Genomic DNA, 559,719 nt, shown 5'->3' on the forward strand with positions numbered 1-559,719 from the left:
AGAATTTATAGCAAAAATTTGCAGTGTGATGTAACTGAAATTATACATTGAAAAATTGATTGTCTGTTAAGCCTTTCATCTGTTAGAATACAGTGATAGTTTCACTTCTTTCATGTGTAAATCACAAAACCCTTCTTTTTAAAGTTGCATTCTCGGGTTAGCTGTTAACAATGGTGATAGCTAGACAATATGTTGAAGGTGTTAGCTCCTGTGTTCTCTGTCTATGACCTGATGTTTAAATTGATTCTAATCTAAAAAGTGAGATAACAGAGTTTTACATAAATTCATGCAGTTTTTGAGCTCAGAGTTCGACATGAATGTATGCAGTTTTTGAGCAAAGTGCAATGTAATTGTGCAAGTACAAATTCACCCCACAAAATATATGTGTGCATGTGGGTCTTTGTCTGTCTGGGGTGGGGGTTGTGAGTGTGAGAAAGTGTGTGTGTGTGTGTGTGTGTGTGTGTGTGTGTGTGTAGTGGGTGCAGAGTGTCTTAAGTCTGCGAGGGGGTGCATGTGTGAGCGTGGGAGTGTGTGTGTCTATAAGGGTGTGTGTGGGTGCCTGTGTGCGTGTCTGTGTGTACCTGTGTCCGCGTGTATGTGAGAGTGTGTGTGTGTAGGAATATCTGTGTGTGTGTGTGTGTATAGTGCAATGGTGATCACCTGTAATGTGACATGAACCCAAGGTCCCGGTTGAGGCCCTCCCTATGGGTACCGAACTTAGCTATCAGCCTCTGCTCGGCCACTTTTCTCTGCTGCCTGTCCTGAAGTCCACCTTGGAGGATGGTCACCTGAAGGTCCGAGGCTGAATGTCCTGGACCACTGAAGTGTTTCCCAACTGGGAGGGAACCCTCCTGTCTGTTGATTGTTATGCGGAGCTCATTCATTCGTTGTCGTAGCCTTTGCTTGGTTTCCCCAATGTACCATGCCCCAGGGCATCCTTGCCTGCAACATATAAGATAGACAATGTTGGCTAAGTCACATGAGTACCTGCCATGTACAAGGTGGGGGGTGTTCCCATGTGTAATAGTGGTATCAATGGCCACCAACATTGTACACCAGGTACATTGATGACATTTTCCTCCTCTGGACCCATGGCGAGGAGTCACTGATAAAACTACACAGTGACATCAACAAGTTTCATCCCACCATCAAACTCACCGTGGACTACTCTTGACTGTCTGTCTCATTCTTGGACACGTGCGTCTCCATCAAGGACAGACACTTCAGCACCACGCTCTACCGCAAACCCACAGACAACCTCACAATGCTACACTTCTCCTTCCACCCAAAACATATTAAAACAGCCATTCCCTATGGACAAGCCCGACACATACACCGGATCTGCTCAGCTGAGGAGGAACGTGAAGGACACCTGGAAGTACTCAAGGATGCTCTCAGAAGAATGGGGTATGATGCTCAACTCATTGACCGCCAGTTCCGACATGCCACAGCAAGGAACCGTAATGACCTCCTCAGGAGACAGACACGTGCTGCAACTGACAGGGTACCCTTCGTTGTTCAGTACTTCCCAGGGGCTGAAAAATTATGCCATGTTCTTCATGACCTGCAACACATTATCAATGAGGATGAACACCTCACCAAGACCTTCCCCCCACCTTCACTACTTGCCTTTAAACAACCGCCAAACCTCAAACAGATCATTGTTCATAGCAAACTGCCCGGCTCTCAGGACAACTCCATACAACTCTGTCATGGTGGACGCTGCAAGACGTGTCAGATTGTGGACATAGATACCACTATTACGCGTGGGAACACCTCCCACCTTGTAAATTTTTAACTTTGCACACCCCAATCCAACACTGGCATCTCCAAATCATAACCAAATTGTGGTCACTATCACAAAAGTGCTCACTTACTTCCAAATCCAACACCTTGCCGGATTCATTATCCAGTACCAAATCCAATGTGGCCTCATCCCTTGTGGGCCTGTCTATGTACTGTGTCAGTAAACCCTCCTACACACATTGGACAAAAACTGACCTGTCTAAAGTAATTGAACTTTAGTATTTCCAATCATTATTTGGAAAGTTACAGCCCACATAACAACTACCGTGTTACTCTCGTTCGTATCCAGAATTATCTTTACTATCATTTTTTCTACATCTCTGGAACTATTCAGAGGCCTATAGAAAACTCCCAACAGGGTGACCACTCCTTTCCTGTTTCTAACCTCAGCCCATACATCTCATTAGACGAGTCCTCAAACGTCTTTTCTGCCACGGTAATTCTGTCCTCGACTAACAACGCCACACCTTTCCCTCTGTTAACACCTTCCCTGATTTTACGGAAACATCTAAACTCCAGGACCTGCAACAACTATTCCTGTTCCCTCCATGGCATCGGTGAGATTGTAAAGTCCAGTGCACAGTTTTGGTGTCCTTACAGAAGGAAGGACCTATTTGTTTTGGCAGCTGTTCAGAGTAGCTCTCTGGGCTTGTTTATTAGCTGAAAGGGTTGTCTTCTAACAAAGGTTTGTGCATGGGAAATCATGTCTCACAAACTTGATTGAGTTTTTGAAGAAGTAACAAAGAATATTAATGAGGGCAGAGCGGTAGATGTGATCTATATGGACTTCAGTAGGGCGTTTGACAAGGTTCCCCATGGAAGACTGGTTAGCAAGGTTAGATCTCATGGAATAAAGGGAGAACTAACCATTTGGATACAGAACTGGCTCAAAGGTAGAAGATAGAGGGTGGTGGTGGAGGGTTGTTTTTCAGACTGGAGGCCTGTGACCAGTGGAGTGCCACAAGGATTGGTGCTGGGTCCACTACTTTTCATCATTTAGATAAATGATTTGGGTGTGAGCATAAGAGGTACAGTTAGTAAGTTTGCAGATGACATCAAAATTGGAGGAGAAGTTGACAGCAAAGAATGTTACCTCAGATTACAACAGGATCTTGACCAGATGGGCTAATGGGCTGAGAAGTGGCAGATGAAGTTTAATTTAGATAAATGTGAGGTGCTGCATTTTGGGAAAGCAAATCTTAGCAGAACTTATACACTTAATGGTAACGTCCTAGGGAGTGTTGCTGAACAAAGAGACCTTGGAGTGCAGGTTCATAGCTCCTTGAAAGTAGATTCACAGGTAGATAGGATAGTGAAGAAGGCATTTGGCATGCTTTCCTTTATTGGTCTGAGTATGGAGTACAGGAGTTGGGAGGTCATGTTACGGCTGTACAGGACATTGGTTTGGCCACTGTTGAATTATTGTGTGCAATTCTGGTCTTCTTCCTATCAAAAAGATGCTGTGAAACCTGAAAGTGTTTAGAAAAGACTTACAAGGATGTTGCCAGGGTTGGTGGATTTGAGCGATAGGGAGAGGCTGAACAGGCTGGGGTTGTTTTCCCTGGAGCGTCGGAGGCCGAGGGGTGACCTTATAGAGTTTTATAAAATCATGAGGGGCATGGATAGGATAAATAGACAAAGTATTTTCCCTGGGGTGGGGGAGTCCAGAACTAGAGGGCAGAGGTTTTAGGGTGAGAGGGGGAAGATATAAAAGAGACCTAAGGGGCAACTTTTTCACACAGAGAGTGGTACGTGTTTGGAATGAGTTGCCAGAGGATGTGGTGGAGGTTGGTACAATTGCAACATTTAAAAGGCATCTGGATGGGTATATAAATAGGAAGGGTTTGGAAGGATATGGGCTGGCTGCTGGCAGGTGGGACTAGATTGGGTTGGGATATCTAGTCGGCATAGACAGATTGGACCGAAGGGTCTGTTTCTGTGCTGTTCATCTCTATGACTGTATGACTCTGAAAGCAGGTGGCACGGTGGCTCAGTGGTTACCACTGTTCCCTCACAGTGCCAGGGACCCAGGTTAGAGTCCAACCTCGGGTGTCTGTCTGTGTGGAGTTTGCACCTTCTCCCCGTGTCTGCATGGGTCTCCTCCGTGTGCTCCAGTTTCCTCCCACAATCCAAAGATGTGCTGGTTAGGTAGATTGGCCATGCTGAATTGCCAATAGTGTTCAAGGATGTGTAGTTTAGGTGCATTTGTTGGGGTAAATATAGGATGGGGAATGGGTTTGGGTGGGTTACTCTTCAGAGGGTCCGTGTGGACTTGTTGGGCTGAAGGGCCTGTTTCCACACTTTAGGGATTCTAAATATAAAAAAAGGTTGAGTCGGTTTGGCCCATCCTTATTGGAGTTTAGAAGGTTGAGGGGTGATTTTACTGTATCATAAAAGACTGATGAGATTTTAGGATAGCTGCTGAGAGAATCTCCGTTTCTGAGAGATTAAGGGGACACAGTTTAAAGAATTAACATCTGTCATTTAAGATGGACTTGGAGAGTAATTTATCAGAGTATATTTAAGTTTCTAGAATTTTCTTCCACAGACAGCAGTGGAGGTTGGGTCATTGAATATATTCAAGGCTAACAAATTTTTTAATCGGACAGATTAACCAATTAATGAATATAAACATTCTCCACATTTCCCAAATTTCACTGGATTTCACAATAATCCATTAACTTGAACTGCTTAATTATTTCCTGAACTGCTCTCAGAAACCGACAATTATAACAAAAAGCAGAATTCCCTAAACATTTAGAAATTGATGTCATTATGACATAATTTAGGAGAAAAAATAATAACTTGGTAACTGCCAACCAGAATCAAAGACTTCTACCAGAAAATCAAGGCCTATTACAAAGGAAGTTCAAAAGATGCTACCTCTGCATTAACAATGGCGCATGGGTGAAGTTAAGGAACTTACTCAACATACCGCTGCAAAAGCTCTGAAATTGGGCAGAAACGAAATCCTTCACATAACTGAAATAAAGATAACTGTAGTATAGTTTAATATAAAAAAAGGGAGATTAATAAACTTACTTTACTCTTCAAAATACATTGCAAGAACTATGAGAAAGGTTAAAATTCCTCTTAATTAATTAAGTCTCCATTCTATTTTTCTCACAATAAAATTTCACAACGTTGGTCCTTCAGCAGAAAGACGATCTGTGGTATAGTTTAAGAAGTTATATGATATGGTGCTGATGACTCTGGGATTTGGTTTGCTGTTGCCATGGCAATTAATGTATCTTACATGTCTTTGTCGCGTGTTGGCATCTGAAAAGAGCAATGTTATTTTTTTTTATCTTGTGGAGTAAGAAGCAGTACTTGACCTACTTGTATGTGAATTCTCCAAATTTTTCAACCAATTTCTTAGCGAGTTTTAAATACAACAATTATGTGAACATTTTTTTGAATGTATTTTGTTATGATCTTTCCTTAGTTCTACTTTAACCTACCCACCAACATTCTTTATTTTTCCACAGCTTTTTGTATTCTGCAAAGAAAAGTCAAGTACGCAACAGGAAAAAAATGCTACAAATTTATGACTACTGTTGGACTGTAAAGTTGGAAAAAGGATTATAAATCAATTGTAGAAGTTTTCAAAACTAAATGATTTTCCAGACATTCCAGGAGTTGAAAATTCCACAGGTCTGAGGTGCAGGACCTGTTCTTTTGAGTGCACGCCAAGAAATTGTCTTTGTGATGAACATTCCATTATCTGCACTGGAGGTCGCTGTTCTTCCAAAATGATTTACCAGGAGCCGCTGGGCCTAGTCAAGGACAGAAAGCAGTGCTTGAAATAGCTTAAAGCAAAAAAAAAATCAATACTCCCCTTTGAAAGAATCCATTGTTCAGTTTAGTACATTCACCTGATACCCGGAAAATAGAAATGTTAGTTATGACTAGGTTACATGAATATTTATTCAAGTAAATATTCAATCGTTTACCTATAAACAAAAGTGATAACAGAGTGTAGTAATCTTTTTTATTTTTTTAACTTGTGATAGATTTAAAATCCTACAACAAATCACTTCAGTTATTTCATTGATGCATATGGAACCTTGCAGTGCAGCAATTGCTGCATTGCATGAACGAACACATCAAAGATACTTCAAGGATTGTGAAATGATTTTGAACTTCCAAGGCATCCTATAATGACTGGCAAGTCAGAACTGGCTAAGATACTTTACAGGTCAAATAACAACTTGAAATTAGCTATAAGTAAACAAGAAGTTAAAGTAAATAAATGCATTATTAGAAAAGTTATTGAACATAACATAGGATTTAAATAACTTCACAGAGATGGTATCCCATCACCAAGTCACCCTTCATCTACATATGCATAGTACTTGACATTGGGTGGGTTCCTCAGAGTCAGCCCTTTGAGTGAAAAGAAGCTCCGACACTCCTGTTTATGTCTATCAGCCAGGAATCCCTGATTGAATCAGGTTAACAGCCCCAATCAGGGAACTAATTCAGTGAGGTCACCTGACTGAACTTGTTACAATCACCAACATCCATCTCCCTCTAAGACTGGGAATGTAGGCCTGTTCTCTCTTTTGCAGCCTCTCTTGAGCAATTTTGCACTGGATCCAGTTCTGCCGACTTAGCCTTGGAAATTGACGTGTACAATATTGTAGCCTGCTTCTTGTCCTCGAAGAAATTCACCTTCAGGTGATAATGGCGTTGAGGCTGTGACATCTGCCACATCCATCTCAGACTGTGAAGTTTCTTCAATCATAGACTGTCAGGGAGAACCCACAGGTTCCAATTGTCTTCTGAGGGGCCAGATTTGTTTGGCTCCTGCCTTGTTTGTTAGTTTGCAGCTTTCATAGGGTCCACATGCTTGTTTAGGACTACTTTACCTACCCGAACTTTGTACATCATGGTGTCTGACCTTGCAGAGACCAGCTTCTTAGCCATACAGGGCCACTTCCATGGTTTTGATGGCAAACTTTGACCCCTGAAATAAACTGCCTTTCTGACTTAGAGAAGTCTTGCATCCAGTGTTAGCGTTCCAGGTCTGGGAAAATCAGATTTAATCTGAGGTGGCATCTTCTCTCTATTAGCACCTCAGCTGGAGCTATCCTTGTTGTGACATGAAGAGTGGTCCGGGAATCAAACAGGAACAGGGACAGTTTGGTATCGTGTGAAGCTGTAGGTTGTTTCTTTAAGTCTGTCTTCAAAGTTTGATCTGCTCTTTCTACCAGACCATGGGACGATGCATAGTATGGAGCTGTCTTTATATGTTGAATGCCTTTCGACTTTAGGATCTACTCAAATTCCCTGCTGATAAATGATGGCCCCTTGTCTGTGAGCAATCTTCTGGGAGCCTGTATATTTCAAAAGATGCTCATAGTTTTTCTATCATCACCCCTGTGTAGGTCAAATGAACTTTATGCACGTACAACCACTTTGAGTCCAACTGCAATGTCTAAGAATATTGAGTCCATGAAAGGGTTGACACAGTCAAAATGTAACTGAGCCCAGGGTTTATCCATCCTTTACCAAGAAAATGGGGGAGCTGTTGGCATTAATCTTTGGCCCTGTTTGGCATTCTGAGCACTGTCCACCAATGCAGCTATGACTGCATCCAATCCCGGACACCAGCTGTAATTTCTTGCCAACATATTAATTTCCAATACCCATGAATGACCTTGGTGTAGTTCAACCAGTATCTGGCAACGATCTTTGTATAGGACAATTACTTTTGCTATCCAAAATAAAATACCATCATTTCCAGTGATCTGGTCTCACTGGGCCTAGAAACGTTTCAATTCTGGTTGTGATAGTCCTATTGTTTCCCCCATCAGCACCAGCTGTGTTAGTTTTGCCAGGTCTGGATCTTTTTATGTCCACAGTCTGATATTGTCAATGATGCCCAAAAGAGTGTGCAGAAAGTTTAAAATCAGAACAGGCTGTACCAGCGGTGACACTGTTAGTTGTGTATCTGCCCAGGAGGTGGCTCAAGGTATCTGTATTTGCTACTTGGCCTCCTGGATAGTGTTCCAATTTGTAATTGTATGCACTTAGAATGAGAGCCCAAAACTGAATTTAACCTGAAGTGGCAGGTCCTTGTCTTCTTTGAGTAGATTTATCAAGGTTTTGTTGTCTGTTACTATTACAAATTTACATCTATAAAGGTATTGGTGGAGCTTACTCACACCAAAGATGACAGACAAAGCTTCTTTCTCTATCTGGGTGTATCTGAGCTCTGCATCAGCCAAATTTCAAAACATATGGTATTGGCTATTCCTCTCCATTGGGCTCTCAGTGAGGAGAAAGTGAGAACTGCAGATCAGAATTGAGAGTGTTTTGCTGGGAAAGCACAGCAGGTCAGACAACATCCGAGGAGCAGGAAAATCAACATTTTGGGCATGTGCCCTTCATCAGGATGAAGGGCTTATGCCTGAAACGTCGATTCTCCTGCTCCTCAGATGCTGCTTGGCCTGCTGTGCTTTCCCAGCAACACACTCTCAGCTATCAGTGAGCCAACACTACCCTGAGACCAAAGGGAGAGACATTTCATATCAGCACCAGATCTCACTTGGGAACATAGTGTGCTAACATTTTAAATGATGATAGCTACTTCCTCACTTCCCTAAAGGTCATGTCTTAGCAACAAGACCTTTCCAAGGCGGACTCTTTTTCAATAGCAGATGTAAGGCTGCCAGGGTGGAGGCCAGGTTACGTCTCAATTTTCCATATTAATTCAGTAATGTAAAGAAAGAACTAAGCTCCAGTGTAGATGTGGGAGCTGGGACACCTTTGATCACCTTCACTTTATCTTCTAACGGGTGTAACCTGGTCATGTTGACTCTGTAGCCCAAGTATGTCACTTGGGGCACTGGAACACACATGTTTTCCTTCTAAGGTATGCACCCACCTTGGAGAAATGTCAAAGGACTATGTCCGAGTTCTGTAAGTGCTCTTTATTGGTCTTCCCTGTTTTTAGCACATCACCCAGATAAATGGCAAACTGGTTTGGACCTTGTAAAATGTTATCCATTGTTTATTGAAAATTGGCACAAGCTGATGTTACCCCAAATAGCTGTCTTGTACATTGGTACAAACCCTTATGGGCATTAACTGCAGCATACTTCTGGGAATCCATATCTAACAGTCATTGCAACTATGCATGGCTCCTGTCCAACTTTGTTAAAGGCAGACACTCCCCGCCAGCTTTGTATATAAATCCTCTATGAGAGGGATTGGGTATTTATCCAGCTGCAAGAAATATTAATCATTGGTTTAAAATATCCACAAAGGTGAACCAAGCCATTGAGGTTCACAATTGGTATGACCATGCTGCCCATTCTACAAACTGGACTGGTTTGATGATTTGTTTGCTTTCCAGCCTCCTGATTTCTGCCTTTACTTTTGCCCATGAGGCAAATGGTATTAGGTGGGCTTTACAGAATCATAGCTTTGCTTCTTTGTTGAGACGCAAGGTGGCCTTAACTCCTTTGATAGTCTCTAGACATTCCTGGAAAACTCTGGGTATTTAATTAGGACTTCACTCAGTCAACCATTTTTAAATTGAAAAAGGTTGAGACAGTTAAGGTGAATCTTTCTCAATCAATTTCATCCCACCAGGCCTGGGTCTGAGCCTTTTATTACCATCAGAGGTAACTGAACTAGCTGCTTCTCATACAATACCGGAACCAAAGTTGTCCCCTTAATCTGTAAAGATTCCCTCGTACAGGTTCTCTAACCAAGGTCATACGAAAAGAGTTGGAGTCCAGAGCGAATTTTGTTCGTGTGGTTCTGTGATCATTAAAATGGCCATATCATCATTGACCTCCATTAGAATCAGGTGATCATTTAACCAGGCGTTATTTTGATTGATTCTGATTTGAACATCGCTAAGCAATTTAATTGTTCCAAGCCAAGTTGAGGTAGGCTTTCCAGAGGGTGCACTCTCCTGGATACCAGCCTATGAGTTCTCTAACTCAATTCAGGCTCATTGACCCTCTTTTGCTATCTGGAGTCTGCATACAGGTAGCAACTACAATGGCTTGCTGGCCAGATCCTGAAGAAAATATTAAATGTTTAGCCGAGGCTTGACTTTGTTTTGGGGTATTGCTGTGGGCTGACCTATAGTCCCTCTGCTCAGGATATGTCCTGAGTGAGGCTATGTAATTGCCTTAACCAGAAATGCAACTGGAATCACCATATAAATACAATGGGTACAAAAGCAGGTCAGAGATAAAGAATACTGCAATAAGTAAGTTATCTCCTGACTCCCCAAAGCTTTTCCACCATCTGCACAGCACAAGTCAGGAGTGTGACGGAATAATCCCTGGATAATGGTTGAGTGGATCTCAAACAACATTTAAATAGCCTGAAACCATCCAGGACAAAGCAGTCTGCTTAACTGGCACTAAATCCACAAGCCTTCATTCTCTCCACCACCAATGCTCCTAGCAATAGTGTATACCATCTACAACAAGCATTGCAGAACTTCATCAAAGATCCTCAGACAGCACCTTCCAAACCCTGCAAACGCCTTCATCTTAAAGGACAAGGGCAGCAGGTAGATGGGAACACAACCATGCGGCCTGGAGCAGGGACAACAGTGACCAGCGACTTGGAGTGGCAGCAACTAACGTCCAAAGTGGGATTGACAGTCACCAGTGGCTGCAGCAGTGACCAACAGCCTGGAGTGTTCCAGTGCAGACCGAGCAGACTGCCAGCAGCAGCAGCAGCAGCAGCAGCAGCAGCAACAGCAGCAGCAGCACCACGCCCCCGCCAACAACACCATGGTCTGCTACAGAGAGCTCTTAGAGAGAGACTGTGATGTTTGTCTTCATAACTCTTGTGTTTCTGATCTATGGTTATGCTGCGTATAGCTGTAATGTAACCCTTTCTTCATTTCTCTACTCAGTAACTATGCATTGTACCTGGGAACTCTATATCTAAAATGGTGCTGTGTTGAAAAGTATAAACTTTTCACTGTACTCATTTGAGTACATTTGACAATAAAGCTAATTCAGTTCAATTCACATGCAAGTTCCCCTCTTTGCCACTCACCATCCTGATTTGGAAATATTCACCATTCCTTCACTGTCATTGAGTCAAATTGCGGGAATTCCCTCCTTAACGGCAGTGTGGGTCTATCTACGTCAAATGGTCTGTGGTTCAAGAAGGCAACTCACCACACCCCCACATTCTCAGAGGTAACTAGGGATGGGTAATAAATTCTGTACAGCCAGTGGCACCCATACCTCATGAGTAAATTTTTTAAAAATCACAATGATCTTGAAGTGTTTTCCTTCTGGCTTATTTCAAGGATTATCTATGGGCTTTGGTGGCATCTGCCATTAAGTGGTTGCTCAATGTTAACTCATACTCTCTTTACTTGAAGTGGACAGCACATTAATTTCAGGATACAAATGGTCACACAGACACAGAGGCTGTGTGTTTACTGAACTGTCATCATCATGAACTCCCCAGGTGCAGGACATTATTGCATACCTTGGGTGCAATCGATGACCAACAAGTAAGAGTTACCAACTGACAGGCCTCCATTTCATCAATGTCCAACTGGTCTGTGACACAACCAGAACAACCTCTCTGTTGGTGCATACTTTCCTGGAAGCTCAATGACTCTGTCATCCTTATCCGCAGTAAGTGCAGGCTGCCTTAGATCTCAGTCGCCGCCACCTTTCCCTAAGTGGTCAGGAAATCCATATCAAGAAAAGACTGACGTTCATGGAAATTTAAACTTCAGTCAGCTTCCCAATGGAAACAAATTTCTAAACCAAAGATAAACCTTCTGCCTCTATTCTGTCTTCACGGTGAAAATTCATTCCTTGAGTTTATCAATGCTAATTAGAATGCTCAGTGCCTGGGCCAACAGAGAATGATAGCCTCAACTAAGAAACATTTCATGGAAGCATTTTTAATTTTTTTTGGTAGTGTGAGTAAGTTTAGAAATTTTCATAACTTAGCAATTTGAAATGTCATGTTTTAGATGCTATTTTTGGCAGTCTAGACGAAGTGGAGTGACAAAGGAAAAGGTGGCCAAGTGAAGTAGCAGCAGCAGTGGGAAAAGCGACAACGAGGACTAGGGCCCTGCCAGCAAGGTAAACTTAAAATTAACTAAACCTACCTCATGAAAAGGCGGAGTGCTCGCTGAGCAGAAGCAGACATGGGACTGCTGACTAAGTGAGGTAATATATTTGGGTGGTTATGTTAAACAAAACACTACTCGGGTAGTGTATCCCACCCATCCTCCTCCTCTAACCTAAAATAAAGGTTCAGTGTGCCGGATTAGTAAGGTAACTAGTTTTTTCCTAATCTTTATTTTTCCACAGTGTCATTGGGAATTTAGAACAATGGGAATGGCAGTTAGGGTACTTGAGTGTTCCTCCTGCAGAATGTGGGAGGTAAGGGTCACCACAAGTGTCCCTGCTGACTTCATCTGTGGCAAGTGCACCCAGCTCCAGCTCCTCAAAAACCACATTAGGGAACTGGAGCTGGAGCTGGATGAATTTCAGATCATTCAGGTGGCAGAGTGGGTTATTGAGAGGAGGTACAAAGAGGTAGTCACATCCCAGGTACAAGAAGAAGGCAGATGGGTTACTGTCAGGGGATGGAAAGGGAACCGGCAGACAGTGTGGGGAACCCCAATGGCCATTCCCCTCAATAACAAGTATACCATTTTGGATATTGTTTGGGGGGCAACTTAACAGGAGTAAGTCATGGGGTACAGGTCTCTGCACAGAGTCTTTCCCTGTTGCTCAGAAAGGAAGGGGGAAGAGGAGCAGAGCACTAGTCATTGGGGACTCTATAGTTAGGGGGACAGATAGAAGGTTCTGTGGGAATGAGAGAGACTCAGGGTTGGTGTGTTGTCTCCCAGGTGCCAGGGTTTGTGCTGTCTCTGATCGTGTTTTCAGGATACTTGAGAAGGAGAGGGAGCAGACCAAAGTCGTGGTCCACAAAGGCACTAACAACATAGGTAGGAAGAGAGATGGGGATTCAAGGATGAAATTCAGGGAGTTAGGGTGGAAGCTTAGAGCTAGAACAAACAGAGTTGTTATCTCTGGTTCCTTGCCCATGCTATGTGCTAGCGAGGTAAGGAATAGGGCGAGAGAGGAGTTGAACACATGGCTACAGGGATGGCGCAGGAGGGAGAATTTCAGAAACCTGGATAGTTGGGGCTCTTTCTGGGGTAGGTGGGACCTCTACGAACAGGATGGTCTATACCTGAACCAGAGGCCTACCAATATCCTGGAGGGATAATTTGCTAATACTCTTCGGGAGGGCTTAAACTAATTCAGCAGGGGAATGGGAACCTAAATTGTAGTTCCAGTATCCAGGAGTTTGAGAGTAGTGAGGTCAGAAATATGGTTTCAATTTCACAGGAGTTCACCGGCAAGCAGGAAAGTGGCTTGAAGTGTAGTCTACTTCAATGCTAGGAGCATCTGGAAAATGGTGGGTGAACTTACAGTATGGGTTGGTATTGGGACTTTGATGTTGTGGCCATTTCAGAGACATGTATAGCGCAGGGACAGAATTGGTTGCTGCAGGTTCCAGGATCTAGATGTTTCACAAGAACAGAGAAAATGCTAAAAGAGTGGGAGGTATGGCATTGTTAGTCAAGGACAGTATTACGATAGCAGAAAGGACATTTGAGGACTCGTCAACTGAGGTAGTATGGGCCGAGGTTAGAAAAAGGAAAGGACAGGTCACCCTGTTGGGAGTTTTCTATAGGCCTCCGAAAAGGTCCAGAGATGTAGAGGAAAGGATAGCAAAGATAATTCTCCGTAGGAGCGAGTGTAACAGGGTAGTTGTTATGGGGAACTTTAACTTTCTAAATATTGACTGGTTACACTATAGTTCGAGTACTTTAGATGAGTTAGTTTTTGTCCAATGTGTGTCGGAGGGTTTCCTGACACAGTATGTAGACAAGCCACCAAGGTGCAAGGCCACATTGGATTTGGTACTGGGTAATGAACTCGGCCAGGTGTTAGATTTGGAGGTAGGTGAGCACTTTGGTGATAGTGACCACAATTTGGTTACGTTTACTTTAGCAATCGAAAGGGATAAATATATAACACAGGGCAAGAGTTATTGCTAGGGGAAGGCAATTATGGTGTGATTAGGCAAGATTTAAGATACATAGGATGGGGAAGGAAACTGCAGGGGTTGGGCAACAATTGAAATATGGAACTTATTTAAGGAACAGCTACTGCGAGTCTCTGATAGGTCTGTACCTCTCAGGTAGGGTAGAAGTGGGTCCAGCACGGGAGCCGTGGTTTACTAAAGAAGTTGAATCTCTTGTCAAGAGGAAGGAGAAGGCCTATGTTAGGATGAGATGTGAAGGCTCAGTTAGGATGCTTGAGAGTTACCAGTTAGCCAGGAAAGACAAAAAGAGACGGCTAAGAAGAGCCAGGATGGGACATGAAAAGTTGTTGGCAGATAGGATCAAGGAAAACCCTATAGCTTTCTATAAGTATATCAGGAATAAAAGAATAGCTAGAGAAAGATTAGAGCCAATCAAGGATAGCAGTGGGATATTATGCATGGAATCTGAGGAGATAGGGGAAGCACTAATTGAATATATTTCATCAGTATTCACACTGAAAAAAGACAATGTTGTTGAAGAGAATAGTGAGATACAGGCTACTCGACTAGATGGGATTTTGACGTTCGCAAGGAAGAGGTGTTAGCAATTCTGGAAAATGTGAAAATAGGTATGTTCCCTGTGCCATTTGGGATTTATCCTAGTATGTTCTGGGAAGTCAAGGAGGAGATTCCAGAGCTTTTGGCTTTGATCTTTATGTCATCATTGTCTATAGGAATAGTGCCAGAAGATAGAGGAGAGCAAATGTTGTCCCCTTGTTCAAGAAGGGAAGTAGAGACAACCCTGGTAATTATAGACCAATGAGCCTTACTTTGGTTGTAGGTAAAGCATTGGAAAAGGTTATAAGAGACAGGATTTATAATCATCTCGATAAGAATAAGTTGACTAGGGATAGTCAACACTGTTTTGTGAAGGGTAGGTCGTGCCTCACAAACCTTATTGAGTTTTTTGAGATGGTGACCAAACAGGCGGATGAGGGTAAATTGGTTGATGTGGTGTATATGGATTTCAGTAAAATATTTGATAAGATTCCCCATAGTAGGTTATTGCACAAAATATGGTGGAATGGGATTGAGGGTGATTTCGTAGTTTGGATGAGAAATTGGCTAGCTGAAAGAAGACAAGAGGGTGGTGGTTGATGGGAAATGTCCATCCTGGAGTTCAGTTACTAGTGGTGTACCACAAGGATCTGTTTTGGGATCAGTGCTGTTTGTCATTTTTATAAATGACCTGGATGAGGGTATAGAAGGATGGGTTAATAAATTTGCAGATGACACTAAGGTTGGTGGAGTTGTGGATAGTGACAAAGGATGTTGTGGGTTACAGAGGGACATAGATAAGCTGCAGAGCTGAGCTTAGAGGTGGCAAATGGAGTTTTATGTGGGAAAGTGTGAGATGATTCATTTTGAAAGGAGCAACAGAAATAAAGAGTACTGGACTAATAATATTCTTGGTAGTGTAGATGAGCAGAGAGATCTTGATGTCCATGAGCACAGATCCCTGAATGTTGCCACCCAGGATGTTAGGATTGTTTAAAAAGGCATATGGAGTGTTAGTTTTTATTAGTAGAGGGGTAGAGTTTTGGAGCCACGAGATCATGCTTCAGCTGTACAAAACTCTGGTGCGGCCGCCCTTGAGTATTGCGTACAGTTCTGGTCACTGCATTATAGGAAGGATGTGGAACTTTGGAAAGGGTGCAGAGGAGATTCACTAGAACATTGCCTGCTATGGAGGGAATGTCTTATGAGGAAAGACTGAGGGACTTGAGGCTGTTTTTGTTAGAGAGAAGAAGGTTGAGAGGTGACTTAATTGAGACATTTAAGATAATCAGAGGGTTAGATAGGGTGGACAGTGAGAGCCATTTTCTTCGGATGTCATGAGATGTTAAAGCTTTAAATTTAGGGGTGATAGAGAAAGGACAGATGTCAGAAGTAGTTTCTTTATTCAGAGAATATTAGGGGTGTGGAATGCATCGCCTGCAACAGTAGTTATCTCGTCAACTTTAAAGACATTTAAATGGTCATTGCATAAACATATGGATGAGAATGGAATAGTGTAGGATAGATGGGCTTCAGACTGGTTTCACAGGTCAGCGCAACATTGAGGGCTGAAGGGCTTGTACTGTGCTGTATTGTTCTATGAAGTTTAGGATATTTCAGCATTTTATGGTATTTTGTTTGGCTTCACAATAGAAGATTCCTCATCTCTGATTGGGGATGAGCACACCAAAATGATTAGTTAATTCTTCAACAGACTTAGAGTGGGATGCTTACATAATTGTGAATTCCGATGTATGTTGAATGTATGCTTACAATTAAGGTTGTTATTTCTCACTGTTCTCTACCTCATGACAGTCAGTCAACTCCAACTAAAACAGTGACTAGATAATCCCACAAAGCACCTCTCTTGAAGCTACCACCAACTGGAAGTAAGGAGCTAATTTTCCTTCTTGGATGTAAATAAACAGGACTCTGACTTCTGAACATAAAATGAATACATGTGGTCTATTTCTATGGAGAACTTTATAAACTTACTATTGCAGACTTAGAATGATGATTTAGTTAAAGTGAGTGATCAGAACATTTTACACAGAATGTCTTGGAAATCTTAATATTTAGACAAACTTTCCCAATGATGTAATTGCATTCCATCAGCATAATACTGCCAAATAATCCATTTCCAGTATTAACAACGTTGTACAAAAGAACGCTATGAGGTGCATCTGAGAATAAAATTAAGTTTATTAGTGCTAACATAGTCAAAAGCCTATTTTGGTGGATGAGCTATATTTATTGGCAGTCTGTTGACGCAGAAATTATAATATTTTTTCGGATGAGAGTTGTACTATTGATGCCTGTGATTTATTTTACAATAAGAGTAATATTTATCATCAATCACAGTGGAAGTAGATCAATTAAAAATATTAAATCCAAAACCAACCTACCTCCAATGGATCTACTCCTGGTTTTAATAGAAACAGATATCAAGCAGCAGGCGAACAATCTGCTCCCAAGAGTGGGTTGATCAATATGATCTTTCAAGGAGGTGATATACCCACCTTTCAACAGGAGATTGAAATAGGTTCACAGAAGGGCCAACATTTCTTGATTGACATTTACAAACTTCTTTCTCTTAGATCTGATTTGACAATTTCTCAATGCTTATTAACACAAGATAAGGAAATGACAAGTTCTAATAAATTGTGTTATTCATCCTCTAAAGTTCACCTTGATTAACACTTTTCATAGAATTGCAGTAACATTGGTTTCTTTTAAAGAACTTATGAATGGGACATGAGTAGGGTGGGTATGAGGTTTGAATGGACATAAAGTTACCAGGGGTTATAAAAGGCCATGGAGGTGGATATGGAAAGCAATGCATGGCTTGGGTAAGAGTTTTAAATCTTTCAAACAATTCCTAACCTCAGGAATTGGTTCCTGACTCTTTGAGAGGTTGTGAATGTTGACTTCTTCAGAAGTTGGACTTTTTAAAAATTGAAGGGGGCTGCAGGATGCCTAAAGCTCCTGATATCTCAAAGGCCAGGTCAGGATTGCAGTCTCCACTGCCTATACTCTTTTCATGCATCAAAGAGAATCTTGAGCATCTGAAATTTGGGCAGGAATAGCAAATCAGGCCTTACCCACCATTTTTAAAGGTCTGAGTTTCTAAGACTCCTCAAAAATTTGATCATTCAGTTGGGATCAGTAAAGTACAGAAACACAGATATCATTGGGTATTTCAGTCAGAGATGCAGGTATGCATTCCAATAGCTTCCATTATGATTACTGCATGGTGTCTTGCCTTTCTGGTGACTAAATAAAGGGCATCACTTCTGAAAATGTTTTCTACCTACTGGTTCAGTTGTAGATATCAGACTTGGGGGGAGAAAAGTCCCCTATACCACTACATAGAGAGCTACCTTCCATTAACAATTTGTTCTAATTTTGCTAATGAGCAACATAGACTTTTAAATATTCTGTATGCCTCTATTTAGGAAAGTGAAGGGAATAGAAATTCGAAGTTGGAGGTTGAACTGGAAAAAGTAACTGTGATATAGCCTGCTCTATTATTGTTGTTTCTACGATTTTTGAGAAAATTTGTAGCTCAGGTTGATGTTTGGGTTGGAAATTTGCTTGCTTACTGGCACAATCCTTACTGCCATAAATTTCACCAAAGAGGAAGAGAATAACAACAGAGTCCCCTGCCTAGATGTCACAGTAGAACAAACTGTCAATGGAGAAGTGCAGACCAGCGTTTACAGGAAAGCAACACACACAGACGAAATTATCAACTACAAGATCAGTCATCCCAACACCCACAAAAAGAGCTACATCAGTACATTACTTAAATGGACCATAACACACTGCAGCACCCAGGAACTACGAGCAGCAGAAGAAAAAATATCTAGACGGCATATTTAAAAATGACAGGTACCCGATAAGCACAGTCCACTGATTCTTTTTTTTTTAAGATATTTTTATTAGAAATTTAATATTTTGACAGATTTACAAAAATAAACAGAACTTTCAAGCACAAACATTAATATAAAAATAGATCTTAAATATATAATCATCAAAATTCAAAGGAATGATACTAAAGAAGAAAGAAAAACAATGAAACTCAGTTAACTACTAATCTAATCCACAATTATCCAGAGTGTATAGTTGAGTCACTTACATCCTTCAAACAAGAGAAAATGTTCTCTAATACACTCATAACAGTATAATAAAAAGGAAACTATTTCCAAACAATAAGAACAAAAAAAAACATGTTTGAATGGAGATCCTCCCCCTTGTTCTCAGGGGGCCTTACTTCCTTTCTAAAGGTCCACCATATCCTCTCCCAAACAGTGTCCCACCCTTGACCCGGGTGCTCCTTAATAGGATTTAGATATAATACCGAGCTAGAGTTAACAGTGAGCGCCCCACCCCCACCCCCACCCCTTCCCACCCATACCTGAGTATATCTGATAGCATCAATGCCACGTACAAACACACATAACTATAAAATTACAACTCCAACAAATTACAGTTAAGTATAATAACATAAAATAGCAAGGGAAGACAACTCTGCTCCCAGAAGCAAAAGTAAAGTAAAGTATCCACTTCTCCCCACGGAGTGTGGAAGAGACAAGCCAACATAAGTTGTCTCTTACGATTTATTTAAACGAGTCTAAAAGTTCCTTAGCCTCTTCTGGTGATCTAAAATTATACTTGGATCCTTCGTGGTTAAAGCATAACGTCGCTGGGTAGCGTAAGGTGTATTGAATATTTAAGTTCCTTAGACATTTCTTCACCTCATCAAATGCCTTCCTCCTTCGTGCCAAAGCCGGGGAGAAGTCCTGAAATAACATAATCTTGGATCCTTCATGAATCATAGCTTTAGGATCCTTTCCAAGCTTTCTGGAGGCGTCCAGGAGTATCTGCCTCTCCCTATAACTCTGCAGCCGGAACAGGACCGGGCGTGGGCGCTGGTTTGGGCCAGATCCGCGTGCTGCGACCCGGTAGGCCCAGTCCACCCTTACCCAGTCAGTTTCAGCCCCCAGGTTTAAAAGCTGGGGCAGCCATCGCTCCAGAAATACTGCTAACTGTCCCTTCTCTTCTTGTTCAGGGAGGCCCAGAAGACGGATATTCTTTCTCCGATTTCTATTATCCAGGTCATCCATGTAGATTTCAAAGGCCCGGACTCTCTGCTCCAGAGCTCGCACCTGTTCTGCAGCTGTTTGTGCTGCAGCCTCGGAGGTCGTGGCCTTTAGCTCCGCCCCCTCCACTCGGCCCTGTAATTCCTCGAGAGCCTGGCTATGTTTCTGCAGCTTTTCTTCGAATGCATTCCATCTCTGTCTGGATTCTGCGATGAAATTGACGAGTGTCGTTTCCAGCCTGGCAATCATCTCTTCAAGGCCTGTTTTTACATCAGCTGCAGCCGGAGGAGGAGAGGAGGGTGGGGGAGGGGTCTTTGTTTTCTGACAGCTGCGGGATCCCTTTGGTTTACTCATTATCCACTTAATATTAAACTGCTTAAATATAATAGTAAGCAGCTAATTAAGGTTAGAAAATTTTTTTGGGTGGTTTGGTAAGTGTGGTGGGGGTGAGTAACTCACTTTACCCAGGTTTTGGGAAGAGCACTGTAAACTCAGACTTGCTGAGTCGCCGCCATCTTGGATCTCCCACTGATTCTTAAACAACAAACCCAAACAAGAAGACATAAAATACCCAGAGACTGTAGCCACACTATCATATATCAAAGACATCTTGCTGGTGACTACCCGACTACTCTGACCCCTTTGTAACCCACAAGCCTACCAGCACACTGAAACAGTTACTGATGAACCTACAATCAGCAAAATGAATGTCATTTACAAAATACCCTGCAAGGATACAACAAACATTACATTGGACATACATGCAGGAAACTAGGATACACGAATGCCAACTAGCCACCAAAAGACATGACCAGCTATCAGTAGTATTCTTACAGCTAGACAACAAAGGACACAATTTTGACTTGGGCAACACACCCATCCCAGGACAGGCTAAACAGAGACTTACATGGGAATTCCTCGAGGCTTGGTATTCAAACCAGAACTCCACCAATAAACACATCAATTTGGACCCCATTTACCAACCTCTGCGAAAAAGAACTGGAAATAATATCACCCACCTTAACAGACCAAGACACATAAATAGGAAATGGGACAGAACACCAGTCCTTTACCGGAGGCTCACTGAGGATGTTACCTCGCATGATGACAAAACATCTGAGAACAAATCTACCAGCTCAGCAATCAAACTTACAACCTGATTGTTACTTCTGTTATATGCAGCACCATTGCTGGGCTGCCATTTTGGTAATTCAGCAAAAAACAACTTAGACTTACATAACACTTTTCTTGTGTTCTCAAGAGATTTACAGGAAGGTTAATAATAACCTGAAGGAAAACAATGAAGGAGCAAAGATGTCAGCAAGAAATAGTGAATTTACAAAGAAGGAAAAGAAGCTTTGAGTCTGGTGCAGCAATTTCACATCCTTCTAAGTGTTGCAATATCAGTCTCTCAGCAAGATACTAGTTTAATTAAGGTCTGAATTATCCTGGGGGATCATTTGCTAATGCACTTTGGAAGGATTTAAACTAATTCAGCGGAGGGATGGGAATCTTAATTGTAGCTCCAGTGTACAGGAGGTTGAGAGAGGTAAAGTCATAAATAAGGTGTCAAGATTGTAAGACTGTAGCGGCAGGCATGAAAGTGGTTTGAAGTGTGTCTATTTCAATGCCAGGAACATCCAGAACAAGGTGGGTGAACTTGCAGCATGGGTTGGTACCTGGGACTTTGATGTTGTGACCATTTTGGAGACATGGATAGAGCAGGGACAGGAATGGTTGTTGCAGGTTCTGGGGTTTAGGTGTTTCAGTAAGTACAGGGAAGATGGTAAAAGAAGGAGAGGTGTTGCATAAGTTAGTCAAGGACTGTATTCCACTGGCAGAAAGAATGTTTGATGAGGACTCATCTACTGAGGTACTATGGACTGAGGTTAGAAAGAGGAAAGGAGAGGTCACCCTGTTGGGAGTTTTCTACATGCCTCCGAATAGTTCCAGAGATGTAAAGGAAAGGATAGCAAGAAGATTCTAGGTAGGAGGGAGAGTGACACGGTAGTTGTTGTGGGGAGCTTTAACTTTCTAAGTTTTGACTGGAAACTCTATAGTTTGAGCATTTTAGATGTGTTAGGTTTTGTCCAATGTGTGCAGGGGAGATTCCTGACACAGTATGTAGACAAGCCAACAAGAGACGAGGTCACATTTGATTTGGTACTGGGTGATGAACCCCGCCAGGTGTTAGATTTGGAGGTAGGTGAACACTTTGGTGATAGTGACGACAATTTGGTTACTTTTACTTTAGTGATGGAAAGTGATAGGTATACACTACAGGGCAAGAGCTACAGCTGGGGGAAAGGCAATTATGATGCAATTAGGCAAGACTTAGGATGCATTGGATGGGGAAGGAAACTGCATGGGATGGGCACAATTGAAATAGGAGCTTGTTCAAGGAACAGCTACTATGAGTCCTTGATAAGTATGTACTTGTCAGGCAGGAAGTGGTTGAGTGAGGGAACTGTGGTTTAGTAAAGACGTTGAATCTCTTGTCAAGCGGAAGAAGGAGGCTTATATAAAGATGAGACGTGAAGGCTCAGTTAAGGCGCTTGAGTTACATGTTAGCCAGGAAGGACCGAAAGAGAGGGCACATGAGGAGTCGATGGTAGGTAGGATCAAGGAAAACTCTTAAGCTTTCTATTGGTATGCCAAGAATAAAAGAATGACAAAAGTAAGATTTGGGCCAGTCAAGGACAATAGTGGGAAGTTGTGCATGGAGTCTGAGGAGATAGGAGAGGCGCTAAATGAATATTTTTCATCAGTATTCAGACAGGAAAAAGACAATGCTGTTGAGGAGAAAACTGAGATACAGGCTATTCAACCAGATGGGATTGAGGTTCATGAAGAGGTGATAGTAATTCTGGAAAGTGTGAAAATAGATAAGTTCCCTGGGCTGGATGGGATTTATCCTAGGATTCTCTGGGAAGTCAGGGAGGAGATTGCAGAGCCTTTGGCTTTATGTTATCATTATCCAAAGGAATAGTGCCAGAAAACTGGAGAATGGCAAATGTTGTCCCCTTGATCAAGAAGGGGAGTAGAGACAACCCTGGTAATTATAGACTAGTGAGCCTTACTTCGATTATGGGTAAAGTGTTGGAAAAGGTTATAAGAGATAGGATTTATAATCCATCTAGAAAAGAATAATTTGATTAGAGATAGTCACCATGGTTTTGTGAAGCATAGGTCATGCCTCACAAACCTTATTGAGTTCCTTGAGAAGGTGGCCAAACAGGTGGATGAGGGTAAACTCATTGATGTGGTGTATATGGATTTCAGTAAGGCATTCAATATGTTTCCCCACGGTAGGCTACTGCAGAAAATACAGAGGCATGGGATTGAGGATGATATAGCAGTTTGGATCAGAAATTGGCTAGTTGTATGAAGACAGAGGGAGGTGGTTGATGGGAAATGTTCATCCTGGAGTTCAGTTACTAGTAGTGTACCACAAGGATCTGTTTTGGGGCCACTGCTGTTTGTCATTTTTGTAAATGACCTGGATGAGGGTGTAGAAGGATGGATTAGTAAATTTGCAGGTGACACTGAGATTGGTGCTGTTCTGGACAGTGTGGAAGGATGTTGCAGGTTACAGAGGGACATGGATAAGCTGCAGAACTGGGCTGAGAAGAGTTAAATGGATTTTAATTTGAAAAAGTGTGAGGTGATTCACTTTGGAAAGTGTAACAGGAATACAGAGTACTGGGCTAATGGTAAGATTCTTGGTAGTGTGGATGAGCAGAGAGATCTTGCTTTCCATGAGCATAGATCCCTGAAAGTTGCCACCCAGCTTGATAGGGTTGTGAAGAAGGTGTACAGTGTGTTAACTTTTATTGGTAGAGGGATTGAGTTTCGGAGCCATGAGGTCATGCTGCAGCTGTACAAAACTTTGGTGTGACTGCACTTGGAGTATTGCATACAGTTCTGGTCACCACATTATAGGAAGGATGTGGAAGCCTTGGAAAGGGTTCAGAGGAGATTTACTAGGATGTTGCCTGGTATGGAAAGAAGGTCTTATGAGGAAAGGCTGAGCGACTTAAGGCTGTTTTCATTAGAGTGAAGAAGGTTTGCAGGCGACTTAATAGACACATATAAGATGATCAGAGGATTGGATAGGGTGGACAGTAAGAGCCTTTTTCCTCAGATGGTGATGGCTAGCATGAGGGGACATAGCAGTAAATTAAAAGGTGATAGATATAGGACAAATGTCAGAGGTAGGTTCTTTACTCAGAGAGTAGTAAGAATGTGGAACGCCTTTCCTGCAACAGTTGTAGACTTGCCAACTTTAAGGGCATTTAAATGGTCATCGGATAAACATATGGATGAGAATGGAATAGAGTAGGATAGATAGGCTTCAGATTGGTTTCACAGGTTGGCGCAACATCAAGGGCTGAAGGGTCTGTTCTGCACTGTAATGTTCTGTGTTCTATGAAAGAAGTGTCACAAAAACATAGCAAGCTCCTTATTTCCATGTTGCACTGGTCATGTTCTATCATTGGAACTTGTTGTCCTTTTTAACCTCACTGTTGGATCTATAGCAAGATTCAGCTCCTAGTTGTTACTCATTCATAGCATCTATCGTAGCATTTCCATCTGGAAGAGAAAAGTACAGGTACTAAAGTGGATAGGTGCGATTTAGTGAAGCTACAAGGCTAGAAATAGGAAAATAGCTCATGTGTGGCTAGAACTTACATGTATTACAACAGGATTGGGATCATAAACTGAAAGGCTAGGCAACTGCTGGAAGGAGATACAGCTAATTGTTGACATAAATGATCAGAATAAGTCAGAAGTCTCGCCAATTTATAATGCTATTTAGGTATTTGTTACCTTCAAAACAGGTTCACCAGAGAAGTAATAAACATCTAGCTTATTTAATCCAGTTACATTTCCAGCTGCAACTATCTGCATTACAGCTGGTATCTAAAGTGTCCTTAAACCATCTCTCAGCAGACATTTTTATTAGGCTAAACACTATCTGCTAATCCACTTTACTACTCCAAAGTGCTCTGACTTTGTTTAGTTACTTATTTTTGCCAGAAGATGGATGCAAATTTGCCAAGAGTAAGGTTTTGCCAGGTGTAAAATGGCAGCCTTTGAATTCTCACAGCTGCAAAAACAAACTGTATATTGAGATAGGCCATGTTCAGGAGCTGGAATTATCAGTAGGATACATTGGTTCTGTGACCTTGCCATGAACTCCAGTCTAGATCACAGAGAATGAGCAGGTTTGTGAAGAGCAAATTTTGTGAAAGAGCTTCAAAGATAAATTGACATGCTTAGTATTTGATATTTATAGACAATAACTCAACCAATATATGCAGTTGGAATATTTTTAGTAATTTGCTTGAATTTGTGCTACTCATTGAAATGCTGTGAGTTGTAGTTTTTGCAAATAAAATAAACAGTCAGGTTATTGGTTATGCTGGCTGGTGTCAGCTATTCCTGCCTATCTAGTAAGTAGAACTTCTTAAAAATTCACTTTTGGTCAAATAAGTACTTGAAGTGTTCCCACTTTCCCTTCATGAATGTATAATTGAATTGAGGAATGATGCTTTGAAAGTGTGATGGTATTAAAATATCATCCCGAGAAGAGGTTGTAAACCTATGGATGGTGCCCATGCATGAATCGCATTGCCTCCCTGTACCAGTTTCTTATGAATCATCTGGGAAGTCCTCTGGGTAGTTTCCCATCTGCACCAGGGGAATTTACTGTTTGGAAGGAGGAAACTTCGACCTGTAATTCTTAGGCAACTTAGCACCCTCGCCTTGACCGCCTTCCACCTATCACATCTCCATCGCCCCTCCCCCAAGTCCCTCCTCCCTACCTTTTATCTTAGCCTGCTGGACACACTTTCCTCATTCCTGATGAAGGGCTTATGCCCGAAATGTCGAATTTCCTGTTCCTTGGATGCTGCCTGACCTGCTGCGCTTTAACCAGCAACACATTTTCAGCTCTGATCTCCAGCATCTGCAGTCCTCACTTTTTACAACTTAGCAATAGAGCATGATTGGCTGTTTCCATGGAGCTTTATTGCAAAGAATAAATGAATTGTCTTGTAATTAAATACCTTGCTAGACTATAAAAGAATCTAGCAAAAAACCCCAAAGAATTGGCAATTGGCCATGAGGAAAGAGCAGATGGTGCTCTGATTTTTTTTCCTGCCTTGCATGGAAACTAATGTATCTCCAGTAAAAATCCACCTGCAATGTTTGGAGGGTCAGCTCGTTTCAGCTACAATGGTATGAGTGTATTCCAAATGAAAGTCTTGCAATCATATGAATTTTTCTTTGAGTTGTTGTCATTGTTAAGAGGTAATTTCTGTGAGAATGGAGTTACGATGAAACTGAACATCGGCACAAATCAGACAGAATTGCATTTGCTTGTGTTTATATGACAGGCCCAACTGATATTCAGTTCTGTTCAAGTCAATCAGATGGCGAATAGAGTAGGCAACCAATGCAATACCCATCTATGTTGTATTTGAGACTATTTGATCCCCCCCGTTAAGTTCATATTAATGTGTTCTACAATTGCAAATTGTTGTGATGAAGCAGCTATCTGGAATGCTACATTTGTGAAAATATTAAAAAGATATTTTGGGTTGCAAAGGAGTACTTTTGAGGATGTAATGATAGCAGTTTTAATAAAACTTGGACGATATTCATGAGCATGGAGACTAGACTGATAGCTGCTAAGTGAGTCTTAGAGTCATAGAGACATACAGCATGGAAGCAGACCCTTTGATCCAAGTTGTCCATGCTGATCAAATATCCTAAATTAATCTAGTCCCATTTGCCAGCATTTGGCCGATATCCCTCTAAACTCTTCCTATTCATATACTCATGCAGATGCCTTTTAAATATTATAATCGTATCAGCCTCCACCACCTCGTCTGGCAGCTTACTCCATACACTCACCACCCTCTGCCAGAAAAAAATGCCCCTTAGATCCTTTTTAAATCTTTCCCCTCTCAATTTAAAGATATACCCTTTAGTTTTGGACTCCCCATCCTACAGAAAAGACATTGACTATTCACCCTATTCATGCCGCTCATGATTTTATAAAATTCTATAAGGTGACCCCTCAGCCTCCAGTGCTCAAGGGAAATAGCCCCAGCCTATGCAGCCTCTCTCTATAGTTCAAACCCTCCTCTCAGGCAACATCGTTGTAAATCTCTTCTGAACCCTTTCAAGTTTCACAACATCTTGAGAGAGACCAGAATTGAATGCAGTATTCCAAAAGTAATCTAACCAATATCCTGCACAGTTGCAAAATAACCTCCCAACTCCTATACTCAATAAAGTGAGGATCTGGGCTGAGAAGGAATCAAGGGATAAGACGTAGGCTTCCTGGAAGGGGTCAGGGAAGAAGACAAGGAGATGAAAGGGATACTGTAAAATGGAGAATAAGCACATGGTGAAGCGATCGATGGGGAAATAGTTTATAGAAGGAGAAATGGTGGAAACTAACATAGGCGCAACAGGTAATCAGGAAGGCTAATGGAATATTTGCTCTTTTTTTCAGAGGAGGTGGTATATAAGAGTAGGGAATTCTTACTAACTGTACAAAATGCTGGTGATACAACATCTGGAGTACTGTGTGCAGTTTTGGTCCCCTGATTTAAGGAAAGATATCATTTCATTGGAGGCAATTCCAAGGAGGTTCACAAGAATGGTTTCATAAGCAAAGGCTAAACAGTTTGGTACTCTACACATTGAAATTTGGAAGAATAACAGGTGACCTCATTGAAACATATTGGATTCTAAAAGGGCTTGACATGGTAAATGCTTAGACGATGCTTTTGTTCAAGGTAGACTTTAGGATCGGTGAGGGCAAAGTCTCAGAATATAAGACTATTTAAGACTGAGATGAAGAGATTTTCTTCTCTCAGAGGGTTATCTGTGGGGTCAGAGTCCTTGTGTATATTTAAGGCTGAGATAATAGATACTTGATGAGTAGCGGAATCAAAAGTTACACGAAAACGCAGGTAAGTGGATATGAGGGATGTAGGCAAAGCCATGATCCTATTGAATGGCAGAGCAAGCTTGAGGGTCCGAGGCCTACTCCTGCACCTATTTCTTTTGGTTTTATGGAACAGTTAGATTCGTCGTGTAAAGAGAATGCTCAATAAGACATTAGGAATAAAAGAATTAAAGGACATGCTGCTAAGATTTTATGATATAGGGTGGAATGAGGCTTTTGTGAAGTATAAATATTGGCCAACACCAGTCAGCTGAAATGGTCTGTTTCAATGCTCTAAATTCTATGTAATTCCACATAATAAAACAGCACCATATTTGTCCATGCATTGAACAATACGATAGTAATTATAGGAAAGCTATTTTTATAAACAAATAATATGAAATTAACTTCAATGTCAACATAATAATTTACTTGTAACATAGTTCATAACATAATTATATAAACAATAATCAAGTGGTGAAAACAGTTATGAAGGGAAGGAACATCTGCAGACTGGGCTGTTAAAAATAGCTGAGTGTGGCATGCAAGTCAGGTTATACTTTGGGCAATTTCTGTTATTCTAAATAATTATCCTGTTTTTAGAAATTAGCTGTAGAATGTGATGTTTTGATATGACTTTAAAACTTTTTCTTAACTGTTGTTAGATATTATGACACAATCAAAGCATTTCTGTTTTAATAAAGAATGCCTGTTTTGACCTGTGGTTATATTTGATTGTTACCCTGAAGCAATATGAAGTTTTCTTCATTAAAAGAGATTATAAATGATGAAAAAGCAATTGGCACAGTGGTGGTGTCCCTGCCTCTAGGCCAGAACATCTAGGTTCCACCTTCATGGGAAATGCCACACAACAGATCTAAACTGGTTAATTTGGAACACTTATAACCATTTTAGTTTCTTTATCTGGCTTTAGATTAAGCAAATTCTTTAAAAATAAACTAGATTGTATTGATAAATTATTATGGATTAAATAAGTCTCAGTGAGCTGCATCATAGCAGTGACCATTTCACAAGCATCAGAAAATTGAAATGAGGCAATATGAACTAAATCTATCAGACTAAAACTTGTCAGTGAGGAAATCAGATGGGATGAAGTTATTATCGAGCTATTATGTAATATTAAACAAATTTTAGGCTACATGAGAAACCAAAAATCAATTTATAATAAGTAGTTGAATCACATAAAATGGTATGCAAATAAATGTTTGAAAGTACAGCAATTTAGTATTTGATAAAAAAACATATTTGTTGAAACTTTTAGTTTTGTACTCATTAGAAAAATTCAACAATTTACCAAAGTAAGGGGAAAATAACACTTATACTGTATGAAATGAGTGTGATGATTGATTGGAATGTTGACTCTGATTGGTAGAGGTGTTGGCAGGGAAAATGCACAAGTCAATGATGACTGAAATTTAACGGCCAAACTGTACTTAAATTTTAAACTAGACGTATTAACTATGATTATGCAAATGGGATTTTGTCCTTTGTTGCTAAAGGGGCTGAGTTTAAAAGCAGAGAGGTAATGTTACAGCTGTACAAGGTGTTGGTGAGGACATACCTGGAGTAATGTGTGCAGTTTTGGTCTCCCTACTGAAGAAAGGATGTACAGATGAAACTCGATTATCCAAATACCAATTATCCAAAAATCGGATTATCCGAAGGGGATCTCCAAGTCCCGATGGAAACATTACATCAAAGATGTGTTTCCAACAGCGATCGCGTCTTTGTGACAGTGATTAAACAAGCACCATCTCCAAATGACTGACCTCCTGCCCCTCTCTCTCCCCACACTTTCCCTGGAGTTCTACAGAGAGGTGTATCCTAAACCCCCACCATCACCTTCCCCAGATAATCTCTCCAACATTGTCCTGTACAGGGCAAAGATGGAACCTGTCAAAAGGTTGCAGTAAAAAGTTGCGTGTGTGGTAGCTATGAGTGTGAGCTATTTGGAGACTTACCCCACAAAAGGAAACTGTAGCAGACTTGTTGGTGTCCGTCCAGTCCAGCTGCCCCAGAGACGGGGGTGGGTGTGTGCGTGGTTGGGGAGCGGTGTTGGATGGGGTCAGGGGCAGGAAGGTGACATTGGACAGGGGGGATAGGGGGTGTTGCACGGGTTCGGGGGGGGGTGGTGATGCACTGGGTCAGGGACAGTGTTGCACAGGGTGGGGGGAAGGGGCAATGTTGGACAGAGTCGAGGGCGTGTTGGGGTGGAGGGTGTGTTGCATGGGAGCAGGGTTGGTGTTGGGGGCGTAGGGGTCCTAGAGGAAAGGCATTTGATCAATTAACCGAATAATCGATTATCCAAACAAAACAGTGCCCGCCCATCAAGTTCAGATAATCGAGGTTCCCCTCTGGCACTGGAGGGGGTTCAGAGGTGATTCACGAGGTTGATTCTGGAGTTCAGGAGGTTGCTATATGAGGAGAGGCTGAGTAGACTGGGATCATATTCATTGGAGTTCAGAAGAATGGGGGGGAATCTTCTAGAAACATATAAAATTATGAAGGGAATCGATAAAATAGAAATATATAGGATGTTTCCACTTGTGGCTGAGACTAGGACACGAGGGCATGGCCTCAATGTTCGAGGGAGCAGATTTAGAACTGAACTGAGAAGGAACTTCTTCACCCAGAGGGTGAAGGGGAATTCTTTGCCCAGTCGATGCTACTTCTACAACTGCTCTTAAAACTAAGGTAGATATTTTTTTGAAAAATAAAGGAATCAAGGGATATGGTGAAAACACGGTTAAGTGGAGCTGAGTCCATGAAAAGATTGGCCATAATCTTATTGAATGGTGGAGCAGCTTTGAAGGGTCTGAAGGCCTACTCCTGCTCCTATTTCTTATGTTCTTATTCAAGGCACTGTCTTGAGAAATGAGAGAGTAACTGTCAGCTATTTTGTTGAGTTGACACAGGTCCATTGTATATCCATATTCTTTCTGCCTGTGTCATACAATAAAAATGTTACTTTCCCTCTTCTTTTGGTAATTCTTTTGAATTGTCCTGATGAGTGCCAGAAGAAAGTTTTAAGAAAGTGCATCTTCTTTCTGCACTTAAAATTCAAAACTTAATTGATTAGAAGTTAAACTCAAGACTAAGCAAAACTAATATCTTCATAATGCTACAAATAATACAGATCCTGAACAAGCTTCAGTTACATACAGAGTTACAACAACGATCAAGGCCCTGAATTACTCATTCAGTTCTTGCTGCCAGGATTAGTGTTACATTTCAGGTGATGATAAACATTAAAAGATGACTAAATGTCAGCTTGCATGCTGTGGATTAGTATTGATACCTGACGACTTTTTCAGCAGGTGAAGCACACTCTGTACATGCTTAAACAAGCCAGCTTGTCACTGGGGCAATCAGGCCTACGGCTTTGAGTGCATGCACTACAAAGAAAGAATCCAGATGCAGAAATCTCAGGAGAGGTTTAAAAGGGCATGAAACTGGGAATAATTGTGTCATTTTGAATACAGTAGTTTGGCTGCATAGTAGTTTGAAAGCCATTTTATAGTCTGACCAATTCAGATAATTTGAGATGACACTGGGCCTGACCTATCCTGTGGATCAGTAGCTTGAAAAAAAAGTGACTTTGTAGTGCCCACCTTTGGGCACAGGAATGCTTTTACATTTCTGAAGAAGCTTCCTCTGTACAGACTCACTTCGGATATGGAACATGAAAAATGCCATCTTGGTGAAGGCATTAGCACGTGTGCAGTTAATACCTGCAGGATGTATGCAGACAGACATGGTTTCAGATCATGAGTTTGTTCAGAATGTAATGCTGATTTGACAAAACAGTGCCTGTATGAAGCTCGGCACTTCAGATAATGCCTCTATTAAGTTTACTTTACTAAAGGTAGAGTAAGAAATAGGATAAAATCTTCGAGGAGTTTTTCTGTTTGAGAACGTGGCTGAAGGGCTTCTGTGCAGAGGAGAGTTTGAGAACGTGGCTGAAGAGCTTCTGTCCAGGACAGAACCCCACTGGTTCTCACCTACCACCCCACCAACCTCCATATACAGCATATCATCCATCATCATTTCCACCACCTCCAAACGGACCCCACCACCAGGGATATATTTCCCCCCCCTCCCATATCAGCATTCCAAAAAGACCACTCCCTCCGTGACTCCCTCGTCAGGTCCACACCCCTCACCAACCCAACCTCCACTCCCAGCACCTTCCCCTGCAACCGCAAGAACTGCAAAACTTGCGTCCACACCTCCTCCTTTACCTTTCTCCAAGGCCCCAAGGGATCCTTCCATATCCGCCACAAATTCACCTGCACCTCCACACACATCATTTATTGCATCCGTTGCACCTGATGTGGCCTCCTCTATATTGGGGAGACAGGCCGCCTACTTGCGGAATGTTTCAGAGAACACCTCTGGGACACCCGGACCAACCAACCCAACCACCCCATGGCTCAACACTTCAACTCCCCCTCCCACTCCACCAAGGACATACAGGTGTTTGGACTCCTCCATCGCCAGACCATAGCAACACGACGGTTGGAGGAAGAGCGCCTCAACTTTTGCTTAGGAACCCTCCAACCACAAGGGATGAACTCAGATTTCTCCACTTTCCTCATTTCCCCTCCCCCCACCCTGTCTCAGTCAAATCCCTCGAACTCAGCACCGCCTTCCTAACCTGCAATCTTCTTACTGACCTCTCCGCCCCCACATCACTCCAGCCTATCACCCTCACCTTGACCTCCTTCCACCTATCGCATCTCCAACGCCCCTCTCCCAGTTCCTCCTCTCTACCTTTTATCTTAGCCTGCTGGACACACTTTCCTCATTCCTGAAGAAGGGCTTATGCCTGAAATGTCGATTCTCCTGTTCCTCGGATGCTGCCTGACCTGCTGCGCTTTTCCAGCAACACATTTTCAGCTAGAGTAAGAAATAGGAAGGATTTCTCACAAGTGCTATTTATTGGGATAATGAGTAACTACAGATGAGTTGCTGGTTGATTTTGGATATTTCCACAATTTCTGATTTTTAGTATTCTGAAAAATGGATGTTTTTCAAAGTTTTTCCTCTTACACTAGTCAGGACATCCACAAGAATACCAATATAAATCTTTGATACTGTAAAGAGTGTTGATTTGTTGGCAAGTGGACTCTGATTGGTAGAGATGTTGCCCCAGCGAATGACTCCACCAATCAGAGTTCACTTGACTACTTATAGGATGCAAGGAAATAAAAGGAGTATATAAGTAGAAAAGTTTTACAGCAGCTGGACGTAACCTTGGTGAAATCACATAAGGAATATTGCAAAGAGATTGGCTTCTGTATTTGAAAAAAGGATATAATTATATTAGAAGTAAGCTTATTTGACACACTTGGGTGAGCGGGTTATCAGATATATTATAGTTAAAGAATAAGTGGTCCCTTTGTTAAAGAGGAAGGTTTTGTTTTACCCACAGAGGGTTGTTAGTCTGGAATCCCTTTCCCCAGAAAATAATGGAGGCTGTATCATCAAATGAATTAAAGGCAGAGTTAGAATTTTGATTAAAACATAGAGCCATAGCTACATTGGGTTGGTCCCTCCCAAGAATGACTTCTTCATCTTGAACCAATCGGAAGGTAGGTCACTTGAGAATGCAGATTTCTCCAGCTTTTTCATTTCCCTTCCCCCACCTTGTCTCAGTCCCAACCCTCAGACTCAGCACCACCCTCCTAACCTGCAATCTTCTTCCCGACCTCTCTGCCCCCACCCCTCTCCGGCCTATCACCCTCACCTTAACCTCCTTCCACCTATCATATTCCTAACGCCCCTCCCCCAAGTCCCTCCTCCCTACCTTTTATCTTAGCCTGTTTGTCACACCCTCCTCATACCTGAAGAAGGGCTTATGCCTGAAATGTCGATTCTCCTGTTCCTTTGATGCTGCCTGACCTGCTGCGCTTTTCCAGCAACACATTTTTAAGCACTTGTTATTTTGGCCTGTGTTGCACTGGGGTTTCTCTTTTCTGCTTACATTCTGAGGCCCTCATGTTAAAGATGCTGGTCCTCATAAGGGATTGGACTACCACAGCAGCACTGTAGCACAGCACACTGCCTGAAAAGTGTTGAAGGAAAAGTACCTGTTCCACTGAAAAGCTTTTGCATTCCTCTTAAACCATGTATATTTATTATAACTTAAAGCAGTGAGCTGTCTTAAGATTCCAGAGCTATTGAACCAGTAGATGGTGCTATGAACATAGTACGTATTGGATAGTAGGCAGCATCCCATTGTTTTCAATGTAAGTGGTTAGCACTCATAGCACACCGGACCGGGTGACTGTCTGTGTGAAGTTTGCACATTCTCCCCGTGTCTGCATGGGTTTCCTCCCACAATCCAAAAGTAGTACAGGTTAGGTTAATTGGCAAAGCTAAATTGCTGATAGAATTCATGAATGTGAAGGTTGCTTGGGAGGATTTAAACTAGTAAGGTGTGGTGGGGGGGGGGGGGAGGGGTTGGGACCCAGGAAGCTAGTGAGGAAAGAGATAAATCTCAGATGGGTACAGCTGAAAACAGAAGTGAGTCAAACAGTCAGGGCAGGCAAGGACAAGGTAGGACTAATAAATTAAACTGCATTTATTTCAATGCATGGGGCCTAACAGGGAAAGCAGATGAACTCAGGGCATGGTTAGGAACATGGGACAGAGATATCATAGCAATTACAGAAACATGGCTCAGGGATGGGCAGGACTGGCAGCTTAATGTTCCAGGATACAAATGCTACAGGAAGGATAGAAAGGGAGGCAAGACAGGAGGGGGAGTGGCATTTTTGCTAAGTGATAGCATTACAGCTGTGCTGAGGGAAGATATTCCCTGAAAATACATTCAGGGAAGTTATTTGGGTGGAACTGAGAAATAAGAAAGGAATGATCACCTTATTGGGATTTGTATTATAGACCCCCCAATAGTCAGAGGGAAATTGAGAAACAAACTTGCAAGGAGATCTCAGCTATCTGTAAGAATAACAGGTTGGTTATGGTAGGGGATTTTAATTTTCCAAACATAGACTGGGACTGCTATAGTGTTAAGGGTTTAGATGGAGAGGAATTTGTTAAGTGTGTACAAGACAATTTTCTGATTCAGTATGTGGATGTACCTACTAGAGAAGTTGCAAAACTAGACCTACTCTTGGGAAATAAGGCAGGGCAGGTGACTGAGATATCAGTGGGGGAGCACTTTGGGGCCAGCGATCATAATTCTATTTGTTTTAAAATAGTGATGGAAAAGGATAGACCAGATCTAAAAGTTGAAGTTCTAAATTGGAGAAAGGCCAATTTTAATGGTATTAGGCAAGAACTTTTGAAAGCTGATTGGAGGCAGATGTTTGCAGGTAAAGGGACGGCTGGAAAATGGGAAGCCTTCAGAAATGAGATAACAAGAATCCAGAGAAAGTATATTTTTGACAGGGTGAAAGGGAAGGCTGGTAGGTATAGGGAATGCTGGATGACTAAAGAAATTGAGGGTTTGGTGAAGAAAAAGAAGGAAGCCTTTGTTAGGTATAGACAGGATAGATCGAGTGAATCCTTAGAAGAGTATAAAGAAAGTAGGAATATACTTAAGAGGGAAATCAGGAGGGCAAAACAGGGACATGAGATAGAATTAAGGGGAATCCAAAAGGGTTTTTACAAACATATTAAGGACAAAAGGGTAACTAGGGAGGGAATAGGGCCCCTCAAAGATCAGCAAGGCAGCCTTTGTGTGGAGCCACAGAAAATGGGGGAGATACTAAATGAATATTTTGCATCAGTATTTACTGTGCATAAGGATATGGAAGATATTGACTGAAGGGAAATAGATGGTGATATTTTGCAAAATGTCCAGATTACAGAGGAGGAAGTGCTGGATGTCTTGAAATGGGTAAAGGTGGATAAATCCCCAGGACCTGATCAGGTGTACCCGAGAACTCTGTGGGAAGCTAGAGAATTGATTGCTGGGCCTCTTGCTGAGATATTTGTATCATCAACAGTCACAGGTGAGGTGCTGGAAGATTGGAGGTTGGCAAACGTGGTGCCACTGTTTAAGAAGGGTGGTAAGGACAAGCCAGGGAACTATTGACCGGTGAGCCTGACCTTGGTGGTGGGCAAGTTGTTGGAGGGAATCCTGAGGGACAGGATTACAAGATAATACATGGCTTGGAAAGGGTGGATGCTATGAAATTGTTTCCATTAGGCGAGGAGACTAGGACCCGTGGACACAGCCTGAGAATTAGAGGGGGTAAATTCAGAACAGAAATGCGGAGACATTTCTTCAGCCAGAGAGTGGTGGGCCTGTGGAATTCATTGCCGCGAAGTGCAGTGGAGGCCGGGACGCTAAATATCTTCAAGGCAGAGATTGATAAATTCTTGATGTCACAAGGAAGTAAGGGCTACGGGGAGAATGCGTGTAAGTGGAGTTGAAATGCCCATCAGCCATGATTGAATGGCGGAGTGGACTCGATGGGCCGAATGACCTTACTTCCACTCCTATGTCTTATGGTCTTACTGTCTTACATGTATTTGGAAAGGCAAGGACTGATTCGGGATAGTCAACAAGGCTTTGTGTGTGGGAAAGCATGTCTCACAAACTTGATTGAGTTTTTTGAATAAGTAACAAAGAAGATTGATGAGGGCAGAGCAGTAGATGTGATCTATATGGACTTCAGTAAGCCGTTCAAGAAGTTCCCCATGGGAGACTGATTAGCAAGGTTAGATCTCATGGAATAAAGAGAGAACTAGCCATTTGAATAAGAACTGGCTCAAAGGTAGAAGATAGAGGGTGGTGGGTGGAGGGTTGTTTTTCAGACTGGAGGCCTGTGACCAGTGGAGTGCCACAAGGATAGGTGCTGGGTCCTCTACTTTTCATCATTTAGATAAATGATTTGGATGCGAGCATAAGAGGTACAGTTAGTAAGTTTGCAGATGACACCAAAATTGGAGGTGTAATGGACAGCAAATTACAACAGGATCTGGGCCAGATGGGCCAATGGGCTGAGAAGTGGCAGATGGAGTTTAATTCAGATAAATGCGAGGTGCTGCATTTTGGGAAAGCAAATCTTAGCAGGATATATATACTTAATGGTCAGGCCTAGGGAGTGTTGCTGAACAAAGAGACCTTGGAGTACAGGTTCATAGCTCCTTGAAAGTGGAGTCGCAGGTAGATAGGATGGTGAAGAAGGCATTTGGTATACTTTCCTTTATTGGTCAGAGTATTGAGTACAGGAGTTGGGAGGTCATGTTGCGGCTGTACAGGACATTGGTTAGGCCACTGTTGGAATATTGCATGCAATTCTAGTCTCCTTCCTATCGGAAAGATGTTGTGAAACTTGGAAGGGTTCAAAAAAGATTTACAAGGATGTTGCCAGGGTTGGAGATCTGAGCTACAGGGAGAGGCTGAACAGGCTGGGGCTATTTTCCCTGGAGTGTCGGAGGCTGAGGGGTGACCTGATAAAGGTTTACAAAATTATGAGAGGCATGGATAGGATAAATAGACAAAGTCTTTTCCCTGGGGTCGGGAGTCCAGAACTAGAGGGCATAGGTTTAGGGTGAGAGGAGAAAGATATAAAAGAGGGGCAACTTTTTCATGCAGAGAGTAGTACGTGTATGGAATGAGCTGCCAGAGGATGTGGTGGAGGCTGGGACAATTGCAACATTTAAGAGGCATTTGGATGGATATGTGAATAGGAAGGGTTTGGAGGGATATGGGCCGTGTGCTGGCAGGTGGGACTAGATTGGGTTGGGATATCTGGTCAGCATGGACGGGTTGGACCGAAGGGTCTGTTTCCATGTTGTACATCTCCATGACTCTATGTGCATTATCAGGGGTAAATATAGGACAATAGAATAGGGAATGGGTCTGGGAGGGTCGGTGTGGACTTGTTGGGCTGAAGGGCTTGTTTCTACGCAATAGAGATTCTGAGTTCTAAGTAACGTCACATTATTTATCAAACATTACTTCGGACCAATCAGCAATAAAATGGTTGAGAGTGTGTTGCTGGAAAAGTACAGCAGGTCAGCATCATCTGAGGAGCTTCTCTCAATAAAATAGTTGAGTTTGTACGCAATACCTCTATGATAATTTTGAGTCCGCGATCATCATAAAGGGTGACTAAAAAGTAAGAATTTTAATTCAAAGTAATTTTACTAAATTATGCAAATAATTTGTCTCCGGCTGTCCTAGGCAGCATTCTTCTGCCTTGAAGGGTATCTTTCTCAAATACATTCCCATCATGGGCCAATGGAGATTCAGAAACTGAAACATCTGGTCTAAGTGGCCATCGCCTTTCAACTGTCGTTACTCTGCATACACCTTCCTTAATGCTGAATTTCAAAAATCTCCTGCTGAACAAACAGCCTTTATTCATCAAACTAGCTCTGGTCATGTTTTGGGCTGATTTTATAAATGGCGATCTCTCTTTGTGACCGCAAAACATTTCCTCGTCCTTTTTGCTTTCAAGTCACAGTCGGAGAATTTTGCTATCATCCCTTCAGTCAGCAAAGTTCATTACCTCACTGAACATCATCTTGAGCTCAAAGCCAATGCTTATCTCAAATTGTTAAGACGTCCTCTAACTTAGGGATTAGTCTCACAATGCAACATTTCACAAATAAAAACAGAAATTCTTGGAGAAACTCAGCAGATGTTCAGAATCTTAAAAAGGTCACTGGGCTCAAAACGTTAACTTTCTTCTTTGAATGGATACTCTGTTGAGTTTCTCCAGCAATTCCTGTTTTAGGACCGATTTCCATTAGTTCATTTTAGTATTTTCGAAGTCCTTTCCCTTCTGAGTATTTCAGCATTTCAACTCATGTTTGCTGCCCCAATCTCCGATGTTTTGGTCAACGTTACCTTTCTCTCTCCCCGATGTCTTTTCCCTCCCACGGTCTCTCCGAAACTTGCTCTGCCCGTGATTGTTTAACCAGCAGAACTCTCGGTCTGTTAAAACACTGAACCAGACGGAACTAAAGTATTCCCTGCAAAGCCCTAATATGGATAAGAATAGTGACTACAGATGTTCCAATATCAAATTGCAAACCTTTGGTTTAAAAAAAATGTCAATATTGCTAGGCTGGATTTCTGAACAGACAAAATATTCGTCCGCGTAATGGGAAGCGTAGTTTTTAATGCTGGAGAGAAGCAGCGTATTAGCTTGATGGTTTTGAAGACCTAATTTCTTGTCCTTGTCTTAATGTAGCACAGAGCTTTGAATGGCCACAATCAGCAACTCTTGGACAATGGAGACACTATATTGAAAGAGAGAGAGAGGCATGGTCAGCGTGTATTCTCGTCCCGACATAACAAATGAAACTGATATGGATATATTGGTCTTCACGTGGATGAACTTTGCAATGTTAAAACTGTTAACGCTATATTCTCGTTTAAACGGATACACTTTAAAAGATAATACGATCACCAAAGTCCCAAAACATAATTCGCCAAGTTACTATAGATATCAAACACTATAAATACTTTAGATATCAAACATGTAGAGGGTTGAAGTTTCTAAAAATGGTGAAATACCGAGTACACAAAATTCAAAGTGCAAAGTATGAGTCTGATCAAAACCCTCCCCTGACAAGAATGTGAACTGGTGGGCTAGTTCTGCGTGAGATTAGGCGGAAGTGTTGTGTAGTGGGCGGTACTGGTAGTGGTGCAGACACACAGGACTTAGCGACAGCTCTGACAGAAATAGCCGAGCAGGATGACGGCATTTACACACATTGGGCTCTCGGCTTTCCTGCCGCTTTGATCATCGCCAAAAAGAAAGTCGAACCGTCTCGCTTTCAGGACTGCCCGCCAGAAGGGGACAAAAGAAACAAGCCCAGGTTCGGCTTTGTGTTGGCATTGTCTACTTTTAGCAGCGCTGCCCTGGATCGCTGCGTTTGGAACTTTCACCGGGTCCGAGTCGAGCAGACGGCGGGCGGAGGTTCGATCCCAGGCTCCAGCGGCAATGGGGCTCCCCACTCTGGAGTTTACCGATTGCTCCCTGGATAGCCCCGACTTCAGGGATCGTCTGAAAGCGCATGAGATCGAGCTGGAGCGGACCAACAAATTCATCAAGGAACTGATAAAAGACGGGCTTATGCTGATTAATGCATTGAAAAGTAAGTGGATTGATTTTTAAAAAATCGTTCGACTTTGAGACTGTGGGAAAAGTTTGAATGAAAAGGAGAGAGCGCTCCTTGTGGCTGTCGTTCGTTCCTCCACTGGAATTGACTTGAATCTTTCGAGGCTTGAGTAAATGTTTTCTAGGAATAAAATAAGCAGCCTCTAGTCTGATCAATTTATAATTGTCATGTGACAAAATTTGTTATTGTTTGTAGGAATAATTGGAAAGCAACCATTCAGAGTTGCGGTTGATTGTAGATAAGATGGAGGTTATTAATAAACTAGTTCAGATCTAGCGAGGGCAAGGCTGGAGTTACATCCACTCATCCGGCATTTCAAGAGAGTAGCCGATGACTAGGGAGAGCTGATAACAAATAATGCTACTTCTATCTGCAAAAAAATCGCGGGACCGTTAAAACCTGAACGAAAGGAAACATTTTGGTTAATTTTACTGGAAAATGTAATAGGAAAGCATCTTAGAAAATACAAGAAATAATATTAAATACTGTTTGTAAAGGGAAAGTGGTGCTTTATCTTTTATGTTATTTTTTGTATAAGTAACACGCATGTTACTCATTGATGCATGTGGACTTGTAAATAGTAGAACATAGTAGAATCATAATCAAGATTAGAGTATGTGGAAATGGAATAAACAGTGGATAACAAAATTGACTAAAAACAGTTAATCAAGCTAGGAGAAGCTTGGATCGCTGTTCATTATTCGCATAATTTTGTTCATGAATCAAAGTGTAACATCAAAATTTATGGTTAATATCAAAATGGAGAGGATTGACTGTCACAATATACTTGCAGAATCGGTGTGAGTTTGGGACAGGAACTTTTATGTTGAGACAATGTGAGGTGGTGGATCTGGGACAATAAGAATACAAGACTAAGGGACAGAAGTAGGTCATTTGGCCTATCAAATCTGCTTCACTATCCAGTGAGATCATGATTGATTTGATAATCTTCAACTCCACTTTCCTGCCTTTTCCCATTAATTTTTTATCCCCTTTCTGATTAATTATATACAGGCTCAGATAGATTTTTAATGACCCAAATTGTAAAGCCTCTGGTAAAGAATTCCACAGATTCACGACCCTTTTGAGAGAAGAGATTCCTCCCTATCTCTATCCTAATAGGGAGATTCCCTTCCTCTGAGATTATACCCTCTGGTTCTAGAGTTCCCTCAAGCCAAAATGACCTTTCCATATCTACCCTGTCAGGATCTCTAAGAATCTTTTGTTTCAGTAGTGTTGCCATTCATTCATCTAAACTGCAGTCAGTACAAGCCCAACCTTTTCAACCTCTCCTCACGAGAAACTTCCTCCATGCTTGGAATCAGCCGAGTGAACCATCTCTGAAAAATAATAACGGGACCAAAACTGCTCATGTTGTTCTGTGTTTTTTAATGTGCCTTGCTTAGTTTGGTAAAGACTTCCTTTTTTTATGTGCTATTTCATTTTAATAGCTTTTTGCACCTGCTTTAATTTGCTGCCTAATGATTGTATAAGACATCTGGATGAAATGTATGATTTTGCATGAAATTGTCTGAGTGATCTATTTCTGGATTTAGATATAATCAAGTTCATGAGGGCTTAATCCACACTCAACCAGCAGTTGATGCCTGATATTCCTAAGAATGGACTGTTCTTGAAACTCGTTGTCCTTTACAGCATAGTTCACCAAATTGTTAAATATTTGAATTGAACTCTCTTGTCCTTTTTCTACAGCCACAAACTTGAATTTGCAGTATTATCCAACAACATCCTACATTGGTCTTTCTTCATAGTTTGGTATTTAAGTGGAATGTCTTCATAACAAACACATTGAAGACACTTCATCAGTGTACTTCATTGAGAGGTTGGAATAACAATCTCCAACAAGAGAGAGAGTCTAACCATTGTCCCTTCACATTCAATGGCATTACTATCAGTACCATCAATCAACCATAGCAGGCTCAATGATCAGAGTATTGAAAAAGATCTTTGCAGTGCATGATTTTCAGAAGAATTTGTATTGAATGATGGACATCAGTTCCTGAATGAGGATTTCAGGAAGTTAACTTAGGGTTCAAGCATGAACAGGGTGACACTTACATTCACAATTGATGGAAAGACAGAAAAATTCAGACTGGAAACTCTGACCTGAAATACATCCCCATTCCTTCAGTGTCACTGAGTCAATATCTTAAAATTCCCTCCCTAAGGGCACTATGGGTGCAGCCGTTCAAGAAGGCAGCTCAACCCCTAACCTCTCAAAGGGCAATTAGGGACAGGCAATAAATGCAGGCCCAGCCAGTGACACCGATATCGATGAGTAAAAATTTTTAAAAGTCATTGGTGTACATGTTGAGGCCTGGAGTTTTGCAGATAAAATATTTCTGACCTACTTAAACTTATTCTGCAGTTTAAGAATGAGGAGGCAGAGAAGAAATGGGTGATTACCAGGCAGTCAAGGAGGTGTGGGCAGGTAGGACAGGGCCCAGCCAGCAACACCCACATCTCATGAATGAATGAAAACCAAAATGCTGCTGCATCACACTCTGTGACTTTGGCATTTTTTTTGAGTTGTCCTTTCTTTACTTGTGATCTGTTGAAAATTCTATGCACTAATCTTAGAACTACTTCAATATCCTGCATAACCGAGAGCTGGTTCCAAGCATCACTTAGAGACATAGAACATAGAACATTACAGCGCAGTACAGGCCCTTCAGCCCTGATGTTGCACCAACCTATGACCACCACCAACGTGGGTGGTGTCTCGAACATATGTGGGGAGTTCCTGGACTAGAGGGGATAGGACAGTGTTGAGGTAGAGATGAGTTCAGTGGGCAGGAGGATGCTGAGACAATGGGTCGGCCAGGGTGGTCAGGCTTGTGGATCTTGGGAAGGAGATAGAACCGGGCAGTGCGGGGTTCCCGGACTCTGAGGTTGGAAGCTGTGGGTAGGAAATCTCCTGAGGTGATGAGGTTCTGTATGGTCTGGGAGATGATGGTTTGGTGATGGGGGGTGGGGTCATGGTCGAGGGGGCAGGAGGAAGAGGTGTCCTTGATTTGGCGTTTGGCTTCAGCGGTGTAGAGGTCAGTGTGCCAGACTAGCACTGCGTCCCCTTTATCTGCTGGCTTGTTGGTGAGGTTGGGATTGGAGCAGAGGGATTGGAGGGCTGCGCGTTGTGAGGGTGAGAGGTTGGAGTGGGGGAGGGGGTAGACAGGTTGAGGCGGTTAATGTCCCGGCGGCAGTTGGAAATGAAGAGGTCGAGGGCAGATAATAGGCCTGTGTGGGGTGTCCAGGTGGATGCAGTGTGTTGGAGGTGGGCGAAGGGGTCCTCGGAAGGTGGGCGGGAATCCTGATTGTGAAAGTAAGCTCGGAGTCGGAGGCGACGGACGAATTGTTCGACGTCACGGCGTGTATTAAATTCATTGATGCGTGGACGGAAGGGGATGAAGGTGAGTCCTTTGCTGAGGACTGATCGTTCGTCCTCAGTGAGGGGGAGGTCAGGAGGGATGGTGAAAACTCGGCAGGGCTGCGAGCTGGGATCTGATGTCAGTGTGGAGCTGGGAGTGGGGTCGGAGCCTGTAACTGGAGTGGGTGTGGTGGCGGGGGGAATGGGAGTGGAGTCATGAGCAGGGGTAGTGTTCTCCTCGGGGTTCTGGGGTGTGGGTATAGTGACAGTGGGGTCTGTGGGGGGCATGTCAGCAGAATGCAGGTGAGTGGCGCTGGTGGGGATAGAAGTGGTGGTGACCACGGCAGTAGGGGTGGCGGATCATTTATTGTATCCGTTGCTCCCGATGTAGTCTCCTCTACATTGGGGAGACTGGGCGCCTCCTAGCAGAGCGCTTTAGGGAACATCTCCGGGACACCTGCACCAATTAACCACACCACCCCGTGGCTCAACATTTCAACTCCCGCTCCCACTCTGCCGAGGACTGGAGGTGCTGGGCCTCCTCCACCGCTCCCTCACCACAAGACGCCTGGAGGAAGAACGCCTCATCTTCCGCCTCGGAACACTTCAACCCCAGGGCATCAATGTGGACTTCAACAGTTTCCTCATTTCCCCTTCCCCCACCTCACCCTAGTTCCAAACTTTCAGTTCAGCACTGTCCCCATGACTTGTCCGGACTTGTCCTACCTGCCTATCTCCATAAGACCATAAGACATAGGAGTGGAAGTAAGGCCATTCGACCCATTGAGTCCACTCCACCATTCAATCATGGCTGATGGGCATTTCAACTCCACTTACCCGCATTCTCCCCGTAGCTCTTAATTCCTCGAGACATCAAGAATCTATCAATCTCTGCCTTGAAGACATTTAGTCCCTTTTCCACCTATCCACTCCACCCTCTCCTCCCTGACCTATCACCTTCATCCCCTCCCCCACTCACCCATTGTACTCAATGCTACTTTCTCTCCACCCCCACCCTCCTCTAGCTTATCTCTCCACGCTTCAGGCTCTTTGCCTTTATTCATGATGAAGGGCTTTTGCCCGAAACGTCGATTTCGCTGCTCCTTGGATGCTACCTGAACTGCTGTGCTCTTCCAGCACCACTAATCCAGAACCCCTTTTAAAAATAGTCTATGTCTCTTCTTGCTGCAAACGTGTATAACTTCAACTTTTCTGTATTTTCTTGTATCTGCCACTTCTTTGCCCACTCACCTAGCATGTCCAAGTCCTTCTTCAGCCTCCCTACTACCTCAACACGACTTGCCCGTCCACCTATCTTTTATGTCATCTGCAAACTCAGCAATAATGCTTGAATTTTCTTCATCCTGACCATTAATGTCAAACATGAATAGTTGTCATCCATGAACCATGTATCTTCAGATTGACAGCGCTTGACCTGCTGCAAAACTGTGTTTTAAACAGTGTATCGGTATCAAGTCCTGGCAGTCGTGAGTATTTATACCTTGGCAAGAGGGAGGCTACAACGAGTGGGTGCATGGTTAATGAAGTTTTAAAAAATACGCACAACAATACAATCGGTCTCTTTACAAGAAATCCTACATGAAATATGATAAGTTTAACATTTGGGACTGAATTTTACCAAAAGCCATCACTGTCAGTCGTACAAATGGAATTTGTACCTAGTTGGTACCGTGTAATATATGTCATCTTGTTTAAGAGTCTTTTATCTTTAGATTGCCAGGTGGTTAACCTCTACCACATTAGACCAAACAGGATCAGTCAACCCCTACTATGATGGTGGCAGCAAATCTACCAAATGGATCTTATACCATGAAGAGCTGCAGTAAGGATTCATTTTAAACAATGGAAAAGCATTGCTGATAATTTGGGGCAACACAGAGGAAGTTTCTTTTAAATTTGAGTCAAAGTACCTGAAGTAAAGCTTTTAGTTTGAGCACAAAATCCTTCAGTGAAGCTGAACAACTTTGTTTCACTGACTCATTACTCAAATGATCTGAAAATGCCTATTCTGGTAATTAGTTTTACTTTAAACATAAACCCAGCTTTCTAATCATTACTGTGGATGCTACAGTTATAACCTTTAAGCAAAATTGTGACAGACTTAATTTAAATTACTGAATTTGGTTCATATAATTCATAATTTTAAGTATAAACAGAGCATTACAAAATGTTTGTTTCCCAGCATGATTGTTGCTGCAGGAAAGACTTAATATCTATGCCCATAATTAATTTTATGTATTTGAATTTTATATTGCCAAATTTTTAGCAAGAAATGTTTTAAAGAACAAATTAATAGTATGTCTTGGTGAGTTTGTCGTTTGATTGGACATCTAGTTTTATAACTTTTAAAAAATAAAATTTATAGTGAAAACCACGTATATTCTGAAAACAAGGCTGTTTCTTTTTGTTCTTGAATTTGTAACTTTTTTTTCTTGAAAGGCTGGACTTAATTGTGCTGCACAATATTCACCAAAATATATTTGCATCATGGGATGTGTCTTTTGATTTTTGGATTTACCAGTTAGGTAACAGCTATTGCTGCAGGTTGGTTTTATGAGGTAAATGAAATGAGCAATTAATGAATCAGAATGTTAGCTGCCTTAAACTTGTTTGACAGCCTTCTTCAATATCTTAATCACTCAATTACTCTATGACTGACATCCTGTGTCAAGTTCTGGCCTATTCTGAATTTCTGAAGTACTAGAAATTCTTTTCCTATAAATTTACCATAAGTACTCTGGTTAATTCCACAATTAAAATAAATGTTGTATTCAGAAATATTTTTATTTATCATCTGATATTTCCTGTATTGTGTATAGACACGTTTTTTTGTTGGTGCAAATTCTACATTTATAAAACAGGAATCAATCACAGCAGAAAAGATGGCAAAGATACAAATTAAAAACAAGGAAGTTAGGCAAAAGAAAATATGAAAGAATTGGATTCCGGAGTAATTAACACATGAGCAAACAGCAAAATATACCAAGAAAAAGCACAGTTGAAGGGAAAGAATGAAATTGCTCCAAAAATGCAATGAACCACTGCCACAAATATTTAAATAAATGTTAATTTTGTTCATAGAAATGCCTGCATTGTTTGGTAATTCCCAGAAAAGCCTTTTTTCAAAGTAGTTACTTTTGTTTGTGAGGAATAATAGTATCGTGGCAGTTACTTCACTAGTAATCTGAGCGTCAGACTAAAATTCCAGTGGTCAATGATCAAAACCCAACTTGGCACACACCTTGTATTTCCCTTGAGGAATAAGAATTATTCAATAAACCTGGAATTAACAAATGAAGTTGCTGGATTGTCACAAAAACTGCAGGGAAAAAAATCTGATTTCACCTGGCCTGGCCCATGTGTGACTCCTGACTCAATGTAGTTGACTTTTACTATCTTCTGGCATGGCCAAGCTAGCCATATCATTTGTATCTTAGTGCTACATAACAGTTAAGAAGAATGAAACTGTATGGACAACCCAGCATTTACCTTACACTGGAAACCTTAGGTTGTATACAACTTGGTGAAGATCTGCTGGAAAATGAGGTCGGAGAAGTAATAATAGGCATCAAGAAATGGTGGGGAAACTGAATTGGTACTTTGTACCAGTCTTCACAGTGGAAGACACTTGTAGCATACCAGAACTTCAGGAATTGGGGGCTAATGTGAGTGTAGTAGCCATCACTAAGGAGAAGATGCTGGGAAGCTGAAAGATCTGAACGTGGATAAATCACCTGGACTGATGGTCTACACCCCAGAGTTCCGAAGGAGATATTTGAAGAGATTGTATAGGCATTGATGGTGATCTTTCAGGAAGCACTGGAGTCAGAGAGGGTCCCAGAGGACTATGCTGTGTGGGTGACACGGTGGCTCAGTGGTTAGCACCACTGCCTCAGTGGCAGGGACCCACATTCAATTCCAGCCTCAGGCGACTGTCTGTGTGGAGTTTGCACATTCTCCCTGTGTCCATGTGGGTTTCCTTTGGATACTTTGGTTTCCTCCCACAATCCACAGGTCAAGTGAATTGGCCATGCTAAATTGCCCATAGTGTTCAGGGATGTGTAGGTTCTGTGCATTAGGCAGAGTAAAAACAAGGACTGCAGATGCTGGAAACCAGATTCTAGGTTAGAATGGTGCAGGAAAAGTACAGCAGTTCAGGCAACATCCGAGGAACAGGAAAATTGACGTTTTGGGCAAAAACTCTTCATCGGGAATAGATGAAGGGCTATTCCTGATGAAGGGTTTTTGCCCGAAACGTTGATTTTCCTGCTCCTCGGATGCTGCCTGAACTGCTGTGCTTTACCAGCACCACTCTAATCTAGCATTAGGCAGGGGAAAATGTAGAGTATTAGGGGAATGAGTCTGGGTGGGTTACTCTTCAGAGAGTTGTTGTGGACTTGTTGGGCCAAAACAACCTGTTTCCACACTGTAGAGTTTCTATGATTAACAATCTGGAGGAAGGAACTTTCAGCATTGTTTTAAAGTTTGCAGATAACACAAAGATTGGTGGAGGAACAGATAGTGTTGAGAAAGCAGGGTGGCTGCAGAAGAGACTTGGACATGCTAAGAAATTGGCAAAAAAATGGCAGTGGACATACAGTCTGCGGGAGTGTGAGGTTATGCATGTTGGTAGAAAGAATAAAAGTGTAGACTATTTTCCAATAGGGAAAGGCATTGTAAATCTGAAACACAAAGAGTAGTTGGTTCAGGAGTATCTGAAGATTAACATGCAGGTTCAGTTGGCAATTAGGAAAGTAAATGCAATATTAGCATTCATTTCAAGGGGGCTAGAAAACAAGAGCTGTTGAAGCTGTATGGGGCTCTGATCGGACGACATTTGGAATATTATGAGCGGTTTTGGCCCTATATGTGAAGAGATCTGCTGATGTTGGAGGGGGTCCAGAGAAGCTTTACAAAGATGATCCTGCAAATGAAAGGTGATAACAATGACCCTTGTGATATGAGGAGTGGGTTTGTACTTGAAGGAGATAGAAAGATAAATGGGAGCTTCTCGCTGAAACTTGCAGAATATCATTAAGAGAGACCAGGAGCTGGGGGCACAGATTTCATGAAGGGATAGCCCTTTAGAACTGTGAAGAGGAGGAATTACTTTAGCCAGAGGTGGTGAATCTATGGAGCTAATTACCATAAAAGGCTGTAAGTCTTTCAGTGTATTTAAGACAGAGATAGGTTTCTGATTAGTAAGGAGATGAAGAGTTATGGGAGAAGGCAGTAGAATGGGATTGAGAAATGTATCAGCCATGACTGAATGGTGGAGTAGACCTGATGGGCTGAATGGCCTAATTCTGTTCCTAGATCTTACAATTTTATGGTCTTATCCTACCCAGTAGTTCCTGTGTTCATGTAATTCTTAGGCCAAAATTGTGTTGACGTTGGGTGAACTGCCCTGCAGGCTAAGCAGTTAAAAGCCTATGTTGTCCCACCCACAAAATCATATCTTACCAACTATGTCTCAAATTCCTCCATAACCATCCCCAAGCAGAACAGACTTACTGATAACCCCACCTAATTAATCAGTGCTGCCCCTGATTAAATAGTACTTGAAAGAAGCACTGAGGGTTGTAATATTACAGAATGTTCTCCTGGTTGAAGGATCTGTGACCACCACCTGTATTACCTCAATACCAGCTTCTGATTCATTCATCCACATTTCGGTATTCTGTTGATGGGGTTGCTACTTGGTCCTAAACTTCAGTGCACTATATGCCAACTTTCTGTTTTAATTTAAAAGAAAACATATATTTTACAGTGCAACAAACAATCTATTCAGGAGTGGCAGAAAAATATTTAAAAAGTTAGAAAAAAGAAAGCAAAGGTTCTCTAGCTGATCCATTGGTGCTATAAAATAGCTGTGTTAATGAAAGAGGAGTTCACATGTAGTGGATAGGATGCATTGGTTAAATTTGCAGATAGAGCTAATGTTGGGTGGCTGAAGCCTCACCTTGTTATATGCAGTGAAGAGGTTGTTGTGGTTGATGTTATAATCTACTTGAAGACTTATCTCTTGAGACAGCATGCGAGGAGAAGACCGCATTTGGAACCAGTCTTATCAAAATCCTTTGATCATAATAACAGAATGGACATTGTGATAGGAGCCAAGGTCAGGTGGTTTCATATGCGTGACCCCATTGGCTGTTTCCAAAAAAATCACAAACCATAACCTTTGTTAGCTGTGAAATAAGAATTACTGTTTTGCTGCTTTGCACGTTTAAGGATTTTATAGACTTTTAATTACTTTTATTCAATGTTATCTGATTTTATTTGTAATGCATTCTTTAAGTTTGAATGTTTATAATTCTGTGTGTTGTGTAATTTTTATCATGCTTTTAATTTTAATTTATACTCAAAGATTAGATTTTAATCATTTACATGTGGATGGTGTATTAGAAAAGAATTGTGCATCTGATTAACTTGGGTTGAGAAAGTGTCTAAGGTATGAGCAGGTAGGGAAAGTTTTGAGTTGCAAAGGCTCAGCTAGCATGACTTTGACCAGATAAGAACTTGCAGTCAACAATGAGGTGCTGGAGGCAAGGGTAGTCGGTTAACCAGATAAAAAAGTATTCATTATGTAAAATAAGGTTAAGAACATTCATTGTGTAATGCCAGATGACTTAATCTTTACTGTTGATGCTTGCTGGATTAGTGGTGCGGGAAGAGCACAGAAGTTCAGGCAGCATCCGAGGAGCAGTAAAATCGACGTTTCGGGCAAAAGCCCTTCATCAGGAATAAAGGCAGAGAGCCTGAAGCGTGGAGAGATAAGCTAGAGGAGGTGGGGAGAAAGTAGACCTGGGAGTTGCAGTGGGAGAGGGACTCCCTGAGATTCTTTACCCAATCAATATGAATGTTACCTCACCCAGATGCTGCTTCCTGTAAGTGACTATATAATTCATTAAGAATCTGCTGTTCGATTGAAGACTGAGAACCCATGTCCCTGTGCTCATGGGTGATCGTTCTCTCTCCCTCTGGGTCTGGAATAAAGATGAAGGAGGTAAAACTATACTGGGTCTCTGGGTGTTTTGCTTCGACTGAGTTGGGAATGGGATGACAATAGGGTCCGTTGATACATTGAATCTCGTGGGCCTGCTTTTGAGAAGCCATTCTTGAAGAAGGACTTATGCCCGAAACGTCGATTCTACTGCTCCTTGGATGCTGCCTGGCCTGCTGTGTTTTTCCAGCGCCACATTTTTCAACTTTGTTTTTGAGAAGAATTTATTTCCCATTTTTCTTTGACTAATTTTTCATTGTGGATGAGTCACTTAAAAACTTGAAAAATATATACACTTCACACAGTGAGTTTGATTATAGCGGGTCAAAAAAGCATGTGGAATCCTGTCACAAAATAAAACCCAGAAATTGCTGGAAAAATTCAGCAGGTCTTGTAAATTCTGTTCAGAGAAAGCAGAGATAATGTTTCACGGCCAATGACCCTTCTTCAGAATTGAGTAGATAGGAAAAGGTTCGTATTTACATAGAAGATAGGGTGGGGGAGGGGGAAAGGAGTACACAATAGGTGCCTAAAAAGAGAACAAAACAGTTGGACAGACAAAGCTTGGAGAATGAATAGCTGCTAACAGCCGCTAGTAGGTGACAATGTGTTGTGTGTGGTAGCAGCTCATGTGATGACAAGGCTTGGTGTGTGGGGGGTTAAGGTAAGGACATGGGAGAAGATGCTCTGCCCTAAAATGATTGAACTCGATATTGAGTCCAAAAAGCAGCAAGGTTCTCCAGTGGGAAATGAGTGTTACTGTTCCAGTTTCACTGAGCACTGCAGCAAGCCTGAGACTGCGATGTTGGCCAGGGTTCACAGTAGTGTGTTGAAGTGGAAGGCATCTGGAAACTCAGGGTCATTTTTGGTTCAGGCTCAAAACAGGTGTTCTGCAAAGTAGCCATCCAACTTCCTCATCATTTCCCAATGTTGAGGAGGTCACATTGTGAGCAGCAAATGTAGTAGATCAGATTAAGTGAAGTGCAGGTAAATCACTGCTTTAACTGGAAGGTGTGTCTGGAACCTTGGATAGTAAAGACAGAGCTGAAAAATGTGTTGCTGGAAAAGCGCAGTAGATCAGGCAGCATCCAAGGAGCAGGAGAATCGATGTTTCGGGCATAAGCCCTTCTTCAGGAAGAAGCACTGATGCCCGAAACGTCGATTCTCCAGCTCCTTGGATGCTGCCTGACCTGCTGCGCTTTTCCAGCAACACATTTTTCAGCTCTGATCTCCAGTATCTGCAGTCCTCACTTTCTCCTAGTAAAGACAGAGGAAATAAAAGTGCTGGCTCCATTTGTCAAGAGGTGTGAAGGAGGAGTGGAGGACTGCTGGGAAGGTTTTAAGGGGGTGAGATCTAAACCCGAGATCCTACACCGTAGCGCCTTCCTCGCACCCACCTCCTCTAACCTTACTAAGAATCTGTAAACTCGATTTCTCAGGTTTCTCATTTATTTTTCTTTTCTACTCTTCCTTTGTTTGGTCCTGTGTGGGCTTTCAGAGTAGCGGGATATGGATGTTAGGGCAGTTACATGTTCCTCCTGCAGAATGTGGCAGGTGAGAGACACTACACATGTCTCTGCTGATCACATCTGCAGAAAATGCACCCAACTCCAGCTCCTTGAAAATCAACTTAGGGCGCTGGAGCTGGATGAAGTACGGATCATCCGGGAGAAATTGAAAGGATGTACAGGGAGGTGGTCACTCCCCAGACACAGGATAAGGACAGCTGGGTTACAGTCAAGGGGAGGAAAGGAAACCAACAGATAGGGCAGAGATCCCCATTGGCCATTCCCCTCAGCAATAAGTATACCATTTTGGATACTGCTGGTAGGGACGGCCTACTGGGGGAAGCCATAGTTGTCAGGTCTCTGGCACTGAGCCTGGCACTGTGGCTCAGAAGGGAAGGGAAGAGAATAAAAAAGTGCTAGTGGTAGGGGACTCAATAGTTAGACAGATTGACAGGAGATTTTTGTGGTCAGGAATGGGACTCCTGAAAGGTATGGCGTTTCCCGGGTGCCAGGGTCTGGGATGTTATTGGTCGGGTTTACAGGAATCTGAAGGGGGAGGGTGAGCAGCCAGAAATCGTGGTGCACATTGGCACCAATGATATAGCCAGGAAAGGGATTAAGGATCTGAAAAGTGACTGCAGAGAACTAGGTTGGAAGCTGAAGAGCAAGACGAGTAGAGTAGTGATCTTGGGTTTGCTACCAGAGCCATGAGATGGTGAGGAACAGTGAATACAGCTTAACACATGGCTGCGAGGCTGGTGCAGGAGGGAGGGGTTCAGATACCTAGACCATTGGGATACATTCTGGGAAAGGTGGGACCTGTACATGAAGGATGGGTTGCACCTGAACTGGAGGGGTACAAATGTCCTGGGAGGGAGATTTGCTCGTGTGGTTCTGGAGGGTTTAAACTAGTTTGGCCGGGGGGGTGGGAATCAGAGCCACATGTCTGAGATGGGGGGCAGTTGTAGATGGGGCAGTGACAGGATGTAGTGAATCTATCGGCAAGGTTTTTCACGCGATGAAACAAAGGGATCAGTTAAAGTGTGTCTGCTTTAACGCAAGGAGTGTCAGAAATAAGAGTGACAAACTTAGAGCATGGATCAGTACTTGGGGCTATGATGTTGTGGCCATAACGGAGACATGTGTTTGACAGGGGCAGGGATGTTTGCTTGATGTTCCAGGGTTTAGAACATTTAAAAAGAACAGGGAGGGTGGAAAAAGAGGAGAGGGTGTAGCATTGCTAATCAGGGAGTGCATCACAGCTACAGAAATGAAGGTTGTTGAGGAAGGTTTGTCTACTGAGTCAGTATAGGTGGAAGTTAGGAACAGCAAGGGAACAGCCTGCTCATTGGGGGTTTTCTACAGACCCCCTAATAGCAGTAGAGAGATTGAAGAACTCATAGGCCGGCAGATTTTGGAAAAATGCAGATGTAGCAGGGTTGTTGTTATGGGTGACTTCAACTTTCCCAATATTGACTGGAACCTTCTTAGTGCAGATGGTTTGGATGGAGCCCTTTTTTTGTCAGATGTGTTGAGGAAGGTTTCTTTACTCAGTATGTAGATCGGCCGACGAAGGGAAAGGCCATTTTAGATTTGGTGCTCGGCAATGAGCCAGGACAGGTGTCAGATCTTGCCGTGGGAGAACACTTTGGTGACAGTGACCACAACTGCCTCGCATTTAGCATAGCCTTGGAGCGGGATACTTAATTCGGGCAAAGGAAATTACGATGCTATCAGACAGGAGTTGGTAAGTCTGGATGAGAGTGGTGCTGGAAAATCACCTGCCCTACCAACCTTTGCATTAACCACATCATCCAACGACATTTCCACCACCTCCAAACGGACCCCACCACCAGGGATATATTTCTGTCCCCACCCATTTCCGCTTTCCGCAAAGACCGTTCACTCCATGACTACCTGGTCAGGTCCATGCTCCCAACAACCCACCCTCCCTTCCTGGCACCCTCACCTGCCACCGCAGGAATTGCAAAACCTGCGCCCGGCCCTCCTCCCTCACCTCCATCAAAGTTTTACCTGCCCATTCACCAATGTCATTTATTGTATTCATTGCTCCTGATGCGGTCTCCTCTACATCAGGGAGACTGGACGTCTCCTAGCAGAGCGCTTTAGGGAACATCTCTGGGCACCCACACCAATCAACCCGACCGTGCTGTGGCCCAACATTTCAACTCCCCCTCCCACTCTGCCAAGGACATGCATGTCCTGGGCCTCCTCCACCGCTGCTCCCTCACCATCCGATGCCTGGAGGAAGAACGCCTTGTCTTCCACCTCGGAACACTTCAATCCCATGGCATCAATGTGGATTTCACCAGTTTCCTCATTTTCCCCTTCCCCCACCTCACCCCAGCTCCAATCTTCCAGCTCAGCACTGCCCTCATGAGCTGTCCTACCTGCCTATCTTCCTTTCCACCTAACCACTCCACCTATCCACTCCACCCTCCTCTCTGATCTATCATCTCCATCCCCACCCCCATTCACCTATTGTACTCTATGCTACTTTCTCCCCACCCCCACCCCCCTCTCATTTATCTCTCCACTCTGCAGGCACCCTGCCTCTATTCCTGATGAAGGTCTTTTGCCCGAAACATTGATTTTCCTGCTCCTCGGATGCTGCCTGACCTGCTGTGCTTTTCCAGCACCACTCTAATCTCGACTCTGGTTTCCAGCATCTGCAGTCCTTGTTTTTACCTAGGAGTTGGGAAGTACAGATTGGGAGCAATTGTTCCACAGAAAGGGCACAGCAGACACGTGGAGACTATTTAAGGAGCAGTTGTTGCAAGTGATGCACAAATTTTTTCCTCAGAGACAAGTAAGAAGGGGTAAGATTAAGGAACCATGGATGACGAGAACAGAGGAGCTTCTCGTCCAAAGGAAGAAGGCATCTTACGTAAGGTGGAGGGAGCATTGATCTAGCACAGTTTTACAGGATTATAAGCTTGCTAGAAAGGAGCTTAGAAATGGACTGAGGAGAGCCAGGAAGGGACACGACAAACGCTTGGCAGGAAGGATTAGGGAGAACCCAAATGCATTTTACTCATACATGAGGAATAAGACAATGATCAGGGAGAAGGTAGGGCCGATCAGGGATAGTGTAGGGAACCTGTGTGTGGAGTCTGAGGAGATAGGGGAAGCCCTAAATGAGTTTTTTGCTTCAGTTTTCACCAAGAAAAGGGAACTTGTTGTGAATGAAAACTTTGAGGACCTGGGATACAGGCCTGAACAGATCAAGATTGATGAAGTTGATGTGCTGGAAATTTTGGCAAACATTAAGATTGATAAGTCCCCAGGGCCAGACCAGATTTATCTTCAGCTGCTCCGGGAAGCGAGAAAGGAGGTTGATAAGCCACTGGCGAGGATATTTGCCTCCTCACTCTCCACGGGAGTCGTAACGGAGGATTGGAAGGAGGCGAATGTTGTCCCTCTTTTCAAGAAGTGGAATAGGGAAATCCCTGGCAATTAAAGACCAGTCAGTTTTACGTCTGTGGTCAGCAAAGGTTTGGAAAGAATTTTGAGGGATAGGATTTATGACTATTTGGAAAAGTATAGTGTGATTAAAGACAGTCAGCATGGCTTTGTGAGGGGCAGGTCATGCCTCACAAATCTTACTGAGTACTTTGAGGAGGTGACCAGACACATCGATGAAGGTCGAGCAGTGGATGTGGTGTACATGGACTTCAGCAAGGCATTTGATCAGGTTCCATGGTTGACTCATTCATAAAGTCAGCAGGTATAGGATACAGGGAGATTTGGCTATCTGGATTCACAATTGGTTGGCTGACAGAAGGCAGAGAGTGCTTGTAGATGGAAAGTATTCTGTTTGGATGTCAGTGGTGAGTGGTGTCCCATAGGACTCTGTTCTTGAGCCCCTGCTCTTTGTAGTTTTTAATAAATGACTTAGGATGAGGAGGTGGGTTAATAAATTTGCAGATGTACACAAAGGTTGGAGGTGCTGTCGGTAGTATCGAGGGCTATTGCAGGCGACAGTGTGAAATAGACAGGATGCAGAGCTGGGCTGAGAAATGGCAGATGGAGTTCAACCTAGATAAATGCAAAGTGATGCGTTGCCAGCGGTGGTGGTGGAAGCAGAGTCATTAGGGACATTTAAGCAACTGCTGGACGTGCACATGGATAGCAATGAATTGGGGGGTGCATAGGTTAGGTTATTTTATTTTACATTAAGATTAATCCTCCGCACAACAGGCCTGTTCTGTGCTGTACTTTGCTATGTTCTATGTCGTCTATGTCTTACACTTTCTTTGATTGCAGGGGAGGGTACTATCGGGGTGTGGGGAAGTGTTGGGAGTAAACAAAGAATGGACCAGGATGTCCCAAAGAATGGTCTCTGCTGAAGGCTGACAAGAGAAGGTGTCTGGTGGTGGCACCTTAACAAAGAAAACTTACAGCCCAGGAACAGGCCCTTCGGCCCTCTAACCCTTGCCAATCCAAATCCACTGTCTAAACCTATTGCCCAGTTCCTAAGGATCTCTATCTTTCTGCTCCCCATCTACTCATTAATCTGTCCAGATGCACCTTAAATAAATCTAACGTGCCTGCCTCTACTACCTCTGCTGGCAACGCGTTCCAGGCAACTACTGCCCTCTGTGTAAAGTACTTTGTGTGTGTCTTCCTCTTAAACTTTTCTCCTCTCACCTTGAGCGCATGACTTCTCATTATTGAATCTTTCACTTGCTGGAGGTGGCAGAGATGGCATCCCATGGATGTGGATGCTGGTGGGATGGTAGGTGAGGGCAAGGGAAATCCTATTGCTGTTGCCGAAAGAAAGAGGAGAGTTGAGGGCCGAAGTGCAGGAGATAGGTTGAAAGCCCTGTTAACCACAGTGCTGGGGAATCCTCATTTGAGAAAGAAAGTGGACATTTCAAAGCCCCCTTTCAAAGAACATGCAACAGGGTTGGAGGAACTGGGGGAATGGAATATTCTTTGCAGGAAGCTGGATGTGAGGATGTATAGTCAAGGTAACTGTGGGAGTCGGTTGATTTGTAGTGGATATCGGTGGCCAGTCTATCTCCAGAAATGGAAACAGAGATGTTGAGGACTCAGGAATGGACCAGGTGAAGGTGAGAGCAGGATGGAAATTGGAAGTGAAATTGATAAACTTTTCCAATTCCAGACGAGAGAAGGAAGCAGAACTAATGTCACCAATATATCCGAGAAGCCGTCGTGGGTGGGGGCTAGTATAGGACTGGAACAAGGAATGCTCCACAGACCCCACAAAGTGACAGGCATAACTAGGGTCGATGAGAGTACCCATGGCCATATCTTTGATCTGAAGAGAGTGAGAGGAGTTAAAAGAGAAGTTGTTCAAAGTGAGGATGAGCTTAACCAGACAGAGGAGAGTGGTAGTGAATGGAGACTGTTCAGGTCTTCTTCCAGGAAGAAGTGGAGAGTCCTGACACTATCTTGATGGGGGAATGAACTTGTAATGGGCTTGGAGCTGAAAAATGTGTTGCTGGAAAAGCGCAGCAGGTCAGGCAGCATCAAAGGAGCAGGAGAATCGATGTTTCGGGCATAAGCCTTTCTTCAGGAATGTATAGGTTCCTGAAGAAGGGCTTATGCCCGAAACGTCGATTCTCTGATCTCCAGCATCTGCAGACCTCACTTTCTCCTCCTTGTAATGGGCTTGCACATCCATAGGTAAAGTGGAGGTGGCTGGAGGCTACAAACTGGAAATTCTGAAACTGATGTAAAACTTCTGAGGAGTTGCGGATTAAAGTAGGAAGGGACTGGACAAGGAGTCTCTTTGTGAGAAAAGAAATATTCTAATATTATCCCTTGATATATGCTTCTAATTAAGCAAGTAATACATCTTGATTAAAAATCACGATTTTAACATCCAGATACTTCAGCAATGTTTGAGGAAGTAGCCAGAGAAGGACGACATTGAGTAAAGAAAGTAAATCCACTGACAATGTCTTAACTTTGCTGGTATTTTAAATCTTTATTTATTTTCTTTTCAGATTTCCAGCATTCACAGTATTTAGCTTCAGGGTGTAACACCTACCTTAACTCTCTAATCCTTCAGTAGACGTTAGTATGAATATAAGAGCAAAGTTTGTGGTCTTCAGTGGGGTAGTCTTTGTGAACTGGCTATTTGATTAGATAAAATGGGGTAATTGTAGCTCAAAAGGATGACCATTTAACCAATTGAGTCTTTGCTGATTCTCTACAGAACAATCATATCAGTCCCATTCACCCACTCTAACCCCTACCCTGTAATTGTATTTCACTCATGTGCACATTCAGTTGCCTTTTGAAATCATTCATCATCTCTCTTTCCACACTCTTGTAAGCATGAGTTCAAATTCCATTAGCATCTGTTCATAACAATATTCTTCCTCACATCCTCCCCAACTCTCTTGCACCAAACTTTTAAATTTGTGTCCTCCAGCTCTTGCATTGTCAGTTAATAGGAACTGTTTCCCTTTGAGAATCTTTTCAAAATGTGTCATAATTCTGTACGCCTCAATCAGATCTTTCTTCAGTCTCCTTTGCTCAAAGGAGAACAACCCCAGCTTGTCCAACTTAATGTGGAAACTAAAATTTCCATTCTTCAGAACATTCTGGTATATATCTTTTGCATTCTTTTCAAGGACTGTCTCAAATGGATTTGTTTGTCCATCTTCATTTGTGGATGGAAGGATGTTGACCAGTTAATTGTGTAATTGACAAGATTTTACTTTTAAACTGATTAATAAACATAGGCCAAATTTAAACTATTGTGACATGGTTTCAGGAACAGGAATTTTAAAAGTTCACAGTTTCAACAAGTAGTATGAAACCCCATTGAAGATATGTCCTGACTGCTTCATTTAACACTTGCTCAGCCATTACTAGGAACAATGTGAAGTGAAATTTCAAGCTTTGTGTGACAATTCTTTACTAATATTCAAATGTGGCTGATAGTTGAATAAAAGTAAATAAATGGCAGATGCTGGAACTTGTCAGCAGATGCTGCACATCTTTTTGGACATTTGTGAACGGAGTTCTGATTATGTCCATTTCTGTTTGAAGAACTCAATTTCTCTGTCAAGAAAGTGGCATGCAGTTGATAATTCTGGTTTGTTGGTCCTACAATGTTCTGATTCTAAAGCTGTGGAACTTCTCTCGACTGTTTTAATTTTCTTTTCTTTCTTTCCTTCTTTCTCTCTTGCTCTCTCTCTCTAGATAAAGAGTAAGCAGCCTCGTGTAGTGTCTGTACAGACACTCACAGGCAGAGATACTTAAGACTAGTATCACAATGTGCTGAAGAGTTAATGGCTTAAAGCTTGTGTAAAGCACTGCAACATCTCTTTTAACCTTGCACGATTGTTATTGTTGTCATTTACAACATTGAAGAATCAATAGACATTTATTACAACTAGCTATTGTGTACAAACATTACATTCACAGGCATACCAGTGCCTGGGCTAAAGCTAAGAAAGTAGCTTACAACTGAGCAGTATGCATCCGGCAGAGTAAGCTTCAAATAATCTCAGGGAGGTTGGGGTCTGAGACCATTATACCCTCAGGTCAATACAGTGATTCAATCATGACATCATGAGCATATTTCTTAAAAATATACTGACCATGAAAAGTAGCATAACACTTTCCTCCTTATTTCATTTCCTTGTTTAAAATCAGTGATCTAAGTACTTCCAGATCTAAAGAAGGGTTATTAATCTGAAATATGAAATGTTTCTTTCTCTCCAATGTTGGCAGATTTGCTGAATATTTCTAGCATTTTCAGTTTCTGTCTTGGAGTTTTATCAGTAATATTCTTACAACAAAATACATTGTTGTAATTATTGACAGCAAGCCAACTTAATTCCTCCTTGTTAAGCAATCTTTAGCTTTGAGGATAACTTGCTCTGAGTCTAATTCCTCCTTGGAGACAGTGGGGTTTGCAGATGCTGGAGATCAGAGTTGAGGGTGTGTTGCTGGAAAACCACAGCAGGTCAGGCAGCATCTGAGGAGCAGGAAAATCGATGTTTTGGGCAGGAGCCCTCATTCCTGATGAAGGGCTCCGGCCCGAAACATTGATTTTTTCTGCTCCTAGGATACTGCCTGACCTGCTGTGCTTTTCCAGCAACACACCCTCAACTCTAATTCCTCCTTGCTTTGAGTCTAATTCTGTGGGTCCTGAGATGACTCACAAGTTCGATATGAGATCTGAAAACTCTTACCACATGTGGGACGGGTGGTGCTTTGAGTGGATGGGTCATTTGGAGGTTTTTGATCACCCTCCAATGCCTTGACTTTACCTCGGCACATTCCCAACGAAGCCTGATGATATGTTCAGACTGGGAATTTGCCTTCCTCAACAATTCTGTAATCATTTTAGTAATTGTAACGGGCAAGAATTTAAGTAATATTTAAAGCCAGGGTTGGCTGAAATTCAACAGTGAGAGGGCATTGGAGCGACACAGTGGCTCAGTGGTTAACACTGCTACCTCTCAGCATCAGGGACCCAGGTTTGATTCCTGCCTCAGGTGACTATCTGTGTGGAGTCTGCACATTCTCCCCGTGTCTGTGTGGGAAGTGGTGGAGGCTGGTACAATTACAGCATTTAAACATAATCTAGTCACCATGGTGATTAGATTAGATTCCCTTAAGTGTGGAAACAGGCCCTTCAGCCCAACCACTCCACACCGACCTTCCGAAGAGTAACCCACCCAGACCCATTCCCCCTAACTAACTCTAACTCTATGGGCAATTTAGCATGACCAATTCACCTAACCTTATTAGTTTAAATCTTTTTGGTGGCTGAGTAGTGATTGCTATTTTCTGACTGTTATTGTTATTGTCAGGAAGTTCCCGACCTCTCCGTCCCCACCCCCTCTCCGGCCTTTCACCCTCACCTTAACCTCCTTCCACCTATTGCATTCCCAGTGCCCCTCCTCCAAGTCCCTCCTCCCTACCTTTTATCTTAGCTTGCTTGGCACACCCTCCTCATTCCTGAAGAAGGGCTTATGCTCGAAACGTCGGTTCTCCTGCTCCTTGGATGCTGCTTGACCTGCTGCTCTTTTCCAGCAACACATTTTTCAGCTCTGATCTCCAGCATCTACAGTCCTCACTTTCTTCTGTAAGTTCATAAAGTAAATATTAAGCTTATGAAGCATTGTTGCAGTTATTAGACAAATTTTCTTTGACTTTCTTCATTCAGCACATGTAATATTTCAGTTTAAGTTGAATGTGTTATTTTTCAATTTTAAAATGATCCTGACCATGTGAAAGTGCATCTTCATTTATACCAAACTTTAAAATGCATCTTGAATGACATTTATCTCTAGTGTTTTGCTTTGATATAAACTGACCATTCTAATGATTTAATTTTGAAGAAGACTAGTAAAAATATTTTGGAGAAACAATTAATATCAAGTATCTGTTCAAACCTTAAGGATGCAGTGAAAATCGAAACTTAATGGAGTTTGCTTTCATTCTTACAAATTGTTTGGATCTCTTGCATTGCTGAATTTTGTCTTTTTTTGTAGATCTCAATAAAAGAGGTAACCAAGTGTTTAGTGGCTACATCATTTCAATTCCAAACATAGCTGTTTATACAGATGGATTTTGCTTTCAGCAGTTGAGTCATGTCTGAGGTTTAGATTCAAACTGTGAGAATTCTGCTTAGTGGTGACCCTTAACAGCTGTCAGGGAGGGGAGAGGCACTAAACCAGATCTCCTTGAGAACAAATATTCATTTTCTTTGGCCTGAATTTGAACTCCAGTGTCTATTGGGATAACAGGATGTTGCAGAATAATATATGTTTTTCCTCTGAACTGTGCATTGAATTAAAATTCAGTATCATGTCAATTCAAATCATTTGATACTGTAGCATCTCAGTTGATTTTACATAGTATGATATTAGAGTGACTCAAATTGCTCAATGTTATTGTGGGAGTCTACTGTTAACTATCTGTCACAAGCAAAATGCAACCTTTAATGAAGATAGAATAACATGAATGTTAGAACTGCTTTCATTAATTCTCTGAAGGACTACAACAATTTTTCAAGGACTTAAAACTACACTGATTAATGTTTGATGTGAGATCAAATGGTTTGCAAGTAATTATGACTCAAAACAAATGAGGATTCGATTTAACCTCCTCTTCCTTATTTTGTAATTCTATGTCTTCACAGTTGTAGTCCATATCTAAGGGCAAGACAGATATTTGATCTTGGAACTTTCCCATTAAAGTAATTTAGCCAACTATGAAATGATGCATAGCATTGCGTGGATTGACCTTTCCCTTGCTCCTCAGGAAGTGCCTTGCTTGTTTCAAAACAATGCGCTTTGGAGTCTACTTTATCAATTATTTCCTTTTTTTAATCACTCCTTTTCATAATTCTGCTCATAACCACCCAAAAGACCTGGTGGTTCTTTGCCAATAATAGAAATCAGCTGTTTGTATTATGACAGTTGAGTTACAGGACAAAAGAACCTAAGGATGATCTTTCCCATGACAATAGTGAGTTTGAAACTTCTATCATCAAGTTAGTTAATACTCCAAAGAGCTCTACCCCATTGGATTTCACATTTGATTTAATACAGATGCAGACTGAATGAGGTTCACTTGTAGAACAAAATGCTATTTCTAGTGACTTGTGTCTAATTTTTTTTCAGTCTGTTTGTTCTGAGGATGTTCCTGACACTGAAAAACATTGTATTTATCGTCTATCCTTGGTTCTCAACCCCATAGTGTGAAACTCCAGTTAGATACTGGCCAGGCAGGATGTCTGGATTTGGTGTACTTGACACAGCCCGGCCGTGATGATATTCTCCTTCTTGCCTTACATGATTCTGACGTCAACCTTAGCTATATCTGTCATAATGTCTTAAGTTTCTGTCAGGTCTCCCTGCAGCCTCTGATGCTTTAGAAAAAAATAACCCTAGTCTATCCAACTTCTCTTATAGCTCTTATCCTCAAATCCAGGAAGCATCCTGGTAAAAACCAGAACAACTGTTGATGCTGTGTAAATCAGAAACAAAAACAGAAATTGCTGGAAAAACTCACGTCTGGCAGCAACTAGTTCTGAGGAAGGGTCACTGTATCTGAAATGTTAATTCTGATTGGTCTTCACAGATGCTGTCAGACCTGCTGAGCTTTACCAGCAATTTCTGTTTTAGCATCCTGGTAAACTTCTTCTACACTGTCTCCAATACCTCCACATCCTTCCTGTAGTTTTTACAAACACATGATATGCAATTCGTGCTTAATAATCCCATGGTCCTTCCGAGGTCCAATATTTTGTCTTTTGGTCAAACTGATCAAGACAATTTGCAATAATACTAATGTAAGGGGAAACTAACACTTACACTGGAGAAAAATGCTGATTAAGACCATAAGACTTAGGAGCAGAAATTAGGCCATTCAGCCCATTGAGTCTACTCCACCATTCAATCATGCCTGATAAGTTTTTCAACCCCATTGTCCCCATAAGCCTTGATCCCCTTTATACTCAAAAATCTACCTACCTCAGTCTTAAGTGTACTCAATGACCTGGCCTCCACAGCCTTCTGTGGCAATGAGTTCCATAGATTCCCTACTCTCTGGCTGAAGAGGTTTCTCCTTATGTCCATTCCAAAAGGTCTTCCCTTTATTCCAAGCTATACCCTAGAGGAGAAAGTGAGGACTGCAGATGCTGGAGATCAGAGCTGAAAATGTGTTGCTGGAAAAGCGCAACAGGTCAGGCAGCATCCAAAGAGCAGGAGAATCGATGTTTCGGGCATGAGCCCTTCATCAGGAACCTAGAGTCCTAGTTTCTCCTATCAATGGAAATACCTTCCCAATATCTACTTTGTCCAGGCCATTCAGTATTCTGTGTGCTTCAGTTAGAACCCCCCGCCATCCTTCTAAACTCTCAAGTATAAACCCAGTGTCTTCATTTCTGGGATCAATCTTGTTAGCCTCCTCTGAGTGCTCCAAGGCCAGTACATCCTTCCTGAGATATGGCGCCCAAAACTGTGTGGTGTTTCAAATGCAGTCTGACCAGAGCCTCATCGGTATATCTCTGCTTTTATATTCAAGTCTTCTCAAAATAAATGCCATCTTTGTATTTGCCTTCCTAAGTACTGAGTCAACCTACAAGTTCACCTTGAGACAACCCTGGACTAGAACTCCCAAGTCTCTTTCACTTCAGATTTCTGAAATTTCTCCCAATTAGAAATCAGTCCATGCCCCTATTCTTCCTCCCAAAGTGCATGACCTCACATTTTCCCACATTGTACTCCATCTGCCACTCCTTTGCCAACTCTCCTAACCTGTTGAAATCCTTCTGCAGCCTCCCCACCTTGTCAATGCTACCTGAACCTCTACCTATCTTTGTATCTTCTACAAATTTAGCCAGAATTCCCTCAGTTCCTTCATCTAGATCATTAATGTATAAAGTGAGAAGTTGTGGTTCCAACACTGAGCCTTGCGGAACACCACTTGTCACTGGCTGCCATCCTGAGAAGGACCCTTTTATCCCCACTCTCTGCTTTCTGCCAAACAACCAAGCTTCTATCCATGCTAGCACCTTGCCTCTGACACCATGATCCCTCAGCTTAATCAGTAGCCTCCTGTGCAGCACCTTGTCAAAGGCCTTCTTGAAGTCCAGGTAGATAGCATCTATTGGCTCTCCTTTATCTAACCTGCTTGTTACTTCCTTAAAGAATTGTCAGGCATGGCCTCCCCTTGATGAAACCATGCTGACTTTGCCCTCTTATACGATACACTTCCAAGTGTTCAGAAATCTCATCCTTCACAATGGATTCCAGGATCTTCCCCTTGACTGAGGTGAGGCTAATTGGTCTGTAATTTTCTATCTTTTGCCTTACTCCCCTTTTAAACAGGAGTGTCATGTTAGTGATTTTCCAGTCTTCTGGGACTCTTCTTGATTCTAGTGATTCCTGAAAGATCACCACTAATTCTTTCGCTACCTCTTCAGCTATCTCCCTTAGAACTCTGAGATGTAGTCCATCTGGTTCAGGTGATTTATCCACCTTCTGGCCATTCAGTTTTTCTGGCACCTTCTCCATGTGATGGCTACCATCCTTAGCTCTGCCCACTCACTGTCTTGAATTTTTTGGGATATTACTCGTGTTTTCCACTGTGAAGACTGACTAGTGATTGGTTGACTGGTGAAGGATGCATAAAATAGTGATGACTGATCATTCTCTGCTAAGCTTTGTATAAACTGAAAATTGTAGTTTTAGTTTTAAACCTGATGAATGAAAGTTGAAATGCTTTGCTAAAATGTGTCTTTTGTCCAGCAGTATGAATAATTTGTTTTGATGGCCCCAGAAGCTTTTTTAGGCTCTGACCCAAGCAATCTGTCTGCATTCCCTTTTCCTCACATTTTACAATCTTTACAGAAGCATAGGTCTTAAACAAATTAGCCTTCTTCTGAAGCAGTATTAAAGTTCTAAACTATGTCCATGCTTCATTACTTTTTAAGTGTTGGCATGATGAATATATTTTTGTATAATTGTTTCCAACGCTAACAAAAATATTTCGAAGTGTGATGGACAAGTGTGATTTGAAACATTTACATTGCAAATACTAGTGAACGTCCCATGCTTTCTATGTGATCCAAGAAACAGAGATTTGTTACTGAAGCTTTTGGCCTGTATCTACAAGGATAAAACTGGAGTGTCAAATTTCAAATGATACAATTATTTGATAGAGAAGAGGAGGCTGATTGGCTTGCAAATCAACTCGAATTGTTGCTGCAGGGAAAGCACCAAATGAGTATAGACTGTCAAAGTTCTTTCATACTTCAAAGAAGTACCAGGCTTGAATATACTCTGTTTGTTTACAGAGAATGAGTACCTGAGCTTGCATGCATCTTGAACGTTTAAATAAGCAAGATTACCAACTTAATTGATTACCTTTAATCTGCTGTTATTGTTGATATTAGTGCACTCGGAATTGTTCAGCAATGCCGTGCAGCTGAAAGATCATATCTGACAATAGATGTTTTGAGTATTGATGATAAGACATACATTTTGTTGAACATTTCTATTAACACATTTATCTGACAAATTTGTATGAAATACCAATTTAAAGGAGAGCCAATCTTTTTATGTCATATAGGAAATGGGTCCTAACTGCTTGGCAATTGGAGATGTTGTTATGGAGAATGCACCAACTAGATGGTGCTTGACAGTCCTCTTGGCTATTTGCAACAAACAATTGTATCTACCCAGCCTGTGTCCAATATTAGATACAATTCCACAATTTGATGACATGTGCTAAATAATTTTGAATGTGTAAAGAAATATGCAGAATATATTTAAGATGATCAATCAGACTTGCAATGTGCACTTGTGTGTACTGGAAGCTGTACAAATTGACCTGCAGGGTGCTATTCCTTGCATATAGTAACAGAACATAGACAAATTGCACCTATTCCAACTCAAGTAATAGGTGACAGTTATTCTTTGGCTTATTAATGAAGGTATTGTCTGAGAGATCAGAATCAACCTGCTTGGTTTAAATTTTGAAACAAAGTTTGGCAGTTAACTGTCAGTTGCTCCACCAGGGAAAATACCACTCATTTAACATTGTAATGGTATAAAATGATTAGCTTAACCTTTTTTTTTGCAATATTTTGGCTTTCCCAGCTAATGTGAAATAGTGTGGGCACTTTTCAAATCCAGCAATGGTAGCTCTTAGTCCATTTGCAAACTTGTGTGATACAGTGAACAATCCGAATCAGGGTATCCATTGTCAATAGGATAGTGTTGAATTCTATTTCTCTGTAAAACCTGTACACTGTTTATTTTTCATTATGCCATTGAATCCCCCACAACCAAACTCATGTCAGTTGCCATTCACTAGAAAATAACTGGAAGGGCTGTTTTCAATAGAATGGCTGGCTGCAAGTGCAGGTTGTTATAGAAGGCAATGGAAAGGTTAATATTTGTGACAATACTGCTCCTTCAATGAGCCTATGTTGTCCTTGGCTTCTTTTTCAGAGAGGTTGTAAAAGCAGCAATTCCGAAAATCTAGGTTTGAAGGGTTTTAGGATCAGCCTGATTAGAGCTAACAGATACTGCTTCAGGAAAAAGGCTTTCAGGTTTGAAAAAAAACCTATACAATGAAAGGGAAATTGCCAGTTCCCCCAGCTCAGCTTTTCATTGACTTGGTTTGGTTTGGTTTGGTTTTTAACAGTCTGGCTGTTCATTGAAAGCCGACAGTCAGTGAGGCTGTTGGTCCAAGAAACAGCTCCATGGAAGAATTTATTCCATGCTGAATATCTCTGTTATCTCTCTCTCTGTCTCCTCTAAGACCCTGTGTTTGATTTACCTTTTGTGCTAACAAGTGTTGATGGGGATTGTTGCAGGAATTTGGGACAGCATCATTAAGTTGGATTAGTCTGTTGGGTTTTTGGATAGGTTGTTATTCTATATTCTGTTCTCTTTGTTTGTCATGATTTAGAGTGTTTCATCTGGCAATATTGCAAATAAATTCTATTTTGTTTAAAGCTAAGTGGTTGGGCCAGCTACATCACTCCTGGAATATTCATTGTACACTTGCTGAAAACAATGAGCAAAGTTAGGGTCTGGGCTACTTTCTTGAAATATTTTGAGGTGACCTGGTCTGATCCATAACAGATTAGGGGCTCTTTGCGGGATTTGTTCTGTAGTTCCAATTGGGATTAGGGTTGCTGGCCTCGAAGTTAATGAATGGTAGGTATTAATGTCTGTTGTTCCAGGTGTTGAATTCGATCAGTTTAATTAGTGCTTGGGATAGCAATGGCTCTTTCAGTCACCAGACATTTCTGGGGGTGGAAGAATTGACCTTGGGGGTTTTGTAAAAGGTGATTAAGGCCAAGCTGTTGGAATTAGCAGACAAGCTGGTGTTGGAGCTGCCTCCTTCTGTGACAATAGGAGAGATAATTATAGCAATAGCTCAACATTTAAATTTGCTGGAAACTCCGTAGAATCTTTAGAGCTGGCTAAAATTCAATTGAAAATGAAGCAGCTTGAGTTAGGGGCAAAAGACAAGGAAAGGGCAACAGAAATGAAGCAGTTTGATTTTTGATTGAAAGCAGAGGAAAGAGTAAAAGAACAAATTACTTTAGTAGAACAAAGAGAGAGAAAAGGAGAGAGAGGAAAGGAAGAAAGCGAGGGAGCCTGAACTTCAGACTTAGATAGTAAGGTAAGCTTCAAAGGCTGGAGATGAAAGCTGAAGATAAGTTAGCGAGGAAGAGAGTGATGATGAGCAAACCTATGGTAGCCAAAGGGCTGGTGAGAAACGATTTAAATATATTCAAGCATAGCCTAAATTTGATGAGAAGGATGTGGAAGCCTTTTTCATCTCAATTGAAATGGTGGCTAAACAAATGCGGTAGCCAGTGACCTTGTGAGTTTTACTGATCCAAACAAAACTTGTAGGTAGAGCTAGTGAGGTATTCACATCACTGTCAGAGGAGGATCTGGGGTATGTGAGAAGGTGAAGAAATCCATTTAAGTGCCTATAAACTTGTGCCAGAAGCTACGGACAGTGTTTCAAGAATCTAAGGAGGGACCCTGATCAAACCTACATTGAGGTTGAAAGGATCAAACCAAGTAATTTTGATAGGTGGGTAAGAGCATAAAAATAGAGCAAATCTATGACACTGTTAGACGATTATTGGGAGGAGTTCAAAAATTCACTTCCAGAAATAGTGAAAACTCATATAGAAAAGCAGAAAGTTAAAACGGCAAGGTTAACAGCTGAACTGGCTGATGATTATGAGTTGGTCCATAAATTTGTAAAGGATAGAAATTGGGGTCAAGAGAAATCTTCATGTGCAACGGGAAAGATAGATCTCAGTGAAGATCATCAGGATTACTCACCACAGGGTAAAAAGGAAATGCTTGAAGGGGACAGAGAAATTAGAAAGCTCCAGTGTTTTCACTGCAATAAAGTAGGCCACATGAAATCACAGTGTTGATGGGTTACGAAAAGCACCGGGATGCCACATGTTGGAAAGCAGGATAAGACTGAATTTTGTTGGAATGGTAACAAAAAGCACAGTGGAGGCTAGAAAGCTGCACCAGATTGTACAAGCTGGTCAGAGGTTGGTTAAGGAGGGAGTGCCAGATCATCTTAAGCCGTATAACCGCAAAGATAAAATTTACTCGGATAGGCCAGGAGCAGCAGGTAAGGAAATTACAATATCAAGAGGTACAGGATCCTCTCAATGTGTGTTATTGAAAGATGAGGACGCTTACATCTTAAGGACTATTTCCACAAAAAGTACTAATAACAGGAATTCATGGTGAGCAGTGAAATGCTCAGTTATGTCAAGTGAGGTAAGAGTGTTGAGTGAAGAGTGGAGAAGTCGTGATATAAGTAATCAACAAACTCTCAGCTCCAGGAATACAATGTTTCCTTGCTAACAATACAGTTTGTTCACAGGTAGGAGTGCTGCCTACTATGGTTGAAAAGCCAGTGGAAACTCAGACAACTGAACTATTGCAGGGCACACATCCTGGGGTTTTTCTTGATTGTTTGATCTCCCCTGTTTCAATAGTGAGTTTGTGACCCCGTTACCACACAATGTAGATAAGAAAGTTGAAGTGGAATTATAAGAGACCCTGTTTGATCAGATGGTGGAGACAAGCCAGGAGCAGATAGATTACAAAGCAGACATCTTTAGCTCCAATAAATTAACTGAGTTACAGCAGACATATGAAAATTTAAAAAGATTGTATCAAAAGGCATACACGACAAAAGAATTTGAATATGGCCCTGGAAGTTACTCCCTTTAAAAATGAAGTCTTAATGAGGAAATGGAGACCGTCACATTGTCAGCCAGATGAAAAATGGGCAGAGGTTCATCAAGTTGTATTGCCGGTGGGTTATAGAAAGGAGGTGTGGTCAGTGACTCATGAACTGCCACTAAGGGTTCATTTAGGAGTGAGAAAAATTCAAGCTAAAATGCAAAATAATTTTTACTGGCCCAGACTGACCAAGGATGTAAATTGAATTTTCCAGAAATGTCATACATGTCAGGTAATTGGAAAACCACAGGCAGTAATAAAACTTGTATACCTTTTAATAACTATTCCTGCAATTGAGGAACCTTTTTCACTAGTCTGAATTGATTTTGTCAGACCTAAAACAAAAAGCGGGAATCATTATGTGTTAACAATAATGGACGGTTCACTTGATTTCCAGAGGCCATTCCATTTGACAATATCAAAGTTTGGGAGAAGATTTGTAGCTTGGGTGCTCGTTGTTGTGGTTCTGTTCGTCGAGCTGGGAATTTGTGTTGCAGATGTTTCGTCCCCTGTCTAGGTGACATCCACAGTGCTTGGGAGCCTCCTGTGAAGCACTTCTGTGATGTTTCCTCTGGCATTTATAGTGATTTGTATCTGCCGCTTCCGGTTGTCAGTTCCAGCTGTCCGCTGCAGTGGCTGGTATATTGGGTCCAGGTCGATGTGCTTATTGATTGAATCTGTGGATGAGTGCCATGTCCCTAAGAATTCCCTCGCTGTTCTCTGTTTGGCTTGTCCTATAATAGTAGTGTTGTCCCAGTCAAACTCATGTTGCTTGTCATCTGCGTGTGTGGCTACTAAGGATAGCTGGTCATGTCATTTCGTGGCTAGTTGGTGTTCATGGATGCGGATCGTTAGCTGTCTTCCTATTTGTCTGATGTAGTGTTTTGTGCAGTCCTTGCATGGGATTTTGTACACTACATTGGTTTTGCTCATGCTGGGTATTGGGTCCTTCATCCTGGTGATTTGTTGTCTGAGAGTGGTCGCAGTACACCAGAACTGCAAAAAGAGGAAGAAGAACACCTATACAATGTATTCGCCAAAAATGGATACCCTGTAATTTCATCAACAGATGCCTAAGGGAAAGACAACAGAATGAGGACATGCCACAACCCAAAGGACTAGCCACACTACCATACATCAAAAACATTTCTGAACTGACAGCCAGACTACTGCGACACTAGGACTCATAACAGCACACAAACCAACAGCCACAGATTCAATCAATAAGCACATCGACCTGGATCCAATATACCGACCACTGCAGCGGACAGCTGGAACTGACAACCGGAAGCGGCAGGTACAAATCACTATAAATGCCGGAGGAAACATCACAGAAGCGCTTCACAGGAGGCTCCCAAGCACTGAGGATGTCACCTAGACAGGGGACGAAATGGCTGCAACACAAATTCCCAGCTCGGCGAATAGAACCACAACAATATCATAGCTAAAAGGATTGTGGAGGATTAACTCAAATTTTTCACTAGATACAGACTACACACAGAGATACAATCAGATCAAGGGTCAAACTTTACATCAAAATTATTCAAGGAAGTTATGGACAACTTAGAAATAAAATAATTCAAATCTACTGCATACCATCCAGAGTCACAGGAGTGTTAGAAAAGTGGTATCAGGCATTAAAGACCACATTGAGGGCTTATAGTCCAGACTATGCAGATAATTGGGATAAGGGAATTCTCTTTGGATGTTTTGTGATCAGACACCAAATGGATCAACCAAATTCTGTCTATTTGAATAGGTTTTTGGGTTTGAAGTGAGAGGACTGCTAAAATTGATTAAGGAGAAATTGGTAAGTCATAATTCAGAGATCACATATTTGGATTATGTGTCAAATTTTCAGCAATGATTAAATAGAGCAGTGGATTTGGCAAGACAGCATTTAAAGGTCTCAGCATACAAAGGAACAGGAAACAAACCAGAAATCAAAAACTTGCCATTTTGCGATAGGGGATAAGGTGTTGGTGTTCTAGTGACAGGTGAACCTTTAAAAGCAATGTTTCGTGGACAATATCAAGTTGAAAGGAAATTGAATGAGGTGAACTATTTGATAAGGACTCCAGACAAAAAGAAATCTCAGTGTATAATGTGAATATGTTTAAAAAGGTATTTTGACAGGGTAGGAAAGTCAAAGGAGACTTGTGCTAATTGTTACAACACAGTGAAGAACCAAGTTCAGAGGATTCTGGACCGGACAATCCTCAAATTAAATTGGACAACGAGGAAGTTGTCAAAAATTGGGATAAATTATTGAGTTACCTTCCAGAGAAAAGTTGAAATGACCTGAATCAGTTATTACTGTCGCATGGAGAGATATGTGGAAATAAGCTGTGATGTACTAATCTAATTGTTCATGATGTAGAGATAGGAAATGCTGTCCTGATTAAGTCGCATCCTACTGGGCATAACCCTGTAAAATTGATACAGGTTCAAAAGGAGATTGAACGCATGCTCCAAGATGACATAATCGAAATGGGTTGCAGTGACTGGAGTTCACCCATAGTCATGGTGCCAAAACCAGGTGGTACCCAACGGTTATGTGTGGACTATCGCAAAGCCAATACAGTTACAAAAACTGATGCATATCTGTTCCTGCGTTTGGAAGACTGTGTTGAAAGGTGGGACAAGCAACTTATATTTCTAAGTTTGAAGTTACTCAGAGGATGTTGATAGGTACCTTCATCCGAAAGAACAATGACAGGTCTGGCCTGGTCCATAGCATATTCCAGATTGTGAGTAACTGCTGTCACTCTGATGATACAGTCACAGTTTTAGGTAAAGAAAAAAGAATCTCGCTCAAGATCCTGGTAGAGACAGCTGTGTTTCCTATTGGCTACTTAGACATAATAATTAAGCATGCTCACTGTCCACTGAAGTAGTGCCAGATGACTGGAGGGTGGCAAATGTTATTCCCTTCTTCAAGGAAGGGAATGGGGATAATCCTGGGAATTACAGATCAGTCAGTTTCATGTCTACGGTGGACCAATTATTGGAAGGGATTCTGAGAGACAGGATTTATGATTACTTGGAAAACCATGGTCAGCATGGCTTTCTGAGGGGCAGGTCATGCCTCACAAGTCTTACTGAATTCTTTGAGGATATGAGAAAACACATTAATCAAACTAGAGCAATGGATATGGTGTACATGGGTTTTAGCAAGACATTTGATAAGGTTCCTCATAGCAGGTCCATTCAGAAAGTAAAGAGGCGTGGGATATTGGCTGGCCCATAAAAGACAGAGAGTGGTAGTAGATGGAATGTATTCAGCCTGGAGCTTGTGACCAATGGTGTTCCGCAGGGATCTGTTATGGGACCTCTGCTCTTTGATTTTTATAAATGAGTTGAATTAGGAAGTGGAAGAGTGGATTACTAAGTTTGCTGAGGACACAAAGGTTGGTGGAGTAGTGGATAATGTGGAGGGCTGTTGCAGGTTGCAAAGGGACATTGACAGGATGCAGAGCTGTGCTGTGCTGTGAAGTGGCAGATGGAGTTCAACCTGAAAAAGTGTGAAATAATTTATTTGGGAAGATCGAAAACAAAGCTAAAGGCAGGATTCTTGACAGTGTGGAGCAACAGTGGGTTTTTGAGGTCCATGTCCATAGATCCCTCAAAGTTGCCATCCAAGTTGATAGGGTTATTAAGAAGGGATATGGTGTGTTGGCTTTCATCAGCGGGGGATTGAGTTTAAGAGCCAAAATTATGCTAAAGCTCTATAGAACCCTGGTTAGACCAGACTTGGAATATTGTGGGTCTAGATTAGAGTGGTGCTGGAAAAGCTCAGCAGGTCAGGCAGTATCCGAGGAGCAGGAAAATCGATGTTTTGGGCAAAAGCCCTTCATCAGGAATGAATATTGTGTTCAGTTGTAGTTGCCTCATTATAGGAAGGATGTGGAAGCTTTCGAGAGGATGCAAATAAGATTTACCAGGATGGTGCCTGGACTGGAGGGCAAGAAAGGTTGAGGGAGTTAAGGCTTTTTTCATTGGAATGAAGAAAGATGAAAAGTGGCCTGATAGAGGTGTGCAAGATGATCAGAGGCATAGATAGAGTGAATAGTCAGATGTTTTCCCAGAGCAGAAATGGCTATCATGAGGGGACATAATTTTACGGTGATTGGAGGAAGGTTTGGGGAGATGTCAGAGGTAGGTTCTTTACACAGAGTGATGGGTGCATGGAATGCACTGCCTGTGGTGGTAGTAGAGTTAGATACATTAAGGACATTTAAGCAACTCTTGGATAGGCACATGGATAATAGTACAATGAAGGGTATGTAGGTTAGTTTGATCTTAGAGTAAGATAAAAAGTCGGCACAACATCGAGGGCTGAAGGGCCAGTCCTGTGCAGTACTGTTCTATGTTCTATGGAAGACTGTGTAACTTGTACATGCAATAAATCCCACATTGTTTAGGTGAATGCCTGTTCTCACTTAGACTTATTAGTGATGAAAATGTGTTGCTGGTCAAAGCACAGCAGGCCAGGCAGCATCTCAGGAATAGGGAATTTGACGTTTCGAGTATAAGTCCTTCATCCTCTAACACTGTTAACCAAGTCAGTTGTCACACAACACCATGTTTTGGTCCAACTGGTTTATTTGAAATCACAAGCTTTCAGAGTGTTGTACTTCCGTCAGATGAAGTGATAGTTCATTTGATGAAGGAGCAGCGCTCTGAATACTTGTGATTTCAAATAAACCTGTTGGACTGTAGCCTTGATTTGGAGATGCCAGTGTTGGGATGGGGTGTACAAAGTTTAAAATTGCACAACACCAGGTTATTGTCCAACAGGTTTATTTGGAAGCACTAGCTTTTGGAGCACTGCTCCTCCATCAGGTGGTTGCGAAGTATAAGATCGTACGATACAGATTTATAGCAAAAGTTTACTGTGTGATGTAACTGAAATTATATTTTGAAAAAGATCTGGATTATTTGTTAAGTCTCTCATCTTTTAGAATGACTATGTTGGTTTCAGCTCTTAAATCCCAGAAACTTTTTAAAGTTACATTCTCAAGTGAACTTTAACAATAGGTACCATGTCCGCCCAGATAATGAACTGAAGATATGAGTTGGCCTGTGTGATGCTGGCTGTGCCCCAGTGTTCAGACTGATTCTAATCTAATAAAGGGATTTACAGAATGTTATATGGATTCATGCAGTTTTTGAGCAAAGTAAAATGTAATTCTGCAAGTATAAATTCACTTCACAAACTTTATATGTGTGTGAGTCTATGTCTGTGTATGTGGATGTTTGTGAGCGGGTGTGTGTCTGTGTGTGAGTGAGAGTGTAAAAGGGTATAAGTCCTTGAGAGGGTGCATGTATGGGTGAGCATATGAGAGAGAGCTTATTTATGAGAGAGGGTCTGCATGAGTCTATGGGTCTGTAGGAGTGTGTGGGTGCGTGTGTGTGTGCGCGCCCGCTCGCAATGCAGTGGGGTCATTTGGAGTGTGACATGAACCCAAGGTACCGGTTGAGGCCATCCCCATGGGTACTGAACTTGGTTATCAGCCTCTGCTCAGCCATTTTGCGTTGTTGCCTGTCCCGAAGTCCGCCTTGGAGAATGGTCACCTGAAGGTCAGAGGTCGAATGTCCTGGACCACTGAAATTTTCGCCAACTGGGAAGGAACACTCCTGTCTGTTGATTGTTGTGCGCTGTCCATTCATCCGTAGCCATAGCCTCTGCTTGGTCTCACTAATGTACCATGTCTCAGGATATGAGAAAGCTGACGTTGGACAAATCACGTGTGTACCTCTGTGTCCATGGTGGGAGGTGTCCCCACATGTAATGGTGGTATCCGTGTCCACACTCTGACACATCTTGTAGCGTCTGCTGTGACAAGGTTGTATTGTGTTGTCCTGAGAGCCAGGCAGTTTGCTGAGAACAGTGATTTGTTTGAGGTTTGGTGGTTGTTTAAAGGTGAGAAGTGGAGGTGTGGGGAAGGTCTGGGCGAGGTGCTCATCCTCATTGATAATGTGCTGTAGGCTGCGAAGAACACGGTGTATTTTTCGGCTCCCAGGAAGTACTGGACAACGAAGCGTACCCTGTCAATTACAGTTCGTGTCTGTCTCCTGAGGAGGTCATTCTGGTTTCTCGCTGTGGCACGTCCGAAACTGGCAGTTGATGAGTTAAGCATCATACCCCATTCTTATGAGAGCATTCTTGAGTACTTCCAATGGCCCATCACGTTCCTCTTCATCTGAACAAATCCTGTGTCTATAGCCTGTGTCAGAAGTTGTGTAACTTCTGACTTTGTCCATCCAGTCTGATACTGGCACCTCTGCATCACAGTTCATCAAATGGGCCCATGACCCTGTAAGATAGGAAAATTAATTAAGACCATAAGACAATGGAGCATAAATTAGGCCATTCAGCCGATCAAGTCTGCTCTGCCATTCAATCATGGCTGATAATTTTGTTGACCTCATTCTCCTGCATTCTCCCTGTTGAAGGAGCTTGACAGTCAGTAACATTTCTATCTCTGACTTAAATATACTTAATGTCCCAGCCTCCACAGCCTTCAGTGATAGTGAATTCCACAGGTTCACCTCTCTCTGGCTGAAGAAGTTTCTCCTTTTCTCCATTCTAAAAGGTCTTCCCTTTACTCTAAGGCTGTTGCCTCGGGTCCTCGTCTCCCCTACCAATGGAAACGTCTTCTCAAATCTACTCTGTCCAGGCCATTCAGCATTCTTGTGCTAAATCTATTGTGAAAGTTGGGGAGATGATGTTTCCCCAACCACAATTTAGTGGTTGGTTCTGGGAACTGTTGGTACAGAAGACTGCAAGTAGGAGAGATGCTTCTGTTTCCAAACAACAGTCTTCAGTTGTTGGACGCACCCTGTTTGATTTAAGACCCTGAGCAGTTGTTACCTGCAGGCTATTTGGATGCAAAACTGATCCGGTCATAAGACAATACTGCCTGCTGCTGGTTGAAGACAAGGCAGACTGGTCGACTGTTTACTGATACAAGAGAGAGAAATTGGAAAGAAAACCTTGGAGACTTTGTTTTGCTGGAAAGGAACAACAACCAAGGAATGTTGCAGTTTTGCAATTCTTGCTATTGTTGTTGCCTATTGGAGGAGGGGAAGGACAGGTGCGTAGGAAAAATTACTCATCCTCCAAAACTGTGTACTCCACTGAGGGGACCATTGGCAGGCAATGCCACATCATGCCAGCACGCATCCCCACACCCTCCCCAATCAACCTGAGACCTTGAGAAGGAAATCTACACTGGCAAACACTATTTCCACCATCGCTGGTGAGACGGGGGGGAGAGAAATTGCACAGAAGAAAAGTGTGGAAGAAGGCAGAACATTTAGAGGTGGCCTCCCAAGAACTGCCCCTAAGCTTGGTGTATTTTTGTCAGGACGCAAGCATGATGGGTCATCACTTGGCCAAGATCTGTCAAGTCCTTGCATTTTGTGATCCCCATCCATGACCAGTTGTGTCAGTTTGGGGACCAAAAGCATGGAGGGGTGATTAGGAGGCCTCTGGAACAATAGCCTTAAACAGAAGAAGCATCACTCCTTAGCAGTGGAGGCCACTACCAAAACCTTCCCCCTTCAGTCAGAATAGGACAACCATTGCTCGTCATTCACCCTGCTCCCCCCCTCCCCCCAACTGCTGCTCCTTCAACGGTGTTAAACATCTCTGAGGCTGAGCTGTCATTGGCCTATGTTACTGCACTCACTGATGGCCAACTTGATATCCAGTTTTGCCTAACCTGGCATAGGATTGTGGTGCCAACACCCCACTGCTGAGTCAGTGGATACCGAGGTGGATAGGAAAGGCCCCTCACTCTTGCCAGGATTTTATGTCAGACAATTCAGGTCATTGGGATTCTTTTCTTGGGTAGCCAGGTGATCTGGTGCTGGGAGTGGAGCAAAATTCTATTCAGCTATCATTACCTAATTTAGGAGATTCCGCAGAGGATTCTGTCTTGTTTATCCTGGAGGGTGGGGTATGGGGTGGGGCAATTCTAACCACTGATCTGGATCACTTACTCAGTGTGGGGGAGGAGTCAGACTTCAGAGGCATCCCCTTGGCGGAGACCATGGTCTCAGTCACAAGCACCTATTACATTGAAGAGATGGTGGGTGACCTGGTGCTCCTGGATGCGGTTTACTTCATCACCTCTGGAAGACTCCAAACGTTTTTACAGCTTATGCTTGGTTGCCTAAACAGTGTCAGGTTAGAGTGGAAAAGTAAGAATTCCTTTCATTTTTGTTGGCCTGGAGGCTAAAAGCAGTCCCAGGAGTGGAGAGAAATGTGAAGTAACTGTGGTGAGGTTTCCTTTGTAGCATCATTTAAGGAGTTCACAGCTTAAGAACCCTTTCTGTAAAGCATACACACAGTTGTTAGGTGATAGTTGCATTACACTGTTTGACATGAAGACTTGATGTGGAAGTGCTAGTGTTGGACTGGGTTGGATAAGGTCAAAAATCATATGACAACAGGTTATACACTAGCTTTTGGAGCATTGTTCCTTCACCACATGTAGTGAGACAGGAAACATCAGACACAGAATTTATAAGTAAAAGATCAATGGGTCATACAACTGAACAAACCTAAAATGGCTGACTCTCTTCTATTAAATCTTTAATCAGTTAGAAAGGAGATGCAGGTTTTGATTTATTAAAATGCAAATCCCAGAATTTTCTTTCAAGTCACTGCCCCAAGGCAAAACAACCAGGAACACCACAGACAACTGCCTGCCGATCTGACCAAAGAACTCATCAGATTGATCAAAACTTTTGATCAAATCCTTCAGAACACCCTACATGCTCTCATCCCAAGTACTTCTCGTGTATGGCTCTTCTGTCATCTTCCAAAGATAAACAAAGACAACACACCTGGACGTCCCATCATATCAGGTAACAGGACCCTGTGAGAAAGCCTTTCTGGCTATATTGAGGGCATCTTGAAACCCATTGTACAAAGAACCCTCAGCTTCTGTCGCAACACTACAGATTTCTTACATGGACTAGTCAAACGAGAACATTCCACATCACAATGGACGTTTTGGCACTCTGCACCAACATCGCCCACAATGTCGGCATCGCTGCAACTGCCTCAGCCTCAATACCACCAACTGCCAATCTTCAGGCACCATACAACAATTCATCTGCTTCATCCTCAACCACAAATTCTTCACCTTCGACAACCAATTCTTCATCCAGACACACGGAACAGCCACGGGGACCAGATTTGCACCCCAAATGCCAACATTCTCATGCACAATTTCAAACAAGACTTCTTTGCTGTGCAGGGCATCTGACCAACTTTATACACTAGATACATTGATGACATTTTCTTTCTATGGACTCAAGGTGGGGAATCACTGAAACAACTACACAGTGACATCAACAAGTTTCATCCCACCATTAAACTTACCATGGCCTGCTCTTTAGAATCAGTTTCATTCTTGGACACCTGCATCTCCATCAAAGATGGCTATCTCAATACCTCACTCCAACGCAAATCTACAGATAACCTCATGATGCTGCACTTCTCCAGCTTCCACCCTAAATATATTGAAACAGCTTACGGAGAAGCCCTACGCATTCAGAGGATCTGTTCAGATGAGGAGGAACGTGCTGGACATCTGATGGTGTTGAAGGCCACCCTTGTAAGAACAGGATATGATGCTTAATTTATTAATCACCAGGTCGAGAAACTATAATGAACTCTTCAGAAGACAGACACAGAGTACCCTTTACCGTCCAGTACTTCTCTGGAATGGAGAAACTATGCCATGTTCTTTGCAGCCTTGAACACATTATCGATGATGTTGAGCATCTCGCCAAGATCTTTCCCATGCCTCCACTTCTCACTTTTAAGCAACTGCCAAATCGCAGACAGACCATTGTTCACAGCTAACTGCCTAGCCTTCAGGACAACATCGACCACAATATCATTCTATCCTGTCATGATGATCACTGCAGGATATGTCAGAACATCCACACAGATACTATCATTACACATGGGAACACCACCCATCATGTGTATGGCAGATATTCATGTGACTCTGCCAGTGTTGTCTATCTCATATGCTGCAGGCAAGAATGCCCTGAGGCATGGTATATTCAGGTTTTAAGTTTGCTCGCTGAGCTGGCAGGTATATTCTCAGACATTTCATCACCATGCTTGGTAACATCATCAGTGAGCCTCCAGTGAAGTGCTGGTGTCCTGTCCTGCTTTCTATTTGTGTGTCTTGGTCTCTTAAGGTGGTGTCCTCCTTTGTCTGTGTCTAAAGATATTAGTAATAGCTGGTCATGTCTTTTGGTGGCTAGTTTCCTGCCTATCTGTCTGATGTAGTGTTTGTTACAGTCCTTACAGAGTATTTTGTAAATGACATTTGTTTTGCTGATTGTTGGTACAGAGCCCTTTAGGTTCATCAGTAGCTGTTTCAGTGTGTTGATAGACTTGTGGGCTATACCATGATGCCAAGGGGTCAGAGTAGTCTGGTAGTCATCTCTGAGATGTCTTTGATGTATGGTAATGTGGCTTGAGTCTCTGGGTGTGTTTTTTGTCTCCTTGTTTGGGTGTTGTTGTTTAAGAATTGGCAGACTATGTTTATCGGGTACTCATTGTTCTTGAATACGCTGTATAGGTATTTTTTCTTCTGGGTGCTGTAGTGTGTTGTGGCCCGTTTAAATATGTCCTAATGCAGCTCCGTTTGTGGGTGTTAGGATGATTGCATCTGTAGTTAAGTATCCGGTCTACTTGTGTTGCTTTCCTGTAGATGCTGGTCTGTATTTCTGCATTGGCTGTTTGTTCCACTGTGACATCTAGGGAGGGGAGTCTGTTGTTTTTCTCTCTGTCTTTGGTGACATTTATGCCAGTAAGGATGTTGTTAATGGTATTGTAGGTTTCCTTTAATTTGTTCCATTTTGTGATGACAAATGTGGCATCCACATAGCAGATCCAAAGCTTGGGTTGGATGGTGGGGAGAGCTGTTCATTTGAGTCTCTGCATTACTGCTTCTGCTAAGAAGCCTGATATTGCTGATCTCATGGGTGTCCCATTGATTTGTTCGTAGGTTTTGTCATTGAAGGTGAGGTGGGTAGTGAGGCACAGGTCTACTAGTTTGAGGATGCTGCCCTTTCTGATGGAGTTAGTGCTGTCTGGTGTTTGTGTTCTTGTTCATCTAATATTGTGGTCAGTGTTTCTTTGGCCAAGCTGATGTTAGATGATATGAATAGACCCCTTATGTTGAAGGAGACCATTACTTTGTCCTCTTCTATTTTGGTGTCTTTGATGTTCAAGAATTCTTGGGTAGAGTGGATGGAGTGGCAAGAGTCTTTGACTAGGTGTTTCAGTTTTCGGTGGAGTTCCTTTGCTAGTCTGCATGTTGGTGTGCGAGGGAGTAAGACTGTGGGTCGGAGGGGGGTGGGGGGAGGAAGGGGGGGGAGCTGGTTTGTGTACCTAAGGTAGTCCTTAGAAGCAGGGTGCGTTGGATCCATCAGGTTTCATTCTTTGGAAATCTCTCTTGCTAATTCTGCACAACAATCACCAGACGGGAATATTCCATCCCACTGGGGGAACATTTCAGTGGCCAAGGACATTCGGTTTTGGATCTTGGAGTAAACATCCTCCAAGACGGACTTTGGGATGCACATCAAAGCAGTGTTGCTGACCAAAGGCTGATAAGCCAAGTTTGGTACTGTTGAGAACAGCCTCAACCAGTTCATTTCACACTGCAGGTGACCACACCACACAATGCACTGTCTCTCACACACACACACACACACACACACATATACACACACACACATACACACAAACACATACACACAAACACATGCACACATACACACACACATACACGCACACACACACATATACACGCACACACACACATATACACGCACACATACATATACACACACACACACACAAACACACACACGTACACACACATACACGCACATACACACACACACACACACTCTCTCACAAACACACACTACGAGCTCACACACACACAGACTTTCACTCACATGCGCGCACACAGACTCTTTCTCACACATTTTCCATGTATGGAGTCAGCTATTACGAGGGGGCATAGCTTTAAATTAAGGGGTGGTAGGTATAGGACAGATGTTAGGGGTAGATTCTTTACTCAGCGAGTCGTGAGTTCATGGAATGCCCTGCCAGTAGCAGTGGTGGACTCTACCTCTTTATGGGCATTTAAAAGGGCATTGGATAGGCATATGGAGGATAGTGGGCTAGTGTAGGTTAGGTGGGCTTGCATCGGCGCAACATCGAGGGCCAGAGGACCTGTATGCGCTGTATTTTTCTATGTTCTATATATTCTCCCTCACAGGCTCGCACACACTCTCTCATTACTCCCTACATGCGCGTGCACACATGCTTATATGTCTATGGGGAAAATTTGCATTTGCAGGTTTGTATTTGCAGATACATTCTATTTTGTTCAAAACGCACACAATCTGTAGACACTGTCAGTCAGTGACATTTTATCAATTCCTGTTTTGGAAATAAAACCAGTCTGACTAAGGTTAAAACTCAGACAGGTTCTAAACAAAACCACATACCTAAAATACATTGTCTGACCTGAGATGTCACCTCTTGTATGTACTGATAAAACCTTTAGTTATTTAAGGCAGTGACTTTAAAGAAATCTGGGATTAGCATTTTAATCCATCGAAACCTGCATCCCCATGCTAACTGATTAAACATTTAATAGCCATTTTATGTTTGTTTTATACATTCACATGAGTTGTATGATCCTTTGATTTTTTTCCTTGTAAAATCTGTGTCAGATGCCTCCTGTCTCACTACACCTGATGAAGGGCCAATGCTTTGAAAGCTAATGTTTTCAAATAAACCTGTTAGACCATAACCTGGTGTCATGTGAACTTTGATATGAAGGCTTTCATAGAAACGTAATGCAACTTTCAAAATCTCTCCTGAAGGAAAAGGAAGGCGAGCGTTTTTTAGTTACTAGTGGTGTACCACAAGGATCTGTTTTGGCCACTGCTGTTTGTCATTTTTATAAATGACCTAGATGAGGGTGTAGAATGATGGGTTAGTAAATTTGCAGATGACACTAAGGACAGTCGAGTTTTGGAGAATGCTGAAGGATGTTGTAGGTTGTAGAGGGACATAGATAAGCTGCAGAGCTGGGCTGAGAGATGGCAAACAGAGGTTAATATGAAAAAGTGTGAGGTAATTCATTTTGGAAGGAGTAACCAGAATGCTGAGTTCTGTGTTAATGGTAAGATTCTTGGTAGTGTCGATGAGCAGAGAGATCTCAGTGTCCAGGTACACAGATCCCTGAAATTTGCCACCCAGGTTGATAGGGTTGTTAAAGAGGCATGCGATGTGTTAGTTTTTATTGGTAGAGAGATTGAGTTTAGAGTCATGAGGTCATGCTACAGCTGTACAAAGCTCTGGTGCAGCCACACTTGGAGTATTGCGTACAGTTCTGGTCACTGCATTATAGAAGATGTGAAGCTTTGGAAAAAGTTCAGAGGAGGTTTACTAGGATGCTGCCTGGTACGGAGGGAAGGTCTTATGAGGAAAGACTGAGGGACTTGAGGCTTTCTTTGTTAGAGAGGACGTTGAAAGGTGACTTCATTGAGACATATAAGATAATCAGAGGGTTAGATAGGGTGGATAGTGAGAGCCCTTTTCTTCAGATGGTGATGGCTAGCATGAGGGGACAAAGCTTTATATTGAGGGATGATAGATATAGGACAGATGTCAGAGATAGTTTCTTCACTCAGAGAGTAGTAGGGGCATGGAACGCACTGCCTGCAACAGCAGTAGATTTGTCAACTTTAAGGACATTTAAATGGTCATTGGATAAACATATGGATGAGAATGGAATAGTGTAGGATAGATAGGCTCCAGATTAGTTCCACTAGCCGGCATAACATCGAGGGCCGAAGGACCTGTACTGCGCTATAATGTTCTATGTTTTAAGTTCTATATTGCTGCTTGCAGGATACACTTGAGTCACCAGTGTCAATTTCTAACTGGGTGGATATCTTGTTAAATCTATGCTTTTCAGACAGAGATCTTGGAGATTCATAGCCTTTACCATGTTATTGGCTTCAATTTAGAGTTTCACTTTATGCATGTACACATGCATTAGGGACTAGAAAAAACATGCTTCTTTGCAAAAGTGTCTGTTGTCCCTGGTTCCATCAGTGAGGGTGAACTCCTTGTGGGAGGGAGTATAAAGAGATCCAGTTGGGTTCAGTCTCAGTGATGAAGCTTGGGGATTTGAGGTGGTACATGTCTGATGAAACCTTGACAAAACATTGCTATACGGAGCAGAAACCTATCACAAGCTTGTAAAAGACAAAGATAAAATCTGCATTCTTGTTTCAAAGGTAAACGTTTTCAAAAGAAAAAGATTAAAATATTGTTACCTAACTGAAGCATTACAAGTTATAAACTCAGAAATACAGTCACATTTAGTACTATTTTCAGGACATGTCAGGAGAAATGATACTGCATTTGAGATTTTGATAGCAGAGATAAGCCAAAAAGAAAACTAGATTGGGCATCGAAGAAAAAATGTTCTTACAAATACCAAATTAGATATAAATCTCAGGCTGAACAAACAAATACATTACTGTATTGAATATGACCTTCTGATAATCACCAGATTATAAAAGAATCAGATAGAATCCTGGAATTCCATTCCTAACAGCATTGTGGATCTACAGCACATAAATTGTAATAATTCAAGCTGGTGGCTCATCACCAACTTCTCAAGGGCAACTAGGGACAGGCAATAAATGCTGGCCAGCCGGAGAGTCTCATGTTAATGAGTGAATAAAAAAATAGAAAATGTTCTGCCACCTTGGTCATTACTTCAATCTGAAATTTAAAATATCTTGAATGAGCAAGAGGCAATAGAAGATTTCAACATTTAAGTAGACCCACAAATAATTCATTAATGATTTCCAAAGATTAATGGAAAATGGTGACTATGAAGCTTTGGAACCAGAATTGTTGGCATTACCACCAAGGCTTTGTTAGACCTACTACAGACCAAAGAAAATTTTAACTTTGGACATAGCTATTGAAATTGTATGAAAAACAGAGCTCACAAAGACACGCAGACAAGTTATGAGAACAGAAGAACAACTTTATCATAGGAAAGCAACAGAATTAATTGACTTAATAAGATATAAACACTCTGAAAAACAAATGTGTCCAGTTATGGCAAAAGAATGTGACATCTGTAAAAAGTTAAAAATCACACAACACCACGTTATAGTCCAACAGATTTGTTTGGAAGCACTAACTTTCAGACTGCTGCTCCTTCATCAGGTAGCTGTAGAGCAGGACCATATGATGCAGAATTTATAGCAAAAGATCACAGTGTCATGCAACCGAAATGATTTATTGAACAAACCCAGATTGCTGTTAAGTCTTTCTGAATGGGTTGCAGGTTTTGGTTCATTAATATGTAAATCCCAGAACTTCTTTTAAGTCACATTCATGAGATAACTTAAAGTTTTATTAAAAAAAGGTGACATCTCAGCTCAGATAATGCATTAAAGGTGTGAGGTTGGAATCTGCCTGTATCCTAATCTTGAGTCAGATTGGTTCAGTTTCCAAAGTGGAATTAATAAAATATTACATGAATTGACTGCCTGCAGATTGTGCATTTTTCCTGCAGGCGGTCAATCCATGTAGTATTTTATGAATTTCACTTTGGAAATTGAACCAGTCTGGCTCAAAGGTAGAAGACAGCGGGTGGTGGTGGAGGGTTGTTTTTCAGGCTGGAGGTCTGTGAACAGTGGAGTGCCACAAGGTGCTGGGTCCACTACGTTTCATCAATTGTGTAAATGATTTGGGTGGGAGCAGAAGAGGTACAGTTAGTGAGTTTGCTGATGACACCAAAATTGGAGGTGTAGCGGACAGCGAAGAGGGTTACCTCAGATTACAAAGGGATTTTGATCAGATGGGCCAATGGGCTGAGAAGTGGCAGATGGAGTTTAATTTAGATAAATGTGAGGTGCTGCATTTTGGGAATGCAAATCTTAGCAGGACTTATACACTTAATGGTAAGGTCCTAGGGAGTGTTACTGAATAAAGAAACCTTGGAGTGCAGGTTCATAGCTCCTTGAAAGTGGAGTCGCAGGTAGATAGGATAGTGAAGAACGTGTTTGGAATGCTTTCCTTTATTGGTCAGAGTATTGAGTACAGGAGTTGGTAGGTCATATTGCGACTGTACAGGACATTGGTTAGGCTACTGTTGGAATATTGTGTGTATTTCTGGTCTCCTTCCTATCAGAAAGATGTTGTGAAACTTGAAAGGGTTCAGAAAAGATTTACAAGGATGTTGCCAGTGTTGGAGGATTTGAGCTACAGGGAGAGGTTGAATAGGCTAGGGCTGTTTTCCCTGGAGCATTGGAGGCTGAGGGGTGACTTTATAGAGTTTTATAAAATCATGAGGGGCATGGATAGGATAAATGGACAAAGTATTTTTCCTGGTCTGGAGGAGTCCAGAACTAGAGGGTATAGGTTTAGGGTGAGAGGGGAAAGATATAAAAGACACCTAAGAGGCAACTCTTTCACTCAGAGGGTGGTATGTGTACGGAATGAGCTGCCAGAGGAAGTGGTGGAGGCTGGTATAATTGCAACATTTAAAAGGCATCTGGATGGGTATATGAAATAGGAAGGGATTTGAGGGATATGGTGCTGGCAGGTGGGACTAGATTGGTTTGAGATATCTGGTTGGCCTGGACAAGTTGGACTAAAGGATCTGTTTCCGTGCTATACATCTCTATGATTCTATGACTCAGACTGGGATACAGGCAGACACCAACCTCACACCTTTAATGCATTATCTGAGCTGAGATGTTACTTTTTAAAATAAAACCTTAAGTTATCTCAAGAATGTGACTTAAAGGAAGTTCTGGGATTTACATATTAATGAACCAAAATCTGCAAAAATGAAAGGCTTAACAGCAATCTAGGTTTGTTCAATATATCTTTTCAGTTGCATGACACTGTGATCTTTTGCTATAAATTCTGTGTCTTATGATCCTGCTCTACAGGATCTTAGGGGCGGCACGGTGGCACAGTGGTTAGCACTGCTGCCTCACAGCGCCAGGACCTGGGTTCAATTCCCGCCTCAGGCGACTGACTGTGTGGAGTTTGCACGTTCTCCCCGTGTCTGCGTGGGTTTCCTCCGGGTGCTCCGGTTTCCTCCCACAGTCCAAAGATGTGCAGGTCAGGTCAATTGGCCATGCTAAATTGCCCCTAGTGTTAGGTAAGGGGTATATGTAGGGGTATGGGTGGGTTGCGCTTCAGCGGGTCGGTGTGGACTTGTTGGGCCGAAGGGCCTGTTTCCACACTGTAAGTAATCTAATCTACAGCTACCTGATGAAGGAGTAGCACTTCAAAAACTAGTGCTTCCAAATAAACCTGTTGAAATACAACCTGCTGTTGTATGATTTTTAATTTTGTCCTTTCCAGTTCAAAACCAGCTCCTCCTCATCACATTTGTAAAAATTTAGATCACTTCCAGAAGATATGCTGAAGTGAGACCAAGTTTCAGAGTGGCAAAAAGCCTAATGTTCACTCATCGAGAAATGTTCATGCAATAAAAACACTAGCATTGGAAATGATACCCAAGACGTTTGAGCAGAATTTGGTGATTCACCAACTAGACTTTGATAGAACCTATTTGTTAAAACCTAGTTGGGGAAAAATGCACTGGTAATCAAGCCCCACTGTTCCCAAGCTTTCACAAATGTGTCACCACCCAAGTAAACCAACAAGATGATAATTTTTCTTGACATTCAGGGCAAACATGATTCACACTGGGGAAAAAAAAATTGCTGGAGAAACTCAGCAGGTCTGACAACATCTGTGGAGAGAAAGCAGAATTAATGTTTCAGATTCGTTGACCCTTCTTTAGAACTATTAACGGTGAGGGAAAGGTGGTATATGGACTGAAGGAGAGGTTTTGTGGCAACATGGGGAGAAGTGAGTGAATATGTGGACAGAGAAAGAGAGAAACTGCTGCAAATGTGTTGCTGGTCAAAGCACAGCAGGCCAGGCAGCATCTCAGGAAACAAGATAGGTTCAAGGATGTGAGGTTGAGTAAATGAACTGGAAGATGATGTTCAAGCTCTAAAATGATTGAATTTGATACTGAGTCCAGAAGGCTGCAGTGTCCCCAGGGGGAAAATTGAATGCTTGCACTGATCTTCGCTGAATCACTGTAGCAGGTCTGAGACAGAGTTTGCCAGGGAACATGGTTGAAATGGTAGGCAACTATAGGCTCATGGTCATTTTTGCAGATGGAACAGTGGATGTTCTGCAATGCAATCACCCAGTCTGCCTTTCATCTCCCAATTTAAAGGATACCACATTGTGAAAAGTGAATATATTAGAATAGCTCAAGTGAATGCAGATTAATTGCTGCTTCACCTGGAAGGTGTGTCTGGGTCTTTTATAGTGAGGAGGAAGGAGGTAAATGTTAAGTATAGAGGTTTACAAAATTATGAGGAGCATGGATAGGATAAATAGACAAAGTCTTTTCCGTGGGGTCAGGGAGTCCAGAACGAGAGGGCATAGGTTTAGGGTGAGAGGGGAAAGATATACAAGAGACCTAAGGGGTAACTTTTTCATGCAGAGGGTGGTACGTATATGGAATGAGCTGCCAGAGAATGTGGTGGAGGCTGGTACAATTGCAACATTTAAGAGGCATTTGGATGGGTATATGAATAGGAAGTGTTTGGAGGGATATGGGCCGGGTGCTGGCAGGTGGGACTAGATTGGGTTGGGATATCTGGTCGGCATGGACAGGTTGGACCGAAGGGGTCTGTTTCCATGCTGTACATCTCTATGACTCTATTACACCTTCTACAATTACAGGGGAAGGCGCTGTGAGGTGTTGGGAGTGGAGAAGAGTGTCCCAGAAGGAATGGTCCCTGCGGAAGACTGGTTAGGGAGAGGAAGGGAATATGTGTCTGGTGGACGCATCCTACTGAAGGTATTGGAAATGGTCTTTTATGATCTATGGACACAGGTGCTGATGTGATGGTAACTGAAGACTAGGGGTATCCAATTGATGTGAGAGGGAAGACAAGGGGTGAGGGCAGAAGTGCAGGAAATGGATTTCCGTAGTTGACAGGGCTATCAACCATGTCTAACCTTACAACATAGAACATTACAGTGCAGTACAGGGCCTTCAGCCTTCGATGTTGTGCCAACCTGTGACACCAATCTGAAACCCATCTAACCTACACTTGTTCATTTTTGTCCAGATGTCTATCCAAAGACCATTTAAATGCTCTTAAAATTGGTGAGTCTACTACTGTTGCAGGCAGGCTGTTCCATGCCCTTACTACTCTCTGAGTAAAGAAACTATCTCTGACATCTGTCCTAAATCTATCATCCCTCAATTTAAATCTATCACCCTTTGTGCTAGCCAGCCCCATCCTTCAGTTGAGGAAAAAGGTGGTCATTGCCAAAGTTGTCCTGTGGAAGGTGGTATTGTCAGAACAGATGCAATTGAGGAAGTTGAAGTATGGAGTGGAAGCAGGCTGTGAACACATACAGCCTAGGCAACTGTGAGAGTGAGTGGGCTTGTGATGAGAATTGCTGGCCAGACTATTCTCAGAAATGGAAACAAAGATGTCAAAGAAAGGAAGGGATGAATTGGATTTGGACCAGGTGAAGGCGAGAGCGGGGTGGAAATTGGAAGTGAGATTGATAAATTTTTCCAATTCCAGATAAAAGGGAAGCAGTACTGATGTCCTCAATGCACTGGAGAAAGAGTTTATGGGTAGGGAGCAGAGTAGGACTGGAACAAGGAATGTTCCACATATCCCACAAAGAGATAGGCATATCTGGGGCTAATGAAGGTACCCTCGGCCACACCTTAGACCAGAAGAAAGTGAAAGGAGTTAAAGGAGAATTTGTTCAAAGTGAGGTTGAGTCAGCACGGTGGTGGTGAGCAGTTTGAACTTTCTAATAAAATGTGTAGAGCCCTGCAGCCATCCCCTTGATGGGGAACGGATGTGTCAAAGGATTACCGGTCAATAGACAATAGATAATAGGTGCAGGAGTAGGCCATTCTGCCCTTCGAGCCAGCACCATCATTCATTATGATCATGGCTGATCATCTTCAGTCAGTATCCTGTTCCTGCCTTATCCCCATAACCCTTGATTCCACTATCCTTAAGAGCTCTATCCAACTCTTTCTTGAAAGTTTCCAGAGACTTGGCCTCCACAGCCTTCTGGGATAGAGCATTCCATACACCCACCACTCTCTGGGTGAAGAAGTTTCTCCTCAACTCTGTTCTAAATGGCTTACCCCTTATTTTTAAATTGTGTCCTCTGGTTCTGGAGTCACTCATCAGTGGAAACATGTTTCCTGCCTCCAGAATGTCCAATCCTTTAATAATCTCATACGTCTCAATCAGATCCCCTCTCAGTCTTCTAAACTCAAGGGTATACAAGCCCAGTCGCTCTAATCTTTCAGCGTAAGATAGTCCCGCCATTCTGGGAATTGACCTTGTGAACCTACGCTGCACTCCCTCAATAGCCAGAATGTCTTTCCTCAAGGTTGGCGCACAGTATTCCAGGTGCGGTCTCACCAGGGCCCTGTACAGCTGCAGAAGGACCTCTTTGCTTCTATGTTCAATTCCTCTTGTTGTAAAGGCCAGCATGCTATTAACTTTCTTCACTGCCTGCTGTATCTGCATGCTTGCCTTTCATTGACTGATGTACAAGAACACCTAGATCTCATTGTACTGCCCCTTTACCTAACTTGACTCCATTTAGGTAGTAATCTGCCTTCTTGTTCTTGCCACCAAAGTGGATAACCACACATTTATCCACATTAAACTGCATCTGCCATGCATCTGACCACTCACCTAACCTGACCAGGTCACCCTGTATTCTCCTAACATCTTCCTCACATTTCACCCTGCCACCCAGCTTAGTATCATAGGAAAGAGGAGGTGGCTGGACCCCACGAACGAGAATTCTGAAACTGATGCAAATAGTCAGAAGAATATGGATGTAAGTGTGGGCTACTGGACAAGGGGAGGAAGAATAAAATCAAGGTTGAAAGAGATAGGTTCTGTGGGACAGGAACAGGTAGAAACAATGGGCCTGCCTAGGCAGTTCTGTTGGTGGATTTTGGGAGACTTTGAGCTTAGAGACTGTTTAGGAGGCTAAGGTCTAAGATTAGTGACTTTTGTGGACATAATAGGCTGATGTTTGATAGTGGGGTCAAGGACTGGGGAAGAGAGGAGGAGATATCTGAGAGCTGACACTCAATTAGATGTCAGAACGTCAGACAAAAACAGCACCACCCTTTATGGCATGCTTGATTACAAAGTGGGCGGCACGATGGCACAATGGTTGGCACAGTGATTAGCACTGCTGCCTCACAGCGCCAGAGACCCAGGTTCAATTCCTGCCTCAGGCGACTGACTGTGTGGAGTTTGCACATTCTCCCCGTGTCTGCGTGGGTTTCCTCCGAGTGCTCCGGTTTCCTCCCACAGTCCAAAGATGTGCGGGTCAGGTGAATTGGCCATGCTAAATTGCCCGTAGTGTTAGGTGAAGGGGTGGTAAATGTGGGGGAATGGGTCTGAGTGGGTTGTGCTTCGGCAGGTCGGTGTGGACTTGTTGGGCTGAAGGGCCTTTTTCCACACAGCAAGTAATCTAAGTAAAAAGTCAGGGTTAGATCTAAGAGCATGAAGTGCAGTTAATTCAGAGAAAAATTAGAGAAATGAAGTTGACTGGTGTCATGTCAACAGTTCTTAATGAATAGACTGACTGCAGGTAAGAGGCCCGAGGAAGGGCTCAAGAAAAACAAATAATTGTGGAGACTGATGCAGTCTCTGTGAGATTAGGAGAGGACTCCTGTCTGAAGGAATGAGCGCGAAGGTGAAAGCAATGAAAGAAGAGTTCAACATCATGTTGTGCCTGAAATTCATTGAGGTTAGAGCGCAGAGGGAGAAACTAAGACCTTTGCTGATTTCAGACCATATACATCAGAGAATGGAAGATAAGAAGGTATTGTAAATACTTGACAAAAGGTGGGGTTAGGAGAAGGGATGGAGACAGAGGGAGAGAAGGGGAGGAAGGTTTTAGAGGGACATGGATACTTCTGAGTTGTTGAAGCTTGCATTCCTTAATGCCTTAAAGGAGGAGAAAATATTTCTTGATAGAATGTGGAACAAGCTAGAGGATTAAATGGAAGTTGGATGGATTGGGATGCTAGGATGCAGGACAGCTCTGAGATAACGTGAGGCAGTATTGATGGAGAGCAAGTTTGAAAGTGAGCATATTTGTGATCCTGGGTGGATTCAAAATATGACAGATGAAACTTAAGTTGAAACGTACTTTGGGTGAGTCTGAGCTGGAGGCTGTGATGTGGCTGTGGAAGCAAATGTTGCCAAATACCTTGTCAAACACCATGAGCAATAACAAAAATAATGACAATGAACCCAAAGAGGAAGGTTAGAATGGAAATCATGTCTAAGAGACGAGCAGAACTTCAAGGTAGGCATAGCTGGAAGATATGTAGCAGTGAGTTAAATGTGAAAATAAAATAACAAAAAACTGTGAATGCTAGAAATCTGAAATAAATTTTGAAATTACTGGAGATACTTAGCAAGTCTGATAGCATCTTCGAGAGAAAGTGGAGTTACTGTTCCATAAAACATTGAACGTTACAGTGCAGAACAGGACCTTCAGCCCTCAATGTTCCGCTGACCTGTGAAACCAATCTGAAGCCTATCTATTCTACACTATTCCATTTTCATTCAAATGTTTATCCAATGACCATTTAAATGCCCATAAAGTTGGCAATTCTACTACAGTTGCAGGCAGTGTGTTTCACACCCCTTCTACTACTCTGAGTAAAGAAACTACCTCTGACATCTGTCCTATATCTATCAGCCCTCAATTTAAAGCTACATCCCCTCATGCTAGCCATCACCATCCAAGGAAAAAGGTTTTCATTGTCCACCCTATCTAACCCTCTGATTATCTTATATGTCTCAATTAGGTAACCTCTCAATATTCTCTCTAACAAAAACAGCCTCAAGGCCCTCAGCTTTTCCTCAAAACCCTTCCCTCCATACCAGGCAACATCCCAGTAAATCTCCTCTGGACCCTTTCCAAAGCTTCCATATCTTTCCTATATTGGGGCGATCAGAATTGTATGCAATACTCTAAAGTGCGGCTGCAGCATGATCTCATGGTTCCAAAACTCAATCCCTCTATCAATAAAAGCTAATACAGTGTATGCCTTCTTAACAGCCCTATCAACCTGGGTGGCAACTTTCAGGGATCTATGTGCATGGTCACCAAGATCTCTCTGCTCGTCTCCACAACCAAGAATATTACCATTATCCCAGTACTCTTTTTTTTCCTGTTGCTTCTTCCAAAGTGAATCACCTCACATTTTTCCACATTAAACTCCATTTGCCACCTCTCAGCCCAGCTCTGCAGCTTATCTATGTCCCTCTGTAACCTGCAACATCCTTCAGCACTATCCACTACTCCACTTACCTTAACGTCATTGGCAAATTTATTAACCCATCATTCTACACCTTTATCTAGGTCATTGATAAAAATGACAAACAACTGTGGTCCCAAAATAGATCCTTGTGGTACCCCACTAGTAACTGAACTCCAGGATGAAGATTTCCCATCAATCGCCACTCTCTGTCTTCTTTCAGCTATCCAATTTCTGATCCAAACTGCTAAATCACCCTCAATCCCATGCCTCCGTATTTTGTGCAATAGCCTACCATGGGGAACCTTATCAAATGCCTTACTGAAATCCATATACACCACACCAACCACTTAACCTTCATCCATCTGTTTGGTCATCATCTCCAAAAACTCGGTAAGATTTGTGAGTCACAACCTACCCTTCACAAAACTGTGTTGACTGTCCCTAATCAACTTATTCCTCTCTAGATAACTATGAATCCTATCTCTTTGGGTTCAGTGAGCCCACATCAGAGCTATTAATCTGCCAGACTCTCTTTGTCACTTTGGGCTTTGTCTCCACCTTTTGCTTCCACCCACCACCTCCTCACTCCCTATTTTCAGTATAAATACCGAGTTATGAATAGTGAAAGTTTGTTTGGCTGCTGCAGACCTGCTGATTTACTTCTGATCTGACAGCTTTTCTATGCATTTTTACCACCAGGCTGAACAGCTTCCTGATAACTAATCTCATAGTTTTGACACACAGAGGTCCACTGTCATTAATAGCTATTCACTAGTACACACCAATAAGCTTCACTTGGAGACAACTCCTGTAAAAGGCTCCAGTTTGTCTACACTTGAATGTAACTCTCTGCCACACTGAAGGAATTCTCAAAGGACATCTGATTCCTTGCTTTTCAAATGCAGCCATCCCTGGAAATCCCTAGGTTTAAAACAGTTATTTTTGCTTTCAATCCATTGTTTTAAAGATGGCAAAACATTACGTACTTCAGCACATGTGGTAGAAAGTTGAGAATGCAGGTTGGGGCCAAAACATTGTGTTTTCAAGAAGGAGGTTGATACAGCTCTTGTGGCTAAAGGGATCAAGGGATTTGGTGGTGAGCGAGGGTGAGATAAGCTATTGAACTCAATGATTCACCATGATTATTTTGAATGGTGGACCGGGCTCGAGGGGGTCAAGTGCATACTCCTGCTCCTATCTTCTCTGTTTATAGGTTTAAATATTCCTGAATATTCAGATTCTACCTGTGGTCACTTTGAAACCATGTCTCTGATATGCTGATATATCATTCTTGTGTTTATCTCTTTGGGCAGTCAATTCATCCATTTCATTTTGAATGCTGCATACCTTCAGATGTGCAGCTTTCAATTCTATCTTCTAATGTGTTCCCATTCTTACCTTATTTACTGATGCATTCACATGTTTGTGTGCTTTCTCCGACCCTGTCGCTTTCTGCTCTGTTAGTGGGAGTCACTTTCAGAACTAAGTTTCTCAGGTAGTCAGAAGACTTGGTGTTGAATTGAAAGTCTAAAAGTTCAACTATTCAACAAAGGATTACATGCAAGTTACATCATTAAAACTCTCATTATTGGACAACCAATCTGTGTTGTTTATTTTGCACAACAAAAGCCTTTGCATATCCTTTTGCTTCTCTTTCCTGTGCAGAAACCGAAAATCTGTTTCCAGTATGGAAAGATAGTAAGATTTTTGAGTTGATTTGGTGTGTTGGCATCATTTGAATTTGAAATTATCTATGGAAGTTCATTTATCTTGGAATTTGGTGGATGTTTCCCAACCATGTCCTGCTTAACCACCCAGCTATGAAAATTAAATTGCCAAGCAGGTACTTGAGTTGAAAAATGCGCACTCTGCTGCAATGATTACTATCGATACGTACATTTTGATACTTAATGGACAGTACAAAAGAAGCATATGCATAAGCATAGGGAAAATGAACAAATGGCTTATAATCAAAATGTTGCTTGCAGTTTAAAAGGACATTGACAGTATTTTGCTAAACTAAATGCCAGGGCCCAGAAATATAAAATTCACATTAAATTAAAGAATTCCAGGCTATTGACAGTATTTGAAATATTTTTATTGCTCAAATGTTTACCACAAGTGTTTGTTTTATGTTAACATTCATAACTGGTCATTTTGAGAAGTAATTAGTATTTTAATAATTTGTGTATGCTAAGTAAAATATTCTGTAATCTGTTGAATAAGCAACATGTTATTATGTTACAAGTCATATTACTACCATATATAAGTGGTGTATAGCATTTATGTGAAAAATGATCCATTGAATCTATTTTTCTTTATGTTCCATTTAGTTGAGATGTGTACTTAGTACCTCTGCCTAACGACAGAAAATAGGATGTGTGCTGTACTCTGCAGAAGAGAAACAGCCAGTGTACTAGATCAAATCAGTTAAATTTATTTCAAAATTTAAAATATAAAATTAGATTTTGAAATTATAAAAAAGAATATTTCATCCAAATTTAGTTCAGAATTCTAAAATAAAACAAAAAATTACAGATACTAGAAATAGGGTTAGTTCAGAAGAAGGAGCCAAAATGTTGTATCTGCTTTTTCACTTAACAGATGCTGCCAGACTTGTTGGGGTTTTCCCAGCAATTTCATTTTTTGGTTTGAGGGTTTTGAAATATATATTTGGTTAATGGTACCAAAATATTGCTTGCTTAAAAATGTTAATAGTTAATGGTGTTTGATGTCTTCACTTAATAAGATGTATGTTTGAAGTGGTGCAGTTAAGCTATAAATGCATTTCTAAACAAAATCTCTAGCTGACAAGAAAGGTTTATTATGATTTCGATCTTTTTAGTCAGTTTCAGAAAATACTTTCCCATTCAAGATTTCATTGTTTATATATTTCCAAACTAGCAAAGGTAGGTCATTTAGCTGCTCAAGCCACTTTGAGCATTTCATGTCTGATCCGTGAAATAACTCCTTTACTTTGTATCACTTAATATCTTTGAGTTAAAAAGCAACTATCAAGATCAGATCTAAAATTAACCTAGCATCAATTATCAACGGTAGAAGAGTGTTCCAAACTTCTGTCACTTCTTAAATCAGAAAGTAATGTTTAATTTCATTCCTGAAAGGTCTGTTTCTAATGTTTAGGTTGTGTGACCCAGCCTTAGACTTCACTCTTTACATATTATCTGTTCACTTTCTTGAGGTTACAGCTTATGCTTGAGTACAATTCTGCTGCTGTTGATGGCTCACACTTCCTCATGGATACCCAGTATTGAGTTGCTAGCTGTGTTTTGAAGTCCATTTGAGATGAGATTGCATGATGATAGTAATACACAATACACTGGAGGGTCTTCTCAATGTGAAAATGAGATTTTGTCTCCACAAGAACTGTACAATGGTCAGTCCTACTGATACCGTCAAATATTGTGGTGGCATGCAATTTGTGAGGATCAGGTTAAGTATGTTTTTCCTTCTTGTTCCTTCCCTCACCACCTGCCAGACTTGGGCTAGCATCTGATTTTCTGCTTGGAAACCCTGCAGCCTTTGGGACTCAATATTGAGTTCAATAATTTTCAGGCCTGAGTGCCTTATCCTCTGTCCTTACCCCACACACCAGGCCTTGACATCACATGGGCTGATAACACAACCAACTCATTGTCAGCCACTAATGGTCCCCATTAGCAGCTATTGATTTTCCCAGACTGACCTTTACCTATTATTTTGTCTGTCCAACTGTTGTTCTCTCTCTGGACTTGATCTCCACCTATCATTTAACTCTTCCCACTTCCTCCCACCTCCTCCCCTCTAATTTTAGCATATACAACAATTTTGAAGAAGGATCACTGAATCGAAAACATTCACTGTTTTCTCTCCACAGATGCTGCCATCTGTGTTTTCCCAGCAATTGCTCTTTTTGTTTCCAATTTCCAGTATTTGCGGTTCTTTGTGTTTTTCAAATGTCCTAGCAAACCTTTTAGGACCATCTCCAAAGCTTCCACATCTTTCCCATAGTGTGACGACCAGACTGCACATAATATTCCACATGTGGCTTAACAAAAGTTTTATGCAACTGCAACATGACTTATCAAGATTTTTTATTCAGTGCACCGACCAATGAAGGAAAGCATGCCATACACTTTCTTTGCCACCTTAGCTACTTACATTGCTACTTTTAGGGAGTTATGGTCTTTCAACCCATGATCCCTCTCAACATCAATGCTCCTTAGGGTCCTTCCACTCCTTTTGCATTTGACCTTCCAAACTGCATCACCTCACACTTGTCTTTATTAACCTCTGTCTGCCATTTGTCTGCCCAACTTTCCACTGATGTACAGAAGGAGAAAGTGAGGACCGCAGGTGCTGGAGATCAGTCGAGAGCGTGTTGCTGGAAAAGTATAGCAGGTCAGGCAGCATCCGATGAGCAGGAGAATCAACGTTTTGGACTTAAGCCCTTCATCAGGAATGAGGCTTGTGGGCTAGGGCTGACACATAAATGGGAGGAGAGTGGGGCACAGGGGAAGGTGGCTAAGAAAGTGATAGGTGAGCGAGAAGGTAATAGGTCAGAGGGGGGATTGATGGACAGGTCCGGAGGGCGGTGCTGAACTGGAGGCTTGGGACTGGGATAATGTGGGGGGAGGGGAAATGAGGAAGCTGTTGAAATCCACATTTATCTCGTGTGGTTGCAGGGTCCCAAGACAGAATATGAGGCATCTGGCATTAATGATTTGGTGGTGGAGGAGGCCCAGGATCTTGACAAAGTGGGAGGGGGATTTGAAGTGTTCAGCCATGGGGCCGTAGAGTTGGTGGGTGTGGGTGTCCCAGAGATGTTCTCTGAAATGATCTGCAAGAAGGCGTCCTGTCTTCCCGATGTAGAGGAGAGCACTCTGGGTGCAACGGATGCAGTAGATTTTTATTTGGTCCATTGCAGATCTGGGAAAATGTGACTCTGAGCTGTGCAGATGTGGTCTCCTCTACGTCGGGGAGACAGGATGCCTTCTCGCAGATCATTTCAGACAACATCTCTGGGACACCTGCACCCACCAACCCCACCGCTCCGTGACTGAACACTTCAACTCCCCCTCCCACTCTGACAAGGACATACAGGTCCTGGGTCTCTTCCAGTGCCAAACCATTAATGCCCAACGCCTGGAGGAAGAATGCCTAATATTCCACCTTGGGACCCTGCAACCATACGGGATTAATGTGGATTTCAACAGCTTCCTCATTCCCCTCCCCCCACATTATCCCAGTTCCAAGCCTCCAACTCGGCACCGCCCTCCGGACCTGTCCATCATCACTCTCCCCTTTGAACTATCACCTTCTCCCCCACCCTTCATCTACCTATTACATTCTTAGCTACCTTCATCCCAACCCCACCCCCTCCCATTTATCTCTCAGCCCCTGGCCCACAAGCCTCATTCCTCCTAAAGGGCTTATGCCCGAACCATTGATTCTCCCGTTCCTCGGATGCTGCCTGACCTGCTGTGCTTTTCCAGCATGACACTCATGACTCTGATGTACGGAAGGACTGATTAATCAATTGATGCAGGGCCAATACTGCTGGTATCAATCAGCAAGCAGGGACTTGACCCATTTTAATCCCTGCACCATAAGACTTCAAGGGTTTCAGAGTTATATTAAGATCTCCATTGGCAACTGCATCTTCTTGAATGTATGCCACTGTGCCACCACCTCTGGTTGGTCTGTCTTGATGATGGGACTGGACATACCCAAGATGATATTATATGATAGGTATGATTGCATGAGCATGACTATCATTATGTAAGGCTATTGTCCAACTAGTCAGTGAGACAGTTCTCCCAATTCTTGGTTCTTCAGTGGTTTCCTGCCTTGTTCCTTCCCTCATTGCAGTCATGATTTGGAGGTGCCGATGTTGGACTGGGATATACAAAGTTAAAAATCACACAACATCAAGTTATAGTCCAACAGGTTTATTTAGAAGACTAGCTTTCAGGGCACTGCTCCTTCATTAGGTGATTGTGGAGTATAAGATCATAAGACACAGAATTTATAGCAAAAATTTACAGTGTGATGTAACTGAAATTATATACTGTATTGAAAAAGACTTGGATTGTTTGTTAAGTCTCTCATCTGTTAGAATGATCATGTTGGTTTCAGTTCTTTCATATGTAGTTCCCAGAACTTTTTTTTGAAAGTTACATTCTCAAGTGAATTTTAACAATATGTATCATGTCAGCCCAGGTAATGCACTGAAGGTGTGAGGCTGTCTGTGCCCCATTGTTCAGACTGATTCTATTTCTAAGTAAGGGATTTACACAATCTAACATACATTCATGCAGTTTTTGAGCAAAATAAAATGTGTGTGTGTGTGTAGTGCAGTGGAGTCACCTGTAGTGTGACATGAATCCAGTGTCCTGATTGAGGCCATCCCCATGGGTACCGAACTTGGCTATCACCTTCTCGGCCACTTTGCGTTGTTGCCTGTCCCAAAATCCTCATTGCAGACCTATTTGCTGTCCTCAAGAACTTTGAAAGTTTCAACTTTTGAGGGAACTAAAGATATGTAGAAAGAATTACCTATTTATCTAATTGTGTTTAGGGTGTAGGTTTGCTCGCTGAGCTGTAGGTTTGGTATCCAGACGTTTCATTACCTGGCTAGGTAACATCATCAGTGGCAACCTCCAAGTGAAACGAAGCTGTTGTCTCCTGCTTTCTATTTATAACTTTCTCCTAGATGGAGTTCCTGGGGTTTGTGGTGATGTCATTTCCTGTTCATTTTCTGAGGGGTTGATAGATGGCATCTAGATCTATGTGTTTGTTTATGGCATTGTGGTTGGAGTGCCAGGCCTCTAGGAATTCTCTGGCATGTCTTTGCTTAGCCTGTCCCAGGATAGATGTGTTATCCCAGTCGAAATGGTGTTTTTTTTCATCCGTGTGTAGGGCTACGAGGGAGAGAGGGTCGTGTCTTTTTGTGGCTAGCTGGTGTTCATGTATCCTGGTGGCTAACCTTCTTCCTGTTTGTCCTACGTAGTGTTTGTGGCAGTCCTTGCATGGAATTTTGTAGATGATGTTGGTTTTGTCCATGGGTTGTACTGGGTCTTTTAAGTTTGTTAGTTTTTGTTTGAGAGTGTTGGTGGGTTTGTGTGCTACTAGGATTCTGAGGGGTCTTAGTAGTCTGGCTGTCATTTCTGAAACTTCTTTGATGTATGATAAGGTGGTTCGGGTTTCTGGCTGTGTTTGGTCTGCTTGTCGTGGTATGTTCTTGAGGAATCTACGCACTGTATTTTTTGAGTATCCGTTCTTCTTGAATACGTTGTTTAGGTGGTTCTCCTCTGTTTTCCGAAGTTTGTCTGTGCTGCAGTGTGTGGTGGCTCATTGGAATAGTGTTCTGATACAGCTTCATTTGTGTGTGTTGGGATGGTTGCTGGTGTAGTTAAGTATTTGGTCAGTGTTTGTCGGTTTTCTGTATACGCAGGTTTGTAGTTCTCATTGTCCTTTCTTTCGTCCAGGAATGCGAGTTTGTTGTCGGTTTCTTCCTCCTTGGTGAACTTTATGCCTGTGAGGGTGTTGTTGATGAAATTAAATGTCTGTTCTATCTTGTTTCGTTTTGTGATGACAAAAGTGTCATCTACGTAGCAGACCCGGATTTTTGGTTTGATGGTTGGTAGGGCTGTTTGTTCTAGTCTTTGCATTACTGCTTCTGCTATGAATCCTGATAGCGGAGATCCCATGAGTTTGCTGTTGGTTTATTTGTAGACTATGTTGTTGAAAGTGAAGTGGGTGGTGAGGCACAGGTACACTAGTTTCATAGAATTCTTTGAAGAGGTGGCAAGTAGGTTAGACCAGGGAAACTCAGCGGATGTGGTCTATCTAGACTTCCAAAAGGCCTTTGATAAGGTGCCACACGGGAGGCTGCTGAGTAAGGTGAGGGCCTATGTGTTCGAGGTGAGCTACTGGCATGGATTGAGGATTGGCTGTCTGACAGAAGGCAGAGAGTTGGGATAAGAGGTTCTTTTTTGGAATGGCAGCCAGTGACAAGCGGTGTCCCACAGGGTTCAGTGTTGGGGCCGCAGCTGTTCACATAATATATTAATAATCTGGATGAAGGGACTGGGGGCATTCTAGCGAAGTTTGCCGATGATACGAAGATGGGTGGACAGGCAGGTAGTACCGAGGAAGTGGGGAGGCTACAGAAGGATCTAGACAGTTTGGGAGAGTGGCCCAGGAAATTGCTGATGAAGTTCAATGTGAGCAAATGCGAGGTCTTGCACTTTGGAAAAAAGAATACTTTCTAAACGGTGAGAAAATTCATAAAGCCAAAGTACAAAGGGATCTGGGAATGCTAGTCGAGGATTCTCTAAAGGTAAACATGCAGGTTGAATCCGTGATTAAGAAAGCGAATGCAATGTGGCCATTTATCTCAAGAGGGTTGGAATATAAAAGCACTGTTGTACTACTGAGACTTTGTAAAGCTCTGGTAAGGCCCCATTTGGAGTACTGTGTCCAGTTTTGGTCCCCACACCTCAGGAAGGACATACTGGCACTGGAGCGTGTCCAGCGGAGATTCACATGGATGATCCCTGGAATGGTAGGTCTAACATATGAGGAACGGCTGAGGATCCTGGGATTTTACTCTTTGGAGTTTAGAAGGTTAAGGGGAGATCTAATAGAAACTTACAAGATAATACATGGCTTGGAAAGGGTGGACGCTAGGAAATTGTTTCCGTTAGGCGAGGACACTAGGACCCATGGACACAGCCTTAGAATTAGAAGGGGTCAATTTCTTTAGCCAGGGAGTGGTGGGCCTGTGGAATTCATTGCCGCGAAGTGCAGTGGAGGCCGGGACGCTAAATGTCTTCAAGGCAGAGATTGATAAATTCTTGATGTCACAAGGAATTAAGGGCTACAGGGAGAATGCGAGTAAGTGGAGTTGAAATGCTCATCAGCCATGATTAAATGGCAGAGTGGACTCGATGGGCCGAATGTCCTTACTTCCACTCCTATGTCTTATGGTCTTATGATGTTTTCATTGGTAATGTGATTGATGGGTCCGCTACGTAGATGACACCTTTGTCCTCTCAAAACGAAACAAGATAGAAGAGACATTTAATTTCATCAACAACACCCTCACAGGCATAAGGTTTACCAAGGAGGAAGAAAACGACAACAAACTCGCATTCCTGGGTGTCACAGTCGAAAGAAAGGATAACGGAGAACTACAAACCTGCGTATACAGAAAACCGATGAACACTGACCAAATACTCAACCACACCAGCAACCATCCCAACACACACAAACGAAGCTGTATCAGAACACTATTCCAATAAGCCACCACACTCTGCAGCACAGATGAACTTCGGAAAACAGAGGAGAACCACCTAAACAACGTATTCAAGAAGAATGGATACTCAAAAAGTACAGTGCGCAGATTCCTCAAGAACATACCACGACAAGCAGACCAAACACACCTTACCATACATCAAAGACGTTTCAGAAATGACAGCCAGACTACTAAGACCCCTCGGAATCCTAGTAGCACACAAACTCACCAATATCCTCAATGCTGGATGACTAAAAAAATTGAGAGTTTGATTAAGAAAAAGAAGGAAGCATATGTCAGTCCAGACCAGATAGATCTAATTAATTCTTAGAACAGTATAAAGGCAACAGGAGTATACTTAAGAGGGAAATCAGGAGGCCAAAAAGGGACATGAGATAGCTTTGGCAAATAGAATTAAGGAGAATCCAAAGGGTTTTTACAAATGCATTAAGGACAAAAGGTTAGCTAGGGAGAGAATAGGGCCCCTCAAAGGTCAGGAAGGTGGCCTTTGTGTGGAGCCGCAGGATATGGGGTACATACGAAACGAGTATTTTGCATCAGTATTTACTGTGGAAAAGGACATGGAAGATATAGAATGTAGGGAGATAAATGGTGACATCTTGAAAAATGCCCATATTACAGAGGAGGAAGTGCTGGATGTCTTGAAACGCATAAAAGTGGATAAATCCCCAGGACCTGATCAGATGTACCCGAGAACTCTGTGGGAAGCTAGAGAAGTGATTGCTGAGCCTCTTACTGAGGTATTTGTACCATTGATAGTCACAGGTGAGGTGCCATAAGACTTGGTTAGGTGACATGATGCCATTATTTAAGAAAGGTGGTAAGGATAAGCCCGGGAACTATAGACCAGTGAGCCTGACACCGGTGGTGGGCAAGCTGTTGGACGGAATCCTGAGGGACAGAAAGTACATGTATTTGGAAAGGCAAGGAATGATTAGGGATGGTCAACATGGTTTTGTGCGTGGGAAATCATGTCTCACAAACTTGATTGAATTTTTTGAAGAAGTAACAAAGGGGATTGAAGAGGGCAGAGCAATGGACGTGATCAAGCTGGATTTCAGTAAGGTGTTTGACAAGGTTCCCCATGGGAGAGTGGTGAGCAAGGTTCGATCTTATGGAATAAAGTGGGTCAAAGGTAGAAGACAGAGGGTGGTGGCGGAGTGTTGTTTTTCAGACTGGAGGCCTGTGACCAGTGGAGTGCCACAAGGTCTGCTTTGTCATTTATATAAATGATTTGGATGTGAACATAAGAGGTATAGTTAGTAAGTTTGCAGATGACACCAAACTTGGAGGTGTAGTGGACAGTGAAGAGGGTTATCTCAGATTACAACAGGATCTGGACCAGATAGGCCAATGGGCTGAGAAGTGGCAGATGGAGTTTAATTTAGATAAATGTGAGGTGCTGCATTTTGGGAAAGCAAATCTTAGCAGGACTTGTATACTTAATGGTAAGGCCCTTGGGAGTGTTGCTGAACAAAGAGACCTTGAAGTGCAGGTTCATAGCTCCTTGAAAGTGGAGTCGCAGGTAGATAGGATAGTGAAGAATGCGTTTAGTATGCTTTCCTTTATTGGTCTGAGTATTGAGTACAGGAGTTGGGAGGTCATTTTGTGTCTGTACAAGACATTGGTTAGGCCACTGTTGGAATATTGTGTGCAATTCTGGTCTCCTTCCTATCGGAAGGATGTTGTGAAAGTTGAAAGCGTTCAGAAAAGATTTACAAGGATGTTGCCAGGGTTGGAGGAGTTGAGCTATAGGGAGAGGCTGAACAGATGGGGCTGTTTTCCCTGGAGCATCAGAGGCTGAGGGATGACCTTATAGAGGTCTGTAAAATCATGAGGGGCATGGATAGGATAAATTGACTAAGTCCTTTTCCTGGATTGGGGCAGATCAGAACTAGAGGACATAGAACATAGAAAAGTACAGCACAGAACAGGCCCTTTGGCCCATGATGTTGTGCCAAGATTTAATCCTAATTTAAAATATAGTAATTTAACCTACGCACCCCTCAACTCACTGCTATCCATGTGCATGTCCAGCAGTCGCTTAAATGTCACAATGACTTTGCTTCTACTGCCACAGCTGGCAATGCATTCCATGCATTCACAACTCTCTGTGTGAAGAACCCACCTCTGACGTCTCCTTTATACCTTCCTCCTACAAATTATGACTTCTCATACCAGTCAATCCTGCCCTGGGGAAAAGCTTTTGGCTATTGACTACCTATTCCTCTCATTATTTTGTGCACCACAATCAGGTCTCCTCTCTTCCTCCTTCTATCCAGAGAGAAAAGTCCAAGCTTATTCAACCATTGTTCATAAGACAAGCCCTTTACACCTTCTCCAAAGCCTCTGTATCTTTCCTATAATAGGGCGACCAGAATTGGACACAGTATTCCAAATGTGGTCTCACCAGGGCCTCGTAGAGCTGCAGCAAAACCTCGTGGCTCTTTAAACTCAATCCCCCTGTTAATGAAAGTCAAAACACCATATGCTTTCTTAACAACCCTATCCAATTGGGTGGCAATTTTGAGGGATCTGTGTACTTGCACACCCAGATCCCTCTGTTCCTTTGTCAGTGTAAGAGGGGAAACATATAAAAGTGACCTAAGGGGCAGCCTTTTCACGCAGAGGGAGGTATGTGTTTGGAATGAGCTGCCAGAGGAAGTGGTAGAGGGTGGTATGATTGCAACATTTAAAAGGCATCTGGATGGGTATATGAATAGGAAGGGTTTGGAGGGATATGGGCCGAGTGCTGGCAGGTGGGACCAGATTGGATTGGGTCATCTGGTCGGTATGGACAGGTTGGACTGAAGGGTCTGTTTCCCTGCTGTACATCTCTATGACTCTATATTACAATAAAGTCACCCCTCACTCTTCTAAACTTGAGTGAAAACAAGTCTGTCCAACCTTTCTTCATAAGACAGCCCGCTCATTCTGTGTATGTATCAAGGAAGCTTTCTCTGAACTGCCTCCATCCATTTTCATCCTTCTTGAGATAAGGAGAACAAAATTGCACACAGTATTTGAGATTTGGTCTGACAAATGCACCATATTAGTTTTGCGTTAGCATTTGTAAACTATATGAATGACTTGTTAACTTCATGAATAATTTTAAATTTTCTATTCAGTAGCTTTATAAAACATACCTTTGAAGAGTGGTGTGCAATATATAAAACATCAGTGCAGTTGTTTCACCAAGGATTGGAATTTGAAAAGAACCAGATGCCATAGTTGATCTAAAGGTTGTGGGAAAGTGCCATACACGCTAAGACTGCTTCTCATATTGATACAGGCATGTTGATTACAATTCAGAAATGATCTTTTTTACTCACTCATGGAATGCTTGGTTTTGAGACAAGTGTTATTGTACATTCATTAGAATTGTTTAACTCATTCCCTGTTTTAAACAGCTTGTTATCATTTACATTGTTTTTTGTACAGTCCTGTAATTGACAGTATTTTTAAATAATGACTTTTTTTTAATGTAAGGAGTTCTTGTAGTGCATTGGGCAGTATCCCTGCCTCCAAGACCAAAACTTCAGATTAAACACCACTCTATGACTTGGTGGTCAAGGAAAGTATATTCGTATTGTGGCCAAAGTGAATGAATTTTAAACTAGAGGTCATTTAAACAAATGCTAAAGGCAGGTGGCAAGAGCATGAGAAATTTCTGGTCAGCCATATGATGGAAAGTGTTGGAGCCTCTATCATTACTCTCTCTGCAGTTCCACATTACAATATGCGAGAGGTATGTTTTGCCAGAAACTTGCGCTTGGGGAGAAGCTTAGCTCAGTTTGCTGGATGGTCCATGTGGATCAGGTAGAGACGAACAGCATGTAAGTTGATTCTAGTTCCAGCTGGGGTGAATTTGGGATCTGCCTCCTGCCCTACCTGTAGAGGAGGTTATGGCGCTATGAGTTAGACCTGTCTTCGGGCAGAAAACTTGAAGAAGATATTTGTTCTGAAAGCAAATGTGTTACGCTATGCAGAGACCAGAGTAGAAAAAAAATGCAGTTTTTGTCTTCACGAAAATTATCTTTTTTGATTTTAGATTATGTTGTGATTGTAATGAGGTCACTCAGGTGGATCTCGTAGAATATGAGTTCCCTGATTGGACAGGTTAGCAGCCCCAATTGAGGAGCCCTGGCTAACAGATATAAACAGGGTGTTCTCTTCACTCTGACAGCTGGCTTTGAGGAAGCTGGACCAGTGACTAGTACTGTGCACATGTAAATAAAAGGTAACTTGGTGACAGGATAGTAGCCTTTCTCAAGTTATTTAAGTGGCAATGAGAGAAAAAAAACTGAAGAAATTTGCTAGCAACAGTCGGCTTAGAATTGAGTGAAAATGAGGACTGCAGATGCTGGAGATCAGTCGAAAAGTGTGGTGCTGGAAAAGCACAGCAGGTCAGACAGCATCTGAGGAGCAGGAAAGTTGACATTTCGTGCACAAGCCCTTCATCAGGAAGAGGGGTAATTTGAATTGGGGTAAGCATTTCTGGCATCATACCATTATTTGGGAAGCTTACTTGCTGTCGAAGGTTGGGCCATGTACAGCAAAATGATCATGTTATCTTTTCCAGGCAAATGACAATGGGGCAGATGAAAAGCAATGAGTAATCCTCCTGTCAGAACAGTGGGTCTAAAAGCTTTCGGTAATTTGGTGCCTAACTTTTCCTGAGGCATCAGATTCTAAAGTCTTTCAAGAGTTGATGGATTTAGTTAAGGAATATTACAACCCCAAGTCACCTCTAATTCTGAAACACTATGTGTTTTACTTGGCATTTTGAGAACCAGGGGAACCCATACTGGGATTTTAATGAGGTTACAATGACTGGCAAAGGCAGATGACTTTGGTTTAATTGTTAATAAGATACTGAGAGAACAATTTGGTCTGTGCAATGAATGATGTAACCATACAAAAGCACCAAGCATACAAAAGCTTGGGGGACACCATTTGAGTGAAGACAATTGCATAGCCTCACTCAGGACATATCCTGAATAGAGGGACTCACGATCAGCCCACAGCTAAAGCTCAAAGCAAAGCCAAGCCTTGGCCAAACAGTTAACATTTTCTTCAGGGTTTGGCAAGCCATTGTAGTTACAGATTCAGGAGTGCAAAAGAGGGGTGACTTGGCTTGAATTGAGTAAGAGAACTCATAGGCCGGTATCCAGAGGAGTGCCCACTCTGGAAAGCCCACCTAACTCTGGCTTGGAACAGTTAAATTGCTTAGCAACATCCAAATCAGAACCAATTAAAATAAACGTCTGTTTCACTGGTCACTTGCTTCTAACAGACAGTTAATACCAGCGTGGCCAGTCACAGTGATCGCAGAATCACTCTTTAACAAAATACACTCTGGACTCCAACCCTTAAGTTTGCTTAAGACCTGGGCTAGACTGAAAACCTATACCAGGGAACATTTACAGATTAAGGGTACAACTTTAGTTCTAGAATCGTATGAGATGCAGCTGGTTCAGTTACCAATGATTGTAGTAAAAGACTCGGGCCCAAGCCTAATGGGGTGAAAGTGGTTGAGAAATATTCACCTTAACTGTCTTAACAATTTTTATTTGAAATAGCACTGTGAGTGAAATCCTAATTAAATACGCATAGGTTCTTAAAGAATGTTTAGGTTTTATTAAAGGAGCCCGGGGAACCTTGCATGTTGACCAGGAAGCAATTCCATGATTCTGCAAAGCTCACCCAGTGCCATTTGCCTTATGTACAAAAGCAGAGGCAGAAATCAGGAGGCTGGAATGCAAAGGATTCATCAAACTAGTACAGTTTGCAGAATGGGCAGCACCAGTCATACTGATTTGGGTCGGCTTTCCTTTATGGGGATTTTAAACAAACTGTAAACTACTTTTAGTGGTTGGATAAATACCCAATCCCTTGCATAGAGGACTTTACATAAACCTGGTTTGAGGGGGGAGCTGCCCTTCACGAAACTGGACATCAGCCACGCTTATCTGCAATTGTGGTTAGATGATGTTTCCCAGAAGTATGCTCCAATTAATACCCATAAGGGTTTGTACCAATATAAAGACAATGTGGGGTACCATCAGCCTATGCTTTTTCTTAGCGGATGATAGAGAACATTTTACAAGGTCTACCCCAGATCACCATTTATCTGGATGATGAGCTTTTAACAGGAAAGACCAATAAAAGGCTCTTAGAGAACTTGGACACATCCTTAGACATTTCTCTAATGTGGGCATATGCCTTAGAGAAAAATAGAGTCATTGGGTCAAGGAGCTGTACAACATGGGAATAGACCCTTCGGGGAGAAAGTGAGGACTGCAGATGTTGGCGATCAGAGCTGAAAATGTGTTGCTGGAAAAGCGCAGCAGGTCAGGCAGCATCCAAGGAGCAGGAGAATCAACGTTTCGGGCATGAGCCCTTCTTCCTGAAGAAAGGCTCATGTCCGAAACGTCGATTCTCCAGCACCTTGAATGCTGCCTGACCTGCTGCGCTTTTCCAGCAACACATTTTCAGCAATAGACCCTTCGGTCCAACTTGTCCCTGCTGACTTGATATCCTAAATTAATTCATTCACATTTGCAAGCATTTGGCCCATATCCCTCTGGACCCTTCCTGTTCCGATGCACTCCAGATGCCTTTTAAATATTGTAATTGAACCAGCCTCCATCACTCCTTTGGCAGCTCATTCTATACACGCACCACCCTCTGTGTGAAAAAGTTGCCCCTTAAACCCCTTTTAAACCTTCCCCTCTCACATTAAACCTATGCCTTCTAGTTTTGGACTGCTCCACCATGAGGAAAAGTCTCATAGCCAAGAAATAGCTTTTAGAGAAGTGGAGAAGCAGCGATCATCATCTCAGGTGTTGGCCCACTGTGATCCCAAGCGAGATCCGGTACTGATATGTGGTGCCTCCCCATACGGTATCGGGATAGTGTTGGATTACAGTTGGACAAATGTAGAGGATCACCCAATAGCATATGCTTCCCAGATTTTGGTTGATGCACAGTGCAAATATGCCTACTTAGACATCTTTGGTATGAAAAGGTTCAATCAATATCTTCACGGATGTAAATTTGTGATAACAGGCTAGAAACCCTTGCTAGGATTACTCAAAGAGGACAAGGCTGTGCAACCCATAGCTTCAGCTCGAATTCATCAGTGGGGTCTCATTTTAAGTACGTACAATTACAAGTTGCGATATCATTTGGGAGGACAAATAGCAAATGTGGATGCCTTGAACTGCTCCTGCTAGCAGATGCACCACCATTGGAAGAGCCTGTTCTGGTTTTAAACTTTCTGGGCACCCTTCCGGTCAGGACTGACGATATAAGACTGTGGACACAAGAAAATCCAGTCCTTTAGCAACAGAAATTCCTCCTGCTGAAGTGATAAGTATGGCATTTGTTTTCAAGAAATTATTGGATGAAATTCTGAAAAGGGATTGAGGAGCAATACTTTGATAATGAGTCAATATGTGAAACCATACTCTCAGCAAACTACCTGAATGAAAATTGACTTTTTAAAATTCATTCAGGGGATGAGGGCATCACTGGCTAGGCAGCATTTATTGCCTAATCCTAATTGCCCAGAGGGTAGTTAAGAGTCAAACACATAAGTCTGGCTCACACAGTGTAGGTATAGGGAATACTGGATGACGAAAGAAATTGAGGGTTTGTTGAAGAAAAAGAAGGAAGCATATGTCAGGTTAGATCGAGTGAATCCTTAGAAGATCCTTAAGGGCGGCACGGTGGCACAGTGGTTAGCACTGCTGCCTCACAGCGCCTGTAGACCCGGGTTCAATTCCCGACTCAGGCGACTGACTGTGTGGAGTTTGCACGTTCTCCCCATGTCTGCGTGGGTTTCCTCCGGGTGCTCCGGTTTCCTCCCACAGTCACAAAGATGTGCGGGTCAGGTGAATTGGCCATGCTAAATTGCCCATAATGTTAGGTAAGGGGTAATGTAGGGGTATGGGTGGGTTATGCTTCGGCGGGTCGGTGTGGACTTGTTGGGCCGAAGGGCCTGTTTCCACACTGTAAGTCTAATCTAATCTAACCTTTCAAAAAAAAAAGAGTATAAAGGCAGCAGGAGTATATTTAAGGGGTAAATCAGGAGGGCAAAAAGGGGGCATGAGATAGCGTTGGCAAATGGAATTAAGGAGAATCCAAAGGGTTTTTACAAATATATTAAGGACAAAAGGGTAACTAGGGAGAGAATAAGGCCCCTCAAATATCAGCAAGGCAGCCTTTGTGTGGAGTCACAGAAAATGGGGGAGATACTAAATGAATGTTTTGCATTAGTATTTACTGTGGAAAAGGATATGGAAGATATAGACTGTAGGGAAATAGATGTTGACATCTTGCAAAATGTCCAGATTACAGAGGAGGAAGTGCTGGATGTCTTGAAATGGTTAAAGCTGGATAAATCCCCAGGACCTGTTCAGGTGTACCTGAGAACTCTGTGGGAAGCTAGAGAAGTGATTGCTGGGCCTCTTGCTGAGATATTTGTATCATCGATAGTCACAGGTGAGGTGCTGGAAGACTGGAGGTTGGCAAACGTGGTGCCACTGTTTAAGAAGGGCGGTAAAGACAAGCCAGGGAACTATAGACCGGTGAGTCTGACCTCAGTGGTGGGCAAGGGAATCCTGAGGGACAGGATATACGTGTATTTGGAAAGGCAAGGACTGATTAGGGATAGTCAACATGGCTTTGTGCATGGAAAATCATGTCTCACCAACTTGATTGAATTTTTTGAAGAAGTAACAAAGAGGATTGATGAGGGCAGAGCAGTAGATGTGATCTATATGGACTTCAGTAAGGTGTTTGACAAGGTTCCCCATGGGAGAATGATTATCAAGGTTAGATCTCATGGAATAAAGGGAGAACTAGCCGTTTGGATACAGAACTGGCTCAAAGGTAGAAGACAGAGGGTGGTGGGGGAGGGTTGTTTTTCAGACTGGAGGCCTGTGACCAGTGGAGTGCCACAAGGATAGGTGCTGGGTCCTCTACTTTTTGTCATTTACATAAATGATTTGGATGTGAGCATAAGAGGTACAGTTAGTAAGTTTGCAGATGACACCAAAATTGGAGGTGTAGTGGACAGCGAAGAGGGTTACCTCAGATTACAACAGGATCTGGACCAGATAGGCCAATGGGCTGAGAAGTGGTAGATGGAGTTTAATTCAGATAACTGCGAGGTGCTGCATTTTGGGAAAGCAAATCTTAGCAGGACTTATACACTTAATGGTAAAGTCCTCAGGAGTGTTGCTGAACAAAGAGACCTTGGAGTGCAGGTTCATAGCTCCTTGAAAGTGGAGTCGCAGGTAGATAGGATAGTGAAGAATGCGTTTGGTATGCTTTCCTGTATTGAGTACAGGAGTTGGGATGTCATGTTGCGGCTGTACAGGCCATTGGTTAGGCCACTGTTGGAATATTGTGTGCAATTCTGGCCTCCTTCCTATCAGAAAGATGTTGTGAAACTTGAAATCGTTCAGAAAAGACTTACAAGGATGTTGCCAGGGTTGGAGGATTTGAGCTATAGGGAGAGGCTGAACAGACTGGGGCTGTTTTCCCTGGAGCGTCGAAGGCTGAGGGATGACCTTATAGAGGTTTACAAAATTTTAAGGGGCATGGATTGGATAAATAGACAAAGTATTTTCCCTGGGATCGGGGAGTCCAGAACTAGAGGGCATAAGTTTAGGGTGAGAGGGGAAAGATATAAAAGAGACCTAAGGGGCAACATTTTCACGCAGAGGGTGGTACGTGTATGGAATGAGATGCCAGAGGAAGTGGTGGAGTTTGGTACAATTGCAACATTTAAGGGGCATTTGGATGGGTATATGAATAGGAAGGGTTTGGAGGGGTATGGGCCGGGTGCTGGCAGGTGGGACTAGATTGGGTTGAGATATCTGGTCGGCGTGGACAGGTTGGACTGAAGGGTCTGTTTCCATGCTGTACATCTCTATGAGTGTATAGCATATACATCAGACCATAGTAATTTTCTTTCCTGAAGAATGTTAGTGAACCAATTTTTTGACAATTGACTCATGGTCATCATTAGATTCCTGATTCTAGTTATTTATTGAATTTGAGTCCCACCACCTACCATGGCAGGATTTGAACCTGGGCCCCCAGAATGTCATATGGATTAACGATACCACTAGGCCATCAACTCCCCCTGAGATTTGATATTGTAGCTTTAAAACAGATGATGGAGATTGAAAAAACCTGTAATTTGAAATGGGTTGATAGCAGCAGTTAGCTATCTGATTAATTGTTTAACAAAGAAAGGGAATATGCTGAGAATGTTTTGGATACTGGAAAAAGGTCACTTGGAACTTTAATGTGTAAATAAAAAGATTAGGAAATATATGTTGTTATTTTGTTTATTTTGCTTTATTTGACTTTTATTATACATTGATTTATTTAGAAAATGAAGGCTGTTATCATCTGGTAATGTCTGAAGGGATTCCTGAAATCCAGTGGGTTTGAAGGAGCAGGTTATTTGTTAATTAAGAGTTAATTGGATGAGCAGTGTTATATGAGTATGAAGTGTGGTTAGTGGAAATAAAGCTCTCTGTTACAAACTGGGTGTCAAACCTTTTTGATCATGTTTATAATGTTTTTATCTTAGATGTTGAAAACAATTAATTTGTTAACTGTGTACAAGAAAATTTTCTGATTCAGTATGTGGATGTACCTACTAGAGAAGGTGCAAAACTTGACCTACTCTTGGGAAATAAGGCAGGGCAGGTGACTGACGTGTCAGTCGGGGAGCACGTTGGGGCCAGTGACCACAATTTCATTAGTTTTAAAATAGTGATAGTGAAGGATAGACCAGATGTAAAATTGAAGTTCTAAATTGGAAGAAGGCCAATTTTGATGGTATTAGGCAAGAACTTTCAAAAGCTGATTGGGCACAGGTGTTCGCAGGTAAAGGGACAGCTGGAAAATGGGAAACCTTCAGAAATGAGATAACAAGAGTCCAGAGAAAGTATATTCCTGTCAGGGTAAAAGGGAAGGCTGGTAGGTGTAGGGAATGCTGGATGACTAAAGAAATTGAGGGTTTGGTGAAGAAAAAGAATGAAGCATATGTCAGGTATAGACAGGATAGATTGAGTGAATCCTTGGAAGAGTATAAAGGCAGAAGGAATATATTTAAGAGGGAAATCAGGAGGGTAGAAAGGGGACATGAGACAGCTTTGGCAAATAGAGTTAAGGAAAATCCAAAGGGTTTTTACAAATACATTAAGGGTAACTAGGGAGAGAATAGGGCCCCTCAAAGATCAGCAATGTGGCCTTTGTGTGGAGCCGCAGGATATGGGGCAGATACGAAACGAGTATTTTGCATCAGTATTTAATGTGGAAAAGGACACGGAAGATATAGAATGTAGGGAAATAAATGGTGACATCTTGAAAAATGTCCATATTACAGAGGAGGAAGTGCTGGATGTCTTGAAATGTATAAAAGTGGATAAATCCCCAGGACCTGATCAGATGTACCCTAGAACTCTGTGGGAAGCTAGAGAAGTGATTGCTGGGCTTCTTACTGAGATATTTGTATCATTGATAGTCACAGGTGAGGTGCCAGAAGCCTGGAAGTTGGCTAACATGGTGCCACTGTTTAAGAAAGGTGGTAAGGATAAGCCAGGGAACCATAAACCAGTGATCCTGATGTTGGTGGTGGGCAAGGATTAGTACTGGGTCCGCTACTTTTCATCATTTATATAAATGGTTTGGATGTGAGCAAAGGAGGTATAATTAGTAAGTTTGTTGATGATACCAAAATTGGAGGTGTAGTGGACAGTGAAGAAGGTTACCTCAGATTACAATGGGATCTTGATCAGATGGGCCAATGGGCTGAGAAGTGGCAGATGGAGTTTAATTTAGATAAATGCGAGGTGTTGCATTTTGGGAAAGCAAATCTTAGCAGGACTTATATACTTAATGGTAAAATTGTGGGGAGTTATGCTGAACAAAGGGACCTTAAAATATAGGTTCATAGCTCCTTGAAAGTGGAGTCGGATAGTGACAGGATAGTGAAGAAGGTGTTTGGTATGCTTTCCTTTATTGGTCAGAGTATTAAGTACAGGAGTTGGGAGGTCATGTTGCGGCTATTCAGGACATTGGTTAGGCCACTTTTGGAATATTGCATTCAATTCTGGTCTTCTTCCGATCAGAAAGATGTTGTGAAACTTGAAAGGGTTCAGAAACAATTTACAAGGATGTTGCCAGGATTGGAGGAGTTGAGTTGTAAGGAGAGGTAGTTATATGGGGTAGACCATTTAGGACAGAGATGAGGAGAAACTTCTTCACCCAGGGAGTGGTGGCTGTGTGGAATGCTCTGCCCCAGAGGGCAGTGGAGGCCCAGTCTCTGGATTCATTTAAGAAAGAATTGGATAGAGCTCTCAAGGATAGTGGAATCAAGGGTTATGGAGATAAGGCAGGAACAGGATACTAATTAAGGATGATCAGCCATGATCATATTGAATGGTGGTACAGGCTCGAAGGGCAGAATGGCCTACTCCTGCACCTATTGTCTATTGTCTATTGAGAGGTTGAATAGGCTAGGACTGTTTTCCTTGGAACGTCAGAGGCTGAGGGTAAACCTTATAGAGATTTATAAAATCATGAGGGGCATGGATATGATAAATAGACAAAGTCTTTTCCCTGGGGTGGGGGAGTCCAGAACTAGAGGGCATAGATTTAGAGTGAGAGGGGAAAGATATAGAAGAGACCTAAAGGGCAACCTTTTCACTCAGAGGGTGGTACGGGTATGGAATGAGCTGCCAGATGAAGTGGTGAAGGCTGGTACAATTGCAACATTTAAAAGGCATCTGGATGGGTATATGAATAGGAAGTGTTTGGAGGGGTATGTGCCAGGTGCTGGCAGGTGAGACTAGATTGGATTGGCATGTACGAGTTGGACTGAAGGGTCTGTTTCTGTGTTGTACATCTCTATGACTCTATGGTGTTTTAAAATTACTTTGGTTGTGGTTAAAAGGATACTTGTTGAATTAATTTATTCAGTAAGACATGTCACATTGATTGAATTATCACTGTCATTTTATCCATGTTTCAAAATGATGAATGGGTGCCAACACTGGGTCATATTTAATGCTTGCCAAGTAAATCTAATTTTTAGAAGAATTTATTTAAACTGCACAAGTCAACTGATATGCCATGAGCTATGGTGACGTTTCGGACAGGAGCTTAAAACAAAACAGGCAAATTCAGGATAAAAGTAGCAGAAAATTAAACTGACAGTCAGACTATTGCGACTACTAGGACTCATAACAGCACACAAACCAACAGCCACTGTCAGACAACAACTCACCAGAACAAAGGACCCGATACCCAGCATGAACAAAGACAATGTAGTGTACAAAATCCCATACAAGAACTGCACAAAACACTACATAGGACAAACAGGAAGACAGCTAACGATCCGCATCCATGAACACCAACTAGCCACGAAACGACACAACCAGCTATCCTTAGTAGCCACACACGCAGATGACAAGCAACATGAATTCGACTGGGACAACACTACTATTATAGGACAAAGTGAGGTCTGCAGATGCTGGAGATCAGAGCTGAAAATGTGTTGCTGGAAAAGCGCAGCAGGTCAGGCAGCATCCAAGGAGCAGGAGATTCGACGTTTCGGGCATTCCTGAAGAAGGGCTTATGCCCAGCGAACAGAACCACAACAACGAGCACCCGAGCTACAAATCTTCTCACAAACTTTGAGTAGCAGAAAAAAGCTGACCAATCCAAACTAGAAGACCATGTTTCTTCATGTTTAGGGTGTTTTTAATAATTTTTAAGACCTGAGCTGCATAACGGCGGCACGGTGGCACAGTGGTTAGCACTGCTGCCTCACAGCGCCTGTAGACCCGGGTTCAATTCCCGACTCAGGCGACTGACTGTGTGGAGTTTGCACGTTCTCCCCGTGTCTGCGTGGGTTTCCTCCGGGTGCTCCGGTTTCCTCCCACAGTCACAAAGATGTGCGGGTCAGGTGAATTGGCCATGCTAAATTGCCCGTAGTGTTAGGTAAGGGGTAAATGTAGGGGTATGGGTGGGTTGCGCTTCGGCGGGTCGGTGTGGACTTGTTGGGCCGAAGGGCCTGTTTCCACACTGTAAATCTAATCTAATAAAAAAAACCAGTCAGAAAAACACCTTTTCACCTCTACTTTCTGTGTTCTGTGACGAAGACTGTTCTGTGAGAAAGTGAGGACTGCAGATGCTGGAGATCAGAGCTGAAAATGTGTTGCTGGAAAAGTGCAGCAGGTCAGACAGCATCCAAGGAGCAGGAGAATCGACGTTTCAGGCATGAGCCCTTCTTCAAGAAACATCGTGTGAAGATGATTCCTGAAGAAGGGCTCATGCCCGAAACGTCGATTCTTCTGCTCCTTCAATGCTGCCTGACCTGCTGCGCTTTTCCAGCAACACATTTTTAGCCAAGGTTGTTCTGTATCCACCTTAGCAGCTTACCAAGGATCTCATATGACTTCACCTTTAGTCTCAGTCTGCCATGAGGGACCTTGTCAAAGGCCTTGCTAAAGTCCATGTACACCACATGTACTACCCTGCCCTCATCAGTCACCTTTGTCCTTTCATTAAAAAAAGTCAATTTTGTGAGACACGACTTTCCCTGTATAAAGCCAGACTGCCTATTGCTAATAAGTTCATTATTTTTCCTAATGTGGGTAAATCCTATCCCTAAGAATCTTCTCCAATAATTTCCTTACCATTGATGTAAGGCTCACTGGCCTGTAATTTCCCGGGTTAATCTTACTGCCTTCCTTAAACAAAATAACAACGTTAACTATTTTCCGGTCCTTGCATTAGAAAATAGTTCATTCTGGTAAAATATTAATAACACAAGTATAACACAAGTATAACATATGAAATTTGTTGTTTAAAAGGATGGCAATATGTTCAATAAATCAACCACCACGCCTAATATTTTGAACAAGCAACAAGAAATGTGAAAATGAAGGTTTGACATTCTTGAGATTGGAAGATAAATGTCTTTCACATTAACTAAGAGAGAAAAGAGCTGAATTTATTTGCTCTTTGCAAGTATAAGGTTTATAAGTCAAAGCTTCTGAAAGTTATGTTCTTCATAATTGAGACCTAATTGAAATAGGTAATTCTAAGTTTGCAGATTTTCATGGAAATAGAAAAGGTACTCCAAAATATGCCTTGGAAAATGAGGAAAACAGAATATTTTCCAGTCTATAGCAGGGGTAGGCAGGGAGAATCTGAACAGTAATCTACTTAGTGAAGCTGGGAACAGATGGGGAAATGAAACATGTTTTTGGACAAAACATTTTTATTTGTTTAATTTGTTTGTATTGCTGTGTGAAGATGATTGCAGAATGAAATGGTCATCACCTGAAAAGTAGTTCCACATATGACTGTATTTCCCCTTTTGTAGAAACAGCAGTAGACTGTAAAAGTGGTCAATTATTGGGAATCTGTCTGCCCTACTGTTTAATCGTTTCTGGATCTCATTTCATATCGCAAGCATGTATACTTTAGAATTCAAGCAACATTAACTCACTTGCTTTTCTGAATATGCTTTTATTTTTCTCTTTTTATATTTGTTAACATTCATAATAGCTTCAATCTCCTAAATGCAGATGACCTGGATCCAAACCTTTCATCTGTAACAATTGTTGCATAGCAACTATTGAATCTATTTAAACTGCATCACAAATTATGTGCTATTGTATTCAGGTTGTGATCACAACTAATAGTAGCCTTTGCAGGATATAAAACTCCATGTGGGTACCACAGTATTTGTGCCTCAAATCATTCTAGTTGCTTTTTCATAACTGTAATTTGTGTATTTGTTCAGTCCCAGATCTCTTACTTACTTTATTATCGAATTTACAGAAGTGAACAATATTAACATTTTGCTTTCTATTACTTTTATTCAGGATGTGACAGATTCTCCAGTATGCTGTCACTATATATAGTATATCAGCTCTTGGAGAGAATAATTTCTTTATTTTGAAAATCGTGGTGTGGTGAACACATTGAACATATTGAATCAAATCTAAATGTATTTTATGTTGGCCTGAAGTCCCTTTACTTCCAAAAAAATAGTAAATTTGTGCATGGCAATGCATGATGAGAAGGCTATGAAATTTCTCATGGTGTTGATCACAATGCTGATTTAGTTGCCAATGAAATGTACCAAAAACTTGTTTAAATTGATTAAATGAACTTAGTTCTGAAGTGTTAATGTATAAGTATACAGCTAACACTATATATCATTTAATGATGTAAATTATTTTTGGTATTTCATCTCTTAAATCCTCAGATAATCTTTTGAATAACTTACACACAGCCTTTTGTTCAAGAGACAACATTTAGCTACCTTCCTCACTTGTATATTCTTCTGCATCAGAAGCCTTAAACACATCTATGTTCTGTCATTGTAATCATTCTCATCCCACAAATAGAATTTGTCTTCAAGTGGTGAAATATCCTCTGTTGTGATAGAAAATAGTTTGGAATTAATATTACATGATGGCATATATTTCTGGATCCAAGTTTTAAAAAATAATCAGATTCTAATAAGGTGAAAGCTGGTAATCTGATTAGGTTTTCTTTTCACTTCATTAAATGTGTATGATTTTTCTTACTTTGTTATTATTTAGTCAGTATTTCTATGACACACACGACAGTATTTTAGGTTAGTTTCAAAATAGCTGAGAAATGGGCATGGGACAAATTCAACCTTGGTTTCAAAGGTCAGTTATTCAGTAGAGCAAAGTCATTGAGTTGATCACAAGGTAGCTCAATGAAAACAGGAAACAAAATAATTGATAAGAATGATTTTGTCATTAGATTTGCTAGCCATAAGCATAAAAAGGTTACGACAATTTTACAAATCAAGTGGAAATAATAAATTTGAGAATAGATTGGTAGAAAGCAGTCATTGACGTTTTAACAGCTATAATAAGTTGACAGAGCTGCTACTGTCTTCATCGGATGTGTGCGTTCTAGTTGAAACTGTACAATGCAAAAGGTTGGCTGTTCGAGTGCTGTTGTTACAAAGGCACTTTATATTTGATATGACCAGAGAACTTAAGTTATGAAGATTTGTAGAAAATGGCTTTATTCATGTTTTGTGGATATAGCTGCAGTGATTTCTTTAAAAGAGGTCAATGAAAGTTCACTATGGAGATCAGAGATTATGTTTTACATGATGTGGAGGTGCCAATGTTGGACTGGGTTGGACAAGGTCAAAAATCACACAACGCCAGGTTATAGTCCAATGGGTTTATGTGGAAACACAACCTTTTGGAGCCTCTCACCTTGTTCAGGTGCTAATGAGAGAGGAGACATCTGACACAGAATTTATAAGTAAAAAATTAAAGGGTCATACAACTGATACAAATGTATTGAACAGACCTAAAATGGCTGTTAAATCTTTAATCAGTTAGAATGGTGGTGCAGGTTTTGATTGAATAATATGCAAATCCCATAATTTCTTTCAAGTCATTGTCCCAAAATATCAGAATAGAAGAGGTAACACCTCAGGTCAGACAATGTATTTTAGATGTGAGGCTTTGTTTAGAATCTGTCTGTGTCTTAACCTGGAGTCAGACTGGTTTTGTTTTCAAAGTCGGAATTTATAAAATGTCACTTTGACTGACTATCTACAAATTGTATGATTTTTGAATAAAACAAAATGTATCTGCAAATGAAAAATCATCCTGTAGATTTATATGTGTCTGTGAGGGAGAGAGAGAGAGAGAGAGTGTGTGTGTGTGTGTGTGTGTGTGTTTTTTTTTCATCAGAGTCCTGTGAATGATGATAATCACTTGCTTTGCTGTAGATCCTTCTGGGCTTGATTTTGCATATGGGAATCCCTGATTTAAAGACATTCAACTTCTGAAGGCTTATATGAACACATTCCCATACAAGGGTGTAATTTTAAAGATCCAACATATGAACTTTTCCTGTACTTACAAATGGCTGTTTTCCATTGTTCTGCATTGTGTTCTGATTTATGAACAAGTAGATTTCAGAATGGAACTGATTTGCAACCTAGGGACTGCCTGAAATGACTGGCTTGGATAAGGTTCCTGGTTTTTCTGATTCAGTTGAAGGGAAACCTGATGATAACAAGCTGCCCAGCTGGTCTCTCTCAGTTAGGTAAGTATCAAGATGAAGTCTATATGTTCTTTTGAAAATGTGGCTGAAAGAACATTGCAATTATATTTCCTGAACAAACTGTATTTACAGAGAAAGCTATATGTTATCAGTGTTTTGAACACATACCAGAATATCAGAGCAATGGATTCCAAAACACCCTATGCTTTGACCTTTTGCCTTAATGAATAACAATCACAAACTGTATTTCAGAAAGCCTTTCCTGATGAAGGGTTTTTCCCCAAAACATCGATTTTCCTGCTCATCGGATGCTACCTGACCTGCTGTGTTTTTCCAGCACTACTCTGATCTAAAGTCTTTCTATATTACTGACCATTTGATAACCAATTTTTCCAGTTTTATCAAAACTGATTCAATAACATTACAAGTTCATAAAGAATCCCGGTTGAACTTTTTGTTTAAAACCTGACATGGATGAGGAATTCAATTGGCCATCTGGTAACTCGAAGAAGCATTTTTGTTTTGTGTTGTGATCTGTGGAGTAGTAGGGCTAGATCGATGCTACACTCCATAAGTTTTAGTCATTACACTGTGCGTGATTTAAAAAAAACAATTTACACAACTAAAAATAAGACTGAAGTTGTCAGCAGTGCATGAGCTTTTTAATTAATTGTGTTACAATCTTGCATTATCACTTGGTGTAGTGGTAATGTAATTGCACCTGCAGATGGGGATAAAGTACCTGTAATCAGTAAGAGGAACAGCTGAACAGAATTAATGTGGGTGCAGATATTTTCTGATCAAACTGTTCAGACGTGTTTTGGCACACCTCCAGAGCAAATGAGACTTAAACTCGGTCTCCTGGCTCAGAGGCATGGATACTACCACTTCACTACAAGCGCCCTTGGACACCAAGGAGAGGAACAGAGTCAGACACTACTCAGCAGCTAGATTACGTTTAAAAGCAAATTCAATAGTGAAATTGTAAGGGGGCTCTTGAGGTGCAGTGGTAATGTCCATGCCTCTGAACCAGGAGAGGAAAAAGTGAGGTCTGCAGATGCTGGAGATCAGAGCTGAAAATGTGTTGCTGGAAAAGCACAGCAGGTCAGGCAGCATCCAAGGAACAGGAAATTCGATGTTTCGGGCATAAGAAGGGCTTATGCCCGAAACGTCGAATTTCCTGTTCCTTGGATACTGCCTGACCTGCTGCGCTTTTCCAGCAACACATTTTCAGCTCTGAACCAGGAGACCTGGGTTCAGATCCTAACTGCTTGAAAGATATGTAACAACATCTCTGAACATGTTGTATTCAAAAATGTATCAGAATGAGATCATAGGAAAGTGTGAGTTGATTGGTTGTTCAGACCTGCAGTTGTTCTCTAGTTTTGATTAGGTAGTTTAATTATCAGGAATAAGGTAAGAGTCCTGGTGTATATAAATATTATTTAACTTAGAGGACGTAAATACTTGGGGTCTACTTTCAGGCTAAGCCATGGCTATGCAGGTCTTTCGAATGGAATATTCCTGTATCAGAGTTGGAGAGCTGGTCAGGCAGCATCTGAGGAGCAGGGGAGTCGACATTTTGAGCATAAGCTCCTCATCAGCTCTTCATATGATTTCTGAAGGGAAGCCATATTCTGGAAGCCAGGCTCAAGGAGCTGACATAGAGGTTGCAGAATTTCTTGAAGTGGGAGGCTGAACAGCCAGAGGTCATGGTTCATTGTCAATACTAATGACATAAGTAAAAAGAGGATGAGATCCTGCAAGTAAAACATATAAAGCTATGAAATTTATTAAAAAGCAGGACCTCAAAAGTAGTAATCTCCAGTTAGTCTCAGTGTTTGGAATTGGCAAGAATAGGCATAGGATAAGAGGAGACTGGGATGAATGCATACTGAGAGAGACAACATAGGAGGGACGAATTTAGACTTGGGAGGCTTTGGAGCCAAGACTGGATCTGTACGTGTTAGACAGGTTGCACCCCAGAGGACCAGAAGCAATATCCTCATTGGGACATTCATTCATATGGTGGGGTGTGTTTAAACTAGAATGGCAGGGAATGAGAACCTGAGTGAGGAGGTGCATAAGAAGGAAACAGAGATAGAAAGGAAAGATAGAAAGGAAAGATAGAAAGGAAAGATAGAAAGTAAAGATAGAAAAGTAAAAAGCAAATGTGGGAGGCACAGGAAACAGGCTTGTATCAAATATGGCCTTTTACAAAATGAAGTGTAATATGACAAAAAGAGAAATTTAAAGGTGGAGGGAGACCAGACTGATTGCTGAAAAGGCTGGAATGTTGGATAAGGAAGAATAGGGTCAAATAGATTAGATTACTTACAGTGTGGAAACAGGCCCTTCGGCCCAACAAATCCACACTGACCCTCCAAAGAGCAACCCACCCAGACCCATTTCCCTCTGACTAATGCACCTAACACTACAAGCAAATTAGCATGGCCAATTCACCTAACCTGCACATTTTTGGACTGTGGGAGGAAACCCACACAGACTTAGGGAGAATGTGTAAACTCTGCGCAGACAATTGCCTGAGGCAGGAATTGAACCCGGGTCCCTGGTGTTGTGAGGCAGCAGTGCTAACCACTGTGCCACCGTGCCGCCCAGAGTGCCTCACTAGAGTTTAGAAGGATCAGAAGAGATGTCTTGGAAATGTATAAAATATTGACATGACTGGACAAACTGGATGCAGGGATTAAGTTTCTGCTGTCTGGGAGGTGCCTAGAACAAGGGATCGTGGTCTCAGGATAAATGAGATGCCATTTAGATCAGAGTTGAGGAGAAATGTCTTCACTCGGAGGGTGATGAACCTGTGGAAATCTCTGCCATAGAAAGAAACAGATTTCAGGGTCTTATAGACAGACGTTTGCAACACAGAAGGAGGCCATTCAGCCCATGGTATCCTTACTGATCAACAATGATCTGATTACACAAATCTCATATTTCAGCTTTTGGCACAAAGTCCTAGGTTATAGCCATATGAGTAAATATCTAAATGTAGTAAGAATTGTGGATTCCCCACCCTTCCACGCAATACGTTTCAGACTTTCACCACCCTCTAGGTGGAAAAAAAACTCAACTCTCCTATTAGCCATCCTTATCTTATTTAAATTTATGCCCCCTGTTATTTATCCCTCTCTAAAAAATGAAGAAAAGCCTTTCTATTGGCCCAGTCTGTTACATTTCAGTTTAAATGTACATCACAAATAGAAAGGGCTTTGTCGCAAAGTCTTCAGAACTCACTGGAAGCAGACCTCCAGTCACAGAAATGTGCCAGTACTGTTACCCTCTGTTTCCTGCCCCTCAGCCAATTTTGAATCCAACATGCCATTTTGCCTTGTATCTCATGAGTTCTTAGCTAGTTGACCACATCAAATGCATTACTCTAATCAATAGTCCTGATTACTTCCTCAAACGTTTCAGTTAGATTTGTCAAACATAACTTTCCTTGAACAAATCCATGCTAACTAGAACTGATTAATGTGTCTCCCCCAAGTGCAGATACATTGTGTCTGTCATAATTCTTTCTTATAACTTTCCCGTCACTGAGGTTACACTGACTGGCCTGTAATGTCCTGGTCGATCCCTTCCTCCCTTTCATAATAATAGGGCAACATTACCAGTTCTTTGACTCCTTACCTATGGCCTGAAAAAATCTTAATGCTACTGCCAGGGTCCCTTACTTTCTGCAATATGTATCCACTCATATACCCTGCACTCATATTACTTATCGCTGCATACTTATTTACTCCTAAGGCTGTTATATCCACTAGCACTTCCTCTCTCTGTTAGTTTCTTCCAATATTTCACAATCCTCTACCTTATATAGTATATCTGAATCATTTGTTTTCATTGTAAATACTGATGCGAAGTATTCATTGAGGACTATGCATATGTCTTCATGATTCACATGCAGATCACCTCTATAGTTCCTACTCTTCATTAATTCTCTTGCTCTTCACATCTTTAAAAACCATTTAAGTTTTACCTTTGTTTGATTCACCAATGTTCTCTCATGCATTCTCTGAGCTTCTTAATTTCCTTTCTAAGCTCCTATTTTCATTTTTTAAATTATCCTTTAGGGACTTTGCTGTATTGAGTCCTCAGTATCTGCCAAAAGTGTCGCTTTTTGTTTTGATGCTCCTTGACATTCAGACTCTATGGTCTTTGTTCTATCCTTTGTGGGATTTCCTGTGCAGAATGGGCAGTACGGGCTCAGTTGTTCAGACCAGGCTTGATTCCACTCTTGGGTGACTTTCTTTGTGGAGTTTGTACATTATGTTCGTGACTGAGTTGGTTTCCTCCAGGTGCTTCGGTTTCCTCCCACAGTCCAAAGATGTGCAGGTTAGGGTGGATAGGCCGTGCTGAATTGCCCATAGTGTTCAGGAACATGTAGGCTATGTGGGTTGACTATGGGTTACAGTGGTATGATAGGGCAGTTGGGCTGGGTGGGTTGCTCTTTGGAGGGTCAGTGTGGACTCTAGGCCAAATAGCTGCCTTCCATGCTGGGATGCTTTGATTCATGCTATTGTATCCTTAAATGCTTCCTGTGAATTGATAGTTTTATCTGCAAGTAGCTGCTTCCAATCCAAATCTTACCTTAGTGAAAAACTGAGATTTCTGCCTGAGAGGTTCTGCTGTTTATTCTTTTGTTTGGTCCCTTAAATTTGATTCTCAGGACTTAATCTGTATTTCTACCTATATCATTAATGCCAAATGGACCACAATCTCTGCCTCTTCACCCTCTCCCCAAAAGAACGTCCGGCAGTTGTTTTGTGATATCCATAACCTTGGCACCACGGAGGCATTATACCATCCTGGAGTCATGTCTACATCCAATCTATTCCCTCTTTATCAAGTCAGTTACCACTGTAGCCATTCCATCCTTCTTCTATCCACCTTCACAATGGAGTGACTTGTGAAGCTATAAACTTGGCTCTTACTGCATTACTCTGACAAAACATTGCCCTCACCAGTAACTAAAATATAAACCTGTTTATTGAGTGAAAGAGACGTGGGAGGATCTCCTTTGCTACCTGCCTCATCTTCCTTGAGAGCTCAGCTGCCACCAATTCCCTCTCCGCTTACATGCTCTACATTTGTCATGTGACCACTTTATTATGCATGTACTCTATGCATTTCTCAGCTTTGTGGATGCATCACAGTGACTCTTATTTCACTTATGTTTCTGCAGCTTGAGACACTTTCTGCATGTATCTAGGCTGCATGAATTCTCCCAAAATGAATGTTCTATATGGCTGGGTTATCTTGCCATGTCTGAAGTTTACTGATTATTTACTTTCAGACTATTTATTTAAAATGGGTGATGAGAATGTAGAAAATAAAACTTCCAGTGAATCAAACTCTTTCAAACAGGCAGATACTCGAGATGTTTAGCTTATGAATTTGCTGTGATGTCACTGCTGAAATTTTCTTCATACTCAGCACTTCACACTCTTGCTCCCAAAAAAGTGCATGTCTTAAATTATTTGCTCTAGTTGTATCCACAGTGCAACAGCTCATAGGTCTCTCTTTGCTGTCTCTGTTTATATGCTGTTTGTCACTGATGTGTATCCTTGAAGACTAGCCATCCACCTGAAATATATAACACTGTGCTACTCATCTAATAAATAGAACTTATTCAATTTACTGATCCTATGTATTTTACAGGTGAGTTTGTATAAAAGAAGTCAGAAAAGAAACAGTGATGTCAACAAACAGTTATGCAATTAATGGAATAGATGTTTCTGCACCCTCATTAATGTGGGCCAACTGCATTCATATTTGTTTTTCATATTTGTCATTGGTTTGAGCTCAAATAACTGAACTGCCTTACAGTTCTACATATCTATCCTTCATTAGTATGTATGTCTCCTCCATTAATTCCTATGATTATCACAGATTACTAGGTTCAAATTTGATTCCACTGTTATATTCAGTTATTATAAGAATAGCCAAATCTCAACTACTTTGAAGTTTTTAAGTCATAAAAATATTGACATTCATGTTCTTATTAGCAGAGAGTGCAATCAAATTAAGTACATATACTATAATGCACTTATTGGAAATTTACTGTAATAACAGAAAATACTGAAAAAAAATCACCACATCCAGTGATATTGGAAAGAAGGAATCAATTTTATAAATATTCATCTAGAATCAAAACTTCAAAAAGAAGGATTCCTTTAGTCCCTAGATCTTAGAACAATGATCTCAGATAAAACACCTCCCATTTTGTGACATTTCACTTGAACAGATTGGGTAACATATTGTAACTTCTTGTGGAGCCCTGAAGACAACTGCAAACCTGAAGTGTGGCTGATCACACTTGGTCCATGAAGGATGTGGCAACTGAGATGGAAAGAGTGCATTCCCTGGTTGTATCCAACAAGGTTGAAGACACAAGACAAATAATTAACACACTTCTGTAGTCAGGGTTGTATCTATTTATTGCTTAATTGTTACATTGCATAATCCATTTTGAAATCATAATCCATGAGGGCACTTAATGCTCCATTTGATAACACGGTGGAGTGCCAGAATAGTATGGCAATGTTGCAGAATTAATATTATTCTCAATGATGGTCATTCTACTATGAGAATTTCAAAGCAGATGCTAGATGATCAATCATTTGTTTGGAGAGAAAATCCAAGATCTGTTATTTCTAAGCTGCTGCCTTGCACATAAACTTGTGGCATTGATGCTGGCTCACTGTCTTTAACTCAAGGTGGTGGAAAGCACATAAAGATCCAAAGAAAAACAAAAAATACAAATCTTCCATTTTGAACAAGTTTCTAGAAAATACACAGTGGTTTTCATTCAACCAGCATCTCTGTCATATAAAGGCATCCTGAGGAACTTTGCAGGAATGTAACTTACATGTCTCTGTGCAAAAACATATTTTAACATAAGCATTTAATCACTCGAGATTAAATTAAAACATCACCAGTGTAATATTCCATGGCATTGTTATTTTGAGTCCTTTTTTCTTAAATTATTGGTGAAGAAAATTATGAGGAGTTTATTTCCCCCAGTGAACGAGACAGGAGCAATCAGCATTCGCAATTGGTAGAATGATTATGAGGAGTTGACAAAAGTGTATTTTGCTAACAGCTGGAAGACAGAAGTAAGTTGGATAACTGTTTCAGACAAATTGGGCCAAATAATTGCCTTTTGTGCAGTAAAATCCATGATTCCTTGATTGAATTATTGTGCAGGCGTTCAGAAAAGAAACCTTCATTCCATTCAACTCTGAACTGAGAATTCTACTAGTTCATTCTATTACTTTGGTAAAATATTTTTAATTTTTTCAAAAATTGTTTGAATAGTATTGGTATAAGTAAAGCAGAGAGTTATAGGCCTTTGTGTCACCACAAAATCTTTGAATTTGTCAAACAGATTGCTGTGCTGTTTGAGAAATGTTGATTACTTTAAGGTCTGATGATTTTGCTCTGTTGCTCCCAGCAAGTGACTTACTGACCTGACAAGTAAAGATGAATTTTGAATTAAAATTGATCTGATTTCTCTTCCCCTCCCTCCAGAAAAGTATTAAATTGTTCTTGCTGTTTTAAATAACTTTCATGTAATGTAGATATATAATAGTATTGTTATTAGCTACATTTTATTTTTTCTTTCCAGAATATTCCAGTGTTTGGTTAAAAATTCCAAAAGAAAGTTGAATGTGAATACTCTATTGTGAAAGTAATTCCTTCAATGTGAGATTTCCTCACAGTGATAACCACAATTGTTTATTTATATTTCTATTCAACGTTTAATCTAACAGTGTTTCATTTATAATTAAAAAGATTCCGTATTAATAGCTCTTCTGAAATCTAATTGATTTCTTAAAACCAAAATGCGTACCTGATATTGGTACACAGTGTTAAGCAGTAACTCCTTTCTCCTTTCTCCTTTCTCTTCTGTTTGTGTTGGGTGGGGAGGACGGACTATAGACAAGTAAAAAAAAAACTTTCTCTTGCTGTTTCAAATAGAAATGATGCTAAGGGGAAAGTTACTGATTACAGTAATGATTGAATTGAAATATATTGGTGAGGCAGCGAGTTGAAACACAATATAGTGGGTATGTTATTTTAATTCTTAAGATATTTTCAAACTTTAAATTTCGGCTATGTATTTATAACCTGCCATTTTCTTCCTTTTCTTGAAAACAAAATGGAGTGAGAACAAGGCATCCATAGAATACAGAGAACAGCAGGGAAAGAATGACTTCTGTTGCCTCTGGCCAATGTTTATTTATAGGTGAATTTCTTTGAGAACTGCCATCAGTCCTTCGCTTTCTCGGGACATAAAATGGAAAATTTGAAATAAAAAATCTCAAGCATGCAACAAAGTCTTTATGATTTTGTTTAGATTTTGGTGGAAAGTTGGAAAACTGACAGTGTTTAGAAATATAACTTATTTTTCATTTTGCTTAAGTATTTAACCTGTTAGTTGGAAGCTAATTTTGTTTCCATTCACCATTATCAATATAATTAATGTAGACGACTGACAAAACAAACACTTAAATTTCCACATTTTCCTGATTTTTGACCAGGACACTGTTGAAAGTAAAGATTCAGTATCAAAAGCACATGGATTCTATTAACTGACTGCAGTATACGACCAAGGTCCTTTGGAGAGTAGTGATTATCATAATATTTGTAAAATGCTGCTTTCAGAATTGTTTGAAATTACAAATGACTCACTATATTATTGTTGAAAATGTGTTGCTGGTTAAAGCACAGCAGGTTAGGCAGCATCCAAGGAACAGGAAATTCGACGTTTCGGGCCAGAGCCCTTCATCAGGAATGAGGAGAGTGTGCCAGGCAGGCTAAAATAAAAGGTAGGGAGGAGGGACTTGGGGGAGGGGCGATGGGGATGTGATAGGTGGAAGCTGCTTCCACCTATCACATCCCCATCGCCCCTCCCCCAAGTCCCGCCTCCCTACCTTTTATCTTAGCCTGCCTGGCACACTCTCCTCATTCCTGATGAAGGGCTCTGACCCGAAACGTCGAATTTCCTGTTCCTTGGATGCTGCCTAACCTGCTGTGCTTTAACCAGCAACATATTTTCAACTGTGATCTCCAGCATCTGCAGACCTCACTTTTTACCACTATATTATTGTGACTATCTAGTTAATGTTTCATATTAATATTTTTGAGATAATGTTTAGTTCTGATAAGATTATTCTTGCAAAGGTAATTAAAAGATTTTGCAAAAAGAAAACAAAAACAAAGAAGGCAGGTTTACAGTTGAGGTTGATGCCTTATGTATCAAGTTATGAACTGAGTTAATTTGTATAATTGATTGCAAATGCATATAAAGTTGGTGTTGCTAGGATGAAAGAAAGATTGGTTTTATGCTGTGTTCACTTGTGCTTAATTGTGTTTCCACCAAAGGTCAAATTACCTCATGACAGACTTCTCTGTTTATGTCTTCCAATGTAATTTTTCCTCCATATGTTAGGATCCAGCTTGCAAGTTGAAATTAGATTTCAGATTGTCTTTATCTCTAAGTTTGGTAATGCCTTTGGCACCTCTAGGTGAACCACATGATCGATCCAATCAAGAACATTGATGTTGGAAATTTTAGCTTAGGACCTGAAATTGTGTATAGATCCCAGCTAAATGGATATTGGCATGCTTCTAGTTGCTGTAGTATTAAGTATAGATATACGTTTATAGATTAAAATACCATGTTGCTAAATTAATAGTACTTGTTTTGTATAATTCTTTTATAGATACAAAAGTTTCTTCTGTTTTAGAAAAAAGAGTGAGATCTTGTAGTGAAGTTCTATTAGCTAAAATCAAGTATTCAGATTTTATTTTAAAATGTTACCATTCCCACCCAGATTGTAACAGTATGCTTATTAAGATTACTCTACAGAGGTCAGCATCCCATCACCAATCACCTTATATTCACAAATGCGGTCTTTGACAGTAGCACTTCTCTCACTGAGTCAGGTATTCAAGGGCTCAACATCCCTGACATACCCCCTTTTATATGAGCCAGGGCTCTGTGATTGGGCCTCTTAATCTGGTCTCATCAGGGAACTCCTATGAGGTTGGAAAAAAAAATTCTAAAAAAGTCTGGGCTTGAATGGGTTTAAGGGCCAATTTGATTGTAGTTAACAGATATGCATCAGGCAAAAGGCTTTCAAGTTTTTGAAAAAAAACTTGTAGGATGAAAGGGGTGTGGCCAGTTCTCCCAGCTTTCACTCTGATTTGATTTGCTTTTTTGCAGTTTGAAAGCAGTCAAGCTGTTGGAAAAGCTGCTGGACCCAAAAAGCAGGTCCAGGCTGACCCTCCTCTCTCTCTTCTGTAAGACCCTGGATTTGATTTTACTTTCTGTGCCAAGGGGTGTTTGCGGGGATTGTTGCAAGTATTTGGAACAGCACCATTAAGTTGGAATAATCTTTTGGGTTTTCGGATCAGTTAAGTTATTCAGTATGATGTTCTATTTTGTTTGTTTCATTCGGTAATCTTGTAAATAAATTCTGTTTTGTTTAAAACTACGTGGTTTGACCAATTGCATCCCTCCTGGATTATGTGCATCACATATGCTTGAAACAACGATCAAAGTTAGGGTCTGGGCTACTTTCTTGAAATATTTTGAGGGGGATCTGGCCTGTTTCATAATACCACACACCTACATGTTCACATTTTCCATCCGGTCATTGTTTTAATGAATAAACAAAATGAAAAGTAGATGGAATCTTGATATTATATATACTTAGATTTCTTGTAGGTTACTATATATCAGCCAAGAAGGAAGCACTATTTGATATATTTATTGATTATGGAATACAGCAATTTCATGCAATAGAGGAACAGATGGTGAACATTGGCCATGGTATAATGAGAGGCAACTGAACCCCTCTCTTTTGCAATTCAGTTTGATCATGACTGATCTTGTGTCACAATTCCTTTTGTGCACTTATGAGTAGATCTTCGCTGCAATTAAGTATAAGAATAGAAAAAGAGAAATAAAACAACTCAATAATTTGGAAACACTGAATAGGACAATCAATATCCGTAGGATATCAAATAAGTGAATGTTTCAAGTGTGGATCCTCTATCAGGATTGTAGCAAATGTATCTGTTCTGATAGGCATGCAGCCTAGTATTTACTGTAGGCTGGTGAGAAAATTACTGGGGCTTTGGAAAATTTTGCATCTTAAGTCACAGGAGAGGTTCCAGAGAACTGGAGAACAGCTAATGTCATTCCTTGTTTAAGAAGAGCATCAGGGATAATCCAGGAAACTACATGCTGATGAACCTCATGTGAGTGATAGGGAAATTGTTCCATAAGATTCTTAGGGATAGGATTTACTCAATTTCAGAAAAATATGGAATTGTTCGCAAAAGGCTTTGTGCGGGGAAGGTTGTGGTCTCTCAAACTTTATTCAGCTTTGTTGAGGAAGTGACAAAGATGATTGATGAGGTTAACACATTAGATTTTGTCTGTATGGACTTTAGCAAGGCCTTTGACAAGGTCCCTTACAACAGGATGATACAGAAGGTGAAGTCACATGGGATCTGTGATGAGCTGGAAAGATGGATACAGAACTGACTTAGTTAAATAAGACAGAGTAGCAGTGGAAGGGTATTGTTCTCTCTGGAGATCAGTGACCAGTGGTGTGCCAGAGGGATCAGTGCTTGGACCCCCGTTGTTTGTAATATATGTATAAATGACTTGGAGGAGAGTGTAGGTGGTCTGATTAGTAAGTTTGTAGATGATGCAAAGATTGAGGAAATTGCAGATAGTGAGGAGAATTGCCAGAGGATACAGCAGGATGTCATTAGGCTGGAGACTCGGGCAGAAAAATGTCAGATGAAAAATCTGGACAAATGCAAGGTGATGTGTTTTGAGAGGTCGAATGCAGGAGGGAAGTATACAGTAAATGTCCGAACCCTTTGTAACATTAACATACAGAGGGATCTAGGTGTACAGATCCACAGGTAACTGAAAGTGGCAACAGAAGTGAATAAAATGCTCAAGAAGGCATTTGTATGCTTCATTGGTCAGGGCGTACAGTATGAAAATTGACAAATCATAGAACTTCAGTTAGACCACATTTGGAATATTATGCACAGTTCTGGTTGCCACACTACCAGAAGGCGGCATGGTGGCACAGTGGTTAGTGCTGCTGCCTCACAGCGCCAGACCCTGGGTTCAATTCCCGCCTCAGGTGACTGACTGTGTGGAGTTTGCACATTCTCCCATGTCTGCATGGGTTTCCTCCGGATGCTCCAGTTTCCTCCTACAGTCCAAAAATGTGCAGATTAGGTGAATTGGCCATGCTAAATTGCCTGCTAAATTGTCCGTAGTGCATACTAAATTGCCTGTAGTGTTAGTGAAGGGGTAAACGTAGGGGAGTGGGTTGTGCTTCGGCGGGTCGGTGTGGACTTGTTGGGCCGAAGGACCTGTTTCCACGCTGTAAGTAATCTTAAAAAAAGGCTTTGGAGACGATACACAAAAGGTTTACAGGATCTTGCCTGGTTTGGAGGATATTAACTATGAGGAGAGATTTGACAATTTTGGGTTGTTTTCATTTGAAGGTTGAAGGATGAGGGGTGACCTGATGAAAGTTTACAAAATTGTGAGAGGTATGGACAGAGTGGATAGATGGAGTCTTTTTCTCAGGACAGAAATATCAATTACTATGTGCATAGGTTCAAGGTAAAAGAGAGTAAGTTTAAAGGAGACATGAGAGGCATGCTTTTTTTCTGCAGAGGATGCTGAGTGCCTGGAATGCACTACCAGAGGTGATGGTGGAGATTGATACAACAGCAACATTTAAGAAGCTTCTTGACAGATGCATGAATATGGAAGGGAATAGAGGGCTATGGACCGTGTAGAGACAAAATGTTTTTGTCTAGAAAGGCATTATATGTTGGCACTGTCTTGGTGGACCAAAGGGCCTGTTCCTGTGCTGTATTTTTTTTTCTTTATTTGTTTGTTTTTATTTCAGATTTCCATTGTCCTTGTTTGTCAGGAAAAAAACAAATTAAAGATGAAAGCATTTGACTGTGTGGAAAAAAAAAGTCAGTGAGGTAAATGGGGACTTAGCTCAGCTTAAATGTGAGAAAAATTGATTTAGATTTTAGAATTAGCATCCCTACAGTGTGGAAACAGGTCCTTCGGCCCAACAAGTCCACACTGACCCTCTGAAGAGTAACCCACCCAGACACATTCCCCTACCCTCTATTTACCTCTGATTTATGCACCTAACCAACACATCCCTGAACACTATGGGCCCTTTAGCATGGCCACTTCACCTAACCTGCACATTTTTGGATTGTGGGAGGAAATCGGAGCAAACCCAAGGACACAAGGAGAATGGGCAAACTCCCCACAGACAGTTACCTGAGGCTGGAATCGAACCTGGGTCCCTGGCACTGTGAGGTAGTAGTGCTAACCACTGAGCCACTGTGCTGTCCTAAGAGTTTAGATCAGCAATGTGAAAAATGCCAGCAAGAAAGGATAGTGGGTCACAGTTATGAAATAAGGCTTGAGAAATTGAACTATTTTAATAGGATTTAAGAAACATAAAAGGTAACTATGGCAGAGGATTTCTGAATTGGCAAGAGCAAAGATTTCTTTCCATTGCTTGACACAATCATAATAGAATGGAATATATGAAAATTAATCACAGGATGAATTAAAGAGGCAGGGAGGAAAAAAAGATGGTGATTTAAATGTGAACTCCTAAAATCCTCAAAGTTAAAAATCACACAACACCGGGTTATAGTCCAACAGGGCTGTTTGGAAGCACTAGCTTTTAGAGTACTGCTCCTTCATTAAATGCTGAGCTAAGTGGATTAATCATTGGTATTCAAACAGGCTTTCATAATGAGACGATACCAACAATTGTATTAGCTGAAAGGGAAGGCAAGTTTTGTTGGATTGATATCACTATTCTTCTTCTAAGGTAGTCCCTTGAGAATGAAGACTACATCTTCCATTCTAGAGTTATGGGTCCTCAGATGACTAAATTTCTACATAGTCACAGCTGGGATATTTGATGTTTGTTAAGGCAGCTATCATGTATTTTTGGTTGTCTCATATTCCTTACACTGCTTGCACTTGACCTCTGCTTGTGCCTTAGAGATTCTCAAATTGGTTGGCCCTTTTGTTGTATAATGGATAATGTATAACCGGCACCATAAATCCCTTGAAATATCACAAGTAGTGTCACAGCAAAAATCTGTAAATCCAATGGCAGGAAAAGCACCCCAATAACAGTGTCTTCTCTCTGAGTCATAAAGCACAGCAGAGGCCTCAGGCAATGCGTTCCAGATTCCCATCACACTCTGGGTGAAAACATTTCTCCTCAAATCCTGTTAAAACCTCCTGCCATCTGGGACTTCCCTGTCTGTCTGCCTCTTTCCTTTCTTCTGCCTGATGGTCACTCATTTCAGTTCAGCCTGCAACCCCTCAGTCTATGGGGTTACGACCTGAGAAACCTTGTATTATTCACAAAGGCTTCAGCCTCACAGATGTACTTCTGTATCTCCAGCTGACACTCAAATTCCAAGATTTCCAAGATTTGATGCTCAAGCTGTTTGACCTAGTAGCTCTCCCGACAGATATGGCCACCCAGACTGCCAGAAATATCTAACAATTCCCACATACTATGTGGTAGTATAACACATGGCTTGAGTTCCACTGCCTTATTCAGTTTAATTTAACGAATCTTAACTTTAAGACTAGTGGAAAGAGGTGAGCACTCATCCTGTAGACAAAAGTGAGGACTGCAGATGCTGGAGATTAGAGTCAAGAGTATGGTGCTGGAAAAGCACAGCAGGTCAAGCAGCATCCGAGGAGCAGGAGAATCGATGTTTCGGACAAAAGCCCTTCATCAGGAATCTGGAATTTCCTGATGAAGGGCTTTTGCCTGGAACGTCAATTTTCTTGCTCCTCGGGTGCTGCCTGAACTGTAAACCCTATCTGCAAAGAGCTAAGAAAAACACAATAAAAACAGAATTAAAATGGAATGAATCACAATTCCTACAGATTGATTTATTTATTGTCACGTGTACCAAAGTACAGTGAAAAGCTTTGTTTATGAACAGCACAGGAGGACCATTGTAAACAAGGACATACAAATCAAATAGCCTTAAACAGAGACATACAGGTTACATTGCACAGGGCATGTGCTAGGTGAGATCAACATTAGCAGGATCAGCATTTTTTGAGGTTAGAGGTTCCACTCATCTGGGAAGTAACTGTCCCTGAACCTGCTGGTTCGTGTGTGTTTAGGCTTCTGTATCTTCTACCTGGTGGAAGAGATTAGATCATTACCAGGGTGCGATGAGTCTTTGATATTGGCAGCCTTTCTGTATGCGAGCCATGGATGGAAGGTTCACCTCCGTGGTGGTCTGGGCTGAGCACACCACCTTCTGTAGTTTCTTATAGTCTTAGGCAGAACAGTCACCATACCAGATCATTATGCTCAGGAACAGTATGCTTTCAGTGGTGCATCTGTAAGAAGTTGCTGAGGGCCCTTATGGACATGCTAGATTCCCTGTGCCTCCTGAGGAGGAAGAAGCATTGTTGTGCCGCCTTGATTGTTGCTTCTACATGAGAAGATCAGGACAGGTTGTTCAACCTCAGGGCATCAATATGGACTTCACCAGTTTCCTCATTTCCCCACCCCTCACCTTATCCTAGTTCCAACCTGCCAGCTCAGCACCATCCTCATGACCTGTCCAACCTGCCAATATTCCTTCCCACCTATCCACTCTATCCTCCTCTCCAACCTATCACCTTTATCCCCACCTCCATCCACCTATTACACTCTTAGCTACCTTCTTCCCCAGGCCCACCCCCCTCCCATTTATCTCTCCACCCTGGAGGCTCCCAGCCTCATTCCTGATGAAGGGCTTTTGCCCGAGACATTGATTTTCCTGTTCCTTAGATGCTGCCTGACCTGCTGTGCTTTTCCAGCGCCACTCTAATCTTGACTTTAAATTGATACAGTCCATTTGGCGTTACAGAAGCTGAAATTGTCTTCGCTCTTTCTGATAGGGTTAATTGCCAGTATCCTCTGAGTAAGTCCACCTTCTCAACACAGTCTTCCAAATGTAGACTCGGACATGAATCAGACTTTGTAACTGTATTCATTTTGTGATAATCTACACATAATCGTTGGGTAATATCTTGTATTGGCACCATAGATGGGTGAGCTGCAGTCACTGCAACTCACTTCAATTATGTTGTCTTGGAGCATATGTTCAAACTGTTTTTGAATCTGTGCCAACTTTAGAAGGTTAAATCTATAAAGATGTTGCTTCATTGGAACAGTGCTTCGTACATCTACATTATGCACAATTTGTTTAGTACTTCCCTGTTTATTTTCACATATCTCTCCATGTGCAATTTCAGCTCATTTCGATTTTCATCTGGAAGATAAATCAATAATTTATCCCAATTTTTGACAACTCCTTCATTGTCTAATTTAGTTTGAGGAATGTCTAGTTTAGAATCGTTTGAACTTCATTCTTTACTCTATGTTGTAACCAGTAACATATTCTCCTTTTGCTTTCCTTCCGTGTCAAAATACCTTTCCAGCATATTCACGTGACACACTCTGTGAGATTCCTTTCTGTCTGAAGTCCTTGACATATAGTTCACCTCACTCAATCTCCTTTCAACTTGAAAAGGCTCACTAAACCTTGCTTTTCAATGTTCACCTATTGCTAGAAGTAACACTGACATATTATCTCCATTAAAAAAAATTGTGAGTTTTTGGTTTTTTGTCTGCTTCCTGTTTCATCATATACTATGATATTTTTAAATGCTGTATATCCAAGTTCCCCATTCTACTTAACCATTCCCTAAAATTTGACACACAAGCCAAGTATGTGGTCTCTGAATTCTGACTCAAGAATTTGTCTTAATCAATTTTTGTCGTCTTTTCACCTCATGCTCAAAAACTAATCCAAATAGACTGAATTTGGTTGATTCATTTGGTACATCGCAGCAATTACTGTTTTATATGCTGTTGCATTGTTTTGGAACTTTGGGGAAAAAAAGTCAAAACAACAGCAGTTTAAAAGGGAGAAGAACAGACAAAGGAAGCACATGGTGAGGACAGTGCAGGAGAGAGAGGGAGGGGGAGAGAGAGAGAGTTTTTAGATTACTTACAGTGTGGAAATCAGCCCTTCAGCCTACCAAGTCCACACCGACCCACCGAAGCGCAACCCCCCCAGACCCATTCCCCTACATTTACCCCTTCACTTAACGTTACAGGCAATTTAGCATGGCCAATTCACATAACCTGCACATTTTTGGACTGTGGGAGGAAACCGGAGCACCCGGAGGAAATCCACGCAGATACGGGGAGAATGTGCAAACTCCACACAGAGTCGCCTGATGCGGGAATTGAACCCGGGTCTCTGGCGCTATGAGGCAGCAGTGCTAATCACTGTGTCACCGTGCAGGAGAGAGAACCTGCTCAGTTACTGCCCATGATGTTTGAATTTGTGTATCGCTGGACATCAGAGTGCATCTGGGAAAATTATCAAACAGTGAAATTCACAACTAATCTTGGAGGAATTGTTGGGCGAAGTTCTCAGCACAGAATCAGGTAAGTTAATTGTTGTTTTAAATGTGTCCTATAGACAACCTGCAGTATGGAGTAGAGTAGGTTCTTTCTTGATCATATGTTTTTGGAGATATGTCTCTTGATTAAACTTAAAATATAAGCCATAACTATTAATTTAACCTGGGGCAGTGTTTGTAGAGGAATAAGATGGTGTTATTTTCTGGGTCTATAGATTGTGAAGGAGTAAAAATGGCCTTTAATAGAGTGATATGTACTTCTTGTCAGATGTGGGAATTTAAAGAGAGTTTAAGGGTTACTGCAGATTATATCTGCCATAAATGCTGCCGGCTGCGAATCTTATCACATCGAATGGATCAGTTGGAGAGACAGTTAGAAGCAATGAGGAATTTGCTACAGCAACAGTGTGTGATGGATGGCAGTTATAGGACAGGGGGAAAGTCTCAGATACAGTCACATAGATGACAGCTAGTGCAGGAGTCTTTTATGGATGTGCCCATTTCAAACAGGTATGCTGTTTTGGAAAATGTAGGGGGTGATGGATTCTCAGGGAATGTAGCACAAACAGCCAAGTTTCAGGTATTGAGACTGGCTCTAATGCAACGAGGAGTACGTCAGGTTCCAAGAGATCAATTGTGTTAGGGGATTCTCTAGTTTGAGGTACAGACAGACGTTTCTGTGGCCAGCAGCGAAAAAGCAGAATGGTGTGTTGCTTCCCTGGTGCCAGGATCAAGGATGTCTCAGAGAAGGTGCAGAATGTTCTCACTGGGGAGAGGGGCCAGCAAGAGGCCATTGTCCACATTGGAACCAACGACATCGGAAGGGAAAAAGTTGCGATTCTGAAGGGACATTACAGAGAGTTAGGCAGGAATTTAAAAAGAAGGTCCTCAAAAGTAGTAATATCTGGATTACCTCCAGTGCTATGATCTAGTGAGGGCAGGAATAGAAGGATAGTGCAGATTAATGCATGGCTGAGGAGCTGGTGTATGGGGGAAGGAATCACATTTTTGGATCATTGGAATCTCTTTTGGGGTAGAAGTGACCTGTACAAGAAGGGCGGATTGCACCTAAATTGGAAGGGGACTAATATACTGGCAGGGAGATTTGCTAGAGCTGCTCAGGAGGATTTAAACTAGTAAGGTGTGTGTGTGTGTGGACCCAGGGAGATAGTGAGGAAAGAGATCAATCTGAGACTGGTACAGTTGAGAACAGAAGCGAGCCAAACAGTCAGGGCAGGCAGGGACAAGGTAGGACTAATAAATTAAACTGCATTTATTTCAATGCAAGGGGCCTAACAGGGAAGGCAGATGAACTCAGGGCATGGTTGGGAACATGGGATTGGGATGTCATGGCAATTACAGAAACATGGCTCGGGAATGGGCAGGACTGGCAGCTTAATGTTCCAGGATACAAATGCTACAGGAAGGATAGAAAGGGAGGCAAGAGAGAGGAGGGGGAGTGGCATTTTTGATAAGGGATAGCATTATAGCTGTGCTGAGGGAAGATATTCCCGGAAATACATCCAGGGAAGTTATTTGGGTTGAACTGAGAAATCAGAAAGTGATGATAACCTTATTGGGAATGTATTATAGACTCCCCAATAGTCAGAGGGAAATTGAGAAAGAAACTTGTAAGGAGACCTCAGCTATCTGTAAAAATAATAGGGTAGTTATGGTCGTGGATTTTAACTTTCCAAACATAGACTGGGACTGCTATAGTGTTAAGGGTTTAGATGAAGAGGAATTTGTTAAGTGTGTACGAGACAATTTTCTGATTCAGTATTTGGGTGTACCTACGAAAGAAGGTGCAAAACTTGACCTACTCTTGGGAAATAAGGCAGGGCAAGTGACTGAGGTGTCAGTGGGGGAGCACTTTGGGGCCAGTGCCCATAATTCTATTAGAATTAAAATAGTGATGGAAAAGGATAGACCAGATCTAAAAGTTGATGTTCTAAATTGGAGAAAGGCCAATTTTAATGGTATTAGGCGAGAACTTTCAAAAGCTGATTGGAGGCAGATGGATTCGCAGGTAAAAGGGACAGATGGAAAATGAGAAACCTTCAGAAATGAGATAATGAGAATCCAGAGAAAGTATATTCCTGTTAGGGTGAAAGGAAAAGCTGGTAGGTATAGGGAATTCTGGGTGACTAAAGAAATTGAGAGTTTGATTCAAAAAAAAGAAGGAAGCATATGTAAGGTATAGAGTCATAGAGACGTACAGCATGGAAACAGACTCTTTGTAAAACTTGCGCCCACACCTCCACACTCACTTCCCTCCAAGGCCCCAAGGGATCCTTCCATATCCGCCACAAGTTCACCTGTACCTCCACACACATCATCTATTGCATCCGCTGCACCCGATGTGGCCTCCTCTATATTGGTGAGACAGGCCGCTTACTTGCGGAACGCTTCAGAGAACACGTCCGGGCCGCCCGGACCAACCAACCCAATCACCCCGTGGCTCAACACTTTAACTCTCCCTCCCACTCCACCGAGGACATGCAGGTCCTTGGACTCCTCCACCGGCAGAACATAACAACACGACGGCTGGAGGAGGAGCGCCTGGTAACCCTCCAACCACAAGGTATGAATTCAGATTTCTCCAGTTTCCTCATTTCCCCTCCCCCCACCTTGTCTCAGTCGGTTCCCTCAACTCAGCACCGCCCTCCTAACCTGCAATCTTCTTCCTGACCTCTCCACCCCCACCCCACTCCGGCCTATCACCCTCACCTTGACCTCCTTCCACCTTTCCCACCTCCATCGCCCCTCCCCCAAGTCCCTCCTCCCTACCTTTTATCTTAGCCTGCTTGGCTACTCTCTCTCATTCCTGATGAAGGGCTTATGCTCGAAACGTCGAATTCTCTATTTCTGAGATGCTGCCTGGCCTGCTGTGCTTTGACCAGCAACACATTTTCAGCTGTGATCTCCAGCATCTGCAGACCTCATTTTTTACTCTTTGATCCAACCCGTCCATGCTGACCAGTTATCTCAACCCAACCTAGTCCCACCTGCCAGCACCCGACCCATATCCCTCCAAACCCTTCCTATTCATATACACATCCAAATGCCTTGAAAGTGGAGTCACAGGTAAATAGGTTAGTGAAGGTGGTGTTTGGTATGCTTTCCTTTATTGGTCAGTGTATTGAGTACAGGAGTTGGGAGATCATGTTGCGGTTGTACAGGACATTGGTTAGGCCACTGTTGGAATATCGTGTGCAATTCTGGTCTCCTTCCTATTGGAAAGATGTTGTGAAATTGAAAAGGTTCAGAAAAGATTTACAAGGATGTTACCAGGGTTGGAAGATTTGAGCTATAGGGAGAGGCTGAACAGGCTGGGGTTGTTTCCCCTGGAGTGTCGGAGGCTGAGAGGTGACCTAATAGAGGTTTTCAAAATTATGAGGGACATAGATAGGATAAATAGGGAACGAAACGTTTGCAGCAAAAACTTCCAGCTCGGCGAGCAGAACCACAACAAGAGCCTTTGGCTTTAATCTTCATGTCATCATTGTCGACAGGAGTAGTGTCAGAAGGCTGGAGGATAGCAAATGTTGTTCCCTTGTTCAAGAAGTGGAGTTGGAACAACCATGATAATTATAGGCCAGTGAGCCTTAATTCGGTTGTGGGTAAGGTTTTGGAAAAGATTACAAGAGCTAGGATTTGTAATCATCTGGAAAGGAATAATTTGATTAGGGATAGTTGACACAGTTTTGAGAAGGGTAGGTTGTGCCTCACAAACCTTATTGAGTTCTTTGAGGAGGTGACAGAACAGTTGGATGAAGGTAAAGCAGTTGATGTGGTGTATATGGAGTTCAGTAAGGCATTTGATAAGGTTCCCCATAGTAGGCTATTGCACAAAATACAGAGTTTTGGGATTAAAGATGATTGAGTGGGTTGGATCAGGAATTGGCTAGCTGAGAGAAGACAGAGGGTGGTAGTTGATGGGAAATGTTCATCCTGGAGCTCAGTTACCAGTGGTATGCGGCAAGGATCTGTTTTGGGGCCACTGCTGTTTGTCATTTTTATAAATGATCTGGAGGTGGGCGTAGAAGAATGGGTTAGTAAATTTGCGGATGACACGATGGTCAGCAGAGTTGTGGATAGTGCTGAAGGATGTTGTGGGTTACAGAGGGATATAGATAAGATGCAGAGCTGGGCAGAGAAGTGGCAAATGGAGTTTAATGCAGAAAAGTGTGAGGTAGTTCACTTTGGAAGAAGTAACAGGAATGCAGAATACTGGGCTAATGATAAAATTCTTGGCAATGTAGATGAACAGAGAGATTTCGGTGTCTTGGTGCATAAATCTCTGCAAGTTACCACCCAGGTTGATTGAGTTGTTAAGAAGGCATAAGGTGTGTTGGCATTTATTGGTAAGGGGATTGAGTTTCGGAGCCATGAGGTAATGCTTCAGCTGTACAAGACACTGGTGCAGCCGCATATGGAGTATTGCATAGAGTCCTGATCAACGTATTATAGGAAGGACTTGGAAGCTTTCAAAGCGGGTCAGAGGAGATTTACTACGATGTTGTCTGGTGTGGAGGGAAGGTCTTATGAAGAAAGGTTGAAGGAACTGAAGGTGTTTTCGTTGGAGAGAAGAAGGTTGAGAGGTGACTTAATCATGACGTATAAAATAATCAGAGGATTAGATAGGGTGGACACTGAATACCTTTTTCCTCTGATGGTGAAGGCTAACACAATGGGAGGTGGCTTTAAATTGAAGGGTGATAGATTTAGGACAGATATCGGGGTAGTTTCTTTACTCAGAGAGTAGTAGGGGCATGGAAAAGCCTTCCTGCAACAGTATTAGACTCGCCATCATTAAGGGCATTTAAATGGGCATTGAAATACATATGGATAATAATGGAACTGTGTAGGTAGGTGGGCATCAGATTAATTTCACAGGTTGGTGAAACATCGAGGGCTGAAGGCCTTGTACTGCACTGTAATGTTCTATTTTCCATGTTCTATCAGCCATCTCAGCTGCTAATCTCTCTGCTCTTCCACATGAGTACTGACTACTTCAGGAAGTGAATTGTTGAACTTCTCCAAAATAATTGCTTAAGAGCGCCATATATTTGAGCTATTTTTAATGCCCTTATCCACCTATCAAAATTGCGATGTTTGATTCTTTCGAACTCTATATAGGTTTGACCACAGTCCCTCCTTAGATTCCTGAAACACTGTAGGCTTCTGGCACAAGCTCATATGCACTTAAGATGGTTTTCTTCACCTCCTCATACTCCCCGGATGTGTCCACTGACAGTGATGCAGATATCTTACTAGGTCTACCTACCACCTTTGTTTGGGTCGATAAAACCCACATGATCACTGGCCACTTCATTTGTTTAGCCACTTTCTCAAATGAGATGAAAAAGGCTACATTCTTCTTAGCAAATCTAGGCAATGCTTGGATATCTTTGAATAGATCCCGACCAGGCTTTTGGCTACGATGGATTTGCTCATTCCCATTATCCTTCTCAGTAAACTTTCCTTCTACCTTCACCTCCATCCTTTTAAGCCAACCTTTCTGTCTAAGGACCACTTTCTGAAGTTCAAACTCTCTCTCTTTCTCCCTTTCCTCTCTCTCTTTTTCCATTTCCTCTTTCTACTTTTCCCTTTCTTCACTCTATTTTTTTCCTTTCTTCTGCTAGCCTTCTCTTCTTTTCTTTTTGTTCTGCAAAAGCGATTCTGTCCTTTTTCTTCTGCTTTTAACTGTAATTCAAACTGTTTTCGGTTCCACTTTCTCATTCAAGCAGCTTGAATTTTAGCCATTTCCAAAGATTCCAATGGCATTTGCAGCAAATATAAATGCTGAGCTATTGCTGTAATTACTCGCCTTTTCTCCCAGATGAAGGCAAATCCAACTCCAACTTGTCTGCCAATTCCAACCGCTTTGTCTTGCTCACCTTTTCTGAATCCTATTCAAACTCTTAGTGACTGAAAAAGTCATTACTACACCAAGCACTGTTTGTACCAAATGATTTCAACACCTGGAACAAAAGACACGAACATCTACCACTCGCTTCCTTCGAGCCCAAAAACCCCAAACCCAAATTGGAATTATAGAATCAATCCTGATTTGTTATGAACCAGGCCAGACCCCCTCAATTTATCTTAAGAAGGTAGCCTAGACCCTAACTTATTTTAAAGGCAGATGTGAAGTGGATATTCCAGGTGGGATGCAGCTGGTCAAATCACTTGGCTTTAAGCAAAACAAAATTTAATTAAACTCTACTGTTGAAAAGCGAATCAAAGAAAACAGAATTTAGAATAACTTAACTATTGGAAAACCTAACAGACCCGATATAGCAAATTAAATAAGAAACTGTTCCAATCCAGTAACATCCCATAAACACACCCATCAGCAAAAAATTGAATCACAGATTCTTATTACAGACAGGAGGGAACAACTTTCAAAGAGATTTCGGAGAGAAAGTCAGTCAGGAATCATCTGCTGAAGCTTGCAATCTATCCTGGACTCCAGCATCTTGTGATTGCCACAGTCAAACCAAACTAGAAAATATCTGAACTGGGAGAACTGACCATTCCCCTGCCATTGTTAAACTCGGCTCTTCCTAGACCTCTTGGCACCTCTGCCTTTACGACCCCTCTTAAAAACAAAACCCAAGGACAAAATAACCTGTTAAAGTGACAGCATCATCACAGTTACAAACAGTCAGTGGCTTTAGGCAGGCCATATCATCCATATACTTGACACAAGACTCCCAGAGACAAGCTTTGTACTCCAAGCTTCATCGCCTCTTTATTACTGTGCAATAACCTGATGTGATTTTACTTTGTTTTTCAGTGCCTGTAAGTTTAGTGAAATAATTGAGTAAGCCTGACTAGAAAGAAACATCGCTTATTGTTGAACGTAAACAAAAGACATTACTTGTGGTATACATAGACTAGTCCCAGCTGAGAACATACAGTTCTTCAGAGCTGTATTTGGGACTGTTGTGCCTTTTCTTGATATACCTGTAAATACTATGACATACAACTAAATGGTTTTCCCACAGCAAATCACTGTGATATTTTGTTTTTTTATTCAACTAACGACCACCATCATCAATAAATCAGTTGTGCAGCCAATTGGACATTTATTTACAAGTAAGGGCAATGTTAAGAGTGATGCAGCTCATGAAAAGTAAGGGAGTGGTAGTGAAATTGGGAATGGGCGACATGAAATTATTGATTTGGAGGAGGAGTAAAGTACTGTATCCCCTGTGGTGCCTACCTCACTCTAATGACATCAAGAGTGTTGGTGCACACTGTATGCTCCCTCTTCAAGGACACCTGAGCATGAACCTAGCCAATATTTGTAAGTGCTGTCACATACAATAGAATGTTGTTTGTTCCCATCACCAAATCACTGTGACTTTCTTTTTGTTTTTAACTACTAATTGCATCTGCTTTGTAGATTTTTTCTCATCAACCTGCCTTGTGATGTTATTACATACCTCTGAACCAGGTGGGGCTTAAACCCTGGTCTGCTGGCTCAGAGGTAGGGGTATTACCACTGGATTATAAATGTCCCTCTGGGTCTGCATTATATTTTAATTTGCTTACTCCTCTAAGTGATATACACTTTCTTTTGTGTCCGCTGATGGAGGTGAGACTTGAATCAGTCTCTTGGTCCCAAGGTGGGTCACTACACCGCACCACAAATGTCCCCTGGGTCTGCTTTATTTTTTTAAAGCATCTAGAAGTGTTATTATGTACAAATGAATAGCTTTCCCAACGATTCCAGCCTTGGGCGACTATCTGTGTGGAGTTTGCATGTTCTTCCTGTGTCTGTGTGGGTTTCCTCCAGGTGTTCCAGTTTCCTCCCACAGCCCATAGATGTGTGGGCTAGGTGGATTGGCCATGCTAAATCACCCACAGTGTTGGGGATGTGTAGGTTGGGTGAATTTGTTGAATGTGTAGAGTAATGGGGTGGGGGAATTGGCCTGGGTGGGTTGCTCTTTGGAGGGTCAGTCTGGACTTGTTGGGCCGAAGGGCCTGTTTTCACACTGTAGGGATTCTATGAATAATCACCCATGTAGCCAATTACATATTTACATACAAGGTCCTTTCTGACCAATGCAAGCCATCAAAAAGGAGGAATTTTGCTTTATGGAGCGTTCACATGTTGAACTCCATCTAGTCAGGCCATTGCCTGTTATCAAGGGAACTCATACTCAATGAGTCCATGAAGAGATTAATTAGAGATGCCCTTTGGGCCTTGTAGGGATTATCACAATTATTTAAACAAATTAAGTTGTCTGAAGTGGATCAAAGTTTTTTTAACTTAACATTATAAATATGTGAGGTTGATTGACACTTCAGCAGTTGTAAGCTCAGTAGTTTTATTTTCAAATTATCTTTTCCAACTCTCTCTGCATCTGTTGTCAGTTTCAGGAATAACATGAAGGGCACAGTGGGTGGTTGAGAGGATGAGGTAGTGAAGGTTTGACTGGAGTCCTGATTGCAACTGATGTGATCTCCTGGTAAATACATTAATTTTCATTGTTCCTTCAGTTGTGTCTCAGGAACTGAATTGAATTTCAGCTCCCTACCCCTACTTCCCTAAAACATGAACAGAGCAGAGATCCCCTTATCAGAGATGTTTTTGGACTTGGGAACTTTCTGAATCCTTGATATACCATCAACTATCCTTTAGCCTGTCAAAATTGTTCATAAGTTTAGACATTTCAATAAGGTAATCTCTTAATGTTCTTAGCTTCAAGGAGAATAAACTCAATTTTTCTAATTTTCCCTGTATCTAAAATCTCTCATTCCTGGTATCATTTTATGAAGCTCCTTTGCACTCATTGCAGATCTTTAACATCCTTCTTTAAACAATGTGCCCAGAACTGGACACAATACTACAACTGGGGTCTGACCAATGATTTACAGAGATAGTGTAACTTCTTTGCTTTTATACTCTATGTCTTTATTTATAAATCCAAGGATCCTATAAGCCTCCTTAGCAACTGTTTCAACTATGCATTTCTTCTGCCAAAATGCATCACCTGACATTTCTCTGCATTGAATTTAATCTGCCAGGTGTCTGCCCATTTGGCCGACTTGTTAATATCCCTCTGAAGTCACTCAGTATCATTTTCACAATCCATTATTCTTCCTAGCTTAGTACCATCTGCAAAATTAGAGATTTTGCCCTCATCACCCAACTTCAAACCTTTTATAAAAGTCATAAAATATGCAGGTCCCAACACAAATCCCTGGAGAACACCATTCTTAAAACTAAAAGAAAAACAGATATGGTAAATCAGAAACAAAGACAAAATTTACAGGTCTGGCAGCAGCAGTGAAGAGAAATCCGAGTTAGTGTTTGGGTCTGTTAACCCTTCCTGAGAACTTTCAACTTGTTTCCAATCTGAGAAATACCCACATCTATACTAACCCTCTGTTTCTATCTTTTAGCCAACTTCCAACACACGCTGCCAAGGACCCATTAATCCCAAACATTTCTGACTTGCTTACTGATTTACCGTGTGGCTCCATATCAAATGTTTTCTGCAAGTCCAAAAATGCAACATCCGCAGCTCTACTCTCATCCACTGCCTGTGTTTCCTTGTCAAAGAACTTAATTACATTTGTCAGATGCGACCAGCCCTTGATAAAGCCTTGTTGACTGTGTAGTATTAACCTACTTTTCTCTAAGTGTACATTTAGCTTATCCCATACTTTGGTTTCCATCAGTTTTCCCACTTTTGATGTCAACCTGATAGGTCTGCAATTTTTTGGGTTATCCTTTATCCTTTGCTTAAACAATGGTGTCAATTTGCAATCCAGGGACTAATCCAGTGTTCAGAGAGCCATTTCTGTCAATGGTTTTGCAATTTGCCCTCTAACCCCTCTCAGCATCCCATCCGCCCTGGCGACATCTCCATCTGGAGTACTGCCAGCTTTTCTAGCATCTCTTCTTTATCCAACACTGTACAACTCAGTTGCTCAAAACCCACATTTTCAATAAACCATTGTCACCATTTTCTAATTTCAAAAAGACAGAAGCAAAGTTCTAATTTAGTGAACTGTTTACCTCGCTTGTCCCTAATGGCTCCATTCTATTCTACCTTAATTTTTTTACTATAAATACCGTACATACTTGTGTAAAAGTCAAATTTTTTAGTCTATTTTTAAAGGTTCAATTTAAAGGGCCGTCTATTACACAGGCACTAGTTTTGAGGGGCTGAAATTCGTGCTGCAGTTTGAAATATCGTATTATTAGCAGAAATTGATTTGATGGCTCAACTAATTCCAGGTAAAGAAGAAAAACACAATGAATTATGGTAAAGGTAATTACCAGGTAAAAGCAAGAGAAACAAGAATGAATTACTGTAGGACATTTTATTTATATGTATCAGTATGAAAATTTAATATGTCAAAGAATCATTGAAATCCTACACTGTTCAAAATTGTCATGGCCTGGTATAATGGCACACTTAAAATGAAACATTTATTACATTCTGAATGTGTAAGCATCTTGAACCTTACTGCCAAATTCTTCTGTTTCCCTCCCATTTACACTCGTATGCAATGAACCTCAGCAACATTAACAAATTTGTCAAAGAATTAAAGATATATGTAGTTAATATATCTCACTTTTATTCAGATACAATGGCACAATTAAAATGATGAACTTTTTAACGATATTAACTTTTGGATCTACAGTGAACAAAGTGTGATAAGTACTGATAGACTGAGTCCCAGTCTGAATGAGTGGATGCATCAAAGCTGCTGTATTAAACCAAGTGGGCTAAGTAGAGTTATGAATGACACGCAATGTAGTAAACAAAGAGTGATGAGTAGAGTTACCGGGATGAATGAATGAATTCAATTTCGTTTAAGTGGATTAATGGGAACATTCAGTTTTCTTTGAAAGAGGTTTATAATGCGATATAGTAGAGTCGACTTTTACACGAGATACATGGAAAATACAAGATTGTGTGGCCAAAAATAAGGGGATGACTTTTACATGAGATTCACTTTTACACAAATATATACGGTATGTTTGAAGAACATTTCACTATTTGTTTTAACACAGCCTGTCATTCTTTTCTCAAAAGCCAGAAGATCATAAGATATTGGAAAAGTGTTAAACCAGTTGGCTTATAAGGTCTGCTCTGTCATTCAATCATGGCTGATTTGTTTCTCAACCCCATTTTCCTGCCTTCTTCCATAACCATTGATTTCCTTACTAATCAAGAACCTTTCTATCTCTGTCTTAAATACACATGCTTCTTCTTAGACTTCCTTATTCTAGCTTTAGCCTCTCTCCTGCATTTAAGATATTTTCTTCCTAATTTTTACTGCGATTATTATTCTGGTATGCATCACATGCCTCCTTTTTCTTCTTAATTTTCTCAACAAATTCCTTAGTCATCTGAAGTACTCTAGCTTTACTATCCTATATTTATTTCTCATCAGTATGTTTATCTGTCTTTGGAAGTCTCCCATTTTTAACCACTGTTTTATTCAGCAAAATACATTTCCAATCTTACTTGTTCTGCAGGTTTCTTTAACCTGCCAACAAATGCTCTCTTCTACTTCCTTCCTGCTTTTTGGAAGTTGATAATAAATATCCAACAAAGTCATCGCTCCCTTTCTATTTCTCACCTCCAGTCATATAGATTCTAATTCAGGAACTGTGTCTTGTTCAAGGGCTCTGACACTACTTTTGACCAAGATTGCTAAACCTTTTTTTTACTCACCTTGCTTCTATTAAAAACCTTATGACTCAGTCCTGTTCTGGCTTGAGCCATGTTTCTGTCAATGCTACTATGTCATATCCCCCAGAACAATTTCTGCTTCCAATTTCTCCATTTTGTTTTTAATAATCTGTGCTAATACACACATGAAATTTAATCCTGCCCTTATCTCATTTTTACCCATTGGAGGTGGCCATTTCTTTGTTTACTGCTAACGCTCAAATCTTCCCTCACTTTCTTTTCCCCATTCACTATCTTCTGTTTTGCCCTCTCTGATTCTTCTAAAACTAGGCCTATTCGTCAACCCAACCCCCTGCCTTACAAGTTTAAATCCACCTGCTGTGCCCTATTTATTCTTTGCGAGGAGATTAGTTCCATTTCGGAGCAGGAAAAGCCCCATTTCTTCTGAACAGCTTTATTGTTTCTCAAAATTGATCCCAGTTTCCCAAAAAATCTAAACCCCTCCCCTGTAAGCAATTTGTCAAGCTAAACATTTACCTCCCTGATCTACCTTTGCCTCATTGATGAAGCTTGTGGTGCAGGTAATATTTCCGAGATTACTGTCCTGGAAGTCTCCAGTGTGTCACCTACTCCCTAACGTCTGAAACTGATCCTGCAAGTCGTCCAAGCTATCCCTGTTTATGTTGTTGCTTCCTACATGAACCACAACTGCTGGTTGTATGCCCTCCCTTTCCATATGTTTTTCCATAATGTTTGGAGTCCTTGCACCCAGGAGCCCACAGACCATACTGGACTCATGCAAACTAGATTGTCTTTCCATCGATCTAAGTAATGCACTACAATTGCCTTTCTAATTTGCCTATCAGCCTCTGTCTCTCTCTCTGTCTCTCTGTCTCTCTCTCTCTCTCTCTCTTTTAAGAGTAGCCGAAGGCACCATGGTACTGTGGTTTTCTCTCAAGCTATGCACCCACAACCCAACTGTATTGCTCACTAAATAGTCATCTAAGATTTCAGACTGTTAGATAGCTCCAACGAGTCTTGGGTTTGTTGACCTGCTTCCTCTTTATCCCAATCTTGGGCCATTCCTCCTAATCTTTCCTCGGCTCAGTATTTGTTTTTTTAGTTGCTTTTAGAAAGATCTTTAAATTAAATGTGCTTCATAAATTCACTGATTTAGTAAAAGTTGTAGTTTGTCAATTTTGCAAAATCTATCTGCCACCTATAATCCCTACTTAACTCTTACCACTCCATGGGGGAAAAAAAAATTAAAAAGAATAATAAAAAGACAACCAAAGGGCAGGGGTTATTTAACCATGTTGACAATAGCTAGAAAAGTAAGTCACTGCTGTGAGTGAAATTTAAAAACAGAAAGGTTTTGCATTATTTTGATTCTCTGCCAATTGTTCAAAATCTTATTTACAGAGTATTCAAAATGAATGAGGATAAAATTACTTTGTTATGAAGTTTTGTTTTCTTAAAGTCTACTTATGACAGACTTTGGGGTTTGGCATGACAGTTGAAGAGATAAATTGACTCATTTACATTTTTCAGTGGAATGGTGAGGAACGTAGTGATTCAAGTCAAATGAAAATATGCTTTGTACTGAGGCTCTCGATAACCCTACTTTAATTTACTGATTTCTGTTTTAACACTGTCTCCAAAGCAGCTTGTCCAGCAAACAATTCTAGGATTTATTCCTTTGCAAGTTTATAAAGCCTAGGGCTATTGCAGAAATGAGGGGTCCCCCAACTATGTTGTATTTGACAACATGGAACAAATTTCAATGAAACCATGAGTCATTAACCTTTGGACATGGGAAAAAAGACTTTCCCATCGAAATATTTGAAGTTAAACTTGTAACCTCTAGTCAGTGGTGAATGTCCCCTCTAAAAACATTTGGATGGATTTTGAAAGATCTCATGTTGCTATAAAAAGAGCAAGCTTTCTCTAGTCAATCAACACACCAGAAAATAGATAAATTAGTAGTTTATTTATTATTTAATTTTCTGATCATTTGACAATCTTTGTGTACAATACACATACCTATAAAAACAAGCCTTAAGACTATGGGAGTAACAGCTGTAAAGCAGTATTTATTGTCCAATATCGGTTGCTGTGGAGGCATTCTTTGTTGGTTATTGTAGTCCGAATGATAATGTTTCTACAGTGGTTTTGATTGAGTAGAAAATTCCAGGAAAATTACCTGGTGATTGATGAAAGCTTACCAGTGTATTCCTAATTTGGGGTTGTGTGGAATTTGGAGAGGAACTTGACTATGTTTCTGATTAATTGTGTGTGAAGTCTTTTGAAGTGTTTGTGTGATTTAGTAAATTATTATATAACTACAGATTTCTTTTTCACTAATGCCTTTTTAAATTGCAGGACCACTGGTATTTTTCTTTTTAGCATAATAACCTACTATATCTGGTTCTTATTCTCTGTGGTAAAAATTGCACTTCGAATCAAAATTACTCAGAACAAACCTGTCAGTCTAAATCTAACAAAAAAAAAGATAAATTGGGCATCTTTTTTCTTCGTAACTGTATACTGAAACTAATTTTGTTTAGATTAATTGAACACATTTTTAACACATTGGATTTCAAATGGAGATATGAGCCATATTTGTTTGTACTTGCCAGCTTTATTTTCCTCTTAATCATTTTAATAAACCAGAAACTCATGGGTTGGCAACTGCATCAATGAAATCATTGGAAATTGTGTATTGCCTTTCTTTAGCTTTTGATTTATATATAATGATAAAGCCTAAAATTACCTATTATACAAAAAGAGATGGTAAACAAAGATTCTGGAAAGAACAGTATAGCATCAAGTTAAGCAATAGATAGACAGCCAAACTTTTTTCACATATGATTTTTGGATAATCTATTTAAGCAGTGACTACAGAACATGCCCTTTAATGGTTGTGTGAACCTTTTGGTACAGTATGATTCACTGTGAATTCCATTGTTTAATACTACATTAGCAATAGGGTGTGTTTATGGATAATCACACACAGCTGTTTATTTTTAAAGTTCATTCAGTTTTGTCTTTTTGTTACAATCATGTTGAAGGTATATGTGCAGAGAAAGGGTGTAAAAAGATGGAAAAAATTTAGAAATGGTGAATATAGGTTTTTGTGCTTGCATTTTAATTTTAAACTAAGGCAATGCACATAGCCAGGAATAAATAGTGAGAAATTGGATGATTTCTATTGTGAGAAGTATAATTTTGCTTTACGTTCTTCTTTTAAAGTTGTGAATACTTTTTGTTTTGACAACATACCTGCTCCTGTACTGAATGAAAGATTCTTTTCAAGAGATAGTAAATTGGAAAGAAGCTGCTGTAGACTTATATGGGCATTTTGTTCGCCCCACCACAAGAATTGAATCTTTTGGATGGAGTTCAATGTCCATGCTGGCATTAGTTCAATTTACTATTAAATGTGGGTTTGGATGTTCAATGTTTCTAATATTTTCTTAGTGGAATGCTAAGCTTCAGCCAAAATTAGACCATAGACGACAGAAGCAGAATTTCGGTCATTTGGCCAATCACGTCTGCTCAGCCATTCGATCTTGGCCAGTAGGTTTCTCAATCCCATTCTCTTACCTTCTCCTTGTAACCCTTGATCGTCTTACTAATCAAGAACCTATTTATCATTGACTTGTATATACCCAGTGACTTGACCTCGACAACCTTTTGTAGCAGTGACTTGCACAGATTCACCGCACTCTGGCTGAATAAATTCCTCCTCATCTCAGTCATCCCTTCATTTTAATGCTCTGCCCTTGGGTCTTAATCTCTTCTACCAGTGGAAATACCTTTTCCACACCCACTCTATCCAGGCCTCTCAGTTTTATGTAAATTTCAAAGAGATTCCCCCTCATTCTTCTAAACTCCATTGAGTTCAGACCCAGAGTCCTCAACTGCTCCTCATGTGACAAGCCCTTCATTCCCACAATGATTCTTCTGAACCATCTTCAGACCTCCTCCAATTCCAGCACATCCATCCTTGTTTACAGGGCCCAAACTGCTCACAATATTCCAAATGCGGTCTGACCAGACCCTTAATAAACCTCAGCAGTACATCCCTGCCCTTGTATTCTAACCATCTTGAAATGAATGCCAACATTAATCAACAATGAAGCAAGGAAAATAATAGAGAAGTTTAAAACAAAACTGTTCAGAGGGGATCAGGGGTACTGAGGTGGGCTTAAATTGAAATGCTATTGGGTGTCATTCCAATCTTAGGTAAAATTTATCATTGTAAAACTTTAGGATTAACCAATGAGTACCACATGCTAAATTGGATAAGGATAAACAGATGGCATACAATAGTCATCATCTTGATCAGCATCACTCCTGAGGGTCCCCACCTCCAACCTGCAGGTCCAAGAATGCTCAATGCTCACTTTAATCTCATTCCAACGACACAAGTTTTTCCATGATCCTTACTAATCTAAATCTGATGGCTTGATTCTTCTCTGATCTCTGTATTACCGAGAATGTATTAATATATAGGAAGACCTGGATAACATTCAGCCTGATAATGTGGCAAGTAACATTTCCATCAAACATTTCCAGCCAGAGAGAATCTAATATTCTCCCATTGACATTCAATGACATTCCCATCACTGAAACCTTCATAGGCAGTATCAACAAGGGATTACCATTGACCAAAAAACTGGTATATGTGGTCCAATTATCACAAAATCTGTTATTAGGAAAATGTTAGCCTATTAAATAGAATGTAGCAGCAGAGCATTTAAAATACATGATAAAGTCAAGCAGAGTCAGTCTGGCCTCATGAAGGGGAAATTGTGCTTGACAAATTTACAGGAATCCTTTGAGGAGGTAATAGAGGAAGCAGGAGATGTAAAATATTTGAATTTTTAGAAGGTTTTGATAAGGTCCCACACATTAGGCTATTTAATAAGACAAGAACCTATGGTCTTGGAGGCAGTAAGTTAGATGGAGAGAGGATCAACTAAATATCAGAAGACATAAAATTGATTTGATTTATTTACTGTCATGTGTATTTTGTTACAAAATATTGTGCAAAAAGGTGTACAGTATTGCCACACTCCACAGTTAATTATATATAAAGGTCTTAGATGAATGGTACAAAAGTAGGTGGAAAGGCAAGTGGTGAGGATGACAGGGTCTGTGGAGGAATATAGACAGGTTAAGTAAGTGGGAGAAACCTTGACAGGATATAGTGTGAGGAAGCATGAGATTATGTACTTTGGCAGGAAGAGTAAAGGAGCTGAATATATTTAAATGGAGGAAGACAACAGGAAGCTAGTTTTTGACTTTGTTCCAGTTGAAGTGAAATTGAACCCCTGTAATCAAAGTCTGGCAGTGGTCTGAATATCAGAAGAAAAAGGACAGTCTCACTGTTATAGAGTCATAGAGCTGCACAGCACAGAGACAGACCCTTCGGTCCAACTTGTCCATGCTGACCACATATCCTTAATTAATCTAGTCTCATCTGCCAGCACTTGGCCCATATCCCTCTAAACTCTTCCTATTCATATACCCATCCAGATGCCTTTTAAATGTTGCAACACCACTTCCTCTGGCAGCTCATTCCATACACTTACCACCCTCTGCATGAAAAAGCTGCCCTGTAGGTACCTTTTATATCTTTCCCCTCTCACCCTGAACTCATGCCCTCCAGTTTTAGACTCTTCACCTCAAGGCAAATACCTTGTCTATTGACTCTATCCATGCCCCTCATGATTTTATAGCCTCTATAAGGTCACCCCTCAGCCTCTGATGCTCCAGGGAAAATAACCCCAGACTATTCAGCCTCTCCCTACAGCTCAAACCTTTCAACCCTTTGTAAATCTTCTTTGAATCTTTGTTAGTTTCATAACATCCTTACTATCTGCCTTTAACAGGATTCTTCCCTTTCTGGCCTCTTTCTCAAACTGATTAACTTCTATGGATGATCTCAAAATGATTGTGGAAACGTTTCTTTTTACAAGCTGGTTTCTTCATGAGACTATAGTATTAGCTTTACTGCTGTCTACATTGATGATCTCTATGTTAGCACTGACACTCAATTGGATTTGAATCTTCATAATTTGCTTTTCATTTTGATAAAATTATTTTCTCTTCGCACCTATTTTGTGGGTGTCTATTCTGCAGTCGCTAGATTTGTGTGGACTAGAAAGAGAAAATACTGGAGAAGTTCAGCAGGTCTGGTAGCATCTGTGCAGAGAGAAACAGAGTTACCTTTGGAGGTCACAGAACTGAAGTGAGAGGTGAAAAAGTGATGAGTTTTGTGGAAAAAGTAGGGAGGAACTAACGAAATAGCAAAGAATCTCTGTTGGCATTTAGAGAACAGTAGCTGATAAATCCACATGAGAGACTTGTAGCATTTTTACTGCTTAAGAGGTAAAAGGTAGTTTACAATTTTGTCTGGACAAGATTGCTACTTACAGCTTTGGGCAGTTTCATGCATATTTTGTGGACCAGGAGGGAGGCCACCTAATCATCCCTTAACTCCATTTTGTTGAAGCACAGTTTGTCTATTCTCCATGTTGTTTTAAAATGTAAGTGGTGTGTATGCTTTTGTTGGCATCACTATCTGCTGTGACAGTGCTGGCTGAATTGGGCTTGGGCAGAATTGAAAAGACACAAGTCAAAGATGTTATTGGACTCAAATTTTGATATATTAAAGAAACTGAATATGGGAGATTAGAACTAGGGGGTCACTATTTATAGATAAGGGTCACCCATGTAAGATAAGAGTTGAGAAATTATTTTCTCACAGAGGATCATGAATATTTAGAACTTCCTTCTTAAGGTGCATGGAGGTACTTTCTTGATAAGCAAGAGTGTGAAACATTGACATGGGTAATTGGGAATGTGGAGTAATTCAATCAACCATGATCTTGTTGAGTGGCAGAGCAGACTGAATCTCCTCCTAGTTTACATCTTCCAGTTGTAAAGACTATAGCTCTTTGTTTTTGTATTTTTGATAGTGGACTGAAATTGTAAAAAAAGACTTTGTTTTAAAACAAAGGTTGTGGCACTAATTATAAGTGATGTTTACCTTGTTGTTTAATCAAGCTGTTAGGCAAACACCCAGAAATCTGTTAAAGTATGAGTGACAGAGAACTCCAACTTTCACATTTAAAAAAAAACAATTTATTCTTTAACTCTAAAAGTGAACATTAAACAACAACTATTAACAACTTGAAGCCTCCTTTTTCTTAAATGTTTGTTATCTGACTCCAACTCTATAACAATGTACTGTTCCAATCAAAGCCAAAATTAAAATTACCTCAACTTAATTTCAAAACCACACAATGACTGCCGTTGGTGTCTGTCTCCCTTTGGCTGTCGGTCTCCCTGGGTCGACCTTGGTCTTTTGCTGCAAAGAAGTTTCATGTGAAAAAGGTACCTTTGACAGAGAGTGTCTTGCTGGCAGTTACTCGGTCGATGGCAGTTGGTCTCACTGTACAACCGTCAAAATATCTGCTTCTTTATACCCCCAGCATAGGTTTGATATTGGTGAAACAGTAATTTCAAAATTGTTTGGTTTTTAGTATCCTGGGTCATAATTTAAATTGATTGGTTCAATTCGAATGGTTCAAACAGCAACCAAACCTCTCCAGACCACACCAGACTGACCCCCCAGACCACACCAGACTGACCCCCCCAGACCACACCAGACTGACCCCCCAGACACCGCCAGGCCGAGCCCCCAGACACCGCCAGGCCGAGCCCCCAGACTACACGGTTGACCCCCCAGACCGCTCCAGGCCGAGCCCCCAGAATGCACCAGGCTGAGCCCCCAGACCGCACCAAGCCAGGCCCCCAGACCGCACCAAGCCAGGCCCCCAGACTACACGGCCGAGCCCCCAGATTACATCAGGCTGAGCCCCTGGACTCCGCCAGGCTGAGCCCTCAGACCACATCAAGCCGAAACCCCAGACCACACCGGGCCGAGCCCCCAGACCACACCGGGCTGAGCCCCTGACTACACCCGGGCCGAGTCCCAGACCACACCGGGCCGAGCCCCCAGACCACACCGGGCTGAGCCCCTGACTACACCCGGGCCGAGCCCCCAGACCACACCGGGCTGAGCCCCTGACTACACCCGGGCCGAGCCCCAGACCACACCGGGCTGAGCCCCAGACCACACCGGGCCGAGTCCCAGACCACACCGGGCCGAGCCCCCAGACCACACTGGGCTGAGCCCCTGACTACACCCGGGCTGAGCCTTCAGACCACGCTGCGCTGAGCCTCCAGATTCCTTCAGGCCAAGCCTCCAGACCACACCGGGCTTCAAAACCTGGGGCCTCATCTGCAGTCCGCAAGGTCCTCATCTCCCCATAACGGCCTTCACTCCAGGAGTTGCATGCTCCATTCTCCTCTCAATATGTTCAAGTGAGTTAAAAAGTTAAGTTAAAAAAAACTCAAGAAAAGAAGATAAAGAAGAGAAACAGAAAAAGAATGGGCAAAACAGAGAAGATGTGGCTGGAGCATCCTACTCTGCCACCATCTTGGACAAACCTTGTGTGATTACTGTAACCTATTTGATGGTTTGTAAGATACCACAAGGAGCATAACCTGCTCCTTTCTTGTTTCTCTTCTGTGCAGTAGGTGAGGGCCAGGATTTCAAATACAAGAATTATGGTTAAGCAGACAGCAGTGATCCTCACGCTCCGATATGCTGCGGAAGCTTAAACAATTTACAACTGGTATCCCCGCAAGTCCAACAACACCACCCTCCCACACCAACATGCTAATCATCAAGATGAAAGCCAGCTCCACTGGTTGGGGCTTGTACATTTGCCTGACACCAGAGTTTTGAAAAACTGCTTTGCTCTGAACTTGATCACATCAGGATTCTCTCAGTAAGATAGTGGAAATGCTTCAGGGATATTCTCAAAGCATTCTTGAAGAGCTCATGCATCTTGTGAAATTGAGAAACTTTGTTATCATGGAAATCAAAAGCATCATACAGAGAAAGCAAACCTATCTGTTGGATCCTGCAAGCATTACTGGTCTCAGATATGGTAGAACCTGTTAGTTGTGTATTGGACTAATCACCACCTCAGATCTCCTGCACTGGCATGGAATTAAACCATCTTCAATTAAGTCACCCTAAAGGGCTGCCTATGAAGAGGGGTCTTTAATAATTCCTCACAAAATAGTTTATGGTTCAATTATGTGTATGTTTTTCTTAAATGATTGATAAGGGAAGTTTGGATAATATTGTAGATTGGGAGGAGAGGTAGTATTCAGCTCTTGTCAAAACTATTTGATCAATTTAATCCTTCATTTATATTTGCGAATACATTGCTTAGATTTTTTTGGACTAACATTGTTTGGAATAATCATGTTTTAGTTCCTTTTTAGAATGTGATGAAGATAAACACTGAAATCAAAGGATACAATTTTCCTTTCCCTTGAGTTGGTAAGAAGGGCCAACATCTTGACCTGGGATTCACCAAAAAAACCTTGCAACACCAGCTTGCTGGTCCTTAAATGAATTGATGGGTGGGTGATTGAATGAGTTGTTTCAATGGTATATTAGTTGCATCTAACATGTTCACTCCCACACTTAAAAAAGAATAATTCCTTCCTTCATCTTTCTCCTCAGTGTTAAGACCTTTTCAAGGGAGCTTACTGATCTGATGTTTTGTCAAATTGTATAAATTATACAAAATTCTACAAATATTCAATTCAATTGGTAGACCACACAATATCCTTGCATCACCTAACTGATGGATGCTTCTGACAAATGTTTTCAAGATCCGTGATTATTTTTTTCAGAACTTGTTCTATGTCTTTTGTTTAACTTAATTTAAGTGTTGAGTCTGCTAGACTTCCTTCATAGTTAAAATTATCTCAACTTGCACTTCTTAACTTGGAATATTTCTTTTACATTACATGTAGACCTTTTTATTGTACTGTGTCTAAAAACTGAAGAATGGGGATTTGTATGTCTGGTATCTCTGGGGTATGTTTCTGGTTTGAGTCTTTATTTATCTTTCCATTTTATCTGCTGGTTTTCATATTTCATTAATTCTTCATTACATCAAGTATTATTGTTGTGTAAGTGATTCTTGTTAAATGTGGTCAAAATTCACAGGGACCTTTCAAAGTTGCTTAGAGTCATAGAGTCCTGCAACATGCAGATAGGCCCTTTGGCCCAAACTGGTCCATGTCAACCAAAATATCTATCCACGCTAACCCATTTCCCTGCACTTGGTCCATATCCTTCTAATTGTTTTTGATTCAAGTATTTGTCCAAATGCATTTTAAATGTTGTTAATGTACTCGCCTCAATCCCTTCTGCTGGCACTTCATTCCATATAAGTACCACTCTCTGTAAAAACATAGCCTCTCAGGTTCCCTTTTATTCTTTCCCCCCAAACTTAAACTGATGAACTTTAGTCCTCGATTCCCTAACCCTAGAAAAAAGACGGAATCTCTTGAATGCATCCCATTCTCCCATCAGTATTCTGTTTTGGATACTGTGGAGTGCAGCAAGAGCTGAGTCCATGGTATTGTGGGTGCCTCAGCTCCACAGATATTTTCACTCAAGAAGCTTGAAACCAACCAGGACAAAGCAGCCTGCTTGATTGGCACCACATTCACAAGCATTCACCCCCTCCACCACTGATGCTCAGCAGCAGTGTGTACCATCTACAGGATGCACAGCAGAACTTCACCAAGACTGCTTATGGCATGTCTCAAACCCATGATCACTTCCTTCCAGAAGGACAAGGGCAGCAGATCCATGGGAACATCACCAGTTGCAAGTTCCCTTCCAAGATACTCACCAACCTGACTTGCAAATATCACCGTTCCTTCAGTGTTGTTGGGTCAAAATTCTGGAATTCCATCTGTATTGACATTGTGGGTCAACCTGTAGCAGGTAGACTGCAGAAGTTTAAAAAGATAGCTCATGACCACCTTGAAGATAACTAGGAAAGGGCAATAAATGCCAGTCATCTGGCAATGACCACATCTCATGAGTGAATAGAAAAACACAGGGCTGAAGATATGGTGCAAAGAGGAAGGTTTCAGATTCCTGGGGCATTGGGATTTCTTCTAACAGTACAAACTGAACGCCTGGGCAAGACCGAGTCTGATGTCCTAGGGTGTATTTGTTTGAGTGGTGGGGAGGCTTGAAATTAAAATGACAGGGGATGGAAATTAAGAAGTCAAAGGAAGAAGAATCAAAAGTAAGAATATCAGACAGAATGGGGAATAAGAAAAGTGATCAGCAGAGAAATCAAGGGCATGATCAAACAGGGCGCCTGTGAAAAATAATGGACGCGAGCCAAGCAATCTTAACATGACAGGCTTTATGGTTTTGTGCCTCAGTATGTTGGCAATAAATAGATGAATTAATCATGCAAATAGATGAAAACATATATCATATATTTGAGATAGATTATAGAGTAAACTAGCTCAGAATATAAAAACGGAAGTGAAAGTTTCTTCCAATATATAAATTGAAAAAGAGTGGCTAAGGTAAACATTGTTCCTTTGGAGGATGAGAAGGGGGATTTAGTAATGCGCTATGAGGCAATGGTCGAGGGCTTGAACAGGTATTTTGTGTCAGTCTTCACTGTGGAGGACATGAATAACATACTAATAATTGACAAGGAGACGAAAGGTAGTTGAGGACCTCAAAACAATCATTATCATGGAAGAGGTAGTGTTGGGCAAGCTATTGGAGCTAAAGGTAGACAAGTGGCCCTAATGGAATGCATCCCAGTGTGCTAAAAGAATTGGTAGGGGAAATAACAAATTCACTTGTGGTAATTTTCCAAAATTCGCTGGACTCTGGGGTAGTTCTAGCAGATTGAAAAACAGCAAAAACAGTGATGCCACTGTTTAAAAAAGGAGGTAACAAAACGTGGGGAATTATAGACTGGTTAGCTTAACTTCTGCAATGGGAAAATGCTTGAATCCAATATCAAAGAAGAAATAGCAAGACATGTGGATAGAAATCATCCCTTTGGGCAGACACTGCATAGGTTCATGAAAGGCAGGTCATGTTTAACTAGTGTACTGGAATTCTATGAAGACATTGCAAGAACGGTAGGCAACAAGGACCCAGTAGATGTAATGTATCTAGATTTCCAAAAGGCATTCGACAAATGCCGCACAACAGTCTGCTGCTTAAGATAAGGATGCATGACGTTACGGGCATTGTATTAGCATGGATAGAGGATTTTAGTTAACTAACAGGAAGCAAAGAGTGGGGATAAATGAGTGCTATTCTGGTTTGCAATCAGTGACTGGTGGTGTGCCTCAGGGGTCAGTGTTGGAACCACAATTATTCACAACTTACATCGATGATTTGGAATTGGGGACTATGTGTAGTGTGTCAAAGTTTGTGGATGACACGAAGATGAGTGATAAAGCAAAGTGTGCAGAGGACTGTGAAACTTTGCAAAAGGACATAGATAGTTTAAGTGAGTGGGCAAAGGTCTTGCAGATGGAGTACAATGTTAATAAATGTGAAGTCATCCATTTTGGTAGGAATAATAGTGAAAAGGACTATTATTTGAATGGTAAAACATTGCAGCATGCTGATATGCTGAGGAACCTGGGTGTCCTTGTGCATGAACCACAGGGGGTCTGCAAGTGCAACAAGTCATTAAGAAGGTAAATGGAATTTTGTCCTTCACTGCGAAAGGGATTGAGTTTAAAAGCAGAGAGGTAATGTTGCAGCTGTACAAGGTGCTGGTGAGGGCACACCTGGAGTACTGTGTGCAGTTTTGGACTCCTTACTTGAGAAAGGATATACTGGCACTGGAGGGGGTACAGAGGAGGTTCACTAGATTGATTCCATAGTTGAGTGGGTTGGCTTATGAGGTGAGACTGAGTAGACTGGGCTTATATTCATTGGAATTTAGAAGAATGAGGGGGGATCTTACAGAAACATGTAAAATTATGAAGGGAATAGATAAGATAGAAGTGGAGAGGATGTATTCACTGGCAGGTGAAACTAGGACAGGAGGGCATAGCCTGAAAATTAGAGCAGATTTAGGACTGAATTGAGAAGGAACCTCGTCACCCAGAGGGTTGTGAATCTATGCAGTTCCCTGCCCAGTGAAATAGTTGAGGCCTTTCTCATTGAATGCTTTTAAAGTTAAGGTAGATAATTTTTTGAACAATAAGGGCATTAAGGGTTATGGTGCAAGGGTGGGTAAATGAAACTGAGACCACAAAACCATCAGCCATGATCTTATGAATGGCGGAGCAGGCTCGAAGGGCCTGATGGCCTACTCCTACTCCTACTCCTAATTCTTATGTTCTTCTAGGTGACAAGGGATGGGAACTGAAAATCTAGGGGTTTTCAGTCTTTAGGAAGGACAGACAAAAAGGAAAAGGCTGTTGAGTTGCATGGCTGATTAAAGAGGAAATTAACACAATGGTGAGGAAGGATGTTAGCTCTGACAATGTGAAGTCTATATGGATAGAGCTGAGAAGCACCAAGGGGCCAAAAAATCCATTAGTGAGGGTTATCTATAGACCCTCAAAATGTGAGGGTGTTGTTGGGAATAGCATTAAACATGAAACACATGCAATAAAGGAACGTCTGAAATTATTGGTGACTTTAATCTGCATATAGATTGTGCAAATCAAATTAGAAAAAAAAGCATGGAGGAGTTCTTGGAGTGTAAAGAGGATGGTTTTCTAGACTAATAAGTTGAGGAGCCAACTGGAGAACAGTCCATCCCAGACTGGGTATTGTGTAATGAGAAAGGAATAATTGGCAGTCGAGTTGTGTGGTACCTCTTGGCAATAAGTGACTATAATATGATGGAATTCTTCATCAGGGATGGAGAGTGACTAGTTGATTCTGAGACTAGAGTCTGAAATAGAGGCCTGAATAGAGGAAACTGTGATACTTTGAGGCTCACATTGGCTCTGATAGATTGGGCAATGTTACCTAAAAGGATGACGGTGGAAAGGAAATGAAAGACATTCAGAAAGCACTGTAATAATTGTTATTTCCTCCATTAACATTCCTTAGTTAACATTAACTCGGCTTTCTCTCCACAGGTGCCTCTAAATCTACTGAGTTTTTCCAGTAATTTCTGATTTTATTTCTGCTTTCCAGCACCTTCAATTCTTTGGTTAGTTATTTATTCCTGTCAGGCACAAAAGTAAAGTGGGGTAAAAAATGAGGTCTGCAGATGCTAGAGATCACAGCTGAAAATGTGTTGCTGGTTAAAGCACAGCAGGCTAGGCAGCATCCAAGGAATAGGAAATTCGACGTTTCGGGCATAAGCCCTTCATCAGGAAGTAAAGTGGGATGAGTGGCCTGACCATGGCTTACAAGGAAATTAGAGATAGTATTAGGCCCAGGAAGAGGCACACAAATTGGCCAGAAAAAATACAACAGAACTGCTGAGTGGAAGCAGTTTAGGTATAACTGTATAAAGTTACCTCTCAGCCTCCTCCGTTCCAGGGGGAAAAAAGTCTCAGCCTATCCAGCCTATCCTTATAACTCAAATCCTCCAGTATTGATAACATCCTTGTCAATCTTTTTTGCACCGTTACCAGTTTAATAACATCCTTCCTATTGCAGAGCTTCCAGAATTGTGTGCAGTATTCCAAAGGTGGCTTTATCAATGTCTTGTACAGTCATAACATAACGTTCCAACTCCTGTAGTCAGTGCTCTGACCAATGCTGGCAGATATGATGCAGAGCTGGGCTGAGGAGTGGCAGATGGAGTTCAACCCTGCCAAGTGTGAGGTTGTCCATTTTGGAAGAACAAGTAAGAATGCGGAATACAGGGTTAACGGTAGGGTTCTTAGTCAGGTGGAGGAACAGAGGGATCTTGGGGTCTATGTACATAGATCTTTGAAAGTTGCCACTCAGGTGGATAGAGCTTGTAAGAAGGCCTATGGTGTATTAGCGTTCATTAGCAGAGGGATTGAATTCAAGAGTCGTGAAGTGATGTTGCAGCTGTACAGGACTTTGGTTAGGCCACATTTGGAATACTGTGTGCAGTTCTGGTCGCCTCACTTTAGGAAAAATGTGGAAGCTTTAGAGAGGGTGCAGAGAAGATTTACCAGGATGTTGCCTGGAATGGAGAATAGGTTGTACGAGGATAGGTTGAGAGTTCTCGGCCTTTTCTCGTTGGAACGGCGAAGGATGAGGGGTGACTTGATAGAGGTTTATAAGATGATCAGAGGAATATATAGAGTAGACAGTCAGAAACTTTTTCCCCGGGTACAACAGAGTGTTACAAGGGGACATAAATTTAAGGTGAAGGGTGGAGATGTCAGGGGTGGGTTCTTCACCCAGAGAATGGTGGGGGCATGGAATGCGCTGCCCGTGGGAGTGGTAGAGTCAGAATCATTGGCGACCTTTAAGCGGCAATTGGATAGGTACATGGATGGGTGCTTAATCTAGGATAGATGTTCGGCACAACATCATGGGACGAAGGGCCTGTTCTGTGCTGTATTGTTCTATGTTCTATGTTCTATATGCCAAATGCCCCCTTCACCACCCTGTCTACCACTTCCATGATACTATGTACCAACATACCCAGGTCCCTAACACTAGTTGTAGAAGTCCTGCCCTTGTTTGTTTTTTAAAAATGCAACACCTCGCATTTATCCAAATTTATAATCCATCTACCACTTCTCGGCCCACTGGCCCAGTTGATCAAGATCCCATTGCACTCTTAGATAACCTTCTTCACTGTTGATTAAACCTCCAATTTTTGTGTCATCCGCAAACTTACTAACCATGCTTCCTTATTCTTATCCAAATCATTTATATAAATAATAAACAACAGTGGACCCAGTACTGATCCTTGTGGCACACCACTGATCGCAAACCTCCCGTATGAACAAGAACCCTCTACTGCTACTCTGTTTCCTACCATCAAATCAGTTTTATATCCAAATGGCTAGCTCTCCCTGGATCTCAAGTGATCTAACTTTATTAACCAGGAGAAAGTGACAAGCAGATGTTGGAGATTAGAGTCGAGAGTGTGGTGTTGGAAAAGCACAGCAGGTCAGGCAACATCCGACGAGCAAGATAATTGATACTTTCGGCATATGCCCTTCATCAGGGTCAAGGGTTTATACCCAATACATCGATTCTCCTGCTCCTCTGATGCTGCCTGACCTGCTGTGCTTTTCCAGCACGATAATTTCAACCTTATTAACCAGTCTATCATGTGGAACCTTGTCAAAGGCCTTGCTAAAGTCCACGTAGACAACTATCTTCTTGGTCACCTCTTCAAAAACACAAAGCAAGTTTGTGAGACATGATTTCCCATGCTCAAAGCCATTCTGACTATATATTATCAGTCCTTGCTTTTCTGAATACATGTAGATTCTGTCTCTCAGAATCCCCTCCAACAACTTACCCACTACTGATATCAGGCTCACCATCCAGGCTCCCTGGCTTCAAATTACAGCCTTTCTTCAATAAAGGCACAACATAAGCCATCCTCTAATTTCCTGGCACCTCACGGTGGCAAAGTGGTTAGCACTGCTGCCTCATAGCGCCTGAGACAGTTGCCTGAGGCGGGAATTGAACCCGGGTCTCTGGCGCTGTGAGGCAGCAGTGCTAACCACTGTGCCACCATGCTGCCCATAATGGCAATTTTCTTTCCTGAAGAATGTTAGTGAACCAGAAGGGTTTATTTTGACAATTGACTCATGGTCATCATTAGATTCTTGATTCCAGATATTTATTGAATTTGAGTCCCACCACCTGCCATGGCAGGATTTGAACCTGGGTCTCCAGAATGTCATCTGGATTGACAATACCACTAGGCCATCAACTCCTCCTGATCAGGTCCTGGGATTTATCTACATTTATACAAGACCTCCACCACCACCTCTTGTGTAATATGAGCTCTTTTCAAGACATCACTGTTATTTTTCTAAGTGCCCTAGCTTCCATGTCTTTCTCCACTGTAAATACTGATATGAAAGATTCATTTAGAATCTATTGCATCTTCTGTTGTTCCACACATAGATGTCCTCGTTGATCTTTAAATGGCCCTATTCTCTCCCTAGTTACTCTTTTGCTCTTAATATACTTGTAGAATCGCTTTGGATTCTCCAAAGCTACCTCATAATCCCTTCTTGCCCTCTGATTTCCCTCTTTGGTGTATTCCTACAACCCCCTATACTCCTCAAGGGACTCACTTGGTCCCAGCTGTCTATACCTGACATATGTATCTTACTTTTCCTTGACCTACTCATACCAGCCTTGTCCTTCACATCAGCAGGAACATGCTGTCCCTGAACTTTTGCTATCTTGTTTTTGAAAGCCTGCCACTTTCCACTCATCCTGACCAGCCTCCCCTCCATTTTTGAAAGTTCCTGTTTAATGCAATCAAAATTGACCTTGCCCCAATTTTGAACTTTGACTTGGGGACCAGGCCTATCCTTTTCCATAACTATTTTAAAACTAATAGAATTATGGTCACTGGTCCCAAAAGAGCTCCCCATTAACATCTCAGTTTGTTGCCCTGCCTTATTTCTCATGTTTTGTCCGTTCTCTAATAGGGCCATCTATATATTGATTGACCAAATTTTCTTGAATGCACTTAACAAATTGCTCCCCATCCAAACTCTTAACACTATGGCAGTCTCAGTTTACATATGGAAAGTTAAAATCCCCTACTATTACAATGCCATTATTCTTACAGCTGTCTGCAATCTCTCTTTACATTTGCTCCTCAATTTCCCACTGACTATTGGGGAAGGGCGGGGGTGGTGGGGGAGGGGGCGATGGGGGGCATGGTAGTACAATCCCATCAAAGTGATCAGCCCCTTTGTTACACCCATAAAGCTTCACTGGACAATTCCTCAAGAATATCATCTTGAAGTACTGCTGTGATATTTTCCCTAATCAAAAATGCTAGTCCCTCTCATCGCTGCCTCCTTCCTATTGTAGCTGTACCTTGGAACATTGAATTGCCAGTCATGTCCCTCTGTCAGCCATGTTTCTGTGAAACCTATGATATCCCAGTGCCATGTTCTTGTTCTTGTCCATACTCTGAATTCATCTCCCTTATCTATCTGGCCTTTTGCATTGAAATAAGTGCATTTTAATTAATCAGTTTTCCCTCATTCTGTGCTGTTGCCTGTCTTGTCTATTTAACTTGGTCTCTTTAACTTCTATACCAGCCTCAACCTTCTATCTTGTTTCACTGCTGTTTAGGTTCCCACCCTCCCCCTTCCCCCCCGCCCCCCTGTCAGATAAGAGGAAAAGAAAACGATGTAAACTTGAGTGCTTTTTAAGCAAACCTCCCTGATACTTCAGCAAGCTGCAAGGAAAAGAGCTGCTGGAGAGAAATGTGTTGGAGCATGTAAGAATGGGACAACGCAAGGGCAGTCTGACTGGAATGAATCAAGCAAGGAGATAAGAAATCATAGTAACTTGATCTCACTGCAGCAGTGAACACATTAGAACTGGCAGGGAGGGTTTAAGCTCAATTGTGAAGCGACAAGAAAATTGGAGCTTAGCTGGGGGACAGCAGTGCAGGTGAAGGAGCTATGTGCCATTGTCATAATCTGTCTCCATGTGAGCTAACTAACTTGTATATTTCCATTAAGTGTTGTTGTTTTTTAATGAAACATTAACAGTTAATTGTTTGTGTGAGTTTGCCTCTAATAGTGTATTTTACCTGTTGCAACAATATTTGTTATTGTTCATAGCAATTATTGATTTACTCATGGATGTAGGTGACACATGCTCAATAGTCTCACTCATCCCTAGTTTCCTTTGAGAAGCTTGTGTGCCTTCTTGAATTGCTACAACATTTAAATGGAATCTGGATTGGTATATGAATAAGAAGGGTTTAGAGGGACATTGTCCAAATGCTGGCGAATCAGATTAGATCAGTTTAGGATATCTGGTTGGTATGGATGAGTTGGACTGAAGGGTCTGTTTCTGTGCTGTATAATTCTATGACTAACAAAACCAGAAATTACTGGAAAATCTCAGCAGATCTGACGTATCTGTGATGAGCAATCAAAGTTAACCTTTTGGATTCAGTGACCCTTCTTCAGAACTCTATGTCTCTATGTGGATTGAATTAGCTGAAGTCTGGCACCTGATATGCCTGCTACAGAGAACTGCAACATATTTGTGAGAATAAGGTCAGGCATGTGTTTCATAGAAAATAGAATGTTACAATGCAGTACAGGTCCTTCGGCCCTCAATGTTGCGCCAACCTGTGAATCCAATCTGAAGCCCATCTATCCTACACTATTCCATTTTCATCCATACGTTTATCCAATGACCATTTAAATGCCCTTAAAGTTGGCGAGGCTACTACTGTTGCAGGCAGTGCATTCCATGCCCCTACTACTCTTTGAGTAAAGAAACTACCTCTGACATCTGTCTTATATCTATCTCAATTTAAAACCATGTCCCCTCATGCTAGCCATCACCATCCAAGGAAAAAGGCTCTCACTGTCCACCCTATCTAACCCTCTGATTATCTTATATGTTTCAATTATGTCACCTCTCAACCTCCTTGTGTTGAATGAAAATAGCCTCAAGTCCCTTGGCCTTTCCTCATAAGACCTTCCCACTATACCAGGCAACATCCCCTCTGCACCCTTTCCAATGCTTCCACCTCCTTCCTATAATGGGGTGACCAGAACTATACGCAATACTGCAAGTGTGGCCACATCAGAGTCTTGTACAGCTGCAGCATGACTTTGTGGCTCCGAAACTCGATCCTTCTAGCAATAAAAGCTAACACACTGTACACCTTCTTAACAACCCTATCAACCTGGGTGGCAACTTTCAGGGATCTATGTACCTGGACATAGAGATCTCTCTGCTCATCTACACTATCAAGAATCTTACATTTACCCCAGTATTCTGCATTTCTGTTGCTTCTTCAATCACCCTCAATTTCATGTCTCCGTATTTTAGTCTACCGTGGGGAACCTTACCAAATGCTTAACTGAAATTTCGTCTTGACACATAAGTAACTGTATCTATTACCGATACTGCTGCTAACATAGTGCCAGTGCTCCTCCACCAGAGTGTTTTGCCAGATGTGGTGATATTTATTCAATTTCTCTTAACAAAATAACTTGTGTATGGCAATGGTTGTGCAACCACCTAGCTCTGTCTATCGCTTGCTGCTTATGCCGTTTGGCATGCATGTAATCCTGCTTGGTACAGGTTGGGTTTAGAGTTGATGGGCTCAAAGACACCAAGTGGTGCGTGTTGGTGTTCTCTTCTCAGATGTTGCATTAGTTTGTTTTAAATAGGCAGTGCCTTGTGTAATAATGGCTCTTTCAGTAGTTAAGAGTTTTTTGGGTTAGGAAGAATCACTTGGGTTGGTTTACAGAAGACGAGTGAGACAAAGCTTTTTGTTTTAGCGACAAGTTGAATTTGGGTTGCCTTTGTCCATGAGGAAAAGGGAGGTGTTTGCAGTGGTAGGTCAGCACTTAAAATTGCCAGGAATACAATCAAAATCATTGGCAATGACTAAAATTCAAATGCAGATAAAGCAGCTTGAATTAGACAGCATCAAGATATTGAATTCATTCATAGTGGGTTGTGCAAGGGCAAGTTCTGGAAATTCATATAGTTATGTATCAATGATCTTTTGTTGCATTACTTTTCTTGAACTTTATTTCATTTATCTCACCTGTCATTTCTGTTTTGCATATTAAAGCAAATTGATTACGTTAGTTCAATGTTACCTGTGATGATTTGAAAGGAATCAAGTGCACAAGACCCAGCACTGTAGTGGTCTTCACAGCTGCTGGTATTGAGGCACTTTTGTAAGAAATTATTTTCAGATCAACTGGAAGTATCTAATATAACAGTCACCAATTGATGAGTGAGTAAAGGCAATTTATCAGGTCCTCACTTATTTTTCTGGTGAGAGGGAAGTAAAGTGAACATTCCTTTTGAACAGAAAATATAAGGATTTTCTGAAGAAAGGTCATAGACTTGTAAAGCACGGAAACAGACCCTTTGGTCCAATTTGTTCATACCGACCAGACATCCTAAATTAATCCAGTCCCATTTGCTGACATTTGGTCCATATCCCTTTAAACCCTTCCTATACATAAACCCATTCAGATGCCTTTTAAATATTATAAGAATAGTTGTAATCTGTTCAAAACATTACCTATGTTTCCCTTTTCGAACTTTGAGCATTTTCAGCGCTTCCTGTTTTTGTGTTAGATTTCCAACTCTTGCAGTATTTGCTTTTATTACACGTTTTCATGTTAGATTTTAATAGTTGTGTCGTATGTGCTTGAAATCATACGAAGTAGGGAATTGTCCAGGGAATGAAGTAAAATACTCAGGATACTTGGCTTCTGTTGAAAGCATATGATCCACAGGGATTTCACTATTTTGTTCTTTTCTTTTCTCCCCTTTTCTCTGTGCAAACTAAAAATACTTGCATGGGAAAGCAACTTCAGTGCAGCAGATAATCAGAATAGATATTTCATGTAAATAACAGCATATTGAGACATTTGCATGGAGATATTTCTGAACAATATGTGGGAAATTGCTTTAATAGTAATCATTTTAATATGAATGATTGTGTCTTTTGAGGATGACCTCTTACAAGGTTCTCATCTGTTTGGTATTTTGTAATCTAATTTATATTTTACAAGTATTTCTTTTAAAACAATGTTCCTTTTGAATAATACACCATTGAAATTGATGATGTAGCTTGAAAACATGAACTGCATGATATTTGTGTCATCAGTAATGGGAACAGCTACGTTCCAGGCTTTCATAAAAGGGTATTCAACTTCCCAGGATTTCCTTGATCAGGAACGGAGATTAATCTCTTAGGATTATAATAGAAAATTCAGAAGAAATTTCATACGATCATTTAAAAAGGTGGTTCTAATTTGCATTTTTCTTAAACATTTTGTTGATTCAGTTAAAAACGAATACTGAGAGTTAGTGAAGCTTAGTGTTACAGGGAATGGGTGGTGTAGCTCTAACAACAGCGGTGTTAAAATTCCCATCTCTAATGTGAGACTTTTTTCTCACTGGCATTTTTGAGAAGTTGGATACAGAATCATGTGTTGAAATCTCCACCAATATCTGCTCCAGGGGTGTCAACTCTGTTTTATCGAAGTATTTGGCAATACACACAGATTTTTACTTGGTAAGGATTTGAGTGTTTATTTTTCAACTAGGAGAAAGTGAGGACTGCAGATACTGGAGATCAGAGTCTAAGAGTGTGATGGTGGAAAAGCACAGCCAGGCAGGCGGCATCTGCGGAGCATGAGAATCGGGCATAAGTCCTTCATCAGGAATGAGGCTTGTGGGTCAAGGGAGCTGAGCAATAAATGGGAGGTGTGTGATGAAGGTAGCTGGGAAGGCGATAGATTGATGAAGGTGCAGGTGAAGGTGATAGATTGGAGAGGAGAGTGGAGCGGATAGGTAGGAAGGAAGATGGGCAGGTAGGACAGTTCAAGAGGGTGGTGCCAAGTTGGAAGGTTGGGACTGGAATGTGGTGGGAGGAGAGGAAATGAGGAAACTGATGAACTCAACATTGATTCTGTGTGGTTGGAAGGTCCCAAGGCAGAAGACGAGACATTTTCCCTCCAGGCATCGGGTGGTTAGGGTTTGGCGCTGGAGAAGGCCCAATACCTACATGTCCTTGGTGGAGTGGGAGGGGGAGTTAAAATGTTCAGCTACAGGATGGTGGGGTTGGTTACTGTGGGTGTCTCAGACATGTTCTCTGAAATGATCCGCAAGTTGATGTCCTGTCTCCCCAATGTAGAAGAGACCACATCAGGTGCAACGGATACAGTAGATGACATTTGTGGAAGTACAGGAAAACTTTGTTGGATATGGAAGGATCATTTGGGGCCTTGGATGGATGTGAGGGGGGAGGTGTGGGCACAGGTTTTCCCCACACTAACCAACCCCATCACCCTGTGACTGAACACTTTAACTCCCTCTCTCACTCCACCAAGGACATGCAGGTCTTGGGCCTCCTCTATTGACAAACCCTAATAACTTGATGCCTGGAGGGAGAACACCTCATCGTCTGCCTTGGGACCCTCCAACCATTGGGATCAATGTGGATTTCATCAGTTTCCTCATTTCCCCTTTCCCTACCACATCCCAGTCCCAACCTTCCAGCTCAGCACTGCCCTCTTGAATGGTCCTACCTGTCCATCTTCCTTCCCACCTGTCTGCTCCATCCTCCTCTCTTACTTAACACTTTCACCCCCACCTTCATCTACCTATCGCCTTCCCAGCTACCTTCCCCCAACCTACCCCTCTCCCAATTTATCTGTCATTCCTGCTGAAGGGCTTTATGTTTGGAATGTCGATTCTCCTGCTCCTCAGATGCTGCTTGACCGGCTGTGCTTTTCCAGCACCACACTCTTTGACTCTGTTTATTTTTCAAAGGCAAGTAAATGGAATTGAGATATGAATTTATATGATCTAATTGAATGGTAGAATCAGCTTTGTGAGCAACTGCTGTTCTATTGTTGTACAGAATTGGTTGAAATCAAATGTTACTATAAACCACCTTTTCACATTATGTATACTATAGCCAACTTAAAAATCTCTCTCTAATTAAAAACAGGGTGTATTGAAGAAACACAGGCAGTCTAGCAGCATCTGTGGAGAGAAAACAGAGTTCATGTGCAAAATTCAGTTTTGACTGCTATGTTGAAGAGAATGTCTGACCATTGGAAAATCCTGACTGACATAAGGATGTATTTCACTTGTATATTTATCAATTTACCACCACTTTGTAGCTAATGAAGTAAATCACCCAAAACCGCAAAAAAAGTACTTGTTCACTTTTTTTTTCATTTTAGCATTTTGCCAGTAAATGTATGTATGTATACAGAGGGAAACACACCATTCAAATAGAAACATATTGTGAAAAGAAATTCTCTTTCAACAGGAAATAACAGTGACCAGAATGTATGCATCCTATTTCATGAGCTGTTAGAGCTGTAATTGGCAAACTGAGAGCAACCACAGATTGGAAGCAATTCATTGCTAATTTGATTTGGTGTTTACTTGACAGTACTTGGACTTTGTGACCTTGAAGGAGAAAGAAATCTAACTGATGTAGCAGAAGAATTCTAAACAGTATATGCCAACAAAATTTAGGCCTTATAGAATTGAGTAATGAATAATGTCTGAGGGGATTATGGTTATGGCATCATTATTCACTGGCTGTTTTTGAATTGTTTGCTGTTAAATTTATCAACTTGTTTGAGTTTTACCTGCAGAACATTAGGTTAAATTTGGTATTCATATGTTGTTTTGACAGATTTGTCTGCAGCAGTTCAGAGGTTTTCACAGTCATTGCAGGATTTTCAGTTTGAGTGCATTGGTGATGCAGAGACTGATGATGAAATTAATATTGGTAAGTCTTGACCTTTTTTAAAAAAATACTTTCATTCAGGAACAGTACTTCTGTACTTCTCTTTAGTGTGTGCTAATTTTATATGCCAAGTCCCCCATATGTTATTCTGAATAGATGTCCCTCTAAATTCCTGGTTTATATATGCTCATGCTATTGCTACTGTGCATTGGCCTAAAAATAACTCCCGGTGTTGTCCCTCTCTTGCTGTTTCCTAGCCCCATTTAAACTAAGTGCAGAAAAACAAGACATAAACTAAGATCCTTTCTCTCCACTGCCTTTATCCCAAATCTTTATTCGGTGAGCTATCCCTCCTCCTTTTTTTGAATATTTATTTTTGCTATGTCACTTTGGTCACTAATGTCTCTTTTTGACCTCTTCTAGTTACATTTACCCAAAATACTTTGCAACTCTATAAAGAATTGAAAATTGTCTTTGCTGCTTTTGAATGTTTCTGATTCCTCTCAGCTATTGTCTCTGAAAGCTAAAAGGCCTTTCTATTACAATTGCTATTACATTCACCAAGCCACTGGCCACAGCCTTATTTAAAATGGAGCTTTACCCAGTTAAAAAACCTTTTTGCCCCCAATTACTGCTGACTAAGGCCTATGAAACTAAATAAAAACTAAAAGAACTGTGGATGCTGTAAATCAGAAACAAAAATAGAAGTTGCTGGAAAAGCTCAGCAGGTCCAGCAGCATTTCTCTGAAGAGAAATCAATGTTAATGTTTCAGGTCTGGTGACCCTTCCTCTGGTGACCCTAATTCCAATCTACAGGGTTCTGAGGAAGGGTCACCAGACCCAAAACATTAACTCTGATTTCTCTCCACAGGTGCTGCCAGACCTGCTGAGCTTTTCCATCAACTTCTGTTTTTGTTGGCTATGAAACTAAGTCTTATTGTCTCTCTCCCCATGCATCACTTTTCTGGTCAAACATTCTTTGTTGAAGTGGGGCTGCTTTTTAACTTGAACACTAGTTCCTCAAACTCTGTCAGCACAATGCCATTTTTGGTTCTGGATATATTGTTGGTCAACAATGACAGGATCCTCTCTGTCCCACTTCCAGCCATGAGGAGAAGTTTTCAACCCTGGGATCAAGCAGCAATCATGATCATTGGTATTTATGACTGCGTCTTCACTGAATGCTCTCCAATCGTTAATTTCATTGTACCTTGTACTGTTATTGAACCTTATATTTGTTAATCAAAGTCAAGTGCTGAGGTACCTCTGTCATTGCTTTCTGGATCCCAATACCTGCTTGGCAAATAATCCCGTCCCTCACCATTGATCAGAATTCGAAAGTTCTGCTTAACTAAATGCTGTGGCTGCCTCCAGTAAAATATTCTGGTAACTCAACCCAATAACTGAGCTGAAGGTCTTTGAATTGCAGACACTTAACACAAGTATGAACCATCTAGGATCACCATATTCCGACAAACTCCCAGAGTGCTGTTTCATTTCCTTTTCAATACCTGAATAATTAGATTTAAAATCACTGAAAATTACTTTTTATAAAAAAGACCTTTTATGAACCATTTCACCATTTCATTGGGTGGAGCTATACAATATTTTAGCAAAGATTAATTGATACGAAAAAGTTTTAAAAGCATGGCCTAATGTCAGTTAAGGAAAGAGTCAGAGAGAGTGAGATTAAGAAACCTGAGTTTAATGATGAATGGGTAAAGTTGCATCTTCGAAATGGCAAGAGAACTTGATCCTGTCGAATGCTCCTCCTGTAATACGTGGGAAATGGTGATGATGGCCGCTCAGGTGAAAGCAGCAGCCAGATCAGTGGCACCATGGCTGGCACAGTTGTACAGCAGGTAAGGTTGATGCTTAGGTGAGCAGTAGTGATAGGGAACTCTACAGTCAGGGGCACAAAAAGGCATTTCCATGGCTGTGAGTGAGACTTCAAGAAAACGTGTTGCATCTCCGCTGCCAGGGTCAAGGATGTCTCTGAGCAGGCACAAGATATTCTGTTAAGGGGGAGAGTGAAGAGCCAGAGGTCTTGGTCCATATTGGTACCAATGACATAAGCTGAAAGACAGCTGAGGTCCTGCAAAGGGACTTCAGGGGGTTAGGTAGGAAGTTGAAAAGCAGGATTCCTAGGGTTGTAATCTCAAGATTACCACATGTGCCAAGCATTAGTGAGGTTCAGAATAGGAAGATAGTAGTTAAATAGGGAGCTAAAGAGCTGGTGTAGGAGGCAGGACGTCTGATCTATGGATCGTTGGGAAGTTTTCTGGGAAAGTGAGACCGGTACAAGAAGGAATACAACTGGAAGGGCACCAATATTCAGGCAGGATGGATCGCTGGCCAAAGATTCAGACACTAAGGCTAGAAAGACTAAGAGGAAGGATAGACAGGGAGAGATTATTGGACAAAGTGAGGCTGCTGGTCTGAGATGTATTTGTTCTGATACAAGGAGTATGACAGACAAGACAGCTGAATTTAGAACTTGGATTAATACAAAATTAGTGCAATTTTCAGAACATTTTTGATCTCCCAGAATCATTCAACTTGATCTCACGATGTGGGTAATTTTATTGGCAGTCTCTGATATGATCAGTTGAATCCTATGCCATGAGTGTTATCATCATGAAGTGTATCCACCACATGGTCAGTGAACTATCACTTAATGGGGTTTGTGTAGCTAGTTCCTTTTTAATTTGTCATGATTCAAGCTACTTGCAGACCAACATGTTGAGCTCCGTCTGAACAGGTTAAAGATTAATTGCAAGTTACTATCGAAGGTCTCCTTAAGGATTAAGAGTTGATTGTTTTCCTTGAGGTAGGGGAGATTGAGAGAGGGCATAATTGAGATGCATAAAATTGAGAGGTATAGGTAAGGTAGATAGGAAGAAACTTTTCCTCTTGATGGAGCAATCAATGATCAGGGATGTAGATTTAACGTAGGGGCCGGAGGTTTAGAGTGGATGTGAGGAAAAACGTTTCAGCTGGACAATGATTGGAAACTGGAACTCACTGTCTGTCAGGATGGTAGAGGCAGAGACCCTCGTCATAGTGAAGAAGTATTTAAATGTACATTTGCAATGCCAGGCATACAAGGCTATGGACCAAATGGTGGAAAATAGGATTAGAAGAGTTAGGTGCTTGTTTTTGAGTGGCACAGACCCAATGAGCTGAAGGGGCCTTCTCCTGTGCTGTAGATCTCTATGATTCTAAAGTCTGATCAAGTCCCTTTGGTATGCTGTTGGGGCTCATTGTTTCATTTTCTTGGGCTAGAGGGAATAAATTAACAATTGAATCTGATCCTGGCAGCTCGGATAGCTTCTGCAGTTGGATAGTTAGTCTTTTCTTGTACCAGTTAGTCCAGTAGGGCAGCAGATCTTGGGAGAGGGAAAGGATTCCTGGCTTCTGACCCTGAATAGATAGTCACTTTAAAGTACAGTGTTTCAAGATGGTTCTCTCTTCCTCACTGTCTGCTTGAAGAGCTATGTTCCGCTAAATGGTTCAAGATGGAATGTCTCTTTCTCTGAGCTGCAAATGTGTTGCTGGTCAAAGCACAGCAGGTTAGGCAGCATCTCAGGAATAGAGAATTCGACGTTTCGAGCATGAGCCCCTTGATTCCTGATGAAGGGCTCATGCTCGAAACGTCGAATTCTCTATTCCTGAGATGCTGCCTAACCTGCTGTGCTTTGACCAGCAACACATTTGCAGCTGTGATCTCCAGCATCTGCAGACCTCATTTTTTACTCTTTCTCTGAGCGACTTGCTTTTATAATCATGCTTTGCAAGCAAGTTAAGAGGACCACCACTACCTGGTGATTTGTAATTAAAAAAAATAAATTATATCACATGTAAGAATTGGCATTTTGGAGACAGCTCAACTCCCACATGCAGTTCTTAGATTGTATTCTGGTCATATTAAATGCTCATAGTAAATCATCAAAGAATGTCGTTAACTTCTGAATGAGATTTTTCACACAAGTTAGCTATGTCTATCTGTAATATACATAGAACTGGCAATGGGATATATTCAAGTGACTTGTAGCAGCCAAACATTCAGCTTCTTGCCCAGTTGCAGTCAGCTTATTCTCTTTTTACAAAGAGCAGTAGCTTTTAACAGTCCAAAGATGTACAGGTCAGGTGAATTGACCATGCTAAAGTGTCCCATAGTGTTAGGTGCATTGGTCAGGGTTAAATGTAGGGGAACGGTTCTGGGTGGGTTGATCTTTGGAGGGTCAGTGTGGACTTGTTGGGCTGAAGGGCCTGTTTCCATACTCTAGGGAATCTAATCTAACCTAATCACCCTAACCCTAAGCCCTCTTGTTTTGGACTCCCCTATCCTGAGGCAAAAGACCTTGGCTATTCACGTTATTCACCTCCCCGTCATGATTTTATAAAGCTCTGAAAGGTGGCCCCTAAGCTTCCTATGCTTCAGGGGAAAAAAAGTCCTAGCCTACCCAGCATCTCCTTATTACTCAAACTCTCTAGTCTCGGTAGCATCCTTGTAAATCTTTTTTGCACCCCATCCAGTTTAATGATATCCTTCCTCCAGACATGTAACCAGCATTATACTTATTACTTCAAATGTGGTCCTACCAATGTCTTGTACAGCCATGACATCCCAAATCCTGTACCTAATGCTCTGACCGATGAGGCAATAGTGCCAATCGCCTTCTTCACCACCCTGTCTACTTGTGACGTTACTTTCAAGGAAAAATGAACCTGCACCCCCATGGCTCTTTGTTCAACATTCCCCAGGGCCCAACCATTAATTGTCTACTATGGTTTGCCTTACCAAAATGCAACACCTCATATTTACTCAAATTAAACTCCAACTGCCATTCCTTAGCCCACTGGCCCAGACGATCAAGATCCCATTGTACTCTTAGGTAACCTTCTCCACTGTCCACTATATCACCAACTTTGGTATCGTCTGCAAACTTACTAAGTGAACAACAAATAAACATTTTCTACTACCCTCTGTCTCCTAATGTCAAGCCAATTTTGTATCTGATTTGTTAGCTCTCTCTGGATCCCATGTGATCCAACGTTACCAACCAGTCTACCATGTGATACCTTGCCAAAGGCCCTGCTATAGTCCATCTGGATGGCATCTACTGCTCTTCTATCTTCTTTGTCACCTCTTCAAACAACTTAATCAAGTTTGTGAGACATGATTTCCCATGCACAAAGCCATGCTGACTATTTCTAATCAGTCCTTGCCTTTCCAAATGTATGTAGATTTTGTCTGAGAGAATCCATTCAACAACTTACCCAACATTGATGTGAGGCTCACCAGTCTGTAGTTCCCTCGCTTTTTATTGCAGCCTTTCTTAAACAATGGCACCACATAAACCACTCTCCAGCCTTCCAACACTCATCATGGCTGTTGATGATACAAATATCTCTGCTAGGAGCCCGCAATTTGTTCATTAGCTTCTCACAATGTGCTGGGATACGCTTGATCAAGTTCCAGGTATTTAGCTGCCTTTATGCATTTTAAGACCTCAAGCACTTCCTCTTTGGTAACGTAATCTTTTTTCAAGACATCACGGTTTATTTCCCCATGTTCCCTAGCTTCCATGTCTTTGTCCACAGTAAATACTGATTCAAAATATTCATTTAAGATTTCGCCAATCTCCTGTTATCATTGATCCCTCCACCAAGGGGGAGAGTTCCTTCCTGTCTACTCTGTCTGAGGCGAAGGCAACAAATGCTCCCTGACAACTACTCAGGACGTCCAGGTCCCTCTTTGTGCATAGCTTCCAATTTCTATAGACTGTTCTTCTTGTCCTAGTTGTGTTAAATATCCAAAAAAGGAGTGCACCTCTCGTCCCTTCCATCTAGCAAGAGTTCTTTCCACAGCCTAATGAACTCTGATCTCCCCTTCAGAATGTAGTGATACTCATTTCAAAATTCAGAGTTAGCAGAACTCTCAATTTTGTAAAGTAGATGGTGTGCTTTTTCACATTAGAAGAATTCTGCCTCCAGCAAGATGAGATTTTCTCATCATTTCTTCACTAAGCAAAGCAGTGTTCATTTTCTTTCATGAATTTTGAGGTGTCATTTGGTCTTTGTTTAAAATTAAGAGTAGAAAAACAACCTTTTGGTGGTAGCATTAAAAATGTATAAGAACTCAGGTTTTCAAAAGCTCAGCTTTGGTAGAGATTGCATTTGATAACACAAGGATAAAAAGTTCCCATAGGCTGAACAGATCATAGGGCTGATCTCTCATTTGACAGAGGGAGGGCTTGTGGTTTGTTTAACATGAGGGTCACCATGCCTTAGGCAAGGGGAGAGGTCGAGAAGGAGAGTCCTTCATGGTAAACTCAGCGGATGCAGAAAAAATGAACCCACACTGTCAGCATCATTTTACATTGTAAACCAGCTGTCCCGCCAAGGAGCTAATTGAACCCTCCCCTGCTCCTCCATTTAATGTAATTAGGGAGAGCATGTTCTGAGGTAAAAAAAATCTGTCAGAGCAGTTCTCTTTCTGGATCTCTATATAATAAACATCAAAATATCAAACCTACAAATGCATTATTTACTTTGTGGCTTTGATGAATGATCTCCATTCCTGAGATAGTTTGTGTTCAGAGTCCTAAGTAGGATTTCAATTTTGTCGTAGGACAAGCATCTGAGATACTTCCATTTAGTTTGTTGTGATAAGAGTTTGAAAAAAATCTGTTGGTAAGCTGCTCTTCTATGCCCATGTTATAAACTGAATCTCGCTCTTTCCCCAATTGAATATTTTGATATTATGCAGATTATAAAGATCATTTTTGTGCGATATTAACAGCCTCACTCTTTGCCTGTACAAGAGGTATTTGGTGTATTTACAACTTTATGCATTCTAAAATTTTGGTTTCTTAATTAAGTTTAGGAACATCTGTTTTCGATACATTGCTTCTTGCACCAAACATTATTGTGTCTCAAAGTTTGGTGGTCTGTTTTTTCTGAACTACTTTTTCTTCTGAAAACCAGGATTACAAACATGTCTAAGGTCAACAAGAGTAGATTATGTCTCTTGAGAGCAGACATCTGTTGTGTGTTACAAGTAGTATAATCCCAGTACTAAACTTCTTTATTCCCTGGCAATCTTGTACAAGAAATCTGTAATGTTTCGAGTTTGAACTGTTCGAGACGTTGAGGAAGAACAGAAGTGAGATGTTGTTGATCATGAGAGTTAATATATGCTTGTAGTAAGATATGTGAAATATTAGGAGGGAGCTTTCTGTAATGAGAAAATGTTTTGTTGATTTTCACAGTTCACTTTTTTCTTTGTTACTGTGAGAATTCCCTTGAGCACTACAAATCCTGTGCTATCTGCTAATAAACAAAAACAATTGTGCTATTTTTCCTGCAAATTAAATCTGTTTGAGATTGATTTCTTTAAATGTATAAAAAGAGAGAGAGAGATTAAAGTGAGCACAGGCATCTTGAAGTACAAGGCTGAGGAAAGAATAGTGAAGAACCATGAAATTATGGAGAATTGAATAATTATTTGTGTCAGTCTTCACAGTAGAGGACATTATTAGCATTCTGAAAAAATAAATAATCAGAGGTCTTGAGTGGACTGGGGGTTTGAGGGAGTGCTGATGGAAGTGGAAATACACACAAACTACTGCTCGAGAAAAAGTTAAAAGCCACAGAACAGCAGGTTATAATCCAACAGGTTTATGTGGAAACACTAGCTTTCAGAGTGCTGCTCCTTCATCAGGTGGTTATAGAGTTAAAGATCATTAGACACAGAATATATGGCAAATGTTCACAGTGAGATGTAACTGAAATTATACATTGAAAAAGACCTGGATTGTTTGTGAAGTCTCTCATCTTTTAGAATAACCATGTTGGCTTCAGTTCTTTCATATGTAAATCCCAGAACTTTTTTAAAGTTACATTCTAAAGTGAATTTTAACAATAAAGTGCTATATCGGCCCAGATAATGCATTGAAGATGTGAGGTCCCCTGTGTGAGGCTGTATCCCAATGTTCAGACTGATTCCATTTCTAAAAAAGGGATTTACAGAATCTACATGGATACTGCCTTCCGAAGATATATAAAGCCAACACACAAGGATGTCCCATCATATCAGGCAATGTGACCTTGTGTGAGAACTTCTCTGGCTATGCTAAAGGCATCTTGAAACACTTTGTACAGGGGACCCCCAGCTTCTGTCGTGACACAACAGATTTCTTAGAGACTCATCACCTATGGACCATTTGAACCGGGAACATTCCTGGTCACAGTGGACGTTTCAGCACTCTACACCAGCATCCCCCACAATGATGGCATCACGGCAACAGCTTCAGTACTCAGTACCAACAACTGCCAATCTTTGAGCTTCATCCTCGACCACAACGTTTTCATCTTTGACATTCCGTTCTTCATCCAGACAAACAGAACAGCCATGGGGACCAAATTTGCACTCTAATATGCCAACATTTTCATGCACAGGTTTGAATAAGACTTCTTCACTATACAAGACTTTCAACCAACACTATACAGCAGGTGCATTGATGGCATTTTCTTCCTCAGGACCCATGGCAAAGAGTCACTGAAACAATTACACAGTGATACCAACAAGTTTCATCCCACCATCAAACTCACCATGGACTACTCTCCAGTATCTGTCTCATTCTTGGATACATGCATCTCCATCAAGGATGGGCACCTCAGCACCTCACTCTACCACAAACCCACACATAACCCCATGACGCTACACTTTTTCAGCTTCCACCGAAACATATTAAAACGCTCATCTCCTATGGACAAGCCCTGTGCATACGCAGGATCTGTTCAGACAAGGAGGAATGTGACGGGCACTTGAAAGTATTGAAGGATACCCTCATAAGAACGGGGTACGATACTGAACTCATTGACCCCCAGTTCTGACATGCCACAGCGTGAAACTGTAATGACCTCCTCAGGAGATAGACACGAGCTACAACTGACACGGTACCTTTGGTTGTCCAGTACTTCCTGGGAGCCGAAAAACTACGCCGTGTTCTTCATAGCCTGCAACACATTATCAATAAGGATGAGCACTTTGCCAGGATCTTCCCCACACCTCCACTTCTCACCTTTAAACAAGCACCAAATCTCAAACAGTTCATTGTTCGCAGCAAACCGCCGACTTTCAGGACAATACCATACAACCCTGTCACGGGAGACACTGCAAGACATGTCAGTGTGTTGACACGGATACCACCATTATACATGGGGACACGTCCCACCATGTTCATGGCAGGTACTCATGTGACTTGGCCAATGCTGTCTATCTTATACGTTGCAGGCAAGGATACCCTGAGATATGGTACATTGGTGAGATAGAGTAGAGGCTATGGCAATGGATGAATGGACATTGCACAACAATTAACAGACAGGAGTGTTCCCTTCCAATCAGAAAACACTTCTGAGATCCGGGACATTCAACCTTCAGCTGACCATCCTCTGAGGTGGACTTTGGGACAGGCAACAACACAAATTGGCCGAGCAGAGGCTGATAGCCAAGTTTGGTACCCATAGGGAGGGTCTCAACCGGGACCTTGGGTTCATGTCACATTATAGGTGACCCCATTGCACTATACACACACACACACACACACACACACACACACACACACACACACACTTGTGGGGTTAGTTTGTACTTGCAGAATTACATTTTATTTTGATCAAAAACTGTATGAATCCATGTAAGATTCAGTAAATCCCTTTTATAGGAATAGAATTAGTCTGAACTTTGGGGCACAGCCAGTCTCACATAGTTAACCTCACACCTTCAATGCATTATATTTGGGCCAACATGGCACCTTTTGTTAAAGTTCATTTGAGAATGTAACTTTAAGAAAGTTCTGGAATTTAGATATGAAAGAACTGAAGCCAACATGGTCATTCTAAAAGATGAGAGACTTCACAAACAATCCAGGTCTTTTTCAATATATAATTTCGGTTACATCACACTTTGAACTTTTGCTATAAATTTTGTATCTTATGATCTTATACTCCACAACTATCTGATGAAGGAGCAGTGTTCTGAAAGCTAATGCTTCCAAATAAACCTGTTGGACTATAACGTGGTGTTGTGTGATTTTTAATTTTCTACAGCCCAGTCCAACACTGACACCTCCAAATCATGGCTAGAGAAAAATGTATGAAACTAAGGGGGCCAAAGGCTCATATGTCTTCTACATCTGATGGATTGAATCCTAGGACTTCAAAGAAAGACGTAACAGAGATGGTGGATGCATTGGTGCTAATCTTCCAAGAATGTTAGATTCTGGAAAATCCCAGAGGATTAGAAACTGCGATTGTAACATGCTTATTAGAAAGGAGGTAGACAAAATAGCTTTACCTTATTAAATCTGGTATTATACCATTTCCTCAATTTCCAGTTTCTTGGTCCCAGCTGTCTCCTCTTCACCATGGGCATTCAAATGCTCTGCACCCCCCTTCCCATCAGGATAGTCTGAAGGCTCTACAATTCATCCTTGATAGCCGACTTGACCAGTTCCAATGCATTACCACCCTTTTTTTTCCAGGCTGTTTGCTCTTACAATGAACAATATCTCTTTTACCTTATCTCACTTTCATCAAGTAAATAGTGTAGCTATGAGTAGCTACATGGGCGTGCCTGTTGTTTTGTGAGACATGTAGATCATTCCCTCTTCCAGTCCTACTCGAGGCCCCCTCCCACAACTCTTTTTCTGCTATTTTGATGGCTGCATCAGTGCTGTTTCTGGTTCTCATCCAGAATTCGTAAATCAATTTTGTTTCCAGTTTCTAACCTCACCCTTACTGGGTCCATCTCTGACTCTTCCCTTGTATGTTTTTACTTTTAAATTTCCATTTATTGGGGATAGGCAGTCTTAGATCTGGCAAACCTACTGATTCTCACAATTACCTTGACTACACTTCCTTCCTATACGGACTCTATTCTATTCTCCACGTCACATCTGTTCTGATAATATGACAGAGGGAGCTTCTGAAATGCCTTCCTTTTCCTCAATTGATGACCACTGTAGCTGACAGTGTCTTTACCCTCCCTCCCAGAACAGTGATTGGATTCCCCGTGTCCTCACTTTCCACTCCATAAGCCTCCACATTCAAATAATTATCTTCCTCCATTTCTGCACCTCTAGCAGGATGCCACCTTCTTCAAACACATGTTCACCTTCTCTCCCACATTTTGTCAGCATTCTGTAGAAACTATTCCTTGTGCATCACCTTGGTCCACTCCTCTCACCCACTACCACTTCACTCCACTATGTCACCTTCCTATGGAATCACAGAAGGTGTAACACTTGCCCTTTTGTAGCTTCCCTCCTAACTATCCAAGACTCTGCAAACACCCAACAAAAAAAAGGACTACAGATGTTAGACATCTGAAACGAAAATAGATATTGCTGGAGAAACTCAACAGGTTTGACAACATCTGTTGAGAGAAATCAGAGTGAATATTTCACATTCAGTGACCCTTCTGTATGTAAATATATTAAGATGAGGGTTGATAAAATGGCTATTCAAGAGATCTGAAGCATTTGCACCATTTGGGAGATTTGTAACAACTCACTGGGGTAACACATACGAAAACAAGCTCTGCTGTTCCCGGACATAACAAAAATTAAAGTTTTCAAAAGAAATACACAGTATCCCCAAACAACCAAGATTTTGAGATCTAAGTTGATGGAAAGCTTGGAATGAGATTTTACGACAGGCCATTAGATTCTAGCTGCAGTTAAAAATTAAATGAAATTAAATAAGTTTGCAAATTAAAACTTTCAAACTCTCTGAAACTCCCCCTTGCAAATACACAGAAAGACAAACATAAACAGGGAGAAAGAAACTGGGCAGAGATAAAATGAGGAAAACAGTTTATATGGAGTCATACAGCACGGTACAGACTATTTGGTCCAACTTGTCCATACCAATCAAGTTTCCCCAAACTAACCTAGTCCCATTTGTCTGCATTTGGCCCATACCCCTCGAAACCTTTCCTATTCATATACCCGTCCAGATGCCTTAAAATATTATAACTGTACCTGCATCAACCACTTCCTCTGGCAGTTTGTTCCACATACAAACCACCCTTTGTGTGAAAACGTTGCCCCTTAGCCCCCTTTTAAATCTTAAAAATATGCCCTCTGGTTTTAAGCTCCTCTACCCTAGGGAAAAAGACCTTTGATATTTATTGACTTTATCTATGCCCCTCATGTTTTATAAACCTCGAAAAGGTCACCCCTCTATCTCCCACATTTCACTCAATACACTGTAAGTGTCAGCTGAACTCCTGACTGGATTAGTACATTCCAAGTCATTGACAGAAGTCCAAAACTATTTATACTTAACCTGTGAAGTTTAAACAAATAGCATTACAGTTGTCAGTTTGCTGTCACAAGTTATGTGACTGAATATAGATACTTAAATTTCCACTTTCGTACCATCCTGCTCAGTACATTGGTCCACAAGTGATTTTCAGTTCTTGATCATTTTCTCTCAAGTTGCTGGTCATTAGTAATTGCTCTCAACTCCGTCATTGCTCATTCCAAATAAACTTTGCTCACATGAAGAACCTTAGCCAATGGTCAGCACCACTCATACCAACATATGAATGGAATGGAGCATGGAGAAGCTTATGTTGGTTTGGGCAAGCAGATAATCTTTCTTTGGACATGTGCTCCAACTATATATACACACACACACACACACACACACACACACACACACTCTCTCTGGGGCAGAGGACTTCTCCATCTCTCTCTCTGTCCCCTTCTAATAAAGAGTTCCACTGCCCCGTTTTCTCTCTCTTGCCCAGATGCATCCCCTTCCATGCACTCTCACTCTCTACAGCTGCACCCTCTTCTGCCCACTCTCTCTCTTAACTAGAACTAGAACTAGCTCTCCTCTTTTTCTCTCTCTCTGGACCTTCTGCCTTTCTTACTCTCTCTCTCTGAAGCAGAGGCATCCCCTCCTGCTCTCTGGGCTAGAGGCCTCCTGCCTCTCTTGCACCCTCTCTCTGCATGAGTAACATGCCACATAGCTCACACTCTGTGGACCAGAGGCAGCCTTTCTCCCACTCACATTCTCTCTGTCTAGACCAGAGGTATCCCGCCTTGCACTTACGCTGTCCTTGTCTCTGGGCCAGAGGCACCCTCTCTCACTGTCCCTAGATTAGAGGCATCCCTTCTTGTTTTCTCTGTTTGTCTGGCCCAGAGACATCCTTGCTTGCTCTCTTTAGAATAGAGGCATCCCTTCCTGCCCTCTCTTTGGATCAGGCACCTCCTCCCTCTCTGGACGAACCAGAAGCCTCCTGCTTGTGTTCTTTTCTCTCTCTTGTTCATTGGCCCAGATGCTTCCTGCCTCTCCTGCTGTCTGTCTCTGGACCCTGAGGCATTTCCTTTTGTTTTTTTATCTTTCTCTGGTGCATAGGGATCCTCTCCCACCTTCTCTGTGGATCAGAGCATCCCCTCTCACCTTGGTGTCACCATCAGCCAGGCAGTCTCTGGGGAACTCATTGAAAAGGTCACGGCTCTTCAGGTAGTCGATGATGGTGGCGATCAGGTTCAGATCATCTGCCACCAACCTCTTTGTCGTGACTTTGTTCACAAGATCTCGCTGATCTGAAGATTTATCTTCCTTTATCTTTTCGGAATGTCCAGTGGTTTGGGGAGACACAGAGCAGTGGGTTCACTTATGAAAAGGCTATAGCTGATCCAATTCGTAGTCACAACTTGCATCATCTGCTGAAGAAATAATAAGTTGGTTTTCTTCAGGTTTTAAGTGGTTTCTGCAGAAAAATGAGAGAGATAATGGCTGCTGCAGATCTGCTGGTTTCTCTCTAGGTCTGACTAGCTTTTCAATGTCTTGCTCACAGCCCAAACTGTATAGCTACCTGAGCCATCCAAAAATTGACATCAGTGCAAGCATGTTCAAAGATTCATACTTAAGGTTACGAGAGTTACATGGGGTACTTGTACCAGTATTAAGCAGACAGCGGGTGGGTTCCATTGAGAACAGACTTACCAAAACTGAATTAAGACCAGTATCTTGGTGAATTGTGATGTATAGGACTTTATGCAAATAAGAGGGAGGGAGGTTTCAGGTAAGGCTGAATTTATAATTCTGAAAAGAAGAGTGAAGTCATTCTGGGTATTTGTAAAAGGGAATTTCAGAGAGATTGAGAGCTTTAATTTGTAGAATTATTTAATTTCATTTAATTGTTACTTGTAGCTAGAACAGTGTATTGATTTGGCTAAAATTAAGTATATTGTGATAAGCAGGATTACATAGTTTAATTATGATGATGGGGCAATTATGATTAAGTGTCTCTAATGTAAAATTGTAAAAATTAAATATGTACTATCTACATTCACCAAGAAATTATTATAAGATAGACTAATAGTGCAAATACGTTTGATTTAGTAGCCATTTCTGAGATGTAATTATAGCTTTTCCACATATAAAGCATAGTTTGATCTCTTCCAATCTAAACCATGCAAATTGTCACCTTAAATAGTCACACTCTTCAGCTTCAGCACATTGTGGTTGGAGTGTGCACCAAGTGCAGGATGCACTGCAGCAAATTGTTGAGTGTCCTTCATGGCACCTTGCAAACAAAGACCTCTACTGACTAAAAACAAAACAGAGAAAATGAGGTCTGCAGAGCAGATGCTGGAGATCAGAGTCGAGAGTGTGGTGCTGGAAAAACACAGCAAGTCAGGCAGCATCCAAGGAGCAGATGAATCGACGTTTAGGCATTTCTGATGAAGGGCTTATTCTCCTGCTCCTCGGATGTTGCCTGATCTGCTGTGCTTTTCCAGCAGCACACTCTTGACTAAAAGAACAAGTGCACAAGGCACATCACTATATACTAGCTCCCCTCCAAGGCACATCCCATCCTGACTTGGACAGATATTACTATTGTTATTGAGTCTAAATCCTGGAATCCTTTAGTGTTCCTACACCTGCGACAGTTGGAGAAAGTAGTGCATCATCATATTTCCAAGCTCAGCAGGTCTGGCAGCATCTGCAAACAGAAGTCCGAGTTAACATTTCAGGTCTGGTGAGTCTTTCTTGGGATTTCTGTTCCACATTTTTTCTTGTCCATTGACATTAATTTTGCTGTTGCACCTGGTGTTTGACCAGGTATTTGCTAAAACGCATTCCCATAGCCACATCACATTCAAATCGTTATCCACTCCTTTGTCTGTCTGGCTGTTTTTCTCTCTCAGTGGGCTCTATCACCACCTATTATTATTATTATTTACTCTTTATCCCCTCCCCTCACCTTATCTTCTGCATTAAAAAAACCCCCACATTTTCCTAACTACCATCTGTTCTGAGGAAGGGTCACTGGATCTGAAATGTTAATTCCGATTTCTCTCCACAGATACTGCCAGACCTGCTGAGCTTTTGCAGCAATTTCTGCTGTTGTTGCCAATATAATGTTAAGCCATTTATAAAATGCCCTGAGACTAATTTTAAGCACATCTTCAAAACAATTCATTGTAGTCCTGAACTGTGAATTAAAAGTTATGAGAGATGTGACTTACTTTACTTAATATGTAATTTTTTTTTCCCCAGCTCAGTCCTTCAAAGAATTTGCACAACTTCTTCATACTGTTGAAGAAGAGCGAAGACGATTGGTAAGAAAAATCTCTTCTTTTTCTATCCATTCATGGGATGGAGGCATCGCTGGCTGGGGCCGCATTTTTGACCATCCCTCCTTGTCCTTGAGAAATGAACGATTAGTTGCCTTTTGAACTGTCCATTTTGAGCAGTCCATTTGCTGGAGGTACACCCACATTGCTGTAAATTTAGGTGTTCTTTGAAAAAGAAGGTAAATCGATAGCATCGATAGGATTAGGTTGTGTAGCTCATGTTGAGAAAGGTACTGGCACAAAATTGATGGATTGTTTGGCTATTTATAGTTTAGATAGATAGTTTATTATTCAGTGCCATAATTATTCTGTTCATTTTTATATTTATTAAAATGGTGGACAAATGGGTAGAAAGATGTTTGAGGACGGAGAATAAACAAAGTGTAAAGGAGAGTTTCTCAGATCAGGACTGAAATAACTCTATCGAGGCTGGTATCCTGTCACCAAGTCACCCCTTATTTACATATGGAGAATCCTTGATGTTGATCCAACACACTCAGAGCCCGATCTCAGCGTGAACAGAATCTCTGACACTCCTGTTTATTATTAATTTTTTTTCTCCTTTTTTTCCTTTTTTTATTAACCCCCACACTACTGCCTAACTGCGGTAGTGCTTATTTTCCCCATGATGTGTGTGTGCAGGTGTGAGACGCAGTGAGAGACACAAAGTGTACAAATCTTTATTCAATTTCCACCACCAGGAAGATAGGAAAACAGCCGGGTGGGACACTCCTGTTTATATCTGTCAGCCAGAGCTCCCTGATTGGACCAGATTAACAGCCCCATTTAGAGAACTCAAATTTTATGAGGTCCAAACATGACTTGACTTGATGGGATAGGTTTATCTGTATTTACTATGAAATAAACTTAGCTTTGAGATAGCTGTTTCCCAGAGGTTCAGAGACATTCTATTCAGTGCAGGTTTTGTAATGTTTACAGAAAACAACCACCTCTCAGCTACTTTGAAACAATTGCCAGGCTTGAGGCAACAGCAACTGATCTGGACTGTTTCAGTTCCAGATCTGGTCCAGGTCAAGCAATAGTTATGCAAATGCTGATGCCCTTTGTTGGAAGACTGGCTGTGGGAGGGAATCCAGTCTTTCCTAGCTGGAGCAGCTGTAGGTGACACCATGCTAATGCCCCAAGTCAATATTTCAGCTCAGTGTCACTGATACACTTATGAGTGAGATCCTAACCAAGTCCAGACAGACAGAGCCAAGTATGGTTTTACCTGTGCCACGTATCTCAGAAGAGGTCTTCAAATAGCTTTAGCCGATTGACAAGCACATTCCAACATCCACTAATCCCAACACCAGGTCATGTGGTGACCAGAACAGTATTCAGTGTTCCAAATCTTGCCCAACTAATGTTCTATAAATCTGCAGCATAACTTGCCTACCCTTCTACTCAATGCTCCTGCCAAAGAAGGCAAGCAAGCAGTAGGCCTTTTTTGCTACCTTATCTACCTGTGCTATCAACTTTAGTGATCTCTGGACCTGCACACCCAGATCTCTCTGCATATCAGTATCCTGAGGGTTCTGCTATTCATTATATAACTTCCATCTGTACTTGACCTCCAAAATGCACTACCTCACATTTGTCTGGATTAAACTCCATCTACCATTTTTCTGCCCATGCCTCCAACAGATCTATATCTTGCTCTATCCTCTGACAATCGTCCTCCCTATCTGCAACTCCACCAATCTTTGTATTGTCTGTAACCTTAGATAACCTTATTCACTGTCCACCATGCCACCAGTTTTGGTGTACTCTGCAAACGTACTAACCATGCCTCTTACTTTCTTATGAAAATGATTTCTATAAATGACAAATAAAAGTGGATCCAGTACCAATCCCTGTGGAACCCCACTGGTCACAGGCCTTCAGTCCAACAAACAACTCTCCACCACCACCCTCTGTCTCCCACCATCAAGCTAATTTTATATCCAATTGGCAAGCTCACCCTGAATCCCATGTGATCTAACTTTACTAATTAGTCTACCATGCGGAACCTTGTCAAAGGCTTTAGAAAAGTCCATGAAAATAACTTTGATCACTCTGCCCTCATTAATCTTTGTGGTTACTTCCTCAAAAAGCTCAATCAAGTTTGTGAGACTCTATTTCAATGGCAAAAGCCATGCTGACTGTCCCTAATCAGTCCTCGTCTCTCCAAATGCATGTAAATCCTATCTTTCAAGTCACCTCCAACAACTTACCTACCACTGAAAGAAGACTTACAGGTCTATAGTTCCCAGGCTTCTCCTTACAGCCTTTCTCACACAAACGCACAACAGTAGTCACCCCCAAGTCCTCCAGCACCTCATCTGTGGTTATTGATGACACAAATATTTCTAATCAACAATTTCTTCCTTAACTTCCTATAACTCCCTGGGATGCACTCGATCAGGTCCCAGAGATTTATCCACCTTTATGTTTTCTAGGACCTCCAGCACTTTCTCTTCTGAGTTGTGAACTGTTTTCAAAACATCAATGTTTATTTTCCCTGAGTTCTCTAGCCTTCATTTCTTTCTCCACAGTAAAACCTGATGTGAAGTAAATAGCGATTGTAATGAGGTCGGCCAGGTGGACCACGTAGAATATGAGTTCCTTGACTGGGGCTACTATTCTGGTCCAATTAGGGAGCCCTGGCTCATAGGTATAAACAGGGATGTCTGATCACACAGCATTGCCCTTAAAATAAAAGAAAAAAAACAGGGAGGTCAGAGGGTCTGTTCACGCTTAAGAGCTGGCTTTGAGGAAGCTGGATCAGTGGCAGGGACTCTTTATGTGTAAATAAAGGGTGACTTGGTGACTGAACATTGGCCTCTGTGGAGTTATTTCAGTGGCGATAAGAGAAAAGCACATGTCTGAAGCAATTTACTAGCAATAGTTGTTTTTGAACTGGGGTAAACATTTCTGGCATCATGCTGAAATTATTTGGGAAGCTTGACTTGGTTGATCCTGCTGTCAAAGACTGGGGTGCAGTATGTGGAAACAATATGATTTTTTTTCGGGGCAGATGAAAAGCAACGAGTTATTCTCCTGACAGCTTGGGGACTCACAACTTTTTCGTATATTGTCTGAGGCATCAGATAGTAAAACCTTTCAAAGGTTGATAGGATTTATTGTAAGAAGCTTACAATCGCAAGCCTCCTCATATTTTGAGGCACAATTGGTTTTACTCGGTAATTTGAGAACCAGAGGAATTCATATTGGGATTTTTGGCTAGCTTGAGGTGACTGGTAGAGGCACGTGACTTTGCTTTAATTCTTAATGGGATGCCGAGAGACCATTGGTATGTGGGATTAATGACATCATCATGCAAAAGCACCTTCCAGCTGAAGTCCAACTGGACTTCAAACAGGTATTACGACTGGCTTTGAGAAAGGATTCTGAGGAAGGGTCACTTGACCTGAAACGTTAACACTGATTTCTGTCTGCTGCAGATGCTGCCCTACCTGCTGAGCTTTTCCAGCAATTTTTATTTTAGGTACTGCAAGTGGCTTTATCATTGGAAAGCACTGACAAGTGGACACCCTCGCCAGTCAAACTGAGCTTGGGAATACCATTTGAAGTAAAGGCAATTGCATAGCCTCACTCAGACCATATCCTAAACAGAGGGACTATAAATCAGCCCACAGCAAAACCCTAAAACAAAGTCCAGCCTAGGCCAAACAATGACAGTTTTCTTTGGGATCAGGGCTGGCAAGCTATTGCAATTGCTACTGGTATGTTGACTTGAAACAGCAAATGAGACTGAAATCCCACTGGACCTAAATTGTTCAAGGGAACTTATATTCTATGACATCCACCTGACTGACCTTATTACAATCACTACATCTCTCCCCTCTGAGAGTCCCAGGACATAGGGTGTTTTTTTTAATATAGCTCTTCTTGGGACGTTTTAGCATCAGGTCAGGTAACTTCAACTCTGTGTATGATACGGGCTACATGTAATACACGGTAGCTTACCTCTTGCATCTTGGGAGAAATTCATTCTCCTCTTCAGGTGGCAAAGGCATTGACAAGGTCAGAAGTCAGATGACACCAGGTTATAGTGCAACAGGTTTGTTTGAAATCACAACCTTTTGGAGCATTGCCCCTTCATCAGTTGAAATAACTTCACATGATGAAGGGCAATGCTCCACAAGCTTGTGATTTCAAATAAACCTGTTGGACTATAACCTGGTCCACCCAGTCCAACACTGGCACCTCCAATCAAAGGTGTTGAGGCAATGGCAGCCACCATATCCATCTCAGATGTTGAGTTCTCGTCAATGCCTGATGGAGATGGAGAGCCCATGGGTTCCAGAACAGTTGGAAGGCTGTCAAAAAGCTGGGTGTGTTTTGCTGCCAGACCGTTAGCACATGTTCTGCTTTCATATGATCTACATGCTTGGTCAGAACTGTTGTGCATATCAGAACTTTATGCATCACTGGACCTGACCTCCTGTCAACCATGCCTTTTACCCATGCAGAGCCATATCCATGGTTCTTACAAGAAACTTCATCCCCCAAAGTAGCCTGTCTCTCTTCTTAAGCCAGCCTGTGTCCAGCATTGGTGTTCCTGATGCTGTTTCAAAATATTCATTTAGTATCTCTTCCATCTCCTGAGGTTCAACACACAGACGACTTTGTTCATTTTTTTTAAGTAGCCTTATTACCTCTCTGGTTGCTCTTTTGCTGTTAATGAACTTATAGAATCTTCTTGGGTTATACTTAACCTCATCTGACAAGATGATCTGATATCCTCTCTTTGTCCTTCTAATTTCTCACTTAACAATGCCCCAATACTCTTTACACTCTTCAAGAGACTAATTTGATCCTCATTGTCTATATCTATTATATGATTCTTTCTTATGTGTGTCTAGAGCCTCAATAACTTTTAATTATCCAATGTCCCTACTCTTACCAGCCTTACTCTTCGCTCTAACTGGAATGTCATGCCTCTGAATTCTCATTATCATACTTTTGAAAACCACCATTTCTCAGTCATCCCTTTACTGTGAATAATCTATTCAATCAACTTTTGAATGTTCTTGTCTCATACCATTAAAATGTGCCTGACTCCAATTAGGAACTTTAACTTTTATGAAAGGTTTATACTTTTCTCATAACTATTTTAAAATTAATTGGATTATAATCACTAGTCCCAAAGTGTTCCTCTATTAACACGTCAGTCACTGGCTTTGCCTTTTACTTCAGGTTTTGCTCCTTCTCTAGTCTGTACATTTACATATTGATCAAGAAAATTTTCTTGAACATATTTGATTCATCTTTCATCATCCAAGCCTTTAACACTATGGCGATCCCAGTTTTGAACATTAAATCCCCTATGGTCACAATCCTATTATTATTCTTATATATATCTGAGATCTCTTAACATATTTGCTCCTCAGTTCCCCATGACTATTGGGAGAGGAGGGAATCTATGCTACAATCCCGTCAAGCTGATCATTCCTTTCTTATTTCTAATTTCTACCTGTATTGTTTTCCTGGACAATCCCTCCGAAATACACTCATCTTCAGGATGTAAATTAATAAAACAGTTAACATAACTGAAAACTTCAAAAAGCAAAGTATTTTGAATACTTGCTAAAGACTTGACACTAGTGTCGAGAGTGTGGTGTTGAAAAGACACACCTGGTCAGGCAGCATCTGAGGAGCCGGAGAATCGAGATTTCGGGTATAAGCCGTTCGTCGGGATTCCTCGGATGCTGCCTGACCTGCTGTGTCTATCCAGAACCACACTCTCGACTCTGATCTCCAGCATCTGCAGGCATCACTTTATCCTAAAGACTTGACATTAGCACTGTTCAGGTAGGCAAAAGTGAGGACTGCAGATGCTGGAAACTAGAGTCTAGATTAGAGTCAATCTGTCCACCCCTCTTACCCACTCCACCTTCTCAACCTCAGAACGTGCAGCCCTCCACTCCCTCCGCTCCAACCCCAACCTCACCATCAAACCGGCAGACAAAGGAGGCGTGGTAGTAGTTTGGCGCACCGACCTTTATACCGCTGAGGCCAAACGCCAGCTCGCGGACGCCTCCTCCTATGCCCCCTTGACCATGACCCCACCTCCCACCACCAAACTATCATCTCCCAGACCATCCATAACCTCATCACCTCAGGGGATCTCCCATCCACTGCCTCCAACCTCATAGTCCCACAACCCCACATCGCCCGTTTCTACCTCCTGCCCAAAATCCACAAACCTGACTGCCCCGGCCGACCCATTGTCTCAGCCTGCTCCTGCCCCACAGAACTCATCTCTGCATACCTCGACATGGTTCTGTCCCCCTTAGTCCAAGAACTCCCCACCTACGTTCGGGACACCACCCACGCCCTCCACCTCCTCCATGATTTTCGCTTCCCTGGTCCCCAAAGCCTTATCTTCACGATGGACATCCAGTCCCTGTACACCTCCATCCGCCATCATGAAGGACTCAAAGCCCTCCGTTTCTTCCTTTCCCGCCGCACCAACCAGTACCCTTCCACTGACACCCTCCTTCGACTGACTGAACTGGTCCTCACCCTGAACAACTTCTCTTTCCAATCCTCCCACTTCCTCCAAACTAAAGGAGTTGCCATGGGCACCTGCATGGGCCCCAGCTATGCCTGTCTCTTCGTAGGATATGTGGAACAGTCCATCTTCCGCAACTACATTGGCACCACCCCCCACCTTTTCCTCCGCTACATCGATGACTGTATCGGCGCTGCCTTGTGCTCCCATGAGGAAGTTGAACAGTTCATCAACTTTACCAACCCCTTCCATCCCAACCTCAAATTCACCTGGACTGTCTCAGACTCCTCCCTCCCCTTCCTAGACCTTTCCATTTCTATCTCGGGCGACCGAATCAACACCGACATCTACTATAAACTGACTGACTCCCACAGCTACCTGGACTACACCTCCTCCCACCCTGCCCCCTGTAAAAACGCCATCCCATACTCCCAATTTCTTCGTCTCTGTCGCATCTGCTCCCAGGAGGACCAGTTCCAATACCGTACAGCCCAGATGGCCTCCTTCTTCAAGGACCGCAGATTCCCCCCAGACGTGATCGACGATGCCCTCCACCGCATCTCCTCCACTTCCCGCTCCTCCGCCCTTGAGCCCCGCCCCTCCAACCGCCACCAAGACAGAACCCCACTGGTTCTCACCTACCACCCCACCAACCTCCGTATACAGCGTATCATCTGCCGTCATTTCCGCCAACTCCAAACGGACCCCACCACCAGGGATATATTTCCCTCCCCTTCCCTATCAGCGTTCCGCAAAGACGACTCCCTTCGTGACTCCCTCGTCGGGTCCACACCCCCCACCAACCCAACCTCCACTCCCGGCACCTTCCCCTGCAACCGCAGGAAATGCAAAACTTGCGTCCACACCTCCTCCTTTACCTCTCTCCAAGGCCCCAAGGGATCCTTCCATATCCGCCACAAATTCACCTGCACCTCCACACACATCATCTATTGCATCCGCTGCACCCGATGTGGCCTCCTCTATATTGGGGAGACGGGCCGCCTACTTGCGGAACGCTTCAGGGAACACCTCTGGGACACCCGGACCAACCAACCCAACCACCCCGTGGCTCAACACTAACTCTCCCTCCCACTCCACCAAGGACATGCAGGTCCTTGGACTCCTCCATCGCCAGAACATAACAACACGACGGTTGGAGGAAGAGTGCCTCATCTTCCGCCTGGGAACCCTCCAAACACAAGGGATGAACTCAGATTTCTCCAGTTTCCTCATTTCCCCTCCCCCCACCTTGTCTCAGTCGATTCCCTCAAACTCAGCACTGCCCTCCTAACCTGCAATTTTCTTCCTGACCTCTCCACCCCCACCCCACTCCGGCCTATCACCCTCACCTTGACCTCCTTCCACCTATCACATCTCCATCGCCCCTCCCCCAAGTTCCTCCTCCCTACCTTTTATCTTAGCCTGCTTGGCACACTCTCCTCATTCCTGATGAAGGGCTTTTGCCTGAAACGTCGAATTTCCTGTTCCTTGGATGCTGCCTGACCTGCTGTGCTTTAACCAGCAACACATTTTCAGCTCTGATCTCCAGCATCTGCAGACCTCACTTTTTACTCTAGATTAGAGCGGTGCTGGAAAAGTACAGCAGGTCAGGCAGCATCCGAGGAGCAGGAAAATCGATGTTTTGGGCAAACGCCCTTCATCAAGAATAGAGACAGGGAGCCTCCAGGGTGGAGAGATAAATTGGGTGGGGGGGCGGGGGGAGGGTGGGGAGAAGGTAGCAAAGAGTACAATAGGTGAATGGGGGTGGAGATGGAGATGATAGGTCAGAGGGGAAGGTGGAGTGGATGGGTGGAAAGGAAGATAGGCAGGTAGAACAGGTCATGAGGACAGTACTGAGCTGGAAGGATGGAGCTGGGGTGAGGTGAGGGGAGGGGAAATGAGGAAACTGGTGAAATCCACATTGATGCCCTGGGGTTGAAGTGTTCCGAGGCGGAAGACGTGTTCTTCTTCCAGGTGTCAGGTGGTGAGGGAGCGACGGTAGAGGCGGCCCAGGACCTGCATGTCCTCGGCAGAGTGGGAGGGGGAGTTGAAATGTTGGGCCACGGAGCGGTGTGGTTGATTGGTGCGGGTGTCTCGGAGATGTTCCCTAAAGTGCTCTGCTAGGAGGCGTCCAATCTCCCCAATGTAGAGGAGACCGCATCGGGAGCAACGGATACAATAAATGATATTAGTGGATGTGCAGGTAAAACTTTGATGGATGTGGAAGGCTCCTTTAGGGCGTTGGATAGAGGTGAGGGAGGAGGTGTGGGCGCAGGTTTTGCAGTTCCTGCGTTGGCAGGGGAAAGTGCCAGGATGGGAGGGTGGGTTGTAGGGGGCGCGTGGACCTGACCAGCTGGTCACGGAGAGAACGGTCTTTGCGGAAGGCGGAAAGGGGTGGGGTGGGAAATATATCCCTCGTGGTGGGGTCTGTTTGGAGGTGGCGGAAATGTTGTCAGATGACGTGGTTAATGCAAAGGTTGGTAGAGTGGAAAGTGAGGACCAGGGGAGTTCTGTTCTTGTTACAGTGCAGTTTGAGGGCAGAGGTGCGGGATGTTCAGTTGATTTGTGCAGTTTAAAACTCCGTACAGCAAAATTATCTGCATTTAAAAATAAAATCAAGTTAATCATTTTGACTGGTAGGAACTCTTGTGTTAAATGTAATGACAATGTTGGATGATATGATACCTCCAAACTGATTTAAAATCCTAAATACTTCAAACAGATAATTAATTTGAACTGTGTGAAATATGGAATACAGAGTTACAGAGTAGAATTGTTTCAGGATCACAGAAAAAAGCCAGTGGTAAAAGGAGTGATCATATTTCTTTATTTTATAGTTGTGATAGCGGATCAAATCTTAAGATAACAAAATGGAGGATCATAGACAGGTTCCTTTGCCAACTCTTTAAAAGCATTTGACAAGGACTTTACAACAAGTACCGAACATATAAATGCAGGGGGCTAGAAAAGCTAGGCAGAAAGAAAATGTTCCTGTTGGCAGCAGAGTCATAAATCAGAGGGCAAAGATTTAAAATGCTTGTCAATAATAAAAATGATGTCATGAGGCAACACACTTGTGTGAAGTGAGTGGTTGTTACCCAGAAGTACTTTTTGTGAGTTTGTTGGATATACGTTCAATATGATCTTTAAAAGGGAAAATATCTTAGGGATAAATACGTGTATGGTTCAGGGGCAAGGGCAGGAAAATGGAACTAGCCAACTTACTTTGACAAAGACTGAGCACGGATATCATGGGTCAGAAGAACACTTCCTGTGCTTTGATTACTTTATGATAAAACCACGGCTCCTCTGGACTAGTGTCGGCAGTAAAACATTATTTAAGTGTGCAATAGTCTGCTCTCAAGTATTTTAGTGTTGCAACTTCAACAGTGCACCCTGTTGGGAAGCAGAGATTCATAGGGGTTGGCTGGATTTCTGCATTTAACTAAGCACATATAGATATCAGACCTCGCTGCCAGTGTCGCAGTTCTAATGATGGCAAATGTTGATATTTTGTTATCATTATAACTGCGAATATGGGCCTAATTGTTCTTCTGTCCTATATTAAACATATCATGTCATACATAGACTACATTGTTCCCAACCCCTTTCTGTGCACACTGCAACAAATTTTAATTATATTTGCAGAAAATTGTGATGTGAATTTGTCACTGACAGATTACGGAATGTAATGTTGCAATTTGCAGTACCTGGCATGAAGGTCACTTGTGAATTCTGGGTCACATATGAAGAGGCTAGTACTTGAAAAAGAGAGACTTATTACATTTTTAATAAGTATAATTAAGATTTTTTTAAAAATCAGAGTACATTTGTATGAGTGTAAATGAATACAAACAGAGTTAACTAAGTTACAGCCCAGGAGAGATGATGGCCTAGTGATATTATCACTTACTTATTAATTCAGAAACTCAGCCAATGTTTTGGGGACCCGGGTTCGAGTCTCACCATGGCAAGTGGTGAAATTTGAATTGTCGGAAAAATCCATCTAGTTAGCTAATATCCTTCAGGGAAGGAAATCTTCCATCCTTACCTGGTCTGGCCTCCATGTGACTTTGGACTGACTGCAATTGGTTGATTCTCATTTACCCTCTGAAATGACCCAGCAAGCAATTCAGTTGGATCAATTGCCAAGAATTCTCAAAGAATTGAAACCGAACAGACCACCTCACACCGACCTCACACCAGAAAAAACAATGGCAAAAACAGCCCTTTCGATCCTGTAAAGTCCTTTTTGCTAATAAAAGGGGACTATTGCTACATGGAATGGTCATGCAAACAGCTTGACATAGTCATACTTATGGAATCATACCTTATAGACAACATTCCCAGACACCACCATCACCGTCCCTGGATATATCCTGTCCCACTGGCAGGACAGACCCAGCAGATGTGGCGGCACAGTGGTATACAGTAGGGAGGGAGTTGCCCTGGGAGTCCTCAATGTTGACTGCAGACCCCATGAAGTCTCACTGCTTCAGGTTAAATGCGGGCAAGGTAAGCCCAGCATTGTAGATACCAGTGTTCAGCCAATTCGATTCACTCCGTGTGACACCAAGAAATGGTGGAGACACTGGATCCTGCAAAGGCTATGTGCCCTGGCAACATTCCGCAATAGTACTGAAGACTCATGCTCCAGACTTTGTCATTGCCCTAACTGAGATCTTCTAGTATAGACACAGCTCTGGCTTCTCCCTGTTAATGTGAAAAATGAGCACAGAACACCTGCACAGTACAAATTACACACATAAGATCAGTCCCAGCCATACAAAGCTGTCGGGTGTCTGGACATGGTTAACGTAGCCAATTATTGAAATTTTGCAAAGGAATAATAAGTTCCATTATAAGCAGCCGAAGTATACACTTTGGACACGTTTCAAAATATTGTATGTTAATCCATTTGTCTGATTAATTACCAATAATATCATCTTGTGTCCTATTCAATTCTACCTGTTACAAGCAAGTATAGAACATAGAACAATATAGCGCAGAATAGGCCCTTCGGCCCTCGATGTTGTGCTAACCTGTGAACTGATCTAAGCCCATCCCCTTACGCTATCCCATCATCATCCATGTGCTTATCCAAGGATTGTTTAAAATCTCCCTAATGTGGCTGAGTTAACTACATTAGCAGGTAGGGCTTCCACACCCTTACCACTCTCTGAGTAAAGAACCTGCCTCTGACATCTGTCTTAAATCTATCACCCCTCAGTTTGTGGCTATGCCCCTTCATACAAGCTGATGTCATCATCCTAGGAAAAAGACTTTCACTGTCTACCCTATCTAATCCTCTGATCATCTTGTATGTCTCTATCAAATCCCCTCTTAGCCTTCTTCTTTCCAATGAGAACAGACCCAGCGTCTCAGCCTTTCCTCATAAGACCAAAGGCAATGGACACAACCAAGCACCATTATTTGGGAAGGCTGCTAAAGGGGGCATTTAGCAGATAGCAGAGGATTGCTTTGATCCATCGACCTCTGGGTAATGGGCCCAGCACACTCCCGCTGCACCACTCCGTGCATCAAGGAACCCCAGCAAAACTAGAATCAATGGGCATCAGGGGGCAAACTCTCCACCAGTTGAAGTCATACCTGGCACATAGGAAGGCGGTCATGGTTGTTGGAGGTCAGTCATCTCAGCTTGAGGGCATCTCTGCAGGAGTTCCTGAGGGTAGTGTCCTAAACCAACCACCTTCAGCTGCTTCATTAATTACCTTCCCTCTATCAGAAATGGGGATATTCACTGATGATTGAACAATGTTCAGCATCATTCACGACTCCTCAGATATTGAAGCAGTCCATGTTCACACGTAACAAGATCTGGACAATATCCAGGCTTAGGCTGACAAGTGGCAAGTAAAATTCGTGTCACACAAATGCCAGGCAATAACCAGCACCAATAAGAGAAAATCTGACCACTGCCCCATGTCATTCAATAGTGTTACCATCACTGAATCCCCCAATGTCAACATCCTGAGGGGCTGCCATTGACCAGAAGCTCATATGGACTTTATGGACCAGGTCAGACACCTCCCCGCTCCCCCCCTCCTCCCCCCCCACAAAAAAAAACATTTTGAGAAGGTAGCCCATAACACAGTGGGCGGCACAGCGGTACAGTGGTTAGCACTGCTGCCTCACAGCGCCAGAGACCCAGGTTCAGTTTCCGCCTCAGGTGACTGTCAGTGTGGAGTTTGCACATTCTCCCCGTGTCTGCGTGGGTTTCCTCTGGGTGCTCTGGTTTCCTCCCACAGTCCACAAATGTGCAAGTTAGGTGAACTGGCCATGCTAAATTGCCCGTAGTGTTAGGTGAAGGGGTAACTGCGGGGAATGGGTCTGTGTGGGTTACACTTCAGCGGCTCGGTGTGGACTTGTTGGGCCGAAGGGCCTGTTTCCACACTGTAAGTAATCTAACCTAATATCTAATATTTGTTTTAAGCAGATGTCAGGTGAATATCCCGGAAGTGTTGCAGCTGGTCAAACCACTCACTTTTAAACAAACCAGAATTATTTGCACGTGAACAATAGAAAACTGAACTTAGGATAACATAACTATCTGAAAACTCACCCAACATGAAAATGCAATTTAACAAAGAGCTGTTCTGATTTCCTTCAGCATCCCATAAACACACCCCATAGCAAAAAGGTAAATTCAAATAAAAGTACTTGTAGGAGAGAGATGTCAGAGAGAGGGGATCAGCATGGAGCTGTTTCTTTGGGTGCCCAGCTAACACTAACCCAAACCTAGAAAAAACCCTGAACTGGGAAACTGGCCACACCCCTTTCAGTGTTACACAAGTGTTATCAAAAATCCTGAAAGACTTTCCTGATTGTTGACTAAGGCAGCAGCTGTTAGCCATTTTGAAAGTAGCTAGTTCAGACATTTCAGCACCTCTGGATTTATGACCCCTCTGGAAAATAAGTCCAAGGACAGAATAACCTTGTTAAAGGACAGCATCATCACAACAGGGTGGCACAGTGGCTTAGTAGTTAGCACTGCTGCCTCACAGCACCAGGGTCCCAAATTCAATCCCTGCCTCGGGCGACTGTCTGTGTGGAGTTTGCACATTCTCCCTGTGTCTGCGTGGGTTTCCTCTGGGTGCTCTGCTTTCCTCCCACAGTCCAAAGAGGTGCAGGTCAGGTGAGTTGGCCAGGATAAATTGCCCATTAGGTGCATTAGTCAGATGGAACTGGGTCTCGGTGGGTTACTCTTCGGAGGGTTGGTGTGGACTTGTTGGGCCAAAGGGCCTGTTTCCACGCTGTGCAGAATCTAAAAAACTCACCACATAAGTACAGCAGGGCAGAGGCTGGGAGTATTGCAGTAAGTAACTCGTCTACTGACTCCCCAAAGCCAGGATTATGATGGAATACTCCCCACTGCCTGGTGGGTAATGCTCCAACATTACTCAAGAATCTTCACATCATCCAGGACAAATCAGCCTGTTTGAGTGGCACCGCATCCACAAGCGTGTGCTCTCTACACCACTGACACTCAGTAACAGCAGTATGTACTATCTATAAGATGCGCTGCATAAAGTCATCAAAGATTCTCAGACAGCACTTTCCACCCCTATGACCAATTCCATTTAAAAGGATAAGGGCAGCCGATACATGGGAACACCACCACTTGCAAGGTCCCCTCACAGCCACACACCTTCCTGACTTGGAAGTATCACCGTTCCTTCAGTGTTGCTGGGTCAAAATCCTGGAATTCCCTCCCTAATGACATTGAGGGACGACCTACAACATATAAATTGCACGAGTTCAAGAAGACAGCCCACTCCCACCTTCTCAAGGGCAACTAGGGATAGTCAATAAGTGCTAGCCAGCCAGCAATGCCCATATCCAACAAATGAATGGAATGATGTCCCTGCCCATATTAATTACAATACATCAGTTGCTGAATTTAAAATTTCTTTGACACTGTTGCCACCTAGAGGTTAACCTTAAATATTAAAGTGGATTAGATTAGACTTACTTAGATTAGACTTTGATTAGACTTACAGTGTGGAAACAGGCCCTTCGGCCCAACAAGTCCACACCGACCCGCCGAAGCGAAACCCACCCATACCCCTACATTACCCCTTACCTAACACTACGGGCAATTTAGCATGGCCAATTCACCTGACCCGCACATCTTTGGACTGTGGGAGGAAACCGGAGCACCCGGAGGAAACCCACGCAGACACGGGGAGAACGTGCAAACTCCACACAGTCAGTCGCCTGAGTTGGGAATTGAACCCGGGTCTTCAGGCGCTGTGAGGCAGCAGTGCTAACCACTGTGCCACCGTGCCGCCCACTAACGATCAGTAGTCATACGTAAGCTATAAAACGTGCAAAAGTAATTCAGAAAACTGATTCTTTGAGGCAAAGTCTAGAAGCTCTTCATCTGGAAAAACTGAAATCAATCCTTACCTTACTGTTAGCAACTAAGTGCTTCCTTGTAAATTCTTCTGTTGAAACACTTCATCTTTCCTCAAGTTGTATATGCTAGAACTGTTGCTTTCACTGTATAATAATCCCTTGGTAATGCTTGTTGAGCATGAGCCACCAACTCAAATACTTCAGTGAGGGTGGCCTGCATCAGCTTCCACCTGCGGTGAAATATTCAAACTTTCAGACATCTGTTTCCCAAAGCAACATTGAAAAGTGTGCTGCTTCAGCCAAAATCTGAAGCTTTTTAGTTAGGTCTCAAGATAGCACAGCTCGTGGTGGCTGCTTGCTTGATGAGAGTTTCCATATTTTACAGCTTGTGAATTCCTGAGCCTCTAGAGCTGCATTGTCAGAGCTGTGATCCTTTCAATGAGATACCCAACCAACCCCCAAAGCATTTGTTCAAGTGGATGATAAAGGACCCATAACAGCAATTGTAAAAAAAAGGGCAGAGTTGTACTCTGGTGTCAACTCAATGTTCTTTCTTCATCTAACACCACAGAAAACTGATTAATTGAATGGTCATGTGGAAAAGGCCACCAATTGAATTGATGGGCTGCACTCTCATTAGAAAGAAATGACTGAAGGTGATTTAATGTGAGAATCACCAAGCTTCAGGTGAAAGGAAGAAGTTGAGAAACAGAGTCATTCATGGGATAACCTCAGCTGCTACAGGAATTGAATCCATGTTGTTGGCATAATTCTGCATCACAAGTCAGTTATCCAGCCAACTGAGCTAACCAACCCCTGTTGCCTGTATAGGACCTCCTTGAAGCCAAAATCCATAAATGCTTCATTTGCCTTAGGGTAATTGTTCTTATTGCATCATTTGCAAAACATCCAACCCTTCTGAGGCATTTAAATACTTTTCATTCTTCTCTTTCTGGATAATTGAATCAGATATTACAAGTGGGCATAGCTTTAAATTAAGGGGAGGTCGGTATAGGACTGATGTTAGAGGTAGATTCTTTACTCAGGGAGTCGTGAGTTCATGGAATGCCCTGCCAGTAACAGTGGTGGACTCTTCCCTCTTTATGGGCATTTAAACGGGCATTGGATAGGCATATGGAGGATAGTGGGCTAGTGTAGGTTAGGTGGGCTTGGATCAGCGCAACATCGAGGGCCGAAGGGCCTATACTGCGCTGTATTTTTCTATGTTCTATGTTCTATATCTTGGGAATGGGTGTGCCAAATTTATATGTATTTACATCTAGTGTACAATATTGTGCACAAAATAGATAATGGCTGCAAGTGTGTATTCAAATAATAGTTCTATGGTGCCGATACTGCTGGGGTTCCTTACTGAGCACCTGCGGTTTAGTGGGGGAAGGGGTCATGGTGGTTTTAAAAATGAAGTCCCTGTCAGAATCCAGTTAATCTTAAATGGAAGGTGCACTGTGATTGCAAGCAACATGAAATGCTGGGAGCAGAGAATTGTTAAAAGAATTATCAAATGGTGATCCTCTGGTTTACCAATGCAACTTTTAAGGCTCTAGTTTATATTATGGACAAGAGAAGGGATGTCCTTTTTGTCAAATAGGCTTAGAATGCTTTCTAGGCAATGTCTCTTCATATTGTTGCTCTTCTGCTAATTTTTGGTACTTTAGTGGCAGTAAAGTTTTGTCTCTCAGTCTAGTGAAGTTATTCAGCATATGAGCACAATCTAGAGAGATGGTCAGGAACTTCTGGGTCAAGCTAGCCAAGCAACAAAGGTATTTAATTAAAATAGCTAATTGTGCATTATATTTCTGGCAATAGAATGGCTTTCATGGCTTTTTAATTGTTCACTCGCGGGATATGGGTGCCTTTAACTGGCCCAGCATTTATTGATGGGGATCAAGAACTGTGTTTGAAATGATTATATCATTTTGCAAATTTGCTCAATTGAGACATGATGACCTAATTAGAATAAGGCAGTGCAGAAATGGCATCGGATAATGAATTGTGATTGCTGTCAGAAACAGGAATAGATCCATTGCATGCAGCCACAAAAACAGTGTTTGAATCATTAAGTGGCATTCCTTTTTGTTAAGAACGATGTCCGGCTGTCATTGCCTTGCATATCAAATGTTGTACTGAAGGCTAACTCTGTCTCAAAGGAGAAAGTGAGGACTGCAGATACTGGAGACCAGAGTTGAAAAATGTGGTGCTGGAAAAACACAGCAGGCCAGGCAGCATCTGAGGAGCAGGAGAATCGACGTTTCGGGCATAAGCCCTTCTTCAGGAATGAGGCTGGTGTGCCATGCGGGCTGAGATAAAGGGTAGGGGGGAGGGTAACTCTGTCTCAAATTTTGGTTTGTATGTGGGGAAAGAGATAACAGGTTTCCTTCTTGTTGTGGAGTCATGGTAGATTTCCTTTTTCAATAGTACAAAGAAAACTGCAACCTGTTAATGCGACTTGTTGCAGATGAAACAATCCCATTGCACAAAGGTTAAACTCACAATGATCCTGACAGTCACATTCACTTTTATACAAGTGCTCATTTCCAGCATGGATTAGTTGATACCAGAAAATAAGATGATGGCAAATGAATTGAACAGGTATGTTGCAGTTTTGTTATCAATCCAAACACGATACAAAACATTCCAGAAGCAGATATAGGAAATGGAAGAGAGAGAAATTCAGAAAAATTACAATCATCAGGGAAATGATCCTAATAAATTGTTCAAACTGCAGGCTGACAAGTGCCTAGAACCTGATGGATTATGTTTCAGGTTCTTAAAAGAAAAGGCAAGTGAGACTGTGATGCATTGGTTTGAATTTTCCAAAACTATCTCGATTGGTGAATTGGAAGATAGTAAATCGAGCTCCTTTATTCAAAAAGAGAGGGAGACAGAAGCAGTTCAGTTTGATTAATATCTATCCTGAGAAAACTGTCCAAAGCTATTATTATATATTTGATAACAGGGCATTTAAACTCAGGGTGGTTGCTAGGGAATTGAAGAATTGCATTACCGTGGTTCATGTTACAATCCCGAATGAAATCTGACTCAATAGATTTAACATAGTATGAAGTTCTTTCATTGAAACCTATAAACATTAGGTATGGTTTTACCGAAAAAAAGATAAGTTTTATTACATAAAAGAAAGTGAGATATAATAAACCAAACTGAGCTATCTATAAATAACAGTTTGAAAAATTTTTAAACACATGGCAAAACAAAAATCTACTCCCCAATACAATCACTTTACAGTTTCTCAAAACTCAAAAGAAATTCCTTCCCTATCAAATTGACTTATCTGCATTTTCTTAGTTCTGGTTCTGGAGAGCTGAGAGGCATTTTCTCTTGACCGCTTACGCAATTAAGAACTTCAACTTCTTCAGCATGTTAATAATTTGCAGGATTGCTGGTCTGGTAATTCCATAAGCTAAGCTCTTTCCCAGGTAACTTGTTCCCATAACTGTTCTAAACAAGATCCTTTTCCAGGAGAGACTTTACTTGATTGTGTTCCCTTTAATTCACTGTAGAACCACTCCCAAAGCTTTTAAAATAAAAACTTGTTCACTCTTGCTTCTGCTAAGCTAATGTTTTCTCTTTATGGTTGTCGATGCCACAGAATAATTAAACTTCCATTAACAGTCTGGGAGACACATACTTATTCCAAATCATTGGTCCAGAAACGCTAAGCTAGTTAATTTTTAAACTCCTTCACTAAAATAGACTGACACACATATGCCTTAGTTTAAAATGTAAACTCTTAAAAACAATAACACGTATAAATCGCATACCTTTCGTCACATGAAAGTCATGCCCTTGTTCAAAAAAAGGTTGTAAAAGTAAGTCCAGCAATTACAGACCAATTAATTTAATTTCAGTGGTAAGGAAACATCCAGCCATAATCAGTCAGGGTAGAATTAATAATCACCTGGGAAATTATGATTTAATTCAGCAGAGCAGTCATGGATTTGTTAATGAAAAATATAATAACCTTGCTGGAGTTCTTGTAGAGGTAATAGCCTGGATAGGAGAGAGTAATGCTATTGCGCACACATGGACAACCAAAGGCATTCAATACTGAGATACTCAATAGATTTCTGAGACAAGTTATAGATCATGCAATAAATGGAACAGTAGAAATGTGAGTACAGTTAGCTGAGGGACAGGAAGCAGAGTAAAGGTCAATGGGTATTTTTTGGGCTGGAGAAAAGTTTGTACTAAAGTTATTGAGGGGTTATTATTGGGATCCTGTCTTTTCTGATATAAATAATGATCTCTTGGTGTGGGTGTGTGTGTGTGTGTGTGTGTGTGTGTGTGTGTGTGGCTGGGGGGGTGGGGCAAGTAAGTGGCAAATGAAGTTCAAAATGAAGAACTGTGAGCTAATACAAAAAAAAGCAAAAGAGAATAAGCTAAAGGTTACTCATCTGGAGCGTGAGTAGGTGCAGAGAAAATCCCGAATGTATATTTTCATAAATCATTAACGGTGTCAGGCAGGTAGAGAGCAGTTATTAAAATGCTCAATAATCAAGGCTTCAATAATAGGGCTCCAGAGTACAAAAGCCCGGAGGTAATGCAGACCTCAGCTGGACATTGGGTACATTACCGAATGCTTCATTCTTGAAAAAATGTGAGCACGTGAGAAAGAGTGCAGAAGAGATTTACACAAATGTCTCTAAGGATGAGACACTTCAGTTATGAGGATAAATATCTCTAGAGATGAAACACTTTGATAACATGGAGAAGGTGGGACTGCAATCTGTGGAAAGAAGAAAACCAAGATTTAAAAATAGTGAAGGGTCCAGACAGAGTAGATGGTGAGAAATTGTTCCTGCTCATAAAAAGATTAAGAATCAGAGGGCACAGATTTTATGTTTTGCTAAATGAATAGATGCCAAGTAAGCATTTTCACACAGCAAATTAGGGCCTGAATTACATTATTTGTAAATCTGATACAGGTGGGTTGGATTGAGTCCTTCAAGAGGGCATGAGATGATTTTTTTTACAATAGAAACAATTTTCAGGGTTATAGGGAAAAGGCAGGAGATGTGAACCAAATAAAAATGCTCAGAGAGCCACTGCAAACTCAATGGTCTGAATGCCTACTCCTGGGCCATACCAATTCTGTGATTTCATGAAGATCAAATAATCAGACAGAACATGGTTTTGTGGAAGGGAATTCATGTTTAATCAACATATTGGAGTTCTTTGAGATCGTAGCATGTACTGTGGATAAAGGGGAACCTGTAGATATACTGTACTCAGATTTCAAGAAACTTTTCAATAAAGTGCCGATGGAAGTTAATTGCAGAAAATAAGGGCTCGTGGTTTTTGGAGAAGGCATCACATGGTCATGGGTAGATGGTTATGGGTAGATGGGCGGTTGGTTAACAAGCCGAGAGTAGGTATGAATGTGCCTTTTCTCGGTTGGAAGATGTCATAGAGAATCAGTGCTTAACTCAACTGTTTTCAATTTCCTCAAAAACATTGGATGAAGCGATGAAAGATATGGTTGCCAAGTCTGTTGATGACTTAATGATTGGATGGAAAGTAATTTCTGAAGTGAACATAAGAAGCTCCAAAAAGATATAAATAAGTTCTGAGTTGGCAAATTACAAATGGAGCATAACGTGGGAAAATATGAATGTGTCCATTTTGGCAGGGAAAATGAAAAAAAACATACTATTTAAATGGACAGAGTTTGAAGCTTTACAGTAGAGAGAAATGTGGATGTCCTTGTGGATTAAGTGAAAAAAATCTAGTGTGTAGATACAGCAAGTAACTGTGAAAGCTCATGAACGTTATCATTTCCCTGTGGGGAATTGAAAACAACATTGGGATATTATGCTTCAGTTATACAGGGCAGCGGTGAGACCTTATCTGGAGTAATGTGCACAATGTAGGTCTCAGTGTTTAACATAGAACATTACAGCACAGCACTGGCCCTTCGGCCCTGGATGTTGCACCACCCTGTGAAACCAATCTGAAGCCCATCTAACCTACACAATTCCACTCTTGTCCATATGCCTACCCAATGACCATTTAAATGCCTGTAAAGTTGGCAAGTCAACTACTGTTGCAGGCAGTACGTTCCATGTCCCTACTGCTTTCTGAGTAAAGGAACTACCTCTGACATCTATCCTATATCTATTATCCCTATTTTTGAAACTATGTCCCCTCATGCTAGCTATCACCATCCGAGGAAAAAGGCTTTCACTGTCCACCCTATCTAACCCTCTGAATATCTTGTATATCTCAACTAAGTCACCTCTCAACCTTCTTCTCTCTAATGAAAACAGCCTCAACTTCCTCAACCTTTCCTTGTAAGACCTTCCCTCCATACCAGGCAACATCCTGGTAAATCTTCTCTGAACCCTTTCCGATGCTTCCACATCTTCCTATAATGTGGTGACCAGAACTGTACGCAACACTCCAAATGTGGCCGCACCAGAGTTTTGTACAGCTGCAGCATGACCTCATGGTTCCGACACTCAATCCCTCTACTGATAAAAGCTAACTCACTGTATGCCTTCTTAACAACCCTATCAACCTGGATAGCAACATTCAAGGATCTATGTACATGGAAACCGAGATCTTTCTACTCACCTACGCTACCAATAATCTTAGCCCACTACTCTGCGTTCCTGTTACTCCTTCCAAAATGAATCACCACACACCCTTCTGTGTTAAACTCCATTTGCCCCCTCTCAGCCCAGCTCTGCAGCCTATCTATGTCCCTCTGTAACCTTCAACATCCTTGGACACTATCCACAACTCCTCCAACCTTAGTGTCTTTCGCAAATTTACTAACACATCCTTCTATGCCCTCATTCACGTCATTTATAAAAATGACAAACAGCAGTGGCCCCAAAAACAGATCCTTGTGGTATCCCACTAGAAACTGAACCCCAGGATGAACATTTCCCATCAATAACCACCCTGTGTCTTCTTTCAGCGAGCCCATTTCTGATCCAGACCACTAAATCACTCTCAATCCCATGCCTCCATCTTTTGTGCAATGGGGACCATGGGGAATCTTATTAAATGCCTTACTAAAATCCACATACGCCACATCAACGGCTTTACCCTCATTCACCTGTTTGGTCACCTTCTCAAAGAACTCAATAAGGTTTGTGAGGCACAACCTACCCTTCACAAAACCATGTTGACTATCCCTAATCAACTTATTCCAAATGAGATGATCATAACTCCTATCTCTTATAACTTTTTCCAACACTTTACCCATAACTGAAGTAATTAGCAGAGTTGTCTGTACTCCCTTTCTTGAACAAGGGAACAACATTTGCCATTTTCCAGTCTTCTGGCACTATTCCTATAGACAATGGCGACATAAAGATCAAAGCCAAAGGCTTGGCAATCTCCTCCCTGGCTTCCCAGGGAATCCTAGGAATCCCATCTGGCCCAGGTGACTTACCTGTTTTTACACTTTCAACTCCCTTTATGTTTAATATAAAATTGCTCCAAACTGTCCAGATTTAAAAAGAAAAAGAAAAGAAAAAACGCTTTGAAAGCTAGTGCTTCCAATTAAACCTGTTGGACTATAATCTGGTGTTGTGTGATTTTTAACTTTGTACACTCCAGTCCAACACCGGCATCTCCAAATCGTGATTTCAGAAGGTTGGGAGAGATGAGAAAGGAATGAACGCTACTTGACAGCAGGGATGGATGATGTTTCAAGTGTACAACATAATAGTGTGCTCAACATGAGGACTTTATTGAAATGAAGAATTGGTAACACCTCCTCCTTGTGAACCTCAATCCCGTCTAGTCTAGCAGCCTGTATCTCAGTATTCTCCTCGACAACATTGTCTTTTTCTATTGTGAATACTGACGAAAAGTATACATTTAGCACTTCCCCTATCTCCTCTAACTCCAGCACAATCTGCCACTACTGTCCTGGATTGGCCCTAATCTTACTTCAGTCATTCTTTTATCCTTGACGTACCTATAGAAAGCTTTAGGGTTTTCCTTGATCTGAACTGCCAGCGACTTATCATGTCCCTCCTGGCTCTTCCTCTTTTTAGGTCTTTCCAGGTTAACTTGTAACTCAAAAGCGCCCTAACTGTGTCTTCACATTTCATCCTAACATAAGCCACATTCTTCGTCTTGACAAGGGATTCAACTTCTTTCATAAACCAAGGCTCCTGAGCTCGACCACGTCCTCCCTGCCTGACAGGTACGTACTTATCAAGGACATGCAGTAGCTGTTCTTTGAGTAAGCTCCACATTTCTATTGTGCCCATTCCCTGCAGTTTCCTTCCCCATCCTATGCATCCTAAATCTTGTCTAATTGCATCATAATTGCCATTCCCCCAACTGTAGCTCTTGCCCTTTCCATCGCTAGAGTAAACATAACTGAATTGTGTCACTATCAGCAAATTGCTCACCTACCTCCAAATCTAACACCTGGCAGGGCTCATTACCCAGTACCAAATCCAATGTAGCCTCATCTCTTGTTGGACTGTCTACATACTGTGTCAGGAACCCTACTGCGCACATTAGACAAAAACTGACCCATCTAAACTACTTAAACTATAGTATTCCAGTCGATATTTGGGTCATTGAAGGCCCCCCATAACAACTACCCCTGTTATTCTCGCTCCTATCCACAATTACCTTTGCTATCTTTTCCACTACATAGAACACAGAAAAGTACAGCACAGAACAGGCCCTTTGGCTCACAATGTTGTGCCAAGGTTAATCCTAATGTAAAATATAGTAACTTAACCCATGCACCCCTTAACTCACTGCTATCCATGTGCATGTACAGCAGTCACTTAAATGTCCCCAATGACTCTGCTTCCACCACCACAGCTAGCAACGCAATAGTGACTTTTCCCCAGGACAGTATTGATTGGTATAAGGAGTCATAGTTTGAAGATATTAGGAGGAAGGTATAAAGGAGACATCAGAGGTAGGGTCTTTATGACACACTTCAATACAGGCAACATCCTTTGCACCCTCTCCAAAGTCACCACACCCTTCCTATAGTATGGCAACCAGAACTGCACACAATACTCAAAAGGTTTAAATAGCTGCAACATGACTTGCCAACTTTTAAACTCAATGCCCTGACTGATGAAGACAAGCGTTCACTTTGGCTAAATCCTGTCTTATAATATTAAAATTGGCCTTCTTTCAATTCAGAGCCTTGAATTCTGGACGATATTTGTCCTTATCTGTGATTATCTTAAATCTTACTGAATTAAGGTCATTGGCACCAAAATGCTCCCTCATTGATACATTTACCAATTACTGACTCCATTTCCTAAAATCAGTTTTGCATGGCCCCCTCTCTTGTCGCATGTTGTGACAACATCTGGGTCAGGTGGGACTCTAACTTAGACCTTCTGGAGTAAAGGTTTTGACAATATCACTGCAACACACAACCCACATAGTAATTGATCAGAATCTTCAGCTGCTATCTTTCTAGTGAGTATCTGCACATATTTATTGTGCTTCGTTTTAGATGTGCACTTGTGTGCAAAAATGAATCATCTTTTTGCTGTGAAAACATTGGTTTCACCATCTAGCTGTGCAGAAGTAGTGAGCATTATTCATCTTTTGGGGAAGTGAACACTGTCTGTTGAGGGCAGTGGTATCTATCATTATTGGGGGGAGGGGGTGGATTAGAAGGTTTAAAATTGTCTGGGAGGGGGATAAATATTGCTACATGCGCTGGAGAGCTTTGACACTTGGGTCAAAATGCTTAACTGGTAAGCTAGTTTATCACCTACAATGACAAGCTTCAAGTTAATCCACATAAAGACCAGACTCCATAACTTTAGCTGTTTAATTCCACAGGATTCTTAAGTCACTTTACGGTAAATGCTGAGGGGATACTTCCCTTCATAGGAGAATCTAGGACCAGAGGGCATAAAGGGTTGCCAGTTTAAGACTGAAATGAGGTGGAATTTCTTTTCTCAGAGGATTGAGAGTCTTTGGAACTTCTTGCCACATAGACCTTTGGGGGCGGCAGAGCCCTTGTGTATATTTAAGGCAGAGAGAGTTAGTTTCTTGATTAGTAAGGAAATCAAGGGTTATGAGGAGAATGCAGGCATGGGGAATGTCAGATCAACCATGATCCTATTGAACGGCAAAACAGAGGGGCCAACTGACTTACTGTTATACCTATTTCTTTTGGTCTAAATCTGGACAGGGTAAACTGGCAATTGGAAAGTTTTTTCTCATACATGAGGAATAAGAGAATTTTTCAGGGAAAAGGTAGGGCCAGTCAGGGATGGCATAGGGAACTTGTGCGTGGAATCTGAGCAGATAGGGGAAACACTAAATGAGTTTTTTGCTTCAGTTTTCACTCAGGAAAGGGGCGTTGTTGTGAATGAGGACTTTGAGGAGCCAGGGAACAGGCTTGAACAGATCAAGATTGATGAAGTTGACATGCTGGAAATTTTGGCAGACATTAAGATTGATAAATCCCCAGGGCCAGACCAGATTTATCCTAGGTTGCTCTGGGAAGCGAGAAATGAGATTACTAAGCCACTGGCGAATATCACTCACTTCCTCACTCTCCATGGGAGTCGTACTGGAGGATTGGAGGGAGGTGAATGTTGTTCCTCTTTTCAAGAAGGATAATAAGGAAATCCTTGACAATTACAGACCAATCACTCTTATGTCTACAGCAAGGTTTTGGAAAAAATTCTGAGGGTTAGGATTTGTAACTATTGATTAAAAGCAGTCAGCTTGGATTTGTGAGGGGCAAATCATGCCTCACAAATCTTATTGAGTTCTTTGAGGAGGTGATGAGACAGATTGACGAAAATAGAACATAGAAAAATACAGCGCAGTACAGGCCCTTCGGCCCTCGATGTTGCGCCGACCGAAGCCTACCTAACCTACACTAGCCCAATAACCTCCATATGCTTATCCAATGCCCGCTTGAATGACCATAAGGAGGGAGAGTCCACCACTGATACTGGCAGGGCATTCCATGAACTCACAACCCGCTGAGTAAAGAATCTACTCGCCGAGCTGGAAGTTTTTGTTGCAAACGGTTCGTCCCCTGGCTAGGAGACATCATCAGTGCTCTGGAGCCTCCTGCGAAGCGCTTCTTTGATGTTTCTTCCGGCATTTATAGTGGTCTGTCCTTGCCGCTTCCGGGTGTCAGTTTCAGCTGTCCGCTGTAGTGATTGGTATATTGGATCCAGGTCGATGTGTCTGTTGATGGAGTTTGTGGATGAATGCCATGCCTCTAGGAATTCCCTGGCTGTTCCCTGTCTGGCTTGCCCTATGATAGTAGTGTTTTCCCAGTCGAATTCATGTTGCTTGTTGTCTGAGTGTGTGGCTACTAGGGATAGCTGGTCGTGTCGTTTCGTGGCTAGTTGGTGCCACGACACGACCAGCTATCCCTAATAGCCACACACTCAGACAACAAGCAACATGAATTCGACTGGGAAAACACTACTATCATAGGGCAAGCCAGACAGAGAACAGCCAGGGAATTCCTAGAGGCATGGCATTCATCCACAAACTCCATCAACAGACACATCGACCTGGATCCAATATACCAATCACTACAGCGGACAGCTGAAACTGACACCCGGAAGCGGCAAGGACAGACCACTATAAATGCCGGAAGAAACATCAAAGAAGCGCTTCGCAGGAGGCTCCAGAGCACTGATGATGTCTCCTAGCCAGAGGACGAAACGTTTGCAACAAAAACTTCCAGCTCGGCGAACAGAACCACTACAACAAGCACCCGAGCTGCAAATCTTTGCACAAACTTTAAAGAATCTACCCTTAACATCTGTCCTATACCAACCTCCCCTTAATTTAAAGCTGTGTCCCCTAGTAACAGCTGACTCCATACGCGGAAAAAGGTTCTCACTGTCAACCCTATCTAAACCCCTAATCATCTTGTACACCTCTATCAAATCTCCCCTAAACCTTCTTTTCTCCAATAAGAACAGCCCCAATTGCCTCAGCCTTTCCTCATACGATCTTCCTACCATGCCAGGCAACATCCTGGTAAACCTCCTCTGCACCCGTTCCAGTGCCTCCACATCCTTCCTATAGTATGGCGACCAAAACTGCACACATTACTCCAGATGAGGCTGCACCAGAGTCTTATACAACTGCAACATGACCTCGAGACTCCGGAACTCAATTCCTCTGCCAATAAAGCCCAGTACGCCATATGCCTTCATCACAGCACTATTTACCTGGGTGGCAACTTTCAGAGATCTGTGTACATGGACACCAAGATCCCTCTGCTCATCCACACTACCAAGTAGCCTACCATTAGCCCAGTAATCCATCTTCTTGTTACTCCTACCAAAGTGAATGACTTCACACTTAGCTACATTGAACTCCATTTGCCACCTTTCTGCCCAGCTCTGCAACTTATCTATATCCCGCTGTAACCTACCACATCCTTCTTCGCTGTCCACCACTCTACCGACTTTCGTATCATCCTCAAACTTGCTCATCCAGCCTTCAAGCCCCTCCTCCAGGTCATTTATAAAAATGACAAACAGCAATGGTCCCAAAACAGATCCTTGTGGAACATCGCTAGTAACTGCACTCCAAGATGAACCTTTACCATCAACTACTACCCTCTGTCTCCTTCCAGCCAGCCAATTCCTAATCCAAACCTCTAATGCACCCTCAATGCCATACCTCCGTATTTTTGCAGTAGCCTACCATGGGGTACCTTATCGAACACCTTGCTAAAATCCATATACACCACATCTACTGCTTTACCCTCGTCCACTTTCTTGGTCACCTTTTCAAAGAACTCAATAAGGTTTGTGAGGCACGACCCGCCCTTCACAAAACCATGCTGACTATCCTTGATCTCATTATTCCTATCCAGATGTTCATAAATCCTATCCCTTACAATTCTCTCTAAGACTTTGCCCACAACAGAAGTGAGACTCACTGGCCTATAGTTACTAAGGCTGTCCCTATTCCCCTTCTTGAACAAGGGGACCACATTCGATATCCTCCAGTCTTCTGGCACTATTCCTGTAGACAACGACAACATAAAAATCAAGGCCAATGGCTCCGCTATCTCCTCCTTAGCTTCCCAGAGGATCCTAGGATAAATGCCATCAGGCCCAGGGGACTTATCTATTTTCATCCTTTCCAGTATTCCCCGGACCTCTTCCCTACATACCTCAAAGCCATCCATTCTAATCACTTGTGACTCAATATTCACATCAGCAACAATGTCCTGTTCCTGAGTGAATACTGACGAAAAGTATTGATTTAGTGTCTCTCCAATCTCCTCTGCCTCCACACACAACTTCCCACTACTATCCTTGACTGGACCGATACCTACCCTAGTCATCCTTTTATTCCTGAAATACCTACAGAAAGCCTTTGGGTTTTCCCTAATCCTACCAACCAAGGACTTTACATGTCCCCTTCTCGCTGCTCTTAGCTCTAACACATCTGAGATTACATTTTTCTGACCCACAACATGTATGATTTTTAAATTAAAAGTCTGGAACATAGAACTCTAACGAATAAGTTTCATATTCTTATCTTTAAATCATTCTAAGAATGTAAGCGGATTAGATTCAGTGTACACAATCGTGTACACAATCCATCACATTGTTCGTGACATTGTTCATAACCAATTGGCAGTTCGGTCCCATCCTCATTTTCCTGTAGGAGTATAGCTCCAACTCCAATGTCACTAGCGTCAATGGCAACTTTAAAAGGCTTTGGAAAGTTTGGTGTAGCTTAAACTGGTTCAATGGTTAATATCGATTTCAAATGGTTGAATGCCTCCTGGCATGGTTCTGTCCATCAAAACATAGAAATAGAACAGTACAGCGCAGCACAGAACAGGCCCTTCAGCCCACGATGTTGTGCCGACTACTGATCCTCATGTATGCACCCTCACATTTCTGTGACCATGTGCATGTCCAGTAGTCTCTTAAATGTCCCCAATGACCTTGCTTCCACAACTGCTGCTGGCAACGCATTCCATGCTCTCATAACTCTCTGTGTAAAGAACCTGCCTCTGACATCCCCTCTATACTTTCCTCCAACCAGCTTAAAACTATGACCCCTCGTGTTTGTCATTTCTGCCCTGGGAAATAGTCTCTGGCTATCGACTCTATCTATGCCTCTCATTTTCTTGTATACCTCAATTAGGTCCCCTCTCCTCCTCCTTTTCTCCAATGAAAAATGTCCGAGCCCAGTCAACCTCTCTTCATAAGATAAGCCCTCCAGTCCAGGCAGCATCCTGGTAAACCTCCTCTGAACCCTCTCCAAAGCATCCACATCTTTCCTATAATAGGGCGACCAGAACTGGATGCAGTATTCCAAGTGCGGTCTAACCAAAGTTTTATAGAGCTGCAACAAGATCTCACAACTCTTAAACTCAATACCCCTGTTAATGAAAGCCAAAACACCATATGCTTTCTTAACAACCCTGTCCACTTGGGTGGCCATTTTAAGGGATCTATGTACCTGCACACCAAGATCCCTGTGTTTCTCCACACTGCCAAGAATCCTATCCTTAATCCTATACTCAGCTTTCAAATTCGACCTTCCAAAATGCATCACCTCGCATTTATCCAGGTTGAACTCCATCTGCCACCTCTCAGCCCATCTCTGCATCCTGTCAATGTCCCGCTGCAGCCTACAACAACCCTCTATACTGTCAATGACACCTCCGACCTTTATGTCATCTGCAAACTTGCTGACCCATCCTTCAATCCCCTCATCCAAATCATTAATAAAAATTACAAACAGTAGAGGCCCAAGGACAGAGCCCTGTGGAACACCACTCACCACTGACTTCCAGGCAGAATATTTTCCTTCTACTACCACTCGCTGTCTTCTGTTGGCCAGCCAATTCTGTATCCAGACAGCTATGTTCCCCTGTATCCCATTCCTCCTGACCTTCTGAATGAGCCTACCATGGGGAACCTTATCAAAAGCCTTGCTGAAGTCCATATACACCACATCCACAGCTCGACCCTCATCAACTTTTCTAGTCACACCCTCAAAGTACTCGATAAGGTTTGTGAGGAATGAGCTGCCCCTCACAAAGCCGTGTTGACTGCATTTAATCAAGCCATGCTCTTCCAGATGGTCATAAATCCTATCCCTCAGAATCCTTTCTAACACCTTGCAGACGACAGATGTGAGACTGACTGGTCTGTAATTGCCGGGGATTTCCCTATTTCCTTTCTTGAAGAGAGGAATTACATTTGCCTCTCTCTAGTCCTCAGGTACAACTCCAGTGGAGAGCGAGGATGCAAAGATCTTCGCAAGCGGCGAAGCAATTGCATTTCTCATTTCCCAAAGCCACCGAGGACAAATCTGGTCCAGGCCTGGCGACTTGTAAATTTTAATGTTTGACAAAACTTTCAGCACATCAGCTTCCTCTATCTCTATCCATTCCAGCATGCACACCTGCTCTTCAAAGGTTTCATTCACTACAAAGTTCATTTCTTTAATAAAGACAGAAGCAAAAAACTCATTTAGGGCTTCCCCTACCTCCTCAGATTCCACACACAAGTTCCCTATGCTATCCGTGATCGGCCCTACTCTTTCTTTGACCATTCTCTTATTCCTCACATAAGTGTAAAAAGCCTTTGTGTTCTTCCTAATCCGTTCTGCCAAGCCTTTCTGGTGCCCCCTCCTGGCTCTCCTTAGACCATTTTTGAGCTCCTTCCTCGCCTGCCTGTAATCCTGTAGAGCTGAGCTTGATCCTAGCTTCCTCCACCTTATGTAAGTTGCCTTTTTCCTTTTGACGAGAAGCTCCACCGCTCTCGTCATCTAAGGTTGCTTTATCTTACCCCTTCTTGCCTGTCTCAGAGGGACATATTTATTCATCACTTGCAACAACTGTTCCTTAAACAGTCTCCACATGTCTATAGTGCCTTTACCATGGAACAATTGCTCCCAATCCATGCTTCCTAACTCATGTCTAATCGCATCATAGTTACCTCTTCCCTAATTAAATATCCTCCCATTTTGCCTAATCCTCTCCTCCTCCATAGCTGTGTAGAATGTGAGGCAGCTGTGGTCACTATCACCAAAATGCTCTCCCACCACAAGATCTGATACCTGCTCCGGCTCGTTTCCGAGCACTAAGTCTAGAATGGCCTCTCCCCTCATCGGCCTGTCAACGTACTGAGTTAGGAAACTCTTCTGAACACACCTTACGAAAACAGTTCCATTCAAACCTTCTGCTCGAAGGAGATTCCAATCAATATTGGGAAAGTTAAAGTCACCCATTACAGCAACCCTACTACGTCCACACTTTTCCAAAACCTGCCGACCTATGCTTTCTTCCATCTCCCTGCTGCTATTGGGGGGCCTGTAGTAAACCCCTAACGAGGTGACTGTTCCCTTGCTGTTCCTAATTTCCACCCATACTGACTCGGTAGGCAGACCCTCCTCATCAATGGAAGCTTCTGTAGCTGTGATACCCTCTCTGATTAGTAGTACTACACCCCCTCCTCTTTATCCCCCCATCCTATTCTTTTTAAATACTCTAATGCCTGGAACATCCAGCAACCATTCCTGCCCCTGAGTAACCCATGTCTCTGATATGGCCACAACATCATAGCACCAGATACTGATCCATGCTCTAAGCTCATCACTTTTATTTCTGATACTCCTTGCATTAAAGCATACACACTTTAACTGATCCCTTGGTTCCTTCCCAGGAAAATCCTTCCCACTAGCTGGTCTACCTCTTGCTATTGCCTCATCTGCATCAACTCTCACCACCGGTATACAGCTCAGGTTCCCATCCCCCTGCCATACTAGTTTAAACCCTCTCGAACTACTCGGGCAAAACTTCCACCCAGGACATTGGTCCCCTTCAGGTTCAGATGCAACCCGTCCTTCTTGTACAGGTCTCACCTTCCCCAGAATGCATCTCAATTATCTACATATCTGAAGCCCTCCCTCCTACACCAGCTGCGCAGCCACGTATTAAGCTGCGCCCTCTCCCTGTTCCTCGCCTCGCTAACTCGTGGCATCGGTAGTAAACTAGAGAACACTACTCTGTTCATCCTGCTTTGCAGCTTCCATCCTAACTCCCTGATGTCACTTTTTATATCCTCGATCCTTTTCCTGGCTATATCATTAGTGCCAATATGTAACACGATTTCTGGCTGTTCGCCCTCCCCTTTTAGAACCTTATACACCCGATCGGAGATGTCCCGGACCCTGGCACCAGGGAGGCAACATACCTTCTGGGAATCCCGATCCTGATCACAAAATCTCCTGTCGATTCCCCTAACTATCGAGTCCCCTACCACGAGTACTTTTCTATTCTGCCCCCTTCCCTTCTTTGCCACAGTGTCAGGCTCAGTGCCAGAGGAACTGACTGCTATGGCTTTCCTCTGGTAGGTCATTCCCCCCCACGGTATCCAAAACGGTATACTTATTGCTGAGGGGAATGTTCACAGGGGATCTCTGCACTGTCTGACTGTCCCCTTTCCTCCCCCTAACTGTAACCCATCTATCCTTGTCCTGAGCCTTAGGAGTGACCAACTCCCGGTAATTCCTCTCAATTGCCCCCTCAGCCTCCCGAATGATCCATAGTTCATCCAGCTCCAGCTCCAATTCCCTAACGCGGTTTTCAAGGAGCTGGAGTTGGGTGCATTTCCCGCAGATGTAGCCAGCGGAGACGTGTGCCATGTCTTCCACCTGCCACATTCTGCAGGAGGAGCAAGCAACTGCCCAGCATCCATACCCGACTTATCTGAACACCCACTCAGTACTAAAGTAGAAAGCTTAGTTCAAGTTGCTATAAAATTAATAACAAACTTACATTCAATAGAGGAAGTTTAGAATGAGCCTCACCTTATTAACTAGGTTAGAGGAGGAGGGTGGGTGGGAGACACTACAGTAGTAGAGTCTCGGGTTTAGCCGCCTTGCTGATAGATATGGTCACTGCTTTCCTTCCCGGCACCTCTCTAGTCCTCGTCACTTCCTCTGTTGCTCCCGCTCCTTTTGTAAAAGGGAAAACACTGCTGTCCACTACCGGTAAGTAATTTTTAAAAAACTGCCTTACATTAGCTGCAGTCTTTCGGGTTCGTCTTATCTCCGCTGCTGCTTGCACTCAAAATGAAAACCTTGTGTTCACCTTCAGCAAATTGGTTAATGGTGCCATTAGTTTGGAGCCATTGTCCAATAGAACCCTGATGAAGGGCTTTTGCCCGAAACGTCGATTTTCCTGCTCCTCGGATGCTGCCTGACCTGCTGTGCTTTTCCAGCACCATTCCAATCTCGATGTCTGATAGAAGCCGCTGAGTCCTAAGAATTGAAGCACCTCTTTCTTCAAGGTTGGTCATGGAAATTCCTCGATAGCCTTCATCTTTGGGTTCTGTGGGGTCAACCTTCCATGACCGATGTTACGTTCCAAGAACATCATCTCTGCTGTCGCAAATTCAGTTTTATTTAAGTTTATCATCAGTTTTGCTTCTCGTAGTCCTTCAAAGAGGTCTGCCAACTGAATCATGCGATCTTTCCAGGACTTAATAAAGATCACTACATTGTCCAAATAGACTGCACAGTTTGTTAACCCAGCCACAGTTCTGTTCGTGAGTCTTTGGAATGTGGCGGGTGCATTTTTCTTTGCAAAGAGCATCACTTTAAACTGACATCGCCCATTTGGGGTTACAAACACAGAAATCTCTGATAAAGGTACCTGCCAATAACCACGCATTAAGTCAAACTTGGCGATGTAATTGGCTTGTCCGACTTTCTCAATATAATCTACCAATCTAGGAATTGAATATGAGTCTGATTTTGTAGCAGTATTGACTTTCTGATTATTCACGCAGAATCGTTGAGTCCCATCTGGTTTGGGAACTAAGAAGATTGTCAAAACCCGCTTGTTCTGGCTTGGTTCAATGATGTTCTCGTCGAGCATGGCCTCCACCTCCATCTGGACCTATCTGGCTTAGAGAGGATTAAACCGATAGGGGTGTAGTTTTATCTGAGCAGTATTCCCTACATCTACTTCATATACAATAGCATTAGTCCTCCCCATCTGATTCTTACATATGTCCTTGTACTGTGTAACAGATCTTTCAACTGTGTTCTGAGCTCCTGAGACGGATAGCTTACTAAGCTATCCCACTCCTGAAGGACTTCTTCATTTTTTAATCTATTTTGAGGCACATCAAAATCCATATCATCAGGATTGGATTCTTTATTGTGCAGGGCAGTAATTCTCTCAAGTGTAATATGTTTTCAACATGTTCACATGACATACCCAATACATTTTTTTTCTATCTGGCATCTTTACTAAATATTTCACCTGACTTAACTTCTTCTCAAATTGATAGGGACCACTAAACCTGGCTTTGAAGGGATCTCCTATCATTGGTAACAGTACTAGCACGTTATCCCCTTTGGAAAATGTCCGGGTTTCAGAGTTGTTGTCTGCCACCTGCTTCATTCTACACTGAGCCCTCTTTAGGTGGTGCTGAGATAACTCACCTCCTCAATTTAATCTCTCCCTCACCTCCGATATATAATCTAATTGTGAGATCTCTGATTTTGGTCCTGTCAATTTTTCTTTAATTAATTCCAAAGGGCCTCTCACTTCATGACTGAATATTAACATAAAGGGAGTGAACTGAGTAGATTTGTTTGGGGCATCTCTAATGGTAAACAATATGAATGAGTGGCACGGTGGCACAGTGGTTAGCACTGCTGCCTCACAGCTCACAGACACTCAGGTTCAATTCCCGCCTAGGCGACTGACTGTGTGGAGTTTGCACATTCTCCCCGTGTTTGCGTGGGTTTCCTCCGGGTGCTCCGGTTTCCTCCCCAGTCCTAAAATGTGCAGGTTAGGTGAATTGACCATGCTAAATTGCCCATAGTGCAGGGTAAATGTAGGGGAATGGGTCTGGTTGGGTGCGCTTCGGCGTGTCGGTGTGGACTTGGTGGGCTGAAGGGCCTGTTTCCACACTGTAAGTAATCTAATCTAATCATGAATGGGATACCTTTATTCCAATCATTCAGGTAATCCTGACAGTATATTCTTAACATGGTCTTCAAGGTGTGATGCCACCTTTCTAAAGCTCCCTGGGATCCAGGATGATATGCACTGGATTTGAAGTGCTGTATACCTAAGCTATCCATATTCTCCTTAAACAGCCTAACAGTAAAATCTGACCTTTGGTCCGGCTGAATCTCTCTGGGTAGCCCATACTGTGTGAAGAGAGCTACTCACTCCTCTCCCACCTTTTTTGCCTTGATACTCCGTAATGGAATTGACTCTGGAAATCTGGTAAAGGTATCCATTATGGTTAACAAATACTGGTTCCCAATTTTAGTTCTTGGGATGGGGATGTGCTACACAATCAATTATAATCTGTATGAAAAGTTCTTCAAATGTGGGAATCGGCAATAAATGGGCTGGTTTTATTACCACCTGTGGCTTACCTACCATTTGGCACGTATAACACGTTCAGCAAAAGTTAACCACATCCTTGTGCATTCCAGGCCAATGAAAATGTTTTTGTATCTTAGCCTGAGTCTTTCGTAATCCCAGGTGATAGGTAGTTCATGTGCTACCCGTAACACTTCCAGTCTGTATGCTACCAGCAACACAATCTGGTGAACTTCGGCCCATTTCTCCTCTGGACTAACCTGCTTTGGTCTCCATTTTTGTCTGAAGACTTTATCTTTCAGATAATAAACCTCCGGAATATTGTCTGCGTCCTTTTCGGAATACGCATCCACATATATACCTTTTATCATCTTGTCTTCTATATCCCAACAATTAAAGGGAGTCAGGGGGCTGAGTTGAGTATGGTTGCCATTACAAAAGAAAAAGTGCTAGAAAAGCTAAAAGATAAATCTCCTGGCCCCGATGGGATACATGCTGGAGTTCTGAGGAAATAACGGAGGCGTTGGTTGAGATCTTTCAAAAGTCACCGGAGTCAGGGAAAGTCCCGGATGATTGGAAGATCACTGTTGTAACCCCCTTGTTCAAGAAAGGATCAAGACAAAAGATGGAAAATTAAAGGCCAATTAGCCTAACTTCGGTTGTTGGTAAAATTCTAGAATCCATCATTAAGGAGGAGGTTTCTAAATTCTTGGAAGAGCAGAGTCAGACTAGAACAAGTCAACATGGATTTAGTAAAGGGAGGTCGTGCCTGACAAACCTGCTGAAATTCTTTGAAGAGGTGACAAGTAGGTTAGACCAGGGAAACCCAGTGGATGTAGTCTTTCTAGACTTCCAAAAGGCCTTTGGTAAGGTGCCACACGGGAGGCTGCTGAGCAAGGTGAGGGCCCATGGTGTTCGAGGTGAGCTACTGGTATGAATTGAGGATTGGTTGTCTGACAGAAGGCAGAGAGTTGGGATAAAAGGTTCTTTTTCGGAATGGCAGCTGATGACAAGTGGTGACCCGCAGGGTTCAGTGGTGGGGCCGCAGCTGTTCACGTTATATATTAATGATCTGGATGAAGGGACTGGGGGCATTCTAGCGAAGTTTGCTGATGATACGAAGTTAGGTGGACAGGCAGGTAGTACTGAGGAAGTGGGGAGGCTGCAGAAGGATCTAGACAGTTTGGGAGAGTGGTCCAGGAAATGGCTGATGGAATTCGATGTGAGCAAATGCGAGGTCTTGCACTTTGGAAAAAAGAATACATGCATGGACTACTTTCTAAACAGTGAGAAAATTCGCGAGGATTCTGGAAAGGTAAACATGCAGGTTGAATCTGTGATTAAGAAAGCAAATGCAATGTTGTCATTTATCTCAGGAGGGTTGGAATATAAAAGCGCCGTTGTGCTACTGAGACTTTATAAAGCTCTGGTTAGGCCCCATTTGGAGTACTGTGTCCGGTTTTGGTCCCCACACCTCAGGAAGGACATACTGGCACTGGAACGTGTCCAGCGGAGATTCACACGGATGATCCCTGGAATGGTAGGTCTAACATACGAGGAATGGCTGAGGATCCTGGGATTGTATTCATTGGAGTTTAGAAGATTAAGGGGAGGTTTAATAGAAACTTACAAGATAATACATGGCTTGGAAAGGGTGGATGCTAGGGAATTGTTTCTGTTAGGCGAGGAGACTAGGACCTGTGGACACAGCCTTAGAATTAGAGGGGGTAAATTCAGAACAGAACTGCGGAGACATTTCTTCAGCCAGAGAGTGGTCGGCCTGTGGAATTCATTGCCGCAGTGGAGGCCGGGATGCTAAATGTCTTCAAAGCAGAGATTGATGAATTCTTGATGTCACAAGGAATTAAGGGCTACGGGGAGAATGCGAGTAAGTGGTGTTGAAATGCCCATCAGCCATGATTGAATGGCGGAGTGGACTCGATGGGCCGAATGGCCTTACTTCCACTCCTATGTCTTATGGTCTTATGGTCTTGCAGTTATAAGTCTCTTAACCTTTCATGACTAAATACTTCTGTCTAACCCTCTGCCTGTTCAGATTTTTCCCACACCATTACGTCAAACAGGATATTTGCTAACTGAATCTCAACTTCTTCATCCTTCTCTTTACTCTTCACTTCGTGCTGTGAGTTATGATAGTGGGGTCTGGTTACCACACAGTCTGAGAAAATACCAGATTATTTCTGTTTTAACTCCTCAGTTTCTTGGTCTTCCTTGGGCTTCTCCACAACAAGGGGTGTCACTCCCACCTTGGATCCTGCCAAATCATTCTCAAAAACAAACTGAATTCTTGGAACTGACACTCTGTCAATTACTGTCACTGTAACTTCCCAATCTTGAGTTGGTACTCCAACCTGATCTTACATAGGGGAATGCAAAATTTCTGTCCGTCTATCTCACAAATTACCACACTCTTGGGTAACAGATCAGAAAGAGTGCATATTCGCTCATCTGTTACTATCTACGACTGGTTAGATCTTGTATCTCTCAAAATTATAACTTCTTGGCCTTCTCCCCCTGTTCTTTCTAAGTAAACTTTACCCACAGAGGCAAATTCTTTGTAGAGATCATGTTCTAACTCCATACTCAGCCCTTGCCTCGGCTGTGCACTCTCCTGCAGCTCCTCGGCTCTTCTTGGGGGGGGGTCTCCTTTACTACCTTCACTAATGCCACTGTCTTAGCTTCTTTCACCACATCTTTTCCTAGAGTGCCTTTTTTTAACGACCAGCACTGTGTCTTTATATATCCCACTTTACCACAATGGAAACACCTGAGGCCTTTCACCTCCTTCCCACCCGCGTGGGCTTCCTTTTTATCCTGTGGTAAAATCTTACCAGTGCTCTCTACTCTTGGTTTAGTAGTGTAGGATCTCCCTTTCTCCTAATTTCTATCCCTTACAGGATGAAATTCTGGCCGGAACCTTCTCTTATGCACCAGCATGTACTCATTTGCTAAATCTGCTGCTTTTCTCATTTCCTGAACTTTCTGTTCCTTCATTTTTAAACTCCTCCAGCAGAATAATCCCTCTGAGACTTTCAAATGTCCTGTCTATTTTCTAAGCATGCACCCATCGATCAACATGACTATGTTTAATTCTTTCAAACTCAACATAAGCCTAACCTGGTTCCTTCTTTGTGTTTCTGAACCGCTGTCTATACGCTTCTGGTACCAATTCGTAAATAGCTTATTTGACCTCTTCATAATCTGTTGACACCTCATCTGACAGTGCGGCAAATGCCTCACTAGCTCTGCCTACCAATTTAGTCTGAACTAACATTGCCTATACATCTTCAGACCACTCCATCTACCTAGTCAATTTTTCAAATGAAATAAAGAAAGCTTCAACATCTTTGTCATCAAAATGTGGCAGAGTTTTGACAGATTTATACATATCACTACCTTCTCTTTTAATCTCCATCCTGTTGACTTTGCTGACTAAGTCGCAACTTCTCAAGATCAAATTCTCTCTTTCTCTCTCTTCTCTCTATCTTTCTCTCTCCTTTTCTTCTCCCTCTGGCAGCAGGAAACAGGTTTCCGCTGATGGGTGAGTGCCGAACCAGAGGACACAGCTTAAAAATACGGGGTAGACCATTTAGGACAGAGATGAGGAGAAACTTCTTCACCCAGAGAGTGGTGGCTGTGTGGAATGCTCTGCCCCAGAGGGCAGTGGAGGCCCAGTCTCTGGATTCAATTAAGAAAGAGTTGGATAGAGCTCTCAAAGATAGTGGAATCAAGGAAGGGGATACTGATTAGGAATGATCAGCCATGATCATATTGAATGGCGGTGCAGGCTCGAAGGGCTGAATGGCCTACTCCTGCACTTATTGTCTTTTGTCTATTGTCCCTCTATTTTCTCAGCCAAGAACCTTCTCTCTCTTTCTCTTTCTCTCTCCCACTCTCTTTTTTTGTTTATCTTCTACCTCCATTTTCCTTAATTGTAACTTAAGTTTTTCTACCTCTACTGCACTTGTCTGTTTCTTTGACACACCAAAGTGTTTGAGTAACCCCTTTACAATTTCAGCTTTTGTCCTTGGTTTAATCCAAATCTAATTTATTTGCTAATTCTAAAAGTATGGTCTTTTTCTTTCCTTCTAAACTTTCTTGGCAAATTTATGAATCATCTTCAAATCCCAGAAACTCTTTTGAAATTTTAAGAACCATTTCTCTCACTTTTAATTTAATCAACTACAAGTCACTGAAATTAAACAAATTGCCTCACCTCAGTTTTACTTAATGATCTAGGACACTAACCTGCAAATGTTTAAATCAGCTGCAATTTTTTTGTACTTCCAGATCTATTCAAACCTGTCTAAACCAGTTCAGATCCCAGACGTGAGCCCTCAAACTGTTATGACACAGGGTAAACCCTCCAGCTTGATATAAAGCTAGCCTTACGGAAACGATTTATTCTGTACAGTAATCTGTAAAAATTCCAGTGGCCAAAAATGATTTTAATAAAATTAACAACTTTATTTCTTAAAGTATAACAGGGAATATTTAGCTAACAGCTAAGTACAAGTCCTTAGTCTAGCCTATCTTTTACCTTCCCTTCTATAATAGTAGTCCAATAAAACTCCCAATTAAGATTTACAAAACAACACTTCTTATCTCAAAACCAGGCAGCTGTTGGTTCTTGTCTTTGGATCTTCCTGTGTCTTCTTTTCTCCTTGTTTGGAATTTTTGCATTACAGATTACTGATCGGAAAGGTACTTTTAAGAGAGATGTTTTTTCAAGCAGTCTGTTACATGCTTAGCAGTTCTCCTCCCAACTGTTCAATTTTCCCCCAGTCTTATACCCCAGGGTATTGGATTGTGTCATTAGTTTTTAAGATTGTCAATATACTCCATTCAAACTTGATTGGAAATTGGTATTTTTTGGGGGCATAATTTAAAGTGATTGGCCGAATTCGAATTTGTTTTTGTCTCCCGGCAAAGAATTGCTCGAGTTGTTAAATCCAGTGTTACATTGTAGTCTTATTGAGAACATTTGGTGCTGTGTCTGGTAGTTCTGCTGCTTTTAATTCTCTTAAAGGTACACCCACATCTTCATAACACTATGAACTCCAATTATTTCTGTACTCTGTGTCCTGCAAAACAAAATCATGAAATGCTGAGCTTTCTTCAGTAAGGGCCAGAAGATTCCTAATTCCTCAACAATACATTTGAAAAGCTTGCAGAATGTAATTGTTACATTTTTCTCTTAATCCCATGTCTTCACACTTACAGAGATTTACACATAATTTATATTCCTTGTATTTTGCATTTTGTTATGCTTTCTGATAGATTAGGCAATTAGCCTGCCTGTTGTCTGTGTTTGTATACCACTGGAACTCTGTAGATAGCTCCAAATAGAACCTTGCATCAAATTTGAAAAGTAGAACCCTTAAAACAGTGAAAATATTTTTGGCAGTTTTTTTTAAGATTAATGGAAAGTATAATCCTTCACTGTTGACCACTGTCTCTGAAACAATATATAATTCACTTGCAAAAATCAAAATGGCAGAGGTGCCGAGGAGTCTAGGAAGAGCCTAGTTTAACAATGGCAAGGGAGTGGTCAGTCCTCCCAGTTCAGGTTTTTCTAGTTTGGTTTGGCTGTGACAGTCACAAGATGCTAGAGTCCAGGATAGATTGCAAGCTTCTGCAGATGATTCCTGGCTTACTTTCTCTCTGAAGTCTCTTTGGATGTTGTTTCCTCCTGCCTGTAATAAGAATCTGTGTTTCAATTTACCTTTTTGCCAATGGTTGTGTTTATGGGATGTTACTGGATTGGAGCAGTTGCTTAATTAATTTGCTTTATAGGGTCAGTTCAGTTTTCCAATACTTAAGTGATGCTAAATTCCAGTTTCTTTGGTTTGTGTTTCAACTGTTGTGTTTAAATAAACTCTGTTTTGTTTAGAGCCGAGTGGTTAGACCTGTTGCATCACACCTGGAATATCTACTTCTCATCTATCTTTAAAGTAAGAAGAGGTTAGAGTCCGGGCTACCTTCTTAAAATACTTGGATGGGGTCTGGCCTGGTTCATAACATACCTCATTATTACTTTATATCTGACTTAATTGTCCAGTTAGTGCAATGGGTGTGAAAACCATATTGTAGCATTCATGGTGATATTCAGAATGTCTAAGGAGACAAAACAGTGGAATTGAGACAAGCAAAGGTGCATCTGCAAAAGTAATGGCTCTTTGCATGTGCTATAAGGACCATACAGGCAAATGCTGGTTCCCATGTGTTGGGAGAAAGAAACCTGTTACTGACAAAACAAAGGCATGGTTCATGGTTGCCCAGGAGATCATCTGCATTCCTGGATCAAACACAGGAAGTATTTCAAGGATCTAAGAAGGGCATGAAAAGGTAAGAGTAATGATGCATTTCTGATTCGTACTAAATTTTGCTTTCACCCCTCTACTGACCTTTCATGGGCCTATACCAGCAAATCACTCCTCAGAGTAATTTACCTCCGAATAATTTATCTTGCAAGGAGACTGATTGGTTTCTGTATCGCCTTATTGAAATCCCCATCTATCCATTCATCATCTGAATATTGATTGTTATGAATTCCAACTGTTTGTATACTCTTATATATCCTGCAAAAAAGACATGAAAATGCTGAGCCACCTTCACTAAAAGGTAACTGACAACTGAATAACATTTTCACCCCTGTACCTCAATTTCTCAGCATCACAATTGAAAAATGGTAGATATTAATTGAATTTAGAGAAATTATTATGTTTTTTTCTGATGATTGTCTCTTTCTTGATCCCATGTAAGAGGGTTTTAGCTTCCAGTCATTTCATAACCAGAGAAGTGATGGCAATGGAAATGTTAGGGTAGGTAGGTGTGAGTTTCCTAGCTACCTCATGAGAGAATCACAAATCATACCATACGAATCATGTTGTCTTGATATTGTCAGCTACTGAAATATATTCATGTCCATTTTTATCAAATCAAATTTCCTGCCTTCACTGTACTTTTTAACGTTGTTACAAAGCTGGTCTCTTTTTCTAAAAGCTGGTCCTTTTCTCAAGGACATTGTGTTCTTGGTTTTTCTCAGAGGGTTCGTAAACATCTCCTGGTTCCGATTCGACTGGTTTGGTACAGAGATTAAAGTGTATTGAGAGGACTTTTTGTTTGTATGGTATGTAAACAAATGAGACTTTAGGCCAAAGTGGTCATGTTTTAGTAGTGACCTGTATAATGAAAGCGGAGCGGTCAGCTCTCAAGCTGAGCAATTCAGTCCAGAGGTATTTGGGAGTTCAACATTGAGCTGTGTGCAAACAGCCTCTCTCTCTCTCCATTGCTCTTCTAATTTCAACCTGTCAGCATTTGTTCCATTTATACTGTTTTTCCAAGAGGGTGCTTATTGGGACTGTTGTGTATATTCGGAACAGCATAATTAAGTCTAGTTTGGATAGACTGAGTTTTGTAGGTGTTCTTTATTCTGTTATTTCTGTTTCATTGTGTAATTTTGTGAATAAATTCTATGTCTGTTTTAAAACCTGGTAGTCAACCTCGCTAACTTACTCCAGGTAATTTTCATTGTACACTTACCGAAACAATTTGCAAAGTTGTGGTCTGGGTTGCCTGCTTAAGAATGTTTTGAGTGGTCTGGTCTAATCCAAAGCAACATCTTTCATCTCCCACAGGGACTTCACTCAACAATGAGGAGCTTGTTGAGGTTGCCAATGATGACAATAATTCGTCAGAGGAGATCACTCCCTTTTGTTCTGCACCACAATAGGAATTGTGCAGACCATGCTCGAGACTTGTGATTGGGACTGTTTAGCAAGATGCATTTTTAACAAGGTATTTTGAACTTGACAATTGAGCATGAGTAGATGGTTGAGTCAGAGACAGCAGTTGGAGATTCACAACTGTTGGAGCTCAGCTCAGTTGGTCACAGATGCTGTATCCTCGGATGACCAATGGAACAAAATGTATGCTGAACTGGCAAGGATTCCAAGTCCGTTGTGCATAATTGTGGAGAGGCTGAAAAAGTTCATCTTTAGCTTAAGGCATGCTCTGGAATGCCTTGGACTTGATGGCCATTTGCATAAAAAATTGAACATGGCTGTAATGTGAATGCATGTTGGCCTTTGACAATGGCTTTTGCGCTCTGCCTACTACCTTAAGTAGAGAAATTATACCCCAGATTTAGGTTTTCATTACCCCACTGATGGACAACAAAATATTATCCAGTACATTGTTACCAAGAAAGTGCACTCTAGACATGAGAAGAGATCATGGATTAGCACATTAAGCAGCCTTACCACATCAATCATCTCCTGATCATTCTTAGGCTACTAAGATGCCTTGTGTCCTTATGGCCAAATCTGTTCTGTTTAGTGGTAGGTGGAGCACTGTTTGGTGGAGCTCCCATTGGCTCCAATCCCCAGAGAATGGTCTTTGCAGTTAAATTAGGGCTCTGAGGCTGCCTCTAGCTCTGTTTTGCCACACATATTGTGTCATGCAGAAATTCTAAGAAAACAAAGATTGTGAGAATCTGTAATTGTATATAGGTGTACACAAAGATGTAATTGACATTCTTAGGCTGCTAAGATGCTCCGTATAGTTGAAACTCAAATATTGTTTTTCTACACACTCTTCTGTCTTGCACATTCTTGGCGGGCAACTGGCAAATGGCCTTCTAAATTGTCTGGCCCGAAATGTCGAATTTCCTGTTCCTTGGATGCTGCCTAACCTGCTGTGCTTTAACCAGCAACACATTTTCAGTTCTAAATTGTGCCATTAATGAATTAAATAATCTGAATTGACAGTAATCTGTGAGTGACCACAAAAAGGATGCTTAGTTATTGAAGGTTTTCTTCATGTTACTATGGAAGAGTTTTCTTTGTGGATTTGAAGGTAGTTGTTAGGTGGATGCAATGGTGAAATGCAAGTCTGATCTTTTCCATTTTTAGTTGAAATGTGGAGGCTGGATGCTTTTAGGAGTGAGACATCCTCACCATCGGAAAAATAGTTCTGTTATTTGGTCTTCTGCTATTGTAAAGCAAAAGGTCATCACTTAATGAAGGATCAATATTAGGTGTAAGAGATTCCAAAAGTTGAAATGTTGCGCACCACTGGAAATATGTTGGACAACTTGTGAATGGATGTATTATAATTTGCTAAAGTATTTGATTGTTTCATGTGTTCTCTAGTTCAGACATCTTCAGTTGTAAACATTTCTATTTGGTTTGAGTATTTGCCCTGCTTAGTCAAACAGCCAGGATACTTTTGAGCAAAAAAACACGATTCACCTTCTTTTGCCATAGTTGTAGACATTTTTTTATAATTAAGACTTATTTTGTTAACTGTTGGCATTTAGTCTTACAGTCACTATATATTGTGTTTACTGTATATTGATGAAGTCTGTAAACGTGGAACTGAAAATTATCTTCAGAGTCTGACATTATAAACAAACTTCAGATGTGCCAATTCAATAAATGATCTGATCTATTGGATAACTGTTAAGTTTTCCATTTGAAGTAGGATGAAACACAGATGGTGACAAATTGCAAACAGATTTTTGCGATTCATGTTTCCGTTGAGTTACACAGTTTTCAGTTTCATAGTATTCTGCTGTATCTTCTGTAGCTGTTAATTTTATGGATCTCTTAATATGCTATATTTCAAACAGAATGTTTAGTTTGATACCATTGACATAAGTGACTTTGTAACAATTCCCTCAGTGTAGATTATTGAGAATCCTATTTTTGATTTAAAAGAACACTCAATTGTTAGCCAATGATTGCTTCTGTAGCAAGTTTTTTGATGTCAGTTTCATTTGTAGTCTCACTTATGGACAGATCTATTGTCTTTTGGCTCTAGTCTTCATGAAGATTTTGCCCTTTACCACCCTGCAAATTACATCGTCTTACAAAGACACATATTTTAACTGACATTCTTGCTTTGATCATCAGAATCCTTTGGTACAATTTCACTGAATCATAGAATTCTTAAAGTGCAGAAGGAGGCCATTTAGCCCACCAAGTCTGCACCGACCTTCTGAACAGCATCCCACCCAGGCTTACTCCTCGACCCTATCCCTGATTTTCCATGGCTTTAGAACACACACAGCGTGTTTGTAAATCTTCTGTCTTTTCTTTTCAGTCTGAAGCTCTTGTCAAGAGGAAGAAGGAGGCTTATGTGAGGATGAGGCGTAAAGGCTTAGTTAGGGGAATGAGAGTTATAAGTTAGCCAGAAAAGATCGGAAGAAAGAGTGAAAAAGAGCTAGGAAGGGACATAAAGAGTTGTTGGCAGATAGGATCAAGGGAAACCCTAAGGCGTTCTATATCAGGAATAAAAGAATGACTAGAGCAGGATCAGGGCCAATCAAAGACATTAGTGGGAAGTTATGTGTGAATCTGAGGACATGGGGGAAGCGCTTAATGAATAATTTTGTCAATATTCACATTGGAAAAGAACAATGTTGTTTAGAATATGGAGATACAGGCAACGTGATTAGATGGGATTGCGATTGACAAAGAGGAGGTTTTAGCAATTTTAGAACATCTGAAAATAGATAAGACCCCTGGGCCGGATGGGATTTATCCTCGGATTCTCTGGGAAGCCAGGGAGGAGATTGCAGATCCTTTGGCTTTGATCTTTATGTCGTCATTGTCTACAGGAATAGTACCAGAAGACTGGAGGATAGCAAATGTGGTTCCCTTGTTCAAGAAGGGGAGTAGAGACAACCCTGGTAATTATAGACCAGTGAGCCTTACTTCAGTTGTGGGTAAGCTGTTGGAAAGAGTTATAAAAGATATGATTTATAATTAGCTAGAAAGGATTAATTTGATTAGGGGTAGTCAATATGATTTTGTGAAGGGTAGGTCGTGCCTGACTAACCTTACTGAGTTCTTCGAGGAGGTGACAAAACATGTGGATGAAGGTAAAGTGGTTGATGTGGTGTATTTGGACTTCAGTAAGGCATTTGATAAGGTTCCACATGGTAGGCTATTGCACAAAATATGGAATTTCAAGATAGAAGATGATTTAGTGGTTTGGATCAGAAATTGGCTAACTGAAAGAAGACAGAGGGTGGTGGTTGATTGGAAATGTTCATCCTGGAGCTCAGTTACCAGTGGTGTGCGGCAAGGATCTGTTTTGGGGCCACTGCTGTTTGACATTTTTATAAATGATCTGGATGTGGACGTAGAAGGATGGGTTAGTAAATTTGCGGATGACACTAATGTAGGCAGAGTTGTGAACATTACCGAAGGATGTTGTGGGTTACAGAGGGACATAGATAAGATACAGAGCTGGGCTGAGAAGTGACAAATGGAGTTTAATGCGGAAAAGTGTTGTGTGGTAGTTCACTTCGGAAGAAGTAACAGGAATGCAGAGTACTGGGCTAATGGTGAAATTCTTGGAACAGAGAGATCTCAGTACTCAAGTGCATAAATTTCTGAAAGTTGCCACCCAGGTTGATAGGGTTGTTAAGAAGGCATATGGTGTGTTGATTTGGAGATGCTGGTGTTCGACTGGGGTGTAGAAAGTTAAGAATCACTCAACAGTTTATAGTCCAACAGGTTTAATTGGAAGTACTAGCTTTCAGAGCGCTGCTCTTTCGTCAGGTGGTTGTGGAGTACACAATTGTAAGACACAGAATTTATAGCAAAAGTTTACAGTTCGATATAGCTGAAATTATACATTGAAAAATGCCTTGATTGTTTGTTGAGTCTCTCATCTGTCAAAATGACCATGATAGTTTCACTTCTTTAATATGTAAATCACAAAACTGAGTTTTTAGATTAGAATCATGGCACAGACAGGGAACACAGGAAGCTAACATCTTCAACATCTTAACATATTTTCTGGCTGACACCAATTGTTACAGTTAACCTGAGAATGTAACTTTTAAAAAGAGTTTTTTAATTTACATGTGAAAGAAGTGAAACTAACATGGTCATTATAACAGACGAGAGATTCAACAAACAATCAAGGTATTTTTCACTGTATAATTTCAGTTACATCACACTATAAACTGATGCTGGTCATGATGCCAGCATTTGGTGTGCATTGTCAATTTGCAACCTCTATTCATTTTATTTATGTTTGCTTTTGGTGTCTGCAGATCAGAGTTTATTTCTCAAAGGATCTGCCTGCTTGCCTGCATGTGATGTTTCCCTCCTAGATAGTAACAAGCTGTGTTGAAAATGTGTTGCTGGTTAAAGCACAGCAGGTTAGGCAGCATCCAAGGAATAGGCTGTGGATGAGCATTAGTCACTGGGGACAGAGTTCTTGTGGAATAGAGAGTGTTTAAACATGATTTAACTAAGGACAACTAAACTGTGCGGTGTGCTGAGTAAACAGTGCCCAGGATGAGAGAATGGTAGAATGGTGCAATGGTGTATCAGCTATGCTAGTCACATACTAAGAGCTCTGTTAGTGCTGTGTGATTGCATTGCCAGTATTGTCAATGCTTATCTGGGTGCACAGTGGCCTTTTGAAGATGACTCAGGTATGATGGATGTTGATGCTTCAGTGGATATTGGATGAGTGGTGAGTTGTTCTGGGAATGGCATGTACTAAGATGATGTTGGAAGTGGATAGGGATAGTTTCTTTGTTTTAAAAAAAACTTGCCCTCCAAGCTAGAACTTCTCCAAAACCTTCACTGCATCCAGCACTTAGCCCAAAAAAGTAAGAGTCAGCTTATAGTTTTTCTTGAGTAACCTTACAAGCATATTGTTGTGATGTATAACTAACATATTTGTGTGTGAAATTCTGACTAAAGTTCTGTGAATTCAGGCAATCACCACACACAGATTATCTGACTTCCTGCTATCAAAACCTTGTTTCCTTTGGAAATGAGGCATGACCAGATGAAAGCAGAGATGCTGCTCGCAGAACTGTTGGCTTCCGAGAATTGTTGATTAAATTTCTGCCATGCTATTACAATAATCAAACTATGATTGATCATTCCATCAGATTTTTTCCTTGCATCAAATTACCACATTGTTTTGAAACCCTGCATGACCAGCTGTCCAGGGAGTATACATATGCCCATTAGAAAGACAGAAGACACAGTTACAAACATTATGTAGTATTTACAGCACAGAAACTATGCTGGTGTTTATTTCCCACTTGATTCATCCTACTCTTTATCTAAGCCCATTAACGTAGCCTTGTGTTTCTTTCTCCTTGTTATGTTTACCCAGCTTCCCTTTAAATAGTAATGGATGTTACAAGCAGTGGCAATGATAGAATATTGCTACTGTCAAATTTTCCTGACTCAACACAGCTGTGCATTTATTCTGGGGTCTTCCAAGTCTGCCTGTGTCAGAAACATGCATTTCCATAAGGGAACTCAATCACAGTGGAGTCGAGTCAAGGGTAACTAGTGTATGGCTCCCTTTTACCAACAAAAGTTGCTTCAAAGTAAATGAATCATGTTGGAAAAATATAGAACAGGAGAAAATGATTCACTGTTGATATGTAAGGAACATGAGTTCTCAAGTTAGGATATTTCCAAAGCCATCTTAAATACCCACAAAGAAAGGAATTTAGCTGTTGGTTCCTCAACTGCACTCAATTAGAATTACAGAATTGGTATAGTGCAGAAAGAGACTATTTGGCCGACTGTGTTTGCATTGGCAATCTCCAAGCTGACTTAGTAGTAAGAGTCACTTTTAAATAAAAATGCATAATGTATTATCTGCTCGTTTCCCACACAACTTTAGCACAGTCTTTCACAGTCATCTTGGGATAGTGTTTAGTGCCAGAATTGTCAGCTGCTTTTCACAGCGGAGTATTGGTGATAATGTATTCCATAAGGCTCAAAGCTTTTCAATGCTTTTCTGATACTATAATGCCACTTTGCTAAAAGCATACCATTCCCACTTGACAAATGATCAAAATTTGTGCTGGCTCAAAGGATGCCATTCAAGTACACTGGATATTTGGTCCAGTTAATGATGCTTTTTTTCCCCCTGTGTTTTGTGTCTCTGTGGGACTGTAGGGAATCTTACTAAATGATACTCTTTTTCTAAAAACCTGTAAGATCTCCGTACTCCACTAATTGTGGCCTCTTCCACGTCGTGAATTTAATTGCTACCACCACTGGGGAACAATGTTTTCAGTTGCCTTTGCTCAAATGTCTGGAATTCCTGCTCTGAATCTCTGCAGCTTTCTGTTGTCCTTTAAGGGGACACTCTGCAAATCCCACTTGTTTGACCATTCATTGGGGAGCTCCATTACAGTGGAGCAAAGTCAAGGGACACCAAGGCACGCCACATCATTGGTCATCTGTCCTGCTTTCTCCTCTGCCTTCACCAAAGTAAAGGCAAAAGCATGTCCAAAATATTTTTCTTCACATGAGTTTGGGATGCGCCTTGAGAAGTTCTACTAGTTGACAGTGTCATGTAAGTTAGAACGTAGAACATCGAAAAGTACAGCACTCAACAGGCCTTTTGGCCTACAATGTTGTGCCAAGGATTATTCCTAATGTAAAATAAAATAACTTAACCTACACACCTCTCAATTCACTGCTATTCATGTGCATGTCTAGCAGTTGCTTAAATGTCCTTAATGACTCTGCTTCCACCACCACAGCTGGCAACGCTTTCCATGCATTCACAACTCTCTGCATAAAGAACCTTCTTCTGATATCCTCTCTATACCTTCCTCCTAATACCATAAAAGTATGATCCCCTTGTGGCAGTTAATCCTGCCCTAGAGCAAAGTCTCTGGCTATTGACTCTATCCATGCCTCTCCTTACCTTGTATACCTCAATCAGGTCTCCTCTCTTCCTCCTTCTCTCCAGAGAGAAACGTCCGAGCTTAGTCAACCTCTCTTCATAAGGCAAGCTCTCCAGCCCAGGCAGCATCCTGGTAAACCTTCTTTGCACCCTCTCCAAAGCCTCTGCATCTTTCCTATAGTAGGGCTACCAGAACTGGACACAATATTCCAAGTGTGGTCTCACCAGGGACTTTTAGAGCTGTAGCAAAATCTTGTGGCTCTTAAACTCGATCCCCCTGTTAATGAAAGCCAAAACACCATTTTGCTTTCTTAATAACCCTATCCACTTGGGTGGCAACTTTGAGGGATCTGTGTACTTGAAAATCAAGATGGCTCTGTTCCTCCACTCTGCCAAGAATCCTGTCTTTAAACCTATATTCCTCTTAAGCTGTGCTAGATCCATGTTTTCTCCACCTTATGTAAGCTGTCTTCTTCCTTTTGACGAAAAGTTCCTCTGTTCTCATCATCCAAGATTCCCTAATCTTGCCCCTTCTTACCTGTCTCAGAGGAACAAATTTGTGCATCACTCACAACAACTGCTCCTTAAACAGGCTCCACATGTTTGCTCTGCCTTTTCTGTGGAACAATTGCTCCCAGTCTGTACTTCCCAACTCCTGTCTGATCGCGTCATAATTCCCTTTTCCCCAATTAAATATCTTCCCTTGGTAACTTCTCCTTTCCCTCTCTAAGGCTATGGTAGATGTGAGGCAGTTGTGATCACTGTCACTAAAGTGCCCTCCCACCACGAGATCTCACACCTGTCCTGGCTCGTTACTGTGCACCAAATCCAAAGTGGCCTTTCCTCTAGTCGGCCTGTCGACATATTGAATAAGGAAACCTTCCTCAATACATCTGACAAAAATGGCTTCATCCAAACCATCTGCACTAAGGAGTTCCAGTTAAATTTGGAAAGTTGAAATCACCCATAACAACAACCCTGCTACTTCTGTGTTTTTCCAAAATCTGCCCTCCTATGAGATCTTCAACCTCTCTACTGCTATTAGGGGCTCTGTAGAAAAGCCCCAATACAGTGGCTGTTCCCTTGCTGTTCCTAACTTCCACCCATACTGACTCAGTAGACAAACTTTCCTCAATAACCTTCCGTTCTGTAGCTGTGATGCACTCTTTGATTAGCAATGCTACACCCTCTCCTCTTTTTCCACCCTCCCTTGTTCTTTTTAAACGTTGTAAACCCTGGAACATCTGGCAAGCATTCCTGCTCCTATGAAATCCATGTCTCCGTTATGGCCACAACATCATAGCACCAGGTACTGATCCATGCTCTAAGTTCATCACTCTTATTTCTGACATTCCTTGTGTTAAAGCAAACGAGCTTTAACCGATCCCTTTATTTCATCGCGTGAGAAACCTTCCCGATAGATTCACTACATCCTGTCACTGCTCCATCTACAACTGTCCCCCTCTCAGATATGTAGTTCTGGTTCCCAAACCCCCTGCCAAACCCTCCCGAACCACACGAGCAAATCTCCCTCCCAGGACATTTGTTCCCCTCTAGTTCAGGTGTAACCCGTCCTTCATGTACAGGTCCCAGCTTCCCCAGAAGGTATCCCAATGGTCTAGGTATCTGAAGCCCTCCCCCCTGCACCAGCCTCGCAGCCACGTGTTAAGCTGTATTCGCTGACTGTTCCTCATCTCACTATCCCGTGGCACCGGTAGCAAACCCGGGATCACTACTGGTACTCGTCCTGATCTTCAGCTTCCAACCTAATACTCTGTAGTCACTTTTCAGATCCTCAGTCCCTTTCCTGACTATATCATTGGTGCCAATATGTACCACGATTTCTGGCTGCTCACCCTCCCCCTTCAGAATCCTGTAAACCCAATCGGCAACATCCCAGACCCTGGCACCAGGGAGGCAACGTACCTTCCGGTAGTCCCATTCCTGACTACAAAATCTCCTGTCATTCTGTCTAACTTTTGAGTCCCGTTCCACTCGCGCTTTTCTAGTTTCCCCCCTTCCCTTCTGAGCCTCAGTGCCAGGCTCAGTGCCAGAGACCTGACAACTATGGCGTTCCCCTGGTAGGCTGTCCCCACCAGCAGTATCCAAAACGGTATACTTATTGCTGAGGGGAACGGCCCCAGGGGATCCCTGCTCTGATCATCGGTTCCCTTTCCTCCCCCTGACTGTAACCCAGCTGTCCTTATCCTGTGTCGGGAGAGTGATCACCTCCCTGTACATCCTCTCAATTTCTCCCGCAGCCTCCTGGACGGTCCGTAGTTCATCCAGCTCCAGTTCCAGTTCCCTAACTCGGTTTTTGAGGAGCTGGAGTTGGGTGTACTTCCCGCAGATATAGTCAACAGAGACATGTGAAGAGTCTCTCACCTGCCACATTCTGCAGGACATCCATATCCCACTACTCTGAAAGCCCGCACAGAACTAAACAAAGGAAGAGAAGAAAAGAAAAAAAAAAGAAAACCTGAAGACTTACAGAGTTTACAGACTCTTCGTAAGGTTAGATGGGGTGGGTGGGAGTGAGGCCCTACAGTGTAGGTTCTTGGGTTTAGATCTCACCCACTGAATAACTTCCCAGTAGCCCTCATTTCTCTTTGCCCTCTCTCCTCACCGCTCTGTTAAAAAAATTTTGTTTTTCACTCACCTTCTCAGCAGTGCTCTGCTCCTCCCTTGCACTTCTCGACAAATGGAGGCCCTGACGCCTGAGGTGAGTATTTTAAACAGTTTTACTCACCTTCCCAGCAATCATCCACTCCTTCCTTGCACCTCTTGACAAATTACATTCTTCTGATCTCCAGCTTGTCGAAGACCAGATCCAGATGGAAGATACTTGTCAGAACCTGGTGGGAGTTCTGACACAATGAAAGTTGGAATAGCCCAGGAGGTTTCAACTTCTAATGAGCAAATCCAGGCTCCTTAGAACTCTGGCAAGTGTCTCAGACTTGGAACTACTCAGAGGCCTTACTTAGCTTCATTGTTACTAAGGAAATGTTGTGTTAAAACCTAAGCTAACACAAATGCACAGCCACTTTCCCAAACTTCCCCTGGATCCCCCAACTATTCCCCAATCTGACACAATTACACCCCAATCAACGGACTTCCTCCCCCAACCTTCTCCTAGATGATTGACTACATCCAATCTCCTTACTTGATCAGCTATCTACCCTCTAACCAGTCCCCACCTGACCACCATTCTCAACCTGGCCTGCCTACCCCTCCCCAACTCCTGAATGTTATGGACCAGACAAAACTCCCTCAAAATATATTAAGAAGATATTCCAGTCCTAATTTCTTATCTTAAAGCATTGCATTCTAGTTGCGATTCAATTGGTCAAACTACCAGGCTTGAAACAAAACACGTTTTATTTTTACACTTTAATTAAAATACAGACAAAATAAGAAGACAAGAAAAAAAATGGCATAACTGAAATTCTATCAAAATGCTTAACAAAGCAATATATTTAATAATTACTACTAATTAACTGTTCCAATATGGTAACATCCCATAAAAACACCCTTGACAAATGTACATTCAGTAAAATAGATTGTCTCACATGCAATTCGAGCAACAAGAAGTGAACACCCACTGATTCATACCAGGCTAGATTTCATTGCACTCAGTAGATCACCCTGTGTCTTGCAGCATGCATTGGATCATGTCTGTTTAATCAGTCACTTGCTGTACACTGTGCCATTGGCATTTCAGAGGACAGGAAAACTGGCAGATAGGGACATAGAGCTTGGTCCATTAGTGGCTATTCCTTTGAAAATCATGCAGTAATTTCTCACAATAAGATGTGGACCTGAAAATCATCCTCAAGTTGGGGTGTTCACTAGAATTGGAAATACAATCGTGTTTGTGTATGACAGCGAAATACCTATATTCACACAGGCATGCACACGCACACACACACACACACACACACACCCCCAACAGGCATACAGGCACAAACACATACAGACATGCACATACACAGATGGGCACATACAAACACATGGACACACAAACACAGACAAACAGACAGACACAGATACACACAGACAACAAACGTACGAGCGCTCACTCACACACGCTCACACACATACAGACACACACACTTGCACACCCAGACATGCACAGATCGCACACACACAGACAGACACACAGGCACTTAGACAGACAAATGCATATAGACACGCACATACACAGATGCACACATAGACACCAAACGCGCACACACTTGGACAGACAGACAGCCACAGATATACACAGACACCACACAGACACACACACAGACAACAAACGCACATGCCCGCACACACACAGACACACACGCACACACACCCGTGGATTGAAGGTGGCAATAGGGAAGTGCTGTTTTAGGAGGATATGGAAAGCTTTATCCATCTGTAATTCAGTTATTTTTGATGGTTTTGCACATGATTTGAATTCACCTTTTTTTGGACACAGGTGACAAAAATGTATCCTTTCCTAACGTTACACTGACAGTACGACTGAAAATATTACTATATATTTCAGTACAGTCTGTTCTGTTATAACGTGATAGTTCCATTCCTGTGTGATCCCCCGTTATAAGAAAATCTTGTAATATTAGCACCATTTAACCCAATGGGATCAGAAATGTGTTAGAGCCAATAGAGGAGAGGAAAGCACATGTTCTATAAGCATGTCTAAATTCTTCAATCTCATTGTTGTCAATTTGCGTTGAAGAAACATGCAGTATAGCAGAACCGACTCTATGAATCGACAATTGCATTGTCAGTAAAATCTATTCTCTATTTTCCTTCCATGTAACCATACATTTTCCGTGCATTATAAATGAAAGAAATTCCTGAAAAAGCCCAGCATACAATAATATTTATGGATCTGAATGCATTTAAATACTTGTGTCTTTTAATGACTGAGTCACTTTATTTTGTTTGTATTAAAGTAGACCTCCCATGAAGCTTGCAAGAAATTTCTAACATCAATTTTGTGAAAACTTTGTTAACATCTGAATATGTTTCTAAAGTCTGAACACATCAGCTGATTTGGACAACCATCTTCAAAATTGCTGAGCAAATGAACTTGGAACCTACTTCTTTGAATATCTTAACAGCAAATAAAAAACAAGTCTGAAATCTTACAAGATTTTCTAAACACTGAAGTTGACTCAACCAGAATGTAATTTGGTCTTCTCCTTTCCTTCCTTTATGCTTTAATTTTAAAATCACAATATTGCTATTTTCCAAACTTCTGGAGCATGAATGAAACTGACCTTTTGCTTCCTGTAATTATTGTGTCCTTGTTGAGATTCTTTCCTTCCACCATCAATAAGTTTCTCAATAGTCTTTGGTAAGCCTTTTTGCCAGTGCAGTCTTCTGCTTCTTTTGAGACAATGCAAGAATGCCGACTTCAACGTTATTTCTTCAACCTTTGACCATTAAAGGATTATTCAACATTGCTATTAATCTGAATTTCTCAACTAATATAAAGTCTGGAACTTAGGAAAACAAGGCTGAGTCTTACCATACTAACAGAGTACAAATTAGTTCCAATTCAGTCATTACTGCTGAGTTGTTAAATTTAAAATGCACACCATCACAGCTTTAGTCATGATGCAAACTAGTTTTCCCTTTCCACTGATAGTAAAGGTGTGTCACATAATTTGGAATTCAAAGTCCACACTGACTCTGACATGGAGAATGACTTATTCCCTTAAGTAGTCTGACTGCAGTCATGTGTTAGGTCTTGATCTGATCCAGATTTAGGTTACTTTTGTACAACATAGAGGAATGCCAGCTGAAAGGCAAACACACTGTTATGATTTGTCAGCTACCTGTAGACTCCATAATGGAATAAGAAGATATTAAGTGACATAGTCTTTGCAGTAAAGTAAATCAATATGCCATCCTGATCTGGTTACCGCGTTTTCCTGCTTAAGTACAAAATCAACAATTTGAATGACTTTATGCGTTGGGTGGTAAAGTATCGCTTTTTATTACTGGAGAACAATGGCAATCCTCACAGGAATATTCCCAGTTAAAAACACACAACACCAGGTTATAGTCCAACAGGTTTAATTGGAAGCACTAGCTTTCGGAGCGACACTCCTTCATCAGGTGGTAGTAGAGCACAATTGTCAGACACAGAATTTATAGCAAAAGTTTACAGTGTGATGTAACTAAAATTATACATTGAATAATAATTGATTGTTAAGGCTTTCATCTGTTAGAATACTATGATAGTTTCACTTCTTTCATGTGTAAATCTCAAAATCTTTTTTAAAAAAGTTGCATTCTCCGGTTAACGGTAACAATGGGTGTTTACTAGACAATATGTTGAAGGTGTTAGTCCCCTGTGTTCTCTGTCTTTGCCATAATGTTTAGACTGATTGTAAACTAAAAAGTGAGATAACAGAGATAACCTTTTCAGGAGATAGACCCTTGCTGGAACTGACAGGGTACCCTTCGTTGTTCAGTACTTCCCAGGAGCTGAAAAACTACGCCATGTTCTTCGCGACCTGCAACACATTATCAACGAGGATGTACACCTCGCCAAGACCTTCCCCACACCTCCACTACTTGCCTTTAAACAACCACCAAATCTCAAACAGATCATTGTTCGTAGCAAACTGCCCGGCTCTCAGGACAACTCCATACAACCCTGTCACGGTAAGCGCTGCAAGACGTGTCAAGAGTGTGGACATGGATACCACCATTACGTGTGGGGACACCTCCCACCATGCACTCATGTGACTCAGCCAACGATGTCTATCTTGTACGTTGCAGGCAAGGATGCCTGGAGGCATGGTACATTGGGGAAACCGAGCAAAGGCTACAACAACGGATGAATGGGCACCGCACAACAGTCAGCAGACAGGAGGGTTCCCTCCCAGTCGGGGAACACTTCAGTGGTCCAGGACATTTGACCTCGGACCTTCGGGTGACCATCCTCCAAGGTGGACTTCGGGACAGGCAGCAGCGAAAAGTGGCCGAGCAGAGGCTGATAGCTAAGTTCAGTGCCCGTAGGGAGGGCCTCAATGGGACCTTGGGTTCATGTCACATTACAGGTGACCACCATTGCACTATACACAGACACTTCCTACATACACATACATACACATGGACACACATGTACACAGGCATGCATGCAGACACTCACACACACCGTTACGGACACACACTCCCACACTCTCACATGCATCCTCTCTGCGACTTAGACTACTGTACACTCACGCACACACATATACACTCTCTCTCACAGACACTTACAACCCCCCACCCCAGACACACACACACACACTCTCCCACACTCACATGCACCCCCTCACAGACTCTCCACTCACAAACACACATATATACACACTCTCTCTCACTCACAAACCCCAACCCAGATAGACAGACACGCACACGCACACGCACACATATACATATACGTAAACGTTTGTGGGGTGAATTTGGACTTGCAGAGTTACGTTGTACTTTGCTCAAAAACTGCATGAATCAATGTAAAACTCTGTTATCTCACTTTTTAGTTTACAATCAGTCTAAACATTATGGCAAAGACAGAGAACACAGGGGGCTAACACCTTCAACATATTGTCTAGTAAACACCCATTGGTACAGTTAACTGGAGAATGCAACTTTAAAAAAAAAGTTTTTGTGATTTACATATGAAAGAAGTGAAACTAACATGGTCATTCTAACAGATGAAAGCCTCAACAATCAATTAAGGTATTATTCAATGTATATTTTCAGTTACATCACACTGTAAATTTTTGCTATAAATTCTGTGTCTGACAATTGTGCTCTACTACCACCTGATGAAGGAGCGTCGCTCCGAAAGCTAGTGCTTCCAATTAAACCTGTTGGACTATAACCTGGTGTTATGTGATTTTTTAACTTTGTACACTCCAGTCCAACACCGGCTCCTCCAAATCCGGAATATTCCAGCCAGTGAGGTATTTGCTACCACTTTGACAAATTGTCCTGTTCTTTAGCTGTGATATAATGTAATGGAGCTCCATTAATTCCTTAGTGCAGAGAAAATCATTTTTAAAAAATTAAAAATCAGATATACTATTTTCTTTTTTAAAAAAAGCCCTTCATCACAAATACTCAAATATCTACAGAATTAGAGGAAACCTTCAATTGTTTCTGGTCTGTGAGAATCAAATGGAATTATTGCCTCAAGTCAATTTTTAAAATAAAAGTATTTTTATTTAATTTAAAAGACAATCTGCAGAGGTTAACCTGATCTTCTCCTATAAAATAAATGATGGAATACCTAGAAAGGTGGTCAAAAAGTTGGTTTTTGTATATTTACATCAATCTTCCCTGAAAGCTATGCAAAAAGCCAAGGAGTACATATACCTTTCAAAGTGATGGGGTTTTGTCTCTGTTAGTCTACATACATATATCACACAGTCTGGTCCTGATTGAGACATGTATCAGAAAGGTTACTAATAACTAATTATTTATACTGAATGGGATTTCAGACTTCGGTTAACATTTTATCTAGATAGTACACCCAAATTCTTAGTATGTTCTATACATAGTTGACTGGTTGGCTGACAGTCTAACTTAGTAATGACTGAATGAATGCTGACTCATAGAATGCTCTTATAGAGAGTAAAATGAACACCTCTTATACTAAAGTGTACATGACATTATGGCATCTTTCTGTCTAAGAGCTGCCTTTCTGAAATCTAGACAAGTATTCAACATTCCCCATTTACCATTTGAAGAATTAATAAAAACTTCTAAATATACAAAAAGATGCACATAGGTATGTTATCTTTATACATTAAGATATGCTTTGGCAGATGTACAATATGACTGGATGTAGTCCTTAGGTGATTATCATGATTGGGCAGTATAACTTCACTCTGTGGTCTGCCATTTATCATTGAACTGAAAATACATGGTTGCTTCCTGGTGTGATACTTATAGTATCAGGTTTATAAGACATAAGTCAGACTGTTGGTCTTGTACAACTCTGATGTGCTGTCTCTTTCACCTTTGGATTAGACTGTTGTTCGTGATGTCATATGACCTGAACTGGACATAAAGTCATAGAATCTTTCCACAAACTGATATGTTTACATGAAGATCTCAGATTATGATGCTTTATCCTGGTTATGATCACTGTCTGCACATTATCAACTTCTTGTGCTAACGAGTTTTGAAAAGATTTGTAGCTCAGGTTGAGGTTCTGGATGTAGGTTTGCTCGTGAACATTCCAACTCAGCGGGCAAACCCACATCCAGAACTTCTTGTGTTATTCTTTCCAGCAATGCATTCTGTGCATGGGTTTAATGGTATGAATGTGAGGGAAGAACTATGTGAACCTATTTTCCAAACATGAGAGTGTCCAGCAAGGGTAAATCATTGTCTTGAGGAGCGGCATATGGCTTTAACTTGGCTATCTGAAAACCTTGGAAAATGAAATGAAAGTGAACTTCCAGCTCAGTGAGCAAACTTACATCCAGAATCTTGGAACCTGCTTTGTATTTAATTATCATGGACTTCACTATGGAGAAATTGTGTTCTGCAAGATGGCTAGGTTGAGAAAAGGAGGCAATCTATTGAATATCTTACCTCTTTCATGCATCTTGGAATTGTACATGAGTGAACTGCTGGTTAGGGAATATCAAACTTACTGAATATGGCAGTTAATAGATCAACAACTGTTGAAGTAATGGTAGCTTTGAAATTTTGCACAAAAGGGAATTTGGAGGAGAAGCCAGTCACCAAGATGTAATCATATAGTCACAAAGGTCTATAGCACAGTAAAAAGGCCCCTTGGCCCAGAAGTGCACTGGTCAAAAGTGAGCACTTGGACTTCTTGCATATTTTAGCCCAATTCTCTTTGGTAAAGAGCTTGGACATGTCAATAAATGCAAAATGGATGAGACAAGCCACATATCATTCAAAGATTCAGATATTTTACTCACCATATTGATGGCTGCAATAGTTGTTTCAGAGTTGAGCACCTGAGGATGTTATTGTCCTATTAAAGCGCTTCAAACTTGTATCCTTCTTCCGGTGGTGTGTCAATGATGTACTCTTTAGGTTTATCCAGGAGTGTTGTTCAGAAAGATAAGGTGGGTGTAGAGGCAATGACTAACTCCATGAGATTTTCAGCTAACTTTGGTAAAATGGTATTAAATATTTTGCATTATAATCTGCCTACAAGTTGGTTAGTATTTTCAGCGTTCTGTTGGCGGGTATCTGTGTATCCTGAATTAATGCAGGTGTTTATCAGCTTTCTGCTGATCTGTGAAATGAAGATGATATTCTTTCTTTGAATAACTGGAATTCTGACAATGTCACTGATGTAATGCACCGGAAATCAATCCCCACTATTCCTAGACTCATCAGAAATGTGAAAATTTGTTCAGATTAAAATAACCTGCACTATAGTTTTTATCATTAGTAAAAAAAAACTATTTATCGTGATCAAGCTTTTTTTTAAACCAATAGCATAACGCAGACAAGTTGAATTGCAAATCGCTAACTGTGTAACATAAACTTTATTCATTTTGGAAATTATCATTCACACATACAGGTGGACACACACAGATGGACAAGTTATGAATATTATATAAAGGGTTAAAATAAATCATGGAAATGCAGTTCAGTAACAGCATTCTCGGAGAACATGTTAATAAGTTATTTTCTTCCAGTTCCCTTCAATTCCTGTTGAATTTTGGTAATGATACAAAGTTATGTGTACACCTGTTTCCAGTTTTAGCTAGACTGTTGTGACAAAGGGTCAATGGACCTGAAATTATATCTTCTGCTTTCTCTCCACATATGCTGTGAGACCTGCTGGGTTCCTCCATCAATTTCTATTTCTGTTTCAGATTTCCAGCATTTGCAGTTCTTGGTTTTATCTGAGTCTTTCATTTGCTGTTTGAGAAATCACCCTTTCACTGTCTCTGAAGGTAGTTTTCCCTTTTCCTTTTTCCATGGGATCTGCTGAAAGAGGAATGAAGGAAAAAGTGAGGGGAAAGTAGCTCACTACTGGGGATTTTCTCTTACTAGTTCGGGGAGAAAACGAGAGATAATGCTTTCTCTTTGCAGATTGGATATTTCGCTCTATTGCTCATGCCAAGCGAAATGGTTGTCACTATAATGGTCATTCCTGAATCCACAACAACTACTGGCAATTGAAAAGCCAATCAAATGACTGTCTGTGACAGAATTTTTCTGAATATTCACAGAGAAATGCACACACGTAGAGTGTTGACTGTATGGATCTCTCCCTTACTTCTCCATCAAGGCAACACTACGTATATAATGTACTTCAATAGCTTGTTTTTACAATTGTGAGTATCTTCATATCCAGTTTCCTTGTTTCAAAGTAATGCCTTTTTCCATTTTCAGTCCACATTCCAAAAAAGAATAAAAATGGTATTTACAAGCACCAATTTTTGCTCAAATATTTGTTTCCTGTTCTTATTATGCTGGTTTTGTTTTGTTTTTATAACATGTTTTATTTCAGAATACATAGCTGAGCAATGCATCTGTGATGCTAATGCCAAATAAGTATTGGAGCAATGTTACTTGTCTTTTCTTTCTGCTTTTGTACTGTTTCTGAAGAAAACAAAATAGCAAAGTTTAATGATAACTGTGAATATGTAAGCTTTAATATATGAAGAATCGCTGAACATTTTAATCTGTATTTTATTCAAAAATAGCTTTTCTGAATTGCAGCTGTCTGGACTCTCTTGCAAACTGTATTTTAAGAACTCAGATATATCGTTAACTCCCTTCAATTAAGACAGGGAGAGAATACTCATAACTGTACCGCAGTTGTGGTTCCTGTGCTTCGGTACAATTGTAGTCTTCTTTCTTGGTTGTTAAGTTTGAACTTTAGATCTGAACTCAGACATATGGTGATAGTTAGGAAAATAACATTTCACAACTGCCACTGCGACTATCTTCTTGTAGCCTTGCTATAATTAGCTCCTAGTGCCAACTTGCTGTCACCATGATGTGATGTGTTTTTTCCTGTGTAAGCTCACAAAACATACACCATAGAGAGTCAGGCTATTCTTGAGACAGAAATCAGGAAGTTTATTAACAACTGTGTTGACTTTGTACACTAATCATTCTTGGATACAGAGTCTGGGATATATGTTCACTTAGACTCATAGAGTCATAGAGATGCACAGCACAGAAACAGACCCTTCAGTCCAACTCATGCATGCTGACCAGATATTCTAAATTAGTTTAGCCCCATTTGCTAACACTTGGCCCATATCTCTCGAAACCTTTCCTATTTATATATTAAATATATAGTAATTAACAGACTGACTTTTATGCTGACTGACTGAATGTAGAATATGGTTGCAGAGAGAAAGGTGGAGACCTCATTTACCAAACCACCTTCTTATGATGTCATTTCATTGTCTTAAAGGATTACTGCTTTTCTGAGACTTGTGCAATAATACAACACATTTTGCACAAGATATAAGAATGCTTTTACACTATGCGCTCTTCAAATACAATAGCATTTCTTCATATCTGAATCTTGAGAGTTTGTGGAAATAGATAATTGAACCATAAGTGAAAGTTGAGTCAGAACCTTTGCCTACCTGGTATCCACATACGTTCACTGGAACAGTGGTCACTTTATTGTGACGTAGGACAGGGCTGCTTCAAAAGCCTCTATACCAATGGTAACATTTTTGGTTCCTCTTTTGTACAAACCAGGGATGAAACTTGTATTCCCTTGCTCTGTGAGATCTCTCTCTCTCTCTCTCTCTCTCTCTCTTCTGAGGTACCATACCTTAAGAGTGTATTTGTGACCATGAACTTCCAATAAACTGATTTATGCTCATGCTTGGCAAAATAGTAGTGGTTTGGCATTGCCTTGCACAGTATAGGTGAGCAGGGAACTCTTTTCCTGCCTAACATCGGGTGTATTGAACAGATTCACAGTTTTGCGATGTAAGAAAGGAACTTTCTACGGCCATCTAGCCTTGCGGTGGGACTTGAACTCAGAGCTTATGGTCCTGAGATGGGCTGCTGCACTGCACCCTGACACCTCATGGTTTCTCAAATATTAACAGCAATAATGGAGGTAGAATAATAAAAAGGTAGCACTGTAAGATAAAAATTAATGTGAATTATGTTATGTCTAAGATAAAAAAGAAAGTACCTGGATCCAAAATGGTTAAGACTAAAATTGGGCCCTTGAAGACAGAAATGAGTTATTATGGGGAACAAGGAAATGGCAAAAGAGTTGAGGTACTTTGGATCTGTCTTCACTGGGGAAGACACAAGCAATCTTCCAGATGTAATAGTGGCTGAAGGACCTAGGGTAATGGATGAACTGCAGGGAATTTATATTAGGCAGGAAATGGTGTTGGATAGACTGTTAGGTCTGAAGGCTGGTAAGTCCCTGGGGCCTGATGGTCTGCATCCCTGGGTACTTAAGGAGGTGACTCAAGAAATTGTGGATGCATTGATAATCATTTTCCAATGTTCTACAGATTCAGGATTTGTTCCTGTGGATTGGAGGGTGGCTAATGTTGTCCCACTTTTCAAGAAAGGAGGGAGAGAGAAAACAGGGAATTACAGATCAGTTAGTCTGACCTCAGTGATGGCAAAGATGCTGGAGTCAATAACAAAAGATGAAATTACGGCTCATTTGGATAGCAGTAACAGGATAGGTCAGAGTCAGCTTGGATTTACGAAGGAGAAATTATGTTTGACTAATCTTTTGGAATTTTTTGGAGATGTAACTATGACGATGGACAAGGGAGAGCCACTGGATGAAGTGTACCTGGACTTTCAGAAAGCCTATGATAAAGTCCCACGTGGGAGATTAGTGAGCAAAATTAGGGCACATGGTATTGAGGGCAAAATACTGACTTGGATTTAAAATTGGCTGGCTGTCAGGAGGCAAAGAGTAGTGATAAATGGATCCCTTTCGGAATGGCAGGCGGTGACCAGTGGGGTATCACAAGGTTTGGTGCTGGGACCACAGCTGTTTACAATATACATTAATGATATAGTTGAAGGTATTAAAAGTAATGATAGCAAATTTGCTGATGACACAAAGCTGGGTGGCAGGGTGAAATGTGAGGACAATGTTATGAGAATACAGGGTGACTTGGACAGGCTAGGTGAGTGGACGGATACATGGCAGATGTGGTTTAATGTGGATAAACGTGTGGTTATTAAACTTTGGTGGCAAGAACAGGAAGGCAGATTACGATCTAAATGGAGTCAAGTTTGGTAAAGGGGAAGTACAATGAGATCGAGGTGTTCTTGTACATCAATCAATGAAGGCAAGCATGCAGGTACAGCAGGCAGTGAAGAAAGCTAATAGCATGCTGGCCTTCATAACAAGAGGAATTGAGTATAGGAGCAAAGAGGTTCTTCAGCTATACAGGGCCCTGATGCAACTGCAATTGGAATATTGTGTGCAGTTCTGGTCTCCAAATTTGAGGAAAGACATTCTGGCTATTGAGGGAGTGCAACATAGATTCACGAGGTCAATTCCCGGAATGGCTGAACTACCTTATGCTGGATTTGTATACACTTGTGTTTAGAAGGGTGAGAGGGGATCTGATTGAGACATATAAGATTATTTAAGGAATGGACACTCTGGAGGCAGGAAACATGTTTCCGCTGATGGGTGACTCCAGAACCAGAGGACACAGTTTAAAAATAAGGGGTAGGCCACTTAGAACAGAATTGAGGAGAAACTTGGATATCATCAGATCGGGATTCCCGGAAGGTATGTTGCCTCCCTGTTGCCAGGGTCCGGGACGTCTCCGATTGGGTGTAGGTTCTAAAAGGAGAGGGCGAACAGCCAGAAATCATGTTACATGTTGGCACCAATGATATAGCCAGGAAAAGGATCAAAGATATAAAAAGTGATTTCAGGGAGTTAGGATGGAAGCTGCAGAGCAGGACGAACAGAGTAGTGTTCTCAGGTTTACTACCCATGCCACGAGATAGCGAGGCGAGGAACAGGGAGTGGGCACAGCTTAACACGTGGCTGTGCAGCTGGTGTAGGAGGGAGGGCTTCAGATATGTAGATAATTGGGATGCCTTCTGGAGAAGGTGGGACCTGTACAAGAAGGACGGGTTGCACCTGAACTGGAAGGGGACCAATGTCCTGGGTGGAAGGTTCGCTCGAGTGGTTCAGGAGGGTTTAATCTAGTATGGCAGGGGGGTGGGAACCTGAGCTATATACCGGTGGTGAGAGTTGATGGAGATGAGGCAATAGCAAGAGGTAGCGCAGCCAGTGGGAAGGAATTTACTGGAAAAGAACCAAGGGATCGGTTAAAGTGTGTTTGCTTTAATGCAAGGAGTATCAGGAACAAAAGTGATGAGCTTAGAGCATGGATCAGTACCTGGTGCTATGATGTTGTGGCCATAACAGAGACGGGGGTTTCTCAGGGGCAGGAATGGTTGCAGGATGTTCTAGGGTTTAGAACATTTAAAAAGAATAGGGAGGGGGGAAAAAGAGGAGGGGGTGTAGCACGACTATCAGAGAGGGTATCACAGCTACAGAAGTTACCATTGTCAAGGAGGATCTGCCTATTGAGTCAGTATGGGTGGAAATTAGGAATAGTAAGGGAGCAGTCACCTCTTTAGGGGTTTACTACAGGCCCCCAGTAGCAGCAGGGAGATGGAAGAAAGCATAGGTCGGCATGTTTTGGAAAAGTGTGGATGTAGTAGGGTTGTTGTAATGGGTGACTTTAACCTTCCCAATATTGATTGGAACCTCCTTCGAGCAGATGGTTTGGAAGGAGCTGTTTTTGTAAGGTGTGTTCCGGAGGGTTTCCTAACTCAGTACGTTGACAGGCCGACAAGGGGAGAGGCCATTTTGGATTTGGTGCTTGGCAATGAGCTGGGCCAGGTGTCAGATCTTGTGGTGGGAGAGCATTTTGGTGATAGTGACCACAACTGATTTACATTCTACATCGCTATGGAGAAGGAGAGAAGCAGGCACAATGGGAGGATATTTAATTGGGGAAAAGGAAACTATGATGCTATCAGATGTGAGTTGGGAAGCATGGACTGGGAGCAATTGTTCCATGGAAAGGGCACTATAGACATGTGGAGACTGTTTAAGGATCAGTTGTTGCGAGTGATGCATAAATGTGTTCCTCTGAGACAGGCAAGAAGAAGTAAGATAAAGGAACCTTGGATGACGAGAGCGGAGGAGCTTCTCGTCAAAAGAAAGAAGGCAGCTTACCTAAGGTGGAGGAAGCAAGGATCTTGCTCATCTCCAGAGGATTACAGACAGGCTAGGAAGGAGCTCAAAATGGTCTGAGGAGAGACAGGAGGGGGCACGAAAAAGACTTGGCAGGAAGGATCAGGGAGAATCCAAAGGCATTTTACATGTATGTGAGGAATAAGAGAATGACCAAAGAAAGAGTAGGGCCGATCAGGGATAGCATAGGGAACTTGTGTATAGAGTCTGAGGAGGTAGGGGAAGCCCTAAATGAGTATTTTGCTTCTGTCTTTACTAAAGAAAAGGACCTTGTAGTAAATGAAACCATTGAGGAGCAGGTAAGCATGCTGGAACAGATAGAGATTGAAGAAGCTGATGTGCTGAAAATTTTGACAGACATTAAGATTGACAAGTCGCCAGGGCCAGACCAGATTTGTCCTCGGCTGTTTTGGGAAGCGAGAAATGTGATTGCTTTGCCGTTTGCGAAGATCTTTGCATCCTCGCTCTCCACTGGAGTCGTATCTGAGGACTGGAGGGAGGCAAATGTAATTCCTCTCTTCAAGAAAGGAAATAGGGGAATCCCCGACAATTACAGACCAGTCAGTCTCACATCTGTCGTCTGCAAGGTGTCGGAAAGGATTCTGAGGGATAGGATTTATGACCATCTGGAAGAGCATGGCAATATGAAATGTAGTCAGCACGGCTTTGTGAGGGGCAGGTCATGCCTCACAAACCTTATCGAATTCTTTGAGGATGTTACTAGACAAGTTGATGAGCGTTGAGCGGTGGATGTGGTATATATGGACTTCAGCAAGGCATTTGATAAGGTCCCCAATGGTAGGCTCGTTCAGAAGGTCAGGAGGAATAGGAGACAAGGAAATTTAGCTGTCTGGATACAGAATTTGCTGATCGACATAAGACAGCGAGAGGTAGTGGAAGGAAAGTATTTTGCCTGGAAGTCAGTGTGAGTAGTGTTCCACAGGGCTCTGTTGTTGGGCCTTTACTCTTTGTAATTCTTATTAATGACTTGGATGAGGAGATTGAAGGATGGGTTAGCAAGTTTGCAGATGACAGAAAGGTTGGAAGTGTCGCTGACAGTATAGAGGACTGTTGTAGGCTGCAGTGGGACATTGACAGGATGCAGAGATGGGCTGAGAGGTGGCAGATGGAGTTCAACCTGGATAAGTGTGAAGTGATGCATTTTGGAAGGTTGAACTTGAAAGTTGAGTACAGGATTCTTAGCAGTGTGGAGGAACAGAGGGATCTTAGTGTGCAGGTATATACATCCCTGAAATGGCCACCGAGGTGGACAGAGTTGTTAAGAAAGCATATGGTGTTTTGGCTTTCATTAACAGGAGGATTGAGTTTAAGAGTCGTAAGATCTTGGTGCAGCCCTATAAAACTTTGGTTAGACCACACTTGGAATACTGTGTCCAGTTCTGGTCACCCTCTCCAAAGATGTGGATGCTTTGGAGAGGGTTGAGAGAAGGTTTACCAGGATGCTGCCTGGAATGGAGGGCTTATCTTATGAGGAGAGGTTGACTGAGCTCAGACTTTTTTCATTGGAGAAAAGGAGGAGGAGAGGGGACCTAATTGAGGTGTACAAGATAATGAGAGGCATAGATAGAGTCGATAGCCAGAGAATGTTTCCCAGGGCAGAAATTGTTAACACGAGGGGTCATAGTTTTAAGCTGTTTGGTGGAAAGTATAGAGGGGATGTCAGAGATGGGTTCTTTACACAGAGAGTTGTGAGAGCATGGAATGCGTTGCCAGCAGCAGTTGTGGAAGCAAGGTCATTGGGGACATTTAAGAGACTGCTGGACATGCATATGGTCACAGAAATTTGAGGGTTCATACATTAGATTTACCTTACATGAGGATCAATGGTCAGCACAACATCGTGGGCTGAAGGGCCTGTTCTGTGCTATACTGTTCTATGTTCAAAACTTCTTCAGCCAGAGAGTGGTGGATATATGGAATGCTCTGCCCAGAAGTCAGTGGAGGCCAAGTCTCTGGATACTTTCAAGAAAGAGATGGGTAGAGCTCTTAAAGATAGTGGAATCAAGGGGTATGGGGATAGGACAGGAACAGGATACTGATTGAGGATGATCAGCCATGATCATAATGAATGGTGGTGTTGGCTCGAAGGGCAGAATGGCCTACTCCTGCACCTATTGTCTATTGTTTATTGTCTATTACCTGAAATTAATTTGGATATAATCAGATATTCCTGATGAAGGGCTTATTCCCGAAATGTCAATTCTACTGCTCCTTGGATGCTGCCTGACCTACTGTGCTTTTCCAGCACCACACTCTCGACTCTGATCTCCAGCATCTGCAGTCCTCACTTTCTCCTATCATCAAATATGCCTAAAATTCCCTTATAACCTTTGACATTAAGCCCATTCTGACTTAAAATCCTTAAGTTTTTTTGTGGCATAAATGAAAATTAGCACTGGTGCAATAAGAGATGCCCTTTTGAGTTTGAAGATGGGGTGAAAATTAAATATAGAAAAGAGACTTTTCTTCATGTAGCAATTTTTTTTTAACCTGAATTCTGCTCAAATAATTCAATGCAGAATCAGTGTGGAGAAGCTTTTTTAAACCCCAAGGAAAGTTTCAGTGCCTTGCAGTTTTGGAATGCCTTGCGCAAAATGCTTATTGCCTCCACTGAGGGCAGTTATGGTATTGCATTGTTGTCTTTTCTATTGTGATGTAAATAATCCTGCCTGATTTTCACAAAGGTTTTGAGATTTTAGCAGATGTAAACAGATACTCCTTTAAGTTAGTTGAAATTAAAATGAACACCATTGTTTGTAAATTTCTTTTCCTTCTACATAACTTCTACTTCTGGAGTCTTTTGCATTTGGCTGCATCAGGCTCTGATCTTTATCGTCAACCCTAACGTACACCTTGGTCAATGAAAGCTGGTGCTGATTAACTCTTTCGAAACCACAACCCAAAGCAGATTTATAACGTTAGTACATTCTGATTGATCCAAACGAGGCGAGGCTAACTTTGCATTGAATTGAGTGGATGCAGAGTCAATCTCTGGTTCTAAATGGGATAATCATTGGTTGATATCAACTTCCACCATCCCTTGATTGATTTCTTTTTGGATAAAATACCAATTTTTCTTGAGATCATTCTGTTCATTATGGTTTGTTGATGACTTATAGGTACCCAGAGTTCATCTGCTGAGATTTATTGAATTGGCGAGAGTTCCTATTAAATCAAATGCTTTATCAATGATGGTTTGTTTTTCGTGGCCGTTTGCTCGGGGCTGTATTATTGCTAGTGACTGGTGCTTGGGAAAATTCTCTTCTTAACAAATGTTTAAGTGGTAAATTGTAAATTACCTTAAAATGTACAATATCAAACTAATACAAAAGATGGTTGCTGACCTAAAGCATGTATAGAATTTAAATGAAGTATGACAATAAATATGTAAAAAAGACAACATAATGAACTATACATTCACATAATACATGGTTTGGAGATTCAGAGAGGACTATACTGAAAACTAGTCTCATACTATTACAGAAACAATTCTCATACAAAGAATGCATTTAGCAAAATATAATTACTCTTTTTCTAAAATACTACACATTAATCCCCAAAATAGAACTCAGCTTTTAATTTTCCTTTCCCATTCCAGATAATAGGGTCCTTTAACTTTCTTTAAAAACCCATGTGCTTGATAAGGAGTTAATGATATCAGCTTGCTCAGTCAACCTTGAAAGGTCGCAAGTTCTCTGTTTGTTCTCTGAAAAGAAGTGTAACAAGGGTCTGTCTTTGAAGTCCAAGCTGTGTCAGTCACGTAGTACATTAGTGACCTACACTGAATGTGTTTAGCCAGAATAATGTGCTTGGGCTATAAAAACAGAAATGGCTGGAGAAACTCAGCAAGTGTGGCAGCATCTGTGGAGAGAAAGCAGGGTTAATGTTTTGAGTCCAGTTACCCTTCCTTAACACAAGAAGAAGGGCCACTGGACCCGAAGCATTATCTCTGCTTTTTCTTCATAGATGTTGCCAGACCTGCTGAGTTTCTCCAGCAATTTCTGTTTTGTTTCAGATTTCAAGCATCTGCAGTTCTTTGGTTTGTTTTATTTTAATATATTTGGGCTAACTGATTAATCCGCTTTGATTATTTGATATGACTAAAACTAAAATACATTATTTAACATGGATGACCCTACAAGTTCTTACCTTTCTAGAGAGCAGTCTATTGTTTGGATTGCTGTAGCCATTATGAATGCTTACCTGAGTTTCAAATATTAATGCATTTCAACACAGAAGCCATTTAGTTAATCTGAGAATGAATGACAGGTTCATGAACCTGGAGTGGTGGATTGGTCCTTTGCAGTTTTTCTTTTGGTTTGTTGTCACAAACTAACAGGGTTGTAAGGTTTCTGTTTCACAGGGCAGAGTATATGATTTTCTCTGGAATAAGGTGGAAGTTTTTATCAGATGATGAGAGGTTTATTTCTTAAGGAATGTAAAATATTTTTCATTGGTATTGTTTGTAATCTGAGAATGGTACATATTCAGTAAGTAGCTATGGGGGATACTTTTGGTGCAATGAGGTGAGATGTTATCTAACTGGGCATAATGTATACATAGGGGTGCAAAGATGGTATGGCCATTAGAGTCAATATGTATCAATGTAAAGGGCTAGTGAGGAGTGGAGTACCATATGGGAGAACTTTCTAAGGCCTTCTAACTGGCCCTCAGTACTTGCACTCTCCAGCATGGTTTGTAAACTTCTGTGCAAATTCAATCTCAGCCTGAAAAAGTATAACTGGCATGTAGAGTCACACATTGATCGATTCTCCAGTTTGTGAGTGACAAAAATGAAGAGATTGGTTTTTCCCAAACCCAGGGGAATATTCAACCTTACTATTGATGATTTAATGGATTGTGATATTTTCTGGATTGTAATCTGTTTTCTTTTCTGTAGCTGTTTTTTTATGGATTTAGTATTAAAAGTCTTCTAAAAGGTCTTCATATTGCAAACAAAAAATGTAATTTGTGTGAGAATACGTTTACTTTTCTGGACTGGTTGTCTGGAAAAATTAGATTCTGCATCCCATTGTAGTCTGCTAAATCAAAAAGGACAGGCTGAATCCTTTCTTTGTTCCATTCCTCTACTGGCCACGACAGAGTTTAACTTTAGGAGGGAGGTGACATTTCCAATTTTCGGTCATCTAAATTACAAATTAGACTGTATTTAGCTCCAAATCAGAACAAACCAGTCAGGTTCCTGAAGTTAACATAGAAAAATTTAGTTTTCTTGCAAAAGACTTACTCAGGCAAAGTTATGAAAAGGTAACAAATGGCTTAAGATGTGCAAATATCCTGAAAATCCCCATAAAATCTATGTAGGTTGTTTTTTTTAAATTCACTCATGGGATGCCTGAGCCAGTGTTTATTGCCTGTGCCTAGTTACCCTTGGTGGTGATGAGCTGCCTTCTTGAACTGTTATAATTGACTTGCTGTAGGTTGACCTTTAGGGAGGGGATTTCAGGATTTTGACCCAGTGACACTGAAGGTGAGTAGCTCAGAGGGGAACTTGCAGGCAATGGTGTTCGTATGTATTTGCTACCCTTGTACATAGAACATAGAACAATACAGCACAGAACAGGCCCTTCAGCCCACGATGTTGTGCCTAACATTTGTGCTAGCTTAAGCACCTATCCATGTACCTATCCAATTGCTGCTTAAAGGTCACCAATGATTCTGACTCTGCCACTCCCCAGGCAGCACGTTCCATGCACCCACCACTCTCTGGTTAAAGCACCTACCCCTGACATCTCCCCTATACCTTCCACCTTGCACCTTAAATTTATGTCCCCTTGTAACACTCTGTTGTACCTGGGGAAAAAGTCTCTGACTGTCTACTCTATCTATTCCCTGATCATCTTATAAACCTCTATCAAGTCACCCCTCATCCTTCGCCATTCCAATGAGAAAAGGTCTAGCACTCTCAACGTATCTTTGCATGACCTATTCTCCATTCCAGGCAACATCCTGGTAAATCTCCTCTGCACCCCCTCCAAACTTCCACATCTTTCCTAAAATGAGGTGACCAGAACTGCACACAGTACTCCAAATGTGGCCTTACCAAGGTCATGTACAGCTGCAACATCACCTCACGACTCTTGAATTCAATCCCTCTGCTAATGAACGCTAATACACCATAGGCCTTCTTACAAGCTCTATCCACCTGAGTGGCAAAGATCTATGAACACAGACCCCAAGATCCCTCTGCTCCTCCACCTTACTAAGAACCCTACCGTTAACCCTGTATTCCACATTCTTATTTGTCCTTCCAAAATGGACAACCTCACACTTGTCAGGGTTGAACTCCATCTGCCACTCCTCAGCCCAGCTCTGCATCATATCTAAGTCCCTTTGCAGCCGACAACAGCCGTCTTCACTGTCCACAACTCCACCAATCTTCATATCATCTGCAAATTTACTGACCCACCCTTCGACCCCCTCTTCCAAGTCATTAAAAAACATTACAAACAGCAGAGGACCCAGAACTGGTCCCTGCGGAACTCCACTTGCAACTGTATATGCGCAAAATAGAAAAGAGCACCATCTGTTTCCTTCACCGTTTAAAAGGATGGACACTCAGACCAGTTTGGTTTAAAAAAGTCAAAATCAGATAAAAGAGTGGCAGATTTTGTAAATGTTAAACTACACTAAGTCTTTTTCCACATAACTCACAGTGTTAGAATTTCTTCCTGGATTAGTTATGTTGTTTGAAATGTCTTTTTCTGGAGACAGTGATGTAGATTCAGGCTTCTGTTTTGAAACCTTCCACCCACAGCAATAAAGTCTTCCAGTAGGTTTTTGATCCTCAAATGCTGATGACAGGGGTTTTAGAAAGAGTGAGGGCAAAGTCTTGATACCCCTGGGCAGTTACTTTCTTTGTTCAAAATCAGTTTATTTAACCCCATAATCTGGGTCAGGTGTGAACAGCTAGTGTTCTTCAAAAATGCAACCATTTTGTTGTTATATCCAGTGCACACCACTTTGAAAAGTGTTGCCTTAAAAAAGAAAGCCAGACACATTGGTTTAGCTGGTGACAGTACAGATGAATGAATTATTATACCCAGCCGAATAAATGATAAATTAGTATTTTAGATTAAACATCTTTATAACACTGTCACATATAAACATAGGAGCAGATGTAGGTCATTCAGCCTTTGAGGCTGCTGCACCATTCAATGCGATTATGACTAGTTATCTAACTCAGTCCCTTGATCCTGCTTTCTCCCCATATGCTTTGCTCCCTTTCACCCTAAGAGCTAGAACTAATTTCTTCTTGAAAACATCCAGTTTTTGGCCTCAATTACTTCCTATAGCTTTTATGCTTTATTGAAGCTACTTATTCCAGTTTTAGACTGCTATAAAATATGGTTCTGTTCGCCGAGCTGGGAATTTGTGTTGCAGACATTTCGTCCCTTGTCTAGGTGACATCTCAGTGCTTGGGAGCCTCCTGTGAAGCACTTCTGTGATATTTCCTCCTGCATTTGTAGTGGTTTGTCTCTGCTGCTTCCGGTTGTCAGTTCCAGCTGTCCGCTGCAGTGGCCGGTATATTGGGTCCAGGACGATGTGCTTATTGATAGAATCTGTGGATGAGTGCCATGCCTCTAGGAATTCCCTGGCTGTTCTCTGTTTGGCTTGTCCTATAATAGTAGTGTTGTTCCAGTCGAACTCAAGATGCTTGTCATCTGAGTGTATGGCTACTAAGGATAGCTGGTCGTGTCGTTTCGTGGCTAGTTGGTGTTCATGGATGCGGATCGTTAGCTGTCTTCCTGTTTGTCCTATATAGTGTTTTGTGCAGTCCTTGCGTGGGATTTTGTACACTACATTGGTTTTGCTCATGCTGGGTATTGGGTCCTTCGTTCTGGTGAGTTGTTGTCTGAGAGTGGCTGTTGGTTTGTGTGTTGGATGAATTTGATGAAATTGAATGAATTGAAGAGGAAGAACACTGATACAATGTATTTGCCAAAAACGGATACCCGCGCAATTTCATCAACAGATGCCTAAGGGAAAGACAACAGAACGAGGACATGTCGCAACCCAAAGGACGAGCCACATTCCCATACATCAAGAGCATTTCCGAACTGACAGCCAGACTACTGCGACCACTAGGACTCATAAGAGCACACAAACCAATAGCCACTCTCAGACAACAACTCACCAGAACGAAGGACCCGATACCCAGCATGAGCAAAACCAATGTAGTGTACAAAATCCCATGCAAGGACTGCACAAAACACTACATAGGACAAACAGGAAGACAGCTAACAACCTGCATCCACGAACACCAACTAGCCACGAAACGACATGACCAGCTATCCATTGTAGCCACACACGCAGATGACAAGCAACATGAGTTTGACTGGGACAACACTACTATTATAGGACAAGCCAACCAGAGAACAGCCAAGGAATTCCTAGAGGCATGGCACTCATCCACAGATTCTATCAACAAACACATCGACCTGGACCCACTATACCGACCACTGCAGCGGACAGCTGGAACTGACAACCGGAAGCGGCAGATACAAATCACTATAAATGCCGGAGGAAACATCACAGAAGCTCTTCACAGAAGGCTCCCAAGCACTGAGGATGTCACCTAGACAAGGGACGAAATGTCTGCAACACAAATTCCCAGCTCGATGAACAGAACCACAACAACGAGTACCTGAGCTACAAATCTTCTCACAAACTTTGGTATAAAATATTACGGTAGATTAATATAAGTTGTTGCATCATTTAAAATAATATATTTTGTACTTCTGTTGTAGATTCAGAATGCTAATGATGTTTTAATTGCACCACTGGAGAAGTTTCGTAAAGATCAAATCGGAGCAGCAAAGGTAAGTAATGCAGTTTTATTTTTAATATCTATTTCATTAAACATATATTGCAAACATATTTTCTCAATTGTCTGATTTTTACTTTTTCATGAAATGTGGACATATACAAAAGAGCAACCTTTATTGCCCATCCTTAATTGAGCTGGAAAAGATGTTATCTTCTAAACCTTTGCAGTCCTATTTAGCAACGATTTGGAGATGCCGGTGTTGGACTGGGGTGTACAAAGTTAAAAATCACACAACACCAGGTTATAGTCCAACAGGTTTAATTGGAAGCACACTAGCTTTCGGAGTGATGCTCCTTCATCAGGTGATAGTCAAGCAACGTCGCTCCGAAAGCTAGTGTGCTTCCAATTAAACCTGTTGGACTATAACCTGGTATTGTATGATTTTTAACTATTTAGCAACAATACTGTAAGGGAGAGTTTTGGCTCATTGACAAAAAAGACAATACCGTTCAAAGTGACGATGGTATGTAACTTACAGGTGCTGTTCTCATGTGCCTGCAGACCTTGCTATTCAGGTTTAATTTTCCATGGGAAATAGGCACAACTGGTAGGATGAACATTTGTTCTCCATCCCTAACTGAGCTTTTTCTTCTTCATTCATGGGAAGAGGGTGTCACTGACTAAGCCATCATTTATTGTCCGTCTCTCATTACCCAGAGAGTAGTTAAGAGTCAACCGCATTGATGTGGGTCTGGAGTCACACCTAGGTCAGACCAGATAAGGATGGCAGTTTCCTTCCCAGTAAACCAGATGGGTTTACCCAACAATGAATTTAAGGTCATCATTAAACACTTATTTCCAGATTTTTAACGAATTCAAATTCCAGCTTCTGCTGTGGCATGAGATGAACCCAAGTTCCAGTCAATTAACTGGGTCTCTGGATTAACATGTTAACACCATTAGGCCATTGCTTTCCCTAGACTGACTGCATCATTTTCACGGGGCAGTTGTATTTCAACCACATTATTGTGAAGATAAAAACAAGGGCTGCAGATGTTGGAAACCAGAGTCTAGATTAGAATGGTGCTGGAAAAGCACAGCAAGTCAGGCAGGATCCGAGGAGCAGGAAAATCGATGTTTCAGGCAAAAGCCCTTCATCAGGATTAGAGGCAGGGTGCCTGCAGAGTGCCCATCCCCCTCTCATTTATCTCTCCAATCTGCAGGCACCCTGCCTCTAATCCTGATGAAGGGCTTTTACCCGAAACATCAATTATCCTGCTCCTCGGATGCTGCCTGACCTACTGTGCTTTTCCAGCACCTCTCTGATCTAGACCCCACATTATTGTGGATCAGAGTCGCCATAGGCCAATCCAGGTAAGATGACTGATTTCCTCCCCGAAAGAATATTAATGTACAAGATGACAATAGTTTCACGATCAGCATACCCTGATACTACCTTCTAATTCCACATTTTTTTCAAATATATTGATTGAATTTAAGTTTACTCTACTGTCATGGTAGAATTTGAACTTAAGTCCTTGGAGCATTAGCCCTGAACAAAGAGACTGGACTGCAGGTTCATAGCTCCTTGAAAGTAGAGTCGCAGGTAAATAGGATAGTGAAGCAGACATTTGGTATGGTTTCCTATATTGGTCAAAGCATTGAGTATAGGAGTTGGGAAGTCATATTGCGGCTGTACAGGACATTGATTAGGCCACTTTTGGAATATTGCATGCAATTCTGGTCTCCTTCCTATCGGAAGGTTGCTGTGAAACTTGAAAGGGTTCAGAGAAGATTTACAGGGATGTTGCCAGGGTTGGAGGATTTGTGCTATAGGGAGAGGTTGGATAGGCTGAGGCTGTTTTCCCTGAAGTATCGGAGGCTGAGGGGTGACCTTTACAGGGGTTTATAAAATCATGAGGGGCATGGAAAATTCTTTTCCCTGGGGTGGGGGAGTCCAGAACAAGAGGGCATAGGTTTAGGGTGAGATGGGAAAGACGTAAGAGGAACAGAGGGTGGTGCATGTATGGAATAAGCTGCCAGAGGAAGTAGTGGAGGATGATACAATTACATTATTTAAAAGGCATCTGGATGGGTCTATGAATAGGAAGGGTTTGAAGGGATATGGGCCAAGTGCTGACAAATGGTTGTCAGATCTGCTGATAGATTAGGTTAGGGTATCTGATCGGCATGGATGAGTTGGACTGAAGAGTCTGTTTCTGTGCTGTACATCTCTATGACTCTATAACATGAGCACCAATCCACTATCTCTTCCCGGTAGACAATATGAGTTTGGAAGATTGTATTGAAGGGAGCTGCGATGTTGCTGCAGTGCATATTACAGAAATTATTCATTACATCCATAGTATGTCATTGGTATATCAGTCAAGATGGCTGCATATTTCTGAATACTGCTGAATTTGCTGTATGTTATGGGAGCAGAACTCATTGAACTAAGTTTGTGGCCAGTATACAATCAGACTTCATACTTACAAGCTGGAAGGTCAGGAGAGAGCTTCTGACCTGCATTTGAAGTCATGTTATCAATATGGCAATCTGAATTATGTTTCTGGTCCATGGCTATTAATGGGTGAGGAATCAATGATTAGGTATCTCAACATCATCTCAAACATCAAAAATTGTAAGTACAACAAACTTTTATACACCCACCTCCATAACCAGCACTCGTCAAATGTTCCAGAAGATTCCCCTGCCTCTGGAACTGTTCGGACGCCATTAGCCATGCGGCTGGTGCAGCTACCATCCCCCCGGTGATCGATGATGTCACTTCCACCCCCATCACAGCCGCTTCCACAGCCACTTCCGCCCCTCACAATTCCACATGCACCACACATGACATTGCTTCCACCCCTCACATCATCGCTGATGTCACATGCTCAATGACCTCTGCCCCCCCTTCTGCCATGTTCGCCACCACTTCCGCCCCCAACAATGCCACTCACCTGCATTCTGCTGACACACCCCCCACAGATCCCACTGTCACCATCCCCGCTCCCAGAACCCTGAGGAGAACACCATCCCTGCTCATGACTCCACCCCCATTCCCCCCACCACCACACCCACTCCAGTTACTGGCTCCGACCCCACTCCCAGCTCCACACCCACACCAGATCCCAGCTCCCAGCTCCCAGCCCTGCCGAGTTTTCACCATCCCCCCAGACCTCCCCCTCACTGAGGATGAACGATCAGTCCTCAGCAAAGGACTCACCGTCATCCCCCTCCGTCCATGCATCAATGAATTTAATACACACCATGACGTCGAACACTTCTTCCGCCGCCCCCGCCTCCGAGCTTACTTTCACAATCAGGATTCCCACCCACCTTCCGAGGACCCCTTCACCCACCTCCAATGCACTGCATCCACCTGGACACCCCGCACTGGCCTATTACCCGCCTCGACCTCTTCATTTCCAACTGCCGCTGGGACATTAACTGCCTCAACCTGTCTACCCCCCCTCCCCCACTCCAACCTCTCACTCTCACAACGCGCAGCCCTCCACTCCTTCTGCTCCAATCCTGACCTCACCATTAAGCCAGCGGATAAAGGGGATGCAGTGGTAGTCTGGCGCACTGACCTCTACACCGCTGAAGCCAGGTGCCAACTCGAGGACGCCTCCTCCTATCACCCTCTCGACCATGACTCCACCCCCCATCATCAAGCTATTAACTCCCAGACCATACAGAACCTCATCACCTCAGGAGATCTCCCACCCACAGCCTCCAACCTCATAGTCCGGGAACCCCGCACTGCCCAGTTCTATCTCCTTCCCAATATCCACAAGCCTGACCACCACGACCGACCCATTGTCTCAGCATGCTCCTGCCCTACCGAACTCAACTCTACCTATCTCGACACTGTTCTATCCCCCCTGTCCAGGAACTCCCCACATACGTTCGAGACGCCACCCATGCCCTCCACCTCCTCCAAGACTTCTGATTCCCCGGCCCCCAACGCCTCATCTTCACTATGGATATCCAATCCCTCTACACCTCCATCCGCCATGACCAGGGCCTCCAAGTCCTCTATTTTTTCCTCTCCCGACGTCCCCAACAGTACCCTTCCACCGACACTCTCATTCGTTTGGCTGAACTGGTCCTCACCCTTAACAATTCCTCCTTTAAATTCTCCCACTTCCTCCAGGCCAAAGGCACCCGTATGGGCCCCAGCTATGCCTGTCTCTGTGTTGGCTATGTAGAAAAGTTGATCTTCCGTAGTTACACAGGCACCACTCCCCATCTCTTCCTCCACTACGTTGATGACTGCATTGGTGCCACGAGGTGGTTGAGCAATTCATCAACTTCACCAACACATTCCACCCTGACCTTAAATTTACCTGGATCATCTCTGACACCTCCCTCCCCTTCCTGGACCTCTCCATCTCCATTAATGACAACCGACTTGACACTGACATTTTTTATAAACCCACCAACTCCCACAGCTACCTGGATTACACCTTTTCCCACCCTACCTCCTGCAAAAATGCCATCCTGTATTCCCAATTCTTCCGCCTCCGCTGTATCTGCTCCCAGAAGGACCAGTTCCACCATAGAACACACCAGATGGCCTCCTTCTTTAGAGACCACAATTTCCCTTCCCCCGTGGTTAAAGATGTCCTCCAACGCATCTTGCCCACATCCTGCACCTCCGCCCTCAGACCCCACCCCTCCAACTGTAACAAGGACAGAACTCCCCTAGTGCTCACCTTCCATCCTACCAACCTTCTCATAAACCATATTATCCGCCGACATTTCCGCCACCTCCAAACAGACCTCACCAGCAGGGATATATTTCCGTCCCCACCCCTTTCCGCCTTCCACAAAGACCGTTCCCTCCGTGACTACCTGGTCAGGTCCACGCCCCCTCACAACCCACCCTCCCTTCCTGGCACCTTTTCCTGCCACCGCAGGAATTGCAAAACCTGCACCCACATCTCCTCCCTCACCTCCATCTAAGGCCCCAAAGGAGCCTTCCACATCCATCAAAGTTTCAGCTGAACATCCACCAATATCATTTGCTGTATCCGTTGCTCCCGATGTGGTCCCCTCTACATTTGGGAGACTCGGCGCCTCCTAGCAGAGCGCTTTAGGGAACATCTCCGAGACACCCGCACCAATCAACCACACCGCCCCGTGGCCCAACATTTCAACTCCCCCTCCCACTCTGCCGAGGAGATGGAGGTCCTGGGCCTCCTCCACCGCCATTCCCTCACCACCAGACGCCTGGAGGAAGACCGCCTCATCTTCCGCCTCGGAACAATTCAACCCCTGGGCATCAATGTGGACTTCAACAGTTTCCTCTTTCCCCTCCCCCCATCTTACCCTAGTTCCAACCTTCCAGCTCAGCACCGTCCCCATGACCTGAAGGGATTGTGCCTGAAACGTCAATTTTCCTACTCCTTAGAGGCTGCCTGATCTGCTGTGCTTTTCCAGCACCACTCTAATCCAGGAATCAATGATTGTTGAGCAATTTAATGTTTGGGGGTAGTGGGTTTTGTGTGGCAAATTAACAGGTAATTCTGCATGCATGCTTTGTTTAAATCATTATTTAAAGAGTTGTGAATGGGAATCAAAAACTGTGGAGTGATCAGCAAGCATGTGTACATCGCAAGTACAATGGGAGTAAGATTATTGATGCAGCAGCAGAATATAGTTGGGTTTAGGACACTTCCCAGAAGTATGCCTGCAACGATGTCTTGGGGATAAGGTGATTTGGTTCCAACAACCAAAGATAGCTTTCTTTGTGCTCGGCAATATTTGAACCATTGGAGAATTTTTCCTGATTCCCACTGACTTCCATTTCACTATCATTTATTGAGGCCAGTCTCTGTCATAGCAGTTCAGTTGTCAACAGCAAACACCCTTACCTCACCTTTGCAATTCAGCTGTTTGTCCATTTTTTTGCCCTAGACTATAGTAAGGTGAGGAGAAGGGTAGCTTGAAGGCGAGCAGGTTACTCTCCCTAGAAGGCATGAGAAATTATAATTTTTTTCCAATGGTTTAAAAATTAGAAAACTGTAGGAATGAGCTGGTTTCCAAGCTGGCCTGAAATAATTTTGAGTGATTCACACCTTAATTTCAATTAACAGTGTAACAATGGTAGCTTTGTGAAAAAAATCTATTATTGCAAATTTTATCATTGATTTTATTATTTTAGAGGTGATGTTTACTTCTAGAAAGATCTTGTTGTAAAAATAAGGTAAATAAAATGCTGAACTTTAGTGAGTGCCAGAACTCTAATTTTTATTTAAATAAAAGACAGTTCAGATTAATAGTTTAATAGGGCAAAATATTTTTCTTGTAGGAAGAGGCACGGCAGGTGTCAGGAATAGGAAATTATGGGCAAGTTGACACTGTACAAGTACTGTCCCTTTCCTACTACCTCAACAATAAACGTATGGGTAGGAAGGCTTCTGGTTGGCTTTTCAACCCTCCAGGAATTAAGGCCCTTAACTGGTCAATGTAGTGATCATTTAAGGGCCTCAGCTTGTCAAACCAGAACAGCCTGTCTGCTGGAGTGGGAGGGTAACTTCAGTTGCCCCAAAATGGGTACAATTTTGGGTTGCATGTTGGTCATTGACAGACAATTATCCTCCCCTTACAGCCAACTTCTGGGACTTCCCAACTCTTCCCACTCCCACCACCACCATCACCACATATACAGCTTACTTTCTCAGCAATGCAAGTGGTCCTGGCTGTTCAGCGTGGACCGTCACTGACATTCTCCAGCTCCCAGAGGCTGCCAGCTTCAATTTAACTGGTGACTTCAGGTGGGTGGAATATTTGTGATGAAACAGACTGGGTAGGCTGCAAAGCCTCCTGATTTACAATTTAGTGCCTGACTGGGACTAGGTCCAATAGGCTTTCTCATTAATGGGAACAGGGAGTTAATCTCCATTGAAGATTCCTATCATCACATGTAGAAACCTCTACCAGGCCCATGGGGAATCTGTAATTAAGCTTTCTGTGGAGTTCATTGAGTGAGAGTTCACTTGGTAACAGGCAATGTCTTGCACTGCTGAAACACAACTCATAACCCCATTATAAAGTAGACCCAGAAGAGGGGCCTCTTGTGGCACAGTGGTAGTGTCCCTTCCCCTGGACCAGGAGGCATGGGTTCAAATCCTGTCTGCACCAAAGGAGTGTCATAACATCTCTGAATAGGTTGTTTTTTTTAAAAAAGAAGTTTATTGCCCATAATAGACTTTGCTTGTAAATATCTGATTGTTTACGTGGGTGGTTATTGGTGGTGGTTAGTAGTTAAAGGAAAAGAAAACACCTAAACATTACTGATGGTGGTTAATAGTTAAAAACAAAAAAGGTCATGGTGGTTTGATGGTGGGAAAGCTGTTTGCTTGTGTGTGGTAACACTTCCAAATATTAAAAAAAGACTGTTTCTTTTGGTGCAACAGTCATGTTCCTACCTTAGTTATTTTTTGTGGCATGCCTTATGCTCCTCTTCAAATGTACTGGGTGCTGATATGTAATGGTATCATATCCACTGCAGCTAAACCCACTCCCTATTCCCCTCGTACAAAATAATTAGTAAAGCAAGGTTAGAAATAGGGCAATTGTAATAAGTCCATTACAATGCTTTTATGTATGTGCAATGAAAGGAATACTGAATCTAAAGGTTTCCACCTTTAAGTACATTAAATCTTTCATTCCAACATATTAGACTAATTTCTACTTTTACTAATGATTATTGTAAAATTTGTACAAAGTACATCTGCAGTTTTTCAAACACTTGATTAAATTATGTCCAGGCATCTTTCTGAAATCCTTGAAACAACGTAAAGATTTGCTCAGGAATAGCATAACGATGTAGGGACCCATGTTTGATTTGTCCCTCTGCTCCAATTAACATGCAGTGACTTGATGTTTGTGATACCGGCAAAGACTGAGTAGGGTTTGACAATGATACCATCTAAAGTATAATGGTTCAACCCTTACATTCTAGACTTGTATGTGAAAAATGATTAGTTGGACAAGATAAGGAGGCTACTGATGTTGATAGAGTTGCACACTCATAAGAGTTAGGGCACTTAGGAGAGAAGAGAACAGATTGAAAATCTTGAGGTTTCAAAGAACAAAGAAAATTACAGCACAGGATCAGGCCCTTTGGCCCTCCAAGGCTGCACCGATCCAGATCCCCTATCTAAACCTGTCACCTATTTTCTAAGGGTCTGTATCCCTTTGCTCCCCGCCCATTCATGTGTCTGTCTAGATATATCTTAAATGACATCTTAAATAGTGCTCACCTACCACTTCCACTGGCAATGCGTTTCAGGCACCTACCACCCTCTGTGTAAAGAACTTTCCACACATACGTCCTCTAAACTTGTCCCCTCTCACCTTGAACTCGTGACCCCTAATTTCTTATTTCAGAAAAGCTGAAGTACTTTTCAAATTACTTTTTAAAGATTTTCTTCATTTGTCTTGAGGCAGTACTGCCTGAATTGATTTTACAGTCACAGATCACTGGTGGATTCTTTATGATCAGATTTTTATTCACCATATGTATAATGACATTGCTGTGAATGCAGAAGAATACCAGCTCCCATTTAAATATGTGGCCACTACAGTTACTGAGCTAATGTAAATAGTAACTTAGTGACTTAACTGGGAAAGGATTTCAGGCATGAAGCAGCTTTCCTTTTTTGGTATTGTGGTTTGCTTATGTACAGCTGAAAACATCAAGGAGATGATTGTGAGATTTTTATTTTGCCCTGGCTCACTGAATTCATCAAACATTGAACCACATTTATTCTTATGTCCAATGACTTGACCAAGTTAGTTCTACCAATGCTAAAGGTTGCTGGCCTGAATTACTTTTGCTTTGATCAGATCGTGGAGCAAGTATTACATTTGTTTGTGGAATGTAATTCAAGTTGAAATACATTTTTAAAATGTTGAATTTTATTTTGTCATTACCAAAAAGGAATTTCCAAATAAAACATGGAAACATTCTTTGTACACAGCCACTTAGTGAGTACTGTGTATGTAACCCTGGAAAAAGAACATATAGGATTTAGAATACTGACCAGGGAGAAGTTGGTTAATGAACCTTATCTTTCCAGATGTTCATAATCTTGCTTGTGAATTGTGCTGTTTCTTTCCTGCATTTTGGTATATATGATGAAATCCAGATTAGCATTTTTGTTTACTTAGTGGTGTACTGGAGCATTGAAAAACGTGTTTTCCCACAGCATTGTGTTCACTTGTTGACATAATTTCATACTGTCATAAAGATGTACAGCACGGAAACAGACCCTTTGGTCCAAATCATCCATGTTGACCAGATGTCCTAACCAAATCTAGTCCCATTTGCCACCATTTGGCCCATATCCCTCTAAACCCTTCCTATTCATATACCCATCTGGATGCCTTTTAAATGCTGTAATTGTAACAGCTCCACCATTTCCTCTGGCAGCTCATGCACCACCTTCTGTATGAAACATTGCCCCTCAAGTCCCTTTTATTTCATTCCCCTCTCATCCTAAACCTACCCACCCTAGGGAAAATACCTTGTCTATTTATCTTATCCATGCCCCTTCTGGTTTTATAAAATTCTATAAGGTCACCCCTCAGCTTCCAATGCTGCAGCCTAGAACAGAGAACGTTACAACGCAGTACAGGCCCTTCGGCCCTTGATATTGCACCAACCTGTGTGACCAATCCGAAGCCTATCTATCCTACACTATTTCATTTTCATCCATAGGTTTATCCAATGACCATTTAAATGCCCTTAAAGTTGGCGAAAGCCTATTCAGTCTCTCCCTATAGCTTAATCCCTGGCAACATCCTTGTAAATCTTTTCTTAACCCTTTCAAGTTTCACAATGTCCTTCCAATAGGAATTGCACACAATATTCCAAAAGTGGCCTAACCAATGTCCAGTTCAGCCGCAACATGACCTCCCAACTCCTGTACTCTGCTCTGACCAATAAACAAAAGCATACCAAATGCCGCCTTCACTATCCTATCTACCTGCGACTCTACTTTCAAGGAGCTATGAACCTGTACTCCAAGGTCTTTTTGTAGAGCAACACTCCCCAGAACATTACCATTAAATGTATTAGTCCTACTCTCTTCTGCTTTTCCAAAATGTAGCACCTCAATTTATCTAAATTAGACTCCAGTTGCCACTTCTCAGCCCATTGGCCCATCTAATCAAGATCCCATTGTAATGTGAGGTAACCTTCTTCGCTGTCTACTCCACCTCCAATTTTGGTGTTATCTACAAACTTAATAACTGTACCTCTAATACTCACATCCAAATCATTTATATAAATGGTGAAAAGCAAGTGGACCCAGCACCGATCCTTGTGACACACCACTGGTCACATGGCTGCAGTCTGAAAAGCAACCCTCCACCACCACCCTCTGTCTTCTACCTTCAAGCCATTTTTGTATCCAAGTGGCTAGTTCTGCCTGTATTTAATGAGATCGAACCTTGCTAACCAGTGTCCCATGAGGAACCTTGTCGAATACCTTACTGAAGTCCATATAGATCACGGGAATCAACGTGTCAGGCCTTCATCGGGAGTGATCTTCATCACCAATCATCTGTCATGATGAAGGGTTTTTGCCCAAAATGTCGATTCTCCCATTCCTCAGATGCTGCCTGACCTGCTGTGCCTTTCCAGCACCACACTCTTGACTCTGATCTCCAGCATCTGCAGTCCTCACTTTAGCCTCCATATAAATCATGTCTACCACTCTGCCCTCATCAATCCTTTTTGTGAATTCTTCAAAAAACTCCAATTTCATGTGACATGTTTTCCCACTCACAAAGCCATGCTGATATCCATAATCAGTCCTTGCCTTTCCAAATGCTCATAAATCCTGTCCTTCAGGATTCCCTCCAACAGCTTGCCCACCACCGATCTCAGGCTCACCGGTCTAGAGTTCCCTGGATTTTCCTTACCACCTTTCTTAAATAGTGATACCACGTTAGCCAACCTCTAGTCTTCCAGTACCTCACTTGTGACTATTGATGATACAAATATTTCAGTAAGGGGCCCAGTAATCACTTCCCTAGGTTCCCACAAAGTTCTAGGGTACACCTGATCAGGTCCTGGGAATTTATCCACTTTTATGTTTCAAGACATCCAGCACCATCTATTCTGTAATATGGTCATTTTTCAACATGTCACCATCTATTTTCCCATATTTTATATCTTCCGTGTTCTTCTCCACAGTAAACACTGATGCAAAATACTCATTTCATATCTCCTCCACCTCCTGATGCTCAACACATTGGCTGCCTTGCTAATCTTTGAGGGGACCTATTGTCTCTCTAGTTATCCTTTTGTCCTTAATGTATTTAAAAAATCCCTTTGGATTTTCCTGAATGCTATTTGCCAAAGCTATCTCATATCCCCTTTTTGCCCTCCTGATTTCCAACACAAGTATTCTCCTCCTGCTTTTATAGTCTTCTAAGAATTCACTCGATCTATCCTGTCTATACCTGACATATGCTTCCTGCTTTTTCATAACCAAAACCTTAATTTCACTACTCATCCAGCATTCCCTACACTACCAGCCTTTCCCTTCACCCTAACAGGAATATGTTGTCTCTGGAATCTCGTCATCTAATTTTTGAAGGCTTCCCATTTTCCAGCCATCCCTTTACCTGTGAACATCTGCCCCCGATCAGTTTTTGAAAGTTCTTGTCTGATACTGTCAAAATTAGCCTTCTTTCAATTTAGAATTTCAACTTTTAGATCCGGTCTATCCTGTTCCATCACTGTTTTAAAATTGATAAAATTATGGTCCTGGCTCCAAAGTGCTCCCTGACTGATACCTCTGTCACCTGCCCTGCTTTATTCACCAGTTTCCTAATTTCCCCTGCCCCCAGCTTACCCCAGTTCCAACCTTCCAACTCAATACCATCCTCATGGCCTGTCCTACCTTCCAATCTTGCTTCTCACCTTTCTGCTCCACCTTCCTCTCTGACCTATCACCTTCATCCACACCTCCGTCTACCTATTGTGCTCTTGGCTACTTTCTCTCCAGCCCCACCCCACTCCCATTTATCTCTCCACCCCGGAGGCTCCCTGCCTTCATTCCTGATGATGGACTTTTGCCCGAAACGTCGATTTTCCTGCTCCTTGGATGCTGCCTGACCTGCTGTGCTTTTCCAGCACCACACTAATCTGGACTCTGCTTTATTTCCCAAGAGCAGGTCAAGTTTTGCACCTTCTCAAGTAGGTACATCACATTTCAGTCTGAAAGTAACATAAATGCCACACTTTTACATGTTTCTTTATTTTAGATTGTGAATCAAAATGGGAGAAGGATTGTTTAAACCAGAGCTGTGGAAATGTTAACTACATTTTTAAAAACGAGTTGGTAAAACTCATTAAACAAAATAAAACTCCAAGGAAACTGTGAGTGCTGGAAATCTGAAACAAAAGCAGGAATTGCTGGAAAAATGCAACAGGTCTAGCAGAATCTGTGGACAGAAAGCAGAGTTAACATTTTGGATGCTCCACAGATGTTGCCAAACCTATTGAGTTTCTCCAGCAATTCATGTTTTTGTTGCAGTAGAACTCATAGTTGAAGCAGTAGGAGACACCGATAGAAACTTAGCAGCATCATGTGTGTTCAAGGCAACTTTTCAGGAAGACGGACTGTCAATTGAGTTTTCAATTGGAACCAGTTGTGTCAGCTGGGAGACATCAGCATGGCCACAGCTGTCTGGCTATGGGTCAGGTGGATGGTTAGTGTGTGAATAATGCAGATGCAGAAAGTCTCTCAACTGCATGAAACAGTATCTGCCATTTTCTCTCTGCAGCGCAGTAATCAAGCATTAACAGAGAGCTAATTTCTCCCATCATTTGCAACAAGCTGTTGCCTCTAACGTATGACTGAAAGACAGTAATAATGTGTCAACCCACCTGTATCTTCAGCAAAGAACTGAAATGAACTGGAAAAGGATATCAGCGATCAGAAGGACATTGAAGAAGCAAAAGTGAAATCACATGGAACCCTGTGGATTTGTGCTGTTGGATTGTGTTGTCCCAGTATTTTCTCTAGGTTTGTCTGTATCTGTCTGTATGTGTGAATAGGGGCTCAGGCAGGGGGTAGAGCTTAAGCTGGCTAGAGTTGTAAGTTGATAGTTCATGTATTGTTTCCTTGTGCTAAGAACTAATTTAATTGTAATATATAGTTTCTTGTTAATATGCTCAATGTTTTCTGTTAACCTGAGTTCATCAGGCAGATAAATTGGGAAAATTTGAGTAATTTGACTAAGTCTTTAACTTTTACAAAGACCCCAGAAATAATGAAGCTTGAGTATCAGCACATATTCCCAAATCAGTCATTGGTTGGAAATCAGTTTTTGTTTTGTTTGGTTAGGCTTCACATACCGTTGTATTGACCCAGTTTTCAAATTACTTTCAATATCAGTCTATTGAACAGGAAAACTAACAATTAAAAAACAGTCTGGATCTGAAGAAATTACATCACTCAAGTGTTTTCGAAAGCATTTTGATTGTTTTCTTTCTTACAATTCCAAAAATCCAAGATTCAAATTAAAAATCACCCACGCCAAGAAAAAAACATTGGGCTGAACTGTCCGAGGAAGTTAAAAATCACACAGCACCAGGTTATAGTCCAACAGGTTTAATGGAAGCACACTAACTTTTGGAGCAAAGCTAGTCTGCTTCCAATTAAACCTGTTGGACTATAACCTGGTGTTATGTGATTTTTAACTTTGTACACCCCAGTTCAACACCGGCATCTCCAAATCCTGACTATCAGAAGAATGGCAGTGTCATACAGAGATTGGCTCCTTCTTGTATGCAATTTCATATCAGGGAATTTGGATCAGGGCTCCTCTAGAAATATGGAGCTGTACCTCCTTTCTGATAGGTACATTGTTGTGGAGAGCTGTCAGAGAATATAGCTGTCAGCTGCTATATTGTGCAATTAAAAAGCCCAGAATCTCATTTTAATAGCCGTACACAATGTAAGTGTGAGATTGAGGTACCGAGAGGGGAGAGGGTCGTGGAAGGGTGTAGAGATTAAGTTTCTATTTATTCATGAGATGTGGGTGTCACCCATCCCATGTTACCCTTGAGCAGGTGGAGGTGAGCTGCTTGTAGTCCATTTGGCAGAGGCAGACTAACAATGCTGTTATCAAGGGAATTCCCATTATTTATATTCATCCAGTGATATAAAAAGTTGTGATAATTTTTAAGTCAGGCTTGGAGGGGAAATTGCAGGTCATTTTGTTTCTTTGTTTCTGCTGGTCCTTCTAGATGGTGGAGGTTGTGAGTTTGGAAGATGGTGTCAAAGGATCCTTGGTGATATTCTTCAATACATCCTTATAACTGACAAATATTCCTGATCCTAAGAAAGTTGTGGGACTGAACATTTGTGGATGTGAAGCAAATCAAGCTGGTTGTTTTGTCCTGGGTAGTATCAAGCTTCTTGAGTGTTAATGAAGCTCAATCCATCCAGGCAAGTGGAAGGAGTCCATCACCCTCCTGTCTTGTGCCATGCTGATTGTTGCCAAGCTGTAGGGAGTCAGAAGGGGAATTACTCACTGCAGGATTCTCAGCCTCTGACCAGTTCTTGTAGCCATGGGTTTATATTGCTTCTCCCTTACAGTCCAGTTTTTGATCAATGGAATATAATGGGTGCCAATTGAGTAGAATTCCAGGGTGCAAGATAGCACAGGGCCAGGAGAGTGAAATGTTTAAGATAGATCAGGCCACAGGGGAAAAGGAAAGGAAGCTTTGTTGGGTCTAGTGGTGAAGGAAGGAGGTTTTGGATCTAGAGAGAGAGTTGGGTGGGGGAGGAATTTCGGAGCTGGAAAAGGCATCAAATGTGGCGGTGCATCCCAGGAGGTGGGGTAGATGTGGACCCTTGGGGTAAAGAGAGGTCATGTCTGTTCTGATTGACAGAGTGAATGTGGTCTTTGGGGTAGAAGGGAGTGTCAGGTCAATGTATTGGGTTTTGGGAATGTGAGGGCGGTATAGTTGGGATGCATGTGATGTATGGTCAATTCAGCAGTTACTTAGACAAGATTTTTAATCGTTTTAAGATTTTCTAAGGAGGTACAAGATTTCTAAACTTTCCTGAGTAACCATTTACTTGACTTGGAATCATAGAGATGTACAGAATGGAGACAGACCCTTTGGTCCAACTCGTCCATGCCGACAGATATCCTAAATTAATCTAATCCTATTTACCAGCACTTGACCCATATCCCTCCAAAGCCTTCTTATTCATATACCTATCCAGATGCCTTTTAAATGTTGCAATTGTACCAGCCTCCACCACTTCCTCTGGCAGCTCATTTCATCTCGCATCACCCTTTGCATGAAAAAGTTGCCCCTTAGGCTCCTCTTAAATTTTATGTCCCTCACCCTAAACCTATGCCCTCCTGTTCTAGACTCCCCCACCTCAGAGAAAATACCTTGTCTATTCATCCTATCCAGGCCCCTCATGATTTTATAAACCTCTATAAAGTCACTAGCAGAATTCATCAAATTCTCTGATTTAAATATATACTTTTGCGAGAAGTGGGGGCATTGTTAATGGAGTTTGTAATTTTGTGGGCAATTCCTTCAGGGTCTGCTTTGACAAGTTCCCAAGAGGAATTCTCATCTATGCTGGAAAAACTACTTTATCTGACAATCAGAACAGCTGGATCATTGCGCTCTCAATATAATAATGTAGCAAGAAAACAATCTTCTGTTCTTACCTACTTTCACAAATTTTCACAGTGAGCTCAGACAAATATAAGTTGTCAGCCAGGATTTAAGTTGATATTGTTTCTGGAGCTGTTACACGGTCGGTAGATTAGAGTTAATTGCTAGGCCAATGTCTCCAGTTCCCAGAATGCTGCATAAAAGCACAGAGATAGAATTAGGAGATGACTCATCAGTGCTTTGAGCTCACTCTATCATTCAAGGGCTACTCTTTTACCTCAGTACTGTTTTGATACACTGTTCCTATATCCTTTAATATCTTTAATATCCAGAAATCTATCAAACTGTGTTTTGAACATGGTCAATGACTGAGCTTTCACATCCTCTTAGAAAATAGCTAAAAATCACACAGCACCAGGTTATAGTCCAACAGGTTTAATTGTAAGCACTAGCTTTCGGAGCGACGCTCCTTCATCAGGTGATTGTGGAGGACGCAATTGTCAGACACAGAATTTATAGCAAAAATTTACAGTGTGATGTAACTGAAATAATGCATTGAAAAATACCTTGATTGTCTGTTGAGTCTTTCATCTGTTTGAATACCATTAAAGTTTCACTTCTTTCATGTGTAAATCACAAAACCTTTTCTTAAATGTTGCATTCTCAGGTTAACTGTAACAATTGGTGTTAGCTAGACAATATGTTGAAGGTGTTAGCCCCCTGTGTTCTCTGTCTATACCATGGTGTTCAGATTGATTCTAATCTAAAAAGTGAGATAACAGAGTTTTACATGAATTCATGCAGTTTTTGAGCAAAGTACAATGTAACTCTGCAAGTACAAATTCACCCCACAAAATATATGTATATGTGTGCATGTGGGTCTTAAAGTGAGTAGGATTGGAGTGAGGAAACCTTTGGGACTAGACAAACAGGGAATTCAGGTTTGATATGAGTTGGCGATGGCTTGGATAAGTTACAGTTGGTTCCTGTGAAAGTAAAGTCTGACCCAAGGGCAGCAGGTTTAGGTACTGGTTGAAGAAAGGTAAAATAGTGTAGGAGAGTCTGGAGTGAAGATTTAGGTTAAAAAGTAGACTGGGGATAGAGGGGAATGTTAGCAGAGTCTGAAAATGATTTGAGAAGTAATTTTCCTCACGTTTCCTCAATGTTGAATTCTATCTTTCACCTGTCTGTCTATTGAGTTAACTTGTCGACGTTCGTGGCGACTTCTGTTCTCCTCTTTTTATCATTTGCCAATTCCCCTGCATTTGTCTGGTGAGCAATTTTAAGATTGTGTTCTCTATCTTGAATTCCATATCTTCCATATATGTTCAGAGGAATGGTAAACTCAGTACTCTCATTTCTAACCTTCTGCCAGTCTCAGCCATACATGCCTTTACTAATTTTTTGCTCCTGTGCGCTACCATTTTCATCTCTTACTGTATATACCTGAAATCTTCCAACAAACATCTTGTTAGATTGCTTATTAAATAAACTGTGAACATTCAAAAATACAACTTCCTTTGCATTCCTGACTCTTAAAAACCTACTATCACATTTATGGATCATGACTTTTTTTTCTTTAAATGTGCACTTGCTGACCTTGAATTGCCCATTCCTAAATTTTTATTAATTTTATCTTGAATGGCTATGAACAGTTTGCATACAACTAATTGGAAACTAATTGCATTAAATTTATCCTTCTCTCCCTTTGTTTACACTGTGAGAATATTTGAATTTATTTTTCAAATCATTTAAAAACAAAAACTAGGGAATACATTTCAGATTTTAAGATAAAAGTGCACAGGCAAGTTATTATCAAATGTTTACTTTTTACTTGAATAACAATTAGAACTAGAGGATCATGATTGTGCTTAATAGTGTCTATCCTGTGAGATATAAGACATTGATTATTTGCAAAGATTTAATTATGTAACTCCATATACTTGGTTGGGACGGGAAGTGTGCTGTTGTAAACTGATAAGAAATGTGCATTGTGAGTGTAACACTGAGTTATTCATTGAAAACAAAATGAATATCAAGTGTAAACTAGGGTGCCAAGAGGTGTCCTATTAATTAGCTTCTTAAAATGTCAGGGAAACATTTGGTTTTAGTTGAATCTTGGATATTATACAGTGTTTGCACTTCATTTGGCACCTTGATGACTAAATAGATAGCACAGTTGCATAAATAACTTTGTAATTTTATCATAATTTGAATTTTACAGGTCAAATCAACTTAAATATATGCTTCATTAACTTGCTTATTTAACATAGTGGTTTGTGATTATTAAAAGTTTTCCGTTTTTTAAAGTTCCTATCTACATTTATAAAGAAAACTGTCTTAATTTAAGTTGTAATCATACTCTCCCACCAGTAATACCAACAGCAATTTAAATTTCCATTGTGTCTTTAACGTCATAAAACATTATAATATGCTTCACAGAAGCATCATAAGCAGTTTGATGCCGAATCATATCGAAATATAAGCTTGGCCTGAGAGAGAAGTTTTAAGAGATGTTGGGTAGACCAGGGGTACAGGTTTATGAAGGGAATATCAGAATCTTGAGTTTTGGCAGCCAAAGTGCTGGAGTTTCTCATGGCATCATGATTGGTAAAAGCATTTAAATGCATTCAATGCACGTCATTGTTAACGAAAGATTCTTGAACATAGTCTCTAAAGTGGTTTGAAAGTTGATGCCAAGCTTTTTTTAATTGAAGTAAGGCAACAGAAAGTCTTAATGTAATAACGGTCAGCTCTACAAAAGATAAGTGAGATAGTGTAATAAATTGGCAACTACCCAAATGTTTTCTCAAATGAAATGTAAAACTTTTCCATGGTTCAGGGATGGTCTCTAGTGGTTGAAAGTGTGTGCTGCAGCAGAGCTTACAAAAACATAAGATATGAATGTATTAAAAAGTACCTTTAGTATCTGCAGGCTTTACATGTTGCTATAGATATAAAATAATTTTAAAATGACCAACAATTTTAACATCTTATCTGTACCTGATATTTCAATTTAAAAGCTTCTCTGCCTGAATAACCATCTCCAATCCTGTCTCTGAAATGAGCTCCAGCATTGTGGGCAACTAGTCTCTATTGAGTGGGAGTCTAGATTAGAGTGGTGCTGGAAAAGCACAGCAGGTCAGGCAGCATCCGAGGAGCAGACAAATCGACGGTTCGGGCAAAATCCCTGCATCAGGAATTGAGGCAGGATGCCGACAGAGTGGAGAGATCATGCAGCCACAGCAGCAGAAGTGCTTGTAAACTGCCAAGACTTTGCAGCTTTCACCATATTTAAAGACCACCAACACACTACATCACTGCAGGACAGGAAATGGCCCTCACACTGTGGTAATTAAGCCATAAGTCAGAAGAAAGGAACACTCCCTTCTCACTTCATGGACAGGGACTTGAATGTTTGGGTAGATAGATCTATGGAGTGTAGTCCTTTTTCTAACAATTACCACACCAGGTCATACCATCACATGCGACCAGTCTAGACATAGATTACAGATCAAGTCATTGATGTGCCCCAAGTGGGATGCTCAGTAGTGGAGGAAGAAGGTCAATAATTTACGGTGTTCTAAAGAGGTAAGTGTTACCCTGATATCTCATATTCACAGGACCAGAACATACTCTGATTCTGCCACTGCAAATGCATTTCATCAAGGTTAATAGACTATAATTCTTAATATTGCATGCATCATGTCTACTCATTGGCTCTCACCATAAGGGGAGGCAATGTCCTAGTGGTATTATTGCTGAATTGTTGATCCAGAGACCCAGATAATGTTCTAGAGTCCTGGATTCAAACCACATCCTAGTGGATGATGGAACTTGAATTCAATGAAAATCTGGAATTAAGAATCTAATTGTGACCATGAATCCATTGCCGATTATCGGAAAAATCCATCTAGTTCACTAATGTCCTTCAGGGAAGGAAACTGCCATCCTTAGCTGGTTTGGCCTACATGTGACTCCAGACCCACAGCAATGTGGTTGACACTTAACTGCCCTCTGGGAATAAGGAATGGGCAATAAATGCTGACCTGGCCAATTATGCCTTCTTCTCATGAATGAATAAAAACGAAACCCACCTCATTCTTCCAAACTACTAATCCTTCTTGACCTCTGCATTTCACTCACTGGGGATACATCGCTTCCTCTCCTGTTTGTACTTGACCACAAACTATTCTTGCATCAGCTTTCACACTTCCATCATACTCAGTCTCTCACTTTGCCTCATTGCAGGAAATGTTTGCTGGTAACTGGGCTGGGAGGTCCAAGACTGGTATTGGGGAGGAGAAGGTAGGCTAGTGGTGATAGTGGCACCAGGGTGAAGAGAGCAGGGAAAGTGTGGTAGGGATACACGTTAGGCTACTTAGTCCCTTTGAGGAAAAAGTTTTGCGTATGGCCACAAAGGAGCACAACCAATCATGGAGGAGTGAAGAGACCTGAATGGGTGACCAACCCAGGATGTTTCATTGTGCCATGGTACACTGCAGTCCCATTACCACCAGGACTAACTCATTTTTAACCTGCACAAGATTCAATAAGTAACTTTAATACAAATTTTCAGAGAAATAGTGAAAAATTAAATAGGCAAAAAGTCAGCAAATAGAATGTGAGAAAATGTGAAACACTCATTTTTGAAAGAACAGAAGATTAGAATATTACTTAACTGAAGGAAAACTGAAGAAAGCTGTAACACAGAGGGACTTGGGGTGTTGTGGAGGGGGAGGGGTTGGTGGGGGTGGGGTTACTTGTACACAAAACACAGAAAGCCAGCACCCAGGTGTAGGAGGTAATCAGGAAGGCTAATGGAAGGTTTGCCCTTATTTCAGGGGGATTGGAGTATAGGAGTAGGGAAGTCTTACTGCAACTGTACAAGGTGCTGGGGAGACCCCAGCTGGAGTAACATGACCAGTTTTGGTTCCCTTATTTAAGGAAGGATGTTATTTCATTAGAGACCGTTCAGAGAAGGTTCAGGATGATCCTGGTATAGAGGGATTGTCTTATGAGTAAAGGCAAACAGGTTGGGATTCTACTTAGTGAAGTTTAGAAGAATCAGAGATGATTACATTGAAACATCTAGGATTCTTAAGGGGTGTGATGGTATAAATATTGAAAAGATGTTTCCTCTCCTGGAAGAGTTTAACACCAGAGGGAATAGTCTCCGAATAAAGGGGCACCAACTGAAGACTGAAATGGGGTGTAATTCTGAGGATTGAGAGTCTTTGCAACTCCTTACTACATGATAGCAGAGTCCTTGTGTATATTCAAGGCTGAGATAGATTGTTGATCAATCAGGAAATCAAGGGTTGCAGGAAAAAGGCAGGAAAGTGGACATTCTGGAGTACTGTCAAAGAGTGTAGTGCAGGAGGATCATCATTTCGGGCATAGGCCCTTCATCAGGAATGACGCCTCATTCCTGATGAAGGGCTTATATCTGAAACATCAATTTTCCTGCATCTCGGATGCTGCCTGACCTGCTGTGCTTTTCCAGCACTACGCTCTCGACTCTGATCTACTGAGGAAGGAGTTGTGGCAAGTTTCAGTGTGAGTGTGTTGCAGATTTCATTTGTGACACATTAATTCCACCCATCCCCATCCTTCAGTTAGTTTTAGTGTAGCTATCCCTGTGCCCCTATTGACCTTTCAACCTGTTTTCCCTTTTATCTGCTCAGCCTCTTTATATAACTAATAATGTGCCCACCTAACGCACAGAGCCCATGACTTTGGAAATGTCTATAGTCTTGCTGGTGCTATGTTGTCCCCATATCTTGCCTTCCAACAACTGCTGTAGCATATCCACGTCCCTCCTATTCACTGTGTGATCCCACCTTAGTATCTACAATTTCTCTTTGTTGCTGTCACTATTTCCCTACTCACTCAGCAATGTGAAGCCAATCTCCAGGTTTGAGATTGGCAGCTTTCCCTGTGACTCCCTCAATTGCCGGAATAAACCTCCGGTCCATCATCAATAAAACTTCCAGGACTAATCTGAATAGCAGTTCTAAAGAAGGCTCACTGAACTTGAAACATTAACTCTGATTTCTCCCCATGGATGCTGCTCGACCTGCTGAGGTTTTCCAGCAATTCCTGCTTTTGCTTCAGATTTCCACCATCCATCATTCTTTTGGGATTTTTTCACCAATCTGAATACTTTGATCAAATCAAGCATGGCCAACCCTTGGTCTATGTTAGGATGAGCCTCTTGACAGTACCCACAATTGACAATACCCTTTACATCTGTTTGATTTTCATACATGGCTATATCTTCTTAGGACATACCGTGTTTTGTGTAAACTGCTGGCACATGCTGCAGCTCTGATGTTGACATAGTACCGTGCCTCACAGCAACATGTGCACTCCTGTCAGAATGATAGATTGATTGCCCAGTACTCCATGGTTCACACAAATTGCCAGCCTCTGCATTAAAACCAATGCAGAGGCATTAAGTTCATGCTGAAAACTCTGCGTGTGATGCGCTAAAAATGTAAAATAAACCAAGGCTGGCCACTTCATCTGGTAAAATGAGTAAGTGTTAAGAAAGCAAACTAATGTCCATAAAATGCTACTGTATAGATTAACATGCTCATCCCCAGCACAGAACAGTGCTAACAGGGTGTGAAAACCTTTGTTTAAGGTGATGGATATGAAAGGGTTAATCTAAGAGGCAAACATACCACTGGATAGATCATCAGGCAGTTTGGCTGGACAGGCATTGGTCTCTGACATGGTCTGCTGATGGAAACAATATGTCTTTACTCTTTCTCATTAGCAATGGTTAATGTGCCTAAGAATGAATGTTATCTGTACGTAGTTCCTGACATATGATAAACTGGATGTAGGTTTGCTCGCTGAGCTGGGAGGTTCATTTTCAGACATTTTGTCACCATACTAGGTAACGTCTTCAGTGAGCCTCCGGACAAAGCACTGCTGGTGTTTCCTGCTTTCTATTTATATGTTTGGGTTTCTTTGGATTGGTGATGTAACAAACATTACATTGGACAAACAGGCAGAAAACTAGCCACCAGGATACATGAACATCAACTAGCCACAAAAAGACATGACCATCTCTCACTAGTATCCTTACATACAGATAAGGAAGGACACGACTTCGACTGGGGCAACACACCCATTCTAGCACAAGCCAAACAGAGACATGCACGAGAATTCCTAGACGCATGGCATTCCAACTGGAACTGTATCAACAAACACATTGACTTGGACCCCATTTACCACCCCCAGAGAAAAAGAACAGGAAATTACATCACCATAGGAAATGATGTCACCACAGGAAATGGTGACGAAATGTCTGAAAATGAACCTTCCAGCTCAGCAAGCAAACCTATATCCAGAACCTTAACCTGAGCTACAAATCTTCTCAAAACATGTTAATGTAATAAACTATAGTTGTTTAGAATACAAATGCCTTGTTTGCAGAAACTGATTATGACATGGGCAAATTGTTGGAGGGAATCCTGAGGGACAGCATGTACATGTATTTGGGAAGGCAAGGACTGATTAGCGATAGTCAACATGGCTTTATGCATGGGAAACATATCTCATAAACTTGATTGAGTTTTTTGAAGAAGTAACAAAGAGGATTGATGAGGGCAGAATGGTCGATGTGATTTATATGGACTTCAGTCACGCGTTCGACAACGTTCTAAAGGGAGAATTAGCCATTTCGGTACAGAACTCAAAGGTAGAAGACTGAGGGTGATGGTGGAGAGTTGTTTTTCAGACTGGAGGCCTGTGATCAGTGGAGTGCCACAAGGATCGGTGCTGGGTCCTCTACTTTTTGTCATTTACATAAATGATTTGGATGTGAGCATAAGAGGAATAATTAGTAAGTTTGCAGATGACACCAAAATTGGAGGTGTGGTGGACAGCGAAGAAGGTTACCTCAGATTACAACAGGATTTTGATCAGATGGGCCAATGGGCTGAGAAGTGGCAGATGGAGTTTAATTTAGATAAATGTGAGGTGCTGCATTTTGGGAAAGCAAATCTTAGCAGGACGTATACCCTTAATGGTAAGGTCCTAAGGAATGTTGTTGAACAAAGAGACCTTGAAGTACAGGTTTATAGCTCCTTGAAAGTGGAGTCGCAGGTAGATAGGATAGTGAAGAAGGCGTTTGGTATGCTTTCCTTTATTGGTCAGAGTATTGAATACAGGAGTTAGGAGGTCATGTTGCGGCTGTACAGGACATTGGTTAGGCCACTGTTGGAATATTGTGTGCAATTCTGGTCTCCTTCCTATCGGAAAGATGTTGTGAAACTTGAAAGGGTTCAGAAAAGATTTACAAGGATGGTGCCAGGTTTGGAGGATTTGAGCTATAGGGAGAGACTGAACAGACTGGGGCTGTTTTCCCTGGAGTGTTGAAGGCTGAGGGGTGACCTTATAAAGGTTTACAAAATTATGAGGGGCATGGATAGGGTAAATAGACAAAGTCTTTTCCTTGGGTTGGGGTAGTCCAGAACTATAGGGCATAGGTTTAGGGTGAGAGGGGAAAGATATAAAAGGGGCAACCTTTTCACGCAGAGGGTGGTGCATGTATGGAATTAGCTGCCAGAGGAAGTGGTGGAGGCTAATAGAATTCAACATTTATAAGGCATCTGGATGGATATATGAATAGGAAAGGTTTGGAGGGATTTGGGCCAGGTGCTGACAGGTGCGACTAGATTGGGTTGGAATGGACAAGTTGGACCGAAGGGTCTGTCTCTATGCTGTACATCTCTATGATATGTCCTCCACACAGGTTACTGGACAGCTCCTTACACTGGCTAGAAAAGATTAGTGACAGCACTCTACCCCAAGCATTGCATCATATTATAGCAAAGAAAGTTATGATATCTGTAGCTCTATTTCAGTCACCCACTAATAGGCTTATTCGCACAATTATAACATTATTGCTATGCCCAACAAAAATATTTTCAATTGAGCTGTACTAGAATAATAGTTTTTGAGGTTTGACTGATTAAATTTGACTGTATTGCCTTGTTGTGTAGTAAATTAACTTCGTGATTTTCATCAAATGATGTTATCTGCAGTGTTTAATCTTATTCAGGATTCTGTGCTCTTTCTACAGTCAGCTGAAAGCAATCACTTTGGGCTGAATCTTAAGCTATTTTGGCTAAATTTCAATTTCATCGATTCTCTCAGAGGATGTCTCTCTGTAAGGTATAGCAAGTTTTCTCAAGCTAATATTCCAAATTAACTACCAAATTAACTCGTTAACTCCCAAACTCCAATGACACTATTTGTTTGATGCTAGCTGGATTCTACCATTTGCCACATTTGGAGCAATTTGCCATTGCCAAGATATCCCAGAATAGGCTGGCATCTCTGGCATTCATATTAGCATTAAAAGGCCGTTGTGTATCTGGGTAAACATCATCAATGTGGGACTGCGCTGCGTGGTTCCTCATCTTTGTCCTGAATGTGTTAGATAAGGGGAAATTGGCACCTCGGTTAGCTGACTAGCACCTGAAGTCCCAGTGGATGGGATGATGCAGAGGAGAGCTGTTCTCCTTCCCTAGGGACATCAGAGGAAACCGTGATGCAGGACCCTGCCACATTGGTCAGATGTTGCCCACCACCTCATTGCAGTCTCAGTGTCTGGAGGAATGCACAGCAATGAAGGAAAAAGGACTATGACTTTCTGCATTCAGCAAGTATCAGTGCCCGTCCTTTCTCTGCTATCTCACAATCACTTTATCTCTGCCACTGCAATCATCTCTTCCACCAAAGCTAATGCTCCACTACTCCCAGTACATTACATGTAGCATCTTCCCTTACTTGCTCTCACTCTAACTTAGCATGACTACTGCACAGCCTACTTACTCACTCAGGACACCTCATTACCCATTGCTCCATTCCTCCACTAGTTCCATCACTCACAGTTTGTAATCTTCTTTCATCTCGCTCAATCCCTCCCTTGGAGACAACAGTCCATAAAAGGGCAGAAAAAAAGTCAAGTCAGGTCATTGTTTTGCCTGACATTCAGCTCTTTACCTACTATAAGCTAAATGATCCTGACAGACTTGAGGGGCTGACTGATTGGGCCCAAGCTTCTACAGTGATATCAAAGGTTGCCCTTGGGGCTTACTGTACCAGGAGCCCTTCTCCCTTGTCTTGGCTGAGATTGTGTTTGGTAGTGACATGCATTCTAGTTTTGTGACAGCCCTTAATGACCAGGCAAGACATAAATACTGTTAGTCTGGTCGCTTTGGTGGCAAAACATGAAAAGGCAAGGCAAGGCAAGACAGACTTGGTGTCAGCATCCAGGGAGGTCCGAGGTAAGTGAGCCTTAATACAGCAAGTGAGCAGCCCTGAGATGTAGCCTGGTCCAAAGAGTTGGCTGGCAGCTTGTCTCAGTGCACAAAATGTACTTGCAGTATCATTGCATTGTTAGTTTCAGGTGTGCTCTGAAGTGCAGCTTTAAAGCGAAGAAACATCCCATTTACAAATGTACTGAACTGTTGCAACTAACCCTATCATAATTGATTCACCCTAACAAGAAACTATTGCAGATTGTGCATTGACTTCAGAGTGAGAATCTCCAAGGCTGCTTTAGTTTTGTTTTGGGGTCGTGGGGGAGGTCAGCTTGTATTTTCTTCTTAAAGATATTTTTATCTTATTAAATGATAATGTGGCCCAGAAACCAAAGAGAATCCTTGAAGTTTCATGTTTGTCTCTGAGTGTAAGGCCCGCTGCATGAAAACATTTCAGGAAATTGTGTCAACACTTACCAGGCAGCTGGGTGGTTATAGCACGTTTCAGGATATCAGCTGTGGCATATATACATAAAGTGATCAATGTAAAATGTCGACATAGACTACATTGAAACTTTCCAATGCATTATTGAATAGTATTACAAAAGACGTTGAAGAGTTGAGTTGTCACATCAAGAGGGACCTGATAAAACTGTTTTTGGCATCCAACTTTATAAATATTCTACAAGTAGAAGGGCATTGAGAAACTTTCATCAACTGTAGACCAGGGATCAATGACTTTTGCAACTGCTTTATTAAGTTGTGAGGAATCCATAGATACTTTTATTGAACTATTTGCCTCAGAACTGTGGCTACCTCGGCACTATTCTGTAGGTTCAGTGACTTGGGAGATAACCCATATTTACAATGCCATCCAATTATTTCTTTACGTTTATGAAGATCTCTCAACAGAAGAAAGAGACAAGCTAGTTTGGTGTCACCTTTCGAAGTAATCTAAAAGGGGTTTCAAGTTTTTCCAGTTGTGTGACTAATTTGGGATATAGGTGCTCAAAGGCAATGTTTAAGAGTTGGAAGGAAGTTGAGGGTAAAGCATACCTTCTTACTCACTACGGAAGACTGATGAATACTGATGATGCACACTTTTTCCACATATGTGTGATCTTTGAGTATCAGTAAGATATGTGACATCCCTTCAACTGTAATCAAAATGCCTCCAACTACACAAAGATTAAATTAGGTGGTAATATGATCACCTTAACTCATCATAAGGTGTCATCTGAGATAACTGGCACACTGACAACTGGTCTTATTCTCAATTTTTTCACTCAATATACCTGAAACTTGTTTCTGAAGAAGTTGCTTAACTTGCTTGTTAAGGGTGCTGTCGAGTAAGAGTAAGTCATCACCAACACTGCGAAATGATTGCTAGAACTTTTACTTCGACTTCCTCACTGAGGGATTAAACCCGCTTTGAGGGTCCAGCAATCAGCCTGTTTTTGTGGGTGCTCAATCTGGATTTATTTTCTCGGCTGTTTGTGAACTTTTACTCCTCTCACTGCTTTTTTTGCTGTTCCCATTACTGACTGTAAAAAGCTTGAGCAGTTTAACAGTTATCTTTGAATGTTTTTCTGCAAGAGTATTCTGTTCTCTGTTGCTGTAGTTTATTAGTACATTTGTAAACCATGTTTTTGGTGACTATACTTAAAAGAAAAACACTTCAATGGTTCAGTTTAAAATAAACAATTGATCATGGTAGCTGAATAAATTGGTTTAATATATTTTCCATCCTTGTTGATATTGTGTTATTAATCACTTCTTCCTTTGTAAAGAAATGGAATCAACACTCACCATCGCGCAATCTGCCATTGCCAAAAACAAACAAGTTAAAGGGAATAAAGCATTGAAATGTTTCTGATTGGTTGTTTCCAAAAAGTATATTATCTATATTTTGTAGGACGGAAAGAAAAAATTTGATAAAGAAAGTGAGAAATACTATTCTATATTGGAGAAGCATTTGAATCTATCATCAAGGAAAAAGGAAGCACATTTACAAGAGGTAAGAACATTCTTGCCTTATAGAACTGTTTTAAGGAATATTTATTATGGTTTATTAAAAATATTTATTAAAAATTTCCTTAACTAATCTCTGGTTGGCTTCTGCTTGTCCCAAAAATGACTACTTTCACACATCCCATTTGTATGATTTCGCACAAATTATAACCTAGCAAATTACATTATCCCAAAAAAAGTTTGGCCCCAATTTAAAACCCTATAAGTGATGGATTTTGAATGATATTGATTTTTATTATTTAAAAGGATATACTAGCTTGATTGTTGACTTGTTCAGTCTTTCCTGAGTCTACATCCAAGTAATAAGGTGAAGAGTAAGCATCATGTTAGAATTCTGCATTGGTACCATTTAGAAATAGTCAGCCCTGGCTGAAAGATTGGATGTGAAGCCTTCCATTTCTGTATTGCAGGTTTAAAAAGAGCTTCTAATTAAGTCAGGAAAATCTTCCTGCCCAACAATTGTAGGAGGGAAAATAGAAAGAGCTTGGTGGAAGCACGTGTTCTAGGCTGCCTCCTTTGATGTCTCAGAATATAAATATGGTGGTTAGGAGCCTCCTTAAATGGGACATGTTGAGCAACCTAACACTAGGAAACTATTGCTTAATTTCAAGTAATATGAATTGCAAAAGTGAATCTGGAACTATATTTGAGTATGCCAATATTCAATGTAATTAAATTATTTGAAGTTTTAAATTAAATCAAATTGGCATTCCAAACAAAATGTAAATTCCTTCTATTACAGGCTGATACACAAATTGACAAGGAACGGCAGAATTTTTATGAAGCTTCATTGGAATATGTGTTCAAAGTTCAAGAAGTTCAGGAAAAGAAGAAATTTGAGTTTGTTGAACCTGTAAGTAATAGAATTATAGAATGGTTACAGCCCAGAAGGTTATTATCAAGGATAACATGTCTGTGCTGGCCTTCCAAAGGGATCATTCACCTCGTGCTACTCCCCTGATAATTCCCAATATCTTTAGGACATTTTTCTTTTTATGTAATAATCTGATTTATTTTTGATAGCTTCAAATGATCCTGAAATTGCACACTCCCAGACAGTACATTCCAGATCCTAGTCATTTGCTAGAGAGAAGGTTTTTTCTCATGGTATCACTGCTTCATTTTCTGATTACCTTGCTGATAACTGTGCACTGTAGAGTTATACAGCATATAAACAGCCCCTTTGTCCCACTGCGTCTATGCTAACTAACAAACAGCAAACTATACTAATCCCATTTACATACACTTTGTCCGTAGCCTACAATGCCTTGGCAATTTAACTGCTCATTCAGATGCTTCTTAAATATTGCGACAGTACCTGCATCCACCATGTTCCATATTTCTACCACCCTCTGGGTGAAATAATTTCCTCTGACCCCTCTAACCCATCCGCCCTTCACTTTAAACGTATGCCCTCTGGTCTTAGTCATATCTGCCATGGGGAGAGCTACTCTGTCTATGCCTCTCCTAATATTGTATACCTCAATCAGATCACCCCTTAGCCTCCTCTGCTCCAGGGAAAACAAATCCAGCCTATCTAATCTCTCCTTATAACTGTGACTTTCCATCCCTGGTAGCATCCTGGTGAATCTTCTCTGCACCCTCTCCAGAGCAATCATGTCCTTCTGGGTGCAGCGAGAGTTTTTGGGGAATTTGGATTTGTTTGTTCCACCTTTCCCCTTTGAGGCAATGTACCTTGATTGTGCTTCATCAATGATCAACCCTCCATCATAGGGTCAGACGTGGAGATGTTTGCTGATGACTGTGACATGTTCAGCACCATCAGATACTGAAGCAGTCCATGTTCAAATGCCCGAAGATCTGGAGAATATTCATTCAGACTTGGGCTGACAAGTGGCAAGTAACATTAGCTCCACATAAATGCGAGACAATGACCTTTTCCAATACGGCGTAATCTAACCACCACTCCTTGACATTCAATGATGTTACCATCACTAAACCCCCACTATCAACATCCTTGGAGTTGCCATTGACTGGAAATGTAATTGGACTTGCCGTACAGATACAGTGGGTATAAGAGCAAGTCAGGGGCGAGGAATATTGTGGCGAGTTGCTCACTTCCTGACTCACCAAAGTCTGTTCACCATCTACAAGGTTCAAGTTAGGAGGATGATGGAATACTGCCCACTTACCTGGATGAATGCAGCTCCAGGACAAAGAAGCCCACTTAATTGGCACCACATCCACAAACATCCACTTTCTTCACCACTGGAAATGCTCAGTGGCAGCAGTGTATACTATTGACAAGATACATTGCAAAAATTTGCCAATGATTCTTAGGCAATGCCTTAAAAATCCACAAACCTACCATCTTGAAGCACAGGAGCAGCAAACATGCAGGAACACCATGATCTAAAAGTTCCCCATCCAATCTACTCATCATCCTGACTTGGAAATATATTGCCATTCCTTCAGTGTTGTTAGGCCAAAAAACTGGAATTCCCTCCCTAATGGCTTTATGAGTTTATCTAGAACACATGGACTACAGTGGTAGAAGAAGGTGGGTCACAATCTGAAATGTGGGAGGCTTTCAAAGATAGGTTAAAGATAGTGCAGGATAGGCATGTCCGTTGAAGGCAAAGGATAGGAAAGGCAAGATTCATGAACCGTGGATGACAGGAGAAGTTATACGACTAACCAAGAGGAAAAGGGAAGCGTACATAAGATCTAAGCGGCTAAGAACAAACGTGCCCTGGAGGAATATTGGAAGAGTAGGACCAGTCTTAAACAAGGAATCATGCGGGCTAAAAGGGGTCATGAAATAGCTTTAGCGGGCAGAATTGAGGAAAATCCCAAAACATTTTATTCTTATCTAAGAAGCAAGTGGGTAACTAGAGAAAGGATTGGTTCACTAAAAGATAATGAAGGAAGGGTGTGTGCAAAACCTGAGAGAATGGGTGAGATTCTGAATGATTACTTTGCATCAATGTTCATTGAGGAGAGGAACATGATGAATCTTGAGATTAGAGATAGAAATTTGTAAAGTCTTGATCACATTGGCATAAGTAGGGAAGATGTGTTGGGTTTGCTAGAGGTTATTAAGGTGGACAGATCCCCAGGACCGAATGGGATCTATCTCATGTTGCTGAGGGAGGTGAGAGAGGAAATAGCTGGGGCCCTGACAGATATCTTTGTGGCAACCTTAAATACAGGTGAGGTGCTGGAGGACTGGAAGGTTGCTCATGTTGTCCCCCTGTACAAGAAGGGTAGTAGGGATATTCCGGATAACTACAGACCATGAGCCTGATATCAGTGGTGGGAAAGTTGCTGGGGAGTGTACTTGGAGATGGGATCTATTTATATTTAGAAAAGAATGAGCTTATCAGTGATAGGCAACATGATTTTGTGCGGGGGAGATCGTGTCTTACCAACTTAATAGAGTTCTTTGAGGAAGTGACCAAGTTGATAGATGAAGGAAGGGCTGTTGATGTCATATACATGGACTTTAGCAAGGCATTTGATAAGGTTCCCCATGGTAGACTAATAGAGAAGGTGAAGTCACATGGTGTGCAGGGTGTTCTAGCTAGGTGGATAAAGAACTGGTTGAGCAACAGGAGACAGAGAGTAGTAGTTGAAGGGAGTTTCTCGAAATGGAGAAAGGTGACCAGTTGTGTTCCACAGGGGTCAGTGTTGGGGCCAGTGTTGTTTGTGATATACATAATGATCTGGAAGAGGGCACTGTTGGTATGATCAGCAAGTTTGCAGATGACACAAAGATTGGTGGAATAGCAGAAAGCATAAAGGACTATAAGAGGATACAGGAGGTTATAGATAGACTGGAGAGTTTGGTGGAAAAGTGGCAGATGGTTTTCAATCCAGACAAATGTGAGGTGATGCATTTAGGCAAGACTAATTCTAGAGCAAATTCTACAATGAATGGAAGAGCCTTGGAAAAAGATGGGCAGAGAGATCTGGGAGTGCAGGTCCATTGTACCCTGAAGGTTACTGCACAGGTGGATAGAATGGTCAAGAAGGCATATAGTATGCTTGCCTTCATTGGATGGGGTATTGAGTATAAGAGCTGGCAAGTCATGTTAAAATTGTACAAGACATTGGTTTGGCTGCATTTAGAATACTGTGTACAGTTCTGGTCGCCACATTACCCAAAGGATATGGACGCTTTGGAGAGGGTGCAGAGAAAGTTTACGAGGATGTTGCCTGGTATGGAAGGTGCTAGCTATGAAGAGAGGTTGAGTAGGTTATGTTTATTTTCACTAGAAAAAAGGAGATTGAGGGGGGATCTGATTGAGGTTTACAAAATCATGAATGGTATAGATTGGGTGGATAGAGACAAGCTTTTCCCCAGGGTAAAAATTTCAATAACGAGAGGTCATGTTTTCAAGGTGAGAAGTGGAAAGTTTAAGGGGGATACATGTGACAACTACTTCACCCGGAGGGGGGTGAGCATTTGGAATGCGTTGCCAGCAGAGGTGATCGAGGCAGGCACGGTAGATTCATTTAAGATGCGTCGGGACAGATGCATGAGTAGGTGGGGAGCAGAGGAATACAGACGCTTAGGAATTGATCGACAGGTTTAGACAGTACATTTGAATCGGCTCAGGCTTGGAGGACCGAAGGGCCTGTTCCTGGGCTGTAAATTTTCTTTGTTCTTTCTTCTCTTTGCTTTTCCCTAGTTGCCCTTGAATAAATACAATGGGTCTGCAATGCGCACTTCCATGAGTGAATTAAGAAAATACTACTCCAACAAGAGGTGAGGCTATACTGGATTTGGTTCTAGGTAATGAACCAGGCCAGGTGTTAGACTTGGAGATAGGTGAGCACTTCGGGAACAGTGACCACAACTCGGTGACTTTTACTTTAGTGATGGAGAGGGATAAGTGTGTGCCGCAGGGCAAGAGTTATAGCTGGGGGCAGGGAAATTATGATGCAGTGAGGCATGACTTAGGATGTGTGGATTGGAAAAACAGGCTTCAAGAGAAGAACACTAATGAGATGTGGGGATTGTTCAAGGAGCAGCTACTACGTGTCCTCGATGAGTATGTACCAGTCAGGCATGGTGTAAAGGGCCTTGTGAGGCAGCCGTGGTTTAGTAAGGAATTGGAATCCCTTGTGAAAGGGAAGAAGGCGGCATATGTAAAGATGAGGCGTGAAGGTTCAGTTGGGGCGATAGAGAGTTATAAGGTAGCCAGGAAGGATCTAAAGAGAGAGCTAAGAGAAGCGAGAAGGGGACATGAAAAGTCTTTAGCTGGTAGGATTAGGGAAAACCCAAAGGCTTTCTATAGGTATGTCAGGAATAAAAGGATGACTAGGGTAGGTATCGGTCCAGTCAAGGATAGTAGTGGGAAGTTGTGTGTGGAGGCGGAGGAGATTGGAGAGACACTAAATCAATACTTTTCATCAGTATTCACTCAGGAAGAGGACACTGTTGCTGATGTGAATATGGAGTCACAAATGATTAGAATGGATGGCCTGGAAATATGCAGGGAAGAGGTTCTGGGAATATTGGTGAGGATGAAAATAGACAAGTCTCCTGGGCCTGATGGCATATACCCTAGGATCCTATGGGAAGCTAGGGAGGAGATAGTAGAGCCATTGGCCTGGATTTTTATGTCGTCATTGTCAACGGGAATAGTACCAGAGGACTGGAGGATAGCGAATGTGGTCCCCTTGTTCAAGAAAGGGAGTAGGGATAGCCCTAGTAACTATAGGCCAGTGAGTCTGACTTCAGTGGTGGGCAAAGTCTTAGAGAGAATGGTAAGGGATAAGATTTATGAACATCTGGATAGGAATAACGTGATCAAGGATAGCCAGCATGGTTTTGTGAAGGGCAGGTCGTGCCTCACAAACCTAATTGAGTTCTTTGAGAAGGTGACTAAGGAAGTGGACGAGGGTAAAGCAGTAGATGTTGTGTATATGGATTTTAGTAAGGCGTTCGATAAGGTTCCCCATGGTAGGCTAATGCTAAAACTACGGAGGTATGGCATTGAGGATACATTAGAGGTTTGGATTAGGAATTGGCTGGCTGGAAGGAGACAGAGGGTAGTAGTTGATGGACTATGTTCATCTTGGAGTGCAGTTACTAGCGGTGTACCACAAGGATCTGTTTTGGGACCATTGCTTTTTGTTATCTTTATAAATGATCTAGAGGAAGGGCTTGAAAGCTGGGTAAGCAAGTTTGCGGATGACACAAAAGTCGGTGGAGTTGTGGATAGTGAGGAAGGAAGTGGTAGGTTACAGCGGGATATAGATAAGTTGCAGAGCTGGGCTGAAATGTGGCAAATGGAATTCAATGTAGCTAAGTGTGAAGTCATTCACTTTGGTAGGAGTAACAAGAAGGTGGATTACTGGGCTAATGGTAGGCTACTTGGTAGTGTGGATGAGCAGAGGGATCTTGGTGTCCATGTACACAGATCTCTGAAAGTTGCCACCCAGGTAAATAGTGCTGTGAGGAAGGCATATGGTATACTGGGCTTTATTGGTAGAGGAATTGAGTTCCGGAGTCCTGAGGTCATGTTGCAACTGTATAAGACCCTGGTGCGGCCTCATCTGGAGTATTGTGTGCAGTTTTGGTCGCCATACTATAGGAAGGATGTGGAGGCATTGGAACGAGTGCAGAGGAGGTTTACCAGGATGTTGCCTGGAATGGTAGGAAAATCTTATGAGGAAAGGCTGAGGCACTTGGGGCTGTTCTCATTGGAGAAGAGATGGTTTAGGGGAGATTTGATAGAGGTGTATAAGATGATTAGGGGTTTAGATAGGGTCGACACTGAGAACCTTTTACCGCTAATGGAGTCAGGTGTTACTAGGGGACACAGCTTTAAATTACGGGGTGGTAGGTATAGGACAGATGTTAGGGGTAGATTCTTTACACAGCGGGTTGTGAGTTCATGGAATGCCCTGCCAGTAGCAGTGGTGAACTCTCCTTCTTTATGGTCATTTAAGCAGGCATTGGATAGGCATTTGGAAGTTATTGGGCTAGTGTAGGTTAGGTAGGATTCGGTCGGCGCAACATCGAGGGCCGAAGGGCCTGTACTGCGCTGTATCTTTCTATGTTCTATGTTCTATATACTCCCTGTATTCTTCCCCTCTGGCTCCTCATACCTCCTTAATCATGGTCCTTCTTATCTCCATGATACCTTGTTGCAATCTTTCCACTCCCTTGGCCTCTCATACCTACTTTGCTCAACAATTGAATAGTCCCAATGCAAACTCAGTGTGAACCCGTGCAAGTTGTGTCCTCTCCTTTTGTCCTTCTCGCTCTCTGCCAACTCACCCATATCCACATTGACATATCTTTGGAAGCATACTGACAGAAAATGAAGTTGTGTATATTGATGATGTCATATTGAAAGAAACGCTCTTATTGATACAATAATAATCAATAAGTTGAAATTCCTTCAACTAATTCCTTATGAAAGCAAAGGGTCTGTTCCCATGCTGTACATCTCTTTGACAATGACTCTATGACTTAAATAAGCAATTGGAGCTGTCAACCAGAATGCTCACTAGTTAGATTCCCCATTGTGAAAACTACGGTCGGAGATAGCTGCCATGCACAAATCCCACAATGGCTGCTGTCAAGAGAAACACTAAAACCCTTAACATTTTTTGTTTAATCCAATGCATTTATTTTTGGACAGTTCCTTGATAGCTTTGGCAGTCCCATTATCATCCCAATCATCAACAAAGTGATATAAGTCATTGGCTGCATGATCAAATGGGACTTACGTAACAATAACTTAGTCACTGATGCTCAGTTTGGTTTTCAGCAGGGTCATCCAATTCTTGACCTCTACCAACTTGAGGAAAGCAAAATGGACCTTGAGATATAGAGTATTGGAGTACAGATCGCATGGCTGTTAATGGATCTATTCAAGGCATACCTACAGTCACTCCTGTAATACTGCATACAATTCTACTCATTGCACCACAAAAATAAACTTGTAGCATTTGTGACAAACTGATTATCTAACTAAAGATAACTGAATTATGAGGAGAGGTTGAAGAGGCATGGATCATTGACTGTGGAGAAATTAAGATCATGGGAGTTTTTTAAAGATATTTAAAGGAATAGAAAAATTGTTTGACATTACTACCATCCCTATAACTGGAACCTGTTGAGACAGTCAGATGTAACAACTTCATAATATGGGTGATAAATGTTTTCAATGGAAAATGTTTGAGAGTTTTCTGAGTCCCTGCCAATATCAATTCCTCAAGTAACATCACCAAAACTGTACTTCATTACTTATTTCATTACTATTGGTAGGACCTTGCTGTGTGCAGATTGGCTACAAGGTTTGCTTATATTAAAATAATAATTACATTTCAAAAATACTCATTGGCTGTGTTTAGGTCATGAGTGGTGCAAGATGAAAGCTAGTGCTTTCAATATGGACCCAATAGAGTTTTGAAATGAAGTATAATAATTCTAAATTAATATGTTCATTCATGACAGACTGGCTTGATTTCAATAGCACAGATTATATAATATTCCATCATTATTAGAATTAATTTCATTGTTTGTGTTTGAAGCGGAATAACTCTCATCTTCCAAATGTTGTTTAATTTGATCTCATCCATAATGTGTTATATTTAAGCAGTACTTTTTAGAAATAACATTTAAAATAATTGACTCACATTGACAAATTGGATATTCTGCTTAATTTCTTGTGAAAATGTGAGCATAATTATCTATTAATTCTTACAAAGGTGTCTCTCATTCTCTCTGACCCATATATAAAGACAAGATAGGTTAAGCACCACTTCAGATATAAATCTCCTGCAGAAGTGGTGAAGCAGGCTTGGGAAGATCTTATAAGGTAAACTTTCCAAACTGCGCTATCATTTTATTAATTGCTTCTTTTGTGAAAATCTGCTTATATTTCCGCAGTTGTTGGCATTTCTTCAAGGGTTATTCACATTCTACCATGAAGGCTATGAGCTTGCACAGGAATTTGCCCCATACAAACAGCAGCTCCAGTACAATCTGCAAAACGTAAGATATCCTCCAATACAATACCACAGTGGAAGGTTTAAATCCAACAGTGCAGGATTCGATGATGATTTAAAAGGAGATGGGTTTGGAAAGAGTGATTAATGATGCTAAGCTTGGTTTTAAAGTTTTGAAGTTTTGAACAGAATGAATAACTTAGAAGATGAGAAACTTGGGAGTATTTAGCTCCTGGAAAATGATGAAAATGTCCAACAAAATATGTATTGGCTTAATTTTGAGGTAGATGTGGTGTTTTCCAAAATGACCTCTGCTGGCATCATCTCTACCAATGTGTGGTACTAGATAAAGGGTTTCAAGGTGGTGCCCAGCTACCATTCCTCCTTTGTCTTTCCTTTGTCTTAGGCCTACCTAGTGATTAGTGGTAGACAATGCACTACTGTGAAATATGGAAAAGAAACCATTGTTAGATAACTTTGAGATTTATTGCCCAAAAGCAATAAATGAGTTACAGTTGGTCAGCCAAAATTACAAAGAGCTTAGCATGTCAATACAGATTCATTTGCTACCTTGCAAAAGCTATACTGTATGATATCAGTAGAATGGTGGAGCTAATGTAACAAGAACATTAACTCTTTTAGAACCATGATCTTGTACAATAATAAAGATGTGGAGAGGCTTAAGAATGTGAAGATTTATGCATTTGGAATGTAGACGGAATAAGCGAGGAATCTTTACTGGAGTGTTAAACATGGCCTTATCAATTAAATAGAATAAGTTAAGAAAGTTGGTGATGGAGAATAAAACATTTGAGACTGAAATTGTGATTTGCTACTTAGTGAACTGAATTAAAATTTAATTGAACAGCATATTTAGTCTTATATCCCTCACCTAAGTAAGTATTCCAAATTAAATAGTCTTCCATATGCCTTTTTGTACTCCCAGGCAGTCCTCCCGCTGTGAAGCAGTGTGGTTTAATGAGCTTTCAGCAGCGGGAACTGCAAATGGCCTTGAATGATAACCCGGAACAGGTCGGAGCTTGAAGGCTCACTTCAAACTGCACCATTCTGACGTGGGAAATTTATAACTGCCAAATTCTGTTTTGTTTTTATCGTTGCTCTGATGAAGAATCACCTAGACTGAAAATGATAGCTTGGTCTCTCTCCATGGATAATGCCTGACCTGCTGTGATTTCCAGCATTTTTTGTTTCCAGTACTTAGACTGAAATGATTTGACTTATTTTTTTCTAATGAATTAAGTCTGTAATTAGTCTGACATTTCAGAACATGAACTTCAAACTGTCTAGAACATTTAAATTAGAGTCTAGATGGTGAGATGATTTTTTTTTGCTGAGTTTATGCAGGAGCAGTGGATACTTGTGTTTAACTTCCAGATGTTAATCTTAGTTTTCAGATTGAGGGACTGTTACACCCACTGTTATTAAATAATTCTATCATGCGTTTGACTGCTGAGCAATAAAATATATTATTATGGTTTTATTTTATTCAAGACCAGAAATAATTTTGAAAGTACCAGACAGGAAGTGGAAAAATTGATGCAGAGAATGAAGTCAGCCCCTCAGGATTACAAACCGCCTGGTCAATGGACAATGGAGGGATATCTTTATGTGCAGGAAAAACGTAAGTGTACAAAATATGTTTTTGTTGTTTGTTTTCTTACTATTTACTGTTCTAAAATAAAGTTGTGAACTTTCTGCAACCACATAAAACTCTTAAATTACATTCCTTTATGCTATCAAAAAATAAACTATGTTAGTCTTACAACTATTGGTGTTCTAATGGCACACTACTCGGTCACCCTTAACCTTTCCAATTAGCAGTGATGTACAAAGGCCCAGACTTTTAATTGGTTGTTGATATGCTATGTGAGAAGAATGAAATTGCTGTAGAGTACAGACATTTATAGCTCTTATTCTAAATATGACATCACTTGTAGCAATGAAGACATCAATTAATCTAATCTTACTTCTGGAATCCAAATAGAATAAAATTTAATTGTTCATTTCTTAATCATCTTAAATTTTGTATTCTTTATCAATTGTGAATTGTTGTTCCTATTGTATAAGCAACTTGCATATTGAATCCTAATTATTTCTTTGTAAGAAAAGTCTCCCTTTGTTCAGTTTGATGTTCAAACAACAGCTACATTTAAAAATGATTTGAATACTGTCTTTGTTCCATTATGTGCAAATTGTTCATTAATAGTTCATTCTTTTGTTTAGGACCCCTTGGATTTGCATGGATAAAACACTACTGTACCTATGACAAAGCAACAAAAGCATTTTCAATGACCTTATGTGAACCAAAGTCAGGAGGAAAATTGGTAAATTCAAATATTTTCTGATATAAATGATCAATAATCTCACTTTTCTCCCACTGCCATGTTTGCATTTTCTAACCAGGTACCTGGATGCAACCACAGAAAGGATCTTTTTGAAAGGCACAATTTGCATCTTATGAAACTGTGGCCATTTTAACTTATCCCTCCTTATCATGTCTGAACTATCTATTATCTTTGTGAATGACTCCACTGTTTTGTCCAATGTCCAATTTGGTGTAAATACATTTCTCCTCCCGTCTAGCTTTTCTTCATTTCTGCACCAATTCATCCAATATTTTTCAAAGTTATGCTATTGGCCTCTTCCAGTCTCTCCTTTTGCAACATTATCTTAAAATATAGCATTACATTTAAGTTTTGTGCTGACAAAACTTTACTTTATTTCATCATTATTTTTCCTAGCTTCTGATTTATCATATTCAATATTTGATTAACACAAATTTTGTCAATTAAATACTTGGAAAACCAAAGCCAGTATATTTGATCCTCAGCACAAGCTCTATTCTGGTGCCACCAGATCCATCCATTTCGCTGGCCATGGCCTTAACTCTCAGCCAGATTGTTTGCAACATTGGCAGTTTAATTGATTCTGAACTGAGCTTTAGGTCTATTCATGTTCAATCACCACAAGCAGCTACTTCGCTGCTCCTGACTTTCATTTGCTGCTGAAACTCTCCTTTATTATCTATTGGCCTGATTATCGAAAAAGTTTCCTGACTAGCCTCCCACTAACCCAAAGCCCTTCAAAATTACTGTCCTCTCCCAATTCAGAAGTCTTGCATATCTTTAAGTTTCATTATCTCAGATTGCTGGCCCTCCCTTCATGCTATCGAGCCCCATAGCTTTGGAATTCCCTCCAGAAATCTACTCTCTACTTTAACTTGCTCCTTTTAAAACCTACCTTTTTGACCAAACATTTGGTCACCTGTCCAAATATATTTTTACGCAACTCAACATCAAATATTTTTTGTTAGCATGTTTATGGAATTCCTGCAGATATTTCACAAGATTAAAGATGCTATACCAATATAAGTTGCACTAACTTAGATACGGGAAGGAACTTATGAGCTGCCGTAATGTTCTATTTCACAAACACTAAATAGTTGGTATTATAAATTTATGCAGTAAACCTTTCAACAGAAATAGAATTGTAGCATTAGCTGTATCTTGGAAGGACGATAACAATATAATATTTTTCAAGAGAAATATTGATTCATTTCACTTAATCTGTACGAGAATTGCTTGTTTGAAATTGTGCCTCATTCACCATGAAAATGTCTGATTTGTTATTTTGGAATTAAATAGAATGGCCTTGTAACAGCTTCAGAAATATTCAAACTGAAGTTTTGCATTCGAAGAAAGACAGACTCAATTGATAAACGCTTCTGTTTTGATATTGAAGTGGTGGAAAGGTAAGATAAATTGTTACGAATTTGATTGATTCTTTAAGGTTCAGTCAGTTTAAATTGCAGATTGGAACGAAGTTTTTCAGCTTGAACAGTCCATGTTGATGTTTGTCCTGAATGAACAGTAATTCTTATTACATATTCTGCCCTGTTCCTACAACACTTCAATGGAACTTTATTTTAACCATTTATCAAGGCTATTTTTAAATGTTCAAATTGTGTGTCAATTAAATCAAGTATTTCTTGAGGAATATTGAAGGAACAATGATCATAATATCATAAGGTTTAAGTTAATTATGGAAAAGGACAAAAAGCAAGCCAGAATGAAAGTAATTAACTACAGGAGAACAATTTGAATGAGATGAGAATAAATCTGGTACAATTAATTTGGAATCTAAGATTATGGGTCCAACTGTATTTGAACAATGGTCTGTCTTTAAAGCCAACACATGTCAAGTGCATCCGGTGAGTTTGAAAGTCAGGCAAACTCTCTGGATAGAAAGCGATACACACAAAGATAGATAGACATTTGTCAAAATAAAGTAGGAAAGAAGTGTAAATAACAGATGACCAGTTGATACTGCAAGAAAGAGAACTATGATAATAAAGATTCGTTTGAAGGGTAGTGTTAAAGAAATAAAAGAAGCAAAATACAGCATAAAAAGAGATTAGCAGCAAACTTAAAAGGAAATCCAAAAAGCCATCAACAGGCATCTAATTAGTAAAAGGGTGCTAAAAGTAAGGGTAGATTTTATTAAGGAACAAATTGGAGGTTTTCATGTGAGTTAGAGGTCATAGCTGAAATGCTAAAAGTGTGCTTTGCATCTATCTCTACTGAGGATGAGAATACTTCTGAGATCATAGTAAAAGAGGATGTAGTTAAGACACTGGACCGACTAAAAATTGATGGGTACTAGAAAGCTGGTAAGTCACCATAACCTGAGAAAATGTATCCTAAGATATTGAGGGAATAAAGAATGGAAATTGCAGAGGTTCAACCATAATTTTGCAATACTCTTTCTGTAGTGAGATGGTGACAGAGGGTTGGAGAATAGCAGTTGTTGCTCCCTTCTTCAAAAATGGCTTGCAGGGAAAAGCACAGCAGCTGCAAGCCAGAGTTTAATCTCAATAGTAGAAAGGCATTTAAAAACAATAATTTCAGATAAAAATTAACAGTCACTTAGATACATGTGGATTAGTTAAGAACAAATTAAGTTTAACTTGCTTTAATATTCACTTAAAGTGCGTCTGAACAGATTGGGCAATAGGTTTTCACAATGGATTTGGATTGGCTCAGGCTTGGACGACCAAAGGGCCTGTTCCTGGGCTATAAATTTTCTTTGTTCTTTGTTTTTTAACTGATTTGGCTGTTTCCATGAAGTAACAGAAATGGTTTCTGGAGTAATGTGATTGATGTGGTGTTCTTCAAAGGTATTTCATAAAGTGACAGCACATGACAGGCTTGTCAGCAAAGTTAAAGCCTGTAGAGTTAAAGGTCAGTTAGCTGCATTGGTGAAAAGTTGGCTGAGTAACAGGGAAGACAGCAGATAACAGTGAATATTTATTTTGTTTTTGACTGGAGGAAGATGCATGATAGGGTTCCCCTGAAATGGGTATTGGGACTGCTGCTTTTGTTAATTGAAATTCATGACTCAAGCCTTTGGTGTGCAGAACCAATTACAAAAATTGCAAATTGCACAAAACTTGGAAATATTGTGAACTATGAAGAAGATTGATAAACTTCAAATTTGTAGAATGTATGGAAATATGAGAGGTGAAATTTAATCTTGGTAAGACTAATGATGGAAAACAATGGGATGTGGGAATATATATAGGCATTGTTGAAGCTGACAGGACAGTTTATGAATGTAATTAATAAGGCATGATCTTCATAAATTGACGCATGTGCAAAAAATCACAAGAAAGATACAATGAATCTTCATACAACCTGGTTCAATCTCAGTGGGAGTATTTTATCCAATTGTGCACACCATACTTTAGGAAGGACGTCAAGGCAGTGCAAATAGGATAGATTTAATAAAGCTCAGATGTTCTCTTTGGAGAAGAGAAGGTTGAAAGAAAATTCAACAAAAGTGTGAAAAAAATCATGAGTGGTATGGCGAGTAGATAGAGCGGAACTGTTTCTGTTTTCAGAAGGTTCAAGAAACAGGAACCAACACCTCCTCTAGTCATTTTCCTTCATTGACCTGTGCCCCTGAAGGGGATTTTGGTGATAAAGGGCATGGTTACTGAGTGACAAAGGGGTCCTCACAAGTAAGGGGAAGTACCTGCAGAGGTAAGGGCTGAGGAGAAGGTGTTATGGAATAATGGAGGGAAGAAGGTTAAGGATGTTGGCTGGAAGGAAGAACAAAACAAATGCCTTGATTTTGGATTTAAGAAGTGGTCTATGAACTCCTTGTATTTCATGTCATGGAAGAGTATAGTAGAACATTGTTGGAATATGAATGAGGAATTCTACAGGAACCTTATTCAAAGGAGATATCTGTAGTCAAGATCGTAGCATAGAAGTGGTTGCAGCTGCTTTCCATTGCTTTTTATTATCCATTTAACTTTAGCCATTAGATTTGAAATCACAATGTTGCCTGTTGTACCAGTTAGAAGATTACTCCGATATAGTTGCACAAAGATGTCAATCAAGCCATCATAATATTTTTATTGAATGAAGCATCATGCCCTTCTCTGTAAAAAGGTAGATAATCTTGGTTGGTAATGCCATGTGAATAGTTAGCATGTGATGGAGAACGTTGTTGAGAAATTGTCAATGTATATAATTATCGTAGTAGTGAAAATGTTGAGTTTAAGTCACGCTGGGTTTGAACTTACTGAACTTTGGCATCAATATTGCAAATTCAATATAACAAAAAAAAGAAGATACTTGTAAATATTTTAAAATCTTCTTTGTATATTTCTTTACTTTTTGCAGACATGGCATTGTAACACTACAAGCTCAGTCTGAAGCCAACAGGAAACTTTGGTTGGAAGCAATGGATGGAAAAGAGCCAGTATGTGATTATATATAACAAAGATGGTTATCAGTATTCCTTCCTGTGACATTCATCTCCATGTTCCACATGTTGTGGCATCCAATCAGTGCCCCGAAGGGAATGCTGATTGGGAAGAGGGAAAGGGATGTGAAGTGCAATTTTCTTTTTTCTGAGGCTCCTCCTCCCTCTTGCTTCTGTCTCACTTCAGATCCTCCACTTTGAGCTGAGCTTGTGTTCGGTTTATGGTTTAGTCCTCCTGCAGGCAGCCAAGGAGAAACAATAAAAATTGTTTTTTTTTCGATATTTCAAGTCATTTGTCTTCCATCCACAGGACTGTAAGAAAGAAGCCTCACAGTCAAGTACCATCTTTCTTGTCCTGTAACATAATTTTTAATTCCCACATTTGCTTTTCCAGTTTGGACACATTGGGTTGAATCTTTCAAGCCTGCTGTTAGGAAGGTGGATGGGAGGTGGGGAGGTGGGGAGGTGGCATGGTAATCTTAACGAGGTGAGAGGCAAAAAATGCAGTTTCCCAAAAATGGGTTCTACTTTTTGAATCAAGTTTTCAGAACCTTTCAGACACACTTCTGATTGGATAAAATGCATTTTAAGATACAAAACTAATTATTCCATACCCTAAAATCCACAAAAGAAAATCATATTTTAAATTCTTTTTATAAGATGTGGCACAAAACTGAGTGGTAACAAATGGCTGAATTGTGATAACATTTGGGAAAGGGTAACTGAGAAATGGTTATGTGCTGTGATTAGGAGACAGTGAGAACTGCAGATGCTGGAGAGTCAGAGTTAATAAAGTGTGGCACCGGAAAAGGCACAGCAGGTCAGGTAGCATCCGAGGACCATGAGTCAGCATTTCGGGCAGGATCCTTCTTCAGGACTGGAGAGGGGGAAGGGGGTTGAGAAATAAATTGAGGAAGGACAGGTGGGGTTACGGAAAAGATAGGCAATACATGGGTGAAGGTAGGAGGTGATAGTGACAGGTGGGAAGGAAGATGGACAAGTAGGTCAGGTCATGAGCGCAGATCTGAGTCAGAGGGTTGGATCTGGGAGGGGAGGTTTGGAAACTAGTGAATTCAATGTTGATGCCGTGTGGTTATCAGCTCCCGAGGTGGAAGATGAGGTGTTCCTCCTTCAGTTGGATTCACCAGTTTCCCTCTCACCGACCTATCATTATCACAACCTACCTTTGCCCACCCAGTGCCTACCTTTCCTCTAGCCCCATCTCCCATTTATCTCGCAATCCCCATCCCCCTTCTCTAGTCCTGAAGAAGGTTCCTGTCGGAAACATCAACTTTGTTGCTCCTCAGATGCTGCCTGACCTGCTGTGCCTTTTCCAATACTGTATCAACTATATGCTCTTATTGACTTGGTTCATAGATCAAAGTAACAGCAAAATGTCAGGGCAGCTTCTGGACTTTTTGAAATAGTACCAATATGATATTTTTAAAAATTAAGGTACTTTGGTTGGAATATTACTGTTTCAAATTTTCAGCTTAAGAGTAAATAGATCTATTAGTTTTTAATGAAATTTATAACACAAACAATATGTCAGGTGAACCTTATGGAAAATTTCTAAATTGTTTTCATTCAGAGACTATCGCATAGTAAATATTCGATTTCAGTATTAGTGCTTTGCTTTTACTGCTCAATTTGAAATTTTACCTCAAATTATAAAAATCAAAAATTACTACAGGTAGTTTGGTATTTTATCAACATTGTCAAATTGTTAATAATACCTTTTTTTCAGATATACACTCTACCACCTCTTAGCAAGAAAGAAGAATGTAAGTAACTTTGTCATCTTAGAAATGCATGACTTATTATTGTTCCTTACACACAGTTTAAAGGTTTTAATATTTGGCTGTTTATTTTGAACGAATACAAGCAAAATAAAGTTGCAAATCTATTAAATGTAGTCACCTATTAAAACATATCATCATATGTTATCAAGCAGTACACATCAAATTGTGTCACAGGAATGTGCAATTCATGCCAAAAAAACTCATGGTTCTCTGTATTTCAAAATAATTAATTATATGGAGCTGTATAGCATGTAGATTGCGATTCGTTACTCCTAGAGTTGTGTAGCATATAGACTGCGATTTGTTACTCCTAGAGTTGTATAGCATATGGACTGCGATTTGTTACTCCTAGAGTTGTATAGCATATAGACTGCGATTTGTTACTCCTAGAGTTGTAGAGCATATAGACTGCGATTTGTTACTCCTACATGTTAAGAAGATAAAAATTGTAAAAACCAAAAGAACTGTGGCAGCTGGAAATCAGAAACAAAAACAGAAACTGCTGGAAAAGCTCAGCAGGTCTGGCAGTATCTGTGGAGAAAAATTGGAGTTAACATTTGGATCAAGTGACCCTTCCTCCAGTTCTGAGGGCAGCACAGTTGCTCAGTGGTTAGCACTGCTGCCTCACAGCGCCAGGGACCTGGGTTAGATTCCAGTCCCAGGTGACTGTCTGTGTGGAGGTTGCACATTCTCCCTGTGTATGCATGGGTTTCCTCTGAGTGCTCTGGTTTCCTCCCACAGTCCATAGATGTGCAGATTAGGTGAATTGGCCATGCTAAATTGCCCAGAGTGTTAGATGCATTAGTCAGAGGGAAATGGGTCAGGGTGGGTTACTCTTCGGAGGGTCGATGTGGTCTTGTTGGGCTGAAGGACCTGTTTCCATACTGTAGGGAACCTAATCTAGTTAACTCTGCTGTCTCTCTGCAGATGCTGCCAGAGCTGCTGTGCTTTTTCAGCAATTTTTGTTTTTGTTAAAAATTTGTCACAATCTGTCAGTCAAAAATAAAAACAAGTCTTGTCTTTATTTAATATCCTTCAAGCTTTCCAGCTATGCATTAGCACTTCACAATCAATAAATTATTTTTGAAATGAAGACACTGTTACATTGGCAAATGTAGCAAATAATTTACACAAGCCAATGCTCCACAAGCAATAATGAGCTCAACAGCAATCTTTTTGTTGTTCCAACTGGGGGTAAATTTGACCACAAGAAGTGCCCCATTCACATACTGCCAATGAGATCTTTTGCACCCACCTAAGTAGGTCAACCGTGACGTCTCAATCTCAACAGTACAATGCTTCTGAATTGCTACAGTAAAGTAGTATCCTAAATGTTTTGTTCAAGTATCCTTGTGCTCTCCATTCATTCTCCAAGACATGCTGCATTGCTACTAGAATGCCTGTTGTTGTGGTTCTGTTCGCTGAGCTGGGAATTTGTGTTGCAGACATTTTGTCCCCTGTCTAGGTGACATCCTCAGTGCTTGGGAGCCTCCTGTGAAGCACTTCTGTGCTCTTTCCTCCAGCGCTTCACAGGAGGCTCCCAAGCACTGAAGATGTCAACTTGAGAGGGGGCGAAATGTCTGCAACACAAATTCCCAGCTTGGTGAACAGAACCACAACAATGAGCACCCGAGCTACAAATCTTCTCACAAACTTTGAACTAGAATGCCTGCTTGTACACCCGTGTCTAGGAGAAATTGGTTTGTGCACACATCTTGAACACAATTAGAGTTCTCTCAATATCTGTGACAGCAAGGCTCCTAAGATTGCAACTTCCAAACTCTCAACTGCTTCTATTGAAAACGACATGGGCAGCAGATACATGGGAACACCACCACTTACAAATCCGGGAATGTCTCCCCCCTCCCTCCAAAGAAAAACAGCATTGTGGGCATATCAACATCAAATGGACTTCAATGTTTCAAGAAGGTAGCTTACCATTATCTTCTCCAGGGCAATTAGGAATGAGCAATGATTTCCTCAAGGCAGTGGAGCCTACATCCGCTGAATGAATAAAAATCAATTACTCCCTGTAGAATTGTGCAACTTGAAACAACTGTAAAAAACAGTGAACAATCATAGATCCATAACCACAGTGAAAGAAATTAACCAGCCATTGACCTCTAAGTAATTGATGATCACTTTAAATAAGATTGGTAGGAATCTTTCCTGTTGCTAAATGTGTGTTTAGCTATGCAAGGTTAAAAGCAGACATTGCTGGAATGCTGAAGTCCTAAATCAGCATTGTATGCTGAGCAATGCATTGATCCACCTGCTCACGTTTATGCATAGACCATACAGTGTACTTTGTAACTCTTAAAAACTTTAGGAGGTAATGTTCTTTTCCCACTGCCCCCAAGTCTCACGTCTATCTTATTATGAGGCTTGAAATCAATTTTACTTCTTTAAAAATACTTGCTAAGCTGAGAGGAACCAACTCAATAATCCTATTTAACCATTTAGAATTGTCTTTTAATAAGTGTTACTAATTTTGAGATTTTCTCTTTAATATCTCATCCATTATGCATTATGTTAATCTTTTCTTTTCAGTTAGTTAGCTGAGACTGCTGGCAAAGGAACATTCTGTTTTGGTTAATGTAACTTGCAATTCAAATATATTTAAAATCTGTTCGATGTTATTTTATCATTGGGAACAAAGAACAATAACTGCCTCTTTTTCTTGAATATTTAGCAAATTCATTTTATGTTGCACTCCATAAAACAACAGACACAGACAGCACATGTAAACATGGGAATTTCAGTTACTAAAAAAAATGGGCTCAGGTTTAAAGGTTCCATTGGATAATTGTTGAAAGGTGATTAAGTTGAGTTTTAATGTTGTTGAAAACTATTTTCAGATACATGACTAACAAGAATAACATTATAATTTATATATTTTATTCTCCCCAATTTGCTGAATAATTACTTGTGAAACTAAGGGACTCAATTTTGTTTTGCAGTGTACCTTAATGAGGCAGGTTTTAATTTTGTAAAGAAATGCATTGAAGCTGTGGAGGCAAGAGGTATGAGATTGACTGTTGTTTCTTGATACTGAACTTGTAAACAATGATTTCTAAATGGGCAATTTTGTTAAAATCACAAATTTATTGTCAATAGCATGACATATTTTGAGTCAAATCCTCCAAGTATGTTATTCGGTTCAGCAGCATTGAAGATACGTTTACTGAATCGAGCACTGAGATTGCAGAGGAAAGATATAGCAGGGGAATCGAGTGGAAGGGTGGAGAGAAGGTCATGGAAATGGGAAATGGATGATTGGAAACAGGTGAAGAACTGAGTGAGGGGAACAATCCCTACAGGGTCAGAATGAAGGAGTGAGGTTGTAAGGCCTTCCTGGGTGCCTATTGCACTCTCAACTATCTTCTCCCCAACCCCATCCCCCTCCCATTTATCTCTCCATCCACGAGGCTTCAAGCCTCATTCCTGATGAAGCGCTCCAGCACAAAGCGTCGATTTTCCTGCTCTCGGATGCTGCCTGACCTGCTGTGCTTTTCCAGCACCACTCTAAACTTGTTGCAAAGTTTAGCCAGCTGAAATATCATGTCCACGACCATAAGACATAGGAGTGGAAGTAAGGCCATTCGGCCCATTGAGTCCACTCTGCCATTCAATCATGGCTGATGGGCATTTCAACTCCACTTACCCGCATTCTCCCCATAGCCCTTAATTCCTTGTGACATCAAGAATTTATCAATCTCTGCCTTGAAGACATTTAGCGTCCCGGCCTCCACTGCACTCTGCGCCAATGAATTCCACAGGCCCACCACTTTCTGGCTGAAGAAATGTCTCCGCATTTCTGTTCTGAATTTACCCCCTCTAATTCTCAGGCTGTGTCCACGGGTCCTAGTCTCCTCGCCTAATGGAAACAATTTCCTAGTGTCCACCCTTTCCAAGCCATGTATTATCTTGTAAGTTTCTATTAGATCCCCCCTTAATCTTCTAAACTCCAATGAATACAATCCCAGGATCCTCAGCCGTTCCTTGTATGTTAGACCTACCATTCCAGGGATCATCCGTGTGAATCTCTGCTGGACACGCTCCAGTGCTAGTGTGTCCTTCCTGAGGTGTGGGGACCAAAACTGGACACAGTACTCCAAATGGGGCCTAACCAGTGCTTTATAAAGTCTCAGTAGTACAACGGTGCTTTTATATTCCAACCCTCTTGAGATAAGTGACAACGTTGCATTCGCTTTCTTAATCACGGACTCAACCTGCATGTTTACCTTTAGAGAATCCTCGACTAGCACTCCCACATCCCTTTGTACTTTGGCTTTATGAATTTTCTCACCGTTTGGAAAGTAGTCTATGCTTTTATTCTTTTTTCCAAAGTGCAAGACCTCACATTTGCTCACGTTGAATTCCATCAGCCATTTCCTGGACCACTCTCCCAAACTGTCTAGATCCTTCTGCAGCCTCCCCACTTCCTCAGTACTACCTGCCTGTTCACCTAACTTCGTATCATCGGCAAACTTCGCTAGAATGCCCCCAGTCCTTTCATCCAGATCATTAATATATAACGTGAACAGCTGCGGCCCCAACACTGAACCGCTTGTCACCAGCTGCCAGTCCAAAAAAGAACCTTTTATCCCAACTCTCTGCCTCCTGTCAGACAGCCAATCCTCAATCCATACCAGTAGCTCACCTCGAACACCATGGACCCTCACCTTGCTCAGCAGCCTCCCGTGTGGCACCTTATCAAAGGCCTTTTGGAAGTCTAGATAGACCACATCCACTGGGTTTCCCTGGTCTAACCTACTTGTCACCTCTTCAAAGAATTCCAACAGGTTTGTCAGGCACGACCTCCCCTTACTAAATCCATGTTGACTTGTTCTAATCCAACTCTGCTCTTCCAAGAATTTAGAAACCTCATCCTTAATGATGGATTCTAGAATTTTACCAACAACCGAGGTTAGGTTAATTGGGCTATAATTTTCCATCTTTTGTCTAGATCCTTTCTTGAACAAGGGGGTTACAACAGCGATCTTCCAATCATCTGGGTCTTTCCCTGACTCCAGTGACTTTTGAAAGATCTCAACCAATGCCTCCACTATTTCCTCAGCCACCTCCCTCAGAACTCTAGGATGTATCCCATCGGGGCCAGGAGATTTATCAATTTTAAGACCTTTTAGCTTTTCTAGCACTTTCTCTTTTGTAATGGCAACCATACTCAACTCAATCCCCTGACTCCCTTTAATTGTTGGGATATTACTCATGTCTTCCACTGTGAAGACTGACGCAAAGTACTTGTTAAGTTCTCCTGCTATTTCCTTATCTCGTATCACTAGGCTTCCAGCATCAGTTTGAAGTGGCCCAGTGTCTACTTTTGCCTGTCATTTGTTTCTTATGTATTGAAAGAAACTTTTACTATCATTTCTAATATTACTGGCTAGCCTACCTTCATATTTGATCCTCTCCTTCCTTATTACTCTCTTTGTTATCCTCTGTTTGTTTTTGTAGCCTTCCCAATCTTCTGATTTCCCACTGCTCTTGGCCACTTTATAGGATCTCTCTTTTTCTTTAATACATTTCCTGACTTCCTTTGTCTGCCATGGATGTCTAATCCGTCCCCGGATAATCTTTCTTTTCTTGGGGATGAACCTCTGTACAGTGTCCTCAATTATACCCACAAACTCCTGCCATTTTTGCTCTACTGTCTTCCCCACTAGGCTCTGCTTCCAGTCAATTTCGTCAGTTCCTCTCTCATGCCCTCATAATTACCTTTATTTAACTGTAACACCATTACATCTGATTTTGCCTTCTCTCTTTCAAACTGCAGACTGAACTCTACCATATTATGATCACTGCTTCCCAAGGGTTCCCTTACTTTAAGATTTTTTTTATAAAGTCTAGTTCATTACATAGCACTAGGTCCAGAATAGCCTGCTCCCTTGTGGGCTCCAAGACAAGCTGTTCCAAAAAGCCATCCTGTAAGCATTCCATGAATTCCCTTTTTTTGGATCCACTGGCAACATTATTTACCCAGTCCGCCTGCATATTGAAGTCTCCCATGATCACCGTGACCTTGCCTTTCTGACATGCCTTCTCTATTTCCCGGTACATGTTGCGTCCCTGGTCCTGACCACTGTTAGGAGGTCTGTACATAACTCCCATTATGGTTTTTTTGCCTTTGTGGTTCCTCAATTCCACCCACACAGACTCCACATCATCCGACGCTATGTCATTCAGTGCCATAGATTTAATTTTGTTCTTAACTAACAAGGCAACCCCACCCCCTCTGCCCACCTCCCTGTCTTTTCTATAAGTTGAAAATCCTTGGATGTTTAACTGCCAGTCCTGACCCCCCTGTAACCACGTCTCTGTGATGCCTACACATCATAATCATTCACTATGATCTGTGCCATTAGTTCATCTGCTTTGTTACGAATGTTACGAGCATTCAGGTAAAGTACCTTAATGCTAACTTTCTTATCATTAGAGATATTGGAAGTCATAAGATGTCCTAAGTTATCCTTCCTTTTTGCTGCATTCCCAGTCTGCCTCGAGTTTAAATCCGCCTGCACATATGCTATCCTGTTGCTTATCTTTCCATTTAACTCCATACTCCCTGTCGCTTTCACTTCCCCTTCCCCCCAACTCAGAAGTTTAAAGTCCTACTGACCATCCTATTTATCCTCTTCGCTAGAACATTGGTACCTGATCGATGTCAATTTATTGCTGCCAGCATGAGGAGATAGAGCCTCCAGAACTTCTTTGTGGTGTAATTGAAAGAAACTATGTGCAGAGCAGCTGTAGAATCGAAAGGAGGATTTACAATCGTGTATTTCAAAATGCATTTAGGCATTGCAAAGCTGTATTGAAAGGTTCATGTTGCAGTTTTAATAAAAAAGTTTGCTTTGTTTTATCAATTCTGTTCACAAAATACTTGCCATTGATAAACCTTACACTTGAAAAGCCTGTCGGCAAATAATTATATTCTTATGTAGTTCCACTTTTGGTTTTGGAGGTTAATACATCTTTGAATATTCATATCAATCACAGCATTACCTAACAATGTTTCTGGCACTGATACAGATAAATATTCGTGATTTTTTTGAGTTTTTATTGACTGAGTCTGCCTCCAAAGTTTTCAATGTAATTGGATAAATTGATTAATATTGATTTGACATTTTTCACTTCATTGATTTTCTATCTATCCTTTCTGTGATATACATTCTTCCACCACCATGAATTGATCTCATTTTGAATTGTTATTAAAACTGTACTTTGAATCTTTCAAAGCAGGTTATCAAACCCCTGATGCACCTTATTCTTCGATGGCAGGTACATGGTACCTTTCACTTTATAATCATGTGAGTGCCACTCCATGACTAACCAGTGGGAGGTGTACCTCAGTATTATAGCGTTCATACTGCTTAATCATACCAGCCCTCACAGTTGAACACAATTTATCAAGAATTGACAAAACTGATATTCATCCTGCAATCAGAAATGTGTGAATATCTGATGAGGCTCAGGGCTTGATTTGTTGCTATTGGAGTCAGGGGTCTCTGTATATTGCCTCTAAGTTGGCAGCTTTGTTAACAACAACAAGCTATGCAAGTGAAAGCATATACTGTTGTTGGAAACAAATTTATTTTTGAGCTGAAGATTATAATCATCTAAAGCTTTCATCCAATAGTTTTACAAACAAAACTGAAAGAACTAGACAAAATTAAAATCTAAAAGGTGTGGAAGCTGGAAATCTGAAATAAAAACAGGAAATGCTGACATATGGTTCCGTATAGAACCTAAAATCTATTTTACTTTATTAAAAATATTTGCTGAGTCTTTATGGTCTGGCACTATTTGTGGAGCGAGAAGGAGTTAGGGATTCAGGTCTGTGACCTCTCATCAGAAACCTTTCGAATGAAAAGTCATTGATTCTGGAGAAGAGCTGGAAGGTTGGAAAACTGCCAATGTGACACCCCTGTTTAAAATGGAGGGAAACAAAGAGAAGATAACTATGGCTGATTAGTTTAACGTCTACTGTTGGAAAAATGTTGGATTCCATTATTAAGGAAGTAAAGAAGCAGCTTTGAAAAATCATAGTCAAGCAGAATCAGCATGGCTTCATGAAAGGGAACTAGTGTCTGACTGATTTATTAAAGTTTTTTAAGGAAGTCTAGAGCAGAGTGAGTAGATGGAAGCCAGCAGATTTGTTGTATTTGATGTCAAGAAGGCATTCACCTATAAACGGTGAAGTCCACAAGATAAGAGCCCATGCTGTTAGAGATAGTAAACTGGCAGGGACAGAGAATTGGCTAATGGGCAGGAAAGTGCACGCGGGGATATGGAGTTCTTTTTCAGGGAGGCAACCTGTAGGCGGTGCAGTTTCACAGGGAACAGGCCTAGGACTGTTTGTTGTTTGTAATAGAGCATAGAACATAGAAAAGTACAGCACTGAACAGGCTCTTTGGCCCACGATGTTGTGCCAAGGATTATTCTGAATCTAAAAATAAAATACCCTAACCTACACACCCCTCAACTCACTGCTGTCCATGAGCATGTCCAGCAGTCGCTTAAATGTCCGTAATGACTCTGCTTCTACCACCACCACTGGTAACTCATTCCATTCAATCACAACTCTCTGCATAAAGAACCTACCTCTGACGTCTCCTCTATACCTTGCTCCTAATATCTTCAAACTATGACCCTTCGTGCCCATCAGTCCTGCCCTGAGGAAATATCTCTGGCTATTGACGCTATCCATGCCTCTCACTACCTTGTACACCTCAATCAGGTCACCTCTACTCTTTCTTCTCTCCAGAGAGAAAAGTTCAAGCTTAGTCAACCTCTCTTTGTAAGACGAGCCCTCCAGTCCAGGCATCATCCTGATAAACCTTCTTTGCACCCTCTCCAAAGCCTCTGTATCTTTCCTATAGTAGGGCAACCAGAACTGGACACAATATTCCAAATGTGGTCTCACTAAGACCTTGTAGAGCAGCAGCAAAACCTTGTCGCTCTTAAACTCGATCCCCCTGTTAATGAAAGCCAAAACACCATATGCTTTCTTAACATCCCTATCAACTTTGAGGGATCTATACACTTGAACACCAAGATCCCTCTGTTCCTCCACACTGCCATGAATCCTGTCTTTAATCCTATATTCAGCATTCAAGTTCGACCTTCCAAAATGCAATGCTTTGCATTTATCCAGGTTGAACTCCATCTGCCATTTCTCAGCCCAGCTCTACATCCTGTCTATGTCGCGCTGCAGCCTGCAATAGCCCTCGATACTATCAATGGCATCTCCAATTTTTGTATCATCTTCAAATTTACTAACCCACCCCTCAGCCTCCTCATCCAAGTCATTTATAAAAACTACAAAGAGCAGGGGCCCAAGAACAGAGCCCTGTGTGACGCCACTCAACACTGACCTCCAGGCAGAATACTTTCCATCTACAATCACTCTCTGCCTTCTGTCAGCCAACCAATTCTGAATCCAGACAACCAAATCTCCCTGTATCCCATACTTCCTGACTTTATGAATGAGCCTACCATGGGGAACCTTATCAAATGTCTTGCTGATGTCCATATATACCACATCCATTACTCAATCTTAATCTACCTGTCTGGTCACGTCCTCAAAGAACTCAATAAGATTAGTTAGGCATGACCTGCCCCTCACAAAGCCATGCTGATTGCTTTTAATCATGCTATGCTTTTCCAAATAGTCATAAATCCTATTCCTCAGAATTCTTCCCAAAACTTTGCTGACCACAGACGTGAGACTGACTGGTCTGTAATTGCCAGGGATTTCCCTATTACCCTTGAAACATTTGCCACAGTCCAATCCTCCTGTACGACTCCCGTGGAGACTGAAGAGGCAAATATTCTCAGCAGCGGCTTAGCAAACTCCTTTCTCGCTTCCCAGAGCATCCTGGGATAAATCTGGTCTGTCCCTGGGGACTTATCAATCTTAATGCTTGCCAAAATTTCTAGCACATCAACTCATTAATCTTGATCTGTTCAAGCCTGTTTCCCAGCTCCTCAAAGTTCTCATTCACAACAAGGAAGCAAAAAACTCATTTAGGGCTTCCCCTATCTGCTCAGACTCCAGCACAAGTTTCCTACGCTATCCCTGACCAGTCCTACCTTCTCCCTGATAATTCTCTTATTCCTCATGTATGAGTAAAATGCCTTTGGGTTCTCCCTAATCCTTCTTGCCAAGCCTTTTTTGTGCCTCCTCCTGGCTTTCCTCAGTCCATTTCTGACCTCCTTTCTACAAGCCTGTAACCATCTAAAGCTGTGCTAGATCCTTGCTTCCTCCACCTCCGTCTTCTTCCTTTTGACGAGAAGCTCCTCTGTTCTCATTATCCACAATTCCTTAATCTTGCCCCTTCTTGCCTGTCTCAGAGGAACAAATTTATGCATCACTCACAACAACTGCTCCTTAAATAGTCTCCACATGTCTGCTGTGCCCTTTCTGTGGAACAATTGCTCCCAATCTGTACTTCCCAACTCCTGTCTGATAACGTCATAATTTCCTTTTCCCCAATTAAATATCTTCCCTTGGTAACTGCTCCTTTCCCTCTCCAAGGCTATACTAAATGTAATGCAGTTTTGGTAACTGTCACCAAAATGTTCTCCACCGCGGGATCTGACACTTGTCCTGGCTCATTGCTGAACACCAAATCCAAAATGGCTTCTTCCCTTGTCAGTCTGCCTACATACTGAGTAAGGAAACTCTCTTCAACACATCGGACAAAACTGTTCCATCTAAACCATCTGCACTAAGGAGTTTCAAGTCAATATTGGGAAAGTTGAAGTCACCCATAACAACAACCCTGCTACATCTGCATTTTCCAAAATCTGTCAGCCTATGAATTCTTCAATCTCCCTACTGCTATTAAGGGGTCTGAAGCAAACTCCCAATGAGGTGGCTGCTCCCTGGCTGTTCCTAACTTCCACCCATACTGTCTCAGTCGACAAACCTTCCTCAATAACCTTCATTTCTGTATCTGTGATGCACCAACTGATTAGCAATGCTACACCCCCTCCTGTTTTTCCACTCTCCCTTGTTCTTTTTAAATGTTCCAAACCCTGGAACATCAAGCAACCATTCCTGTCCCTGTGAAACCCACGTCTCTGTTATGGCCACAACATCGTAACCCCAAGTACTGATCCATGGTCTAAGTTCATCACTCTTATTTCTGACACTTGCAATAAAGCCAACACACTTCAACTGATCCCTTAGTTTCATCACATGAAAAGCCTTCCTGATAGGTTCACTACATCCTGTCACTGCCCCATCTAAGACTAGCTCCCTCTCAAATATGTAACTCTGGATCGCAACCCCTTGCCTAACTAGTTTAAATCCTCCCGAACCACAGGAGCAAATCTCCCACCCAGGACATTTGTGCCCCTTCAGTTTGTCCTTCATGTACAGGTCCCACCTTCCCCAGAATGTATCCCAATGGTCTAGGTATCTGAAGCCCTCCCTCCTGCACCAGCCTCGCAGCCATGTGTTAAGCTGCATTTGCTGACTGTTCCTCACCTCACTATCCCGTGGCACCGGTAGCAAACCCGGGATCACTCCTCGTTCTGCTCTTCAGCTTCCAACCTGACTCTCTGTAGTCACTTTTCAGATCCTCAATCCCTTTCCTGGCTATATCATTGGTGCCAATATGTACCACGATTTCTGGCTGCTCACTCTCCCCCTTCAGAATCCTGTAAACCCAATTGGCGACATCAAGGACCCAGGGAGGCAACCTACCTTCCGGGAGTTCCATTCCTGACCACAAAATCTCCTGTCAATCTGTCTAACTATCGAGTCCTCTACCACTAGCACTTTTCTATTTTCCCTCCTTCCCTTCTGAGCCTCAGTGCCAGGCTCAGTGCCAGAGACCTGACAACTATGGTTTTCCCTGCTAGGCCGTCCCCACCAACAATATCCAAAACGGTATACATATTGCTGAAGGGAACGACCACAAGGGATCCCTGCCCTATCTGTTGGTTCCCTTTCCTCCCCTGACTGTAATCCAGCTTTTAATATATATTACTCACTTGAAGGAAGGAAGTAAATGTACTGCAGCCAATTCTGCTGATGACACAAACATAGGTAGAAGGCAAGTTGCGAGAGGGATAGAATTTACAAAGAGAGATTGATAGATTAAGTAATTGGGCAAAAAATTGACAAATGGAGTTGATGTGGGAAGATGTAAAGTTTTTATTTTGGAAGAGAAAACAAAAAACAGTATTATTTAAATGGAGAAAAACTGCAGAAAAGTGCAGCACAAAGGGATTTGAGAGTACTTATGCACGAAACACAGAATGCTAAATGTACAGATGCAACTCGTAATCAGGAAGGGTAAAGGAATGGTGGTCTTTATTTCAAGTGGGTTTGAGTATACGAATCGGCAAGTATTGCTTTAACTGTACAAGGTGTTGGTGATGCTACATCTGGAGTACTGTGAGCTGTGTTTTGATCCTCTTATTTAAAGAAAGATTGTTTAATTGGAGACAGTTCAGAGAAGGTTCACAGTCTGCTTACCAGGATGGATGGATTTACTTATGAGCAAAGGCTAAACAAGTTAGACTCTACTCGCTGGAGAGGTGATTGCATTGAAACATGGAGATTTCTAAAGGGGCTTGACATGGTCAATGCTGAAAAGATGTTCTCGCTCATGGGAGAGTCTAGGACTAGAGGGCATAGTCTCAGAATGAAGGGGCACCAATTTAAAACTGAGATGAAAATACACTTCTTCTTTCAGAGGGTTTAGAGTCTTTGGAACTACTTGCCACAAAGAGCTGGGAACAGAAGTCTTATGTATGTTTAAAGATGAAATGGCTTTTTGATCAGTCAGGGAATCAACAATTTCGGAAAACTGACAGGAAAGTGCACGTTAGAAATGCTGGATCAGCTGTGATCCTACTGATTGGCAGAACAGGATTGAGGAGCCAGAACAGCTGCCTCCTATTCCTATTTTATGTGGTATCAGGGACCTGAAATGGTAATCCTGCTCTCCTCTCCACTGATGTTGCCAGTCCTGCTATTTTTAAAAATTTATTATTTCCAACACTTTTGCATTAGAGAAAATCAAACACACAACGTAATTATTTTTCACTGATTACTTGTTGGAATTTAGTACATGCCATTTAATGATCATAATTTCTTTGGAAGGACTTGTTTGATTCTCAATTTTTCTCAGTGTTTTTAACCTTGACATATCTATTTGAAGGTATTAATGCCATGGGACTGTACAGAATGAGTGGAGTAAATTCCAAAGTGCAGAAGCTAATGAATACTGTATTTGGTAAGACGTTACATTAATTCTCAAAAGGAGTTGCACAGATTATACATTGCATTTTTTTCATTTGATATACTGGATTGTATATGTTCTTTAAAAAGCTTATTCTTAGATTTTCAATTATTAAACACAGCTGTAAACTTTTACATAGATCTGTTTCCTATATCCCTAAATGCCTTGTTACATTTATTAGTTGTGTGTAAGTAAAGGTCGATTTATTGCAGATCTTTGTCTAGAGGATCTGTTTCTTAAAACATGAAGCCATCATACAGAACATCACCTATATGTAGATAAGATTACAACATGCATGATGCTTTAGACATGTCAATAGAACGTTTGATGCGTGATGTATTTGGGATAGTAGTTAAAGTGTTTTAAAGTCAGGCAAATTTCTGCTTCACCTAATATTTTTTCTCATATTTTTAAGAAAAATTAAAGTCGATTTCTATGTTAATTTTGAATCTATTCTGACTCCTTACAATGGAAGGACATCAGATGGAAATCCCATAGCAATATTAATATCGAGCATGGCATTTCTTAATTACTTTGGCTGGCTTTCCAGAAAGTAAATATCTGCTGATGTTCTCATATAAATATAAGTGAATAATCAAGTCTCATTTTGGAGGTAAGAGGGAAAAAAAATGAAATAATGAGCAAAAAAGATCATCATTTGCTGTTGGCAGGTTATTTTCCTCAACCTTTGCAGTGTGTCATAATGAAAATATGTTTCACGTTAATAATGCAGTGTGGAGTTTTCTTAAGGATTGTGTTAAACTTTTTAAAATGAATTTTGATTGTCTGTTCCCAGTAAAACTTGAAATACTTGCAAGCATAAGCATCTAATTCATGCATGATATTGTGAATAATCAATTAATTAGGGCAGCAAGGTGGTTCCGTGGTTAGCACTGCTGCCTCACCACACCAAGAACTTGGGTACAATTCCACCCTTGGGTGAATGTGTGAAGTTTGTACGTTCTCCCCGTATGTGCATGGGTTCCTCTGGATGTTCCAGTTTCCTCCCACAGTCCAAAGATGTGCAGTTTAGGTGGATTAGCCTAAGGTGGATTAGGTGGGAAATGCAAGCTTAGAGAGAGAGGGTAGGGGAGCGGGTCTGGGTGGGATGCTGTTCAGAGGGTCAGTGTGCACTCAATGAGTCGAATGGCCTGCTTCCACACTGTAGGAATTCGACAATTCTATGATTAATATCTGTGTTATACTGTCATAATTAAAAATAACAGAAAGGTTATGCTACTCTGCATTTTTATAAACATTGATACTGGCATAATACCATAATGTCAATTATACTTGCTTGCAACAGGCAGAATTGAATAGGACAGAAGGTGGTATTATTGGTAATTAATCAGACAAATGGATTAACATACAATATTTTGAAACATTTGTCCAAAGTGTATACTTCAGCTGCTTATAATGGAACTTATTCCTTTGCAAAATTTCAATAATTGGATAAGTTAATCATGTCCAGATACCTGACAGCCTTGTATGGCTGGGACTGATCTTATGCATGTAATTTGCACTGTGCAGATATTCTGTGCTCATTGTGTTTGTGGGCAAAAAGATCCATTTCTCTTATGTATCTGTGAATCACACTGCATTTTCCTGGATAAATCACTGTGCCTTTGTAACCTTTCTTTACCTTGGAGTGAAAATGTGTTGCTGGTTAAAGCACAGCAGGTTAACCTGCTGTGCTTTAACCAGCAACACATTTTCAGCTCTGATCTCCAGCATCTGCAGACCTCATTTTTTACCTGGGAGTGATAATGATAATATTATGGGACGATGGAACCTCAGGTAAATGTTATGGGGACATGGATTGCAATCCAATTAAGACAGATGTTGGAATTCCAATTCAATAAAAATCTAGAATAAAAAAGCTAGTTTAATGATGAGTGTTGATTGTTGTAAGAACCCATCCGGTTCACTAATGACCTTTAGTGTCTGCCATCCTTATCTGGTCTGGCCTAAGTTTGACTCTTGACCCACAGCAATAAGGTTGACTCTTATCTGCCCTCCACCAATTTGGATAAGCAAGATGCCTCGCCAGTAACGCCCACATCTCATGAATAAATTTTTAGAAAACATTACTCTTATGACTCAGAGTCGGAAGAAACAAAAAAGACCTTCTGAGGGCAGATAGGTAGGACAACTGACATTTCATTGCAAATACAAGCTGACATTTGTAAATGTGTTGCTATTTTACATTGTCATCTATCTGATCCATTCTCATTGTAACTACAACTACAAGAATCAAGTTACATAGGTTACCATCCTCACCACCATATCATTTATGCTGTTGGGTCCAGCAACTTCCCAACTTCATCTGGAGGCTCACTGAAGATGTTACCTAGTATCAGACGAAACATCTAAAAATGAACCTTCCAGCTCATTGAGCAAACCTACATCCAGAACTTCCCAACTGCCTGACTGTTTTCAATGAATAGCCAGACTGCCAAAAAAAAAATCAAACCAGAGATAAGCTGAGCTGGGAGAACTGCCTTTCATTGTACAAGTTTTTTTTAAATCTTGGAAGCCTTTTGTCTGAGACAGTATCTATTAGCTGTAATCAAATTGGTTCTAGAACCCTTCCAAGCCCAGACTTTTCTGAACCTGTGTTTTTATAACCCCCCTGAAAAAATACCAAGGACAACATAACCTTGTTAAAAGAGCAGCATCCATCACAATAGACACACGTGCACTGATTGAATGTATTCTGACCAAAGTACAATTTTTTTTACTGTCTGATCAAATTGTCCAATATAATTCAACTCCGAAGTACTGGGTCATACCATTCAAATGCAATTCCTTTGCTTGGCTATTGCACAAAATAGTAAAACTTGTTTTTTTCTAATCTTCCTACTCCTGCCTATTAACTTGTTTGGATCCAGTATTTCTGTTATGCTACATGCTCAAGCACCACTCTCCACTGAAAGTTTAACTTGAGAATTGGATGCTACAGAAGGAGGCCATTGCAAGTTACAAAAAAGGAAATACATTTGGTTTTACCATTATGCTTTTGTTGAGGAAAATTCTATATAATGAAGTATAGCTGAGAAATGCATAATATTCCTGTAAAACCTTCATGGTTGGCAATTTGCTTTTTTGTAAAACAAAGTCTTGATTTTTGGAAAATGGTTTGTCCTGTGTAAGCTAGTTGAAGCTGTGATGTTTATCATGTTTATATTCTTCAATAAGTACATGTGTTGTAAAATTAAATTGCTGTCTTTGTTAAATTTAATATATATAATTTTCCTCTCTCGATAGCACCTAAAGCAGCACCTGACATGGAACTTGATAGTGAATTGTGGGATATGAAGACCATTACAAGTGGCCTTAAAAACTATCTCAGGTATGGGTTACTGGGGCTGAATTTTGCAGTTTTGATATGGTTAATGGAGGGAGAACAAGAAGTGTGCACTCCCCTCACTCCTACTCTCACTGTTTTGCATTTTGAGTCAGCTTTTATGAAGGGGATTTCTAATCCAAATCCTATGTGAGGCAAAATGCCTCGCAGGAGAAGATGGGAGGTATGTTCCAGCCACCAATTTAAAGGACCCCTTCAATCTCACTCTTTCCAAAATTGTTATGTTAATCTTTAAAACTAAACAAATGAAGTCTACTGATAGCCAAATGCTGTTGTTACACACGGGAAAGGTCCTGTTTGGAGGCTTTTTGTTTGTCCCCTTGAAGCTTCCTTATACGTGGCATACCGCATTCACATGTTTCCCATATGAGTAATGAAAAACAGAGTGAGCATTGGCACGTTACAGTTAATTGCTTTTTAACAGGCTTAATAGTTCTTTTTTAAAGAGGGGGTGGCTTCAAATTTCAGCATTTGCTCACTTTCTGTATTATCAGTGACTGGTGGAATAGAGTCAGCTTGTTTGAGCTGATATTATCACATTTTATTTTAAGTTGGCTACGTTTCTAGCGGATCTCACTCCTCCAATATTAGGTGCATTAGAATCTATTGTATCCATGAGTGGACAGACCAGGCCTAAGTTAAAATATATAAAAGACAATGTAACTTATAAGGAAGAAATGTCAAAGCATTGTACTGCAGTGCCAGAATAAAGTTTAGACATTTAATTTTCTCAAATGACCAGGAGGGAAATGATATGACTTTACATTCTTTTGCGGTCATGCTATCTTGTGAATTTTATAAGTCTCAATACAAGTTTTCATAGACAGAATACATAAGTATTACATGTGTTTATACTATCTATCTGACCATCTACATGTGCAGCGGCATCCCTTCCTGACATGGGGAACTTGTTGACAGCAGTAGGGCCAGCGCCTTAATTCGTAAAACAATCTGCAGCCACACTCTGTGCTGCTAGCAACATTCCATATTGAGTACACATTGGACTTCTCCACCCAATGTATTTGCTTTACTGCAGTTCTGAAGAATGGTCATTGAGCCCAAAACATTAATTCTCTGGTTTCTGTCCACAGAAGCTGAGTTTTCTGCATATTTCTGTTTTTGTTTCTGATTTCTAGCATACAGCACAGAAACAGTCACTTTGATCTAACTAGTCCATGCTGAACATCATCCCAAACTAATCCAGTCCCACTTGTCTGTTCCTGGCCCATATTCCTCTAAACCTTTCCTATTTATGTACTGATCCAAATGTCTTTTAAATGTTGTAATTGTGCTGACATCCACCACTTCCTCAGGAAGTTAATTCCACACGCGTACCACCCTCTGTGTAAAACATTTGCCAAGTCTTTTATAAATCTCTCTCCTCTCACCTTAAAAATGAGCACTCCAGTCTTGAAATCCTCCATCCTAGGAAAAAGGCACCTACCATTAACTCTCTGCATACCTCTCATGATTTTGTAAACTTCTATAAGGTCACTTCTCAACCTCCTATGCTCCAGTGGAAAAGAATCCCAGTCTATCTAGCCTTTTTTTATGACTCAAACCTTCCGTACCCAGCAACACTCTGGTCAATCTCTTCTGAACCCTCTCCAGCTTAGTAATTGCCTCCCTGTAACTGGGCAACCAAAACAGAACACAGTATTCCAGAACAAGCCTCACTGATGTCCTGTACAAGAACAACATGACGCACAATCTCCTGTACGCAACGGACTGAACAATGAAGGCAAGTGTGCTGAACACCTTTTTCACCATCCTGTCTACCCAAGGCCCTACCAATAATTGTACAAGCCCTATCTTTGTTTGTTGTATTATAATGCAATACTTCACATTCATGATTTTTATTTAGGTTTTAAAATAAATTGGGAAAGGAATTTACGAACACTGGCCGAAATTCTGCCATTGCTTTCCAATACTCTGGGTACTATTCGAGAGAAGTGTTCAAGACAGTTGACAGTTTAGAATTTTGCATATGGGGACATACATTTTTGCTACTCAGCAATTAGAAAAGAGTGGTGTAATGCTGGCATAACTAGTGGTATGTCAGGTTTAGATTTATTTGGTTGCTTGTGGTTGATCATCAAGTTACAAATCACTATAAAAGTTACCAAATGTCTAAATCCTAATCAAGGGTATTTTTTTTCTATCTTAGATGCCTTGTAGAACCATTGATGACTTATAAACTGCATAAGGATTTAATTGCAGCTGTTAGTAAGTAGCTATTATAAAGATTCAACATTATTTTCTGCGCTAGTTTGAAAGTAACAGACTTTTAAGAGAAGAATGAGAACACAGAGTTTACATGCTTTTCATGTTGGACGCAGTAGATAGGTCAGTTACTGCTGGGATCCTGGAGTTTTTTCATTGGTTTCTGAATCATTTCAAGTAGGGCAAATGAAAATTCAGCTGTAAGCCATTCCGCCTCATGCTGCATTTTGTCAGGTTGGCAGTGGCCCCAAAAGAGGACCAGAAAGATAGAGGCAAACCTGCTTTTCTTTCTATGCTGACATACCCAAACTTTCAGTTGAATACTGGAAGGTTGAATAAAATTGTCATGGAGAAGATTCAATTATTAAAGTTTCAGTTTGAAGGTAAATTTCTTCCATAAATTGAGTTTCATGCTGAAGTGATTAATGGTTGTTGTGCAATTTAAGGGGAAAGAATGTATTTGGCCATCAGACAGTCATTATTTTAAAATACATTCTTTGAATGAAAGGTATTTTGCAAACTGAAATATCAGTTTAATCTACTATTAATTCTAGCATTTTAAAAAAGTGTCAATAGACACTTGGGGCAGCATGGTGGCACAGTCGTTAGCACTGCTGCCTCTCAGTGCCAGAGACCTGGGTTCAATTCCCGCCTCAGGTGACTCTCTGTGTGGAGTTTGCACATTCTCCCCGTGTCTGCGTGGATTTCCTCCGGGTGCTCCGGTTAGGTGAATTGGCCATGCTAAATTGTAGTGTTGGGGATGGGGTAAATTTAGGGGAATGGGTTTGGGTGGGTTGCGCTTCGGCGGGTTGGTGTGGACTTGTTGGGCTGAAGGGCCTGTTTTCACACTGTAAGTAAGTAATCTAATCTATAGACTGAATCTATTGTACAAACTTCTACAGAATCAGATGACCAAAATTACAGAGTCCGTGCTGTTCATGCATTGGTTTATAAATTGCCAGAAAAGAACAGAGAGATGCTTGACCTTTTGCTGAAACATTTGGTGAAGTGAGTAGTTTTATATTTTTTCAGTCATTACGAGATGTCTGTCAATGGTAATCATGCTTATTTAATTTATTTTGCATTTTAGAAATGTAATCTAACATTTTGAAATTAGTTTACTGTTTTATAACACTTCATAATGTTAATGTCAGAGTAATCTGCTAATTGAAGGATACTGGTAATGTCATTACTTGCAAGGATGAAATGTGAGTGTTTTTGATAAAATGCATTAACTTTCTCCAATCAAATTAATCTATAAGGTACCAACTTAACTCTTAATTTTAAAGTGTCTCAAGTTTTTAACAACATAGTCAATTTAGGATAGTCTCAATACTGAACAAGTCTCTCTCACTAGAGGTACTATTATTCCTAATTTTTGCATGTTCCTCAACTTGCACCACTGCGAATACCCCAACCTTCAATCAAACTATTCTAGCTTGGAATCAAATAGCAAAACTTGTACAAAATCAAATTATAATACAAAATGCGAATAAAATGTAGACCTTGAAAATGGGGCTGAAATGTATCTGTTACCTTGGTTCAATTATCCTTCCAACTTTTCCGTCATATGTTTTTTCCCTACCCTTTTCAAAACATTTCTCTAGTGACAGGAAATTGGAAGGTTTATGCCCAAAACATCGACTCTCCTGCTCCTCGGATCCTGCCTGACCTGCTGTGCTTTTCCAGCACCACACCTTTCAACTCTGACCTCCAGCATCTGCAGTCCTCACTTTCTCATTGGATCTTTGAGCCAAAGACAAAGTGACCATTAATCATGTGAACCTTTCTAGGTGAAATCCAGCAAATTATTCACTCAAAGGATTTGACAAACATGAGAATGTGCTTCCAGTAAATGTGACTTGGCGATTAGAGCTGGGACACTTTGCTCCATCAAATCTAACTGTATTATCTAGTTAAATAACTTTAGCTCTAACTTCTAAACTGATCAGGGATGGAAACATGGATCTCTCAAATAATGAAAATCTTGTGAAAACATTGGCTAGAAAGAGTAAAGAATAATATCTAATTCAAACAAAGTTCGAATTGACAAATGTACTCCAGGCTGCCAGTCCAGAAAATGTGCTTTTCCTTTGAGCAACTTACAAAATAAATGAGTGCAATAATAATGGTAGCAAGCATGAAGAGAAAATATGACCAAGGTAAATTAGTCATGCCTCACATGGATGACCTACAAAAATTTACAAAAAAACCTCTCCTCTAGTATCATGTCCAGGAACCTGGAGTTCACATTAAAAGTGAGGAACATAGTGCAGGTTTTCTGTTGGCCATTAATCATTTCTGCCGTATCGATGGAACTTAAACATGGGCACCCCAGTTGTTTGGAAGAATATTTATGTTTGCAGAACAGTTCAAATCCACATAATGGCCATGTATCAAATTGTAAAACTAATGAACCAAAAGAAAAGAAGGGCTTATGCCTGAAATGTCGAATTTCCTGTTCCTTGGATGCTGCCTGACCTGCTGCGCTTTAACCAGCAACACATTTTCAACTCTGATCTCCAGCATCTGCAGACCTCACTTTTTACACTAATTGAGGAGATGAAGTAGTTTGAATAAAAATATGTTTTTGGTTCAGATAAATATAAAGCTGAGATTGGGAAAGGGACTTGTCAAACAAATTTAGAATGGAATTGCATCTAAATGATCTTCGAGCATTAGGCATTGTTGTAACACAGAGGCCAAACCCCTCTGTTAATTAAAACCAAACATCCAGAAAAGTTCGCCTCATAATCTGTTAAAGGTATGACGAAGTGAAAGAGGACTCCTAATTTCCATTATTTAAAGAAAAATAACAATTTATTTTCCTAATAGAACACTAAACAAAACTATTAACAAATCCAAGCCCCCTTTTTTCTCAACTAAATACTATCTGACCCAGACTCTATAAAAATGTTACTCTAATAATACAGTTATTAAACATTACATTAACCAAAGAAGTCCACACAGTCTCTCTCTTCTCCACTGTCTTCAATCTTCTGTCTGCTCATCTCCTTGGGTCATCTTCTTACTTTTTACTGCTTTTACAGGAAAACGTACCTTTTGAGGGAGAGTGCCTTCTTATTTCTTTGAGAGCAAGATGTTAGATAGGGTGTTAGCTCTCCGGCTCTATGGCAGTTGGTCTCCTGTTCGGTGGCAGTTGCTCTAACCAATTTTCATAATGCCCTGGTTTTATATCCCCCTCTGTCCTCCTCCTCCCCACCCCCCAACATCGTACGCAATCATTAGTCCGATGCTGTCAATACAATAAATTCAAACTCAATTGAATTTTAGTATCCTGGGCAAAATTTAAATTAATTGGTTAAATTTGAATTGTTGTCAAAACAGCAACTAAACTCGGTTACCCATTTAACAGTCAGTTGCTACATGTGTATATTTTGGAACAGTCCATCTCTTACTTGTTATATCCTGCAGCTGTTGCTTTACTTTAAATTTACTTTAAAAATTCAGAAAACACTTTCTATCTTAAAGTGAACATACACTCTTTCGAGAGTCCTCAAACACAACTCTTTTCAGATCATTTTTCTTTGCAATATAAAATGGCAGAAACTTAAATTAAAGAGTAACAAGAGAACTGGATCAGTGGGTTTCTGATAAATACCTATTTGAATGAAAACCTCAGGGAATGATAGTGAACTTGCAGAGACTCAGAACAAACAATTTTGATGTAACTACTTTCTCTGTGAAGATGGATTGTATTCAAGAAGACATGGAATGCATTTCTGGCAGAAGAAGTGATTAAAAAGTGCAAGAGATAGCTGATGATACATTGCCTAAAGTAGAATGATCTCTTGCAGCCTTAATATTCCTACATTGTCATAGATTCAGCTGCTTTGTCCATTTCCCAGTTATAAATAAATGTAAATGCCACTTCTGAATGCAATAATTTTCACAATCTGTAATTTCAGAGTTTCCACTCACAGTCAAAAGAACCTGATGACTATATCTAACTTAGGTGTGATTTTTGGTCCAACATTAATGAGATCCCAAGAAGAGACTGTAGCAGCAATGATGAACATTAAATTTCAGAACATTGTGGTTGAGATTCTGATTGAGAATTATGAAAAGGTAGGATTGAAATTTTTTTTTCTTTTCAGTGGCTATATTTCATATTTTAAATAGTTCATTGTCATAAGTCATGGATAAAGACAAAACAAAAATGTCTCTTTTTAAAGTTGTCTTCCTGCTTATTTCATATTCATTATATCTGCCATCTGTCCATGTATTGAGTCCCAAATTTCCCCATTTTATAAATGATAGGTGGTGACTAACTTGCCGCTCCCACTGCCGAGGATGTTTTGCCAAATTGCACACCAATGAGCTAGTTGGGAGATTCCCAGTAATCCTCTCAGCATATTAGAAGCATCAACACTGGTATCCCACCTCACTAGAACGTCAGCCAAGCAGAGACCAACAGCTTATGGGTCCTAAAAGCTGTCAATCAAGACCCGCTTTTAAGAGAATCCAATGCCAATGTAGTCTTTTTACTTGGCTTTTAACTCTAGTCCCCACCCCCTCACAAAGATAGACAGATATGTATCAAAAGTGTAAAATAAATGAGATATAACTGGCCAGGTCACTTGGGCAGACTGCATGACCTATAACATCACTGATTATATGGGATTACATTTTGCTCGGCTTCTGACAACACCAATGCATGCAGATTGTTTCCAGTAGGCTTTGAGGAATATTCACTTAATTCTTATAAGAGATTCTATTTGTCAGACTTCCAATAATTTGCTAATATGAGCACAACCAGAGAGCAATCACACTTCCGTCCTGGTCAAAACCAATGCAAACTTTGCCACTATCCTTCTAGATGATAAAGGCCACAAATTTAGAAGGTGAAATGGAAGAAACTTTGATGAGTTTTGCAGTGCTTTCTTATAGGCGATATATGGGTTGCCAATTGAGCGGGCTGCTTTGTCCTGCTAGGTGTCAATACCCATCCAAACAAGAGGGGAGTATTCCCATCACACTCTTAACATGTGCTTTGTAAATGGTGGACATGCTTTGCTGTTAATTACTTCCTGATTCTCCAAAGTTCCTCGTCTCTAAGCTGTTTTTGTAATCACATCATTTTTATGACTAATCCAGTTCAGCTTCTGGCCAGTGATAACACCCCAGAATGTTGAAGGAAAGGTATTCAGCAATGGTAATGCTCTTGTTAGAGATGATCATTGCCTGCTACTTGTGTGGCATGAATGTTACTAAATACTCATCAGCAGAAGCTTGCTTATTGCCCAGATCTTGCTGCATATGGACACAGACTATTTCAATATCTGAGCAGTTGTGAATGGAAATTTCATTCCTGACCTTATGATGGAGGGAAAGTTATTAATGAAGCAGCCACTGATGGTTGGGCATAGGACACTACCCTGAAAAACTTCAGGGATGTCCTGGAGCTGAGCTGACTGAACTCCAACAAACACAGACAGCTACCCATCGCTGAGCAAGTGGGACACCAAACGTTGTAAGTGACAACTGGCTGATCAGAGAGCAGTGACACAGAATGGTGACTGAAATTGATGACTACAGACAAATTTGTGAGCAATATACTTTGGCAAAAGCAGAAAGGGTATTTCACCTAACATGAGATCCTCAGTTGCCAAGAGATCTCTGGTGTTCTTTACAATGAATTTTACAGTCCCTGACCCTGGCAGATTTTGGACAAAACACATTCTTGTGCTCATTGATTAAATTCCCTTCAGTGTGGAAACAGGCCCTTCGGCCCAACCAGTCCACACCAACCCTCTGAAGAGTAATCCACTCAGACCCATTTCTCTCTGACTAATGCACCTGACACTATGGGCAATTTAGCATGGCCAATGCACCAGACCTGCACATCTTTGGACTGTGGGAGAAAAGCAGAGCACCCGGAAGAAAACCACGCAGACACGGGGAGAATGTGCAAACTCGACACAGACATTGCCCATGGCTGGAATCAAACCTGGGATCCTGGTGCTATGAGGCAGCAGTGCTAACCACTGAGCCATCAAGACCTGCATTAATTTAGTGTCTTCACTAAATTAGTGAAGGTCATTCCCACCTGTGATAAATAAGTCTCAGCAATAGCCAGAATATTAGTACATTTTTGCTTGTCCATTTTATTCCTCTTTGTGGTATTCATAGTGATCAGACACAACTTCAAGAGCAAGAATCACACAGGAGCTTTGAAAGGGGTTTGGCAATATCAACGTCTGCAAAAGACCCAATCAGGCAACTGTACTCTCTGTGACCATTTGTGCATCTTGACTCCTGAGACTAAACAAAAGGGGGCATTGTACCTGCTGTATTTAATGAATGTAGTTACAATGAGACCCTTTTCTTATAGACTTAAGACACTGAGACTATTTGGAGTAGAGTAGAGAAAGCTAAAAGATTTAATAGTGACTTTCAGTTTTGATCAGGTTATTATGGAAGCACTATTTCTTATATCTGGGGAGCAGTGGAGGATTTTAAATGGCCACTAATGAAGATAAGAGAGAATTTAGAAGAGATTTTTGTATATAATTATTACAATATAAAACCTTGCCACGTGGAGCAGTTGAGCAACACATTGCTATTTTCAAAGTTGAAGCAGTGACTGGGAGATCAGACGGATGTTTCAGATTTTTCAAAAAAATATGTGGAAGGACGATGTTCAGTCAAATGGACACCTCCTGTCCTGTAAAATGTGACAGTAATTGAATACACACAGTGAAAGTTTTTGCTTAAGAACCGGACTGAAAAATAGTCCAAATATTCTTGTGCTATAATCTCATTTTGCAGTATTGTGTGTGCGTCTGTGTGTGTATGTGAGTGTGTGTGTGTGTGTATGTGTGTATACATGTTTGTGTGTGTGTGCATATATACATATTTGTTTGTATGTGTGTATATACATTTTGTGTGTGTATATATATGTTTGTGTATGTGTGTATACATGTTTGTGTGTGTGTATACATGTTTGTGTGTTTGTGTGTGTATACATGTTTGTTTGTGTGTATGTGTGTGTGTATATGTACGTGTGTGTGTGTGTATACACATGTTTGTGTGCATGTTAGATGTAACATTAAGGAGGGGAAATAAAACGAGAAGTTGCTCCATTGTGGATGAAGCACAATGTTTGGGTGGATTAAACAGAACTTCACTCAGTCTCAGCTCAAAATGTCAAGCAATAGCAAAAGTGTGTTGAATGTCATTTTTGATTGAAAAGAAATGCCTTTATAACATTGATTGGTATATTTTCAGATTAGCTTTTTTAAAATGAGAATTAATATTGCATTTCTGAATGGTAAATCAATAACCTGTTGCTGAGTACAATGCAGGCAACATAACTTCTACTTCAGTTACATTTAAAATCCTATAACGTAGAATATTTTGAAATATTTTACCAGTCAGTGTTTTATTTCCTTCGTTCATAGATATTCCATACTCTACCTGACCCAAATGTTCCTCTTCCTCAACCTGAGCAGCGATCTGGATCGAGACGAAGCAAGGCAACTTGCCTGTCAACAGGCCCGCGAAGACCCAAAGCCATCTATAGCCCAACATTGTGTCTGGCTGATGCAGACAGTAAGCATAACATATCGATTAAACCTTTTTTTGAAAGTCTTTAAAAGTTTGCATTAAAACTGGCCCCATGCTGAAACATACAAACAAAAAATTCAAAACGTTCCTGAATATCTACATTTGGAGAATGCATTGAAAGAGGTTTCTGTTTGTAAAGTATCGCTGGTCTATCAGTTTTCCTTATGTGGAAGATCATTTTCCCCTATAAATTGCAGACTTCATCCTCCACATACACCAATCTAGCTGTTGTATGGAAATGTGTGTCTAGAATTGACAAAGACTTTCACAGGATATGGGCATCACTGGCTACATCAGCATTTATTGCCCCTCCCTAATGGGATGGTGTGCTACCTCTTGAACTGCTGTATTCCATGTGGCACAAGTTGACACACAGTATATTGTTAGATATGGCGGTGAACCCTTCTATTAATTAAATCGAACACTCAGAAAAGCTCACCTCACAATCTGTTAAAGTATGAGTCACAGAGAACTTACAAATTCCTCTGTTTAAAGAAAATATCAATTCCTTAACTCTACAAAGTGAGCATTAAACAACAACTATTTGCAACAAGGTTTGTGCGAAGATTTGTAGCTCGGGTGCTTGTTGTAGTGGTTCTGTTCGCCGAGCTGGAAGTTTTTGTTGCAAACGTTTCGTCCCCTGGCTAGGAGACATCATCAGTGCTCTGGAGCCTTCTGCGAAGCGCTTCTTTGATGTTTCTTCCGGTATTTATAGTGGTCTGTCCTTGCCGCTTCCGGGTGTCAGTTTCAGCTGTCCGCTGTAGTGGTTGGTATATTGGGTCCAGGTCGATGTGCTTGTTGATGGAGTTTGTGGATGAATGCCATGCATCTAGGAATTCCCTGGCTGTTCTCTGTCTGGCTTGCCCTATGATAGTAGTGTTTTCCCAGTCGAATTCATGTTGCTTGTTGTCTGAGTGTGTGGCTACTAGGGATAGCTGGTCGTGTCGTTTCGTAGCTAGTTGGTGTTCATGTATAGGACAAACAAGAAGACAGCTAACAATCCGCCAGGGAATTCCTAGATGCATGGCATTCATCCACAAACTCCATCAACAAACACATCGACCTGGACCCAACATACCAACCACTACAGCGGACAGCTGAAACTGACACCCGGAAGCGGCAAGGACAGACCACTATAAATACCGGAAGAAACATCAAAGAAGCGCTTCGCAGGAGGCTCCAGAGCACTGATGATGTCTCCTAGCCAGGGGACGAAACGTTTGCAACAAAAACTTCCAGCTCGGCGAACAGAACCACTACAACTATTTGCAACACTAAGCCCCCCTTCCTCTTAATTAGTTATTATCTGCTTCCAACTCTATAACAACATACTGTCGCAATAAAAACATTTATTAAAATTGCATCAACTTAATTTCAAAACCACATAGTGGCCATCGTCGTCGGTGTCTCTCTCCTGGTTAAAGACCTGCCTGGGTAGTCGTCTTTGTTTTACTGCGAATATTTTTTATATGACAAGTTACCTTTGATAGAGAGTGTTTGGATCTCTCTCAATGACAATTACTCTCTCGATGGCAGTTACTCTGTCCAACTTTCAAACTGCCTGCCTTTTTCTATACCCTCAACACTGGACTGTCTCATTGGTTTGATGTTGGGAAAATGTTAATTCAAACTTGATTGGGTTTTAGTATCCTGGGGCATACTAAAATATTAAATGGAAAGGTTAAATTTGAATTGTTGTCAAAACAGCAACCAACTCAGGTATCTATTTCAAATCTAAATGTTACTTATTTTCAATTTTCCAGTACGCTCTGGGACTGCTAGTTAGTCTTATGAAAGGTACTTGTAAGTTCTTGGTACAAAGTAGCAGTCGCTCTCTCTTAAAGGTACAGTACGCACGTTCAACTTCATAACAGTATAATGGGAGGGAGTTCCAGGACTTTGACCCAGTGAAAGTGAAGGAATGGTGATATAGTTCCAAATCAAAGTGATATGTGGCTTGTAGGGGAACTTACAGTTAATGGTTTCCACGTTTCTGCTGCTATTGTCCTTCTAGCTGGTGAGGGCAAGATAAAGTAGGTCTTCCCTCTTCTTGACTCAGTCGCCACCTGTCATCAATGTCCCCTCTAAGCCATGCATTTCCAGTTTTCGACATCACTACTGCACATGGACCTTGGAGGCTGTGCAGCTAGAAATAAAATTAGAGGAAATGCTATCTACTATAGGTCCAGGTTAGCAGCTCTGTCCTTTTGGACTGAACCAACTCAGGCAGCCATAGTGGTATCAAATGAGTTTTAATGATGGACAGTGAAGTACAGTATATCCTATGCTCTTACTGCTTGCTGTGCACCCTATTTAATATGGAGGAAGAACTGATTCATCTGTGCTAGAGTAGGAGAAGGATATCGGGGGTAGGTACTAATCAGCAGTTGACCTGATGCTTTGAGACTTCATTTAGTCAGCAGTCAATGTTGTGGATGCCCAGGTCAACACTGTCCTGCAATGATGTGGCAGATTGGTGCATTGAAATGTTGCATCAACAGGCTGAGTCTTCTGCAATGATATCTAATGGTTCCATGGGCTGAATACTCACTACTCAAGCAGGTAGCTTAAAAAAGGATGTTGTCTGACTTGGCAGATCTGCCTTGGTTTAAAGCAGTTGATCCAATTTTCGCTGGGTGATGGGGAGGAACCCCGGAAGCAGGACCTAGCTGCAAGAGTGGCCATGTGCTGAGGTGTACTGTTAAAAAGGGAGTTTTCTGGGACTTTGTCTCATTTGTATTAAAAGCAGTCAGGCTTCTGCGGCCTTACCCGCACTTCTTCACTTCCCACAACACTCCATGATCTATCAGACACTTAAGTGCCACATCATGCCCCTTTCATGCCCATTGACATAGTACACACTATCCCCATAACAATGACAAACATGGAGCTGCTGTTGGAGATTGTGCTCATCTAGAAAAATTCTTTGAAAAAGATGTGTAATTCCTAAAATCCTATAAAGGTATTAATCATGCAGACCATAAAGTATTAATAACAGAGACTGAAGACATTCACACCTCTTAACTTTGTGACTTTAACAAAAGGGATCACAGAAAGGACAGCTTATTATAGCCACTTAAAAGTATTAATCACTTCATTTTGCAAAAGGCTTCACTGCCTAGCTAATGCTGTTATTGGTGTGAGGTATGAAATTTAAACTCTATAGTGCCTGTCTTTCTGGAGTGATAGGTGCCAGATTGACTGAAAAAGGAAGTCTGTATTATACATAGACTTCCAAACCTTGCTGGATGATAACTTGGCGAAGGCATTAGTGTACCCGAAGTGTGCTGTATAGACAAATGGAAATATCTGTTAGCTTGTGATACTGATTGTAGGGAAATGCTGCCATTTTGTGACCTCACTATTTCAGCTACATCCTCTCTCAACCTTGTACATTTAGCAGGTAGAGAGAACACCTATTGTAGAATTTAAAAAGATCATCAACTATTTTCAAACTGGATGCTAATTGATTTCTACCAATGCTGAATTAGCTCATAGAACTGCAAGAAGTTCTTTTTAATGCTATTTAGTTCTGGTGAAGTCAACAGGAAGTGTAATCTATGTGTGGAAGCCTTTGGTTGTATCTTGGAGTTCTAAGAGAAAGTGAGGACTACAGATGCTGGAGATCAGAGCTGAAAATGTGTTGCTGGAAAAACACAGCAGGCCAGGCAGCATCCAAGGAGCAGGAGAATCGACGAGGGCTTGTGTCCAGGGTGTCAATTCTCCTGCTCTTAGGATGCTGCCTGGCCTGCTGTGTTTTTCCAGCAACACATTTTTCAGCTCTTAGAGTTCTAATCAGAACACATGGAGTGCAGCAAAACAGGGAGGTAAAGCAATAGGCAGAGAAGTTTTCTCCATAAAAATAGCAACTAAGAATGAGAAGACCATTGATAGATTGGAGGAGATTATTGCATGGTTTGACTATCGAGAACAACTTGTTTGTGATAACAGTCCACAGTGTATATCACGAGTTTATTTATAGCTGAATTCGACATAAATAATTAACGGAAAGTTTTATTCAGACAATGAAACCTTCCTGACAGATAACTCGAAAACAAAAGTTACTATCCAAAAGACTGAACCAATTTTTGTTCATGCTCTGGAAGAGAACCCACTCAACAACTGAGAGTTCTCCAGCATTGCTCACTGTAAAGCATCAGTTGCACACCACATTTGATTTGCTGAAACTACCCCTGACAAAGACATTGTTAGCATGGAACAACAGAATCATCTTTTCTAATGGGAAAACATTGATGTTTTCCAAAAACGTCAAAACCTATTGGCTAGGAAGTGCACTACTGTTGAAAAGTGAGTACCTGCCATCACTATAACACAGCTGGATGAGTCTCCTACACCATACAGGCAAGAGACAACGGTGCAGACTGACTCTAGGCAAGCATAACAAATGTGCTGAAGCCAACATTACTTGAGGATTAATAAAGAACAATGTCAAATAGAACTGCAAGGCTGCGTTGTCAAGCCCTGCTGCACCATTCAATATGATGATGATTGATCACGAACCTCAATTCCATCTTAAGACCATAAGACCAAAAGACCATAAGATATAGGAGTGGAAGTAAGGCCATTCGGCCCATCGAGTCCACTCCGCCATTCAATCATGGCTGATGGGCATTTCAACTCCACTTACCAGCGTTCTCCCCGTAGCCCTTAATTCCTCGAGACAACAAGAATCTATCAATCCCTTGATTTCCTCAGACATGAAAGATTTATCCAGTTAAGCATTAAATATTTTCATGACTGAGGTATCCATGACCTTCTGACACAAGGAATTTCAAAGATGCACAACCTGGTCCATTGAGGGAGATAGTACCTGACTGGAGAATATTGTGACATTGAATCTCCGAACATTCAGTCATCTCAGGAAAACACAATGATTGATGATGTTCCTAGGAACACAAAGTTAGTATGCAAGGACAGCAAGGAAGGCCTTCATCACAAGGAGATGGAGTACAAGAATAACAGTCATGCTAGAATTGTGTACCTGACTTGGAGGTCCCAGTGTTGGGCTGGGTTGGACAAAGTTAAAAATCACACAACACCAGGTTATAGTCCAACAGGTTTATTTGGAAGCACTAGCTTTTGGAGCGCTGCTCCTTCTTCAGATGGTTGTCTTGATGAAGGAGCGGCACTCCAAAAGCTAATGCTCCCAAATAAGCCTTTTTAACTTAGAATTGTTTTGGCCTTTGACACCACACCTAGAGTACTTGGTGCAGTTTTTGATTCCTAAAGCAAGATGTAGAGTGAAGGATCATTAAATTGGGAATAATCCTGGATTTAGACAATTTTTATGACCTATGATGAGACACTGAGTAAATTAGGCCTATCACTTTAGGATTTAGGAGAATGAAAATGAAAGAGCCTATTTTCTAAAAAGTCTCAAGGTTGATACTGAGAGGTTGTTTCCCTTGACTGGCAAATGTAGAATATGGTCTGAAGGTAGAGGGCTAATCATAAGATGTGGAAACATGTCAAATGGTTGTGCATTTCTGGAATTCTCTGTGCCAGAAGGTCATGGATACCTCATTCATGAAAATATTTAATGCTAAACTGGACAAGTCTTTCATGTCTGAGGAAATCAAGGGAAGCATGCAAGAAGATGGAATTGATGTCAGTGATCAATCAGAATCTTATTGAATGGTGTGGCAGGCTTGACAACTCATACAGTCTCGATCTAATCCTATCGTTTATATTCTTATGGAAATATCCAGCTTTCCATTTTTGATAGTTTGCTATTTTGACAGGATTATTTTACTTTACCAACTGACTATTTTTTATAGTGGTTCCATCAGGAAGATTAGAATTCCTGAAAAACTGTGAACAGAGTAACATTTATTGTTGTATTGAAGTGAAGCAAAATATTACACAGTGAAAGTGTTACCTTTGACAAACATATTCACGTTAAAAGTGATTTGTCCTCTTCACTATTTTGATTAATAATTTTTACATCTTAAGGGGATTATTTTCAATTCTTAACAATAAAAGTATGTCAAACTTCTCAAAACCTGGATAGAGATTTTTTATGCCTTAAATCTCGTATCTGATCATATGCTTGTAATTGATAATGCTACCTTTTTCTATTTTCTGCAATGAAATGTGACATTCTGTACATACTCTCATACTAGTTGTTCCTTTTCTCAGGTGATGCTTTCAGCAGCAGCCCAGACAGTACACCGATGGGAAGCATTGAGTCTCTGTCCTCTCATTCCTCAGAGATAAACAGTTCCTTGAAAACCAGCTCTTCTCAGCGTCATTTGCAAAGGGAGATAGGAGACAGTGGAATACCATGGGTGTCAGCACCTGCCTCACTGCCTGGACAAAAGAGCACAATTGTCTGGACGACTAGCCCAGAATCAAGTTCCAGTGAAGATACTGTCAAAACAGATGGTCAGGCAGGTTCTCAGAGTTTGTTGTCTGTCAGTAATGTAGGAAACACATCTCAGACATTAAACTTGTGCAGTGAGGGATCCTATAAATACACTGGGCTTAAAAGATCAATAACAACTTCTCTAACATCTCTCCCTACAACAGATGGTAAGTGGTTAGGTAGTCTTTCTTATGGTTAAAATTGCTAATTTTAAAGTTTTAAAAAGGCATTAAAGTCTTTGATTTTATTCCCCCAGGTACTAATACTAGAACCTTTAGTAGTTCTGTTCAAAATCTTTCTTCAGTGGATTTCAAAGATACACCCAAAACTGCATCTAACCCAGCACTTCCTCCAAAAGTGACTATTAGACGAAGACTAGACACATCAACAAGCAATGGCTATCAGAAACCTGGATCAGTGTAAGTACTACTTTTGTGAAATATTCTTTACAATAGCAACTAAATTGTCTCACGTAATAAACATCGAGGCATAACATGGAAGGCTGAAGGACATGTACTGTGCTGTACTGTTCTAAAGATTCACTAATGCTCCAGAATCATCAGGACTGCCTAGAACATAATTTGACAAACCATGTTTGTCCAGGGGCATGGGAACCTGGACTGTAGCTTTAGGGTACAGGACCTTGAGTGTAGGGAGGTTATGAACAAGGCAGCAATCTCGAAGGAGGGTGCCTGTAAACAGAAGGGTGGCTTGAAGTGTGTATACTTCAATGCCAGAAGTATAAGAAATAAGGTAGGTGAACTTGCAGCGTGGGTTGGTACCTGGGACTTCGATGTTGTGGCCATTACAGAGACGTGGGTAGAACAGGGGCAAGAATGGCTGTTGCAGGTTCCAGGGTTTAAATGTTTTAGTAGGGTCAGACATGGGGGTAAAAGAGGAGGTGGTGTGGCATTACTTGTCAAGGATAATATTACAGCGGTGGAAAGGATGATGGAGGAAGACTTGCCATCTGAGGTAGTTTGGGCTGAGGTTAGAAATAGGAAAGGTGAGGTCACCCTGTTAGGTGTTTTCTACAGGCCTCCTAATAGTCCGAGAGAAGTAGAGGATAGTATTGCGAGGATGATTCAGGAGAAGAGTGAAAGTAGCAGGGTGGTTGTTATGGGGAACTTTAACTTCCCAGATATTGACTGGGAAAGCTATAGCTCGAGGTCGTTAGATGGGTTGGTGTTTGTCCAATGTGTGCAGGAGGGTTTCCTGACACAATATGTAGACAGGCCAACAAGAGGTGAGGCTATACTGGATTTGGTTCTAGGTAATGAACCAGGCCATGTGTTAGACTTGGAGGTAGGTGAGCACTTCGGGGACAGTGACCACAACTCGGTGACTTTTACTTTAATGATGGAGAGGGATAAGTGTGCACTGCAGGGCAAGAGTTATAGCTGGGGGCAGGGAAATTATGATGCGGTGAGGCATGACTTAGGATGTGTGGATTGGAAAAACAGGCTTCAAGAGAAGAATACTAATGATATGTGGAGATTGTTCAAGGAACAGCTACGGAGTGTCCTTGATAAGTATGTACCAGTCAGGCATGGAGTTAAGGGTCTTGTGAGGGAGCCGTGGTTTAATAAGGAATTGGAATCCCTTGTGAAAGGGAAGAAGGCGGCATATGTAAAGATGAGGCGTGAAGGTTCAGTTGGGGCGATTGAGAGTTATAAGGTAGCCAGGAAGGATCTAAAGAGAGAGCTAAGAGCAGCGAGAAGGGGACATGAAAAGTCCTTAGCTGGTAGGATTAGGGAAAATCCAAAGGCTTTCTATAGGTATGTCAGGAATAAAAGGATGACTAGGGTAGGTATCGGTCCAGTCAAGGATAGTAGTGGGAAGTTGTGCGTGGAGGCGGAGGAGATTGGAGAGACACTAAATCAATACTTTTCGTCAGTATTCACTCAGGAACAGGACACTGTTGCTGGTGTGAATATTGAGTCACAAGTGATTAGAATGGATGGCATTGAAGTATGTAGGGAAGAGGTTTTGGGAATACTGGAAAGGATGAAAATAGATAAGTCTCCTGGGCCTGATGGCATTTATCCTAGGATCCTCTGGGAAGCTAGGGAGGAGATAGCAGAGCCATTGGCCTGGATTTTTATGTTGTCATTGTCAACGGGAATAGTACCAGAAGACTGGAGGATGGCGAATGTGGTCCCCTTGTTCAAGAAAGGGAGTAGGGATAGCCCTAGTAACTATAGGCCAGTGAGTCTGACTTCTGTGGTGGGCAAAGTCTTAGAGAGAATTGTAAGGGATAAGATTTATGAACATCTGGATAGGAATAACGTGATCAAGGATAGTCAGCATGGTTTTGTGAAGGGCAGGTCGTGCCTCACAAACCTTATTGAGTTCTTTGAGCAGGTGACTAAGGAGGTGGTCGAGGGTAAAGCAGTAGATGTTGTGTATATGGATTTTAGTAAGGCGTTCGATAAGGTACCCCATGGTAGGCTAATGCAAAAACTACGGAGGTATGGCATTGAGGGTGCATTAGAGGTTTGGATTAGAAATTGGCTGGCTGGAAGGAGACAGAGGGTAGTAGTTGATGGTATAGGTTCATCTTGAAGTGCAGTTACTAGCGGTGTACCTCAAGGATCTGTTTTGGGACCATTGCTTTTTGTTATCTTTATAAATGATCTAGAGGAGGAGCTTGAAAGCTGGGTGAGTAAGTTTGCGGATGACACAAAAGTCGGTGGAGTTGTGGATAGTGAGGAAGGAAGTGGCAGGTTACAGCGGGATATAGACAAGTTGCAAAGCTGGGCAGAAAGGTGGCAAATGGAATTCAATGTAGCTAAGTGTGAAGTCATTCACTTTGGTAGGAGTAACAAGAAGATGGATTACTGGGCTAATGGTAGGCTACGTGGTAGTGTGGATGAGCAGAGGGATCTTGGTGTCCATGTACACAGATCTCTGAAAGTTGCCACCCGGGTAAATAGTGCTGTGAGGAAGGCATATGGTGTACTGGGCTTTATTGGCAGAGGAATTAAGTTCCGGAGTCCTGAGGTCATGTTGCAGTTGTATAAGACTCTGGTGCGGCCTCATCTGGAGTATTGTGTGCAGTTTTGGTCGCCATACTATAGGAAGGATGTGGAGGCATTGGAACGAGTGCAGAGGAGGTTTACCAGGATGTTGCCTGGTATGGTAGGAAAATCGTATGAGGAAAGACTGAGGCACTTGGGGCTGTTCTCATTGGAGAAGAGAAGGTTTAGGGGAGATTTGATAGAGGTGTACAAGATGATTAGGGGTTTAGATAGGGTAGACACTGAGAACCTTTTACCGCTAATGGAGTCAGCTGTTACAAGGGGACACAGCTTTAAATTAATGGGTGGAAGGTATAGGACAGATGTTAGGGGTAGATTCTTTACACAGCGGGTTGTGAGTTCATGGAATGCCCTGCCAGTAGCAGTGGTGAACTCTCCCTCTTTATGGTCATTTAAGCGGGCATTGGATAGGCATTTGGAAGTTATTGGGCTAGTGTAGGTTAGGTAGGATTCGGTCGGCACAACATTGAGGGCCGAAGGGCCTGTACTGCGCTGTATTTTTCTATGTTTTCTATGTTTTCTATGTTGAGACTTGGACTGTTCAGCTTCACTGTCTATTCAACCACAATTGACCAAGGCTCTCTCCCCTCTACCATATACATTGCCAGTAGTTATAAGGTCAGGCATTAAAATAGCTGACACAGTGCTTTAGACATAATTCTGCGATAGCAAATTTTGTGAAAGTAACTGTGATTGTTTCTGAAGGTATTGTCTTGAATTTGCTATGTCAATATGTCTGGGAGTGTAGAGGATTTGGTTACTGTCTACACTAAATCTGCAATGGGTATCTGAGTTCTAATTGCTGGGCCTCAGAGTCTGTATGTTGACAGGTAAATGCGGCAGAGGTTGCAAAGTGGATAAGCCTGACATAGAACAAGGAGGAGGAGGGCCCTTCACAGAAGGCCCAGAATATCACCCATCACTGCATCACAGAGCTGAAGGAGATCCTCTGTGTGCAAAAGAAAAATCCATAATTTCTCTCTAAGCAAAGAGGAACAGAAAGAGTGATGTACGGATTAGGCAGACTAGTGAGATTCCCATGTTATGGGAAGCAACTTGGATTTATGGATGGTCTACCTCTGTACTTCAACATGAAGTCAAACACCTGGGACTGCAACTCCATTAATGTGTTAGTTGCTATATGACCAAGCACACATTACCATTTTGCTGGATGCCATGATGCTGGCAGCAGCCCCAGTGTTTTCACTCTGAGGGAGTCTGTTTTTGGGCCAGCAGGAAGGTTAAGTGCGTGGCTGCTTGGAGCTGAAGGATGTGACTTGTACACGTGGCTGACCACCCCACCCCCCACCCCCCCACCAATGACTTTGTCACCCACTGTCTCGAGAAGAACTGTTGGACAATGAGAGCCATGCTGCTGCCAGACTGGGGGAAATATTGTTGTACTGGAAGTGTAATGTCGAGATTAGGCTCATGCTCTGAACCACACAGGTTCAAACCCAGCCATGGCAGCAGTTGGAATTTAAAGTTAGTTGATAAATCTAGAATATAAACTTGCCTCATTTACTATTAAACTATTGTCAGTTATTTAAGAAGAAAACACCTTGTTCACCATTGTTCTTCAGGAAGGAGAGTATGCATTCCTTACTTGGTTCAGCCAATGTGTGCAGACCGACGGCAATGTGGTTAACTCTCAACTGCCCTTGCAATGTCCTTAGCAGGTCACTAAGTTCAAAAGCAATTCAGAATGAGCAACAAATGCCTGATTTCCAGCAATGTCAACATCCCAAAAGAATAAGAAAAATTATACTGTTCTTTACGCAGCAGTGGTGGGGGCCTGGAATGCATTGCCAACAAAGATGGTAGAGGTGGGCACAATAGCGTCACTTAAGGTGTATGTAGACAGATACATGAATAGGCAGGGAGCAGAGGGATATAGATCCTTAGAAAATAGGTGACAGGTTTAGATCGAGGATCTGGATTGGCGCAGGCTTGGAGGGATGAAAAGCCTGTTCCTGCATTGTAACTTTCTTTGTTCTTTGTTCTTGTCTTAAATATATGTAGTGTGTTTAAATAGTTCTGATATTTAGACCTCAGTTGAGCTCTACAATAATTTCTAGAATATGTATCAAAGTTTGTGCTGGTCTGATGCATCTTTCACAACGCTATCATGATGGGGGTGTGACGATTGCCAATGGGCATTGGGAGGTCACTGGAGGAGGAAGAGGAAAAAGGCAAGAAGACAGCACCAGTTCTCCTTTGTTCCAGGATGACTGTGACTAGAATGCTTCAAACTCTGCTTCCCTTCGCCACCACTTAGCCACTTCCCCCTCCATCTGGGAACACCTCATCAGATCATCCTTTTGGCCAAGATTTGGCCAAAATCAGCAACACAAATCTTTCCACAGTACCTTGGTCCAATGATCTGATCAATTATTCAAATTTAAATGAAGGATTCACCAATATGCCTTTCCTTAGTGTCTGTGTTGCAGAGGCTGTTGCCTGACCGAGTACTCTGTGCAGTGCTACCCAACCAACTGGAGCATGGTCAACCTTCATGGGGTCTACTGCAGATTGCCTTGTCTTCCTTGTTGACAACTATGGATCTTGTGGACCCAACTGACTGCTGTGCCATACCGGCATGGGTAGTAAGCTGTTTTCGTTGACTGACTGACAGGCACTAGCAAATGTACAGTATGGAGTTTAGTGTTGAGAGCAGAAATGCTGCTATCCTGAGAGACAGTAGCAGGTTTGTGCTTCAGGGTGCTACAAGCACTTTCATTAGATATGCCTGACCACTCCTAATAATCTGTTGGAGCAACCTTGCAGGACTGCTTGAAAAAGCATGTGCCTTTGAGCATTGAGATGTACTGCTGTAGTAGCAGCAATTTGAGCCTGCACTGATCTTGGAACCTCCATTTGAACATGCACCACAATATGTCAGCACATCCTTCTTTATGGAGCAAAAACTACTCACAGCATTCCAAATGGCATCATATTCCAACATCTGCCATGTTCTCAATAATGATGGATGCAGCAAATTCTTACAGTTGATTTCATAATGTGGAGCAAAATGTAAGTGTTCCAGATGTGCCTCCTGCTGTTCTATGTTGCTCCCTTTTGCACGAGGGAGAGAGATAAGAATCTGAGTGATTGTGTTGTGCTGTATTTGTTAGTGTTGCTGTCATAGCAAACAGTTGAAGTTAGTGAGCGATGGGTGTGAGGCTTGTATAAATTGGAAGGTGCATGAGGTTGAAGTGGAACATCTGAATATTCATTTTCAGTCTTAACATCCAGTTAATGTCTGATGGATATGTGATAGCAGTGTGAGCATTTTGCAGTGTGAGAGGTTGGAGCTGTAGTGAATGCGTATTATTATTTTTCAGTGCATTGGTCATTGAACCAGGCTGTATTGCTCCCAGATTGCGGGCACTTGATTGCAAGCATTGACCTACCTGACCACCTGTCGCATTCCTATCAGAAGATGTTTTGAAGGTCTCCTTACCTCCCCACAAAAACGTCGCCTTTCACTTCTGTTGACCTCTATCACTAAGGCATGTTCTCCTGTCAAACTGGGAGTCATCATTTTCCTGGTTCTCCATTCGATGATATATAGAACATAGAACAGTTACAGGTCCTTCAGCCCTCGATGTAGTAACTACCTTTTATCCTACTCTAAGATCAGACTAACCTACATGCCCTTCAATTTACTATCATCCATGTGCCTATCCAAGAGTCACTTAAATGTCCCTAATGTATCTGACTTTACTATCACTGCTGGCAGTGCATTCCACACACCCACCACTCTCTGTGTAAAGAACTGACCTCTGACACTTTGGGGCGGCACGGTGGCACAGTGGTTAGCACTGCTGCCTCACAGCGCCTGAGACCCGGGTTCAGTTCCCGACTCAGGCGACTGACTGTGTGGAGTTTGCACGTTCTCCCCGTGTCTGCGTGGGTTTCCTCCGGGTGCTCCGGTTTCCTCCCACAGTCCAAAGATGTGCGGGTCAGGTGAATTGGCCATGCTAAATTGTCCGTAGTGTTAGGTAAGGGGTAAATGTAGGGGTATGGGTGGGTTGCGCTTCGGCGGGTCGGTGTGGACTTGTTGGGCCGAAGGGCCTGTTTCCACACTGTAAGTAATCTAATCTAATCTAATCTCCCCTAAACCTTCCTCCAATCACCTTCAAATTATGCCCCCTTGTGATAGACATTTCTGCCAAAAAGTCTTTTGCTACTCACTCTATCTATGCCTCTTATCATCTTATACACCTTTATCAAGTCACCTCTATCCTTCTTCACTCCAATGAGAAAAGCCATTCTCCCTCAACCTTACTTCATAAGCCATGCCTTCCAGGTAAATCCCCTGTACGTCCTCTCTAAAGCTTCCACATCCTTCCTGTAATGAGGTGACTAGAACTGAACACAATATTCCAAGTGTGGTCTAACCAGGGCTTTATAGAGCTGCAGCATAACCTTGTGGCTCTTAAACTCAATCCCCTAACTGGTAAAAGCCAACACACCATATGCCTTTTTAATAACCCTATCAGCTTGGGTGGCAACTTTGAGGGATCTATGGACTTGGACCCCAGATCCCTCTGTTCCTCCACACTGCCAAGAATCCTGCCTTCAACTCTGTAATCTACATTCAAATTTGACCTTCCAAAATCAATCACTTTGCACTTTTCCAGGTTGAACTCAATCTGTCACTTATCAGCCCAGCTCTTCATCCTGTCAATGTCTCGTTGCAACCAACAACAGCCATCCACACTATACGCAACTCCACTAACCTTCGTGTCATAAGCAAACTTAATAACCCACTTCCTCATCCAAGTCATTTTTATAAAAATCACAAGGAGCAGAGGTCCCAGAGCAGATCCTTGCGGAACACCATTGGTCACCAAGCTCCAAGGCTGAATACTTTCTATCTGCCACCATCCTCTGTCTTCTATGGGCCAGCCAATTCTGTATCCATACAGACAGTTTCCCTGCATCCCATGCTTCCTTACTTTCTGAATAAGCTTACTGAGGGGAACCTTTCAAACACCTCACTAAAATCCAGAGACACCGCATCCACTCTCTACCTTCATCAATCTGCTTTGTCACACCCTCAAATAATTCAGTAAGGTTTGTGAGACATGACTTGCCACTCACAAAGCTATGCTGACTATGTCTAATCCAGTATTCGTTTCCAAATAATAAATCCTGCCTCTCAGAATCCTTTCTAATAATTTGCCCACCACTGACCTAAGACTGACTGGCCTGTAATTCCCAGGGTTATCCTTATTCCCTTTCTTTTACAAGGGAATAACATTTTCCATCCTCCAATCATCTGAAACTACACCAGTGGGCAACAAGGATGCAAATATCATCGCAAAGGTGCAGCAATCTCTTCCCTCTCTTCCTGTAGTAACTTTGGTATATCCAGTCTGGCCCAGAAGATTTATCTATCCTCATGGTTTTTCAAACTTTCCAGCATACCCTCCTTCTTAACATCAACCAGTTTGAGCATATCAGTCTGTTTCACGCTGTCCTCACAAACGACAAGTTCCTCTCACTAATGAATATTGAAGCAAAGGACCTCCCCTACCAACTCCGACTCCAGGCTCAAGTTCCCTCTACCATCCCTAATCGGCCCTACCCTCACTCTGGCCATGCTCTTGTTCCTTACAGAAGTGTAGAATGACTTAGGGTTTTTCTTTAATCCTATCTGCTAAAGCTTTTTTATGCCTTCTTCTAGCTCTCCTAAGTCCATTCTGCAGTTCCTTCCTGGATACCTTGTAATCCTCTCAAGCCCTTCTGATCCTTGTCTCCTCAACCTTAAGTAAGCTTCCTTCTTTCTCTTGACTAGGTGTTCCACATCTCTTGTCATCCAAGGTTCCTTTACCCTACCATCCCTTCTTTGCCTCAGTGGGACAAATTTATCCAGCACTCGCAGCAAGTGCTCCCTAAACAACCTCCACATTTCTGTTGTGCATTTCCCTGAGAATATCTGTTCCCAATTTATGCTCACAGTTCCTTGCTAATTGCATTGTAATTCCCCTTCGTCCAATTAATTACCTTCTCATACCGTCTGCTCCCAGCCCTGTCCATGACTATAGTAAAGCTCAGGGAGTTGTGATCGCTATCACCGAAATGCTCTCCCACCAAGAGATCTGACACCTGAACTGGTTCGTTGCCAAGCACCAAATCCAATATTGCCTTTCTTCTAGTCGCCCTATGTACATATTGAGTCAGGAATTCTTCCTGAAGACTCCTGTCAAAATCTGCTCCACCCAAACTATTTGCACAAAGGAGGTTCCAATCAATATTGTGGAAGTGTAAGTCATATTATTGATATAAAAGCTGCATAATAGAATAAAATAGAAGAGTTTAGTGTTGGGCTCATATTCCAGTTTTACTGAAACAATAAACAAAACAAAATTACATAGTATGTAACCTTACAAACTGATACCTCCAATAAAACAAAATCATTCAAACCATAAACATCAACTAATAGTCAAACAGCATGTTTGTCATAGGCACTGCATTCTGACCACAGAAACTCTGAAGTTAGGAATTAAGGAAAGCCTGAAAATGTTTCAGATTAGCGTACAGCTTCAGAAAGTGGGTCAGTATGAAGCAGATTCCTGATTCTCCCTCACCTTGTCCTTCATTGAGAGATTCCAGCTTTTGTATAATGGCAATCTCTTTAGCCAGCTTGCCTAATAGGAGAGAAACTGCTTTACCTCTGAAATTGACAATTGAACTAATTGAGACATATCAGAGTTTTAAGGGACTTGGCAGGGTAAATGCTGAGAGGATGTTTCCCCTCATGGGGGAGTCTTGGACGAGAGAGGATAGTCTCAATAAAGGGAATAATTTAAGATTGAGATGAAGAATAGAATTGAAATTTATTATCACATGTACTTTTACATGAAAAAGAAAGTGAAATGTTTTTCTATCAGAGGGTTGTGAGTCTTTGGAACTCTCTGCCACAGACAGCTGTGGGAACTGAGTCCTTGTGTATATTTAAGTTTGAGATGGATAGATTCTTGATCGGGAAAAGGGCAGGATACAGGGAAAGGGCAGGAAAATGGACATGATCAACCATGATCCCACTGAATGGCAGAGCAGGTTCGAGGGGCAGAATGGCCTCCTCCTATTCCTATTTCTTACTGTCTTAAATGAATTAACTGCACACATTGAGGTGAATAACTATGATCTGATAACCACTGTAGAGATGTGGCTGTAGAATGACAAGGATTGGGTTCTGAATAAGGGGTAAATGACATTTGAAAAAGCTCAGGAAGCTGTGTAAAGGTAGAGGAATATTACTCCAAACAAACACAGTGCAATAATTAGAGATTAACTTGGTTCAGGAAATCAGGATGCAGAATTGATCTGGGTGGAATAGAGGAATAGTATGGTAAAGAATTCACTCTTGGGAGTGATTTACAGGCCCCTCAACAGTGCCTACAATTTTGGAGGAAGTATCTAAGAAGAAATGTTGAGTACTTGTGATGAAGGGATGGCAATAATTACAGATGATTTTAATTTACATATAAACTAGAGAAACCAGATGGATAATGGTAGCCTCAATGAGGAGCTCACAGAACATTTTTAAGATAATTGCAGCACATTCAGCAACTCACCAAAGTGCAGGCTATAGGAGACCTGGTATTGTGTAATGGGATAGGAGAAATTAATTACCTTGGAGTAAAGGTCTCTCTAAGTAACAGTGATAATAAAGTGATTACATTTTAGATCCAGTTTGAAAGGGAAAGTAGTGGGTCTAAGACTCGTATTTTAAACTTAAAATGGGCAGCTATCATGGCATGAAAGCTGAACCAGCTGAAGCGAACTGAGGTATTAGGCAATGAGTAGTAGGAATTTCAAGAGATAGTTCTGAATACTGTACTCAGAATAGATTGTAAAAATGAGGCTGAAGAATTCCCAGCAATCTTTGGTCAGAATTTCCAAATGGAAGATCGTCTCAGTCTTCTCCAGATGTCCCAGCAATACAGTTACCTGTAGAACATAGAACGTAGAACATTATAGCGCAGTACAGGCCTTTTGGCCCTCGATGCTGAGCTGACCTATGAAAACAATCTGAAGCCCATCTAACCTACACAATTCCATTTTTGTCCAAACAACTATCAAATGACCATTAATATGCCCTTAAAGTGGGCCAGTCTACTATTGTTGCAGGCAGTGCATTCCACACCCCTACTACTCTCTGAGAAAGAAACTACCTTTGACATGTGTCCTATATCTATCAACTCCCCAAATTAAGGTAATGTCCCCTTGTACTAGCCATCACCTTCCGAGGAAAATGACTCCCACTGTCCACCCTATTTAACCCTCTGATTATCTTATACGTCTCAATTAAGTCACCTTTCAACTTTCTTCTCTCCAACAAAAACAGCCTGAAGTCCCTCAACCTTTCCTCATAAGACCTTCCCTCCATACAAGGCAATATCCTAGTAAATCTCCTCTGCACTCTTTCCAAAGCTTCCACATCCTTCCTATAATGGGGTGATCAGAATTGTACACATTACTGCAAGTGCGGCTGGACCAGAGTTTTATACAGCTGCAGCATGACCTCATGGTTTCGAAACTTAATCCCTCTACCTGTAAAAGATACCACAACGTATGCTGCCTTAACAGCCCTATCAACTGGGTGGCAACTTTCAGGGATCTATGGACACGGGCACCGAGATCTCACTGCTCATCCACACTACCAAGAATCTTACCATTAGCCTAGTACTCTGTATTCCTGTTGTTCCTTCCAAAGCGAATTACCTCACACTTCTCTATATTAAACTCCATTTGCCACCTCTCAGCACAGCTCTGCAGTTTATCTATGTCCTTCTGTAACCTACAAATCCTTCTGCACTATCCACAACTCCACCAACCTTAGTGTCTCTTCAAATTTACTAACCCATCCTTCTACGCCCTCATCCAGGTTGTTTATAAAAATGATAAACAGCAGTGGATCCAAAACAGGTCCTTGCACTCCAGGATGATTATTTCCCATCAACCACCACCCTCTATCTTCTTTCAGCTAGCCAATTTCTGATCCAAACCACTAAATCACCCTCAATTCCATGCCTCTGTACTATGTGCAATAGCCTACCGTGGGGAACCTTATCAAACGCCTTACTGAAATCCACATACACTCCATCAAAGTCTTTACCCTCATCTACCTGTTTGGTCACCTTCTCAAAGAACTCATAAGGTTTGTGAGGCATGACCTACCCTTCACAAAACCATGTTGACTATCCCTAATCAACTTATTCTTTTCTAGATGATTATAAATCCTATCTCTTATAGCCCTTTCCAACACTTTACCCACAACCGAAGTAAGGCTCATTGTTGTATAATTACCAGGATTGCCTCTACTCCCCTTCTTGATCAAGGGAACAACATTTGCTACCCTCCAGTCTCCTGATACCAACCCTGTTGACATAAAGATCAAAACCAAAGGCTCAGTAATCTCCATCCTGGCTTCCCAGAGAATCCTTGGATAAATCCCATCCAGCCCAGGTGACTTATCTTTCTTTACACTTTCCAGAATTAGGTAACACCTCCTCCTTGTGAACCTCAATCCTATCTAGTCTAGTAGCAGTATCTCAGTATTTTCTTCTATAACATTGTCTTCTTCTAGCATAAATACTGCCAAAAAGTATTCATTTAGCACTTCCCCAATCTCTTCTGACTACACGCACTTCCCACTACTATCCTTGATTGGCCCTAATCTTACTTGAGTCATTCTTTTATTTCTGCTATTCATATAGAAAGCCTTAGAGTTTCCCTTGATCCTATCTGCCAATGACTTCTCATGTCCCCTCCTGGTTCTTCTTAACTCTTTCTTTAGGTCTTTCCTGGCTAACTTGTAACTCTCAAGCATCCTAACTGAGCCATCACATCTCATCCTAATGTAAGCTTTCTTCTTCCTCTTGATAAGAGATCCAATTTCGTTAGTAAACCACGGCTCTCACGCTTGACCATTTCCTCCCTGCCTGCCCGGTACATACTTATCAAAGACACACAGTAGCTGTTCCTTGAATAAGCTCCACATTTCAATTGTGCTGATCCCCTGCAGTTTCCTTCTCCATCCTTTGCATCCTAAATCGTGCCTAATCGCATCATAATTGCCTTTCCCCAGCTATAACTCTTGCCTTGCGGTGCAACCTATTCCTTTCCATTGCCAAAGTACACATAATGAATTGTGGTCAATATCACCAAAGTGGTTACCTACCTCCAAATCTTACACCTAGCTGGGTTCATTACCAAATCTAATGTGGCCTCGCCCCTTGTTGACCTGTCTACATACTGAGTCAGGAAACCTTCCTGCACACGTTGGCCAAAAACTGACCCATCTAAAGTGCCTGAACTATGGTATTCTCAGTCAATATTTGGAAAGTTAAAGTCCCCTCTAACAACTACCCTGTCACTCTCGCTCCTATGGAGACTTATCTTCTCCTCTATATCTATCCTATCCTCTACATCTCTGGAACGGTTCGGAGCCTATAGAAAACTCCCAACAGGATGACCTCTCCTTTCCCGTTTCTAACCTCAGCCCATGTGGGCGGCACGGTGGCGCAGTGGTTAGCACTGCTGCCTCACAGCGCCAGAGACCCGGGTTAAATTCCCGCCTCAGGCGACTGACTGTGTGGAGTTTGCACGTTCTCCCCGTGTCTGCGTGGGTTTCCTCCGGGTGCTCCGGTTTCCTCCCACAGTCCAAAAGATGTGCGGGTCAGGTGAATTGGCCATGCTAAATTGCCCGTAGTGTTAGGTAAGGGGTAAATGTAGGGGTATGGATGAGTTGCGCTTCAGCGGGTCGGTGTGGACTTGTTGGGCCGAAGGGCCTGTTTCCACACTGTAAGTAATCTAATCTAATCTAATCATACTATCTCAGTAGATGACTCCTCAAAATTCTTTCTGCAACCGTAATCCTGTCCTTGACTATTAATGCCATTTCCCTCCTTTTATCATCTTCTCTGTTCTTACTGAAACATTTAAACCTGGAATCTGCAACAACCATTCCTGTCCCTGCTCTACCCATGTCTCTAAAATGACCACAACATCAAAGTCCCAGATACCAATCCATGCTGCAAGTTCACTCACCGTATTCCAGATGCTCCTGGCGTTGGAGTAGACACATTTCAAACTAACCTCTTGTTTGCCGGTGCACTCTTGCGACCTTGAAACCTTATTTCGGACCTCACTCCTCTCAATCTCGTGTATATTCAAACGACAATTTGGGTTCCCAACCCCTGCTGAGTTAATTTAAAACCACCTCGTGAGCATTAGCAAATATCCAACCCAGGATATTGGTAACCCCCCTGGTTCAGGTGAAGACCATCCTGTTTGTAGAAGTCCCACCTACCCCAGAATGAACCCCAATTATCCAGGTATCTGAAACCTTCCATCCTGCACTATCCCCGTAGCCATGTGTTCAACTCCTCCCTCTCCCTATTCTTCGCCTCGCTAACATGTGGCACAGACAACAAACCAGAGATAACAAATTGTTTGTTCTAGCTCTAATCTTCCACCCTAGCACCCTGAATTTCTGGCTTAAATCTCATCACTCTTCTGAACTAAGTTGTTGGTGCCAATGTGGACTTGGGGATTCTCCCCCTCGCCCTTAAGGATCCTGAAAACACAATCAGAGACATCACGAACCCTGGCACCTGGGAGGCAACACACCAACCGTGAGTCTGTCTCATTCCCACAGAACGAAAATTGTCTTTAGTCAATTCTATTCACTCTAAGTGTTACCAAGAAATCAAGTTGCAGGTTTGCTGACTGAGCTGGTGGATTTGTTCTCAGACATTTACAAACCTCTCACAAATGGAACTGGAAGTCAGATAAATAGCAAACGGTACAGAACACTAGCGCTTCATCAGTGGCTCACTGATGATGTTACCTAGCATGGTAACGAAATGTTTGAGAACAAATCTACCAGCTCAATGAGCAAACGTACAACTTGAACCTCAACTTCAGCCAGAAATCTTCTCCAAAATCTCACTTACCAAGAAATAGTTGAAGGTGATGGATGCTGCAAAGGCTATGGTTCTGACAATATTCCACCAATAATATCAAAAATGTATGCTTCAGAAGTAGTTGTATCCCTAGCCAAGCTGTTCCAGGACAGCTACAACACTGGTAGCTACCTGGCAATGTCTAAAATTACCCAGGTGTGTCCTGTGCACAAGCATTACCTCTGTTTCTTTCTCCACAGAAGTTGTCTGTTGTTTCTGCTGAATTTCTACATAATTATTTCTTTGATCTCCATTAATTTTGGTTTAGATCAGCACAAGGACCTCTGAGATGCTTGTCAGGACATGCAGACATTTAATTCTATATAATCAACATATTCGTTAGATAAACCGCTTACTAACTTAGCACAAAGTTAAAAATCACACAACACCAGGTTATAGTCCAACAGGTTTAATTGGAAGCACACTAGCTTCTTCATCAGGTGATTGTCACCTGATGAAGGAGCGTCGCTCCAAAAGCTAGTGCTTCCACTTAAACCTGTTGGACTGTAACCTGGTGTTGTGTGATTTTTAACTTTTGTTAGGACGGGGGGGCTACCGTCCCCGTGTTCGTTTGAAGGAGAGAAACACTGGATCTGATTCAAAATATAAGCTGTTTACTGAGAGAGAGCCGTACACAAAATACAGTGAGGTGTTTTCAGATCACTGGAGAAGGCGCCTTCTGAAATCTTTCCAAAAAACCCCTGCTTGATATATTGTTCGCTAAGCTAACGCTACGTAATCACTCACACACGTGATCTCTCACAGACAAAGGCCTCCTGTGAACAGGCCTCGGCCTTGGCAGGTATCCACGAGATGGTCTGTCTCGTAAACAAGGTTTCCGAGTAAAGGCTGCCATTGTATTGGTCTGACCTTGGTAGTCCAGCTGCACAGGCAGTTTCGGTAAACAGTCCAAACAGCAGCTCCGCAGCGCCCCCTGATTTCCCAAGCAGCAACTACAGGTCTACCCTCCCTAGGCTTATTAGATATACATCCCAACACTCCCTCCCTTGGCCTCTACTGAGGCCACATCAACCCATACCGCTACAAACGCAATGTCGCGCGGCAACCGGGGCCGGGTGTGTCGGCGGACGCCCCCCAAATGTCCCTTTGGCTTCTCCGAACACGTTATCTCAACCAGGCCGACCGGTTCTAGGGACACATTAGTTCAGGGTGAAGGGGTCCCTAAGCAGCATACCGCTACAAAACAAGCAACAAGCAAAAATTAACAATTAGTAGGCAATTCTAGGTTATTTCTTTTTAAAGAAAACAACTACAAAAAGGTATCTCAAAACTAACAAACGATTAAAAAAAAGTGAAATTGAGCATGATAACAAAAGGAAGACAACCAGGGAAAACACAAAGTGGATGAGTTAGGATGCCTGCAGAATGAAGGTCTGTTGTCACCTAATTGTACAACTACTCATTAAAATCGGTCGTATTATACCATGACATCTTAAAATAAATTTTCAAACTACTGACATAGTGTCAAATCTTTTTTGTAATAGGTTTCAATAAGCTCTCCTTCCTTCCCAAAGGTTTGTTGTTAAGTCGGTTCTGGAAGATGCCACAAAACTGGCATTTTCCTCTGTCAAAAATACAGTGAATACAATGTCAAACTGCTGGGTCCACGATTTTCCTTATATCAAGCTGCTTTGCAAGCCAGAAACTTGACCAGATTCCCGACACGGATACAAAAGCCAGGCATCTGCTAAAACCACATGACCACAGGCCACTATTCTGAAGGCCAATGCACGACTGTGCCTGTCTTAGGTTGTTCCTCGCTCGAGGAATCTTACCCGTCACTGCCCCTGTCGCTCAAACTCTCTATCAAATGCTCCTCCATGTCTCTCCCTACTCCCTTCCCTGCCCTACATGCTATCACTCGCTGCTCCGGTTGCTCACTTTTGGCTGCATTCTTCTCCTAATTACCTCATCAACCGCAGCTACCATCATTTACGCATTCTGCTCCTGTCGCTCGCCCTTTCTCTCTTTACAAATACTTTCTGTGCCCCTCCTAACAATTCATTTAATGGATTTATCCCACTTCACCCTTCTATCTTCCGTATCTTTCCCTATCCAGCATCCCCATATAAGTCTCCTTTCTCCCGCAGTAAATAGTATATTCAAAATAGACATTAACTCAGCCCACAAATACAGACTGGGCGTCAAAAATAAATTAATTTGTTCTGACAATCCTATCGGATTCTCAACCAGGACCGTCATTTCCCTTTAAATGTTCCGACCTCCCCACTGGTGAGGTGGTCACACACAAACCCAATCTCCTTGTCCCCTATCGGCACTTTAGTCGTTACGTACTTCCTTTTTTTTTAAGAAATATTGCAATGTTCCTAGCTTCTTATATCCTCAGACACTACTTTATTAATTCATGCTCGACTAACCTTAAAGCCTGTTCCTAACTTGTAAACATATTTATATATTTACGTCCATTTATTCAGTATTTAATATTTAAAATGTAAAATGCATACAGTTCCCAATTTTGAAATCCACTGTAATCACCCAGATTTAGTACCCTAATTTAGATCCGAAATTAGTTTTCTCATGTACTCCTGATCAATCATTTCTCAATTACAATACTTTAGGTCATAAAAATAATCAGAGCTGTCTTACAACAATTTGTCAATTCAAGTTAAAAACTTCTAACGCATGCACAATGGTCGAATCCAAGGTCACAGATAATAACCATGGAAACTTTCGTTTTTTACAACTACCCACTGTCGAACGAAACTTCGACTGTCCTTCATATATTGCTTTTATGTAAAAATGAAAGAGGTTAGTAAGAAAAGTAGTTAGGGAGTCATGACTCATAAAAGAACAGAAGTTATTAGCCTTAAAAAATCATGTTAAGCTCTCATAAAAAGAAATCACTTTAAACAGCAGTCCCGGAACTCAAGCTCTAGAAACAAAAAACAAGAATTCAATCACCAAGCAAACAGATGCATCTAAATCATGTTAACATAAAACGAAATCACTTTAAACAGCAGTCCTGGAACTCAAGCTCTAGAAACAAAACTTACTCATTCAATCACTAACAAACAAATGTGCATTCAAACCAAATCACAAAGGGTTAAATGTTTTGCTAGCTATACTCGCGCTCTCTCTCTTTTTGCACAGTCCTTTGTATGTATCCTTACCCCTAACCCTTATTTCCCGCAATCCTTCTATCCATCCTTCTCTCTTGGTTTCTCTTCCCTTTGTCTCTTTTCACCTTCCATTTTACTTTATCTGTCTCTGTTTGTTCTGAAACTTCAGTTCGTTATTTTGGTTAAAAGAAAAATTAACTCTGTCTGCAACTTGACCATGAAGTCACTGTCAACATTATACTGGATCCAGGGCACTACATACTTTGGCTCTATATTGTTTTAATTTTAAAAATATCTCAATGTCGCTTATACAACTGTGAATTAAACTCAATGGGAGTTCCCTAGCCAATCAGAGCCCTCCATTGCTGAATGGGAGTTCCTCGTCGAATAGAAAAACACACACACACCTGGCTGCCCCAGTCTATGGGAAAAAAAATCACAGAAATTCACACCCACTTGAGAAAAGCAATCAAACTGCCGGCTGTGCAAACAGAAACCCCTTGAAAAAATCATTATAAACCACAAGCAATTCCACCCCGGTGGCAATGGAAACCAGAGAGAAAAAAAATTGGAAGTCAATGACTGCCCAGACCATGCAGTATTTATACATTAAAACATATTCACAATTTATTTGGAAGTTGTACTTGCTATGAACTGACACAGGGAGGACATAAAAGGGAACTTTATAGGTTCAGGAATTATACCAAAGTTCAAAGGTTTTTTTTTGTCTTGTAATGTTTTAAAAACTTTATTCACGCAAAATAGAGCGTCTGAGCTATAGCCAAATCCCACAATACAAATACTCTAATCTCTGGACTAGAAAATGCTTCGCTTATAATCCTTATCTGCAGTGACTGCAGCTTTAATATTTTATTTTGAAATTGAATCAACATTAATTATTAAAATCAGTTTGTATTTCATCACAGATTACTAAATTCCATATTAATTTAGTTGCATTATTGTCTTTATTCCTACAATATAGATATTTCAAGCTTTTTAGACCCTATCCAATAAGATGCATTCTAAACAAGATTTTTTTTTGGAATATTAATTTGTTTTGCGACGTGTTACCTGGTGTGATAAATTTTGAGCACGATTACCTGCTGTCTCTTCTATATTTATAAGAACATTGGAAGAGTCGGATGGAAAACTCTTTTTCTACTAGAACATATTCAAATTCACAAAAATTGCCAATACAAATAGTAATAAGTTTTACTTGGTATTTACATCATTTGTTATTCTAAATATGTACATTATGTATATCTGTATTTACAAGAAGGTTTATACAAAGTGCATAAACCGCATCTCATCAGGCTTTTTCAAAAAAATGCATAATCTTAGGGTCATGGGAATGAGAGATTCCTCGCAATCCCCACCTGTACTCCTCGGAGTACAATAAATCTAGTATTCCTTACATTTTTTATATTCTTTGCCGAGATCCAAAAACTCTTTTCTGCCTCTCCTGCCCTCTGGGGTCTTCTTTCATAACACCTCATTCCTCTTTCACTTGCATAGTTGATTTAAAAGCCTGCCCCCCCTTGTTTCTGTTTCTATCTTTCTTTGTCACTATCTCCGTCGTTTCCCACTGTAAGCTGTTGTCAAAAATAAATTTTCCTGCTGTCCACCTTTTAATACTTTCATTTAAACATAAAAATTTCTCCCAAAAAAAAGGGGATCAACCTTATCAGATACTACCTAATCTTTTCTCCCTCTCTCAATATCTATTAAAATTCTATCCTGAAAGAAAATCACGTTAAGCATTCATGAATTATAATCAAAAATAGCACACTGAATCAAATGACAGACAACAAGTTTTAAACATAAAACTATTAACAAACAGATGAATTCAAGCCAAAGCACAAAGTGTTAAACTGCTTGTTAGCTGAGAATGCCTTCAGCCAGTCTCTCTCTTTCACACAGACACACTGCCGACGCACGCAGCATTCACTCTCTCTCTCTCTCTCTCTCTAGGGCAACAATGCAAACTTCTCTCACAGACTTCCACACACAAACTCTTCTTCTCTCACAAACTTTTACAAACACAGAAATACTTATACACACATACAGACGTTTACACACCCAGAGACTCTATCTTTCTCACAAACAAAGTCCCTCTCACACACACATACACACACACACAGTCGCTCTGTCCGTAACTCTGTGCCTGTCTCTGTCCCCGGTCCTCTGTCTTTTGTCTCTCTCTCCACCACGGCACTCCTGGGTGTCGGGCGCACGAATGCACCACCTCGACTCCTGACAAAGCCTGTCCCGATCAGCGCTGTCCTCTGGTCAAGGGAAGTATATACTTTACTCCCCAGTCATTAGTGCAGGAGGGAAGCCTACGCTTTACCCGACATCGTCTTGCACGGGGGGAAGCCTACGCTTCACCCGAGATCGTCTTGCGCGGAGGGAAGCTTAAGCTTTACCCGTAACAATACTTTCAGCGCCCACCTAGAGGACTTTTTCTCTTTAAAACACTACCCACCTCTAGGACTTTTAGTGCCCACCTAGAGGACTTTTTCTCTTCAAAACAATAATACTCACCACCCCTAGGACTTTCAGAAACCGCGCGGCCGGGATGACCTTCACCTAGGGGACTTTTCTTCATAAATAAACGGTCCGACTCTCTCTCGGGCTGCTAAGCCCACAATTTCGGTTGGCAAAGAGTTGTGAGACGCCGAGCAAATAAGAATTTAGCGTATTCAAATCCCTACTGGAGATCTTTTTTGAAAAAGGCGCCTCCGAGCCTGATTAGAAGTGGCCAGCCGTTCGGCGACCTCTCAATCCCTGCCAACAGACGTGTCTCCACTCCCTCCACACGTTCGGGGTCGCCAATCTGTTAGGACGGGCTACCGTCCCCGTGTTCGTTTGAAGGAGAGAAACACTGGATCTGATTCAAAATATAAGCTGTTTACTGAGAGAGAGCCGTACACAAAATACAGTGAGGTGTTTTCAGATCACTGGAGAAGGCGCCTTCTGAAATCTTTCCAAAAAACCCCTGTTTGATATATTGTTCGCTAAGCTAACGCTACGTAATCACTCACACACGTGATCTCTCACAGACAAAGGCCTCCTGTGAACAGGCCTCGGCCTTGGCAGGTATCCACGAGATGGTCTGTCTTGTAAACAAGGCCTCCGAGTAAAGGCTGCCATTGTATTGGTCTGACCTTGGTAGTCCAGCTGCACAGGCAGTTTCGGTAAACAGTCCAAACAGCAGCTCCGCAGCGCCCCCCGATTTCCCAAGCAGCAACTACAGGTCTACCCTCCCTAGGCTTATTAGATATACATCCCAACACTTTGTACACCCCAGTCCAACACCGGCATCTCCAAATCATAACTTAGCACAATTTGATTACCTGTATTCCCTTTCATTAAAAGAAAGAAAGTAACCATATGCTGAGGAACAAATTTCAGTTCTCTATCTCACTTCATGTATCTCCTGGTTGTGTAGTTTATGAAATGACAGCTGTCACAATGAAGGGACTTGCAAAAAGTACTCACTTGCTCTTTGTGAACTGACAAAATTAATTAAAAATAAGGACAGCGTCCAATGCCAGCTGAACAAATATTTGTTGAAAATAAATGAAGAAAAACTGTCACAAGCCTCAGAGGATAAAAGCTTTCAACAAAATAGTGTATAATTCACTTGTATTGCAGAATAATCCTGCTTTAATAGCATAGTTTCATCCCTCTAATCTACTCCAGCATGGCTTCAAAATACTACTGAACAATTAGAGAAGTTTGTATTTCATATTAATGTAGAAGTGCTCACAAAGTGAGAGACTGAGATGAAATGGGCTAGCTGGAGGAGCAAGTGTTGAGAGGAAAAGAATAAAATTAAAAATTGCAGATATCATGCCAATTGAAAATACAAAGAGGTCTTATAGTGTGCAGTTGCACAATTACAGAAAATATTTTGCAGCATTATTATATCAAGGACTGTGTCTGCTTTTTGTGGTTTACATGGAAGTAAATGCATCAAAGCTGTATGAAGAGTGAATTTTGATGAAATCAGTCATTTCAAAAACCAATTTCTTGATATATTGAATTATTTTCTCCCTCTAGAGTTGCATCCAGAGCTCAGTTATTTGAAAATATTGGTACTGCTAAACCAAGTTCATCCAAATGGTAAGTGAACAACTTTATATGTTCTTTGTTTCAGAGTTTTCAGATATTACTGCCATTACTTTGAGTCGTTTGAAATGCCAGGTATCCTAATAATTAGTTGCTGACTGATTTGACGGTTACATCCAGTTAATTACTGATACCAAGGCAAACAACAAGCATGTTTGATCACATATTTCATTCTACATCTTCGCTAAGAACTAAGAGCATATTTTGCTAAATATGTAAGCCGACATGTAACCAATTGGAGAAAAAAATGTAACTAATTACTGCTCAATGGTGGACATACCAAACATTATTAGAACAAAGGAAGAGAAAGTGAGGACTGCAGATGCTGGAGATCAGAGTCAAGAATGTAGAGCTGGAAAAGCACAGCAGGTCAGGCAGCATCCGAGGAACAGGAGAATCAACATTTCGGGCATAAGCCTGAAGAAGGGCTCATGCCCGAAACGTTGATTCTCCTGCCCCTTGGATACTGCCTGACCTGCTGTGCTTTTCCAGCAACACATTTTTCAGCATTAATAGAACAAAAACCAGATATACTGAGAAAATTTGATGTTCGCCTTTGTTTGCAGCTTGCTTATCTAGCCAATTCACAACTAAGGCTCTCTAGCTAATTCAACTCAGTAATGTTCAGTTTGATTAGATTAGACTTAGATTAGACTTACAGTGTGGAAACAGGCCCTTCGGCCCAACAAGTCCACACCGACCCGCCGAAGCGCAACCCACCCATACCCCTACATTTACCCCTTACCTAACACTACGGGCAATTTAGCTTGGCCAATTCACCTGACCCGCACATCTTTTGGACTGTGGGAGGAAACCGGAGCACCCGGAGGAAACCCACGCAGACACAGGGAGAACTGGTTATAAGTTTTAAATGTAACGAGTCAATGTAACGCGGGAAACTTCCTAGTGCTCTTCGGGTGGGTTTAAACAAATTCAGCAGGGGGATGGGAACCGAAATTTTAGTTCGAGTATGTGGGAGGATGAGAGTAGTGAAGTCAGAACAAAGATTTCAAGATCGCAAGAAGGTACCGGTAAGCAGGAAGTTGGTTTGAAGTGTGTCTACTTCAATGCCAGGAGCATCCGGAGTAAGGTGGGTGAACTTGCAGCATGGGTTAGTACCTGGGACTTTGATGTTGTGACCATTTCGGAGTCATGGATAGAGCTGGGACAGGAATGGTTGTTGCAGGTTCCAGGATTTAGATGTTTCAGTAAGAACGGAGAAGATGGGAAAAGAGGGGGTGGTGTGGCATTGTTGGTCAAGGACAGTATTATGGTTGGGAAAGGATGTTTGAGGACTCGTCCACTGAGGTAGTATGAGCTGAGATTAGAAACAGGAAAGGAGAGGTTACACTGGGAGTTTTCTATTGGCCTCCAAATAATTCCAGAGATGTAGAGGATAGGATAGCAGAGATGATCCATGGTAGGAGCGAGAGTGACAGGGTAGGTGTTATGAGGGCCTTTAACTTTCCAAACATGGACAGGGAATAATATGATTCATTATCCAATATGTGCAGGAGAGTCTTCTGACACAGTATGTAGACAGGCCAACAAGGGGCGAGGCCACATTAGATTTGGTACTAGGTAATGAACCTGACCAGGTGTTAGATTTGGAGGTAGGTGAGCACTTTGCTGATAGTGACGACAATTTGGTTATGTTTGCTTTTGTGATGGATAGATATATACTGCAGGGCAAGAGCTTTAGCTGGGGGAAAGGCAATTACAATGCAGTTAGGCAAGATTTAGGATGCATTGGATGGAGAGGGAAACTGCAGGGATTGAGCACATACGAAATGTGGAGCTTATTCAAGGACCAGCTACTGAGTATCCTTGATAAGTATGTACCTAACAGGCAGGGAGGAAATTGATGAGTGTGGAAACTGTGGTTTACTAAGGAAGTTGAATCTCTTATCAAGAGGAGGAAGAAGAAGGCCTTATGTTAGGATGAGATTTGATGGCTCAGTTAGGATGCTTGAGAATTACACGTTAGCCAGGAAAGACCTAAAGAGAGAGCTAAGAAGAGCCAGGAGAGGACATGAGAAGTCATTGGCGGATAGGCTCAAGGAAAGCCCTAAGGCATTCTATTGCTCTATCAGGAATAAAAGAATGACTAGAGTAAGATTAGGGCCAATCAAGCATAGCAGTGAGTAGTTGTGCGTGTGGAGTCAGAGGAGGTAAGGGAAGCGCTAAATAAATATTTTTTGTCAGTATTCACACTAGAAAAAGACAATGTTGTTGAAGAGAATTCTGAGATACAGGCTACTAGACTAGATGGGATTGAGGTCCATAAAGAGAAGGTGTTAGCAATTCTGGAAAGTGTGAAAATAGATAAATCTCCTGGGCCGGATGGGATTTACCCTCGGATTCTCAGGGAAGCCAGGAAGGAGATTGCTGAGCCTTTGACTTTGATGCTTATGTCATCATTGTCTACAGGAATAGTGCCAGAAGACTGGAGGATAGCAAATGTTGTTCCCTTGTTCAAGAAGGGGAGGAGAGACAACCCTGGTAATTATACAACAGTGAACCTTACTCTGTGATGGAAAGGGTTATAAGAGGTAGGATTTATAATCATCTCGAGAGGAATAAGTTGATTAGGGATAATCAACATGATTTTGTGAAGGGTAGGTCGTGCCTCTTAAATCTTGTTAAGTTCTTTGAGAAGATGACCAAACAGGTGGATGAGGGTAAAGTGGTTGATGCCCTGTATATGGATTTCAGTAAGGTGTTTGATAAGGTTCCCCATCATATTGCCCAAAGTACGGAGGCATGGGATTGAGGGTGATTTAGTAGTTTGGATCAGAAATTGGCTGGCTGAAAGAGGACAGAGAATGGTGGTTGATGGGAAATGTCCATCCTGGAGTTCAGTAACTAGTGGTGTACCACAAGGACCTGTTTTGGGTCCAGTGCTGTTTGTCATTTTTATAAATGACTTGGATGAGAGCGTAGAAGGATGGGTTAGTAAATTTGCAAATGACGCGAAGGTCGGTAGAGTTGTGGATAGTGACAAAGGATGTTGTAGGTTATAGAGGGACATAGATAATCCGCAGAATTGAGCTGAGAGGTGGCAAATGGAGGTTAATGAGAAAAAGTGTGAGGTGATTCACTTTGGAAGGTGCAACAGGAATGCAGAGTACTGGGCTAATGGTAAGATTCTTGGTAGTGTGGATGAGCAGAGAGATCTCGGTGTTCATGTACATTGATCCTTGAAAGTTACCACCCAGGTTGATAGAGTTGTTCAGAAGGCATATGATGTGTTAGCTCTTATTGGTAAAGGGATTGAGTTTCGAAACCATGAGGTCATGCTGCAGCTGTACAAAACTCTGGTGCAGCCACATTTGGAGTATTGCGTACAGTTCTGGTCACCACATTATAGGAAGGATGTGGAAGCTTTGGAAAGGGTGCAGAGGAGATTTACTAGGATGTTGCCTGGTATGGAGGGAAGGTCTTATGAGGAAAGGCTGAGGGACTTGAAGCTGTATTTCTTAGACAGAAGAAGGTTGGGAGGTGACTTAATTGTGACATAGAAAATAATCAGTGGGTTGGATAAGGTGGACAGTGAGAGCCTTTTTCCTCGGATGCTGATGGCTAGCACGAAGGGACATTGCTTGAAATTGAGGGGTAATAGATATAGGAACAATGTCAGAGGTAGTTTCTTTAGTCAGAGTAGTAGGGACATGGAATGCATTGCTTGCCAACAGTCGTAGACTTGCCAACTTTAAGGGCATTTCAATGGTCATTGGATAAATATATGGATGAGAATGAAATAATGTAGGTTGGAAAGGCTTCAGATTGGTTCCACAGGTCGGCGCAACATCCGAGGGCTGAAGGGCCTGTACTGTGCTGTAATGTTCTGTGTTCTATGTTCTATGAGTTTAATAATGTAGCTAAATATGTGGGTCTCAGACTGTCAGGTTCAGTATGAAGCATAAATCAGTTTAGTTTCTTTTGTCAGCAAAACTTAATTGGTTTATTACAAAAAACAAACTTACCCAAATACAAATGCAAAAATTATTGAAAAACAGTTTGGATTATGCACATGGATATGTTTATGTACCTTTTGATTAATTAAATAAATACTTCTTTAAAATTAACTGTTTTCAGAGGGAAAAATGTTGTATTCTCATGCCCTCGTGACTAACACTTTTTGTGAGACATGCCATTTCTTTTCAGTGGCGTTTCAGTGTTTGAAAGTTATCTTCGATTATTCATTTAATCAAAGCTTCACGAACAATCGGTGCATAGTAGGAAGCAGCAGGCATATACAAAATTTCTTGAGATAGCAACCGGGCCGTAATTGCAGTTAATAAGTTGACATTTTGATTACTAAACATTTTTTAAAATTGTGATTGTATGACAGGCTTACATTTAAATTAAAAGCACCGACTGTTCAGAAAGATTAAAAATATTTATATTGTCGGTTGTATACAATGGCTCATGGATATATCTTGTTAAAATGTAACAAAATAAATGTTTCTACTTATTAATAATGCACTGCATGCTTTTTATGCTCGATATTTTTCTTTGAAACAGCCAAGCCAAAGCTATGTATGCTTGTAAAGCCGAACACAGTCATGAACTTTCTTTCCCACAGGGAGCAATATTCACTAATGGTGAGTATTAAGCAAATCTATTAGACTTCTTGTGCTAAAATAAAAAAAAATTGCAGTTCAAGCACTGTATAATTAATTGTTTGTTCAAGTTTCTTCCTCACATTTGTATTTATCTGGAAGGCACAGGTCGTATTTTCAAATGCATGTCATGCATTCTGATTTATGAATGGTTTCATATTTATTTAAAATTTATATACAATTAAAAGTTTGCATAACCCAATTAGAAATGGCTCAGAAAATTGAATTGAAATTCCATTTTAATAAATAATCTTGATCAAATGAATTGTGCTACACACAAGATTTTTTTTTCTGGGCTAATATCTTTTATAGTGCCTTAGTTTCTCTGTTTCTCTGCACAATTACCAATTTTGGTCTCTTGTTCAGCTTTAGTTAAACTTCTCTTCTGCCTTTTTCACCACTTCCTAATTCTAACTTTTGTTTCTAACCAATGACTGACATTTACAACCTGTTTCTACTATCTTTGCTTTCATTATAAATTTTCAAAGCATACACCCTGCTCTAAACTGTACACAACAGTATGACAGTTATTTTAATTAATGCGATACTGCACAGACTGAAAGTATGTCCACATTTAATTCCTCCAGCCATAACACAGCCTTCAGTCCAATTCTGTACTGAAAGATGTTACCAGCTCTAATATCAACTCTAAGCAGTGCTTCAAAAAAATTTTTACGGAATTGCTGTGTCAGATTTGTTTGTTGATCAGAGAAGCCCAATCATTCAGAAGCTGTCACAATCAATTGTTGCTGAGTGATGTGGTCAGAGCTCCCTATCAGTTTCACTCTCACATATTGCTATTAATTATGAAATGTAGTTGTTAACTGTGGCCTCCCCTCACTCCAGCTTCATCCTCTCACTATTATGAAGCATTTTGTTTCCTTGGCAGCACTCACCACTTGTATCACAGCAAGACCATTCTACCATTCTTTGATTGGACAGTATCAGTAGCTTTCTGATCAATGAAAATGCAGAATTCTGAGTTCACCAGCCTCTCTTTATACAGTCATAAAATCATAGAGCCGTACGGCACGAAAACAGACTCTTTGGTCCAACTCATCCATGCCATCCAGATATCCTAAATAAATCTAGTCCCATTTACCAGCACTTGGTCCATATCCCACTAAACCCTTCCGATTCATATACCCAACCAGGTGCCTTTTAAAGGTTGTAATTGTATCAGCCTCCACCACTCCTTCTGGCAACTCATTCCATACACGCACCATCCTTTGCACGAGAAAGTTGCCCTTTAGGTCCATTTTAAATCTTTCCCTTCTCACCCTATGAGGACATACTTTCAGTCTATGCCCTCAAGTTCTGGTCTCCACCGCCCTAGGGAAAAGACCTTATCTGTTTATCCCTATCTATGCCCCTCATGATTTTATAAACCTCTATGAGGTCACCCCTCAGCCTCCGGTGCTCCAGGGAAAACAGCCCCTGTCTATTCATCCTCTCACTATAGCTCATAACTTGTTGGATTAGATTAGATTACTTACAGTGTGGAAACCTTACCTAAGGTAAGGGGCAATTTAGCATGGCCAATTCACCTGACCCGCACATCTTTGGACTGTGGGAGGAAACCGGAGCACTCGGAGGAAACCCACGCAGACACGGGGAGAACGTGCAAACTCCACACAGTCAGTCACCTGAGTTGGGAATTGAACCCGGGTCTCAGGCGCTATGAGGCAGCAGTGCTAACCACTGTGCCACCGTGCCGCCCATGAGGAACATTCTTGTGAGCAGGTTGAAATTATTCCAGATGCCCTTGGTAGCACTTAGATTAAAGGTTATTAGATCCCACATCAGATCCAGATCACTGTACTTTCCACAAGACATGGTGATGACTAACTCTGTAGTGCCTTTCGTTGGCTCAACAATTTCTTTTTTTTTCTGATTGTTTTTATCCCTTGGGATTTAGACAATGCAATATTAAAAAATCATTGTAAAGCAGCTTTTAATTGGCAAGACAAAAGCAAAATTACAACTTGCTGGAAATCTGAAGTAGAAATGAAAAATGCTGGAAGCATCCAACAGGACAGAAAGGAGAGAAAATCACACTGAACTTTGATGTTGTTTTAAAGGGAGTGACCAATCACATTATTCACATTATGCCACAAGTGTAACTCCAACACTCAAAGAGCTCAACACAAATCAAGGCAGACTACTTGACTGGCATCAAAAATTAAACACTCACACCTTCCAATAACCATACACAATTTAGTAAGATGGACCATCTTGAAGATGTACTTCAGCAACTCCTTAAGTCTCCTGCAGCAGCACCTTCCATGCCGACAATCTCTATGACTTAGAGGGACAAGGACAACAGATGAAGGGAAGCACACCTCTAAGTTCTAAGCTACACAGTATCCTGACTTGGAACCATATCACCCTCGCTTCAGTCAAAATCCTAGAACTCCCCTCCCAGCAGCCTTATGGGTGCAGCTAAAACACAAGGACAATAGACAATAGGTAATAGGTGCAGGAGTAGGCCATTCTGCCCTTCAAGCCTGCACCACTATTCAATATGATCATGGTTGATCATCCTTAATCAGTATCCTGTTCCTGCCTTATCTCCATAACCCTTGATGCCACTATCCTTGAGAGCTCTGTCCAACTCTTTCTTAAATGAATCCAGAGACTGGGCCTCCACTGCCCACTGCCCTCCACACAGCCACCACTCTCTGGGTGAAGAAGTTTCTCCTCATCTCTGTCCTAAATAGCCTATCCCATATTTTTAAGCTGTGTCCTCTGGTTCGGCACTCACCCATCAGCGGAAACATATTTCCTGCCACTAGAGTGTCCAAACCTTTAATAATCTTATATGTCTCAATCAGATCCCCTCTCCATCTTCTAAACTCAAGGGTATACAAGCCCAGTCACTCCAGTCTTTCAGTGTAAGGTATTCCCGTCATTCCAGGAATTAACCTCATGAACCTATGCTGCACTCCCTCAATAGCCAGAATGTCTTTCCTCAAACTTGGAGACCAGAACTGCACACAGTACTCCAGGTGTGGTCTCACCAGGGCCCTGTACAGCTGCAGAAGAACCTCTTTGCTTCTATACTCAATCCCTCTTATTATGAAGGCCAGCATGCTATTAGCCTTCTTCACTACCTGCTGTACCTGCATGCTTTCCTTCATTGACTGGTGGACAAGAACACCCAGATCTCTCTGTACTGCCCCTTTACCTAAATTGATTCCATTTAGGTAGTAATCTGCCTTCCTGTTCTTGCCACCAAAGTGGATAACCATACATTTATCCACATTAAACTGCATCTGCCATGCATCTAACCACCCACTAACTTGTCCAGGTCACCCTGTAATCTCCTAACATCCTCATCACATTTCACCCTGCCACCCAGCTTTGTGTCATCAGCAAATTTGCTAATGTTATTGCTAATACCATCTTCTATATCATTAACATATATTGTAAAAAGCTGCGGTCCCAGCACTGATCCCTGCGGTACCCCACTGGTCACTGCCTGCCATTCCGAAATGGAGCCATTTATCACTACTCTTTGTTTCCTATCAGCCAACCAACTTTCAATCCAAGTTAGTACTTTGCCCCCAATACCATACGCCCTAATTTTACTCACTAACCTCCTGTGTGGGACTTTATCAAAAGCTTTCTGAAAGTCCTGGTACACTACATCTACTGGATCTCCCTCGTCCATCTTCAAAGTTACATCCTCAAAAAATTCCAGAAGATTAGTCAAGCATGATTTCCCCTTCATAAATCCAAGCTGACTCTGACCTATCCTGTTACTGCTATCCAGATGTGTCGTAATTTCATTATTTATAATAGACTCCAGCATCTTTCCCCCCACTGAGGTCAGACTAACTGGTCTATAATTTCCTGCTTTCTCTCTCCCACCTTTCTTAAAAAGTGGTATAACATTAGCCACCCTCCAATCCACAGAAACTGATCCCGAATCTATCGAACTCTAGAAAATAATCACCAACGCATCCATGATTTCTAGAGCCACCTCCTTCAGTACCCTGGGATGTAGACCATCAGGCCCCAGGGACTTATCAACCTTCGGACCTAACAGTCTCTCCAACACCAATTCCTGGCAAATATAAATTCCCTTAAGTTCAGGTCCTTCAGCCACTGTTACCTCAGGGAGATTGCTTGTGTCTTCCCCAGTGAAGTACCAATTCAACTCTTCTGCCATTTCTTTGTTCCCCGTAATATATTCCCCTGTTTCTGACTTCAAGGGCCCAATTTTAGTCTTAACCTTTTTTTTGCTTTTCACATACCTAAAAAAGCTTTTACTATCCTCCTTTATATTATTGGCCAGTTTACCTTCGTACCTCATTTTTTCTCTGTGTATTTCCTTCTTAGTAATCCTCTGTTGTTCTTTAAAAGCTTCCCAGTCCTCTGTTTTCCCACTTATCTTCGCTATGTTATACTTTTTCTCTTTTAACTTTTTATGTTTCTTAACTTCCCTCGTCAGCCACGGCCACCCATGCCTCCTCCTAGGATCTTTCTTCCTTTTTGGAATGAACTGATCCTGCAACTTCTGCATTATACACAGAAATATCCGCCATTATTCCATCACTGTCATCACTGCTAAGGTACTGCACCACTGAACTTTGGCCAGCTCCTCCCTCATAGCTCCATAGTTCCCTTTATTCAACTGAAATATTGTCACTTCTGATTGTACCCTCTCCCTCCCAAATTGCAGATTGAAGCTTATTGTATTATGGTCACTACTTCCCAATGGCTCCTACAGTTGTTCAAGAAACTAGTTCATCACAACCTTTAGGGCAACTAGAGATGAACAGATAGTGCAGACTGCAGAGTTTGCACATTCTCCTCATGTCTGTGTGGGTTTCCTCCGGGTGCTTTGGTTTCCTCCCACAATCCAAAGATGTGCAGGTCAGGTGAATTGGCCATGTTAAATGGTCCATAGTGTTCAGGGATGTCTAGGTTAGGGGCATTAGTCAGGGGTTAAAGGGTTAATTAGGATAGGGAAATGGGTCTGGGGGGTTGCTCTTCAGTGTGGACCTGTTGGGCCGAAGGGTCTGTTTCCACACAGTAGGGGTTCCATGATTCTAACGATGATTGTTGACTTAGACAGTATCCGGTGAGAGAATAAATGAGAGCACATTTTTTCTAAATGTATTAAAACATAAGAACGAGGAGCAGGAGTAGGCAATCTGGCCCTTCCAGCCTGCTCCGCCATTCAATAAGATCATGGCTGATCATGGACTCAGCTCCACTTACCCACCCACTCATTGTATCCCTTAATTCCTTTGTTGTTTAAGAAAAAATCTATCTTAGCTTTAAAAATGTTTACTAAAGTAGCATCAAATACTTCACTGGGCAGGGAATTCCATAGATTAACAACCCTCTGGGTGAAGATGTTCCTTCTCAATTCAGTCTTAAATCTGCTCCCTCTAATTTTGAGGCTATGCCCTCTTGTCCTAGTTTCACCTGCCAGTGAAGCATCCTCTCTACTTCTATCTTATCTATTCCCTTCATAATTTTATATGTTTCTACAAGATCCCCCCTCATTCTTCTGAATTCCAATGAATATAAGCCCAGTCTGTTCAGTCTGTCCTAATAAGCCAACCCCCTCAACTCCGGAATCAACTGAGTGAACCTCCTATGCACCCCCTCCAGTACCACCACATCCCTTCCCAAGTGAGGAGACCAATGTTGCACACAGTACTCCAGGTGTGGCCTGGAGCTGCGACATAACCTCCCTGATTTAAACTCAAACCCTTTCGCAATGAAGAACAAAATACCATTTACCTTTCTAATTACTTGTTGCACTTGCAGACCAACCCCCTGTGGTTCATGCACAAGGACACCCAGGTCCCTCTGCACAGCAGCATGCTGCAATGTTTTACCATTCAAGTAATAATCCTTTTTACTGTTATTCCTACCAAAATGGATGACTTCACATTTGTTAACATTGTACTCCATCTGCCAGACCTTTGCCCACTCACTTAAACTATCTATGTCCCTTTGCAAAGTTTCACAGTCCTCTGCACACTTTGCTCTATTACTCATCTTAGTGTCATCCACAAACTTTGATACAGTACACATGGTCCCCAGCTCTAAATCTTCGATGTAAATTGTGACTAATTGCGGTCCCAACACATGATCCCTAAGGGCACACCACTAGTCCCTGATTGCCACCCAGAATTTTGCCGAGAGGTGTGAGGGAGGAGCGAAGGACTGCCGGGAGGTGTTTAAGTGGGTGAGATGTCGCCGATCGGGTTTACAAAATTCTGAAGGGGGAGGGTGAACAGCCAGAAATCGTGGTACATATTGGCACCAATGATATAGCCAGGAAAGGGGCAGTGACAGGATATAGTGAACCTATCGGGAAGGTTTATCACGCGATAAAACAAAGGGATCAATTAAAGTGTGTCTTCTTTAACGCAAGGAGTGTCAGAAATAAGTGTGACAAACTTAGAGCATGGATCAGTACTTGGGGCTACAATGTTGTGGTCTTAATGGAGACGTGGGGTTCACAGGGGCAGGAATGGTTGCTTGATGTTCCAGGGTTTAGAACATTTAAAAAGAACAGGGAAAGTGGAAAAAGAGGAGGGGGTGTAGCATTGCTAATCAGAGAGTGCATCACAGCTACAGAAAGGAAGGTTGTTGAGGAAGGTTTGTCTACTGAGTCAGTATGGGTGGAAGTTAGGAACAGCAAGGGAACAGCCACCTCATTGAGGGTTTTCTACAGACCACCTAATAGCAGTAGAGAGATTGAAGATCTCATAGGTCTGGAAAACCAGATTCTGGAAAAATGCAGATGTAGCAATATTGACTGGAACCTCCTTAGAGCAGATGGCTTGAATGGAGCCGTTTTTGTCAAGTGTGTTCAGGAGGGTTTCTTTACTCAGTATGTAGACAGACCGACGAGGGGAGAGGTCATTTTGGATTTGGTGCTCGGCAATGAGCCGGACAGGTATCAGATCTCGCAGTGGGAAAGCACTTTGGTGACAGTGATCGCAACTTCCTCACATTTACCATAGCCTTGGAAAGGGAAAGGAGCAGTTACCAAGGGAAGATATTTAATTGGGGAAAAGGAAATTATAACGCTATCAGGCAGGAGTTGAGAAGTACAGACTGGGAGCAATTGTTCCACAGAAAGGGCACAGCAGACATGTGGAGATTATTTAAGGAGCAGTTGTTGCGAGTGATGCACAAATTTATTCCTCTGAGACAGGTAAGAAGGGGTAAGATTAGGGAATCTTGGATAACGAGAACAGAGGAACTTCTCGTCAAAAGGAAGAAGGCGGCTTATGTAAAGTGGAGGAAGCAAGGATCTAGCACAGCTTTAGAGGATTACAGGCTTGCTAGAAAGGAGCTCAGAAATGGACTGAGGAGATCCAGGAGGGGCACTGAAAAGGCTTGGAAAGAAGGATTAGGGAGAACCCAAAGGCATTTTACTCATACATGAGGAATAAGAGAATGATCAGGGAGAAGGTAGGGCCGATCAGGGATAGCGGAGGGATATTGTGCGTGGAATCTGAGAAGATAGGGGAAGCTCTAAATGAGTTTTTTGCTTCGGTTTTCACTAAGAAAAGGGACCTTGTGTATGAGAACTTTGAGGAGCTGGGATACAGTCTTGACCAGATCAAGATTGATGAAGTTGATGTGTTGGAAGTTTTGGCAAACATTAAGATTGATAAGTCCCCAGGGCCAGACCAGATTTCTCGCTCTGGGAAGTGAGAAAGGAGGTTGCTAAGCCACTGGCGAGGATATTTGCCTCCTCACTCTCCATGGGAGCCGTACCGGAGGATTGGACGGAGGCAAATATTGTTCCACTTTTCAAGAAGGGTAATAGGGAAATCCCTGGCAATTACAGACCAGTCAGTCTCACGTCTGTTTTGGAAAATTTCTGAGGGATAGGATTTATGACTATTTGGCAAAACATAGTGTGATTAAAGGCAGTCAGCATAACTTTGTGAGGGGCAGGTCATGACTCACAAATCTTACTGAGTTCTTTGAGGAGGTGTCAAGACATGTCGATGACAGTCGAGCAGTGGATGTGGTGTATATGGACTTCAGCAAGGCATTTGATAAGGTTCCCCATGGTAGGCTCATTCATAAAGTCAGGAAGTATGGGATAGGAGAGATTTGGCTATCTGGATTCAGGATTGGTTGGCTGACGGAAGGCAGAGAGTGGTTGTAGATAGAAAGTATTCTGCCTGGATGTCATTGTTGAGTATGGTCTCACAGGGCTCTGTCCTTGGGCCTCTGCTCTTTGTAGTTTTTATAAATGACTTGGATGAGAGGTTGAGGGGTGGGTTAGTAAATTTGCAGATGACACAAAGGTTGGAGGAGCCTTTGATAGTATCGAGAGCTATTGCAGACTACAGCGCGACATAGACAGAATGCAGAGCTGGGCTGAGAAATGGCAGATAGAGTTTAAACTGGATAATGTGAAGTGATGCATTTTGGAAGGTCGAGCTTGAATGCTGAATATTGGATTAAAGACAGGATTCTTGGCAATGTGGAGGAACAGAGGGATCTGGGTGTGCAAGTACATAGATCCCTCAAAGTTGCCACCCAAGTGGATAGGGTTGTTAAGGAAGCATATAGTGTTTTGGCTTTCATTAATAGCAGGATCGAGTTTAAGAGCTGTGAGACCACAAGTGCTTGGTGAGACCACACTGGGAATATTGTGACCACATCTGGTCGCCCTACTATAGGAAAGATACAGAGGCTTTGGAGAGGGTGCAAAGAAGGTTTACCAGGATGTTGCCTGGACTGGAGGGCTTGCCTTATGAAGAGAGGTTGAATAAGCTCAGACTTTTCTCTCTGGAGAGAAGTTGGAAGAGAGGAGACCTGATTGAGGTACACAAGATACTGAGAGGCATGGATAGAGTCAATAGCCAGAGACTTTTCCCCAGGGCAGGATTGACTGGTACGAGGGGTCACAGTTGTAAGACATTAGGAGAAAGGTATAAAGGAACCGCCAGAGGTAGGTCCTTTATGCAGAGAGTTGTGAAAACATGGAATGCGTTGCCAACGATAGTGGTGGAAGCAGAGTCATTGGGGACATTTAAGTGACTGCTGGACATGCACATGGATAGCAGTGAGTTGAGGGGTGCATAGGTTATTACATTTTACATGAGGATTAAATCTCGGCACAACATCGTGGGCCAAAGGGCCTATTCTGTGCTGTATTTTTCTATGTTCTAATCGTACTCATTTATCCCCCACTCCTTGCTTCCTGTTGATTAACCAATCCTCTATCCCTGTCTACTTAGTCTCTCCTCATAATCCAACCTCCTCAACTCCGGAATAAGCTAAGTGAACCTTCTCTCCATTCTATCCAATGTCAGGGTATCCATCCTCAAGTCCATCTTTCTCAGTTACACTGACACCACACCCCACCTTTCCCTCTGCTACATTAATGGCTTTATTGGTGCCACCTCATGCTCCCACAAGGAGATTGAACAGTTCACCAACTTCACAAACACCTTCCACCATGACCTCTGAAGTAGAAGACCCAAGTTCAAGTTGCACCTACTCCAAACGTGTTTTTTTTTCATTCATGCAACATGATGGGCCAGCTTTTGTTGCTTGTCCCTAGTTGCCCTTGAGAAAATGGGGGTGAGCTGCCTTCTTCAACTGCTGCAGTCCACCTACTGTAGGTTGACCCACCTGCTGTAGGTTGACCTACAATGTCACAAGGAAGGAAATTCCAGAATTTTGAAGGAACAGCAATATATTTGCATGTCAGGATGGTGAGTGGCTCTGAGGGGACCTTGCAGACGGTGGCGTTCCCATGTATCTGCTATCCTTGTCCTTCTAGATGGAAGTGGTTGTGGTTTTGATTTGGAAGGTGTTATTCAAAGATCTTTAGCAAATTTTAACAGTGCATCTTGTAGATAGTACACACTGCTGCTAATGAGCGTCACTGATGGAGGGAGTGGATGCTTGTGGATGCAGTACCAAATCAAACAGGCTGCATTGTCCTGGATGGTCTCAAGCTTCTTGATTGATGCTGAAGCTGCACTCATCCAGGCAAGTAGGGAGTATTCCACCACACTCCTGACTTGTGTCTTGTAGATGGTGGAGAGGCTTTGTAATAACATCTCTGAATAGGTTAATTAAAAAATATCTATCCTGAGGAAGGGTATGAGTCTTCCCTACCTGTGGACTACAAGGCAAGGGTTCATGTCCCATTTGTTCCAATGTCCTAACACATCAGAACAGATAGATTTAACAAAAAACTAACCTGAGAACCATCTGCAGTAATGTTCTTATCAAAATTAGAGTGGTGCTGGAAAAGCACAGCAGGTCAGGCAGCATCCAAGGAGCAGGAAAATTGATGTTTCAGCCAAAAGCCCTACATCAGGAATTGATGAAAGACTGGTGAAAAATGCCTGATGGCTTTAGTGGAAGTTGATGAAAAAATTATTGATACTTCAGCTATGTGCTTACAAAGTACCCACTATTTGTAAATGTGCCCACTTAGATTGAAAAAAGTACAAATGTAACACTGTAATATAGAGAATTGTGAGCAGATTAAATAAAGTATTTGCCTCTATGGTTAGACAATTTTGTTCATTCTTCAAATATTAACATCACTTGCTAGGCCAACATTTATTCCCCATCCCGAATTGTAAGTGATGAGGTGGTGATAAGCCATTTTCTTCAACTGGCTGCTGTAAGTATGATGTAAATACACTGAGTCCTGTTCCCTCAGAACGCCCAACATTTTGACCCAGACACTGTGAAAAAAATGAGACTAGGAGACAGTAACTTTTTTAATGACACTAGGCTAGTTATCTGGAAAATACACTACAAGCCTCCTGACTCCCATAATTACCTGAAGACTATGCTTCATCAGACCCCACTTCCTGTAAAGACACCATTCCATTCCCCTTGTTCCTCTGTCTTTGTTGCTTCTGTTCAAATGATTCCAGCTTCTGCAAGGGGGCCTCTGAAAAGTCAACCTTTTTCCTTAACTGAGGATTCCCCACCACTGTAGTTGATAGAGCCCTCAGCCGTGTCTGACACATCTCCTGCACTTCCACCCTCAGCCCCTCTCATCCCTCCCACAACATCAATAGGGTTCCCCTGGTCCATCCTTTACATCACATCATCATCCACAGCCAAAGGGTCATTGTCCAACATTTCCACCATGTCCAGCAGGGTGCCACCACCATGCATATGTTCCTCTTCCCTCTCTTGTCAGCCTCCACAGGCACCATTCTCTCTGGAACACTCTTGTCCAGTCCCAATCCCTCCTCATACCACCACAGCACTTTCCCATGTAATCGCAGAAGGTGTAACACCTATCACACCAATTACAAGTACTCCCCCTAACCACACACTATCCTGACATGGCAAAATATCACTGTTCCTCCTCTGTCACTGGATCCAACTTCTGGAACTAACTTCCTGACAGGACTACAAATTCACTTACATCACATAGCCTGCAGTGGTTCAAAAAGGAAGCTCACTGCCACAAGTGCTGGTCTAGCTAGTAATGCCTGCAACTTGTATAATTTAAAAACAATTTTAAAACTCCAGCTATTGGTTTACACAAACTTTTTTGGAAAATGCTTAAATTATTTTCTGTACTTCTTGGATTTAATAGCTATAAAGATTTAAAGTTAAAATGCAGTAATCAGTCTCATTCTATTTGTTCTAGTACATGCATCAGTGGAACCAGGTTGGCTACAAGGAACATATGAAGGGAAAACAGGACTGATCCCTGCAAATTATGTTGTCTTTCTTTGATAACTGCTAGCAAGACTAGAACATCTCCATGGTATCCATGGTGAACAAAATATCACAAACTAAGAATATTATATTCCAACACACCTAAACAGATGTCAGACAGTCAGAAGTGGTGGAGTATCTGTATCTGCAGAATATATGCTTTTTTATGGTATGGAGTACAGGATTGTAGTCTGCATCAATATCTGTTCATTTTAATTAAATAAATACTCACCTTATTATCCGTAGTTATTGAAACAATTGATTTTGCAGTGTTGAAAATGGAAAAGATGATTGATTGAAGTTAAGTGTATATAGATGTACATATATGTTTTAAAAAGCTATGGCATAAGTATTTCAAGACTCCCTGTATTAAGTCCCAAATACTGGATATGGGTTTTATCATAACAGTATGACCAATGGAGGGTTTGTTCCATTGATTTATGTTTATTTCCCTGAAAAATGTCACATTGGATGGAGAAAGGAGAAATGTGTACACATTTAATGATCTCAGCCTGCTGTCTTCCTCTGTAGCAAATGTGACAGAGTTGGGGCTCCAGAGCCACCTCAGATGCTTCATGCAGAGTTGGCCACCACTGCTCAAGCCATTGTCTTCCACGGTGAAAGGCTGTCACATTATCACAGCTGCACAAACTCTGCTTTTTTACATCTGTAATTTGAACCCAGCTGGATTGTTTTTCTTTCAGGCAGAAACTCTGTTGCTTTTCCAAACTAAATCTCCCTTTTTTTTGCAATCAAATAATTTAATTGATTACATTGTAAATTGAATTTTGTGGACTTTTAATTTTCCTTGACTTCTTAGGATGGCAGGTGATCATTTTTAGTTAAATGTCACTAAAACTCAAAGCACTCAATTATCCAAACACATTTTCACTTGCTTTATTGTAGATTATTTTGTTGTGGGTATCTATTTCAATATGTGCACATAAGCATGTATAAACATCTAAATTATTGTTGTATTCCTGCAGTAAATATGAATTGTAAATTTAATATACTTTGGTTAACAAGCTAATAATGATGCCAAAGTGCATAAGAACTAATGAATCCATTGACACCAAAGTTTTGAGACAGTGATTTTAACAAGTTTCCAGTGTAGTGTTGATCTCAGATTATCTGCATAAACCTCTAACCTTCTCTGAGCATATCCAATCTTCCAACAATCAAGTATTCATTATGATGTAATTGTTGCATATAAGAAAATGAAACAGTACTTACCACACAATTTTAAAATCTCTTGTATCAAAGTAATGTTGACATATTTATGTAATTGTTATATATGTATGACTATTGATTATTCTGCTACAAATCAAAAAATATTTTATTTCTGCAACATAAATTTGAAATATAATGTTTTTGGGGCAAATAATTGTATCAACAAGATTTTAGGTTTTGTTTTGCAAGAAAAAATCTGCCAAGCTTTATTAAAAACAGGCAGAGAGAGAGCGAGAGAATTGTGCTAGCCTTGAGGACAAACTGCACTTTTTACTCTAATTTTATTTTTTTCCAGTACGCTGGTGTATTGGCATCTTTTTTAAATATTAATTTTTTTCATTAAGTATATATCATACAGTGGTTACATTGATAGTTGAAACTATATAATGTCAAATAGTTTAGTTGGTTTCAGTGTATTTAATTATTAATATCTGTCGCAAAATGCTAAATGGGTTCAGCTGAATGTTTTCTGTTCATTCAAAATTCTTTTCATAAAGTTCCCTGATTGTACCAAGGACTTAGTATATAGTCTGCACAATGTTACTATTATTTTTGAAGGACTTATATTTGTGGTACAATATATTAAAAATAGACATATTTGAAGACTAAAGAATGATAGAATGAGTAGAAATTTACAGCCAAATGATTTTGGGCCAGTTTGTATTTTGTGAAATAATGTGAATGCTGACACTACATGCAAAAATGCACATTAATTACTATAGTGGTCACAGTGTAGGTCAAAAGATGTTTTGTGTGGAAGCATAATAAATTATATTTAGCTACATTCATGTGGGGTTGTGTGTTGGATTGCAGATTTTACCCTTCACAAATGGTGATATTTTTTACATTAAATATATGATTTATTAAAGGTGCAATTGATTTAAAATGCCATTTTCAACTTAGAAGACTATTTTCTGATCAGACATGATTCTGCAGTGATGTAATTTATATCTCAATAAAAGTGAAAAGTGTAGAGCCTGGAAATTTTGCTCACTCAATCTCTCATTCTAGGCACTTTGATTTAAAATCTGAGGAGATTAACATTTTGTAGCAGTTGGTGTAATTTAATGTCACTAAATTATGTGATGCTGAAATTTTGTATTATACGTAGCAAAAAATCAAAGAGTAGATTATGAAATCAACTTCAAAGAAACAATGGGTAGAATCTTTCCAGCCCTTGAATGACATGGACATTGACAGGTCAATTGGTAAAATATGGTGAAAACAGAAAAATGAAATTCTCGATGTGAGGAAAGAAAAGGCAGAATTTCCACTTTAAAGTTTTAATAGAAGACAGGAATCTTACTAATGAGCAGTAAGAGGCCCATTTACACATATTCACATTTTTATTACCCAATGTCACCTCACTCATATGCGGTTTGCTAGTTTCCTAGGCAGTGCAGAGAAACTAGCTGGTAACAGTTCTTAAAATGAAAGTTTGAGCAGATAACTGACAACTCCAGCCCAAAAGCATCTTCTCTAGTTTCTATCCTGGTCAGCATTTCCCAACACCTCGGAATACACTCCAGAGACAGCATTCTCTGTCTGCACTTTCCTTCCACAGGGTTCACATCAGCCAAACACCAGTGTCATCGGAGCACAATTGGGTCTCACTTTTAATGCAGTTCAGTATTTTAACACTCCACCTTCACAGCTCACCAAGACCTTGCATTACAATGCTGCTGCATCTCAGATCGCATGGAGATTACCTATCTCATGCACTGGAAATGGATATCTCTCAGAGCTCGCTGCTTTCATTCTTAACAGTCATTCACTTTGTACTTACTTGGTTGCTCACAACATCTCTGCCTTGTCATCAGCTTTTCATGTTTGGTAGCAATGAACAGTCAAGGTGTAGGACTTACCCTGGCAGAGAACAGGTCTTTAACCTCTTGCAGCTTTCATGCATGTTCCTCCTGACCTGAGTTGATACCAGACCAGGCTGGAATTGTTTGATATGGTGCATGGCTCGGGTTTTAAAACTGGCACCCGTAGCATGAGCACTGGAAGATCCCAGTACTAGTGAGTGTTTGATCACTGCCAACCACTAGACCAGTGCTCTGGAGGCATCATGCATGCTGAATTAGCTGTTCAGAAGAGAGTTGCATGTGTTATGAAGATGTAGGTGTTCCTTTAAGAGAGTTAAAAGCAGCAAAACTACCAGACAGCACGAATTGTTCTCAATAAGGCAACAAAGTATGTTACACTGAGTTGAACAACTCAAGTAGTTCGTTGCCTGGAGTCAAAAACAAATTTGAATTCGGTCAATCAGTTTAAATTATATCTGAAACACATTAAACTCCAATCAAGATTGAATTGAGAATATTGACGATCTTAATAGCCAATGGCACAATCTGATGCTCTGGAGTATAAGACCGGGGAAAATTGTACAGTTGGGAGGAGATCTGCCATGTCCCAGGATATAAGAGACTACTTGAAAAAATATCTCTCTTAAAAGTCCCTTTTCGATCAGTAACTTGTAATGCAAAAATTTCTACCAAGGAGAAAAGAAGACACAGGAAGATCCGAAAACGAACCAACAGCTGCCTGGTTTTGAGATAAGAAGTGTTGTTTTGTAAATCTTAGTTGGGAGTTTTATTGGACTACTATTATAGAAGGGAAACTAAAAGTTAGGTTAGAGAAATAAATTGTAAATAGTGGTCAGTTAATTATTTTCTGTTTTATTTTAAGAAATAAAGTTGTTAACTCTTACTTTACATATTTCTTAGCCACTCTAACTTTTACAGATTACTGCATGGGATAAATCTTTTCTGTGTCGCTGGTTTTAAATTAAGCAGGAGAGTTTACCCCATGTCGTAACACATGAGATAATTCACTGAAGCTGGTGGAGAGAAACCTGCTTGAACTCCCTGCAACTCTCTCCTGCTCACCTAACTGAGTATGCACAATACCTTCAGGGCACTGCTTTTGCAGTCAAATGCTCTGTTTGCCTCTGGAAAGAATTTAGATGCATTCCCAGAGGCTGCTGGAATGAACAGGGCTGTTCAAAGACCCACTTCAGCATTGTCATAAAGGCAATAAAACAGAAAACAAGTTGTCTATCCCTCACACCTCAACTCCTCACACTCCATGACAACATATGCTCCTGAACTGATCCTCATGGTCCCTCAGACCTTCCATTTAAACCAATGTTTCTAAATCTGTCCATCATACCAAACAAAGACCCTTTACCCACGCTGCATGGTTTCTTGTACTCCAAGCCAACTTACACTTTTCTACCAACTTGCATGGCACCTTACACCCTCTATGTCAAAATATAGCACACACATGCTCATTAACTCAGTAAATGCTCTATACAAAACCATCTGACCTTATAGTAACAGAACTGAGAAAAATAATTTTTTTTAAAAAACTGTCTCCCATAGGTTTCTGAAAACAAAAATGCTTTTGTGACACCCCTATAAATATATTAGTTCACCAGGCCTTTGAAGTATTAATAACAGGAACGGCAGGCACTCAACACTACTTTTGCTAATGTAAGTAAACACTGAGCAATTGAGAATTTGATTTCAGATAGCACTGTAAATCGAGCAATGTTTCCAACAAACTCCTCATTGTTCATGTCCTCAGTCAAGTTTTATACTGCATTTGGAGGCTGTGGCATTCATAATCCAGGGGATATAGGTTTCATCCACAAATGCTGACATTTGAATCCAATAAAAATCTGAAATTAAAAGTAAATCAGTGGTGACAAGAAAACCGATGGAGATTGCTGTAACAGTCCATATGGTTTACCAATATCCTTTATGGAAAGATTCTGACATCCTGACTTGGTCTGGCCTACCTGTTACTCCAAACTCAAACAATGTGTTTTACTCTAAACTGCCCTCTGCACAATTAGTGTTGGACAATGAATGCTCATTTAACAATGTCTGCATCCTTTGAATCAATAAAATAAATTCTTCATTTGTGACTGACACTTGTATAGTTAAAAGTTATTTTTTCAGAAAGTAATAATGAATGCTTTAAAGCATTTTCACACATGGCAATAATGAACTAATGAGCCCCTTAACAGAATACATAATGAGTGAATAGCATTGAATTGCCATAGGAAGCTATCAGGTTATGAGACAACATAGGCGGTAGGTAGTGAGGCATGGTTAAAGGCTATAGTGCATCAGTAGAGGGGTATAGTTTGGGATCCAGGATTTGAGGGACAATGTGAAGTGGGAAGAAGAGCAAAGGATGGCAAGGGGAAATGGATAAAACCTTTTCAACTTACCTTTCAAAGGTACCTTCATCCAGATGATGGCTCAAGATACCTCTGAGGGGCTGTGATGTACGATTCCTTGAAAAGCCTGGCTGATTCCAGTAAAATTGCAGAGGACTAGGAGATGCTTATCCCTCAATGTATCCAGTCAGGTCAGGAGTGCAGGTAATGGGCTCATAATCACTGCCATTCTGCATCCTTTAAGAAATACTGGAGGAACTAAGAATCCTGAAATCTAGTTCCGGGTATCATATTTTTAGGTCTACAGTGACCACCGAACCACATAAAGACTAGACTTATATTTTGTGGATCTATCCAAAATAAATTTGAATAAGGCGACTGAAACTTATCCCAAAAAAGACTCAAAAGAAATCATCTGAAAAATTAACATTTCTCCCATTTTTCTGATCTGAGTTCAAACTGTGGCCAAACAAGACAGAATAAAAATTTGGGTAAGTAACTTTATACAAAGTTTATGGAGTAGAAATTGTGTGATGGACTTCAACAAAAACATATGTACAATTCTTTTTACTGTTCAGCTATGCAGGGTTACTATTCTTGAATCTCTATTACCAAGCCATATATTTGATTGATTCAAAAAAAAATTATTATGGGACAGACACAAGCTCCGTTTTTGCAAGAATATAGCAGGGGTCCAGCAGCATCCATGGGGAGAGACCAAACTAACGTTTCGAGTCCAGTTGACTCTTCATCAGAGCTAAAGTATGGAAGGGCAGTAGTTATACAATAGTTGGGGAAAAGGTAGACTGCTGGGAGAGCGAGGATGTTGGTAGTTCAGAGTAAGAAGTGTGTGTAACTGTCAGACTGGAAACAACAGACAACCCCGGGGGGTAGAGGGAGAGGACAGAGGGTGACAAGAGAAAGTATCAAGAAAAGGTAACAAAAAGGAAAGGAATGGGAGTCGGTTCACAATTTGAAGGCATTGAACTCAATATTAAGTCCAGAACTCTGTAAAGTGCCTGCTCTGAAGATGTGATGTTGTTCTTCCAGTTTGTGCTGTAATTCACTGGAGCATTGCAGCATGCCGAGGACAGACATGTGGGCACACGAGCAGGATGCTGTGTTAAAATGACTGGCTGCAGGAAGGTCAGGATCACAGATGTGCACAGACCAGAGATATTCTGAAAAGTGGTCACCCTGTCTGCATTTAGTTTCTCCAGTGCTGGAAATTTTGGCAAACATTAAGATTAATAAGTCCCCAGGGCCAGACCAGATTTATCCTAGGTTGCTCCGGGAAGTGAGAAAGGAGGTTGCTAAGCCACTGGCGAAGATCTTTGCTTCATCACTCTCCATGGAGGAATTGAAAGAAGGTGAATGTTGTTCCTCTTTTCAAGAAGGGGAGTAGGGAAATCCCTGGCAATTACAGACCAGTCAGTCTTACGTCTGTGGTCAGCAAAGTTTTGGGAAGAATTCTGAGGAATAGGATTTATGACTATTTGGAAAAGCATAGCATGATTAAAGGCAGTCAGCATGGCTTTGTGAGGGGCAGGTCATGCCTCACAAATCTTATTGAGTTCTTTGAGGAGGTGACCAGACAGATCGACAAAGGTCGAGCAGCGGATGTGGTGTATATGGACTTCAGCAAGGCATTTGATAAGGTTCCCCATGGTAGGCTCATTCATAGAGTCAGGAAGTATGGGATACAGGGAGATTTTGCAGTCTGGATTCAAAAATGTTTGGCTGACAGAAGGCAGAAAGTGGTTGTAAATGGAAAGTATTCTGCCTGGAGGACAGTGGTGAGTGGTGTCCCACAGGGCTCTATTCTTGGGCCCCTGCTCTTTGTAGTTTTTTATAAATGGCTTCGATGAGGAGGTTGAGGGGTGGGTTAGTAAATTTGCCGATGACACAAAGGTTGGCGATGCCATTGATAGTATCGAGGGCTACTGCAGGCTGCAGCGCGACATAGACAGGATGCAGAGCTGGGCTGAGAAATGGCAGGTGGAGTTATCCTTAGTAAGTTTGCAGATGACACCAAAATTGGAGGTGTAGTGGACAGCGGAGAAGGTTACCTTAGATTACAACAGGATCTTGATCAGATGGGCCAATGGGCCGAGAAGTGGCAGATGGAGTTTAATTCAGATAAATGCGAGGTGCTGCATTTTGGGAAAGCAAATCTTAGCAGGACTTATACAATTAATGGTAAGGTCCTAGGGAGTGTTGCTGAACAAAGAGACCTTGGAGTGCGGGTTCATAGCTCCTTGAAAGTGGAATCGCAGGTAGATAGGATAGTGAAGAAGGCATTTGGTATGCTTTCCTTTATTGGTCAGAGTATTGAGGACAGAAGTTGGGTAGTCATGTTGCCACTGTACAGGACATTGGTTAGGCCACTGTTGGAATATTGCATGCAATTCTAGTCTACTTCCTATTGGAAAGATATTGTGAAACTTGAAAGGGTTCAAAAAAGATTTACAAGGATGTTGCCAGGGTTGGAGGATTTGAGCTATAGGGAGAGGCTGAACAGGCTGGGGCTGCTTTCCCTGGAGCGTTGGAGGCTGAGGGGTGATCTTACAGAGGTTTACAAAATTATGAGAGGCATGGATAGGATAAATAGCCTAAGTCTTTTCCGTGGGGTGGGGGAGTGCAAACTAGAGGGCATAGGTTCAGGGTGAGAGGGGAAGATATAAAAGGGACCTAAGGGACAACTTTTTCACACAGAGGGTGGTACATGTATGGAATGACCTGTCAGAGGGAGTGGTGGAGGCTGGTACAAATGCAACATTTAAGAGGCATCTGGATGGGTATATGAATAGGAAGAGTTTGGAGGGAAATGGGTCCGGTGCTGGCAGGTGGGACTAGATTGGGTCGGGATATCTGGTCAGCATAGACGTGTTGGACCAAAGGGTTTGTTTCCATACTGTACATCTCTATGACTCTGTGAAATGTGAAGTGATGCATTTTGGAAGGTCAAACTTTAGTACTGAATATAGGACTAAAGACAAGATTCTCGGCAGTGTGGAGGAACAGAGGGATCTAGGTGTGCAAGTGCATAGATTCCTCAAAGTTGCCATCCAAGTGGATAGAGCTGTTAAGAAAGCACATGGTGTTTTGGTCTTCATTAAAAGTGGCATCGAGTTTAAGAGTCGCGAAGTTTTGATGAAGCTCTACAAGACCCTTGTGAGACCACACTTGGAATATTGTGTCCAGTTCTGTTCACCCTATTATAGGAAAGATATGGAGGCTTTTGGGGGGGGGGGGGGGGGGGAGGTGCAAAGAAGGTTTGCCAGGATGCTGCCTGAACTGGAGCGCTTATTATACAAAGAGAGGTTGACTAAGCTCAGACGTTTCTCTCTGGAGAGAAGGAGAAAGACAGGTGACCTGATCAAGGTGTACAAGGTAATGAGAGGCATGGATAGAGTTGCTAGCCAGAGACTTTTCTCAGGGCGGGATTGACTGGCACAAGGGGTCATAGGTTTAAGATATTAGGAGGAAGGTATAGAGGAGACATCAGAGATAGAGAGTCGTGAATGCATGGAATGCGTTGCCAGCTGTGGTGGTGGAAACAGAGTTATTACGGATATTTAAGTGACTGCTGGACATGTACATGGACAGCAGTGAATTGAGGGATGAGTAGGTTAGGGTATCTTATTTTAGATTAGGAATAATCTTTGGCACAACATCGTGGGCCAAAGAGCTTGTTCTGTGCTCTACCTTTTTATCTTCTAATGTAGCTTAGGCCACATTGGGTGCAGTGAATACAACGCACAAGATTGGAGGAGGTACAGGTGAAATGCTGCTTCACCTGAAAAGATTGTTTAGGTCCTTGGATGTGAAAAGGAAGGAGGTGAAGAGACAGTGTTGCACTTTCTCAGATGCTGTTGGAGGTTAAGGAATAGACTAGGATGTCCCTGTGAAATGCAGTCAGGGGAGTGAGGGAAAGATGTGTTCGGTGGTGGTGTTGAGCTGGAGTTGTCTGAAATGTTGGAGAAGGATCCTTTGTATGTGGAGGCTGGTGGCAGGAAAAGTGAAGACAAAGGACCCAATCATTCTGTTGTGAGTAATGTGAAGGAGCAAGGATGGAAGCACAGGTAATAGGTCAGATGCAGTTGAGGGCCCTCAAACCACAGTTATGGCAGAAGCAAGCCATTTTGGAAGGTGGCATCACCTGAACAGATACGATGTAGGCAAAGGAACTGGGAGAATGGTGTGGAATCCTTACAGGATGTAGGGTATGTAAGGCTCTAGTGTATGTAGTTATGGGAGTCAGTGGCTTTGGAAGAAGATTTGCTCCACATACCCCATAAAGAAAGAGGCCTATGGGTGCCCACCGCTACTCCTGTGACTTGGCAGGTGAGATAAATTAAACGAGAAATTGTTCAGTGAGAGAACAAATTCAGCCAAGTGGATAGAACAATCCCTACCCACCACCACTCTCCTCTGCTTGGCTGAATCATTGTTCCAGTCCTACATTGGTCCCCTCCCACAACTCTCTTTTCGATACATTGATGACTGTTTTAGTGCTGCTTCAAGCTCCCGCCTGCACCTTGAAAAATGTGTTCATTTTGCTTCCGAGTTCACTCCTCTATAACTGTCACATTGTCCATTTCCAACACTTCCCTTCCTTTCCTTGATCTCTCTGTCTCCATTTTGGGGAATAAGTTGTCCACTGGCATCCACTCCAAAGCCACATTGTACTTTCCATAAGGTTGATGAAAGTGGTGATGGTGAATGAGTTCCAAATCGGATGGACCCTTGTGGGAAAAAGTATGACCACTGGGACAGAGTAGAAGACTTAAACTCAGACTGACTGGATTGCCCTGTGAAGAGCTGGCATAGGCTCAATAGGCTGAATGGTCTCTTTCAGAGGAACATGTGACACATCCAGCTCTCCCTTTGGTGCAATGAAATCCTACAGATTGCCCATTTTATTACCGTTCCTTATTATGGGAAATTATATGCTGTTGGATTCCAAATTAACAATGGATTTTATTTTCATTTGTCCATGTTCATAACTGCTCCACCTTGATAAGTGACTAGAGAAATGTTCTTCATTGTCTCAATTTTTGGGGACAGTTCCAGGTGAGTTTGTGATGGAGGCTGTAGATTGCAGAGTTTGTAGAGACATCCCAATTCAGCTGTTATGGTTTCAGAATGGTATTTGGCAATATTCCTTGAGCACTACTTTGCCATTTGGAAAACCATCTTGAGCTGTTTGAGATCCAACTGCAGGCCATTTGATCCCTTACCTCACTGCAAGTAGATGCAAGAGCACAAATATAAATTACAAGGATATGAGGAGGAATCATCAGATGAAACAACGGCATTAAAATCAGCAATTCTCTGTCCTTGGTGTGGCACGCAAATGGATCTCTTAATCCAGGCTTGTACAGAGTTGGGCAGTATGGCACAATTAAAGTGGGAGAACATGACACTGGGTCAGAGCATGGGGACAAATTAAATTAAATTCTGCACTGACTAACTTTTGCCACTAGATGGAGGCCGGACCATTTAAAAACACTGGCGAGCTTATGTTTCAAATTGTTAAAGCCGTTTTGTTCAGTGTTGTATATTCTAGTTCTTTTATATTGATTTAATTTTGTAAATCATTTCAGCTCAAAATGCAGTGCTGTACATATATGGTACAGTTTTTCAACTTCTATTACTCTTTATTTCAAGCAAAATCTGAAGGAACCGAACTCTCAGTTTAACAGGAAAACAACAATTCACTTCAAGTCATTTTACTGAACATTAAGTTATTCTGAAACACAACCACACTCTGAGTGAACACCCCCTGCGTGCTTTGGTTTTGATTTGATTGTTAAAGGAAAAACTATAAGTTGGGAAAATCTTATCCACTGGGATTGTTCAGTAAATTCAGATCTAAACAGGGATTATAATGATTTTTCATGAGGTATGAGTGTCACTGGCTGGGTCAGCATTTATTGCTTATTTCTACTGCCCTTGAGAAGGTGGTAGTGTAAATATAGTGATGCTTAAAAATAAGTAGTTAGTTTCTACTTGTTCAGGGCATTTAGGTTTTAAAGCTTCCGAAAAAAATCAAACTGCAGCGTAAAGTTTTATGGGATCATAGAATGTCACAAAGCTCAAACAGATCTCTATAACTGTGAGGATGTTTCATCTTTTTTGTTTCTTAGTCCCCTTTGCTTTACTCTTTCTGTTTATTTTCCAGCTAATATTCAACTTCAATGAAAATAATTACAAGAATCTATTCAATAATTGGTTTTATCAGAGAATACTATTTATTTATAACCTCCTTTTAGTTTATTTGATGATATTTAAATGTGAGCCCTTATAGCTATTGGCCAATCTTAACTAGCACCCTTCCCATTATTTGCCTCATAATTAAGTCTTGGTAATCCTCCTGATAATCCTGGAAACCTCTATCTGGTCACCCACAACCACACTAAACTCTCTTAAAAAACATCGACCTTGTCCACCCCAGTCCTACACTGGTACCTCCTCATCATGAACTATATCTTAACATGGTCTCCTTGTTTTGGTTCTTTAAACATTGTCTGGTTAAAATCTATCAATCTCAGTTTTGAAATTCTGACCATGATAACCCAACTGCAAAAAACTAACTTACAATCTACCACAGTAGATTTCACTGTGGGATCTGACATGCCCAGTAACACCAACAGCTGGGATCCTAGCATTGGATAGCATGACATGTAATAACTTAAGAGCATGTGGAAGATAATAAAACATTTTTCTATTCAGACTATTGACAAGTTGCTCTTACATTTATCTCCACATTTATTTTCTGTCAAAAAAGGTAACCGCAGTTTAAAGTTAAGCTTCCAAGACAGTTTATGGAATGCCTACAGAGGGCAGAAAAGTCTGAGGTTCTATTTAATGGCTATGCTGTCAGCTGATCTCAATTAAAACAAACATTGAAGTGTTTCTGGATCTGACTTGTCTTGGGTGAGGGATGAACACTCTCTAGCAACTACTTTTGTGAATTTTCCCTTTACAACGAGGGAAAAAATTGCACTCAATAATGATAAATCCCTCCCATGTTATGACATCTTGATACTCATGAGGTTCAGATTTGTTTGGAGCAGTACCAGGCGGTGCCTGGTTTAGTCCATAGTAAATGTCTTCATGAGAGGAGAGAGTGCATTAGTCAAAATCTCCAAGAAAATGTACAACTCCAATATTTTTGTGGTAATTTTCTCCAAGAGAAATTGCCATAATAAATTAGTCCTAGCCTGTTTCATGGAATAATTTATTTAACACAATCATATATTTTTTAAAAAGCTTGCATTTTGGGAGACTAATTAAAAGCTGAAAGAACTGTAGATGCTGTAAATCAGAAACAAAAACAGAAATTGCTGGAAAAGTTCAGCAGGTCTGGCAGCATCTGTGCAGAGAAATCAAAGTTAACGATCCGGGCTCAGACTCTTCTGAGGAAGGGTCACTCAACCTGAAACATTAACATTGATTTGTCTTCACAGATACTGTCAGACCTGCTGAGCTTTTCAAGCAACTTCTGTTTTTGTTGCATTTTAAGAGGTTCATTATGCAACTTTGTGCTGAAAAATTATCCTGCTTTTCTTTGTCCAATATATACTGGCACTTTAAAAAAGAAAATCAAACTAATCTGTTCTCCTTGTTAATTTTTACTTATCCCAAATTCATGGAAAAAAACTGTATTTTCTGAAAAATTGAATTTTAATCAATGTGTGATCGTTGTGAGTTTTTCTTTAGCAGGTCACAATATATTAGGCTCAATTATATTTACTGCGACATATGCAAATAATTTACATCTGCAGATTAATGTTTGAATAACACTTTAAAAATTTACTTCATTCTGTTGTAGGAAATACTTAGGTAACAATATTTTGTGATATGGAATTGAAGGCAGAAAACAGCTCTATCATCCAGAGTTATAAAGCAGTGACTTTTGGTAATGGATGATTTATTAACTAGTGTTACTTAGCGACACTCCTTCAGTTTCAGAAAAAAAACAAGTGCCTGATGGAATATACCTTTTGGAATATACCTTTTGTCTATTCTAAGGTGTGAGTTATGTGAATCGCAGCTTCTCTGTTGCACTTTAATTCCACTGTCTGACTGAAAACACTCAGGTAAGGCAAAATGATCAAGGCTCACCCTGGAGGACAACTGACTTTATTTAACTGTTTATTGTGATCATTTCCACCCTCAGTTATCAATTCCACTCTTTCTGTTCTTAATACGCACTTCTTATTGTAAGAAATAACAATCTTTTTTTTAGTGGTAAGATCTTAAATCTTATATTGATTCCATATTAGCATTATGAATGGTCTGTTAACAGATAAGGATGTTTTTGTGAGGACATTCTGGAGGTATTAGCCTCACCAGGGTGCTAAATGAGCTTTACTTTCTGAAATAGTTTTGCGACTCGCACTTCCAAGAGACATGATAACTTGAACCAGATGTATTGGAATCATGGTCTTATTTTGTTTAAAAGCAAAATATCAAAACAAACACAGAGTGTGCCAGGAAACTAAGCAGGTCAGGCAGCATCTGTGGAGAGAGAAACGGGGTTAATGTTTCAAGACCAGTATAACTCTTCTTTCAGAACTTCTGAAGAAGCAGACTACTGCACCTGAAGAGGTCCCCATTCCTGAAGAAGGGCTTATGCCCGAAACGTCGATTTTCCTGTTCCTTGGATGCTGCCTGACCTGCTGCGCTTTTCCAGCAACACATTTTCAGCTCCTGGACCTGAAGGGTTGACTCTGTTTTTCTCTCACTTTGTCGTGCAAGCAGTTTTTTAAATTTGATTTATTTGATTATTTATTGTCCCATGTATTTTATTACAAAATACAATGAAAAGTATTGTTTAGTGTGATCACTCTCCAACTCCACCTTAAAACACGGAAAAATAAACCACTGAATATAAAAACAGGAAAAATTTAAAAAAAGAAAAAGATGTCAGCTTTCCAGTTCTTCGTGTTCAATACTGGGCGATAGCTATAAAACATCCATGGATGTTGGATATCACTGGCAAAACCACCATTTGCTACCTACTCCTATTTGTGCCCAAACTGAGTGGCTTGCTCTGTCATTTCAAAGGGTAAGGAAAAGTCAAGTACATTGCTGTGGGTCTGGAGTCACATGTAACCTAAACTAAGTGAGTGAAGCCAATAGGTCTTTATCAATGCCAGTTTGATGGTCACGATCACTAGCTTTCAATTTTATTTGTTTTTAATTGAATTTAAATTCCACCAGCTGCGGTGTAGAATCTGAATCTGTGCCGACTGACCATTCGCCAGAATCTCTGGATTGCTAGTCAAGTGACATTGCTGCTTGCCATTATCCTTCACTTTATGAAGTCAATCTCTCATGTCTGTGTTTCTGTTTGAATCATTTTATTTCAGTGCTCAGAATGTTTTAATGGTTCAGTCAAAAGTACCTGTGCTTCTTGAATACAAAGCTTAGCCAATTTTGATAATTGTCTATTTACAAGCTGCCTTTGCTGTCCATTCACTTTGTCATTTCCTGTTGATTTGTTTTTAGTGTTATGGACTTGGCAACCTAGACCATAACTTAGCAATTTGTTTCTTAATTGTAAAAGTGAGAATTACCCAGCATAAGTTAACGAGGTTGACTACTTGGTTTTAAAACAGACAGAAATATATTCACAAAAGCATACAATGAAAGAACAGAATAAAGAGCCACTACAGAACTCAGTCTATCCCACTTCGGAGCAGAGAGAGCCGGGAGGAGGTGACGTTGGTGTGAGGTGATTGTCGGGAAGGCCGGTAAGTATATTTAAACTTCTTACCTTCAGGCCAGCGAGGGAGGAGCGAGCAAAGGGCTCTGGGAAGGGGAAGTAGAACAGGTTATATTTGCGAGGTTGCATTACCCGAGACACTAGTCGGGTAATGTCTCCCACCCATCCCCCTCCTCTAACCTAAAAAAAAGTTGTGGGAGCCAGATTGACAAGGTAAGGTAAATAGTTTATTTCCTAATCCTTTTTCTTTAGTAGTCACTTCGGGAGTTAGAACAGTGGGAATGGAGTGCAGGGCAGTGGAATGTTCCTCCTGCAGAATGTGGGAGGTAAGGGTCACCAGGAGTGTCCCTGCAGACTGTATCTGTGGGAAGTGCACCCAACTCCCGCTCCTCGAAAACTGCGTTAGGGAACTGGAGCTGGAGTTGGATGAACTTCGGATCATTCGGGAGGCAGAGGGGGTTATTGACAGGACTTACAGAGAGGTAGTCACTTCCCAGATAAAAGAAAAAGACAATTGGGTGACAGTTAGGGGACAGAAAGGGAACCGGCAGGCAGTGCAGGGATCCCCTGTGGCCATTACCCTCAACAATATGTATATCGTTTTGGATACTGTTGGGGGGATGACTTACTAGGGGAAAGCAGTGGTGCACCTGCTGCTCAGAAAGGAAGGGGAAGAGGAGCAGAGCAGTAGTCATTGGGGACTCGAGAGTGAGGGGGATAGATAGGAGGTTCTGTGGAGATGAGAGAGGCTCACGGTTGGGGTGTTGCCTCCCGAGTGCCAGAGTCCGTAATGTCTCTGATCGTGTTTTTGGGATCCTTCAGGGGGAGGGAGAGCAGTCCCAAATCGTGGTCTACATTGGCACCAACGACATAGGTCGGAAGAGAGATGGGGACTTGAGGCAGAAATTCAGGGAGCTAGGATGGAAGCTTAGAGCTAGGACAAACAGAGTTGTCTCAGGTTTGCTGCCCGTGCCACGTGCTAGAGAGGTGAGGAATAGGGAGAGAGAGGAGTTGAACACGTGGCTACAGGGATGTTGCAGGAGGGAGGGTTTCAGGTTTTTGGATAATTGGAGCTCTTTCTGGGGTAGGTGGGACCTCTACAAGCAGGATGGTCTTCATCTAAACCAGAGGGGTACCAATATCCTGGTGAGAAATTCACTAAAGCTATTAAGGTGGATTTAAACAAATACAGCAGGGGGATGGGAACCAAAATTTTAGGACAGGTACAGAAGAGGATGAGAGTAGGGAGATCCAAAATCAAGTATCTGACACTGGCAAGCGAGAACCTGGATTGAAGTGGGTGTACTTCAACGCAAGGAGCATCCGAAACAAAATGGGTGAACTGGCAGCGTGGGTTGGTACCTGGGACTTCGATGTTGTGGCCATTACGGAGACATGGATAGAGCAGGGACAGGAATGGCTGTTACAGGTTCCGGGATTCAGATGTTTCAGTAGGAACAGAGAAGATGGTAAAAGAGGGGGAGGTGTGGCATTGTTGATCAGGGACAATATTACAGTTATAGAAAGGATGTTTGGGGACTCATTAACTAAGGTAGTATGGGCTGAGGTTAGAAACAGGAAAGGAGAGGTCACAATGCAGGGAGTTTTCTATAGGCCTCTGAATAGTCCCAGAGATGTAGAGGAAAGGATAGCAAAGATGGTTCTCGATAGGAGTGAGAGAGGCAGGGTAGTTGTCATGGGGGACTTCAACTATCCAAATATTGACTGGGATCACTACAGTACGAGTACTATAGATGGGTCAGTTTTTGTCCAGTGTGTGCAGGAGGGCTTCCTGACACAGTATGTAGACAGGCCTACAAGGGGCGAAGCCACGTTAGATTTAGTACTGGGTAGCGAGCCTGGTCAGGTGTTAGATTTGGAAGTAGGTGAGCACTTTGGAGACAGCGATCACAATTCTGTCAGGTTTACTTTAGTGATGGAAAGGGGTAGGTGTACTCCACCGAGCAAGAGTTACAGCTGGGGGAAGGGAAATGATGATGCAATTAGGAAAGATTTAGGAAGCGTAGAATGGAGAAGGAAACTGCAGGGGATGAGCACATTAAAAATGTGGGGCTTATTCAAGGAAAAACTCCTGTGCGTCCTAGGTAAGTATGTACCTGTCAGGCAGGGAGGAAGATATAGAACGCGTGAACCGTGGTTTACTAAGGAAGTGGAATCCCTGGTCAAGAAAAAGAAGGCTTATGTTGGGACAAAATGTGAAAACTCAGTTAGGGCACTTGAGGGTTACAAGGAAGTCAGGAAAGACCTAAAAAGAGAGCTCAGAAGAGCCAGGAGGAGACATGAGAAGTTGTTGGTGGATAGGATCAGGGTTCACCCTAAGGCTTTCCATAGGTATGTCAGGAATAAAAGAATGACGAGAGTTAAATTAGGGCCAATCAAGGATAATAGTGGGAAGTTGTGTGTGGAGTCAGAGGAGATAGGGGAAGCACTAAATAAATATTTTTCGACAGTGTTCACTATAGAAAATGAAAATGTTGGCGAGGAAGATACAGAGATACTTGCATCTAGACTAGAAGAGATTGAGGTTCACAAGGAAGTGCCTGAGGACTGGAGGATAGCAAATGTGGTTCCCTTATTGAAAAAGGGGAGTAGAGACAACCCTGGTAATTACAGACCAGTGAGTCTCACTTCAGTTGTTGGTAAAGTGTGGGAAAAGGTTATAAGAGATAGGATTTATAACCATCTAGAAAAAAAAATCTGATCAGGGACAGTCAGCACTGTTTTGTGAAGGGTAGGTCGTGCCTAACAAATCTTATTGACTTTTTTAACAAAGTGACCAAACTGGTAGATGAGACTAAACCGGTCGATGTGATGTATATGGATTTCAGCAAGGCGTTCGATAAGGTTCCCCACAGTAGGCTATTGTACAAAATGCAGAGGAATGGGATTGTGGGAGATATAGCAGTTTGGATCAGTAATTGGCTTGCTGAAAGAAAACAGAGGGTTGTAGTTGATGGAACATGTTCATCTTGGTGTCCAGTTACTAGCGGTGTCCTGCAAGGGTCGGTGTTGGGTCCACTGCTGCTCGTCATTTTTATAAATGACCTGGATGAGGGCTTAGAAGGGTGGGTTAGTAAATTTGCGGACGACACTAAGGTCGGTGGAGTTGTGGATAGTGGCGAAGGATGTAGTAGTTTGCAGAGAGACATAGATAGGATGCAGAGCTGGGCTGAGAGGTGGAAATGGAGTTTAATGTGGACAAGTGTGAGGTGATTCACTTCGGACGGAGTAATCGGAATGCAAAGTACTGGGCTAATGGTAGGAATCTTGAGAGTGCATATGAGCAGAGAGATCTTGGTGTCCATGTATACAGATCCCTGAAAGTTGCCACCCAGATTGACAGGATTGTTAAGAAGGCATACAGTGTTTTGGCCTTTATTAATAGAGGGATTGAGTCCTGAAACCAGGAGGTTATGCTGTAGCTGTACAAAACTCTGGTACAGCCACACTTGGAATATTGTGTACAGTTCTGGTCACCGCATTATAAGAAGGATATGGAAGCTTTGGAAAGGGTGCAGAAGAGATTTACTAGGATGTCGCCTGGTATGGTAGGAATGTGTTATGAGGAAAGGCTGAGGGACTTGAGGCTGTTCTCGTTAGAGAGAAGAAGGTTGAGAGGTGACTTAATAGAGACATATAAGATAATCAGAGGGTTAGATAATGTGGACAGGGAGAGCCTTTTTCCAAGTATGGGGACGGCAAACACAAGGGAACACAACCTTAAAGTGAGGGGAGATAGGTATAGGACAGATGTCACAGGTAGTTTCTTTACTCAGAGAGTAGTAAGGGTATGGAATGCTTTGCCTGCAACGGTAATAGATTCAGGTAGCATCCAAGGAGCAGGAGAATTGACTTTTCGGGCATAAGCCCTTCTTCAGGAATGAGGAAAGTATGTCCAACAGGCTAAGATAAAAGGTAGGGAGAAGCAAATTGGGGGAGGGGCGTTGGAAATGTGATAGGTGGAAGGAGGTCAAGGTGAGGGTGATAGGCTGGAGTGGGGTGGGGGCGGAGAGGTCAGGAAGAAGATTGCAGGTTAGAAGGCAGTGCTGAGTTCGAGGGGTTTGACAGAGGCAAGGTGGGGGAAGGGGAAATTAGGAAACTGGAGAAATCTAGGTTCATCCCTTGTGGTTGGAGGGTTCCTAGGCGGAAGATGAGGCGCTCTTCCTCCAGCCGTCGTGTTGCTATGGTCTGGCGATGGAGGAGTCCAAGGACCTGCATGTCCTTGGTGGAGTGGGAGGGGGAGTTGAAGTGTTGAGCCACGGGGTGGTTGGGTTGGTTGGTCCAGGTGTCCCAGAGGCATTCCCAGAAACGTTCCGCAAGTAGGCGGCCTGTCTCCCCAATATAGAGGAGGCCACATCGGGTGCAGCGAATGCAGTAAATGATGTGTGTGGAGGTGCAGGTGAATTTGTGGCGGATATGGAAGCATCCCTTGGGGCCTTGGAGGAAAGTAAGGGGGGAGGTGTGGGCGCAAGATTTGCATTTCTTGCGGTTGCAGGGGAAGGTGCCGGGAGTGGAGGTTGGGTTGGTGGGGGGTGTGGACCTGACGAGGGAGTCACGGAGGGAGTGGCCTTTTCGGAATGCTGATAGGGGAGGGGAGGGAAATATATCCCTGGTGGTGGGATCCATTTGGAGGTGGCGGAAATGACGGCGGATGATACGTTGTATACGGAGGTTGGTGGGGTGGTAGGTGAGAACCAGTGGGGTTCTGTCCTGGTGGCGATTGGAGGGGCGGGGTCAAGGGCGGAGGAGGGAGAAGTGGAGGAGATGCGGTGGAGGGCATCGTCGATCACGTCTGGGGGGAAATTGCGGTCTTTGAAGAACAAGGCCATCTGGGTTGTACGGTATTGGAACTGGTCCTCCTGGGAGCAGATGCGGCGGAGACAAAGGAATTGGGAGTATGGGATGGCATTTTTACAGAGGGCAGGGTGGGAGGAGGTGTAGTCTAGGTAGCTGTGGGAGTTGGTCGGTTTGTAGTAAATGTCCGTGTTGATTCGGTTATCCGAGATAGAAATGGAAAGGTCTAGAAAGGGGAGGGAGGAATCTGAGATGGTCCAGGTAAATTTGAGGTCGGGGTGGAAGGTGTTGGTAAAGTGGATGAACTGTTCAACCTCCTCATGGGAGCACGAGGCAGCGCTGATACAGTCTTCGATGTAGCGGAGGAAAAGGTGGGGGGTGTTGCCAGTGTAGCTGCAGAAGATGGACTGTTCCACATATCCTACGAAGAGGCAGGCATAGCTGGGGTCCATGCAGGTGCCCATGGCTATTCCTTTGGTTTGGAGGAAGTGGGAGGATTGGAAAGAGAAGTTGTTCAGGGTGAGGACCAGTTCAGTCAGTTGAAGGAGGGTGTCAGGAGGGTGCCCACACCTCCCCCCTTGCTTCCCTCCAAGGCCCCAAGGGATCCTTCCATATCCGCCACAAATTCACCTGCACCTCCACACACATCATTTCCTGTATCCGCTGCACCCGATGTGGCCTCCTCTATATTGGGGAGACAGGCCGCCTACTTACGGAACGTTTCTGGGAATGCCTCTGGGATACCCGGACCAACCAACCCAACCACCCCGTGGCTCAACACTTCAACTCCCCCTCCCACTCCACCAAGGACATGCAGGTCCTTGGACTCCTCCATCGCCAGACCATGGCAACACCACGGCTGGAGGAAGAGCGCCTCATCTTCCGCTAGGAATCCTCCGACCACAAGGGATGAACCTAGATTTCTCCAGTTTCCTAATTTCCCTTCCCCCACCTTGTCTCAGTCAAATCCCTCGAACTCAGCACCACCTTCCTAACCTGCAATCTTCTTCCTGACCTCTCTGCCCCTACCTCCACTCTGGCCTATCACCCTCACCTTGACCTCCTTCCACCTATCACATTTCCAACACCCCTCCCCTAAGTCCCACCTCCCTATCTTTTATCTTAGCCTGCTTGGCACACTTTTCTCATTCCTGAAGAAGGGCTCATGCCTGAAACGTCGATTTTCCTGTTCCTTGGATGCTGCCTGACCTGCTGCGTTTTTCCGGCAACACATTTTCTGCTCAGATCTCCAGCATCTGCAGACCTCACTTTCTCTCCGGTGGTAGATTCACCAAGTTTAAGTGCATTTAAGTCGTCATTGGACAGGCCTATGGACGTACATGGAATAGTGTAGGTGGGATGGGCTTCAGATTAGTATGACAGGGTGGCACAACATCGAGGGCTGAAGGGCCTGTACTGTGCTGTAATGTTCTATGTCCTATGTTCTAAACTAGACTTAATTATGCTGTTCCGTATATACACATCAGTCCCAATAAACAAACTGCCTTTAAAATAGTTTTAAAAAAAGGAACAGATGCTGCAAATTTGAAATTAGTCGGGCAGAAAGAGAGAGAAGAGTTTCACAGCCTGTTTCCACACAGCTGACCTCCCAACTAGAGAGCTGACCAACCAACCCCCACTCCCCCCACTTTCATTATACAGGTCACTTCTAAAACATGACCACTTTGGCCTGAAGTCTCATCTGTTTACATTTAAACAAAATCTCAAAATCCTTTTCATCTCTGTACCAAACTAGTCTAATCAGACCCAGGAACTGGTTTATGATCCCTCTGGAAAAGACTAAGGACACCGTATCCTTGAGAAAAGGAACAGCTTTTAGAAAAAAAGGGACCAGCTTTGTGACACCTCACTGCTTAAAAAAAAATGAACCATGAACACCAAATGATGGCTTCATTTTTAAAATCCTTCAAAAACAAACTGGTTATAGTCTAAACACACACATACACTGTACTAACTATGCACATGCACAATCCCATGCGAATTCCACCCGCTACCGAATGCCTCCATATCTCATTCGAGTCTTGATACACATCGGCGATCACGTTTTCATGAACCTGCCAAATGCTTGGCCTCAACAACAAGCTCCACCAAAACAGTCTGGCATTTTTTCCTGTAAATTTCTCCACAAATGTGATTGGTGTATGCAATTGTCTCAGATGCATTACTGGTAATATAAACACTGAAATGTTGTCATGGCAACATGAAGCTTAAAGTCTCTTTCTCCACCGTTGAATATTTCAGTTGATGAACATTCAACTGCCTGGAAAAATATCCATTAAGTCTTTCTGTTCCCTCGTCATCCTCCTGCAGGAGCATTGCACCAACACCCACATCACTGCCATCAATAGCCACCTTGAAAGGCTTCCTGTAATCCGGTCTGGTTAATACCGGGGCAGTGGTTAACACAGTGTTTAGGCTGTCCAATTCCTTTTGACAGATCGCTGTCACCTGAACCTTCTTGCACTTGTTTAACAATTCGGTGAGTGGAGAAGCCACACTGTGTGGCACAAACGTTTGGTAAAATCCACTCAATCCCAGGAACCATAGTACTGATTTTCATCAATGGTGTCTCATTTTCACATCCCATGAGGACATTTGTCTGTGTCCAATAACATGGCCCAGGAAGGTGACTTGGGCTTTGGCAAATTCACTTTTATCTAGGTTTACCACCAAGCCTACCTTCCGAAGCCAATCGAACAAGTCCGATAAATGCTATAAATGTTCCTTCCATGAGTGACTAAGAATCACCAGGTCATCAATATACACCACACAGTTGGGTAATCTGGCAAAGAACTTATTAGTTAGGCTCTGAAACGTGGCTGGAGCATTTTTCATACCAAATGGCATGTATTTGAACCGATATAGTCCATTTGGCATTATGAAGGCCGAAATCGCCTTTGCTCTCTCTGAGAGGTATTTGCCAGTAGCTTCTGAGCAAGTCCAACTTAGAAATGTAAGTTGCTTGTCCCAAATTTTCAACACAGTCCTCCAACTGTGAAATTGGATATGCATCAGTCTTTGCATTAGATTACTTACAGTGTGGAAACAGGCCCTTCAGCCCTACAAGTCCACACCGACCCGCCGAAGCGCAACCCACCCATACCCCTACATTTACCCCTTTACCTAACACTATGGGCAGTTTAGCATGGCCAATTCACCTGACCCGCACATCTTTGGACTGTGGGAGGAAACCGGAGCACCCGGAGGAAACCCACGCAGACACGGGGAGAATGTGCAAACTCCACACAGTCTGTCGCCTGAGTCAGGAATTGAACCCGGGTCTCAGGTGCTGTGAGGCAGCAGTGCTAACCACTGTGCCACCGTGCCGCCCTAAACGGTGTTGACTTTGCGATAGTCCACACATAACCATTGGGTACCATCTGGCTTTGGAACCATGACTATGGATGAGCTCCAGTTACTGTAACTCTCTTCGATTATGCCATCTTGGAGCATGCGCCCTATCTCCTTCTGAACCAGTGCCAACTTTAGAAGATTATGCCTATAAGGATGTTGCTTAATTGGAACAACATCTCCTATATCAACGTCATGCTCAATTAGGTTAGTACTTCCCAGTTTATTTCCTCATATCTCCCCATGTAATATATAATAACTCTTTCAGGTCATTTTGATTTTCTTGTGGAAGGTAACTCCACAATTTATCCCAATTTTTGACAACTTCCCCCTTGTCCAATTTGATTTGAGGAATGCCTAATTCAGAATCCTCTGAACGTGGTCCTTCCTTCTGTGCTGTCATCATTAACACCTTCTCCTCTTGCTCTCCTTCCCGATCAAAATACCTTTTGAACATATTCACATGACCCACACTCTGTGAGATTTCTTCCTGGCTGGAGTCCTTATCAAATAGTTCACCTCACTCAATTTCCTCTCAATTTGATACAGTTCACTAAACCTTGACTCACCTGTTACTGGATGTAACACCAATACCTTATCCCCGATTGCAAAATTGCTAATTTGTGATTTCCTATCCATTTCCTGTTTCATTGTATGCTGTGATACTTTTAATTGCTGTCTGGCCAACTCTCCAGCTCTATTTAATCATTCTCTAAAATGTGACACATCGTCCGAATGGGTGGTCTCTGAATTCTGACTTATTAATTTCTCCTTAATCAATTTTAATGGTCCTCTTATTTCATGCCCAAACATTAATTCAAATGGACTGAATTTGGTCAATTCACTTGGTACCTCTCTGATCGCAAAAAGTACAAGTGGAACTTCCTTATCCCAATCATCTGAATCATCCTGACCGTAATCTTTGATGCCATCTCTCTAGTGCCCCTGTGATTCCGGATGGTATGCAGTAGATTTGAATTGCCTTATTCCCAAGTTTTCCATAACCTCCTTGAATAGTTTGGATGTGAAATTTGATCTTTGACCTGACTGGATCTCTATTGGTAGTCCACATCTAGTAAAAGATTAAGTGATTTTTCTACAGCCCTTTTAGCCGTGATGTTGCATAATGGGATTGCCTCTTGGAAATCTAGTCGACACTTATTCCCACTTTTGTTTAAGATGGGGACCTACACAATCAATCAAGACTCTTATGAAAGTTTCCTCAAATGCTAGAATCGGTATTAAAGGTGCAGGTGTTATTTCTGCTTGAGGTTTTCTGATTAGCTGAGATGTATGACATGTCTGGCAAAATTCAACTACATCCTTGTGTAGTCCAGGCCAGTAAAAATGTCTTTGCATTTTAGCCTGTTTTTTCCTCACCCCGAAATGACTCCAAGTGGTAGCTCATGCGCCAATGGCAGCACCTCCTTTCTGTATCATATTGGCAAAACAATCTGATGCATCTCTGCCCATTTCTCATCTGCTTGAACGTGTGATGGTTTCCATTTTCTCATTAAGACATCAGGAGTTGGGTAGTCATGTTGTGGCATTACAGGACATTGGTTAGACAACTGTTGGAATATTGTGTGTAATTCTGGTCTTCTTCCTATCGGAAAAATGTTGTGAAACTTGAAAGGGTTCAGAAAAGATTTATAAGGATGTTGCCGGGTTAGAGGATTTGAGCTACGGGGAGAGCTGAACAGGCTGGGGCTGTTTTCCCTGGAGTGTCAGAGGCTGAGGGGTGACATTATAAAAGTTTACAAAATTATGAGGGGCATGGATAGGATAAATAGCCAAAGTCTTTTCCCTGGGGTGGGGAAGTCCAGAACTAGAGGGGCATAGGTTTAGGGTGAGAGGGGAATGATATAAAAGGGACCTAAAGGGCAACTTTTTCACTCAGAGGGTGGAATGTGTATGGAACGAGCTGCCAGAGGAAGTGGTGGAGGCTGGTACAATTGCAACATTTAAAAGGCATTTAGATGTGTATATGAATAGGAAGGGTTTGGGGGGATATGGGCCAGGTGCTGGCAGGTGGGACTAGATTAGGTTGGGATATCTGGTCGGCATGGATGGGTTGGACTGAAGGGTCTGTTTCCATGCTGTACATCTCTATGACTCTATGACTCCAAATATTAAGTAATAACACACAGGGATGCATTCACTCTCCTTCTCTGTAAATGCCTTTTGAAACAACTGTTTTAAGTTCTCATCTTTCCGCTGTAAGTCATTCAGTTTAACAGATAAAGATACTTTCATGTTTCGCATTTGCTCCTTCTCTGCCCCGCTCATCTAATCGGAAATAAACTCGGATAAAGGCTGTGTCAGCTTCCTTATCTGTGCATTTTGATTTCTCCTGCTTCAGCTTGTGCCTCTGTGATCTGGGAAAATTCTGAGGTAAGCCTCCTTCATGTCTTCATTGCCTACGTTTCCATTGGCTTTTCAACTAGAGTTGGCAGAACGCACACCAGTGAATCAGCGATATCATTTGTAAGGAAAAACTGTATTCCTGGAGCTGAGAGCCATAGTCCCTCAGGAGTACATATCTCCTCATCCTTCAGCATCACAGACTGAGAGGATCCTGTATCCCTTAATATAGTAACCTCTTCACCTGCTACTCCTGGCCTATGTGAATAAACCTTACCCTTGTATGTATATTCTTTAAGCAGATCTGGCACTTTCTCCTTAATCAACCTCTGATCATCTTGTACACTCGGAGGCAGTTGTCTAACTTCCCTTGTGCTTTTTGTCCAACAAAACTTCCAGGCTTGTCTGGTTTTCCTACATCTGGCTTTTTCCTAGCCCACCAACACTGATTTTGTGTGGCCTGCTTTATTACAATGAAGAAAACCAGAGCTTTTTAACTTCTTTGTCCCCCTCGAGGGTTTCTTCTTTACCCTGTGGTAAGTTCTCCTTATGATCTTCACTGAGATCTACCTTTCCCTTTCCACATGAAGATTTCCCTTTGTCCCAGTTTCTATCCCTCATGGACCGGAATTGATTCTGGAAGCCAAACCGTGTTTTATGGATCAGCTCATAACCATCAGCCCCTTCAGCTGCTAACCTCACTGTTTTAACTCTCTGCTCTTCCCCATGGGTTCGCACTACTTCAGGCAGTGAATTTTTGAATTTCTCCAAAATAATTACCTCTCTCATACGTTTGCTCAATTTTTAAAGCTCTTATCCGTCTATTGAAATTACTCTGTAAAATCCTCTCAAACTCAGTGTAGGTATGACCAGGGTCCCTGCTTAGATTCCTGAAATGTTGTCTATGGGCTTCCGGTACAAGCTCATACGCACTTAAAATGGCTTTTTTTCACCTCCTCACACTCCCCACATACCTCACTAACTCTACCTACAAGTTTCATTTGGATCAATAAAGCCCACATTGCCACTGGGCACTGCATTTGTTTAGCCACCTATGCAAATGAGATGTAAAAGACTTCCACGTCCTTCTCATCAAATCTCAGCAATGCTTGAACGTACTTACACAGTTTCTCACTGGGCTTCTGACTACCAGGGGCTGGCTCTTCCTCACTCCCTTCCTCACTAAACCCACCCTCAGCCTTTACCTTCAGCCTTTTAAGCTGACTTCCCTTTTAAGTGTCAGTTTTTGAAGTTCAAAAGCTCTCTCTTTTTCTCTCTGTTCTGCTGTTCTCTCTTTCTCCCTCTCTTCTGCTTTTAAAAATAAATCAAACTGGTTCATTTCTGCTGCCCTTTCCTTAGCTCTTGCCTCTAACTCAAGCTGCTTCATTTGCATTTGAATTCTTGCCACCTCTGTAGATTCTGATGGTTTCTCCAGCGAGTTTAAATGCTGACCTACTGCAGTAATTATCTTTCCCTTCCTCACAGAAGCTGGCAGGTCCAATCCCAGTTGGTCTGATAATTCCTCCAGCTTTCAAAGTCACTGCATCCATGTCCAGAAAACTTCCGGCAACTGAAAGAGCCATTACTGTCCCAAGCTTTGTCTACCCAACCAAACCAACACCTGAAATAAAAACACTAGCACCTACCACTCACTGTTTAAAATCCTGGATGAGCTCCTAATCTGTTATGGACTAGAGCAGACCACTCAAAGCATTTTTAAGCAGGCAGCCCAGACCATAACTTTGCAACTTGTTTTCGTAAATGTACAGTGAGAATTACCCAGATTAAGCTAGTTAGGTTAATTACTAGGTTTTAAAACAGACAGAAATTTATTCACAAAATGATACAATGAAACACAAAGAACAGAATAAAGAACCCCTACAGAACTTAGTCTACCCATACTAGACATAATTGTACTGTTCCAAATGTACACAACAGTCCGAATAAGCAAACCCCCTTAAAAAACAGTAAACAAATGGAACAGGTGCTTCCAGGTTGAATTTAGAAGGGCAGAAAGTCAGAAAGAGTTTTGCAACCTGTTTCTACACAGTGGAACTCCTAACCAGTCCTGGACTGAACTGCTCAGCTAGAGAGCTTACCACTCCCCTTCCATTATACAGGTCACTTCTAAAACATGACCACTTTGGTCTGAAGTTTCATCTGTTTACATGTAAACAAAAGGCCTCTCAAAATCCTTTTTCATCTCTGTTCCAAACTAATCTAATCAGGGGCTGGTTTACAACCCCTTTGGAAAAACAAGGATACAGTATCCTTAAGAAAAGCAACAGCTTTTAGAAAAAAGAGAAAAAAGTGACATAGGTTAATGCAATCTTGCTGAAAGGCTAAATACAAAGAATATTAAGTGAAATAATTGTTTGCCCTTCTTAATACCTTTTCTATTGGACTAATGCCCAAACCTCACTGCCTATAATCTGTCTCAAATTGGCAGTATCATCCAGTGTAACATATGTAGTTCCCTATCTTGTCCTTCTATTCACTTCTAGGTTTATGAGTATTTATCAATTGTTCAGATAATGGCATAATTACAGATTAGGAAAGCCATATTTATAAGACCATAAGACATAGGAGTGGAAGTAAGGCCATTCGGTCCATTGAGTCCACTCCGCCATTCAATCATGGCTGATGGGCATTTCAACTCCACTTACCAGCATTCTCCCCATAGCCCTTAATTCCTCGAGACATCAAGAATCTATCAATCTCTGCCTTGAAGACATTTAGCGTCCCGGCCTCCACTGCACTCTGTGGCAATGCATTCCACAGGCCCACCACTCTCTGGCTGAAGAAATGTCTCCGCATTTTTGTTCTGAATTTACCCCCTCTAATTTTACGGCTGTGTCCACGGGTCCTAGTCTCCACGCCTAACGGAAACAATTTCCTAGCGTCCACCCTTTCCAAGCCATGTATTATCTTGTACGTCTCTATTAAGTCTCCCCTTAATCTTCTAAACTCCAATGAATACAGTCCCAGGATCCTCAGCTGTTCCTCATATGTTAGACCAACCATTCCAGGGATCATCCGTGTGAATCTCCGCTGGACACGTTCCAGTGCCAGTATGTCCTTCCTGAGGTGTGGGGACCAAAACTGGACACAGTACTCCAAATGGGGCCTGACCAGAGCTTTATAAAGTCTCAGTAGCACAAGTCTCAGCATTCACTTTGAGCTTAAAAACAATCATCGTGTTATTATAAACAGGTGAATAAAGCATTGGTGCTGACGGGCAGATTACTGTGTATGGCCCAAAATAAGAGTTTTATGTGTAAAACTTGGAACACAAGCAATAAATTAAGCTAATTCAAATTAGGGATTCTGAGATAGTAGCCATTATTGAGTCTTGGCTGCAGGATCATTGGGATTGGGAACTAAATATACAAAGTTATAAGATCCACAGGATGGACAGGGAAAATGACGGAAGGGGGTGGAGTAGCCTTACTAATAAAATACAAAATTACTTCATCGATGTGGGAGGATACAATTAGAGGAAAGCATTCAGTGGAAACCGTATGACCAGTAAAGGATCTAAAACTGTCAAGGGTCTTACGGCAGGTTCCCTGGTCGTGGCTCTGAAATACGAGGTTGTGTAAATACTGAAATTACGCAAATGCATAACAAAGCTAGAGTAGTGTTAATGGAGTGTTTTCATTTTAACTTAGATTGGGAGAGGCAGTCAGAAAGATAGTGAATTTCTAGAGTATGTACAGGATATTTTCTTACACCCCTATGTCCAGCAATAAGGCGACAAGTAATATTGTATTTAGTAATGAGCCAGATTTAATTAGTGATGTAATAGTGCATAAATATTTATCAAATATGATCATAACACAATCAAATTCAATGAAAAACAGCACAAATTAGCTGCTAGAGTTTTAGATTTACGTAAGGCTGACTTTCTGACGAATGAGATGAGACTACAGTAAGTTGGGAAAATCTGTTCATGGGTAAAATAACTGAAGAGCAGCGGAGGATGTTTAAAGAAACATTTAATACAAAACAAAACCAGTTCATATCTCTGAGAGGGAAAAACTCCACTTCACAGAAAAATAAAACATGGATAATGAAAGATATTAGGGACAGCATGTAAAGCTAAAAGAAAGATTTGCCACAAAGCAAACAACACAGCACAGATCCTGCTGAATGGGTAAGTTACAAAGACCAGCAAAAAGGCTACAAAGCAATTTATAAGAGCTACTAAAAGGGATGATGAAGTAAAACTTGCCACGCAATTCAAAATCAATAGGAAGAAATGTTGTAGTTACCTATAAAGGGAAGACAGGAGGTCAGGAACAATATTTGCTCACTAAAGACTGAACGTGAGGATATTCTCAATGTCTCTGGGGCAGTGGCCTTGCCTCAGTGTTTACAGTATAAAAGAAGGATAACTTGCTGAAAGTCTCAAAGAAATTAAAAGTGGATCAGGGACAGGGACTAAACAATATTAACATGAATGAAATGTTGGCAATGAGGAAATTAATGGAATTAAAGAGTGACAAATTCCTGGGACCTTACGGTTTTCATCCAAGGGTGTAAAAGGAAGTAGGAAGCACGTTGTAGATGCTCGAACTATAACCTTTCATAGCTCTCCAGACATGATAGTCGTCCCTCTGGACTGGAAAATTGTACTTCACCCCAGTTTTATAAGAAGTGTGAAAGAGGAAAACCAGAGAATTATAGCTCAGCCAGCTCAACATCTGTGGTGGGGAAATTGTTGACGTTTATAATTAAGAATGGGGTAGCTGATCACCTCAAAATGTTTTCAGTGAATTAAGGAGAGCCAGCATGGATTCATGAGAGAGAGGTCATATCTAAAAAACCTCACAGAGTTTTTTCAAGAGGTGACTAAGATATTGGACAGAGGAATGTCAATGGATGTTGTTTATATGACAGAATTTAATTAAGTTCACATTTAATTAAGACTGTTAATAAAGTAAGACATCCAGAGAATAGAGGGCAAAGTATAGACATGGCTGGGAAATTGGTTGAATAGTAAGTGACAGAAAGTAAGGATAATGGGTAGGCACTCAAATTAGCAGGTGCAACCAGTGGTGTCCCACAAGTATCTGTGTTACAGCCTCAATTATTCACATTGGTTATTAACACCTTGGACAGTTGCAAAGAAAATCAAATAACCAAATTTGTTCATGACACAAAATTAGATGCCATTGTAGAAATTGTTAATGGTAGGATAAAATTACAAAAGAATATTGATAAACTAAGTGAATGCGCAAAACTGTGGCAGATGGAGTTCAGTGTAAATGTAAGGTTATCCATTTTGCACCAGGAAAGGAATGGTCAGGGTACTTTCTAGATGGCGTGAAGTTAAATACAATGGATGCCCAAAAAGACTTGGGGGGGTGGGGTTCAGTTGCATAGATCTTTAAAATGTCATGAACAGAGGCAGAAAACAACAAAGAAAGCTAATGGATTTCTTTTTAAATCATGTGTTACATTAAATGTTCTGAAACATGAAACCTTGACTTATCATTCAATGAGTTAGTTAATAGAATTTTGATTTTTCTCTTTCAAAGTTAGCATCCTCTATTTAGTTTGTAACATGATTGATCAATTAGTGGCAATAGAAGGAAAACAAAACTAGATTTGTTGGAAATACCCAGCAGGTCCATTGGCTTTTGCAAGAAAAAAGAAAGGCCGACGTTTTAAATGAAGATCCCTTCCATGAATGAAAATATCTGTTTTATGCACAAATTTTTAAAATTTACTATTTATTCAGGCTGATACTGCAGTGCCGTGCTACACTGTGAGACGGTCTTATTTTGGATGTTAAACTGAGCCCTGACTGCTGCCTTCGGTGGTTTAGAAGATGCATGCTACTACGTTAAATAAGAGCAAGGGAGTCATCCCTGATGTGTCGGCCAATATTTATCATCATCAAAAAAAAGGATGTTTTTCTTCATATCTGGGTCCAATAATTGGGGTCCAAAACTCCAGTGACTGATTGTATCTAGGCCAGGAGCTGGGCTATTGAGTTGAAATTAGGTTAGCACCATGACTTGTGATTTTTTTTCTTGCCCCTGAACCACATCGCTGTTAGTTATAATTTCCTAAGTGCAAATTAGCTGCCATATTTACTACATGACAGCAGTGAATACATGTCAAAAGTGCTTCATTGGCGAATTTATGGATGTCATAGTGACTCAGTGATCAACACCGATCCCTCACAACCCCAGGGACCCGGTTTCGATTCCAGCCTCAGGCGACTGTCTGTGTGGAGTTTGCACATTCTCCCCGTGTCTGCGTGGGTTTCCTCTGGGTGCTCCAGTTTCCTCCCACAAGCCAAAGATGTGCAGGTTAGGTGAGTTGGGCATACTAAATTACCCATAGTGTTCAATGTATTAGTCAGAGGAAAATGGGTCTGGGTGGATTACTCTTTGGAGGGTCAGTGTGGGCTTGTTGGGCCAAGTGGCCTGTTTCCACACTATAGAGATTCTATAACAATGTAATTCTATAATTCAACAGTGAATGTACAGATAACATTGACATCTCATATTATCCTACAATCTTCAAAAAAGAAGCATGACCCGAGGGGTGATTAATATATATTATAAATACGTGAGTATATACTTGATTGACTGTCAACTCATCAGAATCAAGTGGGCCCAATTTCAGGGTTCCTATCCACGTGGCTCTTGTATGTTTTTTTCTGGCATTAATATAAAGGTACACGTGACAAGTGTGCGTGCAGCAAGCTTCTCCTCTTGTCACTGTTGTAGGCTGAGACATTACAAATAATTTTAGGATAAGGGGAAGCAGATTTAACAAGAGATAAGAGAAATTACTCTTCTCAGGATCATGAGTCGATGGAATTCATTCCCCCAGAATACAGACATTCAGTAAATTTTACAGAGGAGGTGGATAAATAGATGAATAATCTCTAGTGGATTGAAGGGTTATGGAGAGAAGGTTGGAAAGTGAATTGAAGCCAAGATAAGAACAGCTATAATTGTGTTAAATGGCTGAGCAGGCTCAATGGACTGAACTGCCAACTGCTCTTGGTTCTTAAATTCTTATTTTCTTCCCACACTACGTATTACTCCCATGAAGGTGAACTGTTTTGTGTTTACAATCAGTGGAATCATGAACCATAGGGAAGGCCGAATCTGGAGTAGGGAACATTTTGATAGGGAAGTTCAGGAAGTGCTGACAGCTTCAGATTTCATATCATAATGGTCAGTAATAAATATTATCAGCATTTAAATTAGAAATTAATTAAACACCTTTTCCTTTAAAGTGAGAATTAAATTGACCTGCATTAAGTAAGTATTCAGATGCATTCATTTACTACATCCTGTGAACAAATCACTCTACCGCATTCAACATTATTCAATTTCATTTTTCCACCTAGATCATATTTTAATTTGTGCCTGAATTCCAGACACTTAATCTTTGAAGTAGAAAAAGGATGTCTGACTTCTTTGATGAAAGTACAGATGCTGGGCTTTTGGAAAATGACCAGGTTACCGTCTGTTCATACAAAGTGAAAGACTGTATTGTTATCAGCTCAGATGGGATCACTCATTCAGGAATGTAGTAAAATCTCATTATTAAGGATTTGAAGCATCTAAGTCTCACAAATGGATATAATTCAGCAAGGATTATTAAAGCAGGTTTGAATGGGAACAGTATTTCATCTAGTAACTATTGTCTCATCTTCTCTTGCATCACAGGCAGAACCTACTCACTTTCCCAGTTCTCAGGTGGGGGCTGAGACTGAGGGCATAAGATTCATGTTTGCTGCTATGCCACTTCAGTTTTGTGCCATGATATATTGCTGTCTTTATGGTTGCAGATACCATTGCTCAAAGGGACATGCAGGCTGTCAAAACAGTCCAGCAATGTATACTCCAATAGGTTACTAGGATTTTAAGGCACTGACATGGTGCCTTCCTCAGGATGACAGTATTCATGTTGCAAGCAATGTCCACAGTCACTTTGTTACTGACAGCCAGTCCAGCCTGTACCAAGTTGGTACCATCCTGAGATGCGATAGGATTTTCCAAAAAGCTGGTAACCAGCAGCCCAAATGAAAATCTGCAGTCTTTTCCACCATCTGACACATAACCACTGTATATTGTAGATGTATAGAATTAGAATCAGCCCATCACTAACCACTGGGCATGAGTAGTATACGGCTGCAAATGTGTTGCTGGTCAAAGCACAGCAGGCCAGGCAGCATCTCAGGAATAGAGAATTCGACGTTTCGAGCATAAGCCCTTCATCAGGAAGGGATGTTTCCTGATGAAGGGCTTATGCTCGAAACGTCGAATTCTCTATTCCTGAGATGCTGCCTGGCCTGCTGTGCTTTGACCAGCAACACATTTGCAGCTGTGATCTCCAGCATCTGCAGACCTCATTTTTTACTATGAGTAGTATACGATACAGTATATGGTGTGCTGCAAGAAAGGTTGTCAGATAAAGCTATTATTGACTAAATTGTTTGGCTCATAATAAGTTGTGATGGTCCATATGAGGAGATTGAAGAGCTGGGAAATCATGGAAGAATGGTAATGTGAGGAGGTAATGTGGAGGTAATGGTAATGTGAGGAGGTAATGAGGAGGTAATGAGGAGGTAATGAGGAGGTAATGGTAATGTGAGGAGGTAATGGTAATGTGAGGAGGTAATGTGGAGGTAATGGTAATGTGAGGAGGTAATGAGGAGGTAATGGTAATGTGAGGAGGAATGACAATGTGAGGAGGTAATGGTAATGTGAGAAGCTAATAGTAATGTGAGGAGATCTGGAATTTGGGTTTGGAGTGAAAGAGTGTCAAATTCGAACGCCTCATCTTCCTCTCCTTTGGTCTACTCCCAACATGTCCTCAGGAGGCTTGCATTCTCACAAAAACCAGTTTGAGAAGTGGAACAGACCACCAACAATTTGGAGACACATTGTAGTGAGTAGACCTTGCATAGCCCTTGAACAGATCAGGCAGTGCAACTAATGTACATTGTTCTTTTGCTTCTCAATATTCCTGAAGGCAGCAGGAAAAAGGAAAAAAAGAACGTGTATTCATATAGTGTGCTTTGTGATCACCAGATGTCACAATGTGCTTCACAACCAATTCAATTCTTGAGAAAGGTTGTAATTTAGGAAGAACAGGGGTCAACTTGCACACAGCAAACAATCACAAGCCCCATATAACAGAGAACATTACAGCGCAGTAAAGACCCTTCAGCCTTCGACGTTCCACCAACCTGTGAAACCAATCTAAAGCCCAACTATCCTACACCATTCCATTTGCATCCATATGTTTATCCAATGACCATTTAAATGCCCCTACAGTTGGTGAGTCTACTACTGCTGCAGGCCGAGTGTTTCATGCCCCTACTACTCTTTGAGCAAAGAAACTACCTCTGACATTTGTCCTATATTTATCACCACCCAATTTAAAGCTGTATCCCCTCAAGCTAGCTATCACCATCTGAGGGAAAAGGCTTTCACTGTCCACCCCATCTAATCCTCTGATTATCTTGTATGTCTTAATTAAGTCACCTCTCAACCTTCTTCTCTCAAACGAAAACAGCCTTGAGTCCTTCAGTCTTTCCTGGTCAGATCTTCCCTCCATACCAGGCAACATTCTGGTAAATCTCCTCTGAACCCTTTGCAATGCTTCCACATCCTTCCTATAATGCGGTGACCAGAACTGTACGCAATACTCCAAATGCGGCCACACCAGAGTTTTATACAGCTGCAGCATGACCTCATGGCTCTGAAACGCAATCCCTCTACCTGTAAAAGCTAACACACCGTATGCCTTCTTAATAACCCTATCAACCTAGGGGGCAACATTCAGGGATCTATCTACATGGACACTGAGATCTCTGTTCATCTACCCAACCAAGAATCTTGCCATTAGCCCAGTACTCTTTATTCCTGTTGCTCCTTCCAAAGTGAATCAACTCGCACTTTTCCATATTAAACTCCATTTGCCACTTCTCAGCCCAGCTTATCCATGTCCGTCTGTATCCTACAACATCCTTCAACACGATCCACAACTTCACTGACCTTAGTGTCACCCACAAATTTACTAACCCATCCTTCTGTCCCCTCATCCAGGTCATTTATAACAATGTCAAACAGCAATGACCCCAAAACAGATCCTTGCAGTACACCACTGGAAATTGAGCTCCAGGATGAACATTTCCCATCAATTACCACCCTCTGTCTTCTTTCAGTTAGCCAATGTCTGCTCCAAACCGTTAAATCACCCTCAATCCCATGCATCTGTATTTTGTACAATATTCTGGATCAGTGGTGCTAGAAGAGCACAGCAGTTCAGGCAGCTTAACTGCTGTGCTCTTCCAGCACCACTGATCCAGAATCTGGTTTCCAGTATCTCCAGTCATTGTTTTTACCCTATTTTGTACAATAGCCTACCACTGGGGAAACTTATCAAACACCTTACTGAAATCCATTTACATCATATCAATCACGTCACCTTCATCCACCTGTTTGGTCACCTGCTCAATGAATTCAATAAGGTTCGTGAGGCACGACCTACCCTTCACAAAACTGCGTTGACTATCCCTAATCAACTTATTCTTCTCCAGATGATTATAAATCCTATCTATTATAATCTTTTCCAACACTTTTTCCACAACATGAAGTAAGGCTCACTGGCCTATAATTACCAGGGTTGTCCCTACTCCCCTTCTTGAACAAGGGGAAGATTTGCTATCTTCCAGTCTTTTGGCACTAATCCTGTAGACAATGATGACATAAAGATCAAAGCCAAAGGCTCTGCATTCTCCTCCCTGGCTTCCCAGAGAATCTGAGGGTAAATCCCCTCCAGCCCAGGGGACTTATCAATTTTTACACTTTCCAGAATTTCTAACACCTCCTCCTTGTGAACCTCAATCCTGACTAGTCTTGTAGCTTGTATCTCAGTATTGTCCTTGACAAAATTGTCTTTTTTCAGTGTGAATATTGACGAAAAATATTCATTTAGCATTTCCCTATCTCCTCTGACTCCATGCAATACTTCCCACTACTGTCCTTGATTGGCCCTAATTTTCTCTAGTTATTCTTTTATTCCTCTTATACCTACAGAAAGACTTAGGGTTTTCCTTGACCCTATCTGCCAATGACTTCTCATGTCCTCTCCTGGCTCTTCTTATGTCTCTCTTTAGGTCTTTCCTGGGTAACCTGTAACTCTCAAGTGCCCTAACTGAACCATTACATCTCATCCAAACATAAGCCTTCTCCCTCCTCTTGACAAGAGATTCAACTTCCTTAGTAAACCATGGCTCTCTCTCTCTAAACAACTACCCCCCTGCTTAATAGGTACATACTTATCAAGGATGCACAGCAGCTGTTCCTTAAGTAAGGTCCACATTTCAATTGTGCACCAATGTAACATTGATCAGATAGTTGATATCTTTTAAAAAACAGATTGAGGATAAATTAGCCAGGACACTGGAATGATGCGTCCACTCCTCTTTGAATCTTTGATATGGACCTGAGAGGGCAGTTGCGATCCCTGTTTAATGTCTGATCAGAAAGCACAGTTGACAGTGCAGCACTTCCCTTGTTGGGGACAAATAGTTATCTGGTGGAGAGGATTCATGAGCCAGGTATAACCATGTAGCCAGAATCTGGTGAATTATGGTGTTTGAGGGCTCTTGCAAAGCAGTGGCAGTGTCCCAACCTCTGAACTAGGAAGCCAAGGTTTATGTCCCACTTATTCCAGAGGTGTACAATAATATCCTGAAGAAATTAATTTGAAAATTGTCCACTGGGGAGATTGAAGAATGGCAGCTCCAGCTAACATCTGCAGGATGAAAGCAATGTAACTGTTACCTAACCAAAACAATGTTCTATACATGATTTAATTCAGGCTCCATTTTCACAGATTTTATATTAGGCTGTTAATGCTGAGGAGAACATTGGGTAAGCCTAGTACGATAGTGTGGTATGGCCTGGGGTTGGACAACAGTTTAGATCTTAAAGGACGAAAACTTAAAAGATGCTCTTTGGTAAAATGGCTATTGTGCCAATGTAATTTGTAGTTAGTTGTTATCCTGTAGGTTTGTTAGTTGGGTCAAAATCCTGGAAAACTCTCCCTGAGGGTCGACCTACAATATGTGGACTGCATTGGTTTAAGGATGCAGCTCACCACCACGGTCTCAAAGGCAACTGGGAACCGAAAATGAAAATGTTGGCCCTACCAGCAATGTCCATGTCCAACAAGTGAATAAAAAACTCTAGTCTATCGACTATCTGTTCCCTACCTCAAAAGAGAGCAGTAACAACAAATCTTACTCTATGGCTCTTACACCAGGGTGAGCCGTGGTGAGGATTCATCTTGCAACAGGTACACTTAAGGTTGTGGATTATTTTCACATTAGTATGTGAGACACAAAGATCCCATATCTCTACAAACAATGTCACTGTGTTGACATGCATACTACCATTACATGTGGGGACACCACCCACTATGTGCGTGGCAAGTACTTATGTGACTCAGACAACGTTGTCTATCTCGTACGTGCAGACAAGGATGCCACAAGACATGGTACATTGGTGAGACCAAGCAGATGCTATGACAACTGATGAATGGATACCGCGCAACAATTGTCAGACAGGGGTGTTCCCTCCCAGTTAGGGAACACTTCAGCGGTCAAGGATAGTTGGCCTTGGATCTCAGGGTGCCCATGCTCCAAGGCAGACTTTCGGATATGCAGCAACGCAGAGTGGCCGAGCAGAGGCTGATAACCAAGTTCAGTACCCATGAGGATGGCCTCAACCGAAATCTTTGGTTCATGTCACATTACAGGTGACCCCACTACACTGTATACACATATACACACACACACACACACTGTTACATGCAATCACACTCTCACACTCATGTAGACCTTCTCTCATACACACACTCTCTGTCAGGCACACATACACAGTCACACACACACCTTCTCTCAGGCATTTACTCTGTCTCACACACACATACAAACACACTCTCCCTCTCCCTCACACATGCGCACACACATATATGTCTATGGGGTGAATTTGAATTTGCAGATTTGTATTTGCAGATACATTCTATTTTGTTCAAAAAGCACACAATCTGTGTGCAGTCAGTCCATGTAACATTATATAAATTCCTACTTTGGAAATAGAACCGGTCTGACTGAAGATTGGAATACAGACAGATTCACACCTTTAATGCATTGGCTGAACTGGGAAAATGGATTAAAGCTTTCGTTTTGGGAATGTGACATGAAAGAAGTTCTGGAATTTACAAATAAATGACAAACCCGGCAATCACATTCTAAGTGATTAAAGACTTAACGGCCATCCAGATTTGTTCAATACATTGCGTCAGTTGTATGACACTTTGATCTCTTGCTATAAATTCTGTGCCCTATAACCCTGCCCCACTAGCTACCTGATGAAAGAACAATGCTCTGAAAGCTTGTATTTCCAAATAAACTTGTTGGACTATGACCTGGTGTTGTGTGATTTTTAACTTTGTCCACCCCAGTCCAACACTGGCTCCTCCAAATCATGTTGACAAGCAATGGCACCTGGCACCATTGGGACTCATGTCAGTCCGTCAAAGCCACACACCTCTTGATCCTATTTCAATCCAATAACAATAAAGGTTGCAAAGTTTCCTTTCCACAGCAAACAGAATCTCTGTCACCTTCATAATGCAGACTGTCAAAAATGATCAGATTTCTTGTCAACGCTTGAAAGGATTTCGGATTAGTGGAGCTGGAAGAGCACAGCAGTTCAGGCAGCATCCAAAAGAGCAGCAAAATCAACGGTTCGGGCAAAAGCCCTTCATCAGGAATAAAAAGATTTGTTGGGTTTAGAAATTAGGTGCAATGGTGATTTTTGCAGTCACTGGCAATGCTGACCCTGCCTTGCTGACCTTGCCCTGCTGACCTTGCCCTGCTGACCCTGCCATGCTGACCTTCCCTTGCTGACCTTCCCTTGCTGTGCTGCTGACCTTGCCGTGCAGATGGCTTCAGTGGCAGGTTGAGAGAGATGAGGGTATGCTCAGCAACTATGTTATTGGTGAAGCATTCACACCTCAGTCACTGTCCCTGGCTGAGGTAGACTCTCTTGTTATGGACTAGGCCAGACCACTAACAATATTCTTGAGCAGGCAACCCAGACCGTAACTTTGCAATTAGTTTCTGTAAGTGTATAGTGAGAATTATCCAGAGTAAGCTAGCTAGGTTGAGTAGTCGATTTTAAAACCAACAAAAAAAAGTGTATTCACAAAATTACATAATGAAACACAAAAAACAGGATAAAGGACCCTTCCAGAATTCAGTCGATCCAAACTAGACTTTATTATGCTGGTCCGTGTATACACAACAGTCCCAATAAGCAAACCCTCTTCAAACACATTTTAAAATATGGAACAGATGCTTACAGGTTTAAGTTAGAAGGGCAGAAAGAGAGAGAATTTGTTTGCATACAGCTCTCAGTTGAACTCCCAACTAGTTCTGGAAGGAACTGCTCAGCTAGAGAACTGATCACTCCCCTTCCATTATACAGGTCACTTCTAAAACATGACCACTTTGGCTTGAAGTTTCATCTGTTTATATATAAGCAAAAGGCCTCTCAATGCCCTTTTCATCTCTGTACCAAATCAGACTGATCGGAGCCCAAACTGTTTCCGACTCCCCCTGATAAAACCAAGGACAAATTTTCTCGAGAAAAGGAACAGCTTTTAGAAAAAAAAACAATCAGCTTTGTGACACCTCATCTCTTAAAAAAGGAACCGTAAAAAAATGGCTTCACTTTTAAAACCCATCGAAAGCCTGGTTAGTAGTCTAAACACACATATACACAATCACATGCAAATTCAGGCTGATGTACACCCACCACCGAACGCTTCTGTATCTCGTTTGAGCTGCATCGATGCTGATAATGCATCGGTAATCACGTTTCATGACCTGCCAAATGTACAGTTGTCAAAGTGAATGGCTGTAAAAACAAGCTCCATCTAAACAGTCTGGTATTTTTGTCCTTAAATTTTCCACAAATGTCAATGGGTTATGATCAGTGTATACAATTGTCTCAGATACATTGCTGGTAATATAAACACTGAAATGTTGTAATGCCAACACCAAGCTGAAAGTCTCTTTCTCCACTGTTGAATATTTCGGTTGATGAATGTCCAACTTCCTGGAAAATACCCAATGGGTCTTCCTATTCCATCGTCAGCCTCCTGTAGGAGCAGCGCACCGACACCCACATCACTGTCATCGATAGCCACCTTGAAAGGCTTTGTGTAAGTGGGTATGGCTAATACTGGGGCAGTGGTGAACACAGCTCTCAGGCTGTCAATGCCTTTTGACAGTCCGCTGTCCAATGAAATTTCTTGTCCTTTTTTAACAATTCGGTGACTGGAGCAGCCACACTGCTAAACTTCGGTATAAACCTTTGGTAAAATCCATTCAATCCCAGGAACTGTAGTACTGCTCTTTTCGTCGATGATGTGGGAAATTCACCAATTGCTTTTGTTTTTGCATACTGTGGGGGCATTTGTCCGTGTGCAGAAAGCTGACTTGGGCTTTGGCAAATTCATTTTTAGCTAGGTTTAGCCTTTCGATGTCAATCGAACAAGTCCAATAAATACTGTAAATGTTCCTTCCACAAGTGACTAAAAATCACCAGGTCACCAATTTGCACCACGCAATTGGATAATCTGGCAATGACCTTTATAGTCAGTCTCTGAAAAGTGGCTGGAACATTTTTCATACCAAATGGCATGACTTTGAACTGATATTGTCCATTTGGTGTTATGAAAGCTGAAATCGCCTTTGCTCTCTCTGACAGAGGCACTTGTCAGTCGACTCTGAGCAAGTCCAACTCAGAAAAGTACGTTGCTTGTCCCACTTTTTCAACATAGTCCTCCAACCATGGAATTGAATATGCATCAGTCTTTGTAACGGCGTTGACTTTGCGATAGTCAACACATAACCGTTGGGTACCATCTGGCTTTGGTACCATGACTATGGGTGAGCTCCAGTCACTGTGATTCACTTTGATTTTGCCATCTTGGAGCATGCACCCTATCTCCTTCTGAACCTGTACCAACTTTACAGCGTTGTGCCTATGAGGATGTTGCTAATCGGAACAGCATCTCCTATATCTACATCATGCACAATTAGGTTAGTACTTCCCAATTTATTTCCTCATATCTCCCCATGTGATATATAATAACTCTTTCAGGTCATTTTGATTTTCTTGTGGAAGGTAACTCCATAATTTATCCCAATTTTTGACAATTTCCCTCTTGTCCAATTTGATTTGAGGAACGTCTAATTCAGAATCCTCTGAACGTGGTCCTTCCTTCTGTGCTGTCATCATTAACACCTTCTCCTCTTGCTTTTCTTCCCGATCAAAATACCTTTTGATCATATTCACAAGACACACACTCACTCTGTGAGATTTCTTCCTGTCTGGAGTCCTTATCAAGTAGTTCACCTCACTCAATTTCCTCTCACTTTGATACAGTTCACTAAACCCTGGCTCACTTGTTACTGGATGTAACACCAATACCTTATCCCCAGTTGTAAGATTATGAATTTGTGATTTCTTAGCCACTTTCCATTTCATTGTACGCTGTGTGGCCAACTCTCCAGCTCTATTTAATCATTCTCTAAAATGTGACACATCGTCCAAATGGGTGGTCTCTGAATTCTGACTTATTAATTTCTCCTTAATCAGTTTTAATGGTCGTCTTATTTTACGCCCAAAAATTAGTTCAAATGGACTGAATTTGGTTGATTCATTTGGTGCCTCTCTGATCGCAAAATGTACAAACAGAATTCCCTTATCCCAATCATCTGGATAATCCTGACCATAATCCCTCAACATGGTCTTTAGTGTTTGATGCCATCTCTTGGCCCTCCCTGTGATTCTGAATGGGACACAGTAGATGTAAAGTGCTTTATTCTCAAGTTATCCATAACTTCCTTGAATAGTTTGGATGTCACGTTTGATCCTTGACCTGACCGGATCTCTATTGGTCATCCGTATCTAGTAAAATATTTAAGTAATTCTCTAATAACCCTTTTAGCTGTGAGGTTGCATAATGAGATTGCTTCTGGAAATCTAGTCGACACATCCATTATTGTTAATAAATAGTTATTCCCATGTTTTGTCTGAGATAGGGGACCTACACAATCAATCAACGCTCTTGTGCAAGGTTCCTCAAATGCTGGAATAGGTATTAAAGGTGCAGGTTTTATTACTGCCTGTGGCTTTCTGATTAGCTGACAGGTATGACACATTGGGCAAAATTCAACTACATCCTTGTGTAGTCCAAGCCAGTAAAATGTCTTTGTAACTTAGCTTCTGTTTTTGTTATATTCACCCCTAATTGACCTCCAAGTGGCAGCTCATGTGTCCACAAGACCATAAGACATAGGAGTGGAAGTAAGGCCATTTGGCCAATCGAGTCCACTTCGCCATTTAATCATGGCTGATGGGCATTTCAACTCCACGCTTCAGGGTCACTGCCTTTATTCCTGATGAAGGGCTTTTGCCTGAAACGTCGATTTCGCTGCTCCTTGGATGCTGCCTGAACTGCTGTACTCTTCCAGCACCACTAATCCAGAATCTGGTTTCCAGCATCTGCAGTTATTTTTTTACCCCATTTCAACTCCACTTACTCGCATTCTCCCTGTAGCCCTTAATTCCTTGTGACATCAATCTCGGCATTGAAGCCATTTAGCATCCCGGCCTCCACTGCACTCTGTGGCAATGAATTCCACAGGCCCACCACTCTCTGGCTGAAGAAATGTCTCCGCAGTTCTGTTCTGAATTGACCCCCTCTAATTCTAAGGCTGTGCCCACGGGTCCTAGTCTCCTCCTAGTGTCTACCCTTTCCTAGCCATGTATTATCTTGTAAGTTTCTATTAGATCTCCCCTTAATCTTCTTAACTCCAATGAATACAATCCCAGAATCCTCAGCCGTTCCTCATATGTTAGACCTACCATTCCAGGGATCATCCGTGTGAATCTCCGCTGGACCACACTCCAGTGCCAGTATGTCCTTCCTGAGGTGTGGGGACCAAAACTGGACACAGTACTCCAAATGGGGCCTAACCAGAGCTTTATAAAGTCTCAGTAGCACAACGGTGCTTTTATATTCCAACCCTCTTAAGATAAATGGTAACATTGCATTTGCTTTCTTAATCACGGATTCAACCTGCATGTTTACCTTTAGAGAATCCTCGACTAGCAGTTCCAGATCCCTTTGTACTTTGACTTTATGAATTTTCTCACCATTTAGAAAGTAGTCCATGCTTGTATTCTTTCTTCCAAAGTGCAAGACCTCACATTTGCTCACGTTGAATTCCATCAGTCATTTCCTGGACCATTCTCCCATATCCGCCAAGGCCCCAAGGGATCCTTCCATATCCGCCACAAGTTCACCTGTACCTCCACACACATCATCTATTGCATCCGCTGCACCCGATGTGGCCTCCTCTATATTGGTGAGACAGGCCGCTTACTTGCGGAACGCTTCAGAGAACACCTCAGGGCGCCCGGACCAACCAACCCAACCACCCCGTGGCTCAACACTTTAACTCTCCCTCCCACTCCACCGAGGACATGCAGGTCCTTGGACTCCTCCACCGGCAGAACATAACAACACGACGGCTGGAGGAGGAGCGCCTCATCTTCCGCCTGGGAACCCTCCAACCACAAGGTATGAATTCAGATTTCTCCAGTTTCCTCATTTCCCCTCCCCCCACCTTGTCTCATTCGGTTCCCTCAACTCAGCACCGCCCTCCTAACCTGCAATCTTCTTCCTGACCTCTCCGCCCCCACCCCACTCCAGCCTATCACCCTCACATTGACCTCCTTCCACCTATCCCACCTCCATCACCCCTCCCCCAAGTCCCTCCTCCCTACCTTTTATCTTAGCCTGCTTGGCTACTCTCTCTCATTCCTGATGAAGGGCTTATGCTCGAAACGTCGAATTCTCTATTCCTGAGATGCTGCCTGGCCTGCTGTGCTTTGACCAGCAACACATTTTCAGCTGTGATCTCCAGCATCTGCAGACCTCCTTTTTCATTCTCCCAAACTGTCTAGATCCTTCTTCAGCCTCCTCACTTCCTCAGTACTACCTGTCTGTCCACCTAACTTCGTATCATCGGCAAACTTCGCTAGAATGCCCCCAGTCCCTTCAACCAGATCATTAATATATAACGTGAACAGCTGCGGCCCAACACTGAACCCTGCGGGACACCGCTTCTCACCGGCTGCCATTCCGAAAAAGAACCTTTTATCCCAACTCTCTGCCTTCTGTCAGACAGCCAATCCTCAATCCATACCAGTAGCTCACCTTGAACACCATGGGCCCGCACCTTACTCAGCAGCCTCCCGTGTGGCACCTTATCAAAGGCCTTTTGGAAGTCTGGATAGACCACATCCACTGGGTTTCCCTGGTCTAACCTACTTGTCACCTCTTCAAAGAATTCTAACATGTTTGTCAGACACGACCTCCCCTTACTAAATCCATGTTGACCTGTTCTAATCCGAGCAGAAAATGTGTTGCTGGAAAAGCGCAGCAGGTCAGGCAGCATCCAAGGAGCAGGAGAATTGACATTTTAGGCATGAGCCCTTCTTCAGGAATGAGGAAAGTGTGCCAAGCAGGCTAAGATGAAAGGTAGGGAGGAGGGACTTGGGGGAGGGGCATTGGAAATGCGATAGGTGGAAGTAGGTTAAGGTGAAGGTGATAGGTTGGAGTGAGGGTGGGGGTGGAGAGGTCAGGAAGAAGATTGCAGTTTAGGAAGGTAGTGCTGAGTTCGAGGGTTGGGACTGAGACAAGGTGAGGGGACGGGAAATGAGGAAACTGGAGAAATCTGAGTTCATCCCTTGTGGTTGGAGGGTTCCTAGGCGGAAGATGAGGTGTTCTTCCTCCAGCCGTCGTGTTGCTATGTTCTGGCAATGGAGGAGTCCAAGGACCTGCATGTCCTTGGTGGAGTGGGAGGAGGAGTTGAAGTGTTGAGTCACGGGGTGGTTGGGTTGGTTGGTCCGGGTGTCCCAGATGTGTTTTCTGAAACGTTCTGCAAGTAGGCGACCTGTCTCTCCAAAATAGAGGAGGCCACATTGGGTGCAGCAGATGCAGTAAATGATGTGTGTGGAGGTACAGGTGAATTTGTGGTGGATATGAAAGGATCCTTTGAGGTCTTGGAGGGAAGTAAGGGGGGAGGTGTGGTGCAAGTTTTGCATTTCTTGCGGTTGCAGGGGAAGGTGCCGGGAGTGGAGGTTGGGTTGGTGGGGGGTGTGGACCTGACGAGGGAGTCACGGAGGGAGTGGTCTTTTCGGAATGCTGATAGGGGAGAGGAGGGAAATATATCCCTGGTGGTGGGGTCTGTTTGGAGGTGCGGCACCACCCCCCACCTTTTCCTCCGATGACTATATCGGCGCTGCCTCGTGCTCCCACAAGGAGGTTGAACAGTTCATCAACTTTACCAACACCTTCCATCCCAACCTCAAATTTACCTGGACCGTTTCAGACTCCTCCCTCCCCTTCCTAGACTTTTCCATTTCTATCTCAGGCGACCGAATCAACACGGACATTTATTATAAACTGACCGACTCCCACAGCTACCTAGTCTACACCTCCTCCCACCCTGCCCCTGTAAAAACACCATCTCATATTCCCAATTCCTTCGTCTCCGCCGCATCTGCTCCCAGGAGGACCAGGTCCAATACCGTACAACCCAGATGGCCTCCTTCTTCAAAGGCTGCAATTTGCCCCCAAATGTGATCGACGATGCTCTCCACCACATCTCCTCCACTTCCCGCTCCTCCGCCCTCGAGCCCCGCCCCTCCAATTGCCACCAGGACAGAACCCCACTGGTCCTCACCTACCACCCCACCAACCTCCATATACATCGTATCATCCGTCATTATTTCCGCCACCTCCAAACGGACCCCACCACCAGGGATATATTTCCCTCCTCTCCCCTATCAACATTCAGAAAAGACCACTCCCTCTGTGACTCCCTTGTCAGTTCCACACCCCCCACCAACCCAACCTCCACTCCCGGCACCTTCCCCTGCAACCGCAAGAAATGCAAAACTTGCGCCCACACCTCACCCCTTACTTCCCTCCAAGGCCCCAAGGGATCCTTCCATATCCGCCACAAATTCACCGGCACCTCCACACACATCATTTACTGCATCCGCTGCACTCGATGTGGCCTCCTCTATATTGGGGAGACAGGCCGCCTACTTGCGGAATGTTTCCGAGAACACCTCTGGGACACGCGGACCAACAAACCCAACCACCCTTGGCTCAACACTTCAACTCCCTCTCCCACTCCACCTTGGGCTCCTCCATTGCCAGACCATAGCAACACGATGGATGGAGGAAGAGCGCCTCATCTTCTGCCTAGGAACCCTCCAACCACAAAGGATAAACTCAGATTTCTTCAGTTTCCTCATTTCCCGTCCCCCCACCTTTTCTCAGTCCCAACCCTCGAACTCAGCACCACCTTCATAACCTGCAATCTTCTTCCTGACCTCTCTACCCCCACCCTCACTCCGGCCTATCACCTTATCACCCTTACCTTAACCTCCTTCCACCTATCGCATTTCCAATGCCCCTTCCCCAAGTCCGTCCTCCCTACCTTTTATCTTAGCCTGTTTGGCACACTTTCCTCATTCCTGAAGATGGGCTCATGCTCCTTGCTCCTTGGATGCTACCTGACCTGCTGCGCTTTTCCAGCAACACATTTTCAGCTCAGATCTCCAGCATTTGTGGGTGGCACGGTGGCACAGTGGTTAGCACTGTTGCCTCACAGCGCCAGAGACCCGGGTTCATTTCCCGACTCAGGCGACAGACTGTGTGGAGTTTGCACGTTCTCCCCATGTCTGCGTGGGTTTCCTCCGGTTTCCTCCCACAGTCCAAAGATGTGCGGGTCAGGTGAATTGGCCATGCTAAATTGCCCGTAGTGTTAGGTAAGGGGTAAATGTAGGGGTATGGGTGGGTTGTGGGTCGGTGTGGACTTGTTGGGCCGAAGGGCCTGTTTCCACACTAAGTCTAATCTAATCTGCGGTCCTCACTTTCCCCTTGTTCTAATGCGACCCTGCTCTTCCAAGAATTTCAAAACCTCATCCTTAATGATGGATTCTAGAATTTTACCAACAACCGAGGTTAGGCTAATTGGCCTATAATTTTCCATCTTTTGTCTTGATCCTTTCTAGGACAACGGGGGTTACAACAGCGATCTTCCAATCTTCCAGGATTTTCTCTGGCTCCAGTGACCTTTGAAAGATCTGAACTAATGCCTCCGCTATTTCCTCGGCCACCTCCCTCAGAACTCTAGGATGTATCCCATCGGGGCCAGGAGATTTGTCAATTTTAAGACCTTTTAGCTTTTCTTGCACAACCTCCTTTGTAATGGCAACCATACTCAACTCAGCCCCCTGACTCCCTTTAATTGTTGGGATATTACTCATGTCTTCCACTATGAAGACTGAAGCAAAGTACTTATTAAGTTCTCCAGCCATTTCCTTATCTCCCATCACTAGGCTTCCAGCATCAGTTGGAAGTGGCCCAATGTCTACTTTTGCCTGTCATTTGTTTATGTATTGAAAGAAACTTTTACTATCATTTCTAATATTACTGGCTAGCCTACCTTCATATTTGATACTCTCCTTCCTTAATTCTCTCTTTGTTATCCTCTGTTTGTTTTTGTAGCCTTCCTAATCTTCTGATTTCCCAGTGCTCTTGGCCACTTTATAGGATCTCTCTTTTTCTTTAATACATTTCCTGACTTCCTTTGTCAGCCATGGCTGTCTAATGCCTCCCTGGATAATCTTTCTTTTCTGTACAGTGTCCTCAATTATACGTACAAACCCCTGCCATTTTTGCTCTATGGTCTTCCCCGCTAGGCTTTGCTTCCAGTCTATTTTCATCAGTTCCTCTCTCATGTCCTCATAATTACCTTTATTTAACTGTAACACCATTACATCCGATTTTGCCTTCTCTCTTTCAAACTGCAGACTGAACTCTATCATATTATGATGCTGCGTCACTCGTAGCATCTCCTTTCTATATCATACTGCCAAAACGATTTGATGAATCTCTGCCCATTTCTCATCTACTTGACTATGTGATGGTTTCTATTTCCTCATTAAGACATCATTTTTTAAGTAATAACACACATGGATGCATTCATTCCCCTTCTCTGTATGTGCCCTTTGAAACAATTGTTTTAATTTCTCATCTTTCTGATGTAATTCAATCAGTTTAGCAGAGCTAAAGATATTTGCATGTTTATCTATTCTCTCCTGGTCTGTCCCACTTATCTGATCAAAGAGGATTTTGGATAACACTGTCAGCTTCCGTATCTGTGCCGTTTGATCTTGCCTGCTTCAACTTGTGCGTCTGTGACCTTGTGATCACACAATCAGGGAAAATTCCTGGATAAACATCCTTCATTTCTTCAGTTCCCTGCGTCTCCACTGGCTTTCAACTAGAGTAGGCAGCACACCTACCAGTGAATCAGCGATCTCATTTGTAAGTACACATTGTATTCCTGGAGCTGAGAGTTTGTTCAGTACTCCTACCACAAATTCTCCACTCTTCTCTGGACTCTCCAGCCTCACTTTACATGATTGAGCACTTTTTGTCTCACCCTGAATTCCTGTTACCAGGACCTTTTCTGGCCATAGTCCCTCAGGAGTACATATCTCCTCATCCTTCAGCATCACAGACTGAGAGGATCCTGTGTCCCTTAATATAGTAACCTCTTCACCTGCTACTCCTGGCCCATGTGAATAAACCTTACCCTTGCATGTATATTTTTTAAGCAGATCTGGTACTTCCTCTTTAATCAACCTCTGATCATCTTGTACACTCGGAGGGAGTTGTCTAACTTCCCTTCTGCTTTTTGTTACTATTTCAACAAAACTCCCAGGCTTGTCTGGTTTTTCTACATCTGGCTTTTTCGTGGCCCGCCAACACTGTGATTTTGTGTGCCCCCCTTTATTACAACAAAAACATCGGAGGCTTTTAACTTCTTTGTCCCCCTCCAGGGTTTCTTCTTTACCCTGTGGTAAGTTCTCCTTATGATCTTCACTGAGATCTACCTTTCCCTTTCCACATGAAGATTTCTCTTTGCCCCAGTTTCTATCCCTCATGGACCGGAATTGATTCTGGAAGCCAAACCGTGTTTTATGGATCAGCTCATAACCATCAGCCCCTTCAGCTGCTAACCTCACTGTTTTAACTCTCTGTTCTTCCACATGGGTTCGCACTACTTCAGGCAGTAATTTTTTAAATTCCTCCAAAATAATTACCTCTCTCAGGGCATCATGGTAGATTTGCTTGTTTTATGGCTCTTATCTATCTATCAAAATTATTCTGTTTGATCCTCTCAAACTCAGTGTAGGTTTGACTAGGTTCCCTGCTTAGATTCCTGAAATGTTGTCTATGGGCTTCTGGTACAAGCTCATACGCACTTAAAATGGCTTTTTTTCACATCCTCACACTTCCCACATACCTCACTAACTCTACCTACAAGTTTCACTTAGATCAACAAAACCCACCAGTTTCCCCTTTTTCCCCATCCTCCCACCTCATCCGAGATCCAACCTTCCAATGCAGCACCGCCCTCATGACTTGTCCTACCTATCCAACTTCCTTCCCAGCTATCTGCCCCACCCTATCACTTACACCCTCACCTCCATCCTGCTACTGCACTCGTGCACCACCCCACCCCCAGCCCAACCCCCTCCCATTTATCTCTCCATCCCCAAGTCTCCCAGTCTCATTCCTGATGAAGGGTTTTTGCCCAAAATGTTGATTTTCCTGCTTCCCGGATGCTGCCTGATCTGCTGTGCTTTTCCAGTACCACACTAATCTAGACTCTGTTCTCCAGCATCTGCAGTCCTCATTTTCATCTAGCTGATGAAAACCCACATTGCCATTGGCCACTGCATTTGTTCAGCCACCTTTTCAAATGAGATGAAAAAGGCTTCCACATCCTTCTCGTCAAATTGAGGCAATGCTTGAACATACTTACACAGTTTCTCACTGGGCTTCTGATGACCAGGGGTTTGTTCATCCTCACGAAGTCTATCCTCACCCTTTATCTCCAGCCTTTTAAGCTGACTTTCCTTTTGAAGTGTCAGGTTTTGAAGTTCGAAAGCTCCTTCTTTTCCCCTCTCTTCTGCTTTTAATTTTAACTCAAAATGTTTCATTTCTGCTGCCCTTTCCTTAGCTCTTGCCTCTAACTCAAGCTGCTTCATTTGCATTTGAATTCTTGCCACCTCTGTAGATTCTGATGGTTTCTCCAGCAAGTTTAAATGCTGACCTACTGCAGTAATTATCTTTCCCTTCCTCACAGAAGCTGGCAGGTCCAATCCAGTTGGTCTGAAATTTCCTGCAGCTTGGTCTTAATCACCTTTTGCAAAACTTCCAAAATCACTGCATCCATGTCCAGAAAACCTTTGGCAATTGAAAGAGCCATTACTGTCCCAAGCTTTGTCTACCCAATCAAACCAACACCTGAAATAAAAACACTAGCACCTACCACTCACTGTTTAAAATACCACAAAAAGCCTCCCCATCTATTATGGACTGGGTTTTGACCACTCAAAACATTCTTGAGCAAGCAATCCAAACCATAACTTTACGATTTGTTTCGGTAAGCGTACACTGAAAATTATCCAGCTTAAGTTAGCTAGGTTGACTACTAGGTTTTAAAACAGACAAATGTATTCACAAAATTACACAATGGAACACAAAGAACAGAATAAAGGACCCCTACAGAACTCAACCTATCCAAACTAGACTTAATTATGCTGTCCTGAATATAAATAGTCCGAGTTAGCAAGCCCCCTTAAAACACAGTAAGAAAAAAGGAACAGACGCACACAGATTTAAGTTAGAAGGGCAGGGAGAGAGAGAGAGAGAGAGATTCCACACAGCTCACTGTTAAATACTGTTCTGGACTGCTCAGCTCGAGAGCTGGCCACTCCCCTTTCATTGTGCAGGTCACTTCCAAAACGTAACCACTTTGGCCTGGAGTCTCAGCTGTTTACAAATAAACAAACGGCCTCTCTAAATCCTTTTCATTTCTGTATCAAACTAGTCTATTCGGAGCCCAAACTGTTCATGAGCCCTCTGAAAGAAATCAAGAGCACAGCTTCCAATAGACAATAGGTGCAGGAGTAGGCCATTCAGCCCTTCGAGCCTGCACCGCCATTCAATATGATCATGGCTGATCATTCCTAATCAGTATCCGCTCCCTGCCTTATCTCCATAACCCTTGATTCCACTATCTTTGAGAGCTCTATCCAACTCTTTCTTAAATGAATCCAGAGACTGGGCCTCCACACAGTCACCACTCTCTGGATAAAGAAGTTTCTCCTCATCTCTGTCCTAAATGGTCTACCCCGTATTTTTAAGCTGTGTCCTCTGGTTCGGCACTCACCCATCAGCGGAAACATGTTTCCTGCTGCCAGAGTGTCCAATCCTTTCATAATCTTATACGTCTCAATCAGATCCCCTCTCAGTCTTCTAAATTCAAGGGTATACAAGCCCAGTCGCTTCAGTTTTTCAGTGTAAGGTAATCCCGCCATTCCAGGAATTGACCTCGTGAACCTGCGCTGCACTCCCGCAATAGCCAGAATGTCTTTCCTCAAATCTGGAGACCAGAACTGCACACAGTACTCCAGGTGTGGTCTCACCAGGGCCCTGTACAGCTGCAGAAGCACGTCTTTGCTTCTATACTCAATCCCTCTTGTTATGAAGGCCAGCATGCTATTAGCCTTCTTCACTACCTGCTGTACCTGCATGCTTGCCTTCATTGACTGGTGTACAAGAACAACCCAGATCTCTCTGTACTGCCCCTTTACCTAAATTAATTCCATTGAGGTAGTAATCTGCCTTCCTGTTCTTGCCACCAAAGTGGATAACCATACATTTATCCACATTAAACTGCATCTGCCATGCATCTGCCCACTCACCTAACTTGTCCAGGTCACCCTGTAATCTCCTAACATCCTCATCACATTTCACCCTGCCACCCAGCTTTGTATCATCAGCAAATTTGCTAATGTTATTGCTGATACCATCTCTATATCATTAACATATATTGTAAAAAGCTACGGTTCCAGCACGGATCCCTGCGGTACCCCACTGGTCACTGCCTGCCATTCTGAAATGGAGCCGTTTATCACTACCCTTTGTTTCCTATCAGCTAACCAATTTTCAATCCAATCTACTACTTTGCCCCCAATAACATGCGCCCTAAGTTTACTCACTAACCTCCTATGTGGAACTTTATCAAAAGCTTTCTGAAAGTCCAGGTACACTACATCTACTGGATTCCCGAGGCATCTTCAGAGTTCCTTGAGAAACTCTGAACACATTCCTTTTGTGACCCTTTCACTTTCTTCACTGTTTGTTTGCCGAGAGTTCATGCTCTATAATAATGTAGCCCACGAGGCACTGAAACTATTGCTTGAGTATCTTATCCCATGCCCTTATCCCAACCCACAAACATCAGACCTTATCACATGGGCTGCTACTTGATTTCTTTCAGAGGGCTCATGAACAGTTTGGGCTCCGAATAGACTAGTTTGATACAGAAATGAAAAGGATTCAGAGAGGCCTTTTGTTCATTTGTAAACAGATGAGACTCCAGGCCAAAGTGGTTACGTTTTAGAAGTGACCTGTACAATGAAAGGGGAGTGGCCAGCTCTCGAGCCGTCATGTTCCCAAACCCCAACTCCCAGTCAAAGCAAAACATTCAGAAACACAATAAAACATTACCTCCTTCATCTTTATTCCGGGCCCTGGAGGGAGAGAGATGATCGCCCATGTGCACAGAGACATGAGTTCACGGTCTTCTCTGCAACGGCAGTTTCCCAATGAACTATATCATCATTTTAGAGGGCGGAGCATCCAGATAAGGCAACATACGTATTGATTTGGTGACCGTTACAACCAACAACTTTCAATAGTAAAGATTAAGCCATCTGCTGTTACACAATGAATAGCTGACTTCACATAATGAATACTTTTCACCTTGTTAACTGATGTTACATACTGAATGCTTCCAATATTGTTAAATGGCTCTAGATAATGAATGCTTTTCCACCTTGTTAACCCATTACTCTTGCCTCCAGCATCCCATTGTTAACTAAGTCTGATCTGAGTCATACTCAGCTGAATGATTTATTTCACAAAACTCAGAACTTAACTCTTTCTCTGCCTGCTTATACCCTATACACATTCTCATTCCCTCCTTTTATCATTTTGTGATAACCGTTGAGATGGCACTACCAGCTCTGACAGCCAATGTTTAAGCAAACTATTGACACACAGCATACAATGATTGTAACAACATAAATTATTCATTTGTTACAGTAATTAGAGCTTGAAGAATCCTCCCGTGTGGGAAAAAAATTCACCAGTAAAGTTCCTAAATCCACAATCCTTAGTGACCACTGCATCCCTTCCAAGTCAAGTGGAAATGAGTCAGTTCTCTAAAATCTCCTTCAGTCAAGTCGAACCTGAAAACAAAATGCAGTCTGCCCTTGTATCACTCCATGGAGAAATCTGAATTCTTGGATAAGGGCACTTAAATGCTTCACAAAACTGACGAGACTTCCATTCTTCCAGAGATGTTTCAGATGGAGGATACCAGCACATCTGGGTGTGCAATGCAGCATTCTTTGCTGCATCTGCTCCCACTCTGCTGTTAAATGTAACAAAGCCAACTGGCTGTTGTGATGTTAGCTTGATCAGTGAGCCTTCATATCCCTTAAATGATAGAAAGACAAGGAAAGGCTCACGTGGTTTAATGTTCAAAGGAAGGACACTGACAAAAAACGTACGTCATTCCTCTTCACTGTTACTAGCTTCTTCACTTTTTGTGTTTATGACTGAGGAGCTGATTGAGTCTGTTGGATCAGGCTGTGAAGGGGCAGGCGAAGGTTTTACCCGTGAATGGAGAAACTCATGAGATGATGTTAGCTACTGAAAGTATCTCTGCATTTCCTATCTCAAGGATGCCATGGTAGCTCAGTGGTTAGCACTGCTGCATCACAGCACCAGAGCCCTTGATTCCAGCCTCAGGCGACTGTCTCTGTGCACATTCTTCCCGTGTCTGCATGGGCTTTCTCCAGGTGGTTCGGTTTCCTCCCACAATCCAAAGATGTGCAGGTCTGGTGAATTGGCCATGTTAAATTGTCCATTGTGTTAGGTACATTAGTCATGGGTAAATGTACGGAAATGGGTCTGGGTGGGTTACTCTTTTCAGGATCGGTGTGGACTTGTTGGGCCAAAGGGCCTGCTTCCATACTGTAAGGAATCTAATCATCTAATCTAAAATTCCTTCCTTGCCAAGGCAGCTATCAATATGAAGACACTAAATCTTGCAAAATGTCCAGATTACAGAGGAGGAAGTGCTGGATGTCTTGAAACGCATAAAAGTGGATAAATCCCCAGGACCTGATCAATGTGTACCCGAGAACTCTGTGGGAAGCTAGAGAGGTGATTGCTGGGTCTCTTGCTGAGATATGTTTATCATCGATAGTCACAAGTGAGGTTGGCTTACCTGGTGCCAATATTTAAGAAAGGTGGTAAGGACAAACCAGGGAACTATAGATCAATGAGCCTGACCTCAGTGGTGGGCAAGCTGTTGGAGGGAATCCTGAGGGACAGAAAGTACATGTATTTGGAAAGGCAAGGACTAGGGATAGTCAACATGGTTTTGTGCAGGGGAAAACACGTCTCACAAACTTGATTGAGTTTTTTTGAAGAAGTAACAAAGAGAATTGATAAAAGCAGTGGTAGATGTGATCTATATGGACTTCAGTAAGGCGTTCAACAAAGTTCGACATGGGAGACTGTCTAGCAAGGTTAGATCTCATGGAATACAGGGAGAACTAGCCATTTGGGTACAGAACTGGCTCAAAGGTAGAAGACAGAGGGTGGTGGTGGAGGGTTGTTTTTCAGACTGGAGGCCTGTGACCAGTGGAGTGCCACAAGGATCGGTGCTGGGTCCACTACTTTTTGTCATTTACATCAATGATTTGGATGCGAGCGTAAGAGGTACAGTTACTAAGTTTGCAGATGACACCAAAATTGGAGATGTAGTGGACAGTGAAGAGGGTTACCTCAGATTACAACAGGATCTTGACCAGATGAGCCAATGGGCTGAGAAGTGGCAGATGCAGTTTAATTCAGATAAATGTGAGGTGTGCATTTTGGGAAAGTAAATCTTAGCAGGACTTATACACTTAATGGTAAGGTCGTCGGGAGTGTTGCTGAACAAAGAGACCTTGGAGTGCAGGTTCATAGCTTCTTGAAAGTGGAGTCGCAGGTAGATAGGATAGTGAAGAAGGAATTTGGTATGCTTCCCTTTATTGGTCAGAGTATTGAGTACAGGAGTTGGGAGGTCGTGTTGCAGCTGTACAGGACATTGGTTAGGCCACTGTTGGAATATTGTGCGCAATTCTGGTCTCCTTCCTATCGGAAAGATGTTGTGAAACTTGAAAGGGTTCAGAAAAGATTTACAAGTCTGTTGCCAGGGTTGGAGGATCTGAGCTATAGAGAGAGGCCGAACAGGCTGGGGCTGTTTTCCCTGGAACGTCAGAGGTTGAGGGGTGACCTTATAGAGGTTTACAAAATTATGAGGGGCATGGTTAGGATAAATAGGCAAAGTATTTTCCTTGGGGTCAGGGAATCCAGAACTAGAGGACATAGGTTTAGGGTGAGAGGGGAAAGATATAAAAGAGACCTACGGGGCAACGTTTTCACGCAGAGGGTGGTACGTGTATGGAATGAGATGCTAGAGGAAGTGGTGGAGGCTGGTTACAATTGCAACATTTAGGATGCATCTGGATGGGTATATGAACTGGAAGGGTTTGGAGGGATATGGGCCAGGTGCTGGCAGATGGGACTAGATTGGGTTGGGATACCTGGTCGGCATAGACATTGGACCGAAGGGTCTGTTTCCATGCTGTACATCTCTTTGACTCTATGAACTCTATAAATTGTGTCTGCCTATTTCAAGATTCTTTGAATTCTTGAAGTCTGTTACTCTGTTCACTATTTATGACATTACCAAGCTTTATACAATCCATAATCTTCTAAATTGTACTGCCTGAACAATTCAGACATTTATAAACAACAATCAATGGCCCTAAAACTTTCAGCTGCTAACATCATCTCGTGTATCTCATTCAAGTTATTCAAAACTTATTTCCCTTTAACAAGTTGAGACTTAGCTAATGTGAAAGCTGTCAGGAAAAGTATTTCAAAAGTCTGGAACAGCAAGAAAACAACAACATATTTACTGTGTTTAAGCGATTAAAGAGGCAGTTTCAGTTCAGATTTAAGTCTCAAATATTCATGGGAAACAAATGCAGAATATTTTAAAATATATTCTCCAAATGAAATTTCCCAAATAAAAGTCAAAATTACAATGGCAACTTTGGCAGAGATCAACATTCTTTGAATTTGCAATATGAAGGGGGCCAATGAAGTCTTAACAATAATTAACAGAACTGATACAGCTCTGCCTAAAGTTCTAATATCCTCTAAAATCTTAACAAATCACCAACCTCAAAATCCACTCTTCTTTTTGTGAACACTCAAAAACACGGCATTAAAAACACAGCAGCAAAGATATTATAATACAAAACTCTCATCTGGCTAAAGTATGACCACTGACCCAATTGTTTTTTTTTAAAACAGGCATTGTAGAATTACAACATACCAGGGGCTCAACGTACTCAGTCAACTTGTTTTAAGGTTACAAGCTTGATCATTTTGAAGAGAACATAATGGTGTGCAATTACAATGTAAAAACAAAATCTGCCCCATTACACAGCCCACAAAACGCATTGAATTGAAATTGGAATTCAAGCAAGGCAAAACAGTTACTTTAAAGATTTTTCTGAACCAATATTTTAACAAACCAAAATTTTTAAACATCAAACACAGCATGGCACAATTTACATTGAAACTTTCCATTTCCAATCCAAGTATTAGTGCAACCTTAATTTCAGTGTTTTCTCTTTTTTTGTTTGCATCCTCTTGAAGAAATTACACTTACAATAAGAGAGATCCCTCACAGCAGACCACATGATGCTGTAGCCTAAGCCACTCACTTCCCCCTGAACAGAGACTCGCAGAGCCTCAAGTTTCGCCATTGGGGACTTTAACCCTTTTCTCACTTTACTCCTCATGGGAACACGACTCCCACTTAGACACAGAGAACGCGACTCCCACTTAGACACAGAGAACGCGACTCCCACTTAGACACAGAGAACTCGAACCCCAATTAAACACAGGAAACCAGAACCCCAATTAAACACAGGAAACCAGAACCCCAATTAAACACAGGAAACCAGAACCCCAATTAAACACAGGAAACTAGAACCCCAATTAAACACAGGAAACCAGAACCCCAATTAAACACAGGAAACCAGAACCCCAATTAAACACAGAGAACTCGAACCCCAATTAAACACAGGAAACCAGAACCCCAATTAAACACAGGAAACCAGAACCCCAATTAAACACAGGAAACCAGAACCCCAATTAAACACAGGAAACTCGAACCCCAATTAAACACAGGAAACCAGAACCCCAATTAAACACAGGAAACCAGAACCCCAATTAAACACAGGAAACTCGAACCCCAATTAAACACAGAGAACTCGAACCCCAATTAAACACAGGAAACCAGAACCCCAATTAAACACAGAGAACTCGAACCCCAATTAAACACAGGAAACCAGAACCCCAATTAACACAGGAAACCAGAACCCCAATTAAACACAGGAAACCAGAACCCCAATTAAACACAGGAAACCAGAACCCCAATTAAACACAGGAAACTAGAACCCCAATTAAACACAGAAAACCAGAACCCCAATTAAACACAGGAAACCAGAACCCCAATTAAACACAGAAAACCCAAATCCCACTTAACCATAGAGGACCTGAATTCCACTTAAACACAGAAAACCCGAGCTCCAATTAAACACAGAAAACCTGAACCCTAATTAAACACAGAAAATCCAAGCCGCAATTAAACACAGAAAATCCGAACCCCAATTAAACACAGAAAACCAGAACCCCAATTAAACACAGAAAGCTCGAATCTCACTTAAACACAGAAAACCCAAACCCTAATTAAACACAGAAAACCCGAACCCCAATTAAACACAGAAAACCCAAACCCCAATTAAACACAGAAAACCCAAACCCCAATTAAACACAGAAAACCTGAACCGCAATTAAACACAGAAAACCTGAACCCCAATTAAACACAGAAAACCTGAATCCCAATTAAAACACAGAGAACTCGAACCCCAATTAAACACAGAAAACCTGAACCGCAATTAAACACAGAAAACCCAAAGCCTAATTAAACACAAAAAACCTGAGCCACAATTAAACACAGAAAACCTGAACCGCAATTAAACACAGAAAATCCAAACCCCAATTAAACACAGAAAACCCAAACCTTAATTAAACACAGAAAAACAAACCCTAATTAAACACAGAAAACCGAACCCCAATTAAACACAGAAAACCCAAACCCTAATTAAACACAGAAAACCTGAGCCACAATTAAACACAGAAAACCGAACCCCAATTAAACACAGAAATCCCGAACCCTAATTAAACACAGAAAACCCAAACCCTAATTAAACACAGAGAGCCTGAATCCCACTTAAACACAGTAAACTTGAATCCAAATTAAACACAAAGAGCTCAACGTGCACTTAAACACCGAAAGCTCGAACCTCAGCACAGTGTGGAGGACTTGAATTTCAAATCAACTTCAAATCCCAGTACTGCGCAGAGGTAGTCCCTCTTAGCAGCTATTCATTTTCCCAGACTGACCCTTACTCAGCCCTTTCTCTGCTTAACTGTTTTTTCTCTCTTTGGGCTCCATCTCTACCTATCATTTACTCCTGCATCCACCTCATCTTCTTCATAAATACCAACCTCTTCATAGATAGCATTAGTTCATGAGCAAGTATCACCGGACCTGAAACTTTTACCCTGCTTTCTCTCCACAGATGCTGCTAGACCTGCTGAGCATTTCCAGCTATTTCTGTTTTTGTTGTGGATATTAATATACTGTTTCAAAAAACATCATCCGGGACACACTCGGCAAACTCCCCCCATACACATTCCCTGGCACTAAGCAAGTCCCAATCGATATAGGGGAGGTTAAAACTAGGTAAAAACAGTGATTGCCAGTGCTGGAAACCAGATTCTGGATTAGTGGTGCTGGAAAAGCACAGTAGTTCAGGCAGCATCCGAGGAGCAGCAAAATCGACGTTTCGGGCAAAAGCCCTTCATCAGGAATAAAGCTACCCGCTGCTACAACTCTGTTTTTTAAAGATTTTTCCATAATCTGAACACATATCTGTTCCTTTATCACCCGCTGGCTGTTGGGAGGCCTGTAGTACAATCCCATCATTGTGATTCTACCCTTCTTATTCCTGAGCTCTATTCACACATCCTCACTGAATGAACCCTCCAAGGAGTCCTCCCTCGATATAGCTGTGATATTTTACCTAATCGACAATTCAACTTCTCACCTATTTTACATCCCTCTCTATCTCACCTTAAACATCAAAATCCCAGAAGATTAAGCTGCCCATCTTGTTCCTCTCTCAACCAAAGGTCTCTGTAATTGCTACAACATTAGATTTATACAATAACACAATACAACGCAGAAACAGGCTCTTCAGCTCACTAAGCATGAGCCGATCCCAAATCCTTATTTAGACCCATTATTTATTGCCCATATGCAGTTTCTATCCTTCTGTTCACCTCACATTCATGTGTCTATTATGTGTCTATCAAGATATCTTTCTTCCATGCGTTCCAGACACCCGCCACTGTCTGTGTGAAACATTTTTCCCTGCACTTTCGCTACATCCCCAAACTTTCCCTCTCTTACCTTCACCTTGTGCCCTTCTGTAGTTGATCTTTCCACTCTAGGAAGAAGCATCCGATTATTCACTCTATCTATGCCTTTCATAATTTTGTATACCTCCATCAGGGCACCCCCACAGCCCCCACTTTTCCAGTGAAAACAATTCAAGTGTATTCAACCTCTTCGCACACCTAAAGCCCTCCAGACCAGGCAACATCCCGGTAAACCTTCTCTGCACCCTCCCCAAAGCATCCATGTTCTTCTGGGGGTGTGGCAACCAGAACAGCACATAATATTCCGAATGTGCTGAGCTACAATTTTATACAGTGGTTACATAACCTGCAGCTTTTATATTCAATGCACCAGCTGATGAAGATAAGCATGCTGAAGGCCCAGATCCCTCTGTATATCAATTCTCCTAAGAGTTCTGCCATTGATTGTACAATCTACACCTGAATTTGATCTTCCAAAATGCACCACCTCGCATTGATCTGGATTAAACTCCATCTGCTATTACTCTGCACAAATCTGCAATCTCTTTATATCCCACTGTATCTTTTGACAATTCTCCTCACCATCTGCAACTCTGTCAATTCTGGCATCATCCATAAACTTTTTAATCGGACCACTTCCATTTTCCACCAGGTCATCACAAACAACAAATGTTCGAGCACTAATCCCTGCGGAACACCATTAGTTACTGATCTCCATTCCAAAAATCACCCTTTCACTGTTACTCTGTCTTCTATGACCAAGCCAGTTCTGTAGCCATCTAGCCAGCACACCCCAGATCCCACGAGACTCTACATTTTGTACCAGCCTGCCATCATGTACCTTATTAAATGCCTCACTAAAATTATATGTGTTAAGCCAAACTTGAAGTTAATCTGCCTTACCTGTCATACTCCTTGCATTAAAACATATGGACCTCAGACTGTCAGTCCAACCATGTTCAGTGACTTCTCTGTCTGTTCTTCCTCCTAATCTTACTGGCCATGAATCTCTGCCTCCTCCTCAGTCTTTTTTACTTGCTGACCTACTGCTTTATTTCCCACCCTGAAACACTCCTTTAAATTCTTCTGAATAGCACTGGCAAACCTCCTTGCCAGGGCATTGGTGCCACCTGTCCTTCTTTTACAGGTCCCACCTGCACTGGATGACATCCCAATGATCCAAATACCTGAAGCCTACCTCCCTACTTGAGTTCTTTGGCCACGTATTTAACTGTATGTCCTACTATTCCCAACCTGCATTGGTACATGGCACTCACAAGGTTACAACCCTACAGGAGTAGGAAGATCGACGTTTCGGTTGGAACCTTTCAGCCCAGCACTGTCCTTATGACTTGTCCCACCTGTCAATCTTCCTTCCCACCTATCCACTCTACCCTCCCCTCCAACCTATCGCCTTTACCCCACCTCCATCCACCTATTTCACTCTCAGTGACCTTCCCCCCAACCCCTCACCCATGCTCATTTATCCCTCAACCCCAAGGTTCCCAGCCTCATTCCTGATGAAGGGCTTTTGCCAGAAACATGGATTCTCCTGCTCCTTAGATGTTGCCTAACCTGCTGTGCTTATCTCGCACCACTCTCACCTTGACTCTAGTCTCCAGCATCTGCAGTATACAATTCCACCTACAGGTCCTGCTTTTCATATTCCTACCTAACACCCTGCAATCCCTTTGCAGGACCTTATCTCTCTTCCTGCCAATATCATTCACATGAATATAGACCACAACCTTTGGCTGCTCATCATCCCCCTCCCACCACCACCACCTTCAGAATATTCTGTGCATGCTCAGAAACATCTTTGACCCTAACAACAGGAAGGCACATACTATCCTAGAGTCGAGAGTGTGGTTCTGGAAAAGCACAGCAGGTCAGGCAGCATCCAAGGAGCAGGTGAATCAATGTTTCGGGCATAGGCTCTTCATCAGTAAGGCTGAGCAATCATGGTGCAGATCTGGCTGTGGCTGCTTTCTCCTGAGAGCCATCCCCCCAACAATGTCCAGAACAGTATCCCTGTTTGAGAGAGGAATGGTCAGAGGGGTCTTAGCAGGTTTTGAGAAGATTTGTAGCTCAGGTTGAGGTTCTGGATGTAGGTTTGCTCGCTGAGCTGGAAAGTTCATTTCCAGACGTTTCATCACCTTACAAGGAATTCTAGAAACAGAGACACGCATGAGAATTCCACTCTATCAACAAACACGTTGAGTTAGACCCCATCTTCCACCCCCTGAGAAAAAGAACAAGAAATGACATCACGACAGGAAATGATGTCACCACAGGAAATGACATCACTGATCCAAAGAAACCCAAACATATAAATAGAAAGCAGGAATTATCAACATTGCTTGGAGGCCCATTGAAGATGTTGCCTAGCAGGGTAATGAAATGTCTGGAAATGAACTTTCAGCGAGCAAATCTACATCCATAGACACAGGGGCTCCTGTACTGCCTGCTCAGGCTTACAAATCTTCCTGGTAGTCACCCAAATCTTCTGTGCCTGTGTAGCCCTTATTAGTAGTGTGACCAGATCACTGGATGTGCTATCCATGGCATTCTCAGCCTCGTGGATTCTCCGTAGTGAGTCCGTCAACAGAGCTAGGCAGTCAATGTGGCAAATCAGGAGCTGCGGCTGAACACAATTTCTGCATATGTAGTCAGAATGGAGACTGGAAGTGTTCCTGATCTCCCACCTATTACAGGAGGAGCATTCTATGGGAATGAGTTCACCTGCCATTTTGAACCTTATCAACTAAATTGACCTATCAACTACAGACAATATCCCAGGAACTAATTATACAACCGAGCCCACTCGTCACCAAACTCAGGTCTCTTGCTTCTGCTCTTGAATCCAAGGCGATTACATCTTCAAAACATAAGTACTTTATTTCTCTTTTAATGCTACTCAGTCAGTGTGCACATTCCAGGCTTCCATAGTGATGGTACCAGTTGTGATATGGAACCAAATCTCATGGCCAAATAACTCTTATTCTCACATTATTTTTAAGTTTTCATCTGCCAATTTGATCAGTTTGATTTAAGAAATATTATCATTATGATAGTCTTTCTTGACCAGTGTGCAATGATTTTCTGTCATTTTCATAAACTAGCTAAATCATTTGCTCAATCTTTTTCAGACTTCCTCAATCAACAGTTATTCTTATGTAGTTTTCATTCAAAATTTGAAAAACAAACATTTGGTTCCGATTTCCTGTAATTAAACTCGGGCTATATTGATTAAGTTTTGAATAAGAGTGAGTTGGTTGGAGAAGAAATGGACAAGTCTGAAAGCTACAGAAGGTTGCAATAGTTTCATAAATGTATTGGTGTGGAAACTAACGTGGTGAGATGAGGGAGGTTGGGTTTGTAAATGTCCAGAAGGATATTTTTATAAAGACCTATTTTAACATTCTTAAATAAATATGCATTTTCAATAAATAATTCAGTTCATTGAGTTAGATCTCTAGCTGTGGCCAACATGCACTTGAGTCACATGCTCTGAAGAAGGGTCACTGAACACAAAATGTTAACTCTGCTTTCTCTCCATAGATGTGGTCAGCCCTGCTGTGTTTTTCCAGCAATTTCTGTTTATGTTTCTGATTTCTAGCATTTGCAGGTCTTTCTGTTCTTTGTTCATCTATTTATAGATTGTCATGAGGCTATTCCTCCTCCTCGGCTGTCTTGGTGTTACATAAAACATAGAACATGGAACAGTACAGACCGTTGATGTTGTGCTGACCTTTTATCCTAAACTAACCTATATACTTTCATTTTATTATCATCCATGTGCCTATCCAAGAGTCGTTTAAATGTCCCTAATATATCTGACTCTACTCCCACCGCTGGCAGTGCATCCTATGCAACCGCTACTCTCTGTGTAAAGAACCAACCTCTAACATCTCCCTTAAACCTTCCTTTAAAATTATGCAGGTCAGGCAGCATCCAAGGAACAGGAAATTCGACGTTTCGGGCCAGAGCCCTTCACCAGGAAGGGCTCTGGCCCGAAACGTCGAATTTCCTGTTCCTTGGATGCTGCCTGACTGCTGTGCTTTAACCAGCAACACATTTTCAGCTGTGATCTCCAGCATCTGCAGACCTCACTTTTTACTTTAAAATTATGCACACTTCTATCAAGTCACCTTTCATCCTTTCCCCTCCAATGAGAAAAGCCCTAGCTCCCTCAACCTTTCTTCATAAGACATGCCCTCCAGTCCAGGCACCATCCTGGTAAATCTCTCTCTAAAAGTTCCATATCCTTTCGACAATGAAGCAATCACATCTGAACACAATATTCCAAGTGTGGTCTAACCAGGACCTTTTACAGTTGCAGCATAACATCACTTCTCTTAAACTCAATCCCCCTGCTAATAAAAGCCAACAAACCTAATACCTTCTTAACAACCTAATCAACTTGAGTGGTAACTTTGAGGGATCTATGGATGTGGACCCCGAGATCCCTCTGTTCCTCCATACCACCAAGAATCCTGACTTTAACCCTATAACCTGCATTCAGGTTCAAGCTTCCAAAATGAATCACTTTGCACTTTTCCAGGTTGAACTCAATCTGTCACTTATCAGCCCAGCTTTGCATCCTGTCAATTGCAACCTACAACAACCCTCCATACTATCCATAACTCCACCAACATTTGTGTCATCAGCAAATGTAGTAACCTACCCTTCCACTTCCTCATCTAAGTTATTTATAAAAATCACAAAGAGCAGAGGTCCCAGAACAGATCCCTGAGGAACACCACTGGGTCACCGAGCTCCAGGCTGAATGCATTCTATCTACTACCACACTCTGCCATCTATGGGCCAGCCAATTCTGTATCTATGTAGCCAAATTTACCTGTAGCCCATGCCTCCTTATTTTCCATGTTCTATCCACTCAGTCTATAAAATCATGAACAGTATAGACATCGACCAAGTTCCCCCCTCAATCTCCTTTTTTCTAATGAAAACAATCCTAACCTACTCAACCTCTCTTCATAGCTAGCACTTTCCATACCAGATAACATCCTCATAAACCTTCTCTGCACCTTCTCCAAAGCGCCCACATCCTTTTGATAATGTGGCGACCAGAACTGTACACAATATTCTAAATGTGGCCGAACCAATGTCTTGTACAATTTTAACATGACCTGCCAACTCTTATATTCAGTACCCCATCCGACGAAGGCAAGCATACTATGTGCCTTCTTGACCACTCTATCTACCTGGGCAGCCACCTTCAGGGTACAATGGACCTGCTCTCCCAGATTTGGACCTGTTCTCCCCGTGTCTGTGTGGATTTCCTCTGGGTGCTCCGGTTTCCTCCCACAGTCCAAAGATGTGCGGGTCAGGTGAATTGGCCATGCTAAATTGCCCGTAGTGTTAGGTGAGAGGTAAATGTAGGGATATGGGTGGGTTGCGCTTTGGCGGGTCGGTGTGGACTTGTTGGGCCGAAGGGCCTGTTTCCACACTGTAAGTAATCTAATCTAATCTAATTTCTCTGCTCATCAACTTTTCTCAAGGCTCTTCCATTTACAGTATACTTCATTCTAGAATTAGACCTCCCAAAATGAATCACCTCATATTTGCCTGGATTGAACTCCATCTGGCACTTGTCTGCCCAACTCTCCAGTCTATTGATATTTTCCTGTATTCTTTGACAGTCTCCCATGCTTTCTTTTACTCCACCAATCTTCGTGTCATCTCAAACTTACTGATCAGACCACCAATGCTCTCTTCCAGATCATTTATGTATATCACAAACAACATTGGCCCCAACACTGACCCCTGTGGAACACCACTGGTCACTTTTCTCCATTTCGAGAAACTCCCTTCAACTACCACTCTTTGTCTCCTGTTACTCAATCAGTTCTTTATCCACCTAGCTATAACACCCTGCAAACCATGTGACTCCATTTCCTCCATTAGTTTACCATGGGGGACTTTATCAAATGCCTTATTAAAGTCCATGTATGTATGCAGTCCTTCCTTCACCTAAAAACTTGGTCAACTCCTCAAATAACTCTATTAAGTTGGTAAGGCACAATCTCCCCTGCACAAAACCATGTTGGTTATCACTGATAAGCCCACTCTTTACCAAATATAAATAGATTCTATCCCTCAGTGCCTTCTCTAGTAACTTTCGCATAACTGACGTCAGGCTTACTGGTCTCTACTTACCTGGAATACCCCTATTACCCTTCTTGTACAAGGGGACAACATTAGCAACTCTCCAGTCTTCTGGCACCTCACCTGTGTTTAATGATGCTACAAAGATATCTGTCAGGGCCCCCGCTATTTCCTCTCTCGCCTCCCTCAGCAACCTGGGATAGATCCCATCCGGTCCTGGGGATTTGTCCACCTTAATATCCTTTAGCCTACTTAGCACATTCTCCTCCTTATGTCAACATGATCCAGAATAAACAAATGTCAATCTCTAATCTCAACATTCATCATGTCCCTCTCCTCAATGAACACTGATACAAAGTAATCATTAAGAATCTCACTCATTTTCTCAGGTTTGACACACAACCTTCCTTCCTTATCCTTTAGTCATCCAACTCTTTCTCTAATTACCCTCTTGCTTCTTATATATGAATAAAAAAGACTTGGGATTCTCCTTAGTTCTGCTCACTAAAGTTATTAGCATGTTTGATTCCTCGTTTAAGATTGGTCCCAATATTCATCCAAGGCCTGTTCTGTTCTTAGCTACCTGGGTGTTATGTAGGCTTCCCTTTTTCTTTTGGCTAGTTGCATGATTTCTCCTATCATCCACAGTTCTCAAATCTTGCCTTTCCTATCCCTTGTCTTCAAAGGGACATGGCGATACTGCACTACCTTCAACCTATTTTTGAAAGCCTCCCACATGTGGACTTTCCTTCAAATAATTACTCCCAATTGACATTTCCCAGCTCCTAGTGAATTTTGATATCATTAGCCTTGGCCCAGTTTAGTACTCTTCCCTTAGGACCACTCTTATCTTTGTCCATGTGTATTTTAAAACTTACAGAATTGTGGTCACTATTCCCGAAGAAAGCCCCCACTGCAACTTCTACCAAAGAAAACCTGAGTATAAAATTGACCCTCTTTGTTTTAGAAAAAAAATTGAAAGCAGAGATTCTCAAGCAATTAATGAATTAAATGAATTATTATAGTGATGGTGATGTGTTGCTGCTGCAGCATGTGAGAACTGCTGGACACCAAATAGATATAAAGTAAACACGTTTGTTCCAAACATTTACATCTCAAGGAACTTCAGATCTGAGTTGAGGAGCTTGAAGCTAAGCTACAGATATTGCCCTTCATCAGGGAGTGGTAAAGTTACCTGGACACTTTGCTTCAAGAGACGGTTAGATTAGGGAAAGGTGACGACGAATGCAAGTCTTGTAAGAATGAGAACCCACATGGAATAGTCCAAACGGCTTGGCCTCTGTAATTAGAATTAGAGTTAGGTTTATTGTCAAGTGTACTCAAGTTGCAAAAAAACAGGAATGTTGTGAAAAGTATACAATGTTGCCAACACATCGTTATGGAGAGTACAAAGTACACATACATACCTTAGGTACAAAATAAAAGAAAAAATCAAGAGAAAAATTACACATTACAACTAACCATGATATAAATAAAAGTTAGGAAAATAAGAAATAAAGCTAAAAAGATAGACAGACATTACAGTCTTTCTATAAGGGCTTCCACATGGTCTGTCCTGGCTCCACCAGTCCCCAGACAGTAGCCACCTTTGCTCTGGGCCCACTGACCGCCATTCTCCCTCTGCTCCAGGCTGCAGTGCTCTTACTTCTCTAGGCCTAGCTATCATAGCCATCCCTACGATGCTCTGGGACACTGGTCACTGTCTCTGCAAATTCTTGGTTCCTTGATGATCTATTCCTCCATCTGTTGCAATGGGATATGAATGCTAATTTCTAGAGAGAGAGAGAAAGAGAGAGAGAGAACAAAGACAGCAGTTTCTCTTAAACTGTTATGAGAATTGGATGAGAGCAGGGATTGCATGGAGGATGCATGAACTGACATGTAATAGAGGGATAGGTATTGTTCTCTGCCATCATGAGTGTGAGTCCAAAAGGCTGAAGGGTCTGTCTGCTGGCAGGGTTAAAGATACCTTTTCAGAGTTGGAGAGGAAGGGGAGAGATCCAATTACCATCATTCCCCTTGGTACCAATGCCATTGATAGTATTAGAGAAGAGAGTCTGTTCAAAAAATTTGAACAATTGATTGGAAATTTTAAAAAGCTGAACCTCCATGGTGGTAATCCTTGGATTACGACCTGAGACATAGGCAAAGCTAGGGTGAAGGACCTGTTTGGGGATTATGAAGCACTAGGAAGGAAATTGAAGTACAGGTCCTCAAGCGTCATAATCTCCAGATTACTGCCACGTGCCAATTGGCATAGGGATAAGAAAATTAGGGAAGTAAACATGTGGCTAAGGGATTGGTGTGGGAAAGAGGGATTCCACTTCATGGAGCATTGGCATCAGTTTTGGAACAGGGGGCATCTGTACCGTTGGGACGGTCTCCACCTGAACTGATCAGGTACCAATGTTCTAGCGAAGAGGATAAATAGGATGGTCAGTAGGACTTTAAACTCCTGAGTTGGGGGGAAGGGAAAGTGAAAGCGACAGGGAGTATGGAGTTAAATGGAAAGATAAGCAGCAGGATAGCATGTGTCCAGGCGGATTTAAACTCGAGGCAGACTGGGAATGCAGCAAAAAGGAAGGATAACTTAGGAAATTTTATAACTTCCAATATCTCTAATGATAAAATGAGCATTAAGGCACTTTACCTGAATGCTCGTAGCATTCATAACAAAGCAGATGAACTAATGGCACAGATCATAGTGAATGATTATGATGTGTAGGCATCACAGAGACGTGGTTACAGGGGGGTCAGGACTGGCAGTTAAACCTCCAAGGATTTTCAACTTATAGAAAAGACAGGGAGGTGGGCAGAGGGGGTGGGGTTGCCTTGTTAGTTAAGAACAAAATTAAATCTATGGCACTGAATGTCATAGCGTCGGATGATGTGGAGTCTGTGTGGGTGGAATTGAGGAACCACAAAGGCAAAAAAACCATAATGGGAGTTATGTACAGACCTCGGATCAGTGGTCAGGACCAGGGGTGCAACATGTACCGGGAAATAGAGAAGGCATGTCAGAAAGGCAAGGTCACGGTGATCATGGGAGACTTCAATATGCAGGTGGACTGGGTAAATAATGTTGCCAGTGGATCCAAAGAAAGGGAATTCATGGAATGCTTACAGGATGGCTTTTTGGGACAGCTTATCATGGAGCCCACAAGGGAGCAGGCTATTCTGGATCTAGTGCTTTGTAATGAACCAGACTTTATAAAAGATCTTAAATTAAGGGAACCCTTGGGAAGCAGTGATCATAATATGGTAGAGTTCAGTCTGCAGTTTGAAAGAGAGAAGGCAAAATCAGATGTAATAGTGTTACAATTAAATAAAGGTAATTATGAGGGCATGAGAGAGGAACTGACAAAAATAGACTGGAAGCAGAGCCTAGCGGGGAAGACAGTAGAGCAAAAATGGCAGGAGTTTGTGGGTATACTTGAGGACACTGTACAAAGGTTCATCCCCAAGAAAAGAAAGATTATCCGGGGAGGGATTAGACAACCATGGCTGACAAAGGAAGACAGGAAATGTATTAAAGAAAAAGAGAGATCCTATAAAGTGGCCAAGAGCAGTGGGAAATCAGAAGATTGGGAAGGCTACAAAAACAAACAGAGGATAACAAAGAGAGTAATAAGGAAGGAGAGGATTAAATATGAAGGTAGGCTAGCCAGTAATATTAGAAATGATAGTAAAAGTTTCTTTTAATACATACGAAACAAATGACAGGCAAAAGTAGACATTGGGCCACTTCAAACTTATGCTGGAAGCCTAGTGATGGGAGATAAGGAAATTGCAGGAGAACTTAACAAGTACTTTGCGTCAGTCTTCACAGTGGAAGACATGAGTAATATCCCAACAATTAAAGGGAGTCAGGGGATTGAGTTGAGTATGGTTGCCATTACAAAAGAGAAAGTGCTAGAAAAGCTAAAAGGTCTTAAAATTGATAAATCTCCTGACCCTGATGGGCCACATCCTAGAGTTCTGAGAGAGGTGGCTGAGGAAATAGTGGAGGCGTTGGTTGAGATCTTTCAAAAGTCACTGGAGTCAGGGAAAGTCCTGGATGATTGGAAGATCGCTGTTGTAACCCCCTTGTTCAAGAAAAGATCTAGACAAAAGATGGAAAAATTATAGGACAATTAACCTAATCTCGGTTTTTGGTAAAATTCTAGAATCCATCATTAAGGATGAGGTTTCTAAATTCTTGGAAGAGCAGAGTTGGATTAGAACAAGTCAACATGGATTTGGTAAGGGGAGGTCATGCCTGGCAAACCTGTTGGAATTCTTTGAAGAGGTGACAAGTAGGTTAGACCAGGGAAACCCAGTGGATGTGGTCTATCTAGACTTCCAAAAGGCCTTTGATAAGGTGCCACACGGGAGGCTGCTGAGCAAGGTGAGGGCCCATGGTGTTCGAGGTGAGCTACTGGTATGGATTGAGGATTGGCTGTCTGACAGAAGGCAGAGAGTTAGGATAAAATGTTCTTTTTCGGAATGGCAGCCGGTGACAAGCGGTGTCCCGCAGGGTTCAGTGTTGGGGCCACAGCTGTTCACATTATATATTAATGATCTGGATGAAGAAACTGGGGGCATTCTAGCGAAGTTTGCCGATGATACGAAGTTAGGTGGACAGGCAGGTAGTACTGAGGAAGTGGGGAGGCTGCAGAAGGATCTAGACAGTTTGGGAGAGTGGTCCAGGAAATGGCAGATGGAATTCAACGTGAGCAAATGTGAGGTCTTGCACTTTGGAAAAAAGAATATAAGCATAGACTACTTTCTAAACGGTGAGAAAATTCGTAAAGCCAAAATACAAAAGGATCTGGGAGTGCTAGTCAAGGATTCTCTAAAGGTAAACATGCAGGTTGAGTCCGTGATTAAGAAAGTGAATGCAATGTTGTCATTTATCTCAAGAGGATTGGAATACAAAAGCACCATTGTGCTACTGAGACTTTATAAAGCTCTGGTTAGGCCCCATTTGGAGTACTGTGTCCAGTTTTGGTCCCCACACCTCAGGAAAGACATACTGGCACTGGAACGTGTCCAGCGGAGTTTCACACGGATGATCCCTGGAATGGTCGGTCTAACATAAGAGGGACGGCTGAGGATCCTGGGATTGTATTCATTGGAGTTTAGAAGATTAAGGGGAGACTTAATAGAAACTTACAAGATAATACATGGCTTGGAAAGGGTGGATGCTAGGAAATTGTTTCCGTTAAGGGAGGAGACTAGGACATGTGGACGCAGCCTTATAATTACAGGGGGTAAATTCAGAACAGAAATGCAGAAACATTTCTTCAGCCAGAGAATGGTGGGCCTGTGGAATTCATTGCCGCAGAGTGTAGTGGAGGTCGGTACGCTAAATGTCTTCAAGGCAGAGATTGATAAATTCTTGATGTCACACAGAATTAAGGGCTATGGAGAGAATGCTGGTAAGTGGAGTTGAACTGCCCATCAGCCATGATTGAATGGCGGAGTGGACTTGATGGGCTGAATGGCCTTACTTCCACTCCTATGTCTTATGGTCTTATAGTCCTGAGCAGCAAACTGACATAGAGTAATTAAAGTTAAGAGAGTGAAGTTGTGTCTCAATGATTGGTGTGGGTGGAATGAATTTCAGTTACGGAATACTGGCACCAGTTGGAACATAGAATATACAACATAGAAAAGTACAGCACAGGAAAGATGTGGAAGCTTTGGAGAGGGTGCAGAAGAGATTTACCAGAATGTTGCCTGGAATGGAGAATAGGTCGTACGAGGATAGGTTGAGAGTTCTAGGCCTTTTTTCATTGGAACGGCGAAGGATGAGGGGTGACTTGATAGCGGTTTATAAGATGATCAGGGGAATAGATAGAGTAGACAGTCAGAGACTTTTTCCCCGGGTACAACAGAGTGTTACAAGGGGACATAAATTTAAGGTGAAGGGTGAAAGGTACAGGGGGGATGTCAGGGGTAGGTTCTTTACCTAGAGAGTGGTGGGGCATGGAATGCACTGCCTGTGGGAGTGGCAGAGTCAGAATGATTGGTGACTTTAAGCAGCAATTGGATAGGTACATGGATAGGTGCTTAAGCTAGGACAAATGTACGGCACAACATCGTGGGCTGAAGGGCCAGTTCTGAGCTGTATTGTTCTATGTTCTATGTTCTAGAACAGACCCTTTGGCCCACAGTGTTGTGCCGACGATTATTCCCAATCTAAAATAAAATAACCTCACCTACGCACCCCTCAATTCACTGCTGTCCATGTGCATGTCCAGCAGTTCTGGGGTAAAATGGAACTGTTCCAGTGGGATGGGCCACACTTGAGCTATTGTGGGACAGTTACTTAATTGGAGAAAGACTGCACAGAGGACTTTGGGAGTTCTCACGTGTAAATCATAAAAAGCTAACATTCCAGTTCATCAGGCAATAGAAAAGCATATTTAATATTGGCTTTTATTTCACAGGGAATAGAGTATATATGTAGGTAACCTTTGATAAAACCCAAAAACAAATCACTATTAGACAACATCTGAAATACTGTGAATATGTTTTTATCTCCTATTGAAGGAAAGGTATGCAGACATTCGGGGAAATACAGAGAAGGTTGAATGTGGGTATAGACAGAATTCCTTATGAACAAAGATTGAGTAGGTCGAGTCTGTACTCATTGGAGTTTAGAAGACTAAGAACAAACCTCATTGAAATATGAGATTCTTAGGAAGCTTGGCAGGGTTTTAGATGCTGAAAGACTGTTTCCCTTTTTTGGAAGAGTCTAAAACCAAAGGAAATAATCTCAGAATAAAGCATTCCCTCGTGAGGAAGAGATGAGAAAAAAAATCTTCTCTCAGTGAATAATAAATTGCTAGAATTATTTACCATAGTGGCTAGGTCATTCAGTATATTCAAGAGATAGACAGATTGTTAATCTTAAGGGAATCAAGGGTTTTGGGGAAAACGTAGGAAACTGGATTTGATAATGATTAAATCAGCCATGATCTCATCAAATGATGGAGCAGACTGGTTAGGTCAAATGACCGACTTCTGCTCCTACATCTTAAGGCCTTAATGACTTTTCCCTTTGCCTACATTCAATACTATGATGTGAATTTCTAAAAGGGAGTTGTCAGCTTTATATGTTTCTAAATTTAATATTTCTGTAACATCTTTCAAACAATTTTACTGGGATTCTGTTATTGTGGGTTTATTGCATATTTAATTACGTCATCTAAAATTCGTTCTGCTTCTCTGTTTTGAAATTAGTTCAGAGTTCTAGAATGTATGTTAATATGAAAAACAGCAAACTCCATAAATAAAATCCTTTGTCAATTATTTTGAATAATCTGAGTGCCAGAGAATTCTGAACTCTTGGCAAATCATTTTATTTATGGATTCCAGGGTGACACTGACCTTGGTAATGACTCCTGTGGATTCTAAGAATATATCTGTTTGGCTGTGTTATATAACTTTCCAAAGAAATGTTATTGAGAAACAGATACTTTCTACAGGCTACACATTTATGAGAATTTCTATAAAGTGGAGACAGCGAATAACACAGCATCAAGAATTTCACATTATGCAAAAGTTACTAAACAGGAGACACTTTATCTGCAGAATCACAACACAATATAATGCTACACAACAGAGCTATTCTTGACAAAGTAATTGGACTAAATAACTGACACTTACCATTGTAAAGCAAGGTACAACTACTCCTTGATAACTCTCTCTCATATCAAATAATTGTTACGAATGGGTTAATGTCGAGATTGTGTTGTTGAGAAAGCACAGCAGGTCAGGCAGCGACTGAGGAGCAGGAGAATTGACGTTTCGGGCATAAGCCCTTCATCAGGTATGAATGAACTGATGAAGGGCTTATGCCTGAAACGTCGATTTTACTGCTCCCTGGATGCTGCCTGACCTGCTGTGCTTTCTCAACAACACACTCTTAACTCTGATCTCCAGCACCTGCAGTCCTCACTTTTACCCATGAATGGGTTAATGTTGAAGATTTCTTTAAACTCCAACCATTCTGGCATGACACAGACCTGTTTGGTGATAACGTTCCAAAAACCTGATGTAAATCTACCTCAAACATACTCAAACTCACAATTACCAAAAAAATAAGATTCATCCTGTAGCATCCAACAGAAGAAATTAATAAGAAGATTACAGAGGCTGCGATAAAAATGGCTGATGCATCACTAAATTACAATTCATGTGGGAGGAATTTGTTAAGGTTGCTGACATGCTTTATTTGGGTAAGAAGTGGATGGGCATTGTTTATTAAGCTTAGTAAGGTGGAATATTATCCACTTTGCTTGTAATTAAGAGGGGAGCCTATATTCCTCTTGTCTAATGCATGGGAATGAATAAATAAAAGTAACCTCAACTTTCATGACCAGCAGCCTGGGACTTTTTCCATGCTGTGTGAGATGTATGCATTGTGATGCCAGTTATTACCAATTTGCATTTGGGGCAATTTGTTGCCAACAAGTGTGTCCTAATTCTCCCAAACAAGATGTTGTTTATTTCCTAATAACAATCTGGTACAAATTTCATTAGTATTTTAGGCATTGTTACTCAGACATGAATTCAATGTGCATGATCCGAAGCTGATCTGCTGTTTTTCTATCCAAGTTTCTTTTGGCATTATAATATTGGATGGAATTTAATGCAGCCTCTAACATTAACCCTTTCAGAACCTTTATCTTACACAGCCCAATTTCCTGTGAACTCCTCTGTGATAAGGTTGATTTTCTTTTCTCAGGATTTCTCTCTTACTTCTATCACAATCTGAATAGCTTGTTTCAAAGTCAAGCTTTCATTGGACTGTACTAAGTCTGACACATGTGCAACAGTAATTCTAGCCACAATTCTGCCATTTATGAATTACCTTTTTAAAATTCTATCTAAGCTGTAAACATCTGATGCTGAATTATTCTATTAAAACATTTTCAGTACCTCTTCAACAGTATCTGTTGCCCCTTTTACCCCATGGCAAGTCTCACCATTATCAGATATATTCACAAATGTATTTTGAAATGCATTTACTTGTTCAGCTTCTGATTTTGAATCTAGTTTGCACATTAGTCTATATTTCAAGAAATTGTTTTCCTCAAATCCTTATTTGATTAAAAATGCCATTGGATTAAAAGACTTTGCAGTATTCGCAGTTATCCCCATTGTTGTCACAATGCAGGGTTTTCCAAAGTTTTACAGATAAAATGAAGGATAGATGACTTTCAAGGATAAAAATGAAGGCTTCTGATCTCGAGCCTTATGCTGCCTATTCTCTGTGGCAGGGATCTTGGTCTGAGCTGTCAGTAATTTTTTTCCTATTGAGCTGAACCTAAGGTTTTATTTTTGTTTTTGGCTAAGTATTAGTTTCATTGAGATTCAAGGACAGCTTCTTGCTGTGAAGATGAGCATGTTGTCTCACTCTATTTTACTGACTTGTCCCATTGACTGCCTAAACCCCACCAATGCATGGTTCATGCCCAATGTTAACCCCATCCTGTCACTTGCCATGCCCAGAACAACACATCCCTGCTGATACATCCTAGAACTAACCAGCATTTCTGGTGTTACTGCCATTTTAAAAAATCATTCTGTACCCGCACAAGCACTGTTAGCCCAGAGCTACCTAACACAGAATATAGAACGTAATAGTACAGTACAGGCCCTTCGGCCCTCGATGTTGCGTTGACCTGTGAAACTAATCTGAAGCCCATCCATCCTACACTATTCTATTCTCATCCATATGTTTGTCCAATGACCATTTAAATACTCTTAAAGTTGCCAAATTTACTCCTGTTGCAGTCTGTGCATTCCATCCCCTACTCCTCTCTGAGTAAAGAAACTACCTCTGACATTTGTCCTATATCTATCACCCCTCAATTTAAAGCTATGTCCCCTTGTGTGAGCCATCACCAACTGAGAAAAAAGGTTCTCATTGTCCACCCGATCTAACTGTCTTATATGTCTCAACCAAGTCACCTCTCAACCTTCGTCTCTCGAATGAAAACATCCGCAAGTCCCTCAGCCTTTCCTCATAGGACCTTCCCTCCATACCAAGAACATCCGAGTAAATCTCCTCTGAACCCTTTCAAATGCTTCCAAATCCTCCCATAATGTGATGACCAGAACTGCACACAATACTCCAAGTGCGGCCGCATCAGAGTTTTGTACAGCTGTAGCATGACCTCATGGTTCTGAAACTCAATCCGTCTGCCAATAAAAGCTAACACACAGTATGCTTTTTTAACAACCCTATCAATCTGGGTGGCAACTTTCAGGGATCTATGTACATGGACACTGAGATCTCTCTGCCTCATCTACACTGCCAAGACTTTGACCATTCGCCCAGTACTCTTTATTCCTGTTGCTTCTTCCAAACTGAATCACCTCACACCTTTCCAACTTGTCTATATCCCTCTGTAACCTGCAACATCCTTCAGCACTGTCCACAACTCTACCGACCTTAGTGTCATCTGCAAATTTACTAAACTACCCTTCTACGCCCTCATCCAGGTCATTTATAAAAATGACAAACAATAGTGGACCCAAAACAGATCATTGCAGTACACTGCTAGTAACTGAGTTCCATGATAAACATTTCCCATCAACCACCACCCTCTGTTTTCTTACAACTAGCCAATTTCTGATCCAAATGGCTCAATCATCCTTAATCCCATGCCTCTGTATTTTGTGCAATAGCCCACCATGGGGAACCTTACCAAATACCTTACTGAAATCCATATACACCACATCAACAGCTTTTCCCTCGTCCATCTGTTTGGTCACCTTCTCAAAGTACTCAATAAGGTTTGTGAGGCATGATATGCCCTTCACAAAATCAGGTTGATTATCCCTAATCAACTTTGTTTAGATTAGATTAGATTTCTTACAGTGTGGAAACTGGCTCTTCGGCCCAACAAGTCCACACCGACCCGCAACCCACCCATACATTTATCCCTTACCTAACACTATGGGCAATTTAGCATGGCTAATTCACCTGACCTGCACATCTTTGGACTGTGGGAGGAAACCGGAGCACCCGGAGGAAACCCACACAGACACGGGGAGAGATCACCCTATTTGGAATGTTCTACAGACCTCTGAAAAGTTCCAGAGATATAGAGGAAAGGATAGCAAAGATAATTCTGGATAAGATCAAGAGAAACAGGGTAGTTGTCATGGGGGTCTTTAACTTTCCAAATATTGACTGGAAATACTACAGTTCGAGTACTTTACATGGATCAGTTTTTGTTCAATGTGTGCTAGAGGGTTTCCTGACACAATATGTAAATAGGCCAACATGGAGTGAGGTCACATTAGATTTGTTACTGGTTGATGAACCTGGCCAGGTGTTAGATTTGGAGGTAGGTGACCACTTTGGTGATAATGACTACAATTTGGTTATATTTACTTTAGTGATGGAAAGGGATAGGTATATGTCTCGGGGGAAAAGTTACAGATCGAGAAAAGGCAATTATGATGTGATTAGGCAAGATTTAGGATGCTTAGGATGGGGAAGGAAACTGCATGGGATGCGCACAATTGAAATGTGGAGCTTATTGCTGCTGAGAACTTGGATGTTTCAAAACAATCTGCAGTGCATTAGGTTTGTGCTTCATTGATGAGTGTTCTTTTGTGCACTGTTTGAGGCACAATGGTGTCAATATTACTTTATTCTCATTTATTATCTTGTGACAGATATTGAAGTGAGGGCAATTCATCTTTCCCTTATGTTTCTTTTAAATTACTTATTAGATTTGACTTAGACAGCCAAAGATGAGCAGCTGATTAAAAAGTTTTAACGGAAATGCTAAGATAATTACCTTGTGCTATCTCAGGTTTCTTATCCTCTTGAAAAAGTCAGTGATAACCACGTCATCCAAATAATTGAGAATTAAAAAGAGGGACAACAATCAGAGAACCCATGGAAACCCTTCGGCCCAACAAGTCCATTCCAACCCTCCAAAGAATAACCCACCCAGGCCCATTCCACTTCATCCTATTTTTACCCCTGGCTTAAGCACCTAAAGTACACATTCCTGAACACTATGGGCACATGGAGGAAACCCACACAGACATGGGGAGAATGTGCAAACTCCACACAGACAGTCACCCTAAGCTGGGATTGAACCTGGGTCCCTGGCACTGTGAGGCAGCAGTGCTAACCACTGAGCCACCATGCCACCTCCTTGGTGTTATCCCTGGGCAATGAATGTAGGAACACAGTTGGGAACCTGGGTTCAAACCCTGTTACAGCAGATGGTGAAATTCAGTACCCAAGACATTAACTGTACTTTCTCTGCACAGACGCTACCAGACCTGCTGAGCCTTTCCAGCGATTGCTGCCAAGATCCAGTGGCTTTGCTCTGAGGTGGTGAATTGAAAACCGTGAGGCAATGGGGAGTAAAAATTATCTGGCCTTAGTGATATACCTGAGGTCAATGTAACTGTCAATATCTGTGCAGATCAATAAAAAATTATGTGAGCTATTTGTATCTTCCCGAGAACTCTGAGAGAGGAACTGTGTTTTCATTGTGGGAGGGGGAGGCTGTCCATGTTGCTTATCACATTGAAATTTGTCAGTGTATGAAACGAAGTATAGTTACTGTGACTCATTGCATTATCCAAGGCTTGTACTAAGACAAATAGAGAAGTATATTTTGCCATATAAGGAGCAAAGATCATTGAATCACAGTTAGTGAATTTGGAGAAGATTTGTAGCTCAAATTGAGGTTCTGAATGTAGGTTTGCTCGTTGAGCTGGAAGATTCGTTTTCAGATGTTTGTCACCATACTAAGGAACATCATCAGTGAGCCTCTTGTGAAGCACAGGTATTCTGACTCGCTTTCTATTTGTGTTTTGGTTTCCTTGTGCTGGTGATGTCATTTCCTATGGCATGTCATTTCCTGTGATGGTGTCCTTTCCTGTTCCTTTTCTCAGAGGGTGGTAAATGGGGTCTAAATTGATGTTTATTGTTAGAGTTCCAGTTAGAATGCCACGCTTCTCGGAATTCTCTTGCTTGTCTCTGTTTGGCTTGTCTTAGGATGGATGTGTTATCCCAATCAAAGTGGTGTCCTTACTTATCTGTGTCAGGATAATAGTGATAGTGGGTCATGTTTTCTTGCGGCGAGTGACTCCACATAACCAGAACAGAATCAGTGTTGAGCTGCTCCCCTGACCACAGACTGGTTCTCTCCTTGACTTACTGCTGATAGACTCCCTAATGCATAAGATTCATGCAAATCATGACAATGTAACTGATCACATGAACCTGACATCCAGTAAGAGAGAAGAGCCAGTCAAGAATGAGTATGTGAAGAGAGAGATCTTTGGTACTATGTTTGGGAGTTACATTTGTTAATTTCCTTGATACAGACAGAAATAAGAGTGCTACAATATAGAACTGAGATAATAAATAAGCAATCTAAGGGATAGAGTATGTGCAGACATTCACACCCTGAGACACCCCAGACCTATATCTCAACGTGTAGGCAGTAGTACCAGCTTAAAGCACAAGATAAAGAATGAAGGAGGTTGCAAAAGGTTTTAGAGAGAGGGAAGATGGAGATGGTTACAAGTGGAGGAAGAGTGCAAATGGGTTGGGGATGAGAAGGAGGCTGACAGGGAATATACTGACAGAGAACAGTTGCAATTTGTGGGGAGGAAGAGCTTGTAAGGTGGGGGTCAATGGAGGAGAATCATGAGGAGTAACTTCAATCAATATGTAAAATGGAAAAATCAGGCTGATCATAATTGCCTGGATGAGGAGTTCATGTCATGTTTTTAAGATAATGTGAATAAATCTCTTGGTCCTGACCAGATATATCCAAGAACACTACAAGAGGCTGATGAAGAAATTGTGAAGAAGCTGGCCAATATTTTTACATCACCATTAGCCAGTGTGAGGTCCTGTAAGACTGGAGGGGAACAAAAGTTGGGTCATTATTCAAAACAGGCTGCAATGAAAAGCCTGGGAACTATAGCCCAGTAAGCTTAACATCTGTGGTAGGTAAGTTACTTGATAAGATTCTGAGAAAATATATACTTGCTTTTGGAAAGACAGGATTTGATAAGCAGTAATCAGCATGACTTTGTGACTGAGAGATCATGACTCACAAATCTGTTAGAGTTTTTTGCTGAAGTGACTAGCAATTTAGGTGAGGGCAGGATGGTATACATAGTCTATATGGATTTCAGGAAGGCCTTTGATAAGTTTCCACATGGTAAGCTACTGTGGAAGGAAAGATTGCGTAGAATCCAGAAGGACCTGGCAAATTGGATACACAATTGGCTTGATGGTAGGAAGCAGAGATATATATATATTGATTTGGATGTGAAGGTACAAGGCATGATTAGTAAAGTTTGCTAATGACACTGACGTAGGTGATATCAAGGACAGTGAGGAAGGTTATCAGAAATTGTAGCAAGTTCAGCTGGGGTAGTGGGCCAAGAAATGGAAAAAGGAGTTTAATATAGATAAATATCAGGTCTTGCATTTTGGTAAGTCAAATCAAGGTAGGAGTTTCATAGCAAATGGTAGGGCCTCATGGAGTGTAGTGGAACAGAGGGATTTGGAATTCAGGTTCACTGTTCTCTGAAAGTGGAGTCACAGGTCGACGGGCAGTGAAGAAGGCTTTTGGTACACTGGCCTTCGTTAGTCAGGGCATTGAGTATAGAAGTTGGGAAGTTATATTGTTATACAGAATGTTAGTGAGGCCACACTTGAAATATTGTGTCCAGTTTTGGTCACTTTGCAGTAGGAAGAATATTATTAGACTGGAAAGAATACAGAAAAAATTTACAAGGATGTTGCCAGGACTCAATGCTCGGAGTTACAAGGAGAGATTGGGCAAGCTAGAGCCTTTTTCTTGAGAGTGTAGGAGACTAAAGGGGGATCTAAGAGAAGGAAAGCTTGCCAGGAATGTAACAAAGGAAAGAAAGAGATCTTGCATGTATTTAAAAACAAGAGAAAGTGAAGTAATTATTTCAGAAGTCAACTCTGACTGATGCATTGCTATGGAGAAAGGGTGCCTATAACCTAATTCTAAGTTCCTGGGTAATTTAAAAATGCTTGAACTATCCCTTTATCCTGCAGAGTAAGAGTCCTTCCATTTGAATGTATCTCACAAACATAAATGAACCACGTTCATTATCTAGCCAAGAGGAAAAGGGAAGCGTACATAAGGTCTAAGCAGCTGAGAACAGAATGGGCCTTGGAGGAATATCGGAAGAGTAGGACAAGTCTTAAACAAGGAATCAAGCGAGCTACAAGGGGTCATGAAATAGCTATAGCAAGCAGAATTAAGGAGAATCCGAAAGCATTTTATTCTTATATAAGAAGCAAGCGGGTAACTAGAGAAAGGATTGGTCCATTAATAGAAAATGAAGGAAGTCTGTGTGCCAAACCCAAGAGAATGGGTGAGATTCTGAATGATTACTTTGCATCAGTGTTCACTGAGGAGAGGAACATCATTGTATCTTGAGATTAGAGATAGAAGTTTGTAAAGTCTGGATCACGTTGACATAAGTAGGGAAGATATGTTAAGTAAGCTCGAGGTCCCCAGGACCGGGTGGGATCTATCCCAGGTTGCTGAGGGAGGTGAGAGAGGAAATAGCTGGGGCCCTGACAGATATCTTTGTGGCATCCTTAAATAAGGTGAGGTGCCAGAGGACTGGAGGGTTGCTCATGTTGTCCCCCTGTACAAGGAGGGTAATAGGGATATTCTGGGTAACTACAGACCAATGAGCCTGACGTCGGTGGTGGGGAAGTTGCTGGAGAAGGTACTGAGAGATAGAATCTGTTTATATTTGGAAAGGAATGAGCTTATCAGTGATAGGCAACATGGTTTTGTGGGGGGAAGATCCTGCCTTACCAACTTAATCGATTTCTTCGAAGAAGTGACCGAGTTGATAGATGAAGGAAGGACTGTTGATGTCATATACGTGGACTTTAGTAAGGCATTTTATAAGGTTCCCCATGGTAGACTAATGGAGAAGATGAAGTCACATGGTGAGCAGGGTGTTCTAGCTCGGTGGATAAAGAATTGTTGAGCAACAGGAGACAGAGAGTAAGAGTTGAAGGGAGTTTCTCGAAATGGAGAAAGGTGACCAGTGGGAGTTCCACAGGGGTCAGTATTGGGGCCACTGTTTGTAATATACATAAATGATCTAGAAGAGGGCACTGTTGGTATGATCAGCAAGTTTGCAGATGTCACAAAGACTGGTGGTGTAGGATAAAGCATAAGGGACTGTCAGAGAATACAGGAGGATATAGATAGATTGGAGAGTTGGGCGGAAAAGTGGCAGATGGCTTTCAATCCAGGAAAATGTGAGGTGATGCATTTAGGCAAGACTAATTCTAGAGCAAATTATACAATGAATGGAAGAGCCTTGGGAAAAGTCGATGGGCAGAGAGATCTGGGAGTGCAGGTCCATTGTACCCTGAAGGTTACTGCACAGGTGGATAGAGTGGTCAAGAAGGCATATGATATGCTTGCCTTCATCAGACGGGGTATTGAGTATAAGAGCTGGCAAGTCATGTTAAAATTGTACAAGATATTGGTTCGGCTGCATTTAGAATACCGTGTACAGTTCTGGTCGCCACATTACCAAAAGGATGTGGACGCTTTGGAGAGGGTGTAGAGAAGGTTTAAGAGGATGTTGCCTGGTATGGAAGGTGCTAGTGATGAAGAGAGGTTGAGTAGGTTAGGTTTATTTTCATTAGAAAAAAGAAGATGGGGGGGAGGGGTGGTGGAGACCTGATTGAGGTTTATCAAATCATGAAGGGTATCGACAGGGTAGATAAAGATAAGCTTTATCCCCAGGGTGAAGGATTCAGTAATGAGAGGCCACTCTTTCAAGGTGAGAGGTGAAAAGTTTAAGGGGGATACACACGGCAAGTACTTCACGCAGAGGGTGGTGGGTGTTTGGAACGCGTTGCCAGCAGAGGTGGTAGAGGCAGGCACGGCAGATTCATTTAAGCTGCATCTGGACAGCTGCATGAGTAGGTGGGGAGCAGAGGGATACAGATGCTTAGGAATTGGGCAACAGGTTTAGACAGCACATTTAGATCGGCTCAGGCTTGGAGGGCCGAAGGGTCTGTTCCTGGGCTGTAAATTTTCTTTGTTACAAAGATGCTTGACAGAGACTGTACTAAGAGGTTGAACAATTCATCAACTTCACCAACACATTCCATCCTGACTTTTATTTCACTTGGGAGAAAGTGAGGACTGCAGATGCTGGAGATCAGAGCTTAAAAATGTGTTGCTGGAAAAGTGCAGCAGGTCAGGCAGCATCCAAGGAGCAGGAGAACCGATGTTATGCCTGAAACGTCGATTCTCCTGTTCCTTTGATGCTGCCTGACCTGCTGCACTTTTCCAGCAACACATTTTTAAGCTTTAATTCACCTGGACCATCTCAGACACCTCCCTCCCCTTCCTGGACCTCCATGTCCATCAACGGTGATTGTCTCAAGACGGACAGCTACAAGATTAGACTGATGCCGGAAAGGTGCAGCGGGTCATGCAGCATCAGAGGATCAGGAAAATCGAAATTTCGGGCAAAAGCCCTTCATCAGGAATGGCTTTTGCCTGAAACGTTGATTTTCCTGCTCCTTGGATGCTGCCTGACCTGCTGTGCTTTTCCAATACCACTCTAACCTTGACTCTGATTTCCAGCATCTGCAGTCCTCATTTTCACCACGGACGCCTACTCGCTGAGCGCTTCAGAGAACATCTCTGGGACATCCGCACCAACCAACCCAACCACCCCGTGACCAAATACTTCAACTCCCTTTCCCATTCTGCCAAGGTCATGCAAGTCCTGGGCCTCCTCCATTGCCACTCCCTCACAACCCGACGTCTGGAGGAAGAACGCCTCATCTTCCGCCTCAAAACACTTCAACACCAGGGCATCAATGTGGACTTCACCAGTTTCCTCTTTTCTCCTCCCCCCATCTTATCCCAGATCCAACCTTCCAACCTGGCACCCCCCACATGACCTGTCCTACCTGTCCATCTCCCTTCCCACCTATCCACTCCACCTTCCCCTCTGATCTATCATCACTACCTGCACCTCTATCTATCTATTGCACTCTCAGCTACCATTCCCCCCAGTCCACCCCTTCCCATTTATCTCACACCACCCCCTCCCAGCCCACAAGCTTCATTCTTGATGAAGGGCTTTTGCCCAAAATGTCGACCCTCCTGCTCCTTGGATACTGCCTGACCTGCTGTGCTTTTCAGCACCACGCTCTCGAACTCTAACCTCCAGCATCTGCACTCCTCACTTTCACCTAGAGGCCATAATTGTTAGATACCAGACAACATAAAAGAAATGGAGGATTTATAGAAACAATCTGTGTTTGTGACAACCCATAGCTCATTGAATCAAGTTCAGTTTAACTTTAGAAAAATGCATTCTGACTCTAGCAATAGGATAAATGCCCTGCTATCAAGAGACACCAGATAGCTTGCTGTTCTGTAATAAAGATGCCAAAAAACACATTCCAGGTTTTCCTGTAAGGTTTCATCATGAAATATTATTTACGTAATTCTACGCATTAAACCCCAATAACTACAAAGCTGGGTTATATTGAAAACATGTTTAAGCAACACCGGAAGCTATAAGTTTGGCCCCACAATGATGCTTCACTACGAGAGTCAACTTCTTCACACAGAGAGTGGTGTGTACGTGGAATGCACTGTCAGAGAAAGTGGTTGAAGCAGGTACAATAGCAGCATTTACAAAAGCATTTGGATAGGTACACCAATGAGAAGGGTTTGAGGGATATGGGCCAAATGCAGGCAATTGGAAGTAGTTGAGTGGGCACTATGGTCAGCATGGACCAGTTTGGGTCTGTTTCCGTGTTGTATTAACATAAATACAAAATAAAATCAACAGTGAAGAAGCAATTGCTGAAGACTTTGAGAGGAAGATGAAATTTGCAATGAGGCATTATTTTCCGAAACATTATAGGGAGCAGCATCAATCCAAATGCTGCACGTTTCTGAAATGTAAGTGTAAGTGTAAGTGTAAGTGTAAGTGTAAGTGTAAATGTAAGTGTAAGTGTAAATGTAAATGTAAGTGTAAATGTAAGTGTAAGTGTAAGTGTAAATGTAAGTGTAAGTGTAAGTATAAATGCAAGTGTAAGTGTAAATGTAAATGTAAGTGTAAGTGTAAATGTAAGTGTAAATGTAAATGTAAGTGTAAGTGTAAGTGTAAGTGTAAGTGTAAATGTAAGTGTAAATGTAAGTGTAAGTGTAAGTATAAATGCAAGTGTAAGTGTAAATGTAAATGTAAGTGTAAGTGTAAATGTAAGTGTAAATGTAAATGTAAGTGTAAGTGTAAGTGTAAGTGTAAGTGTAAGTGTAAATGTAAGTGTAAATGTAAGTGTAAGTGTAAAGTGTCCCTCCCCAAATTGCTTTGTGGCTAGATTTTCTGCTACAATTCCACCAACATTTTTTTTTCCTCAGACAACTAACTTCTTATTGGATGCTCCCTTGTCTCCTCTGTCTGCGGTTCTTTCAACTGATGCTACTTCTTCCTTTTGAAACTCCAGTTTTCTAAAGCACTCTTAAGAAAATAAAAAAAGAATTGCAGATCAGAACCAAAACCAAAAAGTGCTGGGAAAGTTCAGCAGGTCTGGCAGCATCTGTGGAGAAAAAAACAGTTAATGTTTTGAGTCGCGTGACCCTTCAGAACTGATTGTAGCTAGGAAAAGGTTCATTACCTGTAAAGGCTGAGGATGGGCTGGGAAAGAGTAAACAGTATGTGGGGATAGAACACACGAGAGAGAGGAAGAGAAACAGTTGGGAACACAAAGGGATGGGTGAAGGACAGCCTGGGAGAATCCAGCTAATGGAGAATAGTTGCAGCTGACAATGAGTTATTTATGGTAGCAGCCCTTGTGCTGACAAGGCCTGCTGTATGGGCTTTGAGGTAAGGACATAAGACAACCCATTCATTCCAAATATTACTTTAGGAATTCACCTGCACATCCACCAATGTCATTTATTGTATCCGTTGCTCCTGATGTGGTGTCCTCTACATTGGGGAGACTGGACGCCTTCTTGCAGTCCGCTTTAGGGAACATCTCCGGGACACCCACACCAATCAACCACACCGCCCTGTGGCCCAATGTTTCAACTCCCCCTTCCACTCGGCCGAGGACGTGCAGGTCCTGCGCCTCCTCCACCACCGCTCCCTCACCACCCAATGCCTGGAAGAAGAACGCCTCATCTTTCGTCTTGGAACACTCCAACTCCATGGCATCAATGTGGACTTCACCAGTTTCCTCATTTCCTCTCCCCCACCTTACCCCAGTTCCAACCTTCCAGCTCAGCACCGCCCTCATGACCTTCCTACCTGCCCATCATCCTTCCCACCTATCCACTCCACCCTCCTCTCTGACCTATCACCTTCATCCCCACCCCCATCCACCTATTATACTCTTTGTTACCTTCTCCCCACCCCCAGCACCCTCCACCCTGGAGGATCCCTGCCTCTAATCCTGATAAAGGGCTTTTGCCTAAAATGTCGATTCTCCTGCTCCGTGGATGCTGCCTGATCTGCTGTGCTTTTCCAGCAACACTCTAATCTAGACTCTGATTTCCAGCATCTGCAGTCCTCACCTTTGCCTTTAGGAATTAATACTGTGCCTAGTACTCCTGCTGTGGTTTTACCAGTGTTCTGAAAAACTGAAGCACAGCCTCCCTACTTTTGCACATATTTCCCTTGCAATAAACAATAGTATTCTTCTGGCTGCAAGCTCTCCCATTTAGATAAAATGCTACTTTTTAATACAGTCTGCTGACAGGACAATTACACATTCTCTCACATTATACTCCATTTACCATCTCTCAGCCCATTCATTTAAACTATCTGTCTTTTTTAACTCCTTTATGTCCTCTTTCTAATTTATTTTCCTACCTATTTTTGTATTCATAGCAAATTTAACAGTCATAACTTTCATCCGTTCATCTAAGTCATTGATATAAATTGCAAAACAGCTGAGGGCCCAAAACCAATCCTTAGGCCATCCAATTCACTACAGCCTGCCAACCTGAAAAATACCTATTTATACTATTGTCTGCTTTCTGTTAGCCTGTCAATCTTCTTTTATACTGATATATGATGTGTTTATGATCAATGGTGATTTATACTTACTTTAATTTTTAATTTTAGAGTTTGGATTTGAGCTAGTGTCCTGGGGTTTGGTCTGAATGGATCTGATGATTAACTTATAAATATTTTTACTGTCATGGTGATTTTTAAACACAGCATGAGCAGGAGTGTTCCTGATGTGTATTGGCGTTTTGTTTTCATTTGGAGAGTTTTTATGAGTGATCAAAGTAAAGAGTCATGCATCAGGCTTTCCGTTTAAAAGGTCAGAGATTTTTTTTCTTTTGATTTAGAGGAAACACCTCAACTTTAAAAAGCTTTTGGGTGCCATTTTGGTAGTTTTGCAGAAGTCTTGACTGAAGCTCAATGTACAGAACAGTTGCTGCTGTGAGAAGGAAATGGTTTAGAAGCATTAAGACATTATTTACCACAGGGTAAGCAGTGTAACTTAAACATTTGTTTCATTTCACAAAACTCTGTTGGCTCTGCCTGAGTAGTTTGAAGTTATCAAAAAGCTCTGTCTTAAGTTATTTAGTAATAGCTGCAACATTTTCCCTATAACCACTGTTAAACTAATGGGCGGTAATTTCCTGCTTTCTCCCTCCTTCCTCTTTTTATATAAAAAAGTTACATTCATTATCTTCTAATCTAATGGGATTGTCCCCAAATCAAGAGAAGTTTGAAAAAATAGTGCCTATGTATCACCTAGTCACTTCTTTTAAGACCCTCCAATAAAGTTCATCAGGGCTTGGGCACTTGTCATCTTGCAGCTTCAATAATTTACTCAGTGCCACTTCTTGGCTGATTGTGTGATTTTCCTGAGTTCCTTCTTCCCTCCATTGCCTGATTCATTGTTGCTTCTGGGATGTTCCTACAGTGAAGGCTGTTATGCTACTTGCTTATTTGCCATCATTAACTCTTCAGCCTCATTCTCTATAGTAGTACCACCATGGGTAATAGTAGTACCACCATGGGTAATAGTAGTACCACCATGGGTAATTTCTTTCCTTTCAAGATATTTATACAGAATGTATTATAAAATGCTTTCATATTTCTGCCCATCTTTCTCTCACATTCCAATCTTCCTCTTTTTATTAATTGTTTGGTCATTCTCTGTTATGTTTACCTCTCTGTCCAATCTTCAGACCTGCCACTTATCTTTCACAGCTGTAGGCTGTTTCCAGTTAGCCATGTTGATTTGTTTCTGGGATTTTTTAAAAACTCTTTTGAAATATACATATTTTGTGGATTCTGAAATGTCTCGCACTGGATTTCTATTGATTTATCCTTTTTCTATTGACTTAGCCTGATTGGCCAATTCACTTTCACCAGCTTGGATTTCACCCATCAATAGTTATCCTTATTTAAATTTGTAAAAATATTTTCTGCCCTATTCCTTTCTCCTCCATCAGAAACTAAACCCCAAGCATATTAATCTAATCTAATCTAATCATATTTTGGTCACTGCCACCTCAAGGGGCACCTTCACTATGAGATCATTAACTAATCTGATCTCATTACACAATACCAGGTCTACTATAACCTGCTCCAATTATCCTCAAAGGTGTTCAGGAGGCGAGAGAGAGAGGTGGGGAAAGCTGTCCCAGCTCCAGGAAAGTAAGCAGAACCTGCTCCTGCTGCAGATGATTGGGGTCGATGTCACGGAGGTCCTCAAGGAGGTGAAGGGCCAGCAAGATTCGCTGTTTGCCTTGGAGGCCTCCAAGATAATCTTCCGGTCCAGGGTCCGCTTGGTGGAGCAGGATGAGACATATTCACGTTTCTTCTTCCAGAAGGTGCACAAAGAGAGCTCCGTGCTCAGCAGCCTGAAGGAAGAAGATGGCTCGGTAACGTCATCTCAGGCTGACATCATGAGGATCAGCAAATCCTTCTGTGCCAGTCTGTATGACTCGAAGCGTGGCCTCAGTCGTTCCTGTCCTCTATCACGGAGGTCTTAGGCGACAGAGCACGCGAGAGGCTGGACCAGCCGTTATCTCTGGACGAGCTGACCAAGGCCCTCGAGTCCTTCAAAAAGAATAAAACTCCTGGAAGCGACGGCTTACCGATTGAGCTCTATTCCGTTCTTGGGACTTGATTGGCCAGGACCTGCTGGAGGTGTATGTCAGTATGCTTCGGGCAGGTACCATGAGTGAATCCATGAGGAAAGGCATCATCACCCTCAGCTACAAGCGGAAGGGGGAGAGGGAGGAACTCAAATTGGAAACCAATCTCACTGTTGAATGCGGATTACAAAATTCTGTCAAAGGTAATCGCCAACCGGGTCAGGTCTGCTCTGGGGTCGGTGATTCACCCTGACTAAACCTGTGCTGTGCCGGGCAGGAAGATCTCTGAGAGTCTCGCGTTCCTCAGGGATACGATCGCCTACGTGCAGGATAGAGGATTGGACACCAGCCTGATCAGCCTGGACCAGGAGGAAGCCTTTGACGGGATATCACACAGGGATATGAGAGATGTTCTCTCCAAAATGGGCTTTGGGGAGAGAATCTGCAATTGGATCAGACTGCTCTACACCAACATTGTCAGTGCAGTCTCAATCAATGGGTGGGAATCAGATAGCTTCCCAGTCAGATCTGGAGTCAGGCAGGGCTGCCCTCTCTCTCCTGCCTTGTTTGTGTGCTGCATAGAGCCATTTGCCGAGTCCATCAGGAAGGATGTGAGCCTGAGAGGGGTGACTATTCCTGGCAGCGGGGGCCTGCAGGTTAAGGCCTCCCTGTACATGGATGACGTCGCCGTTTTCTGCTTGGATCTGCTGTCCGTGCACAGACTCATGTGCATATGTGACCAATTCGAACGGGCCTCGGGGGCCAAGGTAAACTGAGGCAGGAGTGAGGCCATGCTCTTCGGGAACTGGGCCAACCAATCCTCGATCTCCTTCACCGTCAGGACCAACCACCTGAAGGTGCTGGGTATTTGGTTCGGGGGGGCTGGGGTGTGCGCCAAGTCTTGGGAGGAGCGTATCAGTAAAGTGAGACAGAAACTGGGCAGATGGAAGCTACGGTCGCTCTCCATCACGGGAAAAAAACCTGGTCATCAGGTGTGAGGCACTGTCATTGCTATTATACATGGCACAGAACTGGCCTATTCCCAGAACCTGTGCCGCTGCAGTCACCCGGGCCATCTTCCAGTTTATATGGAGGTCAAAGATGGACCGGGTCTGAAGGGACTCGCTGTACAACGATCTGGGCAACGGGGGAAATCCATACCAAATGCCACCCTCACCCTGAGGGCCACCTTTGCGTGTGGCTGCATCAAGCTGTGCATGGATCCCCGGTACGCAAACACAAGTGTCACTACGTACTGAGGTTCTACCTGTCCCCGGTGTTGCGAAGGATGGGCCTGGCCTCGCTGCCACGGAACGCTCCGAATAGTTGGACCGTTCCATACCACCTGTCCTTCGTGGAGAAGTTTATGAAGAAAAACACCTTAGACCACAAGTCCATCAAGGAGTGGTCAGCACATAGTGCCCTTGAGACCCTTTGGGAAAAGGAGAGGGCGGATCCTATCGAGCGGTTTCCTGAGCAGACTGTCAAAGCCATTTGGCAGAATGCCTCATCGCCGGAACTTTCCAACAAGCACCAAGACATGGCTTGGCTGGTGGTGAGAAGGGCTCTGCCTGTGAGATCCTTTATGCACGCCTGGACTCTCAGCCGCACCGCACGCTGCCTTTGAAGCGGTTGCGGGGGGGACGAGACTCACACACCTCCTTCTGGAATGTGCCTATGCAGAGGAAGTCTGGAGAGGAATGCAGGGTGTTTGTCGAGGTTCGTCCTGAGCAGCTCCGTGATGTGGGGCTCCGTGCTCTACAGTCTGTTCCCCGGGACGCACACTGAGACGAACGTCAACTGTGCCTGGAGGATCATTAACTCGATGAAAGATACTCTCTGGGCGGTTCGAAACCTGTTGGCCCTCCAGCTGAAGGAGTTGACCCCGACTGAGTGTTACACACTGGCACATTTCAAGGTCAGAATTCTGTGTTGAGGGATGTGCTGAAGCTTGGGGCAGCTACTGCCAAGGCACAGTAGGGAACGACCACCATGTAATATTCTTCCGCTGAAGAATAACAGGGGGACCCATTCAGTAATTGGGCTCTGCTGACCTCTCAGCTAAAGGCCAAGGGACTGGATGGTTAACGTACAGAATTATAAATACTCATAACTCAGTCAGTTCTCTGTATGTACAGACTGTATATAACCGAATGGCATCATCAGCTGTACAGGTACCAAAGATTTGTATGCATAAAGTATAACTTTGAAATAAAAAAACCCTCTGATTTCTCTTCACAGATACTATCAGACTTGCCGAGCTTTTCCAGCAACCTCTCTTTTTGTTTCTGATTTACAGCATCCGTAGTTCTTTTGGTTTTTATTCACTATAACCTGCTCACTGGTTGGCTCTGGGGCATGCTGTTCTAAGAAATTGTCCCAAAAGGTGTTGCTATGCACTTCTCATCTCGGCTACCTATTCCCAAGTGACTTTTCTGGTTAATATGTAGATTGAAATCTCCTGTGATTATTGTAATGCCTTTCTGACAAGCCTGCATTAGGTGTTTCTTTATGCTGTACTCTCCCATCTCCTCGTTTTCTCTCAATCTCTCTGTGTAACTGAAGTCTTATGTCCATGATGCCATTCTAATCAATCCCCTCTGTGGTTTGGACATTTTCTGATATCCAGCTGAGCTCTGTAGTCTTGGCTGTGAAGGACAGTGGGGAACAGCATCAGAAGGCAGTCATTGAGGTCTCCACATTTTTCATTGCTGAGAAGGTGGGGGTGATGGAGCCACTGCATCTATTGGCTGTCACTGCCCAAACTAATAGACTGTCATGGGGAGGCAGACCCAACCCTTTCCAGAGCTGCTGGAGAGTTGGCAACCCCCCACCCCAATGCTCCTCAGGATGGATGCCAGGCCATGGGAGCCTTGACCCAGTCCCGGTGCTCCCTCCTCACGTTGAGACAGGACAGCACCCAACTGGAGAGGAGATACCCACAGGCCCCTTGACAGTCTCAACGTAACTCCCTGCAGAGGTGACTGTTGGGCTTTCCCCCTTCACCCTACCTCCACACCTCTGACACTCCAAGGTTCCAGGTGAGGAAGTTCAACCTCTGGCTAAAAGGCATTTCATAAAGCCTTGTATTTCACTATCGGTCATTGTCCTGTCTGTTGTGGTTGTAGACACTTTATAGTGCCCCCCCGCTCCCCCCCAGCATCATTCCTTGGTCAGGAACAAGGTGTAGCGATTGAGGGTTTGCAATGACCACCAAATACATCATGTGGGGTCAGGGGCAGCATTGTGTGCACATGGCATCGGCCCACTCTGCCCCTTCAGCTTCCTTTTCGCAGTCCCACTCTCATCACTGCAAATTGTTCACCTGACTCAGTGTGCAGGAGTGCCCACCTCAGGGTGATGGTGGCAGTGAGGTACAACTAAGGTGGTCAATCCTGTAGCACTGTCAGGGATAGGCACCCTGTGAATCTGTGCCAGAGGACAATGTTGTTCCTCTGTGCACATCCAGTGAACAGTTGCAGGTGAAGACCCCTCCCTCACAAGTCGGTTCACATACCCGATCTATTGTGAGTCCCTTCCCAGCCATTCTCCTCCACACTGCACTCTAACCATGTGTTTCCTGGTTGGTGTGACAGTGAGTGATCCTCTGTGAGCCTCAGTGTTGATGTTCTCCTGAAACCCCAACATCACCCTCTCCTTTCCAGGTGTCCATTCGCTCCTCCATGTCACCGCTCATGACACCAGGTGTTCATGTAACTAAAAAAGCTGACACGTCCCTCTCTTCCTCTGCATTGCCCCACCCCCTCACCTCCATCCCATTCTCCCAACTCCTTACCATACCTTCTTTCCCCCACCCTTACCCCACACCTTTTCTTCCCCCTTTCCCCCACCATTTTCCCCATCTCCTTCCTCCCAGCTCCTTATCACCCCTTCCTTTCTCCAGTCCCTTTTTCCACTCCCATAGCCCCCACCCCTTTCCCCAGTCCCTTTCTACCATCCCTTTTCCCCACTTCCTTTTCCACACCCCACTACCCCCAGCTCCTCTTTCCCTTATATTTTGTGAATAATGACAAGGGGATGACTGTGGCCTATACCCCGGAATGGCATGACTTGCCTGAATCCCTGGCTAGTGAACACAAGTCTCCTGTTGAAGTTTCCTGATGAAGGGCTTTTGCCTGAAATGTCGATTGCTTTTTTTTTCCCCTGCTCCTCAGATGCCGCCTGACCTGCTGTGCTTTTCCAGCACCACTCTAATCTTGACTCAAATCTCCAGCATCTGCAGTACCCTTTTCTGACAAGTCTCCAGATTCCCACTTCCAACACCCCTCCACATCCCCCAAACACACGCGCGCGCACACACACACACACACACACACACACACACACACACACACACACACACACGTGACTGCAGCACAAAGTGAGCTGTTAACAAGAAAAAGTTGTTGTCAACTGAGACAAAAGCAGACATTCCTGGAGAAACGCAGCATGTCTGGTAGTATCTATGGAGAGAAAGGTTCTGAAGAAGGGTCACTGGACTCAAAATATTAATTCTATTTCTCTCTCCATGTCTGCTTCCAGACCTGATGGACTTCTCCAGAAATATTTGCTTCTTGTTTTTTATTTTAATTGTTAATTGGGAATTCACCGCAAACCACTTCAAAAAAGCAAACGATATAACATGATAACGTTGATGTTGAGATCAGCCTTCCTGAACACCTCGCTTGGCTCTACCACCAATCTGATGAAGGGCTTATGCCCGAAACGTCGAATCTCCTGTTCCTTGGATGCTGCCTGACCTGCTGCGTTTTAACCAGCAACACATTTTCAGCTCTGATCTCCAGCATCTGCAGACCTCACTTTTTACTCGAAGATTTTAACCTACTGCGAATCCTCTTGCAAGGATGCCTTCCTTGAAGAAGCTCTCTTCCTCCCTCTACAAGGATTTCAGTGAGTCTCTCTCTCACTGCACCCCCCAGGTCATCTCCTCTGCATTCCTGATGAAGGGCTTATGCCCGAAACATTGAATCTCCTGTTCCTTGGATGCTGCCTGACCTGCTGCGCTTTAACCAGCAACACATTTTCAGCTCTACCACCAATCTCACCAGACCCCACGTTGTTAAGAGCTGGATAGTTTCTAATCTAGAGCTCAAAGTCTCCATTTGTTTTTCCTCCTACCCCAAACATTCTCATATGTTTTTTTCAACAATTTTCTCAACTTGTCCTGTCACCTTTAACGATGTGTGTGTATATGCAGCCCCAGGTCACTCTGTTCCTGCAGTCTATCTGAAATTGTGCCATTTAGTTTATGATCATTCTCTTCATTTTTCCACCTGAAATGAATCATTTCACACTTCTTGCTACTCAAATTCATCTGCCCCGGATCCATCGATTTCACAAGATGTTTCATACCTTTCTGAAATAACAGCAAAATATGGCGAAAGACCTGAAATAAAAACAGAAAACACTGGAGAAACTCAGCAGGTCTGGCAATACCTGTGGAGAGAGACACCAAGTTAATGTTTTGAGTCCTATATGTTTCTTCTTCAGAACCTCTTCCACTCTGAATGAGAATAATTTGATTTGAAACATTCACTCTGTTTCTCTCTCTACAGATGCTGCCTGATCTGTTGAGTTTCTCCAACACTTTCTGTTTTTATGTAATTCTTCTTATCCTTCTCAATTTTTACTACATTTGTGTTTTGAGACATCTTTGGATTTAGAAATTGTGCCTGGTTTATCTACATCTATGCCGTGCATATGTTAAATTGAGCGGTCAGGAGATGAGTAATGAAGTATTCTTATACCCACAATATTTATGTCTACTTCAGTTCAGGTTTGAGTCAATGGTCTCCCTAAAGATGTTGATAGGTGGTGGATTCAGTGATGGTTATACCATTGAATGTTAAGGGACCATGATTAACTTCTTTCTTCTTGGAGATGGTCATTGCCTGGTACTTGTGTGGAATGAATGTTACTTGCTATTGGTCAGCCCAAGCCTGGATACTGTCTAGATCATGCTGCATTTAGATGTGAATGAATCAATTTGGTATCTGAGGAGTTACCTGAACATTGTGCAATCATCAGCAAGCATCCTGACTTCTGACTTTATGATGGAGGGAGGCCATTGATGAGGTAGCTGAAGAAGATTGGGGGTAGGACATAAACCTGAGGAACTCCTGCAGAGATGTCCTGAAGTGAGATGACTAACCTCCAAATGCCACAAACTTTCCTTTATACGAGATCCAACTGTAGCCAGCAGAGATTTAGCCCTCAATGTCCATTGACTGCAGTGTTGCTCATGCTACTTGATGCCGCACTTGGTCAAATGTAACTTTGATATCACAGGTAGTCACTGTCATGCCAGCTCTTCAATTTGGCTTTAGTTTTGACATGCTTGACAAAAGCATGTAACAAAGTTAGTAGCTGAGGGACCCTGGCAGAACTCAACCCTGAGTACATGTGCATTACTTTACTAATTCTTCTTTTCTTTAGCAATCAATAAATCAACTCTTTTTGTTAAGTCAAGAAAACCTGGTTAACCTTCTTTCTTTTTGAAACAGGTTTATTTGAGTCTGGGAGAAAGATATCCAGAAGGGAAGGGAAAATTTCTTTGTAGAAATTAACTTTGTTTACCCATTTCCTCAGTTGTTACAACAATGAGGCAGGCCAGTTCTTTCCTTTACAGCAGTTTGGGCTGTTCTACCTGGAACCAAAGTAAGCTGAGGAAGCCACACCCAGGATCTTGTCATAACAGCCTTTTAATCTAGCTGTGGATGACAACTGAAGTAAGACTGTTTTCCTGTACTGAAATCCTCTTATGATAAAGACTGACAGAATATTTGTTTTCCTATTCCATACTGTAGAATCCCTACAGTATGGAAACAGGCTATTTTGCCCAACAAGTCTATACTTGCCCTCTGAAGAGCATCCCACCCAGAACCACCCCCTACCCTGTCCCTGTCACGATGTATTACCCATGACTAATCCACCTAACCTACACATCCCTGGACAGTATGGACAATTTAGCATGACCAATCCACTTAACCTGGACACCTTTTAGATTGTGGGAGGAAAACACAGCACCTGGATGAAATCCACAGAGTCACAGGGAAAACATCAAAACTCCACATAGACAGTCACCCAAGGGTGGAAATTGAACCCGAAGCCTTGATGCTGTGAGGCAACAGTGCGAATCACTGAGCCACTGTGCTACCTCAGTGGCATGTTAGCTTTCAGTGAGTAACACAGTTGTGGCCCAAGTACTGTTCCTTGCACAATATTACTAGTTATAGTCTGCCAGTGTGAGAATGACCCATTTATTTCTAAGGTCTGTTTTCTGCCTGTTAGCCTTTCATTAATCTACCTAGAATGTTGCCTCCCTTCCTATGTTATTTAATTTTGCTAACCAACATCTGCTGAGAGGGACTCTATCAAAGCCTTCTGAAAATACAAAATAACCATCCTTGTTAACTCTTTTACTCGTCATATCCTCAAAATCCTCCAACAAGCTAACAGAACTATCATCATTTACTTCATGTAAAACCCTATCAAGTTAACCAAAGCTATTCTGCCTTTAAAAAAGAACAATGCTGTCTTTCATTTGCTTTGCTGAATCCCAATAAATTCTGCCCTGGATTAATAGTTCTAATTTTATACTTTTAACTCTGTGCAAGTGAGTTATTTTTGAAAGATTTAAAATCTAGTTCAATGTCTGCAAATAATTCCTCAGGATTGAGTTGGCTGGTTTGTACTTGTCAGGTTTACATATCCCCCTTTTTGAATAGGGGAGCAACATTTGCAAACTCTGTTTACTAGCACCAGTCCCATAACAGAAAAGGACTGAGTTGTGGTGAGAATCTCTGCAAGTCTAGCCTTAGATCCATTAGAACTTGAGATACGTTTTAACATTTCTTACTGTTTGTTTTCCTTTTCAAACCATCTTTTTCTACTCTTTTTAAAATGTTTGCAGTGTTTCCTCTTTTACTGTGGCATTAGTAACATCCTCTGCTTTAGTGAAAATAAATGAGTAGCTTTCATTTAGTACCTCTTTTATTACTGTTGTGGACATGTTCTTTAGGCATACTATCTTCTCTTCTGCTATTCTGCCTAGCCCTTGTTCATATGGAAGACATCAGTGACTTGATGTTAGTTTCTGTCACATATCTGCTATATCAGATACTTCTGGACGGAAGGAGAGTCTGCCACATTCTGTATACGTCCTGTTTCGTTACCTGACTCCTTGAGCAGAGCTTCAGTTACTTGACCAATAAAATGCTTCCCTTTACTTAAAAATATCTGAGTTGAACTGTGCACCCTTGGGTTTACATTTATGTTGTTATTGTATTTTCTGGTTATGTTTATTGCTGTTGGTGTTCCATTAGATGTCTGATGTATTACTGTGATAGGGCACATCATGTCACAAGCAAATAAAACATTGTGAATTTGCAAATGCACTTTAATAACCTATAAAATTTTACAACAAAACTTCAATTAACTATTCAATGCCACAGCATTTGCAATGTTTAGATTTTTTAAAAACTGAAATCCACACACTAGAAGCAAGCGGTCACACAGGAACATTTATTTCTGATATTTACCAATATGATTATCATTGATCTACTTCAATGCATCGTCATATACAAAATAAACATCAAATTTTGTTTTCCCTGCAGTGAGAGGATACCCTTCTCTTTCATCCAACTATAATGATCTAGACATCGACAATTCAAAAATGCAGTAAGCTTTTTATAAAACTCCTGTTCTGATGAGTTTCAGTCAGTCTTAATCCAAACTCTAACCATTTAATTTAGCATTTGGAGAATCGTCTCACATCATGCATTATTCTACAAAACAAAACTTGCAAACTGTCGGTATTAAGAAGCAGGAGGTGTTGGGTGTCTTGAAAAATGCTAAAGTAGATAAGTCCTCATGATCTGATGGAATCTATCCCAGGACACAGACGGATGGAGTGAGAGAGGCCACTGGGACCTTGACAGAGATCTTTGTATCCTCTTTAGCCACAGACAAGGCATCAGAAGATTGGAAAATAGCCAAAGTGGTTCTTTTGTTTAAGAAGGGCAACAGATATAATCCAGGAAATTCTAGGCCAGTGAACCTTACATCAGTGGGATGGAAAATTATTGGAGAAGATTCTTATGGACAGAATCTCATATTTAGAAAAGAATGGACTGGGATACTCAGCATTGCTTTGTCCAGTGGAGATCTTGTCTTACAAAATTGATTGAGTTTTTTGAGGAAGTGATTAAGGTAATTGATGAGGGTAGGGCACTGGATGTAGTCTATATGGAGTTTAATAAAACACTTGACAAGGTTCTTCATGAAAACTGGTGCAGAAGGTTAAGTATTTTGCAATCAGTAGTGAGTTGGTTAATTAAATGCAAAATTGGCTTGGGTAGTTGTGGAGGGATATTTTTCTGTCTGGCTATCTTTGATCAGTGGTCTTCTGCATGGATCAATACTGGAACCTCTCTTGTTTGTATATGGAAATAAGTTGGATGAAAATGTAGTGATCTGATTAGTAAGTTGGGAGATGACATGAAAATTGGTGGAATTGTGAATAATGAGGAAGGTTGTCAAAGGATAAAGCAGAATATAGATCAGCTAGAAAGTTGGGCAAAGAAATGGCAGATGGAGTTTAATTCAGACAAGTATGAGATGATGCATTTTGGGAGGTCAATTGCAAGAGGAAAATATACAGTAAATGGCAGAACCCTTAGGAGCACTGATATGCAGAGGGATCCCAGTACACAGCTCTCTGAAAGTAGTAACACAAACACGCAAGGGTGTAAATATCAAATACCAGGAACATAGATTTAAGCTGAGAGGGGAAAAGTTTAAAGGAAATGTGCATGGAACTGTTTTTACACAAAAAGTAGTAAGTGCCTGGAATACATTGCCAGGGGAGGTGGTAAAAGCAAATCTTATAGTAAAGCTTAAGAGGCGTTCAGACAGACAAGAGCACAGGAAAGAGGAATACTCAATGTGCAGGCAGATAGGATTAACATCATGATTATCACAGACATGGTGGGCTGAAGGGTCTGTTTCAGTTCTGCACTATTCTATGAAGTAAATATTCAGTAAATGAATGTTAATTTTCAAATCCAAATCCACTGGAAAGATGAGAAAAGATAGAATAATGTTAACACCATGGGTTGACTGAAAATGTTTTTCCGCATCTGGAGACGGTTGAAGCTTGAGCTGACAACTGTTTCCATAACACGTTGGTGACCAGCCTGGAGCCAGATGCTATAGCTTGAGGGATCCACTGTACATCAAGTGTGGTTGACCAGGAGATTCCTGCTCTGACCATTCACCATCGGCCTATTGGCAGGATTCGCAGGTTAATAACTAACTGTTCAGCCGCGGTCATTAAGTCCTGGAATCAAACTCAAATCCAGAGATTCTGCCTCCGAGACAGAGATATTGTCCACTGATCCACAAAATTTCCTACTTAGAGTAGCTCAGAGAAGTAGAAATGTGATTGTGCCACCGAAAAACAACCTTTTCTGTAAGCGTTTAGACACACTGCAAGAGCAAACTAAATTAATTCAAAACTGTGCCCAAACCCTTTCAGCATTATTGGCACACCATCTGTACAAATACATCTTTGCTGAGGACAGAATTATAAAATGTTGTCAGTAGATGATTGAAAAGAAACATTAACACATTGCAGCACTGTCAGTACATCTTTGAAGAGAAGCTCTCGCATATGGAGTTACACTTAGTGCATCTTAATATGGGAAAATTATCAAACAGCTGTATTGTCAGTACAATCACTGAAGAATTTTCATACATTACTGCATTATTGTGCAGTAAAACAATAATAATTATATTACCAAAGAACATGAAAACAATATATTGAACATGTTTGAGTTTCCATACTAATGACAAATAGTTGACTTAGTAGCCAACCTTCGAACATTAAATTGTTGAAGCTTCTGTTTAATGCTATGTTAACACTAGCACGGATGACTTATTATAAAATATTTTCAGTTTTGAAACTGATGAAGGATAACACATGATTTGATCCCTGTTATTTACAAACATGAAACTACAAAATTCCACGGTTTAGAAAAGAACTAAAAATCATAAAAAGCAAACAATGAAAGCTAATAACTGGCTTGGATGATTAGTAATGCTTTACAACAATGAACATTATAAAATGCAATCACACATATTTCCAACTAAAATTGTCAGCTGAAACTTTCCTTTTTCCTTATGACTTCCTCAGAAAATCTTTGGCTACTTCTCAGATTCTTGAAAGTCATCCACTTTCCAAGGACTAACTCCAAACTTTTCCACACGCCTCTTTGGAATTCTGGCTTCAGCTTTCAGCTCAAGCTTGAAATCACTCTCAAGTAGTGCACAATGCATTTGACATAAATTTAGAAGTGTCTCTGGTTTCTAGCAACTCTGTTTAAATTAGATTACTTACAGTGTGGAAACAGGCCCTTCGGCCCAACAAGTCCACACCGACCCGCCGAAGCGCAACCCACCCATTCCCTTACATTTACCCCTTACCTAACACTATGGGCAATTTAGCATGGCCAATTCACCTGACCCGCACATCTTTGGACTGTGGGAGGAAACCGGAGCACCCGGAGGAAACCCACGCAGACACAGGGAGAACGTGCAAACTCCACACAGTCTGTCGCCTGAGTCGGGAATTGAACCCGGGTCACTGGCGCTGTGAGGCAGCAGTGCTAACCACTGTGCCACTGTGCCGCCCACACTCCTGCTCTCCTGTTCTCTTGCTCACTGCTGTTCCATAGCTCTTTGCAAATTATTTCCCTCTGCCTCCTGAATTCAGAGCTTAAATCCACCAATCTGGGTGCCCCATAGGGATTAGCACTTCTTGAAGAGCAAACCAAACATAAATTGCATGAAAAACTCAGCAGATCAGAGAGCATCAGTTCTGAAGAAAGCTTACTGGAACTGAAAAATTAACTCTGCTTTCTCTTTTCAGATGCTGCTGGGCCTGCTGATCTTTTCCAACAATTTCTGATTTATGTCTGATTTCCAGTATCAGGAGTTCTTTGGTTTCTTAGTTTAACACTTTCTAACTGCCTTTGTTAACATCACAACTTGCCTTATTAATAGTCACGCTGCCATCTTGCCAAACACATCAACCAAGCTTGATATTGGCAACCAAAGCATGGAGCTGATGGATTGATTCTGCCACTTTCACTGAATGGCCCATACCTTGGAAAATGGGCATGGACTGCTTGCGATGTGATCCATGGATACCAGCTACGTGTAGCCATCATCTATGGACAGTGGCACTCAGCATCTGGCAACCAGATCATGACCCCTCCATGAAAACTGGCAGGCCACTCAAAAGGCACAGAGACATATATAGTGAGATGGAGCAGTAGCTAGTATTCAGAAGATTGCAGCAAGTACCTAGGTCACGGAATGGATCAGATAGTATTCTAGGACTGCCACCTTGCTCTTTTAGCGCTTACTCATTTTGTACCTACCTGCACATTTGCATCATCCTTGTCTTGCCATGCTGTGCCTTGCCATGTTTGAGTTCAGCCAGTATCCAAGATGGTCATCATGGCTGTCCTAAAGGGCTCTTTCAGACAAACACAGAGGAAGGTTTCATTTCATTATATTTTCTCGGTTTGTACATGTTGGAGTGTGACACATGGAGACAGCAAAATAACATCAGGCCATCGGCCTGTGATGGCAAACCCACTGCTCAATCATTCAACCAAATGAGCATGGCATATATTGGTGGGGTCTGCTCCTTAGTTAAGTCAATTCAAGTGAGGTATTGCTGTCTGTCAGTGGGTTTCGGTATTGTCAGTCACAGCCACAGCCAGCACATTTTCCATTCAGTCCATCGCAGTCCAGGGACCTGTCCGGTGCAATTTTAGAGCTGTTCAGAAGTCCGTCTGATCAGGCCAATCATGCATCATTTATCAGGGAATTGTGAACGCAGTAGTCAGGGGTCTTGCCAGACATCTCTGGGTTTCATCTTTGGAGTCAGTCACAGGGCAGGGGTGATTACAGTCTTAGTTGCCCATCCTTCAATATTTCAGAATGGTTGAGGATCATGGGAGATTGATTGGGGTCAATTGAGGTGGAATGTGGATGTCCAGCATTTCTCACAGTACGGTAAAGTATGTTCATCTCCAGAGTTTGCCACCGATAACTTTCTCACATTAAAGAAACACTCTATCATAGAGTTATCAAATCATACAGCACAGAAACAGAACCTTCGGTCCCACCAGTCCAGGGTGAACACAATCCCAAATGAAATTAGTCCCACCTGCCTGCTTCTGGCACATATCCCTCCTATTCATGTACTTATCCAAATGTCTTTTAAATGCACCCAGCACTTTCTCAGGAAGTTCATTCCACACAGGCACTATTTTTACACAAATTGTGTAAAACCTTTGTCCCTCACGTCCTTTTTAAATCTCTCTCCTCTCTGAGCGAGATGGCTGCTGCTGGTGGTGACATGCTGGTTACTATGGCTAGATACCTAAGAAGATGAAGACAGATTCAGGAGGAGTAGGGTTGATGGTAAGCCCAGGAACAGCACCAAATCCCCATCCTGAGAGGACAAGGAACACTCAATCCCTCAGGATGTATGTGGTACACAGGAAGCCCAGTGTTTGCTGCTGCAGACTCCACTTCCTGGACATGAATGAGGCTTGGTGCTGATGCAGGCTTCATACGATGTGGGACACTGTGATGGAACTGTGATGGATGCTGGAGCAGGACCTGAGGGTTGAAGGAGTTACAGGCCATCCTCTCCAGTGGCTGTGAAGGTCATTGTGACACTAAAACTCAATGCAACTGGCTCATTCCAGGGAGTGACCAGAGACCTGTGTAGGATCTCTCAGTCATGCACCCAGAAATACATCAATACAAATAGTGATGCCATCTGTGCCTGACAACACTGTTTTTTTATGCTCCCCACAGATGCAGTCCCTTACACAACTGGGCAATTGAATTCCGTTTACCCTAGGAACAGGATGGCACTGACTGTATATGTGACACTGAGAGACTTCAATCACAACACTGCAGAATTCATCAGCAGGAAGGGATCCATCAATCAATGTTAAAGTGATCTGTGTTCACTGTTACCACTTCCTTTAGGAGTGGACCCATCGTTCTGGCAGCTGCTATGACTCAAACATTCAGGAACAGTGAACAAAGAAAATTACAGCACATGACAGGCCCTTCGGCCCTCCAAACCTGTGCCAGTCCAGATCGTGTGGGCGGCACGGTGGCACAGTGGTTAGCACTGCTGCCTCACAGCGCCAGAGACCCGGGTTCAATTCACGACTCAGGCAACTGTCTGTGTGGAGTTTGCACGTTCTCCCCGTGTCTGCCTGGGTTTCCTCCGGGTGCTCTGGTTTCCTCCCATAGTCCAAAGATGTGCAGGTCAGGTGAATTGACCATGCTAAATTGCCCATAGTGTTAAGTAAAGGGGTAAATGTAGGGGTACGGGTGGGTTGCGCTTTGGCGGGTCGGTGTGGACTTGTTGGGCCGATGGGCCTGTTTCCACACTGTAAGTAATCTAATCTAATCTAAACCTGTCACCTATTTACTCAGGGTGCATAGCGCTCTGCTCCCTGCCCATTCATGTATCTGTTCAGATACTTCTTAAATGACGCTATTGCACCCACCTTACTTAGCTGACTTACAGTGTGGAAACAGGCCCTTCGGCCCAACAAGTCCACACCGACCCTCCGAAGAGCAATCCACCCAGACTCATTTCCCTACATTTACTCATTCACCTAACACTATGGACAATTTTGCACGGCCAATTCACCTAACCTGTATATCATTGGACTGTGGGAGGAAACCGGAGCACCTGAAGGAAACCCACGCAGACACGGGGAGAATGTGCAAACTCCACACAGTCAGTTGCCTGAGATGGGAATTGAACATGGGTCTCTGGCAATGTGAGGCAGCAGTGCTAACCACTGTGCCACCATGCTGCCCACTTCTACCATCTCCACAGGCAACGCATTCCAGGTATCCACCACCCTCTGTGTAAAGATCTTTTCACACATATCTCCCTTAAACTTTTCCCCTCTCATTTTGAACTCTGACCCCTAGTAATTGAATCCCCCACTCTGGGCAAAAGCTTCTTGCTATCCACCCTGTCGATACCTCTCATGATTTTGTAGACCACAATCAGGCACCCCCTCAAACTCCAACTTTCAAATAAAAATAATCCTAACCTACTCAACCTCCCTTCATAGCTAGTGCCCTCCATACCAGGCAACATCCTGGTGAACCTCCTCTGCATCCTCTCCAAAGCATCCATGTCCTTTTTATAATGTGGCGACCAGAACTGTACGTAATATTCCAAATGCGGTCGAACAACAGTCTTATACAACTGTAACATGACCTGCCAACTCTTGTTTCCTTCATCTTGTCCGATGAAGGAAAACATACTGTATGCCTTCTTGACCACTTTACTGACCTGCATTGCTACCTTCAGGGAACAATGGACCTGAACACCCAGACCTCTGTAAACTAATTTTCTCTAGGACCTTTCCATTTACTGTTTGGCTCACTCTTGATTTGGATCTTCCAAAGTGCATCACCTCGCATTTGCCCAGATTGAAATCCATCTACCCATTTCTCTGCCCAACTCTCCAATCTATCCCTATTCTGCTGTATTCTCTGAAAGTTCCCTTTGCTATCTGCTACTTCACCAAACTTGTTAATCAGCACCTATACTTTCCTCCAAATCATTTATGTATGTCACAAACAACAATGGTCCCAGCACGGATCTCTATGGAACATCACTTCTCACAGGTCTCCTGAGAAACTACCTTCCACTACTACTCTCTGTCTCCTGTTGCTCAGTTAGTTCTTATCCATCTGGCTAGTACAACACTGTTTTTTTATGCCCCCCACAGAAGCAGTCCCTTACACAACTGGGCAATTGAATTCCGTTTACCCTAGGAACAGGATGGCACTGACTGTATATGTGACACTGAGAGACTTCAATCACAACACTGCAGAATTCATCAGCAGGAAGGGATCCATCAATCAATGTTAAAGTGATCTGTGTTCACTGTGACCACTTCCTTTAGGAGTGGACCCATCGCTCTGGCAGCTGCTATGACTCAAACATTCAGGAACAGTGAACAAAGAAAATTACAGCACATGACAGGCCCTTTGGCCGTCACCTCATGCTCCCATGAGGTGGTTGAACAGTTCATGAACACCTTCCACCCCGACCTCAAGTTCACCTGGACCATCTCAGACACTTCCCTCCCCTACCTGGACCTCTCTGTCTCCATCCCCAGTAACTGACTCAACACGGACATTTACTTCCATTCCCCAGCTCCCACAGCTCCCTGGACTACACCTCCTCCCAAACCCCTGCCTTGTAAAAATGCTATCCCTTACTCCCAATTCCTTCGGCTCTGCCATATCTGCTCCCAGGAAGAACATTTTCACTCCAGGACATTCCAGATGGCCTCCTATTTCAAGGACCGTAAATGCCCCTCCCACATGATCAACAATGCCCTCCAGCATGTCTCCTCCACTTCCCGCACCTCTGTCCTTGAACCCCACTCCTCCAACAGCAACAAGGATAGAACCACCCTGGTCCTCATCTTCCACCCCAGCGCATTATCCTCTGTCATTTCAGCACCTCCAATCAGGCCCCACCACCAGAGATATATTTTCCTCCCCACGCCTATCAGCATTCTACAGAGACCATTCCCTCTGCAACTTCTTAGTTTGGTCCACCCCCCCCACCCCACCAACCCACCCTCCATGCATGGCACCTTCCTTTTCCGCTGCAAGAGGTGCAAAACCTGCAACCACACCTCCCCCCAACCTCTATCCAAGGTCCCAAAGGGTCCTTCCACATCCAACAGTGATTTTCCTGCACATCCAAACACCTCACTTACTGTGTCTGTTGCTCTCAATGTGGTTTGTTCTATATTGGGGAGACAGGATGCCAACTCGCAGAATGTTTCAGGGAACATCTCCGGGACACCCGCACAAAACAACCCCACCACCCTGTGGCTGACCACTTCAACTCCCCCTCCCAATCCATCAAAGACATGCAAGTCCTGGGCCCCGTCCACTGCCAAATCCAAGCCACCAGGTGCCTAGAGGAAAAATACCTCATCTTCTGCCTTGGGACCCTCCAACCACATGGCATCAACATTGACTTCACAGTTTCCTCATCTCCCCTTCCCCCATTCTCATCACAGTTCCAACCCTCAAACTTGGCATCACACTCTTGAACTGTCCTAACTGTCCATCTTCCTTCCCACCTTTTTGCTCCACCCTTCCCTCCAACCTATCTGCATCAATCTCCACTTGCATCTACCTATCGCCTTCTCAGTAACCTCACCCCCACCCTCCTGTTTATCTCTCAGCCCCCTCACCCCCACCCCTCTCATTCTTCATGAAAGGCTTATGCCCGAGACGTCAATTCTAATACACCTTGGATGCTGCCTGACCTACTATGCTTTTCCAGCACCACACTCTGGACTCTGATCTCCAACATCTGCAATCCTCACTGTCTCTCATGGTCTGTAAAATGGTTGGGTAGTCCACATTCCTGTTTCCATGTGTGACACCTTTCCATAAATATTGATTTCCTACTCTGTGGAACCCTGATTATCATCTCCAGGTCTGAAAGGACAGTTGATGCCTGAAAAATGCCCAGAAATATTTTTGGGATTTTTAGTTTGTGGAATCATATAGATCAGAATGTCCATAGCCCCCTGACTATGTCAATGTCAGCGAATGCCTACCTGCACTTCAGCACAACCACAGATTTCGTTCCTGACTGTGATGCTGGAACAAAAATTAATGAGGTCAGGAGGGAGCAATGTGGCAACTTCTCCAACAACATGTTTCTTTTCACTGATAACTTAAAAGCCCCCAAATGTTCTGTGAGTACTCAATATGAGCTAGTATACACAGTGTATACCATATTCACCAGGAACTGCAATGTCACAGAGAGAGCAAACTGTTCTTTGTCAAGATTTATTTGAACTGTGCAAATTCAACAGGAGATGTGGTATTTTTACCTGATTTTACCAAAACTGTACAACTGCTCTTTATGTTACGATTATATTGCTTAGTAGGAATAGCAATGTAAATTACTCAGAGCATTAACTCCTTGGAATAGTGTTTGTTCTGTAAGAGCTTTAAAACCATGGAGCAACTATCATTGATGTTGTGGATCTAATCCCCAGTGGGCTCAATAAACACAGTGTGGATGGGGTGTGTTAGGGATGTGCCTGACATTGAGAGAGAGAGATGCATGTATCAAGAATAGTTTTTTATTGAATTACATTCAATAAAGTAACAGTAAGATTAGAGCCTGGTACATCACAGATTACTTGTTATTGTATTGTTTAGCGTTAATATGCAATAAACAGATTTGTAAAGAAGTATAAGCTTGAAGACAGTTCCGAAACGTGGCTTCCCATTGACCTGTCTTGAAGTTAAACTGTTGGTTTTGGCCATAAAACCACATCACACTGATGCAGTGATGGGATCTACTGGTGAAGATGAAAGAACAGGCCTAAAATCATTTGAAGAAAAGAAAAGTTAAAAAAAAAGTTAAACATATCAGTACAATATTTAGACCAGAAAGTATTGATGTTATTCCTACTAATTAATATGACCAGAACAGAATGAGCAGTTATACAGTTTTAGTCAAATCAAGTAAAAACACCACACTTACTACTGAATTCATGCAGTTCAAATAAATCTGAGAAGAGCCGCAGAACTGAACAGTTGCTGCGAGGGAAGTATCGCTGAGCAGGAAACTCCTGCAGAGAAACCGCCAAAGACAACCATAAATCAGAAAAGCTTTTTAGTCAGTAATAGGGAAAACAAACTTTTAAGAGAAAGCAGAAAACACTGAGAGTAGTAAAATCCCATGAATAACTCACATGATAAACATCGATCAAACATTCATAAAAGAAAGGCCAGTTACTGGAAATAGAATGCAGATTCTAAAACCCGAACACCAAGCTAAAACTTAAAGTGGGAGAGAACTTTGGGAACAGTGATCATGATTCCATTGGTTTTAAGATCATTATGGAAAAGGATAAGACTCATTCTTGGGTGAAAATGCTAAATTAGGGAAGACTAATTTCAGCAATATTAGGCAGGAATTTGAAAAAATGGTTTGGGGACGGCTCTCTCAAGTAAATCCAACATCTGACATGTAGGAAATCACAGAGGTGTTGAGTGTCTAAAAAACATTAAGGTAATTAAGTCTCCAGAGCTGGATTTATTTGAGGATACTGAAGGACGCAAAAGATAAGGTTTAAAATCTGATTGAAGATTTGTAGCTCGGGTATCCGTTGTTGTGGTTCTGCTCGCCGAGCTGAAAGTTTTTGCTGCAAACGTTTCGTTCCCTGGCTAGGGAACATCATCAGTGCTATTGGAGCCTCGTGTGAAGCGCTGCTTTGATGTTTCTTCCGGTATTTATATTGGTTTGTTCTTGCCGCTTCTGGGTGTCAGTTTCAGCTGCAGTGATTTGTATGTGGGGACCAGGTCGATGTGTCAGTTGATGGATGTTCTTGCCGCTGTACTTGACACATTGTGGAAGGATTTGATTTTTTCTGCATTCGTGGAGGAACCGGAGTTGTTCATATGTTGCGCTGAGGCGGTTAGCGCAGGATTCCCATCTCCTGGCTTGTTTCAGCGTTTCTCGCCCGTAAGTGTTTAAAATCTGATTGAAGATTTGTAGCTCGGGTATCCGTTGTTGTGGTTCTGCTCGCCGAGCTGGAAGTTTTTGCTGCAAAACGTTTCGTTCCCTGGCTAGGGAACATCATCAGTGCTGTTGGAGCCTCGTGTGAAGCGCTGCTTTGATGTTTCTTCCGGTATTTATATTGGTTTGTTCTTGCCGCTTCCGGGTGTCAGTTTTAGCTGCAGTGATTTGTATGTGGGGACCAGGTCGATGTGTCTGTTGATGGATGTTCTTGCTGCTGTACTTGACACATTGTGGAAGGATTTGATTTTTTCTGCATTCGTGGAGGAACCGGAGTTGTTCATATGTTGCGCTGAGGCGGTTAGCGCAGGATTCCCATCTCCTGGCTTGTTTCAGCGTTTCTCGCCCGTAAGTGTTTAAAATCTGATTGAAGATTTGTAGCTCGGGTATCCGTTGTTGTGGTTCTGCTCGCCGAGCTGGAAGTGTTTGCTGCAACAAGAATAATCCAGGAAATTATAGATCTTATATTAATGATAGGAAAATTATTGGAACATTAGATTAGATTACTTACAGTGTGGAAACAGGCCCTTCGGCCCAACAAGTCCCCACCGACCCGCCGAAGCGAAACCCACCCATACCCCTACATTACCCCTTACCTAACACTACGGGCAATTTAGTATGGCCAATTCACCTGACCCGCACATCTTTGGACTGTGGGAGGAAACCGGAGCACACCCACGCAGACACGGGAAAAACATGCAAACTCCACAGTCAGTCGCCTGAGTCGGGAATTGAACCCGGGTCTCAGGCGCTGTGAGACAGCAGTGCTAACCACTGTGCCACCGTGCCGCCCACATGGGCTGAGGTTAGAAACAGGAAAGGAGATGGGCTGAAGGGCTGGTTCTAGTTCTGTGCAGACCTATGAATCTATGAAAACAGGACTTGGAAGCAACCAAGAGTTTTGACAATCATTTAGTTACTTGAGAGAATTTAGTTGATGGCAAATTTATCAAGAAGCAAGTTAACAAAATTCTTCAGAAACAATCTTCAGCTTCATTGATTGAAAAAGGTAATCAGGACTAAGAACAGTTTCTTGGAATTTGACAGTTCAAAGCCCTGTCAGTAAAGTTAGTTAAATCTTTATTTTTTATTAAGAATTCATAGGATTAGGCCATCTCTTGTGGGGCCAACGTTTATTGCCCATCCCTAATTAGCAGAAGGCAGTTGAGCACCAACCACATTGCTGTGGGTCTGGAGTCACATGTAGGCTAGACCAGGTAAGGATGGCAGTTTCCTTCCCTAAAGGACATTAGTGAACCAAATGTGTTTTTCCAATAATCGACAATGGTTTCATGGTCATCATTTGACTCATAATTCCAGATTTTTTATTGAATTCAAATTGCACGATAAACTGTGACAGGATTTGAACTGGGTCCCCAGAATTACCTGGGTCTCTGGATTAACAATCCAGCAATGATACTACTGGGCTGTTGCTTCCTCCTGACAGTCTGGTCAAAAAGAACAACTTATTCAGTAACTGAGAATTTTTATTCATTTTAATTAGAGTCATAGAGATGTACAGTACAGAAACAAACCTTTTGGTCCAACCCATCCATGCCGACCAGATATCCCAACACAATCGAGTCTCACCTGCCAGCACCCGGTCCATATCCATCTAAACCCTTCCTATTCATATACCCATCCAGATGCCTTTTAAATGTTGCAACTGTACTAACCTCCACCACTTCCTCTGGCAGCTCATTCCATACATGTACCACCCTCTGCGTGGAAAAGTTGTCCCTTAGATCTCTTGTATATCTTTCCCCTATCACTCTAAACTTATGTCCTTGAATTCTGGACTCCCTCACCCCAGGGAACATAACTTATCTATTTACCCTATCCATGCCCTCCAGGATACATTCCCTACAAGGTCACCCCTCAGCCTCTGACACTCCAGGGAAAACAGCCCCAGCCTGTTCAACCTCTCCCTATAGCTCAAATCCTCCAACCCTGACAACATCCTTGTAAATCTTTTCTGAACCCTTTCAAGTTTTACAACATCCTTCCAATAGGAAGGAAACCAGAATTGCACATAATATTTCAACAGTCGCTTAACCAATATCCTGTACAGCTGCGACATGACCTTCCAAGTCTTGCACTCAATACTCTGACCAATGATGGAAAACATACCAAACACATTCTTCACTATCCTATCTACCTATGACTCTACTTTCAAGGAGCTATGAACCTGCAGTCAAGGTCTCTTTGTTCAGCAACACTCCCGAGGACCTTACCATTAAGTGTATACGTCCTGTTAAGATTTGCTTTCCCAAAATGCAGCACCTCACATTTATCTAAATTAAACTCCATCTGCCACTTCTCAGCCCATTTGCCTGTTGGATCAAGATCCCATTGTAATCTGAGGTAACCTCTTAACTGTCCACTACACCCCCAATTTTAGTATCATCTACAAACTTACTAATTATACCTCTTATGCTCACATCTAACTCATTTATATAAATGATGAATGGTAGTGGACTCAGCACCGATCCTTGTAGCATACCACTGGTCTGAAAAACAACCGTCCACCACCACTCTCTGTCTTCTACCTTCAAGCCAGTTTTGTATCCAAATGGCTAGTTATCCCTGTATTCCATGAGATCCAACCTTGCTAACCAGACTCTCGTGAGAAACCTTGTCAAACACCTTACTGAAGTCCATGTAGATCACGTCCGCCACTCTTCCATCATCAATCTTCTTTGTTACTTCTTCAAAAAAACTCAAAAAAGTTTGTGAGACATGATTTTCCACGCATAAAGCCATGTTGACTATCCCTAATCAGTCCTTGCCTTTCCAAATACATGTACGTCCTGTTCCTCAGAATTCCCTCCAACAACTTGCCTTTTATCGATGTCAGGCTCACCGATCGAGAATTCCTGGTTTGTCCTTTTCACCTTTCTTAAATAGTGGCACCATGTTAACCAACCTCCAGTCTTCCAACAACTCATCTGTGACTATCGATAATACAAATATCTCAGCTAGGGGTCCAGCAATCACTTCCCTATGTTCCCACAGAGTTCTTGGGTACACTTGATCAGGTCCTGGGGACTTATCCACTTTTATGTGTTTCAAGACATCCAGCATTTCCTCCTCTGTAATCTGGACATTTTTCAAGATGTCACCATCTATTTCCCTGCAGTCTATATCTTCCATATCCTTTTCCACAGTAAACACTGATGCAAAATATTCATTTAGTAGCTCCCCCATCTCCTGTGGCTCCACACAAAGGTCACCTTGCTGGTTTTGCAGGGCCCTATTCTCTCCCTAGTTACCCTTTTGTCCTTAATGTATTTGTAAAACCCCTTTTCATTCTCCTTAACCTTATTTGCCAAAGCTATCTCATGTCCCCTTTTTACCCTCCTGATTTCCCTCTTAAGTATACTCTTGCTGCCTTCATACTCTTCTTAGGATTCACTCAATCTATCCTGCCTATACCTGACATATTCTTCCTTCTTTTTCTTAACCAAAACCTTAATTTCTTTAGTCATCCAGCATTCCCTAAACCTACCAACCTTCCTTTTCATCCTGACCGGCATATATTTTCTCTGGACTCTTGTCATCTCATTTCTGAAGGCTTCCCATTTTCCAGCCGTCCTTTTACCTGCGAACATCTGCCCCCAATCAGTTTTTGAAAGTCCTTGTCTAATACCGTCAAAATTTGCCTTTCTCCATTTTAGAACTTCAACTTTTAGATCCGGTCTATCCTTTACCATCATTATTTAAAAACTAATAGAATTATGATCGTTGCCACAAAGTGTTGCCCAACTGACCTCAGCCCTGCCTTAATTCCCAATAGTAGGTCAAGTTCTGCACTTTCTCGAGTAGGTACATCCACATACTGAGTCAGAAAATGTTCTTGTACACAAAAACATAATGGAGACAAAAAAATGGTCATGAATCTGAATGTGTAGTATTGAATTCAATGCCAAAATAACTCAGATGCAGAAAACATTATTATGAATAATGTCATGAAAACTAAGTTTAAAACTGTCAAAAAAGTGATGCAGCTTACTGATTGAAGCCACTTTCAGAATGTTTCTACTCACAGATATTTAGGAAATCCGTCTGTCAATTTTTTGAAATGGAATATCTTCATTCATCTGGATGAGTGTGCCATACTGGTAAGGGAAAATCAAATGTTCCAAAACAAAGCAACATTTAAAACAATAGAAACTTTATCAACTTTCGGTTTTAGTACAAAAACAACAATTTTTACAACATTCACAATAATCAACAAAATATACAATAAGACAACAAAATTAACATCGTGCAAGGAGAGCAAAATCCTAACAATCATCATCCAAATTAAGAAAATATTAACTTCAAGAGCCTAAAAGCAATCAACCAACTCAACAAAATCTGATCATTCAGATCTTTCAGATATTGATCCTTTCCACAAAAAATACTCAAGATCCATTTGTTAGATCAACAAATTGGCAAATGTGGAAAGCACAATTCCTAAATTCCAAGCAGCTTAAGGATTGGGCACTAAATCAAAAACAGAACAGATTAACAGACCTTTGCATTACATGGGGGTGGGGGTGGGGGGGGGGGGGGGGGGGGTGCGAAATCAGATTGTGTGTTACATGAATGCCAGATCAATGAGAAACAAATTACATTTGACATTCTCAGCTTTTGATTAATATTTCACTTGTGGAACAAATATGACAATAGTGAGATCATGCTTCAATAGCAGATGCTAACCCCCTGGAGAATCTGGAAATGGCTTTCAGACTTCCAGAATCTGCAGTACTTTGCTTTATTTGGGAATTAAGCTGTGTGCTTTTCACTTATTCTTAAATACAGCTATTAATGCACATTCTGACTGACATAATTTGAAAGGTTTTCTCCGTATTTTGTTGTGAGAGAGAAAGTAGCAGAGTCAGTCTTCTTACTACTGGAACAAATATTCAGGCAGCTTTCCGAAATCCTTAATATGATAAGGGCAGTCCCAGAGAGCATTGAACTGAGTTTATTATAATTGCAAACCTGTTCATACCCTTTGTGGTATTTGCAACATGGTCCAGATTAGATGAATTCAGGAATATGAGAAAGGTTGTAACAGCATTCTTATTTCACGATTGGTGTGTAATAGTAAGGGCTGAAAGGTATGTGGGTCATTGTATATCTGTTGAAGCAAAGATATTTCCCTTCTACATTATTCTCTGTATTGAGCTTGTAACTATTCCATTTCATACTTCTCATTTCCTACCTCTTGTTATATATGATCCAACATACTGTCAAGTCTCCTTCCACATTTTTGTTGTTGTGGAAGTACTAGTAGATTCTCCAGCAGATTAGCAAGAATCCTATAAAGATGTCAATCATTGAGATTTAGGCCTTTCTCAAGACTGAAATTAATACAACTTCATGATCAATTAACTGGAGTCTATTTAGTGCTCTCTTGCCAGCATTGCTGACTATATAAAATAATCATTTTTTATCTTCAATTAATTAAAATATTTTATTGATATGAGGAAGTAATTAGTTTATCAAAGTGGTAACCTGTGTGAACGTTCAACCCATAAACACATAACTGGACAAATCTTTAAATCCAGTCTCATAAAAGATTGGTGATGGTGTTAAAATAAATTAAATACCCTGTTTATTCAAATGGAACAATTCACAGATGGACTGGCAAACTAATATAATTGGATCAAGTGAGCTTGTCTTAGTTAAACACATTTAAAACTATTATGTCAACACACATATACTCAGGAAACATATCATTTGGACAACAAGATATAAATATGTTCCCTTTTTCATTCTGTCAAGCCACAGACTTGAGGAGAGGCAGCTTGATCCATTTCTCAGTCAGTGTTATGCTTCAGCTATTCAATTTTACATGAGAGTGGCACAGCATTAATGTCTTTTCCCCATCTCCTTTTTTTTCCTGGCTTAACTAGCTTAAATGGCTTAACTGAAATAGGAAATTTGAGACAGAGGTAAGTATGAAGAGAAAAAAATGAGGTCTGCAGATGCTGGAGATCACAGCTGCAAATGTGTTGCTGGTCAAAGCACAGCAGGCCAGGCAGCATTCTCTATTCCTGAGATGCTGCCTGGCCTGCTGTGCTTTGACCAGCAACACATTTGCAGCTAAGTATGAAGAGAAACCTGTATTATGAGTGTTACACTGTTTTAAAACCCCAAGTAAAATTCAATGATTTTTGTCACAGTCAAATTAATTTTGTTTTTTAAACTATATTTCTGACACCAAACTGTGGGACCAATAAATGTTTCAACATATCTCGTGTATCAGAGAATCGATCAGTCAGTACCTCCTGATTGTTCAAAGCCTGTCCAATAGCTACAAAACACAAGTCAAGGTGTGATGGAAAACTCTCCAACTCCTTGGCTGCATGAAGATCCAACGACACTCAGGAAGTTTAACACCCTCCAGGACAAAACCATTCATTTGATCAGCATCCCACCTACTGTCTGATACATTCATTCACGTCACCTTAAGAGTACAATAGCAATAATGCTTCTACAAGATTCACCATCACAATTCACTCAGGTTCCTTAGGTAACAGCTTCCCATGATTTCTACCACCCAGAAAGACTGGGTAGCAGATGGATGGGAACGCCATCACCTCCAAGTTCTACTTCAGCCACATACTATCTTGATTTGGAACTTTGTCTCCTTTCCTTCACTGCCATTGGGTCTAAATCTTGGAAGTCCCTTCCTAATAACACTCAGGTGTACCTACACCAGATAGACTGCAGCAATTCAAGAAGGCAGCTCACCACCATCCTCTTGAAGACAACCAAGAACTGACCCAGCTCATAATCTCAAGATCAAATAACAAAACACAAGACTACAGACTCTGAGAACAGCTACAGATTTAAAATCACAAATTTCTGAGTCTTATAAATTCCAAAATATTTTCTTTATCAATTTCCTTCTGTCCCTTCTCTATTTTTCCTTGAAGACATTGAGTCCCACTTAGAATCTTGCTCATGTGACTCTGATACCTTGATGGATAGTATTGGCGGATCATTAGATTGCAAGGTGCTAGGAGACCAGAGTTAAAGCCAAGCCTGTCCCTGGTGTTTATGTGCAGAGATTTCTAATTACCCTCACTAGAAAATGATTGGTAATGCAAGGTGATTTTTCAAGAGGTTGAATCCAATTGCAGTGCCAATAACATAACTCATGCTCGGCTGAAATCCATGATTCATTCTGGACTGAATCCAGGTCCTGATAAACCTGCTTAGCTACCCAAAGCACCAAAACAAAACCATACAAATATATGTCACAAAATACAGCAGCAATAGTGTGATGATATTGTTTCATATGCTGAAGGAAGAGGAGTTTTGAACTTAATAGTGGGAATTAAAATCAGAATAATTATTGAAAATGAAATCAAACTTAAGGATTTGTGTTCGTAATTTCTAATCTGAAAGTAAGTTATCAATGATAGCTGAGGAATGTTGCTGGTGCCACCTGTTATAATCTGAAAGAAACCAATAATATAAAAGATGAAGGTGATGGTGACCTTGACAACTGCATCCAAGTCCTCAGGCCAGGCACAAGTTGTGGCTACAGCAGGTGACTTGGTTTAACTATAGTCTCCTTAGTGAAGACATCACAGGTATTACTTTTGAGTAATGTTAATGCAGGGGAAGTAAACCCTGAGTATACACAATGCCTTCCATGCAGTGTAAACTAGGTATAACTTTGACTCGATATCTAATGACAGTAAGCTATGGGTTGTACCAGAAAAAAACCGTACATGGACTATGGTCATGCTTATAATATTGAAATACTTTGAAGATGAGAGAACAAGCTCTTAAAATTTAATAAAACCATCTGTGATAAATTATGGTGCTAAAAATTTGCAACGATTCCAATAGATTGCAACCATAATGACAACACTAGGACAGTGGTAAATCTATCTGGATGCTAGAAAAGCAAGGCCAGTCACAGATGAAATGATCTGTTTGACGGCCATGCTTTTATTTCAATAAGGTTAAGAATGTAAAAGGGATTTAGAGATGTTGGATTAATGAACAACATCACTAAAAATTCAAACCTTTATTGTTTGGAAAAATGTAGACAAATTCTCTTGATTTAAATGAGAAAATACGTATTTTGCCCACAACAAGCAAGGAGGAGGTTTACACCAGTAATAGAACTAGATGAGGGGAAAGAATATCTTGAAATATTACAAATAACTCACTGATTCATGTCAGTGGCAAAAAGCAATGAGCAAGCACCTTGAGATCCTCATGGCTGTTTGTATCTACATTGGCATGTGCCCTTTCTCCCAAGGGTTGGACTATGGGCCTAATTTTCCAACCAATGACTGGAAATGGAAACAAGCCCACCCATATTGTGAAGCTACCACTGGATGTGATATTACTGGAGCTGAGGCCTTTAATGAACTTGAGGATTGGTTTTCATGAGGCTGGAGCAGTGGCCGGCTGACTTTGAAGCAGGCAGGATAAAAGTCCTTTCTCAGCAACTATTTTTGCAAAATGAGCACTGTAGAAAACATCTTTGTAGCTCTTCAGCTCTGATGAAATAGTTAACATACTGACATTTTCTTTTTGAGATGCCATTTTTCAGAGTCTTTTTGGCTCCTGCTTCATTTATCTCATAGCTTACATACAAAATTTTAAAATGTGTTTTTTCAATCACATTTCAAAGACCTTTCTTTCTTCTGCTGTCCTTTATCTATTGTCTCAGTTTCTGAATCACAAAGGAAGTTGTAGAATGTTGCATCTTATGAGTTTTCTCCTTGTTACAAAATTGAGTTTTCATTTTGTTGCTTCATAAAATTACTTCTGGCTATATTTGTATTTTTTTGACTTCTACATCAGATTTGTAATCCTTTATCATAATTGTACCTAACGCTTGCTGACACATGTATATTTGTCTTAAGAACCTAGTCTGGATCTTGTCATTTAGATGGTTAAGTCTAGCTATTTGATATGGTGCACAGTATACAGCACCACAGGAAGTGATGTAATGACATGTGATCTTGCTCTCTCTTGCAGACCTGTGGCAAAATGAAGTGACTTTAAGGTATTCCTTAAATAAAATTAATGTTCTTTTTACCTCACCAGACCATAAACATTCTCTAGTAGCACAATAAAAACATGAATATTATTGATATGCTCAGATAAAGATAGTAATTTGCCTCGCACACAGTTTAATCTTCAGCAGACAAAAAAATGTCTTACTTTATGTTTTTTTTTCTGAGGAGGTGGACTTGATGCGACATTTCATCAGCAAGGAGCTAATTTGATAAGTGCCATTATTTGCTGCCAAACACCGTTTTGTAAGTAAAGCACTGGATGTAGGTTTGCTCGTGTCTCGATGAAACACTTCAGTAAACTTAACTTGTAATCTTAAATAAAGAGAAGTGTCCGACTGATGCTGGTTATGAAGTCACTGAACATTGACATGAAACTTTTTTGCTAACTTCTGTCTCAAAGAACATGGTGAACTGGGTTGAGGCTCTGCATGAAGTTCATGCATTTAATTTGCAAATAAATCTATTAAACACCATTGTATATTGCTCACTTCTTTGAACTGAATCCTTTTGATGAAGGTAATATTTGTATTGTATGCTAGATTCAACTGTTAGAAGTTAAGTTAATGACTTCCTAATAAGTTTTATTTTCCTCTATCTTGTGATTGAAATATTTAATTAATTTCAAGTAATAGTCAATATTAAAGGTTCTATTAGAAGAATATTTACTTCAATAATAGGAACAGAAGTAGAGGGAACACTAGCTGTCAGCATAAAAGTTATGTTAGGATTTATACAAACTTCAGGTAACTACATGCAAAAGTATATGTAATCACTTGACCTAGTTGAAGAAGACAAAAATGAAAATTAAATAGAAAAAATGTGCTTATGACAGGTGTCAGGCAGAACATACAATCAAGATTCAAGAGAAATACAGGACGTTTAATGGGGAGGTGAAAAGAAACTCTTTAGAGCAATGGAAAGGAATTTTTTTAGATTAGATTGGATTAGACTTACAGTGTGGAAACAGGCCCTTCGGCCCAACAAGTCCACACCGACCCGCCGAAGCGAAACCCACCCATACCCCTACATTTACTCCTTACCTAACACTACGGGCAATTTAGCATGGCCAATTCACCTAACCCGCACATCTTTGGACTGTGGGAGGAAACCGGAGCACCCGGAGGAAACCCACGCAGACACGGGGAGAACGTGCAAACTCCACACAGTCAGTCGCCTGAGTCGGGAACTGAACCCGGGTCTCTGGCGCTGTGAGGCAGCAGTGCTAACCACTGTGCTACCGTGCCGCCCACAAATTATGAGAAAAAAATGTCAGCCGACATAAAGGGAAATCCCAGTGTCTCAAATGGCTCATCAAGAGTAAAAGGGGAGTAAAAGGAGGAGTGAAGCCAATTATGGACCAAAGAAGGTAATTATTCTTGGAGGCAAGAGCATGGCTGAGGTGTTAGCTGAACATTTTATATCTGACTTTACCAAGAAGGTAGAAACTATCCAGATCATGGTGACAAATGAGGAAGCTCCACCACCAGAAGGATTCATAATTGATAAAGAGGAGGTGATGGTTTAGCAATAGATACTCAGGTTGAGAATGTCAAGGAAAGCAGATGGACAGATGATAATATTCTTGTTTTAAACGCACATTGCCTTTATTACTTGCAATGCAAGGGATTCAACCTGAAAGGGACAATTACCCTCACTTGGAGAGTCTGCCTTTCAGTGGTTACCATCATATTTCTGCACACAAATCTTCATGAATCATGCATCAGTTTCTTCTAATTGACCAAGTACATATTGATTTTCAAGCCTTCGCAACATAATAAACCAATTACAATCTGCTTTGGGTACATGGTACTTATCATTAGGTCAGGTACTTTAAACTTCTGTAACACAAGTTGAATGTGGATTATAGCTTCCTCTTATCTCGCTTAACTAGGACAAGTTACAGTAGGTTGAGCTTCTGTACATGCTTGGCTGCCTGTTTCTTTGATTAAGTGGAACCAGGTCTGATCAACCTGACCTTGTCTATGTGAGTAGCTGCACATTTACTGCCCCCACTCTCGAGTACTTAGGTGACCTACTTTTATGTTCTGGCTCAATTTTGGAATCCTTCCACAAGAAGGCACTGGGACTGGATGAGACGTATCCAAAGGTATTAAAGAAGGCTGAAACTACAGAGGCACTGGTGATAGTCACTTGTCATGAGAGGCACCAGAGGACTAGATAACTGCAGGCATTAATTCTTTGTTCAGAAAAAAACATTTAAGATTAAGCCTAGCAGTTACAGAGCAGTCAGCTCAATTTCAATGGTGTCGATACAATTACTCAGGATAGAATTAGTGGCCACGTGGAAAAGTGCTGGTTGTTTATGAAGAGCCAAATGAATTTGTAAAGATGAATTTTGATTTAATGAACTGGCTGAAGAATTTGAAGAGATGACAGAAGGGGCCAGTGCAGATAATGCTATTAATGGGTTGTATACAGACTTTCACAAAGCATTGCATACAGTGACAGTCTGCATTTCTACTTTGTTGACAGAAAAGTTATTTCTACTGGAATAAAAGGGACTGTAATAATGTGCATATAAAATTATCTAAGGAACAGGAAACAAAGAGAAAGGTGAATGAATTGACACACTGAAGGCTGAGGGTAAGGATATTGTCAGGGCCATGGGGCAATGGCAGACATGATTGAAATGTGGAGCGAATTCAAGGAAAGGCTACTGCAGATAAGTATGTACCGGTCATGTTGGGAGGAATTTGGTGACCATAGTTTATTAGGGAAGTTGAATCTCTTGTCAAGAGGAAGAAGAAGGCTTATTTAGGATGATTTGGAGATGCCGGTGTTGGACTGGGGTGTACACAGTTAAAAATTACACAACACCAGGTTATAGTCCAGCAGGTTTAATTGGAAGCTAATTGTTAGAATGAGATGTGATGGCACAGTTAGGTCACTGAGAGTTACAAGTTAGCCAGGATTGACCTAAAGAGAGAGCTAAGAAAAGCCAGAAAGGGACAGCAGAAGTTATTGGTGGATAGGATCAAGGAAAACCTTAAAGCTTTCTATCGGTATATCAGGAATAAAAGAATGACTAAAGTAAGATTAGGGACAATCAAGGATAGTAGTGGGAAGTTGTGTTTGGAGTCAGAGGAGATAGGGGAAGTGTTAAATAAATATTTTTCATCAGTTTTCACACTAGAAAAAGACAATGTTGTCGAGGACAATACTGAGATACGGGGACTAGACTAGACGGGATTGAGGTTCACAAGGAGGAGGTGTTAGCAATTCTGGAAAGTGTGAAAATAGATAAGTTCCTTGGGCCAGATGGGATTTACCCTCAGATTCTCTGGGAAGCCCAGGAGGAGATAGCTGAGCCTTTGGCTTTGATCTTTATGACATAATTGTCTATAGAGATAGTACCAGAAGACCAGAGGATAGCAAATGTTGTTTCCTTGTTCAAGGGTAATTATAGACCAGTGAGCCTTACTTCAGTTGTGGGTAAATTGTTGGAAAAGGTTGTAAGAGATAGGATTTATAATCATCCAGAAAGGAGTAAATTGATTAGAAATAGTCAACATGGTTTTGTGAAGGGTAGGTCGTGCCTCACAAACCTTATTGAGTTTTTTTTAGATGGTGACCAAACAGGTGGATGAGGGTAAAGAGGCTGAGGTGATATATATGGATTTCAGTCAGGCTTTTAATAAGGTTCCCCACAGTAGGCTATGCACAAAATATGGAGGCATGGGATTGAGGGTGCTTTAGTGCTTTGGATCAGAAGTTGGCTAGCTGAAAGAAAACAGATGGTTGTGGCTGATGGGAAATATTCATCCTGGGGTTCAGTTACTAGTATTATACTGCAAGGATCTGTTTTGGGGTCACTACTGTTTGTCAATTTGTAAATTACCTGGATAAGGGCAGAGAAGGATGGATTAGTAAATTTGTGGATGACACTAAGGTCAGTAGAGTTGTGGATAGTGCTGAAGGATATTGCAGGTTACAGAGGGACATAGATAAGCTGCAGAGCTGGCCTGAGGGATGGCAAATGGAGTTTTATGCTGAAAAGTGTGAGGTGATTCCCTTTGGAAGGAGTAACAGGAATGTAGAATACTGGGTTAATGACAAGCTCCTTGGTAGTGTGAATGAGCAGAGAGATCTTGGTGTCCATGTACGTTGATCCTTGAAAGTTGCCACCTCGCTTGATAGGGTTGTTAAGATGGTATATGGTGTGTTGGCTTTTATTGGTAGAGGGGTTGACGTTTGGAATCATGAGGTTATGCTGAAGCTGTACAAAACTCTGGTGCGGCTGCACTTGAAGTATTGTGTACAGTTCTTGTTGTGGTTCTGTTCGCCGAGCTGGGCATTTGTGTTGCAGACATTTCGTCCCTTGTCTAGGTGACATCCTCAGTGCTTGGGAGCCTCCTGTGAAGCGCTTCTGTGATCTTTCCTCTGGCATTTATAGTGGTTTGTCTCTGTTGCTTCCGGTTGTCAGTTCCAGCTGTCCGCTGCAATGGCTGGTATATTGGGTCCAGGTCAATGCGCTTATTGATTGAATCTGTGGATGAGTGCCATGCCTCTAGGAATTCCCTGGCTGTTCTCTGTTTGGCTTGTCCTATGATAGTAGTGTTGTCCCAGTTGAATTCATGTTGCTTGTCATCTGCGTGTGTGACTACTAAGGATAGCTGGTCATGTCATTTCATGGCTAGTTGGTGTTCATGGATGCGGGCCGTTAGCTGTCTTCCTGTTTGTCCTATGTAGTGTTTTGTGCAGTCCTTGCATGGGATTTTGTACACTACATTGGTTTTGCTCATGCTGGGTATTGGGTCCTTCGTTCTGTGTACAGTTCTGGTCACCGCATTATAGGAAGTGGAAGCATTGGAAAGGGTTCAGAAGAGATTTACTAGGATGTTGCCTGGTCTGGAGGGAATGTCTTATGAAGGTAGGCTGAAGGACTTGAGGCTGTTTTCATTAGAGAGAAGGTTGAGAGGTGACTTAATTGTGACATATAAGATAATCAGTAGGTTGGATAGGACAGACAGTGAGAGCCTTTTTCCTTGAATGGTGATGGCTAGCATGAGTGGGCATAATTTACAATTGAGGGGTGGTAGATATAGGACAGAAGTCAGAGGTAGTTTCACCAACTTTAAGGGCATTTAAATGGTTGTTGGATAGGCATTTAGGCGAGAATGGAAAGGTGCCGGTTATATGGGATTTCGATTGGTTTCACATGTCGGCGCAACATTGAGGGCCGAAGGGCATGTACTATGCTGTAATGTTCTATGTTGGATGTTCCATGATTATTTTACTTCAGTATTCACAGCAGAAAAGGAGGATTATTTGCCAAAGTCTCAAAGAAATTAACAGGGTATCAAGGACAGGCTCAAAATAAAATTAGTTTAAGTAAATTATGAATGATTAGGAAGTAATGGAATTGAAGCTTAACAAATCCCTGGGACCTGATGATTTGCATCCATGGATGGTAAAGGATACCCTGACAATAATCTTTCAGAATTCCCTGCATTCAGGTGTTGTATCTCTGGATTGGAAATTTGCACATGTCACTCGGCTCTTTAAGCAGGGTGACAGAGGGAAACAAGCAAATTATAGACTAGTTAACCTAACATTTGTGGTGGGGAAATTGTTGGCATCTATTTTTAAAGATAGGAATACTCATCACCCTGAAAATTTTCAGTTAATCACGGAGAGTCAGGATGGATTAGCATAGAGTTGGCAAGGGTAGGCCATGGTTGAGAGACCTCAGAATTTTTTGACTATGTGTTAAAGGTGGTGGACAGAGGTAAACTGATAAATGCTGTTTATATGGACTTCCAGAAGACTTTTGATAAAGTCCAATACAAGAGACTGTTAGCTATGGTGGAAGCCCAAGGAATGGAGGGCATATTACTGACATGGATAGGAAAGTAGTTGGGTGGCAAGAAACAGAATGGCTCAGTACTCAGATTGGCAGGATGTCACTGATGGTGTCCAGCAGGTATCTTTGTTGGGGCCTCAATTATTCACAATATTTATTCATGACTGGATATTGGCATAAAAAGACAAATCTCCAAATTTGTTGATGACACAAAATTGGGAGCATTGTACAGTGTTGACAACAGCATAGAATTACAACAGGATATTGATAAATTATGTGAATGGGCAAAGCTGGGGCAGGTGGGTTTTAATTTAAGCAAGTGTGAGATTATTCATTTCAGACCAAATTAAAGATCACACAACACCAGGTTATAGTCCAACAGGTGTATTTGGAAACACTAGCTTTCGGAGTGCTGCCCTTCATCAGGTGGTTATGGAGGTTATGATCATGCTCACAGAATTTATAGCCAAAGTTGTCTGATGTCATGGCGATATGATACAGTAAACAGTCTTAGATTCAAACTTTTATAATGGGATATGCTGGTTTCTGTTCTTTGATATGTAAATCCCAGAACTTCTTTTAAATTACATTCTCAAGGTAGCTCAGGGTTTTAAACAATAGGTATGAAGTCTGTCTGAAAGTTTTAATCTAAGATGGTTTACTGTATCACATCTCCAGGACCCTGGACTCCTTTGGCTGTAAGTTCTGTGAGTGATCTTCACCTCCACAACCAATGATGAAGGAGCAGCGCTCCGAAAGCTAGTGCTTCCAAATAAACCCGTTGGATTACAACCTGGTGTTAATTTTCTGTGAAGAGAAATGAGGGTTAATGTTTCAGGTCCAAGTTTTGAGTTCTGAGGAAGGGTTACCAGACCAGAAACATTAAGGCTGATTTGTCTTAACAGATTCTACCAGGCCTAGTAAGTTTTTCCAGCAATTTCTGTTTTTGTTTCTGATTTACAGCACCTGCAGTTCTTAGATCTGAGTCGTTGTTCTTCAGTCCTAAATTTTTCAAATTAACTACAACATAAGCTTTCACCCCATGCTTCTTGCCATTTTTCTATTGCACTGAATAAAACTAATACAGCACAATTTGTTTCAGCCGACACCTTATCAGCTGGTATGCCTGATAGACTTGCAAAAATTATTTACTTCAAATACTGTGATCTACCGCGATGTTGGAGTATTTATGCTTTAATAAAATATGTGAGTAATGTGTATACCCCCTGCATTGTGTTGCTATTATTTGTGTTTTCCATTGATTTTCGGGGTGTGTGTTGATGTTTTCACATCGTTCTTTTGAGGGATGGTGTTATCTCGAAGTTTCGCTTGGTCAGAGTTGACTGTGGTTATGTGTACTACTTGATTATCTGGAACATTTGATCAATCAGCACACTCATGTTTGCATAAGTGCCAGTAAATAAAACGTTTGTCGGACATCCTTAGTTGCAGGCATTCATTACTGCACTAAGATTATTTTGAGGTTACTAATAGAAAAGAAATCAGAGAAGACATTAATATACAAAAATGTTCAGACCATACTATATATATTACAGTTTACTCCATTATTTTGCTGCCCCTTTGATGCAATGCATTGCTGGGACCCTGCAACCACGTGGGATTAATGTGGATTTCACCAGTTTCTTTATTTCTCCTCGCCCCACACTATCCCACTCCCAAGCCTCCAACCTGGCACCGCCCTCTTGACCTGTCCATCATCCATCCCATCTATCTGCTCCACCCTCCTCTCTGACCTATCACCTTCTCCCCCACCTTCATCTACCTATCGCACTCTCAGCTACCTTAACCCCAACCCCATCCCCCTCCCATTTATCTCTCAGCCGGACACACAAGCCTCATTCCTGATGAAGGGCTTATGACTGAAACGTGGATTCTCCTGCTCCTCAGATGCTGCCTGACCTGCTGTGCTTTTCCAGCACCACACTCTCGACTCTGATCTCCAGCATCTGTCATCTTCACTTTCTCTTGAATAATCCATTTGTCATGTAGCTGATGCTTATGAGTTACTTATATGTATTTATCAAGAGAAACACATTTCCATAAACGTCTGCTCATGATAAATTTCCCAAGTTCCGAGTGGGTTTCTTTTCTTCACATCTTAAGTTTTACTTCTTAGCTTTTTGTGCATAATCTGACAAAAAGATGGGAGTACATATAAATATGCCTCATACAGAATAATGTCCATTTCACCAGGAATGTTCCAAAAAACATTAAACTAGTTGATTGCCTATTAAAATGTGAGATCAGTGCATTTTGGCATGGAATGACCACAGCTGATTCTGTACCATCCAACACTACAGAAAGCTAACCTCAATCTATTTCTGTGTGGGATTGTTTCAACACTTATCCTGTGTGAATAGATTTAAGCAGCCTTCATTTTGAAATTGCTTTTCATAGGTGTTCCCATCACAGAACCCATTAATTTTATGACAGCTGACACATCAATGCGTGTCTGGATTTTTTACAGTAATGGAACATAAATTTCCAGTTTGGTGAAAGCTCAGCCACAATAACCTTACAGCTCATTCAAAATTACACACAAGGTATAAGGTCTAAAATAATCATCTGCAGCAAGTTAACTTTTCCACAATTAAACACAAAATTACCTGTTAATATTGAGACTAAATTATTGGATTAGTAATCCAAAGGCCTGATCCAGAGATGTAAATTCAAATCTTATACTCAGCTAATTAAATAAACATCTGGAATTGAAAAGTTAATGTATGTAAAGATGAATGTCCTTGATGGAGTGGGAGGGGGACTCCAAGTGTTCAGCCATGGGGCGGTGGGAACATTTCAACTCCCCCTCCCACTCTGTCCAGGACATGCAGGTCCTGGGCCTCTTCCACCGCCAAACTGTTACCAGCCGACGCCTTGGGACCCTGCAACCACGTGGGATTAATGTGGATTTCAGCAGCTTCCTCATTTACCCACCCCCACATTATCCCAGTCCCAAGCCTCCAATTGGTACTTCCCTCTGGATCCATCCATCACTCCCCTCACCATCCCCCCCCCCCCCCAGTCCTATCACCCTCTCCCTCACCTTCATCCACCTATCACTTTCCCAGCTACTTTTCCACCCTCCTCCCATTTATCACTCAGCCCCCCTGCTTTCTGATGCAGGGCTTATGCTTGAAATGTCGATTCTCCTGTTCTTCTGATGCTCCCTGACCTGCTGTGCTTTTCCAGCATTACACTCTCTTACATGGACTTTAGCAAGGCCTTCGACAATGTTAATATACATTTCAAGAAGGCTGGAATACAAGAACAGAGATGTACTGCTGAGGTTGTATAAGGCCTGTAAGGCTGGTAAGGTAGTATAACGCTCTGGTCAGACCGTATTTGGACGAGGGGAATCTCATCGAAATTCGCAGAATACTGAGAGGCCTGGACAGAGTGGATGTGGAGAAACTGTTTCTATTGTTAGGGGAGACTAGAGGCATAGGGTACAGCCTTAGAGTGAAGGGAAAACCTGTTAAAAATGAGATGAAGCGGAAGATCTTCAGCGTGAGGGTGGTGAATCTGTGCAACTCATTGCTGCAGAGGGCTGTGGAGGCCAAGTCATTGAGTGTATTTAAGACAGAGATAGATAGGTCCTTGATCAGTAAGGGGATCAACAGTTGTGGGGAGAAGATAGGAGAAGGGCTTGGTGAATAGGAAATCATGTCCCATGAATTTTACTGAGTTCTTTGAAGGGGTGACTAAGAAAGTAGATAAGATCAGTATGGTAGGTATTGTTTACATGGACTTTAGTAAAGCTTTTGACAAGGTATCATGTGGTAGGTTGTTGTGTGAGGGTAAATCTCACAGGATTCAGGGACAGGTACTGGATTAGTGGTGCTGGAAGAGCACAGCAGTTCAGGCAGCATCCAAGGAGCAGCGAAATCGACGTTTTAGGCAAAAGCCCTTCATCAGGAATAAAGGCAGTGAGCCTGAAGCGTGGAGAGATAAGATAGGGGAGGGTGGGGGTGGGGAGAGAGTAGCATAGAGTACAATGGGTGAGTGGGGGAGGAGATGAAGGTGATAGGTCAGGGAGGAGAGGGTGGAGTGGATAGGTGGAAAAGGAGCTAGGCAGGTGGGACAAGTCCAGACAAGTCATGGGGACAGTGCTGAGCTGGAGGTTTGGAACTTGGGTAAGGTGGGGGAAGGGGAAATGAAGAAACTGTTGAAGTCCACATTGATGCCCTGGGGTTGAAGTGTTCCGAGGCGGAAGATGAGGCGGTCTTCCTCCAGGCGTCTGGTGGTGAGGGAGCGGTGGTGAAGGAGGCCCAGGACCTCCATGTCCTCGGCAGAGTGGGAGGGGGACTTGAAATGTTGGGCCACGGGGCGGTGTGGTTGATTGGTGCAGGTGTCCCGGCGACTTCCCTAAAGCGCTCTGCTAGGAGGTGCCCAGTCTCCCCAATGTAGAGGAGACCACATCAGGAGCAACGGATACAATAAATGATATTAGTGGACGTGCAGGTAAAACTTTGATGGATGTGGAAGGCTTCTTTAGGGCCTTGGATAGAGGTGAGGGAGGAGGTGTGGGCACAGGTTTTACAGTTCCTGCGGTGGCAGGGGAAGGTGCCAGGATGGGAGGGTGGGTTGTAGGGGGGCGTGGACCTGACCAAGTAGTCACGGAGTGAACGGTCTTTGTGGAAGGCGGAAAGGGGTGGGGAGGGAAATATGTCCCAGGTGGTGGGGTCTTTTTGGAGGTGGCGGGAATGTCAATGGATGATTTGGTTTATGCGAAGGTTTGTACTCCAGGGAGAGGTAGCCAATTGGATACAAAACTGGCTTGATGATAGAAGACAGAGGGTGGTAGTAGAGGGTTGTTTTTTCAGACTGGAGGCCTGTAACCACCAGTATGCTGCAGGTACCAATGTTGGGTCCACTGTTATTCATCATTTATATAAATGATTTGGGTGAGAAATTAAGACGTATAAACTTGAGGATAACACCAGGATTGGTGGTATAGTATACAGTGAAGAAGGTTATCTGGGAATGCAGTGAGATCTTGATCAGCTACGCCAGTGGGCTAAGGAATGGCAGATGGAATTTAATTTAGATAAATGCAAGGTATTGGGCTTTGGGAAGGCAAGACAGAGAAGGGCTTACACAGTCAATGGTAGGGATCTGGGGAGTATTATAGAATAAAGAGACCTAAGGATACAAGTTCATAGTTCCTTTAGAGTGGAGTTACCGGGAGACAGGTTGGTGAAGAAGGTTTTCGGCATGCTAGCTTTCATTGGTGAGTACAGGAGTTGGGATGTCTTGTTATAGCTGTACATGATGTTGGTGACGACATATTTCGAATACTGCACACAGTTCTAGTTACCCTGCTACAGAAAGGATATTATTAGACTAGAAAATGTGCTGAAAAGATTTACTAACATGCTACCTAGACAGGAAGGTTTGAGTTATAAGGCTGGAACTTCTTCACTGGAATGTAGGTGACCTCACAGAGGTACATAAAATCATGAGAGGCTGAGATAATGTAGAGAGCTGACAGTTTTTCCCCAGAGTAAGGGAGTCTAAAACTAGCAGGTATAAGTTTAAGGTGAGAGGGGAGAGATTAAAAAAAAGGATCCAGAGAGGCAATATTTTCTCACAGAGGGTGGTGAGTGTCTGGAACGGGTTGCCAGAGGTAGTGGTGGAAGCGAGTACAAGTTGTCACTTAAGAAACATTTAGACCGGTACATGGATGTGATAGGTACGGAAGGATATACTCCAAACACAGGCAATGTTTAAATTGTGAAAACTGGATAGCATAAGCAAGTTGGGCCAAAAGATCTGATTTCATGTGGTAGACCTCTATGACTCTGTTGAAGAAAAATGGAGGGCAGACTTGATGGGCCAAATGGCCTAATTCTGATTTTTAATGTCTTGTGACCTTATGGCTTTACACTCTTCTGTCCTTATCTGATTTTATCATTATGTGCAACCAGACCTACCCACCAACTTTCAACAATTCGCTCCCTTCATCACTGACAAACAGCCGTTACCATGGCTACTACCCACAAAATTCACAGCAGTAACCCATCCAGTTTCCTGACATGATATCTTCTGAAACCACAAATTCTGCCACCTAGAAGGACAAGTTGCCTGGAAACATCACGATCTGCAAGTTTCCCTCAAGAGCACACACTATCTCGACTTGGAAGTAGAATTCAGTGTTGTTGTGTCAATGCCCTGTAACAACCTGATAGTATTGTGTGTGTAGCTATAATATATGAACCAGAGAAGTTCAAGAAGGTAACTCATCACCACCTTGTCACAAGCAATTAGAGACAGAAAATAAGTGCTGACGCAGCCAGTCATATCCACAACCCATGAGAAGGGTTAGGGTTAGGGTTAGGGTTACGGTGTACTATTTTCCAGACATCTAGCTTATGTCTGGGGACCCAGGTGTGAGCCCTGCCATGGTAGCTGGTAGAATTCAAACTCGATTTTAAAAATCCGAAAAAGAGATTCCATTGACGACCAGGAAACTATTGTCGATTATTGGAAAAACCCATCTGCTACACCAATGTCCTTGAGGGAAGGAATCGGGTCTCCTTACCTGGTGTGGCCTACATGTGACTCCAGACCCACAGCAATGTGATTGACTCTTAATAATTAGGATGGGTAATAAGTGCTAGCCCAGCCTGCTACACTGCATCCTGTTAGACAAAAACAAAACAGAGTTCTTTGAGAAAGAAGGATCTGTGGGAGAAGTTTGGAGCTCTGTGATTTAGGAATTCCCAGAGAGGGAACTATTAAAATAGTGGGGCAAAAATTGAAGCTGGAAGGCTATAAAGTGAAAGGGAGGACCTACTCTTCAAAAAAAAAGTGTGTGCAGGCTCCATGCAGAAGCTCTGCAGCAGACAAAGCAGAAGCCAGAAAACTCAGTTAGAACAAGGCTGCAGTATCAGAAACATTACAGTGTACTTTTAAGGCTAAGCAGGACAAATCCAACCCGGGGTCATCAATAGTACTCACTTAGCAATAACCTACGCAGTGATGCCCACCTGGCACAGAAGAAGATGGTTGTGTTTGCTGGAGGTTGGTCATCTCAGTTCCAAGGCATCTTTGCAGGAGTTCCTCAGGATAGTGTCTTAGGCCCAACCATCTTCAGCTGCTTCATCAATGACCCATCCCCATTATAACATCAGAAGTGGGGATATTCACTGATTACTGCACAATGTTCACTACCATTCATAACTCCTCAGTTCCTGAAGCAGTCCATGTTCAAATACGACAAGATCTGGACAAGATCCAGCCTTGTCAGGCAAATGGGAATAACAACTGCCACCATCTTGCTCTGATCCAGATGGGCATCACTGAGTAGGTTATCGCAAAGCAGGTGCTGTTGATGACATCATCCTTCATTATGTTGATGATCAAGAGTAGATTGATGGGGCGGTAATTAGCCGGGTTGGATTTGTCCTGCTTTTTGTGTACAGGACATTCCTGGGTAGATGCAACTGTTGTAACTGTATTGGAACAGCTTGATTAGGGAATGGCAGCTTTCAGAGCAACTTCAGTACTATTGTCAGAATGTTGTAAGGGTCCATAGCCTTTGTAGTATTCAGTTTCTTGATCTCATTTGGAGTGAATCAAATTGCCACCATAATTCAAAGAGAATATTATTCCATGGTATTAACCAGTTTGTTAGCAACCAAACATCTTGAATCTAAACAGCTTTATATATGAGGACAATCAAATAAAATCAGACATGAATGCAATATAAGCTGAAATCAAATAAAACAGAAGACGAAAGTAAAAAGTTAGTATTTATAAAATTCTCCATTGTTGAAATTATTAGGGTAACAGAGTGTTATATAAAACCACTTCCAAAACATTCGGAAGTTAGGTAGAAAAATAAATAGGAATCAGATAGGATGTGTGGGAAGTAGAAAGTTGTCCATCACATTCCTCTCTTGTGCCTTATAGATGATGCTCAGGTTCTGGGTTATGAGGAAATGAGGTATTTGCCACAGAGTCCATACCCTTTGTCCTATTTTGCTGGTCAATGGGACCTGCCCAAAGTGTTGATGGTAGGAAATTCAGCCATGGTACGACCAGGAAATGTCAAGTGAAGGTTCTCCCATTGGAGATGACCATTGCCTGGAATCTGTGTTGTATCAATGTTACTTGCTGCTAACAGCCCAAGCCTGGATTTTATCCAAATCATTCTGTTTTGATTTCTCAAGTTGTGCTAACCACTGTGCAGTTTAAAAAATGCCTTCTCATGGGTTGTGGATATCACTGGCCATTACAATTGCCAGTGTGACTAGTTCTTACTCTCTTCTCAGCTCACACTGTTTACCCTGCACCTTTTACCAGCTCCTGAGCTGAAGGGTTTATTTTGGAGTTCCGCTGTTGCCATATTACTATTCCATGAGTGCTTCTGAATGTTTCTCTGTCTTATGCACACTCAGCTGACTGACTATCTGAGAATTTTTAAAGCGAACTTGAAGTGTTTAACTCACTTGTCTTCTGAAATAATTTTCTTATGGGTCAAATGGAACTTTTTTTACCTTTTTGATCTTCAGATATTTATGCAGCCATCCCATCACTGTTCTCTGTGTCATTTATTGCAGCATCAATAAATGATGGTTTCAGGTAAACTCTGCACCAATTCTTCTTTTGAGACATTTTCTAATCAACCTGTTCAGAAATGTGGTTATACATTGAAAAATGTCCATATTACACAGAGGAGGAAGTGCTGGATGTCTTGAAACACATAAAAGTGGATAAATCCCCAGGACCTGATCAGGTGTATCTTAGAACTCTGTGGGAAGCTAGGGAAATGATTGCTCTTTCTGAGATATTTGTATCATCAATAGTCACAGGTGAGGTGCAGGAAGACTGAAGGTTGACAAATGTGGTGCCACTGTTTAAGAAAGGTGGTAAGGACAGCCAGGGAACTATATACCAGTGAGCCTGATGTTGGTGGTGGGCAAGTTGTTGGAGGGAATCCTGAGGGACAGGATACATATATTTGGAAAGGCAAGGAATGATTAGGGATAGTCAACATGGCTTTGTGTGTGGGAAATCATGTCTCACAAACTTGATTGAGTTTTTTGAAGAAGTAACAAAGAGGATTGATGAGGGCAGAGCGGTAGATGTGATCTATATGGACTTCAGTAAGACGTTCGACAAGGTTCCCCATGGGAGACTGATTAGCGAGGTTAGATCTCATGGAATACAGGGAGAACTTGCCATTTGGATACAGAACTGGCTCAAAGGTAGAAGACAGAGGGTGGTGGTGAAATGTTATTTTTCAGCCTAGAGGCCTGTGACCAGTGGAGTGCCACAAGGATCGGTGCTGGGTCATTTACATAAATGATTTGGATGTGAGCATAAGAGTTATAGTTACTAAATCTGAAAATGACACCAACCTTGGAGGTGCAGTGGACAGCGAAGAAGATTACCTCAGATTACAACAGGATCTTGATCAGATGGGCCAATGGGCTGAGAAGTGGCAGATGGAGTTTAATTTAGATAAATGCGAGGTGCTGCATTTTGGGAAAGCAAATCTTAGCAGGACTTATATACTTAATGGTCAGGTCCTAGGGAGTGTTGCTGAACAAAGAAACCTTGGAGTGCAGGTTCATAGCTCCTTGAAAGTGGATTCGCAGGTAGGTAGGATAGTGAAGAAGGTGTTTGGTATACTTTTCTTTATTGGTCAGAGTATTGAGTACAGGAGTTGGGAGGTCATGTTGCGGCTGTACAGGACATTGGTTCTGCCACTTTTTGAATATTGCGTGCAATTCTGGTCTTCTTCCAATCGGAAAGATGTTGTGAAACTTGAAAAGGTTCAGAAAAGATTTACAAGGATGTTGCCAGGGTTGGAGGATTTGAGCTATAGGGAGAGGCTGAACAGGCTGGGGCTGTTTTCTCTGGGGCACCGGAGGCTGAGGAGTGACCTAGTAGAGGTTTATAAAATCATGAGGGTCATGGATAGGAAAAATAGATAAAGTTATTGTCACTGGGGTGGGGGAGTCCAGAACTAGAGGGCATAAGTTTAGGGTGAGGGGAGAAAGATATAAAAGAGACCTAACAGTCAAATTTTTCACGCAGAGGGTGGTATGTGTACAGAATGAGCTGCCAGAGGACGTGGTGAAGGCTAGTACAATTGTAATATTTAAAAGGCATCTGGATGGGTATATGAATAGGAAGGGTTTGAAAGGATATGGGCTGGGCGCTGGTAGGTGGGACTAAATTGGGTTGGGATATCTGGTCGGCTTGGATGGGTTGGACCGAAGGGTCTGTTTCCATGCTGCACATCTCTATGACTCTATGACCTTTGGAGCTGATGGAACTTGATGCCATACCTCCAGGGTCAGAGGTCACAACAGTGCACCACTAGAACCCTACAGTCCTCCTTTCTATTCTGTGTCTCAAGACCCATCTAGTTGGCAGCTGTAGAAGATCAATAACTGTAAAGCTCTTAATGAGAAGCAGCACTAGACTTCACAACAAGATAAGGTTTATCACATTACAACGAAGGGACATGTCGCAGTGACTATTTAGACATAATTATAAAGATAATGAGGAGTCAGAGATGACATATCAGTCTCCATCAGCACATCATGTTAGACTGTTCCTTCTCCACAGAAAGACTATGTGACATCATCACATTAGGTGGAGTGCAATGCATCTTTAATATTAACACATTCAGAACCATTACATTTTACAGATTATGTCTGTTCTTCCATGGTTCTGGCAAAACCTTCAATACCTGAAATGGCAGCCTGATTTTTCAGGGTATGCATTTTGGTTTTGTGAAGTGCCTTGGGAAGTTTCCATAGAACAGGATTTTATTGTGAGTGCACTGTCTCCAAAATGCTTTGTATGCACAGTGCTGTCACATTTTCTCATCACACGCAGTTACTTTGTAGATGAGAATGAACTGTAATGACTTCAGATGACTGAATAATTACAGTCATTGAAATGCTGGAATGGTTCAGATGGTTAAACATCAAGATTCAATCCAAAGGCCTGAATTATACAAGTTTATCCTCAAATAATATATTAAATTATGTGATTTTAATATTTATTGGAAATCATAACACTGCCAATGCAATTATTCAAGAAGAAAGGAATTCTATTAAAACAGAAAAGACTCACATTTTATTGCAGTTTTCAGAACCTCAGAATGTACCAAATCATAACCACATTATTTTAAAGTGTATCATTGTGCTTTTGTAGGGCCTTGTGACCATAACTTTGTACAGCATGATCCCACAGCAATGTAAAAAGTGATTTAATTCTCAGTTTAAATGGTGTTGATTGATGGTATATTAGTAAGCACAACAGGACATCTATCTTTCAGATGTGGCATCAAATCAAGAGTTCTTTGATGAATATAAAGGATCATAAGGCACTATTTTAAATTATCAAGGAGCTTTTGTCTCTTTGTCTTGATCAATATCAATCCCCAAATGCCAAGATTAAACCACACTACCTGACAGGAATTGCATTGCTGTCTGTGAAACTACACTGCACAAATTGGGCCATTCACATAAAAACAAAGCACGGCAGATACCGGAGATCCGACATATAGATGGAAAATGCTGGAGAAACTCAACAGATCTGGCAGATCTCTCTATGGAGGGAGAAATAGTTCATGTTTTGAATCCAATATGACTCATCTTTGGAACTGAAGGAGGTTGAAAAAAGTGAAGGATTTATGCTTGAGAGAAATATGGGGAGGGGTAGCAGAGAGGAGGAAGATAAAGTGGAATAGATCATAGAAGTGGCCCAAAGAAAAGGGAATGTGAATGACCACAATCGGAAATTGATGAAGTGTGTTCTTAGTTGACAGCAGAACACATGTTAGCTAGACTGAGAGCAAACCCATATAAACAAGACATTTGAGTAGGGATGAGGGGAAGATGGTGAGGGAGCGATAATCAAAATGGAGGCCAGAATTCATGGTCTGAAGTTGTTGGACTCAATGTTGAATCAAAAAGTGTGGTGCTGGAAAAGCACAGCAGCATCTGCTGCCTGACCTGCTGTGCCTTTTCAGTGCCACACCTTTCGACTCTGATCTCCAGCACCTCACTTGCTCCTGCAATTCAATGTTGAATCCAGATGGCTGAAATGTGCCAAGATGGGAAATAAACCGTGACTTGGCTGCAAGTGTTTGACTTGGCTGCAATGCTGTAACAGGCCTAGACAGAAATGTTATCACGAGAGTAAGGTGACTCATTAAAATAGCATGCAGTGGGAAGATCACAGTCGAGAGTATGGTACTGGAAAAGCACAGCAGGTCAGGCAGCATCTGAGCAGCGGGAGACCGAATTTTCAGGCAAAAGCCCTAAATCAGGAATGAGGCTTGTGGGCTGGGGGCCTGAGAAATAAATGGGGTGGGGGGGGGGAGGTGGGGGGGGGGGGGGGTTGGGGAGAGGTAGCTAAGAATGCGATAGGTGGATGAGGGTGAGGGAGAAGGTGATAGGTTGAAGAGGGTGGAGTGGATAGAGGGGAAAGGTGACGGACATGTCAAGAGGGTGGGTCGAGTTGGAGGCTTGGGACTGAGATAATGTGGGGGGGAGAGGAAATGTGGAAACTGGTGAAATCCACTTTAGTCCCATGTGGTTGCAGGGTCCCAAGGCAGAATTTGAGGCGTTTTTCCTCCAGGCATTGGATGGTAACAGTTTTGGTAATGGGGTCGGCCCAGACCTGCACGTCCTTCGTGGAGTGGAAGGGAGAGATGAAATGTTCAGCCACAGTGTGGTGGGGTTGATTAATGTGGGTGTCTCAGAGGTGTTCTCTGAAATGATCCTCAAGTTGGTGTCCTGTCTCCTGATGTAGAGGAGACCACATCGGGTGCAACAGATACAGTAGATGACATTGGTGGAGGTGCAGGTAAATGTCTATCAGATGTGGAAAGATCCTTTGGCCTTGGATGGAGTTATGGGGAGAGGTGTCAGCGCAGGCTTTGCACTTCTTGCGGTGGCAGGGGAAGGTACTGGCAGGGGTGTATGGGTTGGTAGGGGAGTGGATTTGACATAGGAGTTGCGGAGGGAATGACCTCTCTGGAACACAGATTGGGTGGAGAGGGAAATATATCTTTGGTGGTAGGGTCTGGTTGTAGGTGGCGGAAGTGGCCAAGGATGATGCAATGTATATGGAGGATGGTAGAATGGAAGGTGAGGACTGGGGGGGGGGCGGGGGGTTCTGTCCTGGTTGGGTTGGGAGAGGTGGGCTCCAAATGCGGAGGTGTGGGAAGTGGAGGAGATGCACTGGAAGGCATTGTTGACCACATGAGAGGGGAAATTGTGGTCTTTAAAGAAGGTGGCCATGTGGGATTTTCTACGGTTGAATTGGTCATCCTGGGAACAGATACAACTGAGACAGAGGAATTGGGAATAAGGGATGGCATTTTTACAAGAGGTAGGGTGGGAGGAGGTGTAGTCTAGGTAGCTGTGGGAGTCAGTGGGTTTGTAGTAAATGTCTGTGGTTAGTCGGTTGCTGGAGATGGTGATGGAGAGGGCCAGGAAGGGGAGAGAGGTGCCTCAGATGGTCCAGGTGAATTTGAGGTTGGAATGAAAGGTGTTTGTGGGGTTGATGAACTGTTCAATTTCCTCGTGGGAGCACGAGGTGGTGTTGATGCAGCCATCGATGTAGCGGAGGAAAAGGTGGGGAATGGTGCCAGTGTAACTGCAGAAGATGAACTGTTCCATGTACCCGACAAAGAGGCTGGGTCTAGGTGGGTGCCTATGGCTACCCTTTCATCTGGAGGAAGTGGGAAGATTCGAAGGATAATGGCTGAACACATCAATTCCCCCTCCCATTCCACCAAGGATATGCAGGTCCTGGGCCTCCTGCATCAACAAACCTTACCACCCAACACCTGGAGGATGAATGCCTCATCTTCCACCTTGGGATCTTGCAACCACGTAGGATTAATGTGGACTTCAGCAGTTTCCTCATTTACCCTCCCCCCACACTATCCTGAGCCTCCAACTTGGCACCGCCCTCTTGACCAGTCCATCATCCATCCCATCTATCTGCTCCACCCTCCTCTCTGACCAATCACCTTCTCCCCCACCTTTATCTGCCCATCACTTTCTCAGTTACCTTTCCCCTAGCCCCAACCCTTTCCATTTATCTCTCAGCTCCCTTACGCACAAGCCTCATTCCTGATGAAGGGCTTATGCCTGAAACGTCAATTCACCTGCGCCTCGGATGCTGCCTGACCTGCTGTGCTTTTCCAGCACCACACTCTCGACTCTGATCTCCAGCATCTGCAGTCCTCACTTTCTCCTTACAGGAAGATCAGGGTCATTCTTGAGAATAGGGTTGGTGTTCCACAAAGTGATCACTTGGTCTTTGCTTGGTCTTGCCAATGTAGGGGAGACCATATTGTCAACAGTAAATCCAGAAGACTGAATTGGAAGAGGTATTGGCGCAAGTATTACATCTTGTTTGATTTGAATAGGAAGTTACTAAAGGGAGGGAGCTACTGAAGAAGCATTGGGAATGACGGAGGACCAGGATATCAAGGAATGGAATGGTTCCTCTGAAATGCTGACACTGGAGATGAAGAAATTATGTGTTTGATGGAGTCATCATGTTGGAAGTGACAGAACTGGAGGATGAAGAAGCTAGTGAAGTAGAATGTGAGCCTGAGGAAATCCTCCTTGTTGCTTTAGGAGAGACGGGAAGGTATGAGGGCAATAATGTGGGAGATTGGTCACAGCTAAATGTTCTGTCAATCATAGTTTGAGAATTCCTTTGTTCAGGAAGAACAAAAAACTTTGGAAGCAGGCCTGTTGTCGGTGGCACCATTGGAACAGATGGAACAGAGCTGGAAAAACTTGGGAACCAGAATGCGGTCTTTACAAGAAGCAGACATTGCTACTCCAAATATAGTGTCTCTAATAGTTTGTCTGCTCCTTTTACCAATTTAGATCTGTATCTCGATTTATGCCCTTGACAAAGCATCATTTTCAGTTACATGGGAATGTTCTGCTGATTTGCCCATATTACATTTGAGTTTTGCTGGGACAGGCTCAAGCAAGATAGTATTTTTTGAGGATTATTTACTTATTAGGCTGAATTTTGTTCACAGCATGCGTTTCCCAATGTCATCACTAGAATGATAAACCACTTCCGCTGTCTCTCTTTTTGCTTTGTCCTATGAGTTTATTGCATAGATTCTAAGGCCCAGCAGGGTGCATGCTAAACATATTCGATTTAATATCTGCAGAAGCATTTTATTGGTAAAAGCTTTCACCAAGCAGGGAGACATTGATCCAGGCCACAATATTCTTGCACAACTACATTTTCATTAACATAAGACTTGAGAACACAAAGATGATTGGAGGACTGTGAATAGTGGAGTGCCTCAGGGGTCAGTGCTAGACCCATTACTGTTCATTATCTATATCAATGATTTGGATGAGAATATACAAGGCATGATTGGTAAGTTTGCATATGACACTAAAATAGGAAGTTTTGTGTCCAATGAGGAAGATCCTCTTGTCAAGAGGAAGAGGAAGGCTTATGTTAGGGTGAGATGTGATGGCTCAGTTAGGTCGTTTGAGAGCTAAAAGTTAGCCAGGAAAGACCGAAACAGAGAGCTAAGAAGAGCCATGAGGCGACATGAGGAGTGGGTGGCAGGTAGAATCAAGGAAAATCCTAAAGCTTTTGAGAGGTATATCAGGAAGAAAAGAAAGGTTAGTGCCAATCAAGGGGAGCAGTGGGGAGGTGTCCGTGGAGTCCAAGGGGATAAGAGAAGAGCTAAATAGATATTTTTCATCAGTTTTCACACTAGAAAAAGACAATGTTGTCGAGGGGAATATGGAGATACAGGCTACTAGGCTAGACAGGATTGAGGTTCACAAGGAAGAAGGTATTAGCAATTCTGAAAAGTGTGAAAATATATAAATCCCTTGGGCCGGATAGGATTTATCCTACGATTCTCTAGGAAGCTAGTGAGGAGATAGCCGAGCCAGTGGCTTTGATCTTTATGTTGTCATCGTCTAAAGGAATAGTGCCAGAAGACTGGAGGATAGCAAATGTTGTTCCCTTGTTCAAGAAGAGGAGTAGAGACAACTCTGGTAATCATAGACCAGTGAGCCTTACTTCGGTTGTGGATAAAGTGTTGGAAAGGATTATTAGAGCTAGGATTTATAATCATCCAGAAGGGAATAAATTGATTAGGGATAGTCAACATGGTTTTGCGAAGGGTAGGTCGTGCCTCACAAACCTTATTGAGTTCTTTGAGAAGGTGACCAAACAGGTGGATGAAGGTTAAGTGGTTGATGTGGTGTATATGGATTTCAGTAAGGCGTTTGATAAGGTTCCCCATGGTAGGCTATTACACAAAATATGGAGGCATAGGATTGAGGGTGATTTAGCGGTTTGGATCCGTAATTGGTGAGCTGAAAAAAGACAGAGGGTGGTGGTTGATGGAAATATTCATCTTGGAGTTCAGTTACTAGTGTTGTACCGCAAGGATTTGTTTTGGGGCACTGCTGTTTGTCAATTTTGTAAATGACCTGGATGAGGACAGAAAAGGATGGGTTAGTAAATTTAACCCACTGAGATTTCAGTGTCCATGTACATAGATCCCTGAAAGTTGCCACCCAAGTTGATAGGGTTGTTAAGAAGGCATACAGTGTGTTAGCTTTTATTAGTAGAGGGATTGAGATTCAGAGCCACGAGGTCATGCTGCAGCTGTACAAAACTCTGGTGCGGTGGCACTTGGAGTATTGTGTACAGTTCTGGTCACTGCATTATAAGAAGGATGTGGAAGTTTTGGAAAGGGTGCAGAGGAGATTTACTAGGATGTTGCCTCATGTGGAAGGAATGTCTTATGAGGAAATGTTGAGGGACTTGAGGCTGTTTTCTTTAGAGAGAAGAAGGTTGAGAGGTGATTTAATAGAGACATATAAGATAATCAGAGGATTAGATAGGGTGGAGTGAGAACCTTTTCCCTCAGATGGTGATGGCTAGCAAAAGGAGGCATTGCTTTAAATTGAGGTCTGATAGATATAGGACATATGTCAGAGGTACTTTCTTTACTCAGAGGGGCATGGAATAGCCTGCCTGCAGCAGGAGTAGAATTGCCAACTTTAGGGGCATTTTATTGGTTATTGGATGAACATATGGATGAAAATGGAATAGTATAGGATAGATAGGCTTCAGACTTGTTCCACAGGTCAACATAATATTGAGGGCCGAAGGGCCTGTACTGCCCTATTATGTTGAAAATGTGTTGCTGGAAAAGCGCAACAGGTCAGGCAGCATCCAAGGAGCAGGAGAGTCAACGTTTTGGGCGTAAGCCCTTCTGAAGAAGGGCTCATGCCCGAAACATCGACTCTCCTGCTCCTTGGATGCTGCCTGACCTGCTGCGCTTTTCCAGCAACACATTTTCAGCTCTGATCTCCAGCATCTGCAGTCCTCACTTTCTCCTGCCCTATTATGTTCTATGTTTTATGTTATCAGAAATTGCAGCAGGACCTTGATCAGCTTGATCAGTGGGCCAAGAAATAGCAAATGGAATTTAATAGAGATAAGCGTGAAGTGTGTATTTTGGAAATTCAAATCAAATTTGGAGTTTCATGGTGAATGGAAGGGCCTTAAGGAGTATAGCGAGACAGAGGGACCTTGGAGTTCAGGTGCATGGTTTTCTGAAAGTGGAGTCACAGGTAGATAGAGCAGTGAAGAAGGCACTAGCAAGGCATTGAGTATCAAAGTTGGGAATGATTTGGAGGTGCTGGTGTTGGACTGGGGTGTACAAAGTTAAAAATCACACAACACTAGATTATAGCCCAACAGGTTAATTTGGAAGCACTAGCTTTCGGAGCACGGCTCCTTCATCAGATTTTTGTGGAGTATAGGGTAGTAAGACACAGACTTTATAGCAAAAGTTTACAGTGTGATGTAACTGAAATTATATATTGAAAAAGACCTGGATTGTTTGTTAAGTCTCTCATCATTTAGAATGACCATGTTGGTTTCAGTTCTTTCATATGGAAATCCCAGAATTTTTTTAAAGTTACATTCTCAAGTGAACTTTAACAATAGGTGCCATGCTGGCCTAGATAATGCATTGAAGGTGTGAGGTGCTTTGTGTGAGGCTGTCTGTGCCCCAACATTCAGACTGATTCTATTTCTAGGAAAGGGATTTACAGAATTTTACATAGATTCATGCAGTTTTTGAGCAAAATAAAATGTAATTCTGCAAGTACAAATTCACCCTACAAGCATACGTGTGTGTGTGTGTAAGTGTGTGTAGTGGGGTGGAGGTCTGAGTGTGTGTGAGTGTGCATGTGTGCATGTGGTGTGAGAGAGAAAAAGAGAGAGAGAAAAGCAAAGTGTGTAGCACAGTGGGGCCACCTGTAGTGTGACATGAACCCAAGTTGGTAAGTTTTCTTGCAGTTATACAGGACGTTGGTGAGGTCAGACTTGGAGTTTTGTTTTCAGTTTTGGTCACCTTGCCATAGAAGGATGTTATTAAACTGGAAAGAGTGCAGAAGAAATTTACAAAGATATTGCCAGGCTCAACAGTCTGAGTTATAGGGAAAGGTTGGACAAGCTTTGACTTCTTTCATTAGCGGAGATTAATGGAGGATCTTATCGAAGTTTATGAGATCATGAGAGGCATGGGGAGGGTAAATGCACTGTCTTTTTCCCAGGGTTGGAGAGTCGAGGATGAAAGGGCAAGTGTTTAAGGTTCGAGGGGAAAGAATAAAAAACAATGCGATGGGCGACATTTTTCGGACAGAGGGTGATACACATATGGAAATGAGCTGCCAGAGGAAGTGGTTGAGGCTGGTCATTTACAGCATTTAAAAGGCATTTGGATAGCAAAGATTTAGAAGGATATGTGCCAAGTGCAGGGAAACTGAGTTAAGTGGATGGACATTTTGGTCGGCATGGACCCGTCTGGGCCAAAGGACCTGTCTCTGTGCTGTAGGACTCCATGACTCTATGACAACACTAATTTTCATTTGTAAATATTTCATATTTTATTGGTCATACCACTAAAGACAGCACTTTAAGTACCGTTGTGTCTCATGGTGAGCTCACATTGATCAGCTTCCCTAGTAGTTTTGGATGTGTTCTTCATTGTGGAAGAAACAATGTTGCCTTTTTGTGTCCACGTTTTACTGAGTACTCATATTAGTGCCCAATGTTGCATTTGTGACTCTGAGTGGACTGAACGTATTGGTTCAACTGGCCTTCACTTTTCTGTATTGTCCAGGGTGTTGTACAAGACAAGTCTCAGTCTGGATATTTGAAATCATAGAATCCCTATAGTGTGGAAACAGGCCATTTAGTCCATCAAATCCACACTGACTCTCCTCACAATATCCCACCAAGACTCACACCCACACCCCTAACCTATTCCTATTAACCCTGCATTTTCCATCTAGCCTGCAAATCCCTTAGCATGGCCAATCCAGCTAAGTGGCATAATTTTGAATTGTGGAAAGAAACCGGAGCACCCGGAGGAAACTCAAGCAGACACGAAGAGAACATGCAAACTAGCCTGAGAGTGGAATCGAACCCAGATGCTTGGTGCTATGAGGTAGCAGTGCTAACCACTGAGCCACCATGTTGCCCATGTTAGAAGTGAACTGAAGCTTCTCACCCTGAGCAGGACCCCATATGAAGAGCCCTCTCATTTTCTTAGCTCACAAAATCCTGTCTCACCAAACCCAGTATGTTTTTTCCATTTCACTCCTCCATATTTGTGATCCCACTCTCTGCCCTCCCCAGAACCCTCTTCCAATCCTCAATGTCTCTGACCCCACTCCACACTCCCTCTAACTCGAACTAGTCCAGTCAGGCCTGAATCTATATGTGATGTCCATTTCTTTGCTCCCCTCTCTTTTACCAAAGATAACCAAAGAAAACTGCTAACTTTACACATTAACTGGACTAAACCAAAAAGGACATGCCACCTTAAAGTAATCATGAACTGGCTGCCATGAGAGTTTTGTGCACCACTGACTTCATGTGCAAAGTTGAACTAGGTTGAAAGCTATTGAATTTGATGTATTCTTGCAAATATTTTGCATATTATGAACCCATCATAGATAGAATAAGATCAACATCCTGAAGACATGCCATTGACTTTATCGCAGCATCTCAACCTATTGTTGGGAAAACAAAATTTCACATTGCACTGAATGAAGTTAGCCCATAGACCATACATCCTATCCTTTTAGGCTTCATAAAATTCCTTACACAGTTTCCACCGGTTAGTAGGTTTTCCTATAATCTGTCGAAGTTTCAGTATGTACTTAACAGCCTTTTTGATCTTTATGTGACCCATTGATTTCTGGTCTGCAATTGCTAAACCTTGCATCAGGATCATTCTTGTAATTTTGTGATTGTGACCTCGGAGCATGAACAGGCAACAGCCCACATCGTGTTCAAGTTACTGTACATCATTGAAATATTTTGATCCAGTTTAGTTTAAATGAGCATCCATGTGAATCTTCTACTTCTCATTTTTTTACATCTGTATTAGTTAGTTATTGCAACTGCAATTATTTTTATTTAGAATTCCTACAGTGTGGAAATAGCCCCTTCTGCCCAACAAGCCCACACCGACTTTCTGAAGAATATCGCCCCCAAACCCATTCCCCATCATTCTACATTTATCCCTGACTAATGCACCTAACCTACACATCCGTGAACACTACACACAATTTAGCACGGCCAATTCACCTAACCTGCACATCTTTGGATGGTGGGAGGCAACCGGAGCACCCGGAGGAGACAGGGAGAATGTGCAAACTCCACATAGACAGTCGCCAAAGTTAGGAATCGAACCTGGGTCCCTGGCGCTGTGAGGCAGCAGTGCTAACCACTGAGTCACTGTGTCGTCCCAAATTATATTATGGGTCCTGTTGCTAAGAACAATCTCCAATGTTCCTTTCACTTGCGAACAAATCTGAAATGTTTTTTTCAATTTAAAAAGATTTATCATCGTTTGTAAACCAAACATGCTAGATGTGTACTCTGTCACAATGTACAGGAATAGCAAGGTGTTGATTCAAAGCAGAAACTCTTTTAGAACTAAACAATGCACATTTATAAAGTATTTTATGGCTTATTTTAAATGAGGCTAATTTGTTTCTAAGCACGTTATGAATGTCTTCATTTCTGCTGAAAGGAACTGTTAAAATGGCTCAAGGTTGTGTTAAAAGTTCTCTGACTAATGAACAATTCCTGTCTCATTAACAGGTATAGGTGGTAATTTGTTCAAAGATAGCGAAATAATAAAAGATTGATACAAAGATTTATGCCCTATTTAATTCACCATTTTGTTAAAGATACCAACTTAATTAACTTCGAGTAAGTAGAAAATCTATTGGTTGCAGGCACCATACATTGTAAAATCAAACGTTTTCCAAAACAAAAATAGAAATAGTTCAGAAAATTCAGCAGGTCTGGAGCAGGTGTGGAGCAGGAGAGTGGACTTTTTGAGCTTAAGCCCTTCATCATTCCTGCTGTGCTTTTCAAGCGCCACCCTTTTTGACTCTGGCCTCTCCAGCATCTGCAGTCCTCACTTTCACAGAGCATCTGGGGAGAGAAAGCAGGGTTAACGTTTTGGGTCCAAGGACACTTCTTCAGACCCGTTGCAATTCACCTCTCCTATAACTGTACTAGTTTCAGTTCAAACATTTCTGACAGAATATGGAGAGGGAATTATTTGAATCAATGGAAAGCAGAGTTGCTGAAGCATTCAGCATGCTCACAGCCATGTACCACCACATAATCTCTCATCAGTCAGTCCTGACGCAGCTCAGGGCCACACAGTCCTGGACCTCTGCTGCTTTACATTCTCAGAATAAATCACACGCACAACAAACACTTTCTCTCCATCGTTTCAGACATTACAAATTGTAAGTAAAACTAACTCTCATGTACTGACCTCAAGACATGGTTTTTCTTGACCATTCTAGAACCTTCTACTGGTCTCTGGAACTGCTCAGATGCAAACAGCCATGCAGCTGCTCCAGCCATGACTGCCGTGATGTCATGTCCGCCCCCACCAACCCACAGACTGAAGCCAAAACCGACCATGCGGCCCCGCAATCACTGTCCAGACAAACACCACCACGATCACTGTCCAGAATAAACACCACCGCGATCACTGTCCAGAATAAACACCACCGCGATCACTGTCCAGACAAACACCACCGTAATCGCTGTCCAGACAAACACCACCGATCACTGTCCAGACAAACACCACCGCGATCACTGTCCAGACATACACCACCACGATCGCTGTCCAAACACCACCACGATCGCTGTCCAGACAAACACCACCGCGATCACTGTCCAGACAAACACCACCACGATCACTGTCCAGACAAACACCACCACGATCACTGTCAAGACAAACACCATCGTGATCACTGTCCAGACAAACATCACCATGATCACTGTCCAGACAAACACCATCGTGATCACTGTCCAGACAAACACCACCACGATCACTGTCCAGACAAACACCACCACGATCACTGTCAAGACAAACACCACCGCGATCACTGGCCAGACAAACACCACCGCGATCGCACTCCAGACATACACCACCGCGATCGCTGTCCAGACAAACACCACCGCGATCACTGTCCAGGCAAACACCACCGCGATCACTGTCCAGACAAACACCACCACGATCGCTGTCCAGACATACACCACCGCGATCACTATCCAGACAAACACCACCGCGATCACCCTCCAGACATACACCACCGCGATCACTGTCTAGACAAACATCACCATGATCACTGTCCAGACAAACACCATCGCGATCACTGTCCAGACAAACACCACCATGATCGCTGTCCAGACAAACACCACCACGATCGCTGTCCAGACATACACAACCGCGATCGCTGTCCAGACATACACCACTGCGATCACTTTCCAGACAAACACCACCACGGTCACTGCCTAGACAAACACCACCACGATCACTGTCCAGACAAACACCACTGCGATCACTGTCCAGACAAACACCACCGAGATCACTGTCCAGACAAACACCACCGCGATCACTGTCCAGACAAATACTACCGATCACTGTCCAGACAAACACCATCGCGAACACTGTCCAGACAAACACCACCGCGATCACCCCCCAGACAAACACCACCGCGATCGCTGTCCAGACAAACACCACCGCGATCACTGTCCAGACAAACACCACCGCGATCGCTGTCCAGACAAACACCACCGCGATCACTGTCCAGACAAACACCACCGTAATCGCTGTCCAGACAAACACCACAGCGATCGCTGTCCAGACAAACACCACCGCGATCACTGTCTAGACAAACACCACCGATCACTGTCCAGACAAACACCTCCATAATCACTGTCCAGACAAACACCACAGCGATCGCTGTCCAGACAAACACCACCGCGATTACTGTCCAGACAAACACCACCGATCACTGTCCAGACAATCACCACCGCGATCACTGTCCAGACAAACACCACCGTAATCGCTGTCCAGACAAACACCACCGATCACTGTCCAGACAAACACCACCGCGATCACTGTCCAGACAAACACCACCGCGATCACTGTCCAGACACACACCACCGCGATCACTGTCCAGACAAACACCACTGCGATCGCTGTCCAAACACCACCGCGATCACTGTCCAGAATAAACACCACCGATCACTGTCCAGACAAACACCACCGTAATCGCTGTCCAGACAAACACCATCGCGATCACTGTCCAGACAAACACCACCGCGCTCACTGTCCAGACAAACACCATCGCGATCACTGTCCAGACAAACACCACCGCGATCACTGTCCAGACAAACATCACCATGATCACTGTCCAGACAAACACTACCGCGATCACACTCCAGACAAACACTACCGCGATCACTGTCCAGACAAACACCACCGCGATCACTGTCCAGACAAACACCACCGCGATCACACTCCAGACAAACACCACCGCGATCACTGTCCAGACAAACACCACCGCGATCACTGTCCAGACAAACACCACCGCGATCGCTGTCCAGACAAACACCACCGCGATCGCACTCCAGACATACACCACTGCGATCGCTGTCCAGACAAACACCACCATGATCACTGTCCAGACAAACACCACCGCGATCGCACTCCAGACAAACACCACCGCGATCACTGTCCAGACAAACACCACCGCGATCACACTCCAGACAAACACCACCGCGATCACTGTCAAGACAAACACCACCGCGATCACTGTCCAGACAAACACCACCACGATCGCTGTCCAGACATACACCACCGCGATCACTATCCAGACAAACACCACCGCGATCGCTGTCCAGACAAACACCACCGCGATCACTGTCCAGACATACACCACCGCGCTCACTATCCAGACAAACACCACCGCGATCACCCTCCAGACATACACCACCGCGATCACCCTCCAGACATACACCACCGCGCTCACTGTCCAGGCAAACACCACCGCGATCACTGTCCAGGCAAACACCACCGCGAACACTGGGAAGTCAACCGTCTCTGTGACCGCTGCAGGATCCACATCCGCTGGCACCGTTGCAATACCTTCTCTACACGTCACTTCTGCCCCCACATCGATGACATCCCTCCTGACCCATAACCACATCAACTCAAGTTGCAGTGTCCACCCCCAACCCCAGCTCCAGCCCCACCCCAAGTCCTAGCTCCCAGCGCTGCTGAGTTTTACCTATTCCCTCAGACCTCCCTTCCACTGAGGATGAATATTTAATCCTCACCAAAGAGCTCACCTTCATCCCACTCCGCTCCCGGACTAATGAGTTCGACACGTGTTGCGACATTGAGCATCTCTTCCACCACCTCCACGCCCTCTTTTTCATTCAAGACTCCCGTCCACCCATTGAGGACCCCTTCTCTCACTTCCAACACACCCCATCCACCTGGACACCCCATGTTGGCTTGTTATCTGCCCTCAATCTCTTCATTTCTAACTGTCGTTGTGACATAGACTGCCTTAACCCGTCTCTCCTCACCCCCCCACTCCAACCGGTCACCCTCACAACGGATGGAGATGTAAAGGGATTGGATGTCCATGGTGAAGATTTTGGGGTAGCATTTTTGCAAAAGGTAGGGTGGGAGGTAGGGTAGGGTCAGGTTCACGCCCCCAAGAACCCACCTTCTCCTCTTGGCACCTTTCCCTGCCACCGCAGGAATTGCAAAACCTGCACCCACATCTCCTCCCTCACCTCTATCCAAGGCCCTAAAGGGGCCTTCCACATCCATCAAAGTTTTACCTGCACATCCACTAATATCATTTATTGTATCCGTTGCTCCCGATGTGGTCTCCTCTACATTGGGGAGAATGGGCGCCTCCTAGCAGAGCGCTTTAGGGAACATCTCCGGGACACCCGCACCAATCAACCACACCGCTCCGTGGCCCAACATTTCAAATCCCCCTCCCACTCTGCCGAGAACTTGGAGGTCCTGGGCCTCCTTCACTGCTGCTCCCTCACCACCAGATGCCTGGAGGAAGAACACCTCATCTTCCGCCTGGGAACACTTCAACCCCAGGGCATCAATGTGGACTTCACCAGTTTCCTCATTTCCCCTCCCCCCACCTTACCCCAGTTCCAACCTTCCAGCTCAGCACCATCCTCATGACCTGTCATACCTGCCTATCTTCCTTCCCACCTATCCACTCCACCTTCCTCTCTGACCTAACACCTCCATCCCCACCTCCATCCACCTATTATACCCTTTGCTACCTTCTCCCCATCCCCCTCCCATTTATCTCTCCACTCTGGAGGCTCCCAGCCTTTATTCCTGATGAAGGGTTTTTGCCTGAAATGTCGATTCCTCTGCTCCTCGGATGCTGCCTGACCTGCTGTGCTTTTCCAGATCCACTCTGATCTAGACCCTCACAACGCGCAGCCCCCCCACTCCCTCCGCTTCAACCCCAGCCTCACCATCAAACCTGCGGACAAGGAGAGGGGGTGGGGGGTGGTGGTGGTGTGCAGTGGTAGTTTGGTGCACTGATCTCTACACCGCTGAAGCTAAGTGCCAATTCGCAGACACCTCCTTCTACTACCCCCTCGACAACGGCCTCACCTCCCATCACTAAACTATCATCTCCCAGACTGTCAACAACCTCATCATCTCAGGGGATCTCCCATCCACAGCATCCAACCTCATTGTCTGCGAACCTCTCACTGCCCGATTCTGCGTCTTACCGAACATTCACAAACCTGACTGCCCTGATCGACCCATTGTCTCAGCCTGCTCCTGTCCTACTGAACTCATCTCTGCCTACCTTGACACCGTCCTGTTCCTCCTTAGTCCAAGAACTCCCCAGCTATGTTTGGGACACCACCCATGCCCTTTGCCAAGACTTTCATTTCCCTGGCACCCAACACCTTATCTTCACCATGGACATTCAATCCCTGTACACATCTATCTGCCCAAACAAAGGCCTCCAAGCCCTTTGTTTCTGCCCCTCACGCCATCCCAACCAGTACCTCTCCACTGATACCCCAATCCACCTGGCTGAACTGGTCCTCACTCTTAAGAACTTCTCCTTCCAATCTTCCCACTTCCTTCAAACCAAAGGGGTAGCCATGGGCACCCGCATGGGTTCCAGCTATGCCGCCTCTTCATCAGAAATGTGGAACAGTCCATCTTCCGCAGCTACAGTGGCACCAGTGCCCACCTTTTCCTTCGATACATTATTGACTGTATTGGCACCACCTCATGTTCCCACGAAGTGGTTGAACAGTTCATCAACTTCACTAACACCTTTCACCCCGATCTCAAATTCATCTGGACCATCTTAGACACCTCTCTCCCCTTCCTGGACCTCTCCATCTCCATTTCCAGCAACTGACTCAACATGGACAACCACTGGAAACCCACTGAATCCCACAGCTAACTGGCCTACACCTCCTCCAACCTGCCTCCTGGAAAGAAGCTAACCTTTATTCCCAATTCCTCCCCCTCCAACACATTAATTCCTAGGATGACCAATTCCTCCATAGAAAATCCTAGATGGCCTCCTTCTTCAACAACCGCAATTTCCCCTCCCAAGTGGTTGACGATGCTTTCCGGTGCATTTCCTCCACTTCCGCCACCTCCGCCTTGAAACCCACCCCCTCCAACTGCAACAAGGAAAGAACCCCCCAGTCCCCACCTTCCACCCCAGCAACCTCTGTATACATCGCATCATCCTCCGTCACTTCCGCCACCTACAAACAGATCCCACCACTAGGGATATATTTCCCTCCCCACCCTTATCAGCATTTCAGATCCACGTGCCTCCACACCCAGCACATTTCCCTGATACTGCAGCAAGTGCAAAACCTGCGCCTACACCTCCCCCTCACCTTCGTCCAAGGCCCCAAAGAATCCTTCCACTTCTGACAGAAATTTGCTTGTACCTCCACTGATATCATCTACTGAATCCGTTGCCCCAATGTGGTCTCTTTTACATCGGGGAGACAAGATGACAACTTGTGGATCATTTCAGAGGACATCTCTGGGACACCTGCACCAAACAACCTCACCGCCCTGTGGCTGAACACTTTAATGCCGCCTCCCACTCTACCAAGGACATGCAGGTCCTGGGCCTCCTCCATCGCCAAGCCCTAACCACCCAGCACTTCATCTTCTGCTTTGGGACCCTGCAACCACATGGGATTAAAGTGGATTTCACCAGTTTCCTCATTTCTCCTCTCCCCACATTATTCCAGTGCCAAGTCTCCAACTCAATACTGCCCTCTTGACCTGTCCATCATCGTTCCCATCCATCTGCTCCACCCTCCTCTCCAACCTATCACTTTCTTCCCCACCTTCATCCACCTATTGCATTCCCAGCTCCCTTCCCCCCAGCCCCACTCCCTCCCATTAATCTCTTAGACCCCTTGGCCCACAAGCCTCATTCCTAATGAAGGGCTTATGCCCGGAACATTGATTCTCCTGCTCCTCGGATGCTGCCTGACCTGCTGTGCTTTTCCAGCACCATACTCTCGACTCTGATCGCCAGTATCTGCAGTCCTCAATTTCTCCCCGCTGAAACATTCATATGGTAGATGTTAGTAACGCAATTTAATTTCCATTGACCTCTTGGCTACCTTCCAATGATATCAGGAAACAGAGAATCTTGGCAAAAGTATGCGAGCAACTATCTTAGAATGAGTAACATAATTTCAAATGTGAAGGGTATTTTAAATGCACATCTGATGTTGTTGAACATGTGACGTTGTAGAAGTGAATGACTTCTTTTACTGAATTGGGAGCTGCAGCTGACAGTCCCAAATTGTTTCAGAAAGGCATTTCAACAAGTCAATTCACTATGAGGGTTTATTAGGTAAAAACAAGGGCTGCAGATGCTGGAAATCAGAGTCTAGATTAGTGTGGTGCTGGAAAAGCACAGCAGGTCAAGCAGCATCCGAGGAGCAGGAAAATCAATGTTTTGGGCAAAAGATGAAGGGCTCCTGCCCGAAACGTCAATTTTCCTGTTCCTTGGATGCTGTTTATTTTTCTGGGAGTAGATCGACATTATTTAGCAGATGTCCAGCAATGCTTTTTGTTTCGGGAAGAGAAATGGAAGAGGTCATTTTATTGTGATGACTTCACCTGATGAAGGAGCAGCGCTCTGAAAGCTTGTGATTTCAAATAAACTTGTTGGACTCTAACCTGGTGCTGTGTGACTTCCAACATTGTCCACACCCAGTCCCACACTGGTGCATCCTCACTATCTCCTTCATGTAATGGTTCAATATACATCGCCCATTTGGAAAGGAGCTATTGCTACTACATCACAATATTCATCTTCTACTTAAGGAGGTTCCACTGTAATGATTACGATTTTGAATGTACAGGTCAGATATTGTGACTTCATGTCACACTAGAAAGTTATGAAATTGAATTTAATCTGGCAATTGCACACAGCTCCAGTAAAATCATTGAGCATTTGCAAAAGACCTAATTGATGCATTACTGTTCTTTGGGAAGTAGAATATAACTTTACAACTCTAGCAGGACTACATTTGATTCTAATCTCATGCCTTATGGAGTTTCTTCAGAAACTGTCAAAACTTTCCATAATTTGCAGGATGATGGTACACTAATTGTACATTCTTTCAGTTACTGGTTAAAGGCAAACTTTTCCTGCAACTGATGGGATAACTGGCTTTCTTCGGTGGTTAGTTATTTTTACTGCAGAGAAATGGAGACAGGTACTTCTACCATGATACGGAACTTCTCTCCCGTACTATTCATGCACACAGGCTGTTCAGCTGCTCTTTGACATCAGGCTGATGACCTCTGCAGTCCACAACCAGTCACATTTACTCAAACCACTCAGCAATCTGAGGAAGGGTTACTTGACCCAAAACTTTAACTCTGATTTCTCTGTCAGAGAAGTGCCAGACCTGCTGAGCTTTTCCAGCAATCTGCACAACTGTCACACACTCAGGACCTCTTCAGCCCTCTCTTCCATTTGAAAATTTTCATGTCTGATACTCTCATTAGAAGCCCTTTGATAACACCACATTGTCACAGATACTGACAGAACAGAAGAAGATTGCTGATCCTCCTACAACACTTTTGTTCATTGTTAGTCCACCCAGTTCTGCAATCTCCATCCAGGCTGCTTTCATCATGAAAGCTCCTCTCCCACTGAAATCACTGACACAATTTTCATTCCTCCTATTGGCAAACATACTTTTCCAGTCGGGATGGCTGGCCACACCATTCTGCCCTGACACTATACTGCTTCATTAGGTTCCCTGCCTGCCTCAAGGTGTGTGACCTCTGGGCTCAGAAGATCCTACCAAAGCAGAATGATGGAGAAGAATATGCATGTAATGATGTTCATATGTGCCTTCCGCCCTTTTTTCTTCTGAGTGGAGGAGATCATGAGTTAGGAAGGTGTTGCTGAAGGACTATTGCAGTCCTTTGAGACCGTGTGCCAATAGTGGTGGGAATGAATGCTGAAAATGCTGGATTACAGTGCTGATCACTTGGGCTGCTTTATCTTGGATGCGGTCCTGAATATTGTAGACATTGCATATATCAAAGCAAGTGGAGAATACATGAGCCCACTGCTGATCAGTACATCATAGAGATTGGGCATTCAGAAGCTGCATTACTTGCTACAGCATTCCTAATCTCTGACATGCTCCTGTGGCCACAGTTTTTATGTATTTGACTCAGTTTGTGGTCACTTGGAATCTCTTGGATGTATAAGGTGGGCATTTCAACCATTTTAATGCCATTGAACTAGAAAGTTAATGCTTGGCAAACATGGTACAAATGTGATTTGTTATGCATCAATCAATGGCTTGAATAATGTTGTATCTAGGCAGAGACTGCTTCAGTATCCAAGAATTTGTCAGACCATTACATAACCATCAGCAACCATCACTACTTATTAACTCATGATGAAGCAACCAAAGCTGGTTGGGTCTAAGACACCACTGTGAGGAACTTCTGAGGATCTTTTCCCAGCAACCGTGAGCATCTTCCCATGTGCTCAGTGTTGCTCTGGTGAATTATCTCCCTGATTCCCATTGACTTCAATTTTACAAGACCTCCTTGATGCTACCCACAGTCAAATCTACTTTGATATCAAGAATGGGCACGCTCATTTCACCTCTTGAATTCAGCTTTAATGTACTAAAGCTGTAATTATGTCTGTTTGGTGAAATCTCAGGTAAGAAGAGCAAATTAATATACCTGTTTATTGGAAAACTAATTGTTGCTTTATTTGTAATTGTTTCCACGAGGCTATTTCTTTTTTTCTGGATGGTTGGATTGGATTGCTTGCTGAGTCAGGAATTGTCATTGAATGTGTGAAATCTATTAATAATAGCAGAGGTAAAATGAACCATGCTATATGGTTAATATTTTGACTGGCTTAACAGCTAACTTGTTATCCTGGCTGGGAGACCATTGTAGTCAATGAGGTAAATGAGATACTTAGAATAGAACATAGAACATAGAGCATAGAAAAATACAGCGCAGTACAGGCCCTTCGGCCCTCGATGTTGCGCCGACCGACGCCTACCTAACCTACACTAGCCCAATAACCTCCATATGCTTATCCAATGCCCGCTTGAATGACCATAAAGAGGGAGAGTCCACCACTGATACTGGCAGGGCATTCCATGAACTCACAACTCGCTGAGTAAAGAATCTACCCCTAACATCTGTCCTATACTAACCTCCCCTTAATTTAAAGCTGTGTCCCCTAGTAACAGCTGACGCCATATGCGGAAAAAGGTTCTCACTGTCAACCCTATCTAAACCCCTAATCATCTTGTACACCTCTATCAAATCTCCCCTAAACCTTCTTTTCTCCAATGAGAACAGCTCCAAGTGCCTCAGCCTTTCCTCATACGATCTTCCTACCATGCCAGGCAACATCCTGGTAAACCTCCTCTGCACCCGTTCCATTGCCTCCACATCCTTCCTATAGTATGGCGACCAAAACTGCACACAATACTCCAGATGAGGCCTCACCATAGTCTTATACAACTGCAACATGACCTCAGGACTCCGGAACTCAATTCCTCTACTAATAAAACCCAATACGCCATATGTCTTCTTCACAGCACTATTTACCTGGGTGGCAACTTTCAGAGATCTGTGTACATGGACACCAAGATCCCTCTGCTCATACTCAGAGAATGTCCATACTCTGCCAAGGAAATATATATAATTAGTATTCCATCCTATGTTGCAATATTATCTAAGCTCCTGTGATTTACTCTGTTTTCTGCCTTACCTAACACCCTCCACCCTGACCCTCCACCCGCAATACTGAGTAAGCAATTGCTGACTTCTCTTTAGTTCAAAAGAAAGTTAGACAAAATTCAATCTGACCCTTCTGCTGCTTCTCAATCAATCAATAGTCTTCTGCACAGATAACCGTGACAATTTCCTCCATTCCTTAATTTAAATGCATCTCCATTGTGAGCCATTCTTTCATCTGCCCAGGCTCCCGAAACATCCTCAGCTCTCTCCATCTCTTTCTCTCTCTCTGTCTCTCTCTTTCTTTCTCTCTCTTTCTTTCTCTCTCTCTTTTTTCAAAATGCCACTTTAAACCTAGTTCTATAATCAGGATTTTGACTATCTGTCTCTGCCATATCTTTTTGTGACTCAGTGTCAAATGCCTGAGATGTTTTCATCCATAAAGGTGCTATATAAATACAAAGGAGATATGAAATGAGTAACATCAAAATATTCAAATAGAACATTCAATGTTTAAAATAAAGCATTATCTTTAAAAAAGCACAAAGAAACAATATTTAATTATACATGTTTATTCAAAAATTAACTCAAAAATGTCACGCTCTTTTATTTAAAATAATTAATGTCTCCTCATGACATTGTTAGTCAAGAGTCAAGAGTGCAACAATTAATACGAAAAGGAACATTCAAGGTTTCCCCATCAAAGAACAAATCAACCACAATGCGTTACACTTCTATCATGTTGAAAAATATCCCCAGGTGCATTACAAAAATTTCATAAAGGAAGAAATGAACACTGAAACAAAGAATGAATAGGCTGGTGGGTGTTACAGGACGGGTGGGGCTATGGGCTGTTCAGTGAAGAGTCAGAGTTTCAGGGAGATAGATCAGTGCCCTGATGCCAACGATCTGGGATATTTCTTTGATGACCAGCTGCAGAGATGTAGCAGTGATGTGCTCACAAGATTGTGCCCCGGAATCAAATCTCGATAGAGAATCCTTTGATGGACAGTGTACGTGAAAGCCTTACCAGTAATTCCGGTGAGGGTTGAATGACTACCTCCTAAGAGTCAGAGGCAGAGCCAAGTGTGAGCAATATGATATCTAGACTTCAGGGTTAAGTTGTGAGGGGAGATTATACAAATGAGTCCTATTTTCTCTAGAATTTAGAAGGTTAAGCAGTGATCTGATCAAAATCTTCAAGATATTAACAGGAAAGGTAGATGATAGATAAAAATAAACTATTTCCACTATTTGGAAGGTCAAAAACTAAGGGTATAGTCTGAGAATCAGGGCCAGACTTTTCAGGAGAAATATTCGAAAGCATTTGTAAACACAAAGTGTGGGAGAGATTTTGAATTCTCTTTCACAAATGGCAGTGGATGCTGGGTCAGTTGTTCATTTTAAATCTGAGGTAGATGAGTTTTTGTTCAGCAAAGATATTAAGGGATATGGACCAAAAGAAGGTAAGTGGAATTAGGTCAGATGAGCCATGATGTCATTGAACAGTGGGACAGGCTCAAGGGGCTGAATGGTCTGCTGCTGTTCGGAAGTTCCAGTGCTGGCCTGCTTTCCATTGCAGTTCACAGGATTCCACTCCAACCTAAATGAGAGAAGAGAAGGAACTAATTGTGAAATAAGGTTATTTGTTCTGATAAGAATGAGTTCTCACTGGCATTCTTAGGAGAGCAGTGCAGCATGATGAAGCATATTTAGTTGGTTGCTGATGGAATATTTATCATCTCCACATGGGCGTGTCCCTCTTTTATCTCTACCTGCAGCATTGTCTCCTGACATGGAAGGAGCAGGAGGAGAAATTGTCCAACAGCAGTTTCAATAGGGATAGCTGTACCTGAACTCAAAGCCCTGGAAAACACTGGCCAATATGGTAAGAAGGACCCACATATAGTTAGAACTAACACGACATTATAGGCCCCTTATTTACTTAGCTCGACTGACTGTACTCACGATACACAATATTTAATAATCTTTTGCAATAAGTACATTCAATTCACTGTTAGGTAAATGAACAGAGAAATATGGAGTTACAAAGAACTTAAATTCACAAATCATGTGAGAATGTCTGTTCCATGTTGATTGTGGTCTTAAGTGGTTGACCAGATCTTTCACCTTCTCTCTGTTGACTGCATTACTGAAATTATTGAACTTCATATACTTTAAGTTCTGTCAGGTGGCAGCTGAAGGCTGATCCTGACTTTCTGATGTTCTTTGGTTGAATTCCATTCAAATCAACTCAGCTGATAATTTTCCAGACATGAGCTCTGGGTGTTTTGCTGATTAGGAGAAAGTGAGGACTGCAGATGCTGGAGATCAGAGCTGAAAATGTGTTGCTGGAAAAGAGCAGCAGGTCAGGCAGCATCTAAGGAACAGGAGAATCGACGTTTCAGGCATGGGCCCTTCTTCAGGAATGAGGAAGGTGTGCCAAGCAGGCTAAGATAAAAGGTAGGGAGGAGGGACTTGGGGGAGGGGCGTTGGGAATGTGATAGGTGGAAGGAGGTTAAGGTGAGGGTGATAGACCGTAGCGGGGGTGGGGGGAGGTCAGGAAGAAGATTGCAGGTCAAGGAGGCAGTGCTGAATTCGAGGGTTGGGACTGAAATAAGGTGGGGGGAGGGGAAATGAGGAAGCTGGAGAAATCTGCATTCATCCCTTGTGGTTGGAGGGTTCCTAGGCGGAAGATGAGGCACTCTTCCTCCAGGCGTCATGTTGCCATGGTCTGGTGATGGAGGAGTCCAAGGATCTGCATGTCCCTGGTGGAGTGGGAGGGGGGGTTGAAGTGTTGAGCCAGGGGGCAGTTGGGTTTGTTGGTCCGGGTGTCCCAGAGGTGTTCTCTGAAATGTTCCGCAAATAGGTGGCCTGTCTCCCCAATATAGGGGAGGCCACATCGGGTGCAGCGGATGCAGTAAATGATGTGTGTGGAGGTGCAGGTGAATTTGTGGCGGATATGGAAGGATCCCTTGGGGCCTTGGAGGGTAGTAAGGGGGGAGGTGTGGGCGCAAGTTTTGCATTTCTTGCGGTTGCAGGGGAAGGTGCTGGGAGTGGAGGTTGGGTTGGTGGGGGGTGTGGACCTGACAAGGGAGTCGTGGAGGGAGTGGTCTTTCCGGAACACTGATAGGGGAGGGGAGGGAAATATATCCTTGGTGGTGGGGTCTGTTTGGAGGTGGCAGAAATGATATGATGTGTCTGGAGGTTGGTGGGGTGGTAGTTGAGAACCAGTGGGGTTCTGCCCTGGTGGCGATTGGAGGGGCGGGGTTCAAGGGCGGAGGAGTGGGAAGTGGAGGAGATGCGGTGGAGGGCATCGTCAACCACGTCTGCGGGGAAATTGCGGTCTTTGAAGAAGGAGGCCATCTGGGTTGTTCGGTATTTTGCTGATTGACTAGTTGTTGGCTGTTCATATTAAGTCCTGCAGGTGGAAACTGGCACATATCTATGTCTCAAACTCTTCAAAGTCTGTTTCCAACCTTTCAAAGAAATCCTCTTTATCCTCTCTTGTTAACAATGCCTGCTTTACTATGAGCAAATTCATTGGTATGTCATTTCACAGTCAAAGTTTGAGGAAAACAAGCTGCTTCCTATTTCTGTCTGCTCCCGATGTCTCAAAGTATGATAAATGTTTTTTGTTAAGCTTAAGCATGAAGTAAACTTTTGGTGAAATCAATGCTATCCCAACAGGCTTAGCAGCACCTCTCAAGAGAGAAACAGCAACATTTCAGGCTGATGATCTTTTATAATATTTCATTGCTTCTTTTTCCACATGTTTTGCCAGATTTCTGTGTACTAATAGAATTTCCTATTTTATTTCCAATTTCCAGCATATGCAGTATTTTGTTGCTGTATTCTGGTTCACAGTTCAATATGAAGGATAAATATTGGCCAGAATAATTCTCCAGATTGTCTTCCTATTCTGACTTGATTTTGCATTAATCTGAATTGATATAAAAGAATTCAGTTTATTATCTCATTAGAAAGATTTGATTGCATTTCTTCCTTACTGCACTGAAATGTCAGATTATGTGTTTGAAATTTGGTGTGAAACTTTAATTGCCAATCTGATTCCAAGCCAATCTTGCAACCATCCTGGCACTCAATGGATATTGGTCAAATATCGCATTCTAGATTCTCACCACTGAAATGGATAGCATGAATTTTCCAGGTTATTAAAATCTTTGGCTTTATTAGCACCAGCAAAATAAACACAATTATGTTGGCTAACTCTAAGTGGGGGGTGGGGATCCTGCGGCACGGTGGCTCAGTGGTTAGCACTGCTGCCTCACAGCTCCAGGGTCCCAGGTTTGATTCCAGCCTCGGGCGACTGTCTGTGTGGAGTTTGCACGTTCTCCCCGTGTCTATGTGGGTTTCCTCTGGGTGCTCCGGTTTCCTCCCACAGTCCAAAGATGTGCAGGTCAGGTGAATTGGCCATGCTAAATTGCCCATAGTGTTAGATGCATTAGTCAAAGCGAACTGGGTCTGGGTGGGTCACTCTTCAGAGAGTTGGCGTGGACTAGTTGGGCCGAAGGGCCTGTTTCCACACTGTAGGGAATCTAATCTAATCTAAGTGGAAAGTGATAGGCTATGAATTATCTGTCATGGTTCTCTGAAAATGAACCCTATAATCTGTGGAAGACTAGAGTAATTATGTGGATTGTGGTTACTGAATTGTTGAAGAAGAAACAAATAAGGCCTCGGCATTATTGCTACCATTCAACAGCAAGACAAATTACAACAGTATTTTTGAGAACTGGAACCTGATTTGACCACAGATAAATGTTTCAGTAAACTGTTAATTTTTGTTGATAAGATGTATCAAAAAGATGCTTTGCTAACTGCTTGTAAAGTGTGGTCAGGTTTTGACAAATTTAGGAAAGTGAAGTCTACAGAAACTCCAGGTGGAAGTTCCACAATCTGAGCTCATGTTTAAAGGGACAGAGCATAGACAGATCTGTAGTTTTTTTTACAAGAGCTACATTTGCAGAAAGACAGCATTCCTGTCAATGTGTGATACAACTGGGACAATCGACCAGTGAGTCTCACTTCAGTTGTTGGTAAAGTGTTGGAAAAGGTTATAAGAGATAGGATTTATAACCATCTAGAAAAGAATAATCTGATCAGGGACAGTCAGTACAGTTTTGTGAAGGGTAGGTCGTGCCTAACGAATCTTATTGACTTTTTTGACAAAGTGACCAAACAGGGAGATGAGAGTAAACTGGTTGATGTGGTGTATATGGATTTCAGCAAGGCGTTCGATAAGGTTCCCCACAGTAGGCTATTGTACAAAATGCAGAGGAATGCGATTGTGGGAGATATAGCAGTTTGGATCAGTAATTGGCTTGCTGAAAGATAACAGAGGGTTGTAGTTGATGGAACATGTTTATCTTGGTATCCAGTTACCAGCGGCGTACCGCAAGGGTCGGTGTTGGGTCCACTGCTGCTCGTCATTTTTATAAATGACCTGGATGAGGGCTTAGAAGGGTGGGTTAGTAAATTTGGGGACGACACTAAGGTCGGTGGAGTTGTGGATAGTGACGAAGGATGTTGTAGGTTACAGAGAGACATAGATAGGATGCAGAGCTGGGCTGAGAGGTGGAAATGGAGTTTAATGTGGGAAAATGTGATCACCAATCTCGGGACTCATAGCAGAGGCAGTTATGCAAAGGTTAGAACAAACAGCCCTACCACAAATTCAACCCAAACTCTGGGTCAGATATGTCGATGACACGTTTGTAATCATCAAAAACACGGAAATAGAAAAAACACACCGGATCATCAACGCCACACTCACAGGAATCCGATTCACAAGAGAAGAAGAAAAGGACAGCCAACTCCCATTCCTAGACGTGATAGTACAGAGAACACCGAACGGAGAATTCACCACAAGGGTACCCAGGAAAACAACACACACAGACCAAGTCCTAAACTATGAAAGTAACCACCCCAACACACACAAACAAAGCTGCATCAGGACACTATTCAAAAGGGCCACAACACACTGCAGTACACCAGAACTGCAAAAAGAGGAAGAGGAACACCTATACAAGGTATTCGCCAAAAAAGGATACCCGCGCAACTTTATCAACAGATGCCTAAGAGATAGACCACGGAACGAGAACATGCCACAACCAAAAGGACTAGCCACACTACCATACATCAGGAGTGTTTCAGAACTGACAGCCAGACTACTGCGACCCTTAGGACTCATAACGGCACACAAACCAACAGCCACGCTCAGACAACAACTCACTAGAACAAAGGACCCGATACCCAACATGAGCAAAACTAATGTAGTTTACAAAATACCATGCAAGGACTGCACAAAACACTATATAGGACAAACAGGAAGACAGCTAACAATCCACATACATGAGCATCAACTAGCCACGAAACGACACGACCAGCTATCCCTAGTAGCCACACACGCAGACAACAAGCAACATGAATTCGACTGGGAAAACACTACTATCATAGGGCAAGCCAGACAGAGAACAGCCAGGGAATTCCTAGAGGCATGGCATTCATCCACAAACTCCATCAACAAACACATCGACCTGGATCCAATATACCAACCACTACAGCGGATAGCTGAAACTGACACCCAGAAGCGGCAAGGACAGACCACTATAAATACCGGAAGAAACATCAAAGAAGCGCTTTGCAGGAGGCTCCAAAGCACTGATGATGTCGCCTAGCCAGGGGACGAAACGTTTGCAACAAAAACTTCCAGCTCGGCGAACAGAACCACAACATAGAGGTGCATAGATAAGCTGCAGAGCTGGGCTGAGAGGTGGCAAATGGAGTTTAATGTGGGAAACTGTGAGGTGATTCACTTTGAAGGAGCAACAGGAATAGAGAGTACTGGGTTAATGGTAATATTCTTGGTAGTGTAGATGAGCAGAGAGATCTCAGTGTCCATGTACATAGATCCCTGAAAGTTGCCACCCAGGTTGATAGGGCTGTTAAGAAGGCATACAGTGTATTAGCTTTTATTGGTAGAAGGATTGAGTTTCGGAGCCATGAAGTCAATTTGCAATTGTACAAAACTCTGATGTGGTCGCTCTTAGAGTATTGCGTACAGTTCTGGTCACTGCATTATAGGAAGGATGTAGAAGCGTTGGAAAAGGTTAAGAGCAGATTTACTGTTGCCTGGTATGGAGGACTGTTTTATTAGGAAAGGCTGAGCAACTTGAGGCTGTTTTTGTTAGAGAGAAGAAGGTTGAGATGCAATTTAATTGAGACATTTAAGATAATCAGAGGGTTAGATTTTCCTCAAATGGTGATGGCTAGCATGAGAGGACATAGCTTTAAATTGAGCGGTGACAGATATAGGACAGATGTCAGAGGGAGTTTCTTCACTCAGAGAGTTGTCGGGACATCGAATGCACTTCCTGCAACCATAGTAAACTTGCCAACTTTAAGGACATTTAAATGGTCATTGGATAAACATATGGATGAAAATAGAATAGCGTAGGTTAGATGAGCTTCAGATTGGTTCCACAGGTTGGAGTAACATCAAGGGCCTAAGGGCTGTTCTATGCTGTAATGTTCTATGTTCTATGTTCTAAATTCTACCATTAGTCAGATAATAACAAGTTGAGTTGTGAGGTTTAACTTGCTTACTTGAGGGGTCTTATTTTGGTCACTGCATGCAATAACAGATGTTAGGGGTAGATTCTTTACTCAGCGGGTTGTGAGTTCATGGAATGCCCTGCCAGTAGCAGTGGTGGACTCTCCCTCTTTATGGTCATTTAAGCGGGCATTGGATAAGCATATGGAGGTTATTGGGCTAGTGTAGGTTAGGTAGGCTTCGGTCGGCGCAACATCGAGGGCCGAAGGGCCTGTACTGCGCTGTATTTTTCTATGTTCTATGTTCTATGTTCTAAAGTTAACTCATCTTTTCAGTACTCGATTGTCTGTGAGATGTTTCAGAAAGTAGCAGAATTAAAGGTAAGGTGTGATGATTTACCAACAAAAAAATGTTTTTGACAATTTTGACAAGCATGGGAATACATTAAAAGACTGAATCCCAGATATTTTTAATACCTAAAATACCCTATTTTTAAGTATTATTGAAAATGTCACATGGCATGAATTGTTACAAACAGTTTTTGAATATTCTGAGGACGAAGATAGACTTATGAATTAAAGAGACGAGATTGAATTGACCACATGAAGTTTCAGGCCAGTGCTAAGTATTTTACTGTCAGATTTGTTTTACTGGACAGCAGATATATGTTACTGCATTATATGAAATAAATGGGCTGCACGGTGGCTCAGTAGTTAGCACTGCTGCCTCATAGCACCAGGGTTACAGGTTCAATTCCAGCCGCAGGCGACTGACTGTGTGGAGTTTGCACGTTCTCCCCGTGTCTGCGTGGGTCTCCTCCGGGTGCTCCGGTTTCCTCCCCCAGTCCAAAGGTATGCTGGTCAGGTGAATTGGCCATGCTAAATTGCCCGTAGTGTTAGGTGCATTAGTCAGGGGTGAACGTAGGGGAATGGGTCTGGGTGAGTTGCTCTTCGGAGGTTTGGTATGGACTTGTTGGGCCAAAGGGCCTGTTTCCACACTGTAGGGAATCTACTATAATCATAAATTTAGAGATAAGCGTGCCAACATGAATATTATACTAATGAATAAAGCAGAAAGCCCTTTTAGCAAGGAGATATGTGAAAGCGACCTTATAGTTCCAGACAAAGTGGTCCACAACATTTTGGTAGATTAGTCAAACTGTAAATTATTAGCTGCATTGACACATTCTGTCCAAGATAAAGATATGCAGCCCCCTTGATTCGCACCACATCCACAAACATCCATTTCCTCTACCGTTGATACTCAATAGCGACAATGTGTACTATCTGCAAGATGCACTGCAGAAATTCATCACAGATCCTCAGACAGCACCTTCCAAACCACAACCACTTTCATCTATGACAAGGGTAACACCACCCCTGCAAATTCCCACCCAAGCCACTCACAATCCTGACTTGGAAATTTATCGTCATTCCTTCAGTGTCGCTGGATCAAAACCTACTGCACATGGACTACAGCAGAAAAAGGTTTCTCACCATCACCTTCTCAAGAGCAAGTAGAGACAGACAATAAATGCTGATCCATCTCGAAACACCCCCATTCCACAAGTGAATATAAAAAGGTCGACATCATTTATGTTTTGGAAGAAATCCGAAAATTCTGTCTGTAGTAAGTGATCAGCCTCCACCCTGGGAAGGAATTAAAATTAGTTACTCTCCTTTCAATTTTTCAAAGCTTCGAAGAAAACTTAGCATTGGAAGCAAAATTGATAAGCATTAGGACATAATAAAAGGCTAATGGAAGACAGTTTCAAACAGAAATACATTTTCATTATTCATTAGATTGTGCAATAATCACACACCAAGACTAGACAGGACAGAAAGCTGTGATTTTCTGATAACTGCTGCCATGTGATAAGATTATGAGATGGACATGGAAACTTTGATTGCCAAATGCCAGATTTACACAATTATTTATTTTTAAAAAAAAACTTTTAAAGAATGGAGAGGCTTGGGAAGGGTTATGCTAAAGAGAGAAAAGTAACAGACTGTTTACACTCTTGGAGTTTGCTGGGTATCCATTACAATTTTTCGGCTTCCGAGTAATTGGAAGTAATAAGAAGCCAAATGTGTCTCAAGGCCATTGGCAGCATCAGCCAAAAGCACCTGGCTGTTGTAATTCGGAGCTTGTTAGATGAGGGACAAGTGAATTCTAATGATCATAAAGAGGTCATCAGTCCCAAAGGACAATAGTGAATACTAGAATCAAACATTCATCAGAAGGGGTGAGTCATTGGACAGATATGAGTTTTATAGAGAGAGAGAGGGAGAAGATTACAGGAAAATGTAATAGCGAGTTTAAAGTATAGGATGTTTGGTTTGTGGATAGCAGGCAAGAAAACCATGTAAGCTCAGCTATGAGAGAACATGTCTCTTGGAAGAAATTGCAAACGGTGGAGAGGAATCCCTTTAAAAAAAAGGTTTAAATACAGTACAAGTCTGGATAGAGAGAAAGCCCAAAGCTGAACAAGGTCAAGAATATAGTAGAGATCAGGAATGCTGCAAGGAGCAAGTCTTATTGCCTATGAACTCAAGAGAAGACAAAATAATAAAAGTTATCAAATTGCAAGAATTACAAAGCTGGAGAGAATTTGAGGTGTGTCAGATAGGAGACCAGCAGCTCTCTGCAGAGCTGAATACGGATGGACTTGACTTCTGATGGAGCTTATAAAGATAAAGCAAAGATAAAGACACAAGGCTTTGAAAGAAAAGCTGAGGAACCAAGAAATGAGCAAATTCACTTGCGGCAGGAAAAGAAATTTTGAAGATTTTCATGGTTTTGTTAACAAAAATGATTTAAAATGTAAATCAATTGATGTTGAAGCTGCATTTCTGCAAAGAGGTCAGCTCACAGGAATAAAAACCAAAAGAACTGTGGATGTGTAAATCAGAAACAAAAAACAGAAGTAGCTGGAAAAGCTTAGCAGGTCTGGGAGCATCTGTGAAGTGATGCTCCCAGAGATAATGGTTCAGGTCTGGTGACCCTTTCTCAGAACTCGAAAGAAATGTTTCTTCACCCTCCAAGAGAGACACCAAATACAATAGAGACAGTCTATGTTAAATAAATGTGCAATTCACCTAAATTGTGTCTGTGCAGTTTGTTACTTCTCAGTAAGGTCAGTTTTTATTAAAATTGGACTGTCTCCAGTTGAAGACAGAACTTGTCATGTCACCATGGGATCAACCTCTTTTCAAAGATTCACTCACAGGATGTGGGTGTTGCTGGCTGGCCAGCAGCTATTGTCTGTCCCTTGTTGCCCCTGAAAATGTGCTGGTGCGGAGCTGCCTTCTTAAACCACTGCAGACCATGTGCTATAAATAGACCTACAATGCCATTAAGGAGGGTATTCTAGGGTTTTGACCCAGCTGCAATGAAGAAACGGCGATATACGTCCAAGTCAGGATGGTGAGTAGCTTTGAGTGAAAATTATAGGTGGTGGTGTTCACAGGTATCTGCTGTCCTTGTCCTTCTAGATGGAATTGGTTGTAGGTTTGGATGGTGCTGTTTAAAGTGCCTTGAATGGTGCTTGTAGATGGCACTGGATCAGTGGTGCTGGAAGAGCACAGCAGTCCAGGCAGCATCCAACGAGCAGCGAAATCGACGTTTCGGGCAAAATCCCTTTATCAGGAATAAAGGCAGTGGGCCTGAAGCATGGAGATATAAGCTAGAGGAGGGTGAGGGTGGGAGGAGAGTAGCATAGTGTACAATGGGTGAGTGGGGGAGGAGATGAAGGTGATAGATCAGGGAGGAGAGGGTGGAGTGGATAGGTGGAAAAGGAGCTAGGCAGGTCGGACAAGTCCGGACAAGTCATGGGGACAGTGCTGAGCTGGAAGTTTGGAACTAGGATGAGGTGGGGAAAGGGGAAATGAGGAAACTGTTGAAGTCCACATTGATGCCCTGGGGTTGAAGTGTTCCGAGGCGGAAGATGAGGCGTTCTTCCTCCAGGCGTCTGGTGGTGAGGGAGCAGAAGTGAAGGAGGCCCAGGACCTCCATGTCCTCGGCAGAGTGGGAGGGGGAGTTGAAATGTTGGGCCACAGGGCAGTATGGTTGATTGGTGCGGGTGTCTCGGAGATGTTCCCTACAGCGCTCTGCTAGGAGGCACCCAGTCTCCCCAATGTAGAGGAGACCGCATTGGGAGCAACGGATACAATAAATGATATTAGTGGATGTGCAGGTAAAACTTTGATGGATGTGGAAGGCTCCTTTAGGGCCTTGGATAGAGGTGAGGGAGGAGGTGTGGGCACAGGTTTTACAGTTCCTGCGGGGGCAGGGGAAAGTGCCAGGATGGGAGGGTGGGTCATAGCGGAGCGTGAACCTGACCAGGTAGTCATGGAGGGAACGGTCTTTGCGGAAGGCGGAAAGGGGTGGGGAGGGAAATATATCCCTGGTGGTGGGGTCTTTTTGGAGGTGGCGAGAATGTCGGCGGATGATTTGGTTTATGTGAAGGTTTGTAGGGTGGAAGGTGAGCACCAGGGGCGTTCTGTCCTTGTTACGGTTGGTGGGGTGGGGTCTGAGGGCGGAGGTGGAGGATGTGGACAAGATGCGTTGGAGGGCATCTTTAGCCACGTGGGAAGGGAAATTGCAGTCTCTAAAGAAGGAGGCCATCTGGTGTGTTCTACGGTGGAACTGGTCTTCCTGGGAGCAGATACAGCGGAGGGGGAGGAATTGGGAATACGGGATGGCATTTTCGCAAGAGATAGTGTGGGAAGAGGTGTGATCCAGTGCAAGAGATGGCACAGACCATTGTTGCTGAGTGTCAGTGGTGGAGCAAGTGAATGTTGGTGATGTGATGCCAATTAAGCTGACTGCTTTGCCTTGGATGGCGTTAAGCTTCTTGAATGCTGTTGGAGCTGCACTCATCAGGCAAGTGGACAGTATTCCCTCACACTCCTGACATGTGCCTTGTAGATGGTGGACAGACTTTGAGGAGTCAGGAGAAGAGTTACTCACCACTCCAAGTCTCTGACTTGCTGTTATAGCCACTGTGTTTATGTGGTGAGTCCAGTTCAATTTGTGGTCAATGGTAACCCCTAGTTATCATTGATAGTGGATTCAGTGATGGTTATGCCATTAAATATCAAAGGGTTATGATTAGATTCTCTCCTGTTGAAGATGGTCACTGCCTGGCATCTGTGAGGTGGAAATATTATTTGCCACTTTTCAGTTCAAACCACATTGAAAAGTAATATTCCCATCTCCTGGGTGGCAGGCGATGACCATTAGGTCAGGACTGAGGAATTTTGCTGCAGACTGTACAATGTTCAGCACCAATCACAATGCAAAACAAAAGGGGGAGGTGGGACCTCTACAAACAGGATGGTCTTCATCTAAACCAGAGGGGTACCAATATCCTGGGTGGGAAATTCGCTAAAGCTATTAAGGTGGATTTAAACAAATACAGCAGGGGGATGGGAACCAAAATTGTAAGACAGGTACAGAAGAGGATGAGAGTAGGGAGTTCCAAAATCAAGTATCTGACACTGACAGGCGAGAACCTGGTTTGAAGTGTGTGTACTTCAACGCAAGGAGCATTCGAAATACAGTGGGTGAACTGGCAGCGTGGGTTGGTACCTGGGACTTTGACGTTGTGGCCATTATGGAGACATGGATAGAGCAGGGACAGGAATGGCTGTTACAGGTTCCGGGATTCAGATGTTTCATTAAGAACAGAGAAGATGGTAAAAGAGGGGGAGGTGTGGCATTGTTGATCAGGGACAATATTACAGTTGTAGAAAGGATGTTTGGGGACTCGTTAACTAAGGTAGTATGGGCTGAGGTTAGAAACAGGAAAGGAGAGGTCACCATGCAGGGAGTTTTCTATAGGCCTTTGAATAGGCCCAGAGATGTAGAGGAAAGGATAGCAAAGATGGTTCTCGATAGGAGTGAGAGTGGCAGGGTAGTTGTCATGGGGGACTTCAACTATCCAAATACTGACTGGGATCACTACAGTACGAGTACTATAGATGGGTCAGTTTTTGTCCAGTGTGTGCAGGAGGGCTTCCTGACACAGTATGTAAACAGGCCTACAAGGGGCGAAGCCACGTTAGATTTAGTACTGGGTAGCGAGCCTGGTCAGGTGTTAGATTTGGAAGTAGGTGAGCACTTTGGAGACAGCGATCACAATTCTGTCAGGTTTACTTTCATGATGGAAAGGGATAGATGTACTCCACCGAGCAAGAGTTACAGCTGGGGGAAGGGAAATTACGATGCAATTAGGAAAGATTTAGAAAGCGTAGAATGGGGGAGGAAACTGCAGGGGATGAGCACATTAAAAATGTGGGGCTTATTCAAGGAAAAGCTCCTGTGTGTCCTAGATAAGTATGTTCCTATTGGGCAGGGAGGAAGATATAGAACGCGTGAGCCGTGGTTTACTAAGGAAGTGGAATCCCTGGTCAAGAAGAAGAAGGCTTATGTTGGGACAAAATGTGAAAACTCAGTTAGGGCACTTGAGGGTTACAAGGAAGTCAGGAAAGACCTAAAAAGTGAGCTCAGAAGAGCCAGGAGGAGACATGAGAAGTTGTTGGTGGATAGGATCAGGGTAAACCCTAAGGCTTTCCATAGGTATGTCAGGAATAAAAGAATGACAAGGGCTAAATTAGGGCCAATCAAGGATAATAGTGGGAAGTTGTGTGTGGAGTCAGAGGAGATAGGGGAAACACTGAATAAATATTTTTCGACAGTGTTCACTATAGAAAATGAAAATGTTGGTGAGGAAGATACAGAGATACTTGCATCTAGACTAGAAGAGATTGAGGTTCACAAGGAAGAGGGATTAGAAATACTGCAGAGTATGAAAATAGACAAGTCCCCTGGGCCGGATGGGATCTATCCCAGGATCCTCTGGGAAGCAAGGGAAGAGATTGCCAAACCTTTGGCATTGATCTTCAAATCATCATTATCTACATGAATAGTGCCTGAGGACTGGAGGATAGCAAATGTGGTTCCCTTGTTCAAAAAGGGTAATAGAGACAACCTGGGTAATTACAGACCAGTGAGTCTCACTTCAGTTGTTGGGAAAGTGTTGGAAAAGGTTATAAGAGATTGAATTTATAACCATCTAGAAAAGAATAATCTGATCAGGGACAGTCAGTACGGTTTTGTGAAGGGTAGGTCGTACCTAACAAATCTTATTGACTTTTTTAACAAAGTGACCAAACAGGTAGATGAGAGTAAACCGGTTGATGTGGTGTGTATATGGATTTCAGCAAGGTATTCGATAAGGTTCCCCACGGTAGGCTATTATACAGAAGAATGGGATTGTGGGAGACACAGTAGTTTGCATCAGTAATTGGCTTGCTGAAAGAAAACAGAGGGTTGTTGTTGATGGAACATGTTCATCTTGGTGTCCAGTTACTAGCGGCGTACCGCAAGGGTCGGTGTTTGGGTCCACTGCTGTTCGTCATTTTTATAAATGACTGGATGAGGGCTTAGAAGGGTGGGTTAGTAAATTTGCGGACGACACTAAGGTCGGTGGAGTTGTGGAAAGTGACGAAGGATGTAGTAGGCTGCAGAGAGACATAGATAGGATGCAGAGCTGGGCTGAGAGGTGGAAATGGAGTTTAATGTGGACAAGTGTGAGGTGATACACTTTGGATGGAGTAATCGGAATGAAAAGTACTGGGCTTATGGTAAGATTCTTGGGAGGGCAGATGAGCAGAGAGATCTTGGTGTCCATGTACACAGATCCCTGAAAGTTGCCACTCAGACTGACAGGGTTGTTAAGAAGGCATACAGTGTTGTGGCCTTTATTAATAGAGAGATTGAGTTTCGGAGCGAGGAGGTTATGCTGCAGCTGTACAAAACTCTGGTACGGCCATACTTGGAGTATTGTGTACAGTTCTGGTCACCGCATTATAAGAAAGATGTGGAAGCTTTGGAAAGGATGCAGAGGAGATTTACTAGGATGTTGCCTGGTATGGAAGGGAGGGCTTACGAGGAAAGGCTGAGGGACTTGAGGCTGTTCTCGTTAGAGAGAAGAAGGTTGAGAGGTGACTTAACAGAGACACATAAGATAATCAGAGGGTTAGATAGGGTGGACAGGGAGAGCCTTTTTCCAAGTATGGGGACGGCAAACACGAGGGGATACAACTTTAAAGTGAGGGGAGATAGGTATAAGACAGATGTCACAGGTAGTTTCTTTACTCAGAGAGTAGTAAGGGTATGGAATGCTTTGCCTGCAATGGTGGTAGATTCGCCAAGTTTAAGTGCATTTAAGTCGTCATTGGACAGGCATATGGACGAACATGGAATAGTGTAGGTGGGATGGGCTTCAGATTGGTATGACAGGTCGGCGCAACATCGAGGGCCGAAGGGCCTGTACTGCGCTGTAATGTTCTGTATTCTAAGTTCTATGATGCCATGGGGTTGCAGGGTCCCAAGGCAGTAAATGAGGTGCTCTTCCTTCAGGCATTGAATTGTAAGCGAGAGGCAATAGAGTGTCCAGTTCTGGTTGCCTTATTATAGGAAAGAAACAGAGGCTTTGGAGCGTGTGCAAAGAAAGTTTGCTGCCTAGATTGGAGGGCTTGTTTTATGAAGAGAGGTTGACTAAGCTCGGACTTTTCTTGCTAGAGAGAAGGAGCAAGAGAGGTAACCTGATCGAGGTGTACAAGGTAATGAGAGGCATGGATAGAGTCAGTAGCCAGAGACTTTTCCCCAGGGCAGGATTAACTGGCAGGAGAGGTCATAGTCTGAAGATATTAAGAGGAAGGTATAAAGGAGATGTCAGAGGTAGGTTCTTTATGCAGAGAGTTGTGAATGCATGGAATGTATTGCCAGCGGTGGTGGTGGAAGCAGAGTCATTAGGGACCTTTAACAACTGCTGGACATGCGCATGGATAGCAGTGAGTTGAGGGGTGCATAGATTAGGGTATTTTATTTTTAGATTAGGAATAATCCTTGGCACAACATAATGGGCCGAAGGCCCGTTCAGTGCTGTACTTTTTTATGTTCTATGTTCTGTTTAAAAGGTATCTGGACAAATATATGAATAGGAAGGGTTTAGAGGGGTATTGGTCTATATGGCAAACAGGACTAGATTAATATAGGCTATCTGGTTAGCATTGCCGAGTTGGATTGAAGGGTCTGTTTCCATGCTGTATATCTCTATGGCTCTATGACTCTATTAGATGTGAGGAATGTAAAATGTATTGTCATTGTTGATGCTTCTTGTACAAATCTGCATGTTGGCAAGTGCAGGAAGGGTTATCATTCTTTGGGAGAGGGAGGTAAATGTCACTCTTTAGCTTGGGAAGATGAAAAGATCTAAAGAGTCTGGCCTACATGTGACTCCATACACAATGGCTGCCTCCTAACTACCATCTGAAATGGCTGAGCAAGTTACTCAATTCCTGTGTAATTAGAGATTGCAATGCTGCTGACATCATCTGAAAGATTTTTTTAAAAAGTATCCCAATTACAAAACTTTTCAACACCAAGTTAAACCTGTTGGACTATAATCTGATGTTGTGTGATTTTTAACTTTGTCCACCCCAGTCCAGCACCAGCATCTCCAAATCACAAAAAGTTTTCTTCTTCTTGAGGTAGTGGATACAGCATTTGCTAGTGAAAATATTAGAAGAAATTTTAAAAAGGGATTCAGTAACAATGGTTCTTGTAATTAAAGGATATTGAGAGGTTTTGGTGAATCCTGAGAGTGTCAGTTAGGACATTTAGGATGAAATCCAAAATCCCAAACCAGACGTCAGAGTTTAAGAACACGGGATGAACCTTTTAGGAATGAGATAAGGTGAAATGGCTTCACGCAGAGTGGTGGGCCTATGGAATTCACTATCTCAGAAAGTGGCTGAGGCCAAAACATTGTGTTTTCATGAAGGAGTTAGATATTGCTCTTGTGGCTAAAGGGTAAAGAGACACAGAAGGAGAACTGGATTGTGATATCAAACTCGATGGTCAACCATTACCATACTGAATGGTGGAGCACGTTTGAGAGGTTGAAAGGCATCCTCTTTCTCTTGTCCCTACTGCTCTACATTTACCCAAGACTAATACACCTAACCCACACATCCCTGAACACGATGGGCAATTTTAACACGGCCAATTCACCTAACCTGCACATCTTTGGATTGTGGGAGGAAACTAGAGTACCCGGAGAAAAACCCACGCAGACATGGGGAGAATGCGTAAATTCACCACAGACAGTCGCCTGAGGCTGGAACTGAACCTAGGTCCCTAGTGCTGTGAGGCAGCAGTGTTAACCACTGAGTTACCGTGCCACTCCATTCTGTATAGAAATATCGTTTAGTCAATACTCATATTGATAAGAGTCTCAGGACAATTAAAAACATATGAATTTAGATTGAAAATGAATCTACATGGCTCAGTAGTGATACGTTTGTAGCTCAGACAGAGATGGTGAGTTCAAGCCATACTCCTGGTCTGTCCAAGTTGCTAGTGTCATACTGAGAGATGTGACGTTGTTTGAGGTATTACACTCTTAGGCTTGTTAAACCGAAACACTATATGGCTGTTCTATCGCATTTTTTCAAAACAGAAAGGTTTCCAATATTCTGAAGAAGGGCTCATGCCCGAAACATTGATTCTCCTGCTCCTTGGATGCTGCCTGACCTGCTGCACTTTTCCAGCAACACATTTTCAGCTCTGATCTCCAGCATCTGCAGTCCTCACTTTCTCCTTTCCAATATTCCGGTCAACAATATCAAACCTGATTAATTGGTGGTTCATCCCAACGCTTTTTGTTTTGGCTTGCTCTGTGAAAATGGATTTACATTTGTCTAAAAGATTGAATGGCCACACTTCCACAGCCAATGAATTACACTTGGAAATATACTGAAGACATCATATATATGATGCAAGTACAAGTTCTTCATTTCTTTGGATGCGAGAATGAGCCTGATATTAGACACAAAGCATTAGCACAAACAAGTAAGATATTAATTTCTTCTAATGGCATATTGTGAACTATTGAATATCTGGTGCCATTACTCCTCCAGAATTGCCAATGACTGTAGAACCAACATTCTTAGTTACGAATGTCAGCAATGTACATTTTGTGCTTTCTTCAATTGCATGTGGCCAATGAGGGTCCTCTGTTCATACTGATCTCAATTCGCATATTCAGCATTTAAACAAACTGTAGTAACTTTTTTGAAAAGAATTTGATTGTCTGATTCGCACCCTCACTGTTCACTGGAGTCGTAACAGATGATTGGATGGTGGCAAATATTATTCCCTTATTCAAGAAAGGAAACAGGGACAACCCTGGGAATTACAAACCAGTCAGTCTTACTCAACGGTGGGCAAATTAGGAGAGGGTTCTGAGAGACAGGATTGATGATTATTTCAAAAAGCATAGCTTGATTAGAGATAGTTAAAAATCACACAACACCAGGTTACAGTCCAACAGGTTTATGTGGAAGCTCTAGCTGTCAGAGTGCTGCTCCTTCATCAGGTGATTGTGGGGAATAAGACCATAAGGCACAGAATTTAAAGGAAAGTATTACAGTGTCTTGCAACTGAAATCATAAATTGAACAAACCTGGATTGTTGTTAAGTCTTTCATCTTTTACAAAGGGTTACAGGTTTCAGTTCATTAAAATGTAAATCCCAGAACATCATTTAAGTTACCTTCTCAAGATAATTTAAGATTTTGTAACAAAAGATGACATCTCAGCTCAGACAATGCATTAGAGGTGTGAGATTAGAGCCTGTCTGTATCCCAATCTTGGGTCAGACTGGTTCTATTTCCCAAAGTGGAATTTATAAAATAGATTTACTGCCTGCAGGTTGTGCATTTTTTGCACAAAATCGAATGTATCTGCAAGTATAATTCTGCAAATTCAAAATTCACCCCATAGATTTATATGTATGTGCACGTGCATGAGAGAGAGTGTGTGCATGTGAGTGTGAGTGCAAGTGAGAGAGTGTGCATTTGCATGTGTGAAAGCTTGATAAAGTGTGGGTGCGGGTGTGATGGAGTATAAGCCTGTGAGAGAGTGTGTGTGTGTGTGTGTTTTGTGCATTGGGTCACCTGTATCCAAGGTGCCGGTTGAGACCATCCCCATGGGTACCGAACTTGGCTATCAGCTTCTGCTCAACCACTTTGCGGTTATTGCCTCCACCTTGGAGGATGGTCACCAAAGATCAAAGGCCAAATGTCCTGGAACGCTCAAGTGTTCCCTGACTGGGAGGGAACCAGCAGTCAGGGAAATTTGGCCTCGGGCCTTCAGGGGGCCATCCTCTGAGGAGTATGCAATAACACAGAGTGGCCAAGCAGAGGCTGAAAGCCAAGTTTGGTACCCATGGGGATGGCTTCAACCGGGATCTGGGGTTCATGTCATGCTACAGGTGACCCCACTATACAAACACACACACACACACACACACACCTCTCTCACAGGCTTTTTCTCCATCACACACATACTTTACCAATATTTTACACATGCAAATGCACACTCCCTCACTTGCACTTGCACTCACATGCATTCACTCACATGCACACACTCACTCTCTCACTCTCTCTCTCTGCCATGCACACACACACACACACATATAGGTCTATGGGGTGAATTTGTATTTGCAGAATTATATTTGCACATAGACTCTATTTTGCTCAAAAAATGCACAACCTGCAGGCAGTCAATCCATATACTATTTTGTAAATTCCACTTTGGAAATAGAACCAGACTGACCCAGGATTGGGATACAGACAGGCTCTAACCTTACACCTTTAATGTCACCTTTTGTTATAAAACCTTAAGTTATTGCGAGAAGGTGACTTAAATTAAGTTCTGGAATTTACATATAAATAAACTGACACCTGTAACCCTTTGTAAATGATGAAAGACTTAACAACAATCCAGGTTTGTTCAATTTATTATTTCAGTTGCATGACACTGCAATCTTTTGCTATAAATTCTGTGCCTTATGGTCTTATTCCCCACAACCACCTGATGAAGGAGCAGCACTCTGACAGCTAGAGCTTCCAAATAAACCTGTTGGACTATAATCTGGTATTGTGTGATTTTTAACTTTGTCCACCCCACTTCAACACTGGCTCCTCCACATCTTGATTAGAGATAGTCAGCACAGCTTTGTGACGGGGGCAGGTCATGCCTCACAAACCTTACTGAATTCTTTAAGGATGTGACAAAACACATTCATGAAGGTAGAGCATTGGATGTGATGTAAATGGACTTTGGCAAGGCATTTGATAAGGTTCACCATGGTAGGCTCATTCAGAAAGTAAGGAGACATGGGATACAGAGAAATTTGTCTGGATACAGAATTGGCTGGCCCATAGAAGACAGAGGGTGATAGTTGATAGAAAATATTCAGCCTAGAGCTCAGTGATCAGTGATGTTCCGCAGGATCTGTTTTGGGATCTCAGCTCTTTGTGATTTTTATAAATGACTTGGAAGTGTGGGTTAGTAAGTTTGCCAATGACATGAAGGCAGGTGGAGTTGTGAATAATGTGGTGGGCTGTTGTAGGTTGCAACGAGAAATTGACAGGATGCAGAGCTTGGCTGAGAAATGGCAGATGGAGTTCAACCTGGAAGTGTTTCATTTTGGAAGGTTGAATTTGAATGCTGATTACAGGGTTAAAGGCGGGATTCTTGTCAGTGTAGGGAAACAGCAGGATCATGGAGTCCATGTCCTTAAATCCCTGTAAGTCGTCATCCAAGGTGACAGATCTGCTAAGAAAGCATATGGTGTGTTGGCTTTCATTAGCTGGAGGATTGTGTTTAAGAGCTGAGAGGTGATGCTGCAGCTTCTATAAATCCCTGTTTCCCCACACTCAGAATATTGTGTTCAGTTCTCATTGCCTCATTACAGGAAGGATGTGGAAGCTTCAGGGATTTACCAGGATGTTGCCTGGACTGGAGGGCTTGTCTTATGAAGAAAGGTTGAGGGAGATAGGGCTTTTCTCATTGGAATGAAGAAGGATGAGAGGTGACTTGACAGAGGTGTACAAGATAATGAAAGGCAGAGATAGAGTGGATAGCCAGAGAATGACTATCATGTGGGGGCATAATTTTAAGCTGATTGGAGGAAGGTTTAGGGGAGATGTCAGAGGCAGGTTCTTTACACAGAGAGTGGTTGCTGAGTGGAATGCACTACCAGCAGTGGTAGAAGAGTCATTTAAGACATCTCTTGGATAGGCACATGGATGATAGTATAGTGAAGGGTATGTAGGTTAGTTTCATCTGATAGTTGGATAAAAGGTCGGCACAATATCAAGGGGCGAAGAGCCTGTACTGTGCTGTAAAGCTCTATGTTCTATGATGTTTGAGCAAACTATTAATTTGAA

General features: G+C 42.0%; 1 protein-coding gene across 2 annotated transcripts; it reads left to right on the forward strand.

The window, feature by feature from the left end:
* Positions 1 to 39,191: 39,191 nt before the first annotated feature.
* arhgap42a (Rho GTPase activating protein 42a) lies at positions 39,192 to 382,331 on the forward strand. 2 transcript variants are annotated; one of them, XM_060826434.1, is made up of 24 exons: positions 39,192 to 39,621; positions 173,805 to 173,900; positions 189,453 to 189,514; positions 264,556 to 264,627; positions 292,462 to 292,563; positions 293,320 to 293,430; positions 301,453 to 301,557; positions 303,024 to 303,153; positions 303,756 to 303,856; positions 305,177 to 305,283; positions 308,222 to 308,300; positions 310,051 to 310,087; positions 313,066 to 313,128; positions 323,308 to 323,382; positions 326,656 to 326,740; positions 328,923 to 328,981; positions 329,881 to 329,986; positions 332,908 to 333,067; positions 336,403 to 336,553; positions 342,728 to 343,120; positions 343,210 to 343,372; positions 365,145 to 365,207; positions 369,741 to 369,820; positions 381,474 to 382,331. In XM_060826434.1, the coding sequence occupies exons 1-24, from the start codon at positions 39,468 to 39,470 to the stop codon at positions 381,560 to 381,562; spliced, it is 2,643 nt and encodes an 880-aa protein (XP_060682417.1). In that variant the 5' UTR covers positions 39,192 to 39,467; the 3' UTR covers positions 381,563 to 382,331. The 2 variants fall into 2 exon arrangements, with proteins under 2 accessions (XP_060682417.1, XP_060682418.1); XM_060826435.1 differs by lacking the exons at positions 39,192 to 39,621; positions 189,453 to 189,514 and having other exon boundaries at positions 173,831 to 173,900.
* Positions 382,332 to 559,719: the final 177,388 nt, after the last annotated feature.

The sequence above is a fragment of the Hemiscyllium ocellatum genome, chromosome 6 (genome assembly GCF_020745735.1).
Source record: "Hemiscyllium ocellatum isolate sHemOce1 chromosome 6, sHemOce1.pat.X.cur, whole genome shotgun sequence".
Classification (NCBI taxonomy): domain Eukaryota; kingdom Metazoa; phylum Chordata; class Chondrichthyes; order Orectolobiformes; family Hemiscylliidae; genus Hemiscyllium; species Hemiscyllium ocellatum.

Excerpts from the sequence above, each read along its gene's own strand:
- arhgap42a (XM_060826434.1), top strand. The coding sequence starts at position 39,468 with ATGGGGCTCCCCACTCTGGAGTTTACCGATTGCTCCCTGGATAGCCCC. Across the intron at positions 189,515-264,555 it reads AAGAAGAGCGAAGACGATTG|ATTCAGAATGCTAATGATGT; the intron begins GTAAGAAAAATC and ends CTTCTGTTGTAG. Across the intron at positions 303,154-303,755 it reads TCTTTATGTGCAGGAAAAAC|GACCCCTTGGATTTGCATGG; the intron begins GTAAGTGTACAA and ends TCTTTTGTTTAG.